Here is a 568302-nt window from a genome sequence, read left to right on the forward strand (position 1 = left end):
AGAGAAGGCACCAACAGCCTAGAAAAGGGAATGACTCATCTGGTCTCCTGGTCTCCGGAGTTGATCAATTGGGCCCCACCTCTGAGGGGAGGAAGCAGGCGGGAAGACCTGCTGGGGTGGGGTAGGAGGAGTTAGAAGGAAGGTATTGCCTCGGAGTTAGTTCCCTTTCTCCACTCTGGAGGTGAATTACTCTCTGAATAGAGATATTTTCCAATAAGCTCCTGCAAGCCTTCCCTTTATTAGCCCACCTGTAGGAAAATGTCAGACGTCAGATTGGCTGGCTGTGTCAGACAGTGTTAACGCCGTGCCCTGGCCCCTCACCTTGCCAGGCGGGGCAAGCAGATCATTATATTACAATTTATAAATAGAAAATAAAATAAAATAATCGGGTGGAGCCGAGGCACTCGGGAAGAGGTGAAATAGTCCTCGTCAGGGAGTACCCACCATCAACCCCGTCTACCTAGGACCAGGGATCTCCTCTCAGCTGGAGGTTGCCCCTAAACCAAGCAGTCCAGTCTCGCCTCCATTTTTTCCCCTATCCCTTCCTCCCCCCGCAGTCAGCCTCTTCTGCTGCCCACATCCCCAGATCTCAGCCCGAACGCCCCGGTTTCAGCAGGCGCCTCTGGGTTTCTGGGTCTGCCGCGCTCAGCCCAGCAGCTCCTCCGCCAAGCGATAGAGGAACCGAGAGTACCAGTGCATGCCAGTCGGCTGGACGGCCCCGCCGGGAAGCAGCGCCCCCAGCGCGTGCAGCAGGCGCAAAGGAGCGAAAGCGCGGTGCGCCCACTGATGACTCTCCAGAACCGCGTAGCACGAGGCCAGGACGTCGTTGACCAGCAGCGTCCCGTGTGCTGTGAGCGGCGCGAACACGCCAACTGCTTCCTCGCGCGCCACGCGGGCTATGCGTGCCGGCCGAAGCGCGTCCCCGCCGGGCGCCAGCACCGAGTCCCCCGCCCGCAGCCGGCGCGCGAACACCGGCGCAAAGTCGCCCGGTGCGGGCGCTGGCCCCCGAGCGGCGAACACCAGGTGCCAAGGCGTGAGCAACAGCTTGCGCGGGGGCCGCTCGGTCTCCACAGCCACGAAAGAGGCCCGGCGCTGCAAGTCCCGGTCCAGGAAGAGCAGCACGGGCGTGGGCACCACCCGGCCTGCCGCGTCTGCAGCCAGCACCCAGTCTCCGCGGTGCAGTTCCCGCAGGCCCTTCCGCTCTCCGCTTCGCAGGCGCACGGTGGCATTTCCCGGAAAGCAGCCGCCTGCCCTGACCGCCAGTGAGTTATCTGCAGGGAACATGCACAGAGATGACTGAATCAAGACCAGCGGTTCCAGGATGTACAGATTCTCAAAGATATGGGTCGAGCCCAGCCGCAGACCTCAACCGGTCCTGGGACAGAATGTAATTTCCCATGGATCTGGCCCCAACCTGGGCAGAAATGGAAGGATGGTTTACAACCCTAACGCCCACTTGGTCTCCCCTACGGTCGCACCGCAGAGGTGCAGCCTCAGTTTCCCGGCAGGAGCCCCCTTTGGGTGGACCTCACCACCCACCCCCTACTGTACCGGCTTTGACCGACACGTGGACGTGGTTGCGGGACTCGTAGTAGACCCAGTCGAAGCCGGCTTCCACTGCCAGCCGCGCCAGCAACCCATACTTATTGCGGTCGCGGTCGGACGTGGTGATGTCCAAGGCACGACCTTCGTAGTGGAGTGAGTCCTGAGCATGGTGGCCATCTTCGTCCCAGCCCTCGGTCACCCGTAGGCGCACTCCGGGCCACATGTTCATCACGGCAATGGCCAGCGCGTTCACCCGCTCCTTACAGCGCTGGCGGGGAATAAAGGAGTCAGTCTCCTCACTTACCACTCTCACCTTAGGGGCAAAAGGGACCTGGACTGGACGGGAGGGTCGATTCTTTGTTTTCCTGGCCTCACTCCACTCCCTCCCAGGTTTTGAGTGTCCCGGAGAAGTGAGAATCCGAATAGGTGCAGTCGTCAATAAGCACTCCCTTTCCAGAACGTTATGGGAGAACTGTGGGGTGCCCTCGGAGACTGATAGGGGGTGCCCAAACCTAGCTCTTTCCCCACTTTCGACGCCCGCCCCTCACTCGTTATGGGACCTCGGCTCAACCTGGAAGAGGGCAAGAGTTGAGAGGGCGGGTGCAAGCTCGGTCAGGGAGGGGTTGAGCAGCCTGGCTCCCGGAGAGGAGCCCCTGTTTGAGGCTGGCCCCCGCCCCAAGCCCCGGCTGCCCTCCCTCCGCCTGATTCATCTTTTGTTTCGTTGCCTTCCCTGGCACCGGGCATCGCTTCCTTCCTTCCTTCCTCCTCCTCCTTTCGGCCCCTAGCATTAACCCCTTCGTGGTGCGAGTGCCCCCCACAGAGGTGCCCAAGCGGAGCCGTGGGGGATCAAGGCTGCTGGAAAAAGGGTTTGGGTGGCGGGGGCTGCGCGAAGTACAATGGCCATTCTCCGGGATGACTTAACCGAGCGAGAATCCCGGGCCGAGGCCGGGGACGCGCCGGGAGAAGCGGACTCAGCAGCTCCATCCACAAAGGCGCTTTTCAGCCGCCCCGGCTCAGGGAGAGGAAAGGGCAGAAAGCCGCGCCCCCCATCCCTGCTCCCGCCCGCCGGGCCCCCTCCCCCAGCGCGACCAGCCCTCCCAATTCCAGCTCAGGCTCTGCCAGCCCGGAGAGCCCGGTCTTTCCATCTCTGTTCCAGATGCATCCCAGAAAGGCGTGGGAGTAGCACCTGAGATTAGCAGGAGCTGCCCTTGCGCGGAACTGGGGGGCCCCCTGCAGGGTGGGAGTGGAGAGGAGGGAAAGCATCAGTGGCTGGAAGCCTGCACCCGGGGGAGTGAGACCACGGTTATCTGGGCGGCTCTAGTCTGGGAGCCGGAGACCTTGACACGCACCATAGCACGGACGCGGCGGGAGGAGGCTCGGAGAGGACAGCTTCCTTTTCTTCTCCTCGCTCCGACCTCTCACCTCGGACTTGGTTTTCTCCTAAGTGCCAGAGGGGCACTTTCCCCCTTCCCTTCTTCCCGAGTTTTCTACACCTCCGCAGGGTTGGAGAGCAGGGGAGGGGAAGACAGGAAAAGTGGTAACTCCTTCCAACTTTTTGTAGTTCTGTCCCCTAAGGAGGCCCTGAGGCCTTGACCTGCGGGGGCAGCAGCCCAGTGCAGAGCCAACTCAATGGAGGCCTTTTGCAGCCAGGGTGTGGGAGATAAGCAGGACTGAGGGGTTCCCAGGCCCGTTAGAGCCCCTCCTGGGCCTGTCCCTTTTTCTGGCCCCTCTGCTGCAGGTGGCAGCCAGAGGAACAGGTCACAATATTCCATGACCAAGGAGGGAAGGAGTGTCCCCTTCCCAATCTCTGAGTAGAAGTAGAAGGAATTCTTTCTCCCCTGGACAGGTTTTCCTAACAAAGTAACCTGGAAAACTATGGCAATTAATCGGAGGAAATCCGTACCCCTCCCTCTCCCCCCCCACCTCCCCACTCCATACACAATTAGGTGGTGTAATGGAAAGTGTATAGGACTTAGAATCAGGAGTCCTGAATTCTAGTCCCAGCCATGCCACTAATTAGTTTTTAAGACTTTGATTAAATCGCTTTTCCTCTTGGGGCCCAGTTCTCAGCTGCAAAATTGAGGCGGGGAGGTGGAAAAATGTGACTTCCAAGTTTCCTTCCAGTTCTGACATTTAAGATCACTGGCCAGAGGTGGTCCTTCACCCCTAAGGTATTGTTCACCTCATCCTAGGTCAGTTAGATTCCAGTCTGCAGCAGATGCTTGCTGCATGGTAGTTGAATTTAATCTTTAATTTCAAGGAAAACCCCTGAGCTAAGCTGAGCTTGAGGGATGCCTGGAACACTTTGATTCTCAGGTGGGCCGTCTCTTCTTCCCATTGAGGACTACTTTTCACCTAAGACAGTCGTTTAGACTCTAGAATAGCCTTGCCTTGGTTCTAGGGTGCCTCTCCCAAGCTGAAGACAATTCCTGCTCAGCCCCTTCTCAGGTAGATGACCTGGTGACCTAACCCTTCGCCACCCCTTTCTCCTTCAATCTCTTCAATCTCTTCAAAGCCCACAGATCTTTTCCACAATCAGGTCAGGAGCCAGGCTAAGGGTAGAGCTTTCTGTCTGCTGCCTAGCCAGCTCCTGGCCCCCAGCTCACCCCAGCCCTTCCTGCCTGGCTCGGTAGCTGACCCCCGGTCCACGCCTCAGCCATTTCCCGTCTCGCCTGCCGCCATCCTCCTTTCCCCGCCCTCTCTGTCTCTCCCAGCTTCACTCTCACTAGTCCCTCCTCCCCTCCCCATTCGAGCCTCTCCCTATTGGGATCCCTCCAGATTACTTAGTCCAGTGAGCAAAGGTGGGTTTGTTTGGTTTTTTTCTCGGGCGGGGGGTGGAATGGTGGGGAGAGATTTTGAGTTTAAGGTCCCTATAGATGAAACCCAGCTCACCCTTCCGGGGCTGCCGCAGGAACTGGCAGTGCCCTGGGTGCAGGTGGGGAGAGGTCCTCCTTACCTCGGTCATCAAGCGGTCTGCACCACTGTTCTCCTCATCCTTGAAGATGATGTCCGGGTTGTAGTTGGGCACCAGGTCCCGGAAGCGCTCGGAGCCCCTTGCCACTCTCCCCTCTGCCGGCCCACTGGCGCCTAGGGTCCGCTCAGGCATGCTGGGCACAAATTGCTTGTAGAGCAACGGCACGAGCTGCTTGCGCACGTAGCGGCGCCGGCCAACCGGTCCCCGGCCCGGCCCGCAGCTCTGGGCAGGCAGCGCCAGAAGCGCCAAGCAGCACAGGGGCACCAGCCTGGCCGGCAGCGCCATGGATGCAGAGGACTCAGGCCACAGGGAACGTTCTTGTCCTCACTAGCTCGCCCGTCAGTTGGGCATTTCCCTAGGCACCAGAGAGCCCAGCAGGCAGAGCTGCCCCAGAGTGCCCTAGAGCTCTTGTTGCTCTGCGCACCTGGCTGCCGCTGGCTCTGCCCACATGCCCCCGGGGGGTCTGGAACCTGCTACTGATGGGCCATCATAGCAGGGAAGGGGGGTCGTGGGTGAGTGCCAGCCCAGCCTGGCTCTGCTGCCCGGCTCCTGCGCTGCCAGAACTCCCCGGCCCCGCCTTAAGTGGCCCCTGGCCCCGCCCCCCGCCCTTCTCCCAGGACCGTCCCTCCCCCTCCCACCGGGGCGGGGGCTCTAGTCGGTCACCGCTGGTCCATTGAAGTGTGTCCCATCCTGGAAACTGGGCAGGCACCTGTCTAAGAATTCCTAGCAGCTTTTCAGTCTGTAGCTGCCTGAATAAGCATCCTTCTACTCCCAAACCTAAGCTTGGCACCAAACCACCCTCCTCTGATACTTGAATTGGATCTTTACTGTCCCAAAGCCTATCCTGGCAGGCCATTGTCCTCTGCTATCATCCAGGAAGTATGGGTTCCAGTTTCTACCCAAGGCCAGCCAAGCCCTTTGGGCATACAACCAGAGCCTTTCTTCTCACTGGTCCTCCCCAAACGTCCCCCACTTTTCATCTCTTCTCAGCAGTAACTAGGACTGGAAGGGGTGGGTACCAGCGGACCATTTTCTCTGGTAACTCTGCAGCTTTTTTCTGAGAGCTTCCCCCAGAATCAGGGACAGAGTTTTGTAGTTATTATCTAGCTCTGGACTTCAAACTTCCACCCTGTCAAACACCCAAAGGCTGCTTCTCTTCTAATGCATAACGTTGTCAGGTGGAAGCTGCTGGAAGGTAAAGTGAGTACAGTTACAGTCTCTAACAGGCTAATGGATGCTTCCCTTCACCTTCCATCTAGGCATCTCTCTATAGCTTTCTCCCTCTCTGGACCCCCTAGGGCTCTGCTTCCAGCCATCTAGGTTCATCTCAGAGGCTTTGAGCCTGCAACACTTCACCCACCAATCTATTGTTTAGAAATCACGGTCTCTAAGAAGCCTTCCCTGATGTCCTGACACTGCCCACCTGTTTCCCTGAGAACCAGTGATTAACTGTCAACCTTTGTGGTATGTATTAGAATTATGTCACCCTTACTAGACAAAGCAGTTCTTAAGTACAAAACTGTTTACCATGAATCCCTGTGGCTAAGTACCTGGCCTAGAGTAGGGCGCTCAGCAAATTTTCGTGGAATCTACACTTTTCGTGTGTGTTCTATACTCCCCCCTCCCTCAGCTCCAAGACGAGCACTCAGTGCAACTCTGTACATTAGAAAAAAAGTGTTCCTTCCTCAAGACACCTGACTGCCACTTGCAAGAAAATGGCTGTAGTCACATAAAGACTATGAGGTGAATGGTGCCCCTGGAAGTTGTACAATGCACAATCTGTATCATCCTGAGCAGAAACTTTGTCCCTACCCCCCAACATACCAGGGGCCTTGCATCGTATTCTAGGCATTGATAACCTCCGGAAAGATGGAGTGACATTATCTCCTGAGAACTACAAACCCTGGTTAGTCAGCCACTTCTTTTACTTTACATCCAAGTCAAGTCAGGGAGGATAGGGCTGAGGACATGTGCATATAGGGGGAAATTATCCTATTTCTACACTCATGCTCACTTACCCCCCAATAACCAAGGCCCAGAAACCACAAAAACAAGGAAGAGTCAAGGGACCAGTCAGCTTTAAGCAAGGCTAAGGGAAGAGGAGCTTCCCACTGCTTAATTGTATGGCCTAACACTAGACCCAAGTCCCTAAAAGATACTAAGAATGCAGAAGGAGGGGGAAGAGAAAGGATGGTGGGCAGGATATCTGTTTTTCTCAGTTGGTAGATTCAGAACTGGTGGGAATAAGGCTGTTCAACAGACACAGAGACAGAGACGAGACAGGCCATTTGAAAAACCAAAGCAAACCCTGGAATCAACTTTATTGCTGATGGTTGTGGTCTCTTCTTCCCTATGCCCTCCTCTCTCTGATGGTCCAAAGCCCCTCCAGGATAGCACAGTGCTTAGGCTCTGCTGGGCCAGAGGCAAAGGAGACAATCTGCCTCCCAAGTCTGCCCCCAACTCAGTCCCTCCCCTGAACCCACCCTACCCTATTGCACATCAAATCATGTAAACATGGCTACGGGCATGGCCCTGAACAGCAGTGAGGCAGATTGATGTGTAAACAGATTTGGGACCAGGAGCCAGACCCAGTCACCCAGCCCCATCCCATGCTGAGGCCCACAGTTAAATCTGGAAAAGCAGGGGGGCCTGGTCCCAAACTCTGGCTCAGATTATGCAACAGTGCAGACAGCTCAGCTCCCCTCTACCACCCACCCTCTCAGATTCCAGGTCCTGAGGTCCACCCACTCCTGGGCGCCCCTCCAGGCCTGGGCAGCAGATGGCAGTGTCCAGTTTTCTCCCTCCCACCCCCAGCTGGACGTCACTGGTGCTGGGTCTTCCTAGATGCCCGGGGGAAACCGGAGACAGGCAAAGGCAATCTGTCCAGCCCTGGAGAAGAGGGAGGGTGGGTGGTCAAAAGCGGGACATAGGTCCAGTCTTGGGGGTAAGGAAACCAAGCCACAGAATGGGTGTCTGAGGCACGTGACAAACAAAGCAGAGAGCATGCCATCTCTCCTGCATAAGTGATCATGGTTCTAGAGGGCCCCACCTCACAACGACCCCACTAGCCTGCCCCCACACTCCCTCTCACCAAAGGCCCGGATCAGCTCTGCCCGCACAGCTGCGGTAAAGGTCTTCACCAGACAGAGAGTGGTGAGGCCCGCGAAGGCTGCATTGTAGAGGAACACGATGTAGAAATTGCCCAGCCAGTTGAAGCGTCCAAAGTCACCCAGCAGGTCAAAGCGAGTGAGCCCTGAAGTACAAAGGCCAGGATGGGAGTGGGCTCCCCAGCTCCTCCCTGGCTAAGAGCCCAGCTTTCTGCTGCCTCCTGGTGGCCACATCTCAACACTGCAATTCATAGGTTGGACTCCCCTATGCGTTAATGACTCCCACTCTCAACTTGTCTCAGAGGGAGTTCACGGATGTTGAAGAAAATGTCAGCAGCTAGGCTTGCTCCAACCTCCCTTCCAGAGTTTGGCATCTTCTCCTCCAATGGGGCCCCCCTCTGGCTCCACGTGTCCCTAGGAGCTCCCTGGGCCTGCTACTTGTTCCTGGGCCAGGAACCTAAAAGCTGGTCACTCAGTGCTTTTTTGGGGGACAGAGCAGTGTGGAGGCTCAGAGCTGTTTTGGTTCATATCCAAACTCCACCCCTAGCTAATTGTGTGATCAGGATCAAATTCTTTAAATTTCTGTGCCTCGGTGTCCTTAACTATCAAGTATAGAAAATAACGGGATTGTGAGAATTAAATGGGACAACACGCATAAGGCACTATATATATGCCAGGCACTATTCAAACACTTACTGAGCCATAACCATCATAATAGTGTCATCATAAGTGCAAATATTGGGGCCCTCTCCTACCTAAAAACATATTCTTACCTGCATCCAACCCACGTAAGGAATTAACTAGTGGGCCACAAGTCTAGTGTCCTACTAAATCCCCATGGCATTAGTAGTACAAATGGTGTAATGGAGACAACACGAACTGAAGAACCAAACAGAACTGATGTAAATACTAAATCATTTAGGAGACATGGATGATGGTATGATGGATGGGGGGATGACCTATGCAACTCCCATACTACCCTGGGGGGAACTATTATACTTTTGAACACTTTTTACCAGGTAATTCTAGATCATAGCTCTAAAGATGGGAGAAGGATTGAGTGTATTATCTGATGCCCCAGTGTGTGGGGAAAAGCACTGGACTAAGGGTTCTTGGGGCCCCTGGGTGGCTCAGTCAATTAAGCATCTGACTTCAGCTCAGGTCATGATCTTGCAGTTCGTGTGTTTGAGCCCCACGTCGGGTTCTGTGCTGACAGCTCAGAGCCTAGAGCCTGGAGCCTCCTTCTCTCTGCCCCTCCCTGCTCATGCTCAGTCTCACTGTCTCTCAGAAATAAACATTAATAATAATAATAATAATAATAATAAAGAGACAAGGGTTCTAGCCTGACTTGGCCTTGCTTCAAACTAGTTGTCTAACTCGCTAAGTTAATTAGCTTCTCTGTTTCTTGTCTTTATAAAATGAGAACGTTTATTAGTGGATCCAGCCCAAAGGAAGATTTGGGGAAAAGTGGTGCTTCTCCACCAAAAAATGGAAGTAAAAGGGAGAGACTATGGGATGTAGCTAATGGGAGAAGTATGAGCTTTGAAGCAACACTACTCTGAAGCTCAACAGAGGCGTTTTACAGGGCCTCAATTTCTCCATCTGTATAATGGGGGTAATACCTCCTTGAAGGTTTGTTGTGGGAATTAGAGACAGCATGTATAGAAAGTATAAGCTTGGCATGAGTAGGTACTCAGAAAAAGCCAATTAACTCCTTTACCTCCTTTTGCTACTTACCCAGGGTTCGAGAAAAGACAGGAAGTGCTGAGCTTAGGACCAGGAGACAGACACAGTTCCCAATTATCTGGGTGGGAGTAAGGAAAAGGGGAGGTGAGGGTAGCAGAGCTGCTAGCACCTAGCACCCATGCATGCCCCTGGGGAGGCTTCCACTATACCCCACCCCCAGCTACCTGCGTCATGGCTGTGTCGTGCCATCTGGGCCGCAGGCCCCGGAAGAGTGGAGAGCTGTAGAATCCCACAACTGAGGATATCATCAGGTAACTGCCACTGGGTTAAGGAAGAACTGGCCAGCTCCCAAGGATTAGCGTCATCTCAAAGGAAATGGATCTCTCCCCTAACCCTCCTTTCAAGTAAATCTTCTTTCTGAATCCCAGGTTGGTGAAGACTTGCCCCCTTCCCCAACATTCCCACCACACCTTCCCACCACAGTCCCAGGAGACAAGTCCAGTGAACAGAGGCAATGGTGGGCTTCCAGAAGGATACAAAATGAGTACAACCTGAATGACGGCACCAAAGGAGCCCAGCTTGGAGAAGGAGACCTGGCCCAGGGAGGCATCCTGAGAGAAGGAGTGGTGTCACTATAGAGTATTCCCTACCAGAAGCACCACCCAGCACCCAGCCTTCACTCTGGCCTCAGCTTCTGTCTCTCACCCCTAGCCTTTCTTAGGCTCTCCCCAGAAGATATGGTGGGAGGGTGGCCCAGTACCTGCATGCCTCGGGGCATGGCAGCCTCATCGATGAGCAGCTCCAGGATGTGGATGGCCACAATGAGCACAGAGAGGCCCTGTGTGAAGCAAGGTCATGGACTTCCATTCCTGCCTCAGCCCACAGCTGTATTCAGAGCTGAATGTTAAGAGCAGATACTCTGGCCCAACATTTTCAGTTTCCCATTAGCTGTGTAGGACTGTTCAAGGCTGTTGCTAGCAACAGAGCACCTTTGAGGGTATTATAAGACACACCCTTTCTGGTCAAAGAGAAAAATGTACCTCTTCCTCTAGACTGATAAGACTTATTTCCAAGTCCAGAACATGGTAAGTGAGGAGATGGACTAGATTTCAACCCCTATTTTCATCCCAGAGAAAACCCGTGTGACTACTACTCAGTGGCCATGTAGGACCTTAGGCAAACCCCTTCGCTTCTGTTTCTTCATCTACAAAATAGGGATTGATGTGCTCGGTACAGGGCAGGGCACAAAGTAGCAATCAGTGAGAGGCAATTACTATTATTGAAGATAACCAGGTCCCTTAATCTCCTCCCCCTTCCCTGAGATGACCTAAAGTACTCAAGAGCCTACTATTCCTCACCTCCACCAGGAACGGAATACCTACCGTCAGTACCAGTAAGCACAGCATGGCCAGGGGGTAGCCCAGGTTCCGCTGCCAGGCTGAAGCCTTCCGCCGCTTCTCTGTACAGGGATGGAAAGCTGTTAGCAAGGGCCTAGAATGAAGGGCTACCTTCCTGGGGGACACATAGGTATCAATCCCTACCAACCTACGTACCCAGCAGGACCCTCTGTGTCTGCAGAGCCAGGACCTGTCTGTGCAGCAGCTCCATATCCAAATGCAGCCAGCAGGAGGTGGGATCTGAGGGCAGAGAAGATGGTGCTGCCCCCCAGTCCTGAGGGCCCTGCCCAAGCCATGCCCACCATCCCATCTGGGGAGAACATGACTCACTGCAAATCCTGCGGGTTAAAGCTGCCTCCTCAAAGGCTGAACAGTACAGCTGCTCCTCCAGGTCTTCCAGCAGCTGAGGGGAGGGGAAAGGGGAAACTGTCAGAGGTTCCCTGGTCCCAAAGGCCCAGGAGACCCCCACTCATCCCAGGATCCATAGTCTCATTCCTTCCCCTAACCCTCATTCATCACCCTGCGGCCAGTGGCTTTATCTAGTCCCTCCCAACTGCCTGTGTTCTGCCTTGCATGTCTGGTGACCAGCTCCAGATGATGGAAGTGAAAGGCACAAGAGGCAGCAAAGGCTGGGACCTTCTGCAAGGCGTGTACCACACAACTGTAGGCCTGCCTCACTGTTTGGCCCCAGCTTTTCAGGAATCAAAGGGCAAAGAGTACTACATACCCGAGGCTTGACCAGTAGCTTCCCAGTGACTGAGAACATGCGGGCGAGACCTAGTGGAGTACACACTGTGGGGACAGGAGCCAGTTACCTGCCAGACCTTTCTTTCAACCACTTTCCCTACCCACCCTTCCATTCCCTCTCTTTCCATCCTGGTTACTCTGATCCATGGACTTTACCCATGCTCTCCAAGACCCTGAACACTCACCCAGGAGCAGCAGGACCCCAAGAAAGGAGATGCAGGAGTAGAGGTAGGGGAGGTAGTACTCCCAGAAGTCTAAGGGTAAAAAAGAATTAAGTCAGCTCGTCTCTCCTCCAGCTTCCTGAGGGCTACCAAGCTTCAGAGACTAGCAAGGACACCACATACAAGCCTATAGGGGTTAGGCAAGTAATACGAATGAGGAAAGCTGGCCTAGTGCCAGCAGAACAGGAAGCAGCGGGGTCCTAAGTCATAGGACCAAACTGGAGGTCGTAAGCCATATCTAAAGAACACAACTGTTATTAGGCCCACCCAGTCCCTGGGGTCTAGTGTGGCTAGATCCTCAACCTTGTCAGAAAAAGCCATAAATCTAGATACTTAATGTGAAATCTCCCAACTTTTACATTTCAGCAACTGACCCCTTTATATTTTTAATCATTGCATGGGTCCAATGGATCATTCCTGCAAATTGGAGTTGGCCTGAAGTCCATCTGTTTGAAACTTCAGTCTAAGAAACATGGTCCCAACCTTCTCCACCTTAGAGGGATACAGTTGTTCCAGGCAGAGGAACATCAGCCAACTGCAGAGTCACGCAGCCCGGAGGGTGGGGAGGAAGCTGGCTCTCTCACCATAGAGTGACTCCCTGCTGGCCTTGTTGTTGTCCACAATGGCCGAGGCCACCCACACCATGCCCAGCACCAGGAGGGTGAGGAGCATCAACATCACCACCGTCTCATAGACCCGGCCCAGGACACCCTATAGGAGGAGACAACAGATGAGGGTCAGGTTCAACATCAGGGGAAGGTAGGAGACACTAGGGATGGCAGCCTGGCTGGGGAAACCAGAGAGGACTGGGTTCAGGAGACAGGGAACATCTAGGGACATTCATTATACAGGATAGGCTTCATCTGGAACCCCCTCCTCAGGTACCTTCTCTATCCTGCCTTGCCCTGGGAGGCTGGCCCCTGAGGGCTGCATCACGTAAGCTCTTTGCCCTCTGGGAAGAACAGGCAGGAGAGTGGAAAATAGGAAGAGAGGGATCAGGGTATTTCTTCAGTTTCCTCCTACCTTTGGCTTTATGGTTTTGGCAGTGGCTGTGAAGCACCTTCCAGCTTCAAGTATCAGTGGGTTCCAGAAACTATTTCCCTTTGCTCCCATAGGCCTAGAGGTGGTAATGACTTCCTGCTGCCAGTAGCACTTCAAACTCCTTGTTGGTCCCCTTAACTCTGACTAAACCTCTGCCAATAGTCTTTGTTAAAATCTCTTCAGTTGAGGGGCGCCTGGGTGGCGCAGTCGGTTGAGCGTCCGACTTCAGCCAGGTCACGATCTCGCGGTCTGTGAGTTCGAGCCCCGCGTCGGGCTCTGGGCTGATGGCTCAGAGCCTGGAGCCTGTTTCCGATTCTGTGTCTCCCTCTCTCTCTGCCCCTCCCCCGTTCATGCTCTGTCTCTCTCTGTCCCAAAAATAAAAATAAACGTTGAAAAAAAAAAAATAAAAAAAAAAAAATCTCTTCAGTTGAACCATCTGAGTGGAATTCTGTTTCCTGCCTGGGTATAACCCCACTCACCTTTCTGGAGCCAGCAAAGCCCTCAGACTCAGTGAAGAAGTATGCAAAGGGCATGAGGAAGATGAGGGACAGGTTAGAGAAGAGAAAAACGAGGTTCCAGAGGCCTAGAGCAAAAAAGGAAAAGCAGAGGTGGTCAGTGGGGGAATGGGAATGACCCATTGGGGACTGATCATGTGGCAGAGGAGGGGACAAGGGTGGGGTGATATACGACTAATTAGCCTAGGCTGTCTGTGTCTGTCTGAACATACCTGTTTCCTATCCCCACCCCAAGCTGCAACCAGGAGCAACGTACCATGGATGAGGGAGCCGTTGAGCCACTGGATATAGTAGTTGCGAGGCAGTGAGAGCAGCACCTCATTGCTGATAATGGAGAAGGGCAGGAGCAGGACAGCACCCAGGGCGACCGCCAGGGTAAAGGTGCAGAGCTCGAGCCTGGGCAGAGAATGGGTGGTGCCCTTGCTTAGCTCGGGCACTTACTCCCCTTGGCCCAAGAAGCCCTATTTGTCCCCATGGGCACCTGTGAACTACATGTAGCAGTGACAGACTGAGGGAAGGAGCCATCCAGCTAGGGCACTACCACTGCCCCCCTGAACACCCCCTCCAAGGAAGCCTTGGCACAAAGAATGGGAACACCTTAGGCATTCATGTCATCTGCCACGACACTTGCCCAGACTGTCCCCAGGAATGTGGTCCTCCTACACATGCCTGCTGGGTATGGCAGGTATGCCAAGCTAAGGGGCTTGTCTTCTCTTCTCTTCTCTGCTCAGAGATGTGGATTTCTGAGCTTGCCTTCTCCAGCCCAAATAAGAGCAGGGTCACCCCATATGGCTATGCCCTGCATGAAGGCACTAGGCAAAGGAAAATAAGGAGGAGCTGAAACCCAGCTTGATAGCCAAGGCCTGTGTCCAGGACTGCCTCAGCTGAAAAGAAGAGATACTTTTTTATCTAGTTGGTCCACCAAGAGGGGAAGGTTGCCTTCCTCTAAACTGTTGACCTGGAGGGGTCATCTGTCTATTTTCCCTATATGTGCTGGTGAATAATAACAGCCTGGAGCAAGGGTTACCCTCTCAGAACCAAGCATTCCCTGCCCTTGACGGTTCCACCTTCCACATCCCCTGCTCTATTTCCATTGGTTTATATCCCCATAGTACTCCCTCCCTGATGGCCACTGGGAGGTGAAGCCAAGCTGGAACCACTTCCGGTGACTCAGGCCCCAGATCACAGTCCCTGGCCAAGAGGCTCCCAGAAACTCCTGGCCTAACCAGGAAGACAGGAACAACAGCTTTTCCAAGCGTCTTCAGGGTGGGGTGAAGCCGGAAGAAGCCAGAAATGGAGTGGAAGCAGAAGCCCTCTCTTCATTGTACAACACCTCACTCTCCCCCTGGCTCCAGGAGTCTCACTAGATCCCAGCTTCTAAAGGTTCCTGGTGCCAGGTGCTGAGGCAGCAACACTTACGCAATCTTGTTGACTGTGGCATCTTCATCATCCACTACGAGAGAGGGGGGGCAAGGGGAAGAGGTAGGACATCAGTGGGTAGCTCTGGGAACCATCTGTGCTGCAGTGGGCCCTGCTACCCCCTTCCTAACCGGAGGCAGAGCTGGACAGGAGGCTCTGGGAGAGTCCACACTATGAACCCACAACCTATTCTCTGGCCAAGGTGGCAGCTTTAAGATCTGTGGTCCCAGGCAGAGAGAGTACAGGCCAGAAATTCTCTCACTTCCCTCCCTCCCCACAATCTCTCATTGCAGGTTCCTCTTTGCAAGCTGAACACGTAAGAAACAACTGGTCTGTAAGGCTGGTTACATCAGTGGCTGGATTAAGCAAAGGGAAAACAGGGGAGGGGGAGGGGAGAGTCACAGAGAAAGCCCTCAGGAGCATTACAATGAGGAGTAACTGTCTTCTAGGGTGGGGGCTCATGAAGCCTTCTGGAGGGAAGGAAAGGCTAGGGCCAGGACAGGATGATCCAGACAGGCAGGTGGAGGGAACTGGGGCAAGTGTGTCACCCGAATCGCACAATGCCAACGGGAAGGAAAGCTCCAATCTGAGCACACTTAGGCTCTCTATAAAGAGAAAGTCCACCTTCACCAGGTCCTGGGGTCCCAGTGGTCAGCAGGTCTCTGTTACTGGGTGTGGATGCACTAGTGGAGAGAACAGCTTGTACCCATGGTAACACTCGCCATAATATCCATTTTAGGTTCACAGAGGGCTTTCATATTAACCATCTCATTTGGTCCACACAATGTCAATGAGCTGGTTAGAGACTATTAGGCCTGTTTTGTAGGGGATGGAACTGAATGTCAGAAAAGTTACATGACTTGCCCAGTGGCTTTATCAGTTGCAGACCCTTCTGTCTAGACTTTCCACTATACCACCTTGCCCCTGTCTGTGGAAGGGAAGCAGAACAGGCAAAGGCTCCGAAACAGTTGACTCTCCTTTCCCTGCAGGCACCATAGGCCCATTCCCCTGAGGCTGGTCCCATGGCAACAGGATCCCTGGCAGAGGACAGGCAGGAAGGAGGAAAGTCACGTACCTGTGGTGAACTCAGCAGGCTTCTTGAAGTGGGTCAGGGCGATGTGGCAGAGGATGTAGAGTGTCGCAAACAGAAGTGTTGAGATCTGTGGCAGAGTGTGAGCTGGGATGAGAAACTCTAATCCCCAGCATGTTCCACAGCCCCTGCGGCCTGTTAATTCTATGGGGTCACTTTCCCAAAACAAGGCACCATACTTCCCGGGGTTCCATTTTCCTCCCCAGTACTTTCTTCTGGTCAGGGCCCCAGGGGCCTCTAAGAAGCACCAGAAAGGGGACAGGGGGACAGTACTACGTCCAGCCCTATGAAGGTTTGTCTGGGAGAAAATAGCTTCAGCTGAACCCTGGTTGGTAAATGGGCAGAGGAAACTCCTAGAGATCCACGTACACACATGCCTGAAATGGGCCACAGAACCAGAGGGAATTTACTCCTAGTACATTACTGGAAAGAATAGCAGGTTTCAGGGAAGAAGGGGATGCCTGCATTGTCCTGATCCTTCACTCTTCCTCCCTCTTCCCCTTCCCCTGCTGCCACTTTGGCCCAAGCTCCAGGAGAGAATAAGTAGGAATCATGTTCCTAAACTACTTCAGGATTTCTACTCTGTGTTTATTCAGGGGACCTGAAAGATCAGATCTGCTCTGGGCTAAACTAGAGCCTCATTTAATCCCCTGTCCCTCAGAATAGACCTTAGTTGAGGCCCAACATCTAAAATCTACATTTCTAGAACCACATCACCCCCCCTTTGTTTTTTTTATTTTGATTTTTTACTTATTTTTTCTTTTATAATCATTTTATTTTTTTCCTATGTATGTATGTATGTATGTATGTATTTATTTATAATATAATTTATTGTCAAATTGGCTAACATACAGTGTGTAAAGTGTGCTCTTGGTTTTTGGGGTAGATTCCTGTGGTTCATTGCTTACATACAACACCCAGGGCTCACATCAGCCCCTTTAAAGGCTGTTAATTCCTGGTCCCTACTTCAAGTGATTTCCAGCTCCGGAGCCAGGCCTCTCAGTGCCCTTGGGCAACTGGCCCTCCAATCACCAGTTATGGCAGGACTTGGCCAGGTAACTGCACATGCATGCGTCCCTACCGTACCCCAAGTAATCTGCTGCTGTCCGGGGAAGGAGCCACTGGTCAGCTTGGCTCTGCAATCAGTGCTAGAGTCTTTTTTTTTTTTTTTTTTTTTTAATTTTTTTTCCACGTTTTTATTTATTTTTGGGACAGAGAGAGACAGAGCATGAACGGGGGAGGGGCAGAGAGTGAGGGAGACACAGAATCGGAAACAGGCTCCAGGCTCTGAGCCATCAGCCCAGAGCCCGACGCGGGGCTCGAACTCACGGACCGCGAGATCGTGACCTGGCCGAAGTCGGAAGCTTAACCGACTGCGCCACCCAGGCGCCCCTCAGTGCTAGAGTCTTGAGAAGAGATGTTATTGCATTTTTAAAAATTAATTTATTTAAGTAATCTCTATACCCAATGTGGGGCTTGAACTCATAACTCCGAGATTAAGAGTTACACACTCTTCTGGGGCATCTGGATGGCTCAGCCAATTAAGCCTCTGAATCTTGCTTTTGGCTCAGGTCATGAGCTCATGGCCTTGTGGGTTCAAGCCCCACATGGGGCTATGAGCTGGCAGTGAGAAGCCTGCTTGGGATTTTCTCTCTCTCTCTCTCTCTCTCCCCCTCTCTCTCTGCCCCTCCCCCACTTGCACTGTCTCTGTCTCTCGCAAAATAAATAAATAAACTTAAAAACAAAAAGAGCTACACATTCTTTCCACTGAGCCAACCAGGCACCATGAGATGTTAATTGCATTTAAAGTAAGCAAAGAAAGCAGGATCAGTCTTGTGGGTCCTCCAGTTCCCAAGAGGAGCTGACCCTACAGGGAATCTGCATACAGTGATCTATACAAGGAAGGAAGAAGTCAAAGAGACCCGAGAACAATGGATCTAGAACAAAATTTTAGCTTTTAATATTAGGGAAGCTGAGTAGAATGAGTTACTCAGATTGTACTGAAGATTTCTACTGCCTAGTGCTCTCTCTGCCCTTGGGCTTGCGTAACAGCCAGGAAGGTGGGAGGGCTCAAAAGGTCAGGCTGGAGTTCCACGCAGTTCCAGCAGAAGCTAGGTCATTCTCTAGAGCAGTGCATGGGAGCCAGGTGGGGGAGGCACGAGAAGCCTTCAGGCTGCCCTTGGCCAGCACTGATGTCCTCAGCTAACAGTACTAAAGAGTGGGAGAGATATTTAGCAGGCTGCTTCTCTGTCCAAGGTCTCATCCCTCCCCATTCTCTAGGAATGTGGGCCTCTTCCTACACTGTTTCAAGGCCTGGCGTGTCTCCACAATATGCCCAACCTCACCACGTGGGACTATCCACTAAGGATCACCCAAGGAAAGCTGATCTGGAGTTCCACACGTGGACTGATACATTCCCTATTTTTCAGTCCTCACAGATAAGAGCAGACCTAGTTATGTCATGGCTCACTTTACCTCTCCTCCAGTCTGAGGCTGCCCAGGGCAGATTGTGAAAAATAAAGGATGACCCCATCAGTGGGTCTCCCTTCTCATTAAGGCTTCTGTTCTTCCAGACCTTCCCTTTTTGCTTTCTATTTAGTATCTGGGGGTGAGGGCTACTCTCGGGAAGTCTGAGGAAGGAGATAGAGGAGGGATGAGAATTGAAAGCAGGCCTGAGGAAGATGCAGCTTCCTAAGTGCCACCGGTCTCCCCTGGGGCCCAGGAGTGAGGCGTCCATCACAGTGTGGCAGGTTCAGCTGTTGCTCTAGGTGGCAGTGAGGGAGTAGGGAACGCAGCCTGCGGCTCTCTGGAGCACTGGGGAGGGAGAGGGACATTCACAGGGGAAATCCCGGCCTGGCCGGGGAGCTAGGAACCTACGCTTGTGGGGGTTTCTAACAAACACCAATGAGAAGGAAAAGAAGGGGAAAACTTAATTGTTCTCCATCTCTACACAGAATCCCTCCCAGCAAGAGTCCTTTCTTCCGAAGTGGGAGACCCATCAAAGTCCCCCGTTCCTCTGACATGCCACCCCTACACCTCCCAAGTTTTTCTTGGAATCTAGTTCAGCGTTTGGACGTCCCCCTTTTCGTGAAACATCAGTGGAGTTTGCGGGTAATGCAAACAAGCCCTCCCTCAATTAAAGCCATCCCTCTCAGACTATCCGACTACGAAGATAAAACTCACTAGCCTCGCAGGCCCACGCCCTGAACCCCAGCAGGGGTGGGGGGGGAGGCAGGAGGGCGGGCGGGGGGAGGGGCGTGTAGAGGGGAGGAACGGAAACCGACCCGCGGCTTTGTTTACCGCGCAGCTACCCTACTGATCCGATCTGGGGGTTCACCGGCCGGAGCACCGGTCCTTCCTTCTGTCAGGCCGGGGCCCTTGGTCGCTCGCCCCTGGACCTGGCTCTGAGCCTAGGTGGTCGCACTCCAACCCGAACTTCTCCCTCTCCCGCGACACCCGTGCTTCTCCCCCTCTTGGTCCTACCCTTCCTGTCCGGGTCCCGTACTCACAATGCACTCGCGAACCCTCTCGTGGAATAGCTGCTCTCGCACGGATAGCACTTCGTAGTCAGCTGCTTCCATACTCTGCTCAGCATGACTGGGGCGGGGGTGTCTCCGGGCCCGGGGAGGACGAGCGGGGATGAAGCCGCCGCCGCCACGCACCCGGACCCAGCCAAGGAGCCTTTCCTCGCAGCCTGCGACGGAAACTCGGGATAATCTGGAGCTCAGATTCAGTCGTCCGGACGCCTTAAAGGGGCAGGCACCAGGCGCCTGGTTTTAAAGGGCCGTGGCCCCCTCTGCTCCCTCCCCTTTAAGGTCCGGCCTCAGTTAACTTTAACGCAAACACCCGCCAACAAGCCTGCTACGAGGAAGCGCAGGTGCTGGTTCTATCTTACTGGAGACCAACTGACGACACAAGGGGTGGGCAGTTTCTTCCAGCGAGCTGAGTTCATTGGCTCCTAAGGAGCTGCCGCTCATCACCAAAGGAACGCTGATAGGCTCGCCCCGTGGAAAGAGGCGGGATCTTTGGGGGCCCTAACAGTGCCAGTTCTAAAACTAAACAACTGTCTCTTTCAGCATCTGCTGTTCAGAGAGGTCTCTTCTCGCACTGCCCGAGCAACCAAGATTTTAATTTGACCGTGGTTAAATGACCCATTTGGACCAGGCCAGCCAGGCAGGATGAGAGAGCGCCATGGGGGTTCTGAAAGGTACCGCAGCCCAGTAACCCAAGGCCTGTAGCAGCATTTTCCGAAAAGGTGTTTATGTTGGGGTGGGGCCCCTCCGCAGCCAGGAGTTTTCACTCAGTAACTTTTGTGGGAGGCCTAGTGTGTGCTGGAGCAAATAGTGAAGAAAACTGCATAGAGAACCACAGAAATATCTTCTGAAACTTTGTGAGGAAATGCCCACGGGATCATTGCTTAATGGGACTGAGTCAAATGTTAGCTGACCACCTACTATGTGCCACTCACCTTACAGACTTCTATCTCATTTTTACATCAATCACAACAGCCCGTGAGGACGGTGTGATTAGCACTTTAGAGATTAGAAAACGGTGAGAAGTTGTCACGTGCCCAAGGTCACACAATTAAGGAATGCCAGTTCTCTTCCTGCCACCTTGGAATATGCACTGTTTGGGAAGTTCCACCTTCATGGAGTTGAACTCGTCCTCTAAATTGGAGAAGGGAAATTCAAAAGAAGGGTTGAGTTTTGCAAAACCCCCCACTGAAGAAAAAGAGCCTGATTGTAACGGTCTAGACTGCATCCAGTTACTATCTGAGCAAAAGTCAGGGGCCAGAATTAACAGCTGAATTCTGTACCCTGGTTAACTTCTCTGGAGCAAGTCATTTTTGTCCCTTCTTTGTTTGCCCAGTGATTTGCAGTAGGATCTTGGGAAATAAAATTAATTCACTTGTATATATGTGTACATACCAAATATATATGTGTGCATACATACACACACACACACACACACACATCTGTCTTTGGTGACAGCAAGATAATGAGAGGAGCTAAGGAGTTGATTTCCCTCTTAGCAACTAAGCTTAGGGTGGAGAGAACATCAGTGGGAAGAGGGGGTAGTTACAAAGAGATGAAGATCGCTGGTTGGGTCCTGGGATCTGCTGCAAGGAAGGAAAAGTGAGCACAGGGAGGTGGCTTGGGCTATTGAGCGTGTTTTGGGGATAACCATATTGTGTTTTGTTTGGCTTCCAGTGTTGTTTTTTTTTTTTAACAAATTTGAACAAACCTATAAAAATCAGGACACCTTAAGAATTTAGATTTCTGTCTCTTAAATAGAAGATCTGGCAGAACTGGGCAACAAGGACATATGACCCTATAGATGGGGCAGGATGTGCTCTGGTCTTTCACAGTCTTTATCACTTGGGGAAGCGCTAACACATCACCAGTGTTTCCACTTACATTGTCAGCCCAGCTGTGCATTTGAGGTTGTAACCTATGAGCTAACCCCTCTCTACTGCTTCAACTTGGTACCGTCTTAACCCCAGCCTTTGGTCAGCTCCTGGTGGACATTGTCAAGCTCTTTTCTTCCTTAGGGCTCTGTATTTGATGTTGCCTCTGCCCAGAAGGCTTTCCTCTTCCCCTCCTCCTTCCCTATTCAGTTCTGGCTGATTTAAATCTCAGGTTTGAGCTTAAATGATAATTGTCCAGAGGAGTCTTCCCTCACTAACTTATCTAAAGCAAACTAATTTTGTCATATTATTTATAACAAATGGTCATGGCTTGATTTGTTTGCATTTGTTTGTCCTGTCCTCCATATAGGCTTGTAAAGGGGAAGAATCATTTGCCTTGAATGTAGTTATTTCCTTAGCCCTTAGCCAGGTACCTAATACATGCAGACATTCAAATATTAACAAATGTAGTGAGAAAAGATGGCAGGCATTGCTAATAATCAGAAGACCTGGGTTCTAGTTCTAGCACTGTCATCCTGGACTATATTTAATCTCATTTGCAAAACTAGAACACCCTTCAGATTGCTTCTAAATCTAAAAATCTAATGTTCACCGTCCTTTGCAGTTAACAATGTGCTGTGACATCACCCAAGCCACAGACTATTAAATCTGATTCTTACAACAGCTGGTTGACATAGATTCTGCTTAGAGATTTATCACCTTCTAGAATGTACAGATATGTACAACTTAAGTGAACTTTAAAAGGCAAAATATCAATAAACATATCAACTTGGAACTGCATGGTAGAAGACAAGCTCAGAATAGAGAGAATCTAGAATACTTCCGAGAGAAAGTGGTTTCAAGCCCAGGGGAAATCTGATTTATTTGCTCACAAGTCTTTGAGCCCTTGTTTACAAATCCATTGGAAGCCAATAACTGTCTTTTCACTGCCTATATTTAGAATTGGCAAGAGATTCCAAGATTACTGAGTTACCACTCTGAAAACTATGCAAAAAGACACTCCCTAATATCTTTTTAAACTTACCAAATCTCACTTTGTCCAAATCCTATCTACTTCCAAGACTCAACTTGCCAATAATGTAATGTCTTTTCTTCCATTCTTTCCTGAAGGGATTTTTGTCTGTATCATTTCAGCTATCTAGTTCAGTGAACAATTAGGCATATATGCACTATTTTATAACATTATCTTGAGCTATTATTTAAATCTTTTGTATTGTTTAAATTTACCTGCATTTATATTTTTTCTCCTTTCCTCTTTCCTTCAAGTTGGAAGGAAACAGTTGGAAACCTTTATTTAGCTTCTGATGCATCCTTTTCTGTCCAACCTCAGTGCAGTTCTCATAGTAAACACTCAGTGTTAATGGATTTGATCTGCCTATGATATTAGTTACCCATTCTTAGTAGAGAAGGGGTAACTAATTATGGAGAGTTAATTTCAACTTCTTCAAGCATAACAAGGAAGAGAACTAATCCACATTGAGCCTCCACTAAGTGCTAAACATTAATAGATACTTTTCATAGATTATTCAGTGACAAAAGGACCCTAAAAAATAGACTTTATTCTTTTATGGATGAGGAATCAGTTTAAAGAGATTAACTTGTACAAGGGCCAACTATAGTAAGGGTTGAGCTAGGGTTTGAACTCAGCCTGTCTGATTCCAAAGCTTCCCTTTTTCCGGATGTTCTGCTGTTGCCTCTTTGTGGATATACCCCCCACTTCTGTAGTCTCTTCATTACTATACTGCTTAGATATTCAGTGTAATAGAAAGCTAAAACTTGAGGGGCGCCTGGGTGGCTCAGTGGGTTAAGCAGCCGACTTTGGCTCAGGTCATGATCTCGTGGTCTGTGATTTCGAGCCCTGCCTCAGGCTCTGTGCTGACAGTTCAGAGACGGGAGCCTGCTTCAGAGTCTGTGTCTCCCTCTCTCTCTAGCCCTCCCCCATTTGTGCTCTGTCTCTCTGTCTTTCAAAAATGAATAAATGTTTGAAAAATTTTTTTTAAAAAGCTAAAACTTGAATTTCAGTACCCTCAAGAACCCTGGGAAGTGCCCCCCCCCCCACATCTGAGGCCACCTTTGACCTTCCAAATGATGAAGACTTATTGCTGAGCTGCATCTTGAGAGGCACAGACAGAAGACCAGAGACATCCGCTCCCCAAGGTGACTGGGGCAGGAGAGAGACAGAGAGGGGGATTTGGAAAAGCTACCCTTTTCTTTAAACAAGAAACTTTCCACGTTATGAGTGATCTTCATTTTCTCTTTGCTTACCTGTATGTCCTAATTTTCCCAGAGAGAACACAGTAAGTACAGAAAAAAATCTTGCTACCTTCAGGGTGATTTTATGCCCAGGACTTCCTGGGACTTCAGGAAGATTTCATCCAGCTCTGAGGTGAAAACGCTATAGACTATGATATTTTGCGTGAATTTTGTTTTTACATGTCCCAAATTAATGTTAGTCAATTTTACCTCAAAAAAAATTATTTTGTTAGACCCTAATCCACTGATGTCATGGTATTAGGAGGTGGGGCCTTTGAGAGGTAATTATGTGTAAATGAAATACAGCTCCCTTGATGTAATTAGTGTCCTTATAAGAAGAGAAAGAGACTAGAGCTTTCTCTCTCTGACCTGTGAGGACATAGCAAGTAGGCAAGCCAGGGAGGGTGCCCTCACCAGACACCAATTCTTAGACTTCCCAGCCTCCAGAACTATGAAAAATAAAAGTTTGTTAAGCCATCTAGTCTGCAGTATTTTGTTATAACAGCCCAAGCTAAGGCTGTAAAACTCCTCCTTTCTCTGATGGAAATTGCACCAGCTCCTAGAAATGGACTAGCTGCTTTGGGATTGCCCTCCTATCTAAGGTACCAGGGAAGCCAGAAAACCAGAGGTTCCTTTTAGGTAAGTCCTCACTGGTCTGAGAACTTGTTGGCAGGCATTAGAGGAAGAGTTTAAGAAACACGTTTTGAGAGATTCTGTTCCTTTGTCCCTACTCATCTCTGACCTCTCCAAAAATATTTGAGAAAACAGTCATAATGAAAGATTGGCTTAGAGATAGCAGGAAACTTTGTGAAATCCTGGATTCTGGGGATGGAAAGAGATCTTAGAAATCTTTAGTTCTTTCTCCCTGTTTGCCATTCACAACATGGATGACATAGTGGCTCATTGTTGGTCCTAGCTAATTATTAGAAAGTAAGCTGCAATATTTCCCCCCATCCTTTGCTGTGCCCTCCGGGGTTTTGAGGAATAAGGCTGTTGCCATTTCTGGACAGCAGATCTTCATTGGGTTTCTCTTTTCTAATCTAAACATCCTCAGTTCTCTGAACTCCTCTACCCAAGACTCCTTAGCATTCCACTCACCTCTTAGAGGGAACTTTCTTGCCTGTCTGTATCCTCTTTGAGGTTCCCAGTACTGGACAAACAGTTTGCATAGCAGGGTAACCAGTGAAGAGGATGGTGGGAATGCTCCCCTGCCTAGTTTTGCATACTGATGTATAGATGGAATATCTAAGGTGACACCAGCCCATTTTGACAGCTGGGTCACACTTTGGCCCCTGGCACACGTTAATTTGGTCAGTGTGAGCGAGTAGAAGCTCCTGCATGCTAGTATCATAAGACACTCGAGCTGGGCCAGAGGGAGTTAAGAGATCTATTTACGAAGAGTCTTTAGAACAGCTTTCCCTTCCACCTCCATTTAATGTCACTATCTACAGTGGTGTCTTCCAGAGGCATCTTTGGGCCTGGGAAAGGGGGAGGCGGGGAGGGAAGGCAGTGGAAGGACAGTCATCTCTAGCTTTCAGAGTTAAAAATTTGAATCTTTGTTCTTGCCCCAAATTAATTCTTGAAATATTTGTTGAGTGCCATTCATGCACTAAGTACCAAGCTAGATACTGGCATTATAGTGGTAAGAACAACAGATGTAGAGCTTATAAAATCTGATAGGGGAAAAATATACTAATTAAATAAATAATCACACAAGTATATAATTCCAAAATGTGATCAATGCTTTAAGAGAAAAGTAGAAGGTTCTATTCAGATGTATAATGGGAAATCTGACCTACCCTGACCTAATCTTTAAGTCCTTGAAGAGGTAACACTTAAGTTTCCATCATCAAAGGAAGAGTATGAGTTAACTAGACAAAGAGGTGGGGGCAGTTATGGTTGGAAAAGTTATGATAGGTAGAGGGAAGAGTGAAGGTCCCAGGCAGGAATGAGACGATGAGCCTGATTCCATCACAGTTGGACATAGTAACATATAGCAAGCTGTCACTTGGGACATGGGTTGGTCAGCTGAGGGATGGGTGGGGAAAGACATTTATTTTGGTTTATGGACCAGATGGCAGAGAGGAAGTAGCTGGGCCTCACAACACAATGATCAGTATCTACATGATAATTTCTATATCATCAGGTAGTTATTGACTTTGTGTCAGTAATCAGTTCAGATTGATCTGGCAGTCTCCCTTACTACATGTTGACCCCAAGGCCATGTTTTTGTATCTATCCAACCCTGGAGAGTACCCTCGAGGCAGGAACTGAAGTTAAGAGCTGGGGTATGGGAGTTCCTAAATCCTGTGGCTGCCTGGTTCATAATGGCTAGCACGAGGCCCAGCTGCCTCTAGGAAGCGACAGAAGAAAAAATGACAAGCCAGGGATGCCAAGTCAGTCACTTCCTGTTTATTACGTATCTTTTATGCTCAGGTCCAAGGTGACAGGGCAGAGTTCACAAATGTGAGCTCAGCTCTTCTGGGCAGAGAACTTGTTGTCAGTGGTGCCATCTGCAGGGCATTCAGGAATTTGCCAGGAATTTGTTGGATTGGAAAGGGAAAATGCCCTTTTCTCTCTCATTCAAGTCTCTTAATCTGAAAGGTACAATAGGGCTGAAAGACTCCTATTCCTTCTGATGTTTTGGCAAGCAATTTAAGGCCTCTGGTCCTACCAGGCCAGGCTGATCAGAGGGCTGGTATCACTTCCCTTCTTCTCTGCCAATGATATCTGTTATTTGGAAAAAGAAAAAAAAAAAAAAAAAGAAAAAGGAAAATGAGGCACTGGGCTCCTCTCATTTTAAGGTCACCTCAAAGTGGCTAAGGATACTGCGTTGTGAAGGTATTTAAGCATGCTGGTGTTTAAAAAAAAGGTGGGTGGGTATAAATTGAAAGTCTTCATGTAGTTAAGGTGAATGATCATTATGATTATTGTTATCATCATCATCATCCTTACCATCTCTAAGTAAACCCTTCTTGGGTTTTACTTATGTCTCTTTCTTTTCTAAATAGATTGCTCATTTTCCTTTGCCAGTGGCTTTGGCATCTCACTGAGTTGAGCTGTCAAGTCCTGGGTACCTTGCCCCTCATCTCCTAAGCTGCTAAACTTCAAGTCCTTCCAGATGTGATTGTACTATTCACCACCCTCTTCTGAGAAAGGAAGAATGGGAATCTGTAGTGCAAAAGGGAAAATAGGCCTAGAAGGTTAAGAGACCCTGACTAATGACAGAACAAAAAGTCAAGTGTCTCAGTCTGTTTCCTAGTCCTTTCTACCCTGAAACTCAACTCCTCAGGAGATGCTTAAAGAGACCTGGGCCTGGAAACAGAATGAATACATTTTACAAACCCCTTGGGTTTAATGTTGATATTGAATAGAATAATAAAGAATCTGTCCTAGGGGGGAAATAAACAGTCTTTATTTTTACTTCCATTAGAGCATTCCATGGGCCATAATCATGGCCAGGCATTGTGCTTGCTGCCAGGGCAGAGATAATAGATAATCAGACCCCAGTGCCCCCCAAAGGAATACTTGATGGCATTTCCTGGCTGCCTTGGCATTTCATTATAGGCATCCCCCCTGCCTCCCTCCCCCAGTCTCCCACTTGGTACTTCATGTCACCAAAGGTTTTGAGTACTTGTAACTACTAATCATCATTTCGACATATAAGATGATTGGGAACAGAAGGGACAGAGGGAATACTGAACTCAAGCAGCCAGTTGGATCAGTAACGACATAATTAGAGTATAGAGAGGATTAGATAGTCCAGGAGGAATGTAGATAGGAGGTGTTTATTCTAAAGGATAGCTTAAATTAAGACAACAAAAAAAATTTGAGCTTGAACTGTAGAAAATGGAAAATCTCTCTAAAGTAGAGGTTTCCTCCTTTTTATTTATTTTAAAATTTAAAAAATTTTAAATTTTCTTTTGAAAATGTTTATTTTTGAGACAGAGAGAGAGAGAGAGAGAGAGAGAGAGAGAGAATCTGAAGCAGGCTCCATGCTGGCAGTGCAGAGTCCACCAAGGGGCTCAAACTCACAAACTGTGAGATCATGACCTGAGCTGAAGTCAGAAGCTTAACCGACTCAGCCACCCAGGTGTTCCAATTATTATTCCTTATTAAAAAAAAATTTTTTTTGAGAGAGTGCACACGAGAGTGGGGGAAGGGCAGGACAGGATGGGAGAGAATCTTAAGCAGGCTCAATGCTGAGCATGGAGCCCAATGTGGGGCTTGTTCCTGAGATCAAGACCTGAGCTGATATCAAGAGTCAGGCACTTAACTGAGCCACCCAAATGCCCCAAGATTTTATTTTTAAGTGATCTCTACACCTAACACGGGGCTTGAACTCACAACCCTGAGATCAGGAGTCACATGCTCCTCCAACGAAAGCAGCCAGGCACCCCAAGCTTCCTCCCTTTTAAAAAATCAAATATATCAAGCATACAGGGAAAAAAAGGATAATATAAGTGGTATTGTTCTATACTATAGAAACGTTAAGATTTAGGGGTTTGTATGTAACTCCCACTGATTCTTCTCTCTTGTCAATGTGCAGTTTTCTCCCCCACTGAACAGGACTGACGTGTAACAAATAGGATATTGTACAAATGAGAGTGTGAGTTGCAAGGTTAAGTCCTAACACTGCAGTTTCCAACTTGTCCTCTCTTGGATCACCCATTCTGGGGGAAGCCTGTTCCCATGTCCTAAAGACACTCAAGCAGCCCTATTGGAGAGAGGTCCATCTGGTGAAAGAACTAAGGCCACCTGCCAACAACCAGTACCAACTTGCGAGATGGGCAGGTGAACCACCTTGGAAAGTAAATCTTCCAGTCCCAATGAAGCATTCAGGGAACTGCAGCCTCAGTCAACATCTTGACTACAACCTTATATGAGAAATCCAGAGACAGAATTATGCCAGCTAAACCACCACCGAATTCCTGACCCTCAGAAACTTCCTGAAGTAATACACATATATTATTTTAAACCACAAAGTTTTGGGGCAGTTTGTTATGTGGCAATAGATAAAATTGCAAACAACTACATACCTACTACCAGCTTGTCATCTTAGCATTTTGGTTTATTTATTACAGATTTTTAATTTTCTTTTTTAACATTTTTTATCAAATTTTTTTGTTTTTTTATTTATTTTGAGAGAGACAGAGACAGGGTGAATGGGAGAGTGGCAGAGAGAGAGGGAGAGAGAGAATCCCAAGCAGGCCCACGCTGTTAGCACAGAGCCTGATGTGGGGCTCAAACTCATGAAACCATGAGATCATGACATGAGCCAAAGTCAAGAGTCGGATGCCTAACTGACTGAGCCACCCAGGCTCCTAGATTTTTAATTTTCTTAAAAATATAAACCCCCCCAACTCCAACACACACACAAAACCCATTCAAAATAGAACAGATGCAGTTGAAACTCTGGCTTTATTCTGTCCCTGCCTTGTGCCTCAGGTCTCTGAAAAGGCACCACTGCACACGCTCTATTAAATGTGTGCTTACTTCCCTGATTTTAGGCCGTCCGGCTGTCTTCCTGAAGAGCAAACTCTTCTCCGCATTGATTTGTTGCTGTTTCCCAGGCTCTGGCCTAACTACTTTTCCTTCTTGTTTTGCAGAAAAGAACAGAGAGGGATATTTCAGAGGGTCTTCAGATGGCTCACATAACCAACTTCCTTTGTGAGTTCAGCACTAACTCAAAATCTTCAATCCCCATTTGGTCACTAATTCAGTTTAGGGTTCCTCATGGTACTTTAAGGCCCTGGCATTTGCCTTCCCGAGACCTGTGGTGACTGCATTTGTGTTATCAGTCTACAGTGCCACCCAAGAGAGCTTTCTCTCAGAAATATGTGACAAATCAGATCATTTCTTCCAGGAGTAGAGAACTATTTTGTAGATTTGTAGGGAAAAAACTGGAAAATTTTTGGTATTCCCTACTCTTTAAACCAAGGATCAACATCTCCAGCCAACCTTAATAGTCCCTATACTTCCTGAATTTCAAATGTACGTTTTCTCTTAGGTTAAACCCTCTATCTGCATCCTGTTTGCCTGTCTTCTCCATAGTCATTTAAATGCAGCCAAACTATATACTTGAAAGAATGTACAGTATGTTGGGGCACTTGGGTGGCTCAGTTGGTTGGAGTCTTGAATTTGGCTCAAGGCATTATCTGTTTTTGAGTTAAAGCTGTGTGGGGCTCTGCTGAGCCTACTTAGGACTCTCTCCTGTCCCTGCCCCTCCACTCCTACCCCCGCCCCCCGCAAATAAACTTGAAAAAAAATGTATGCTACACCAAGTACTGTAAATTATTAACCCTATCCTAATCTGTACAATGTTGCCACTTCACCGTCTCCTAAAGCACTGCTCTTGCAAACATCCATAGCTTTGTTTTTCCTATACCCATGCCTCATTTGGTTTTCCCCTATGGTAGGATTTTTTTCACCAGGAATTCTGATCCTGCCACTCCTCCCTCCCAATAGGATAGGCTAGAAACAGCTTTCACCTCCTTGTGGTCAAATGTTCATCTAGCCAGCCATTTTGTTGTACAAGGGTTATTTTTCCTAAACCCCCTTTGACCTGTGTTCTGAAACTGAGGTGGTATTAACACATCAGTGTCAAAGTCTAGCTCTCCTGCTTTTCCAGTCCAGTGTGCTCTTTTCCCCATACAGGCAGCTACACAGAAAGTGGGATGGATCCTTGGTATTACAACCCTGTTGCAGACTATCTTCCAGATGTAGATGAGTGGTAGTACATCTTGATTTGGAGAAAGCAATTTAGAAGAAGCACAGAAGTCAAACTTCCTTTCATAAAGCCTTTACTTTGAGACATGATGCAAAAATCTGACAGGTACACATGGAAAAGTAAGACATGGTCACAGTTAAAAGTGAAGACAATCTAACCAGAAGCTTTAATGCCTGTCAGCTAATGTTGAAGCTTAAGTTCTGAGTGTGACATGCTGCAGGGTTGAAAGGAATGGTAATTAGTATTCCTCTCCCTCCTCTTCACCCTCTCCTTCAACAGAATCCACACCAACCTCCTCATAATCCTTCTCAAGGGCAGCCATGTCCTCACGGGCCTCAGAAAACTCTCCTTCCTCCATGCCCTCACCCACATACCAGTGAACAAAGGCACGCTTGGCATACATCAGGTCAAACTTGTGGTCCAGGCGAGCCCAGGCCTCAGCAATGGCTGTGGTGTTGCTCAGCATGCACACAGCTCGCTGTACTTTGGCCAGGTCTCCACCAGGTACCACAGTGGGAGGCTGGTAATTAATGCCAACTTTGAAGCCAGTGGGGCACCAGTCCACGAACTGGATGCTGCGCTTGGTCTTGATGGTGGCAATGGCAGCATTGACATCTTTGGGAACCACATCACCACGGTACAACAGGCAGCAAGCCATGTATTTACCATGGCGAGGGTCACATTTCACCATCTGGTTGGCTGGCTCAAAGCATGCATTGGTGATCTCTGCTACAGAAAGCTGTTCATGGTAGGCTTTCTCAGCAGAGATGACAGGGGCATATGTGGCCAGAGGGAAGTGGATGCGGGGATAGGGCACCAGGTTGGTCTGGAATTCTGTCAGATCCACATTCAGGGCTCCATCAAATCTGAGGGAAGCAGTGATGGAAGACACAATCTGGCTAATAAGGCGGTTAAGGTTAGTGTAAGTTGGGCGTTCGATATCGAGGTTTCTACGACAGATGTCATAGATGGCCTCGTTGTCTACCATGAAGGCACAATCAGAGTGCTCCAGGGTGGTGTGGGTAGTGAGGATGGAGTTGTAGGGCTCAACGACAGCAGTGGAAACCTGGGGGGCTGGGTAAATGGAGAACTCCAGCTTGGACTTCTTGCCATAATCGACAGAGAGACGTTCCATCAGCAGGGAGGTGAACCCGGAACCAGTTCCCCCTCCAAAGCTGTGGAAAACCAAGAAGCCCTGGAGACCCGTGCACTGGTCGGCCTGTGAGAAAAAAGGAACAGAGGAGACAGATTATAATAGACCTTCCCAGAATTACAAAGCATTTCTTCACTTAAAACATCTTCATTGACGTTTATAAAATGACACCAAATGATTCATGTTGTAGTTGAAAATTTAAAAACCCTATCAAGGAACAATTTACCAGTTGTCCTCACTCCATTATATTTCTATTCTGTGTTTGAAAAGAAAAGATCGTATTTCAAATGTCTTCCTTAGGGTCATTATTTACTTTATTCTGGAGAACAAACATACCAGTTTCCGAATTCGGTCCAAGACAAGGTCGATGATCTCCTTGCCGATGGTGTAGTGCCCTCGGGCATAGTTATTGGCAGCATCTTCCTTGCCCGTGATGAGCTGCTCAGGATGGAAGAGCTGGCGGTAGGTGCCAGTGCGAACTTCATCTGGAAGAGAAAAACAAAGCAGCCACCCGTCACTCACAACCTGCACATGCCTGCTCCACCCCATGGTGTCAATGGAGCCCTCATGACAGACCTCCTGTCTCAAGAGCCCTGAGATCTCCCTTGGGTTACTGAGGCCAACTCACCAATGACTGTGGGTTCCAGGTCTACAAACACTGCCCTGGGCACATGCTTGCCAGCGCCCGTCTCACTGAAGAAGGTGTTGAAGGAGTCATCTCCTCCCCCAATGGTCTTGTCACTTGGCATCTGGCCATCGGGCTGGATGCCGTGTTCCAGGCAATAGAGCTCCCAGCAGGCATTGCCGATCTGAACACCAGCCTGGCCAACGTGGATGGAGATGCACTCACGCTGTGGAAAAGTAGGCAAAAAAAAAAAAAAAAAAAAAAAAAAAAAAAAAAAAATCAGCATTAAACTAATCTAGTAGTGACTGTGAAGCAGAACAAAATAACTTAAGTAATCAATCTTACAAATTTCCCGTTCTAAAACTAGTTGAAATGTAACATCTTTTCTAGGAGAGAATCACTACACTTTTTAATCGGCATTGCTTTTAATGTATTTCTTTTCACCCTGTAAATTGGGAAGGCCTCATTCCAGACCAAGAAAGCTTAGTCACAGCTTTCTCCTTTGGAGCACCAAGATAGGGGGGAGGCCATTCATCCAATGCTCAGGCTTCAGAATTCCATTTTAGACTAGGCGGCCAGATTTCCGGGCAGCTACCATCACAGGAAGCACGTGGCCAGAACAGTGCAGAGGAAATGTTTGGCCACAGGGACAAAGGGCGGGGTTTTGCGGCACAGGATGAATGAGCAATTCAGGGTGTGTGCGCGCGCGCCCGCGCCCGCCTGCGGCCAGCGGGACCGCGCAGCTGCAGACACACGCAGCGGCCACGTCTGCTGAGGTGCTACCTCGGCCAACCATCTTCTGCTCCCCCAGGCGCTAGGCTTAGCCTAGCACCCCCACATCAGTCAGGGCGCAGCAGGGGATTATCAGCAGCCCAGATCTGGACCAAGATCCGATTTCCATTCTTTCAAAATCCCTCACCGCCACCAGCTGCTCCTACACGCATTCCTAACATAGGTCAAGGGACAGATGGAGTCTAGAAGCTGTTGGGATCAAATTATCCTAGTCCGCTGGCGTACTGCAGCACACTGACACGGAGGATTCTCCACATGTAGCTTTTCTTTCGTTAAAAACAAAAAAAAAACTCAGGCTAACAGACGACACGCCCTACAGTGGCGGAGGCGCAGGGCCCCAGCGCGCACGCGCAGACTGCAGGGGCGGTCTCCCGCCGCTCCCTGGCGGGAAGGTAACGGTCGCGCGTGCGCTTTTGTATTCCGGCTCCTTCCCGCCTCCGCTCTTCTCGCTAAGGAGGAAGTGAGGGCGTGGAGAGCCCGCGCGCGCTCCCGCCAAAGGCCGGGAAAGGAAGGGGGGATGGGAACGCGCGGGAAAGGACTGTAGGGTCTCGGGTCACCGTACCCCGGCGTTAAGGGCTAATTGAGAGCCCCAACCACGGTCTGGGGAGCTGGGGCTCCGCCATCCCCTCCCAAAGACAGAGAAGAAAATGCGCCCCCCCTTCCATGCCCCAGCCGTTCTCACTACTCCCACCCTCGCCTCGCTTTTCGCCCTCCAAAACGAGGAGCGCTGATCTCTGGCTAAAAGGCCGTCCGAGACCGCCGGGCTGGCTTTTCCCGTTTTTCCAGAGCGAGGGCGGCGCCGCGAGTGGTCCACTCACCATGGTGGCTAAGGGTTAGCAGGCGTAGGCGACAGGAGCAGACACCGGGTCCTGGTTACCGTCCCCGACAAGCTAAGAGTCGAGGTAAGTAACGCACTGAAGCGGGGGCGGTGCCGGAGCCACTTAAGTAGCGGTTCGGGGAGGGGCGGGCGGGCACAGGCGGTGCCACTGCCGCGGGCCCCTCCCCCGGCCCGGCGCGCCCACTCGGCGCCCGGCTCGGCCGCCGCAGAGGCGGGCTTCTTGGACCGGAGCCCCCTCCCCGCTCCGGGCCTGCTGGGCGGGGTCCGCCGCGCCTGCGGACAGCGAGCTCGGGTGCTGCAGTCTTTGGCGCATGGCTGCCAGGGCCTGGGCGGGGGGCGGGCGGCGGGCGCAGGTTCCGAAAACCAGCCAACGTGGGAACGGGAGAGGAGGCTTGCCTTAATATGGACGAACCCTAAGACTTAAGAAGTCCATACAGTTTTAAAGATGAAGCACCATGAAATGCAGAAACTTCTGGTCCGGCTAGCTCAGCTGATTATTTTCATGTTGCCACAATTTGTCAGTGAGTTTTGCCTTTTTCTTTTCTCAGTTCCTTTAAAGGCAGGCAGTGCATTCTTTACTTACCTGGTAATGTGGAGGATGCAAGGTTTAGAAAACAGACTAGTTTTATTTGGTTTATTGTAATGACTTGTTTGTTAAAGTAAGGTACAAGACGTTGGAAGCAAAAGTATTTCAGTCATTCAAAAAGTAGTACCGAAGCAATGAACATCGAGGTTGTTAAAACGACTTACTAGGCCCCATTTTTAGACCTAAACCAACAACTTTATGGAACAGTCTTAGGGGCTTTTAAAATGGGAGGGTATTCAAAGATATATTTCACGGGCACCTGACTAGCTCAGTCGCTAGAGCCTGTGACTCCAGATCTCGGGGTGGTGAGTTTGAGCCCCAAGTTGGGTGTAGAGATTCTTAAAAATAAAATCTTAAAAAAAAAAAAAAAAAAAACAACAACAACAACAGAAAAACCCCACAAAGGTACATTTCACATTTGGTAGCTGAATGGGAGTAGTGAGGACAGAAATTTGGGTAGAGAGGAAATTGTTTGACACCGAAAGATATTAGGAAGTAGGGAATCCTTGTGTTATGTTTAGAGCTTTGTAAAACTCTATATAATAATAAATGCTTTCTGTTATGTCAAGATAGATCAGTTGATTATGGCGCACTGCTTGGAGGCCCAGATAATAGTGGGTACCCCCTCCCCCTCCAGACCTCGCCCGTGCCTTTCAGGAGAATCTATTACAAGACCATAAACTATATATTGCTAACCCTTGTAAATGCATAAAGTGGTTAGTTAGGATAAAGTGTGGCTTTAAAATGGCCCTAGCAGAAACCTATTGCTGTTACACTATTCAAGATATCCTTGCAGTGATATGTTAGTAACAGAAAAAGTAAACATAAAACAGTAACAAATCATAGCTCAAATTCAGTTATTACTTTACTCAGATTTGGTAAAGCCTTCACCCTTCATATCAAATAACAAATTTACACTATTAACATGTGTGTGTAGTTTGTAATGAGACATATATATGTGTGTGTATATGTTTCTGATTTCATATATATTTCTAGTCTTATAAATATATATATATAATATCTCCACTTCTGTGAACCTGGAATACAAACAAGGAGGTTTTCATTTATTTCTAATAAGTATATATTTTTTGTAATCCTGTTATAAGGTTTTCAGCTCAAGATCCAAATTTACACACATTTTCCAAACTGGGTTACCAGGGACAGGAATATATTTAAATATTGTCTCACTTATTCTTAAAGGAGATGGAAAATGATTAGTTTGCTTGGCCCAGAAGAATGAATGTTAGGGAACCACCCTGCTTAACTCCATTTTGCTGTCTGCTCTGGATGAAAGCCATTTGGAAGCAGGCACCTCCCTTCTCCTAGCTCTCTGCAGAACCTTAGAGCTTTCACTGCAGAGATTTGCTCCTATGGGCCTATATGTTTCCCTAGATACCTTCCTAAAATCATTAGCTTTCCTAGCCTTGTTTCTGTGAATTCCCCTGTTGTGAATGAGGAAGTATTTGAGGGGTTTTTTTAGGTCCCTGATGATACCTTGGTTTTTAGAGAGTAATTTAGAGCCAAAAAGGACTTTTAAATATTATCTAATCTGGTATCTTTATGCCAGAAAAATATTGAATAATGCTAAGTATATTTTGCTACCTCTTTAGTACCTGAAAGGAAAAGCTGACATTTGTTTTTCTTTTGTACCCGTATTAAACTTACATAGGTTTATTTACTTGTATTATATATAGATGTATATACTTTGTATATATTTAGCAACTAAATAGTAGTTATCTATTGCTGGGATATAAACAGTATTATCCACTGTCTTAACATTTTAACTGATTATATCATAGATCTTTCTTTTGTTGGACTGTTTCAGGGCTTGTAACAATTTGCTTTGAGTTTTTGATGTAATGGAAATGTTGTGTTGCTATTTGAGCCACTCCCATCTTTGCTACTTAATATTGTGGCCATTTGCTACTGTTTTAACTGTTCTATGCAGTCAGAACATTTTTGATAGTTCCATATTGTGGTTTAGACACAACAGTTCACTTTATATTTTGTTCCTTTAACGAGCTCTACAGGGAAAGACAAAAATAAGTAGTAATAACTTACCAAGCATCAACTATTTTCAAACATTTAGCCTTTATTCTTACTTATCACAGTGTTATAAATTTACATATACTATTTTGTGTTCTCTCCCTGCCCTCCCCCCCACCCCACCCGCCATGGTATATGGGAAAGAAAATGGGTTTTGGATTCAGATAGTTCTAGACACAATTTTAATTTTGTCAGTTAATGGTAGTATGACTTTAGATCCTTAATTATCTTTCTCCAGTTTCATTTATGAATGAGAATCAGTATTAGTTTGAATCATCTTTTTCTCATATTGTCATATTCAAACCCATTAGTAAATTCTATCAGCTTTATTTTCCATAATATTCCCATCACTTATTATCACATTCCCTTATTTCATAGCATTTATAGAATCTGAAATTATCTTGTTTGTATGTTTATTTACCTGTTTAAAATTTCCCCCTAATTGCATGCAAACTCCATGTCTGTTTGTGTGGAAGCCAATCTTTGTTGCCCCTCTAAAAACCACCTTCTTCCATCCTTCTTTGCCAGGATAACCTCTCTCTCTTTTTATTTTCTTCTTATTATTATTAAATTTTTTTTTAAGGTTTATTCATTTTTCAGAGACAGAGCATGAGCGGGAGAGGGGCAGAGAGAGAGGGAGACAATCTGAAACAGGCTCCAGGCTCTGAGCCGTCAGCACAGAGCCCGATGCAGGGCCCAAACTCACAGATGGTGAGATCATGACCTGAGCTGAAGTCGGATGCCTAACCTACTCAGCCATCCAGGCACCCCTGTTCTTCTTATTTTTTAATGTTTATTTACTTTTGAGAGAGAGAGCGCAAGCAAGGGAGGAGCAGAGAGAGAGGGAACACAGAATGTGAAGCAGGCTCCAGGCTCTGAGCTGTCAGCACAGAGCCTGATATGGGGCTTGAATCCACGAACCACGAGATCATGATCTAAGCTGAAGTCCGACGCTTAACTGACTAAGCCACCCAGGCGCCCCCACGCTCTCTCTTTTTAAAGGATATTTATGTGCTCCATCCCAGGGGACAAATCAAGGGAACCCTATTTCCTTTTACCAGTTGTTTACTTGCTTTTTCAGTCTCCTTATGATTGGACCCCAGTTCTGGCCAATGGAACATAAAGGGAAGTTGGCTAGGGTATTTCTGAATGGTTTTGAAAGAACACTTCAACTACCTCCATTTTGACCTCAGTCTGTAATTTTTTTTTTTTTAAACAGGAAGATCTTTAAAAGTTTATTTATTTATTTTAAGAGAGAGAGAGAGAGAGAGAGAGTACACACACAAGTGGGGGAGGGGCAGAGAGAGAGGGAGAGAGAGAGAATCCCAAGCAGGCTCCGTGCTGTCAGCAAAGAGCCCGACTCGCAGATCACTCATACAAACAGTGAGATCATGAACTGAACCAAAATCAAGAGCTGGACGCTTACCTGACTGAGCTACCCAGGTATCCCCCACCCTCAGTCTGTACTTTCTAATTGATTAAATTCTTTTTTCCAAACCTCTCTCTCTTTTCTTTTTTCTAATTTTATTTTTTGAATTTATATCCAAATTAGTTAGCATATAGTGCAACAATAATTTCAGGAGTATATTCCTTAATGCCCCTTACCCATTTAGCCCATCTCCCCTCCTACAACCCCTCCAGTAACCCTCTGTTTGTTCTCCATATTTAGGAGTCTCTTATGTTTTGTCCCCCTCCCTGTTTCTATATTATTTTTGCTTCCCTTCCCTTGTGTTCATCTGTTCTGTGTCTTAAAGTCCTCATATGAGTGAAGTCATATGATATTTGTCTTTCTCTGACTAATTTCACTTAGCATAATACCCTCTAGTTCCATCCGTTTAGTGGCAAATGGCAAGATTTAATTCTTTTTGATTGCCGAGTAATACTCCATTGTATATACATACCACATTTTCTTTATCCATCCATCCATCGATGGACATTGGGCTCTTTCCATACTTTGGCTATTGTTGACAGTGCTGCTATAAACATTGGGGTGCATGTGTCCCTTTGAAACAGCATACCTGTATCCCTTGGATAAATACTTAGTAGTGCAATTCCTGGGTCGTAGGGTAGTTCTATTTTTAATTTTTTGAGGAACCTCCATACTGTTTTCCAGAGTGGCTGCACTAGCTTGCATTCCCATCAGCAGTGCAAAAGAGATCCTCTTTCTCTGCATCCTCGCCAACATCTGTTGTTGCCTGACTAGCTAATTTAGCCATTCTGACAGGTGTGAGGTGGTATCTCATTGTGGTTTTGATTTGTATTTCCCTGATGATGAGTGATGTTGAGCATTTTTTCATGTATTGGTTGGCCATCTAGATGTCTTCTTTGGAGAAGTGTCTGTTCATGTCTTTTGCCCATTTCTTCACTGGATTATTTGTTTTTTGGGTGTTGAGTTTGATAAGTTCTTTATAGATTTTGGATACTAACCCTTTATCTGATATATCATTTGCAAATATCTTCTCCCATTCTGTCAGTTGCCTTTTAGTTTTCCTTCCTGATTCTTTCCTTTCCTGATTGTTTCCTTCACTGTGCAGAAGCTTTTTATTTTGATGAGGTCCCAATGGTTCATTTTTGCTTTTGTTTCCCTTGCCTCCAGAGACGTGTTGAGTAAGAAGTTGCTGTGGCCAAGGTCAAAGACGTTTTTGCCTGCTTTCTCCTTGAGGATTTTGATGGCTTCCTGTCTCACATTTAGGTCTTTCATCCATTTTGAGTTTATTTCTGTGTATGGTGTAAGAAAGTGGTCCAGGTTCATTCTGCATGTCGCTGTCCAGTTTTCCCAGCACCACTTGCTGAAGAGACTGTCTTTATTCCATTGGATATTCTTTCCTGCTTTGTCAAAGATTAGTTGGCCATATGTTTGTGGGTCCATTTCTGGGTTTTCTATTCTGTTCCATTGCTCTGAGTGTCTGTTTTTGTGCCAGTACCACACTGTCTTGATGATTACAGCTTTGTAGTACAGCTTGAAGTCTGGGACTGTGATGCCTTCTTTGGCTTTCTTTTTCAAGATTGCTTTGGCTATTCAGGGTCTTTTCTGGTTCCATACAGATTTTAGGATTATTTGTTCTAGCTCTGTGAAGAATGCTGGTGTTATTTCGATAGGGATTGCATTGAATATGTAGATTGCTTTGGGTAGTATTGACATTTTAACAATATTTGTTCTTCCTATCCAGGTGCATGGAATATTTTTCCTTTTTTTGTGTGTGTGTCTTCAATTTCTTTCATAAGCTTTCTATAGTTTTCAGTGTATAGATTTTTCACCTCTTTGGTTAGATTTATTCCTAGGTATTTTATGGGTTTTGGTGTCTCTCTCTTTTTTTAAGATTTTATTTTTTAAGTGATCTCTATACCCAACATGGGGTTCGAATTTACAATCCTGAGATCAAGTTGCAGGCTCTATAGACTGAGCTGCCAGGTGCCCATCAAACTTATCTCTTAACTCAGGCAAAAGACCCTGCGGGCAAAGCATCCCCCATGGGAACCAAAACTACCCCTTTGAGCAATAAGGAGTGCCCTGAGCCAGCAGGACCCCTGGTGACTGACCCTAAGACAATGATCGGTTTAACCTTCATTGCCTACCTGCACGTACCCACCAACCTTTGCTCCACATTTTCCTTATATATACCTGGAAGTATTTTCAACACTTTGGAGACAGTCTTTGAGATGTTGGTCTGCTGTCTTCCCAGTGTTGCCCTCAATGAGGTAAATTCCTTTCTTCTTTCACCACCACTCGTTTCTCTGTCTTTGGGTTTTGTCAGTGGCGAGTAGTTGAACCTTATCTGTTTGGGACTCCCAGAGCCAGGTGCTCTTGCACCCCTGTGCCCCAACTACAGTTTTCCCCCTGATCAAAAGAGATTGCACCCTTGAGAAAAGCCCTTTTGTGTCTGGTCTTCCCTTTGCTTTCTGTTTTTGGAAATGTCCTATGAAGGTGTAATGCCTGCAGCCAATTTAAGACTTTCAGGGTCTTAATATAAAGACAATCAGAGAGGTGTGCCTGGGTGGCTCAGTTGGTTAAGCGTCTAACTCTTGTTTTTGGCTCAGGTTATGATCTCACAGTTTGTGGTTTGAGCCCTGCATCAGGCTCTGTGCTGACAGTGCTGAGCCTGCTTGGCATTCTCTGTCTCCATCTCTCTCTGCCCCTCCACTGCTCGTTCTCTATCTCTCTCTCTCAAGATAAATAAATAAACATTAAAAAATCATTTATTTGTTTAAAAAAAAAGACAAAGAGATGCCAATTCAGTGCTCTGGCACTGTGAAGCTGCTAAGCCAACCTTAAAACCACCTACCTCCAGATTTATTATTATACTAAGTGCCTAATTTGTCATTTGTTGTTGAATGCCAGACTTGGTGGTTGACTGGATACAGGATTTGAAGGAAACTGAGGAATGGAGGTTAATTTTTAGGTTTTGGGTTTAAATAACTGATTGAATGGTAGTGTTTTTCACTGAGATCAGAACACTGAAGGAAGAAGTGGATGTGAACTGAAGAAGGGACACAGGAGAAGCTAACAATTCAGCTTTTGTCTTGTTTTGAGGTTTAAGTGTCTGTGGTACGTATACCTGGAGATGTCCATTAGTCATATATGCAGATATGGAGAGAGGAGAGAGATACAGATTTGAGAGTCTTCAGCATAAAGATGGTAATTAAACCGTGGAGATGGATAAGACCACTTGGGAAATATATAGAGCCAGGAGAGGAGTAGCCTTAGTAGAGAACTTGGCTTTAGTAGGGAACTGAAGAATGGCCTTATTCAAAGTAGAGAAAAGGAACCTATAAAAGGAGTCTGAGAAGGAATGATTGGGGAAGTAGAACTGGGGGTCTCACAGGCCAAGGAAAGAAATGGTTTCCAGAAGAAGTGGTACAATACCAAATGCTGTAGGGAAGTTAAGTAGGGTAAAGACTACAAAGTGTTATATTATATATATATGTATATAATATATATATACAGAGAAAAATAATATGACTTCTTTTATTTATTTACTGGACAAATATTTATTGAGAGCTTACCACTCAAGTACTCCTTTTAAATGTTGGGTAGATACAACAATGAACAAAATATGTTCTTCCCCCCTCATGGAATTTATATTTTAGTGAAGAAGAAAGAAAATAAATATGTAGCACAGAGATGTGAAATATAATGTCAAGTACTAATGAGTGCTATGAGGAAAAATAAAGTGAAAAGAGATTAAAGTTAAGAAGAATGCTATTTTAGATAAAGCGATCTGAGAAGGCCTCTCTGAGGAGGTAGTTATTTGAACAAAGATCTGAATTAGGTGATAGAATGGGCATTTCATGCAGATGAACATCAAGTGTAAAGCTTGAGGTTGAGCTTGTATGTCTTTTTAAAGCAATATCAATAAAGTCAGTGAGATATGAGCAGAGGAAGTGAGGGGGAGAGTATTATTATGAAATAAGATCTAAGAAGTAGCCAGTGCCTAGATCATGCAAGTGTCTTCCTATTAGCCATGGAAAGACTATGTTTTATTCTAAAAATAAGGGAAGCCATTACATAGTTTTGAGCAAAGCTGTGGCATATTCTGTTTTAGACTTTAAAAGGAGTTTTCTGGCTGTTATGAGAATAAACTATAGGAGGTTAAGAGTGGAATAAGGAGTATGAGTTGGAAGGGAATAACAGTAATGCAAGTAAGAGGTGATAGTTACTTGGACCAGGGTGCACCAGTGGTGGAGGTGGTTAAAATGGGGTCAGTGTATGGATATATTTTGAAGGTAGTACTGGTAGAATTTATCAATGCATGGAATGTAGAGTGAGAAAAAAAGAGAGGAGTCAAACATGATCCTACGGTTTCTGGCCCAAGCAACAATGGGGAATACTGAAGGAGGAACAGGGATCAAGAAATGGAGGGAATCAGAAGTTCAGTTTTAGACATGTTAAGTTTGAGATGTAGGTATTAGTTATCTAGGTAGAAATGGTGATTAGGCAGTAGGCTAAGGTGCAGAGAAGTCACACTGGAAGTAAATTTAGGAGTCATCAGCATGGAAACTGGGTGACATCACCTAGGAAGAAAGTGTAGATTACAAGAGGACCAAAGGGGTGCCTGGGTGGCTCAGTCGGTTAAGCCTCTGACTCTTGATTTTGGCTCAGGTCATGATCTCACAGTTTGTGAGATGAGCCCTGAGTTGGGCTCTGCGCTGACAATGTGAAGCCTGCTTGGGATTCTCTCTCTCCTCTTTCTGCCCCTCTCCTGCTCACACTCTCTCTCTCTCTCTCTCAGTCTCTCTCTCAAAATAAATATATAAACATTAAAAAAAATAAAAAAGGACCCAAGATTGAACCCTGGAGCCCTTCAGGTTTTAAAAATGAGGAAGAAGATCCTGTAGTCAAAAGTGAGAAAGATCAGCCAGTGGTGTAGGAAGAAAAACATGAAGAGTGTGGTGTTCTGGAAACCAAATGAAGAAAGTGTTTCAAGCAGGAGAGTGCAAACTGTGTCAAATTCTTTTGGGAAGTTAGGTAAGATAAGGTCAGAGAGTTGGCTAATAGATTTGGCAGTGTGGATGTCACCTGTGACCTGGGCAAGAGTGGCATCAGTAGGCATGAATGAAGGGCTTGATGGGGGTGGGTTTGAGAGAGAATGCAAGGTGAGGAAGTGGAGAAAATGGGATAAAAACCTCTTTTGAGGAATTTTGCTTTAAGGGAGTTAAGGAGGATAGCTGGGATAGCTGGATAGGGATGTTCAATAAAGAAAAGATTTTTTTTAAAGATGGGAGATAGTTTAACGTGTGTTTGCTAGTGAGAAGAAATAAAAGAGGGGGAAATTGATGATGTGAGGAAAAGGGGGGATCAATTAAGGAGCAAAGTTTTAGACTAGTGAAATGGGAAGGGATCCAGTGTGCCACTGAAGGGGTTAACCTTGGAGAGGAGCATGACAGTTTTTCCACTGACACATAGGAGGAAGCAGAGTATGAGTACAGGTTCAGATTGGCAGTTAGATTTGGTGATGGGAACACTGGAATTTCTCTTTTGGTGGCTTCTTTTTTCTTCCCACCCCAGTGAAATAGCAAAACAGGGAATTTCTCCTTATTCTCTCCCTGCTTCTTAATCACAGCAGAACCCTGATTTTGTTGGGAGCTAGGTGCCAAGTTTCTGTTTCAATTACACAAGGGATGTCTATGTGACTAAGTTCTGGTGAATTGTTAATGGAAGTTATTTTGTGGGGCTTCTGAGCTGGTATATGTTTTTAGCCCTTTCTTTCTCTCTCTTTTTTTTTTTTTTTTTTTTTTGCTTAGAATGTGGACATGATAATTGAAGTTCAACCATCTTACAACAATAAAGTGATCCTAAACCATTGCTAAGGATGGAGGAAGCTAGAATCTAGGTCCCTGATGACATTGTGGACTACCTCTGGACTTTTCGTTATGGGAGAAAATAAAACAATTTGTTTAAGTCACACTGATCTTTTTCCCTTTTTTCATTTTCCTGGGATGTGTGTGTCTGTTATTTGAGGCTGATTAAAGTTACAACTGATGTGGTGGGATCTTGTGGAATTTTTCTTCTGTATTTATTTTTCTTCTGTATTTATTTTTATTTTGTTTTTAATTTTTTTAATGTTTATTTTATTTCTGAGGGACAAAGACACAAAACATGAACAGGGGAGGGTGGAGAGAGAGGGAGACACAGAATCTGAAGTAGGCTCCAGGCTCTGAGCTGTCAGCACAGAGCCTGACGTGGGGCTCGAACCCATGAACCACAAGATCGTGACCTGAGCCAAAGTTGGACCTTAACCGACTGAGCCACCCAGGCACTCCTCTTCTGCATTTATTTTTAAATTTTTTTATTTTCTGCTTTTTCAGTGAAATGAGAAGGGGAGGGTCACTGACTAAACGTGAGGATTCGGGAGAGAATGTGGGAGGTTTGAAGAGAGCAAATGTATAAAATAGTCATCTCTGAGAGTGGGAGAGTAAATTAATTAGGGAAATGTAGTAAAATTTCCAAGTATTGTTGAAGGCATAGTAGATTTTTCAAATATTTGTGGTTATAAATACAAAATGATTATCAGTCATCCTGGTAGTTTTTTTCTAGTCAGGACCAGCTGCTCAGATGAGGTATGAAATAGGTGGAGAATTGGATTTATCCAGGATTGGTGTTTTGCTGAAACTGCTGGATCACCATTTGTGAAATAGAAGACAAAGTAGATGTTAGCCACTGAAAAGATAATTGAATATCTGAATGGATTTTTTTTTAATGTAAAAAAAAAAAACAAAAACAATAGACTAGTTAAAAGTTCTCATGGTTCAAAAGTTGAAGAGATAAGCCAATGTACATTGAGAAGTTTTGCTTCCACCCTGTGATCTCTGATAGCTGGTTAAATGTTATTTCTGGGTGTGTCTGTAAAGTATTTCCAGAAGATATTAGCATTTGAATTGGTGGACTGAATAAAGCAGATGGCCCTCTCCAATGGGAATGGATGTCATTCAAAGCATTGAGGGCCTGGGGCACCTGGCTGGCTTAGTCAATAGAGCATGGGACTCAATCTCAGAGTAATGAGTTTGAGCCCTACTTGGATGTAGAGTTTACTTAAAAAACAAAACAAAAACAAAAACAAAAAAGTGTTGAGGGCCTGAATAGAACAAAAAGACACAGGAAGTTTAAATTTATTCTCTCCCTGACTACATGAGCTGAGACATCAATCTTCTGTCCTCAGTGTTCCTGATTCTCAGACTTCAGATCCAGACAGGAATCTACACCATTAGCTCTCCAACCTTTGAGTTACATGCCTGTCTTTTCTAGGTCTCTAGTTTGTGGATGATAGACAGTGGGGCTTCTCAGCCTCAATAATCATGTGAGCCAATACTTTATAATAATCTCAACGGATGGGTGGATGGATGGATGGATGGATGGGTAGATAGGTAGGTAGGTAGGTAGACAGATCCTATTGGTTCTCCTCTGGACAGCCTTGGCTAATACACAAGTCTGTGCTCATTCATCCCATTCCTCCCCACTAGCCCTATAGATAAGCATTTGTGTTAGTTTGTTGTGAATTCTGTCAATATTTCTTCATGAAAATATAAACAAATATTGACCTATTCTTATTTCGCCTTTTTTTCATGTTTCATTTTATTTTTTGAGAGATAGAGAAACACAGAGTGCAAGCAGGGGAGAGGCAGAGAGAGAGACACACACAGAATCCAAAGCAGGCTCCAGGCTCTGAGCAGTTAGCACAGAGCCCAACGCAGGGCTCGAACCCACGAATGAAAGATCATGACCTGAGCCAAAGCTGGACACTCAACCAACTGAGCCACCGAGGCACCCCTGTTTAACTCCTTTTTTATGCACAAAAGGGTAGCAAGCTATAGTGCATGCTGTTTTACACCTTGCTTTTTCACTTGTCAGTATATTCTGGATATCTTTGCGTATCAACAACTCCTAGAGAGCATCTTCATTAGTTTTATTTTCTATTCCATCTATAGGGTGTAAATCCAAAATGAACAAGCCTTTTAGAATTTCTTCTTTTTTTAAATTTTTTTTAATGTTTATTTTTGAGAGAGAGAGCAAGCAAGAGGGCGGCAGAGAAGGAGGGAGATACAGAATCCAAAAGCAGGCTCTAGGCTCTGAGCTGTCAGCACAGAGCCCAATGCGGGGCTCAAGCCCAAGGGCCGTGATATCATGACTTGAGCTGAAGTCCGACACTCAACTGACTAAGCCACCCAGGGGCCCCTAGCCTTTTAGAATTTCAAAAAGTATGGGCGCCTGGGTGGCGCAGTCGGTTGAGCGTCCCGACTTCAGCCAGGTCACGATCTCGCAGTCCGTGAGTTCGAGCCCCGCGTCAGGCTCTGGGCTGATGGCTCAGAGCCTGGAGCCTGTTTCCGATTCTGTGTCTCCCTCTCTCTCTGCCCCTCCCCCGTTCATGCTCTGTCTCTCTCTGTTCCAAAAAAAATAAATAAACGTTGAAAAAAAAATTAAAAAAAAAAAAAGTAAAAGTTTTATTCGAGCCCACGTTAGTACAGATGCCTTGGAAACATGATCTTCATGGGGAAGAAACTGTTCCAAGAATGAGCAATTTTTATAGGGTTATATACTTTTTTTCATCTTATGAAAGCTCAAAGGATTATAGGTCTGCATATAGGCAGTAATCATGAGTTTTATCATAAAAGAATGCAGGGAGTAGCAGCATTGATGGTTATCTCAAGGACAAGATGATTTTCCTTTAGGCTACTCGTTCATGAAGCAGAGGTACAATGCATGCATGGCAGGCCATAAATCAGGCTTTTGGTTTGAACAAAGTTTATGTACAGTCATGCTGACTTAGAAAGAAATCTAAAATGGCTTCCCTTGTGTATCAGGCCTTTAGAGAGTTTTTCTCTCGTCAAAGTAGTCTGTTGTTATGGATGTATCATAATTTATTTAATGAATATTTGAAAGCAAGGCCTTTCTTTGGAAGAACTAGGTTTTGTTAAGGCTTTGTAGATAACAAGGGGCCAGTATAGCAGGACTTCGTGTTTAAAGATCATGCCAGGATCCATAGAATTGTGAAGAATGCATGATGATGAAAAAAAATCATTCTCCAAAAAGAAGGATTCAACCAACAGACAGGAAGTGGTGAATGTGAGAAATAAGAAATACCGAATAAAAACTGTGCTGTCTAATTAACCATAGGTTTACAACCTATTGGAAATATGTATGAATACTGCACCCCCCTCCCCCCCCACCCGCCCACCACCATGGAGTCCCAAACCCTTAGTCACTTCACTTCCTGGTTCTTCTTCCCCTCTCCCTTTTGTGGGCTTATTTTCTCAGGCTTTGCAATGAGCACACACCAAAGAACAAAGGGAGAAGGGACTGAAAGACTCTGTGTCACCTCAGGAAATGTATATTTGTTCCAATCAGACTACTTTTTGTCTTACATGGGCACAGGCAACATCTGGGTAAGGCTATAACCTCTGTAGTACTCAGCTAATGAGGAACCAGGGGAGGAACTTGCATACTAGGAGATAAATTGTCTGCTGTGACTGCCCTGAGTGTGCCTGCCTGCCAGACACCCAGGCTTGGAACAACGTTGATTAAAGCCTCTCTTCACTGTGCTCCGAGTCTCCGTGTCCCTCCTTTGACTGGGTTGATGGGCTAATTTCTAATTAATTAATTAATACTACTCAGGCTATTGGCAGAGAGGTAGGAGCATTTGGAAAGTTTTATATGAAACATCAAGCAAAGATTGAGGCAGTTATGAGATTCAGGAAAAATAAAAGTTTGTATGAGAAAGGAAGTATCGTTATAGTGGACTACAGTAAAACCTTGGACTGCGAGTAACTTGTTCTGCGAGTGTTCTGCAAGACGAGCAAACATTTCTAATAAATTTTAACTTGATAAACAAGTGGTGTCTTGTAATACGAGTAGTATGTGACACCAAATGTCACGTGATTACAACTGAGCCAATGGTTTTTGAAATTCTCTTTGATATACGAGTGCTTTGGATTAAAAGCATGTTTCCGAAATGAATTATGCTTGCAAACCAAGGTTTTAGTGTATTTGCTTCAGCAATGAATAATACTTGAATAACCACAATAATACAGGGGCACCTGGGTGGCCCAGTCAGTTAAGTGGCTGACCACTCTTAATCTTAGCTCAGGTCGTGATCTCACGGTTCATGGGCTCCAGCCCTGCACTGGGCTTTGTACCAAAAATGCAGAGCCTGGTTGGGGTTCTCTCTCCCCCTCTCTCTCTGCCTCTCCACCACTTGTGCTCTCTCCCTCTCTCTCAAAATAAATAAACTTAAAACAATTTTTTTTTAATTAAAAATAAAAAGATTCTCATTCTCTCCCTGTACCTCTCCCCCCCACTCTCTCTCTAAAATAATTTAAAAAATTCTAATAATTGATATGTATTCTTTTTTGGAATTTTTGTATATATAGTCATTCTGTAAGATTCTTTCTGACACCAAACACATGGTGTTTAACACACCAATTTTTGTTTTTAAGTAGGCTCCATGCTCAGCATGGAGCCCAACACAGGGCTTGAACTCATAACCCTGAGATCAAGACCTGAGCCAAGATCGAGTTGAACATTTAACTGTCTGAGCCACTGAGGCACCCCTCCACCCCAGTTTTTAATTCTCTGATACCACCTGGGTGTTTAGCATTCGATTCAGTTCTTACACTATGTGCAGTTAGTGCAGACCCCACCAGTGAAGGGCTCAATCACAAAAGACTGCCCCCACTTAAGGGGCCAGTCGCAAGTCCCAATGTGCCACCTATACTTACACCCACCAGCTATAAACTCAGGGGTTCCCATGACCCTTTCTCTCAGTTTCAATAATTTGCTAGAAGTACGGTTACTTGATTTGCCTCTCTCTCTCTTTTTTCCCCTTTGCTCATTTGTTTTGTTTCTTAAATTCCACATATAAGTGAAACCATATAGTATTTGTCTTTCTCTGACTGACTTATTTTGCTTAGCATTATACTGTCTAGCTCCATCCATGTCGTTGCAAATGGCAAGACTTCATTATTTTTTATGGCTAAATAATATTCCACTGTACGTGTATGCCACATCTTCTTTATCCATTCATCTATTGATGGACACTTGGGCTGCTTCCATAATTCGGCTGTTGTAAATAATGGTGCAATAAAAATAGGGGTGCCTGTATCCCTCTGAATTAGTGTCTTTGTATTTTGGGGGAAAATACCCAGTAGTGCAATTACTGGATCATAGGTTAGTTCTAACATTTTTAGGAACCTCCATACTCTGGAAAATTAGATTTTGAGGATGAAATGTTTTGATGCCTAAGATAAAGATTTGCTTTTTCTTCTGCCAGATGCCTGAGGGCACTACCTATCTAGGATGACTTTAAACTAAATTTATAGCTTTAGGGCTTTTGGAATATCCAAGTTATGTGGATTAGAGTTGCAAATTCATGTAAGAACTGGTTGTTTTGGACATAGGTATTCTTGTCTGTTTGTTTTTCCTCTTTTTCCTGCTCACATCAAGGCAATTTTCATTGCAACTCTCTGGAAGAGGAGCTTGGAGTAGATTTAATTCTGACTCACCCTTACACCAAGGGTTTAGTCCTTTGGAGTTCCAAATTTTTCTTTTTTCTTTTTTTTTTTTTAAGCAGGTGCTTCATTTATTATACTTCTTCTTTTGGGTAACCGTAGGCTTTACATTCCATTCTAACACTTAAAAGGCTGTAGAAAAAATGACATCAGAGTTCCATTTCCCCCGGGCTTAAGGATTCCTTAAGGATTCCTATCTTATCAGCTTTTTGAAACTTTTAAGAAAATGGTTTTATCATTTTATCTAGCATTTTTAGTTTTTATTGGAAGGCACATCCAAATATCTAGTCCACCACATTATTGGAAACTCAGTTTTATCTTATATGTTATTTTATTTTAAGTTTATTTATTTATTTTGAGAGGCGGGAGCAGAGGCAGGGCAGAGAGAGAGGGAAACAGAGGATCCACAGTGGGCTGCATGCTGACAGCGGAGAGCCTAATGTGGGTCTCAAACTCATGAACCTGAGCTGAAGTCGAATGCTTAACTGACTGAGCCCCCAGACCCCCCAGTTTTCTCTTATCTTTTAAAAACAGATGATAGCAGGTATCAACTTAGATGTTTTTGGATTCCATTAGATGTAACAGAATGGTATAAGTTTTACTTTAAAATGTTGAGGGGCGCCTGGGTGGCGCAGTCGGTTAAGCATCCGACTTCAGCCAGGTCACGATCTCGCGGTCCGTGAGTTTGAGCCCTGCGTCAGGCTCTGGGCTGATGGCTCAGAGCCTGGAGCCTGTTTCCGATTCTGTGTCTCCCTCTCTCTCTGCCCCTCCCCCGTTCATGCTCTGTCTCTCTCTGTCCCAAAAATAAATAAATGTTGAAAAAAAAAAAAAATTTAAAATGTTGAAATTTAAAATGTTTAAATGTTAAAATTACATTCTTTTTTTAACCATTTAAACTAAATTTGAACAATTTTAGATACAACTTAAAGATGTCTGAAGAGGTACATAGTTTTCAAAAAAAATTAGGTCGTACACAAGCAAAAATGTGAAGACTGCTGATGTAGAGTAATGGTCACATAAGTGAAAAAGAAGACATATATGTCCATCTAACCTCATGGTTTTTTTTTTTGTTTTTTTTTAATTTTCTTTAATGTTTATTTTTGAGAGAGAGACAGAGTGTGAGTGGGGGAGGGGCAGACAGAGAGGGAGACAAAATCTGCAGCAGCTCCAGGCTCTGAGCTGTCAGCACAGAGCCCACTGCAGGGCTCGAACCCACAAACCGTGAGATCATGACTTTAGCCAAAGTTGGACACTTAACCGACTGAGCTACCCAGGTGCCCCATGGCTTTAAGTATTATGTATAGGGGTGCCTGGGTGACTCAGTCGGTGAAGTGTCTGACTCTTGATCTCAGCTCAGGTCATGATCTCAGTTTCGTTGGTTGGAGCCCCACATTGGGCTCTGAGCTGACCACTTGGAGTCTGTTTGGGATTCTCCCTCTCTCTCTCTGCTCCTCCTGCTGCTCCCAGTGCCTCTCAAAGTAAATAAATAAACTTAAAAAAAAAACCCAACAACATTATCTATATACTGGTGACTACCAAATGTATATGTCTTACCCAGACCTTTCCCCTATTCCCTGAAGCACATATCTTACTCAACATCTCCAACAGGATGTCTAATAAGCATCCTAGATTTATCATGTCCCAAACAGGATTCTTGAATTCCACCTCCTCCTCACACTTAAATGCACACAACCTACTTCTTTCCTCTCCTAGTGTTCTCCCTCTGAGTAAATGTTATCTCTGTTCACCCAGTTGTGCTGGTCAAAGACCTTTGAGTTACTCTTGACTTCTCTCTTTTTTCAAATATTTCGTCTGGGGCGCCTGGGTGGCTCAGTCGGTTAAGCGTCTGGCTTCAGTTCAGATCATGATCTCGCAGTTCGTGGGTTCGAGCCCCACATGGGGCTCTGTGCTGACAGCTTGGAGCCTGGAACCTGCTTCAGATTCTGTGTCTCCCTCTCTCTCTGCCCCTCCCCCTCCTCAAGCTCTGTCTCTCTCTCTCAAAAATAAAAAATTTTCGGGCGCCTGGGTGGCTCAGTCGGTTAAGCGTCTGACTTCAGCTCAGGTCATGATCTCACAGTCTGTGAGTTTGAGCCCCACATCAGGCTCTGTGCTGACAGCTCAGAGCCTGGAGCCTGCCTCAGATTCTGTGTCTCCCTCTCTCTCTGCCCCTCCCCTGCTCATGCTCTGTCTCTCTCTGTCTCAAAAATAAATAAAAACATTTAAAAAATTAAAAAAAATAAAAAATAAAAATTTTTTTAAAAAATTAAAAAAAATAGTTCATCTAATACATCAGCAAATCTGTGAGCTATGCCTAAAAAATATATCCTGAATTGTTTGCCATCTCTCTCCCAGACACAGAAATAGTCTACTTAACTGCTCTCTCTGTTTTTATTCTTATAGGCTGCTTTTAAAAGTGATCTTTTAAAAATATAATTTTGGGGGTGTATGGGTGGCTCAACTGGTTGACCGTCCAACTCTTGATTTCAGTTCAGGTCATGATCCCAGGGTCATGGGATCAAGCCCCGTGTCGGGCTCCATGTTGAATGTGGAGCCTGCCTGTGATTCTCTCTCTCTCTCCTCTGCCCCTCTCCCCAACTTGTGTGCCCTCTCTCTCTAAAATAAACAAAATGAAAAATAAAATAAAAATATAATTTTGATCATGCCTACTCTGGAGGGCATTCTTAGAATAACATCCAAATTCTTACATTCTTCTAAAAGGTTCTTCATGATTTGGCTCCTGGCTACCTCTCTGGCTTCATCTTATGTTATTTCCCCCCACTCCCTCATCCACTTCAACTGCATTGGCCTTTGTACTATACCTCAAACACAGTAAGTATGCTACTTTGCCTCAAGACTCTCCACTCGTGGTTCCCTTTGCCTAGTTTCCTTTTCCCCCAGATATTCATTTCTTCATTTCCTTAAAGTTTCTCTTTCAATATTATCACCCCAAAGAGGACTTGACCTTTCTTTCTAAAATAGTATGCTCCATCCCTTCTTTCCCCCCTTAACCTGGTTCTTTTTTCCTCTTAGCACATTTATTATTTATTTGCTTAATTTCTGTCTCCCACTGGAATATAAATTCTAAAAGGGGAAGATCTTGGAATACTGGGGTGGCTCAGTTTGGTTAAGCGTCTGACTCTTGATTTCAGCTCAGGTTGTGATCTCATGGTTGGTGAGTTCAAGCCCCACATTGGGCTCTGCACTGACAGCATGGAGCCTGCATCGGATTCTCTGTCTCCCTCCCTCTCTCTCTCTCTCAAATAAATAAACTTAAACAAATAAATAAAAGGGGAGGATCTTGTCTGTTTTATTCGCAGCCTTAGCCCCAGAGTCTTATGTAGTAGGTGGTGAATAAGTATGGTTTTTTTTTTATTTAATGTTTTTTATTTTATTTATTTTTATTTTTTAATATGAAATTTATTGTCAAATTGGTTTCCATACAACACCCAGTGCTCATCCCAACAAGTACCTTCCTCAATGCCCATCACCCACCCTCCCTTCCCTCCCACCCCCTCATCAACCCTCAGTTTATTCTCAGTTTTTAAGAGTCTCTTAATGTTTGCCTCCTTCCCTCTCTGTAACTTTTTTTCCCCCTTTCCCTCCCCCATGGTCTTCTGTTAAGTTTCTCAGGATCCACATAAGAGTGAAAACATATGGTATCTGTCTTTCTCTGTATGACTTATTTCACTTAGCATAACACTCTTCAGTTCCATCCATGTTGCTACGAAAGGCCATATTTCATTCTTTCTCATTGCCAAGTAGTATTCCATTGTATATATATATATACCATAATTTCTTTATCCATTCATCAGTGATGGACATTTAGGCTCTTTCCATAATTTGGCTATTGTTGAAAGTGCTGCTATAAACATTGGGGTACAAGTGCCCTTATATATGAGTACCCCTGTATCCCTTGGGTAAATTCCTAGCAGCGCTATTGCTGGGTCACAGGGTAGATCTATTTTTAATTTTTTGAGGAAGCTCCACACTGTTTTCCAGAGCGGCTGTACCAGTTTGCATTCCCACCAACAGTGCAACAAGGTTCCCATTTCTCCACATCCTCACCAGCATCTATAGTCTCCTGATTTGTTCATTTTAGCCACTCTGACTGGTGTGAGGTGGTATCTGAGTGTGGTTTTGATTTGTATTTCCCTGATGAGGAGTGACGTTGAGCATCTTTACATGTGTCTGTTGGCCATCTGGATGTCTTCTTTAGAGAAGTGTCTATTCATGTGTTCTGCCCATTTCTTCATAGGATTATTTGTTTTTCTTGTGTGGAGTTTGGTGAGTTCTTTATAGATTTTGGATACTAGCCCTTTGTAGCCCGATATGTCATTTGCAACTATTGTCTCCCATTCTGTTGGTTGCCTTTTAGTTTTGTTGATTGTTTCCTTTGCAGTGCAGAAGCTTTTTATTTTCATGAGGTCCCAATAGTTCATTTTTGCTATAATTTCCTTGCCTTTGGAGATGTGTCAAGTAAGAAATTGCCGTGGCTGAGGTCAGAGAGGTTTTTTCCTGCTTTCTTCGTTAGGGTTTTGATGGCTTCCTGTCTCACATTCAGGTCCTTTATCCATTTTGAGTTTATTTTTGTGAATGGTATAAGAAAGTGGTCTAGTTTCATTCTTCTGCATGTTGCTGTCCAGGTCTCCCAGCACCATTTGTTAAAGAGACTGTCTTTTTTCCATTGGATATTCTTTCCTGCTTTGTCAAAGATTAGTTGGCCATACTTTTGTGGGTCCAATTCTGGAGTCTCTATTCTATTCCATTGGTCTATGCGTCTGTTTTTGTGCCAATACCATGCTGTCTTGATGATTACAGCTTTGTAGTAGGGGATTGTGATGCCTCCCGCTTTGGTCTTGAATAAGAGTTGAATGTAGAGGAGCACCTGGTTGGCTTAGTCATGGGAAATGAGCCCCGCATGGGAACAGCATGGAAACTGCTTGGGATTCTCTCTCTTTCTGTCTCTCTGCCCCTCACCTGCATGCTCATGTGAGTGTGTCCATGTGTGCACACTCTTTCTCAAAATAAATAAATAAACTTAAAAAAAATAAAAGAATTAGGGGCTTCTGGGTGGCTCAGTTGGTAAGTGTCTGACTTCAGCTCAGGGCATGATTTCATAGTTCATGAGTTCAAGCCCCTCATCAGGCTCTTAAATGTAGAACTGTGTATCCTCAAATGCCTACCATAGGTCTATTTACAGATATGTTTGGTGTTGAAAAGATACTAAATGGATGAATGGATATAGTGTCACTCATGTACTTTATTGTTTCCTTTTGTATGGGAAGATTACATTTTGCATCACGTAAGGACTAGTTTCTTTTCATTTTGGTGAGCTTTGAGATAGCAACCCAAGTTATCGATCTTTTCCTTTTTTCTCTTTTAAGTTTATTTATTTTTAGTAATCGCTACAACCAATGTGGGGCTCAAACACATGATCCTGATATCAAGAGCTGCATGGTTTCTGACTGAGCCAGCCAGGTGCCCCCAGGTTATCTATCTTAATCCTCAGCACCTCAAATGACTCTCTAGGGTCTCTGTCCCACAATTTCTAACAATGAGGAAAATGGTTCCAGAGAAAGCCTTCCCAGTGAAATATTTATTTATTTATTTATTTATTAAAAAAAATTTTTTTTTAATTTTTATTTATTTTTGAGAGAGACAGAGCACGAGCAGGGGAGGGGCAGAGAAAGGGGGAGACACAGAATCTGAGGCAGGCTCCAGGATCTGAGCTGTCAGCACAGAGCCTAACGTGGGGCTCGAACTCATGAACCGCGAGATCGTGACCTGAGGTGAAGTCGGACACTTAACTGACTGAGCCACCTAGGCGCCCCCCAGTGAAAAATTTAAAAGGCCAATAATTTACTTTTTAGATTTTTAGAGTGTGGAATTTTTTGTTTTGTTTTGTTTTGTTTTTTGTTTTTGCCTTCCAAATGAATTCAAATGTCTTTGAGCCACTTTTCTTGCCTATACTATGATCATTTTGGTCCTACAGAAAATATTATATAGTGATTTCATCTTGTGAAATGGAATTACTTGTCCTTTTGGCACAATCCAGGTTCAGGAATTAATTCTTGTGTTTACTGTCAAATAATGCTCATTTCCACATGATAGGAAAAAACAAATAATTAAAGAAAAAATCCAGTAAAAATACCAATCACATTATCTAACCTAATTACACATAAGTATTAAACTTGGTAACTCAGAAAGAATAGCAATTATGTTGGGTCAGTAGTAAAGAATGCTGATTTTACCTCTGGTGTTCTTGAAGGGAGAATAAGCTATTAAAAATGGATGAGAAGCTGGTAATTTTGAAGTACTCATTCAAGTTAAATTATCATTAATAAAAGTTTAAAACAATATTAATTTATATATGAAGGAAGAGGGGGAACCTGGGTGGCTCAGCTGGTTAAACGTCAAGACTCTTGATTTTAGCTCAGGTCATGATCTCACAGTTTGTGAGATTGAGCCCCACGTGGGATTCCTCCACACTCACAGCAATTCTCTCTCCTCTCTCTGTCGCCCCTCCCCCCATACTCACTCTCTCTCAAAATAAATAAATAAGCTTAATATATATATATGGAGGGAGAGAATGTTCTGTACAGTTTTTTTGGAAGAATTATCTAAGAATGGTTTTTCTTTTCTTTTTTTTAAATTTTTTTTAAATTATATTATATTATATTATATTATATTATATTATATTATATTATTTACGTTTTAAAGTAGGCCTTATGCCTAACGTGGGGCTTGAACTCACAACCCTGAGATCAAGGGTCACATGTTCTGCTGACTGAGCCAGCCAGGTACCCCTAAGAAAGGGTTTTCTTTAAAATTAATGAAATCTATAACTCCCTGACTATACTCGCTTCAATACCCCTGAAACCATAAACTGAGACTTATGAAATATGTATCACTGAAGCCACGTAAGTTATGAAGAATGTTGGCATATATTTAATCAACCAACGTATGATTCTATAGGGGAAGCAGGCAGATTTTTTGCTTCTCTCTCTCTCTCTCTCTCTGTCCCTCTCTGTATGTGTGTATATGTGTATATGGAAGAAAATTGTGCTGTGTTTAAATTTCCCCTCTGGCAGAAGTTAAGGTTCAGAATATTAAGTAGGGATTCTTTAAAAGTTAACTCTCTCGGGGTGCCTGGGTGGCTGGCTTAGTCAGTTGAGTGTCCAACTTCAGCTCAGGTCATGATCTCTCAGTATGTGAGTTTGAACCTCACATCAGGCTCTCTGCTGTCACAGAACCTGCTTCAGATCCTCTCCCCCTCTCTCTCTGCTCCTCCCTCGCTTGCACTCTCTCTGTCTCTCAAAAAATAAGTAAACATTTATAAATAAATAAGTAAATAAATAAAGTTAACTCTTCTTCTTTTAAACAAATTAGAAACATACCTTGTCCTTTTTAACTCATTCTACAGAGGGTGTCTTAATGCTATTCTCTATTGCGGCCACAGAATAAGATGTTCTACTTAATAATAAACCCAAAGGGGAAAAAGTCCCTGCATCTTATCACAGATCTAAAAAGCCATCCCAGTGGAATAAGCAAACTGGGTCCCCAGTGAGTATAGAGAATATGTTGTGTGTGCAGCACACAAGTGTTTCTTCAATCAAGTTAAGACCAAGCAAAAGTAAGAAACCTTGCCCACCAACATGGGATAGAGATTTAGTGGTCCTAAAATAAAAAAAACATGGAGATGGGGCAGAAAATTTAAATTGGAGATCCACTAAGAATTTAAAAGTTTTTGTTTCTGTATGACAAATAAATCTCTCTTCAAAATCTTGAAAAAGAACTCAGAGACTTGAATTATAATTACTTCTTTTTTCTAATAATAGATAATATTGCAGTTGAAATCATAGAATAACTACAAAACATTGTTGAAAGAAATCAAAGACAATCTAAATAAATAGATATTTCATGTTTAAGGATTGGAAGACTTAATATTATTAAGATGGCAATATTTCCCAGGTTGGTAAATAGATATATTGTAATCCTTATCAAAATCCCCAGCTGGCTTCTTTCCAGAAATTAGAAAACTGGTCCTAAATTTCATATGAAAATTCAAGAAGCCTAGAGTAGCCAAAACAATCTTGAAAAAGGACAAAGTTAGAGGACTCACGCTTCCTGATTTAAAAACTTTCTGAAAAGCAACAATAATCATGACTGTGCAGTGCTGGTGTAACAATAGATATAACAGATTAATGGGATGGAATTGAGAGTCCAGAAATAATCTTTAACATTTTAGTTAATTAATTGTTTGAGAAGGGTGCCAAGACAAATTAGGAAAGAAGAGTTTTTTCAACATAGAGTGCTAGAACAAGTAGATATTCATATGCAAAAGAATAAAATTGGATCCTTTCCTCACACATGCATAAAAATATGTATAAAAACACATAAAATACTTAAAAAATACATTAAAAAACTCAAAATGGATCATACACCTAATGTAATACATAAAACTATAAAACTTACAAGAAAATGTAGAAGTAAATCTTTATGACCTTGGGTTAGGCAAGGCCTTCTTAGAAATGATGCCCAAGGTATAAACAACAAAAGAAAAAAATAGATAAATTAGACTTCATCACAATTTAAAACATCTGTGCTTTGGGGCGCCTGGGTGGCGCAGTCGGTTAGGCGTCCGACTTCAGCCAGGTCACGATCTCGCGGTCCGTGAGTTCGAGCCCCGCGTCAGGCTCTGGGCTGATGGCTCAGAGCCTGGAGCCTGTTTCCAATTCTGTGTCTCCCTCTCTCTCTACCCCTCCCCCATTCATGCTCTGTCTCTCTCTGTCCCAAAAATAAATAAACGTTAAAAAAAAAAACAAAAAAAAAATCTGTGCTTCAAAAGACACTATCAAGAAAGTGTAAAGACAGCCCACAGAATTGGGGAAAATATTTGCAAATCAAAAATATTATTATATACTTGTGTCTAGAATATATAAAGAACTGTTACAACTAAAAAATAGAAGACAATATAATTTAAAAATGGGCAAAAAATTGGGCAAAGAGTCTGAATATACATTTCTCCATAGAAGATACACAAATGACCAATAAGCACATGGAATGGTGCTCAACATTATTAGCCATCAGGGAAATGCAAATCAAAACCCAGCGAGATACCATATCACACCATTAGGATGATTACAATAAAAAAAATGGTAATAACAAGTTTTGGAAAAATTGGGGTCTCATACACTACTGAAAGGAATGTAAATGGTGTGACCAATTTGGAAAAAGCATATATGAGAACATATAGCCACACAAAAACTTTCACCTATGTTCATAGCAGCTGTAATGGGGGGAAATACTTTTTCTTCTACCCTTCTAGGTTCTTGGCTAGGGCTCTGTAACAAAAGACAGATTAACAAGAGAAAAAAATAGAAGTTAACTGGGACACCTGGGTGGCTCAGTCAGTTAAGCATCAGACTCTTGGTCTCTGCTCAGGTCATGATCTCATGGGATCAAGCCCTGAATCAGGTTCTGAGCTGACAGCACAGAGCCTGCTTGGGATTCTCTCTCTCTCTCTCTCTCTCTCTCTCTCTCTCTCTCTTTCTTTCTCAAAATAAATAAATAAACTTGAAAAATAAAAGGTTACTAGCATGTCTATCATATATACATGGGAGAAACTCAGGCATAATAACTCAAAGGTTTGGCTAAAGCATGGGTTTATACAGCATCATAGCAAGGAAACAATAAATCTTTAGAGAAGTGAGAAGACAAAAGAAAAGAATCGTGAGTCTCTAGGGGTAGCACATTGTAAATATAAGCGGGCCTAATGGACTATAACCGAGCTGGTCAGTAAGGTTTTTGATGTGTGCTCTCTTGTACTGTTTCTGGGCTGATAAATGTCTAGGGTTGTCAATGATTAATTGATATCTTGCTTTTAGGCAAATAGGGAAAGGACAGAGAGGTTTTTTGTTTTTGTTTTTGTGTTGTTTTGACCTGCTTCTCAATTGCCTTCAGTTCAAAACAATCATTGTGTGAAAGTGGTATGTTTTGGGGTGGCAAATTCTGCTATCCTTCACAGCATTATTCATAGTAGCCAAAAAGTGGAAACAATCCAAATGTCCATCAACTGATGAATGGATAAAGAGAATGTTGTATATCCACACAATTGATATTTATTTGGCAGTAAAAATAAATGAAGTATTGATACATACTATAACATAGATGAACCTTGAAAACATGCTAAGTGAAAGAAGCTGCATATTGTATGATTCAATTTACATGGAATGTCCAGAATAGGCAAATCCACAGAAACAGAAAAATACGGATTAGTGTTTGCCACGGGCTGGGGGTGAAGGGGTGGTAATTGAATGAGGAATAACTGCTAACAGGTACAGAAGTTTTGGGGGGTTTTTTGTAGCATGATGAATGATGAAAATGTTTGGAATTAGGTGGTGGTAATGGTTGCAAAACCTGGTGACTATATTTAAAAATTTAAATTATACACTAAAGGATGAATTTTATGGTATATGAATTATATATCAATGAACAATACAGGGGCGCCTGGGTGGCTCAGTCGGTTGAGCAGCTGACTTCGGCTCAGGTCATGATCTCGTGGTCCGTGGGTTCGAGCCCCGCGTCGGGCTCTGTGCTGACAGCTCAGAGCCTGGAGCCTGTTTCGGATTCTGTGTCTCCCTCTCTCTGACCTTCCCCCGTTCATGCTCTGTCTCTCTCTGTCTCAAAAATAAACGTTAAAAAAAAATTTTTTTTAAATGAACAATACAAAGAAATTGCTATATTTGAAAATTTCATGCCCTTCTAGTGTTTCCTGTAACAATTTGGATCACTGAAATGGAAATATTTACAAAATATATCTACTTAGGTTGATTTTTTTTTTTTAAATAAAGAAGCCAGTTACAAATGCCTACATGCTTTATGATGCCATTTATATGAAATGTCCAGAACAGGACAATATATAGAGACAGAAAATAGATTAGTGGTTGCCTAGGTTGCAGAGTTTCTTTTGGGGAGGTGATGAAAATGTTGTAAAATTGATTATGGTGATGGTTACACAACTCTGAATATATTAAACACGAGTGATTTGTATACTTTATTTATTTATTTTGTACACATTATTTTTTATTTTTTAAAGCATTTTTTTTTTTAGTTTTTTAAGTTTATTTATTTGTTTTAGAGAGAGAACAAGCAGGGGAGTGGCAGAGAGAGGGGAGAGAGAGAATCCCAAACAGGCTCTGCACTGTCAGCACAGAGCCCCTCTCTGGGGCTCCATCCCTCTAACCATGAGATTATGACCTGAGCTGAGATCAAGAGGCAGATGTTTAACCGGCCAGGCCAGGCACACCAATCATAAAATCTTAAAAAAAAAAAAAAAAAAAAAAAAAAAAAAAGCTTCCTGACCCATTGACACAAAGTGATTTATAGAATAATGATTTGGAGAGGTTCTTAACTGGAAGTGGCATCTAGAACATGGTAACATCAACTATAAATAGACTTGTAAAACTAATAGAATGCATCATTAAGGAATATCCTGTATTTTTTGACACCCAGCCTATGTATCCACTATAAACAGGTTTTATTTTTTTATTTTTTCCTTTATTATTATTATTATTATTATTTTTAACTAGGCTCCACACCCATTGTGGAACTTGAACTCATGATAGGAACTCCTGACCCTGAGATTAAGAATCATATTGTTCTACCGACTGAGCCAGCTAGGTGACCCTATAAACAGGCTTTTAAGTTCAAACCAGAGAAATTCCTTCATTCTTTTTAAACATTTCCCATTTCCTTTGTTCTATCTACTCGTTCTAGAAAATTCAGACAACTTAAAAAGTTGTAGTGGAAGTAAATTTACTTGAAATCCTGTCACTATTAAAAATACTGTTAACATTTGATAAAGATCCTTATAGACATCTATTTAGTATAAACATATACTAAATAGTAAATGCTAAATATTTACTATTTTATGTGAGTGGATTTACACTATATATATTGTGGAAAAACGAGACTTGGCATTGTATTTGGTTATGAGTCTGTTAGAGGCATTTCTTTTACTTATAATTTGCAAGCCTTCCAAGAGAAAACTAGATCCAAGATCTATAATTGGATCTAACTAGAGAATTTATACAATATCTATAGTTAATTGATAAAATTAATATAAAGCTAGTAAGATCATCTTAATAGCTTATTTGATTAATGCACACACAATTTGTGAACTAGTAAAAATCCAATAATAGGCATATCTATGATTCTCTTTAATTCTGGAAATCATAAAGATTTTGCAGTTAGCCTTAAGTCTTGGAGTTAAGGGGCCACATTCCAGAATGGTAAAGACAGACTCTGTAACATAAAAGTTTGACAAAAAAAAAAATAATAATAATAATAATCCATATCTCTTTACATGATCTGTCAAGAAAACATAACAGAAAATATGAAATGTATCATGGAGAACAGAAATAACCAAATTTAATCTTACTTAAGTCTTTCACCTTAGCCTGATTAGCCAGATAAAAAGGATCTGTATTTACCTTCCTGATATTCTTATCTTTTAGGTTTCTTATAAATACAGAGAAAAACAATTTATAGCCTAATGTCTAGATAAACAAAGTGACTTCGTGGTGTTTACCCAAGCCTTAGAAGGATCAGAAGGCCTGCCCTAGAAGCAAACACCTGCAGCACTTTCTTTGTCCCATAGTGCCACTGTTCCCTGTGTTGTATAAAATGGTCAGCAAGGACTTTTATTCATTCCATATTTTATTATTTATATATTTTTTTATTAAAAAAATTTTTTTAATGTTTATTTTTGAGAGACAGAGACACAGAGCGCGAACAGGGGAAGCGCAGAGAGAGAGGGAGACACAGAATCCGAAGCAGGCTCCAAGCTGTCAGCACAGAGCCAGCCTGGGGGTTCAAACTCACAAACTGCGAGATCATGACCTGAGTTGAAGCTGGACGCTTAACCAACTGAGCCACCCAGGTGCCCCTTATTCATTCCATATTTTGAAAATCCTCTAGTATGGTGCCGTATGTGATATATGTTCTGTGTTAAGTGCGTACTTAGATAACATGTACACATGCATACACATACAGAGACTTTTGTGATTTTGATTGAAATTATATTGAATCTATAGGTCATTTTGAGAAGAACTGACATTTTTATGAGATAACTCTTCCAATCCACAGACTAAGTATATAATTCCATTTATTTAGGTATGATTTAGTGTTTTTCTTTTTTTTTAAATAAAAAAATTGTATTTACTTAGAAGCATTCAGAATGTCAACAAAACAGCTGCAACTTTTTTTTTTTTTTTGCAATTACAGAGTGGTATTCAGTTAACAGAACAACAATTATTTCGTGTAAGCTGCATCAGAGACAACTGAAGATGAAAAACTACCATCCCCATATATAACTAATTTGTGCTGTGCACCAACAAGAACCTGCCTTAAATTTCCATGCCAATTTACAACCCCCATACTGTACCAGGCAAGGTTAGTGGCTATTGGAAATACCACCGGGACAGGGCTATCTACAGACACATTTGGTAGTGTGTTAACTATACAAAAAAAGACACTGTACAGTTTAAAAACAAATCTTACACAGCCTTACATTTCAATTTTTTTCTTTAAAAGGAGTGAGTTGTGTGCAGGGGGGTTAAATGCTTTATAGACAAAAAAAAAAAAAAACTGCACTAGAACCAACTTATTCTTCATCATCATCTTCTTCTTCATCTTTTTCATCTTCCTCCTCTTCCTCATCCTCTTCATCTTCCTCCTCCTCCTCCTCTTCCTTCTTTTTCTTCCTTTTTTCAGCCTTGACGACTCCCTTTTTTGCTGTGTCAGGCTTTCCTTTAGCTCGGTATGCAGCAATATCCTTTTCATATTTTTCCTTCAGCTTCGCAGCCTTCTTCTCATAAGGCTGCTTGTCATCTGCAGCGGTGTTATTCCACATCTCTCCCAGTTTCTTTGCAACATCACCAATGGATAGGCCAGGATGCTCTCCTTTGATTTTTGGGCGATACTCAGAACAAAACAAGAAAAAGGCCGAAGGAGGCCTCTTGGGTGCATTGGGATCCTTGAACTTCTTTTTTGTTTCCCCTTTAGGGGGGATATAAGTTTTCATTTCTCTTTCATAACGGGCCTTGTCCGCCTTTGCCATGTCTTCAAACTTTCCTTTCTCTTTAGCAGACATGGTCTTCCACCTCTCTGAGCACTTCTTAGAAAACTCTGAGAAGTTGACTGAAGCATCTGGGTGCTTCTTCTTGTGCTCCTCTCAGCAAGTTTGCACAGAGAATGCATATGATGACATTTTGCCTCTCAGCTTCTTAGGATCTTCTTTGCCCATGTTTAATTATTTTCTTTGCCAAGAAAGTTTTTCTGATCCTTCTTGAATTGTACTCTCCAAGTGCCCTGTCTTCCTCTTGAAGGTTCTGATTTAGTGTTTTTCAATAAAGTTTCATTAAAATATGTCTTGAACAATTTGGGTAATTTTATTCATAGGCATTTTATATGTTTTTTGATACTATTATGAATGATATCCTTTTTAAGTTAAAATTTCCAATTATTTTTGGTATATAAAAATGCCCCTGATTTTTGTATAATTTTGTATCCAGCAATCTATATTACATTTTAAAGTATCACCTTTTCTCCATCTGTCCTCTTTTCCTGCTATTACTTGCATACTAGGTCTCCTGGATCTATGTCTAAGTCTTATATTTTCCATTATGATTTCTGTTTGTATTTCAGCTCTTTGCTTTGAAATAGCTCTTCTGCTCAACTTTCCAGTCACTAGTTCAGATCTTGCCAGTAAATATTCTCTCCTTCAATTCATCTGCATTTTTTTTCCCTGAGAGATCATAGTTTTCATTCCAGAAATTCTTTGTTTTTATCTGCTCTCATAATCTTTACATGTAAGCTCTTATTCATCAGAATTTATCTTCATATTTATTGCTCGAAATCTCTTTTTGCATATCTATGCTTCCATTTGGGATCCTTTTCCTTTTGGTAGAACTCCCTTTGGGGTTCCTTTAATGAAGATCTGCTGCTGGCAAGTTTTCTGTTTTTGTTTGTGTGAAAATATATTAATTTGGCTTCATTTCTGAAGAACTTTTTTATACTGAGTATAAAATTCTAGTTTGGCAGTTATTATCTTACAACACTTTGTACATATCATTCCATTATCTTTTGGCTTCCATCAATTTGTTGAGAAGCTACCTATTAGCTTTATTGTTCTTTTGAAGGTATGTCCCTCTACCAACCCCCTCCCCCATGACTTCTTTTAAGATTTTATCTTTCTCTTTGGTTTTTAGCAACTTCACTATGATATGCCTGAAGTATGCTTTTCTTTGTATTTGTTCTGCTTGAGTTCAGAGAATTTCTTATATTTGTGACTCTGGTTCCTTCACTACTTTTGGAAATATTTTGGTTATTTTCTCTTCAAATAGTGTTTCTATCCCATTGTCTCCCTCTTCTGGTCCTCTAATCAGGTATATATCAAAGATTTTATTTTTTACAGTCTTGTGTGTATTTTATGTTCTTTTCTCTATTTTCCTCTTTTCTCCCCCCTTATCGTCACTCTGGATAATTTCTTCTGACCTATCTTCTAGTTCGCTAGTTAGCTCTTTGTATGTGTCCAATGTGCTGTTAAGCCCCATTGAATTTTTAAATGTGATTATTTTTCAGTTCTAGAATTTTCATTTAATATTTCATACAGTTTCCTCTGCTGAATTTCTCTATCTTGTCATTTAACTTCTTTTTTTTTATTTTTAAAAATTTTTTTTTTTTCAATGTTTATTTATTTTTGGGACAGAGAGAGACAGAGCATGAATGGGGGAGGGGCAGAGAGAGAGGGAGACACAGAATTGGAAACAGGCTCCAGGCTCTGAGCCATCAGCCCAGAGCCTGACGCGGGGCTCGAACTCCCGGACCGCGAGATCGTGACCTGGCTGAAGTCGGACGCTTAACCGACTGCGCCACCCAGGCGCCCCATAACTTCTTAAACCTATTCATTATGGTTGCTTTATTTATTTATTTAGTTAGTTATTTATTTCAGAATTTTCTACACTCAGTGTGGGGCTCAAACTCATGACCCTGAGATCAAGAGTCACATGCTCTACTGACTGAGTCAGTCAGGTGCCCCTCATTATGGTTATTTTAAAGTACATGTCTGATAATTCCAATATCTGACTCTTCTATGGATCCTTTTCTGCTTCAGTTTTTGTCATTTGATCTTGTTTGTGGAATACTGGTATTTTTTGTTTAATACTGAAAGTGGTTTATGAAAAATTAAAGAGATAATTTGAGTCCCTGGATGGTGTTATATTTCTGCAGCAAGAGGTTACTTTTGCTTCTGGAAGTCAGTTAGGGTAAGATTAGACCATCTTAATCAAACCAGGGATTGAGTTGATGAGAAGCTGAGCTTTAGTATTTACAAGGGCTGGTATCTTCTAACGTATCGGCGTTTGGGAGTCCCAACTAAAAGTAAAGGGGGGAAGGCGCCTGGGTGGCTTAGTCAGTTAAGCGACTGACTTCAGCTCGAGTCATGATCTCACGGTTTGTGAGTTTGAGCCCCGTGTCGGGCTCTGTGCTGACAGCTCGGAGCCGGGAGCCTGCTTCGATTCTGTGTCTCCCTTTCTCTCTTCCTCTCCCCCACTCATGCTCAGTCTCTCTCTCTCTCTCTCTCTCTCTCTCTCTCTCTCTCTCTCTCTCTCAAAAATAAACATTTAAAAAAATTTTTAAAAATATACAAGTAAAGGGGGAAGTGGAGTTCCTTTATCTTGGTGGGTCCTGAGCAGTTTTTCCCCCCAAGCTCTGTAAGACTACAGGAAGACCAGTTCTCAGCCTTTTAGCTTCTGCTTTCTGCTCAGCTTCTTAGCGTCTCATTACTACTGTTGAATCAGTAATGCCTTTAAGGGAAAAGCGACATTTAATGTCAGGTTTACCTCTTTGTACTTCAGAAGTGTGAGATTTTAGCTCCTCAATTGGCTTGGGAGCTCTCTGATTCCTGTGAATAGATTTTTACATTTTTAACTTTGTTCATATTTTCTGATTGTTTTTTTTTGCTGCAGGGTTGGCCTGCAACAAGATACTCCACCATTACTGACAGCAGAATGCCCTAGAGAATAAAAATAAGACAATTGAAGAAGAACAGGGATACTCAGCCTACCTTGAGTTATTTGCTTTTTTGTAAATATTGTATCAGTGTCAGCAAAGGTGATTTTCTTTTCTTTTCTTTTCTTTTTTTTAAGATTTTGTTTTTAAGTAATCTCTACATCCAATGTGGGGCTTGAACTCACAACCCTGAGATCAAGAGTCACATGTTCTACTGGCTGAGCCAGCCAAGTGCCCCAAATATGATTTCTTTTCTTTTCTTTTTTATGTTTATTTATTTTTGAGAGAGAGCACGAGCAGGGGAGGGGCAGAGAGAGAGGGGGACAGAAGATCTGAAGTAGGCTCTGTGCTAACAGCAGCAAGCCCGATGTGGGGCTGAAACTCACGAACCTTGAGATCATGACCTGAGCCAAAGTCGTATGCTCAACTGACTGAGCCACCCAGGCACTCCCTAAATATGATTTTCTATTTACCTTTGAGATGCTTGAATTTCAAGGGTATCAAGTGAATTTTTCATTTAAAATTTATCTTAAAAATTTTTTTTTAATGTTTATTTATTTTTGAGAGAGAGAGACAGAATGCAAGTGGAGGAGGGGCAGAGAGAGAGGGAGACATAGAATTTGAAGCAGGCTCCGGGCTCTGAGCTGTCAGCAGAGCCCGACGTGGGGCTCAATCTCATGAACTGTGAGATCATGACCTGAGCTGAAGTTGGATGCTTAACTGACTGAGCCATCCAAGTGCCCCTAAAATTGATCTCCTTATTGATATTTTTTCCACTATAGCCACTATTTTCTTTATTATTTTCCCTACCACCCCCTTCATAACTCTGGGAGTCTTCCAATTTTGCTTAGACAAGACACGTCTAAATTATCCCATCAAATTGTATCTGCATCTCCAGGTGACAAAATAATGCTTACTCTCTCCCTTCAGCTCTAGAGAATAAGGCAATAATCACTGAAACTGAGTGAAAACATGTCATAGCTTTATTTCTCAATCCTAAATCTCAAGTTAATCTTGTTAGTTTTTATGCAATTCTAATACTAGCTTGATAGTTATCTTTATAACAGATTTTCATGTGGCTAACAAGCCTACAACAATTTCCTATACCCTAGAAATGGCCTGTACTATATGATCTTGCCCCCTCTAGCCAAGGTTGATCAACACACAGGAAAAAACTCTAACCCAGACTGGGCCAATGAGATCCTAACTCCCAGTAATCTGACATTTGCAACAATTAAATACAGAGATACAATTTTTAGAGCTGAGTAATTATGATACACAGCCTCTAAGATGGCCCCCATTGTTCCCCTTCTAGTATTCATGTCCTTATGTAATTCTTTCTCCTTGACTATAGGCTGGATCTACTGATTTTTCTAATAGACTATAGCAAAAATAGTAAGATATCACTTTAAGGTTAGGTTACAAAAAGACTGTGGCTTCTGTTTTGGGGGTTCTCTCTTGCTTTCCTTCTAATTTGTTCTGAGGGAATCCAGTTGCCATGTTGTGTATTGCCCTTTGAAGAGGCCCATGTGTTAAGGAACTACAGGTCTCCCGGCAACAGGCAGCAAAGAACTGAGGCCCTCAACTGAACAGCAAGGAACTGAGGCTCTCAAAATAGGTACTGAATTCTGCTAACAACCAGAGGAATGAGCTGGGAAGTGAATCCTCCCTCAGTTGAGCCTTCATATTGACTGCATCCCTGGCCAACAAGATGGTTGAAACCTTATGAGAGATCTTAAGTCAGAGGGACCCAGCTTGGCTGCACCCATATTTCTGATCCTTACATAATCTCTCCAAGTGCTTGTTGCTCTAGTCTTTCCAGTGTAGCATTCAAATCATCTTTCTTAGTTCTCACCTCATTTTTCTCATCATTGAGGGTTTCCTCACAAGTTTTGGCCTTTAACTCATTTGGTCTGCTTTCTGGGAAATTGTCACTGGGGTGGGCCTTTCTGTGATATGCTGCAGCAAGGATTCCTGAGAATGCCACCCAGAATCCTTGGTTTTGCCTCCCTCTCCAGGTCTGACCTTGCACATATTGGCCTTCAGCATCCTGGACACTTGAAAGAGCTGTTGCTTCCCTAAATAATGCCAACATGGGAGTCAGACAGACTGCCTAGCAGGCCTCCACCTAGGTACCTGATACATTCTCTTTGAACTGTTTCTGAGTACCTGGCCTGATCTCTTCAAGCTCTTTTTTCCAAGGTTATTAGCTTCTCTTTGTCACATTATCTTGTACCCTTCTGATTTATTACATCTTTTACTGGATTGGAACTAATGGTCTACAGTACTGTTATTTTTACCAGATAGAAGCAATGCTATGTCTTAGTCATTTTTATCTGGACTCTATGGGGACAGGCTGTAACTCAGTTTCGGATCACACTCCCCACTGTGGCTGTGCTACTTATGATGGTAGTTGAATACATCTGGCTGGTTCATGTATGCAACTACTTTCTTTTTTTTTTTTTTTTTTTTTTTTTTTACCATATTTTATTATGTTGAATTTTGGGTTTGCTTTTGTTCATTTCTTCTTGTATAACTTTTGTGTGTATATTTTTGCATGTTTTTTGTGAAGAGTTTTGGTCTAGCTCTAAAATACTACCTAAACTTACTTCAGAACAGAAGAGGAATGGTCCAGTAAGTTTTCTCATTTTTCACCTTAGGTTGTCAGTCCCTTTAGATTGTTAAGCATATGACCTTTCATTTAATTGCCAAATCCAATACCTTTACTTACAGAGGTCAAAGATTATACCTTAAGCACACTGCTGTTAAAACTATCAAAAACACTGAAAAAAGGAATATTTATGAGGTGTTCCCTAAATAATCTTCAGCTTTTAATTTTTCTAGTAGTTTTAATCACTTTAGAGAATCTGATGAAAACTGTATTCCCCCCCCCCGCCGATGTGTGTGTAAGCCTTGTTTCAGTTATCTGTTGCTACTTATCATACCACCCCAAAACTTACTGACTTAAAACAGTTGTTCATTTTTTCTCATGATTACATGGGTCATGGACGTTTGCTGTGTTTCATGTGGTGTTATCTGGCTCATTCACATAGTTGCATTCAGCTGGATCACATCTGGGGCTAGAATATCTAGGATAGTCACATTTACATGTCTGGGGTCTTTGTGGCGGCTATTGGGTGGGGTGCCCTGGTTGTTTTCCACATGACCTCTCTGAGGGAAAACAAGCTGCCAGGCTTCTTAAGAGATTGACCTGGATCTGGCACAGATTCCTTCTGTCACATTCTATTAATCAGCTCAATCATAAGTCCAATGAAGATTTAAGGAGAGAGGAATAGGCTTTATTTCTTGATTAGAAATTTGAAAATGCTCATGGTAGATTTGTCTTTGATTTCATATTCAAAAGGCAATGAATCTAATTCACTGTATCAATAGAATTTTAAAAAAAAACATGATTATCTCAACAGATGCATGCAGAAAGAGAATTTGACAAAATCTAACATCCATTTATTAAAAAACCTCCAAACTTTCAGCAGACTAGGAATAGAAGGAAACTTCAACAATCCAATAATGCATATCTATGAAGGGTGCCTGGGTGGCTCAGTAAGTTAAGCATCAGACGCTTGATTTTGGCTTGGGTCAGGATCTCACAATTCGTAATATCAGGCCCCACATCAGGCTCCTTGCTGATAGCACGGAGCCTGCTTGGGATACTCTCTCTCCCTCTCTCTCATTTTCATTCTCTCGCTCTCTCTCAAAATAAACTTTAAAAAGAAAGAACATCTGTGAAAAACTGAAAACTGACATCGTATTCAATCATGAAATATTTAACACTCCCTAAGATTGGAAACAAGACAAGGATATCTGTTTTCACCCCTCTAGTCATCAAGAATGAACTCCTGCTTTTGATACTCTAAATTCTGTCTCTCAATTAAGCTAGATCGTCAAAGGCCAACTTGCCTGGACTGCACTGTATAAACTCAGGGTAGGATCACTTTTTTTTTTTTTTTTTTTGCTAGAATGTGCCCTGGTGTGATGCCACAGTCTATATTAAAAGATAATATAAATGACTTAGCAGTATGCTTATATAAACTACTGGTGGGAGTGAAAATTCACATTATCAAATAGAATCTGGCAGCACATTAGAAGAATACTCACCATAACCAAAATTTTTGTACTGGAAAATGCAATGATGATCCAACATTAGGAAAGCTTTTAAAATAATTCATCATAATATGTTCAAGAAGAAAAATCATGTCAATCTCCAAATATTACTGAAAAGACATTTAATAAAATTCAACATCCTTTCTGATATTCTTAACATGTAAATAATATAAAATTCTTACCTTGATATATATTTTTCCATATATTGATAAACTTATAATATTTTTTGTTTATAATGTCTCAAGGCCAAAAGCTACATTCCAATTAAAGACAGAAAAAGGATAGGGTAAGTATTGTTATTTTTTACTTTTTAATTGAAGGAATTAATACACAGAGGAGAATTATAAAATTGATATGATAGTCTCAAGACTCAAGACTAAAATATTTACTGTCAATTTTTGATTTTTTACATTAAAAATGTTTAATTATTTATTTATTTTGAGAGAGAGAGCATGAGTAGGGGAGGGGCAGACAGAGAGAGAGGGAGACACAGAATCCAAAGTGAGCTCCAGGCTCTCAGCTGTCAGCACAGAGCCCAACGTGGGGCTCGAACTTACGAACCTTTAGAGCATGACCTGAGCCGAAGTTGGATGCTGAACCGACTGAGCTACCCAGATACCCCTAATTTTTTACATTTTAATTATCTCAAGATTCTTAGAACCTCAGAGATTGAAGAGTAGGTAAAAATGTTTTAGGGAATGCAAACTGGTGCAGCCACTCAGGAAAATAGTATGGAGTTTCCTCAAAAAATTAAAAATAGAACTATCCTATGACCTAGCCATTGCAGTACTAGGTATTTATCCAAAGAACACAAAAATACTGATTCAAAGGGGCACATGCACCTCAATGCTTATAGCAACACTGTCAACAATAGCCAAATTACGGAAAGAGTCCAAATATCCATTGACTGATGAATGGATAAAGAAGATGTGTTATATATATATATATATATATATATATATATATATATATATATGATATATATATATATGATATATATATGTTATATATATATATAACATATATATATATACACACACATGCACCAATTATATACATATACACACATACATATATATATATGAAATGAAATATTGAAACAATGAAATATTACTTGGCAATCAAAAAGAATGCAATCTTGCCATTTGCAACAATGTGGATGCAACTAGAATGTATTATGCTAAGTGAAATAAGTCAGTCAGAGAAAGATAAATATCATATGATTTTACTCATGTGGAATTTAATAAATAAAACAGTTGAACATAGGGGAAGGGAAGGGAAAGAAAAATAAGGTAAAAACAGAGAGGGAGGCAAAGCATAAGAGACTCTTAAGGACAGAGAACAAACTGAATGTTCCTGGAGGGGTGCTTGGTAGGGGGATGGACTAAATGCGTGATGGGTACTTGTTGGGATGAGCACTGGGTTATATGTAAGTGATGAACCACTAAATTCTACTCCTGAAACCATTATTATGCTATATGTTAACTAACTTGGATTTAAATAAAATTAAAAAAATATTTTTAGTGTTTTAATATTAACTCAGTTAAAAAGTGGGCAAATGTGGGGCGCCTGGGTGGCGCAGTGGGTTAAGCGTCTGACTTCAGCCAGGTCACGATCTCGTGGTCCGTGAGTTCGAGCCCCACGTCGGGCTCTGGGCTGATGGCTCAGAGCCTGGAGCCTGTTTCCGATTCTGTGTCTCCCTCTCTCTCTCTGCCCCTCCCCTGTTCATGCTCTGTCTCTCTCTGTCCCAAAAATAAATAAACGTTGAAAAAAAAAAAGTGGGCAAATGTTAGTAGACATAGAGAATAGATTAGTGGTTGCCAGAGGTAGGGGGATGGGGTCAAAGGTGGTCAAAATGCATGAAGGTGGTGAAAAGGTACGAATTTTCAGTTATAAAATAAATCACTCATGGGAATATAACATGCAGCATAGTGACTATAGTTAACAATACTATATTGCATATTTGAAAATTGCTGAGAGCAAGTCTTAAAAGTTCTTTTTTTTTTTTTTTTTTTTTCAACGTTTATTTATTTTTGGGACAGAGAGAGACAGAGCATGAACGGGGGAGGGGCAGAGAGAGAGGGAGACACAGAATCGGAAACAGGCTCCAGGCTCTGAGCCATCAGCCCAGAGCCTGACGCGGGGCTCGAACTCACGGACCGCGAGGTCGTGACCTGGCTGAAGTCGGACGCTTAACCGACTGCGCCACCCAGGCACCCCTTAAAAGTTCTTTTTAAAAAAATTTTTGTTTTAATGTTTATTTTTGAGAGAGAGAGAGAGCGCGCGCATGCGAACGCGCGCGCACGAGAGGGGTTGGGGCAGAGACAGAGGGAGACACAGAATCCTTAGCTGGCTCCAGGCTCTGAGCTGTCAGCACAGAGCCCAATGCAGGGCTCGAACTCACAGACCATGCGATCATGATCTGAGCTGAAGTCAGATGCTCAACTGACTGACTGCCCCAGTCTTGAAAGTTCTTATCACAAGAAAAAATTTGTAACTATGTAAGCTGACAGATACTAACTAGACTTATTGTGGTGATCACTGCACTATATATAAATATCAAGTAATTATATTGTATACTTGAAACTACTATAATGTTATATGTCAATTGTATCTCAATAAAAAAGAATTATGCTAAAAAAAGTGAACAAAGGACTTGAATAGACATTTATCCAAAGAAGATATCCAAATGGCCAATTTGCACATTAAAAGGTGCTGAACACCACTCATTAGGGAAATGCAAATCAAAACCATAATGAGATACCACCTCATACCCATTGAAATGACTATCATCAAAAAACAAAACAATAGAAAATAACAAATGTTGACAAGGATATGAAGAAATTGGAACTGTTATACACTGTTGGAATGTAACAGTGTTGGGTGTAAACTCTATGGAAAAGAGTATGACAGTTCCTCAAAAAATTTAAACATAGAATTACCACATGATCCAGCAATACCACTTCTGGATATATAACCGTAAGAATGAAGAGCAGGGTCTGGAAGAGATATTTATATACCCATGTTCATAACAGTGCTATTCACAAGAGCCAGAAGGTAGAAACAACCATCATGTCCACAGATGGATGAGTGGATAAACAAAATGTGGTATATTCGTAGAATGGGATATTATTCAGACTTAAAAAGAAAGGAAATTCTGACACATACTATAACATGGATGAACCTTAATGACATTATGCTAAGTGAAATAAGCTGGTCACAAAAAGATGTACCTAGAGTAGTCAAATTCATGAAGACAGAAAGTAAAATGGTGGTTGCCAGAGGCTGGGGAGGGAGAAATGGGGAGTTATATATGATGGGTATAGAGTTTTAGTTTTGCAAGATAAGGAGAGTTCTGGAGATTGGTTGTACAAACCATGTGAATGCATTTAATACTACTGACCTGTATATTTAAAATATGGTTAAGATGGCAAGTGTTATGCTATGTGTATTTTAGCACAGTTAAAAATAAACTAAAAAAAAAAATGTATATATGTGTGTGTGTGTGTGTGTGTGTGTGTGTGTGTGTGTATAATATTTTGTGTTTAATATTTTGTAATTCCAATCTTAAAAATATCTTTTTAGGGGCGCCCGGGTGGCTAAGTTGGTTGAGTGTTGGACTTCAGCTCAGGTCGCGATTTCATGGTTTGTGGGTTCAAGCCCTGCATTGGGCTCTGCCCTGGTAGCATGGAACCTGTTTGGGATTATCTCTCTCCCTCTCTCTCTACCCCTCCCTCGCTTACACGCACGCACACTCTGTCTCTCTCAAAATAAATAAATAAACATTTAAAAAATCTCTTTATAGATTTATAAAATTTATTTTAAATTTATCTATAGCACTGTATTTTATGCTGAAAGCAGTTTGTAATTGAGAAAATGTAATAATACCCAAAAGTTTAAAGTCTCATTCCTGAAGCTTTACAAACTGTTTAAAAATGCTGAGTCATCTTCAGTCTGTTTCTGTTTGTGTTCTATTTATTATCCATTTATTCATTTTTTTTCCAGTTTATTTTTTGTTCTGTGTTTATTTGGATAATTTTTACTGTTTTTCTTCAATTCATTGATCTTTTTCTATGGTGTCTAATCTACTGTTAAACCCATTTGGTATCTTTTTTATCTCAGATTTTTCATCTCTAGAATTGGATTTTCCTCCATATCTCTACTTAAAACTCATCCACTTTCTTGAATATGTAATATAATTCCAACTTTTAAGGTTTTTGTATACTAATAACATTAATGAATTATTAATTTTATTTATTCTAATATAAATAATTTCAAAAGTATAAATATTATTAATAATATGATTACTGAAAATGGCTATGTTCTTTTGGATGTCCTTTTTTGGGGATAGATCTCACTATGGATATACAAGCAAATTACTGTGTGTTAAAGTCAGGTGAAATAGGGCACATGGGTGGTTCAGTTGGTTAAGAGTCTGACTCTTGATTTTTGCTTAGGTCATGATGTTACCGTTTGTGAGATCAAGCCCCACATCAGGCTCTGTGCTGATGGTATGGAGTCTGCTTGGGATTCTCTCTCTCCCTCTCTCTCTGCTTCTCCCCCACTTGTGCTTTCTCTCTCTACTCTATCTCTCGAAATAAATAAACTTACAAAAAAATAAAGTCAGGTGAAATAATTCTGAATTAACTCTGTAGTTAAGCTACAACTTGATGCATGGTTATATTCATTTGTTTCATTTTGCTTTTAATTTTTAGAGATTTTTCCACCTTGATTTAATACTTTATTATAATATGTATAATTATGTAATTAAAATTATGTAATATAATTACATGTTTCTTTTTAAAAATTTTTAATGTTTATTTTATTATTTTTGAGAAAGAGCATGAGCGGGGGAGGGGCAGAGAGCAAGAGGGAGACACAGAATCTGAAACAGGCTCTAGGAGGCCCTGAACTGTCAGCACAGAGCCCAGTGTGGGGCTCAAACCCACAAACTGGGAGATCATGACCTGAGCTGAACTTGGACACTCAACCGACTGAGCCACACAGGCACCCCTATAATTACATGTTTCTATACAACAAATACAGTTTGTTAGACCATGTTCCCTCCCCTGCAGGTAACCATATATTTTTAGTTTTTGGTTTATACTTTGGTTGTTTTTAAATTGTGGTGAAACTATATATATAATATCTAATTTACAATATATATAGTATATATAACTTATAATATATAAATATATACTTATATATTATATAATATATAAGTATATATTACACTTATGTATTATATAATATATAAGTATATATTTATATAAATAATATTTATATATTTTTATAATATATATTTGTAAATATAACATATAATATAAATATATTTAAATAATATAATTATAAATATAATGTACATAATATTTATATAATATTTATATAAAATATATATTATATAAATATATAATTATATTATATTTAATTATAATTATATATAATTTATAATTTTAACACTTTTATTTATTTTTATTGATTTATTATTTTTAGAAAAGATTTTATTTTTTTTAAGTAATCTCTTTACCCAATGTGGGACTTGAATTTAAAACCCCAAGATCAAGGATTGCATGCTCTACCAACTGAGCCAGCCAGGCGCCCCCATTTTAACCCTCTTTTTAAAAAAATTTTTTTTTTTTTTTAACGTTTATTTATTTTTGAGACAGAGAGAGACAGAGCATGAACGGGGGAGGGTCAGAGAGAGAGGGAGACACAGAATCTGAAACAGGCTCCAGGCTCTGAGCTGTCAGCACAAAGCCTGACGCGGGGCTCGAACCCACGGGCCGTGAGATCATGACCTGAGCTGAAGTGGACGCTTAACCGACCGAGCCACCCAGGCGCCCCTTAACCCTCTTGAAGTACAATTTAGTGGCATTAAGTACGTTCTTATTGTTGTACAACCATCACCACTATTCGTCTCCAGAAAAAATTTTTTAAGTTTATTTATATTAGTAATCTCTACACACAACTCATGATCCCAAGATCAAGAGTTGCAGGCTCTTCTGACTGAACCAGTTGGGTACCCCCAGAACTTTTTTGTCATTGCAAACTGAAACTCTGTATCTCTTTAGTAATAACTTCCTATTGGGGCGCCTGGTTGACTCTGTCAGTTAAGTGTCCAACTCTTGATTTCGGCTCAGGTCATGATCTCATGGTTCGTGAGGTCGAGTCCGGAGTCAAGCTCTATGCTGACAGCGTAGAGCCTGCTAGGGATTCTGTCTCTCCCTATATCTTTGCCCCTCTCCTCCCATCGCCTCTCAAAATAAATAAACTTAAAAAAGAAAAATTTCTGGGGCACCTGGATAGTTCAGTCAGTTAAGCGCCTGACTCTTGGTTTTGGCTTAGGTCATGATCTCACTGTACGTGAGTTTGAGCCCTGCGTTGGGCTCTGTGCAGCTCAGAGCCTGCTTGGGATTCGGATTCTCTCTCTGCTTCTCTCTCTCTCTCTCTGCCCCTCCCTCAGCTCTCTCTTTCTCTCTCAAGATAAATAAATAAACTTAAAAAAATTAAAAAACAATTCCTATTATATTCTTCCCCTTAGCTCCTGGTAACCACCATTCTACTTTCTGTCTCTCTGAATTTGATTGTTGTAGTTAACTCATACAAGTAGGATCAGAAAATATTTGTCCTTTTGTGTCTGACTTATTTCACTAAGCTTCATGTTTTCAAAGTTTATCCATTTGGAGTATGTGTCAGAATTTCATTTTTTTTAAGGCTGAATAATATTATATTGTATGTATATACTACATTTTGTTTATCCATTCATCCATCAATGGACTTTAGGGTTGCTTCCATCTTTTGGCTCTTGTGAATAAAGCTGATATGACACAGGTACACAAATATTTGTCTGAGTCATTGCTTTAAATTCTTTTGGGTATATATCCAGAAGTGGAATTCTTAGATCATATAGTAATTCTATAATTTTTTTTTTTTAGGAACTGCCATACTGTCTTCATATTTTTTTAAATGTGTATTTATTTTAAGAGAAACAGAGCATGAACAGGGGAGGACGAGAGAGAGAGAGAGAGAGAGAGAGAGAGAGAGAGAGAGAATCCCAAGCAGGCTCCACACTTCGAGTATGGAGCCTGACAGAGAGCTCAATCCCACCAACCGTGAGATCATGACTTGAGCCAAAATCAAGAACCAGGGGCTTAACCAACTGAGCCACCCAGGGGCCCGTTAATTGTTTAAAATTTTTTTTAAAATGTTTATTTGTTTTTGAGAGAGAGAGATCAGGGGAGAGGCAGAGAGAGAGAGGGAGACAGAGCATTTGAAGTGCTGTGCTGACAGCAGAGAGCCTGATGCAGAGCTCAGACTCACTGTGAGATCATGAACTAAGCTGAAGTTAGACGCTTAACTGACTGAGCCACCCAGACACCCCCAATTGTTTTTTCAATCACACAGAAAATAGGGGTGCCTAGGTGGAACGCCCCACTCTTGGTTTCAGCTCAGATCATGATCCCAGGGTCATGGGATCGAGCACCGAGTTGGGCTGTGCTGAGTGTGGAATCTGCTTAAGATTCTCTCTGTCTCCCTCTGCCCCTCTCCCCCACTCAGGCACTCTCTCTCTCTCTCTCAAATAAAAAGTAAATCACGCAAAAAATATTATGAGCTCATGGGTTTTAACATATTTTTTATGATTCAACCCACTGCAGTAACTATTATTTTCAATACTTACATTGTACCATCTATGAGAGTCCCTTCTACTTGACTCCTGTATCCTTTTGATATGACTTTTAGTCTTTGATATCTTCCTCAGTTTCTGGAATGAGAAATTATTTGGGGCTGAGTTTGTATATTTTATTCTCCAGGCTTGAACATCTCTAAACATTGATTCCTTTTAGTAGAAAATAGTATTTAGAGACCACCATCTGAGTGGTAGGGATGCTCATTCCTAAATTGGTCCTAGGCCTTTTCAGTGGGCAAAATTATAGAATTTTTTCTTTCATAATAGAACATATATAATAAATTCATACTGTCATTTGCCATTAAAATTAAGATTATAGGGATTTTTAAATTTTATAGTTTTATCTCTTTTACCCTACACTATACTCATTCAGCCAATAATCATTGTACATACATTACCATGTTCCTTATATTTTGCTAGGTGCTGGGAATGCATATTAAAAATTTACATTTGATCTAGTTTTCACATTGTTTTTTATTCGAATAAGCGAAGCCTTTTCCTTTTTTTCCTTCCAAATCTATACACATTGGCTTCTAGTTAAAACTGCTGAGCACTATTGGATTGGCTTTAAAACTAGTTGATTTCAGCTTATTTCTTATTTTTCATTATTTCCACTAACTTACATTAAACTCAGATTCCGGGAACTACAGTAGTATTAGGGGTGCCTGTGTGGCTCAGTCAGTTGAGTGTCTGACTCTTGATTTTGGCTCAGGTAATGATCCCAAGATCATGGGATGGAGCCCCACATTGGGCTTTGTGCTGAGCACGGAGTCTCCTTAAGGTTCTGTCTCTCCCTCTGCCCCCTCCCCTGCTTGTGCTCTCTCTCTCGCTCAAAATTAATATATATATATGTAACATATTAAATATATTTATATATATATATATGTGTTACACCCCCTTGTTGGCAGTGTCAAAGGAAAAATAGATCAAATAAGCTGTTAATACCAAAAAATCATTTCATTACAACTATTATTGTAGAACAAGATAATGTGATAGTACAAGACAATTTGCTATTCTTGGGTCTTTTTGTTCAGTTGGACTGGCAGCTGAACTCTATTGTTGAAGAAACCATTGGTCCAGAATTGTTCCTCTCCCCATGTTGGTGCTGGTTCCTACAACTGCACTATTAGTTTTGTTCTTTGAAGTTATTGGCCCATATTAAAATAATAATATACTTGGAAGCTAAAATTAAGATATATAATTAACACATTAGAGTGAATACATTTATCAGGCTTTTCCACTGTGACATTTAGCTGAAAATAAGTTTGGAAAGAAGAAAGTAGAGAACAAGGGAGCAATTGCTAGGAGAGCAAACTTCTGAGAACCCAGGGAAGAGGAAGCCTGACAGCACTAGACACAAGCCAAGATGAGAATGCATGAAAATAAGCTTAAGACATAATGTATTTGGAATATTCATCATTTCATGTGGGTCGTATGAGACTTGGCAGGCAACCAGACCTTTGGCTGTGTATTAGTAAATACCAATTCTAAAGAGTACTAGCAGGGGCGCCTGGGTGGCGCAGTCGGTTAAGCGTCCAACTTCAGCCAGGTCACGATCTCGCGGTCCGTGAGTTCGAGCCCCGCGTCGGGCTCTGGGCTGATGGCTCAGAGCCTGGAGCCTGTTTCCGATTCTGTGTCTCCCTCTCTCTCTGCCCCTCCCCCGTTCGTGCTCTGTCTCTCTCTGACCCAAAAATAAATAAACGTTAAAAAAAAAAAAATTAAAAAAAAAAAAAAAGAGTACTAGCAGTTTAACTAACATATAGTGGAGTGAAAACTAAGAATTGCATGGATAATGGTAATTTTTAGTTATTTTGTATTTAACGAATAAGTTTTATAATACACTAAAATTTAAAATAAAAAAACAGGTCACTTTATAGTACATGTATAAACCACAGTCAACAGTTATCCTTTCTCAGAACTAAATACATGGGTATCAGACCCCCAAATAGAAAACACAAGACTGAATTCATTTAAGACAGGGAATACTTTATTCAAACCCATCAGAGAAATGGACAGCTTGGATCTATAACAAAGCGTTGTGTTTTAAAGCATAGGTCAGTAATTGTATATGAGAGTATACACTGCTACATACAAATTAACTGATCAGAGCACAACTTTTCAATATTCAAAACAGAATAAGCTTCCCTGTAAAAGCAGCACCTTTGTGACATTTTTAACTTTAGTATTCCTCTCCTTCCTCTTCACCCTCTCCTTCAACAGAATCCACACCAACCTCCTCATAATCCTTCTCAAGGGCAGCCATGTCCTCACGGGCCTCAGAAAACTCTCCTTCCTCCATGCCCTCACCCACATACCAGTGAACAAAGGCACGCTTGGCATACATCAGGTCAAACTTGTGGTCCAGGCGAGCCCAGGCCTCAGCAATGGCTGTGGTGTTGCTCAGCATGCACACAGCTCGCTGTACTTTGGCCAGGTCTCCACCAGGTACCACAGTGGGAGGCTGGTAATTAATGCCAACTTTGAAGCCAGTGGGGCACCAGTCCACGAACTGGATGGTACGCTTGGTCTTGATGGTGGCAATGGCAGCATTGACATCTTTGGGAACCACATCACCACGGTACAACAGGCAGCAAGCCATGTATTTACCATGGCGAGGGTCACATTTCACCATCTGGTTGGCTGGCTCAAAGCATGCATTGGTGATCTCTGCTACAGAAAGCTGTTCATGGTAGGCTTTCTCAGCAGAGATGACAGGGGCATATGTGGCCAGAGGGAAGTGGATGCGGGGATAGGGCACCAGGTTGGTCTGGAATTCTGTCAGATCCACATTCAGGGCTCCATCAAATCTGAGGGAAGCAGTGATGGAAGACACAATTTGACCTATCAACCTATTTAGGTTAGTGTATGTTGGGCGTTCAATATCGAGGTTTCTACGACAGATGTCATAGATGGCCTCGTTGTCTACCATGAAGGCACAATCAGAGTGCTCCAGGGTGGTGTGGGTAGTGAGGATGGAGTTGTAGGGCTCAACGACAGCAGTGGAAACCTGGGGGGCTGGGTAAATGGAGAACTCCAGCTTGGATTTCTTGCCATAATCGACAGAGAGACGTTCCATCAGCAGGGAGGTGAACCCGGAACCAGTTCCCCCTCCAAAGCTGTGGAAAACCAAGAAGCCCTGGAGACCCGTGCACTGGTCGGCCTGTGAGAAAAAAGGAACAGAGGAGACAGATTATAATAGACCTTCCCAGAATTACAAAGCATTTCTTCACTTAAAACATCTTCATTGACGTTTATAAAATGACACCAAATGATTCATGTTGTAGTTGAAAATTTAAAAACCCTATCAAGGAACAATTTACCAGTTGTCCTCACTCCATTATATTTCTATTCTGTGTTTGAAAAGAAAAGATCGTATTTCAAATGTCTTCCTTAGGGTCATTATTTACTTTATTCTGGAGAACAAACATACCAGTTTCCGAATTCGGTCCAAGACAAGGTCGATGATCTCCTTGCCGATGGTGTAGTGCCCTCGGGCATAGTTATTGGCAGCATCTTCCTTGCCCGTGATGAGCTGCTCAGGATGGAAGAGCTGGCGGTAGGTGCCAGTGCGAACTTCATCTGGAAGAGAAAAACAAAGCAGCCACCCGTCACTCACAACCTGCACACGCCTGCTCCACCCCACGGTGTCAATGGAGCCCTCATGACAGACCTCCTGTCTCAAGAGCCCTGAGATCTCCCTTGGGTTACTGAGGCCAACTCACCAATGACTGTGGGTTCCAGGTCTACAAACACTGCCCTGGGCACATGCTTGCCAGCGCCCGTCTCACTGAAGAAGGTGTTGAAGGAGTCATCTCCTCCCCCAATGGTCTTGTCACTTGGCATCTGGCCATCGGGCTGGATGCCGTGTTCCAGGCAATAGAGCTCCCAGCAGGCATTGCCGATCTGAACACCAGCCTGGCCAACATGGATGGAGATGCATTCACGCTATGGGAAGGAAAAGAGGAAAATTTAAAATCAGATTGTGTTAGCATTTTGAATTTTCAGTAAATTTCTGAAAATATTTCTAGTCATATACAGGTACTCTTCAAGTTTACTTGAGATTATCCCTAACTCGATAGAAATGTTTAAGGAAAAGCACCTGCTCCAAATGCTGCAGATGGGTGTGGTCTGAATAAGGTTGCACTGTTCAATACATGTGCAAGCCCATTGTTCCCCCAGCCATGCTTGAAGAGAAATTTTTCATATGTAAAAAATATTTAAAGCACAGATTTCGTAAGATGCAGTAAATTAAATTCAATCATTAGTTAATTGGAGTCAGTATTACTACTGCATTCCCTTTAAATAAAGATGAGAGTTTCTTGTACATATGACTTGGAATTTTAACATGGACATCTGCGCTGCAGCTGAGGCTAGATGCCACACCCCTTTGCAGTCTATCTGCAGGATCCATTAGTCCTAGGGGACTGGAAGCTAAATAAGGTCTGCCTCCTGCATTGCTGCATTTGCTGTGCCTGGTACTAGCCTGTTCTGTCTGCTACATTATTTAACAGAGTAAGTTCTATTTCCAGAAACTGCCTACATGATCTCATTGTGCTATTCTGCCAGTTTTCCTCCTCTGACCCAAGCTGGGACCATATGCCTAAATTGAAATGAATTAATGAAGATTCACTAGAACAAAAGACAGCTGGGCAGAGTATAGTTCTTTGTCTGCAGCATTTTCATTACTTAAAAAGAAGTCTTTCCAGAATCTTCTCCACTGCAAAAACTGAAAGATTGTTAGTATCTTTAAAACAATAGTTCCTAAATTAGAAAAATATCACATGAGAACTACCAAAGAATAAAAGCCCAGTGAAAGGATAATGAAGTATTTAAAACAACAAAATAGTATTTTCATTTTGAGATTCTCTACTCACCACCGAATATTCATACTCATCACGTTCAATAAGAGATTTTCTTCTCTACTGTCTTTATGGCTTCAACTTCCATTGTCTGTCCATTGTCTACTCACTGACATACTGGTGGGGGTGGGGAGGGGAGGGGAGGGGAGGGGAAGGGCGTTTCCCTGGATCCTGGGCTTTAGGGTACCTTGGCTCTCAAACTGAGGCTTTCTCTTCAGCAGAAAGTGCGGCTAGCGCGCGCGCACACACACACACACACACACACACACACACACACACACACACGGAGTCAGTCAGGGCGGGGCGGCCCCAGACCAGACTTTAAAGTGCTTGTCAAGTGAATTGCGATTTTGCATCTTAAGAAAAAATATCTCATCTAAGCTTTAACAGTGAATGAAAAACCTTTTAACGCCTACAGTTCCACAATGATGAAAGCATTTTATTAAAAGTCTTATGACAGAGGTTTTGTGAGGGGGAACCCCGCCCAGTGGCTTTAAGGCCAGAGAAGGCAGAAACAAACAACTCCGCCCCTGCGCCGCCCTGACGCCGGCTGCCAGGGGCTCGAACAGAAACTAACCATTTTTTTTCGCGTTAATATACGGGTATCTTCCTAAACTGCCAACGAACCGTGCAGGGATCTTTTAATACTAACCCAAGGCTCCGCTTTGTCCCTGTCCTTCTCCCCTCCCCCCCTTCCCAGCTACACCCACTGAGCCCGGGTCTTTCGGGACTTCTCTCCCTCCCCCTGGGAACAACGCCAGGAAGAAAAGAGCCTCCCAAGTCACACGAAAACCGTGCGCACAGACACTGGGACAGAGCAGGCGACGCCACGACTGCCTTTCCCTGCCCAGACCCTTTCGTCACCGACAGATGGGCTGCCTGCAGCTTGGAAGGGCTCATATAACAAGAACTCCTCTGCGCCGCCTTTGTTCTTCCCCCCACGGTTCTGCTGCGCCCTGGGCGCAGTTCCTCAACCCGCACTGCGGCGGCGGCCAGACTCAAGGATTTGGGGACCCAAAGCCAAACCTCGCAAACAAAGCATAAGGCTACCCTTACCCAAAGAAGTTGTAAAGGAAAGAGAGCTTAAGACTTTCCAAGTAGATCTTGGGGGACCGACCCCACCCAACGGCCACAAAGAGCCAGAGAAAGAAGATTCTTACCATGGTTGCTGCTTTGCGGCTGCCGAGCAGATGGCGGAGAGGAGGAGAGGTTGTTGCTTCTTACAGCGCGACTCTTAGGCGGTCGATGTAAGAGAACCTGCGGCACATGGGCGGATGCGGCTCCCTATATACAACTCGGTCACCATGGGGATGGGCTGGGGCCTTTTCCTGTTGGTCCAGACCCCTCAATCTGCCCGGAGAAGCCACGACAGGAGAGTGGTGATTGGTGCAAACGACATGGGATGAGGTAATCTCTCCCCCACCCCTTTTTCCCTAGCATCCATAGACTGTTTGCATCCTTCAGACAAAGAGACTGTGCAAAAACAGTCAGCCGAGCATCCATGATGGGGTGGGGTTGGGGCGGGGGGGGGGGGGGGAGAGAAGAAAGAGAACTTGAATTGTATGGTTTTTATATTGCTTAAGCCTCACACTACAGCTAAAATCACCAATGTAGGTTTTCCCCAACACTTACATCGCAGAATTTGTGTTGAGATGAAATATTTAACGGAAAATTACTCCCAGTCCCTCTCTCAGAGTATTCTAAATTTCACTACATTCGGCTTCAACATCTCTAATTGCTTTACAAATAATGTAGGAGAGAAGATGGGAATGATGCTTAAAATGGCTTGAGTAAATGTAATTTTTTTTAACATAAAAAAGGTTCAATAAGAGTCATCCAAAATGGTTTTTCAGATTCAAGTAATTTATCGTAAGACCTTTTATGCACTCCTCCCCCAAAGAGCTAAACAAAAAGGGAACGTGGAAGAAAACCATACTAAATATGGAAGCACACAAGTAGTTATAACATGATAATTAAGATCTAATGAACATATCATAGTTAAGTAGTCTCCTAGAAATATTCCTTTACCAGAAGTCCCTGTAATATATTTTATGTAGCGTATTGTTCCTTAAAATGAATTGTCTTTCCTGATATAGAATTGAGAAAATACAAGGAGAAAGGATTGAGTTCAGAAGCTGGTGCTACTACCTGTGCATGTAGTTAATATTCTGCATTGTTCTTTCTTTCTTTTTTTTTTCTGGAAAGGGAAGAAAAACTAAGATACCAAATTAAAAAGGAGAGCTGTATACAATGTAAAAAAGACTATATTGTAATTTTGCCTCCATCCACAGACAACCATGTCAGCTCAATAACTGCATTTTTTTTTTTTTTTTTTTTGGTAGTTCTTGTGTGAATTCAGTAAATCTCTTCAGAGATTGGGCTTCTAACTGTGGAAAATGTAGCCAGCCTCACACCCTTGCTATTCAGCTAGACTCTGGTGGTTGCTCAATTGCGTCTCGAGACAAAAAGGCTTTGCTTTCACCCCTAGGAAATGGATTGCAGTAACATTCTTTTGCTATTTAGAAAGACTCTATTATCAACAAGGATGGGCTATGCAGAATAAGACTTTGGACTGATTACCACCTGACATTGCTAATGAAATTTCAGAGGTAAAAAGGTTTGTTATGTCCACCAAAGTTGAAAATTTATATTTTGACAGGTAATTTTTATGTTTGGTTTTTAGCAACAGATTTTTGGGGTCTGCAGCACCATTTACAGTGCTCTGCAGAGCCCATTCATTCCTGCTGGGCTGCCGAGCCCAGCAGGCGTGGGAGGGAGGGACTTGAGACAGCTGCTGCAGGTTGTGGTGTGACAATGGCTGCCATGGATTTTTCTAGCCTGCTTTCCACAGCTCTGCTTTACTTGTTCAAATTTGCTGCAGTCGTCTCCCTAGAAAAAATAAAACCCAACACACAAATTATTTTATCTATTTCTTGCATATTTCATAGGAAAAACAATCTTCAACATCATCTTATCTCCGTCCCTTTACCAAATAAATGTTTATTTCAGTAAAAAGACAGGAGAATTAAGGACGACTTGAATGCTTCGTTCTGAACCCAGAAGTACATTTAATAAAAATAGGAATTAAATGGCATTGAGCAGTCTAAGGATTTATAAGTAGCTTATTGAAAGTACTTCTTATACAATTTTAATAATCAAATAAATGAAACACCGCTGGACCATGGTAAAGTGTGCAAAGCTTTCCTTATAGAGAGAGAGGCACAGTCTTGAATTTTATTTTCTTTACAGTATAAAAGAAATATGTCATTTCCCCAATAGTCTCAGTTCCTTATGCAATTTACTGAGGATTAAACAAAAGAGAGGCGTGTTCATGCAAGTGATTCTTTGTAATTCTATCTCAGAGCTATTCTGTTCCGTATGCAAATGAGGATTTTTTTCTCCCCTTGGGTATAAGTAACAATAAGATCTAGGTCAGAAATAGATTATTTGAGCACTGATAACCTTAAATATATAAACGGGAGAGCAGGGGAAATAACTAATCTGTTCTTTTTTCCCTCATTATCTGACTTAATGACATGCAAACTATTAGAAAATTTTTTTACTAGTTCGCTTCTTATTTTTTTCTGTCAGTTTCTTTAACTTACATAAGCATACATGCATAAGTATTCTGTCTACTAAGGATTCATTCTTGTCCACAGTAAGATTAGCATAAAACATCTTTTCTTTTATAATATTTGTAGAATTTAAATTATTTGTGTGTCTACACCTTTTCTCCATTGAAATGTGAATCTTAGTCCCTGGCAAAGTGCCAAGCATACACTAACCATTACACACGTTTGTTGAATTAAATGAACGGTTTCTTTCTGTGCATATTTTAATTAACTATTATAATGCGTAGTAATTTAAAGGTATTTAATAAGTATTTTTCCTTTTTAAAATGTTTATTTATTTATTTTGAGAGAGAGCAAGAGAGCACGAATGAGGAAGGGGCAGAGAGAGAGAGGGAGAGAGAGAATCCCAAGCAGACTCCGCAATCTAAGTGCAGAACCTAACACGGGGCTTGATCTCACGAACCGTGAGCTTATGACCTGAGCTGAACTCAAGAGCCATACGCTTAACTGACTGAGCCACCGAGGCATCCCAAAACTCTCCATTTTCTGGGTTTCCTTCTTATATATTTTTGGTTTGCTTGTTCTCTGTCTCTGCTGGTTCCTCCTCCTCTCCCAGTCTTTAAATGTTGGAGTTTCTCAAAGTTCAGTCCTAGACTCTTAACTCATTTTATTCTATATGATCTTAGTCACTCCTAATAGATGGTAAGTGCTTTCATTTCCAAGGCTGCAAATCCTTTGTATATGTCCATCACTTCTTTTTAAAAAAAATTTTTTAATGTTTATTTTTGAGAGACAGAGAGACAGAGTGTGAGTGGGGGAGGGGCAGAGAGACACAGAATCTGAAGAGGCTCCAGGCTCTGAGCTGTCAGCACAGAGCCCGACGCAGGGCTCAAACTCACAAGCCGTGAGATCATGACCTGAGCCCAAGTCAGATGCTTAACCGACTGAGCCACCCAGGCGCCCCATATGCCCATCACTTCTTAACAATTCTTAGTTTCAGATTGTGTAGTAAACTTCCAGTCTTAGGCTGGGTTTCTCACAGGTATCCCCAGTTGAACTAGTTACCTTCCCATAAACATGCACCTTCTACAAGGTTCTCTTGCTCAGTAAATGGAGCAGCATATATCTGATTTCTCAAATCAGAAAGAAGAATTACTCTTGATAGCTCCCTCTCTTTTTCTGACCAGCATAGAATCGATCACTAAGTCCTATCAAGTTTACTTCCTAAATCTCTCTCAGATCTTATTCTTTTCTTCCATCTCTATTGCCTTCACTCTAGTAAGTACATCATCTTTTGCCTGGACAACTGCACTGCCCTTCTAGATTTTCTTTGCATATACTCCTAACCCTACCCAGTTCAGTCTTCACACAACAGCCAGAGTGATCTTATTATCATACATATCACAGATCATGTAACATAATACAGATCATGTCACACCATTGCTTAAAGCAGATCAATGGCTGCCTAATAGTTTTAAGATGAAGATCCCATATCCTTAATATGGCTGCTTTAATTCCATAATGGAAGTAAATCTTATACTTCAAAATCTGCAAAAGGACATATTAATTTAAAATTATTTTAAAATTCAGCTGATTTCCTGAGAGATGATTTTGATAGGGAGGAGGGAGGCAAAGGAGTTATAAAAGCTAGATATTCACTTTATAATTATTTGTTATGCTATAAAATTATGTTTTATTTATTTTTGTATTTATACCATATTTATAATAAAAAAATTTAATGATATAAACCCATGAGTTTATAAAGATATTCCACAAAGGAAAAATAAAAATAGGAAAAAAGTGAATTAAAAATAATATCTGATACCATTGCACCACTGGAAGTAACTAGGGCAGCAAGTCCATACTCTACACATTGGCAATCAGATAAAGATTTGAGCATTTGTCCTGCATTTCCTGTATAAACTATATTTCAAGGTAACCAAATGACCCAAATTAATTAGGGAAAATCATTGTTTTATAGAGTTTTATAGAGTAATGTCAACTAGTGAATATGGAAGTAATAGAATTAGAAAAATTACCCTTGCATCCCCTAATGAAGTAATTTATTCAAGCAAAGATCATCAGTGGATAACAACTCTGATAAAATATTGATGGGGAATTTTTAAAATGTTTATTTTTGAGAGAGAGAGTGTATGCAAGCAGGGGAGGGGCAGAGAGAGAGGGAGACAGAATCTGAAGCAGGCTCCAGGCTCTGAGCTGTCAGCACAGAGCCCCATGCAGGGCTCCAACTTACGAACCTTAAGATCATGACTTGAGCCAAAGTCAGATGCTTAACCAACTGAGCTACCCAGGCACCCCTATTGGGGAATTTTTAAATGAAAGGATTCAGCTTTTACTAAGTGAACTCACTGCTCAATATTAGCATCACTAAAAGTGGGACAATCAGACCCTGCGACCCTGTGATGTGATCTGATAGGAAGCACACAGCATCACCTATGAAAGTGCATCAGAAACAGCTGTGCTAAACCTATAACCAAACTTTTAGAACTAACTTCCATTTATAGGAACAAGTCAGATGACATCACAGGGAGGCAAACAGAAAAACGCAAAGTGTGGGACATTCTATGGGACAAATTATCTTGTTTCTGCAACAACTGAGTGGTGGCATGGGGTGAAGAAGGTGGGAAAGGGGGACTGCTGAAAGTTAGAAGAGATTTTAGAGACTAATTGCCAGTATAACAATGGATTTTGTTTGGATTCTGATTCCAACACACCAAGTGTAAAACATTTTAGAGATAACCAGCAAAATTTGAATATGGACAGATCATTAGATAATACCAACAAATTATTATTCATTTTATTAAATGTGTTGATGGCAGGGCACCTGGGTGCCTCAGTTGGTTAAATGTCCTACTTTGGCTCAGGTCATGATTTCATGCATGGTTCATGAGTTCCAGCCCCATGTCAGGCTCTGTGCTGACAGCTCAGAGCCTGGAGCCTGCTTTAGATTCTGTGTCTCCCTCTCTCTCTGCCCCTCCCCCCCTCGTGCTGTCTCTCTCTCTCTCTCTCTCTCTCTCTCAAAAATAAACAAACATTAAAAAAATAAAAAATAAATGTGTTGATGGCAGTGTGGTAATGTAAGAAAATTTCCATAATTTTTAGAGATGCATACAGAAGTATGGTGTATTAAATTAAATAAGGTCTGAGATGTGCTTTAAAATACTTCAGGAAAGAAACAAGGGAAGAGATGATAGATAAAAATTGTGGCCAAACTCTTGAAAATTTTTAAATTTTAATGATGTGTATATGGAGTTCATTATACCCTTTTTTCTATTTTGGGGTATGTTTGAAAATTTCTTAATAAATTAAGAATTTCTTAATAAAATAATGACTAAAAAGAGAAAACGGTGGATTTGAAGACAAATTTTATCTACTTCACAATTTATTCTGTACTACCTTGAATAGAAAGAAATTCTATTCTAATTTCTAATTCTATTCTAATTCTAATTTCTATATTTATGAATATAGAAATTTCAAAAGAAGGAAAAAGTCCTTATATTAAGACCTATGGTTTATTATGGAAACCTTTACTAGGAATGGTGGCTGGTGACCAAATGGGACAGGAGTAGAGTGAGTACTTTAAACAATGAACATAATATTAGCAAAGACATAGTATCATGCTGATCTGGTGCCTGTACAAGGGAGAGCAAAAATGTTGTCTTGATTTGGGTATGCAAACAAATTGTGGTGATGTGTTCTATGTGGGGAATGGAGTAGTTAATGAAGCAATTTGAGCTCTAGTCTAAAGAAAGAGTTTGGACTTGAGTCCACGGACGGTTGGAAGCCTTTATATTCTCATAGAAAGGAGTGAACAACATTTTAATAAAATTAATATTACTATCACTGTGTTAATTTTTATAAAATTAATCTGACAGGTAAGTGGAGTAGGGAAAGAGTCTGGAGATAATGGCATCAATAAAGGAGGTTATTGCAATAATATAAGCAGAAGTTCTCAGACCTTCATAATTACAATGGGGATGGATAAAAGGAATAATAGAAGAGACCATCCAAAGGACAAAATCCCAGTAGTGACTGGTTGGACATGATGCAAAAAGGAGAGAGTAAAAATTAACCCTTAAAGTTTTGAACTTGGCAGACTAAGAGAATGAACCGGTAGTAGTGGGTACTGTTGGGTAAGTTGATGGGAGTGCTCAGTCAGTGGAGCATGTGGCTGTTGGTCTCAGGGTAGTGAGTTCAACACTACTTGAACTCAAGCCCCATGTTGGGTATAGAGCTTACTTAAAAAACAGAAAAAGAAGGGGCGCCTGGGTGGCTCAGTCGGTTAAGCAGCCGACTTCGGCTCAGGTCATGATCTCACGGTCAGTGAGTTCAAGCCCCGCGTCGGGCTCTGTGCTGACAGCTCAGAGCCTGGAGACTGTTTCAGATTCTGTGTCTCCCTCTCTCTGACCCTCCCCCGTTCATACTCTGTCTCTCTCTGTCTCAAAAATAAATAAACGTTAAAAAAAAATTTAAAAACAGAAAAAGAAAATAGGGAAGTTGAGAAGTGGCACAAGTCGGAGTGAGAATTACATTTTTGTGGTGTGTGTGTGGTGGGGGGTCGTTGAGGGTAGGACCAATCAGTTGATGTCCTCTTACAGTTGAATGTTACATGGTTTGAGGTGATACAGGGATTCAGGGCAAAAGTCTTGAAAGCCACTGGGAATCTGAGAAAGGTCAGGACTAGAGGCGTGGAGATGCATAATTGAAACCTGATAACAGCATTATATGCTGGTGATATGGTATGAGGATAGAATTCTCCAAGTATAACCCTGAATTTCAAGCTATGCTGCCGAATGGGAAACACAGTTTGTGTGCCTGCAGTTATGTTCACCAAGTGAAAAGCCTTTCTTTCTTCTTCTTTATTTTGAAAATTCTTTTTGAAGGATATCATACATACATAAATTCTCACCAATCATAAATGTACGATTTGATGAATTGTTGCTAACTTAACATTATTGCTAGTGTAACCAGCATGCAGATTAAGAAACTGAACATTATCACTGAGAAGCCTCCCACTTGTACCTCTACCCAGTCACAATCTGCCCTCAAAGGTAATACCACTGACATCTAGCACAATAGATTTGTTTTGCCTGTTCTTGAACTTTATAAAAATGGAATAGATTCTTTAAAAAAAAAAATTTTTTTTACATTTATTCATTTTTGAGAGAGAGAGAGAGACAGAGCATGAGCAGGAGAGGGGCAGAGAGAGAGAGGTAGACACAGAATGCAAAGCAGGGTCCAGGCTCTGAGCTGTCAGCACAAAGCCCAATGTGGGGCTTGAACTCACGAACTGAGCGAGATCATGACCTGAGCTGAAGTTGGACGCTCAACCGACCGAGCCACCCAGGCGCCCTGGAATAGATTTTTTTTTAAGTGTTTATTTATTTTTGAGAGAAAGAGACACAGAGCTTGAGCAGGGGAGGGGCAGAGAGAGAGGGAGACACAGAATCTGAAGCGGGCTCCAGGCTCTGAGCTGTCAGCACAGAGCCCTATGCAGGGCTCAAACTCACAGAACCTGAGCCGAAGTCGGTCTCTTAACCGACTGAGCCACCCAGGCACCCGGAAATAGATTCTTTTTATATGTGGCTTATTTCACTTAATACTATGTTTGTGATGTTTGCTTCGGCAGCACACATACTAAAATTGGAATGATACAGAGAAGATTAGCATGGCCCCTGCACAAGGATGACACACAAATACTATGTTTGTGAAATTTACTCATACCATTGAATGTAATTGTAAATTGTTCTCATTGTTGTGTAGTGTCCTAATGTATGAACATACCATAATTTATTTATCCATTTCCTAATTTTAATGGATATTTGCATTATTTCCAGTTTTTGGCTAACACAAATGACAGTGCTCTAAGCATTCCTATGCCTGTGTTTGGGTGAATATATTTACAGATTTCTGCTATATATATTTCTGCTGCTGTGTACCTAGGAGTGGATAGGGCATGTGCATGTTCAGCTTTAATGGAAAAACAGCAAATTTTCCCAGAGTAGTTGTAGCAATGCACACTCCCACGAGTAGTGTAGGAGAGTTCTGTTTTTCATCCTCCTTTATTGTAGCCATCCGGGAGAGTTTATAGTAATAATATCTATCCATTGTGACTTCAATTTGTTAACTAATAAAGTTGATACCTTCTTCATGTGTTTTTTGTCCATTTAAATGTCCTCTTTGGTGAAATGCCTGTTCAAGGCTCTTTCATATTTTCTCATGAATTGCCTGTCTGTATCTTAGTGTTTGGTTGGAGTATATCATATACTATGAATAAGAGTCCTTTTTGGATTTGAAGATTACAAAAAAAATTTTTTTCCCACTCTGCAGCTTGCCTTTTTACTCTCCTAATGATGTAATGATGTCATTTGATGAACGGAAGTTCTTAATTTTAATGTAGTTGTGTTTATCACTTTTTCTTTATTGTTAGCATTTAAAAAAAATATTTACTTTTGAGACGGGGGGGGGGGGGCAGAAAGAGGTGGGGACAGAGGATCTGAGGTGGGTTCTGTGCTGTCCACAGAGAGCTCTATATGGGGCTCCAACCCATGAACCATGAGAACATGACCTGAGCTCAAGTTGGAGGCTCAAAGAACTGGGCCACCCAAGCACCCCATTGGTAGCATTGTTTTAAAGATTTTGTTTTTAAGTAATCTGTACACCCACTGTGGGGCTTGAATCTACAACCCTGAGATGCAGAGTCACATGCTCTACTACTGAACCAGTCAGGTGACCCTATTGTTAGTACTTTTTGAGTTACATTTAAGAAATCTTTGCCAGGGCACCTGGGTGCTCAGTCGCTTGGGCATTCGACCCTTGATTTCGGCTCAGATCATGATCTCATGGTTCGTGAATTTGAGCCCCATATCGGGCTCTGTGCTGGCAGCAGGGAGCCTGCTTGGGATTCTCTGTCTCCCTCTTTCTCTACCCCTCCCTCCCTCTCTCTCTCTTTCTCTCTCTCTCTCAAGAATAAATAAACATTTATTTTTTTTTAAACGTTTTATTTATTTTTGAGACAGGGAGAGACAGCATGAACAGGGGAGGGTCAGAGAGAGGGAGACACAGAATCTGAAACAGGCTCCAGGCTCTGAGCTGTCAGCACAGAGCCCGATGCGGGGCTCGAACTCACGGACCGCGAGATCATGACCTGAGCCGAAGTCGGCCACTTAACCAACTGAGCCACCCAGGCGCCCCTAAGTAAATAAACATTTAAAGAAAAAAAGAAAAAAAGAAAAAAAATTTTGCCTATCCACAGCTCATGGATATGTTCTTCTAAAGGATTTATTGTTTAAGCTTTTACATTTAGTTCCACAATACATACAAGAACCGATATTTTTGTGTGTGTTTGATGTGATGTAGAGGTCAGATCTGTTTTTTCCCCGTATGAATATCCAGTTGGCCCAACGCTATTTATTTATAAGACCATACTTCCCCACTGGACTCCAGTGACACTTTTGTCATGAATCAAGCTACCATATGTATATTTGGAAACCCTCCTCTCAGTAGCTCGTACATATTTCAACTTCATTATTTTCTAAATTATCTTTTTTAACCCAAGTAATTAGCTCATATGAATGATCAGCCCTATATTTTTCAAACACTTATTCATTTGTTTCTTCTTTTTGGAAACACATAAGATTGCCTACTAAGTTGCATATATTGGGCTAGGTATAGTGTAGGATAAATAAATGTTTATTTGGCTAAGATTTAATTGGACATAATGCATTCTGATAAGTCCCAAGAAAGAGGCATGGCATGGTCCTGTGCAAGGAGATATATATTACCTATAACCTCTAGGTCTTTGGGGGATGGTGTGGTATAAAGAATGCAGGAAACCTTCCTGGAAGAGGCAATTCTTGGGATTGTCTTGAAAAATAAATAGAAGTAGCAGGTACAAATGGAGAAGAGAGTGCACATGCAAATACACAGACAGTTGGGTTAGTTTCAGAAACTGGAAATGGTTTGTTATGGTTTATTACATGAAGTGTAAGGAGAAAGGGATTGGGTGGCTGGAGGATTATAGCAAAGAATTGAGTATGAAAGGACCTTATTCCAAACTCCATGAGAGCCATTAAAGGAAAGAGGAATAATAAACTTTGCATTTCAGAAAGATCCTTCTGACTGTTATGTGCAGAAAGAATAGACAGAGCAGAGTTGGTTACAGGGGAACATAATGCAGAGAGACTGGCTAGTCTTCCTGGACATGATTATGCTGACATGGTGAATTTACATTTATTTACTTTAGGGCTCAGTACCGATCGATGTATTGAGTGATTTGGCTCTTACTGTGTATGGCCCTTAAAGACTACCTGCTACATTCACCTTGGCCAAATTCCTCATTAACAATTTAGGTAAGAATATGGCCCACACCTGAATTCAGAATTTTATTTAAAGCTTAACATTATCTTTTTCAAACTCTGGTCAACACAATGCAATATTACTAAATAATAAGTTTTTCTGAATAACAGTGGTAAGAATTATCAGTGGTGATACTGGTAACTGAGTTTCATCTATTTTGGGAAGGACTTTTGTTGTATAGTAGAGAGAAATATTAATGAATTTCAATTCCAGAAGTAAGACATATGAAATAATGCAAACACCTCTACCCTATAATATTAAAAATGTATCTCTCGTATTGTAATACAGTGCTTTGAGGTCGCTCATTGATGTTCAGGCACTTAGTGAACTCTTTTGAACAACATATTTATGTCCTGACATACACATTTTAATTTGTAGTTTTGCTCTGGCTGCAAGCCTACTATTGAAATCCAACCTTTGACAAAACTTGAAGAGGCTCAAAGGCATCCTGAGAAGAGAAAAAAAAAAAGAAGAAAGTGGAGAGGCAGCAGATAATCTCAGTTTTCCATAAAACACAATTTATAATTTGGTTGCATTTTATTAGCCCAAATTACACACACTCACAAGAATGCACACTGAAGGCTTCACTTCCATCCTACCCCACCCTCCCCTTAAAGCATATGGAAATTAGGTGGCAGCCTGGGAAGGTTGCCATGGTGCACTGGCTGCAGGGGATTTGATAGTAGTCAAAGATGCCCCAAAGTCCCTTCCCCCAACCATCCAAATGTGCACTTCTTTCTTTCAAATCCCTGTCTTAACTAATTCCATAGCATAGATAAATCAGGGTGACGCTGATTTACTAGTGAACAACAGAATCGATGTTTTCATGTTGTAGGAAGTAAAATACTGAGGAATTACAACTGGTCTATTTTTATGTAGCACTAGCCACACAAAAAGTCAGAATTCACTTTTAAAATGTCTTATACAACATGTTCCCATCTTCAGGACTTATATTTCTTACTTGGCTTTATCCCTTTGGATGACCTGTGGGTATCTCAAGTTCAACATATCTAAATGGAATTAGTTATTCTTCTCCGTTACCCTCTTTAGTGTTCTATATTCTTAATTATTCTATATCCTCAATATCAGTTCATTGTCATCTGCCTAGTCTACCAAGCTAGACTAAAATAAGAATAACCTTATATAATGTTTACTATATACCAGGCACTATTCTTAGCACTTTATGTATATCAACTCTTTCAAGTTACTCCCAACTGATCACTAAATTCTGTCCATTATATTTCAATTTGTCTCACTAAATATTTGCATAATGAACAAATAACTATTTTTCTAAAGCTTAACCAATTAAAAAAATTTTTAGCATTTATTTAGTTTTGAGAGAGAGAAAGAGAGACAGAACATGAGCAGGGGAGGGGCAGAGAGAGAGGGAGACACAGAATCTGAAGAAGGCTCCAGGCTCTGAGCTCTCAGCACAGATCCCGACACGGGGCTTGAACTCACAAACCATGAGATCATGACCTGAGCCAAAGTCAGATGCTTAACCAACTGAGTCACCCAGGTGCCTCTAAAGCTTGGCCAATTTTATTAGCCAAAGGGGCTAGTTCAAGGGCAAGATGTGGCAGAATATTTAGGACTTGGTCTTTGAAGCTTCTTCTTTAAGCATTGGCACAAAAGGCATAAAACATTTTTCCTGGCCCAGTGGAGTTCAATGTCTAGTGATTGAAACTGCTATTACAATACATTGTGTCCAGTGCTGTGTGAGAGAGGACAGTGCAGGAGCTGCTGACACAAAGAACTGTCACATTTCCCAACTTCATCCCAGGATAGTGGTCACTGTCTCACACCATACCACCACCTCTACATTCTTTATAAAACGATCATGCTGTCTGTCTCACATTGCCTGCCTCGTGCAAGTTTGAGTTTAAAAGGATAAATCCAAGCAAATACGTTTCTCCTAAATTCTCTAACAAAAACACAGCTCAAGATCTAAATTTATTTTTATTTTTTTAAGCTTTTACTTATTTATTTCATTTAGAAATGTTTGCTTTACGTCCGACTTCAGCCAGGTCACGATCTCGCGGTCCGTGAGTTCGAGCCCCGCATCGGGCTCTGGGCTGATGGCTCAGAGCCTGGAGCCTGTTTCAGATTCTGTGTCTCCCTCTCTCTCTGCCCCTCCCCCGTTCATGCTCTGTCTCTCTCTGTCCCAAAAATAAATAAACGTTGAAAAAAAAAATTAAAAAAAAAAAAAAAGAAATGTTTGCTTTAAGTAGGCTCCATGCCTACGTATGAATCCAAGAGACAAAATAGTGGAGGATAACCCTTTGTAACATATTAGAATCACCCTCTATACTAGTGTTTCCTAAAAGTGCTAAAGTAACTAGGGGACTAGTTAACTGATTCCCAGTTCCTGCATCCTGCACCAGAGTCAGACTGAGTAGATCTAATTCAGTAAATAGTATTCCCTTAGGATTAATATTTACCATTTTGGAACTAAAGAGTTGTAATGGTTTGGGTGGTATGATTCAGTTATTTCTGAATTCTGAAAACCACTGGATAAGTTCGCAGAGAATTACTCTCCAGACTGTTGTAATCTTAAAAGACATAACTCCCAAATGACACCCAGCCTAGAGAGGTGTTTTGGGAAACATTTCTCAGTCTTCATTTAGATTTACAAATCAATTATGCATGTGCAGAGAAGAGGAAAGGCTGTGTTTTTCTTCATCTGTGCAGCCTAAGAGATCATTTAGGAAACACTTCTTCATTCTGCAGAAACATTGATTATGCATGTGTAGAAAAGAAAGGATTAGAAAAGGCTGTTTTATCTCTTTATAAGAAAAGCTATCTGTTTTTCTAGTATACTGATTATAAGAATTATAGAGGTTTACTCAAGATAGCATGGGCTGAAATAAGTTCCCTCCATGGTAAACTTATATGGTAAACATGGTACATCTTAATAAGCCCGCTATTATTTTTTGTTAATGATTTCAGTATTTTTAGATATGTGAGAGAGACTTCACTCTCACCCCTCATGTTACTAAGCAACATGTCATACGTTGCTAGGAGACAGACTAGCAAGCTTAGGGGCACTTCAGTTCCCTTATCACCTTGCATAACACATGACTATACCCTAGAGAGTTTTACAGTCTTAAGAGAAAAGAGAGAAAACGTATAATGGCATATAGAAAGGATAGAAAAGGTGACAGGGGTGGGGGAATGGAATAAAGAAAAGAGCAAGGTATTTGAGAAGAGTGTGTGAGGTTGGCAGAGGAAGGGCTATTATGCAATTTCCTTGAATGAGTCATGGAAAAACCTTAAATTGCCAGTGCTCTATTTCATATTCTGTATGCTTCTACCTTTTCTAAAAACAAATTAGAGACTGTACTTGGGGAAGAAGATCTTTCAGATAATATTCCTGAATATTATCAGAAGGGTAGAAACTAACCGTAACTTTGTAGAGAAGATTGCCAATTCCAAACACATTAAACAAGTCACACCTTATTTAAAATTCCAAATCAGATACACAATACTATTTCACTCCATTTATCTCTCAAAATAGTGAAAATGGACAGTACTAAGAGAGAGGTTAGAATGTAAGTGTTCTTGAACAAATTTAGAAGCAAGATTGTCATACAGGCTCCCGGGCAGTGTGTTTCTGTACAAAATTTTAAAAATCTAGTATAAATGGGGGAAAGAAGAAGCTGTTGTGCTCTACCTGGAAGATTCTGTTGTGTCTGAAATAGGAAACCAAGCTCCAGGTTTCATTGTGTACATGTGAAAGGTTGAGTCTTTGTGTCTCTGTGGCATTTACTGTTGCTGGCAACCAGGAAGCTCCGTAGCAATTGTTGCTAGGTCCTCAGTGCCTCTGTTTGCCTGAAACCTTAATCAGCGCCAGAAACACCAGAGATAAAAATCATTGCACAAAATCCAGTGCCCGTTATCCCCAATGGTCCTGCTGCAAACAGTCCATCTTGTGTTCAGTGAAAATCAGCGTAAAATGGAGACTTGACACAAAGAGTTCCATCCTCAGTGTCGTCTCCGTGAATGCCCGCTCTTTCAGTGCAGGGCGGTGAGAGGACACTGGAGAATGGTTTAATTAAAGTAAAGCTTATATCTGGTGTCACCAGCTTAACTAAATGCATAATAAAGAGTCTGAGAGAAGAACACAGACAAGAAAGATTTCATCAGATTTAGATGACTTCCAGTTCTGAGGTCGCATCAACATTTGTTGACAGCTTGAGGTCACCTTAGTGACAACAGAAGTCCTGGTGCGAATGATGGCACCATTTCAAATAGGAGTCCAGAGATTCTGATAAAGATCCCCAGAAATAACCTGCATTGTCTCTTGAAATGAAATACTGGCTCTTAGGTGAGCTTCAGAGACCAGTACAACCCACTTACTCAAGCCATCCTATACAAATATAGACTTCAAATTTTGCTTCCTGTGTGTCTCCTACCCAGATGTGGACGGTTATAGCTCTGAACTTACCTGGAAACAATTGCAAATCTGGGCTGAGATTTAGTAAACATTGATGCTGAGATGACATAAATATCTACTTCCATCAGGCATCTAGCCTCCGAAGTGGGTCTGAACAGATATTTATTGTTGTGATTATTACTAATTTTTGAGTACCTTATCAAGGCTAAATACTATATTAGCTAGTTTAATCCTCAAAATAATTCTTTTTTTTTTTTTTTTAATTTTTTTTTTTCAACGTTTATTTATTTTTGGGACAGAGAGAGACAGAGCATGACCGGGGGAGGGGCAGAGAGAGAGGGAGACACAGAATCGGAAACAGGCTCCAGGCTCTGAGCCATCAGCCCAGAGCCTGACGCGGGGCTCGAACTCACGGACCGCGAGATCGTGACCTGGCTGAAGTCGGACGCTCAACCGACTGCGCCACCCAGGCGCCCCAATCCTCAAAATAATTCTTAGGGGTAGGTACAATTATATTCATTTTTCCTCTCTTGAGGAAACTGAGGTTCAGAGAAATTAGATAATATGCCCAAGGTCTCTCACAGCTGATATGTGACAAAATGAAAATTCAAACCTGGACCTATCTGTCTCCAGCGTTTGACTTTGAACCACTACTCTATGTATTGTTTAATAGAGAATGCTCTTTATATGGAAATAAATTATGTAGTACATCACACTTGTGTCAAGGTGAAGACTGTATGGTCTTGGGTCTCACTGTCCCCTTATGGGGTAGTGGAGACTCAGAATGTCTGCTCCCCCTGGAGTTGACTTTGCCATAAAGGCCCTACCAGGACAATCCTTCAGAACCCCGTGATGCCTCATCCTTGCACTTCCCCAAATCTAGGTTATTCAATATGTAATAACACTCCCTGAGGTCTTTAGGTGAGTGGTTCAGATTGGGCTCTGCAATCCCAGCCCATTCAATCTGGTAGTCCTTTTTCAATGTGAGGCAAAGACTTTGCCCCTAAAGCCTTTCTACATTCATCTGATCTCTCCTTCTCATTTGCTTATCTAATAAGAACAGGAGATCATTTTTAGGGACTGCGTGATCTGAATTCTAATTTAGAAAAGAATGCCTTTTCAAAAGAACAGTCTGGGGCACCTGGCTGGGTCAGTTGGTTAAGCGGCCGACTCTTGGATTTTGGTTCAGGTCACGATCTCACAGTTGGTGAGTTTGAGCCCTGTGTCAGGCTCTGTGCTGACAGCACGGAGCCTGCTTGGGATTCTCTCTCTCTCTCTCTCTCTCTCTCTTTCTCTCTCTCTCTCTCCCCCTCCCTCTCTCTTTGCCCCTTCCCTGCCTGCACATGCTCTCTCTCTCTCTCTCTTTCTCAAAATACGTAAATAAACTTCAAAAAAGAAGAGTCTGGAGAGATTCAAGTTTTACATTATCCAGACCTTTGTTCAGTGCCTTGGAGTCACATTGTCTCAAAATCTTCATTTTAGAATAAAATGTTTCCTTTTCCTTGGCATAACCGAAAAGTCCACTGAATGGTATTTTCAGAACAAAGAAACATTTGATAATTAAAAATGCTTTCATTCTTACATGTACACTGGGCAGAAAACATGAAATAGTCACATGCAGCTGGTATGCTGGGGACTGCTTGTTAGGGCTCATGCAAGCAGAATATAGGCAGCTCTTTCCAACTCTGTATTCAGGGACGTCACACTGGTAGCTTGAAATTGGTCATGATGGGAACATTTACACCATAGAAATTGGCCATGCTGCAAATCTGGGTGCTTTTTTTTTTTTTTTTTTTTTTTTTGCCTCTTTATCTTAGAGCTAGTTGTTAAACCACTAGGAGAGGAGCTCTCAAAGAGCAATGGGTCAGCAGTATAATTGCAGTGAAACATAGTCCATCCTTGTATCGCTAAGCATCATGTTGCTGGATTCTCATACTGTATAAATGAAGGAAGTCATCTGCTCAGTGTGTATTAATACAAGTTTTATTAAACGAGGGCCCTCAAACAAAAGACTTGGTAGAAACTGTGTTCACAGGCATGAACAGGACAGTACGATCCACATCTTCTCAGAACATTTGGGTATGTTTGGCAGTGTCTAAGAGAGAGATACAAAGCAGGTTGCACGGACAACATAGTTTTCTCAGAACAGCACCTATAAGGGGCTTTTGGATCCTGAGGTGATCACCCAAAGATTCTGTATTGAAATCCATAGATGATAGGCCTAGTCTCTATGTGTGAGAAGCCTTATGACCTGACTTGAAATGGTAATTGTTAGAAAAATGGGATTTAAAAATATGACTTCTATTGCCAAGTAACTTGAGAATATTGATAATAATAGCTAACATTTCTTAATTTACTGCTATGTGCTAGGCTCTGTTCTAGGCATTTTACTTGTATTGGCTCATTTATAGCTCATATATATATATAACTCTCAGAGATAGGTGCTATGATTATCCCCATTTTACAGATGATAAAATTGCACATGTTTAAGTAAGTTGCTGAAGGTCACCAAGTAAGCAACAGAACCAGAGTTCAAACCCAAAAAGTTTGAAGGCCTTTGTAGGCCTTCTAGTATACTTTTTCATGCTAAATATAGATCAAGCTTAACATTTAGGTTATTTCTAATGACTTTTTTTTAGCAGAGCATTTACAATACCACTAGTCAGTATTTTTCCAACCTTTTGGCCATTGATGCATTGTAGAAAATACATTTTGCATTCATATCATATACCCCAAACAAAATAATACTCTTACTATGCATAATATTCTCTGATATTTTCTATCCTATCCTATTTCCCTTCTTTTATGCACCTTAATCTGAAAAATCAGTGACTAGTTCTCATCCACATTAACTGTCTGTAGATTTTTGAAAGTGACAACAGGTACATAGGGTAGGTAACCAATGTATAGAACTTGTTTGGTGAATCTTCATCCTTGTTAGGTTTTCTGGACAACTGCACACGCATATGGTACAGAACATTCCTTATTCCTTTGGCCCAGACAGCTTTTTTGAGCCTGGTGTCAACACGCATATCACCTTCATGGTGAATTTCCAGATCTCTTGCAGTGCCTAAGGTGCATGCTTCTTGAAACCCACTCCATGGATGCGCTTGTGAATGTTGATGGTGTATTCTCTGGTCACTACCTCCTTGCTGGCAGAATGGCCCTTCCTCTTGCCACCCTTTTTTGTGGGATCATTTCTGCTGGACCCTGATTGGAAAGGAAGAGTGCGAGGTACTGTGCGAGAGGGAAAGCAGCATTACAAGTACAACTTCTGGGTCGCTTCCTATTCTATTTCACTTTTTAAATACTGGTCACAAGTCACTTAGTTGATTTCTTGACATACTAATGAGTGGTAAACCTACTGTCTGAAATTCACTGTAGTAAATTTTTGTATATGGGGTCCCATGCCATGGTTTGGTTTACTACTGGTATCCTATTTTAGAGCAGAATTCACGGTATTCTATTTCCTTTCCAGTTAACCTATGGTCTAGTGGCAAAGTCACGTGAAGATGGACATATGTTTTAAAAAAGATGCAAGAGATAATGGAAGTCTGGACTAGGCTGATGGCAGTGAAAATGGAAAGGAAGAATCTGATGTGAGAGTTTTAGAGGAAGACTTTCAGGACTTGACAGGACATGAGTGACTAGTGTCCCTCCCCAGATGATACAATTAGTGATGTCCTAAGTGTCCAGGATGGGCAGAGAGGTGAGACATAAGGTATGGAGCCATGGGACGATAGCCAGATGCAATGGTCTATCAGGTTTTCAGGCTAGTGGTGCTAAGGTTACCACATTCTAAAGCTGAATTACTGAATCCAAATGGTTGAAACAAGAAGGGAAGGTAAAACGTGAAGCAAGCAAGTTAGAGACCTCTGTGCTATCAGCACAGAGCCCAGCACAGGACTTGATCCCACAAACAGTGAGATCATGACCCGAGCCAAAATCAAGAGTCAGATGTCCAACCAACTGAGCCACCCAGTTTCCACACATCACCCTCCCCTCTCAAACCTTATTATTATTCTTAGATAGCATTTACAGCTATCTATCTATCTATCTATCTATCTATCTATCTATCTATCGTTTGTGACTCCACTAGAATATAGCTTTTTTTGCATTTTTTAAATTAAGTTTTTAATTTTAATCCCAGTATAGTTAACAGTGTTATATTAGTTTCAGGTGTACAATATAGTGATTCAACAACTTTAGGCATTACTCAGTGCTCATCGTAAGTGTACTCTTAATCTCCATCATCTATTTCATCCATCCCCTTATCCACCTCCCTTCTGGTAACCATGTTTGTTCTCTATAGTTAAGAGTCTGTTTCTTGGTTTCTCTCCAGAGATGAACTTTGAAAACATGTTGCTAAGTGAAAGAAGCTAGACATAGGAGGCCATATATTGTATGGTTTCATTTATGTAAGATGTTCAGAAGAGACAAATTCATACAGACGTAAAGTAAATTAGTGGTTGCCTGGGGATGGTGGAGAGAGGGTATGTGGAAAGAAGTTGGAGAAAAGGGGGAGTGACTACTAATGTATACAAGATTTCTTAGGGGGTGATGAAAGTTCTCTGAAATTGATTATGGTGATGGTTGCATAACTCTATGAATATACTTACAACCATTACATTGTAATCGTATGGTGAATCGTATGGTACATTAATTATATTTACATAAAGCTGTTGTTTAAAAAAAAAGATTATAGGGGCGCCTGAGTGGCTCAGTCGGTTAAGTGGCTGACTTTAGCTCAGGTCATGATCTCACGGTTCATGAGTTCGAGCCCCGCGTCGGGCTCTGTGCTGACAGCTCAGAGCCTGGAGCCTGCTTCAGATTCTGTGCCTCCCTCTCTCTCTGCCCCTCCCCTGCTTGTGCTCTGTCTCTCTCTCTCAAAAATGAATAAACATTAAAGAAATTAAAAAAAAAAAAGATTATAACCGTGAAAAAAAAATTTCCTGATTCTGCTCACTGAATACAAATAATGATATCCTAGTAGCAAAGAACTCCCTTGACACCAAGAGAGTGAGTTTCAAAAACTATTCCCAAGCCATTAAGGAGGTCAGGGGATCTCAGAATAGAATGTGATAAAAGAATCTAACTGCGGGGCGCCTGGGTGGCGCAGTCGGTTAAGCGTCCGACTTCAGCCAGGTCACGATCTCGCGCTCCGTGAGTTCGAGCCCCGCTTCGGGCTCTGGGCTGATGGCTCAGAGCCTGGAGCCTGTTTCCGATTCTGTGTCTCCCTCTCTCTCTGCCCCTCCCCCGTTCATGCTCTGTCTCTCTCTGTCCCAAAAAAAATAAATAAACGTTGAAAAAAAAATTTTTTTTTAAAAAAGAATCTAACTGCATTACAAATGTATGAAACAAGCTCCCTGAAGAGGATAGGGAGAAAAAGTGCTGATCCAAGTAACTTTGGAGATGGGTGGAATCTATAAGACTAAAGGCAAGAGGAACTGTCTGTGAGTCCTGTATTCTAGGCAATAAAGTTGTTTCCCAAGAGGGTACAAGTTAACAATCCTGAAACCACTATATATCTATACTGGAACTGAACAATTAAATATGTATGGTGGATGGTGGGAGCCAAGTTTCTTTCTTACTATTGGAGTTACAGGTTATAGGCAAACAAGAAGAGAAAGTTAAAACGTGATAATGGATTTGAGTTGGAGACATCAGTATGAACCCATATTTAGCTTAATATACATGTAATATACATGTAATTACATATAAAATATTAATAAGTATGTGTGTATGTACACAGGTTAGTATACATATATATATTTCCTTTTTCTGTCAGCTGAAAGTGCATAGAAGCAGTGACACCCCAATAGCAACAAGCACACCTATCCTGTGTTTCTTTCTTTTCTTTTTTCTTTTTCTTTTTTTTTTAAGTAAACCCTACCCACGACGTTGGGCTTGAACTCATGACTCTGAGATCAAGAGTAGCAGATGCTGCCGACTGAGCTAGCCAGGCACCGCCCCCCCCCCCAATCATGTGTTTATAATAACATTTTCCAATAAAAGGAAACAGTTCCTTGCAGAAATGGCTGATTCTAGGACTAAGGCAAGAAATAAACAAAATGATCCTGGAGCATCTTATAGTGCCAGAAAGTAATGAATTGCTCAAAAAAACAAAACAAAAACAAAAACCCACAATGGTGAAGTATGTCAAAGGGACACAGGAGCCACTTGAAAGGAGCCCAGTGGTCAAAGCTGGAGCAATCTGAGCAATAACTAAATGAAGTAGTACTAAATTAAGACTCAAAATATAAAATATCTATGAGTACATCTGATAATAATTAATTAAGTTAGAGGTGAGTTAGACAAAACTCCCATGGAGAAGAATTTCAATTTTCTTTTCTTTTTCTCATGTTTTTAAAAAAATTATTTAGTTTTGAAAGGGAGAGAGAGTGAGTGAGCACGAGTCGGGAAGGGCAGGGAGAGAGAATTCCAAGCAGGCCCAGTGCAGAGACTGACGTGGGGCTCGATACCCCGAACCATGAGATCATGACCTGAGCTGTAACCAAGAGCTGGTTAACTGACTGAGCCACCCTGGTGCCCCTGAAATGTATTTTAAAAAATGTAAACAACTCAACATCCCCAAAACAAATAATCCAAGTAAAAAATGGGCAGAAGACATGAACAGACACTTCTCCAAAGAAGACATACAGATGGCCAACAGACACACAGTTTGTGAGTTCGAGCCCTGCATCAGGCTCTGTGCTGGCAGTGTGGAGCCTGCTTGGAATTCTCTCTCCGTCTGTCTCTGCCCCTCCCCCTCTCTTACTCTCTCTCTCTCTCAAAATAAATAAATAAGAAAAATATATATTTTTATATAAAAAATATATTTTTATATATCTCTTTTATCAGATATGTCATTTGTAAATATCTTCTCCCATTAAGTAGGTTACCTTTTAGTTTTGTTGATTGTTTCCTTTGCTGTGCAGAAAATTTTACTTTGATGTAGTCCCAATAGTTTGTTTTTACTTTTATTTCCCTTGCTTCAGGAGATGTCTAAAAAAAATGTTGCAATGGCTGATGTCAGAGAAATTATGCCTGTGCTCTTTTAGGATTTTTATGGTGTCAGGTCTCACATTTAGGTCTTTAATCCATTTTGAGTTTCTTCTCTTTGTGTGGTGTAAGAAAGTGGTCCAGGTTCATTCTTTTGCATGTAGCTGTCCAGTTTTCCCAATACCATTTGTTGAAAGACTGTCTTTTTTTTCCATTGGATATCCTTTCATCTTTTGTCGAAGATTAATTGACCCTATATTGGGGATTCACTTCTCAGTTTTCTATTCTGTTCCATTGATCTATGTGTCTATTTTTGTGCCAGTTCCATGCTGTTTTGATTACTATAGCTTTGTAATATAACTTGAAGTCCATATTTCTGATACCTCCAGTTTTGTTTTTCTTTTTCTTTTCTTGTCTTTTATTATTTTTAAAATGTTTATTCTTGAGAGAGACAGAGAGAGTGTGTGAGCAGGGGAGGGGCAGAGAAGAGGGAGACAGAATCCGAAGCAGGCTCCAGGCTCCAGGCTGTCAGCACAGAGCCCAAAGGGGGGCTCGAGCCCACAACCCTGAGATCATGACCTGAGCCAAAGTCAGATGCTTAACCGACTTAACCACCCAGGCGCCCCTTGTTTTTCTTTTTCAAGATTGCTTCGGCTATTCAGGGTCTTCTGTGGTTCCATACAAATTTTAGGATTGTTTTTTCTAGTTCTGTGAAAAATGTTGTTGGTATTTTGAGAGGGATTGTATTAAATATTTAGCTTGCTTTGGGTAGTATAGACATTTTAACATTTTTTTCTTCCAATCCGTGAGCATGGAGTGTCTATTTCTTTGTGTCATCTTTAATTTCTTTCATCTATGTTTTATAGTTTTCAGAGTGTAGGTCTTTCACCTCTTTGGTTAAGTTTATTCCTAGGTACTTTATTATTTTTGCAATTGTAAATGGGATTATTTTCTTTTTTGAGGGGGGGATTATTTTCTTAATGTCTCTTTCTGCTGCTTATTATTAGCATATAAAAACGCAACAGATTTCTTTACATTGACTTTGTATCCTACAGCTTTACTTAACTCATTTATCAGTTCTAGTAGTTTTCTGGTGGAGTCTTTAGGGTTTTCTATACATAGCGTTATATCATCTGCAAATAGTGGAAGTTTTACTTCTTCGTTACCAATTTTGAATGCCTTTTATTTCTTTTTGTTCTTGGATTGCTGGGGCTAAGACTTCCAGAACTATGTTGAATAAAAGTGGTGAGAGTGGACATCCTTGTCTTGTTCCTGATCTTAGTGGTGAAACTCCAGTTTTTCCCCATTGAGTATGATGTTTGCTGTGGGTTTTTCATATATGACCTTTACTATGTTGAAATATGTTCCTTTGAGACCTACTTTGTTGAGGGTTTTTATCATGAATGGATGTTGTACTTTGTTGAATGCTTTTTCTGCATGTATTGAAAAGATCATATAGTTTTTTAAATACTTTTTCTTAGTGATGTGATGTATCATGTTGATTGACTTGTGAATATTGAACCACCCTTGCATCCTGGGAATAAATCCCACTTGATTTTGATGAAAGATTTTTTTAATGTATTGTTGGATTTGGATTGCTAGTATTTTGTTGAGGATTTTTGCATCTATGTTCATCAGAGATAATGGCCGGTGGTTCTCTTTTTTTATGGTGTCTTTATCTGGCTTTGGTATCAGGGTGATACTGGCCTCATAGAATGAATTGAGAAGTTTTCCTTCCTCTTGTATTTTTTGAACAGTTTGAGAAGAATAAATATTAACTCTTCTTTAAACATTTGGTAGAATTCACCTGTGAAACCATCTTGTCCTGGACTTTTGTTTGCTGGGAATTTTTTGATTATGGATTCAATTTCATTGCTGGTAACTGGTCTGTTCAAATTTTCTATTTCTTCTTGCTTCAGTTTGGGGAGGTTATACGTTTCTAGGAATTTACCCATTTCTTCAGGGCTGTCCAATTTGTTGGCATATAGTTTTCATAATATTCTCTTATAATTGTTTCTATTTCCATGGTGTTGGTTACTATTTCCCTCTTTCATTGGTGATTTTGTTTATTTGAGTCCTCTCTCTCTCTCTCTCTCTGTTTTTTAATGAGTCTGGCTGGAGGTTTGTCAATTTTTGTGGATATTTTTAATTTTTTTTATTTTTTATTTTGAGAGAGAGAAAGAGCAAGCATGAGTGGGGTAGGGGCAGAGAGAGAGAGAGGGAGAGAGAATTCCAAGCAGGCTTTGCAGTGCCACAGCGCAGAGCCTGACGCAGGGCTTGAACTCACGAACCATGAGATCATGACCTGAGCTGAAATCAAGAGTTGGACGCTTAACTGACTGAGCCACCCAGGTGCCCCTGTTGATCTTTTCAAAGAAACAGCTCCTAGTATCATTGACCCATTGTTTTCTTAGTTTCTGTATCATTTATTTCTGTTCTAATCTTTATTATTTCCTTCCTTCTGCTGATTTTGGGGTTTTGTTGTTCTTTTTCTAGCTCCTTTAGGTGTAAGGTTAGGTTGTTTTTTTGAGATTTTTCTTGCTTCTTGGAGTAGTTCTGTATTGCTACAAACTTGTCTCTTAGAACTGCTTTTGCTGCATCCCGAAGATTTTAGATCATTGTTTTTTCATTTTCATTTGTCTTTCTGTACTTTTAAAAAATTTCTTCTCTGATTTCTTTGTTGATGCGTTCATTGTTTAGTAGCATGTTATTTAACCTCCATGTATTTGTGCTCCTTCCAGATTTTTTCTTGTGGTTGATTTCTAGTTTCATTGTATGTGGTCAGAAAAGATGCACAGTATGACTCCATTCTTCTGTATTTGCTATCTAGTTGTATCCATGGGACAAGGTGAGCTTAGGATCCTCCTACTCTGGCCTCATCCCAGCTCCACAGAAAAGAGTAACTTTACAGTGGAAATACCTGATAAACATAACCTCAGCCAAGTGATCAAGATAACATCAGTGATAAATCATATTGATAGTATGTATCCCTGATAATGACACCTAGAATTGTAGTTTATCTCTGTGGTCTTCCTCCCCAAACCCCATAACCTATAGTCCAGTCATGAGAAAAACACCATACAAATCCCAAATGATGGAAAATCCACAAAATATATGACCAGAACTCTTCAAAACTGTCAAGGTCATTCATCACAAACAGGGAGAGAAAGTCTGAGAAACTATCATAACTAAGAGAAGCCTGAGGAAACATGATAAATAAGTGTAATGTGGTATCATGGATGGGATTCTAGAACAAAAGAAAAATTAGGTAAAAACTAAGGAAATCTAGAAAAAGTATGGACTTCAGTTAATAATCATGTAGCAATATTGGTTCATTAATTGTGACAAATATATAATGTAAGATGCTAATAATAGGGGAAATGGAATATTGGATATATGAGATTTCTCTGTACTATTTTCACAATTTTTTGGTGAATCTGAAACTATTCTGTAACAAAAAGTGTATTAAAAAAAACTATTTTCTACTAAAAAGAATCAGGACTTCTTGGAGAAATGGTTTATTCCTGGTATGGGGCATGAAAAGTATAAGGTGACCCTAAGACATTTTATTATTCCAGAAAGCAAGGAAATTATTTCAAAATTAGCAGAATTGTGGGAGTGCCTGGGGGGCTCAGTTGGTTAAACATCCGACTTTGGCTCAGGTCATGATCTTGTGGTTCATGAGTTTGAGCCCTGTGTTGGGCTCTGTGCTGACAGCTCAGAGCCTGGAGCCTGCTTCGGATTCTGTGTCTCCCTCTCTCTCTGCCCCTCCCACCCCTCAAAAATAAATAACCACTAAAAACATTCTTTTAATTAGCAGAATTGTGTCAAAAGAACACAGAAACTATCATGAAGAGGCTCCTATTGCTAAAAAATGGCATACTAAAAGCATCCAAAAGAACAATTCCTGAAACTGATGGAAACACACTTATTATATTTTTAAAATAATGATTTTGTAATGAGATTTTAAAGAGACAAATGGAAAACATTCATTACTATATTCTGAAAATTGACAATTTAAAGGAAAGAATTCAGTTTTATCCTAGTTTTTTTCCACATAAACTGTTTCAGACATCCCCATAGTACTTCTTTAAAAAATATTATTAGCTAATAAATGTAGGAAAAAGTACAGAATTTGAAAATAACCATTTTGCAACTCTTAATGTCAAATCATTGATTCAGGCAAAGGTCATCAAAGAAAGATACCGTTGCAAGGAAGGTTGATGAGGCATTTGACACTGAGGGGGCCTCAGGCTGTCACAACCTGAACCCACCCGTGAGTCTTAGCATCACTAAGATAACCTTGGATAACCAGCAGTTGTGCCTTCTGATGTGATGCAGTATGAAGCATACAGTGCTACCTATGACATAGATCCTTGAACATGAATCTAATTAAGCCTTAGAGCTAACTTCTGATTTATAGGAGATATGGAGAATGTAAGAATAAGTTAAAGAAGCCACTAAGAAGCAAATAAAATAAAAAATGGCCCATACTCTTAATTTATTTGTATTTTAGTTAATCTACAAGACAATGGCATGGGGATAAAAAAGAAAAGGAATGGTTTTAGATTAAAAGAGATAAGAGATATAACCAAAATAACATGTTCCCTTTGTCTGGATCCTACTTAAAACCAATAAATTATAAAAATAAAATTTTTGAGATAATCAGGTAAATCTGAATATGGCCCAAGGAATCGTTAATTTATTAGATGTGATAATGACATTGAGGTTATGTAAGAAAATGTCCATATTGTTAGAGATGGATACTGAAGTGTGCAGAGGTACAACAACATGAAGTCTGCCATAAAGAAAGAGACAAGCGCCTGGGAGGCTCAGTCAATTGAGTGCCTGACTCTTTTTTCCAACGTTTATTTATTTTTGGGACAGAGAGAGACAGAGTATGAACGGGGAGGGGAGGGGCAGAGAGAGAGGGAGACACAGAATCGGAAACAGGCTCCAGGCTCTGAGCCATCAGCCCAGAGCCCGACGCAGGGCTCGAACTCACGGACCGTGAGATCGTGACCTGGCTGAAGTCGGACGCTTAACCGACTGCGCCACCCAGGCGCCCCGAGTGCCTGACTCTTGATTTCAGCTTAGGTTATGATCCCAGGGTCATGGGATCAAATCCTGCATTGGGCTCAGCCTGAGCGTGGAGCCTGCTTAGATTCTCTGTCTGTCTGTCTGTCTCTCTCTCTCTAGGGGCACCTGGATGGCTCAGTGGGTTGAGCATCTGCCTCTCCATGCAGCTCAGGTCATGATCTCACGGTTCATGGGATCGAGCCCCAAGACGGGCCCTGCACTGACAGTGTAGAGCCTGTTCTCTCTCTCTCTCTCTCTGCCTATCCCCTGCCATCTCTCTCTCTCTCACTCTAACTCTCTCTCTCTCTCTCTCAATAAGTAAACATTTAAACATTCTTTTTTTTTTTTTTTTAACACTTATTTATTGCTGAGAGACAGAGCATGAATAGCAGAGGGGCAAAAAGAGAGGGAGACACAGAATCAGCAGCAGGCTCCAGGCTCTGAGCTGTTAGCAGAGAGCCTGATGTGGGGCTCGAACCCACAAACCATGAGATCATGACCTGAGCCGAAGTCCGACACTTAACCGACTGAGCCACCCAGGTGCCCCATTTAAACATTCTTTTTTTTTTTTTTTTTTAATGTTTTATTTATTTTTGCGACAGAGAGAGACAGAGCATGAGCAGGGGAGGGGCAGAGAGAGAGGGAGACACAGAATTGGAAGCAGGCTCCAGGCTCTGAGCTGTCAGCACAGAGCCCGATGCGGGGCTCGAACCCACAGACTGTGAGATCATGACCTGAGCCGAAGTCGGACGCTCAACCGACTGAGCCACCCAGGCACCCCTAAACATTCTTTAAAACGATTCTGTCTTCCTGTGCCCCTCTCCCCCATGTGTGTGTACGCTCTCTCTCTAAAATAAAAAATAATAATGATGAAAATAAAATAAAGTGATTTGCCAAAAAAAAAAAAAGGGAGAGAGCCAGAGATAGAGAAAGGGCTAGATGAAGCAAGTGTTGCAAAATCTTGATAATAGATGAATCTAGTTGATGGGTATATAGGAGTTAATTACACTATTCTCTCTTCTTTTTCTTTTAAGCTTATTTATTTTGAGAGAGAGAAGGAATGCCAGTGGGAAAGGGGCAGAGAGAGAGAGAGAGAGAGAGAGAGGGAGAGAGAATCCCAAGCAATCTCCACACTGCCAGAGCAGAGCCTGATGTGGGGCTTGATCTCATGAACCATGAGATCATGACCTGAATGGAAATCAAGAGCCAGACGCTCAATCCACTGAGCCACCCAGGCGCCTCTCTTCTCTCTACTTGTGAATGTGTTTGAGAATATTTGTTAAAATTTTTGAAAAGCAAGTTGCAGGGGCGCCTGGGTGGCGCAGTCGGTTAAGCGTCCGACTTCAGCCAGGTCACGATCTCGCGGTCCGTGAGTTCGAGCCCCGCGTCAGGCTCTGGGCTGATGGCTCAGAGCCTGGAGCCTGTTTCCGATTCTGTGTCTCCCTCTCTCTCTGCCCCTCCCCTGTTCATGCTCTGTCTCTCTCTGTCCCAAAAATAAATAAACGTTGAAAAAAAAATTTAAAAAAAAAAAAAAAAAAAGAAAAGCAAGTTGCAGAAAACATACAACATATTTCATTTTGATAGAATCCAGTGTGATGGGCTCTGTGATGCATTGCCCAGATCTGCCTTTACTGGTGGTTATTGCTCCTGCTGCTGGGAGTGCTGTTGGTGGATGCCCTCAGCTATTAGCCCCTACAGAGAGCTTTCAGCCCAAGGTCACGCCCCTTTCTCAGGCGGCTAGGCCCAATGACATTAATGTGGCAGTAAAAGCCCTGGTCATCTCAGCCCAAGGTGAAACAACTCTAAAGGGCCATCCTGAGCAACCTGTGGGGTTGACTGCGGCAGTTGTTAAGCCTGTATCACAACTTGACTTGTCTGTTTGCCAAAATTCTGCTTCCTAGCCCTCCTTTCCCTAGATGTTGATCTCCAATTTATTAATAAATATTGTGGTTACTTTTCAGAGTCTGCTTCCCTGGGAACCTATTTGTGAGAGTCTAATGGGATAATTATGTCCCCCCACTAAAATGAAAAAAAATTTTTTTAATGTTTATCTATTTTTGAGAGAGAGACAGAGCACAAGTTAGGGAGGGGCAGAGAGAGGGGGAGACACAGAATCCGAAGCAGGCTTCAGTCTCGGAACTGTCAGCACAGAGCAGGGCTCAAACCCACAAACTGTGGGATCATGACCTGAGCCAAAGTCGGTCCCTTAATGAGCTGAGCCACCCAAACACCCCATCCCCCTCTAAAATTTATATATTGATGTCCTAACCTCTAGTACCTCTGAATGCGATCTTATCTGGAGACAGGGTCTCTAATGAGGTAATCAGGTGAAAGTAAGGTTGTTAGGGTGGGCCCTAATCCAGGATGATTGGTATCTTTATAAAAAGAGGAAATGTGTACACAGACAGGCATAGAGGGAAGACGATGTGAAGACTCAGAGAGAAAATGGCCATCTGCAGGCAAGGAGAGAGGCCTGGAGCAGCCCCTTTCCTCACGGCCCTTGAAGGAACCAACCCTGAGGGCACCTCGATCTAGGACTTCCGGCCCCCAGATCTGTGAGACACTAAATGACTATTGTTTAAAGCACCCAGTTTATGCTACTTTGTTATGACAGTTCTAGCAAACTAGTATGGACGCCAAGCAGAACCAAACACTTTTATCTAGAGATGCATATATATGTAGCAAATCTATCAAGAAAAGCAAGAGCGAGAAGCACATTCCTCCATGGGGGAGTCAGGGGTGCCATACAGGGGAAACAGGGAGCTTCATCAGTGGGTGGTGGTTTGCTCCCTGGGATGCTAGTAGTTTCATGAATACTGGTTTTGTTTTCTCAAGTAGGCTCCATGCCCAACATGGAGCTTGAACTCATGACCCTGAGATCAAGAGTCCATGCCTCACAGAATGAGCCAGGCAGGCATCCCTCATGAATACTGGTTTTATTATTATGCTTTAAAATGCATCTTATATTACTTAAATTCTTTTTTATATATTTTTAATGTTTATTTATTTATTTTGAAAGAGAGGGAGAGAGAGTGTATGTGCATTGGGGAGGGGCAGAGAGAAAGAGAGAGAGAGAGAGAGAGAGAGAGAGAGAGAGAGAGAGCGCTAGTCCCAAGCAGGGACTCAAACCCACAAACCGTGAGATCATGAGCTGAGCCAAAATCAAGAGTTGGACCCAGCCGACTGAGCCACCCAGGCGCCTCTACATTACTTAAATTCTTATCTTTATATAAAATATTTCATAACTTAAAAAAAGTCATATAAATAATCTGTCTGAATCGTGGGAACATGTGCAAAATTCTCTTGCAGAGTTTGGCATTATAAGAAAGCATGAATAAACACAGAAATCTGTTTCTCCTCCTAGGGACCAAAGTGCAGATAGGAGACTTTCTTTGGTAATACTCACTTCTGGTCCTTCTGGACCTCTTTCATGGCCAGTGGAATGTGACAGAAGGAAAAAAAAAAAATCCATACTTCCATTTTTCATGCCCAGGAAACATGTTGTTCATTTGAACTCAATGATGACTCAGCTGAAATGACTAATTTACATAGTTTTGAGAATGGATTCAGCAGATTTCTTTAATTCCAACATTGACTGCTGTAGGAAATAATGTGTTTGACCTCATTCTACATCTTGCCGGAAAATAGGATTAACGTTTACCTCAGAACAGTAGTGTGAGGCTTAAGGTTTCAGAGGAGGTTTGGATGAGAGGTGGTTAAGGAATCTAACCTGTTTGAGCTGCAACTGAGATTGGTTGTTTTCTTGTTTAGCTAAACAGGAATGCTAGTTTGTTCTTCCTTTAGTATTGGCCTGCTGCCTGGGACTCCACAGTCCTGGCCCTCTCACCTTTTGGGGATAGTTATTATGGTTTCTGAAGCAGCCAGGTAAGTCGTTGCCCCTGCTGCTTGTGTGGTGTTACCCTACCGTAGGGTATGCCTTCCCTGCTGCTCGGATAAGGAGCCCTTCTTCTACAATGAAGAAAGCTTTCCATACACAGGATTGCTGCTTCAGAAAAGGCAATTCGCGTAAGGTGGGAAAGCAGTTCAGTCTCAAACCTGGCAACTAAAGGGACTGGAACCCAAATTACACATGTAAATGTTTGGCAGTAGAGAACGACGAAAATGAACAATTGCTTAAGTGAGTATTTAAAAACTATTTTCCTAAAGCAGCAATCATGTCTCTCTCCTCTCTCTTTTTACCCTAAGGTAAAGGACGGTTGAAGCTCTTCTCAAAAAACAGGTAGGATTGAGGACGTTTATTTATGACTTACTGGAAGCACAAAGAGAAGCTTCTATTGTTGATAGTCAGGCTGGGTGGATGCCAGGAGACACGTCCCAAAGGAGCTGTTTTGCCAAGAGCTGACACACAAAGAGAGCTGACCTAGTCCTTTTTTATGCTGACTGCTTGCTCAGAAATTATACCAGAGAACGGTATTGAAAGACCTAGTGTGATTTGGAACAATTACGGAGACTTTAGGGCGATCCTAATTCTAAGGAACCATTTGAAGGGAAATAGGGAAGCCACATATTCGTTAGCTTTGTGTGGAACTGCTGTTCAGCTCGTATAGGGAAATTGTCTTGAGCTAGCTCCGCCTGGCCAGGCACTCAGTATCATCCTCCTTCCTTTTCCTTTGAAACTACAAATTTAAATTCAAGTTTTCAGCAAATGCCTCTAAGACACCTCCAGAGGGGGAAAAAATCTAAGGAACACATCATTGCCACCAATATTTTTAAGCTTGAGAATATTTTTCAGATTCTAAAGTGCAAGTCAGAGGGAGAAAGGGACAGGGTGTGCATGCTCGGATGGTTTGGGAGGAAGGAAGAGGGAAGGAGCAGGGGAGAGGAAAAGATGGATCTTTCAGGGAAAGGGTAATGCAAAATGCAGAAAAATTCGTAGATTTTCTTCGACTCAACAGAACCGTAAAATCTCAGCACTGGAAAGAGTTTTAGAGATGATCTCCCTGTCCCTTACTGGTCACCTTACTGATGAGGAAACTTAGAACAGAAAAGTGAGATGATCTGTCCAAAGAGGCAGAGCCAGGTGGTGGCAGACCCAGGCTGGAAACTAGGTGTACCCACTGTTCTCATGATACCCCTGGCCTCCCACCACATCTGCATCTGATTCTCACCTTGCCTGATAGCTGTGGCCCCTCGTTCATCACTTTGAGAGCTTTGGACAAAGGAAATAGTCAGCTGATGATTGTGATTCAGTGCAATTGCCTTCTAGCCTCTGTGCCTTATATCTTCATGTCGTAAAATAAATAAATCCATTCCGTTTTTCAGCCAACCCATTTTTCAAATAGTCTTTCATTTGGAAAACATACCACTTACATGTAAAAGAGGAAGAATAACCCCAGAGGTTTGCTTTACGATGCAATTCACATTCTACGATCTTTTATGATATGGATCCTCGCACATGTCCCAGGACCATCCAGGTAGTACCAGCTGCTACAGTCTTCCATTCTTCCCCCCACGGCAACACTTTGCTTTCTCCATAGTAACCCGAGTCCCCAGGATTTCACCAGGGTGCAGCCCGTGGGACTTTGGCTCTTGCAAGTAGGCTGGTTGAAGCCATTTAGTTTGTAAAGTATTGGGAGGGAGGGGCATGCATGGTAATTGGTATAATATAAAGTATAATAATAGTGTGTGTCTGGAGCTCAGCCTCAGGCCTTTAATTGCCTTCTTCTTACCTTTATCATTGTCTTGCCCGCCACTAGACATACTGTCGCCGCAACTACCAACAGAAACGTATATGTTTGTTTCCTTGAGGTGTATACAACCAAAAACAGAGGATGACACACGTGGGGACTCTAGTATGGATTCTTCACAGATGACTGGTACCTGGCATCCAGAATACCCCAGCCATCTCATGTTCATTCCCTGTTTCCTTATGAGATGAGGGAGATCCTCTTGATTTCCTGACCTGGACTCCAGGACCCAGGCGAGGGAATACATGCAGGGCCATGGTGAGACGCTCCCCAAAACTTGGGAGGCAAAGTTGTCTTGAAAAATGTTGGAAAATAATTATTGTCTGTACAAACACACACTTTTTGTCTTAATATAAGAGTTTCTCATTCTCTTAGGCATCCAAAAGAGATTTGTCTGCAACCTACTAAATCAGCAAAAATTAATTTGGGGGCATCTATTCAGTGTTCAATGATATGCTAAGCAATGTGGGGGATAATAGTATTAGCTAACGTTTATCGAATTCTTACAATGTGCCAGGTATCTGCTGAGCACTGTATATGAGTTGTTGCATTTAGCAGTACAGCCACTCCTATGAGATAGGTGTTTTTATCATCTCCATTTCAAATATCGGTAATGAAGGTATAGAGAAGTTAGGCCACTTGTTTGATGTCACACAGCTGGCAAGCAGGAGGGCCAGTGGTTTTCTTACTGATGAGGAACCTTACCTAGTTCTGCTTCCAGAACTTATGATTTTAAACGAGTATAAATCATGGTTCCTTCCCCCACTAGATTTATAATCTAGTTGGGGGAAACATGACTAACACACATTAAAACAACAGTAAATTATGTGAGGTGAGCATATATAATTAAATGCTAAATTGGATGCTATTAACTATGAATGCTTCAGGAGATCAGAGGGCACAGGGAGGCATGGACCAGGCAGGCAGGATTTCATGAAGCTGAGCATCGAATGGTCCCTAAGATGTGCACAGGCAAAGGACTGCCTCAGGCAAGAAGGTGGCAAAAGTGCTTGAAGCAGAAGTGAGCAAGACCCATGCTGGAGGATGAAGCAGCTGGCCTGACCACAGCTGGGTGGAGCTGATGGGAAGGGCGGGGCCAGCTTGGACAGCCTTTAAAGCAAGTGGAGTTTAGGTTTGGTGCATTAGCAAGGAGAGAGTCATTAAAGGCCCTGGATCAATAAAGCAATATTAGAAAAGGGATGTTTAAGGAAGATGTACTTGGCAGGACACAGAGAATCCATCTTTTTAAAATTGCGAGTGACATAAAGCTTGGAAAAACATATATGAAATGACTCTAAATTGTTACCGTTCTTATTCTTCAGTTCACTGTTTATTCTGTCTGTTATTTTTTTTTAAATTTTTTTTTCAACGTTTATTTATTTTTGGGACAGAGAGAGACAGAGCATGAACGGGGGAGGGACAGAGAGAGAGGGAGACACAGAATCGGAAACAGGCTCCAGGCTCTGAGCCATCAGCCCAGAGCCCGACGCGGGGCTCGAACTCACGGACCGCGAGATCGTGACCTGGCTGAAGTCGGACGCTCAACCGACTGCGCCACCCAGGCGCCCCTCTGTCTGTTATTTTTAAAAGAAGTTTATTTACTTTGACTTTTTTCTAATGTTTATTCACCCTTGAGAGAGAGAGCACGCATGAGCATGCACGTGCGAGAGAGGGTGGGGCAGAGAGAGAGGGGACAGAGGATCCCAGGCAGGCTCTGCGCTGTGAGCAGAGAGCTCGATGCAGGGCTTGGACTCACGAATTGTAAGATCATGACCTGAGCTGAAGTTGGCCACTTAACTGACTGAGCCACCTAGGTGCCCCTATTTATTTATTTTGAGAGAGAGAGAGAGAGAGAGAGAGAGAGAGAGAGAACACGTACACGCACAAGCTCGGTGGGGGGTGGCAGAGAGAGAGGGAGAGAGAAACTCCAAAACAAGCTCCATGCTTAGCATGAAGCTGAGTGGGGCTTCATCCCATGATCATGGGATCATGACCTGAGCCGAAATCAAGAGTCAGATGCTTAACCAACTGAGCCACCCAGGTGCCCCTATTCTGTTTGATCTTTATGATTTATTTTTACATTTATTTTACATTAGCAAGTTCTACCAATTCTGTGCCTACTTAATACTTTTCTACACTTCCTTGCCATTACTTTAGTTTGGCCACCATCCTAAGGATGAGGGGAGGCAGTAGAAGCCTTTCTGGAAGAGATGGCATGTTTCCAGAGTCCTGAATATTTCACAAGAGTTAGCCAGAAATGAAAAGAAGAAGTGGGAGGAAGAGCAGGAGAAGGATAGCATAATGGGCAAAAGAAAGCAACAACAAAACAACCGCCCCTGAATTTGGTGCTAGCCCTGTGGTGCCGCAGTAAAGAAAACTAGATGTGGCATCGACTTAGTGAAGGACTGCTGGCTCGGGGCAGGGGGAGGTGGGGGGGGGGAGGGGGTACAGGAGGGCCCAGAGTCCAGGTTGGAAGGCTGATGAGCTTCGTTACATGATATCAAAAACATTTGGTCAAAATTTTATACCCTGGAAGGCAGAGCACCTCCAGCGTGGTGGGAGGAAGGCCCTTGACATATGAGCTATGCCTTAAACACGTAAATTGGCCTTCTCAGTGGAGGGAATGATCTTGGCCAAGGCAGAGTCTGACGGTTTGAAGGATAAGGATCCTAAACACCAGACAAGCTTTCGGAAGATTCATCTGTTGCTGGGGGTACAGCACACCAGGAAGTGGACCTAAGTAGGGCTCACCTAAATTTAAGGACTGCTTATTATTGTAGAGAAATGTTGAGGAAGTAAGTGAAAATTTTAAATTATCTTTCAGAATCCGGTGAGAAGTCAGCGCTAGATTTTTAACAGCTTTATTGAGATATGATTCACGTACCATACATCTCACCTTATGAAAGTGTACAATTCAATGGCTTTTAGCATATTCACAGAGTTGTGCAACCGTCACCACAATTAACTTTAGAACAGTTTCATCACCCCAGAAAGAAACCTTGCACCTATTTGCACCCCTCCCCACAGTTCCTGGTAATCTACTCATCCATCTCCATCACTGTACGGTTGCCTATTCTGGGCGTTTCATATATGCGGAATCATATAACATATGGTCTTTTGTGACTGGCTTCTTTCATCAGTGCTAGATTTTGCAACCCTATGGTTTGTTATTAAATGACCAATGGTTAAATCACACATTTTCAAGTGCATTAGGAAGAAATAATAGTAAAAACCTGGAACACAATCAGTGGGGCAGGATGCTAGTGTAGGAGTAAAGACCCTGGGCCAGAAATCAGGAGATTTACTTCTAGTCTATTTTTTTTTTTTTCTTTTTTTGAGAGAGAGGGCAGGGAGATAATGACCTGAGCCAAAATCAAGAGTTATTTTGATAACTCAGGGACACTCAAGGGCCCCTCAATTCTGTTTTTAACCAAGTGTGTGATCTTGGGCAAGACAGCAACCTGTCTGGGCTACAGGTTACCATCTATAAAATAAGAGGAATGGGATTTGAACAGTGATTCTCAGCTTTTAATGCACAGAAATTGCTTGGGGAGCTTTTTTGAAAAATATACGACCCTGGGAACTCACCCTGAGATATTTCAAAAGCTCCTGAGTTTGTTGTTTACCAAAGGTTAGGAATTTCAGAGCTTACACCTTCTTTAGGTTTCCTAATAAATTTGACATTCTATACGGTACATGTATTTACCAATGCATTTTTGCCTAGAGCCATACCTGTGGCTTTTGGTCAAGTCCTTTTGTCTGTAATCAGTAACTACATCAAATAGGACAACTTCTTGGTGATGCTATGGATGCAGCTGTTGCTGGTCAGTGATCCTGGGTGCCTGACTGTAACTCACTGTGAGTCATAATAATAAGAGCAATTTGCCTTCCCTAATGCTTCCCACTTCACAGAGGACAGAAATAACTGAAAATAAGGAACGAACTATGTGAATAAATAGCATATATATGGTCTATTGCTAACCACTGAAGTCTATGAATGTGTGTGTGTGTGTGTGTGTGAGAGAGAGAGAGAGAGACAGAGAGAGACAGAGAGAGAGAGAGAGAGAGAGAGAGAGAGAGAGAGAGAGAGAGAGACATGCTTGACATTTTTTAAAGCCCACTTCCCCATGGACAGCTGGTCAAATTCCTAACTTGTGAGGCTGCTTGGATAGAAGTGGTTGAGTTTAATGACATAAGAATGATTTCACTCATGTGTGGAATTTAAGAAACAAAACAGATGAACATAGGGAAGGGAAGGAAAAATAAAATAAGATAAAAACAGAGAGGGAGGCAAACCATAAGAGAGTCTTAATGATAGAGAATAAACTGAGGGTTGCTGGAGGGGTGGTGGGTGGGGGATGGGATAGATGGCAGATGGGCATTAAGGAGGGCACTTGGGATGAGCACCGGGTGTTATTATGTAAGTGATGAATCACTAAATTCTACTCCTGAAACAATACTACACTATCTGTTAACTAAATTGAATTTAAATAAATTCCCTATATTCTGTACGCAGAAACGGAATATAGGGAACTTACATTCCGTATATTCTGTTTACATAAAAAAATACAGACCTTTGATCCTTCTTCTCCAGTTTGTTACTCTCATGGCTTTTTGCTTCTCTTCAGCTGCCAAACCCCCTCTTAAAACAAGGGAGGGGGCAGCTAAAATTACAGGGCTGCCGGGGGTGCCTGGCTGGCTCACTCCATAGAGCATGCAAGTCTTGATCTTGGGGTTGTAAGTTCAACCCCCACGTTGGGTGTAGGGATTACTTAAAAATAAAACCTTTTTAGGGGCGCCTGGGTGGCGCAGTCGGTTAAGTGTCCGACTTCAGCTCAGGTCACGATCTCGCAGTCCGTGAGTTCGAGCCCCGCGTTGGGCTCTGGGCTGATGGCTCAGAGCCTGGAGCCTGTTTCTGATTCTGTGTCTCCCTCTCTCTCTGCCCCTTCCCCGTTCATCCTCTGTCTCTCTCTGTCTCAAAAATAAATAAACGTTAAAAAAATAATAATAATAAATAAATAAAACCTTTTTAAAAAAATTACAAGCCTGGCCTCCACCTAAGACGCAGTAGAGAAAGAAATCTCCCAAATGTATATGAATCAACACTCATTGTTGCCTATTACACAATGTCCAAATTAGCAGGGATAGTTGCCTGCTTCCTTTAGTTTAGTTACAAAATTAACCTTCAGTGCATGTTTTTGTGGTCATCTTATACCTCTCCTCAAAGCCTTTCACTAGCTTCTCTTCACTTGGTGTAAGACAATTTTATTCCATAAACCTGAAAACCACTTCTCCGCTTGAGTTCACTTTGTCTAGTGATTTTCATGTCCCATTTCCCATCACCCCAATCATCAACACGTACACTTTTATGCCCCTAAACGTATTATATTTGGTCAATTCTAGATATATACTTTTTCACTTTCTAACATCTCTGAAGTCAGGAAGTATCTTACAACCAATGGTATCTGAAATTCAATGAAGTACAGTAAGTTCTTTCTGAGTGAGTAGTTTACCTCCTACCACTTACTGAATGATGCACTTCCATCCAAGTATTTGGCTCCAATTCCTAAATTTAAAAAAAAAAAAATTTTTTTTAGGGGCAGCTGGGTGGCTCAGTTGGTTGGGCGACTGACTGGCTCAGGTCATGATCTCGTGGTTCATGGGTTTGAGCCCCACTTCAGGCTCTGTGCTGACAATTCAGAGCCTGGAGCCTGCTTCTAATCCTGTGTGTCTGTCTCTCTCTGCCCCTCCCCCACTCATACTCGCTCTCTCAGAAATAAACATTTTAATGTTTATTATTATTATTAATGTTTATTTATTTTTGAGAGAGAGAGAGAGAGAGCATGACCTAGGGAAGGGCAGAGAGAGAGGGGGACAGAGGATCTGAGGCAGTCCCCAAGCTGACAGAAGGGAGCGAGACATGGGGCTTGAATTCACAAACTACGAGATCATGACCTGAGTCGAAGTCGATCACTTAACCGACTGAGCCACCCCATCCAATTCATAAATTTTATAAGAAGTCTTTCTTTATTTTTGTGAAACTATTTGATATTAATATAATTCCAATATTTCTAGCATTCTGATAGATATGTTACTAAGTAGCATAGGAATCTATTTTATCAATTTAATGACTGTATAATGTTCCATTATTTGAGTATATCATGATTTTATTACCCAGTCCCTATTGATGTTATCAGTAATGCCCAGAGAAACCAATTTTGTGTACTTATCTACTTCCCTATGGTACATTTTCTAAAAGTAGAGAATGAATACTAGTATTACTGGTATAATACAACAAGACTTTCTGTCCCTATGTTTTCATTTTTTTAAAAATAAGTGTACTCTTTTTTTTTTTTTAATGTGTATTTTTGAGAGGGACAGAGCGTAAGTGGGGGAGGGGCAGAGAGAGAGGGAGACACAGAATCAGAAGCAGGCTCCAGGCTCCCAGCTGTCGGCACAGAGCCCGAGATGGTGCTCGAACTCACGAGCTGTGAGATCGTGATGTGAGCCGAAGTCAGTGCTCAACTAACTGAGCCATCCAAGTGCCCCCTTATGTTTTCATTTGTTGACTGGACTGTAAGCCTTTGTCTGTAGTCTAATGATGATTTTTTAAATCTTTTATTCATTTTTTATTGTGGTAAAATATGTAATGTAAAGTTTACTATTTTAACCATCTTTATGTGTACAGTTCAGTGCCGTTAAGGATATTCGCATTGTACAGCTGTCACAACCATCCATCTCCAGAAGGATGATCTTTTTTAGGGTTGTAAATACATATTGCCATGTTGCCCTATAGAGATTAAAAAAAAAAATTGCTGTTCTTCACAACAACTTATTTCTCTATTAAACATACATTTATTGGGGCGCCTGGGTGGCTAAGTCAGTTAAGCGACCGACTTCAGCTCAGGTCATGATCTCGCAGTTCGTGAGTTCAAGCCCCGCGTCAGGCTCTGTGCTGACAGCTCAGAGCCTGGAGCCTATTTCAGATTCTGTGTCTCCCTCTCTCTCTCTGACCCTCCCCCGTTCATGCTCTGTCTCTCTCTGTCTCAAAAATAAATAAACGTTAAAAAAGAATTAAAAAAAAAAACAAAAAAACCCCATACATTTATTAAATAGTCTCATGTGTCAAGCAATCTACTAGCTACCCATAAACATTGTATCAGTTAAGATGATTTTGTTGCAAACGACAGAAAACCTAACAGGAACTGACAGGCAATAGTTTTGTTTCCAAGTATGGCAGAATTAAGTTCTGCTTCTATCACCAGGACCCTGTTTCTCTCAGTCTTTCTCTTGGTTGTGTTCTCTCCAAGGATTGCCTTCATTCTCAAACAGGTTTGTCCCTTGTGATATCACAATGACTATAGCAGCCCTGCACCCTATTGATTCCATGTCCAGTAGAGAGAGACAGAGAGAGAGAGAGAGAGAGAGGGAAAGAACCCCTCTTTCAGTAACTTTAAAGATTCAGAGCATATCTCACCCAAACCAATCAGGAAGGCCATAGGAATGGGACAATAAGTGGCTAATTTAGACCTGTGACTTTCCCTCCATCCTGACCCCAGGGGTGGGGGGCGCCCCATCTGAATCATAATGACCAGGGTGCCTGGGTGGCTCAGTGGGTTAAGGTCCAACTTTGGCTCAGGTCATGATCTCACAGTTCGTGGGTTCGAGCCCCGTGTCGGGCTCTGCGCTGACAGCTGGGAGTCTGGAACCTACTTGGTATTCTATGCCTCCCTCTCTCTCTGCCCCTCCCCCACTCACGCGCGCTAACACGCGGGCTCTCTCTCTCTCACAAAAATGAATAAACATTAAAAAATTTTTGGATCACAAAGACCAAGAGCAGATAATTCACAAAGAAAATCAAGCCTGTTGCCAGAAGAACATGAAGGACACTGGGGTGGCACAATGTCCACTGCCATTCAGGAGTACAGCGAGACTATCATATAAGAAACCATACCATAGAGCATGGAAAAATGAAGTTAGGGGGTACCTGGGTCGCTCAGTCATTGAGCATCCGACTCTTGCTTTTGGCTCAGGTCATGATCCCAGGGTCGAGGGATCGAGCCCCGTTTGGGCTCTGCACTAAGCATGGATCCTGCTTGGGATTCTATCTCTTCCTTTGCCCCTCCCTGCTCACTTGCGCATGCGTGCTTCTATGCTCTAATGAGGGAAACAGACATCTAAGCAGGTCTGACAGGCTGCGTGTCACAGAGGTAGAAAGGTGGTGTGCTGCAGACAAGGGCACCCACAGCCAGCCTGAGAACCCAGGAAAGGCTCCCTACAACAGATGACACCTGAGCGAATCTTGTTGTATGCAGTAAAGGAAGGTGGAAAGAGACTTTAGGGGAAAGAGAACTGCATGAAATGGTTGAAGGGGAATTATAAATAGTTTACTACCTCAAAACTAACATCTGTTGAATGCTATTATATGCTAGATACTTCTTAGCCCCTTTTCTATAATATTTTATGTAACTAATATGTTCAAAGAATAGTGAATAGCCTGGCATCTGGAAGGAAGGTTCAGGAAAAGGAAAACAAAACAAAATAAAACAAAAACAAGCAAACCCGAAAAGATCAGACTGAAAAAAGCAGGTTGGGCTCAGATTATGGAAGGGCTGTGTTATACCTAATACCTAATGCAGTAGGTATTGGAGCTAATACAGGTTTGGGGGCAAGGGTTTGACATGATCAAGGTCATGCTTTATAAACGTGTTCCAAATTTGATACCCACAAGATGGTATGGAGTGGATAATTGTTTCTGGGGAGCCACTGAAGAGGTTGCTAAGGCACACCAGCCAGAGATCAAAAGAATCCTTCTCCCTGATGCTCATACACTGCTGACCTTCTCTGTCTCTCCACGGTGCCCTCTGGGATCTTTGTTTCATTGAACGGCCCCCTATATTCTTTTTTTTTCTGCCCCCTATATTCTTAATCTCTTTATAGAATGCACCCTTCTCCTCCTTGCCTTAACTAAAACGTGTTCTTTTTTTTTTTTTTCCTCTTGGGAATTTATTTCTCCTAAGCCTCCTTGAGCAGAATTTACTAATCATCCCATTGGACCCAGAGCTCACCCATTTGCAAACCATTTCTAAGCACCTTCCTGCCAGCACCCTCCTCCTGTGAGGGCAGTGCAGTCCAGCCCTCTCCCATCTTTCAGATTCACTAACTCTCCCTGATTCACTTTTCAACACATTACTTTCTCCTGAAAGCTCCTTGCCAGTTGTCACTAGATGCTAAATCCAATGGGTTTCAAATTTTAACTTGAGGTATTTGATTCTGTTGACCGTTGTTTCTTGATAGATTCTCCAGAAATTATTTTTTCCTGTTTCTCCGCATACCCTTCTGGCCATTCTTCTGTCTTTTTTGAAAGTTCTTCTCTCCCTACTTAAATATCAGTGTGCCTTGGGCTTCTTCCTCAGCCATCTTCCCTTCTCATCTGCTGTGCTCTTCCAATGGTTTGAATCACTACCCAAGTGTCAGTGAGCTGACAGCTCACAAGTCCACACCAGCCCCAGGCTCTCTCCTGAGCTTTAAATCTATTGTGTCCAACTGCCTACTGGACAGCACTAACGTAGTGTTTCCCTGAAACTCCAATTCCACATGTCTGAAGGAATAAATTATTTCCTGTCTACCCAGGCACCCAAGCAAAAGCCTGGAAGTCACTTCAACTCTTCAGTTTCAATAACTTTTTTAAAAAAATTTTTAACGTTTATTTATTTTTGAGAGATAGAACATGAGTGAGGGAGGGGCATAAAGAGAGGGAGACACAGAATCTGAAGAAGGCTTCAGGCTCCAGGTTGTCAACACAGAACCTGACACAGGACTTGAACCCACAAACCATGAGATCATGATCTGAGTCAAAGTCAGACGCTTAACCAACTGAGCCACCAGGTGCCCCTCAATAACCACTTTTAACCAGTCATCGAGCATTGTTTGTTCTGTTTTTTGCTATATCTCATAGCTCTCTCCTGTCTATTTTCATTCTAATTGCTTTAACTTAGGATCTCATTTTCCTTTGTCTAATATATTAGCTTTCATTTTGATAATTTTCAAATATACAGAGATTAACAATAAATGAGCGGGTTTACATTACAACTAGATATGCTCCAAGGAGAAATTTCTAATAGTCTCTCCTGCTTACAGCTCTTGAGGCTATGGGTATAAGCCAGACTTAAGTCAAGGACAAGGTCACTCTTATTTGAGAGCTGGGCCCCAGACCTGATGTCTGTTGAATCCCATCCTATGCCCCTGTGAGAGGAATGTGGCATTGGGTGAGCAGGAACCATTTGTTACAAGACCACTGGATTCTCAGTAAAGGGAAACATTTCTGAAAACATAGTCCTTGGGTGAGGAGAATTCCTTCCTCAGAGAAAGAAAGTTGCTTTCCTGGCCAATATGGTTTATTATTAGGCATAGGATGGCAGGCTAGTGACAAAGTTAGTTAGCAAGCTATTGTTCAGTGCCAGACGTTTAAAGTCTAAGAATTAATTTCATGACACTGCACGTCACCTCCCTCATCTCCTTCTTTTGGCCTCTGTGTTGTTTTTGTTTTTGTTTGCTTGTTTGTTTTTAGAGAGTGAGCAGAGGAGAGGGGCAGAGGGAGAGAAAGAAAGAATCCTAAGCAGGCTCCATGCTCAGAAAGGAGCCTGATGCGGGGCTTGGTCCCATGACCTTGAGATCATGACCTGGGCCAAAATCAAGAGTCAGATGCTCAACTGACTGAGCCATGCAGATACCCCTGGCCTCTGTTTTTTAATCTTCCAAATGAAGATATTGGACTAGATGATCTCTAAAATCATTTCCAGCTCTACCATTTTATTATCTATTTTTTATATAATACCAGTATAACATGTTTTTGATAGGACAAAGGTTCAAGAACTATTGATGGCATTTTACAGATATGGAAACTGAGGGCAGTGGGGCAAGAGATTTGTTTCAGACACATGTAGGTAATGTCAGGGCCCGAATCTTTCCAGAGCTATTTCATTAAACAAAAATTTCCTGGCTCCTGGGCGGAACTGCAGTATCTTTCCCTTCAGAAAAGCTGGTCTGTGGGGGACACCTGGGTGGCTCAGTCGGTTGAGTGTCTGACTCTTGGTTTTGGCTCAGGTCATGGTCTCGCAATTCATGGGTTTGAGCCCAGCACCTGGCTCTGCACTGATGATGTGGAGCCTGCTTGGGACTCTCTCTCTCTCTCTCTCTCTCTCCCTCTCTCTCTCTGTCCCACCCCACTTCTGTCTCTCAAAATAAATAAATAAACTTTTTAAAAAAATCATAAAAGAAAAAAAAAGAAAATATGGTCTGTTTTTTTTTTTTTTTTTTCCCACCAGGCCTGAAGAAAAAAACAACAAGGGTCAGAGGATTAATATGAAAAATATTAGAACACACTTTTTCCACTCCCACAGACAAGGGCTTGAATCTCACAGTACTGAAACACAAATCAGTGGTGCGGAGACTGCCAGGGGGCATTTAAGAACGAGGCTGGAGGAGAGGGGGAACAGATCTGAGCTGCTGGGGATACCTTTTGGTGTTAGTGGACTAGGATGGGGGGCGGGGCACTGATCCCAAGGGCATAATAACAAGGTCAGCCTCACCTCTTCTCTCTCTGTTCTTGGCAATAGCCAGTCTAGCTAGAAAGAGCAATCTGTCAAGTCTAATTAGAGTAGAACCAGTGAACAATGGGCGCCCAGCTCTAAAATGACAGCCCAGTTTAATGGGGTGGAGGAGCTTGGGAGGGACGTGCGCTTTGTGTGCTCGGAACTGGTTCCTTCAAATGGATCCTTTCCGAACTCAAACTGCAAAACAACTTCAACTGGATCCTTCTTGACTTCGCCAGAAATCTTCAGGTCCCTGCGCTTTTTAACACAGGGACATCCAGCAAAAGTAGAGAACCTGGCTCTGTTTCAAAGGTGAGGCTGTAATTGAAAATAGTTACATCATGGGCTGTCGGGGCACCGTGCGGTGCTGTGTGCATGCACTGATATTTATTAATTTGTTCATGTTTCTCCTTCGTGTTTAATTATATTGGTGATGCTACTGTTTCTTTTATTACTTTTGAAACCCTTATTATAAGGCTGGTAATTGGATTCTCGAAATTTCAGAACAGCTTGAAATTTTAGCAGGACCACAAATAAGCACATTTAACATGCCAAAAAAAAAATATTAATTATATATTTGGCTCATCCTTTAAATGCTGTCTCTGATTTGGATATTTTAGTCCTTGCATCAAAAGTAGGTTTTACGGGTAAAGGGTATGTTCTATAAATGGATCAAAGAAATACATTCCTTAAAATAAATACACGGATGCACATTACTGAAGCTTAAAACTATGCACGTACATAATCTAAAGCCTCAAATAATGGAGGCCTGTTATCAGCAAATATTATATTGAAGACCAATGGTGTGTTCATTTAACTCTGCCTCAGTGTGGGGCATACTTAAAGGTGTAAGAAAAACGGAATTCTCTAAAGTGGGAGAGAAAGACTGGAGAGGTAGTAAATACAAACATAATTTCTAAGTTCTAAGTGTCAGTCTGCATGATTTTGCTATTCTTTCTGGTGTGATATCTCACTTGACCCTTGAAACACCTTATGAAGTATCTTACTGTTATCTTCACTCTACAGATAGGAAAGTAAGGCCCTGAGAAATTAGCCCAAGGTTACAGAGAAATGCAGAGTCAGGCCTTGAACTTAGGCTGTCTGGCTCCAGGTCTAATGCACTGTATTTCTGCTAGAGTTTGGAGACATTGCATTTTGAAAATCATCCAATTCATAATAATAATGCCAACATGAGAACTCTCTTCGAATCCATTGGTGTCTTCTGGACATGAAAAAAGCTAGTTTGCCTTGTTTGTACCGCTGCTGGCACTTTACTGCATGTTGCTAATTTTTTCTTCTCCAACAGCATCACTTACTTCTTTTCTAATCTTTCTTTTTTTTTCTTTTACATGGATGTTATTTGAATAAATTATCTTGTAAAAAAGATAAAGTCAGCCAGTGCTACCCATCTCACCCCAGACCTAGTCCTCCCTCCAGAGAAATCAGTTATCAGTTTGGGGTATAACCAACTGTTTTCTATGTGTGTTTGCATAGGTGTGTGTGTGTGTGTGTGTGTGTGTGTGTGTGTGTATCATATTGTTTTGTGTCATTTAAAAACATACATGGTACCATGCCATATTTTTTATTCTGTAATTTGCCCTTATTTTGTTCAACTTCTTATGCCGGTGGAGATCGCTTTGTGGCAGTCTGTTTAAATGTAACTTTTTTTTTTTTTTTTTAATGTTTATTTTTGAGAGAGAGAGAGACAGAGCATGAGAGGGAAAGGGCAGAGAGAGAGGGAGACACAGAATCCGAAGCAGGCTCCAGGCTCCGAGCTGTCAGCACAGAGCCCCATGTGGGGCTTGAACTCATAAGCTGTGAGATCATGACCTGAGCTGAAATCGGACACTCAACCGACTGAGCCACCCAGGCACCCCGTAACTCATTCTTTTTGTCACATAGCATTGCATTGTCACTTTTACTGTTTTCTACCTTTCCTCTGCTTTTGAAATGACTTAGTGGCACATCAAGTCAAGATTAACCATATTTGTATTTATGGGGCAGGTAAAGGTGGGCCTAAGCTTTCTAAGCCCACTGAGTGCTAACAAGTAAGAAAGGAAGGGGACAGAGTAAACACCTAATGAGCACTCTGGGTGGAGGGAAGGGCCTAAGGCAGGAAGGGTGTTACCTATCAGTAGTTTTGTTACCTCTCAGCCTCTGAATTTTAGCATTTTTGTCATTGTTGCTTTAAACCCACTGTTCTCCAGAGCTACATTCCTTATATATAAGAGAGAATAGTAACATACTTGACAGAGTGCTGTGAGGATTGAATGGGTAACACCCAGGAAGGAACATCAAAACTGAGCCGACTGAGACCTGTAAGTTATAAACTGTTTGCTTACCCTCTTTCCCTCCCGCCTCAGATATTGTGTTGTGAGTAAATAGAGCTAAAAATGTTGTTATTAGATATTCTGGAGCATTAATGTGCCTGAAGGCATGGATTTTGGAGACTGACTTATCTCTGGATTCAAGTCCTGATGAGGCTATTGATTAGTCGTGTTTTGTCTGATGTAAAATAAGGGCAGTAATAATAGTAAACTTAGCCTGTGGCGAAGTATAAATGAGATAATGTACGTGAAGTACTTATATAGTTGCTGGCATGTAGGAAAGCCAGCGGCTGTTACCGTTATCAGCCAGAGAAGCTGCAATATCTCCACTTCCATTTTCTGTCTGTAAAGTATGCTGTCGAGTTTCCTCAGACTTGACAATAAAGGCAGGCCTAATCTCAGGATTAAAGCACAGCCATTCATCATTCCTTTAGTCCATAGTTTTTTTTTGTGTTTTTTTTTTTTAAGCAGCTCTTTCCTGAACACCTACTGCATGTCTTAATACCCTGCTGGGTACTGTGTGAAACATAAAGGAAGTGCATGACAGGGCTCTTGCCCTCAAAATACTTATGGCTATTAAGCTGAAGTACCTTAGTATACCAGGTTAACACAGGAAAGGACCTGTCAGATGAAAGGCCTGATGTCATATGCTGTCTGGGTAACAGATAACAACATAAACCCAGGGTAGTAGTATGAATATACATGCCCAGTGCCTACTTTCTCAAATTTTTCTGTTAATTACAAAGGTATATGTACATACTCCTTTAACACCTGCTTATTCATTCCTTACCTAGCTTCAGAATTATTTTACTTTTTTAAAAATGTTTATTGTTGGAGAGAGAGAGAGAGCACAAGCCATGGAGGGGCGGAGAGAGAGGGAGAGAGCGAATCTCAAGCAGGCTCCACGCTGTGAGCACAGAGCCCAGCACCGGGCTTAAACTCACAAACTGTGAGATCATGACCTGAGCCGAAATCGAGTTGGATGCTTAACAGACTGAGCCACCCAGGTGCCCCCAGGATTATTTTAGAAGCTCATCTGGGCCTCACCTGTGGAACTTGAGCATTAAATTAGTTGCTAACGCAGGGCCAGTCTCCAGGCTGGGGGTTGCTCTCACTCCCTCTGGAAAGAGCTGGAAAGAATGAAGTCACCAGGAACTGGCAGAGAGAAGCTGCTCTCTACTCGGCCTAAGTCTTGAGTGAATAAAAACGTGCAGATTTTTCTGTTCTTCTGGACAAAATAGCTGATATTTAGTGAGCAGATAAAATCCCAAAAATGTAGGAACTGTTGTAAAGAGCCTGAGGATGCCACATAAAGGGCCTGAAAGTACTTATTTGGGGGAGTAAATTCCCAAGAAGTAAACCTACAATATTTCCAAAACATCAGCCTAGTCCTTCTCAGCCCAGTAAGCTTTCTGGGACCCATAGAGCCCATTTTCTGTCATGTGTATGAATCCATTCTGGCTGGCCCAGACTGGAGTTCCAAAAGGACATAAAAGGCCACCTCAGTTGTCAAGCACAGAAGTCATGTGTGGCTTCTGGTTTAAGAATCAGTCCAGCCAGCAGATGCTCTGAGTGCTTGGGGAGTGGCATGCCTATTTCTGATATGAGAACAAGCATCCTTTGTCTTAATTCCACACTTAAATCTGGGATAGACCATTCTGAATGTCTTTACTTTTAAAGGACCTATGTTAAAATCATTCTTATTAGCAAAAAGTCACTTATCGTATAAAAAGGTGTGATTTCCCAAACAGCCTTTTTACTGCTGAAGGAATTTCTTAGCAGACAAAGGAATCTGCTCATTAAATCATAAGCCCTGTGAGAAAGAGATTCTTAAGCATAAGGTGCAGCACATGTAGTTGTTAGATTAAGTGGGATTCAAAACACTGTCTCCACTACCCCTTTCTGAAGGCGATCTCTTTATTTTTCTTTGCTGAAGAGGGGCACCTTTCTGAAAATTTCCCCCATGAACCCAGAATAAAAATGTACAGCACATTAGAGTTCTAAAAATAATTCGACCCTGCATTTCACAGAGTTCAGGGCTCCAAAAATATGCTGTCCAAATCATTATTGGCGATTACTTTATTTTGCCCTTGTACAAGAGGGGAAAGCAGCTGGGGTATGAGACTTGAGAGAGAGCCCATTTTCCAAGGAAGAACAAAGAACCGAGGGAGAAGCTGCTTTGCTTTGTCTGAGCCAACTCCCTCTGAGGATTGCCGCAGGAAAGGCTTAGAGCTGTATCCCTGCCCATTAGTTTAGGGCCACTTGGTTCAGCAGTCCTGGCCATGTGGGAAGATGTGTGCCTACCTGCACAGTATTAATGTTATCAGCTGCCCTGTTCATGTAGCCTGTCTCTAGAGGACACTTTTATAACACAGTAGCACTTAGGGAGACATTCCCTCCTTTACTTCTGTTTCTCTGCTGATAAACAAATGTCAGGCTTCCTCTTGGATCCTGTCCCTGATTCACTAAGTTACTATATATTCTTTGCTCTTCTTTGTGCTCCAAACACTGAGCTCTCAGTGCTCATCTGGTTGGATCCAGATTGTGAAGGCTACAGCCCAAGCGATCACATACAGGACTTGGGGGCCCAACCTTCCTTTTCCAGGAGCCTCGAGAAGCCTTCTGTTCCAGCAAGGTCCCTAATTAATGTGTTTCTGGTGCTACTGGACAAAAGAGAGGGCCCTGTTTTGAACCAGAGCCTATAATTTATGCCGACAGCTATACCCCGATGGGAGATGGGAATTTTCATGTCAGAGGACAGGGACCCGATAAACAGCATGACTAATCCAAATGAAACCATCCACCTCTGGGTCTTTACTCCCTTACTAAAAGAAAAAACAGAGATGTGTGGTTTTTACACTTAATGCACTGAATCTCTGCAAGTGGAAGGGACTTAGCACATCATCTGGGCAATGTGGAGGGCATGGCTCTAAAGGAGAAAGCATCAGCTTCAAGAAGGGCAGCATAGGGCGCCTGGGTGGCGCAGTCGGTTGAGCGTCCGACTTCAGCCAGGTCACGATCTTGCGGTCCGTGAGTTCGAGCCCCGCGTCGGGCTCTGGGCTGATGGCTCAGAGCCTGGAGCCTGTTTCCGATTCTGTGTCTCCCTCTCTCTCTGCCCCTCCCCCGTTCATGCTCTGTCTCTCTCTGTCCCAAAAATAAATGAAACGTTGAAAAAAAAATTAAAAAAAAAAAAAAAAAAAAAAAAAAGAAGGGCAGCATACAGTTCTATGCGGCACAAAAAGGGGGAAGCTGCACTTGGGCATCATCTTGCAGGTTACAATTCCGGGCAGTCGCGCGGCTCCAGCGCAGAAGCACAACTCCTCATCTTTCTTCTGTGGGCTTCAGCCATAGGGGGAGAAAGGTGGTGCCACAACTCTCTCCCAGTGGATGATGATGACGTGTTCTAAGCAGATGATTGCGGAGGCTCCTGTCAAATGAGTGGAGAGAAAAGGGAAGTGGGGAGAGGAGGAGGGACTCAAGAAACAGCACTGCAACAACCCTAGAATAAAAATGAGGGGCCATTATGGGAAATGATAAGCACAATCACCTTGAAACTCAGTCCCTTGCCCGTTTTTTTTTCCAATTTGCTTCTGATAACCTCTTACAATACTTTGTAAATAACTTAAAGCAGCACAGGATAAATGAAAGAGAGCTTCTATCAGGTTCTATTTTCACTCTTTAGGACGGTCTTAAATAGCAATTATCCTTTTAAGCTTCAGGAAGCATTAAAAACAGTCAAGCCTTTTGAAACACTGCGTACCAAAACCATAACGGTCCTGTAGGTTTCCCTTCTCGACAGAAAGGCTGCTCGGGCTGTGCCCATTACTTTCAGTTTCGTTGGGTGGGGGGTGGGGGGGGGGTATATCCTGCAGCATCCTAAGTGCAACGGACTTTGGAATGTTGGCTCGGTCCAAGCGGTCCCCTTGGCGACGCCACGGCCTCCGGGGAAATCTGAGCTGTTTCCCTCTTCCCCAGCAGGCGGCGCTGTTTTTCGCGGCGCCCGCGACCGCCACCGCCCAGCTCGGAGGTCACTTCCGCCGCGGCCTGGGGAGGCTTCCCTCCTCATGCCACTCCTTTCTGGTGTTTTTCTGAGGCAGGATTTCTTTATCCAGGGCTGCCTACTAACGTTTCTGAAACACTATGCTCTAATGATAGTTTATGCTACTTTAAAACTTGCTGCTTGGGTCCTCTGAGAGAGTGGAAATCTTAAAAAAAAACATGTATTTGGGATTGCGTAATCACTGTTTTTTTTTAAACTTCTAACGCATTTCAACCTAGTTAAATAAAAAGGGTCTCTGACCCGACAAAGAAGGCAATAGATGTTGACATTTAGAATGCTTAAAAACAAACAAAAATTCCCCTTCCTGTTTATTCCAGATTCTTCCAGTGTAGAGAGCAGCTCACGAAAATTCAGCTGCGGCTCCATCTGCTGGACGCGCCGCGCCGCTGCAACTCCCTGCCCTGGAAGGAGAGGTGTCGGCTGCAGGTGAAGAAGGCCCGGCCTTTTACCCAGGAAAAGCTCTGGCACCAAGGTAGCATTCACATGCAGGTCTGCTTATCTAAAAAGAGACTAAACTGATCCTCTGCAAGAAAATGGGTAGAGTTTTGAGGAGCCCTCAGGCCTAAATGTGCTGGCATATGTTATATGAGTGTCCTCTTAGGAAAACCTGGGGCTTGGGGGAAAAGAGGAGGCGTGATTCATTTCATTTCACCCGCACGTCTCTCAGGTTGCAGGGCTGAAAACTAAAACTGTATTTTTCATCAAGGCACACAGGGAAGCATCGGGGACAGAAGTCAAAATGTATTTGTTCTCCTGAATGGAACTGATTTTGCTGAATGGAAGGAATTTCAAAGGTGAAGAGGGTGACAGAAATAAAATTAATCTGGGAATGGGGACGTGTTAGAATGTGGCCTTGGCTGTGGTTTGATATAAGGTCACTAAGCCCTGTGCCATTTTCCAAAGTTGTGAGTCAGTTCTGATTTACTTGAAGATTTTTCTATTTAGGAGACTTCAGGCCCTTTTCCCACAAAGGTCTAAACCCATTTGCAAATGCATTTATATACATAACTTCCACGCAGACCTGTTTTCACCATTGTTGCAAACTTTGTTATAGGCCATAATCAGAAAATGCTTGGGGGACTGATAGAAAGCAGAGTTTTAGAGCAGAACTACAGTTGGCCCATCCATCTGAAAAAATGTGGTATCACTGATAGGATACATTTCTAATGGAACAATGTTAGCAAACATAGTTCTGACCCTCCAGCGCTTGATGATAACTTTCTAGCACAAATGAACTTTTGTGTTCTGGGGTGAGTTTATAATGGTTTTCCTGAAAGATTAAGTGGGTTTACCAACAGTATAGTCTACAGGAACATAACTAGTTATGTGCGTCCTCCGGGTCCATGTCATGTGACTTCCACATGCGGTAAATGTTTTAAAATGACATCCTTTGGTGCTTCAATGACTAAGCCCTCATGGTTGAGACTTACCTGATTCTACTGCCCTAGTGAGTAGTTTCATAGAGAAAATGTTCAGCCTCCACATGGCCACTTGAAGAAGATACACAACTAAGAAAACAGATGAGAAATAAAATAAAAATCCACTGCAATGATGCTTGGGTGGACTGTATCAGAGAACAAGACTGCGTATTTTTTATGTTTTGAATCAACAAAGAGGTTTTGGGGTACCAAATTGTGACCAGTATAGGAAAGATTTGATGGCTGATACTACATCTATCACACCTCTCTCCTACTAATGTAGTTGTGGTTTTTAAGAGATGTTTATTTTTTGTAAGAGAGAGAGAGAGTGCGTGCACATGCAAGTGAGGGAGGGGCAGAGAGAGAGGGGAACATATGACCCAAAGCAGTCTCCCCTTTGATAGCAGCGAGCCCAATGTCAGGCCCGAACTCACGACTCGAACTCATGAGCCATGAGATCATGACCTGAGTCGAAGTCCCACGCTCAACCCACTGAGCCACCCAGGCTGCCCTCTACTATAAAAGGAGAGTCTTTCATAGACATGAATAGCTTGATAACAAATCAGCACTGTGAGTGATGGCATGAAGTGGAGCATCGAACATCCCCCAGTGAAGGTCCTTCCACAGCCTCTGGCTCAGGACAGTGAGGGACAGGATCAGAGGTGGAGCAGTGAGGAACCAGATACCCGAAGCCTTCACCGTCTTACCTCTGTTGTGGCACAAGGCAGTCCCTGGAAACGGAATGTTGTGTCTTCTGTGTTTCTACTTACTTCATTAACTTGTTTAGAGAGTGTCTCCATCCTTAGAGCAGAGCCACATATATAAACCACCTGCCACTTTCTTAACAGACTTCCCAAGAGTATTCACTATGCGCTATTTCTGGTGAACTTAATATAAAAAGGCTGCCTGGTCCCCCAGCAGTAGAGCCTGGGGTTCAAATATTTTTGTTTTTGGAAAAAAGCAAGAGAAAATTTTTCTAGGGATGACCTCTCCCTTGACTTTTGGCCTATTCTAAATTGGGCTTTTGAGAGAGAGAGAGAATGTGACCAATCTCTCAAGAGCATGAAACAGATTGAACTTCGTAGGAATTTCTTTCTGGACCCTACAGTTAGGTAAGTGTGTCTCTCCAGGTCAAAATCCTGACTTCACGGAGGAATTGTCTTAACAGTGTCGGTTGAACTCAGTTTTGTTCTGTCAGCATAGATCAGTCCTTTTCTTTCCCCTTCCTGCAAAATGTCAGGCTGACTTGTGCTTAGCGGTGGGTCTTGGCTTTCTGGTCACTTCCTCTGAGACTTCCTTGAGCCCCAGGTGAAGGGAGGGTGCCCTCATGGCTCCCCGTCACAGTTCTGTAATATTATATCGTCACTGCTTATCTGTCTGTCACCCATACTAGACTCTTACATCCTATGAAAACAGGGTCACGGTTATCATTATGCTCATTTTCCATCTTCAGCACCTAATTAGTGCCTCAGATCACACAGATGTTAAGTAGGAACTCAACCCATGGAGAAGAGAGGGAAGGGTAGGTATTTCCAAGGGAGGAACTGGCGTGAACAGAGCACAGGCATAGACCCGGAAGGGTGCCTAGGAGCATGAAGGTAGTGTGGCTGCAGCCTGAGGGGGCTGACAGGAGAAGAGACGAGAAAGAGTCTGGGCAGTCGTGAATATTGGGAATGTTAGTGTAGGGCAGCGTTCATCAAAAGATGAAATAGTTACAAATGATGACATTTCTGGTGTATTGTGTATTGGATAAGTGCTTTGCTTATATTTTCATCAAAAACATGGAGCCAGAGATCTAGCCCATTCTGCTTGTGGAGTATCATTTGGCAAAAACAACCTGCATGGCTTAAAGTTTAGCTTCATTTTTTTAGGTTAGTTTATTTATTTTAAGAGACAGAGAGCATGTGTGCAAGTAGGGAAGAGGCAGAGAGAGAGAAGGAGAGAGAAAATCCCCGACATGGGGCTCAAACTCATGAATTGTGAGATCATGGCCTGAGCCAAAGTTGGATGCTTAACCAACTGAGCCACCCAGGCACCCTAACTTCATTTTTTTTTTTTAATTAAAAACACTATATTCCTACAAGGAATTGTCTGCATCACAGAGGCTTGCCAGTATTTGTCCAGGGAATGAAATAAGGTGCTGCCCTGTCAGTGTTTCTTACTTGGCTCTCAAGAAATTCTCTCTCAAGTATAGTGCATTCCCATGTTATCCCCTCGTTTGGGGGCAAAGCACAGTTCAGATGGCTGAGGGGTGGGCCTGAGCAGTTGGGAAAGGGAGGCTAGAAAAAAGAAATCAGCTCAATGCCAGCCATTCCCAGGCAGATCACTTTCAGGAGAGGGTACATTTTGTAGTTCAGAATCTGGAAACTGAGCCACTTAATACTGTGCTGTCTATAGTATGTACAGTTGGCCCTCAGACAACATAGAGTTAGGAGCACTGACTCTACCACGCCACTGAAAATCCACATAATTTGTGGGGCACCTGGTGGCCCAGCCGGTTAAGCGTCCGACTCTTGATTTCGGCTCAGGTCATGCTGTCATGATTTGTGAGTTCGAAACCTGCATCAAATTGCACCATCAGTGCAGAGCCTGCTTAGGATTCTCTCTACCTCTCTCTCTCTGCCCCTCCCCCACTCATTCTCTCTGTCTGTCTGTCTCTCTCTCTCTCAAAATAAATAAACTTAAAAAGACAAGAGAAAAATGGGCCACTTAGGTGGCTCAGTTGGTTAAGTGTCCACTCTTGACTTCAGCTCAGATCATGAACTCACAGTTCATGAGTTTGAGCCCCGCATTGGGCTCCATGCTGACAATGTAGAGCCTGCTTGGGAGTCTCTTTCTCCATCTTTCTCTGCCCCTCCTGTGTGCATTCTCTCTCTCTCTCTTAAAAAAAAAAAAAAAAAAAGAAACTTAAAAAAAAAAAAAGAAAATCCACATAATTTTTAACTCCCCCCACAAACTTCACTACAAGTAGCCTACCTTTGACCACAAGCCTTACCGATAACATAAAACATTGAATAACACGTATTTTGTATATGTATTATGAACCGTATTAGTACAATAAAGTTAGCTAGAGAAAAGCAAGTGTTATTAAGAAGACCATAATGAAGAGCAAATACATTCACAGTCCTGTACTGGGAAAAAATTTGCATAGAAGAGGACCTGTGCAATTCAAACCCATGTTGTTCAAGGCTCAACTGTACTCTCAGGATACCTAGACTCCAGTTTGAAGGCTGTGGTTTTAGAGAACCTGGATTTTATCCCACAGACCAATGGTCTCCAGAGTGGAGCATTACAAGGTACAGAGAGAAAATACTACAAATTCTGTTTATACCATTTTTATGTCATCCTCTTAAATTTCCTATATCGGTGGATGTTTATCACTTATGGAAGGTGGTAGTACGATATTAAAATAAATTATATGTGAGTATTAGAGGATGTGCAAGCATCGGTTCACTGATAAGCACATGGAATCAAAAAAAGTCTGAGGACCACTTTTTGGTGCAGTGGAGAATCACTGAAGGTTTCTGAGTAAAGGAGTGACAGTGAGCATTATCATCAACTGTAGGTGAGAGCAAGGGTGATAGCAAGCATAGAGGAAAATACACAAAAGGACCATCCCTGCCTGTGGAGCGCTGGCAGCCTTGTTGAAAAAAACAAGTAACAATAGTGAATAATAAATAGTGCATCTCTAATTACAGGGATACCAATAAGGAGGAGATGTTAAGCAATGGAAAAAGCAATTGTTTTTTCTGTTTTTAAATTTTTTTTTTTTTAATGTTTATTTTCGAGAGGGAGAGAGAGACAGAGCGCAAGCAAGGGAGTGGGGCAGAAAGAGAGGGAGACACAGAATCCAAAGCAGGCTCCAGGCTCTGAGCTGTCAGCACAGAGCCCGATGCGGGGCTTGAACCCACAGACCACGAGATCATGACATGAGCTGAAGTTGGACGCTTAACCGACTGAGCCACCCAGCCACCCCAATATTCTGTTTTTAAACATGGATTTCCTGCAGAAAGAACTGAACTTTCAGCAAGGCCCTAAATGGTGAAGGCCTCGCCACACTATTTTTATTTCAAATTCCGAGCATTCTATTTGGCTATGTTCATTCTTCTCCATCTTTAACCCCCAAGTTGATGTTTTATTTCTGATTTGGAGGTGGGGGCGGGGGGCATGTTCTTCAGTTCTTAGAGGAATAAACACCTGAAAATGTGAGAGTTTCTTATTAAGAAAGATTTACATCTGTAGTCCTGATCTTTCAGAAAATGTCCACAGTATAATGGTTAAAATGTCCAGGATAAAAGGAAGTTAGAGAAGTGATTTCAGTAGCTTCCCTATTTTTAGAAATTCTATAACCAAAATTTCCCAGAGAGAGGGATTTTAAAAAGTTCCCAGAGAACATCATAAGAAGGCATAATAATACCTTATAGTTGTGGGATAATAGATTCCATCTCAAAGGATTTTCATGAACTTATCCTGTGTTTCCACCCGTCACGGGTCCGGTGAGTGTAAAGGCTAGAAAAAGGTCAAGCGGCATCCCAGACTCACAGTCTGAACAGAACAGACACTGTTGGAAAGAACCCTGAAGTTCCGCCCAGACGCTTACTCAGACCTCACTGTCCTCACAAACACCATAGGCATTATTTTAGCCATTTAACAGAAAGAGAAACAAAACTTGGAGAAGGTAAGTACACTTGCCAAGTGCACAGTCACTAAGTGGCAGAGCTGGAATTCAACCCAGGTGTGTCTTTCTCAGAACCTGTTTTAGTGCCTGGAAGGCAACTGATAATTTTTGATGGGACAGTTTCCATAGAGTGGTAGAAGGAGAAGACAGATGACACAGTGTTTAGTCACTTACTCTTCCTCAAATATTTATTGAGGAGGGTGGGACTGCCAGCCATGGCAGAGTGAAGAGGTGGGGTGGGCAAATCCTCTCCCTGAAAAGGCCATTACAAAGCTGGAAAACATTGATGAAAACAACCATTTTTAGCACTCTGGAATCGGTCAGAGGTATATAACAATACGAGAAGTGTTTGTGCTTGAGCCACAGGTGAAATTCAGTAATAACAGTGGGAATCTGTGGCACCTTTGCCTGGGGATGCTCCCACTTTCCAGCCCAGTCACCTGGAGATTTTGCCATAAGGACCAGCGGCCTTGCTGCCGCAGCCAAAGTAGACTCACTTGATTTGGAGCAGGAGAGAGCCAGTGGTTCTGCTAACCTGAGGTTACAGCTGTGGTCGGGGCAAGTGTATTCTTGGATAAGATTGTGCACATTTACAGCTGAGAACAGAGGGCCTAAGATCACCCCACACTCCTGGCTGACCTTGAGGATTCTGGAATAGAGGAGCTCTGAAAGGGCCCAGTGGAAAGTAAAAAGTAAAAGCGTGAACTTTGAATATGCTCCCCTCTCCCCACACAAATTCATTATCAGAAGACGGAAGCCTTATTGGCTTGAGGTATTTGAGCACAATTTCCATCCCATGGTTTGCTGACCATGGGGCTACTTAGACACAAGGGTGACCCCTATGCATCCAGACGAAAATAAAAACAAGAGCGGGGCGCCTGGGTGGCTCAGTCGGTTAGGCGACCGACTTCAGCTCAGGTCATGATCTCACAGTTGGTGAGTTCAAGCCCTGCGTCGGGCTCTGTGCTGACAGCCCAGAGCTTGGAACATGCTTCCGATTCTGTGTCTCCCTCTCTCTCTGCCCCTCCCCCACTTGTGCTGTCTCTATTTCTGTCAAAAATAAATAACATTAAAAAATAATAAATAATAAAAAAATAAAATAAAAACAAGATAAAAATAAACTGAGCAGAGGTAGCAGCAGCCACACACCTCAGAGGGACGTATTCTGTAGGTTTAACCCAGGCAAAGCACTAAGTGCATGACACAAAAGACAGCCTTGAGGGGGGAAAATCAGAATCTAGAGTTGCTACAATATGGTATTTAAAAATCTAGTTTTCAATAAAATATGCACGGAGATAGGAAAGTATGACTCATCCAGGAAAAGTAAAATTCAATAGAAACTATCCCTAAGTGTCCCCAGAAGTTGGATTCAGCAGGCAAAGACATCAAAGTAGTTATTATAAATATGTTCAAAGAACTAAAAGAACTCATGTTTAAAGAATCAAAAGAAATAGGACAATAACAAATCCACAAAGGTGCTTATTAAGGAAAATATTAAACATTTTAAAAACGTAATTTCTAGAAGTGAAAATAAGCAATTACTGAAATGAAAAACTTACCAGAGGGGCTCAAAAGCAAATTCAAGATGGCAGAAGATAAGAATCCGTGAACTAGAAGAGAGATCAACAGAAATTACCTACTGAAGAATAGAAAGAATAAAAATTGAAGAAAAATAAACAGAGCCTCAGAGACTTGTGGGATGACATCTTACATAGTTGGTATGTGTGTAATGGGAGAGGACAGAAAGGGTCAGAAAATTCTTGGAAGAAATTATGTCCCCCCAACTTGGCAAATTAGATTAAAAACATTAATCTACATATCCAAGTAGCTCAACAAATCCAACTAGGATAACTACAAAGAGATCCACAAGTACATACAAGATGCAAACTGTTAAAAGCTAACAGCGAAAAGAAAATCTTAAAAGCATCAGGAGAAAAACCACCATCATGTAACAATGGAGCATCGATATGATTAATAGCTAATTTCTCATCTGAAACAATGGCAGCTAGAAGGCAGTGGAATTGCATATTCAAAGTGTGAAAGAAAAAAACTATCGCCTAAGAATTCTATATCCCACAAAACTATTCTTTAAAAATGAAGGAGAGTTGGGGCACCTGGGTGGCTGAGTCGGTTTAGTATCCAACTCTTGGTTTCAGCTCAGGTCGTGATCTGATGGTTGGTGAGCTTGAGCTCCAAATGGGGCTCTGTGCTGACAGTGCAGCTTACTTGGAATTCTCTCTCTCCTTCCCCTCTCTGCCCTTCTCCCACTCCCACTCGCACTCTCTCTCTCAAAATAAACAAAAAAAATAAGTAAATAAAAATGAAGGAGAGGAGTGCCTGTGTGGCTGTCAGTTAAGCATCTGACTCTTGATTTCATGATCTCACAGTTCATGAGACCTAAGTTGGAGGCCCACATCAGGGTCTGTGGTGACAGCATGGAGCCTGCTTAGGATTCTCTCTCCTCTCTCTGCCCTTCCCCTGCTTGTGCGCTCTCTTTCTCAGAATAAATAAATAAACTTAAAGATGAAACCATGAATGAGGTGTTCATGTTCATTTAAAAAGAGAGAGATGGGGCGCCTGGGTGGCTCAGTTGGTTAAGCGTGCAACTTCGGCTCAGGTCATGATCTCATGATTGGTGGGTTCAAGCCCTGCGTCGGGCTCTGTGCTGACAGCTCAGAGCCTGGAGCCTGTTTCAGATTCTGTGTCTCCCTCTCTCTCTGCCCCTCCCCACTCGCGCTCCGTCTCCCCACTCGTGCTCTGTCTCCCTCTGTCTCGAAAATAAATAAACGTTAAAAAAAATTAAAATAAAATAAAATAAAGAAAGAGAGAGAGAGATTTATTCCCAGATAAACAAATCTGAGGGAGTTTGTCTGTTGCTAGTAGACCTGCCCTACAAGAAATGCTAATGGGAGTCCTTCAGGCTATTAGGAAAGGACACCAGATGGTAATTCAAATCCACAGGAGGAAATGAAGAGCACTGGAAATGGTAAAATATGTAGGTTACTATAGAGTCTCTATAAATATATATTTTCTTATTTCTTCACAAAAGCTTCTTTAAAAGATATGAAATCGTATAAGGTAATAATTTTAATTCTATATTGATAGGTTGTAATGTGTGTGATATATATGATAACAATGAGCAATGTGTATATTATTTAATATAAATAATATTATACTGGGGCGCCTGGGTGGCTCAGTTGGTTAAGCGTCTGACTTCGGCTCAGGTCGTGATCTTGCGGTCCATGGGTTTGAGCCCCGCGTCGGGCTCTGTGCTGACAGCTCAGAGCCTGGAGCCTGCTTCGGATTCTGTGTCTCCCTCTTTCTTTGACCCTCCCCTGTTCATGCTCTCTCTCTCTCTGTCTGAAAAATAAATAAATGTTAAAAAAATTTTTAAATAAATAAATAAATAATATTATTATAATTTTTTAATGTTTATTTTTGAGAGAGAGAGAGACAGAATGTGAGCAGGGGAGGGGCAGAGAGAGAGAGGGAGACACAGAATCTGAAGCAGGCTCCAGGCTTCGAGCTGTCAGCATAGAGCCCAACACGGGGCTAAAACTCACAAACCGCAAGATCATGACCTGAGCCAAAGGCGGCCGCTTTTTCATGATCTCCCAGTTTGTGAGTTTGAACCCCACATTGGGCTCTGTGCTGACAGCTGAGAGCCTGGAGCCTGCTTCAGATTCTGTGCCTCTCTCTCAAAAATAAATAACATTTAAAAAAATTTTTTTTAAGTTTACAGGGGTGCCTGGGTGGCTCAGTTGGTTAAGCATCTGGCCTTTGGTTTTTGGCTCAGGTCATGATCTCACAGTTCATGAGTTCAGCCTAGTGTTGGGCTCTGAGCTGACAGTGTGGGAGGCATTTGCTCCCTCTCTCTCTCTGCCCCTCCCTTGCTCACGTGCATGCGCGCTCTCTCTCTCTCTCTCTCTCTCTCAAAATAAATAAAAAACTTTTTAAAAAGAGGGGCACCTGGGTGGCTCAGTCAGTTAAGCCTCTGACTTCGGTTCAGGTCATGATCTCACAGTTTGTGAGTTCAAGCCCCACATTGGGCTCTCTGCTGTTAGAGCCCACTTCAGATTCTCTGTCCCTCTTTCTCTCTCTCTCTCTCTCTCAAAAATAAATAAATATTTTTAAAAAATTAAAAAAGAAAAGTCTACAAAAGAATTACGTGGCACACTAAAAATATTTATTTAACACAAAAGATGGCAGTAAAGGAGGAAGAGAGGAACAAAAAAGAAAAGGGACACATAGAAAACAAATAACAAAATAGTAAATGTAAATCAAATCACATCAATAAATTGTGAAAGGTCTAAATACACCAATCAAAAGCAGAAGTTGACAGACTGGATAAAAAAGGCAAAATCCAACTATAATATGTCTACAAGAGACACCTTAGATTTCATGACGTCAATAGATGAAAAGTAAAAGGATGAAAAAAGATTATGCTATGGATATAGTAACCATAGGAGAGCCAGAGTAACTATATTAATATCAGGCAAAATAGACTTAAGACCAAAAGTTTTAAAAAGGCTACTAGAAACAAAAAGGGACATTTAGTAACGATTAAGAGATCAATTCATCAGGAAGATATAATAATTATACATATGTACATAACAACAGATCTGCAAAATACATGCATGTAAAACAGGAGACGCCAATACCCCACTCTCAAAAATGGATGGAACAGCTATACAGAAAATCAGTGAGGACCTAGGAGACTTGAACAACACCATCAACGAACTTGACCTAATTGACATCTATAGAACTCTGATTGGCAATTGTAGAATAGACATCCTTCTCAAGCACAGATGGAACATTCTCCAGTATATATTATATGTTAGGACATAAAACAAGCATTCAATAAATTTAAAATAATTCAAATTATGCACACTATGTTCTCTGACTACAGTAGAATTAAATAAGAAATCAACAACAGAAGAGTCTGGGAATCCCCAAAGTATTTGGAAAGTAAGCAGAGTTCTAATTAGTCCATGGGTTGAAGAAGATACCAGCAGGTAAATTTAAAAATATTTTGAACTGAGTAAAAGTGAAAACACAACATACCCAAATTTATGGAATGCAGCTAAAAAGTGCTTTGAAGGAGACCTGTGTCAGAAAAGAAGAAAGTTTCAAATCAATAACCTAAGCTTCTATCTTAGGAAAGGAAGAAATAAAAAAAGAGTAAAACGTAAAAAGAGCAAACTAAACCTAAGTCAAGCAGACAAGGGGAAATAAAGATTAGAGCAGAAATCAATAAAATAAAAAACAGAAAAACAATAAAAAAAGATCAATGAGCCAACAGTTGGTTCTTTGAAAATAGTGACAAACTTTTAGTTAGATTTACCAAGGAAAGAGAGAGAGAAGACACAAATTACCAATATCTGGAATAAAAAAGGGAGCATAAATGTCTACCTTATAAGAATTAAAATATTGTAAGGGTGTGTTATGAACAACTTTGTACCAGTAAGACAATTTAAATGAAATGGAAAAATCCCTACAAAGATAAAAATTATCAATATCAATTAAAAAGAAAGAGAAAACCCAAATAAAACTTATATCAAGTAAAAAAAAATGAGTTAACACTCAAAAATCTTTCCACAAGGAAAAGCCCAGGCCCAGATGGTTTCACTTGTTAATCCTATTAAATATTTAATTAAAAAAAAATTTTTTTTTAATTTGAGAGAGAGAGAGAGAGCATGGATGAGTCGGGGAGAGGGGCAGAGAGACGGAGAGAGAGAATCCCAAGCAGGCTCCACACTCAGTGAGGAGCCTGACATGGGCCTCAATCCCATGACCCTCAAGATCATGACCTGGGCCAAAATCAAGAGTCAGACACTCAACTGAGCCACCCACGCATTCCCCATTAAATATTTAAAGAAGAAATAATACCAATACTTGACAAACAATTTCAGAAAATAGAAGAGGGAATACTTTCCAATTCTTATAAGGCCAGTATTATCCTGATATCAAAGCTGGACAAAGACACTACTGAAACTACAGTTCAGTATCCTTTATGAATATTGATGTAACAATCCTCAACAAGATACTAGCAAACTGAATCCAGCCACTTATAAAAAGGATGACATACCACTGCCAAATAGGATTTATCCCAGGAATTCACAGTTGGTTTAAAATCCTAAAATCAATTAATGTAATACACTATATTAATAGGATAAAGGACAAAACCCACATGATCATCTTAGTACATGCAGAAAAAATATTTGACAAAATTCAACCCATTCATGATCAAAACTCTCAACAAACTAGGAATAGAAGAGAACTTCCTCAACCTGATAAAGGACATCTACCAAAAACCCACAGCTAACATCCTATGTCCATTAACTGATGCATGGATAAACAAAATATGGTATATTCACATAATGGAGTATTGTTCAGCAATAAGAATGAAGTACTAACGCATCTACAATATGGATTAACCTCAAATACATGGTAAATGAAAGAAGACAGCTGCAAAAGGCCATATATTATATGATTCTATTGGTATGAAATTTCCAGAAAAGGAAAATTTATAGAGACAGAAAGTAGATCATTGGTTACATTGGGTAGAGAGCAAGCTTGACTGGGCTGCATGTCCATGATGGTCTGGCAATTGATGAAGGAATTGATGGCAGCCATCATGGAGACAGCTAACATAGATGGGAAGCCATTAGAAGGCTTTAAGCAGAGAAGTGTTATGATGTGACTTTTTAACAGGATCCTTCTGGCTGCTGTGCCAAGAGAAGACAGCAGATAGGCAGGAGGAGTAGAAGAGGCAGGGACAGTGGCACTGGTCCATAGTGGCTATAGTGGAGGGGCGCCTGGGTGTCTTAGTCGGTTAAGCATCTGATTTTTGGTTTTGGCTCAGGTCGTAATCTCATGGTTCCTGGGATCAAGCCCTGAGTCGGACTGTGTACTGACAGCACGGAGCCTGCTTCCGATGCTCTCTCTCTGCCCCTCCCCTGCTCATGCTCTGTCTCTCCCTCTCTCTCAAAAGTAAATAAACATAAAAAAAGGAAAAAAGAAAAAAAGAAAATAAAGGTAGAACAGTCGGGATTTTCTGATAGACTGATGGGAGTGATAGAAGAACAAGAGCCAGTGACAACTCCCAGTTTGGGGGCCCAGACGACTGGAAGAATGGAGCTGCCATTAACTGAGATGGGATAAGGAAGGAACACGTTTAAGCAGAAAGTTTAGGAGCTTAGGTTTAGGAATCGATTAGATATCCAAGCAGAGAAGTCCCACAGATAGTTGGATATACAGATCTGAAATTCTGGAAAGCATTCCAAGGTGGAGATATATAGATATATATATGTGTGTGTGTGTGTATACACACACACACACACACACACAGATATATGTGTGTGTGTATATATATATATATATATATATATACATATATATATATATATATATATATATATTTGGATATCTCTGGATGAGAGCCGCAAAGGAGCTGGTGAAGATAGGAATGAGCCCTTGAGCCCTTGACATTAAGCGTTTAGGAGAACTGAGAGGAAACAACAGTGGAGACTGAGAAAGGAAAATCAGGAAGAAAACCAGAAAAGTTCTGGAAACCTAGTCAAGGAAAGCACTTCAGCTGAAGTGTTTCACGGTGATCAACCATGTCAAATGATGCTGATAGGTTAAATAAGATGAGAACTGAGAACTGACCATTGGATTTGGTAATATGGAAGTCATGGATGACCTTGACAAGAGTAGTGTTGGAGAAGGGGTAGGGGGTAAAAGCTGATTCCAGTGGGGTCAAGGAAGGAGGGAGAGAAACCAGAGTCAGTGGTTGTAGATATTTCTTCTCTTTCAAGATAAGGAGAAAAATGGGATAGTAGCCACAGGCAGAAGTGAAATCAAGAGAGGTTGTTTTGGAAGTGGAAGAATATGTCTTTATACTAAAAGAAAACATTGAATAGAAGGGGCAAGTTGAGGCAGGAGATAGAAAAGAGAATCACTAGACTAATATGCCTGAGTAGGCGAAGGTGGGACATAATATACAAGTGGAAAGGCTGGCCTTGAATAAGATTGTGGACAGTTTAGTAGCTAGAAGACAGGCAAGACTGTACACGGGTACAGTCACAACTAGGTAGATTGTTAAGAAAAGTCATCTCAAATTTGGAAATAGGCGAACAGGATTACTGGGTATCTTTTTTAGAGAAGAACTGTGCTCTGGCCAGCAGGCCCTTGGGGATTACCTGATTTTCTTGGAGTAGTTACCTTTGCTTGACTTCTATTTACTTTCTATTTACTTTTTTTTTTTAATGTTTATTTATTTTGAGAGAGAGAGAGAGAGTACGCGTGCATGGGAACTTGAGAGTAGGGGAGGGGCAGAGAGAGAAGAGAGAGTGAATCCCAAGCAGGCCCCGTGCTGTCAGTGCAGAACCTGACCCGGGTCTGGATCCCACGAACCGTGAGATCATGACCTGAGCCGAAATCAAGAGCCGATGCTCAACAGAGTGAGCCACTCAGGTGCCCCTCTATTTACTCTTGACTAGGATATTTTGCAGGTCTTTTTCTGTAGAACACTTATAGCAATGCAAACAGTTCTTGTCTGACAGAAATACAAATTATTTCTGTCCTGTAGAAAAGATAACCTCACAAGTTATGATTTTGGGGAGGGGTATTTTTGCCTTGTAGGGCATTAACCACTTTTGTATCTAACCTAGCAATCTTATTCTAATATTTATAAACACATTTCCTGATGAAATCTATCAACTCCTGTTCCTCAGATGTTCTTTGCACCAGCTTTACCATTTTTTTTTTTTTTTGGTTTCTTAGTTAATAAACCATAGACATATGTTTATTCTATATTTGTAAGAGTTGTGATTTTAACTTTTTGAAAATTGTATTTTAACGAGGAAGGTGTATTGATGGGGGCTTGTGGATAGTCTCCTCTGATTGCTGTTATGAACTGAGAGTAGCAATGGGGAGGAAATTTGGGGTGTTTGAAAGTTGTGAAGAAGATATAAAAAGACTTTTAGGAGAGTGAGAAGGTGAGGAGGCTAAGGAAATACACTCTGACTGCTGAGCAATGTAAGGCCCACTGGAGGTTCTACTCACGAATTTTAAATGGCTCAGTCAGCATGCCACAGCCATGCCTGCAGGCACGGGGTAGGCAGGGTTAGATGTAATCAGGTTTGAGGTTTTGCTAAGTGAGCACAACAAAGAAAATGGAGCAAGGGAGTTGCAGGTGTAAGCAAGAGTGTAATTATAGTGATGGACCATAAAAGGAGAGACACAAGGAGGACACAAGGGGGGAAAAGACAGGAAAAGGTGGAAGGGTCAATGGCTTGTCAGTCCCTTTAAGGAAGTGTTGTTGGGATTGGCTTTCTCTTGCTGGAAAAGTGGAGGTGGTTGTTGGCCACTGGGATGCTTAAAATTGAAATCATGATGGGGGGAGCTGTGGGTGGGGATGTTTATTGGAGCTAAGAAGTGAATGGGAGGTTGGAAAGAAAAGCACTTGTGTGAATAAAAGGGGAGAGAGATACAGGGTAGTAACTCAAGCAGGAAATGACACTATGGTAGTTTAGTCGTAATTTGTGTAGACAAAGAGTGAAGGGTCAGGAAAAGGAATAAAGCAAGATCCCAGGGGCTGGGAACAGGAATAAAAACTAGGGCACAAGTGCATGGGATTAATATTAATAAAATTAGAAGGGACCCTAATGAGACAAGAGGGAGGATAAAATCAGGAACAAGAAAGAAACCGAGACATTTTGTTGAGGATAGGATTGAAGCTGTTAGAGCTCAGGTTAGATCCCTTAATCCTATCACTAAATTAGGAATCTAGGTTATCTGCTATGAAGGATATAGAAGAGGTTGGGAGCAGCTGGTATGCCTTGGGAACTGAGTAAAAGAGTTAGGTAGGAGAAATCATACAGCGGAGGGGGGAGGGGGGGGGCAGAGAAGGATGTGAGAAGTCGAAGTCTTTGAGAAAGTTGAGAGATTATCTTAATTTCCTGTGTCTCTGTAAATGTGGAAAACACAATAAGCTTCTTATATGGGTTAATGTGTACAACATACACGGATTACAAGGTTGATCATATAGAAATGTCACTAGTGTTTGCCACCATAAGCACTACAGCAATGGTGCCTTTAAGTTCCTCTTGAGTTCCAGACCCCCGTACTTACACTTACTTACTAGCCCTTGCTATTTGTGTGTTCAGAAGGTATCCAGAACTCTCTGCTGGAAAGCTAAAAAACAATCTTACTTCAGCCTCACGTCAAAAAAAAAAACAAACAGAAGTAACCCCTAACCTCCTCCAGTATTTTCCATGATCAGCCCAGGCTCCAGAGATAGAAAATTCAAAGCCTTTTCATGTCCCTCACTCCTCAATCCAATTAAACACCAATTTCCACAGTGTGAACACCTCTCAAAGCTTGCTCCTCTACCTCCTATTAGGATTGCTCACACACTGTCCAAAACCTTAGGAGGTTTACACATTCCAAACTGGGAAGCCGGGGAGTGAGGCAGAGTGGTTATGTTCCCACTCCAGGCACAGAGAGAACCAACTCTCCCAGGTCAAATTCACACACACACTTGAATGGCTAGGCTCCAATGGGCTTCCAGTCTCCGGATCTGGTTTATCCAGGAGCACAACCTGTGGTCCCACATAAGTACATGGGACCTTGTCTTAAACTACATCACTAGCCTAGACTTCTCCTTTACTTATGGTGGTGATTTTGTTTTGGGTCTCCATGTCCTTTTCTGCCACTGGGCTATTAAAGATCTGGGTTTGGAGATTTGGTCCCTTCCCACCATGGGATCCTTACACATATTGGTTCACTTCCTACCTCAGTTCCCACTTGGATGCCTAATAGGCGTTTCACACTTAACATGTCCAGAGCAAACCCTGATCTCCCTTTTTCTTATCTCCCTTATACCTACTCCTCCCAAAGTGTTCCTTATGTTAGTATGCACTCCATTTTTCCAGTTGTTCAGTCCCAAGCTCTTGGAGTCATTCTTAAAATAAATTTTTTTTTTTTACATTTTACTTATTTTTGAGAGAGAGAGAAAGACAGAGCACAAGTGGGGGAGAGGCAGAGAGAGAGGGAGACACAGAATCCCAAGCAGGCTCCAGGCTCTGAGCTGTCAGCACCGAGCTGGACGCAGGGCTCGAACTCAAACCACGAGATCATGACCTAAGCTGAAGTCGGATGCTTAACCGACTGAGCCACCCGGGTGCCCCATGGAGTCCTTCTTGATTCTTCTTTTTTCCCCACATCCAATCCATCAGAAACTCCTCTCCTATTCAGAATGGCCACTTCTCACTATTTCCTCTGCTACCACCCTGGGCTCCTGCCCAGATTATTATTGTAGCCACTTAACTGGTTGCCTGTTTCCATTTTCACCTCCCTACAGTCTATCCTAAGCACAGAGGCCAGAGTGACCCTGTTAAAACAAAGTTCTAATCGTGCCATGACTTGATTAGACCCTCCCAACAACTTGCAGTCTCACTCAGAGAAAAAGCCAAATTCTTTACACAGCCCCTAAACCTACACAATCTGGGCCCCACTCTATCTCTGACTTTATCTTCTGTTGCTTCTTTCTCCCTCCCTCACACTGCTTCAGCTTTTGTCTCAGCCTCGGCTGCTCTTCTCCCAGACACTTACGTGGCTCGGTTCTTCCTCCAAATCAGAGACCTCTGCCACATCAGGTAGGATGGCACTTCTCGTTACTCTCTAGCCTTCTCACTTGGCTTTACTTTTCTGCCAACATTGTATCTCTTCCCCAAATGCAGTATGAACTCCTTGAGTAGCTTTGTCTTGTCCTCAGCAACTAGTGCAGTGCCTAGCACACGCTAGAGGCAAAATGGGTATTTATGGAATAAAAGAAAGAATAATGTAATTTTGCATTTCTAGATAACCTTCATGTTTTCAGAGCAGTATATAAAATGACTGAACTACATAAGGAACCTTTGGAGGCTGTCCACTCAGTTGTGCTATAAGTAGTATCCAGATCTCTCAAGTAACAATCCAGTAATCTATTTAGAAGGCTGTTTTACTTATTTTTTTAAATTTTTTAATGTTTATTTATTTTTGAGAGAGAGAGAGAGTGAATGGGCAAGAAGGAGACAGAGAGGGAGACATAGAATCCGAAGCAGGCTCTGGGCTCTGAGTTGTCAGCACAGAGCCTGACGCGGGGCTCGAACTCACAAATCACAAGATCATGACCTGAACTGAAGTTGGATGCTTAACCGACTGAGCCACCCAGGCGCCCCTAGAAGGCTGTTTTAGAGCAGGTGTTGTCCTCACACTGCAGAAGGGGAAACTCAAATACAACACAGCTAGGGACCTTGCCAAAGCATGCTGTTTAATCACACTAGAATCCAGAATTCCCAGTTCCTAGTAGTCCTATGGCTCTGAGGGTTTACACTCATGCCACTGAGGAGTCAATAAAGTCCTTACTTCAATATTTTGTTATTCTAATCTTTACTCTCCCTACCCACACCCTCCCTGGTGTGGAAAGACACTTAGTGTCTTTCCTGGTGTGTTTTATTCTGTCCTTGTCTCTGGAGGTCAGAATGACTCTGTTACTTACTAAGTAAGTAACCACTACTTTCCCTGACACCTGGACTTTGTCTTCTTTGGCTTCCATAACAATGTGCTTGGGGGCAGGCTGTGTCTTTGCTCAGGCTACTCTAACAAAATACCGTAAACTGAACTGCTAACAAACAACAGATCATAGCTCTGGAGTCTGGAAGTCAGAGTTCTAGACGCCAGCATGGCTGAGTTCTGGCGAGGGCCCTGTTCCGGGTTGCAGACTGCCATTTTATCATTGGACCCTCACATAACAAGAGAGCTCTCGGGGTTCCTTCTATAAGGGCACTAATCCCATTCTTGAGGACTCCACCTCATGACCTAATTACCTTCAAAAGCCCTACTTCCTATTTCCATCACAGTGGAGGTTAGGATTTCAGTATATGAATTTGGGGGCACACAAACACTCTGTCCATTGCAGGCTGGGCCTTGACCAGAGGCCATGAACCAACCCCCTCCTCCCTCCTGCCACGGAATCAAGCAAACTAGCATCAAGGAAACAGGTTTCATAGCTTGTTAGGTGACCTACATTCCAGGTTAATTTTTTTTCCTTGGAACAACTTTGGTTTACTATTCAGCCATTTCAGGCAGTGTAAAGGGGAAGTGCATTCTGAATGTAAAATTTCTTTGTTTCGAGCACAAAGAATTCCTTCCTTCTCTTTTTTCTTTTCCCGCAATATGTGAACTGGGCTCTGTCCCTTGGGTTTGGTACAAATAAACGGAGCTGCTGAAGGAACAGGGTAAGCAAGTTGATTTTTGTGGTTACAGGCTGTTCCACATAATCCATTTACAAGGTCAGCAGGGACTACAACTTACCAAAACAAAGAAGTATGTAATCTAAAATGAGGAACCCTGATCTATCAGAAAGAAGCAAAGCCCTTTGGGATTTCTAAATAACTTATATTCCTGACTCTATGGGAACAAAATATGTTGGAGGATAAGGAAAAAGGTACATGGATTAAAGGGTCAAAAAAGCAAAGTGCTATAAAAATAAAGGCTTTGAGTACAGGCACACATATATTACAGCCCGATACCAGCCTCCTTCCTCCATTATGTCTTGTAATTGAAAAGTTTGGGTGCTGTCTCTCTCTCTAAAATAAGCGAACATTAAAAAATAAACAAATAAAAATAAAGGGGTACCTGGCTGGCTCAGTGGGTTGAGCGTCTGACTTCGGCTCAAGTCATGATCTCATGGTTCATGAGTTGGAGCCCCACATCAGGCTCTGTGCTGACAGCACGGATCCTCTGTCTCACCCTTTCTCTCCTCCTTTCCTACTCTCTCTCTCTCTCTCTCCCTCTCTCAAAAATAAATAAACGTTAAAAAAAAAAAGAAAAGTTTGGGGATCATTCCAGGTTTGGATGATTTGGGGAAATAAACATATAATTAAAGTCGTAGCTATAAAAGTGGTCCCATATTAATGTTTTTAGAGAGAAAACAGTGGTTCAGAAATGAAAGTCTTAAAACCGACCTCCCAAGGAAAGGGTTGAGTTTCCCAGAGAGGAAGACCAGACTGAAAACAGAATGAGCCAGTGTGTGGCTTTAGATAAGCTACTTAACCCCATGAGCCTCAATTTCCTCTTCTGTAAAATGGTGGTAACAAGAGTTCCTACCCTGTAGGGTTATTGTGCAGAATAAACAAGTTAAAGCAGGGAAAACCCTTAGTCTGGAGATTTTCAAAAGCCCAGAGTGATGGTGACACTGGTACTGGTGGTGGAGATACTTGGGGGGGGGGGGGGGGGAGTGGGGGCAGTAAAGGATCTGGGGACTTTTGTAACCCAAGAAATAGAAGGAATCAGGAAAGAATGAGTTGATTGGGATCAGATGGCTAGGAGCTAACCCTTTTCATAACCCTAAAAAGCTGAATTGGGAGGAGAAACCAGGCTGGGTTTTTGGCTTTGGTTGGCTGTGAGGAGAGGGTTCAGCCTGAAGCCAGAGAATGAATGAAGCTCCGAGACCAAAAAAAAAAAAAAAAAAAAAAAAAAATCCAAACCAAAACAAAACAAAAAACCTTTTTATGCCAGGAGTAAAAGAACTAAGGGAAATGGTCTGATTTGGACTAGTGTGGAGGTAGGGGCCGTGCTACAAGTTGTGTGTCTGTGGATGTTTAACAACCGGCTGGGAGAGGGGATAAGAGCCTAATCTGTAGTAGTCAACTGTTTTATTTCTACGATGGACATATAGCCAGCATTGCTGATTTCAAGCTCCCCACACCAGGTCCGACTGGTTGTCAAAAATTCTGAAAATCTAAGGATTGGCTCTGGCAGACCAGTGAGTAGGGGGATTAGCACAAAAGCATAAGCAGTTCAGATTAGGGAGAAGCCCACTGACTTGAAGAGCTCAAACACATTCAGCCAAATTAAACTAACTACCTGAATAACATGGGGCTGATTTGCCTGTAAGTCTTATAACAGATACACTGATATTCCCTTGTACCGAAGCACTACTATACTGATCATGTAGGAAAAAAACAATACTTAGTGCACCCAAAAATAGTTGGTTCTGTGTCCTGGGAGGAGGGGGAGGGGACAGCTGGAGAGAGAACCTGGAGAAGTAAAGGGGGAAAAAATTATCCTGAGCGGCACAGTCTCCGAGTAAATCCCCTCCTGTCTTAGCTGCTGGCAAGAAGTTACAGTCAAAAGGAAAGAAAACTCTGAGGGGCCTTCCACTTCGGGCTGCCTGGGTGCTTTTTAGGTACATGAATAAATAAAATTATTAAATAAGCATTGCTATAAATAGGGAAGATTTCCAGACTCCAGGATATGATCCACTTATTGGAATAATAATGTAGATACTTGAAGAATTTGAGTCCAGTAGTTCCTTTTAATCTTCTGGAAGAGAATTTAACCAGTCCCTCCTAAAGGGATGGGGGGCAGGGCAGGAAACAGAGGGAATGGTGACCAATTACAGGAAAGATTGGAAAGAACCTGAGGTAAGCAGGCTTGGCTGCAGTCCGTGGAGTGGAAAGACCCGGGAAGCACAACCTATTCAGTTGTTTGGGTTTGTCACTACGAGAGGCCACGGGTCAGAAGTACTGTATTTTTAGGGAATGTAAAGCAGATTAGAACAAGCCAGATGATGTCTGCGTGAAAATAAAATGTGAAATTCCTGAGAAGAAAGCAAGTCTTCTTTGTGATCTCCCTGGCCACAGCCAGCATAAGGAGTCCTGATGAAGGGGAAGAAGTCCAAAACATGGCTCCGATCCCAGGGGAGGAGAACTTTGAAAGAATGTTCAAGAAAGCTATAAAGTTTGCAAATATTTGCAGGATAACAGGAGCAGTAAGTGAAAGCTAAAGAATCTTAGAGTTATTTTTCCCATAAAAGAAAACAATGTATTACCTAGAAGATAATCTCTTGCCTGCCTTTCTGTATTTACCGGGGAATGAAAAGGAAGAAAAAACAAATCACCTCAAAATATAGAGATTTAAGGGGCACCTGGGTGGCTCAGTTGGTTAAGCGTCCGACTTGGGCTCAGGTCATGATCTCCTGGTTTGTGAGTTCAAGCCCTGCATCAGGCTCTGTGCTGACAGCTCAGAGCCTAGAGTGTGCTTTGGATTTTGTGTCTCCCTCTCTTTCTGCCTCTCTCCTGCTCCCTCTGTCTCTCTCAAAAGTAAAACAAACATTTAAAAAAATTGAGATTTTAAAATATACTTGTGAAGAAGGTGGTTGAATTAAACTTCAAGGAGTCCTAGCTATCCTTTGGAGGTCTTAGGAATGGGAAAAATTCTCCTTTTTCTTGCTAGACTAGTGGCATCCTTGTCTTAGGACAGTAAATTCATTAAATGATTTTTCTAGGACTTCCTTTCCTTGTGAACTAGAACCAGTAACAGGCTCATGGAGGGCCTAGAAAGAAAAGAGGCAACTGTCATTTTAGGCATTTATTCTGAGTCCCATCTCTTGGGTTTAGGGTAAATTATTTCCATCTCAGGACCTTATTTCCCACAGTTGTATAATGAATACCTTGTTAAAAATTTATCTTTGAAAACTTCTCGAAGGCACTATTGGAGTAGAAAATACTTTATCATAAATTGCTATAGAGCACAAAATATCCCCATACCATTATTATTGTAACATGTAATTTGCAACTGAACACAAAATCAATTCTTTAGCACTACTGGTATCCTAGCATAGAAACCGGGAGTTTGAGAAAAGATAGGGTTCGGTTTTGTCTGAATTCTTTCCTCTTTCCTAATGTTTTGGGGACATGTCATACAACAGCGATTTGAAGTCCAAGCTCTCCTGAGCCAGAGTAGGTATGCCACTTTTTTTTTTAAGGTTTATTTATTTATCTTTGAGAGACAGAGGGACAGTGTGAGGGAGGGAGGGGCAGAGAGAGAGGGAGAGAGGAAATCCCGAGCTGGCTCCATCTCAGTGCAGAGCACAACACAGGGCTTGACATCACCAACCATGAGATCATGACCTGAGCGGAAATCAAGAGTCGGACACTTAACCAACTGAGTCACCCAGACATCCCTGCCATTTCTTTCTCTAATGTATTGTAAGACTCCAGCAAAAGTCCCATCTGTAAATATTTATCTAACGTACCAGTGATTCTTACAAGACCCTGACCGAAGGAAGCATGTTTTCAACTTTACTCCCTTTGGGACACACGTACAGCAGAAGCCTCAAGTCAGAGTATCACGGAATGTAAAGGCTGGAAGAGGCCTTAGAATGAAACTGTCCAATCCCCTCATTTTGCACATGAGAACCTGGGGCCCAAGGAAGAGAAGTGCTCCCTCCAATGTTATATCACCAGAGGTGGCAGGGCACAGGCTCTCTGTTACTAACTCACCATGTTTGTGGTGAATTTGAGACCATTTCAACTGGAAAGTAAGACTCTTCTGCCTCTTCTCTCTCTCGGTAATTTTTAGACTCAGAAAGACCTGTTTACATAAAAGTTGAATTTTTCACTGTCCACCCAGGAAAGAGACTTTTTTCCCCCCTCCAAAACAATCCAGCAGGGGGCAATAAAGTTAAATATAGATCCCAATGTTTAAAATGATTTTAAAATGCAAGAGAATGCATCTTCATCTCTAATTTTGTCCTCTACCACGATCACCTCCAACAGTAACAGCTACCAATTTTAGTGCTTTGCTATGTGTATATGCTCTGTATTACTTATCTCATTTAATCCTCACCACAATGTATCTACCTCTGAGTTATACATTATCCCATTTTATAAGGGAAGAGATGTAGATAGATTACAAAATTGGCTTAAGGACCTACAGCTAGAAAAAGAAAACAAAAATCAGAGCCCACATCAGAGCAATCAGGCCTGCAAAGCCCTTAAGCCTATTGAGGTCCCTCAAGGGGCTATCTGCTTGAATATGAGATGATAGAGAGTGAAAAGAAAAATAAAGGTGTTTTGCTAATGAATCCTTTGAAAAACATAACCTAAAAATAAAATGCCTATTATTTTTAAATCGCCACACTGAACTGTTCTCATTAGGGCTACTAATTACCTCCATTAGGCTAAATCCAATGGTCATTTTTGAGTTCTGTGCTTACCTATCAGTGGCACTCGACCCTGCTAATCATCCCTTTTTCCTTGTTTCCAGGACCTCACATTCCTGGGTTCCCTCCTATCTCACCGGCTGTTCCTTTTTAGTGTCCTTTACTGGTTTTACCTCTTTTCCCAGAGCTATGAAATTGGTCTTCTTCTCTCGTGTTTCTACACTCACTCCACTCACATCTCACCAAGGTCATGACTTGAGGATGGCAGTTAGATGTCCACCTCCACCCGGATCTCTTTGCTTTGAGATCCAGACTCTCATATCCAGCTGTGTCCTGGCCATCTCCACCTCCACATGGACAACAACGTCTTGATTTAACATGACCAAAAATAACCCTTGGTATCAACCGCCTTTAAGCCTGCCCCATTCTCAGCCTTTTGCCTCTGTTGATGGCAAATTGTCTTTCACTCATTCAGGCTAAAAACTGGAATAATCCTTGGCTTCTCTTTCCCTCACGTGTGAGCCTTTAGGAAATCACTTTGGTCCTGTCTAACCACATGTCACTAATTCCTCTGCTACCACTCTGGTCAGAGTCTCTCTCATCTCTCAGAAGGATTATGGCAATGAGTTCTCATCTTAAGATGTCTTCCTGCTTCTACCTGTGCCCTCCTATAATCTTTTCTCAACACAACAACCAAAGTCATCTTTTTCTAAAAAGGCCATGGGGGGGGGAGGGGCGGGGGCACCTGGGCAGCTCAGTTGGTTGAGCATTGGACTCTTGATATCAGCTGGAGTCTTGATCTCAGGGTCCTGAGCTTGAGACCCGCATCGGGCTCCACGTAGTGCGGAGCCCACTGAAAAAAATATTAAATAAATAATAATTTAAAAAGCAGTCGGGTCATGTCACTTCTACGTTTCAAACCCTACATTAGCTCCCCATGTCGGAGTAAAAGCCACAGGATTTGCAGTAACTTATAAGAAGCTGTAAGATCTGGCTCCTGTTTCCTCTCCAACATCATCCTCTGTTATTCATCTCTTCCAGCCAAGCTGGCCTCACTGCTCTTCCAGGAACACTAACGGCTCACTCTTGCTTGGGGGTCTGGGCTCCAACTGCTCGCTTTTAGCCACTTGGCTAACCCCTCATGACCTACAAGTCTTTGTTCAAATCTCATGTATCATTAAGGCTAACCGTGACCATCATGGTTCTATTACAACCCCTCTCCCACTCCACCCTCTCATTCCACTTTCTTCAGTATTTTTCTTTTTTTATTTTTTTTTATTTTTTTTTTATTTAAAAAAAATTTTTTTTCAACGTTTATTTATTTTTGGGACAGAGAGAGACAGAGCATGAACGGGGGAGGGGCAGAGAGAGAGGGAGACACAGAATCGGAAACAGGCTCCAGGCTCTGAGCCATCAGCCCAGAGCCCTACGCGGGGCTCGAACCCACGGACCGCGAGATCGTGACCTGGCTGAAGTCGGACGCTTAACCGACTGCGCCACCCAGGCGCCCCTCTTCAGTATTTTTCTATAGCAACTCTTCACCCTCTAATGAATTTTATGATTTACTTATTTACTGTGTTCATTGTCTTTCTTCCCGATCCCTCCTAGAACATAGGCTCTACGAGCAGAGATCTGTCAATTTTGTTCACCTACCTATTCCCAAGAACCTAGAAACTATGCTGAATATATTTGTGGAATGCATTAAAAAGGTGAAATGCTTTACTAATTAAGAGTAAAATATTTGGCAACAGACCAAGATGCTAATTATTCCAACTTTCAGAATATCCTGCCACACAATAAGTAATAGGTACGCAATAAACATTTAATGATGGAACTATGGTATTGTAATTTGAAAAGGAGTCTCTGCATATATTTCCAACAGCATTCATTTTGTGTGAGTTGGAGTGTATCTGGAGTTCTGCCTATTCTGTATCTAAAACCCAGTTTTTCCTGTCATTTTGCCTTTTTCTACTTCAGGGAAAATCCCTATAACCTCTATTATGTATAGCAGTCACTTTTGTTCTCTAAATATTCCCATAAACTCTATCATCCAGAGATGGTGGAGAACTAAGATAACATGATGAAGTTGCAGAGAAAGAATAACAACTGAAAGAAAAAGGCTGCTTCTGAGAAGTAAACCATTGCAGGGAGGGTCAACACGGTATATTTAGCACGAGGCAGTACAAGGTAATGAGGGCTTATGGGCAGCCCCATTATTCTAGCTGTGTGGCCTCAAACTTGTTGAATTCCTCCGAGCCCTAGTTTCCCCATCTGTAAAATGAGGATAACTCACAGCGTCGCAAGGATGAAATGTGATTGATATAGTGTGAAAAACCAACTACTCTGAATAGTAAGCGATAAAAAATGGAAGCTATTACTATAACGAACCGAAAAACCTGCTTTTGCACCAACTGGAAGATTGTTGTTAGAGACGAAGAGTTCATTTAAAAGAATGTGGGAAAACGAGTAAAAAAAAAAAAAAAAAAAAAAACACAAGCAAAAAGATGAGAATATGGGCTTCAGGCCGGCTGGTGGTAATTAAGGGCTGGGAGGGGGCGCAAGGACTTCTCTCTCCAGAATCCCACAGCTGCACGGGAGCCGGCGCCAGGGCTGTGCAGGGCGTAAGCGGCGGCCCCGCAGGCCAGGCCCCGCCTCGCTGGGAGGTGCGCAGCGGGGACTGGCTGTGGGTTTCGCAGGGCCGCCGCTCGAGGGTCCGGAGACCGGCGGGAGGGGCTGCGCTCCCTATACTCCGCCCGTTTTTCCCTGAGGTTTTGCACGCGACGCCCCCCGCACCCGCTGAGGACTGCGCAGATGCTTTGCCTCCCTTCTTCCAGTCTCAGTCCCCAGACTCTTCCCCGCCCCATCCGCCCTTCCCTGGCCCCAGGACGTCTCCTCCCTTCGTAGATCTGGCTCTCTCCGAAGAGTTTGGTTTGAACTTTTGAACCCACCAATCAGCGCCCGCGCCCCTCCTCTCTCCGCCGGAGGGTGCGATGGGGTGTCCCTCCCGGCGCCGCGGGACTTGGAGGCGGGGCCGCGGCGGCCGGGGCGGGGCCAGGTGCCCGCCCCCTGGCCACGTGGCCGGGGAAGGGGGTATATAGAGTCCCTCGCGGCGGCGCAACCTCTTACTACTTCTCCCCCGGACTCCTTGGTAGTCTGTCAGTGGGAGAGCCTTCTCGCCGTCCCCTCGCCGCCTTCAGCCTCAAGGAACCCTACAAGTCTTAGTCATGGTGAGTGGGGGTCCTTGGGACGTGGCGTGGGTGTGAGAGCAGTCCGAAGGGGCGGGGGAGCCCGGGTGCAGGTGGGACGCAGCCGAGCAAACTTGCTTCTGATGGCCAGGCTGGGAAAGCCGAGTTCACCCGCAAACTCCTCTTCGGGCTCGAAAACGCGGCCAGGACACTGCCCTTGGTGGGAGTGGAAAGCCCTCCTGATCCTAGAAGGCATCGCCCCAGGGCCCGCCACAGCCTAAGGCAGACCGGGAAGCCTTCACACCGGCCCCCCCAAGGACTTGTGGAAACGAAAAATCCCTCCCCTCCATTTCCGTCAGTGACCTACCTCACCTTCCCACTACCTACCGCCCTGGAACACTAGGTGCGCTCCAGCTCCCAAGGTGCCTACGCTCCCTGCGCCCGCTCTCCAGCGCCCGGTGACTGCCTGCTGAGTCACCTGTGGCTGGTCTCTGGGGAGAGCTTCCAATTGCATCAGTCCACCTGAGAGATGTGAACAGGCTGCTCCTTTTAAGGGAACTCTTAACTGTCACGTCTAATTTTGCGTTTCTGTGTTAACTTAGTGGGGCGTTTATAGCTGAAGCTTGGTACTTAAGCCAGGTTTTTAAAAAACTAGTCCGTGAAGAGATATTTTCGTATAAAACCTCTGAGCAAACTAGTACTAACAACGTGTTCTTGGAGGTCTGTTGGAGGTCAACCTAAAATAAGCCGTACTTTTAAACTAGTATTTGTGTATCAAATGTTTCAAAATAGTATCTTTAAAGAAAAGGGGATACAGTGAACAGACCAGCCACCTCTTCAGAGACTACCACAGCTGTTAAAAAAACTAAGTCTGACTGTAACAACTTGCTTGAGTGCTTTTCACCAAGCAGACAAAAACAAAAACAAAAACAAAAACAAAAACAAAAAAACCTGGTAAAAGTGCGATTCAGAAAGTAGTAGGACTGTTTAAAGGGCAGGAGAGCAATGATTTAGGCAAACACTGGCTAAGTTAATAGTTTGGATTTTTTGTTGTTGTTTTTTTTTTTTTTTTTTTTTTTTTTTTTTTAATTTTTTTTTTTCAACGTTTATTTATTTTTGGGACAGAGAGAGACAGAGCATGAACGGGGGAGGGGCAGAGAGAGAGGGAGACACAGAATCGGAAACAGGCTCCAGGCTCTGAGCCATCAGCCCAGAGCCCGATGCGGGGCTCGAACTCACAGACCGCGAGATCTTGACCTGGCTGAAGTCGGACGCTTAACCGACTGCGCCACCCAGGCGCCCCTGTTGTTTTGTTTTTTAATTAGAGACAGGGGCTGGTTATCCAGTGAAAGTTAGACTAAGTGACTCTATCACCTGTGTCTCACTTCATCCCCCGAGTGGCCAGGGGAGAGTGGAGAAAGTCTAAAGGAGAAAGCTGTTGAGACTGCTGCCCAATGAAAGTGTTTTGGGCTCAAAAATCCATCAAAGAAACCCTTCATTAGAATGAAAGGTTCTTCTCAAAAACTTTATCTCCTTGGGCCTGGGGCTGTCATGGGCAGATCTCTCCAGCTTTCTCAGGCTGTAAAATTTCCAAAGTCCAGTTAAAGGTAAACAGGATGCAATTATAAATACTCATGGACTCATTAGAATAAACAACTCCCCTTTCTCCCATAGCCCTAGACCTGGGCGAGTAGACTCAGGTCATAATGAGCCAAGTGATGTGGTTAGAAGACCATGGTTGTTTTATGAGTGTATGTGGAAATGAGGGGACCATAAGTCAAAGGTTGTGAGTGATTGGGGTTTTTATTATCTCCGGTTATGAAAGTAGGACCTTTGAGATCTTAGCGGTGTTGAGTTTTCTTTAACTAGTTTCCTGTTAGCAGCTTCGAAGAACTCGAAACCCTCCTATTCGGGGAAAATGTAATGGGAGATATTTGGTATCAATTTTGAAAGTCCTCTGTCACTCTCCAAAGTAGCTAATCTGACTTATGATGAAATATAATAAACACCCATTTTTTCTGTTTTCCTCTTAAATCTGGGGGTATGGACTCTACGTTCATGGCCTTATTTTACTGAGCAGGAATGAATTTGGTAACTTACAGATGATCTTGTTCATCAAGTAAAAGAAAACATTTTCCCAATATCGTTAAATTCTTGGCACCATAGACTTTTCCACAGTGCCAGAGATACATGTATGTATGTTTTGGTAGGAAACAGCGAATTTCTTAAGCTATTAGTAAAGTTTTGTTGACACTTTCAGCTTTTATTACCATGTGTCTCCACCACCACCCCCTACTGAAGATTTGTTGATAGTGAAGGAAAAATGTTCTTCCTTACGATTAAGTTCTTCCACAGAGTTAAAAAGCTGCCTCTGACCACAGTTTTTAAAATACAGCTAACTGCTGCTTATCTGGCATTTTTTCCATGAGTCATATGGCTATAGTTTGCTGGTTTAAGCTGGTTTTAAAGGGAGAGGGAGAAGCTCTTGTCTTTTAAAGAATAGGATTAAAGAGGGACCAGAATGAGCTCGACAGTTATACAATCACATGGAATGAATCAGAGCTGGAAGGGGGAATTTTGCATGCCTTTAAGGAATTGGCAGGCATATTTCCCAGGAGCTGGGGGAAATGTATTGCTGTGGAACAGTTTAGGTCTTTCTAAAATGGTAGAAACCTGACCTTGAATATCTAATGTGACTACAAAGCAAGAGTCTGATCTCTGGTCTTGCCTAGTAGTTCATTAACATATCTTTGGTTTTGCAAAGCATTTTCTCTGAATTAGTCAGCAAAGACTGTTGCTTGTGAAATAAACCCTGGGCAGGAGTGGCTTCCAGAAAGGTGACTTTCTATCCTGAAGGTTAATTAGTCATTTAGGTGTGAGTCATTCCTAAACATCCCATCTGATGTGTCATATTCTGACATTTTCCTTTCTTCTTCCCACAGCGTGAGTGCATCTCCATCCACGTTGGCCAGGCTGGTGTTCAGATCGGCAATGCCTGCTGGGAGCTCTATTGCCTGGAACACGGCATCCAGCCCGATGGCCAGATGCCAAGTGACAAGACCATTGGGGGAGGAGATGACTCCTTCAACACCTTCTTCAGTGAGACGGGCGCTGGCAAGCATGTGCCCAGGGCAGTGTTTGTAGACCTGGAACCCACAGTCATTGGTGAGTTGGCCTCAGTAACCCAAGGGAGATCTCAGGGCTCTTGAGACAGGAGGTCTGTCGTGAGGGCTCCATTGACACCGTGGGGTGGAGCAGGCGTGTGCAGGTTGTGAGTGACGGGTGGCTGCTTTGTTTTTCTCTTCCAGATGAAGTTCGCACTGGCACCTACCGCCAGCTCTTCCATCCTGAGCAGCTCATCACGGGCAAGGAAGATGCTGCCAATAACTATGCCCGAGGGCACTACACCATCGGCAAGGAGATCATCGACCTTGTCTTGGACCGAATTCGGAAACTGGTAAACATAGTGTTTTATTTAATATACATATATAAGTTTTAAGTGTATTTATTTTGAGAAAGAGTGGGAGAGTGTGAGTGGGGGAGGGACAGAGAGAGAGGGAGAGAATCCCAAGCAGGCTCAGCTCTGACAGCTTGATCCCATGACCTGAGCCAAAATCAAGAGTCAGACACTCAACTGACTGAGACACCCAGGTGCCCCAATGTAGTGTTTTATTTAAAGTGAGATGAGAATGTTCTCTTACAGTTTTAAGGGAGACCAAATTATAAGAATCATTCTTTGTATCCTAAAATGAACCTTTGAGTGCTCAGTAAGTAACCAGACTTTATTTTTTAAAATTTTTTATTAAAAAAAAAAAAATTTTTTTAATTTTATTTAATTTTGAGAGATAGTGGGGGGCGGGGGGGGAGCAGAGAGAGAGGGAGACACAGAATCCAAAGCAGGCTCCAGGCTCTGAGCTGTCAGCACAGAGCCTGATGTGGGGCTTAAACCCATGAACGGAGATCATGACCTGAGCTGAAGTCGTATGGTTAACTGACTGAGCCACCCAGGCACCCCAGGTAACCAGACTTTTTAAATCAGATGGTCCTGTGTTATGGAACAACTATTTAGGTCAGGGTTAAATGCTCTATTGCCTATTTCTATGTGTTATAAAGCAGACTTGGGCAAATGCTTAAGGCAGGGCAGTTTACCTAAAGTGAAGGTGAGAACCAGGGAGCTGTAGCAGTTTGACATTTAAGACCATTAAACATCCTTATTCATATTAATCAAGCAGCTTCCCTGCTTCAAGCTAAGAATGCCCCCTTTTAGGTTATCTTAGTGACATTGAGTGAGAAGGTGGCAGACTCCGAAATGTAACTAATTGATCAAACTCCTAAAAAAAATATATGTATATATATATTTTATATGTATTTTAAAAATATGTCTATCAGAGTTGGTGCCTTATGTTGATACAGAAAGTACAGAGCACGAGAAGCCAGTATAACACTGACTAGAAATGGTGGACGCTGGAATCTTCCAACAACATTGAAAGTGCAATCAAGGGAGCTCCCTTATTATGGAAGCTAGTGTCGTCCTTGAAACTTGGAAAGTATTGAAATGTACTCACAGAAAGTAGTATGCTTGCTTTTCCACTAGAGCTCAGACCCATGTGAACCGGCACTGTGGCAGAAAAATCTTAGGCAGCAGTATTCACATCAGTAAAAGTCGATAAGTAAATGTTCTGTTAGGATCATTTTATTTATTTTTTAAATATTTATTTTTGAGAGCAAGCATGCATGTGAGCGAGAGAGGGAGGGAGAGCGAGAATCCCAAGCAGGCTTCGCACTGTCAGCATAGAACCTGACTCAAGGCTTGAACACAAGAACCGTGGTCACAAGAACCGTGAGATTATGACCTGAGCCAAAATCAAGAGTCAGACGCTTAAAACCAACTGAGCCACCCAGACGCCCCTGGATCATTTTATGTTCAGAGTCTGGTATCCAGATGACTCTACTCCTTAGGCATGTGGGCAGCTTGTAAGTAATTAACCAAAAATCAAGAATAAAGGCTTTGGTAGAGTAGTTTGTCCAGAAAATCACATTCTAAGCCTGGCCACAACTGGTCTAGTCTAAAAAGAATGACTTTGCATCATTCACAGCTTCATACTTTTCCAGGTGCTTATCACACCCTTCCTAGCAAAATTGGGGTAATGGTTCTATGTTTATAAATCAAGCTTCAGCTACAAGCACTGACTTGGAAATCAGGACCTGCCTTTAGGGGCAAATAAACCTAGTAAAACCCATCAAGGGTTCTGGAGTAAAGTTGATTAACTACCAAAATAATTGTATTTGTCCTTAGTATTATTACTGTGTCCATAGGAGGCTGAGTGGATTTAATTGGTAGACCAGAGTCTGCCCTGTACATTGATCCCAGAGTATGGACCCACAGGAGAAGTACAGTGAGGGATTGGTAGAGAATTCCACAAATCTCAGCACTTCTTTTTTTTTTTTTTTTTTTTAATATTTATTTATTTTTGAGACAGAGCATGAGCAGGGGAGGGGCAGAGAGAGAGAGGGAGACACAGAATCTGAAGCAGGCTCCAGGCTCTGAGCTGTCAGCACAGAGCCCGGGGCTCGAACTCGTCAACTGCGAGATCATGACCTGAGTCGAAGTTAGACACTCAACCAACTGAGCCACCCAGGCACCCCTCAGCACTTCTGAGAAGTGAGGATTGTCAGCAGAAGACTTTGAAAAGTCAAAAATCAATGCTTTCACAGAATGGTAGTTTGCTAACTGGAATAGCTCAGTTAAGTGGTGAAAAGCCCCACTGACATTAGGTCTCATGGTCCTATCATAGTAAATCACCTTTTTCAGAATCAATAGGCTCTCTGATAACTAGTGCTTACTGTGCCAAACACTGTTCCACGTACTCATTTAATTCTCAGTGACCTGATGGAGATTACTATTCTCAATAAACGCGAAGACGGAGATTGAGAAATAAATTTGGTCAAAGCCACACAGCAGGGAACTGGTAGAGCCGGATCCAGACTCAGCCTGACTCCCAACACCAGTGCATTGGAACTCGGCTATTCTGTGTTACTCCAGCTCAGAAAGCAGCTGCCAGATCTTTCTAAGACTTCTATTGTATGGGGCTGGTGGTCCCAGGCCTGCCCTTGGTAGCTCTCCAGCTGCTGAAAAGTCATACTCGTTCTGCAGTCACAGCAAGGGCACCAGCGGTTGCTTTCCCAGTCGCTAAACTTGGGCCTTGCATCCATTCCAGACCTCATGATTCCTCTGCCTGTGGAAATGAAAATAGTTCATTTTTAAATAGCCGTTTAGCAGATTTCTGCCCCCCCCTCCCCGCCCCCCGGAATTGTGAAAAGTTTCTCTGAATCTTAGCACTTAGAAGCTCTTTATGACTGCTTTCTTTGCAAATATTGTTCAGGAGATTAAAAAAAATCTCGATCAGGGGTGCCTGGCTGTCTCAGTTGGAAGAGCATATAACTCTTGATCTCCGGGTCATGAGTTTGATCTCCACGTTGGGTGTAGAAATTACTTAAATAAATAAAAACTTTAAAAAAAAAAAAATTCGATCAATGTAATTATGGATTCAAAGAAGTCATTGCAGCTTTCACCAAGGCTAAATTAAAACTTTTTTTTTTTTTGCAGGCCGACCAGTGCACGGGTCTCCAGGGCTTCTTGGTTTTCCACAGCTTTGGAGGGGGAACTGGTTCCGGGTTCACCTCCCTGCTGATGGAACGTCTCTCTGTCGATTATGGCAAGAAGTCCAAGCTGGAGTTCTCCATTTACCCAGCCCCCCAGGTTTCCACTGCTGTCGTTGAGCCCTACAACTCCATCCTCACTACCCACACCACCCTGGAGCACTCTGATTGTGCCTTCATGGTAGACAACGAGGCCATCTATGACATCTGTCGTAGAAACCTCGATATCGAACGCCCAACCTACACTAACCTTAACCGCCTTATTAGCCAGATTGTGTCTTCCATCACTGCTTCCCTCAGATTTGATGGAGCCCTGAATGTGGATCTGACAGAATTCCAGACCAACCTGGTGCCCTATCCCCGCATCCACTTCCCTCTGGCCACATATGCCCCTGTCATCTCTGCTGAGAAAGCCTACCATGAACAGCTTACTGTAGCAGAGATCACCAATGCGTGCTTTGAGCCAGCCAACCAGATGGTGAAATGCGACCCCCGCCATGGTAAATACATGGCTTGCTGCCTGTTGTACCGTGGTGATGTGGTTCCCAAAGATGTCAATGCTGCCATTGCCACCATCAAGACCAAGCGTACCATCCAGTTCGTGGACTGGTGCCCCACTGGCTTCAAAGTTGGCATTAATTACCAGCCTCCCACTGTGGTACCTGGTGGAGACCTGGCCAAAGTACAGCGAGCTGTGTGCATGCTGAGCAACACCACAGCCATTGCTGAGGCCTGGGCTCGCCTGGACCACAAGTTTGACCTGATGTATGCCAAGCGTGCCTTTGTTCACTGGTATGTGGGTGAGGGCATGGAGGAAGGAGAGTTTTCTGAGGCCCGTGAGGACATGGCTGCCCTTGAGAAGGATTATGAGGAGGTTGGAGCAGATAGTGCTGAGGGAGAGGATGAGGGTGAAGAGTATTAACCTGTCCTCTACAATTTTATACTCTGTTGTCTTGGGACTGTCTTATTTCTGTTCTGGAAGCTGTCCACTGTGGCCCCAACTTGTCAATAAAAGTGATGTTTCTATTTTAAATGTCCAGCTGGCTTCTGTATCGCAGTAAGTACTAGCCTCACTTATTTAAGGCCAGTTGGGGATGGGGGAGGCTGGCAGATGGTCTGCCCAGTCATTTGATCAACATTTCAAGTGGCTTCGGTGTGCCACACACTGTGCTTAGTGGCTTGTCTGTTTCACTTAAGACCTGGATTGATGGGTGGTGATAAAATCCTATTGTAAATGAGGCAGCAGGCTTAGATTGGGCCATTGTTTCTCAAATTTCAATGTGGATGTGAATCAATGTGGATGTGAATCACCCAGGGTTGCCTGGGTGGCTCAGTTGGTTAAGTGTCCGGCTTTGTCTCAGTTCATGATCTCACAGTTCGTTGGTTTGAGCCCTGCCTGCATTGGACTCCATGCTGAGAGCTCAGAGGCTGGAGCCTGCTTCAGATTGTCTCCCTCTCTCTGCCCCTCCCCTGCCCACGCTCTGTGTGTGTCTCTCTTTCAAGAAGAAACATTAAAAAAAATTTTTTTTAGGTAATGTAGATCCAAATCTGTAGCTTCAAAGTGAAGCTTTAGATATTTCATTTATTTTTTTTTTTTTAATTTTTTTTTTCAACGTTTATTTATTTTTGGGACAGAGAGAGACAGAGCATGAACGGGGGAAGGGCAGAGAGAGAGGGAGACACAGAATCGGAAACAGGCTCCAGGCTCTGAGCCATCAGCCCAGAGCCCGACGCGGGGCTCGAACTCACGGACCGCGAGATCGTGACCTGGCTGAAGTCGGACGCTTAACCGACTGTGCCACCCAGGCGCCCCTAGATATTTCATTTAAAAAAAATATTTATTTTGAGAAAGCATGAGTGGGGAGGGGCAGAGAAGGGTTCAGAGGATCTGAAGGGGGCTCTGCGCTGACAGCAGAGAGCCAACCCAGGGCTGGAACCCACAAACTGAGATCATGACCTGAGCTGAAGTCAAGACACTTAACCAACCGAGCCACCCAGGCGCCCCAAGATAATTGCATTTTTTTTTTTTTAACTTTTTGAAAGTTTATTTTGAGAGAGAGAGTGTGTGTATGGGGCGGGGGGAATCCCAAGTAGGCTCCATACCCGCACTGTCAGCGTGGAGCCAGGTGTGGGGCTCAAACCCACAAACTGTGAGATTGTGACCTGAGCCGAAACCAAAAGTTGAATGCTTAACCAACTGAGCCACTCAGGTGCCCCAAGATCCTGCATTTTTTAACAAGCTTCTAGCTTCTGCTCTTGGTCTGCTGTGACTATGTGTGAAGTAGCAAGGGGTTAGGTAACATAATAGTAAGTGGGGGAGCCAAGTGATTCAAGAAACCAGCCAGACTTCCAGAACTGTTGCTGTCAGTATTTAATAGCCTATTAGAGTCACGTGGGAAGGGCTTGGAATCATGCTGATTTATTCTATACTTAACCAAAACCTGCAGTGACAAATAAGACTGTATTTTAAGAAGTTACTGTTTAGAGAAAGTGGAGCTGGCTGAGACAAAATTACAGTAGTCACAAGTTGTTACAGTATTGGTACTTGACCCAATTTATGTCGTGGGGAATATCTGCAGTAGCAAAATAAAGGAAAACTGAAGAGTGTGGGAAAGATTGCAGAGGAAAGATTCCCTAATTTGGACCCTTTTCCAAGTACATGTGAGGAGCAGTGTGGTTCTTGAGGGGGGCAGGAGAGACCTATGAGGTGAGGGTGGGGGAGGAAGAGGCAGGAACAGTGCGTGGCTGGAGAGCGTGGTGATGGGTATTCAGGTACCAGTCGCGGGGCTTAGAAGGTTGAACTGAGCAATGGAAAAGGGCTGAGCCTCATGAGGAAGGCTTGGGTGCTGGCCTGAGTGGGAATGCCAGACAAGTGGGAGGAAATGGAGGCTGGTACACAGCTCTGGGTGTGTTCACCTTTGCTCCGTGATGTCAGCCCATATTCCATTGGGGCTCAGTTGCCTTCTTTATTCTCCCCACTGGGATGTTTACTCCTGACACATCGCTCACTTCTGCCCCCTTACTGTTTGAGGAGAGCATCTAGTAAATAGGCAGGTTCTGTCTGGGAGCACTGTGCTGCTGCTTCCCCAAGATGTTTCAATTTTGTGGGCCTGGTCTCACAGCTTTTATCATGAGAGCAGTCACTGTCTTTTGCCCTTCAGGGCAAGGGCCAGCCCAGTCCCATCCTTGAGCACAAAGGCAGCTATTGCTACTTATCTGACGGGCCAGATTCCTCCTGCAGCCAGAGCATGGGGGGTCTGGGATAAAAATGAACCTTGGGAAGGCCAGGCAGCCCAGCCACCAGAGGGGCACCGGGATATTTTTCCCAATTTAGGAGATCTGCCAATTGCCACAGTTGGATGGAGCACTGGACGAAACTGGACACTCACATGTGAGAAGGAGTGGATTTACATCATCCAGCTTCAGCCGAGCGTGACACCTCATGGAACCTGAGAGGTCCATTCTCTAAGCCAGCGTTTCCCAAGCAGAGTGCCCTGAGAATGGGGTTTAGGGGTTACCAGGTCTTCAAACCAGCCTGTGAAACCTGAAGGTCCTGGGGCCAATCACCCCTGGCCAGGAACGACCCCTCTAATGACCTCCATAAGCCTTTACAGATAAATTATTTTCTGCATGTGACAAGATGTGAAAAAGGTTGGAAACCTTTAAGCAGCCCCAATGGTGTGGGGATGAAAGAAGGTGAGAGAAGATTTTAGTTGAGAAAAAATACTCCAGTAGGACAGAACCTGGGGAATTGGAAGAGCAAAGTGCCAGTGGTTGGGGAGGGATCTGTCCTTGCAATGATGATTCTTTTTCCCCTCCTCTGTTGGTGAGAGAGTGAATAGAAGTTAGCCTGCAGCAAGAACAATTACACCCCAAGGTCTAGGTCACTGCTTTGTGGCTGACAATCATCTGATCTGCCCTTGAGCACAAATGGAAAGTCTGGACTCAGATCGGCTGCCGTGGTTGATGCTGCTGAGGCTTGATGGGGATAAATGGAGAAAGCCTAAGAGTGCAGCCTTCGAGATTGGCCAGGGCCCCGGCCTCTGTGTGGACAGAGGCCTTAGGCTGCCGTCATCTGACCTGACCACAGGAGCAGACTTCTGCCCCCTGGAGGCTGCTGGCCACCGCGGGTCCAGTGGGCCGGGCATAGCTGCTTTGTTTGAGCCTGGGTGAGAGGAGAGAACGGCTGTGAGGGACGTGCCCTGGCTGTCTAACTCGTCCGTCCTGTGTTTGGGAAGCAGCTGGCAAATGCCTCTGCCCCAGGGGGAGCCTGTCAAACAGTCCGGGGCTGGTCCAGAGGTGGCCAGGTGGGTTCGAGCTTGGAGAGAGCCTGTCTTCAGGCCTCTGACTTCTGGAAGATGCGTGGCAACCCCAAGTGGGGCTGCAGGAGGAAGAGGAGGCTCTGTCAGGGTAGGAGCTCCCAACACCCTGCAAGGTGCTATTGTTACACCCGTTTCTACAGGCAAGGAAGCAGAAACTCAGAGAGCTTAAGTATCTAGCCTAAGGCCACAGAGCAAGTGGGCAAACTAAAATTTGACCCCAGAGCTCTGACTCCAAAGCCCTCACTCACTCCAGTCTGCCCAGTGGCCTCCCAGAGAAACCTGCCTGGCGGTGACTCCAGATCTGGAGGACAAGGGCCACATCCTGGGTGGTGTGGGCCTGACGCCCGTTCACGGAGCACTGGCTGGAGCCACAGCTGCAGAAGGGAGATCTTGTTATGCTGTTGATTGTCAGAGCGCTTTCTAGAAGCCCCGTTCCTGGGCCCAGGGGCAGCGTGAAGGTCCAGAGGGGCAAAGCCAGCTGGCTCCCACTATCCAGGCTGTAGCTTCCCCAGTGAAGGGGCTTTTTTCATCCAGGCTGCTCTCTGAGCTCAGTGAACCCATTCTTTTTTTTTTTTTTTTAATTTTTTTAATGTTTTTATTTTTGAGACAGAGAGAGACAGAGCATGAGCAGGGGAGGGGCAGAGCGAGAGGGAGACACAGAATCCGAAGCAGGCTCCAGGCTCTGAGCTGTCAGCACAGAGCTCAACGTGGGGCTCGAACTCACAGACTGTGAGATCATGACCTGAACTCAAGTCGGACGCTCAACTGACTGAGCCACCCAGGCGCCCCAGAGAAAGCTTTTAAGCACTCATCTCACCACCAGAATTCTTTCTCATTGTCTTTTTAAAATGAGAACGGAATGTAAAGCTTTCCTAATTACACAAGAGTTTTGTCTACATTCGCAAATTAGTTTAATTCGCTAAGGGTGGGTAGGTGGGTGCAAATTCAGTCTCATCGCTGTCACCCTTCACCTCCCTCCTCGTGCTCTGTTCCTATCAACTATCTCATTTCGCTCACGGGAAATATCTGGCCTGACAGTAAACTAATACTAAAATGTCCTTGGCAAAGGTAATCGCATCCGGTTGTACTATTATAACAATCATTTTCTTTTTTAAGCTGAACTCCTTGTTTTCGGAGAGCCTAATTGGTGCAAGTCTCTGTGCTGTGTACTATAGGGAATATATTTAGCTTTTTTGTCTCCCCTCGCCCCCACCCCCTGACTGTAGACACAGATCACCTGGGCACAACCCTAATTCAAGGCAGTATATGCTACGTGTCTGAAGGCATTGTCACATGTAGCAGCCATGATGGCACATCTACCCCAGAGCCCTCCCAGCTGGTCGTTTTAGCTGCTAACATCACCTGGTTCGGTTCAGGGGTTGGGCACCCATGTGCAGCAGGGGAAGTTGGGCCTCTCCACCACCAGGGTGAATCTGAGTCTAAGCTGATCGAGGTAATTCCAGTTCTCTTGCCAGGGACTGGTGAGGAAGCAGCATGTGACACAGTTACGGAAATGAGGGGTGAGGTAATGTCTGCTGGTTGGGGGTTGGGGGGGGACGATGTTCTTAGAAAGATTCCCTTGCTCTTGAAAAGGAATGCAGGGAAAGGATTTTCTGTCTTGCAGTGTTTGGATGTAATTGTGTGAGCTCATGATGCCTGATGGTGCCGCAGTCGTCTTGTGACCATGAGGGGACAAACGTGAGGACAAAAAGCTAACACTCTGAGTGTGACAGAGCCGAAAGATGAAAAGAACCTGGGTTCTTGGTGGGACATTGAGCCTCTGAACTAACCAGCCTTGAAACTTCTCTGTCTCTTGTTTTCTCATTATGTGAGATTAAAAACCCCCTGATTGTTGGGGACATTTTGAGTTAGGTGTTCTATTGCTTCCTGCCAAAAGCGTTCTAACTGATATTAGAGCCTTACGTAGGGGCGCCTGGCTGGCTCGGTTGGTAGAGCATTAGAGCATGTAACTCTTTTTTTTATTATTTTACTTTTTTGAGGTGGGGGGAGCAAGTGAGCAAGGGGCAGAGAGAGAGGGGAGAGAGAATCCCACGAGGGGTGGAGAGAGAGACAGAGAGAGAAGTGGAACTCACCCAAAGCGGGGCTCGAGCTCACCTGAAGAGGGGCTCGTGCTCCCCGAGGTGGGACTCGAACTCATGAACCGTGAGATCATGACCTGAGCCAAAGTCGGACGCTTAACCGACTGAGCCACCCAGGCGCCCTCTAACTTCTTGATAGTGAGGTATTAGACTGTGATTTTTTTCTAAGTTGGACCTTCTTCATTCTAATAATTGTTGATTGTCCATGATGGTTTAGCTGTAATGGGGGCCTGGGGCCGACGGCCAAGAAAGAATTCTTGAGACATCTTCAGTGCAAAAGGGTGATTCTATTCAAGCATGAGGGCAGGATCTGTGGGCAGGAAGAGCTGTCTGAGCATGTAACTATTGAAATAATAAAAATATTAAGATCCTTTTAATTATGTATATCTCTGCCAGTGCAAACATGACCCTGGGAGAGCAAAGAGATTCTATGCCCGCTTCCTTTACTCAGCATTTGGCCTTCCTCTGCCTGCAGCTCCTGGTCAACCAAACTGATCTGCTTCTTCCTTTCCGTCTTTTCCGGGAGTCTTGGCTGAACTTAAACCATAAATCGAAGGCACACAGAGAACATCAGCAGGTTCGGAAAATATACCTTCTCTCCTTTTACGTGCAACCGTGAATGGAGCCGCAGCCTGATTTGCTGGTGGTGTTGAGGAGCAAGGAGGCTCACTCCGGAAGAATCACCTCCCCCAGGAAGCCCAGCCAGAGGATTCTGATCCCAGGGCGGTTCCAAAACTTCCCCAGCCTAAGGAGCTTGGAGCATGACGCCTGGGACAAGAACCAAACCAGAGTCTGAGGGCTCCAAGGTATAAATAGGGATCACTCCACTGGTTGTTCCCCTGCATGGAGGCCTTTGCATCCTCGAGAGGAAAAAGCCTGTGAGATTGTTTCACCTTTTCTGACCTCCTTGGTTTCCCCTAGTCTTTCTCCCTTCTCTACCTCACCCTTCCTCTTCTCTCTCCACTTCCATTTCTCCCTTCCCTCTCTCTCCCACTTTCCCCATCTCCATTTGCTCGGTCACCTCCCTTCCCTCAAGCCAGGTGTCTGCAGACAGAATTCACCTAGGGAGGGACAAAACTTCTTTTTCTTCCTCTCTTCCTCCTCCTCCTCCTCCTCCTTCTTCTTCCTCTTCTTTCTTCTTCCTCTTCCTCCCCCTCCTCCTTTTTTTTTTTTTTTTTTTACGTGCAAATAATATTTTATTTCTTCCTCTGGTTGCTAGTAACATTGTTGCACATTTTTTTGTGAAAATTCATCTTGCCCCACTATGAGAACTTGTAACAGACACAGGCAATGGCCCTCGCTGGCTGGGAGCCCCACAGGCTCCCGAGCCAGGAGCTCGGACTGGCTGGGCCCAGCTGTCAGATGAGAGCCTGTGTGGCCTGCCGGCAGAGGGCAGGCAGGGCAGTTTGTCGAGTATCAGACTCTTTGAACTTGACTGTTCAGCTGTCACTAGGCCTCTCCATGCAGAAGGTAGGGGGAGATGGATGGCAGAGTGTCACGATCCGATCGCAAAAAAGAGCCTCCTGGTGACTGGCCTGATGGGCAGGAGCCCCTTCCTGTCTCATTTCAGGCACGTGCATGTGCTCCAGCTTGTGCCTGGTTAGAGAGGGGGTAACCAGGGCTCCTCTAGCGGGGGCCGGGAGCCGGGGTCCTACCTCCTCGTTCCCATGGAATTGTGAGGACCACTCAGCATCTTCTTGAGGAAAGTGGGGGAGGAGTGCCTAGGCGTCCCAGAGTTTTCCACCAGCTCTAACCTTCTGCAGGCCAGACGGAAGGGCTCACAGAGTCTGCCAGCTGGGCCAGCATAAAGTCTACACCTCCTTTCGGGTAATCGAAGTCACCAGAGAGTTGGGGAAGTCACTGCCCTCCTTGGACCACCTGACTGCGGTCTCCTCTGAAAATGCATCCTTCGACCACAGATGAGATCGCGTGTCTGTTCCAGCCCTGGCTCCATCCTGACACACGGGCCCCGGCTTTCCCCACGCTTCCCCTCTCTGTACAGGCACTGCTGCTCCTTCTCCTCCAGAGAATCTTGGCACATCACCCGATCAAGGAGCAGCGTCAAGCTTCTGGGGAGCAGGGCTCTGAAAGCCACAAGGATGTTTAATACATGCTTCCTTTATTCCCCGAGTCCCCTACTCAACAGCATGTATGCTTGGAAAAAAATGTCAGATATCATTTAATCCAACCCTTTTCTTTAACCAATGTGGAAGACAAGTCCCAATGACTGGCCTAGGCCTGGGACCAGGTGTCTTGTTTTGTGGTTAGGTCATCTTTCCATGCAACACGAGCCATCTGTTTTGGGTTTGTTTTTTGTTTTTTTGTTTTTTTTTTTTTTTTTATTTTATTTATTTATTTTTTTTAATTTTTTTTTTTCAACGTTTATTTATTTTTGGGACAGAGAGAGACAGAGCATGAACGGGGGAGGGGCAGAGAGAGAGGGAGACACAGAATCGGAAACAGGCTCCAGGCTCTGAGCCATCAGCCCAGAGCCTGACGCGGGGCTCGAACTCCCGGACCGCGAGATCGTGACCTGGCTGAAGTCGGACGCTTAACCGACTGCGCCACCCAGGCGCCCCTGTTTTGGGTTTTTTTTAATGCTTATTTATTTTTGAGAGAGAGAGAGCACATGCGCGCGAGTGGAAGAGGGGCAGAGAGAGAGGAAGACGCAGAATCCAAAGCAGGCTCCAGGCTCTGAGCTGTCAGCACAGCACCCGATCCGGAGCTTGAACTCATGAACTGCGAGAATGTGACCTGAGCTGAAGTCGGAGGCTTAACCGACGGAGCCACCCAGGCGCCTCCAACAAGAGCGATCTTAAGTGTAAACCCCTCTGCCTAGCTTTTCTGCCCTCCATAAACCAGCCCTACCTACTCAAGATGCCCACAGCTGTACCACAAACCTCTTCGGCCCTAGTCAGGCTGTCCTTACTGGGTCTCTGTTGTTCTCCATCATGTTCCCCAGAGTTTACCCATCCAAATCCCAGCCATCCCTCAAGGCCTTAGGATCAACTCAGCACAGAATGTTCTTTTTTTTTTTTTTTTTTTTTTAATTTTTTTTTTTTTCAACGTTTATTTATTTTTGGGACAGAGAGAGACAGAGCATGAACGGGGGAGGGGCAGAGAGAGAGGGAGACACAGAATCGGAAACAGGCTCCAGGCTCTGAGCCATCAGCCCAGAGCCTGACGCGGGGCTTGAACTCACGGACCGCGAGATCGTGACCTGGCTGAAGTCGGACGCTTAACCGACTGCGCCACCCAGGCGCCCCAGCACAGAATGTTCTTAATGATCATGCTGTTGGACCAGAGCAGGAGACTTGTTCAAGACTACAGAGCTCATTATCAGCTGGCCCAGGAAGAACCCCTGCCTTGACCTCCTTCATCCTTTCATGTGGGGTGGCCCTGTCTCCTCCTCAGGGACCTACTGACTGGTGAATGGCCTATCAATTGTAAACTGACTCTGAAAGGCATTAAACCCTTGGGGGAACTGCTAGGAAATGAGGTAAGTTCAGAATATCCCATGCACCCATGTTTGATTGACAAGGCCAACTCCACGTGGAGACTATAGGCTGAGGGGAGGGGAGTTTCTGCTCCAGGGGCTCTCCAACTGTGGAGAGCACATCCTCTGCCAGGGAGTAGGGACAAACTCTCATCAGGCACAGTCTTGTTATAAGAGACCCCAGAATCAGGTGGAGGCCAAGGTAAGAGGCCCAGTTTCTGTTCTCATAAACAGTGTGACCAACCCTGCAATAGCTCCTTCCCGGTCTCACTCACCCAGTAACTAGAGCCTCTGCCTTGCACCACAAGGACGTCAAAGACAATGGGACTGACCTACTAGAAAGAAGGTCTGGGATGTCATGACACTTCCCTCCTAAATGCTCCTGTGGGCACCTCCTGAGAACAAGAACATTCCCTTACACAACCATATTCCCATCTTCACAGCTAAAAACAGAATAATCGTTCCATAGCATATAATACACAAATTACTCCAATAGTGCTTTTGTTTTTTTATCCCCCTCTGAATCTGCGATCCAATCTAGGTTTGTACATTGCATTTAGCTGTTATAGCTCTCGGTCTCTTTTTTTGTCTAGAACAATCTCCCACTGTACTGGGTTGAATGGTAGTTCGCCAAAAAGATGTCGACGTGTCAGAACCCGTGATGGTGACCTTATTTGAAAGAAGGGTCTTTGCAAGATGTAGTTAAGGATCTCGAGATTATCCTGGATTAGCCGGGTCATCCAGTTTAATGGCAAGACAGGAAAGAGAAGACAGACACCGAGAAGAAGGCCGTGTGAAGACAGAGGCAGAGATTAGAGACGCCGCCACGAGCCAGGAAACACCAGGAGCCGCCAGGAGCTGGAAGAGGCAAGGAAGGATTCTCCCCCACCACCTTTGGAGGAACAGCCCTCCCAACATCTTGATTTTGGACTTCCAGCCTCCAGAACTGTGAGAATGGATTTTTGTTGTTTGAAGCCCCCAAGTTGTGGGAATCTTTTATGACCTTCCTATTTTCCTAGGAAATTCATATGCTCCCCCCCTTTTAAAAAATGACACTGACTTTTTTAAGAGTCTAGGAATTGTTGTATTATCGAATGTCCCAATTCTGAAATTGTCTTCAGATTGACCTTTTAAAGTCATAAATCAGATCAAGTCATTCCCTTGCTTAAAGCCCTCCAACGGCTTTTCATTGCATTAAAATAAAATAAGCTATAAACTCTTTACTCTGATTTACAAAGCCCTACGTGCCCTGACTCCCTCCCATGCCTCCAGCCTCACCTTTCCCTCTCCTCCTCACTCATCTCGCTCAGCCTCACTGACCTTTCTCTAATTCCTCAGACATGCCAAGCTCATCCCAATCTTACCCCTTATGCTCTGGTTCTTTCCTCTGCCCAGGTGACAACCAAATACAACTCTTGATCTTTGATCCCAGATTGGGGGAAATAGCTATGAAGGACATCCTTGAGATAACTGGGGGGATTTGAACAGGACTGTATATTAGATAATATTGTTGTATTAATGTTAAATTTCCTGAGTAGGGAAATAGTACTGTAGGCAAGTGTCTTTGTTCTTAGGAGATGCCTGCTGAAGTATTTAGCGGTGAAATATCATGATGTCTGAAACTTACTTTCAAAGGAATTGTGGCAAAATACTGACAACTGTAAGTCCAGGAGAAGGGTATATTGGGGCCTCTAGCAATGTTCTTTCAACTCTTCTCTGGGTTTGAAACTCTTAAAAATAAAATGGGGAAAAGATAGACAATTTAAAGAAAAAAAATCTTAATCCAGGAATACTCAAATTTTCATGCACATTAAAAATCATCTAGGAAGTTTGTTAAAATGCAGATGCTAGAGATTCAGAAGATCTGGTTGAGGCACTGGACACTGGCATCTGCTTTTTTTTTTTTTTTTTTTTTTTTTTTTTTTTTTTCAACGTTTATTTATTTTTGGGACAGAGAGAGACAGAGCATGAACGGGGGAGGGGCAGAGAGAGAGGGAGACACAGAATCGGAAACAGGCTCCAGGCTCTGAGCCATCAGCCCAGAGCCTGACGCGGGGCTCGAACTCACGGACCGCGAGATCGTGACCTGGCTGAAGTCGGACGCCTAACCGACTGCGCCACCCAGGCGCCCCTGGCATCTGCTTTTTAACAGTCTCTCGGGTGACTCTGTCAAGCCCCCAGGCCATGCTATGAGAGGGAAAATTCACTTAGCATTCCATGGCCATAAGCTGCTCTCCTGTTCTCCAGCTGAGGGGTGGCTGGTTGGAAAGGTCAGGAAGGCAGATGGAGACGTGGTTTTATGATGGGGCAGGACTGGAGATTGTGAACATAGTAGAAGATGGGGCTGGGGTGGGGGGCAGTGTTTGCAGGCAGAGAACAGAGTTTGCCCTGCTTCCGTGGCTTTTTGCTTGGGGTGGGGGCTGCTGGGGCAGTGCAGAGGAGGCTCCTAGAGACCAGGTGAAGAATAGAATCAGGGCTCTGAACTCCTAATACCAGTGTTGCTATTCTATTTTACACAACCTTATGAATTTTTCTTAGCTGTAGAAAGAAGGTGAGATAATTGTGAATTCCCCAAATTCCAATGTTGGTGAACCAACCTGGAGTCTTAGATGGATTGACTGCAGACATGTCATTCTAACGTCTGACCAGAAGGTGGCAGCAACACATCTCTCTTTATTTTCCAGACCACCTATCATGGGAAAGATTTTTTTTTCAGGTGCCTCAGAGTTCCCTTCACAATTTAACCAACACTTATTTCACCTAGATCATATGCTATACTCCACAGACACAAAGGTGACTAAGACTCGATCCCTTTCCCAAAGATCATCTTATCAGGGATGGGGGAGTCAGACCTATAAACAGATTAGTGCTAGTTTACTAGCTGTGTGACCTTGGGCAAATTGCTTAACCACTCTGTGCCTGGTTTTTCAACTGTAAAGTGGGAATCATAATAGTACCTATGTTGTAGGGTGATTGCGAGGATTAGAAATGATAACGTGTGTAAAATGTATACCACATAGGAAATGTTACCTATTACTATACGATACAGTGAGAAAAGTGATGGGATGGAAAAGATACCCAGCATACTCCCTAACTGGGAGGAGCAGAGTCCCCAGAGGGAGATAATGGGGAAGGGATTCCACTCTGGTGCAGCCACTCTGTCAGTGGGGACCCTGTGGCCAGACCAGCCTGGGAGACAACCCAGGTTGAGAGGTGTGGAGCTGGACTCCTTCTGGCTAGGTTCATCTTGGCTCCTACAGGCCCAGAGCCCAGAACATCAGCAGGGCCTAACCAGCAGAGGGAGCCACGATTAGCCTGCTGTGCAACCTCAGACTGGCAACTTTGTCCCTCTGAGCTTCAAGTGCCACTAAGTGGTGGGGAAAGGGGACCACAGAAACCAAGGGATGGTACTGAGTTCCACATCTGGACACCACTGGAGAGTCAGCTGTAAAGTCAGCCAATTCAGGGGCAGCAGGGACTTGGAGCTAGGGTTGTAAAGAAGAAGCACTAAGAAGGCAAAGAGAGGGGCGCCTGGGTGGCGCAGTCGGTTAAGCGTCCGACTTCAGCCAGGTCACGATCTCGCGGTCTGTGAGTTCGAGCCCCGCGTCGGGCTCTGGGCTGATGGCTCAGAGCCTGGAGCCTGTTTCCGATTCTGTGTCTCCCTCTCTCTCTGCCCCTCCCCCGTTCATGCTCTGTCTCTCTCTGTCCCAAAAATAAATAAACGTTGAAAAAAAAATTAAAAAAAAAAAGAAGGCAAAGAGATCTTGAGGATGACATTGGACTTTCCCCAGGATGTGGAATGGAGGTCGAGCCGGTCCTACAGTTCTGGAGGGCAGGGGGACCCCAGCTGACACTTAGTTACAAGTGAGCAGGGTTATGACATTGCTCCCCCGTGTCTCAGCTTCCTCTCTGTCACATAGGAGGGGAAGAAGGCCATCAACAGTGTCGAGCACCTACTATGAGCCTCATGACGTGCTAATTACTTCATGTACAATATCTCACCTAGACGCCACAATGCCCAGGAAGGAAGGTGTCATTTTTCCTGTTTTACAGATGAAGAAACTAAAGCTCAGAGAGGACAAGTAAGTTGCCCAGCGTCATGCAGCTAGTAAGTGCCCAGGCTGGTGGCCTGATCTCTTTTCCCATGACCTTTTCCGTCATTTGGCTTTAGCCTCAGTTGTCCACTCCCTTAGAAATGCCCTGGAAGTCTTATCATCCATAAATACCCCAGCTCCAGAACCACAAATTCATGCATCTTGCTCTCTGAAATCCACTCCCCACCCTTTCGGTGCCTCTTTCAATTCCATTGTACTGTGACTGTTTTCTGGCCCTGCCTGGGAGGCCAGCTCCGGACCTCTTTACTCTCCCAATCTCCCACCCTCTTGCCCACACGCCCTTCCTCAACCATCTTTGAGTCCGTGGCCTGTCATTCAGTAGCACTCTTGCCAGTAACCTCAACTTCATTGCTCACCTTCCTTGCAAATCTCTGAATGCATCTGATTGTCATTTCTCTCCAAGCCTTCACTGGAGCAGCGGAAGGGGGAGGGGTAATAATACCACTGACTACTACGTACACAGCACATATTCTGTGCCAAGTGCTAAGTGCTTCACATATTTAACTCAGTTTATCCTCCAACTCTATGCGGTAGGTACGATTCTTATTGTCCCCATTTATGGATAAAGAAAATGGAGTGGATAGAGGTGAAATCACTCACCCAAACTCAAAAGCACACAGCTAATTAATTTGAGGAGGCCATGATCAAACCCGGGTCTGTCCAGAGTCCCTGACATTGAGAAGAGATCAGCAAGGAGGTACTTGGCTCCTTCCACTCTGGGACCAGAACTGCTCTCAGCCACTAGTAGGGACAACCCAAAAGAAATCCAGAACCTCACTGCATTCGGCAGCTGACAAGATCATTTGAGACATCCGTGATAATAATAAAACTAACTTACATTTCATCCATTATTCTATTATCCTAAGTGTTTAATCCTTCCAACAGCAGTATGCAGTAGAAGTTACAATTGTCCGCGTTTTACTAGGGGACATGGAAGGACATTGTAACAGGCCTAAATTCATACAACACAGAATGTTGGAGTCAGATGGGAAGCTGGACAGCTGGATGCCAGAGCCCTGGCTCTCTTTTTTTTTCAAATTTCTGTAAAGTGTATTTATTTTAGAGAGACAGAGACAGTGAGAGTGGGGGAGGGGCAGAGAGAAAGGAGAAGAGAGAATACCAAGCAGGTTCCGTGCTGCCAGCGCTGAGCCCGATTTGAAGCTCGAGCCCATGAAACCACGAGATCATGACCAAGAGTCGATCACTTAACTGATGAATCACCCAGGCGCCCCCAGAACCCTGGCTCTTAATGGTGACCCTTTCCTACCTTTCTTCTGGCCTCAAGATCTCCCAGGGCTGGCTTGTTCATTCTTTCTTTCTTTCTTTTTTTCTTTCTTTCTTTCTTTCTTTCTTTCTTTCTTTCTTTCTTTCTTAAGTATGGTGGGGGGTTGCAAGGGTGGGCAGAGGGAGAGGGGGAGAGAGAATTGCAGAGCCCAATGCGGAGCTCAGTGTAAGGCTCCATCTCATGACCATGAGATCATGACCTGAGCCAAAATCAAAAGTCAGATGCTTAATCAACTAAGCCACACAGGCGCCCCCTGGCGTAAGGCGGGAGGAGTAAGGGGTAAAAAAGGGGGAGGGATCTCCTCTGACTTGCCTGCAGGCCTAGTTCCCCCACCCAGGCCCTGGCCTTCCTTACTCCCTCCACAGCTCCCAGAGCCCTGCTGAGGAGGTCCTGGTCCCTTTTCCTCTGAGGCATCTGAGTGGTGAGCTGGGAGCTTAAGCAGCAAAGGGGTGGGAACTCCCCTTGGAACTCCCTGGGCCCAGCCCAAGGGGCCTCTGCTCTACTCTCAGAGGCCCAGACCTACCAGCAGCTCCCTATAAAGGACCAGCTTAGACTCCCAGTTTGCTCCCTAGGTACAGCAGGCAGAGGCAGGGCAGGGCCTAGGCTGGAGTTGGTGGGACTCCAGGCCAATGGCAGCTGGGGCTCAGAGCCTAGGGTTGCAGCAGAAAACACCAAAGCTTCTCCATCACCCCCTCCCCCACCCCACACATAGCTGCCAAGCCCCCACCCCCAGCCCAGGCTGGACCCCACCCCACCCCACCCCACTCCTAGAAGTCAGAGGGGACAGGCCCAGGTTTATCCATCCTGTCCCCTCTCTCCCATCCTCCCTCTTCCCATTCCCCTGGCAACCAAACCAGACCCATCAAGGAGAAGGACCTGGCAGCTGTGCAGGGAGAGACTAATGGCCCGGAAGGAAGGAGGGGCCTGGAGAGGAGACGAAGGAAGGCGGTAGGGTTGTGAGCAGGCGGGCGTTGGCCCATCTCAGAGGACACACAAAGGAGGGGCGGCTCCTCTGCCCTGCAATGCCGAGGAGCTGGCTGGCCAAGGAGCTGCCCTCCTCATCCCCCCCTGCCAGAGAGTCAGCCTGGAGTCCCAAACCTGCTTCCCCAGATGCCCAGCTCTTATCCTCAGGGCCAGTCGAGGTGGACCTGTCCGTGCTGGAAAGCCCTGGAGTCCCCGGCAGCAGCAGCCCCATGGCTCTTGGCAAACCCAGCAGGCCTCAGCACCCTGGCTCCTGCAGACCATCTGAGCTGCCTCTATCCACTCCGGGGCGGCCTGTGCCTGAGTTCTGGAAGCCGCAGACATGCAAAGGCCAGACATCAGCCTTCACGATAACGGGGGTGGGGGAGGGCAGGAAGGGATGTGTGGTTGTGTGTGTGTAATGTGTGTGCACATAGGTAATGTGGCTAGCGTGCATATGCATCTGTGTGTGTGCACAGGCTTGTAGATCTGCTTTGGGACGTTCTCTCTCCTCTTTCAGTCCCTGGACCACTAGGGATGAGTACTTTCTCTTTCAGCATCTCTTCCCCATCCAGCCCCACCCATCCCTGGGTACCTGCAACTCCTCGATACTGGTAACCGGTTCCTGCCAGTCCATTCATCTCTCAGCCTTGGCAGCAGCTGCGGCCCCTCAGCCCCCTCCCCTTCCTACCTCAGGAATTGCTTTGGTTCCCGTAAGGCCCATGACTGAGCAGCAGTTGGTTGGGGGAAGGGAGAATCCAGTAAAGCCAGACAGCATACAACTAGCTCCCTCAGCTCAGCCTCTGGCAGGACACAGACTGAGTGGGACCCAGAGTTGGGCCCAGCCACCCTCAACCCCCTCTGCTGTGCCCACCCTGTTGGCGCCTGGTGTAGGTCCAAGTTTGGGAGCTGTGTCTTTAAGGCTGAGCCATCAGCAGGCAACCCCCTGGCCAAGTGTCCAGAGGAGGGGGAGGGGAAGTGGCCAGTCCATTAGCGGCAGAGCTGGCGCCAGGCAGCAGCCCTCCACAGGGCCCTGGGGACTATGGAGGGATGAGCCCTTCCCACCCCTCTCAGCTACCCCTGCCCTCCCGTCCCCCATTTCTCCCTGGGCGTGGTAGCAAAGGGGTAGCTAACAGCAGGTAAAAGCAGAGCCTAGCCTTCAGGGGACAAGTGGAGGCACAGACCCTGGGGCCCAAGCCAGACCAACTCACCATCTACCTGGGCCATCTCCTCCCCACTCATATGCCAGAAGCCTGCCCTTTAACTTCCAGTCCTCCTATCCTCCCATTTTTTTTTTTTAACTGAGGTTTAACTGACATAACGTTAATTTCAGGTGGACAATGTAATGATTCATTGTAATTGATACATTGTAGATCTCCGATTTTCAATAGCTCTCTCAGGCAGGAACCCCAGCTCCAGTCTGGCCCTCCCACCCAAGGCTCCAGCTCCGGATGCTTGCTGGAGGGTGCTGACCCCCAGCCCAGGCCTGCCAGTGGTCGCCAGGCCTGCTTCCTTCCCCGCTTGCAACAGGGGGAATCAACTAGGCAGGGCGCCAGCAAACCTAGGAGCGAGGGTGCGGCGCTCCTGCAGCTCCGCAGGGGTGGGGCATCCCCCTCCCCACATAGCCCCGCCGTCAGGCCAGTGGGAGGAGCTGCCCATGCCCCCCCTGTGCCCGCAGGGCTATAAAGCCGCCTCGCAGCGGTCTGCGGCTCCTTCCCCGCTCCCGGACCAGCTTTGCCAGCGGTGACTGCCCATCCTCGGCCACCATGAGCCACCCGTCGGGCCTCCGAGCCAGCGTCAGTTCCACCTCATACCGCCGCACCTTCGGGCCACCGCCCTCACTGTCCCCTGGGTCCTACTCCTACGCGTCCAGCTCCCGCTTCTCGAGCAGTCGCTTGCTGGGCTCGGCATCCCCTGGCTCCTCCGTGCGCCTGGGCAGCTTCCGCGGCCCCCGGGCGGGCGCGGGCGCCCTCCTGCGCCTGCCCTCGGAGCGCCTCGACTTCTCCATGGCCGAGGCCCTCAACCAAGAGTTCCTGGCCACGCGCAGCAACGAGAAGCAGGAGCTGCAGGAGCTCAACGACCGTTTCGCCAACTTCATTGAGAAGGTGCGCTTCCTGGAGCAGCAGAACGCGGCCTTGCGCGGGGAGCTGAGCCAGGCCCGCGGCCAGGAGCCGGCGCGCGCCGACCAGCTGTGCCAGCAGGAGCTGCGCGAGCTGCGGAGGGAGCTAGAGCTGCTGGGCCGCGAGCGCGACCGGGTGCAGGTGGAGCGCGACGGGCTGGCGGAGGACCTGGCGGCGCTGAAGCAGAGGTCAGGGGGCAGGACCGGGGCTGGGCGGCGGCCGTCGAGGCGGCTGCTCCTCTCTCTGCTCCCTTCCCCACCAGCCGCTGAAGGGCGTGGCTCCCCTCATCCACCCCAGCGTGTGCAGGCAGCATGCTCGCCTGTGGGCTCTAAGACCCCTGCTTTCCCTCTACCACTTTGTTGACTCTTTGGGGAGGGGAGGGGGGAGTTACTATGTCTGACCATCTCAGCCCGTTAGATAGTGGGCAAGTCCATCGGTCAGCATGAAGACCCCTCTTCAGAGTCCTGGACAGTAAGCAGCCTCTAGCCCAGACCCTGGGGTGCGCGGTGACCCTGCAATTCAGCTTCTGCCCCCTCTTCTTGCCAGGTTAGAGGAGGAGACGCGCAAGCGGGAGGATGCGGAGCACAACCTCGTGCTCTTCCGCAAGGTGAGCCCCGGCCCCATGTCAACTCCAACTCCCCACCTCTGCCCTCGCCTTTGTACTAGGGTGGCATCTGTGGGCGCGAGGAGGCGACCAGAAACCTCTAGAGACAGGCAGGGAGGTCCTGGCCCTTTCTCAGCCTGAGCAGCCCCTCCCGGCTCTTGAACCCTGGTTTCCACCCCCACTAAGGATGTGGACGACGCCACCCTGTCCCGCCTGGAACTAGAGCGCAAGATTGAGTCTCTAATGGATGAGATTGAGTTCCTCAAGAAGCTGCACGAGGAGGTAGGTGGATCCGAGTGTCAGGGGAGGTTTCGAAGGTTGCAGGCGGTCTCGTTGGAGCTGGAAGGCAGGCGCTGGTTGAGAAGACTGGCGAATGGAGAGGAGGAATTGCCTGGGGAAGAGTAGTGAGATTCGCTGGGCAGACGCAGCCCCTCAACCCCCTCGCTACAGGTGGTTTGACTCCCACCCCTGCGCCACCTGGTGGCGAGCAGCGGAGCTGCACCCCGTAAAACTTGGCCGCTGGCTTGGAGCCGGCCAGGGCGCAGACCGCACCGTCATGTGCGCGCTGCACTCCCTGGCGCCCCCTTCTGTTCATTCGAGTGTTTCTTCTCTTTCTGTGCGTGAACTGCGCGGCCCGCGTGGGATCCGCGCGGCAACCTCGACAACTTGTTGTCCTGGGCGGCAGGAGCTTCGAGACCTGCAGGTAAGCGTGGAGAGCCAGCAGGTGCAGCAGGTCGAGGTGGAGGCCACCGTGAAGCCTGAGCTGACGGCGGCGCTGAGGGACATCCGCGCGCAGTACGAAAGCATCGCGGCAAAGAACCTGCAAGAGGCAGAGGAGTGGTACAAGTCCAAAGTGCGAAAGCCCGGGAGGGTTAGGGAGAGTCGGGGAGGCTGGGCGCTAAGGGGAGGGCGCGTCCCGTCAGCTCACAGCGGCACTGCCTCGCGCGCGGTAGTACGCGGACCTGTCCGACGCCGCCAACCGGAATCACGAGGCCCTGCGTCAAGCCAAGCAGGAGATGAATGAGTCCCGACGCCAGATACAGAGCCTGACATGCGAAGTGGACGGACTCCGCGGTACGGTGAGTACCAGGCTTCGCGCCCAGGCCCGGGGGCAGGGGTGGGGTAGGTGGAGGATGAAGGCTGTTACCCCAATGGTGACCCTCTGGTCCCCCCAGAACGAGGCGCTGCTCAGACAGCTGCGGGAGCTGGAGGAGCAGTTTGCTCTGGAGGCGGGCGGGTACCAGGCGGGCGCCGCGAGGCTCGAGGAGGAGCTGCGACAGCTGAAGGAGGAGATGGCACGGCACCTGCGCGAGTACCAGGAGCTCCTTAATGTCAAGATGGCCCTGGATATCGAGATCGCCACCTACCGGAAGCTGCTGGAGGGCGAAGAGAGCAGGTCGGGGGCAAAGCTGCTGGAGGGTGGGAGTGTAGGGGACTGTCGGGATTGGGTGTGTTCAGGGAAGGGGAGGGGCTTGGGCAGAGTAACTGACCACTTGGCTTCGCTCCCAGGATTTCCGTGCCAGTCCATTCTTTTGCAACCTTAAGTATAAAGACGACTGGTGAGTCTCCTCCCATGCCTGGCTTCCAATCTACCTGTCCCCTTGTCCACTTCTGCCCTGACCAGACTCTTGCTATGGCCCTGCTCAGGGATCGATTCTGTCCACGAACTACTGAGTCCTGGTCTACATGCTACCCCACTCCTCATGTCCTGCCACTCCCCTCCCCCCACAGATGGGAGTGAGGGCTTAAGAGGAGAGAAACCCCAAGCCTCCTCTCTTCCACTCCTCATCCTACTTTTTCCAGTGCCTGAGGTGGAGCCTCCCCAGGACATCCACAGCAGGAAGATGGTTCTGATCAAGACCATTGAGACTCAGGATGGGGAGGTGAGATGGGCCACTTGAGCCCAGGATCCCATCATGGCACATATTATTTCTGAGCGCCAGCCTGGCTGCATCTTTGAGTATTGTAGGTTAGTGGTCCTTGGGGTGGCCGAGAGACAAGGAGATAGAGAAGGTGGATGGACAGTCTGGAGCCTCGGCTGGTTTTGCTGGAGAAGGAGACACCATACCCCAAAGGAGATTGAAAGAGTGTGGTGCTTAATGGTTTGTGCCCTTCACATGCCTTGCCCCCAGCAGGTGGTGACTGAGTCCCAGAAGGAGCAGCGCAGTGAGCTGGACAAGTCTTCGACTCACAGCTACTGAACCCATTGGTCCAGAGTTTCCTGACCCTGCCCTAGGCCTACTCTAAGTCCCAGACCCTAACACCAGTACTGAATTAGTCCTCTCTCACTCTGCATGTGTCTAGGGGATGGCACAAGTCACCCCTTCCCTGGCCTGTGGCCAAGTGCTACCCAGCCAGCCCTCTCCCTGCCCTGACATACATATATATGACCTATATGTGCCCCTTATTGCATCCTAGTCAGAGGCCAGCAATCCCCCGATCGAGTCTACTCCTACCATTATCCCATGACCAGTGGACTGGGCCAGGGTCTGAGTTTCGCTTTTGAATCAAATAAAACTGCTGTCAAGAGAAACCTCGCCAGTGCATTTGTGTCTGTGGAAGTGAGGGTGCCTGTGGGGAGGGGGCGTAGCAGTATTTTCCCCTTGTCTCTGGTCATTTCTTTTCTGAATCCCATATGTTGGCATCTATGGTCCTATCTGTACTTCTAGTTCTACGTCCGCTCCTTCTCGGCTTCTGTCTGCCATCTACAGCCCTGAATGTCCAAGGGCTTTCTGGGTGTGCCCTAGACCCCTCAAACTCAACATGTCCAAAACAGAGCTCCTCATTTCCCTCTCCACCATCTGCAATCATGTTCTTCCTTCTGGGTTCCCCACTCTAGAAGAAGGCACCACCAAGAACCTCTGCTGCCATATTAGAACTCACCTCATCTTCTGCCCCTTTCTTTTCCTCACCTACTCCCCAATTCTGTTCATGCCACTTCTTAACTCTTTCAAGTCTATTTCATTCTCCCCATCCCCTAGTCCAGGCCACTGTTATCGTTTGCCTGAGTTACATCATCTCCCTCAGTGGTCTCTTGCCACTGGCCTGGCCCTGCCACCCACCTAAACCTACTCAACACATTAGCCACGCCCTCCACTTGAAAACGTCTGTTTCTACATTGCCTTCCGACTCTACTCCACCCTGCCCTCACTTTCAAGTCAAAATCCACTTCTGAGTTTAAAATGATCCTTTTCACTCAATTATAGTGCTACATGCCAAGGAATAAGCCAGAGTCCTTGCTCTCAAGGAGCTGGTCGTCTGGGGGTGGGGGAGAGAAACCAACAAGCAGATAGTTCCAACCTTGTGAAGAGTACTATGACTGGGAAAGAAGATGACATTGTGGGAACATGAAGAAGAGCATCTCACCCAGCCTTGGGGTTCCCAGCCACGGTTTCCCAAAAGTGACGCCATCACGCCGAGCACTGAAGAGCAAGCAGGAGTTGTTCGGCTAAAGCAGGGAGAGGAGAAGAACTTTCCAGGTAGGTAAGTCAGCCAGGAGGTAAGAGAGTACAGAACTATACTAGTTATGTAATTCTGGAATGAAGGGTGGGAAGGAGGAATAGTGCTGAGGTTGGAAAGATGAAATGAGAGCTGGGTCTCAGAGGACCTTACGTGCCATATTGAGGCATTCGGAATATGTCCCGAGGGAAAGGGACAGAAAGTGGGTTTCAGCAGGAGGTGAAGTATTCAGATCTGCATTTTTAGAAGATCCCTCTTGCTGTAGTGTGCAGAAACCATTAGAAGGAGGTGGAGAACCAGGTCAGAGCCTGTTGCAGTGAAACGCACCAGAGGTGACAGTGAGCAGAGAAGGGGGTGGGTTTGAGGAATATTCAGGGGGTGGATTCTGGAATACCCAAGGAGAGATTGACACTGTAGGTAAACGGGAAGTAAATAGCAAAGAGGACTGAAGGTTTTGGCTTAAATCAGGCAGATGGTGGGTCTTTCACAGAAACAGGGAATATTAGAAGAGGGGGAGGTGGGGGCCCAGACGACAGTTTTAGGCTGACTGAATGTGAGATGCTATGAAACAGCCAAGAGGAAGAGTTGGCAGGCAGTTGGATCCACAGGTCTGGAGTTCAGGTGTGATGGGATGTTTTGAAATACTGAATCTATCAGGATGCATTCTGCTACAAGTAACATAATATCTCATTTTTTTTTTTAAGAAAAAAGAAAAAAATAGCTAGCGTAACAAGGAGCCAGAGGTAGGCAGGCTCTGAGGTTGGTTGATTCAGCAGTTCAAAGATACCATCAAGGACCCAAGTTCTGTCCAAGGTTCTACTCAGCCTTCCTCCTTGAAGCTTTGTCCTGTCTCCTCATGGTCCCAAGATGGCTGCCAGTAGCTACCTGGTGATGCTTCTCTCTTCACATCCAGTGGAGGAAAGAGAAAAGCCTCCTGCCCAGTATAAGATACAGTCCTTTCCTTTAGATTGTGTGACTGAGGTCATTGGCGTGCCCAATCCTGGAGCAGTAACAGTTGCCAGGGAAAGCTACTGATGGGCTTGGGCTAATCATCTGACGCGGAGTAGCCGCTGAGGCTCATTTGCAACTTACTACCTCGGAGGAGACGTATCACTGCAGAAAAGCAGACCAAAGCTTTGGATTTCAATGTTCAGGCTTTCAAGTGAGCACGATTTTAAGTTTGGCTACTTTCACATCTGTGGCCTATGTTTTGTACTGGATACAAAGAAGAGAGATTGAGTCGAAGAGAAGGGCATGAGACCTCCCTGGTATCCCACATGAGAAAGCATGAAACTACCTAAGAACAGTATATAAAGTGACAACAGAGAAGGGCCTCGAGGAGACTCCTAGAGTAGCAGTGGAAGAGAATCTTGACAACGAACCGGCAGAGATGGAGGAGGACAACTAGGAGAATGCGGCCTCGGGAAGCCAAGGCAAGAGAAGGCTTTTAGGAGGAAGCGGCTGGCAGCACCAGAGGATTCTGGGAACCCAGGGTTAGACAACAGTTCGAAAATCTGGGCTCTATCAACAAGGAAGCTGTTAGAGACCTCAGGGAGGGCTGCTTCAGGGCAGGGGGGGTGCCAGAGACAAAACGTGGCCGACTGATGAGTGACTTCAAGATGAGAAAGTGGAGAGCCAACCACTCTCTCCAGATATTGGAAGAAAGACAAGAAAGAACCAGAGCAAAGAAAGACCTGCGTCTGAGAAGTGAAATTTTGAAGAAAGGAGAAACGAGACCCATAATTTTCAAACCGTGCATCGTGAAACATTGTGATAAAAATTGCTGGGTCAAGACCAACATTAAAAAAAAATGTTTATTTATTTTTGAGAGAGAAAGAGAGAGAGAAAGCAGGCGTGAGCAGGGGAGGGGCAGAGAGAGATGGGAACAGAGGATCCAAAGTGGGCTCTGTGCTGACAGCAGAGAGCCTGATGTGGGACTCGAACTCATGAACCATGAGATCATGACCTGAGCTGAATTTGGATGCTTAACCGACTGAGCTGCCCAGCCCAAGACCCACGTTTTAAAAGGAAATGAATGGGTGTTAGGGTGGGGTGAAACTTTTCAATGTATTTATAGACATGTGTATCGGCTTGTCACATAAAACGTATTTTTTTAAAATCTTGGATTGTGGTAAAGACGTGAATGCGTTTAAATGCTGGGGAGAACTGGAAAGAAACGGGTTGTCATGAGTAGGCCCAACCACCTATTGAAGTGACACAAATTCAGACTTGGCTGTGATTGAAGAGTTTTAGGGAAACTCCAAATCCAATTCTAACCAAGGAGATCAGATGTTAACCTCCGGAAGACAGGGCTGGGATTTCGCTGTAATTAAGAAAGCTTATACCACATTGATTTTATTGTACTCAGCTTGTTGGAAGCAGGGAGATAGATCCATGACATCTATTAGAAGGTCATCTCAGAAGCAAGGATGTGGCCGCATTTATTTAGTAGTTCCTAGAGGGAACCGGATGTGGCGGGCGCGTGTCCCGGGGCCCAGGGAGGTGCCCACGACTGCAACAGGAATAATTCCTCAGGAGCCACTTACAGTAGGTAGGAGGCGTTAGGTTATCTGGGTCACAAGGAACAGAGACTAATCAAATATCTCAGGCAAGGGGGGGTGAATTGTGGGCTTACACATGGGAACGAGGGGAATGAGAATTGCCGCTGCCTGGGGCCGAGTGGCAGTGGCTTCACAGGAACCCAGAAACACCTGGGTGACCCGGCCTCCCAGGAAGAATAGACTCCGTAGCCCCGCAGGCCTCACCGAACCGAAGTGACAGGCCCCTCGGCAGCAGGAGCCCACTGCTCCTGACGCAGGGTCCCTACTGCTTCCATTGTTCCTGTCACAATGAGCAAATGACCTCATCCTCCACCCTGGCTTTTGCTAACTCCTACTTCCTTCTTACTTCTGGCCTCGGTTGTCTTATGGCTTCCATGGCCTAATAGCGATTGCATGCTGACTTCTGGGACTTTCTTTGGTGCTGCTTTCTCTTCCTTTCACAGAAGATGCCCACTTCACCAGCCCTAACAGATTAATTGACATTTCCCATTCCCTCTCTGAGACGTACCAACAAATGTCCCAAACACTGAGCTCTTGAGCTGACAGCCTGCTCTCGTCCCCTGTGCACTTCCCTTCCCACCGATCAACAGATGTTGATAAATGCATAAAAGTTGTTTTGACGCTTACGCGTGTTTAGTAATCCCGCAGCAAATATTTTTTAAACTAATGAAAGAATGTGAAAAGTACAACTTTTATTTTAACTGAGAGCATAGTGATTAAGAATCTGCATTTAGAGGTGCGTAGGCGGCTCATTTGGTTAAGTATCTGACTTCGGCTCAGGTCATGATCTCAGGGTTCATGGGACTGAGCCCTCAGTTAGGCTCTGTACTGACAGTGCAGAGCCTATGTGGGATTCTCTGTCTCTCCCTCTCTCTGCCTCTCCCCTCCTCTCAAAATAAATAAATAAATAAATAAATAAATAAATAAATAAACATTTTAAAAAATTCAAAAGAGGGCACCTAGGTGGCTCGGTCGGTTGAGCATCCACCTCTTGATTTTGGCTCAGGTCACGATCTCATGGTTCATGGGTTCAAGCCCAGGTCGGGCTCTGCACTGACAGGGCAGAGCCTGCTCGGGATTCTTTCTCCCTCCCTCTCTCTCCCCCTGCATGCACACACGCACGCATACACACACACACACACACACACACACACACACACTTTCTTTCTCTCTCAAAATAAATAAAACATTTTTAAAAATTAAAAAAAAATAAAATGGGATGACAGATCTGTGTTCCTGCTGGCAGCTTTAGAAAAGCCTTTTCAGCTTCTGAAGACTGCCCACGGTCAGCGGCCTGTGGCCTTCTTCCATCTTCAAAGCCAGCAATCTCATCTCTGATTTCTGCTCTGCTTATCATGTTCTCTCCCTCTCCAAGCCTCCTGCTTCCCTCTTTTAAGGATCCTTGTTATTACATTGGGTGCACCCAGATAATCTAGCATAATCTCTCCGTCTCAAAATCCTTAATTTACTCACATCATTAACATCCCGTCTGCCACATAAGGAAGTACTCACAGGTTCTGGGGATTGGGATGCAAACAAGGGAAGGCATTATTATGCTTACCACAGTCTGCCCTCTGGCCTCCAAAGATTCATGTTGGTCTCATACGCAAAACATATTCACCCCGTTTCAGGGTTCCCCCAAATCTCAACCCACTGCAGCGTCAGCTGAAGAGCAAATTCTCATCTAGATGTCATCAGCCCGAAAATCTCAAATTCATCACTGAAATCATCTAAATTAGGTATGGGTGAGGCTCTGGGTGAAACTGATCTTGGGGAGAATCTCCTCTCCATCCACAGACTTGTGACACTAGAAAACAAGCTACCTGTTGCTAAAACACAACAGCGGGATGGGCAGAGGATAACAGCTACAGACATTCCCATTCAGAAAGGTAGAAACGGAAAGAAAAAAGGAAGTTGTGAAGCAAATTGAAAATCCACCTGGGAAAACAACATAAGGTTTCAAGGCCTGGGAGTAATCCTCTGTGGCTCCTGGCCCTACTTTCCAGCCTCACTGCCTGACCTTGAAGGCCCCCTTTCCTTCTTGTGTGTTTTCAGCTGATTGTTTCCTGGCCGTACAGTTCGGAGTGGGGGGGGGGGGGGGGGTCAGAGAGCTTTCTTCCATCGTACCCTCTCTCTGCCTCTTTCACTACAAGGTGGCAGTGTCTTTGTTTGCAAGACATTCTCAAGAGCCATGTGGGTCTCCTGTGTATGGCTCTGAGATTCACTCCGTTAGACACCTCCACAGATCTTTCTAGACACTCCCATTTCTCTGCTTGGTTTCTGCCGAGATGGCTGAGGAAATCCACAAGTCACATGGCTAATCTCTCCAAAGGGGCCTTTGTGCGATTGAATACTCTGACCTTTGATCCTTCCTAGGCACTAGCAAAAGATTGTCCAGGTACATCCTCGAATTTCTCCTCAGAGCACACTTTCCTGACAGCGAATGGCCTAATTTTAGCATTGTTTGCAATCTGGGTAGGCTGAGGATTTCTAAAATACCAAGTTCTGGTGCCTTTTTGCCTCTTTTGTTCCTCTCAGGAAAAAAAAAAAAAAATCAAGCCATACCTTCAACACTGGCAACACAGATAAATACCCCCGTTTATCCTCACAAACACTGCTTTTCATAGAACTGTAAGACACAATTCTGCTAAGCTTTCTGCTACTGTATTAAAAAAATATCCCCTTTCCTCCATCTTCCAATAACATATTATCCATTTCCTTTTGAGCCCTCAATGCCAGCAGGACCTTAATTGTCCATATTTCTACCAACAGTCTGTTTGTGGTGATTTAGGTATTCTCTACCATGCTTCCTCGCCTCCCTCCAGGCCCTGGCTAGCAAGTTGTAACATTCCTGTTTCTACTACTAACAGTCTATTATTCAAGGCAAGTGAGGCTTTTCCTATCATCCTCCAAAGTTATTCCAGACTCTATCCATTAATTAATTCCAAAGCCACTCCCACATTTTTAGGTGTTTGTTATAATAGCCATTTCCAGGTACCAAAACCCGCATCAGTCAGGGTTCAACCAGAGAAATAGAACCAGCAGGAGATAGATATTAAGTGATTTATTGCAAGGGTCTGGATCCCACGATTGGGGGGGCTTCCCACGGCAGTCTTCAAACCCCCTGGGGCAGAGCTGGCTGCCATTAGGAAGGGCTGGCTGCAGCTGTCAGGCCGAGACAGCGCTGCTGCCCACAGGTGGGACCTCTTGTTCATCAAGGAAGCCCCAGCTGTGCTCTGAAGGCCTTTCAGCTGATCCAATCAGGCTCCCCAGCTGACCCAGGATAATCTCCCTTAAAGTTCACTGATGGTGGATTTTAATCACATCTACAAAACACCTTCACAGCAACACCTACCTTAGCGTTTGGGGACTGTAGTTTAGCCGGGTCAACACATAGAACTGACCTTCGAACGCGCAACTCCTTAGAAATGGCAGAAAACATATGCCAACAAATTAACGAATACTTAGCCACATTCTAAAACAAACAAACGAACGAACTAAAAGAATTCTTAGTGGGCCAGAACTCAAGATAATTCTTTTTTTTCCCTAGAGGTCCCATTTTATTGTTTTCAGTACAGTCCCAGATATATACCCAAAAGACAAGTACTCAAACAAGTAACTGGAAATGCAGGTTCATAGCAGCACCATTCATAATAGCCACAAGGTGGGAGAAAACTCAAATGTCCATCAATGGATAAATGGATAAACAAAATGTGGTCCATCCACACAGGGGACTAGTATACGGCTATAAACAGGAATGGAGTGCTTATATAGGCTACAATATGGATGCAACTTGGGAACATGATGGAAGAAGCTGGACACGGTAGGCTACACATATGTGATTCCATTTGTATGAGATATCCGGAATAGGGAGACAAAAAGCAAATTGGTGGTTGCCAGGGATTGTGGGGAGGGAAGAATGAAGAGTAACTGCTTAATGGGTATGAGGTTTCCTTTTGAGGTGATGAAAATGTTTTGGAACCACGCAGAGATGGTAATTACACAACACTGTGAATATACTAAATGCCACTGAATTGCTTACTTTAAAATGGTTGATTTTAGGGGTGCTTGATTTAGGGGTGCTGGATTTCTAAAATTGTTCCATATTTCCTTATTTCCCTCCAAGTCTAGCTGGATTGTAGAGTGAAGTTTATGATTTGTACACTGGGAAAGAGTCTACGAAGGAATACTGACACCTTTCTTCTAAGGAAACAGTTATCAGGCCACATCCACAGAACCTGACTATAAATGAACCTGTCTTTGCCACCTCTTTAAGACAAACGAGTCTCAAATATTTGAAATGAGAGAATAAACCTCACCAGCAGAAGGTTAAAGAAAGTACACTAGATTATGTTCTGTCTGATTATTTTTTTTAATTTTTTAATGTTTGTTTGTTTTTGAGAGAGACAGAGCGTGAACAGCAAAGGAGCAGAGAGAGAGGGAGACACAGAATCCGAAGCAGGCTCCAGACTCTGAGCTGTCAGCACAGAGCCTGACATGGGGCTCGAACTCACAAACCATGAAAGCGTGACCTGAGCCGAAATCAGACACTTAACTGACTGAGCCACGAAGGCACCCAGTATCTGATTATTTTTTTAAAAATGTTTAATGTTTGTTTGTTTTTGAGAGAGAGAGTGCCTGAGCAGAAGTGGGGAGGGGCAGAGAGAGAGGGAGGGAGAGAGAATCCGAAATAGGCTCTAGGCTCTGAGCTGTCAGCACAGAGCCCAAAGCGGGGCTCAAACCCATGAGCCATGGGATCATGACCTGAGCCAAAGTTGGAGGCTTAACCAACTGAGTCACCCAGGCGCCCCAGGTTATGTCTGATTATTAACAGGTATATGAATTTTATTTTATTTTTTTTTTTACATTCATTTATTTTTGAGAGACAGAGACAGAGTGTGAGCAGGGCAGAGAGAGAGGGAGACACGGAATCTGAAGCAGGATCCAGGCTCTGAACTGCCAGCACAGAGTCCGATGCGGAGCTCAAACCCACAAACCGTGAGATCATGATCTGAGCCCAAGTGGGACGCTTAACCAACTGAGCCACCCAGGCACCCCTGGGTATATGAATTTTAAAACAAATGAACTTTTGGCTGATCTCTGTCTTTTTTGTTGCTAAATTTTCCATCTCAATTCATTTTTGTTTGTTTATTTTTTGAGAGAGAGAGGGACAGAGAGAGAGAGAGAAAGAAAGAGAGAGAGAGAGAGAGAGAGAGAGAGAGAGAGAATGAGTGGGGGAAGGGCAGATAGAAAGGGGGACAGAGGATCTGAAGCAGGCTCTGTGCTGATATCAGTGAGCCCAATGTAGGGCTGAAACTCATGAAGGAACTATGAGGTCATGACCTGAGCTGAAGTCAAATGCTCAACTGGCCGAGCCACCCAGGTGCCCCTCCATCTCGATTCATTAATTGGAGTCTGGCAAAGAGAAGAGAGTCCACATTAACTTGGGAAGTTCCTAAGATGTTTTCTAAGGACAGCAGAAAAACTTCGAAGTATTTTAAAGCAGGTAAATGATGTGATTTTTAAAGGCTAGTCTTGAATTCATGGTTTTCAGTATGTTTAGATATAGAAATATAGATGTAAATGTGGTGGGTTCGTGCGTGTGTGTGGGTATAGATTATATTTGTGTGTGTAGACTGTTTTCCCTAGCTCTGTTCACTGAGAACAACTGGGGGCACCAATACCCTAATAGCCATGAACGCAGCTAGTGCTAGCTCTTGGTTTCTGTTTTCGTTGTTTTAATAGACTTTACTTTTTTTTTTTTTTAGAGCATTTTTTAGATTTACAGAAAAAATTGAAGAGAAAATACAGAGGTTTCCAAATACTTTCCCTCTGCCACACTAAGAGGGAGAGTATTTCCCCTACTTTTTTTCTAAGTTTATTTATTTATTTTGAGAGACAGAAAGAACAAGCTGGGAAGGGGGAGAGAGAGAGGGAGACAGAAGATCCAAAGCGGCTGTATGCTGAGAGCAGACAGCCTGATGCAGGGCTCAAACTTATGAACCAAGAGATCATGATCTGAGCCAAAGTCAGATGCCTAACAAACTGAGCCACCCAGGGGCCCTAGTATTTCCCTTATTGTTAACGTTGTGTACTGGTGTGATACATTTATTACAACTGATGAACTAATGTTGACACATTATTCTTTAACTAATGTCCATAGTTCACATTAGGGATCACCATTGGACGGTTCTATGGGTGTTTTGAAATGCACAATGTCATGTATTCACTATTACTTATCATACGGACAGCTTCAGTTCCCTAAAACTTCTCTGTGCTCCTCCTGTTTGTCCCTCCCACTCCCCCAGCTCCTGGCAACTTTCCTTCCTGCAAGCTCTTGCCTTTATCAGAATGTCATAGAGTTGGAATCATATAGTATATAGCCTTTTGAGATGGGCTTCTTTCACTTAGCAATATGTATTTCAGATTCCTTTTTGTGGCTTAGTAGCTCATTTATTTTTATCACTAAATAATATTCTATTGTATGGCCATGCCAGTTTATTTATCCACTCGGCTATCGAAAGATATCTTGCTTGTTTCCAAGTTTGGGCAATTATGAATAAAGCTACTATAAGCACCCACGTGCAGGTTGTCATGTGGACATAAGCTTTCAACTCACTTGGGTCAGCTCTTGGCTTCTAAATAACATACTCCAATAAAAGGGACCAGAGATCCTTGGAGAAATGGCTGATTCCAGAGCTGATGTCGGGAAAACAGAGTTTGACTCTGAAACTTGTTGCTATGCTAGGAAGAAAAGGAATGCTTAAAAAAAAAAAAAAAGACAAATGCTAAAAGGATGCAGTCAAGGTGAAAGGATACAGAAAACAACTTGAAAGGACCTAAGCTGACCAAACCAGAGTCAACCTGAGTATAAGAATGAACCATATTGGTAATTGGGTAATAATCCACTGAATATAATAGAAAAGTATGAGTCCATATTGATGTAATTCAGTAAAGTGAAAGTTTGATGAGGAATGGAATATTTACATAATCTCAACATACTTCCCCCCCCCCCACACACACACAAAATAAAAATTACAAGGGGGAAAGAGTGATATTTACAGCAGAGAAACCTGGCATTAATTTAATGAAATAATCAGAGTAACAGGGCAAATGGAGATGGGTACCACCTGATAGAAAAAGGCAGGAAGAAAACAGCATCATTTCCCCAACAGTCCTGCCGGGGATGCATACCCTGGGTCTAATCACGAGGAAACATCAGACAAACCCAAATTGAGGGACATTCTGCAAAGAACAGACCTGTAATGCTCAAAAGTGTCAAGGTCATGAAATTCAAGAATGAAGGATTGTTCCAGACTGAAGGAGACTAAAGAAACATGACAACTAAATACAACACATGATTCTGGGCTGGATCCTTTTGCTATAAAAGATATCATTTAGAAAAGCGGTGGAACTCGAATGGGGTCTGCAGGTTAGATGGCAGGAAAGTATCAGCATTCTTTTCCTGATTTTGATGGTTGTGTTGTGGTTATGGAGGAGAATGTCCTTATTAGCAGGAAATGTACATCAAAGCATTGGGGGGAAATGTGGGGCAACATATTGGCAACTTACTCTCAAATGGTTGAAAAAAAGTTTTGGGTGCTACCCATGCGAATTTTCTCTGAGTTTGAGATTGTTTCACCAGAAAAAAAAAAAAAAAAAGGTGAAAAAAAGGTTACTCTTTGGAGAAACTTTAGATGGTTTCCCAGGTCAAGGTTTCCCCTGGCATTGCTACTGTGTTAATATAATATTGGGAGTTCTGTAATGATGTAACAGTAATGTAAGAAAAGAAATCAAGCAAAACAAGAATAACAAAAAACCCAGCAAGGTGTAAAGACTGAAAGAGAAGGGATGTAATTTTTTTTTTTTAATGCTCGTTTATTTTTGAGACAGAGTGTGTGTGAGCTGGGGAGGGGCAGGGAGAGACAGAGACACAGAATCGGAAGCAGGCTCCAGGTTACAAACTGTCAGCACAGAGCCCCACACTGGGCTTGAACTCATGAATGGTGAGATCATGACCTGAGCCGAAGTCAGACACTTAACCAACTGAGCCACCCAAACGCCCCTGTAACTGTTTTCTTATTTTTTTTAATTTTTTAATGTTTGTTTATTTTTGAGAGAGAGAGAGCGCGATCAGAGAGAGGGAGACACAGAATCCGAAGCAGGCTTCAGGCTTTGAGTTGTCAGCACAGAGCCCTATGCAGGGCTCGAACTCACAGACCATGAGATCATGACACCCCATCCCCATGCCGGAACTGTTGTTTATTTGCAGAAGACATAATTATCTCTATAGAAAACCCAAGAGAATCAGTAGAAAAACCAGGAAAACCAAGGAAAGAGCTAATTAAAACTGCCAGATAGAAAATCAAGTATAGGGGCACCTGGGTGGCTCGGTTGGTTAAGTGTCCGACTTGGGCTCAGGTCATGATGTTGGGGTTCACGGGTTCGAGCCCTGCCTGGGGCTCTGTGCTGACAGCTCAGAGCCTGGGGCCTGCTTCAGATTCTGTGTCTCCCTCTCTCTCTCTGCTCCTCCCCCACTTGTGCTCTAACTCTCTCAAAAATAAATGAACATTAAAAAATAAAATTAAATTAAAAAGAAAAGCAATTATAGGGGCACCTGGCTGGCTCAGTCCGTACAGCATGTGACTCTTGATTTTGGGGTCATCAGTGTGAGCCCCCCATTGGGCGTACAGATGACTTACAAAAGAAAGGAAGAAAGAAAATCAATTTTATTTCTCTGGAGGCCTAAATGAAATATTTGCAATGTGTAAAGTGGACATGGGATTACTATGCAGAATATACAGTAAAATCTTAGAAATCAGCAAGACTCAAGACAGGAAAGATGACCAAAAAAAAATGCACAAGAGACACGTACAGGCATTTCAGGGAGAGAGAAAAGCACTGTTGGCTAACAAGAATATGAAGCAACACTCAAACTCACTGGTAATTAGAAAAATGCAATTGTGAATAACCAGGGGCGTCTGGGTGGCTCAGTCAGTTAAGCGTCTGACTTCATCTCAGGTCATGTTCTCACGGTGTGTGGGTTTGAGCCCCACATTGGGCTCTCTGTTGTCAACACAGAGTCCACTTTGGATCCTCTCTCTGCCCCTCCCCTGCTCGCACGTGCTTTCTCTCTCTCTCTCTCTCTCTCAAAAATACATAAACATTCAAAAGAAAGAAAGAAAGAAAATAACCAAAAGTCCACCTAATACCCATTAGAACTGCAAATATTAGAAAGTTGTATAACATCAAGGGTTGGAAAGGAGAGAGATGGTAAAACTTCAAGTAATATTAAGAGTGTAAACAGTTACAAACCTTTGGGAAAATAATCTGGTGGTATTTAGCGGAGTTAAGCTTGCATAAGCCTTCTGACCCAGAAATTCCACTCTGGGATATTTGTCCCAGAGAAATCCTTGAACAGGTTCATGGGGGACCACTTAAGAGGATAATTCTTTAGCATTGTTCATAGATGTGGGGAATAGATAAGCAAAGTATGAGGGATGCCTACCATGGAATTCCATGCAACTATTATAAGCAAAAGACTATATTAAATACAGCAATAAGGGATGGATCCTAGAAACAGAGCTGGCTGAAAAAAAAAGTAAAAACAAAATCATATGGTAATGCCACTTATACAAATTAAAAGCACAGACACTAAACGAACTGTAGTAGGTTGAATAATGACACACTCCCAAAGATCTCCGCGTCTCAATCCCCTGAATCTGTGAGTGTTACCTTATATGGCAAAAAGGATTTTGCAGATGTGGTTAAGGACCTTGAGACAGGGATGTTATCCTGGATTATATGGGTCGCCCAATGTTATCACAAGGGTCCTCATAAGAGAGAAGCAGATCACACTGAGTAGTAGATGTGATGACAGAAGCAGAGGATAGAATCCTGGAAGAGGAGGCCACAAGCTAAGGAATGCTGGCAGCCCCTAGAAGCTGGAAAAGGCAAGAAATAGACTCTCTCCTGAAGTCTCCAGAAGGAATGGAGCTGTGCCAACACCTTGATTTTAGACTTCTGACCTCCAGACCTGTAAGAGAACAAATGGGTATTGTTTTAAGCCACTAAATTTGCAGCAATTTTTTACAGCAGCAACAGGAAACTAATATACAACTGTACATGTTTCTTTTTTTAACATTTATTCATCCTTGAGAGACAGAGGCAGAGCATGAGCAGGGGAGGGGGAGAGAGAGAGAGACACAGAATCCGAAGCAGGCTCCAGGCTCTGAGCTGTTTGTTAGCACAGAGCCTGAAGCGGGGCTCGAACTCACGAACTGCGAGACCATGACCTGAGCCGAAGTCGGACGCTCAACTGACTGAGCCACCCAGGCGCCCCCAACTGTACATGTTTTATAAGCACACATTCACAGTTAAGAACTTCTGTTAAGGGCTCTCTTTGGCAGCACATTTACTAAAATTGAAAAAAAAAAATTCTACCAAGCACATTAGAGTTAAAACAACATTTAGTTTTTTTAAATTTTATTTTTAAGTAATCTCCACACTCAACATGGGGTTCGAACTCACAACCCCAAGATCAATTAGTGTTTATGGGAGAGAGGACTAAGAAAGCAGATAGGGAATAAGGGGTGGGGAGGGATAGAACAAAACCAGAGAGGTGGCTTGTACCTTCCCGTGCACAATGTCCAGCAAAGGCAAACAGAAGCAGGTCACTCTGGCCGCTGTGTAGAAAACAGGTTGGATGCTCTGACAGGCTTGGCAGATATTCTGGATATTGGCTCTTTTAAAGACTTCTCTGATATAAAAATCAGTCTCCCTTGTACTTTGAGTCTGTGGAGGCGATGCCCTGATGAGCAGGCATAATATTTTGGTCATTGGAAGGTATACCCTCTTGATAAATCACTTAGTTTCTCTTATAAATTTGATTAGCGTGAGTCAGTCTCTAGATCTACTCTGGGTGGCCTGACAATCTGTCCCATTTCCAGGTTTGTGAAGCCGAGGGCGACACCTGCGCTGTGCTGACTACCTTAAAATCACGTAAAGCCACTATGCAGCCAGCCTCCATCCCGGTGCCTCCCCATCTTCCAAACTTCAGCCTTATTCCTCCCTGTTTCCCAAACACCCGAAAAAGGGCTTTATGCATGGTAGGTGCAGGATGCTTGTTAGCAGCCATCCCTGCGGATCTTGTGGTTAGAATCTGGCACATTCACAGTGCCTGCCAGTGGAATAAGGTGACCTTCTCTTCCCCTCAACTCAAACTACCTTTCTGGTTTTATTTTCTGTTTCCTACATTCCATCTACCCCTAAGAGCTCACCATTCTCTGAACACACCATATTCTTTCATGTTTTATTTTTTCCTTTGCAGGTACTGTTCCGAGTGCCTAGGATAGACTTTTTTTATTTTTTAGTTTTTTTTTAATTTTATTTGTAAGTAATCTCCACACTCAACATGGGGTTCGAACTCACAACCCCAAGATCAAGAGTTGCATGGTCCACCCACTGAGCCAGCCAGGTGTCCTGCCTTCTCTCTTTTTCAAGAGGAAATTCAAATATTACTTCTTAGAGGTCTTCCCTGTCACTCCATGCATTCATTTGATCAATTATTCATCCATCTGTTGACTCATTCAACAAATATTGAGCACTTTACAAGCCAGGCACAATGCAAGGCATTGAAAATACGATGGTAAGCCAAAAATAAAAGGTCACCACCCTCATGGTGGTCTAGCAGGGGACCAAGTTTAATAAACACAATAGAGTATGTTCATACTGATGAAAAATCAATTACCAACTAAGATGCATGCTCTGAGGAAACAAACGCTGTTCTCTGAGAGCACATAACCAGGGAATCTTTTTAGAATGAGGGTGGATTGTGAATAGAGGGGTTCAAGGAAGGCCTCTATACGGAAGTAAGAGTGAATATCAATTTGGAGGCACAAATAGGCCAAGTGGAAGCAAAAAAGGCATTGCAGACAGGGAGACTAGAAGGAACATGACCAGTTTGAAGAACTGAAAGAGGCAATGAAGTTGGGAAGTTGGAAAGCAGAGAACAAGGGGGAGAGCGGTACAAGATGGGGACTGTGAATGAGGAACGGTCAAGGCACAGTGATAACGTGACCAGAATTGCAATTTTGAAAGATGACTCTAGCTGCTGTATGGTGAATGCATGATAGTGGAGAGCAAGAGAGAATGGAGGGTATGAGACTCTTGCAATCCTTTAGGTGAGATTAGGGTGGATTAGGGCGGTGGCGATGAAGAAGAAAAATGAATTGCAAAGATATGAAAAATAGTAAGAGTGAGCAAGAGATTGTAAGAGTAAGGAAAGGAGTCCAAAAATAACTCCTGGTTCCTGGCTTGAGTAACAGAAACCACTGTAGTCAGGGAGAAGAGTCCTGCACACTTGAAACCATCGCTCATTTCCCCGTCTTCCATTAGAGGTCACCACTCCATTCTCACCAGGGTATTCTTGGTTCTCTGTTTCACACCCCTGCCTGCCATTAACAGGCCGGTGACACCCCTCTCCCCAGTCCTCCAGGCCTGTTGTGTTGAATGGGTTCCAGTGACACTGTTTGAGTCTTATTTCTTATCTGTGAAATGGAGACCACACCTCGCCGGGTCGTGAGGCTCCTGCGAGGAAAAGATGGTTTATTTTTATTTTTATTGTTGTTAGGCTCCGTTCTATTCCATCCAGCCTTCTCTGTCGGTGTGGAAGCGCTTTCCCATCCCAGATACAACGCGCAGATGTTTCCTATACGTGTCTGGAACTGCGTCCCCAAAGGTTAACGCTGCTCTCATCAGAGTGGCCTCTGGGGGGTCGGGCCAGTCTCCTACACCGTTAGCCTCTTTCCGGACGGACCGCCCCTCCCGCAAAGACCCGAGAACCCTACTTGTCACAGCACTCCCGAGATATCGCGAGAGTTCGCAGTGCCCGTTGCGGCCCCGACTTGGAGTGCCACGCCTTCCCCGGCCTCAGAACGCCCTCCTCCTTTCTCTTATCCCGCCTCCCATCCTGCGCTCCGCTCTCGGATTGGCTGACTGAGTCGGGTCAGCTTTTTTCCAGGCCAGAAAGCGGCTCGACAGCTAGTCCTTCTTCTGGCCCCGCCTCCGAAGCCTGTGGATTGGACTGCTCAGCCAGGTGTCACGCGCCTCCGCGGGAGCGCAGAAGAGCCAATCAGGCGCTCGGCGTATTTTACAAACTGGGGAAGGAGCGCCGTAGAAGCCAGAGTCAGGAAAAAGCGGAGGCAGTGTGAGTGAGCCAGAGTGGTTCCGAGGTAGGTGCGGCATGGAGATCTTGGACGGAATGGGGACTGCGGGGCTCATAGGGAGGAGAGGCAGCTCCGGGTCCTGGGGTGAAAGAGTAGGCTCGGGATGTCTGGAGGTGGCACCCAGAACAGTGGCCTTGGAAGCATCGGTCTTCAGGGCTCATGGGTTTGGGAGGAGGTGGGAGCTTCAGGAATGTCAGAACTGATGCGCCGAACTGGCTGACTGACCTTTGATCCCAGATCCTTTCCTCCCCATCTCAGTTGTAGCCGTCATGACCACCCTCCAAGCCACAAAGGATCCTCTCCTCAGGGGTGTATCTCCTACCCCTAGCAAGATTCCCGTACGTTCTCAGAGACGCCAGCCTCTCCCTACAGTCAAACCCCGCGTCCTGGACCAGGAGAACCAAGATCCAAAGGTAAGAGGGGCCTGGTGGGTGAAGACAGTAGCTACGAGGAGGCAGCACATACCAGCAATGCACCCCGAAGCTGAACCCCAGCTTTTTGTCCCCCTCTCCCTTAGAGACTGGTGCAGAAGCTCAGGATTCAACGTCCCGTCGACTCAGCCTGCCCCACGCCAAAAGTCACACATCGAACGGAGATATCAGAAAGATCACTGGAGAGCACTCAGCTCCGGAACCCCTTGGAGGAACTGAGGCCTAGCCCTGGGGGACAAAATGTGGGGCCTAGGCCCCCTCCCCAGACAGGTACCTGTTGTAGGATTGAAAACACAGTCTCCTTGTGTGGAGGTGGGGGAACGGCCTTTGTGAACTTTCCACTACCCTGATCTGCTTACTGTAAGAGTCTTGGAACCTGCTCCTGGAAAACTCTCTACTCTTAGAAGCCCTCTCCTTCTTTCAGCAAAAGGTCATCTCTTCTAAAGCCTTTTCCAGCTTCCTCAGTCACAACCAATTGCTCTGTGTTCTCGTACTTTGTAGTACTTCTTTTATAACATGTCCATACTTTGGCTTGAGTCTGTTACCTCTCTGTAGTTTGATGGTAACTTCTGGAGGATGGAGGCTGGGCTTTCTCATTCGTCTCTGAGCTCCAGTGCCTAGAATAGTATCTTACATAAAGTAAAGTTCTATGAATTTTGCTGAACTGAGTTCAATAATATGAGTCTCTTCAGCTCCCTCTTGTACCTCTAGGGTAACTACACTGGGGTCCGTGGCCCCTTAGCCTTCCTCCTTCTGGTTCCTTTTCACTTTTCCTTCTCTTGCAGAGGCTCCAGGGACCGTAGAGTTTGTGGCTGACCCTGCAGCCCTGGCCACCATCCTGTCAGGTGAGGGGGTGAAGAGCTGTCGCCTGGGGCGCCAGCCCAGTCTGGCTCAGAGAGTACTGGTTCGAGGGAGCCAGGGAGGCACCATCCGTAGAGGCCAGGTAATAAGACAGGATATGAGAAAATCAGGCTGGTGTGGACTGAGGACGGACTCCTGAGCCTGTGCTGACAGCCTCTTTTGTGGTGTCAGGGTGCCCGGGCCTCTGCATATTTAGCCCCTAGAACTCCCACCCACCGACTGGACCCTGCCAGGGCTTCCTGCTTCTCGAGGCTGGAGGGACCAGGACCCCGCGGCCGGACCTTGTGTCCCCAGAGGCTAGAGGCTCTGGTGAGTGCCCTTGAGGGGCTGATACTCAGTGCTTCTGGGAGCTCTTTCCTGGGACAAAGCTGAGCTTTAGGAGAGAAGATACCTCATGATGAACCAGAGGGTTGTGGAGGCTGATGGGGCTGGTGGAGGCTTGAAGTTTTGAGGTCCATCTCTGACTCTGTTTTTTTCTCTTTCTCCCATGGGTCAGATTCCACCTTCAGGACCTTCCTTTCACCCCTCTGTGCACCCCAGTTTCCAGGAGCTAAGAAGAGGGACAGGTGGCAGCAGCCGGTGAGGAAGAAAGGATCATTTAGAAAAGAATGATCCAATGTCTGATACAGGGGTCCCTCAGAGCTAGCGTCTTCCAGTAGCTTTAGGACTTCCCACCAACCCAGAAGGGAAGAGGGAAACTTGTGGCTGCTTAGGGTGAACCCTTGGAATAGGGTTCAGCCTCCATAGCCAGGCTTTAGTATGACACCAGTTTTTTTGGGTGGTGGGGGAAGAAGGAACAGAAATGAGAAATGCTATCTCTTTTGCTTAGTGGCTACAGCATAGATGATGGCAATAAATGGAATTTGGGGTTGATTCAGCATTTACTAATTGTGTACGCTTGCCCTAACCACCAAGCTTCAGTTTTTTTTTAATCGGTCAAATATGGATAATGTTTGTATCATTAGAGGTGGTTATGCGAAGAATTAAATGAGATGATGTTTGTAAAGCACTTAGCAAAGTGCCCAGCTCATACTTGGTACTCAGTGACTGCTAGCTGCTATCCTTATTGTCATCAGGACTTCAGTGAGCCAGACCTCAGGATTACTCCTGGAGACCTCAGTTCAGCCTGGTGAGTTTGTGTGGCCATGGGGAGAAAACAGGGGCAGATGGGCTGTGTGCAATCGGGAGAAAGACGGGAGAAAGTTCAGCAGGTCAGGGTGGGGGGGGGGTGGTGGAGAGAGGGGGAGGCCACATCAGAAGGAACCAGAAAGGAAGGGACCTTGATATGCTAGAGGTTGCCCAGTTGCTCTTGGGTAAAAGGAGGTGGTCCCCACTTCAGCCCTCTCTCTGCCACGTCCTATGAGATTTACCTTCCACTCACTGTTCTGTCCTCAGCCCTAAGAGCCATCATCACACCCCTAGCCCACTCAGGGTGTTCAGATTAATAAGTGATTACTGAGATAGTGCTGGGCTCCAAGGGGGTGCTGGATGAGTCCCCACCTCTGATGGTACAGTGGGGGCTGTCCAAACCCGCATACCCTCTTTGGAGGTTGCAAAACCCTATGCCAGACATCGGTGTCTGTTCTAGACACTACAGCAAATTTCCTGTCTCCTCATAGCTCCCTCTCTCCCTGAAGGAGAACATGAAGTTGTTACTCACTCTGATGAAGGAGGAGGGGGCCCCCTAGGTCTGGCCCAGCGGGTACCATTAAGAGAGATAACCCACACCAGGGTGAGATGGGTCCCTTCTGGGATGGGGAGAGGCGGGGGAGATGTTTGGGGGAATTCTCTGGCAGCAGCCAGCCCTGAGGATTGTGGGTGGGCCTCGGGATGCTAGCTGAGTCTGTGTTTGCCCCGTGGGCCCAAGGCCTCTCCAGAGGGGGACTAGCCTCTGTTTACCAGGTGTCAGGAGCCTGGGGCTGAGAGGTCACAGTCCGGTATATATTTGTAACAGCATCAGATCGGTGCTGAGAATGAGACAGACCTGACATTCATTCACTCCACAGTACTCTAGGTTCTGGATACACAGTAGTCAATAAGTTTATATTCTAGAAGGGGGAGACAAAAAATAGACCCATATGTAAAATATGTAACATGTCAGGCGGTGGTGATAAGGTTAAAAAAAAAAAAAAAAAGAAGCGGGCACTGAAGGGGTTGTGGATGTAGGGGAGGAGGGTATGGCAATTTCAAATAGATTGGTCTGGGCAATCACATTGAGAAGATGAAATTTTAGTGAAGACCGAAAGGAGCTGGGGGAGTGAACCATGCACATATCTGGGAGAAGGATGTTCCAGGCCAGAAGAACCGCAGATGCAAAGGCCCTGAAGAGGGAAGGTGCCTCGTGTGTTTAAGAGGACTCCAGCCAGGCAGAAGCAGAGTAAGGAGGATGACAGCAAGTGAGGTTAGGGTGATGGCAAGATCGCATTGGGTAAGGATTTTTAAACCAGTGTGAGGCCTTGGCTTTTGCTTGGATTGAGTGGAAAGCCATGGAGAGGGGTGATGAACAAGGGAGAGACAGGATTTGATTAGGTCTTAATAGAATAGTACTGGCTGCTGTAATGAGAAGACATAGGAATGCAAAGGGGGAGTGATCCCTCTTCCACCTCATTCCTCCCCACAGGACGGCCGTGCCTCCCACCTGATACCCTCCCCTGGCCGTGTGGTGCCACCTTCCATCGCCCATCCATCACCCTTTGGACAGGCTCAGCGTGTACCCTCGCCTCGCACCTCAGCTTCAGTTTGTATCCACAACTCCTGGGGGCTGGGCGAGGGCAGAACAACCTGGCTGGGATCCCTGCTCAGTCTAGGTTTTGTTCCTGCTTAACCATCCTCCTCTCTCCCCAGACCTCATATTCAGTTTTGCGGCGTCTTGCCGTTCGCCCCAAAACCCAGTTCACACCCATCCTGTCGGCCCCCAGAGTTCAGCAGGTAAGGGAGAGCGGAGAGAGTGGGGGCGGGTAGCTGGCATAGGCCAGGGCAGGGGAGGAAGGGAATGGATGGGTACAGAGAGAGCTATGATGTCTCACTTCTGTCTCAGGCCCAGTGTTTGAGTGGCCTCTCCCCTCAGTCTTGCCCTGAAGACCCTGCCCTGCCCTGGGTAAGTATCTGAAGGCTTTCCATGCTGAGATCCCGCTCTGTGTCCTGTTGGCCTGAGCCCAGCAGTTTCAGGCATGTGGGCTCTCTGGAAAAGCTACCAACTCTCCAACTCTCCCTGCTCCTCTGCTGCCCCTCCTAATCTCTGTTTAGGGCCTCTCAACTAACCTGATTCCTTCTTTGTGGACCCCTTTGTGGAACCTGGTCTTCCTGCCCCAGCCTGGCTTCCTCACACAGCCCCTCTCCTCCCCTGTGGCAGGAGCAGATTGCAATCCGGTTATTTGACCAGGAGAGCTGCGTGAGTTTGCATGAAGGTCCTGGGAAACCCGCCGTGGCAGCTCCTCATGGACCCCACCCTGGCACAACCCCCAAGCTCCAGGAGCTGAAGATGCAGGTGGGTCTGTGGGTCTGATTGGCCGTGATGCAGCAGGGAAGGGGATGCAGAAGAGGGAAGTATGGGAACAGGACAGTGTGGGTGGAGACTTGAACCCACACACTGACATCACCCTGGGTACTCTTCTCCCACTCACAGCGCATCAGTATCCTGCAGCAGCTGTTGCGACAGGAGGTAGAAGGGCTCACAGGGGGCAAGTGTGTCCCCCTGAATGGAGGCTCCTCTCTGGATATGGTTGAACTTCAGCCCCTGCTGGCTGAGATGTCTAGAACTGTCAATGCCCCAGAGAAGAATTCAGGGGACTTACACCCTCCCGGACTGTTACAGAACCCTGGGCTACCAAAGCCCTGCCTCCCAGAGGAGTGTGGGGAACCACAGCCCTGCCCAGGAACAAAGCTGGAGATAGCTCAGCCCTGCCCTGCAACAGAGCCAGGGCCCCCAGAGTCCAGCCATAGCAGGGAGCCTGGGATACCAGAATCCCCTGTCCGGGAACAGCCTGAGGTATCAGAGCCCTGCCCTCCAGTAGAGCCTGGACCCCTTCAGGCAGACTCCCACGGGCAGACTGGACTCCTAGAGCCCTCCCCTAGGATAGAGCCTGGGGCATCAGAGGCCTGCTTCCTGGAACCTAGAAGTCCAGAGTCCAGCCCACGGCCCTGCTGCAGTCCGTGGGCACCAGCCACCACCAACCTGATCTTCTCCTCCCAACGCCCACTCTGTGCCAGCCCCCCTATTCACTCACTCCGGTCACTGAGGCCCCCAACAGGCCAGGCAGGTAAGGAGTTGGCTGGAAGGGCTTGTGAACAAAGGAGGTCCTCATCTCTTACTGGGAGCGGGCCCCCACCTTGCACCAGCTGGTCCCATTGCTTGCATTTCCCCACCTACCCTGCCCCAGCCTGGTGCTCTTTCGGGAAGAAGGGAAGAGTTGCACCTTGAGCTGTGTGCTGCTCTTGGCCCTTGGTGGGGGAGTGGGGAAGCGCTGGATATGACGGGAGTTTAGAGCCTGCCCTCAAGTCTCTGTGGCCCTCGGCCCTCAGGCCCCAGCAACCTGGCCCCTCGAACCCTGGCTCTGAGGCAGCGCCTCAAAGCATGTTTGACTGCCATCCACTGCTTCCACGAGGCCCGCCTGGATGACGAATGTGCCTTCTACACCAGCCGAGCCCCACTCTCAGGTCCCACCCGGGTCTGCACCAACCCTGTGGCCACATTACTTGAATGGCAGGACGCCCTGGTGAGCCTCCCATTCACAGCCTAGCTGTGCCTGCACAGCAAGCCTGTGGAAAGTAGGGTGGTGTGGGGGGAGGGAAGGCAGGGAGGCGGGGAAGCCTCTGCTTCTTTACAGTGGTCAGTGGGGAAGGGTTGGCTACAGTTCAAGGATGGCTGGGCTGTGACAAGGTCTCTCTCTCCAGTGTTTTATTCCAGTTGGTTCTGCTGCCCCACAGGACTCTCTATCATGATGCGTCCACATCCTGTCCTGCCATGCGCCTTCCTTTTAGCCCTTATTTATTATCCTTCAATAAAGCTTTTTTTAATTTTATTTTTGTAATGTTTTATTCTTGAGAGAAAGAGAGACAGCATGAGTGAGGGAGGGGCACAGCGAGAGAGGGACACAGAATCCGAAGCAAACTCCAGGCTCTGAGCTGTCAGCACAGAGCCTGATGCGGGGCTCGAACTCACGAGCCGTGAGATCATGACCTGAGCCGAAGTCAGTCACTCAACCGACTGAGCCACCCAGGTGCCCCTTTTTTTATTTTAAATGTTCATTTACTTATTTTAAGAGAGAGCAGGGAAGGGGTGGAGAGAGAGAGAAAATCCCAAGCAGACCCAGGGCTTTCAGCTCAGACCCTGACTCAGGGGCCTTCCACAAACCTGAGAGATCATGACCTGAGCCAAAACTACGGGTCAGATGCTCAACAAACTGAGCCACCCAGGCGCCTCAATAAAGTTTCTAAAGTGTCCAAATGTCTGTTTCCCTCCCAGCTGACCTAGGCCAGCTACGACTGTTGCTCTCCAATTGCCCACACGGTGGCAGTGTCCTCCAGCTTAGAGGCAGGCCTTGGGCTCCCCCAGGCTCCCTCACCTAAGAGCTATCCTAAAGGCAGACCGCTCCTGCCCATCCCCACCCCTCGGCAAGCTGTGTGTGTGTGTGTGTGTGTGTGTGTGTGTGTGTGTGTGGTGGTAGGGACCGGAGCGGGGGGGGGGGGGGGGCAAATGTGGGCCTTTGGGGACCTGTTCTTTTTGCTTCTTGAGATCAATGCCACTCCTAGGAGCCATCAGCAACTCCCCAACCCCTAGCGCTCCTCTTCTTATAAGTCCACCTGCATCAGGCAGAAAGCAGAAGGACCAGATCCATATCTCTGGAATCCTCCCTTGTTAGTGTCATTCTGGCTGGTGTCTCCCTACAGTACAAGGTCTCCAAGCTCTCCTGAAGCTGATACTCCTCCCTTCCCATATCCGAGCAGAAGAAGCCCTCCTCTTTTCCACCAGAGACAGACCTTGCCAGGAATAAGTAAACCTTTACCTCTGGCAGAGAGTGGTAGGGCGAGAGTCCTTGAAAGGAGTGAGGGAAAGGGTCAGCCATTTTTCCCCACACTGTGCACCAAGTTAAGAGGCACACACATTCTCCAACTTTGCTTTATTGGAAGAGGCAACAGCAGCTGTAGCCCCAGGGCCTAGGTGGAATGGGGGTGAAATGGGAACTGTACAGAATGAGGTTTTAAATGCTAGGAAAGAATTCACTCCTTCCTCCAGTTCACAGGAAGGCTGCCAAGGCCGGTGCCTGGAGCCTGAAAATGGGGATGAGGGAAGGAGAGAAAGTTGTGACAGAGGACGAGCCTGACCCCTCCAAACGTTTCCTGTCCTCCCACCTAGATGGGCTCCTGTTTCTGCTCTCCATCCCCGCACACACACCACCACCACCAAATGCCGGGGCTTCCTTTCTGCTTGCAGCTCCGGGTGGTGAAGCTGTTCCCCAGCTCCTAGCAGAAGAGAGGGCCCGACCTCCGCCCCTCTCGGTTCAGCTTTGACAGGCGCGCACTCCGAAGCCGGCGGTCCCTTCCCGAGCCGCTCTGCTCCTCCTTAGCCCGGCTTCCTCCTCTCCCCGGCCACTTAGACCTCGGAGCGTCCCCGGAGCGCCAAGAGTCCGCCCAGCACGGCCGCCTCCGGGAGCGGGAGGGTCTGCCCCACCGCCAGGCTCTCGAAGGATAGGATGGCGCCTTGGGTGGGACCGGCTGAAGGTGGGTGAGGAGGGGAGCGGAGGCGAAGGGCGAGCGGGGGCGCGGGGGATGGGGCCCTGCTCAATCCGGGTAGATGATGAAGCCAGAGAAGGTGCTGTACTTGTTGGTGTTACCGCCGTGCACCTTCCCGCCGTCCAGCTTGATGAAGACTTCATCGCCCACATCCAGGTGCAGGATGACGCTGTTGCTGGCGTAGTCGTAGTTCTGGTCCGCGTCCTGAGCAATGGCGCTGGCCCGGACCTAGCGGGGGAGAACAGAACAACCCACTCACGCCCCGTGCGGAGCTGAGGGTGGAGAGAAGCGTCGGGCGGAGTAGGCGCAGCTGGGCCTGTGAAGGCGGCGCGAGGGTAGCAGGCTGCAGGGGCTGGGGAGGACAAGGGGAAGGCAGGAGATCGCTGAGCTTCCCAGGCACTGCCATTTACCAGCTGTGCGACTCGGCCAAGTTTCCCGCCTGCTCTGGTCGTCAACATGAATTATAAGATGGGAGGTAATAATAGAGCCTACCTCATAAGGTTATTAGGATTAAGTGAGTTACTACGTGTGAAATGTGTTAGAATAGTACTTAGCACCTAGATAGCGCTATATAGGGTTTGCTATTATTTAAACAATAAAATTAGGCTGTAGGATAATTTCTAACATTCTGAACCTGCTCTGACCTCCTAAACTTGGATTCCCTCCCCTCAGTGATAGGGTACAGGTGTGTCTGTATGTATGCAAGCAAGGGTGCGGGCCATGGGAAGGTGCAATGATGCATTCTCGCCTCTGGGTGCCCTTTCCCCTTCTAGCCCCCACCGGCGCCATGACATGGGGGTCGCCTTCTGCCCCAACAGGTAACCCCTCTTTCCCTCTGGCCTCGCTGCTGGTCGCCTCCGGCGCCCAGCCCCTTCCCCAGCCCCCCTCTTCCGGTCCCGCGGGGGCTGGTTATTAACTCATTAATTATTCATCATTATTCTAATCACTATTTACCGTCCCCAGGGCTGCAGCGCCCGCGCCGCAGAATACAGAGTGGGAGCCGCGGGCCCCCGCTCCCTCAGAAACCGGCACACTCTAGATAGACACTTGCCCCCTCCAACTGCTCACCGACACCCTGCATAGACCACACACACCTACTCAGTGCCACATGCACATAGACGCTGCTCTATTTTCACACCTTGGCACCCTGCACCCACAGAACCTCACATCGCGCACACACGCTCTCACTCCCTTACACACATACAGCCCTCACTCCCATACAGACACACATACACACTCTCTTTTCTTGGGTTCCTGGGGTGACCCTGCTGGGAGGAGACCCCAATGCAGTGCCTGCTAGTCCTGGAGCTGGAGGGTGCGGCAGCCGGCAGCCGTAGCAGGACCTGGGTTCAGACACCAAGACCAGCAGGCCTGATGCACCACGGTCAACACCACCCCATGGTGCGGGGCATTCGGAGGTCACCACTCAGCCCCAGTCTTACCTCCTGCGATTTGTGGGGCCCAGGCACCTCCCCAACCCCCGCCCCTGCAGCTTCTCCTTCCCTCTATGTGTGTCCCGGCCCTCCAGCTGAGTCCTTGGAGCTATTCTCCCAAGCCAAGGTGGCAGTGACTCCGACTCTGACCACAGGGGCAGGGAGTAGCAGAACCTGGAGGCCAGAGGTTGCCAGGGAAGATGTGGGGCCTACAGAACCAGGCCCCGGGCCAAAGCTTCTGCTTGATCTGCCCTTTGCCTCTTTCCCCCTCCAAATCCCTTCTGTCATGCCTCCTGGCTGGCCCCTGAGCTGCCACATCATTTCCACCTCTGCCTACTGACTCAGTATTAGTATTAGGGTAAGGCCAGCTGTAGAATTGGTCCCAGGCTCTGGGCGAATGTGTTCTTTTTTATGTTCTACTCAAAAGTCCAAGCTAAATGCCCCCACATGAGAACAGCTGCTGACAGCCCATGGCCAGAGATCCAGATTCCATTCTAATTTGAAGGAGCCAGACTCCAGGTAACTCGACCATGGTGAGGCTGAGAAACCCAAAAGCCAGAAGACCTGTCTCAGGAGAGAGGGTGACCAAAGACAGGATAACTGGCAGGGAAAGACACCAAACAAGTTTGGTGTAGGGTTGCCTATATAGTTGGAGTGTGAAATAGCAGCTGTAGAGACATTAAGCTTTGTGTCCCGAGTTCTGATTCTGACACCATTCCTAATGCTCGTTGAGACCCTGGACAGGTCATTTCCTTTCTTTGGCGGCTAATTCCTCTTTGGCTAGATGAAAGGATTCATAAGTTCTTGGCAGCCTGGCGTTTCTAGACTCAATGACGTTGTTGGGAGAGGGGTTCGAATGCAGCCCTCCAATGTAATGAGTGCAGGGAGATCTAGAAAGCTACCCTGTCGCCTCTGGGCCTGGGGTGGGGGCATCTCACCTGTCCATTCTTCATCAGGTCGGCCCACATGCTGGTGCCGTCACCGCCGCGCATGAGCACATGGTAAGCGAAGAAGTAGACACCTGGCATGGGGCAGGTGAACTTGCCGCTGGCCGCCTCGTAAGCGTTTCCCACGTTGGTCACCACGTCGTCGAAGCGCAGCACCTCATAACCTTCGTGTGGCCGCCGCAGACCCGCGTAGAAGGCAATGCGAGGCACGTAGCCGGCAGGGGGCGCCACCCCGCCAGGGCCTGGGCCGGGAGGACCTGGTGGACCTGGCCTGCCCGGCTCTCCTGGAGGCCCTCTGGGACCTGGGGGTCCCGGTGGCCCTCGCAGACCTGCCTTCCCGCGCCTGCCCACCTCTCCCTTGGCGCCGGGAGGGAAGGGGGGCACGGAGGAGGGCGCGCCGTCGGGTCCAGGGCCTCGAGGCCCGTGTGGGTCGCACACCATGCGGCAGCGACCCAGCATCTCATAGTGCGCCGGCCCGCGGGAGCTGTGCACCAGCAGCGGAATGGCCACCAGCAGCAGCAGCACCATGGCCACCCCGACGGCCGCGCCCGCCACCCGCTTGCGGCGGCTCAGCCGCGACGCGGCCAGGGCCAGCAGATCCTCCTCACTCTTTGGCGCAATGGCGGCGGAGGCCCGGGGCTCTCCGCGGGCCCCGGAGGCGGTGGCCGGGCTCGGGCTTGGGTCGGGACCCCCCCGACGGCTGCGCCCGGCCCCCCCGCCCCTGCGGGCTCCCGCCTCAGTGGTGCCGTTCCCCAAACCTTCCGTCAAGGCGGAGGTTCTCCCCCCCACCCGCCCCGTAAGTTGGGCCAGGGGCCTCCCGACGGTTCAAAACCCGCGGTCCTCTATTACCCTCCTGTGCAGCCTAACGTCCCCGGGCGCCTGAAATCAGCGGCTTCTCGGACGGCTGGTTTCTTACAGATCTAGGATGCCTGCTTTCCGGACAGCTGCCTTCTCAAGGATGGCGGCGCCTAGGTCCCCGGCTACCCAGACGGATCGCTCCCGGCCGGAGCAGGGGACTACTCTCCGCTCTCTGGACGTCCCGGGCTCTGCGCTGCGGGTGGCGCCCACCGGACGCGACCTCCTGGAGGTTTGCGCTCTGGTTCTTGGAGAGCACTGACGCGCCTCTCTACCCCAGCCACGGCCCCAGACCCTGCTAGAGCCTGGCCCCGCGTTTCTCCCCAGCTAGAGCTCTCTCTCTCTCTGCGTCCCTAACCTTCCTCCCCTCCCTCCCGGGGCGGCAGTGCGGGTGGTGTGAGCCGCTGCGCGGCGGGAGCCTCTATAAGCGGCCCGGGGCGGAGCGACCCCTGGCGCCCAGAGTGGGAAGCGCGGGGGCGGGGCAGGCAAAGGCCCCCACCCGCGTCCCCCCAGCTTCTCGGTGCCTGCCTGGTTCTGAGCGGATTCTGCAGGGGTTCGCTGCCCCCACCCTATCCTTACTTTCACCGCACCCAGAGTTCGGTATTCCTGGATTCCAGAGGAAGCCAGAAATAGATATGGGATAAAAAAGGGGTCTAGATACGCGCAGAAAAAAAAGACAGAGGTGGATTCCAGAGCTAAAAAGAGCCCTCCACCAAAAGAAAAGAAAAGCCCACAAACATACAAGAAGGGTGAATAAAAGAAATTCGCCACCCCACGCCCCTCAGTGCCCGTGACCCAATAACATTTGGTAAAGGGTTCAATGAGTACATGTTGGCCTGAACTGGAAAAGGCAAATTTCCAGCCACCTCCACCCTCGACCCCCAGTGTTGGTGGGTGGGGGTGGGGGGAGGGCAGAGCAGAGCAGAGGGTGAGGGAGAGAGAGAGAAAACAGATCAGTCTGGGGGAGCGAGCAGGAAACCGACAGGAAAGCAGAGAAGGAGCGACAGAGACATCAAAGAGACAGAAAGCCAGCTAGAGACGCAGAGACAGAGACAAAGCTTCGAAAAGAGACTAACTGACAGGCCCAGGAGGGGGAGAGGGGAGAGACAGAGACAGAGAGAGAGAGACAAGGGCTGAGACAGGTTGACAGATCGAGAGAGAAATGTAAATGGCGCGCTGCGGAGAGACACCCAGGTCCGTGTTCGGACTCCAATGTGACATATCAACTGTGGGGAAGATGCGGGGGCGGGGCGGTTTTTCCAACAGAGTGGTATGCTCTGGGTCTGTGCATTGTGACAGTATGCTGGCAAGTGCGGTCGGGCCATGGGACCCTGTTTGGTGTGTTCCTGGGTGAGTGGGATTGTGGATTGTGTGTTGTCTTTGTGTGTGTGTGTGTATGAGGGCTGGTTGAAGGGAGGTTTCTGTATTTGGCTTCCTCTTAGTCTCTACATGTGGGACCCCACGAATGCCATCTCTCCTTAGGACTGAAGAGTAGAGAACCTGCTGGGGAGAAAGAGTCAGAAAGCAGCTATCGGCTCACTTGTCCTGCCCTGCCCAGCCCAGCCCAGCACCACCCCTGCCCTGGTCCCAGACCTTGTCCAGCCCCAGCATCTCTGCCTCTTTTCCCTTCCTAAAAGTCTGTGTTTTGATGGAAACCCAAAGAAGTTGGTCCCCACGTAGCAAATGTTTGAGGAAGGGATTTGAAGTTGGTGATGCAAATTAACACAACTAAAATGCAGATTAAATGCTGGGCGCCCTCCTGTGAGAGGTGACTGTTTCTGTCATTCCGAGTGACCAAGAGGGGACCCAAGCTTTGATAGATCCCTCTCTGTGAGGGGTCAGGGTCCATGAAAAAAGCCAGTGGCTTCATCCTTCTTTAGGGTTTGGCACCTCTGGGGGAAATTTCTTGCTCACAAGGGACTCCAGGGCCAGAAGTTTGGAGAAGGGGCAAAAGTGAGGATGTTTGGAGACCCTGGAGGTGTGCAGCTGCAAAGGACCTCTTATTGACTAGGATAGGCCAGGACTGTGATATATAGGAATAAGTTGTGCAAATGGAAGGCACAGGGCACACCAGGGCATGATTATTGGGCAAAAGATGATTCCCTCATCTCATTTTCCGTACCCCTTCCCTGCACCTCCCATCCCATAATGGTGCAGGAAGAAAGAGGTTGCTGAGGCTGGGCCAGTGTCGAGAGAGAGGCCCCTACATGCTTGAAAGGGTTGGGAGAGAAAGGATTGGCAGTCAGTGGGGGAGGGGCCTCCTCCTCCAACCATAAATACAAATTTTATTCAAGGTCTTTGTCGCCATTTGTCTTCCTCGGGGGGCTGAGGGCCATGTCGGCCCCGTGCATGTCTAATTCCGGAACTGCTCCCCCAGGCTGGATGATGGATGGATCAGAGAGGAGAGAGCAGGCCAGGGCTCACGCTGGCCTACCCTGCCCGATCTTCAGGCCCCTTCGTCCCCAGGTCCTGCCACCCTCTCCTTCCTCCTCCCTCCTCTCCTGCCCTCCCTCCACTGACCAGAAGCCCTCACTGCTCAGCCCCACTCCCCACCCCACTCTCCTACTCACCAAGGCCCTCTTTTTGAGCCCCTCACCTCAGCCCCTTTCAGGTCCCAGCCCTCTTCTCTCTGGAGCGTCCCTTCTCCTCCCGTCCCCAGCCCAGGCTGTGAGCTGCGGTGACCAGCAGGGCTGCAGGCGGCAGCGGGTCTGTGTGGTGGGGGGAGCAGGCTTGGCTCGCAGGGAGCCGAGGGGCCAGCTCCATGAATTTATTCATGTTCTGTTGCTCTTTCCCCACGCTCTGGAATGAAGCTGCCAGCTCACCAGGTCCTTATTGCTTCCCCTGCAGCTGTCACATTCGGCCGAGGAGGGACCTGGGTAGGGTCAAGGCCGGCCGGTGCTCCGGGGGCCAGGAGCCAAGTGTCTGGGCTCAAGAGGAAATGCCAAGGCCCAGGCTGGGATCTGGGACAATTTATCCAGAGCTCCTCAGGCAGCCAAACTGGGAGGCCCCAAGAAGGTGGTGTGGTTGGGAGTGGGAAGTAGGCAGAGAAGGGTCTGCTACAGGACATAGCAAGGGCTGTGGAGGTGAGGATGAGTCTGATGGGGGAATGGGAGGAGAGAGGAGGCCTTTAAAGAGTCCCCTAGACTCCCCTATGTAAAAGCACAGCCCAGGAGCGCCTGCCTGGCTCAGTCGGTGGAGCATGTGACTCTTGATCTTGGGGCCATGAGTTCAAGCCCCACATTGGGCATAGAGCTTACTTCAAAATAAATAAAATAAAAGCACAGCCCAATCTGAATCTTACCTTAACCTCCATCCTTGACTCTGCACTAACCCTGATCCTAGTTCCAAATTATACACTTGACTCCTCTTCAATCCTAAAATGAATCCTAACTCCATAACCTGAGCCTAAATGGAACACATCTCTTGTCTGTCTTGGCCTGGAACCCAGGGGTCTCCCAAGAATTTCCCCCAGAGCTTACAGCCAGGTGTGTGTCAGAGTTCTGAGGACCAGACTTTGGATTAGCATGTGATTAGCATATGATTTGCATGTGATATGTGCCTTCTACTCTGAGGAAGTTTTCGTGTTAAAATTTTATGAAGTCTAGTGGAAAGGTCCTGGCTCCTTGAAGGTTCTCTCTTTTTGTTCCTTCTCCCACACTCCTTGTCACTGACCCAGGCCCACTCAAGGGAAGAAGAAGAGTGAGGAGATGAGCAATAGAGGGCTCATGGGAGGAAAGATCCTAGCAGTGTGACCTGTCCCTGTCACTTGCAGTGTAACCTCCACAGGCCTCAGTTTCCTCGTTTGTAAGAGGAGAGGAACCAGCTGGCTGATGTCACATTAAGATCTAAGAAAGCACTTTTGTTTCCTTGCACTCTCTCCTTCCTCACTTTTCAGGGTAATTCATAGTGTGACCCCCATCCCCTCACAAACATTCTGGCTTCCTGTTCCCCCATCTAAGATTATGCAGAGCTGGAAGCAGCCTGGGTTGCCTGGTACCAGACGCCTGGTATGAAGAGAAAAGAACTTTGCACACCTGAGGGGACAGGGGATAACATGGAAAGGGAAATAATACTGTATTGTAGGGCTTTTTTTTTTTTAATTTTTTTTTCAACGTTTATTTATTTTTGGGACAGAGAATGAACGGGGGAGGGGCAGAGAGAGAGGGAGACACAGAATCGGAAACAGGCTCCAGGCTCTGAGCCATCAGCCCAGAGCCTGACGCGGGGCTCGAACTCCCGGACCGCGAGATCGTGACCTGGCTGAAGTCGGACGCTTAACCGACTGCGCCACCCAGGCGCCCCTGTATTGTAGGGCTTTTATATGCAAGTTCTTACTACGTCCTCGAAGCACCCCTGAGTGGTGGATATATTGTCTCCATTTTACAGATGAGGAAACTGGTCCCAGAAAGGAGACCATGGCTTGTCCTGTATCACCCTGTAAGTGGCAGGCCTAGGACTTGAGTTTTGATCTCTGTGCCCCGGAGAAGAGAAATGGCACCGGAGGCAGTGGAAGGGTGAAAGAAGCAGGACAGGAGTGGGGGGCGAGATTTGAACGAGTCTCAGGGGAGACCTATGTGTGTGGGGCCGGCAGTTGGCTCAGTGTCCCTGATCCCTCACTCCAGCGCTGTGGAGCCTGACACCCAACAGGTGCTCAATTGTTAGCTAACGGTTGGCAGAAGTTAGCAGCGGAGAGGAGTTGTTCAGAAGGAAGAGGAGTGGGCAGAGAAAAGGGATGGAGAAAGAAACCAAACAAATCGGAGGAAAATGTTATCAAGAGGTGAATGAGAGGAAAGCTGGCCAGGAGGGCTGAGGACCGCTCTCCTCCCACCAAGGGTGGGGAAACAGTCATGGCCCAAGATTCTGTGCACCCTTTGCCCCATTGCTCCACAGGCCTCGGCCACAAGGCGAGAGGGTCAGTGTGCCATCCGGCCTAGGGCTTCCATTTCCCTCCGGCACCGCAGCTCTGTACAGCCTTGGGCTCAAAGGGCCGCGCTGACTCCCACAGGGAGGGGTAGTGATTGTTTGCAAGGTGTTTGTCAGGCCAGATCGCGCTGCTGACTTACTTCCTCAGCCCTTGACCCCTGGCCAGGTGCGTCTCCTCGCCCTAGCCTCCCTCTCCACCTCCTTTTGCTCTCCCTGGCCCCCACCCTCCGCCGGCTCCAGCTTCCAGTTAATGAAATGTGGCGAGCGGCCGCACAGACAGCTGTCAGACCCCTCATTTCTCCGCCGGGATATTGGATCCGCGCTGGGAATCCGACAGGTGAGCAGAGGAGGGGTTTGCGGGGGGCCGAAGGAGGGGCGCCAGCTGGCGAGAGCCGGGAGCCCAGGAGGCAGCGCCAAGCTCGAAGCCTCGAGGGCAAGGCTAAGCGGGTCGGCCCTAGGATGCTCTTTCTGTTGGTGGCACCTAGCTCTTTCCTCTTCTCCAACAAGCAGGAGACGTAACGAGCCCCATATCCAGCGCGCCCAGAACCGGGTCGACCCGGGACGCCTGGTCCTGCGCCCTAGGCGGGCCCGGCTCCCGTGTGCGCCGCGCGCAGCGCCTCTGAGCCGGCAGCCGCGGCCCGGTGCTTCCTCCCACCTCCTTCCATCCTTTCCTTCTTGCTCCCCCTCCTTTCCGCGCTCCCTCCCCGGCGGCCGCGGCCTTTATTAGGGATTCCGCGGCTGTCGGTCCCGCCATCCATCCTGTCCGCCGGCAATTAGGCGGCCAGACAAAGAGCAGCTTCGGATGGATGAGGGTCCCGGCGGATCGGAAATGTGAAGGGTCAGCGCTGCCGCCCGCGGCGCACCCCGCTCCCCCCTCCGCATAATCACCGGCCGCCCGTCACTCAGCCGGCCGCCCGGGGAGCTCCGGGGCCCGGGCTGGGGAGAGGGCGGGGGTGGGACTGCAGCCTAGGCGCCTAGGGCTAGGAGAGAGCGGACCAGCAACAGGGACGCCTCCTGCGGGAAAACGGAGGACTGCGGGAGGCCGGAGGCACCTGCAGGGGAGAGAGAGAGAGAGAGAGAGAGAGCGAGAGAGAGCGAGAGCGAGCAGGATATGGCCCCCGGCGTGACCTGAAGGCGGACTGGAGGACCGCTGCCTTGGGGGCTTCCAGTGCGGAAGCGGGGATCTAGCTGCAGAAGAGGGTGGTGGCCCAGGCGCCCCCTGCTGGGAGACTGGGGGACGAAGTCCTAACGGCCTCTGGTCTATACAGGTGGAACTGCGCCCAAGAGGAGCTTTCCTAGGGAAACTGAGGGTCTGTAACCTGGTGCGCCTCCTATTGGAATAGAGTGATACTGTGCTTCTATTCCCCGATCTCTCACGCAAAATCCAACCCATCCACATGAAATCCAGAAAAGCTCCAAGGCTGGGAGAACCCGCACGGAGCCAAGAGGAAGTTCAAGGAGTCCGGGTTTTACTGCGGATTCTTTGGCTCTAGCTCCCAGCTGACAAATCAACATCTCAATCTGACAATTAGTGGTCGAGGTGGGGGGAGAGGGGCTCTCGTCGCCTGGGCCGCTTAGCCCTCACGGCGGGCGGCAGAGAGGTGGGCGGTGGCTGGCAGTGATGAACGACTCCGGGGGGGCCCGGGGCCCGGAGCGCGCATTCATTACTCGACTGACAGGCGGATGGCGGGCCGGCTAGCAGCTAGTGGACGTGCGGGGAAAGAGGCCAGTGGCAGGAGGGAGAGTAAGGGAGGCGTTTAATAGCCCCACCGCTGGGTCAGCTCCCGGTTCTTTGCCTCTATCTTGGTACTTGACTTCTTGAGCTCTGGCTCACAGCTGTTGGAGCTGGCTCTGGTTGTAGAATTTGGCTGCCGGGGGGCCGGGACCTAAGCCCTCTCTTTGGGTTATGCGATTTAAGGTCTAATATCAATAGAGTGTGTGGACAGGCCTTAAGACTGGGCGCTTCAGCTTGACCTGGGAGGCATTGTGCATGTCTGTGCACACAGAGATGGCGTGTGTGACAGGGATGGATGAGTGTGGATCACACGTGTAAGTCAGTGACAGCGTGGGTCAGCGTTAGGAATGTGTCGACCTGATTTTGTCAGTGGTGGTGTGTGTTGTCTGAGGATCAGCTGCAGCCTCTTCCTTCATGTCTGTGCTTCCCCCCCCCCCCCCCACTACTTGCTGTCAGCTCTCTCTCTCTCCAGTTCTGTAGGAAATGGCAGTGTGCACAGTGACAGCTGAGGTATGCTGCTGGGGGTGGGGGGGATAGATGTTAACTGTGAGGATGCTGGTCTGGACAACTGCTCCTTTCCACCATTTCCACCCAAAATGTCACCTGTTCCCCAAGCTTTCTGAAAGTAGTGGATGCTTTTTGCAAAGCTTGGAGACCCATTTGCTGAGTCCTGGGGAAGGAAGTGGTCACTACTAGAGTTTTCTATAGTCCACACTCCTACATATACACAATCTTCATCCCATACAGGATGTGCTCTCCAGCCCATCTGGGTCCCCAGGCTGTCAGAGAGGAGAAGGTGGGTCTCAGGCACAGGTCAGATCATCAGACCTCCAAGAGAGCCCATCTCTTTGGGGCCTGGGCTAGTGGCCCTTGGGACCCTTACCTTTTGGACCTTAGGTCCAGTTACTAGTTGATACCTTGGGAGAGTAATGCTAATTATAGTCTGATTCCTTACCCCAATAACTCTCTTTCTTCACCTGGCTTTGTCCTCCCCCACTCTCAAACACACTAAAAGGTCAAGCCGAACTTTCTTCCCAGCCCTGAATCTCCTAGGTCTATAGGGCAGAGTTGGGGGTGACTCTGGATCTCTGGTTGCCTGCTTTGTTCGCTGGCTCTCAGTCACCTTCCCTTCGCCTTGCTCTTCCTCATAGCCAGGGTGTCTCTTGGAGCCTTTATATCTTTGTCTCTGTACCTCTCCTTGCGTCCATGTTTAGGGATCTCCTCCAAATTTGTCTTCCTACATTTTGGGTTATGTCTTTGTTCCTCTAGGGGTTCTCTCTTTGGGAATACGCCAGTGCAAGTTGAGGTCCATGGGAATGGAAAAGAGAGCAGGGCTTCCTTCCTGCCCCCATCTAGAGGCGACTGAAACCCAAGGATGGCCACACAGTGTCAGGGCCTGGCCACGACCAGGTCGCTTCTCATTCAGGGCACAAGCACCTGGTCGATGCCCCGCGGTCCCCCCGCCCCGCCGCCCCGCCGCCCTCCTCCAGCCCCTCCCCCGCCCCCTCCGCCCGCCTGGAAAAGGCAAATTTGACATTTTTAAATCCCGAGCCTTAGAGGGATCGATGCGGCCCGGGGGCCCCGCCCGGGGTCGATATTCCTGATTGGGAAGCGGCCGCTGCGCGGAGTCCGCGTGTAAATCACCCGGACTGGGGGAGGGGGCACGGGCGCCAACCGCGTCCCCCGCAAGCGGAGCCAGGCGGGGTCCCGGCCCGGGCCGACCCTAGGGCAATGGAATGAGGAGACCCACTGGCCTCAGAGATCGGGAGACAAGCCCGCCCAGGGGCTCTCCCCCCTCCCGGCCCAGCTCTGCCAACTCTGCGGGCCGGCTCCGTCTCGCTTCAGCGGCCGCCACCCTCCGTTGCCCCTGGAGCCGCCGGGGAGGCCGGTGTCGGAGCCAGCCATGCGGCGGCTCCTCTCAGGCCGCTCCCGCGGGGCCTGGGCTTCGGCGGCGGCTGTCACGAAGCCGACATGCCGGGCGGGCCGGCAGGGGCGGGTGGCGGGGGAGAGGAGTGGGGGGAGGAAGGCTGGGGCGGCTCTGGCTCACAGTGGGCGCGCAACAGATGTTTGCGCTATTGAGGGACAAGGTGGTGTGGGGCACCCGGCGGCGCGGAGCCTGGGGCTGGAGGGCGCGCGCGGGGCAAGGGGTGGCCTAGACTTGGGGGCGGGGGTGGGAGTCTGGCCACCCAGCGGGGGTGAGAGGAGCTCTGGGGACCGTTGAGCTGAGATAGACCCCCTCCCGCTATGACCAGGGTATAAAGAACAAAACAGAATGGATAAGCAGGGAAGTTTGGGCCCCACCTGCAACGGCCTCCGCGGCCCCTACCCTCCAATCCTCACAGTTGTCTTTTGGAGAAACTGAGGCAGCTGAGGCTGAGAAGGGCCAGGAAGGTTAAAAGCGGGATCAGCAACGAGGCTGGGACGCCAACCAGACTTCCCGCGTGGGTCCCCGGATTCACCAGCCCGCCCCGGTCCTTTCGTGGGTAAATACTCCGCCACGTCCCCCACCGCAGTTGAGACCCTCCCCTCCCGCTTCAGCTTGTCAGATCCCCCCACTCCCCACCCCCCCCCCCCCGCCAGTTTATAGAACAACAATTTGGGGAAAACAATCCGGGCCGAGTGACGGCCCCGTAATTGTGACAAAGTGAGTGCGGGCGGCTGGAGAGAGCGCTAGGGCGGGAGCGCGGCGGGGCGAGGCGGAGGCAGGGGCGCCTCCTGCCCGCCCCGCCGCCCTCTCGTTCTCATTCCAGTCACCTCCCATCCTCTCCTTGACTCTTCTCCAATTCTTCTCCCGGCCCCTCGCGCCTCCCTTCGCTTGTTCCTCCATCGCTCTTCCCTTTCCTCTCGGTAACGGCTCCTCTCCCGCCCCCACCCCCGACCGCCCCTCCCTCGATGTGCTTTTTCTCCGCTCACTTCTCCCTCTCTTCTCCGCCCCCCACTCGTTTCTCCATCTTTTCCGCGCACTCCTGTCGCCCTTGGGCCCCTGGCTCCCACCGCACAATCCGCTCTCTCCCCGCCCAGCCCTCGCTTCCTGAGCTGGAACCCTGGGCACCCTCCCCGACCGCCACTCTTTGGGAGGTCAGCTCAGCCCAGCAGCCCTGGGTTCCTCCGGCCTCTGAGCAGGCTGCGCGCGGCCAGGCGGCCAGCCCCTTCCCTCTGCGTTCCGCCGCTGCTTCCCCCACCCCGCTTCCAGCGCCGGGAGCGAGTTTGTTTGTCCAGCGGCGGCCGCCGCCGCCCGAGCTGTTTGCCGAGCTTAGCGCGCCGCCTCTCAGTGCGGGCCCAATTAAGTCTCATTCATTATTCAGCGCCCTGTCCGCCCCCGCCCCCCAGCTGGCAGCTCCCGCGTCGCTTTGGGGCCCCTCCCAGCCCTGGCCCCTCGGTGAGCCTTAAGGCGCCTTAGGAGAGCCATGTTCCCTCCCCGGGCCGGGATAAAGGCTGAGGGGCTGGCAGTGTGAGGGCCACCAGGCCCACCCCACCCCCAGGTCAAGACTGGGGACTTTGGAGAGCCAAGCCTTTCCTCTACAGAGGAGGAAACAGGCCCAAGAAACTACGTGACTTGGCCAAGGTCACGTAGCAGAGCCAGGATTGGAGCCCAGGGCATTGAAGCGAAGGCATCTTGCATCCCAGCTCTTTCCCAGCGTCGAGGTGGGAGGAAGGCAGACGACTCTGGTGCTGCGGCTTCGCTGTCGCTCTGCTCTCTGGGTGGGACGCATATCCCTTTTTGCTAGTGTTTCTGCCTCTCGCCCATAGCCTTCAAGATACAGCAGGCTCGGGCTCCCACTAGATCTGGAGGCCCTTCAGGTTCAGGCTCAGGTCTAGACGTAATTCCCCTGACTAGCAGGCCTGGGGGCGGGGCAAATGAGGCAAACTCGGGCTGGGGGTCCTCTCTGCAGTCAGTCCGTGGGTGAGTCGGCCTTAGAGGAATTGGAAGTGGAGCCATCCAAGGCCGTCTTGAAAAACAACAGAGTAGGAAGAGCGTGCACCCTGAGAGGGACAAGTCACCCCCTCATTTGTAGGGATGGAAAGGGGCGATCAAAGGCCTATTTTTGCGTTTATAGCGAACCACTCGGGGCTGCTTTACCCCGGCAACTGGACAAGGTGAGTCTGGAGACCCGCCCGGCCCCGCCCTTCCGTGAGCGGCAGCGCCACCTGGCGACGGTGGTGCAGCGGTGCAAGCGCGCTCGGTTTGGAGTGGGGCGCTGCGCCAGCCTGGGTAGGCTGGATTCGCCCTGAGAGTCTCACACCGGGTTTACCCGACAGGGCGGGCGAGAGGAGCCGAGGCTGAAAGGTGATCCCAAGGGGACCGGGTGTGTGTGTGTGTGGGGGGGGGTGCTTAGGGAGGGGCCTGACCCGGACGGCCCCACTTCCGTGACACAGCAAACACAGAAAGACAAAGTCCATTTGGATGGAAGTGAGAGCGGAGTGACAGGGGCCATTTTGACTCTGTAGCCAAAGGAAATGACTGGTCTGACGGGGTCTGGGAGCCGGGGTACCCAGGTACGGCAGTCCACCCTGGGACTAGCGAGTAACTGGCTGGTGGTCATGAGGCCTACTAGGGGGGAGATGCTGGCAGGCACACGTTGGCATCTGGCTTGGTATTCTGGGGGTTCAACCGGCCTCTTTGGAGAGACTCCAAGTCTGCCCTGGAAGGAGGTAGTTGAACTATGGAGTGCCAGGGTTTAGGTCAAAACGTTAGTTTAACAGAACTGTTTAAGTGGAGGGACTTCAGGACCTCTTTCAAATTTGATTTGTGGGAAGATTTCGTGGCCTGGAGAGATGGGAAGGCTGGAGAGGAACCTTGGCCATGTGTCTGAGGGCGGCCATAGTGCGAGTCTGAGGAGGGCTAGGGATGCCAGGGGACTTTCAAAATGTGTGGGCACTTTAGAAGGGCATTCTGTTCACTCCTGTTCACTCCATTCTCCCATGAATCATTCCAGGAACCAGTGGTCCGAAATTTAAGCTTCTGCTTTTCTGTCCATGTGCTGAGTTCTAAACCAACTGAAAGCATTTAAAACATTTTTCTCCCTTAAATTTGGAGTTGGCTGTGCTTATAAAAAACAGAAATGAAGGGCGCCTGGGTGGTTCAGTGGGTTAAGCCACCGATTTCGGCTCAGGTCATGGTCTGGTGATTTGTGGGTTGGAGCCCCGCATCCGGCTTTGTGCTGACAGCTCAGAGCCTGGAGCCTGCTTTGGATTCTGTGTCTCCCTCCCTCTCTGTCCCTCCCCTGCTTGTGTGCTCTCCGTCTCTCTCTTTCTCTCTCGAAAATAAACTTAAAAAACAAACAAACAGAAATGAGGAGCCAGACCAAAGGGTATGGGAGAATCCGCATTTCAGGGACACTCAGGAAGATCTGCACTTATTATTGGAAGGAGAAATGGTTACTCTTAGGGGCCTGGAGATAGTCTTATGACTGCTTTTTTCATCTCCTAGGGTCTGGAACCATGACAGCCATGTTTCTCACAGATGACCCCAGATTTCTGCACTCTGGGCAGTATGTCAGGTGCCACTGGACTTGATCTGACACCCTTTACCTAAAGGATGGCCAAAGGGCTCTTGGTGACCTATGCCCTTTGGGCTGTAGGAGGCCCTGCTGGGCTCCACCACCTGTACCTGGGGAGGGACACTCATGCACTGCTCTGGATGCTTACCCTGGGGGGTGGCGGGCTGGGCTGGCTCTGGGAATTCTGGAAGCTCCCCAGCTTTGTAGCTCAGGCCAACAGAACCCAGAGGCAGAGGCAGAGCTCAGTAGGGAGGACACCCCCTCTCAGTTTCATTCGCTTTGTTGCCCAGGTGATAGTGGGCATCTATTTTGGCCTGGTGGCTCTCATTAGCCTTTCTTTCATGGCCAACTTCTATATTGTGGGCCTCCCACTGGCAGTTGGCTTAGGGGTCTTGCTTGTGGCTGCTGTTGGCAACCAGACCTCAGACTTTAAGAATACGCTAGGGGCAGCATTTCTTATTTCCCCTATCTTCTACGGCCGCCCCATAGCCATCCTTCCCATCAGCTTGGCTGCCAGCATCACAGCCCAGAAGCATCGCCGCTATAAGACTTCAGTTGGGTCAGAAACACTCAGTGTCCGGCTCTACCGTCTGGGCTTGGCTTACCTTGCTTTCACAGGCCCACTAGCCTATAGCACCTTCTGCAACACAGCAGCCACCCTTAGCTATGTGGCAGAGACCCTTGGCTCCTTTTTGAGTTGGTTCAGCTTCTTCCCCCTCCTTGGCCGCATCACAGAGTCTGTCTTCCTTCTGCCTTACCGGATCTGGAGGCTGCTGGTGGGGGATCCTGGTTTCAGCAACAACTCCTTCCGTGAGTGGGAGAAGCTCTATGAGTTTGTTAACAGTTTTCAGGATGAGAAGCGTCAGCTGGCTTACCAGGTAAGTCTTTGTTCCCTCTCATTCCTGTCTGGGAGTGAGAGTTCTTTCTTTGGGCTTCTGTGTGCAATGGGTGAAGGTACAGGGTCACTAACAGTGAGTGGGAAAAGATAGGTATATATTGTTTACTTTTTATTGAGGTGTAACATATATAAAGTAACATATAACATATATGGTGCCTTGGTGGCTCAGTCAATTAAGCATCTGACTCTTGATAGTGACTCAGGTCGTGATCTCACAGTGGTGAGATCAAGCCCTGTGTTGGGCCGTATGCTGATGATGCATTTTATGTATACATCTATGTAACCACCACTCAAACCAAGGTATAGAATACATCCAGCACCAAGAAGTTTCCCTTGTGTCCCTTCTCGCTCTAGACTCCTTTCCTTGGAAGAATCTCTATTCTGACTTCTATTACCGTAGATTAGTTTTGTCCATTCTTGAACTTCATACAAATGGAATCATTCGGTATATACTTTTATGTCTGACTTTTTTCCTTTTTATTTTTTTATTATTATTTTTTTTAACATTTATTTATTTTTGAGACAGAGAGAGACAGAGCATGAACGGGGGAGGGTCAGAGAGGGAGGGAGACACAGAATCCAAAACAGGCTCCAGGCTCTGAGCTGTCAGCACAGAGCCCGACGCGGGGCTCGAACTCACGGACCGCGAGATCATGACCTGAAGTGAAGTCGGATGCTCAACCGACTGAGCCACCCAGGCGCCCCTGACTTTTTTCCTTTTTAAATTAACTTATTTTTATTTTATTTTTTTAAAGTAGGCTCCACACCTAGCGTGGACTTGAACTCACAACCCTGAGATCAAGAGTCACATGCCTGAGACAGCCAGGCACCCCATGTCTGATTTCTTTCATTCAACATTATGTTCGTGAGATTTATTCATACTGTTGCATGCACTATGAATAAGTACTGTAACATTTATAAATTGTTTCCATTGTTGTGTAGTATGCCATTGTATAAATATACTACACGGTATCTATCCATTCCTATTGTTGATGAACATTTAGGTTAGTTCCAATTTGGGGCCATTCTAAATAAAGCTGCTGTGAACATTCTTGTACATGTCTTTGGTGGACATATATGCTTAGTTCTCTTTCACGGAAGAGATCTTGTGAGGATGGCGAAGTCCCAGGTTAGAAAACGGGCAGCTGTGGTTCAAAGCAAAGCTTGGTTCTTGCCATCAGATCCAGAGCTAGCCCATGTTTCAAAAGGCTGGAATTCTAGGGGCACCTGGGTGGCTCAGTCGGTTAAGCGTCTGACTCTTGGTTTCGGCTCAGGTCATGGTCTCGCTGTTTCATGGGTTCAAGCCCTGCATTGGGCTCTGTGCTGATGACATGGAGTCACCTTGGGGTTCTCTCTCTCCCTTGCTCTCTGCCCCTCCTCCACTTGCACTGTCTCTGTCTCTCTCAAAATAAATAAATAAACTCAAAAAAAAAAAAAAAAAACAAGAAAAAAGGCTGGAATTCTAATCTGAGGTTCTGGGCCTTTCTCTCAGGCAAGTAAAAGCCGACTCCAGAGATAGCACAGCCTGATTTAGCAAGGAAGTGGGGAGAGACCCAGGTTCTCTGAAACGTATGGAATTCTAATTTTCACCTTCTGTTTCCCTAAGGTTTTGAGTGTCTCAGAGGGGGCAACAAATGAAGAAATACATCGAAGATACCGGGAGCTAGTAAAGATCTGGCACCCTGATCACAACCGACACCAGACAGAGGAGGCTCAGAGGCACTTCCTGGAGATCCAGGCTGCATATGAAGCCCTGAGTCAGCCCAGAAAGCCCAAGGGATCCTGGAGGTGAGAAGAAATTGCCCCTTGAGGGTGGACTCTTCTGGCAGAGCTGAGCAGCTTGTCCCAACCCAGCTTTGCCCACACAGGCATTCCAACAGCATTGAAGAACTGGTCTGTTTGCAGTGGAGATGAGAAAACCTTAAAGGAGTGAGAAAGCTATTGTAGTGGAATAACGTTTCTGTTTTGAATTTCTCAATTGTCGGTTATTGTATTCCTGATAAGTTCTTCCTAAAACTAGATAGTGAAATTAAAGGCATGTTATAAAACCAATAAAAATATCTTTTAGAGAATATACAACCTTGCCCACCCTGGTACATTGATGAGCGATGGAAGAAGATTGTTTAACAATTTCTTTTCTCTTTCTCTCGTTTTCTTTCTTTCTCCCCTTTCTTTTTTTCTTTCTTTCTTTCTTTCTTTCTTTCTTTCTTTCTTTCTTTCTTTCTTTCTTTCTTTCTTTCTTTCTTTCTTTCATATGCAAAGTACTGAGTTAGGAGATTGAAGGAAAAATATGAAGGTTCTCATATTTCACAAGCTGTCCTGTGGCAATAGGGATTTGATCTGTAGATTACCAATGGGTAAGAGAGGGGTTAAATGAGAAAAATTGCAGAAAAATATCTTAATTCTATTTATAGGAGAGCTTTCTAGGAGATCCACTTTTCCTAAGAAGGAACAAGCTGCCGTGGAGTGGGGGTAGTACCGCTATCGCAAACTTTTCTGCTTGGTGAAGTATTGTAGGGAGCCCTGAGATTTTGCTTGGGTGGTTGCACTGGCTGAATTCTCAGGTCTCCCCCTGACCCTGAACTACATACTCTGCTGCCTAGGAGCTTACAGTCTGGTGGGGGATATAACATACACAGATATCCAAGTTCACCTCCTTCAGCGTTTTGAACTAAGTGTCATAAGAATTATAAGTGGAGTACACTGGAACATTGGAGAAGGGGCAGATGACATTGTTTGATGGGGACTCATGGGAAAATTTACGATTTTATATTTCATGTGCCTTTATGAGGGCTTTGGGGAAACTGAGGGAACCAGTGCTTGAGTATCTCAACAGGGTCTTATTTAATTTCCATGTAACTAGCCAAGTGTGGAAGAAACGTCTAGGTTGGATAGGAAGACTGGAGAACCGGAACATGATGTTAAACTTATATACTTTACTCCAGTTTTCTTGCTCTTCTTTTGTGTTTGTGTGATCCCTCGAACTTTTTTTTCGGGAAATTAACTCTGAGTGAGATATATATATATATATATATATATATATATATACACACACACACACACACACACACACACACACACATATATTTTAAAGTAGAATTATTATTTTGGCTAATACTCTTTGCAGATTAAAATAAAATCTGGTCTCATCTGATCAACTGAGAGGAATGAAATTTGTAGATGTGTTTTTCTTTGTATTCATATATAACAAAACTTGAACAGTTTTTGCTAATGAATTTTTTAAAGTTTATTTATTTTGAGAGAGAGAGAGAGAGAGAGAGCATGAGCAGGGGGAGGGGCAGAGAAAGGGAGAGAGAGAGAGAGAGAGAGAGAGAGAGAGAGAGAGAATTCCAAGCAGGCTCCATGCTATCAGCACGGGGTCCAGTGCAGGGCTCGATCTCATGAACCCTCCAGATCATGACCTGAGCTGAAATCAAAAGGCAGATGCTCAACCAACTGAGCCACCCAGGTGCTCCTACCAGTGAATTTATATACCATGATTTCAAGGCCAAATTAACTTTTACACCTTTGTAAAGTTGCCAAAAATTGATATGTTTCTTTTGAAAAATACTTAGAATCTGTGAAATCATCACATGGAATTTTAATGAGGTATTTTCATAGACCATTGATTAGTCACTTATTAACATGATATCTAGTACTACTTCTGCACAATGTAAATATATTAAAAATAGTCTATTAGGGAAAAGGAACAAAAGAGTGATTAGGGGCTTTACTTAATTTGGAAAATATTTTACTATTCTCAAATTTTGTTATCAACTTTTGTTACAAAAATATGGCTACACTTTAATTTATTAAAATAGGAACTATTGGGGCACCTGGGTGGCTTAGTCGGTTAAAATTCCAACAAAATTCCCACAGTTCGTGAGTTCAAGCCCCACATCAGGCTCTCTGCTGTCAGCACAGAGCCCACTTCAGATCCTATCTCCCTTTCCCTGCCCTGCCCCCACTCACACTTTCTCTGTCTCTCAAAAATAAATTAAAAAAAAAAAAAAAGAACTATTCAGGAGCAGTTTCTATTGTTTCAACATGAGCAATGCTACAATAAATATCTTTAAATGTGTGTACTGGTGCTTTTTGTTTTTTTGAGGCTGGATTCCAATAAGTGATAATATAAGGTCAAACAGAATGTATATTTAAAATTTTCATTGATACTGTATCAGGTTACTTCTGGAAAATATTCTGGTAATTTATACTTCCTCCAGCAGTGTAAGGAAGTGGCCCTTTCCTTGGAATTGGAATAGACTGTTATCACTCTTTTAAATTTTTGCCAAGATGATGGGTGAGGAATAGTATCTGACGACTTTAATTTGCCTTTCCCTGACTCATAGTAAAGGTCAGCATCTTTTCAAATTTTGTTGGGTATTTGCATGTCCTCTTTAGTGAAAGCCTGAACATAAGTATTTTCTGCTTTTAAAAAAATATTATCTCCAAAAAAATAAATTATCTCCTACCTGTCTTTGTGAAATCTATTTTGTTGGTATCCTCGCTTGTAAGGAACCTTAACTCTTTGTCGTATGTGGTGTAGATATTCTCCCCCAGTCTATGGCTTGTCTTTCAACTTTAAGCATGAGTTTTAGAATCAGAAGGATTAGGATTAGGATTTTAACGTGGTTTCATGATTTTCTAGCTGTGTGATCCTAGGTTTCTTTAGTCTCTAAGAGCCTTAGTTTCCCCTAAAATTGAGATAATCGTATGTACTCTTAAAGGGTTGCTGGGATAAGGAAACTAGCATATGTAGAGTGAGCAAATATAACTTTAATATAACCCTTTCCCCCTTTCAGCCATGTAAGGAAACAAGGCTTGGGTGTCTAGGGGAGTTAATTGGTATGGAATGAAGGTTCTACGTGTAAGGCTGAAGTTTCCTAGAGTGTATTAGTGTATTTTCTATTAAAAAAATTCCTTTTGGTTTCTTGCAAATCACCGTATGAATGCTTACAAATAAGGATTTGAAAGAAGTAAATAGGAATGATGGATTGTGTTGTGGTGGTAGCATATAAATGGTCCCTCTTCCTCACCTCCTCTTTCCTAGACTCTCTGTCTCTCTTGTTTTATAATTAAGAAAAATTCCAGGGGTACCTGGTTGGCTCAGTCAGTTAAGTGTCTGACTCTTGATTTTTGGCTCAGGTCATGATCACATGGTTCACAGGATCAAGCCTCATGTCAGGCTCTGCACAGACAGCAAGGAGCCTGCTTGGGATTCTCTCTCCCTCCCTCTCTCCCTGCCCTTCCTTGGTCACACTCTCAGTCTCTCTGTCTGTCTCTCCCTTTCTCAAAATAAACAAATCAACTTAAAAGGAAAAATTCCAGCCTTTTTTTAGCTGTTCATGGGGAACCAGGGAAGTGGTTTGTGTTTGGCTGTTCTTAGGCTGTAGTTTTAAAATGGGTCAGAGCTCATCTGGGCCAGTTGGGATAGCAGAAGTCCTCAGAATGAGACAACTCTGAGGGTAAGATGAATCTCATGGGAAGGAGCTCACTGCTTGTGAGATGGCCCTTTTCACTTGCAGATTGTCTTTGCAGAACTCTCTTGTCACCCTTTGGCAGATTCATTTCGATTAGGGAGGCTATTCCCTGACATCTGGAGTCTCAGTCCTTCTTTGCAGGACAGAGAGGTATTTCTACTTTCTGAGATGCTATGGCATGGTGATCTGCCGTCCACCTCTTAGCCACATTGGTTACTTTAGTGTGGATTAGTTTAAAACTTTGCACAGGAGAAATTTTTGTAGGTATGGGCTGGGGCACATGGTAAGAAGTGAGAAAGATGTTATGGCATATTACCTCTTAGTAGGAAAGACTCGTTAAGACTCATATTTGGATTTCATCTTCCTTCTTGCCCTGGCCTATGAATGGGTTCTGAAATTGAGTCCTTATCAGGATTAGACTACCTACACTCCTTCCCCACTCATTCCAGGGACATCTGTTCGTATATCTCATAGTGGTATAGCCCAGCCATTTTTTGAAAAGAAAAAAATGGCACAAAATTATGGGAATTGAGAACTTCTGGAAGGGAATTCTGCTTTGCTAACAACGCTGGGACATTATTATCATGAAGAGACTTTTCTGGGGATGTGATTCCCAAAGCACCTGATATAGCGAAAATCAGCTGTAAGTAGAAATTCACTATAAAATAACTCTATATTTATATAAACCAAGATATTAGCAAGTGTGAGGTCTTCCTTATTCTCCAACCAAGAAGATTTCATGAAATCCAATGATTTCATATTCTCCCACTCCCACAAATAAAAAATGTATAGGGCCTTTTATTTTATTTATTTATTTTTTTTTAAATTTTTTTTTTCAACGTTTATTTATTTTTGGGACAGAGAGAGACAGAGCATGAACGGGGGAGGGGCAGAGAGAGAGGGAGACACAGAATTGGAAACAGGCTCCAGGCTCTGAGCCATCAGCCCAGCGCCTGACGCGGGGCTCGAACTCACGGACCGCGAGATCGTGACCTGGCTGAAGTCGGACGCTTAACCGACTGCGCCACCCAGGCGCCCCGTATAGGGCCTTTTAAAGAGTTGGAAGGGAAGTGAGAAGGCCTCTATGCCAAGTGCTCATTCAGTGCAGGACCTGAAGAATAGCTTTCCTCAAAGATTTCCATTTTGGCATTGGCTTCAGTTGGAAATCTGCTACCTGTTTCACCTTTTGGACACCCTTAATCGTTAAGTTCTTCTATCGGACTAAAATTTGCTTCCCTGTAATTTCTAGATATGCCATCTCTTGTTACAAAGAACAAAACCCAACAACAACAACAAAAACCCTTCCTTGATAAGCAGCTGCCCTCATCTCATATCCTTCGAAATCTTCTCTTTTTTAGATTAAACAATTGCCTTGTTTAAGGAAGCACTGTAGTTTGGTAGGAAGAGACGGATGGAGAAGTGCGGACATAGGCTTCTACCTCCACCGCTTGGGGGACCAGCCTGCCGTTTTACCACTCTGGGCTGCAGTCTGTCCCTTGTAATAGGAGGAAGTTGGACTTACATGCCCTTTGAGATTGCTTTCCACACTGAATGCTGGGTTCTTAACTCTTCAGCTGAGGCTTGTGCTAAATGATTCTGTTTGTCATCTTCTGTCTGCCCTCTTGTGGACACTGTCTTGGGAAGAAAAGAAAATATTAAATTGCTCGAAGAACAATATAATGGCTACCCACCCACCCCCCAAATAAAAAAATTCACCTACATTCACCTTGCTGTCTCCACCTATTCATTTTCCCTTTTAGTCCTCATCTGTAAATGTACATAATTAATTTTTACACGATTGTCTCATATCAAGGACACAATTTTGTACTGCTTTTTCCCCCTCACTGAATCATAAGCATTTTATATATTATTATGAAGATGTATATATATGTGTATATATTTCTATGAAGACTTACATGTATTTAATTGATATGTAATTCACATGCCATAAAATTCATCCTTGTATACAGTTTAATGATTTTTAGTATATTCATAAGGTTGTGCAACTATCACCACTAGCTAATTTCAGACGTTTTTGCCTTCCCTAAAACAAACCCCATACCCATTAGCAATCACTCTCCGCTCTCCCCTCCCCCAGCCCTTGGCAACCACTAATCTACTTTCTGTCTCTATAGATTTTCCTATCCTGGACATGTTATATAAATGGAATCATACAATGTCTCCTTTTGTGTCTGGCTTTTTTCACTTAGCATAATGTTTTCAAGATTCATCCATGTTGTAGCATACATTATCATTCTATGTTTTTTATTTTAACTTTTCAAATAGCGTATCATTATATTTTAATGCTGTATAATATTCCCCTTTTGGGGAGACATTTAGGCTATTAATGTATATATTTTTTTGTTATCAAGAATGCTGCATCGATATCTTCATGTTTCTAATTCATCTATTCTCTTGAATTATTTCAGAATAAATTCCCATGGGTGGGATTACTGGGTCAAAGGGTATGAACATTTTTATGGCTCTTGTCAATATTGCTCTTAAATTGTGCCCAGAACTAAATGCAATTCTCAGATGTGTTCAGACAGAACGGGGTACTGTGGGGCTATTAAGTTCTCAAGGTCTGGACAATATATCATCCTTGAAATCAAGCAGTCTAAGAATTTATTAGCTTTTTTGGTTGCTCATTGAGCTTATAGCCAACGAAGGCCCTTAGATCTTTTCCTGGGTACTGTGTCTTAAAGCTATGCTTGCATCTACTCTAGGACCCAGGAGGTTTTTGAGGACTCCCTGACTTGAATTTAGTATTTCTTTGTTTTCTCTTTTCTTTACCAGTAGGTGGTCCTAACAAGCCAGCAGGAGCTTTGGGTTTATTGCAGTCTTAGCTAAGAACTGCAGATGGCGCCTTAAGGCTGTTGCAAGGGTCAAATATGTCCCTTCACATTTTTTTTTTTTTTTTTTTTTTTTTGGATCTGGTAGTGATACCTCCTTAGTAGGTTTATTACTAGAGTTCAGTCCTCCTCTTTTGTTGGGAAAGAGAGAGCAACTGTGAAGTTGGATCTGGGTATTATTCAGGGCAATCTCTAAATGAAATGTGTTTCCTAGATGTCATTTGATCTCCTGGGGGACTCTGAGGCAGTCTGTCTCATGTGAGAGCTTTGCTTGAACACACGTTTCATACCACTGCTTTGGCTTTTGATGTTCACACCCTGAGAAGCTGATTTTTTGGTTTCTCTTCATGTTCCTTGCCATCTTTCTCTTGGTCACCGTAAAAGATTGAAATATGTTCAACTACCTGGTTTTATTCATTTGTTTTGTTAAGGTGGGTTTTGAACAACAAAAGCGAAAAATTTATGTAGGATTCTGCTGCATGAGATTTCATTTCAATAATTTGTTGCTCAATTTTTTTAATGTTGTATTTACTTTTGAGAGAGAGAATGGGTGCACCTGCGAGTGGGGGAGGGGCAGAGAGTGAGGGAGACAGGATCCAAAGCAGGTTCTGCTCTGATAGCAGTGAGCCTGATGCGGGGCTTGAACTCACAAACTGTGAGATCATGACCTGAGCTGAAGTCGGTCGTTCAACCGACTGAGCCACGCAGGTGCCCCAATTTGTTTCTTTCTTTATTCTCATTTTTCTTTTCTTCCCAATTATTTTCCTTCTCCCCACCTGTCATCCACCCTTTCCATTAGCCCATCTGCTTATTTGCAAACTATTATAACTTTAAGTATGACCTTCAATTTTCTTGGTTTAAACCTCACTGACAAGTCTCAACAGTTCCCGGTATGGGAAAGTTGGAATCGTTTTAAATCCATTCTGTGCCATACCTTAGTCCCATTTCTGGACTGGGAAATGTTGTGGGGAATATTGATCGTCTGCTGGGCAGTGACTGACTTAGCATGAGAGTCTGACTTTGTGAGCACCACCTGAAGGGGCATTTTTCCTAGCATCAATAGGTCATTCACCTTTCAGATGAATTAGTATAAAGAAAGGAACAGGAAGGATATGGGGGAAATATACCCATAACCACCAGTTTGGACTTGGCTTCTGTTGATACTTTCTCCTTTTCACTCCTGGGGTCCATGGCAGAGAGTGCAAATTTACTGCTTTTGGATTGGAAAGCAAATAGCTGTTCCATATGGGCACATGGTGTCATATTATTTATATTCAGTGACTGGAAACCCATGGCCTCTCAGCAGTTGACTTTTCTTGCACAGCCAAAAGACTGATCATTTTAGACCCATCTCCCTATCAACTCTAATTCTTTTCCATCAGTGTGTTTCCTGTTCTCATGTTCATGCCTTTGCTGATGTCACTCTTCTTTCCTATAATTCTTTTTCCTCTCTGCTAATCCAAATCTCTACTCTTCTTTTACGATCCAGCTTAAGGTTTATCCCTAAATGATACCTTCACTGATTAATTCCATCTCCAGTAATCTTTCCCCCTTGAATTCCTTCAGTATTCTTGTGAAGTTTGGACTATCCTATCAAGCATTTTCCTACATATTGCTACATAATCATTCTCTGTCTCATGTTTGTAAGTCTTGTCACTTTAACTATACCAAAGCCCCTTGAGGGCAGCGACTGTCTTCTCCCCATGCAAATAACAGGATATTTAACAATGCAAACAACAGACATGTTACTTAACAATTTAAAGCCTCAGTTTTCTCATTTGTTATATGGGAATAATGATGCCTGCATCACAGAGATGTTGAGACAATCAAATGAGACCATGTGTTGAGAGCGCTTTATAAACAATAAAACATTTTGCAGAGGTTAGTCATTATTAATTTTAAAAAATGGTGACAGACTGGGATACCTGGGTGGCTCAGTCAGTTAAGCATCTGACTTCAGCTCAGGTCATGATCTCACAGTCCGTAAATTTGAGCCCTACATTGGGTTCTGCACTGACAGTGTGGAGCCTTCTTGGGATTCCCTCTCCCTCTTCCTCCCCCTCTCTCTCAAAATAAATAAATAAACTTAAAAAAAATGGTGACACGCTGTATAAATGAAGGAGCATGCTGAAATTCCATTAATAAACTTATAGTAAAGCAGTATTAGTTATTGATTGGCCTTATGTATAGAAACAAAGTCACTAAAGGGCAAATTCACGGCAGCTGGCTGGCTTAGTTGCTAATGGATGCCACTCTTTTTTTTTTTTTTTTTTTTAATGTTTATTCATTTTTGAGACAAAGCATGAACAGGGGAGGGGCAGAGAGAGAGGGAGACACAGAGTCCGAAGCAGCTCCAGGCTCTGAGCTGTCAGCACAGAGCCCGATGCGGGGCTCAAACTCACAGAGTGTGAGATCATGACCTGAGCCGAAGTCAGAAGCTCAACCAACTGAGCCTATAAACATCTGATATACAATTGGCTATGTTACTCCTGTCTTTGTACCTCAGTTTTGTTATCTGTAAAATGGGAAATGCTGACCTAATCAAACCCATTTAATAGAACTTTAGAAAATGAATGTTCAAAGAAACATGAATCCCATGCAGAAGTCTCTTAGGGAAAAAAGCTTCCTTGGGGGAAAGCTGCATACTATATAGTGCATTCATTTGATTGTTAACAAAGTACATTACCAAATTAAATGCTCTGGGATGTAAAGAAACTAGCTTAACTTTATCTTACCCAGTGTTTCCCAAACTTATTTGCAACTGGAATAGTTTTTTCAGGTCTAGTTAGCACTCCATGATGCTAATTTTCTAAGACACAAAGTTTGGTCTGCCCACATGAATACTCTTATTAGGTACTAGAGGTGGGGCAATCAAAGAGAAAAGTACACCTTATGAGACATTCTCTGGTGGTCTTCTTGCCTATAGTGGTTTGTAGTTTCAACTTTAGTTAGCAGACACTTCTAAGAAAATCATGTTAATTACAGTCATTAATTATCAAGTCTCCAAGATAATGAGGAAAATTTTTGTTTCTCAGACTAAATTCAGCCTCTTTTTTTTCCTAATAAAAATATGGAATCTGACAATCAATCACTTCAGATACAAACTATCAACTCAAACAAACATAAGAAAAATTTTGATTTCCAGGATCTATTTGAAAACATGTCAAATTAGGTCTTTTTAACATCTGCAAAATATATCTGTCAAGATGAAGATTATGTCATGACTTATCCTTAGTTCTAATTTTGCCACTTGATCATTAGGTAACCTGGGATAAATTAATTCCCTTAAGGCTGAACTGAGACATATGGATGTTGTTTCAAAATGATCTTTTGCAATCCTTAGCAGTCACTTTAATCATTTCAGAAATTTGGTTGTTTTTGTGTTTTCTTCAGAGTATGTCACAAGTATTATATGTCGAATTTATTACAGCATTTCTTGTCCTCCAGTACCTCCAGTATAATTTACAGATGGACTTTAAACAATTTGCACTTCTTTCCTTTTTTAAAAAGTTTGTTTTTAGAGAGAGGGAGAGAGTCCCAAGCAGGCTCTGCACTGACAGCATGGAGTTTTGCAATTATTTCAAAGCAGTCGATGATCATTTTGTTTTATTATGCATACACAATAGAAAACATATATGTAAAGAACCAAGATAAAATTAATCTTTATAATTCAGGTTCAAAAGATATTTTTGAAACATTTATTCAATGTCTTTTTGGAGAGATAGAATGTGGCATGGAGAAAGGGTGAAAGTGGGCCATGAGTTACAGTACCCCTCTTGCAAACTCCACTTAGCAAGTTGTATGCTCTATGTGACCCACACTTTCAACCACACTTTAAACTACACTCAGAATTCTCTCTTAGAGATCTGTTAAATATGATATTCTTCACATTGTTAGGTTTCCAGTGATGCTTTGACAGCTCTCATAGATTGGGCCTATGCATGCTCCTTAACTCACCTCCCTTCTATATATCTACATATGGAATATCTGCATATAAAAACTGTCTCCCATTAGACCACTGGCTATCTTAGGAGAGGCATCAGATGTCTTTCCTAACACTGTGAGATTTCCAAAAGTAGACTTTATTTTCCTCCCAAAGAAACAATATTGGTTCTGCAGCAACAAGGGGCCCTATAATGAAGAGTTTTCTAGGCAACTTTTGGTAGGTGAAATCTGTCATTATGGAAGGGATCTTGGATTCTCTTGGTCAGGTACCATTCTTCAGCAGCATGAAGTTTCCCATTAAGCAAGGTCATAGCATTCCATTTCTACTCGGTATGGGAAGGAAGGGACATTGTGGAAGAATTAGTCACTCATTCCTGTGTTCCTACAACACTTTGCACTTTTTGTTTCGACACTTTTCACATGCTATTATAGTTAATTATTTAATAGCTTTTATCCTCCTTTACAATAGGATACTCTCCTTGTGGATAATCTTGCTTTTATTCTTCTTTGTAAGTGACCCAAAACCTAGAACAATGCTTACCACTCATTGGGTACTTATTTCAATTTAGTGAATGAAAAGAAAGCAGATATTTGGAAAGTTTGCTTCTATTTGAATGTTTTGAGAAAAGATGCAATAGTAAGCAACCTATGTATAACGCCCTCGCTAGCTGGGTGACCTAGTCTTTTGCTTGTTTAGATCTGTAAGTGATACGATTGGATTAGACCAGGCTTTATTAGCCAGGGGTCAGTGGGCTGCGGGGTATTTTTGACCCTCCAACCTCGTGCAAAGTTAAACACAAAGGACGAGATAACTTCTGGGTATCTGAGATCTGGCTATCTGAGATCTACTACATACACTACTTCATTGCAGGTACTGCGACTGCATGTACATCTGGAAAACAAACCTGTGCCTGTGGTGTCTAGCTATACATACTCATATACATTTCCAGGTTTGTCGCTGATGCCTGTCCAGAGTTCCTTAAGCTTTGGCCTCAAAAGCTAAGAACATGGGGACAGATCCTGATTAATCTTTTCAATGCTGTCTAAATCCCCAGCCTCTGGCCGCTCCTAATCGACCACTGACCAGTTGACGGTGGGGTGAGTACTTCACACTTTCACGACACTGGGTAGAAGGCTGCACAAATACTACAGACGGTTTTGGCCCTGGGGAGGTTGGGAATCTGATCATGAAGTCAGAAGGATATTTAACAGAAAGATTCACTGGCGGCCTGACCACAGCCGCACGGAGGAATGTAGACGGCTGAGCAAACCAGAGATCCGACTCAGAAATGGGCTTGGGCAGCGTCTGGCATACGTGGTAGAGAACCTTCAAGTCCAGAGGTTATCCTGCCCTCGATCCCGCACCGGCCTCTACGGACTCCCAGGAAGCTGAGCGGCCGCGAAGTCCGGACGTCCGGGAATTGCCTGAGGTCGGGGACTCTGAAACGGCCTTTTGGAGTCAAAGTTGGGTCGGGAAGCAGGCAAAGGAGAAGGCGCTGGAAGGCCATGGGGCGGAGTCGTGAGCAGCGAAAGGCAAGGCGGCCTGAGAGCGCGCGTCCCCGCGAGAACCTAGATATTATAAAGCCCCTCGCAAGGTTCCTCTCGATGCGCCCGCCTTCGGCAACCTCCGGGAGAGTTTCGGCTCTTTCCGGCAGTTCCAGCTCCGGCCCTTCACTCCCAGAGCGCGCTGTTACCCCACTCCCCACGCCGCCCGGCTCTTTGTGGGCCTGGGCTGTTCTGCAAGTGGGTACATGCTCTAGTACTACCCGTCCCCACTTTCATCTAGTTTGTTGCCGACCCACTCCTCCAATCCCTACCCTTCCTCGTTATTCCCAGTTCCCGGCGACGCCCGAGCACCCTCAACTGAGGCGCGCGACCCGGCGGGCGTTGCGAGGCGCGAGGGGCTGGGTCTCGAGAGGAGCGGTAACCCGACGGACTGGAGCCCGCCTCCCGCCCGGCGCCTCTCCACTCGCAGATCCCTGGCGCGCGGGCTGCCTCCCGCCCGGCCTTCGCGCGCTGGGTGGCTGCAACGGCCTCGAGCTCGGCGCGTCGGGTTCGCGCCGGCGCGAGCACGCGCCTGTGCGCTGGCTGGCTGGCGCGCACGCGCCCGAGCGGGCTCCGGGGCGGGGCGAACAGCGCGAGCCCCGGCGAGGTCGGTGTGGATCTGCTGGCACTCCGGCCCCCAGCCGCGGCTGCGATCCCCAGCCCGCCGCCCGGCCGAAGCCGGGAAAGGGGCGGTGGGGGCGGGGCGGCGTCCGGCTCTGGGAGAGCTGGGGGAGGAGCGAGGCGGCGACGGCGGCCGCTCTAGAAGAGGAGGAGAAGGAGGCGGAGGAGCTCCTTTCCTTTTCTCAGACCTCGGAGCGTCCGGGACGCAGAGCCCGGAACTGGGGGGGACGCGGCGTCTGCGGGGTCCCCGGGTAGGTGAGGCTGAGGGTGCTGGGTGGAGGGGTTGGTGGGGTGTAAAGGGGGCCACAGAAGTGCAGAGAGCGGGCTCGAGGGAGGGCACGGCGGAGGGGGTGGTTGTTGGGGGTTGGGGTATGGACAGGAGGGGGACGTGAGCCCTTTGGGACCCGGAGTGCCCAGATGGTGAAAGCCTTCTGGGGTCAGTGGGGCAGGCCGAAGCACACGGGTCCGAGTTGGGGGGTTTCCAGAGCACAGGCCAGGGAAACAATGGAGTAAGGGGGGACTCTGGTGTGAGCGTGTGTGGGGTATTGGATTTTAAGAAACAACGAGGGATCGAAAAGAATGAAAGAATGGGTCGTTTGGGTTGAGAAGTACAATGAATTGGGAATGCAGTGGGTATGCGTAAGGTCATCTGTGTGGGTGTCCGAGGTCCTCAGGATTTGGGGGCAAAGTGGGATTTGAAAAAAGATAGAAAGGAATGGGGGGGGGGCGGAATGGAAAATAAGGCAAAGGGTGGCAGAGAAATAAAATAGATGTGGTTTGGGCTTGATTTAAAGTGGAAGGGTAGATCTTGTTTGAGAGTACAGGGTAGGTGGACTAGAGTGGTATCTTTCTCCTAATTCATCCAGGATGATTGGGTTCTTTTGGAAGGTGGGTCTTTCTCAGGCATGTCCCTCTGCTGAGTACAAGCTATTCTTTTAATAATTTGGTTATTTATGGTCCATTTCATCGATGAACCATCCCTGTAATATTTATTTCTCTTATGTTCATCAGGTTACTGTGTGTAATTTACCTGTGGTTAATGAAGCAGAGGAGAACGTATCACCAAAAATAAGCATCTTGCTTTGAATTAGGTCAGTGATAATGCAGAGTTCAGGGTGTTTGGGGGAAAGAGAACCAAGAGTTTGTTTTCATTTAGACCCAAAGGTGATGAATAGCATTGATAAAATCGAAGTTATCTATACTTTGTTAGAATTGCAGTTTCTCACTGAGAAATGTTCATATACCATCTGCTACTGGATTTATGCTCTTGGGAGAGTTTGGGTTCTGCCTCAAGAAATTCTTGATGCTGATTTCAAATTATCAGGCTGCCTTTTATCTTCCAGTTTGAATTAAGGTGATTTGAAAATACTGTGGGAAAGTATTTCTGGGTCATAATCTTGGCATTTCCTTAATACTTGGATTTCCAGACCAAATATTGAATGGTTCTAGATACAAGATTGCCGATTTTGAAATTGTATTACCATTATGTGTTCATAAATAGTTGATGTTAATCTTTTTATTTGTTGGGTATTAAGTTTTGCTGACTCACCTAAGATTTCTGGGAATTTATCCATTTATATTTCTCAGCTAGGTCTTGGATAGTAGCATTAGACTAGTTTATAAAGGTCCAAAATAATGACCTCAGTTGTCACTTTTCTTATATCTTACAAAAACTGAATAAAGCAAGGAGTGTCTTCATTAGTGATAATGTGGCTTTTTATTGACCTCTTACAGTAGATGAGGCAAGGTGCTAAGTTTGTTTTGCATGCATTATCTCATTTAATTGAATCCTCACAGTTATTTCCTGTGTTATAATTAAGAGGTTAAATAACTTGCTATGGTCACAGAGGTAGTAAATAAAGCTGCATTCACACTGGGCTCTGTTGGATGCCTTCTTTATGTCTTTGCTGGCTGGTTCTACTTGCCTGTCTTCCTCCTCCTAATCTTGGTTGTAGTACAAGCAGCATGAATTGGTTGAATCTTGGGTTTGATATGATAATGGTGATTTAGATGAAGATTGGGTTAGTGGGCTATATCTGTAGACTTTATAAATGTTTATTGCTCTTGTGAATTAACAAGTCTTCTGGGGTCCTGTTAAAGCTAATCTTGCTAAGGGTTTGACCTGTGAACAGGCTTATTATTTTGTTTAGTCTAGTGTACTGCTGAAGTACTGTGCCTAGGTGGCGCTCTTCCTTGTAGAAGTCAACACAACCAGTTGTGGAGTCAGAACCAATTAACTTTGGAAAACAATTGAAAATTGTGGAGAGCTCAAGTGCCCTCCCAAGCACCTGTTGAGTCCACAGTTGGTACTGGCATTATCTCTAAATATAGACAGGATCCTCTTAGAAACCAGGAGTGAAACAAGTAGAACTGAGAGAAACAGCTGGGTCCTGAGGGAGGAGCCATAGGTTGCTGGACAAAAACATCAGCATAGCCCCTGGGGACTGATCCAGGAGTGGCAAAGGGCTACAGATACTAGTGAATGGCAGGAGGGGAGGGTTGAACATATATGTATTCTTGGCACTGAACTCAGTGTTTTATGTATATTACTTCATAAGATCTTCAAACAACCCTTATAAGGCAGATGTAAACATTATCCCTGTTTTTGAGATGAGGCTCAGAAGGGTTAGTGTACAAAGTCGCTTAATAAAAGCAGTAAAGGAAGTTATTATTATTATTATTATCATCATCATCATCATCATCATTGCTGCTTGCTGTTTCCTATTGTAGTGGTTCCAAAATTAAACTTGGGAATTAAAGTCACTCTTTAGGATCCGCTGTGCTTCTTGTTAAGAGTACAACTGATTATTTCAGTCTTGTTACTTCTATTGGAGACTAGAAGGAAGAGCTTGATTTTTTGCTGATTTAATTGTTGGGAAGGAGAGCCCACTCATTATTTAGTGAATGATCTCCTGTAAAATATAATTCAGCTTCCTCAGCTGCTTAGTGTAAATCTGTAGCAACATGAAAATGGTGTGTCCATCCCTCCTATTCCGAGGTCTTGACTTTCAGGTAAGTTATCTAGGCTGTGGAGGATGACAGTGAAGCATGCTTGTTACAGACTCTTACCACTTTTCTTGATGTTTTTGACACAAAATTGTGACCATCATTCTTGCTCAGTTACTTTAAAAAGTTGTGGTAAAATATGGATTATGTAAGATTTACACTTAAACCATTTAAAGTGTATGGGTCAGTGGCATAAAGTACACTTACATTGTTATGCAGCCGTCACAACCATCCATCTTCAGAACATTTTCATCTTCCCAAACTGAAACTTTGTACCTATCAAACAACTCCCATTCCTCTCTTCCCTCAGCCATTCCCCTTTCTGTCTCTATGAATAGGACTACTCTAGGGGTCTCATACAAGTGGAAGTAGTAGAATAATAGTGTTTGTCCATCTATGTCTGGCTTATTTCACTCAGCACGATGTCTTCAAGTTTCATCAACGTTTGAGCTTGTGTCAGAATTTCATGCCTTTTTAGGACTGAATAATACTCCACTGTATGTGTGTACCACATTTTGTTTATCCGTTTAGACACTTAGGTCATTTCCACCTTTTGGCTATTGCAAAAAGTGCCGCTAGGAACATTGGTGTGCAAGTATCTGTTCCAGTCCTTGCTTTCAGTTCTTTTGGGTATATGCTAGAAGTGGGATTTCTGGGTCGTATGGTAATTCTCTGTTTCATTTTTTGAGGAAATGTTATTACTTTTAAATGGTGATTTTATTTGTGTTCACCCGAAGGTAGCACTTGGCCTTATGTTTGAAGGATGATGTTTTCTCTATTGACTTTTTCTATACTGTTTGTAGGACACTTGTACTGGAAATGATTCAAAAGGAAATGATTTACCTAGTTGTCACGGCTCTCTCTTAGCTTCTGCCTATTTATGTTTATGTATCATGACATCTGGCAAGCACATTCAAATACATTTCAACTTAGCAATAAAAGTACTTTTGAAAATCTTTCAGACAGTTAAGCTGATGAGGAAAATGGGAATATCTGTTGTAAAGTGTGAAATATATCCAATGTGGAAGGAACCATTTGTTATATGTATATAGATCTTTCCAGTCATACCTGTAAATGTAGATAATCGCTTAAAAACATTATCTGTGGGGCGTGTGGGTGGCTCAGTCAGTTAAGCATCCTACTCTTGATTTCGGTTCAAGTCATGTCTCAGTGAGATTGAGCCCCGTGCTGTCAACATGGAGCCTGCCTGGGATTCTCACTCTTCCTCTCTCTCTGCCCTTCCCCCATATTCTCGCTCTCAAAATAAATAAATAAACTTAAAAAATATTTAAAAAACCCATTATCTATACGTGTGTTTGAAAAATGGGCCAGTAGTATAGAGCATTTTCAGTTCTCTTCGCTGCCTTTGAAATCCAGGGTGCTTTTTTCATCTAAAGATGTTTTACATGCTGCTGGTTACTGTTTAACTTGTTCATCCCTTCATTCATTGAAAAAAGTTTGAGTGCCTGCTATATGCTTTAAGTATTTCAAGAAGGTAGCTGTAATGTAGGAAGTAAAATTGGCTCAAGTCATTTTTTTTTCTCCATCTCTCTCTCTCTCTCTTTGAGTTCTCACATAGTACCAAATATAGTTGAAATAGCTGCAGACTGATAGTGAACTCTCTCTTAGGGATGGGTCTAGCCTCCCATTTCATTTTTTCTAAATGTCACAAGGGGGTTAATTATCCCTGTGTCTTGCTTCTTGAGATTATTGTTTACAAAGGGACTTTAGGCTCCTATGCCATTTTCTGGGAGCTTCACAAAAGAGCCCACACTTACTTAGAAGTGGTCTGTTGTGGGGCACCTGGGTGGCTCAGTTGGTTAAGTGTCTGACTTCGGCCAGGTCATGATCTTGAGTTCGAGCCTTGCGTCAGGCTCTGTGCTGACAGTTCAGAGCATGGAGCCTGCTTCAGATTCTGTGTCTCCCTCTCTCTCTCTGCCCCTCCCCCCCTCAAAAAAACGAATCAACATTAAAAAAAAAAATTAAAAAAATAAAAAGAAGCGGTCTGTTGGTTCTGAAATACAGTTGACCCTTGAGCAATGTAGGAGGAGTTAGGGGCACTGACCCCTGTGCAGTGGAAAATTTGTATATAACTTTGGACTTCCCAGACACTTAACTATGTATTATATATTGTATTCTTATGGTAAAATAGCTAGAGAAAAGAAAATATTAAGACCATAAGGAAGAAAAAATATTCTTTCAGTACTGTACTGTTTCAAAAAAAATCCATGTATAAGTGGACACATGTAGTTCAAACCTGTGTTGTTCAAGGGTCACCCGTATTTCTAAAAATTTAAAGTTGTAAACACCTTATCTTTAGGTTACTGGATATTAAGATTTGGTTAGAAGCCAGCATTTTGTTCGCCATATTCAAATCTACCGTAGTGGTACACAGATTCTGCAGGATTTGAGGATATAGCCATTAGCTTAAAGGCAACTTCTACAGTCATTGTCCTATGACTAATTTGTGGCTAGGGGTTACATCGTGATTCTTACTAGTTCAAACCCTACATAACAACCTTGGATTGCTGGTAAGAAGGAGGATTTTTTTTTTATATGACTTAATTAGCAAAATAACATGATTACTAGTGTGGAATGTGTGTGTATTCTTTAAAATTGGCTAAAGGATATTGGGCCTGAGGAGAAGGAAATTTGTGATGAGGACATTTTATAATTTATTTGGGGAGTAAATAGAGAATCTCAATCAGGCTCTGCACTATCAGTGTGGAGCCCAATGCAGGGCTCGAACCACAAACCGTGAGACCATGACCTGAACCAAAGTCAGGAGTCAGATGCCCAACTGACCGAGCCACCCAGGCACCCCCGTTATATGATTTAGAGGAGTCATGGTAGGTAAGTGAAGATGCTGCCCAATGATATTACTTCCCGTTGACCTGTAAAAGACTAGAAAGACCAATGTGTACAAGTTGCAGTCTTGAGGATCCTCTCTTGGGTACATGTGATATGTCCAGGAGTAAATTATTTGCTGTTGTTTCAAGGCTGCCATCAGTAGTAGAGCAATACTTGTCTTTAAATTACCCATTTTGTCTCTGATTACATGTCAGTGTGGTCAGCCCATTGCTGGCCCTTCCTGGTTATCTTCTGTTACCTTGATTTGAAATGTGCATTAATGTGTCGTGGCAGTGACTCTTCTGCTTATTTTGTTTGGTCATCCTCTTGGTCGTTAGAGTAAATTGCCTTCATCGCCTACCTGCATATCCTGCACACGCCTTCAGTATAAGCATCTCATCATGAGAAGCTCCCTCACATTTGATGAAAACAGTCAAATACATCTATAAGTAAGATGAAATTGCAGGAAACTAAAGTATTGTACTTGAATGGCAGACGATACAGAACCACCACAGACTAAATTAGCCATAGCTTAGATGCAAGCTTGATGTTTTGTTGAATCTTACTGGTCAGTACACACTAGGTTTCTTGAGATGGTTATCTAATTCCTGGTTGACAGTGCTGTAAACAAGGCTTAGTTGGGTAATCTTTTTCATCTCTGTCACTACACAAATGTTGTATTTTATATTGGTTTTTAAAAAGTTGATATTTGACGTTTGTCATTGTCTGCCTGCCCATTATGTTATGATCCTGTAAGTTAGACTACGAGATATTATTGTGTGATGTTGCTGTAATATGGGAGCATAGGAAACAGCACAACATTAGTGGTTACTAAATCTGTTTAGGCATCTAACCTGAAGTGGTAGAAAAAGCTCCTAAAATGGAGTGTATTTGGTATCTTCATGCTGATTACTTGTTGCCTGAAATCTTAACATTTAAGTAAGATTAGAATTATGTTCAGTTTTTATGTGATTACATTTTTGATTTGGCAGTAAAGCTGAGAACGCATGATCCTTTCACACTCTACTGGCTAATTATTTCTGTTATGAAATAGCTCCAAGCATATTATTTTAAAAAATATTTTTATTTATTTTTTGAGAGAGAGAGTAGAGTGTAAGTAGGGGAGGGGCAGAGAGAGAGGGACAGAGGATCTGAAGCAGGCTCTGTGCTGACAGGCTGACAGCAGAGAGCCTGATGTGGGGCTTGAACTCATGAACCGTGAGATCATGACCTGAGCCAAAGTCAGACACTCAGCCCACTGAGCCACCCAGATGCCCTAGCCTCAAGTATATTATTAAACTTCTTGGCAACTTTAGTTTTTGATGCCTGAAATGTGGATCTACTGAGTGGTGTTAGTTATAATCTAATCTGGCTAATACTGATAATCATAATCAGTATTATAATCAGGCTAATACTGATAATATATTTATAATATTTCTGTGCTGTATTATTTTTCTTCTAATTTTTTTATTAAAATCGGGAAGCTGTTAGAGTGTAAACCTCTTGTATCACATAGAAGTTGCTAATATATTGGATTATAGATAGCTGGGCATAAAATTAATTTTGGGGGAGAGGGGCTTCATTCTGTCAACATCAAAAAAAGGAAGATCACAAGTCTGGCGCGCAAATCCACATTGAATCTCTGTTCCTGTACCTACTGCTTCTGTGGACTTGGTCATCTTTTAATTTCTCTGAGCCTGTGTTTCTGAATTTGCAAAATTGGTGAAGTAGTAATTCCTACCACAGAGTTGTCATGACTATTAAATTTTTTTTAGGTGAAATTCACATGACATAAAATTAACCCTGTAAAGTGTACAGCTCAATGGTATTTAGTAGATTCACAGTTTTGTACAACCATCACTATATTAGTTCCAGAACTTTTACATCACCCCCAAAGGAGATCTCATACCCATTAAGCAGTCACTCTTCATTCTCCCCTTGATGTATCTATTGGTAACCACCAATTGGCTTTCTGTCTCTATGAATTTACCTATTCTGGGTATTTCAAATAAGTGGAATACGGTAATATATGACCTTTTGTGTTTGACTTCTTTTACTTAGCATGATGTTTTTGAGTTTTATCCATGTTGTAGCATGTATCAGTACTTGGCTCCTTTTTATAGCTGAATACAGTTCCATTGTATGGATGTATCATGTTTTGTTTATCCTTTTATCTGTTGATGGACAGTTGTGTCATTCTCACTTTTTGGCTGTTGTGAATAATGCTGTTATGAACATCCATACACCAGTGTTTGCATATCTGTCTTCAGTTGTTTTGGGTTTGTAGTGGAGAATGGAATTGCTGGGTCACAAAGAATTTTTATGATTAACTTTTTGAGGAACTGCCATACAGGCCCAACTTTTTGAGGTACAGCCCAGTGGCTGCACCATTTTACATTCCTAGCAGCAATGTTTGAGGGATCCAGTTCTCTGCATCTTTGTCAACAGTTGCAATCTTCCTTTCTTTCTTTTTTTCTTTCTTTTCTTTTCTTTTCTTTTTTTTTATCGTAGCCATCTTAGCTGTGAAAGGATACCTTATTATGAATTTTATTTGAATTTCCTTAGTGACTACTGATGTTGAACATCCTTTCATTTGCTTGTTGATCATTTGTGTATCTTTTGGAGAACTGTCTGTTAAGTCCTTTGCCCCGTTTTTCATTGGATTGTCTTTTTATTGAGTTCTGATCATTGAATTTTAATGGGCATGAAACAGTTCAGTGAGTGCACATAGTATGCACCTCAGTAAATATTTTTAGCTAATAATATAGTTACAAGTATTTTTGCTACTTGGGGCCTTAATTGGAAGGGGACTTTGCCTAGTTCTTGCAATAGGACTGCAGAGGCAACAAAACCTTTGTTGTCAATAAAGTTTTGACTATGTCAGTGTTGATACTTTGCTTTTAATTGATGTCCCCAAATTAAGATTAGAAACACTTATGTAAAAATCAGTTTGTCTTTGGCAAGAATCAGAATATCATCAGTGTTTAATTTATTCCTAAGAACTATAAAGTAGTAGTGCCATTTAGTTATATCTGGGATTTAGATCATCTTTCTTCATTCTTCCCTATTATGAGACATTTGTTGTAAATGCTGCAATCAAAACTTTTTGAAAACTGGGTCAGGGAAACCTTCTTTTTATATTCACTGGTATGGGTTTCCCCAGGTATCTGAAAGTAGAGCTATGAAACTTTTTGTAAGTCTAAATGGCATAAAGTGAAGAAATGTTTACCATTAATTTATATGGACAATTTTTTGAGCATTCCCAGACCCAAAAAATAACCTCTTTTTCTGCTACCTTAGGACACGTCTTGCTATTGGATGCACAAAATAAATTGAGATAAAGCACAGATGCTCACAGACACAGTTCAAAGCTGTGGCAACTTTGATGTTGAGATGCTGGGCGTAGTTCCCAGGGAGGGAGCTTGGGGGCACCACTCAGTGTGTGGGGTGTGCGCAGCTTCTATAAGAGCTTGCTGCAAAATAAATACTGAAAGCTATTTTCGCTTTTTGCCTTTTTTAGAAGTTTATTTATTTAAGTAATCTCTGCACCACCCAATGTGGGGCTCGAGCTCATGACCCCCGAGATCAAGAGTTGCATGCTCTTTTGACTGAGCCAGCCAGGTGCCCCTTGCCTTTTTTGTGAAAGTGAAAATCCTCTTTGGATTTCCTTCAGTTAGTGGAAACAGGTACTAATGTAGATCTTTTGTAAAAGTGAAGTGGTGTAAGGTGAACTTTTGGAAAGCAAGGGATACCTGTATGTGGTTGATGTATTATCATTATTTTTATGTTTATTGTAACATGGCTTTATGGGCTTGTCAAAAGAAGATAGGTGAGAATAGGAGATGAAAGTAATTAGTTTAGAATTACCCTCCTGGCAGGATTGTACCATCTTGAACTGATGAATATACTCTGACAGGTTTGGAGTATTTCATTTCACTATGTCATGATTTGGAGAGGGGCAGTAGTTTTTTTTTGTTTTTTTTTTTTTTTTTTTTTTTTTATTTTTTTTTTTTTATTTTTTTTAAATTTTTTTTTTTTAATGTTTATTTATTTTTGAGGCAGAGAGAGACAGAGCATGAACAGGGGAGGGTCAGAGAGAGGGAGACACAGAATCTGAAACAGGCTCCAGGCTCCGAGCTATCCACACAGAGCCCGATGCGGGGCTCGAACTCACGGACCGCGAGATCATGACCTGAGCCGAAGTCGGCCGCTTAACCGACTGAGCCACCCAGGCACCCCGAGGGGCAGTAGTTTTAAGCAGAATATACTGAAAGCTGTATGCAAGTCTAAATTTGGTTATTTTCTTGGGAAAGGTAACAAAGGGAAGTGTAGGCTTTCAGGGACCGGTGATTATTCAGATCCCTCCTAAGTCATTCTCCCCCTGTACTCCCAAGCTTTATGTTCTATATGCTTTAGCTCTGAACCCTCCTGCCTTTTGTGATGTTTCTGTGCCTTTGCCCATTCCATAAACTCTGCCTGGAATGCCTTCTAAATCCATTGGTGACTCTCCTTCCTGCAGTCTCTCAGGCAGACTAAACACCCCTCCTTTTGAGCTTTGAAATCTGTTACATACTTTCATAATAGCACTTGTCATAGTGTACTTTAAAAAATGCACATGAAAATTTTAAAGCTTTGTTAAATTTTAAACAAAATTAAACAGTGCAGAAGTAAAACAAGCGTAGGGAAGGGGCAGACACACACACACACACACACACACACACACACACACACACACAGAGAGAGAGAGAGAGAGAGAGAGAGAGAGAGAGAGAGAGATATTCCCAAGCAGGCTCTGCACTGTCAGCTTGGAGCCCCACATGGGTCTCAAACTCAGGAACCGCAAGATCATGCCCTAAGCTGAAATTAAGAGTCAGACGCTTAACTGACTGAGCCACCCAGGCACCCCTGTAACTTACTCTTCTTAATATATCTTGGAGATTTTTTTTCACATTGTTATGTGCAGATCCATTTTATTCTTCATGGTGTTTATTCCATAATATGCATATGCCATTTTATGTAATCATTTCTCAATTGATGGATATATATACGTGTTATGTGTGTGTATATGTATGTGTATCCCTTGCAATTTTCTAACAATGCTTCAGTGAACACTTTTTTATAAAATTCTTTTTGGACCTATGTGAGTGTTTCTCTGGATTGCTAGAAGTGAAATGCTGGGTAAAAGGGTATAAAAGGGTATATTCTTCTAAAAGTTCTGGTGAATTATGCCAACTGCTTTTAAAAAAAAAACCTTTTTAGTTTGAAATAATTTTAGGTTTGCAGAAGAGTAAAGATAGTACAGAGAGTTCCCATATACTCTTCCCCCAGCTTTCCCTAATGTTAACATCTTTCATAACCACAGTACATTTATCAACGCTAAGAAATTAACATTGGTACAATAGTATTAAATTATATAACTATTTGGATCTCCCCAGTTTTTCCACTAATGTCCTAAAAAGTTCCAGGATCCAACCCAAGATCCCGTGTTACAGTTAGCCAGCGTGTGTCTTTAGAGTCTTGCAATCTGTGACAGTTTCTGTTTTTTTCTTGTCTTTTTCACTGTCTTGACTCTTTGAAGAGTACTGGTCAGATATTTTTTAGAACATCCCTAAATATAGGTTTGTCTGATTTTTTTTTTTTTAAGTTTACTTATTTATTTTGAGAGAGAGAGGGAGAGAGAGAGAATCCCAAGCAGGCTCTGCACCAGCAACACAGAGCCTGACAAGGGGCATGAACTGTAAGATCATGACCTGAGCGGAAATCAAGAGCTATATTCTTAACTGACTGAGCCACTCAGGCACCCCTAAGTTTATTTACTTATTTTTAAGAAGGGGGAGGGGCAGAGAGAGAGAATCCCAAGCAGGCTCTGTGGCTCGATCTCATGAACCACGAAATCATGACCTGAACCGCAGTCAAGAGTCAGACACTCAACAGAGTGGAGCCTGGAGCCTGCTTCAGACTCTGTGTCTTCTTCTCTCTCTGACTCTCCCCCATTCATGCTATGTCTCTCTCTGTCTCAAAAATAAATAAAACATTAAAAAAAAAATAAAAGTTCCACCTATTAATTTTAGCATTCCTATACCAGTTATTATTGTGGCATTCTAATGGTTATTTTCTATTTCTCTCATTATTCCTACATTTATTAATTAGAAAGTTTCTGTAAGGAGACTTGTACTTTATTCCCCATTTATTTATTTAATTTATTTGCATCATTATGGACTCAAGGAATTTATTCTTTGGATTATAGCATTTTTTACTTTTTCGCTCACTAAATTACTTTCAGTTTTTTTCATGTCTATTTATTTTTGAGAGAGAGAGAGAGAGAGAGAGAGAGAGAGACAATGCAAGTGGGGAAGTGGCAGAGAGAAAGGGAGACTATGGGCTCCAGACTCTGAGCTGTCAGCACAGAGCCTGATGCGGGGCTCCAACTCACAAACTGTGAGATCATGACCTGAGCTGAAGTCAGACGCTTAACTAACTGAGCCACCCAGGTGTCCCTGCTCACTAAATTACTTTAAAATAAGAGTTTCCAGTTTATATTCCCACCAAAAGTAGATAACGAGCTTATGCACATACACCATTGGCTGTTACCTGATGAATTAAAGCATTTTTTCCCCTGATTAAACATAAGGCTGAATATGTTGTATATCTTCATTGACTATATTTCTTTTTTTTAAACAATTTTTAGAATGTTTATTTTGAGAGAGAGAGAGACAGCGGGGGGAGGAACAGAGAGAGAGAGGGAGAGAGAGAGAATCCGAAGCAGGCTCTGCACTGTCAGTGCAGAGCCCAACGTGGGGCTTGAACTCACAAACTGTGAGATCATGACCAGAGCCAAAACCAAGAGTCTGACACTGAACTGACTGAGCCACCCGGGTGTCCCCATTGACTATATTTCTTTGTCAATTGCCTTTTTATATACTTTGTCCATTTTTAAATTGTTTTTCTTTTGTTTTATGGAAGTTTTTTACACTGGGTATTAATCCTCTGTAAAATATATATATATTTTTTCCTTTTGGGAAGAAAATGTTTTCCTTCTCTTCTTTAAATTACAAAAGTAATATGCCTGTTGTAAAACATGTAAAGTGAACAGCAGAAGTCTCTTCGCTGCCTCTTCAGTCTCATTCCCCATACATATTACCTTTTTTACCTCACAGGCTAACAGTTTGGTATTTTTCCTTCCAGAATTTTTTCTGTAGAGCAGAAACATATATGTATCTGCTGTGTGTATGTGCAAGTATGTATGTACATATAAAAGCATAAACTTTTGATAAAAATGGAATCATAGAATATTCTTCAGTTTTGCTTTTATCACAGATTTAACAAATTATAGAATCTTAATATGTTGAAATGTATGTCTCATTCTTTCTCTCACTAGATTGATTACAAGCTCCTTTGTACAGAGACTGTGATTCTTCCCACCCTAAAGGTATTCTTTTTCTGTGTAGATGACATCATCATTTATCCATTTGCTCATGCCAGAGACATTTCATTTCTTTAACAAAATTTTATTGAGTGTCTACTCTCTGATACACAAGAGTGAATTAAGCTTAAAAATCCTTGCCTGCGTGTAGCTTATATATTAGTAGGGGAAGGCAGATATTAAGCAAACAAGTAGAATGTTTAGTATTTCAGTTGTTGATGATTGGTATTAAAAAAAACCCACCCAAATAAAAAACAAGGAAGGAGATAGGGACGCTTTATGAACATGTGACTGTGTGTGTGTGTGTGTGTGTGTGTGAGAGAGAGAGAGAGAGAGAGAGAGAGAGACAGACAGACAGAGAGACAGACACTGAAGGGTGGTTAGGGAGGGCCTTGTTGAGAAAGTAATATTTGAGCAAAGACTTAGAAGTCATCTTTGATTTTCTTTTCCTTGTACCTCACATCAGATCTGTATCCAAATCTTACTGATTTCATCTTCAAAATATATCTCAGACCTGTCCATCAAGTAGGTGGATTGATTTGGTGGTAGATGTTTGTGGAAGTTTTCTTCTGATTGTTTTAATATTCTCAATGAATTGGGAATCAAGTACTCAGCTGAGAGGATATGGAGGAAATGATGGAGGTTTGTGGAGGGGGGAAGGTGTGAAATGTTCAGGCGAGTGGGAGAATGGCCGGCCACAGCAGGGAAATAGTGTAAGATTTTCAGGTGGCATTAAGGGCCCCTTGAGGTTTGTGGTCGTAAATTTAAAATGAGATTAGTCAGTATGTTTTTGTTCTTGCAGCCACATTGAGCTGCAGGGGTTTATGTTTGGAGTGAATTTAACCAGGGATGGGTTTTTACCAAGATAGTGGAATAAAACATGAGAGGGGCAAGGGAATAGAGCATAGGTGCAAGGGGGTGGTTATGATAATATACTGGTTTAAATTACAGAATTTAAACCAGGTGAGGAGGAAAGGAGGCCATGAAGTGGCTAAAAGATGGTGAAAAGATGATATAATCAATGAATTGAAGGTCTCGTTGAGATCAAAAGATGTTGGAATTTGGGTATGTGAGAGAGCTATAAAAATAGTAGGTCGTGGTCAGACAGTAGGATATAAAAATTGAGATCATGGGGGTGTTATCATGCCTGGGCTGCATGGGTGAAGGACAAAATCCTTGGAATCAAGGGATTCAGAGATGTGAAATAGGAATTCAGAGAGATGGAGTATTAGATCATCTGTGTGAAATCACTGAGACTTAAGATAGGATCTGTGTTGTGGAGAGTCACAGTGTTAGGGTTCTCCAGAGAAAAAGAACCTGTAGGATCTTTCTTTTTCTCATCTATATCTATATATCTACATTTGAATCTGTATATATCTAGAATCAGATTTATTATAAGGATTGGCTCACATAATTATGGGAGCTGAGAAGTCCCATGATCTGAGGTCTGTAAGCTGGAGACCCAGGAAAGTTGGTGGTGTAAATTCCAGTACAAGATTAAAGGCCTGAGAACCAGGAACACCTTGGTGTGAGTTCCAGTCCAAGGGCAGAAGACTGATAGATAGTTCAGCTCAGTAGTCCAACTCAGTAGTCAGGCAGAGACAGAGAATGAATTCTCTCTTCCTCTACCATTTTTATTCATACCCATCCACATTGGGGAGGGCCATCTGCTTAACTCAGTCTGCCACTTCGTATGCTATTCTCATCCAAAACACCCTCACTGACACATCCAGGTATGGTCTTTACCCCAGATATCTGGGTACCTCATGATCCAGTTGAGTTGACACATAAAATTAACCATGACAGCCAGGTAATGGGTAATAGAGTTTTCACATGATATTCAAAGTGGAGGTAGGGAAGAGAGGAGACTGATTTGGAAGCATCAGTGAGGAGCAAGGAGGGCAATTTCCTTACTCCTAGGTCCAGTGGTATGAAAGGTGTGGGAAGGAGAACTTTCACCACTTAAGGGGTGCAAAGGGAGTATGGCCTCAGAGGAGAACTAGTTTTTAATTAGAATAAGAAGTTGAGGGAAATGTTGAGTAGAAGTTGAAAATATAGGGCACAGTGGAAGAGTTTCAGAATTTGTAGAGAGGTGTGTGGCACATGGGGACAGAGCAGGGGATGTGTACAACTGTGTGGGGATTAGAATATGGGAGGTGAGAGGTCTGAAAGTCTGGGGCTTTTGATGGACAGCATAAACAGAGATAAAGTACCTGAACAGGTTAGGACTGATAAACAGCAGGCAGATTCTGGAGGTGAGGGTGTGAGTGTTGGGAGGGAAGGAAGGGGAAGGAGTTCTGGATCCTAGGGAAGATCATGCTGATTTAAATTTTTTAATTCATTTTAAAAATAAAAATTGTGTACATTTAAGGTGTTCATCATGATTTTTTAAATTTCTACATTTCTTCTTTTTTTTAATGTTTATTTTTGAGAGAGAAAGAGACGCGGAAAGAGAGGGAGACAGAGAATCCCAAGTAGGCTCTGCACTGTCAGCTCAGAGCCTGATGCAGGCCTTGAACCCACGAACTGTGAGATTGTGACCTGACCTGTAATCCAGAGTTGGGCGCTTAACTGACTGAGCCATCCAGGCGCCCCCATCATGATGTTTTGATATACATATAGACAGTGAAATGATTACCATAGTCGCTAACATATTTTCTCACATAAATACCTTGTGTGTGTGTGTGTGTGTGTGTGTGTGTGATGTGAGTACCTGGAATCTCTCTGAGCAAATTTCTGGTATTCAGTATGGTGTTATTAACTCTATTCTTTTTTTTTTTTTTTTTTAATTTTAGCCATTTTATTTATTTTTATTTATTTATTTATTTATTTATTTATTTATTTAAAAATTTTTTTTCAACGTTTATTTATTTTTGGGACAGAGAGAGACAGAGCATGAACGGGGGAGGGGCAGAGAGAGAGGGAGACACAGAATCGGAAACAGGCTCCAGGCTCTGAGCCATCAGCCCAGAGCCCGACGCGGGGCTCGAACTCACGGACCGCGAGATCGCAACCTGGCTGAAGTCGGAGGCTTAACCGACTGCGCCACCCAGGCGCCCCAAGGTGTTATTAACTCTAATCATCATGCTGTACATTAGATCTCTGAGCTTATTCATTCTGTATTACTGCAACTTTGTACCCTTTGACTAACATCTGTCCCATTTCCCCCACTTTTCTGCTTCTGGTAACCACCTTCTATTTTCTGGTTCTATGTATTTTTTTTAAGTTAATTTATTTATTTTGAGAGAAAGTACAAGTTAGAGGGACAGAGAAAGAGAGTGAGAGAGAGAGAGAGAGAGAATATCCCAAGCAGGCTCCACACTGTCAGTGTGGAGCCCATTGTGGGGCTCAAACCCACAGCCTCTGAGATCATGACCTGAGCCAAAATTGGATGCTTAACTGACTGAGCCACCCAGGTGCCCCTGCTTCTATGTATTTGACTTCTTTAGATTCCATGTATAAGTAAGATCATGCAGGGTTTTGTTTGTTTCTGGCTTATTTCACTTAGCATAATGTCCTCTAAGTTCATCCATGTTGTGGGAAATGGCAGGATCTCAGGAAGGACATTTTTGTTCCAAATACTTGGACCCACTTTTTATTATTATTTTTGTTATTATTTTTTAAAGTTTGTTTATTTTTGAGAGCATTTGAGGGGGGGCCAGAGAGAGGGAGAGAGAGAATCTCAACAGGCTCCACACTGTCAGCACAGAGCCCAATGCAGGGCTCAAACTCATGAACCAAGATCATGACCTGAGCTGAAATTAAGAGTCAGACGCCCAACCGACTGAGCCACCCAGGCGCCCTGGACCCACTTTTAAAATATCTGTGCATGGCAGGGAGAGATTTCTTACTCCAGAAATAAGGGGTTTTCTTGTGATGAATCCTGTGGGCTCTCTCCTGAAGACTGTGGTTAATGAGTTTTGCTTCTTTAAATCTTATTGTGTCTGATATTAATATTAATAATATTGAGATTTCTTTAGATTAATATTTGTGTAGCATATATTTTAATTTTCCTTTTAATTTTCCGATTTTCTGGCTCACTTTACTTTAAGCATATGTTGGTAACCTATACATAGTTGGATTTAAAAAGAAAACAATTTGATAGTCTATCTTTTGATAAGTTTCATCTTATTTAGTTTGATTACTGATACTTTTAGACTTAGGTATGCCATTTTAGTTTATACGTTTTTTTAAACTTTTCATCTTATTTGCCTTGTTACACATATATAGAGAGATCCTGTTTTTCTTTTATTTTCAAGTTGAACATTGTATTTCTCTTTAGCAATTAATCCTTCAATTTTTAACATGTATACACAGTGATCTCTGCCTTCCTGTGCAATACAAGAACCTTAGAATGCTTTAAATCACATTCCTTCTCTCCACCCCACTCTGTTTTTATTGTCTGGTATTTTAGTTTTACTTTAAATCTTGCTTCCTGTGAAGTATTTCAAATGCACAGATTAAAAATAGAGAATAATATAGAAGCATCTGTGTGCTCACCTCAGTGCTTTGTCTCATCTTAATTATTGCAGTTTGCTTAATATCTTTTTTTCAAACTGACTTTTTTATTATGGAAATTTTCAACATTACACATGTGTGGAAAGAATATAATGAACTCCCATGTATCCTCATCTAGCTTCAGCAATTAATATTTTTTCCATTCTTGCCAACATCTATCCTTCCCTCTCCCTTTTGATCAGTGGCTTTGGGTTCTGTCAACATGATCCATCTTTTTCTAAAAGTTTTCCATGAGCCTTTTATCTAATGGTTTTTGCAGCCACTGATGATTTTTGCCTAGATCCATTCTTTGATTAAGGCTTGCAAAATAGTGATTTTCTGATGCTATTATTATTCTGTATCTGTGAGCTGGAATCCTTTTATAATGAAGAATTTTCCTTTGTTAACTCTTTGATTACTCTGAAATATGGTTTATACAGAAGAGGTGAAATAAATGCTTTGGTTCTTTTTCTTCATCAGTATTTAGAGTAATGAAATATGAATTAGTGCCCTACTAACGTCCAAAAGTGACCAATGAGTTTTTTGTTTTAGAGTATGATTATGAGTCAGTGGATTTTTATGTATTTAATGTGTTGCAGGCAATATAGACATTATTCTTACTGGTGTTCACATTGTCCTATTTTGGTGTACTGGGACCCATTTAAGTCGGCTCTGTGTTCTTTTAGTAAGTCTCAAATAGTTGTTTATAGGTTTCTTGCTTTTAGACACAAGAAAATATCCCAGGTTCGTCTGTTTATTTCCTTCTATAAACCTACAATCAGCCATTTCTCTAAGGAGCCCTGATTTCTTTTATTGAGAAGTGGTATTTGAAGACCACAATTTAGACATCCAATTTTTTGTTTTTAAGAAAACATGGAAATTACGTTGCCCTCCTTCCTTCCCCAGCGGTAGCCACTGTAACATATTCAGTGACAATTAATCCCTTGCATGCTTTTAAAATTTTCACTATGTATATGTACACAAACTGTACAGAAGAGTATTTCATTGGTTCTAAGATGCACATTTCTCCAGCACCCCATTTAATCTTTGCATTTGTGATGTGTTTTTACAACCGATTATAGTTTAACTGGCAGAGCTTTTTCTTAGTGGTTTGTCAGATGACAATGTGTCTTATCTGTGGCTTCTTAGAAAACAGTATTAAATTATAAAACAGTATTTTATAAATAGAAAACAGTATTTTAATTTTTAAACTTTATAAATGCAGCATCATATTGTGCTTATCTTCGGGCAATTTGTTTTTCTTGCTCAGGATGGTTTTTGATTCTTGTTCCTTATTGTAGCCTTAATTTAAGTTTTCTGTGTTTGGTTATATGGCTGTACATTAAAAAAATTTTTTTACCTGTTAATAACATTTAGGTTGCCAATGATTTTTACCCTTTTTATCAATTTTTAACCATTACAAATAATGTAGTGTGTACTTTCTATATGTTTTCTTATGCTAATGAGTGAGAGTAGAGTTTCTGGTCTTAAGGTTTGTGCAGGTTCAGCTTTCTAGGTATCATCAAAATGTTTTCCAAAGAAGTTGTTTCAGTTTACACACCCCTCAGTAGTATGTAAGAATTCATTTTGCTCTATGCCAATCCTGGATTTTATTGAGTCTTTGTAACTTTTGCTGAACTTATGAGTGTCATACTGTTTTATGTTTTAATTTGCATTTCCTCCATTGTTATGAGTTTGAGCATATTTCAGTTTGTTTATTGTCTCATAAGTTTCCTCTCCTGTATTATTTGTTAATTTCTATGGCTTATTTTTCAATTGAGTTGTTTGTTTTTGCTTTTGTTTTTGTTTTTGTTTTAAACTGACTGATAGGTATTTTTAATACATTTGGATACTAATCCTTTGTGATTGTATACAGTGCCAACTGTTTTAATCTTTGGCTCTCTCTGCCTTGTTTTTTATAAATGAACTTTATAACAATAGGTGTTATGTTTGAAGTGTAATCGACATAGAATAAACTAATGCATTTACAGTAGTTTTGACACGTGCTGTGAAACTATCACCAGAGTCAAGATAATGAACATACCTATCACTCCACAAGTTTTCTTGTTTCCTTTGTCATGCTCTCTCCTCCACTTTCCTTTCCTCCAGACAATCACTAATTTCCTATCACTAGTTCAGTTTGTATTTTGTATTTTAAAGTTTTTAATCTTAATTTTTTTTTTTTTTTTGAGAGAGAGAGAATGTGAGCATGAGCAGGGGAGAGGCAGAGAGGGGGAGAGAGAATCCCAAGCAGGCTCTGCACTTTCAGTGCAGAGACTGACGCAAGGCTTGAACTTATGAACTGTGAGATCATGACCAAATCCAAAATCAAGAGTCGGATGCTTAACTGACTGAGCCACCCAGGTACCCCCTAAATTTTTTTTTTTTAAGTTCCTTTCCTCCTTTATATCCTTTTCCTCAGAGGCACTTTTAGCTTTTTTAGTTAACACTTTTTTTGTATTTATGTACAGAGTATTACATATTCTGTAAATAATATGCCTGTATTGCTGTTTTGGTACTATCAGTTGTATGATGCACCACTATTTTATGTACTACTGAAAAAAGGAAATAGGCCCAAGATGGGTAGTTTGTAAGAGACTCCACATAAAGCTGGGAAACTACATGAGAATGTAAATGAGAAATAAACCCACCACACAGCAAGTGACAGAAGGCATGTCTCAACCCTGGCATTGTATAGGAGGGGTAAAACCTTTCTTGGGGGTTTGAACTGGTTCTCAGTCTGAACTCCACTAGATACTCAAGTGGTACAAAAACTCAAGCAGTAGGGCACCTGTGTGGCTCAGTCGGTTAAGCATCTGACTCTTGATTTCTGCTCAGGTCATGATTTCAGGGATCATGATTTCATGGATCAGAGCCTGCATCGGGCTCTGCACTGACAGCGAAGAGCCTGCTTGGGATTCTCTCTCCTTCTCTCTCTCTTTCTCTCCTTCAAAATAAGTAAACATTAAAAAAAAAAAAAGAGAGATTTTAACTAAAGAGTGTTTTGATTTGGTAGTGTCATAGGTACTTGGAAGAAACATAACAATTGAAAGATATCATTAGTTGTGTCTGGATTTCAGAGATGTTAAAATATGGGGGCAAAGGCATTTTTGAATCAGTGAAATATGGTACCATGTGCTAGACACTGTTCTTTCGTGGTGTTAGAGAGGTAACTGTGAACAAAACAAACGTCTCTATTCTCATTGAGCAGATGTTTTGGAGAGGGTAACGTTTAGACAAAATAAGACTATGTGTGATGTGCCCCAATATTGCAGATATGTAAATAAGATGAAGACTAAACATTGACCATTGCGTTTAGAAATTTGCATGTTGTTGCTAATCTTGGCAGGAGAGGGTTTGGTGAAATAATCAGGGACCATAAGCCCATTGGGGTGATTTTGAAAAAGAGGAAAGGAATTTGGAGATAGCATAGACAGCTTCTTCTAGGAGTTTTGCTGTCATGGAGAGCAGAGAAATGGATACATAGCTGGAGGGGAAATTGGAGTTAAAGAGCTGTCTTTTAAAATGAGAGAAATGGGGCGCCTGGGTGGCGCAGTCGGTTAAGCGTCCGACTTCAGCCAGGTCACGATCTCGCGGTCCGTGAGTTCGAGCCCCGCATCAGGCTCTGGGCTGATGGCTCGGAGCCTGGAGCCTGTTTCCGATTCTGTGTCTCCCTCTCTCTCTGCCCCTCCCCCGTTCATGCTCTGTCTCTCTCTGTCCCAAAAATAAATAAACGTTGAAAAAAAAAATTTAAAATGAGAGAAATAATTGCACACCTGAAAGAATATAATGTCATGTGTCAATTATACTTCAATAAAAAAATAAAAATAAAATAGAAATGAGAGTGTATTTATATAATGCTGATGGAGAAGAGGATCCATAGAGAAGGAAACAGTGCTGATGCAGAGGTGGGAATGGGGAATGGCTGGGCAATGGGGAATGGGCTTGGAATCTGGTATCCAAGTGGAGGCATTGGCCTTAGACAGGAGCAGTCAGCTCTGCCACAGTAAATGACAGGGAAGACAAGGCAAATGGGAACCAATGTGGGTAGCGCTAGTGAGTGCTTCCTATTTCACTGGGAAATTGAAGGAAGGGCAGCAGCCAGGAGTGAAGATGGAGAGGAGGTGTTGGTGACTTGAGAGAGGAAATAACATGAAATGGGCCTGTAGGGGAGTGGGAGAACGAATGGATAAGGCAAAAGTCATAGGATTGTCACGTTGAGCCAACAGACCATTTGAAGTTAGTGATTGTGAATGTTTAAGTGAGATTGTTTGGTATGGTTATGTGGGTGTGTGTTTTTGTTCTTTTCATTTCAAAGCCATGTTTAGCAGCATTGGTATAGACACAGATTAGTGAGACAGTTGTATTTTTTGTTTTTAATATGTTATTAGGGAAAACTTTAAATACACAAAGTAGAGCTCTCATGTACTCAGATGTACATCTCATGTACACAGTTTCAACAGATATTAACTAGTAGCCAATCTTGTTTTATCTGTACACTTACCTATTTCCACCCTTCCATATTATTTTGAAGCAATCCCAGACATCATATTTTATGCATAAATATTTCATATTTTATGTCTAAGAGATATGGACACTTGCAAAAAATATTATTACCATGTAAAAAATTTAATAATTCTTTAATATCCAGTTTCCTGGCAGTTTCCAAATTTCTAGTTGTCTTTTGAGTGTCCTAAAGTGTTTAGTTGTTTGATAAGGAGTTGTATTTAATAGGGGTGGGTGTTCTTGCCAGGGAAATATGAAGTGAGGGAGGGGTCAGGACTCTTGAGGTGCATGCAAGGAAATGGACCTCAATCTAAGCTGTAATGGACTTTGAACTCTAAGCTAAGGTGGGAGATGAAGACATGAGAGGGGAGTGGGATCAATGACTTACAAGTCCTGGTGAGGTCAAAGTATTGTTGGAGTTGGGGTGCTAGAGGGAGCAACCTGAAAAGATAGGAAATAGTGATTGGAGGGTGGGTGCAGATGAAGTAGAGATTATGGAGGGACTGTAGTTACTGTGTTGGCAAGTTCTAGGACAGGGTATTGACTGAGGGAGTGAGTGGCCATGGTAGGGTAAAGGGTGGGGTTGTTGCATGTGAGGAGATCAAGGAGATGAGAGGGCCAAATAACACAGCAGTCATCTAGGTGAGCATTTAAATCATTTGCAATTATGACAGTCCAGTGAGATAGGAACTAAAATCTCGGAGGCTTAAGAAGTGGCTCAGGCATATCCAGATGAATGCAGCGGTGGGGTGGGAGGTGGTGGCATGGTCTGACAGGAGGCTTTTTTTAGGAAGGAAGAAAGAGGAATAATCTGGATGCAGAAGTGAGGGACAAGGTGAATACCCTAACTCTTCTGCTCAGGCCCCAGTAGTATAAGGAGTGTGGGAGAGGAGGAACCACGGATAAGACTGTAGAAAGAGCAATGGCCTCAGCAATTTGATTTCAGCTAGAGCAGGAATTGAGGAAGGATGGGAGAGAGGGGGAGCAGTTCACAAAAGGGGATGTACCTAGCCATATGGGGATGAGAGGTTAGGGGATTTGGCATGACATCAGAGTCCTCGAATTCTTGTGGTAAGTGGCATAAAGAGATTAGTAATGAGATTAGGCTTGATGTCTCAGGTAAATTGTAGGATAAGCACATGAGGGATAGGAGTATGGGAAGAAGCTCTAGAGTAAAGGGTCTCTTCGTTTCTGCCTGTGCTGGTAGAGAGGCTGGGGGAGTGGCAGAAAGAGCTGCAGCTCTATTACTTGCTCTCCACTCCTGGGACCAAGGTGTTTTACAGTAAGAAGCTGTTAATGCAGTTAGTCAAAAGTTAGAATTTCCTGTTCTATTCTCTGTTGTTTACCTTCCCTGCCTCTATTTTCTCCCCTTTCTTACTGAGAACTTAGAGTGAAACATCAAAATGTTTTCAGTGCCCTATTAAATACCCTAGCTATTCTGGAAACTGGTAGATGATGCTGTTTCTAGCTTGCTGGAGGAGCGTCAGCAAGATTACAAGAAGGAATTGGGGAGGCTCACCATTAGGGTTGGAAAGAGAAAAGAGGGAAGAGGTTTCAGGGAGAGTTAACTTGAGATTCCTTAAATCTGGCCAAGGAAACAGGAGTTTTAAGAGAGAAAGAGTTTGACCTATGTCCTGGTTGGGGAGAGTAAAGTACTGCCTGGAAGGAGTGAACCTGCCTAAGGATCTGTGTTTTCACAGGTTCCTGAAAAAGCTGTGGCTGGATGGGGAGACTCAGCTATTGTTTGATTTGTTCATTTCAGTGGATATTAACTAACACTTACTATGTGCCAGGCCCTGGTCTAGATGCTCAGGATATCACGTTGAGTATGTAGAAAGGCTCCCACTTACGTGGATTTACAATCTAGCAGGAAAGACTATTAAACAAGAAATTCCAATTTAATGTGAATGCTTTGTAGTAGGATTCTTTGGAATCCTGTAGTAAAAGCATCAGGGGGCACCTGGGTGGCTCAGTTGGTTAAGTGTCCAACTTCTGCTCAGGTCATGATCTCACGGTTCATGAGTTTGAGCCCTGCATCGGGCTCTCTGCTATCAGCACAGAACCTGCTTGGGATCCTCTTTCCCCTTCTCTCTCTGTTTCTGTCTCTCTCTCAAAAATGAATAAACATTAAAAAAAAAAAAAAAGGGTAAAGCATCAGATTAGTCTCAGGGATAGGAAGGGGGAAGAGTGCAGGTTCTGGAATTAGTGATGTGGGAACAGAGACCTGAAAGATGAGCTGCAGTTAGCTAGGCAAAGAGAATAGAGAGGAGAGTTACATAGCTGGTTTATCTGTGTCTCTCCAACTTCCAAACCTTACCTTACCCAGGGAACAGAATCATCTGTTCTGATCACCATATTCACCGCCAATATTCTTGTATGTGTGAGGTTGGCAGACTACTGCTCATAGGTCAACTGTGGCCTGCTACCCATTTTTGAATGACTGTCAAGTTAAGAATGATAAGCATTTCAAACTGTGAACCAATAATGGTGGCAAAATTCAAACCCAGGTACCTTAATTCAGAGTCTGTGTTCATTCCACTGATCATATTGTGTTATAATTGTTTATATTTCCATCCCTCAGGAAGAGACTTGAACTTGAATGACAGCTTGCTTTTTTTTACATCCATCATTTCCAGCACAGGGTGAATCCAAAGTAAATGTTTATTAAATGACTTTTATGTATGTAATTTCATTTGATCCCTTGTAACAAATCCTGTGAGAATAATGCATACATGAAATTTTCAAATAATTAACACTTTTACATACCATTTCTTCATTTCTGAATTTTTTAAAAAGTTTATTTATTTATTTAAGTAATCTCCACACCCTGTGTGGGGCTTGAACTCCTGACCCTACCAAGATCAAGAGTGGCATGCTTTTCTAACTGAGCCGGTCAGGTGCCCCCCCCCCCTTTTTTTTTCTTTTAAGATTTTATTTATTTATTTATTTATTTACTTCTTTTTTTTAACGTTTTTATTTTATTTTTTGAGAGACAGAGTGCTAGTTGGGGAGGGGCAGAGAGAGAGGGAGACACAGAATCTGAAGCAGGCTCCAGGCTCTGAGCTGTCAGCACAGAGCCCGACGCGGGGCTCAAACCCACGAACCGTGAGATCATGACCTGAGCTGAAGTTGGACACCTAACCAATTGAGCCACCCAGGTGCCCCAAGATTTTATTTTATTTTTTAGTAGTCTCTACACCCAATGTGGGGCTCGAACCCACAACCCTGAGATTGAGAGTCACATGCTCTACTGAGCCAGCTAGGTGCCCCACCATTTCTTCCATTTATAATAGTAATATTTTAAAAATGTATGATGTGATTGAAAAATTAATTTCACTAAATGTAACAAAAGATAATTAGAAATATTTTGTGCTGTAACAAAAGGCCTTCAGGGACCACTGACTTACTGACATGTACAGCTGTTTGTTCCTATAGCAAATAATTTCAGAATGCTAGATATTTCTAGTTTTGTAATTTCTATTTCTTTGTCATCTCTGTTACAGCTGCATCCCCCCTACTTTAAATTTGCTGCTTCTATCTTTTATGAATTCAGAACCTAGAAATTTAATCTTACTAGAACTATGTGTAAACTAGGAGTAGATAGTCTTGAGGATAATACTTGTGAGTCAAGTGAAAGTGTGGTGTTTTTGTTCTTAAGGACTTTGTAACCACTTGGAGAGATCAAACATACTGGGAACAATCATAACATAAAAGTATGTTAACTTCAAACTTATATACCCTATTGCCTGCTTAACATCTCTACATGGATGTCTAACATGCATCTCAAACCTAATGTTTCCCCCAGGCTTCATCCCACAGTCATCCTCATATCAAGATATAGAGACTATCCTTCCAGTTACTCGAGCCTCAAACATGGGAATCATCCTTGATGCCTGTCTGTAACATCTCATATCTGATGGTGTTTTACCTTCAGAATACATACTGAATCTGATCACCATCTCTGCTGCTACCACCAAGAGTCAAACTGCCATTCTCTCTTTGTTGGATTATTACATTTAGCTTTTTGACTGATTCCGTGCTTCTGCCCTTGTCTATGTATAGTCTGTTCTCAGCAGACCTCCAGAACGGTCCTCTAAAAAGTAAGTCAAATTAGATTGTCACTCCTTTGCTCAAAACCTTCCGGTGACTTTCCATCTCAGAGTAAAAGACAAAGTTCTGACAGTGGCCTGAAAAACTGTAGAGTCTGTTCTCAGTTTACGTCTCTGGCCTAATTACCTATGACCTCTGCTCATGTCCTTTCAGCCTCAGTGACTGTTTTTCTAAGATGCCAAGTTGTTCCTTCTTTAATTTTTTTTTTTTAACGTTTATTTATTTTTGGGACAGAGAGAGACAGAGCATGAACGGGGGAGGGGCAGAGAGAGAGGGAGACACAATCGGAAACAGGCTCCAGGCTCTGAGCCATCAGCCCAGAGCCCGACGCGGGGCTCGAACTCAAGGACCGCGAGATCGTGACCTGGCTGAAGTCGGACGCTTAACCGACTGCGCCACCCAGGCGCCCCAGGTTGTTCCTTCTTTAAAGCCCTTATACTTGCTATTACCTCTCCTTGAAATGCTTTTCCTATGTTGGTAGCGTGGCTTTTCCTCTTTCTTTAGGTGTAAGGCTCATATGTCACCATATCAGTGAGGCCCTGGCTCTCTTTATCTCCTTTACCCTGCTTTATTCTCCGTAGCATTTATCACTATGTGATAGGCTGCATGCATTTGCATGTGTAAATAATTAATTTTAATTTTAAAAAGTGTTTATTTTGAGAGAGAGAGTGTGTGTTCGTGTGCACATACCAGCCCGGGATGGGCAGAGAGAGGCAGAGAGAGAATCCCAAGCAGGCTTCACACTCAGTGAGGAGCCTGATGTGGGCTCGATCTTACAACTGTGAAATCATGACCTAAGCCAAAATCAGAGGTGGTCACTCAACTGACTGAGCTGTCCAGGTGTCTCTTAACATTAATTTTTAAAATTTGTTTCACTACTGTCTCCCCATAGGTGTGGAATAGAGGTTGGTAAGCCAAAAACAGCCTGCTCCCTGTTTTTATAAGTAGACTTGAATTAGAACACAGTCATGCTCATATATTAGTGTGTCTTCTGTGGCTGCTTTCATGCTCCGGTAGCAGAGTTGAGTATTGTGATAGAGACCATATGGCCTGTAAAGCCTAAAATATTTGCTTCCTGGCCCTTTATAGAAAAAATTTGCTGGCTGTTGGGCTAGAACAATATCTGGCACATAATAGTTGATTTAATGAACATAAAGTAAATGCTAATTGTCTGGGTACAAACTGTAAATTGCTAGTGAGGATATGGGTTAATATTTCAAAAGTTATTTTTTAGACTTTAATAATGAGGATAATTTGGGAATATGCCAACCATAATTATTTATTCAAGCTGAAGTTCTTGAATTTATTGCAGTCATTACTACCTGATAGCAGAGTTGAGCTAACTTTTTGAAGGATACACCTAAATTGGAGATGATAGTGTTCCAAAGGCGTAAGATCCTTTTAAATATTAGCTTTTAGGGGTGCCTGGGTGGCTCAGTTGGTTGAGCGTCCATCTCCAGTTCAGGTCATGATCTCCTGGTTTATGAGTTCAAGCCCCACATGGGGCTTGCTGCTGTCAGCGCAGAGCCTGCTTTGGATCCTCTCTTCCCCTCTCTGTCTCTGCCCCTCCCCAGCTCATGCACGCGTGCTCACTTTCTCTCTCTCTCTCTCAAAAATCAATAAAATTAAAATTAAAAAATTTAAATATTAACTTTTATATAGTGCTACAGAAAGAACTCCAAATAATGAGTTGCTGATAGTTGTTGGTTGCATTCTATGAAAAACATGAACCTGACTAAATGTATATAGCTCTCAATCACTTATGCTGAAGGATGGGCATATAGAATAATAATATATTTGTGTTTGACTGTGGAATACATTTTTGGATTTCAAATGGATTAACCTTATTATTCCAGGTACTTCTAGTAATGTTTTTAAGTAGCACAATTAGATTAAACTGCAAAAGCCAGCTCAGAAGAATCTGGAAAATTGCATTGCTTCTGGCATCCTGTCTTTATTCAAATCTTACTTTATTTACTTATTTCTTTATTATATATATATTTTTAAAATGTTTATTTATTTTTGACAGAGAGAGAGACAGAGACAGAGACAGAGCATGAGTGGGGGAGGGGCAGAGAAAGAGGGAGACACAGAATGGGAAGCAGGCTCCAGGCTCCGAGCTGTCAGCACAGAGCCTGACGTGGGGCTCGAACTCACAGACTGCAAGATCATGACCTGAGCTGAAGTTGGACGCTCAACCGACTGAGCCACCCAGGCGCCCCTATTTATTATATTTTTTAATGTTTGTTTATTTTTGAGAGAGAGAGAGAGAGAGAGAGAGAGAGAGAGAGAGAGAGAGAGAGTGGGGGAGGGGCAGAGACAGAGAGGGAGACACAGAATCTGAAGCAGGCTCCAGGCTCTGGGCTGTCAGCACAGAATCTGATGCGGGGCTTGAACTCACAAACCACGAGATCATGACCTGAGCTGAAGTTGGATGCTTAACCAACTGAGCCACCCAGGTGCCTCCAGATCTTACTTTTTTAAAAGCTGCATCCAGGGGATAAATAATTTCAGTCAGGCAAAGCACCATGTGACAAGGTGGAGAAGATTTTAGAAGTATTCTAGTTTTAAAAGGCTTTCACTGGTAATGAGTATAGAGAAGAAATCTTAAATCTGTTGGACTATATACTATATGCTTAGAAAACAAATCTAAGCAAATGAATAAAGAATTCTGGAATCAGAGCCAGAAGAAACTTCATTCAGTATATATTTGAATGCACCATAGCCACTTTATTAGATACTGGGTTACAGAGGTGAATAAGACGGAGTTGTTGTCCTCCTGAGGCTTACTGTCTAATCCTCCTCAGTCTTCACCTCACCTCATTTTATGTTGTGCAGTATAGTAGAATCTAAAGCTTGAGAGAGCAAATACTTTTCCAGGGTTGTGTAGCTTGTTACTGGTAGAGTGGAACTGGGAAATGCAAGTTTCTTATAAGGGAGATAAAAGCAAAATATTTATTCATTTATGTAAAGTGTTTAGTGCTCACTAATGTGTTTGTTATCCCTGTACTGGGTACTGGGAGATACAATGGTAAGTAGAAGGCCACCTTTTTTTGATGTAGAGCTTAAAAGGCATTTTTTGGGGGGGAATCCAGAATTTTTTCCACTATGTTGCATTGTACTGTTCATACTCTTTTATCGCATGGGAGGGTTAGGGGCTCTCAAATATTCATTCTTAAGTGTTCAATGAATTTAGTGTTTTTCAGTACCTTCTGACAGTGAAAGACAGTTTTACTGAAGAACGGGGACTTTTGCATGAGGTAGGAAGAATTAAGTTCTTATGGATTCTCTTTGGGAAGTGACCTTTATTTATTTCACAATTTGTATAGGGCCCAAGCTTTTGCCTATGAGTAAGAAAGAAACTTTTTCTTTCAAATGACTCTGCTATCAGGACCCAGAACCCAGGCTGATAATTAAAATCAGCCATGTCGTGTGGGTTAAATAGACTTTTTTTTTTTTTTTTTAATTTTTATTTAATTTTTTTTTTTTTTCCAACGTTTATTTATTTTTGGGACAGAGAGAGACAGAGCATGAACGGGGGAGGGGCAGAGAGAGAGGGAGACACAGAATCGGAAACAGGCTCCAGGCTCTGAGCCATCAGCCCAGAGCCCGACGCGGGGCTCGAACTCACAGACCGCGAGATCGTGACCTGGCTGAAGTCAGACGCTTAACCGACTGCGCCACCCAGGCGCCCCTAAATAGACTTTTGTATACTGACCTTCTCTTTCCTTTTAGTTAGTCAAACTTTGTGTGTATTCAATACTCAGTGGTCAAAGAATCACAAAAAATATGCAGGATGCTTATTTTTTTCAAATTTCTTCTCAAACTGATTGTGATTATATTTGACTTTTTCTTCTCAGTGCTTGCTTACTAAAAAAATCAAACATTTGACAGTCTAGGAAAGAGTGAGAAAAGGTTAATTAAACTGCTAAATAATTTAGGATGTTTTAGTTATTTGGTAGCTATAGACAATTAAGGCTTTTTTCCTTAAAATGTCTCTTTGGGAATGCTTATACAATGGAGAATTTTAAGAGTAAGTTATCTTCACCTCAGGCCTCCTTGCTCTTCCTGTTCCAGAGTAACTTCTTCCGTTCTGCTGGAGCCAGTTAGTTCTTGGCTCAGTTGTTTTAGTTTCTCAGTGGAATATGAGCTTAACCATGTTTATAATCTGTGAACATCAAATTCCATTTTTTCTTCTAAGAGTTAGAACATTAAATTCCCTGCCAGTGATCTAAAACACATTGAATTGTATATATTCAAATGCAGATGATTTATTTTCTCTGAACTTACATCATAGCATTTAAAAATAAAGAGACCTTAGAAATAGTGGTTATTATATATTAGTGATAATTATTCTAGTTCTGTTGCAGGTATAACCACATTTTAAGACACTATAAATTAGTGTTAAGTTACGGAGGAGGTCGTATGACTACCATTACTTGATCATTTCAAAAGTATTTGTAAAATAACTAAAATAATATGCTAGTAAGAAGCATGGACTATGTGTGTAAATATAGGTGGTTTCAAGTAACACTTAAAGTTAGATTGGCATACAATTTGAAACATAATAATTATCACATTGTAATTGTGTGTATTAAGTCATAAAATATTTTTTTACCAGGGTCAAATCAAATATTTCAGTGGGTCTGGGGGAGGGGGAAGAAGGAGGAGGAGTTGGATGAGCTAAAGATGTTGTCTGAGGTCATTTGGTTGGTATATATAGAAAGGCAGGCTAAGTTTGACCTTCCAACATGCAGGCTAGGGTCTCCAGGCATGCTGTTGCAGTTATCTGTTGCTAAGGAACAAAATGACTACAAACATGGCATAAAAGTGTCAAGGTTCTGGGTGTTGACTAGGCTGATCTAAGTGATTCTTGCACAAGTTCTTTCATGTATTTGCAGTGTGATGGGTCTTGTGTTATCTCAGAGGCTTCCTTCTAGACTCACATGTCTGGCACTTGGGTGGGAAAGTCCAAATAGCTAGGAGCTGAAATAGCTCCTCAGACATCTCTGTCTCTATTTCTGTGTAGTCTCAGCCTAGGGGCTTCATAGTAGCCAGACTTCTTACATAGAAGCATAGGCCTCCAAAAGCACTTGTTCTAAATAAGAGAGCCCGAAGGGAGCCGTATTGTTTTTTATGACCTAAATTCACAATCAGTGTCCTTTCTACTGCATTTTATTTGTTAGAAGCGAGTCACTAAGGCCAACCCATATTCAGAGGGAAGGGAATTAGACCCCACCTCTTTCTGGGAAGAGTGTCAAGAAAATGCAGACATATTTCAAAGCACCTCAGTCCTTCTGGCCACAACTTACTTACATTCCTCCCAAGTGCAAAACACACTTACTGCTTCTCAAGGGGGTCTTATCTAGGACAGCATCAGGCTCTGGCTTGAGGTCTAGGATCCTGTCATCTAAATCAGATCCAGGTTCAGATAAGGCTGTTTGGATACAGCTCCTTGGGTATGGTTCCCTGAGTACCATTGCTTTCATTTTGAAGGCCTGCAAACTAAAGAGGTATGTTATCTCTCCCCATATCTAGCCCACCCAATAAGAAACAGTGGACGGCATAAGATAACCACTGTGAACGCTCCTTTTAAAAAATAAAGAAAAATGTAAGGAACACAGTAGTCACTGATCCACAGCAATTCTGAAATCCAGCCAGGCCAATATTATCATTTCTGTGATTAGGGCTCAGCTTTATTGTCTAGGAATCATCCTCTATACTCTTGGTTTTACCCTCTGAATTCTCCTTCCTTTTTTATAAAATGTATCCTTTGTTTGCAGTTCAGTCATTTCCTAAACCATAGTGATTTGAGCATGAAGTGGGTGTGTGTCCCAAAAACCTCTTTTCATTTTGTACTGTCTTTTTTATTTTATTTTTAATGTTTGTTTATTTTTGAGAGAGAGAGAGCGAGCGAGCAGGGGAGGGACAGAGGGAGAGGGAGACACAGAATTTGAAACAGGCTCCAGGCTCCAAGCTGTCAGCACAGAGCCTGACGTGGGGTTCAAACTCACGGACCCTGAGATCATGACCTGAGCTGAAGTCGGACGCTTAACTGACTGAGCCACCCAGGCGCCCCTGTACTGTCTGTCTTTTTTAGTCCAAATGACATTGTTTCTGAATTTTAAATTCTCTAGGAATCTTTTTGAGGGGTTCACTCTGTTAGACAAAAGCCATACTTACACACTGACATCAACCTTTCTCTACCTTACGCTCTGTAGAAGAGGAAAAAGGTTTCCTTGACCCTTTTAAGATCCCTGGCTGGGTCTGAAAATTAAACTGACAAAGACAGGGGCACCTGGGTGACTCAGATTGGTTAAGCGTCCGACTTAGGCTCAGGTCATGATCTCACGGCTCCTGAGTTCGAGCTCCACGTCGGGTTCTGTGCTGACAGCTCAGAGCCTGGAGCCTGGTTTGAATTCTGTGTCTCCCTCTCTCTGACCCTCCCCCATTCATGCTCTGTCTCTCTCTGTCTCAAAAGTAAATAAACGTTAAAAAAAAAAAAAAACTGACAAAGACAGATTAAAAGGAGAAAAGCATACACATTTACTTAATATAAGTTTTATGTGACCCGGAAGCCTTTATAACAAAATGAAGACCTGAAGAAATGTTTATTTTTTAAGTTTAAATTTAAATTCTAGTTAGTTTACACACAGTGTAATATTAGTTTCAGGTGTACCATTTAGTGATTGAGCACTTCTATACAGCACCTGGTCCTCTTTGCAACAAATACCCTTCTTAATCCCTATCACCTTTTTAATCCATCCCTCCCACCCATCTCACCTCTGGTAACTATCAGTTTGTTCTCTATAGTTAAGAGTCTGTTTCTTGCTTTGCCTCCCTCTCCCCCCCGCCACCCCCCCCCCCCGTGCTTATTTGTTTCGTTTCTTAAATTCTACATATGAGTGAAAGCATATGGTATTTCTCTCCTCTCCTGACTTCTGACCTATTTTATATAGCATAATACTCTCTAGCTCATTCACTTTGTTGCAAATGGCAAAATTTCATTCTTTTTTATGGCTGAGTAATATTCCATTGTGTGTGTGTATGTATATATACATGTATGTATGTATATATGTGTATATACATGTGTATATACATATGTATGTATATACACAAACTATATTTTCTGTCTTCTTTATTTGTTCATCAGTTGATGGACACAGGCTAGTTCCATAGTTTGGCTGTTGTAGATAATGCTGCTATAAATAAACGTTGGGATGCATGTATCCCTTTGAATTAGTACTTTTGTATTCTTTAGATAAGTACCTAGTATGTAATTGCTGGATTGTAGGGTAGTTCTATTTTTAACCTAAAGAAAGATTTAAACCTGAGTATTTTTATGCTAGGTTTGATGAAGATTGGGCAGTTGTGGAGAAATGTGATAGGACAAAGAGTATGAGGTAAGTGTAGTTAACTGGAGGAAATTTAGCAAGGCTTATTCGTTAGGATTCTTTTCTATGTCCCTTTGTCTTCAGAGATAGGAGTGCTCTCTTCTTCCAGGTATGGGGAGGCTACCTCTCATGAGCATTTTATGACCTATTCAAGGGGAGAAGAGCAGAGGAAAGGTCAGGGTGACCTTCCTGTTTCTGCCATTTGCTCCAGCTTCTTCATCTTAAAATATTCAATATGCAGAGGTACCTTATTTTGGGGTAGCATGTCCTGAATCAGCTCCATTTAAGGTTTTTGTGGGACAAAACCTTTAAGATTCTTAGAAAGCCTTTTGTTTGAAAGGAATTGTAAGGCAACACCTTAAATCTCTTGGGAGTCCACGCTAGGGTTGGTAAACTATTGCCAGTGAGCTAAGATTTGTTTTTACCTTTTTAAAGGTTGTGAAAAAAAAAAGAAGAATGTTCAACAGAGACTGTATATGGCCCTCAAAGCCTAAAATATTTATCTTTCCCTTTACAGAAAAAAAGTTTGCCAACCCTTGGTCCAAACAAAAGTTTAATCTTTAGTCTGTGTTTCCCTGACACTGCCTTGGATTTGATCTTTGTTCAGAGGGCATTTCTTAACTGGAGAAATGTTTGCTATATGGAAGTAAGAAACCGTTTTATTTTGTGGGTGCCTGGGTGGCTCAGTTGGTTAAGTGTCCACCTTTGGCCCAGGTCATGATTTCACAGTTCATGAGTTCAAGCCCACCATTGGGTTCTCTGCTGTTAGCACAAAGCCCACTTCAGATCTTCTGTCTCCCTCTCTCTCTGTCCCTCCCCTACTCACACTAGGTGAGCTCTCTTTCTCTCTCAAAAATAAATAAACACTCAAAAAGAAGAAACAGTTTTATTTTTGGACCTAGGAAGACCTGACTCCTTTATATTTCCTCTATATTCTTATTGAAAATTATATAATTCCTTCTTTTCCTCACTTTTCTCTACCTGTACTTTATGATACTTAGCTGAAAAAAACTAGTTGACAATTAATATTCTGCCTGGAAATCTCCTTATCCATATTTATCAATTCATTGGTTATATTTTCTATTTTCTATTTTTTTTAAATTTGCATCCAAGTTAGTTAGCATATAGTGCAATAATGATTTCAGGAGTAGAATCCAGTGATTCATCCCCTACTCTTAACACCCAGTGCTCATCCCAGCAAGTGCTCTCCTTAATGGCCTTTGCTCATTTAATCCATCCCTCCACCCACAACCCTTCCAGCAACCCTCAATTTGTTCTCTATATTTAAGTCTCTTATGTTTTGTCCCCCTCCCTGTTTTTATATTATTTTTGCTTCCCTTCCCTTATGTTCATCTGTTTTGTATCTTAAATTCCACTTATGAGGGAAGTCATATGATATTTATCTTTCTTTGACTAATTTCACTTAGCATAGTACACTCCAGTTCCATCCATGTAGTTGCAAATGGCAAGATTTCATTCTTTTTGATCGTGAGTAATACTCCATTGTATGTATATATATATATATATGTATGTATGTATGTATGTATGAAGAAATTCTTTAATTTCTTTCATAAGCTTTTTAGTTTTCAGTGTATAGATTTTTCACCTCTTTGGTTATGTTTATTCCTAGGTATTTTATGGTTTTTGGTGCACTTGTAATTGGGATCAATTCCTTGATTTCTCTTTCTGCTGCTTCATTATTGGTGTATAGAAATGAAATAAATTTACATACATTGATTAAAACAATTTTTTTTAAGTTTGTTTATTTTGAGAGAGACAGAGGTAGTGCAAGTGAGGGAGGGACAGAGAGTGGGAGACAGAGAATCCCAAGCAGGCTCCGCACTGCCGGCCCAGAGCCCAATATAGGGCTCAAACCCATGAAACTGTGAGATCATGACCTGAGCTGAAACCAAGAGTTGGATGCTTAACTGACTGAGCCACCCAGGTGCCCTGTCTGTGCATTGATTTTACATCTTGGAACTTTGCTGAATCCATGGATCAGTTCTAGCTGTTTTTTGGTGGAATCTTTTCCACTATGGTGGGTTTTCCATATTAGTATATCATGTCGTCTGCAAAGAGTGAAAGTTTGACTTCCTCCAAGCTGATTTGGATGCCTTTTCTTTCTTTCTTTTTCTTTCTTTCTTTCTTTCTTTCTTTCTTTCTTTCTTTCTTTCTTTCTTTCTTCTTTTTTTTTAATGTTTATTTATTTTTGAGAGAGAACAGAGACAGAGCATGAGCAGGGGATGGGCAGAGAGAGAGGGAGGCACAGGATCCGAAGCAGGCTCCAGGCTCTGAGCTGTCAGCACAGAGCCCGATGCGGGGCTCAAACCCACAAACCATGAGATCATGACCTGAGCTGAAGTCAGTCGCTTAACTGACTAAGCCTCCCAGGCGCCCTCCCCCGCCTTTACTTTTAGCGCTTGAAAAGTGGGTAGGTGATAGAAATAATTTTAAACTTGAGGACTCCAGAGCAGATGGTAAATCAGGTTATAAAAGACTTATTATTTTTTTAAATGTTTGTTTATTTTTGAGGGGGCATGGAAGGGGCAGGGAGAGAGGGAGACACAGAATCTAAAACAGGCTCCAGGCTCTGAGCTGTCAGCACAGAGCCTGACACAAGGCTCAAACCCACAGACTGTGAGATCATGACCTGAGCTGAAGCTGGATGTTTAACCAACTGAGCCACCCAGGCGCCCCTGTTATAAAAGACTTTGAATAGTATTAAGGAATGGTCTCTAGAACTGCTCTACTGCCTGACCCCATCTGAAAAGATTTTGCTCGCCTTGCATAGTGATCTTGCTATGGAGGTAAAATAGAAAAGTTGAGGTATTTTATGATATGTGTTATTGTCTTGTTTTTTTCCCTTTTTTCATTAGATGAAAGGAGCATAGCAGTGAATATGTTTTGCTGTATTTATTTATGATTGAACAGGCAGTGTGAACATTACATTTTTGTATTTTTTCCATTCTGTTTTCTTTTTCTTCCCCTTTTACATCTTTCTTTACCTTTCTCTCTGGATATGTACATTATGAGAGATTCACCCAAATTCTCTGATGATCTGAAAGAAGAAGATAGCTTAGTGAATAGGAAGTTATATAGAATTAGCTCCCTTCCTACTTCTGGAGAAGAAATGCCTGTACTTAATCATTTACCTGTTTTATATTTCTTGGCTTCCAGATTTATATACATTGTTGAATTGGGGTAGGGGGGAAAAGCTTTTATTTTATTTTATTTTATTTTATTTTATTTTATTTTATTTTATTTTTTTCAACGTTTATTTATTTTGGGGACAGAGAGAGACAGAGCATGAACGGGGGAGGGGCAGAGAGAGAGGGAGACACAGAATCGGAAACAGGCTCCAGGCTCTGAGCCATCAGCCCAGAGCCCGACGCGGGGCTCGAACTCACAGACCGCGAGATCGTGACCTGGCTGAAGTCGGACGCTTAACCGACTGCGCCACCCAGGCGCCCCGAAAAGCTTTTATTTTAAATGACTCAGTTATTTTTTTTACTTGGTATTTGAAAGATACTTTTACAAAGCTTTAATAGACTCCTATAAACACATGCTAATTGGTGGCCGTAGAAGAACCTTCAGAAGAGTCAGAACAAAAAGTTTTGGAATGAGTTACATTCCTAAGAAGGAGGACAATACATATCTATCTTTTTTTTAAGTTTATCTATTTATTTTGAGAGAGAGAGAGAGAGAGAGAGAGAGAATCCCAAGAGAGCCTGGACACATAGGGTCAATCCCATGAACAGTGAGATCATGACCTGAGCTGAAACCAAGGGTCGGACACTCAACCGCCTGAGCCACCAAGGCGCCCCAATACGTACCTATCTTGAACTCCTGAAAATGGTGAAGACTTCTTATAGCCCTTTAAGTTAGGTTGCAACTTGGAAAAGGCAACATCTCCTTTTGGGATTAGCCTTCTATAACTCTTTCACTTGATTGTCTGCGTTCTCTTTTTTTCCCAGTTGACACACATTACTACCTGAAAGGTTCCTGTTGGTTTGGAAACAGTAGAGGTGAGGAGAAGAAAAAGTTAACTTTTCATGCTTTTAAATCTGATAGTATTACCTAACTAATTTCAACTAGATGAAAACTTTTAAAATATTTAATGCATGATATGCTGTATGCATTATGCATTAATTTTAGGAATTATAATACAGTAGTGTGGATTTATGAATGACATGGACAGCAAATTATTTCCAACCTAAATTGCCCTGTTCGTTTTTGGATAAAATAATTACTTGCTAGAGCAATATTTTTCTGGTATGTTATAAGCCAAGAGAGAAGTTTGGAAGGATCTGAATGAATGCTGAGTATAAAGATTTTGGTACAAGTTGATTTTATTCTTTCTTTCCTCAGAGTGTCAGCAATTAGTTTGATCCTGAGTGAGGAAAAAAGCTGCTTTGTGAAATCAGTAATTCCACTGAGGCTAGTAGTAGTAAAGATATTTTTAATTTGGGTCTTAGAAAGCCAGATCTGAGCATTGATAGACCTTTTCCTAATGTACCAGTTTAATGAGTTTAAAACATGTTGCAGATTTAATGTTTAGTTTGGATATTGATTTCTGGTTTTGTCTTTTTAAGTTGTATATATATATGTGTGTATATATATATATTTATATATATTCAAGTTAAATTAGTTTTTATTTAATCATTCTGTCTTTTAATGCTACACACACCAATAGAAGACAATTATTATTTTGAAAACAACACAGATGTAGTTAATATTCTTATGATTATACAGATGTTGACTGGCAGAAAATCTTTTGGATTAGAAAAAGCATTTGTCAAATGTAGATTTTTAGTTCAGTATGAAAATGCACCATCTATTTTATTGGTGACTATAATTAACAAAAGTAGTTCAGACAAAAGATTCTAAGCATTTCTGAAATAATGAAGTTTCTTCTCTTGAGACAGTGCTACATTGACACTGTGCATTAGGGGAAAAAGGCAGTTGAGAATATCATTCAAATAATTTTTTTGTCAGTTATGGGCTCTTTCAAGAATGGCCAACTTTAACAATGACTGGTTCCTAGAGTCTTAAAATTTCAGAACTGAAAAGAGACAATGTATGTTTTATCTGGCCTTAAATATATATATACAGGAGTAGAAAAGGATGTTTCCCTTCCTTAAGCTTTTGCAGTAAAATTTTCATTTATCATTGTATCTACTGCATATTTTATGAAATTCCTTATTAAAGGATTAAAAATTAAGCAAATCATGATTTTCACATGAGTATAAAATGCACACATGTAAAAGTTTTCATTTAATTAAATTAATTGGAGAACCTGTAAGATGTTAAAAGTGGTTTAAAGGAGAATTCAGGTACTATACATACATATGTATGTATATATATGATCAAGAATGCTGAAATGGGGGCACCTGGTGGCTCAGTCTGTTAAGTGTCTGATTCTTGCTTTTGGCTCTAGTCATGATTTCACAGTTGTTGAGTTTGAGCCCCGAATTGGGGCTGCTTGGGATTCTCTCTCTGTTCCTCCCCCACCTGTGTGCGCTCTCTCTCTCTCTCTCTCTCTCTCTCTCACTCAAAATAAAAAATGTAAAAACATTAAAAAAAAAAAAAAGAATGCTGAAGTGAATTTACAAATTGATGTAAAACTGGCTTTTTTTACAGGGACATGAGGGAAATCATTCCTCCTTCCACTAGACAGAATTTTTTTGCATGTATATGGATAAGAATCCTTTGCATTGCTATCAGTTATCTACAACTTACATTTATAAAATAACTCAAAGATCACGGAAGATGCAAATGCTATAGGCTCAGATATTTAGGAAAGGCGTACATTACACAATGCCTAGTTTTCCATTGAAGATCCCTGGTGATCTTTTTGATCCATTTTAGTCTTTTGCAGTTTGTCATAAAAAGACAAGAATAAGTGGGCCTATATTCTGGTTTTTGACAACAGTTTTATGTCTGTTAGTGTTAGGCCTTACTCTTATTCCTTGTAACTAAAATCAGTTTTCAAAATGAAAGGAAAGTTATTCTTAGGCTGGCATTTTCTGATATTTTGATCAACATGAGAACACTTCCTTAGGTTAGTGTTGAATTTTGGACTTTTTAGAAATTGAGAGATAATTGACATATTATATTAGTTTCAAGTGTACAACATAATGATTTGATATTGATATTTATATATACCACAAAATGTCACCACAATAAGTCTAGTTCCCCACTATTACCATACACAATAAAAAATGTTTTTCCTTTGAGGAGAACTTTTAAGATTTACTGTCTTCGCAAATGTCAAATATGTGCTACAATATTTTGACTATAATGATACTAGCAAATATCATTCATAAATTGTAGCTTCAAGTGGTTAGGTAGCAAGTCCTATAAGACTACCCAGCGCCTAATATTTTGTAGGTAATAAATAAAGAACAATAATAATTTGAAGGAAACTAGAACTCGCCTGCCCTATTTTAGTTCTTAAAAGTACATATTAGGGAACCTGGCTGGTTCAGTCAGTAGAGCATGCAACTCTTAATCTTGGGGTTGTAAGTTTGAGCCCTGCTCAAACCTGGGTATAGAGATTACTTAAAATAAAGGAAAAAAATCGTTGGGAAAAAAGCACATATTAATTTATTGCAACTTTAGCAATTTCCCATTCTAAATACTTTTTACTTGGGTAGTTGAACCCATGGAGGGGAGGGCATGGAATTGGCATTATTCATGCTAATTATAACTGGACCTTTGCAGCCTCATGATCCTTTTATTCCCTTGCACATTCCTGATTTTGAAGCAGCATTGTGGTATAGTGGAAAGAAACAGCATTTGTAGTCTTGTAGACCTGGGTTTGAATCACCACCCTACCACTTGCCATCTGTTAGATCTTGGGACACTCTCACAATCTCAAATTCTTCAATTAAATGAATACTAAATACTAAACAGGATTATATGGAATTTATATGTAAAGATGTAACAGTGCCTGACACATGGTAGGCAGTAAATGTTAGTGCTCTGGTCTATTCCCGTCAAGCCCTCCTTCTTTCTCTTCTCCTGTTTCCATTACTGAAATTATTAGAGTCATTTGGTATGACCTCTCTCATCTTCCTTCCATCTCTGTATTTCTTTTTGTCTTTTTTTGTTTGTTTCAGAAGTTTATCTATCTTACAAGGTTGTCGTGAGGATTAAAGAAGATAACGTGTATGAAATTGCTTAGTGTATTTCCTAGCACGTATTAGGCATTAAATAGATTAATTGCATCTGAACGTAAGGTTGATTTTACTTCTGATATTTTTTACTTGTACAAGTATTACCCTTCTCCCTAGTATATGTGATCGTCTCGTCTTTCAAAAAGTATTCCCTATTTTGGGGGGGAAAACCTCTTTTGCCTGGCCTTGCTAGAACTCTGGCTAATACCTTATTTCTTTCATTCCTTTATTTTCAAACTTCATATTTGAATAGATACAGGATTTGGCCTCCACTTTTTTACCACCTGCTCTCACATTAAACCCCTGCATTCTGATATTCCATAATTTTCTCCTGCATCTGAAACAGCACCCTCCCACTCAAGCTCCCACAAGGCTTAAATGTAGGAGGCCTTCAATGAATATTTGTTGAATAATGAATGCAATGAGAAGCTTTAGAGTACTATCACTGAGAGCTCTCTAATAGTTTGAATCAATAGGTTTTTAAGGAAATCTGGTAAGAAACTATTGTACCTAAATTCATTCTAACTGGATGCCTGTGTATAATGTGCATTTTGTTGTTTTTCTGAGAAAAACCCATGGTTTGTATCAGATTTGGAAATAAATTTTAATTTTTTTTAATGTTTATTTTTGACAGAGGCAGAGCATGAGCAGGGGAGGGGCAGAGAGAGTGGGAGACACAGAATCCGAAGCAGGCTCCAGGCTCTGAGCTGTCAGCACAGAGCCTGATGCCGGGCTCAAACTCACAGACCATGAGATCATGACCTGAGCCAAAGTTGGTCGCTCAACCGACTGAGCCACACAGGCGCCCCTGGAAAGAAATTTTAAATACTGTGTTGTAGAGAAAGTTTAGGCCTGTTAAAAGTTCATACAAAACTGTAAAATCAGTAATAATTAGTAAAAATTTACTGTGCGTACTCCAAAAAAGACAGTTTGCGAACTCATACTGAAACGTGGAATTGAAGCTCAGAGATCTATTGTTACAAAGCAGCTCACATAGTATGAAGGCAATGAGTATTCTTTATTGTGATTGGTTACAGTATTAGAATTTTTTTCAAATGAAAGGGAATTGGTTAGTGGTTACTTCATACTGATTTTGGGGAACTATTTAACTTTTGCTTTTGATTTGCAGAGGCACTACCAAGAAGGGGTCAAGTTAACTTTGCTTGTCTTTGCAAAATAAGCTAACTTAAGCTTCGCTTGTGTGACTGGCTGCTTTTGTCTGCTCAGGAAATCAAGTCTGGTCTCCATTTGTGTTTGATTTTGACAGTTCCACCCTCTTTGGTTACACTCTCAGCAGGTTGAGAGCATGACCAGCCAGTAGTGTTACTGTCAGTTACCAGCGATGATGTAGTCAGGCCAGAGAGTCACATATTCACTGTTTCCATTAAATGAGTTGTCAGGCTGGAGGGCCATGTAGTCACCGTCTTCATCATTTATATTGTTCTTGTTTTCATCCAGTTGCTTGATCCTTTTGGATACTAATTTGGTGTACAAGTGGCTGCTGACAGGCATTTGAACTGGAGGCATTTGCAACACACTAGGGAGGTTAATATGATGACTGTAAGGAGGAAAATAGTCAAAGATTGAAAAATTTCCAGGATCCAAGGTTTGTTTTTTGTTTTTTTTGTTTTTTTCCCAGAGAGAGGAGAGGGCTCATGTGCATGAGTCAGGGAGAGGGGAAGAGGGAGAGAGAGAGAGAATCTTAAGCAGGCTCCATGCTCAGCACAGAACCTGACATGGGGCTCTATCCTATGACCTTGGGATCATGATCTGAGCCAAAATCAGGAGTCGAACGCTCAACTGACTGGGCCACCCAGGTGCCCCCTGGAACCAAGTTTTAACAAAAGAACAGATCTGTGGAAGAGGTGTCACTTATTTGATGAAAAATTTTTATCAGGTATTTAAGATCCTTTAGATTTTGGATAATAATTCCTGATTGGTCAACATAGAAACAACATTTTTTTTTTAACCAGTTGTAGCACAGGCAACTCCTTGTTGAGCAGTCAAGGCATCAAGGCCTATTCCATTTTGCAGTACCACTGGAGATAAATCATTTATTTAATAGTTTTTTATTTTTTAAATAGTTGGAGAAATACATGATTTTTCTAATTCATTAAGTCATTTGAGGAAAAACCACTCTAACAAATATGAAAACCAGAGCTTTTTTTGTTTATTTGGGTTTTTTAATAATTATGTTAGAGAGAGAATATAAGTGGGGGAGAGGCAGAGAGAGGGACAGAGGATCTGAAGCAGGCTCTGTGCTGGGAGCATAGAGACCGACGCAGGGCTCCATCTCACAAACTCTGAGATCATGACCCGAGCCAAAGTCGGAAGCCTAACCAACTGAGCCACCCAAGCACCCCAACCAGAGCTTTTTTTGAATAATAAAATGTGGAAGTTCATGGGAAGCTAACTTATGAGGAGTTACTTTATGTACAAACAATCCTAAGTTTATATAATTCAAAGAGTCCTTTTTAGTCATTTGGGGTATAAAATATGGTAAACCACACCATCCAGACCATTTGGGTGGGAAGCCTCTGTATACTGTGTTATTACCACAGAGGATGAATCACTCAGTATTATTAAGAGAGAGTTGGGGTGGATCCCATGACCCACCAATCAGGGGTAACGTGGACATCATGGTTATTCTTTGCCATGTAGGCATCAGCACACTACCATCTTGAATGGCTGTAGCTTAAATTTAGATAGGAACAAAAAACATTCCTATGAATTTGGTTGGCTTAGCAGTCCATATGTCATGTTTTTGTTGATAAACAATTGATTTCCTATCCAGTGGTGCCTTGAATATTTGTCTATCCAGTAAGTGAAACTGTTATTTACTTTATATAGTAGGGTTATGGAGGCATTCCATTTGCCTACCAATTTTTCACTGAACCAGGGTACAGCTTCAGTAATTTCTTTGGTAATATAATTAAAGGTATTATCATTCTCTAATTTTAAATCTGGGTCATTATATTTAGGAATCTAATCTCCTTCATCTGAGTCAAACCAGAGGGTTTGATTACAGAGTGAGTCTGGAACATGCTCCAAATCAAGTCCAGTATCAATAAGGTTCTCTATGCATAGGCACGGGTTACCAGCAATGAAGTTTACAGTGGTTATGGGCCATTCCTTGGCCTTTAAGGCTTCTTCCCAGTGTCAGATTAATGGCCATAAATATTAGTTGAATGGCCAAGGGAAGGATATCAGACCTTTTCATAAAGCCATTTCCTGAATTAATCATTCAAGCATTTATAGAAGCTGGTTCTGATATTAATTGGAGTCTTCCTGAGCATTTAAATGGTAACATAATCAATGACCATTTTGAGTAGTAAAAGAAAGTATTTGTTGGATGGTGGACCTTAGTGGGTGTTTACTGTGGGTGGAGGAAATTTCCAATGCAAAGAGAAACCCAAGTTTAAATATTTACAATTAATTTTCAAGACAGTAATACACAACAGTTGTTATAAATCAAGTCCTAGAAGTGAATGAGGAATTCTGCTGAATGTTCTGTGATTTGGGGCAGAAACTATCTATACCATACTGTTGTTTGCTGCAGGGGAAGACTTTTTCTTGGAAATCTTTCATTTTTAGGCAGCTGTAGGTTTACAAGTTCCAGTGTCTGGGGGAACTCTATTTAGTTGAGAGTCATGGACCCATGTTCAATACTCTGTAATTTAACTGCTGTAGGAGAAGTTTCCATTGAGGTTCAGTTGCTATTTTTCATTGATGTCTCTTCCAAAACACCCATTGTCCAAGTTCCAAAGTATGGAGTACAAAGTCCTCTCATGTGGAGGGTGTTTAAGAGCTTCCTTGACCTGTTGAAAGTAAGGGTTTTTTTTTTCTTTCTTTTGTGTGTGTGTGTGTGTGTGTGTGTGTGTGTGTTTTAAAATGTTTATTTGGTTGTGAGAGACGCGAGTGGGGGAGGGGCAGAGAGGGAGGGAGACACAGAATCCGAAGCAGGCTGCAGGCTCTGTGCTGTCAGCACAGAGCCCCACATAAGGGCTTGAACTCATAAGCCGTGAAGTTTTACCTGGAATTCCCCATAGTGGAAAACATTTTCTAATGATTTCTTTCCTCCTGTAGTGGCATGAGCTTTCCAACAATGGAAAACTTTGACCCATCTAGAAAATAGACATTTCATGACAGTTACATATTGATAACCCATAGAAGGAGGCAATTGAATGAAGTCCAATTGTAGATGTTCTGATGGTCTGGATGGTGGGAGAGCAATTCCCCAAAGCTACTTTAATAGTTTTAATAGGGTTATATGACTGACAGGTTAAACACAGATTATAAACCTGTTGTGCCAATTTAGAACAGTCACCTCACCAATAGTTTTCGTAATTTGGGTCATTTTGTCAATTCCATGGTAGGTAGTCATGTGCAGTGCTCATAAGAGTGGCTGTTTGAGAGATTCAGGAAGCACTGGACAGCCGTTTGGGCCTTCCCAGGGTTTTCTTTTTTCATGGAACTTGCATCCTTTGTGGTGCCACTTTTGTTTTCTATTATCTGACACAATTTTTTGTCTGTTACACAAATTGTCATGAATAATGTGATTTGGATCTTTTTAGAACATTTATTTAAATTATAGAGTTTTGGTACATTAGGAATTTCTTGAATTAACAGCTTTAGCATGAAAGTTAGCCATAACATTTCTCTGATATTCAGGGTCTGATTAGTGGGTACGAACCTCAGTTTTTTTTTAAAAAAATTTTTTTTTTCAAAGTTTTTATTTATTTTTGGGACAGAGAGAGACAGAGCATGAACGGGGGAGGGGCAGAGAGAGAGGGAGACACAGAATCGGAAACAGGCTCCAGGCTCTGAGCCATCAGCCCAGAGCCCGACGCGGGGCTCGAACTCACGGACCGCGAGATCGTGACCTGGCTGAAGTCGGACGCTTAACCGACTGCGCCACCCAGGCGCCCCCGAACCTCAGTTTTGATAATGCGATTTGTGAGGGTAATAACAGTGCCAAGAGGAAATCAGCAACCTGAGGTTCGTGTTTTTATAGGTGTGTCATTTGATGTTAAAAATCCTGTTTTCAGAGCATGCTAAATAAAATCTTGGACTCCTCCAAAAGCATATCTCCTATCATTGTAAATATTTGCAGTTTTTCTTTTTGCTAGTTTACATGCTCATTTGAGGACAAATAATTCTGCAGGTTGGGCTGAGTTAAATTGAGGAAAGACTCCTCTTTGTTGTTTTTTTTTTTAAGTATGCTTCACACCCAGTGTGGAGTCCAGTGCAGGGCTTAAATTCATGACCCTGAGATCAAGAGTTGGACACTTAATCCACTGAGCCACCCAGGCACCCCAAGGACTTCTCTTCCTAATAATTCATATTGAGCAGTTGCAGTATATCCAGCTTCATATTTCCCTTCAGAATTTTTGGCATAAGAGCCATCAATGTTAAGAGTACTAAATCTGGACTGGTTAATGGAGTTTCTTGTAAATTTAATCTAGGAGTCAGATTTTGAGAGACCAATTTAGTGCAATTATGAGTTTTCTTCTTTTTTGGGTAAGGGTAGAAGGGTAGCAAGATTTAAGGAGTTGCAAGGAAGAATGCACAGATTTGAAGGAGACAGGAATAGAATCTCATGTTAGTCTACTAGCTAAGAAATGCTGGGTTCGCTCAGTTAAAATTTGTATATTAGGAGGAACTTGCGGATTTAAAATACTTCTTTGAACAAGTTCTGAAGAGGATTCTACAATTTTAGCAGCTGCAGCAACTGCCTGTGACCAATTTGAATGTGCCCTGGCTGCTGGGTCCAATTGTAAACTATAATTTGCAGGTCTATTTTTTTCTTCCATGTTCTTGTGTAAGGACTCCCAGTGTCAACGTTCATGAACAGCGTAAAATGTTTGGTATATAGTCAGGGAACCCAGTGCAGAAGGATTTTGTAAGGCTTGTTTGATTTTAGTAAAGGCTTCCTTATATTTTGTTTACTAAGGAAGTGGTTCCTAAGAGTTCCTTTTAGTCAGTTCATAGAGTGGAGAGGCCAATAAGGAAAAACTAAAGGACCCAGGATTGACAGTATCCTGCAAGTCCAAGGAGGCCTCTAACTTGTCTCTTTGTTATAGATCTGAAGAAATTTTGGATGGTACTTACTCTTTCTGTAAACAGAAAGATTCCTTTGCTGATAAATCAGGACCAAGGTAATGTACTTTTTCTTATGAAAACTGAAGTTTATCTCAGGAGGCCTTATGGCCTTTTAAGCTAGCTGTTGCAGTAGATATTTTGAGTCAATTTCAGTTTTGTGTGGATGAAGAGCAAAGAAGTAAATCATCTACATATTGAATCAGGATAGAATTTTTTGGAAATGATAATGTACTTAAATCCTGATGTAGAACTTGTGGGAAATGTGAAGGGTCCTCAGTGGTTCCTGGAGGCCTAACTATCTTAAGTATATTGTTGATTTTTCCAAACAAATACTACTTTCCTTATCTACTGGGTTGCTAAAGAAGGCAGATCTACAACCATAAACGATTCAAAATTGGTTGGAATGTCTGACAATAGAGCGTTTGGTTGGGTACTACAGGAAGCCTTGGAATGACAGTTTTATTTATAGCTCTAAGATCTTGTAGAGATCTCCATCCTTGACTATGGGGCTTTTTTTTGGGTAGGATAGGAGTGTTGGAAGGACTGGTACCAGGGAATAAGTAGTCCTTGATTTATTAAATCTTCTGTTATGGGGGTGAGCCCTTGTATGGCTTAGGGTTTTAAGGAATATTGGGGGCAATTTTGGAATTTTTCCCAGATCTGTGGAAGAAGAGGTCCATAGGATATTAAAAGCTTCAGAGAGGTCTACAGTATTTGCTTCATCATGGAGTTTGGCCTCTTCAGGACAATTATTTTGGGCTTATAGAACACATAATGTTTTGGAGTCTGTTGAGTCTGGAAATTCCAAGGTTATTTCTCCAGAGACAAAATATATTTGGTCTCCTAATTACTTCGAGGAAGTTCTTGATGTATCATGGTGGAGGTTTAAAGTGGAAGGAGTCTACTGGCACAGTACATTTTTCTCCATTTATTTCAGGTTTCATTTTACTCTAATGATTTATAGGAATTACTGGGAGTAGCTTACTGGGCAGTACCTTAAAGCCTCATCAGTGTTGATTATTATCTGGAGATCTGAATGGAGGTTGAGAGTTCTCTCTTCTTAGATAATTGTCCTTTCTGTTTACAGTATTGACAGATATGCTTGTCAACAGGGGCAAAGTTAATTCTAAAGTTAGTTCTATAGTTGTTATAATCATGGGCCATGAGTTTATTTGCTTAATAACACTTTTTGTGTTCTAAAACTCTTTCAAAATGCTCAGCAGAATGTTGGGGCTCAGAAAGGAGAGGGATCTTCCCTTCTAATTTATGTTTTCTTAATAAATCATTAAGCTCAAGGGTGAAACCCATTAATAAAATGAGCAGACAGGTGAAGTTAGCGTCAGGGTCTCTAAGACCAGGATGCTGTCTAAATATTTCTTCTAAAAGAATTCCAGTGTTTGCAACTAATTTATTCCTTTTCCAGTGACAGGATTGTATTAAGGCTCAATCATTTCTCACGGGAAAAACCCTGGGTATAGCTTTAAGAAGCAGTTGACCTAATTTTCTCTCTCTTTTTTATTCCATCTTTTGAGGCATACATGGTAGGATCGTCTTAAGTTTTTAGAAGGATCTTTCCAACCTATTGCATGGAGCCACCTTTGGGTGTCTCCTTAACTTAGCACCATGTGAATGAATTGGTACAAATCCATGAGCCCAGGTCATAAGCTCCAAGAATTATCTTAAAATTTCCTATAAATTTAGTTTGATTCTTCTTTGGGTCTGGAAAATGGTTTATAATGGCTTGCAGCTCAGCTTCAAACCAGGGTTTAAATTCTGCTTTGGATTGGACCACTGGTTCATGGTAAGATTTTACTCTCAAGACCATTAGGAGCCTAGGAGGTTTGAGGGAAAGGGTGAAAGATCAAATAGATTGTGAGAATCAAGATAGGCACAGAGGGGTTAATTGGAGGGTCATTCAAATCTTTAGACTCAGGGCTTTTGTCATAAGTTTTCATTGACTTGTTGTAATGAATCTTTTAGACTATTTTAGAGTCATTCTGTCTTCTGGAGGCCTCTGCAAACCAAGGAATGCATTTCCTTGTTTTTGAGAGATTTGAGATTCTTTTTTATTTATTTTTAAAGCTTACTTATTTTTGAGAGGGAGAGAGAGAGCACGAGAGGGGTAGAGAAAGATAAAGAGAGAGAATCCCAAGCAGATCCCACGAACTGTGAGATCATGACCGGAAGTAAAATCAAGAGTCAGACATTTAACCAGCTGAGACACCCAGGTGCCCCTGGGATCCTCTCTTTTAAAGGGCACCCTTAAGAGGGATCATCTTTTTTTAAAATAGCTCCCCAAAGTGGCCATTGCAATTCGAAATTATCCTTTGTAAAGCCCAACCATTTTTCCAGAAGGACACAAGATTCTGTTCTATAGTGGGTATACATGTAAGAGGGAGGGAGAAGGAAAAGAAGATTTAGACAAGTTGGAACCCTTTAGAATATCTGAAACAACCTACGGGAGCCTGCTAGGTTTATCATTGTCTAAAACCCAAGGAATCATGCGTTTTTTTTTCCCTTAAAGGGTATCTTACTAAGAAGCTTCAACAGAGACAGAAAGCAAGTGTGCACAGTAAACTTGGAGAGCTCAGAATGCAAAGAGTAGAGCTCAGATCCTAGAAAGACTTACCCAAGAGCTCTGTAGTCTGCAAAAAAGCAGTGAGTGCACAGTGCTCTGTGGGTACTGGCATGTGGTTTGCTCACCGGTCACAGGGAGTCATTGGCTAAAGATCCCACTGCTGACCCCATTAACTGTCAAAAGTTCATAAAAAACAAGTAAAAGCAACAAATCACCAAAGTAGTAATTAGTAAAAGTTTATTGTGCACATACCAAAAAGACAACTTGTAAACTGGGAGCACTCAGATCAAAACATGGAATGAGGCTCAGAGGCATATTGTTTGTTACAAAGCAGCTTATATAGTGTGAAGGCAGTAAATGTTTATTATTTACAGTGATTGGTTGCAATATTAGAATTTTCTCCAAGGGAGTTGGTTAGTGGCTACATCATATCAATTTTGGGAAACAGTTTTAAGTTTTGCTTAAGATTTTCAGGGGCATAACCAAGAAGTGATCCAGGTTAAGTTAACCTTGCTTGTCTTACAAAAAAAAATTAAGATCTGCTTATATGACTGACTGGTTTTGTCTGCTCAGGGAATTTTCAAGTCTGATTTTTGTTTGTGTTTTATTTTAACAACTTTCAAGGCAAGTTTTAACAAAAGCATCTTATCTATTTCTCCTATCAAGAGAACTCAGAACATTGTTTTCCAGTTCAGTAATACTCAGACCTTGATTCTTGGGCCCCTGGTGGTCTTTTCAGCAGCCATTTTCTTCTAAGACTTCCATTATATTAACCATGCTGGCCTTTTGATTAATGATAATAGCTAATATAGCAGCAGAGGCATATTTTGAAAACAGTAGTCCCAGCTTTGGTCAATTAGATTTTTCTTTTTGCCATTTTAATAAGTAGACTTGTTGATAGTTAATATTTTTGCTTTATGTAATAATAGGTAGTAGTAGTAGTTTGCCCAAAGTTATCTGTGCACTTTTTTTTATTATAGAAGTCCTCTTATCCATCACTATCTGATCTTCTATAGTGTACTGTTATTTGAAAAAGTTGGTTAAAGCAGGAAATAAAAATGATACATACATATCATAAGCATTTTATTTTAGCTTAAAACAAACAAATGTACACCAATTTTTTGATGTGTTAAGTATCAGTCTGCTGATAAGAGTTCTTCATCCTTTTGACATTAATGACACCTTGTGATGCATTGCTTGCAGCTTCCAATTACAGTTTTTCTATGTGAAGTGAGAATTCTTAGAGATTTGAAGCAATGAGTATAGGCTCCTCCTAGATTTTTAATTTTTCTCCAAGCGTATTTATATGTCTCATCCACACTTAATTTGATAGTTTTTCTTTTTTTTCTTTTTTTTTTAACGTTTTATTTATTTTTGAGACAGAGACAGAGCATGAACAGGGGAGGGTCAGCGAGAGGGAGACACAGAATCTGAAACAGGCTCCAGGCTCTGAGCTGTCAGCACAGGGCCTGACGCGGGGCTCGAACTCATGGACCGCGAGATCATGACCTGAGCCGAAGTCGGCCGCTTAACCGACTGAGCCACCCAGGCACCCCAATTTGATAGTTTTTCAAATGATTTATATCAGTCTTCTAGAACCTTCAATTTAGTTTTCACAGCAACTTTTTCAATATTCATAGTTTGTTAATGTATTTAATATTTCATTATAATTATGTAATTGTAGTTATGGCAAAACTGACATTAAGTAGGTTTGGAAACAGAAAGATCGATTTGGTGTAGTATAGTGGGAGCAGAGATGTACCAGTGTTCAACCAGGGGTATTAGTACATTGTAAAGGAGATGGAGAGTATCAGTTGACTTGTCACGTTAAGAGGTAAAAGGATGCCTTTTTTTCTTTTCTTTTTGTTAAACTTCTATGTGTAATATAAAGCAAACTGTAAAGTCTTTAAGGGTATAATTTAAATTTTTACACAGTGAACATACCCATATAGCCATTACTCAGATCATGATGATAAAACTACCAGTTTCTTTCCCACTACTATTTCTTTCCTATCACTCTTCTGACCTCTGTCACTATATTAGAAGTTTTGCTCATTTATGAACTTCATATAAATGGAATCCTAGAGCGTGTACTCTTTTGTATCTGACTTTTTTTGCTTAGCATGGCTTTTGAAATTGATCCATGTTATATCAGTAGCTTGTTCTTTTTCATTGTGGTATATAGTGTTCTACTTTGTGACTACATTACAATTTATCCATTCTCTCATTGATGTGTGTCATTGGTGTATGTTTAGGTTTGTTTCTGGTTTGCGTCTGTTACAAATAATGCTGCTTTAAACATTTTTGTACATGTCTTTGGTGCATTTATACATGCATTTTTTGTTGAGCATACATTTATGAGTGGGACATCTGGTCATAGGGTATGCTCATGTTTAGCCTTGGTAGATTTTACAAAATGGATTTTTATACTTTAACAATATGTGAGAATCAGTGGCTTCATTTCCCCAGTGGCCTTTTAAATTAAGAAACTTTATTAGTATTTATTTGTATCATTTTGTTTATGTGTGTATTTGGTTATTGAAAATATTGTAGGGGCACCTGGGTAGCTTGGTCAGTTGAGCTCTAACTCTTGACTTTGGCTCAGGTCATGATCTCATGGTTCATGGGTTGGAGCCCCGCTTCGGACTCCGTGCTGATAGTGTGGGCCTACTTGGGATCCTCTCTCTCTCTCCCTCCCTTTCTCTGCCTCTCCCCCATTCCCTCTCTCTCTCTAAGTAAATAAATAACTTAAAAAAAAAACCCACCATTTAACCTAAGAAGTTTAACATTGAATGTTCATAATATTGTACATGTTCTTCTTTCTAATGTCCTCTTGCTTTTCAAGGTAAATACTGTTCTAATTTTTTTTTTTTTTTTACTCTTTGTGCTATCTTTGCAGTCATTTTATCAGATATATGTGTATCTTAATAATATATTGTCTCGTGTTGATTATATTTGAATTTTTTTAAAAAAAGGTCATGCTGTATATAATCTGGGAATTGATTTTCTTTAAAAAAATTTTAATGTCCATATTGTTGCATAGTTTTAATTGACTTGCTTCATTTAGCGAATACATCAAAATTTATTCACTCTTCCATTGATGACATGTGGGCTGTTTCTATTTCTTACTGTTGTGAATTCCACATGTTTACTGGTGTATCATGAGCAAGAATTTCTCTTGGTACTTTGGAATGTAATTTCTGGATCATAGGGTTGATAAATGTTTTACTTTACAAAATAATGCCTATATTTCAAAGAAGTTACACCAGTTTACACTCCTACCAGCAGTGGATGAGAGATGAGATTTTTTTCCGTATGAGAGTATTTTAAATTAGGATCTCAATACTTTGAGTTATAGGACTATTTAGATTTTCTGTTTTTTGCATGTATCTGTCTGGTTTTCAAGAAATTTGTTACCTGGGACGCCAGGCTGGCTCAGTCGGTAGAACATGCAGCTCTTGATCCTTGGGGTCATGATTTCAAGCCCCATGTTGGGTGTAGAGATTACTCAAAAACCTTAAAAAAAATTTGTTACCTGAATTTTCAAATGTATTCACATGAGATTGTATGTATTTTTGCCTTACATTTTTAACGTTTGTGAGATCTATACTGATTTCTTTTTTTAAATTCCTAATGGTATTTGTACTTTAGTTTTTTTTCCTTTACCAGTATTTCTAGAGATTATTGGCTGGGTCAAGAAACCAATTTTTTTCTCTGATAATATTTTTTCTTATTGCACTAAAATTTTAAAAAATTATGGTAAAATACATATAACATAAAATTGGCCATATTAACCATTTTAAAATGTATATTTCAGTGACATTAAGGACATTCACATTGTTGTGCAACCCTCATCACCATCCATCTCCAGAACTTTATCATCTCTGACTGAAACTGTACCCATTAAGCACTAATTCCCCATTATACTCACCCCACAACTATCATTCTTCTTTCTGTGAATTTGACTGATCTAAGTATTTTATATTATATAAGTAGAATCACACAATATTTGTTTCTTTGTGCTGACTTATTTCACTTACTGTAATGCAAGGCTTATGCATGTTGTAGCATGTGTCAAATTTCCTTCCTTTTTAAGGATGAATAATAGTCCATCTTTTTTTTTTTTTAACATTTATTTTTGAGAGAGACAGAGCATGAGCGGGGGAGGGGCAGAGAGAGAGAAGGAGACACAGAATCTGAAGCAGGCTGCAGGCTCTGAGCAAGCTGTCAGCACAGAGCCCGATGCGGGCTCGAACCCACAAACTGAGATCATGACCTGAGCTGAAGTCGGATGCTCAACCGACTGAGCCACCCAGGCACCGCAGTCTGTCTTTTTTTGTTGTTTATGGTTTTTAAAAAAATTTTTTTTATTTTTGAGAGAGAGAGAGAGAGAGAGACAGAGCATGAGCAGGGGAGGGGCAGAGAGAGAGGGAGACACAGAATCTGAAGCAGGCTTCAGGCTCTGAGCTCTCAGCATAGAGCCTGATGTGAGCCTCGAACCCACAAACTGTGAGATCATGACCTGAGCTGAAGTCGGATGCTTAACTGACTGATCCACCCAGGTGCCCCAATAGTCCATCTTTCATAATTTTTATCTCAAGTATGGGCACATAATAATTCACGTTAAATGCTTATTTATTGATCAGTTAATATAGTTTTTAAGTTGGGGTATTAGAAATCCCTGTTTCTATATGCATGGAATCTCCTTTTAAGGATTAAAATCAGTGAATAAAGTTGCTCTTAATTGCCTTGTTTTGTTTTTGCCTAATAGTTGCCTCCATTCCCTTGAGCCGCTTGCACATCTGTGCTTTGGGGAGACGGAAGGAATGGAATTTCCATGTGTAGGGGGGTGAGGATGAAGTGATCAGTATTGTTTAAAACTATTATTGAAGAATTTACACAGCTGAGGATAATTTGGCTTGATTGGGTTTGGGTTACAACCACCTGCATGAGGAAAAGGGTACAGACAACTCTAACCACCCAGCCAGCAGTGAAATGGGAAGAGATAAACACATATGTATTCCTACTCTGCTCCTTTTGAGTTCCCTCTACTCCCACACTTACAGCTGCCACTGATGACTAATGTTAAGCAATTTGGAGGGTCCTGTGTCTTTTAATAGTAGTAAAGAAAAGTTGTGGTATCACATGGTTTCTGATTTTCCACTTAGAATGCATTTTATTTTATTTTAAATTTATTTTTAACGTTTATTTATTTTTGACAGAGAGAGACACACACAGACAGAGTACGAGCAGGGGAGGGGCAGAGAGAGAGGGAGACACAGAATCTGAAGCAGGCTCCAGGCTCTGAGCTATCAACACAGAGCCTGATGTGGGGCTCGAACTCACAAACTGTGAGATCATGACCTGAGCCGAAGTTGGATGCCTAACCGACTGAGCCACCCAGGTGCCCCTAGAATGCATTCTAAATTTCCAGAAATTTGGGGTGCCTGGCTGGCTCAGTTGGAAGAGCATGTGACTCTTGATCTCGGAGTTGTGAGTTCAAGCCCCACATTGGGTGTAGAGATTACTTAAATAAATAAACTTAAATTTCCAGAAATCCTGTTTTGTTCCAATATCCAATTCTGTGTTGTTCCAAATCGAGATGTTTGTTTGTTTGTTTGTTTATTATTTTGGTGTTTATTTATTTTTGAGACAGAGAGAGATAGAACATGAGCGGGGGAAGGGCAGAGAGAGAGAGAGAGAGAGAGAGAGAGAGAGGGAGACACAATCTGAAGCAGACAGAGTCTGAAGCAGACAGAGCTGTCAGCACAGAGCCTGACGCGGGGCTCTAACTCAAAAACCGTGAGATCATGACCTGAGCTGAAGTCAGACGCTTAACCGACTGAGTCACCCAGACACCCCTATTTATTTATTTTTTTTAAAGAATTTACTGATTTTGAGACGCCTGGGTGGCTCAGTTGGTTAAGCGTCTGACTTCAGCTCAGGTCATGACCTCGCGGTTTCTGAGTCAAGCCCACTTCAGGCTCTGTACTGACAGCTGAGAGCCTGGAGCCTGCTTTGGATTCTGTGTCTCCCTCTCTGCCCCTCCTCCTCTCTCACTCCGTCTGTCTCTCTCTCTCAAAAATAAATAAACATTAAAAATTTTTTAAAAAAGAATTTACTGTTTATCTTGGGGCACCTTGGTGACTCTGTTTATTAAGCGTCTGACTTTGGCTCAGGTCATGATCTTACAGTTTGGGTTCAAGACCCTCCTTGGGCTCTGTGCTGACAGCTCAGAGCCTAGAGCCTGCTTCTGATTGTGTCTCCCTCTCTCTCTGCCCCTCCCCCGCACTCTCTCTCTCTCTCTCTCTCTCTCAAAAATAAATAAACATTAAAAAAATTGCTTTTCATAATTTACTGGTTTTTATAAATGAAAATTTCATTTTCCAAAAGAAAACTTACGGTGGTTAGGCCTTATAATAATGGGAAAGTTTTGTTTTTTTTTTTTTTTTTTAATTTTTTTTTCAACGTTTATTTATTTTTGGGACAGAGAGAGACAGAGCATGAACGGGGGAGGGGCAGAGAGAGAAGAAGACACAGAATCGGAAACAGGCTCCAGGCTCTGAGCCATCAGCCCAGAGCCTGATGCGGGGCTCGAACTCACGGACCGCGAGATCGTGACCTGGCTGAAGTCGGACGCTCAACCGACTGCGCCACCCAGGCGCCCCGGGAAAGTTTTTAATTAGAGGGGCATATTGATTAGAAAGTGCCAATGAGTAAAGACATTTATTAAGAAAACAGATTTGGGGGCGCCTGGGCAGTTCAGTCGGTTAAGTGTCTGACTTCAGCTCAGGTCATGATCTCGCGGTTTGTGGGTTCGAGCCCTGTGTAGGGCTCTGTGCTGACAGCTCAGAGCCTGGAGCCTGCTTTGGATTCTGTCGCCCTCTCTGTGCCCCTCCCCTGCTCATGCTCTGTCTGTGTCTCTCTCTCTGTCTCTCTCTCTCTCTCTCTCTCTCAAAAGTGAATAAACATTAAACAAAATAAAAAAAAAGACTTATACTCACCTTCACTTTTTAAAAATAATTTATTTATTTTACCATTTTATTTATTTTTTAAATTTACATCCAAGTTAGTTAGCATATAGTGCAACAATGATTTCAGGAGTAGATTCCTTAATGCCCCTTACCCATTTAGCCCATCCCCCCTCCCATGACCCCTCCAGCAACCCTCTGTTTGTTCTCCATATTTAAGAGTCTCTTATGTTTTGTGCCTGTCCCTGTTTTTATATTATTTTTGCTTCCCTTCCCTTATGTTCATCTGTTTTGTATCTTTTAATTTTTTTTAATGTTTATTTATTTTTGACAGAGAGAGAGAGAGAGACAGAGCATGAGCGGGGAAGGGCAGAGAGAGAGAGAGACAGAATCTGAAGCAGGCTCCAGGCTCTGAGCTTGTCAGCACAGAGCCTGGTGCAGGGCTTGAACTCATGGACTGCGAGATCATGACCTGAGCCGAAGTTGGATGCTCAACCAACTGAGCCACCCAGGTGCCCCCATCTGTTTTGTATCTTAAAGTCCACATATGAGTGAAATCATATGATACTTGTCTTTCTCTGATTTCACTTAGCACAATACCCTTTAGTTCCATCCACATAATTGCAAATGGCAAGATTTCATTCTTTTTGATTGCCGAGTAATACTCCTTTGTGTGTGTGTGTGTGTGTGTGTGTGTGTGTGTGTGTACACACACACACACACACACACACCCCTACACACACAAACCACATCTTCTTTATCCATTCATCTGTCAGTGGACATTTGGGCTCTTTCAGTACTTTGGCTATTGTTGATAGTTCTGCTATAAACATTGGGGTGCATGTGCCCCTTCAAAACAGCATCCCTGTATCCCTCGGATAAATACCTAGTAGTGCAATTGCTGGGTCGTAGGGTAGTTCTATTTTTAAGTTTTCGAGGAACCTCCATACTGTTTTCCAGAGTGGCTGCACCAGTTTGCATTCCCACCAGCAGTGCAAAAGAGATCCTCTTTCTTTGCATCCTTGCCAACATCTGTTGTTGCCTGAGTAGTTAATGTTAGCCATTCTGACAGGTGTGAGGTGGTATCTCATTGTGGTGTTGATTTGTATTTCCCTGATGATGAGTGATGTTGAGCATTTTTAATGTGTCAGTTGGCCATCTGGATGTCTTCTTTAGAGAAGTGTCTATTCATGTCTTTTGCCCATTTCTTCACTGGATTATTTGTTTTTTGGGTGTTGAGTTTGATAAGTTCTTTATAGATTTTGGATATTAACCTTTTATCTGATATATCGTTTGCAGATACCTTCTCCCATTCCATTGGTTGCCTTTTAGTTTTGTTGATTGTTTCCTTCACTGTGCCGAAGGTTTTTATTTTGATGAGGACCCAGTAGTTCATTTTTGCTTTTGTTTCCCTTGCCTTCAGAGACATTTTGAGTAAGAAGTTGCTGTGGCCAAGGTCAAAGAGGTTTTTGCCTGCTTTCTCCTCAAGGATTTTGATGGCTTCCTGTCTTACATTTAGGTCTTTCATCCATTTTGAGTTTATTTTTGTGTACAGTGTAAGAAAGTGGTCCAGGTTCATTTTTCTGCATGTTGCTGCCCAGTTTTCCCAGCACCATGTGCTGAAGAGACTGTCTTATTCCATTGGATATTCTTTCCTGCTTTGTCAAAGTTGGCCATACGTTTGTGGGTTCATTTCTGGGTACTCTATTCTGTTCTGTTGATCTGAGTGTCTGTTTTTCTGCCATCACCTTCACTTTTTTGACATCATTAAGTATATCATCTTTGTTCCTAATTGTTTTTTAGAATATATCAGCGCATTAATATGCACCTCTCTCCTTTTTCATATTCATTTATAAACCTAATGAGAATTAAATTTATTGGCAAACTGATGATATTGTGGAATAAAAACTCTTGGTTACTTTCTTGCAGTCCTTTAAAAATCAGGAAAAAAGTTTTTGTTTGGAACTTTCCATTTTCTTGTTTTTGGTTATTACTCTGCAGGTCTAGACAGTTAGTGTCTGTAGGTCCTTATTGATACATTTCTTGAACCTGTTGATTGGGTTACTGAGTTGTAATAAATATTATTTAGATTCAATTGAGGGTTTTCGGCTTTGATTTAATTTACTGGAAAGGAGTCTTTTAAAAAAAAGTATTGGGGCGCCTGGGTGGCTCAGTCCGTTGAGCGGCCGACTTCGGTTCACGTCACGATCTCACGGTCTGTGAGTTCAAGCCCCGCGTCGGGCTCTGTGCTGACAGCTCGGAGCCTGGAGCCTGTTTCGGATTCTGTGTCTCCCTCTCTCTGACCCTCCCCCGTTCATGCTCTGTCTCAAAAATAAATAAACGTTAAAAAAAATAATAATAAAAAAATTTAAAAAAATAAAAAAAGTATTGAAAATTTTCAAGCAGATGTTTATGTAGTTACATTGTCAAAATATTAAAAGGTAGATTGAAAAGTCTTTCTTATCATAGTTTGCTGTCTTTTTCTTTTCTTTTTAGAGAGAGAGACTGAAGCACAAGAGCAGGGGAGAGGGGCAGAGGGAGAGAGAGGGAGAGAATCCCAAGCAGGCTCCATTGCCAGTGTGGAACCTGATTTGGGGCTTAATCCCACAACCCTGGGATTGTGACCTGAGCTGAAATGATGTGTTGGAAGCTCAACTGATTGAACTACCCACCCAGCATCCTCTGCTGTCTTTTTCAGTTTCCATTACTCAATGGATTTGTCACCATTGAAAGTTTCTTGTTTATCGATAACTTCCAGATATATAGTATTTATGTACAGTATAAATATAATCTTCTCCATCACATTCATTTAACAATATATTTTACTATGTCAGTATGTTTTATTCATAAACATTTGCATAGTGTCTCATTGTATGGATGAACCATAATTCATGAAACTAGTGTCCTATTTTTGGACAATTAGATTGTCTCCAATATCTTGCTATCATAAATAATATTGCATTGGATAACCTTGATTATCACATCAGTTCACACATTTGCAAATATGCTTCTAGGGTAAATTCCTAGAAATTGTCTTGCTGGGTCAAATTATGTATGCATTTTTAATTTTGGTAATTACTGTCTTGTTTCCTGTAGGTATTGTGTAAATTTACCTTCTTAGACATGAAGGGGCCTGTTTTTTATGGCTTTACTACCAGTGTATATAATCGTTTGGGGTATTTGCTGGTCTGAAGGTAAAAATTGGTGTTTCAGTAGTTTTAATTTGTGTAAAATAGGTTATGGGAGAGAAAAAAATAGGTTAAAATATTTTTAATCTAAATATATACACACATGATATTAAAAAGTCAAATAATATCACAAAGTTTATAATAATAATTTAAAAAAAAAACAGTCCCTACCTCTCCCTGCAGCCCATTTCCAATTCTGGCTTTCCATGGATAGTCATTAGCATTTCTTCTGGTATTAACTTCCATATTTCTGAATAATATGGTTATGCTAACTTTTCAGTCTTTTGGGGGCAATCCTATTATGGAAGATGAGGATTTAGTTTTTTTATATTTTCTTCCCGCCTTACCTGTCCTTCCCTTTCCCCCTGGTTTTGTTTGTGGATAGATTTTGTAACAATTTGTATTTTAAATTTAAACTAACTATATAAATACCTTCATGTATAGTCCAGTTAATCCTTTGTTAGTCCTTGTGATGCTTGCCAGTGTGAGAAGTTATGTACCCCAAGACTTGAAAATTATACCCACTCTATCTTTAGAATGCTTCAGATCATTCCAGTTTCCTAATTGCACATCATCCAAATTTAATGGAGTTACCATTCTGAGGCTCTGACTATACCTGTAATTATGACCTGGTGCTAGTAACCCATGATATTAGTAAAGTTCCCACTTGCTTGTTAAGTAACTTGTATAAGCCATGATTCGTGGAACCTTTTAGTTTTAGGGGACACATCTTTTGTTGCAGTGAATATCCGCCAATGTTTATTGAGTGTTTTTCAGTTAAGTATTAGGCATTGTTTTAGTGCTACATCTGTGTGAACTCATTTACACCATATAACAGCCCTGTGAGGAAGATGCTAGCATTATTTGCATCTTACAGATGAAGAAAGTGAGACATAAAGAAAGTAAGTAGCTTGCTTGAAGTCATTCAGCTAGGAAGTGGTGGAGCTAGGTTAGAAACCCAGGCAATCTGGCTTTAGAGACTTCACTTACCCACTGCTACACTGCTGTATTAATGATATACTCCATCTCATTAGTAGAGCATGTACTTTGGTTTGGTTTTCCACTAGTGGTGATCAATTATGCTAAGCCACCATGTTTAACATTTCTCATCTGTCTTTTTCCAAATCACTATATTTCTGAAATTTTTGAAAAATTTTATTTTTAATTATAAAGAAATAATATAGAATTTACCATCTTTTCTTTAAGTTTATTTATTTGAGAGAGCACACACACACACACACACACACACAAGGTGGGGAGGGGCAGAAAGGGAGAGAATCCCAAGCAGGCTCTGTGCTGTCAATGCTGAACCCAGCGCTGGGCTTGATCCCACCAACCATGAGATCATGACCTGAGCCAAGATCAAGAGTTGGAGGCCCAACCGACTGAGCCACCCAGGCACCCCTAAAATTTAACTATCTTAACCATTTTTAGTTACTATTATTATTATTATTTTTTCAACGTTTATTTATTTTTGGGACAGAGAGAGACAGAGCATGAACAGGGGAGGGGCAGAGAGAGAGGGAGACACAGAATCGGAAACAGGCTCCAGGCTCTGAGCCATCAGCCCAGAGCCCGACGCGGGGCTCGAACTCACGGACCGCAAGATTGTGACCTGGCTGAAGTCGGACGCTTAACCGACTGTGCCACCCAGGCGCCCCAGTTACTATTATTTTTAATGTTTGTTTATTTTTGAGAGAGAGAGAGACAGAGTATGAGTGGGGGAGAGGCAGAGAGAGATGGAGACACAGAATCTGAAGCAGGCTCCAGGCTCTGAGCCGTCAGCACAAAGCCCAATGCGGGGCTTGAACTCACGAACTGCAAGATCATGGCTTAAGCCACGGTCGGATGCTTAACCAACTGAGCCACCCAGGTGCCCCCATCTTAACCATTTTTACAACTTTATTTTTTTATTTCTAAATTTTTAAAAAATTAAAAAAAAATTTTAACATTTATTTATTTAAAAAAAAATTTTTTTTTCAACGTTTATTTATTTTTGGGACAGAGAGAGACAGAGTATGAACGGGGGAGGGGCAGAGAGAGAGGGAGACACAGAATCGGAAACAGGCTCCAGGCTCTGAGCCATCAGCCCAGAGCCTGACGCGGGGCTCGAACTCACGGACCGCGAGATCGTGACCTGGCTGAAGTCGGACGCTTAACCGACTGCGCCACCCAGGCGCCCCAACATTTATTTATTTTTGAGAGAGAGAGAGACAGAGCACAAGCAGGGGAGGGGCAGAGAGAGAAAGAGACAGACAGACAGACAGACAGACATAGAATCTGAAGCAATCTCCAGGCTCTGAACTGTCAGCACATAGCCTGATGCAGGACTCAAACCCACAAACCATGAGATCATGACCTGAGCCAGTCAGACACTAAACCGACTGAGCCACCCAGGCGCCCCTTCACCATTTTTAAATATACAGAATAATACTGTTAAGTGTACTTTCATAGTTGTGCAACATATCTCCAGAAATTTTTCATCTTGTAAAACTGAAACTATACCTACTAAACAACAATATCTCATTTACCTTTCTTTCTTTCCCTTGGCAACCACCATTCTGTTTTCTGTTTCTATGAATTTGACTACTTTAGATACCTTGTATAAGTGGAATCATACAATATTTGTCTTTTTTTGTGACTGACATTTAGCATAATGTCCTCAGTCATCCATGTTGTGGCATATGACAGGATTTCCTTCTCTTTAAAGGCTGAGTAATAATGCATTGTGTGCATATGCCACATTTTGTTTATTCATCCATTGATGGACATTTGGATTGCTTCCACCTCTTGGCTGTTCTGAATAGTGTTGTAATGAACATGGGTGTGCAAATATCTCTTTGATACCCTGCTTTCAGTCCTTTTGGATGTATACCCAGAGGTGGGATTGCTGGATGATAATGATAGTTGTTTTTAATTTTTTTTAATTAAAAAACTTTTTAAAAAATGTTTACTCATTTTTGAGAGAGAGAGAGAGCATGAGCTGGGGAGGGGCAGAGAGAGAGGGATACACAGAACCTGAAGCAGTCTCCAGGCTCTCAGCCATCAGCACAGAGCCTGATGCGGGGGTCGAACCCACGAACTGTGAGATCATGACCTGACCCAAAGTTGGACACTTAATCAATTGAGCCACCCAGGCATCTCTGTTTTTAATTTTTTGAGGAACCTCCATTCTCTTTCTATAGTGACTGCACCATTTTACATTCACACCAATAGTGAACAAGTGTTCCAGTTTCTCCACATCTTTGCCAACACTGATTTTCTCGTTTGTTTTGTTTTATTTGTTTTGGTAGCAGCCATTCTACTGATGTGAGATGATATTGTGGTTTTGATTTGTATTTCTCTAATGATGAGTGATGTTAAGTATCTTTTCATATCCTTGTTGGCCATTTGTTTATTCTTTGGAGAAATGTCTGTTCAAGTCCTTTGCCCATTTTTAAATTGGGTTACTTGTTTTTTGTTCTTGTTGTAGGAGTTTTTAAAATATATCCTGTGGGCACCTTAGTTGAACATTTGACTCTTGATTTCAGCTCAGGTCATGATCACACGGTCATGGGATCAAGCCCCACATTGGGCTCTGTGCTGAGCATGGAGCCTGCTGTAGATTCTTTCTCTCCCTCTGCCCCTCGCTCCCATGGTGTGTGCATGCGCTTTTTCTCTAAAAATAAAATAAATCTTAAAAAAAATTCTGGATATTAACTGCTTATCAAATATATGATTTGCAAATATTTTCTCCCATTCCTTAGGTTGCCTTTTAACTCTGTTGATTATTTACTTTGACATACAGTTTTTAAGTTTGATGTAGTTCATTTGCCTGTTTTTGCTTTTGTGTGTGTGTGTGTGTGTGCTTTGGATGTCATATACAGAAAATCATTGCCAAATCCAATATCATGAAGTTTTTGCTCTGTTTTTTAAAAAATTTTTTCTAATGTTTTTTTATTTTTGAGAGACAGAGTGCAAGCAGGGGAAGGGCAGAGAGAGAGAGAGAGAGAAAAAGAAAGAGAATCTGAAGCAGGCTCCAGGCTCTGAGCTGTCAGCACAGAGACCAACGTGAGGCTCAAACTCATGAGCTGTGAGAACATGACCTGAGCTGAAGTTGGATCCTCAACCGACTGAGCCACCCAGGTGCCCCTCCTCTGTGTTTTTTTTCTTCCAAGAGTTGAGGTCTTATGTTTAACTCTTTAATGCATCTGAGTTAATTTTTGTTAATATGGTGTATAGTAAGGGCTCAATTTCACTCTTTTGTATGCAGATATCCAGTTTTCCCATCACTATTTGTTGAAGAGGGTGTCCTTTCCCCAGTAAATGATTTTAGTACCTTGTTACAAATCATTTGACCATATATAAGAGAGTTTATTTCTGGGCTTTCTATTCACTTCCTTTGGTCTAAGTGTCTTTTCGCCAATGCTACTTTTTAAAAATGTTTTATTTATTTATTTTGAGAGAGGGAGGGAGAGAGAGAATCCTAAGCAAGTTCCACGCTGCCAGTGCAGAGCCTGACTTGGGGCTGGAACTCACGAACCATGAGATCATGACCTGAGCCAAAATCAAGAGACGGATGCTTAACTGACTAAGCCACCCAGGAGCGCCCCCCCCCCCCGCCCCATTACTACTGTTTTGAATACCATAGCTTTGTAATATGTTTTGAAGTCAGGAAGTTATTGTTTTTCTTTTTCAAGATGTTTTGGCTGTTTAAAGTCTATTTCTAAAATTAGAAATATTTTAACCACTCATAAGTGTGCAAGTCAGTGGCATTAAATTCATTTACAGTGTTGTGTAACTATCACCACTGTCCACAAACCATTTCATCATCCCTTATAAAAACTTTGTACCCATTAAACAATAACTCTTCTTTTTCTTCTTCCCCTTAGTTTTTGGTAACCTCTATGGTACTTTCTTTTTCTTTTTCTTTTTCTTTTTCTTTTTCTTTTTCTCATCTCTTTTTTTAACCCGTGTTCCCAGTCTGATAAATATGAAAACCTTATGCCCTCTTTTGTTGTGCTTTGAAATGAAAAATAAATATAACAGTTAACAATAAGTCAAAGTAATAGGTTCTAAAACTGTGAATGTCCATTCTCGTCCTTTGTCTCCACCTCGAGAAGTCACTGAACTGTACAGAATGCCTACAAACCAGTAGTATATGCTTGTGTAGCTGGTACTAGGGGTGTGGTCTGTGACAATGTACTTCTTTAAGATCAAAGCTAACTGAATATGAAATCTGGTTCATTGCTTTTCTTAGCTTTAAGCTATAGCTCACAAAGATAACTAATCCAAGACTGACCATTTTGAATTTTTTTTTTTAATGTTTATTTTTGAGAGAGAGAGAGAGATAGAGTGTGAGCAGGGGAGGAACAGAGAGAGAGGGAGACACAGAATCTGAAGCAGGCTCCAGGCTCTGAGCTGTTAGCACAGAGCCTGACACGGGGCTTGAACTTATGACCAGCGAGATTCATGACCTGAGCCAAAATCAGTCGCTTAACCGACTGAGCCACCCAAGCTCCCCAAGACTGACCATTTTGAATTTGCTTTACTATCTGATAAGAAGTAGCAAATTAATATAAACATCCAGATTTAATATTTAAAAATTTTCTTTACTAGTTTCTCCACATTTCAAACTTTAATTAATATAATATGGTATTCCAGGGCGCCTGGGTGGCTCAGTCGGTTTTTTTCTTTGGCTTTTTTCTTCTAGTTTTTATAGAAGAGAAATTTTAGATTCTTGAGTTTCATGTATGGTAAAATACACAAATCTTAAGAGTAAATAAAGCTCAATGAATTTTTACATATGTATGCACCCATGTGAAGACAACCTGGATCAAGATCTAGAACATTTGCCCTCTCAGAAAGTTCCCTCATGTTTGTTCTCAAAGGGACACCCTCCCTCCAGAAGTAACCATTATTCTGATTGCTATCACCAGATAGTTTTTGCCTGTTCTTGTGCTCATTTGCTTCACTTTTATTTTTTTATTTTTAAAAAATGTTTATTTACTTTTGAGAGAGAGGGAGAGGGTGTAAACATGCAGACAAGTTGGGGAGGGGCAGAGAGAGGCAGGTCCAGCCTCTGAGCTATCAGCTCAGAGCCCTACTCAGGGCTCGAACCCACAAACTGTGAGATCATGACCTGACCTGAAGTCAGACACTTAACACTTAACTGACTGAGCCACAAGGCACCCCTTCCCACCTTCACTTTATTTTTATTTATTTATTTATTTATTTATTTATTTATTTATTTAAAATCCAAGTTAACATATAGTGTAATAATGATTTCAGGAATAGAATTTAGTGATTCATCACTTACATGTAACACCCAGTGCTCATCTCAACAAGTGTCATTCTTTTTTTTTTTTTTAAATTTTTTTTTAACGTTTTTATTTATTTTTGAGACAGAGAGAGACAGAGCATGAACGGGGGAGGGTCAGAGAGAGAGGGAGATACAGAATCGGAAGCAGGCTCCAGGCTCTGAGCCATCAGCCCAGAGCCTGACGCGGGGCTCGAACTCACGGACAGCGAGATCGTGACCTGGCTGAAGTCGGACGCTTAACCGACTGCGCCACCCAGGCACCCCTCAACAAGTGTCATTCTTAATGCCCATCACCCATTTAGCCATCCCCCCACCCAACACCTCACCAGCAACCCTCAGTTTGTTCTTTGTATTTAGGAGTCTCTTATGGTTTGTCTCCTCTCTGTTTTTATCTGATTTTTGCTTCCCTTCCCCTATATTTATTTTGTTTCTTAAATTCCCTATATGACTGAAATCATATGATTTGTCTTTCTCTGACTTATTTTGCTTTAGCATAATAAATACACTCTAGTTCCATGCACATTGTTGTAAATGGCAAGATTTCATTCTTCTTGATTGCCCACCTTTACTTTTAAAAGATGGTTTTGCTAGATATAGAATTATTGCTTGACAGTTTTTTCTTTCAGCATTTTGAATATGTCATTTCACTCACTGTCTTCTGACTTTCCTTGTTTCTGATGAGAAATCAGCAACTAGTTATATTATTGTTTCCTGGTAAATGATGAGTTTGTTTTTTCTTGCTTCTTTCAAGATTTTCTGTTTTGGGCTTTCATCAGTTTTACTATATATCTAAGTATGGAACTCTGTGTTTATTGTAGTTGTAGTTCATTGAGCTTCTTGAGTCTGTAGATTAATTTTTAAAATTATATCAGTTTGCATTGTTTTTGGTCCTTATTTCTGTCCTTTCTCTCCAATTCTGGAACTCCTAAGTTGTGTATATTATACTCGATGTTGTTCCATAGGTCTCTGGGCTTTGATTTTCTTTATTCTTTTCTTTTCAGATTAGATATCAAGTTTTCTGATTTTTTCCCCCCTTATACTCCAGTGTTCATCTCTAGAGTTTCTATTTGTCTCTTTTTTATGATTCAATCTTTTTATTGACATTTCCTGTTTGTTTGGGACATTGTCTTCATATTTTTCTTTAGTCCTTTAAAGTAGTTGGAAGATTTTGTTTAGTTTGCATTTGGTCCTACTTAGGGACATTTTCAGTTCCATGAGGGGTTTTATTTCCCTCTTCAGTTTGGGTCATACTTTCCTGCATCTTTTCATGTCTCATAAATTTTTGTTGAAACTAGACATTTTACATAATATATTGTAGCAACTTTGGATTCTGGTTTGTTTTTTCCTTTGAGAGTTTTTTATTGTTTTATTGTCAGGACTAAATCTGTGGAATGTTTCTTCCCAGTGTGTGGCTGGTAATATCTGCTCGGGTTGTTTTTGTTTTGTTTTTATTTTTTTTAAGAGTGTTTTCCTGGAATCACACCTATATCCGTATGGCTTAGTGGTCAGTTAACCATTTGTCAAAGATTGTGCTAAACACATGTGAGCTAGTAGGGCTTCCACTCCGTGCCAGTAGATCTTTGTGTGTGTTGGGGAGCTCCTTTTAAAATCTGCTCAGACTTTTACTTTCCACTGAGCCCTCTCCTGTTTCTTCTTCCTGTGTGTACGGGCTCCTAGTAGGTCCTCTCTAGTCTCTCTAGTGTGGCTATGTGAGCACTTATCCTTTATAGTCTTGTTTCCAGATTTCCCTTTTAAATTCGGTCTAGTCTGCTGGCCCATTGCTTGTACCAACCAAGACAGCATCCTTCGGCCCTTTGCCACCAAGAATACACATTGTTACTGACAATGCTGATGGGCGTGGAGTTCTGTGCTTTGACTCAAATCGAGTCAGCCCTCTCTGTGAGTGAAGCTCTAGTTTTTATGGCTTTCCCCACCTTGGTAGAACTACTTTTCCCACTGATGCGGGGGTAATAGGAACAGCCTTAGGCAGTAATGCCATGGACTCTCGCTTTTCTTACCCCAAGTTCAGTAGGTTTTCATGAATAACCACAGAGAAGGTAGCATTTGAGAAAAGACCTGAAGGAGGTGAGGAACTATTTCATGTAGATAGGTATCTAGGGATGAACATTCCTGACACAGGGAGAACCTCAAGGGCCTGAAGGTGAGAACATATCTAGGATATAAAAGGGGCAACAAAGAGGCCAGTATAGCTAGATGGAGTACTGGCGGGAGAGAATAGTAGGAAATTATGTCAGAGAGATAAAGAGAGGATTGGGACAGGGTACTAGAGCAGATAAGACCTTTTAGGCTACTCACTGTAAGGACTCTGATTTTTACTTTGAATGAAATGGGGAGCAGCTGGAGGGCTTTGAGCAGCAGATTTGAGACACAGTTTGTCTTAAATTTTAAAAGCAGCTAAAGTGAAATGGAAGCTGGAGAGTGGCATGATAGAAGACTCGGGATGCCAGTTAAGAGACTGTTACAGTCCTGATGATAGCAATGTAGGGGAGAAATGATTGTGGCTTAGATGAGGCTATAGCAGGAGAGGTAGTGAGAAATGGTTCAATTCTGGTGTATTTTATTTTTAAATTTAACTATTTGAGAGAGAGAGAGAGCCTGATCAGAGGAGGGGCAAAGAGAAAGGAAGAGAGAGAGAATCCCAAGCAGGCTCCATGCTATCAGGACAGAGCCCAACGTGGGGCTTGAACTCACAAACCATGAGGTCATGACTTGAGCCGAAATCAAGAGTCGGATGTTTAACTGACTGAGCACACAGGTGCTCCAATTGTGATGTATTTTAAAGGTAGAAAAGATGGGATTTCTTCTGGTAGATTGGAGGTGGAGAGTGAACAGATTCAGATCCCTTATTTCAATGGAATTTTCTTGCATATTATCTGTAAATGCTTTTTTGTTTCCTTTATTGAGTTCTTTATTTTCTGAGTCCCTGTATTGATCCTAATTATCCTTAGATTGGGTCATTTTAGTGCTCTAATATTCTTTTTTTTTTTTTTTTTTTTTAATCTTTAATTTTTTTTTTTCAACGTTTATTTATTTTTGGGACAGAGAGAGACAGAGCATGAACGGGGGAAGGGCAGAGAGAGAGGGAGACACAGAATTGGAAACAGGCTCCAGGCTCTGAGCCATCAGCCCAGAGCCTGATGCGGGGCTCGAACTCACGGACGGCGAGATCGTGACCTGGCTGAAGTCGGACGCTTAACCGACTGCGCCACCCAGGCGCCCCAATTTTTAAATATTTATTTATTTTTGAGAGAGAGAGACAGAGACAGAGACAGAGACAGAGCATGAGTGGAGGAGGGTCAGAGAGAGAGGAAGACACAAAATCTCAAGCAGGCTCCAGGCTCTGAACTGTCAGCAGAGAGCCCGACACAGGGCTCAAACTCGTGAACCATGAGATCATGACCTGCCTGAGCCGAAGTCGGATGCTTAACCAACTGAGCCACCTAGGAGCCCCTCTAACATTGTTTTCTAGTTGCAATCTCTTTTTTCTTCTTAAGGCTTTGCTCCATTCCATTTTTTCTATTTTTATCTGTACTTTTGAAAGTTTTATTTAAGGAATCCCTGTAGCCAACATGGGGCTCAAACTCATGACCCTGAGATCAGGAGTCACATGTTCTTGTGACTAAACCAGCCAGGCGCCCCGATTTTCATCTGTACTATTCTGTTTCTTGCTGTTTCTGACTTCTTATTGGATCTATAATGGTGTTGTTTTGATTTTCAGTTTTTCTTTAGTTTTGCAATCTACTTTCTTTCATTCTTTTTAAAAAATTTTTTTTCAATGTTTATTTATTTTTGAGAGACAGAGCATGAGCAGGGGAGGGGCAGAGAGACAGCGAGACACAGAATCCAAAGCAGGCTCCAGACTGACCCGTCAGCACAGAGCCTGACGTGGGGCTCGAACCCATGAACAGTGAAATCATGACCTGAGCCGAAGTCGGACACTTAACCGACTGAGCCATCCAGGCACCCCTCATTCTATTTTTATCATTTATTTTCTAGCTCTTATTTTATTGAATCCCATTTCTTGAAGTATTCAACTTAGTATTCAAGGGAGAATCCGCTTTTGGTTTTGGGGGGTTATATTGTTTCCCTGATTTGTTTCTTCCTCTGCTGCATGGTAATTTCCTCTCTCTTGTTATCTCTTTTGTTATAGATTTTATAGTTACTATGTTTTTTTTTTTTATCTTCTTTATGTTTTATGTGGACAGCTGTGTTCACAATTTTCGTTTGTAATTACAGAGTACAGATGAAAATATCTTTGATATGTTTCCCACCTTATTTGGGACCTATCCCCACCAAACCCTGCTCATCAGCTACAGTTAGTTGTTGACTTTTACTTTCATCCTCTTTTCTTTAGGCTGAGGACATGAGGGTAAAGAAGAGCTTGCCATTGAAGAGTTTAATCCTTTGCAGTAGATCTAAATTCTGTGCTTTCTTCTAAAATCTCATAAAATGTTTTCTCTCAGGCCCACTCTATCCAGTGGTAAATTCCACGTACTTTCACAGGCTTTGACTGATTCTCCCAATTTGACTCAATTCTCTGAAAGATAGTAAGCTCCTGAGGTTCACCCTATCTTTCCTCAAGTCCTATAGTGGTTTGTAGAGAATCTTACTCTTGGGATGTAAGTGACATGACATACTAGTTGTAGGCGTACAGTCTAATAACGCAGCACTTATATATATTGCAAATTGATCACCACAATTAGTCCAGTTAATATCTGTCACTGTACGAAAATTTTCTTCTTGTGATAAGAACTTTCAAGATCCACTCTCCTAGCTACTTTCAAATATGGAATATGGTATGAACTAGTCATCTTGCTGTATGTTACTTCCCTGTGACTTATTCATCTTTTAACTAGAAATTTGTACCTTTTGACCCCCTTCACACATTTTCCCACCCCCTCTGCCGCAGGTAACCACTAATCTGTTCTCTGTGTCCACAGAGGCTCTTACTTTTGGTGGATTTTTTTAAACTTTACCACAGCTGTCTACTTATTCCTTCCTTCTCCTCCTTCCACATTAGAGAGTATTTCACAGAGGGTTGCTCTCATTTCCTTCTTGGGTTGCATTATGTAAAATGTTTTTCCTATCATGTGTCTAGGTGTAAGAGTTCTTTGATCCTCATCATGCTTTCTTTACCCCGAAATCTTAGGCATGTATTTTTTAAAGTTAAGTAATACAGAAGAAAATAGCATTTTGTATCTGTACAACTTATAGAAGCTTCTTGCACTATGGAATAATCCAAATTTTGATGTTTCAGTTTTTATTCAAATTGCTTTGTTCTTTCCCCATTCACCCACCCTCTTCCCCAGTTTTCTTGCAGCTGTATTTGAGCTGGGATGCCTGAAGAGAAGTTAGATAGAGGAAATCCTAGAGGCAGAAAAAGATCCTTGATTTGGGCAGGAAGAGCAGGTGATAAGAAAGGTCTTAGGGAGTGACAAGAGATAATATTTTAGTTTGTGAAGCAGAGATGAGGATAAGATTTTTGAGATAGATACAAAAGATAAGAGTAAGACAACTTTTTTCCCTGAACTAAGGAGATATTCTGATTCTAAGATTAAAGTTTCTTTTTCTTTAATTCCAGTATAGTTAACATACAGTGTTGTATTAGTTTCAGGTGTACAATATAGTGATTCAACAATTCCATACATCATCCAGTGCTCATGACAAGCGCGCTCCTTAATCCCCATCCCCTATTTCACCTATCCATGCCCACCTCCCCTCTGGTAACCATCAGTTTGTTTTCTATAGTTAAGAGTCTGTTTTTTGGTTTGTCTCTTTCTCCAAGATTAAAGTTTCTCACAGACTAAAATATTGCCTTTTATGGCTACATTCTTTCTAGAGTACTATTCTTTTTTTTTTTTTTTTTTTTAATGTTTATTTTTGAGAGAATGAGTAGAAAGTGAGCAGGGTTAAGGGTAAAGTGAGAGGGAGACAGAATCCCAAGCGGGCTCCACGATTTCAGCACAGAGCCTGACGCGGGGCTTGAACTCATGAACTGTGAGATCATGAACTGAGCTGAAACCAAGAGTCAGATGCTTTACCAACTGAGCCACCTAAGCGCTCCTAGAGTACTTTTAATAGCCAGTTTTCTTTAGAAAAAATACAAACTAAATTCTGTGGTATCGGTTAGAAATTTTGTACAGATGGCTGTTACTGTAACAGTGAATGTGTTTGTGTGTTTTCCCTCCAGAATCTCCCTGGAAAAAGAGACATGAATGTCTGCGATGATATTTCCTGACAAGTTGATAGAAGAGAAGGAAAGGAGATCAACAGCTAGTGAGCAGAATTTCAGATAACCAGGATTTAGTATTTATCATCTCCAACTACAGACTTCCATTGCCTACTTTTAAACCAGAGATAACTACAGTCAGAACCCAGACAAGGCAAAAGGATATTTTTCATCTGTATTTTTTGAGATCAAAGAAATCACAATGTCTAGGAAACAAAACCAGAAGGGTAAGATTACATGTGGGCATAAATTGTTAAAAGCATAGTTATGAAATAATGGTATATATATTTTTAAAAGGTTCTCTTAATGTGTTTTGAATGGTCATATTTTCTCTCACCCAATGCAATACTACTGATAGGTATAACTTATCTCCTTGTCTTGACTGCCGTTAATTTTAGAAGAGTATACAGCATTCACAACTTTATCTGTTGTCTCTTTAAGTATTTGTAGATATTAGAGTATAGTTTTGTGTGTTACTAGTTTGGGAATTAACTCATATAACAATTGCTTTTCTACTTTTATATTAAATTGGGATATATTTGCCAGAAAGCCAACTGCGTCTAGGAAATGCACTCTCTGGAGTGTGAACACATGTTAGGGGGCATGGTGGGAGATAACTTACTGCAGGATATTCTATATCTGATGAGTTGATTCTTTCATTGGAGACAGGAAATGAAGCAAGAGTAAGTGCTTCCAGTTTTAGATTCCTTCTTTAGCTTTCCTTCCAGGATTATTACTCTAGCTTCTTGTCTAAAGTAAAATATAAGATCCAGAGAATCAAGAAATACCAAGAATAGTTATAGGAAGGGGAAAGACAATAGAGACTCCATAAAATCACTTTTTCAACTTTTTTAGAAGAGCTGGAAAATGCAAAGGAACAAATTTAACAATAGCACTAGAACTATTATACATAACTGGAATATATTTGTTAAAAGAATGACCGTAGCTATCCTGGCTTTTTTCCGCCTCATTCAATTTAATTTTAAATTTATTTATTAAAAAAAAAATTTTTTTTTTTACTGTTTATTTTTTATTTTTGAGACAGAGACAGAGCATGAACAGGAGAGGGGCAGAGAGAGAGAGAGGGAGACACAGAATCTGAAACAGGCTCCAGGCTCCGAGCTGTCAGAACAGAGCCCGATGTGGGGCTCGAACCCATGAACTGTGAGATCATGACCTGAGCTGAAGTCGGACGCTTAACCAACTGAGCCATCCAGGCGCCCCAATTTTATTTTATTTTATTTTATTTTATTTTATTTTATTTTATTTTATTTTATTTTATCATTATTTTTTTAAACGTTTTATTTATTTTTGAGACAGAGAGAGACAGAGCATGAACGGGGGAGGGGCAGAGAGAGAGGGAGACACAGAATCGGAAGCAGGCTCCAGGCTCTGAGCCATCAGCCCAGAGCCCGACGCGGGGCTTGAACTTGCAGACCGCAAGATCATGACCTGAGCTGAAGTCGGACGCTTAACCGACTGAGCCACCCAGGCGCCCCAATTTTAAATTTAATGTTCTTTAATTCAAAACAAAGCTATAGATTCAAGTGTCATGTGTTGAATATGAAGGAAATGCTTTTATTTTTTAATTTTATTTGTTTTAATGGGTTTATTTATTTTTGAGAGACAGAGCAGGGGAGGGGCAGAGAGAGAGGGAGACGCAGAATCCGAAGTAGGTTCCAGCTCTGAGTTGTCAGCACAGAGCCTGACATGGGGCTTGAACCTACGAACTGTGAGATTGTGACTTAAGCCGAAGTCAGATGCTTAACTGACTGACTGAGCCACCCAGGCACCCCTATGAAGGAAATGCTTTTAAACTTAATTTTGACCTGGTAGTTCAAAAACCTAATTCTAAGAAAATAATGTACCAGAGCTGCTTGTGTTTGTGAAAGCTGTAGTTTCATTGTATAGTAAATCTATATAAAGGAAATCTGAGTTCTAAGGAATGGTTAGATTACTAAAGAAACTGAACTGTTTTACGCAGTGAGATTATCCACTGAAAAGTTTTTATAATCAAAGTTTGTTTCTTCTTAATCATCATGATTCAGTTTGCTTTCTTCCTAGTTATGCTGGAAACATGGAGTATCTGTTTTCCTCCGACAAATGAGAAATACAATAGTAAAAATAGGACTCTAGACTTTAAAACAATTTCTTCTAAAAAGTTTAGCATTTAATTTTTCCTTAAAAAGTTAACTTCAGCAGATTGCTTTGACCTTGTTAAAACTAGAGTCTTTGTTTAATTCATGTCTGTGTTTTTCCAGAACTGGAAGAAAGATTCATTGCTTTTTTGTAGTTGCTATCTAATTACTATAAAATGAATTTAGATTTTTGACCATATCATAGGCATTAAGTGCTAACAAATTTTGATTGAACGTAGCCTGAATTAAAACTTAGTTGGAAACAAAAGAAAGCTTATTTGTTGTTAGGACTTTCTCTGAAGTAAATCTGTATGTATAATCTATTTGAATAAAAAAAGTACAAAATATTTATATAATTTTATTTCATGTATTCATTTATATATTTAAAAGTTGATTGTTGTGGGCTTTGTTAGTCCAAATAATTATACTGACTCTATAAACTTAGCTTTTAAAACATCAAAAAGAGAGCTAATATGGTAGTTTTTGTTTTCTAGTGATACTCATTTACAAAGAGTCATTTTATTTATTTATTATTTTTTAAAGTTTATTCTTGGTGGGGGGAGGGACAGAGGGGGAGTAAGAGAGAGAATCCCAAGCAAGCTCTGCACTGACAGAACTTGACACAGTGCAGAGCTTGACACAGGGCTCAAACTCATGAACCGTGAGATCATGACCTGAGCTGAAATCAAGAGTCAGACACTTAACCGACTGAGCCACCCAGGCGCTCCACAAAGTGTCATTTTATAATGAGTTACGGAAACACGGTCTATTGTGGAATGAAAACATTTTCCTTTTGTCAGTGATACATGTAAATTTCTTATTTAATGAAATATTTAGTGGAGTTAAACTTGGAATGGCTTAAATTAAATTAAGGTCAATTTCACTTACAACTATTGATTGTTCCTTTTAGCCATCCTGGCAGAAATCAGTTAGATCAGTGCTTCTCAGAGAACGGACTGATATCTCTCTGTGCATCGCAGAAATATTTAGAAATGGAGAGTGTCTAGAAACTTATGGTGATTTGACAGTCTGCAACATCCAAGCCCTTATCAAAACAGTTTTATTGAGGTATAATTTAAATACCATAAAAATCACCTTTTATAAATGTGCAATTTGATTATTTTATGCAGCTTTGCAGCTATCACTACAATCGTGTTGTAAAATATTTTTCTAACCCCAGGAAGTTCTTTATTACCTGCTTACAATCAGTTCTTGCTCCCAACCCCAGTTCCAGGCAAACACTGATCTACTTTGTCTCTTGAGTTTTACTTTTTCTATAGATTTCATATAAACAAATTAATACAATATAGTTTTGTGTCTGCCTTCTTTTACCTAGTGTAGTGTTTTTGAGTTTCATCAGTTGTTGACTATATCAGTAGTTTGTTCCTTTTTACTACTAAGTAATATTAAAGTTTTGAAAAGGAAAAACTTTTTTCTTTTACAGTCTGCTACTCATAACACTTTTGTAACCAGATGATGGATGTTTTTCCCACACTGACCAATTCTCTGATACTAGCAGATGTCCTACAATTCGATTAAGTTCTGGTACCACCTACCAGGAGTTAGTGTTTGATCCCACAGGTTAAGGCCTCAGTCCCACAAGATTCCCTTACTTCAGATGCCAATGGCAAGAAGGTCCCCATGTTACTGACACTTTGGTCCATCCTGGCTGCAAATGAGCAGTTTTCACGACTCCTCAGGTTCAGTAGCTCACAGAATCCAGGAAACACTTATATTCACTGGTTTATTAGATGGCAGAGGATATGATAAAAGATACAGATGAACAGCCAGATGAAAAGCCAAGTGAAGAGCTACGTAGGTGGGGTCTGGAAAGTTCCCAAACACAGGAGTTTTTCTGTCCCTGTGAAGTTGGGGTGTGCCCCTCTCCCGGCACATGGATGTGTTCCCCAACCCAGAAGCTCCTGAAATCACCATACTTTAGGGATTTTAATGGAGGCTTTATCACCTGTGCATGATTATTAACTCTAGCTCTAGCTCTGCTTTGCTCCTGGAGTAAAGTGTGTGAGGTTGAAAGTTCCAAGCTTCTAATCATGGTTTGATCTTTCTGGTGACCAGTCCCATACTGAAGCTATTCAGGAACCTACCAAAGTTGCTTCATTAAAATAAAAGATGTTCCTGGGGCGCCTGGATGGCTCAGTCAGTTGAGCGTCCGACTCTTGGTTTTGGCTCAGGTTATGATCCCAGGGTCATGGGATTGGGCCCTGCATTGGGCTCTGAGCCAGGTGTGGAGCCTGCTTGGGATTCTCTCTGTCTTTCATTCTCCCTCTGCCCCTCTGCCCTGCTCGCATGTGTGCTCTCCCCTTCTAAAAATAAAAAATTAAAAACAAAAACGTAAAAAACCCAGAACAATTCTCTTTAAAAAAAATAAAATAAAAACAGAATAAAAGACGCTTCTATCACCCAGGAAATTCCAAGGGAATTAGGAGTTCTGTGTCAGGAGTTGAAGTCAAAGACCAAATATTAGAACAAAAGATGGTCCTAGCACCTTTATTGCCTAGGAAATTACAAAGGTTTTAGGAGCTCTAGCCACGAGCTGGGAATGAAGATAAAAATATTTATTTCCGATTATATTACAATATCACAGATTATATCACATTTTGTTTATCCATTCAGCTGTTGATTATTCATTTGGATTATTTCTGGTTTTAGCTATTATAAATAATTATAAATTTGAACATTTTGCTCACAAGTCTTTATATAGGCATATGTTTACATTTCTCATGGAGAAGTACCTAAGAGTAAAAATGTGTAATTTTCAAAGAAAAGTGCCCAAACTGTTTTCCGAAATGGCTCATACCATTTGCAGTCCCCCCAAAAATATACATGGATTTCAGATGTGCCATATCCTTGCCAACACTTGGTATGGTCAGTCTTTTTTATTATAGCTATTTTACTGGGTGTGGAATGGTATCTCGTTATAGTTTTGATTTGGGTTTCCTTAGTGATTAATGATGTTGACTATCATTTCATGTGATTATTAGCTATTGTGTTATCTTTCTGATGAAATGTCTGTTCAAATTCCTTACTCACTTTTTCGTTGAGTTGTTGGTCTTACTATTATTGTGTTGTAAGAGTTATATATTATGGATACAAGTTCTTTATCAGGTACATGATTTTTGAATATATTCTCCCAGTCTGTGGTCTTGTCTTTCTGTTTTCTTAATAATCTCTTTTAAAGAGTAAAATTTCTTTTTTTAATGTTTATTTCTGAGAGAGAGAAAGAGAGAATGTGGGAGAGGGGCTGAGAGAGAGGGGGACAGAGGGTCCGAAGTGGGCTCCGTGCTGACAGCAGAGCCTGATGTGGGGCTTGAACTCACGAACTGTGAGATCATGCCCTGAGCCAAAGTTGGTCGCTTAACCAATGGAGTCCACCCAGGTGCCCCTCTTTTAGTCTTTTTTTTTTTTTTAATGTTTATTTACTTTTTTTTTTTTTTTTTTTTTGAGAGAGAGAGAGAGAGCTAGCCAGCGTGAGTGGGGGAGGGGCAGAGAGAGAGGGAGACACAGAATGCAAAGTAGGCTCCGGGCTCTGAGGTGTCAGCGCAGAGTCCAATGCAAGGCTCGAACTCACAAACTGTGAGATCATGATCTGACCTGAAGCTGGATGCTCAACCAACTGAGCCACTCACACGCCCCTTAGCTTTTTTTTTTTTTTTATATTTTTATATTTTATATATAAAATATATTTTTTATATTTTTATATTTTATATATAAAATATATATATTTTATATATTTATATAGGGGTTGTCCCTGCATCTGCAGTGTTTATTGGTCAGCCAGTGATTTGGAATGAGGTTTTGCTAAACATCTCAAATGCATAAGCTCTGATCCTCTGCTGACTGAACCATATGGGTTGAGGAGGATGTTCAAAGTTCAGGCAGTTCTTAAGTTTGTTTTCACTTTTACTTTCTACTGGCCTCCTGGGTTTCCCTGTGCATGTGCGTAGTTTCTCATTTAGCTAGGAATGTGTAAAGAGCTAATCTAGCTTTTCTGTGTTTTTTTCCAGGATTTCCCTGTTAACTATCCTACTTATTTACCACTCACTCAACCAAGACTCCAGCTTCAGGCTAACAAAGCAATGAGTTATTTTTATTCATTTTCAGCTGAGTTCTCTACTTGAGCTTGACCGAGCTGTGGAGTTTTGCCTTCCTCTCTAGTTAGCCTTCTTTGGCAATAAAACTGCAGATTTTTATGGCCAGCTGTGCCCTGGTAAAGCTGTTGTTCTCCACAAAGCTGGAGATAGGTGAATGGGATCAGTCCTAGGCAAGAAGCATACAGACTTCATTGTTCTTACTTAAGGCTCTAGCAATTTCTCAATTTGTCGTGTGCCTTTGGTTGAATTCTAGGGCCCTGAAATGGTTGTTGTTGACAGTCCTGTTCAGTTTAATACTTGTGTTTTCAGGAGAGGACTTGCCAATCTCTTCACACCACTCTCAAGCGCAGTTTTATTGTTTTATAAAAGCATTGGTCCTCAAAGATTAGAGATTAACAAAATGAAAACAACAACTAGTTCTTTATCCCTGATGGTTTGAATAGCTCTGAATTAAATAGTGGCAACAGTGGGCAGGTCTTTAGACCCTAAGTGACTTACTAGTTCATGTGGCCTACTAGTTATTTAGGTAAAAAATGCTTCTGCCAAAAATCTCTTGTGGGCCTTACCCTTGGATTACTTGAACTGTTTGTTGGGCAACCAAATGTTGAAAATCATGAGCTAAATAAAAGAACTTTTGGGTAGAACCCATAGCAAATATTTGAGAACCTGTTAGGTTCATAATATGAAGTTATAGTGAGATAAATAAGCATAGTTTTTACCTTTACATCTGACTGATGTCTGAATCCAGCACTAGATAAAAGAAAGCCAACTCTGGGGTAATCCAAGGTTGGGAGTAGGTTTAGTTCTGAATCCCACAGATTACTTATGATCCTAATTTTCTCTCTAAATAGCCTTCAGAGACTAAAGAAGGATAAGACAGAATGATTATAATAACTTGAGTGTCTCAGAATCATTATGGAAATTAAAAAAAAATTTGTTTTGAATCACTATCTCTGGGGATGGTACATTAGACTCTTTTAAACAGTCACATTTGCTAATATTTTTCTAGACCTAAAAATCATGTTTGCCTGTCCATGTGTGACTGTATTTATCAAGTTACAGTGATAAGAGCAGATTTACAAGTATTGTACTTTTTTGTTGACTTCATTTCACACTTAACTTTGCTTCTCTCTCTTCCTCTTTTCCCACTTGTAAAACTATTCAGCTACAAAACACCTTCACATTTGATAGTTAAACCTCTGAAACATTAAAATAGCTGACTTGAATTTCATAGTTGATCATGCATGAACAATTAATTTCTCTATCCCAGTACTATAATATTGCTTAATTGCTTCACTACTTACAAAAAGTTTTTTTAAGGTTTGTTTATTTTTGAGAGAGAGCACATACACACACGTGAACAGGGGAGGGGCAGAGAGAGAGAGACAGAGGCACAGACTCCGAAGCAGGCTCCAGGCTCTAAGTGGTCAGGACAGAGCCTGATGCAGGGCTTGAACCCACAAATCATGAGATCATGACCTGGGCCGAAGTCAAACACTTAACCAACTGAGCCACCTAGGTGCCCCGCTTTACTACTTTTTGTTTTATACAGAACTGCCTAAATGTCTCTGTCTTTCTTTCCTCTTCCCTCCCCAACTGTTTTTCATTTCACAAAACTGAAACCCTGTATCCATTAAACAATAACTCCCTACTCTCCTTATCCTAGTCCCTGGAAACCACCGTCCTACTTTCTGCTTTCTGTCTCTGTGAATTTGACTACTCTTGATAACTCATACAAATGGAATCAAATAGTATTTGTCCTTTTATGACTGGCTTATTTCACTAAGGATAATGTCAGAGTTAATCCATGTTGTAACGTGTCAGAATTTCCTTCCTTTTTAAAGCTGAATAATATTCCATTGTATGTATGTATTATATTTTGTTTGCTTATCTGTAGATGGGCACTTGGGTTGTTTCCACTTTCTGACTATTGTAAATAATGCTGCTGTGAACTTGGGTGTACAGATATCTTTTGAAATCCCTGATCTCACTTCTTTTGGGTATATAGCCAGAAGGGAATTGCTGGATTTACAGTAATTCTGTGATTTGGGGAGGAACTGCCATTTTGTTTTCTGTAGCAGATGTACCATTTTACATTCCCATCAGCGGTGCACGAGGGTTCTGGTTTACCTGCATCTTCTCCAACACATGTTATGTTCTGTCTGTTTGCTTTTTAAATAGCTTCCCTAATGGATGTGAGGACTTCCTTTTCAAGAGAAGATCTACAGGGGCACCTGCGTGGCTCAGTCATTTAAGCGACTGACTCTTGGTTTTAGCTCAGGTCATGATCTCACAGTTTTTGGGCTCAAGCCCCACATGGGGCTCTGTGCTGTCACAGTGTGGAGCCTGCTTGGGATTCTCTCCCTCTCTCTCTGCCCTCCTGCGTGCGCTTTCTCTCTCAAAATAAATAAACTCAAAAAAGAGAAAAAATGAGAAGAGGTACAAACTGCTTTTATTTTTTATCTTTAAATTTTTATTATTTATTTTTAACATTTTTTTTTTATGGACCGCTTCATGGATTTGCATGTCTTACTTGTGTGGAGGCCACACTAATCTTCTCTGTAACATTCCAGTCTTAGTATATGTGCTGTCAATGTGAGTACTACAAACTATAAAGTCATAGAATTTTTATTTATTTATTTTTTTTAATTAAAACCATATTTCTGAGAGAGAGAGAGACAGGATTCTAAGTGGGCTCTGCACTGACAGCAGCTAATCCGATGAGGGGGTTGAACTCATGAACAATGAGATCAGGACCTGAGCCGAAGTCCGACGCTCAACCAACTGAGCCACCCACGTGCCCCTGAAGTCATAATAACTATTGGAACTGACTTCTTTATTCTTTGTGCCTCCCACTTCATCTGCTATACCTATAAACATTCACTGTATGCCTGTCTTCTGTTAGACTCTGAGCCTGTTGGGATAATAACTGGGTTTTATTCTTGTTTGTCTTTCCGACACCTGGCTCAGTACCTTGGTACACTGTAGACTATCTAGAAACAAATTTTGTTAAAATTTTAAAAATATTTCAGATTTTTTTCTTTTTTAAATAAATTATTTCTTAAAATTTTTAATTACAAATTTTTTATTGAATTATAGTTGACACTCATTATTATGTTAGTTTTAGGTGTATAACATGGTGATTTGAAATTATACAGCTCTGTGCTCACCACAGGTGTAGCTACCATCTGTCACCCTGCAACACTGTTAACAATACTATTGTCTATATTCTCTGTGCTATACCTTTCATTCCCATGACGTATATATTTCATATCTGGAAGTAATTTATAATGTTAATTAACTACAGAGCTAGGAACCTATGGTAGGCTGAATAATTCTTCTTCCCCCGTTCCCAAGATACCCATATCGTAAATGCTGTGGGTGTTACCTGTATGGATGGCCAAGACTTGGCAGATGTGATTAAAGATCTTCAGATGGAGAGCTTATCCTGGATCATCCAAGCAAGGCCTAAATGCAATCACAAGTATCCTTATAAGAGGGAAACAGAAGGAGATTTCAGATAGAAGAGAAGGCATTATAACTATGAGGGTAGAGATTGGAGTGATATGGCCATAAGCCAAGGAATGCCTATATACCCACCAGCAGTTGGAAAAGGCAAGGAACAGATTTTCTCTAGAGCCTTCAGAGGAGTGTGGCCTTGCCATTACTTTGATTTCAGTCCAGTGAAACTGATTTTGAACTTGTGGGCTTCAGAACTATGAAAGAGTAAATTTCCATTGTTTGAGCCACCAAGTTTGTGGTAATTTGTTATAGCAGCCATGGGAAACTAATACAGAACCGAAGCACGTCTTTGGGTCTTTTAGTTCATTGGGTTCAACCACAGTTCTTTTTTTTTTTTTTTTAAATTTATTATTATTTTTTAAACTTTTTTTCTTTAATGTTTATTTTTGAGAGAGAGAGAGAGAGAGAGAGAGAGAGAGAGAACAAGCAGGGGAGGAGCAGAGAGAGAGAGGGAGAGACAGAATCTGAAGCAGGCTCCAGGTTTTCAGCACTGAGTCTGACGCAGGGCTCGAGCTCACGAACTGTGAAATCATGACCTGAGCCAAAGGTGAATGCCTAACTGACTGAGCCACCCAGGCGCCCCAACACAGTTCTTTTTGTTGAAAGTCATTTACTCACTCTTAATATACTTTTCTAATGTCATCTCTTTTTAGAAATTCAATAAAGAGGACATTTTATTTTAGGCTCTAGCTGACTGTTCTACAAAAGGTATCTGGAAATAATTGGCCATGTATTTCTTTTTCCCTTCCTTTTAGGAGTAAAATATCTAATATATCTAAAATATCTAATAATAATGTGGGAAAGAAGTAAGTAAATGTGGTTTGTCTTTCTACCCTCGGCAATTAAAAAAATAGGTTATTCTTAGAATCAATTTAAGTTTTTTCTTACACTTCTCATTTATATGCTTCCTACAAAAAAAAAAAAAAAATCTTCCCAAGTTTTTCTAATGTATCATTTTCAAAATTAGTCCAAGAGAGTTGGTTTGGTGCATGCAAGAATCCATTAGACCAAAGACAGGGAAGATAAACATTTTGAAGGGAGAGTAACAGGCAATTACCTGGGTGATGCAAAGAGGCTGGAGCAGTTGAGAAGCCAATGGTGACAAACTCCTGGAGCCAAGAGGACAGTGATTGATGTTAAGGGCCTTCTGGATTGTAAGCGGGGACTTGTGACCCCCCACCCTTTGCTCTGGCATAGGACCCCAAGAGACTGAGTCCTGGTAGTAAAAATGAGTGGAAATAGACTCACCTTTGTAGGAATTGCAACTTAGTTTCAAATTATTTCAGTACCTGAAATTGGTTTGAGGTAACTGGGTGCCTTGGTACAAAGCAAACAGATCCTCTCTGGAAATCCTCATAGATTATTTTCACTATCAGGTTTTTAAATAGATTATTTAGTACACACACAAAAAAAATAGTTAGAACATAAGAGGATGAAACAATAAATACGGAATAAGAAACAATAGACAGTAGAACAAATTCACAGGAGATCCAAATATTGTAGTTACCAGATTTAAAATAACTATTCTTGGGGAGCCAGGGTGGCCCAGTTGGTTGAGCATCTGACCTTGATTTTGGCTCAAGTGATGATCCCAGGGTGGTGAGATAGAGCCCTGTGTTGGGCTACACACTAGTGTGGAGCCTGCTTAAGATATTCTCTCTCCCTCTCCCTCTCCCTCCTTCCCTTTCCCCCACTTGTGCTCACTCTCTCTTTCTAAAATAAACAAAATAACTGTTCTTAAAAAAAAATTCTTAAAATGTTCAAGGAAATAAAGACAACTTGGAGAAGTTCAGCAGCCAACTGGAAAACTATTTTGTAATGCATATTTTAGAGCTGGGAAATGTAGTAATTGAAACTAAGAACTCAATGTATGGTTTTAAAAACAGATTGATAGTATCTGAGAAGAGTCAGTGAATTAATTGCAGGATAAGTTAGAAGAAACTAAATGATATGGAAATTCAAAAGATTAGGAAATACAGAAGAGGAAGTAAAAAACATAGAGGCTACAGGGATAGGTATGCCATATGTGTAGTGGGAACCCCCGAAGAAAGAGAATAATGTAGAGTATTTGAGGAGATATTGTTGATAACGTTCCAAAATTCATGAAAACCATCAAGCCACAGATTCAAGAAGTGCTAGAAATCACCAGCAGAATAAATATAATAAAGAAATCCACCTAGGAACATCATAATAAAATTTTGAGGGAGCAAAGACAGAGAATCTTAAAAGCAGCTAGAGAAAAACTATGCAATTTTGAAAGGATCACAGTCAGACCTAGAGCTAACTTCTCAACAGAAAGAAGTCAGGAGAGTGGGATGATATCTTTAAAGATCTGAATAAAAATAACTGCCAGTCTGCAACTCTACACACCTCATATACAGTGAAAATATCCTTCTAGAATAAAGTGGAAATAAACAGTTTTAAAAAGCAACAAAACAAACGAACAAAACCAAAAGTCCTCACCCCACTGAAAAAAATTTAAAGGTACTCTGAGATAGAAGACCAATTGGAAAGTTGGAGATGCAAGAAGGCATGAATAGCAATGCAGACCACAAATACATGGTCAAGTCTGAAGATTGATGTATAAAAGACTAAGAATGTTTTATTAGGATTTAAAAATACATAGAGAATTAGCATGCATAGTAGCCATGGCCTATAAATTGGGAGGTGCATAAGCTCCCTTGCTTTTTCAAAGAAGAGGGTAAAACTGCCAATTAGTGTTAGAATTTTGCAAGTCAAAAATTGATGTTATAATCTCCAGGGAAGCTATTAAATTAAAATAGTCACTACATACTGCAATATGGATGAACCTTAAAAACATGGAGTGTCTGGGTGGCTTAGTCAGTTAAGCAGCCAATTCCTGATTTTGACTCAGGTCATGATCTCATGGTTGGGAGATCGAGCCCTGAATCTGCCTCAGTATTGAGAGCCTGCTTGGGATTCTCTTTCTCCCTCTCTGTCTCTCCCCCATTCACTCTCTCTCTCTCTTTCAACATAAACTTTAGAATAAAAGGACATCATGCTAAGTGAAATAAGCTAGTCATAAAAATGTAAATACTACATGATTCCACTTACAGAAGGTATCGTCAATAGTCAAAGTCACAGAAACAGTAGAATGGTAGTTATTAGGAGTTGGGCTTATGGGGAATTAAGGGACATGGGGAGTTGTTATTTAATAGATACAGAGTTTTAGTTTTGTAAGGTGAAAAAGTTCTAGAGATTAGTTGTACAATAATGTGAATATACTTAACACTACTGAACTGTATACACTAAGAAATGGTTAAGAAGAAATGGTTAAGAAAGAACATGTAAGTTTTATGCTATGCCTTTTTTTTTTTTTTACCAGAATAAAAAAAAAGAATTAGAGACTAACAAAAGAAAACTGTTCTGAATGTTTATGTATTAATATTCGGCCAATGTAGACTTTAAAGCAAAAAAGCATGATTAGAGATAAAGGAGGGACACTTCATAATGATAAAGCATTTGATTTAACAGAAAAAATAATTCTAATAGGTTTTTAAAAAATTGACAGAATTAAAAGGAGAAATATGCAATTATAGTAGGATATTTTAACACAGATTTCTTAGTAAATGATAAAACAATCAGGTGAGGGATTAATAAGGATATAAAATATTTGATATAACTAGCACATGTGACATAATTATCATAATTAGAACAAATTGTATCCAACAGCTTAGTATATATATGTTTATTATTTTATAAGTGCATTTAGAACATTTTCAAAAATTCTACTGGCCATAAAGCAAATTGCCACAATTTTTAGAGAAAATCATACAGCTTGTTTTTTTACTACAGTGCATTTAAGCTAGTCATCCAAAAGTTAGTTAGAAAATCTTCAAATATTTGAGTATTAAGAAATATACTCCTAAATAACAGTTGGATCAAAACAGAAATCAAAATGAAATTAGAAAATGCTTTAAACAGAGCAATAATAGAAATTTGTATACAAAAACCTGTAACATGCAGCTAAAATCATGCTTAGAGGGAATTTTAATTTTTTTTAGCTTTAAATGTATATATTAGAAAGGAAGATAGGCTACAAATCAGTGAGCTAAGTTCTAAGGAAGTTAGGAAAAGAACAGAAAATTAAATCCCCTCCAAAATGTAGAAGAAACTAAATAAAATGATCCATGAATAATGGGATTCCAGTATTTATGATATTTGTCCCTTTTTCCTGCTTTGTTGTAGTTATTAGACCTCCAGTTGTCTAGAAGTAATGAAGCAGAAGACTTAACTATGTGAGGTGATGAATGTGTTAATTGTTTTGATCTTGGTCACTATTCCAACAGTACACATGTATATCAGCTCATCACATTGTATACTTTATATATAATCATATTTGTCAGTTATTTCTCTGTGAGGTTGGAAGGAAAAAAAGTAACAAAGCAAGCATTTTTGTTTTGTTTTCTGGTCTCAAAGGAAAAGGTCTTAGCATTCACCATTATGTTGATGATTGCTCTATGTTTTTTGTAGATACCCTATGTAGAAAGCCCACAAGAGCTTAAACTACTAGAATTAGTGATTTGAACAGTGTTGCTGGGTATAAAGTCATCCCACAAAAATCGATCACACCTGTTTATACCAGCAATAAATCATTAGAAAGTGAAATTTAAAAACAGATGCAATTACACTTGTACCAAAAGTATAACATGGAAATAAATTTAATAAAGGATGTATAAGAACACTATTAAAAAATGATAAAGCAGTGGGGCACCTGGGTGGCTCAGCCAGTTAACTGTCCTACTTTGGCTCAGGTCATGATCTCACGGTTTGTGGGTTTGAGCTCTGCGCCAGGTTCTGTGCTGACAGCTCAGAGCCTGGAGCCTGCTTTGGATTCTGTGTTTCCCTCTCCCTCTGTCCCTCCCCTGCTTGCATTCTGTTTCTCTGTCTCTCTGTCTAAAATAAACATTTTTAAAAAATGATAAAGCATCATTGGAAGAAATGAAAGAACACTTAAATAGAAGGGTATACCATATTTATGGATTGGAAGCCTCAATATTTTGAAGATAACTGTCCTTCAAAATGGATTCATAGATTTAATGCAATCCTTATAAAGGCCCCAACATTATTTTTATTGAGTTTACTTTTTTTTCTTAATCTCTGTATCCAGTGTGGAGCTTGAACTCACAACCCCAAGATCAAGAGTTGCATGCTCTTCCAACTGAACAGCCAGATGCCCCTCCCGCAACATTATTTTTTATGCAGCTTGACAAAGTCATTCTGAAATTTATATGATAATACAAAGGGCCAAGAATAGCTGAAGAATTCTTAACAGCAAGGTCAGAGAACTCACTGAATCCAATTAAGACTTACTGTAAAGCTACAGTCATTAAGACAGTATGGTTTTCAGAGTACAGATCTTTTACCTCTTTAGTTAGGTTTATTCCTAGATATCTTATTTTTTTTTTTTTGTGCAGTTGTAAATGGGATTAACTCCTTGATTTCTTTTTTCTGCTCCTTCATTATTGGTGTTTAGAAATGCAACAGATATCTGCATGTTGATTTTATATCCTGCAACTTTGCTGGGTTCATGTATTAGTTGTAACGATTTTTTGGTGGAGTCTTTTGGGTTTTCTACATAGAGTATCATGTCATCTGCAAATAGTGAAAGTTTAATTTCTTCCTTGTCAATTTGTATGCCCTTTATTTCTTTTTGTTGTCTGATTGTTGAGGCTAAGACTTCAGTACTGTTAAATAGTAATGGTGAGAGTGGGCATCCTTATCTTGTTCCTCACTGTAGGGAAAGGCCCTTAGTTTGTCTCCATTGAGGATGATATTAGCTGTGGGCCTTTCTTATATGGCCTTTATGATGTTGAGTTATGTCCCATATATCCCTACTTTGTTGAGAGTTTTTATCAAGAATGGATGCTGTATTTTGCCACATGTTTTTATTGCATCTTTTGACAGGATCATACGATTCTTACCCATTTTTTAAATTTATGTGGTGTATCATGTTGATTGATTTGTGGATATTGAACCAGCCCTGCAGCCCAGGAATAAATCCCGCTTGATCATGGTGAATAATTCTTTTAATGTACTGTTGAATTTGATTTGTTAGTATCTTGTTGAGAATTTTTACATACAGGTTTATCAGGGAATATTGGCCTGTAATTCTCCTTTTTAGTGGGGTCTTTGTCTGGTTTTGGAATCAAGGTAACACTGGCCTCATGGAATGCATTTGGAAGTTTTCCTTACATTTCTAGTTTTTTGGAACAGTTTGAGAATAGGTATTAACTCTTCTTTAAATGTCTGGTAGAATTCCCTTGGGAATCCATCCGGCCCAGGATTCTTGTTTGTTGGGAGATTTTTAATTACTGATTCAATTTCTTTGCTGGTCTTAGGTCTGTTCAACTTTTCTCTTTCTTCTTGTTTCAGTTTTGGTAGTGTGTGAGTTTCTAGGAATTTGTCTGTTTTTTAAAATGTTTGTTTATTTTTGAGACAGAGAGAGAGAGAGACTGTGTGCAAGTAGGATGGGTCAGAGAGAGAGGGAGACACAGAATCCTAAGCAGGCTACAGGCTTTGAGCTGTCAGTGTAGAGCCCAGTACAGGCTTGAACCTTAAGAACTGTGAGATCATGACCTCAGCTGAAGTCGGAAGGTTCCCCCGAGCACTGGGTATTGTATGTAAGTGATGAGTCACTGAATTCTACTCCTGAAACCAATATTGCACTGTATGTTAACTAACTAAAATTTGAAATTAAAAAAAAAAAGACAATATGGTATTACCAGTAAGATGGAAATATGGACAAATGAAACAGAGAGCCCAGAAACAGAGCTATTCATATATGGAGATTTTATTTGAAAAGTAGTACTGTAGGCCTTGAGGAAAAGATGATCTTGTTTCAATTAGATCTGAGACATTTGAAAATCCATATGGAAAAAATACAACTCTGTTCCTTACTTACTTCATGCCTGTAAATCAATTCCAGGGTTTAGATTATAGATTTAAATGTGAAAGGTAAAACAATAAAGCTTATAAATGTAATTTAGAAGAGTATCTTCATGGGCTCAGAAAAGGAAGGACTCTTTCCTTTTTAAACTTTTTTCCTCAATAGTGTTTTTTAAATGTTTTAATAGATTATGTGTTTTAGAGAAGGTTTAGGTTTACAGCAAAGTTAGCAGAAGGTACAGATTTCCCCTATACCTCCTACCCCCACACATACCCTCCCCCATTATCCATATCCTCCACCACAGTTACACATATGGTACAATTGGTAAACTTACATAGACACATCATTGTCACCTAAAGTCTGTAGTTTACATTAGGATTCTCTCTTGGTGTAGTATATTCTTTGGATTTGGACAAATGAATAATGACCTGTATCCACTATTACAGGGTCATATAGAGTAGTTTCACTGCTCTAAAAATCCTGTGTGCTCTGCTTTTTAATCTTTCATTCCACTTAACCCCTGACAGCTACTGATCCTTTTACTGTCACTCTAGTTTTGCCTTTTCCAGAATGTCATATAGCTGTAATCATACAGGATGTAGCCTTTTCACATTGACTTATTTCACTTAGTAATATGCATTTAAGGTTGTTTCATGTCTTTTCATGACTTGTTAGCTAATTTCTTTTTAGCACTGAATAATATTCTTTCGTCCGAATCTATCATAGTTTATCCATTCACCATCATAGTTTATCTAAGGACCTCTTGGAATTTTGGGCAATTTTGAATAGAGTTGCTATAAACATCCATATACAGGTTTTTATGTGGGCATGTTTTCAGCTCCTTTGAGTAAATACCAAAAAGATTCATTGCTGGATTGCATGGTAAGTTTTTAAAGAAACTGCCAAACTGTTTTCCAAAGTGCCTGTACCATTTTGCATTTTTACCAGCAATGAATGGGAGTTCCTGTTGTTCCACATCCTTGCCAGCATTTGGTGTTGTCGGTGTTCTGGATTTGGACCATTCTAAGAGATGTATAGTAGCATCTTGTTTTAATCTATATTTCCTTCATGACCTGTGATGAGGAGCATCTTTGCCATCTGGCTTGTTTGCCATCTGTATATCTTCTTTGGTGAGGTGTCTCTTAAGGCCTTGGCCCATGTTTAAATTGTATTGTTTCTTATTGTTGAGTTTTTTTTTTTTTTTTTTTTTAATTTTTTTTTTTTCAACGTTTATTTATTTTTGGGACAGAGAGAGACAGAGCATGAACGGGGGAGGGGCAGAGAGAGAGGGAGACACAGAATCAGAAACAGGCTCCAGGCTCTGAGCCATCAGCCCAGAGCCCGACGCGGGGCTCGAACTCACGGACCGCGAGATCGTGACCTGGCTGAAGTCGGACGCTTAACCGACTGCGCCACCCAGGAGCCCCTCTTATTGTTGAGTTTTAAGAGTTCTTTGTATATTTTGAGTAACAGCACTTTATCAGATGTCTTCTGCAAATATTTTCTCCCAGTCTGTGGCTTGTCTTTTCATTCTCTTGACAATGTCTTCTGCAGATCAGAAAGTTTTAATTTTAATGAAGTCCAGCTTATCAATTATTCCTTTCATGGATTGTGCCTTTGGTGTTGCATCTAAAAAGTCACTGCAAAACCCAAGGTTATCTAGACTTTCTCTTATATTATCTTCTAGTTTTATAGTATTACAGTTAACACTTAGGTCTGTGATCCATTTGGTGTTAATATTTGTAAAGAATGTAAAGTGTGTCTAGTTTTTTTTTTTTTTTTTTTTTGCATGTGGATGTCTGGTTGTTCTAGCACCATGTTGAAAAGACTTCCTTAAGGTCCAATGTATTGCCTTTGCTCCCTTGTCAAAAATCTATGTTGGTCTATTTCTGGCTCTCTATATTCTGTTCCATTGTTTGTTTGTTTGTCTGTTTTCTTTCACCAATACTATACTGCTTTGATTACTGTAGCTTTGTTTTTTTAATGTTTATTTTTGAGAGAGAGCATGAGTGGGGGAGGGGCAGGAAGAGAGGGGGACAGAGGATCCCAAGCAGCCTCTGTACTGACAGCAGAGAGCCCGATTTGGGGTTCGAACTCACAAACCATGAGATAATGACCTGAGCTGAAGTCAGACACTTAACTGACTGAGCCACCCAGGCTCCCTGATTATTGTAGCTTTATAATATGTTTTGAATTTATGTAGTGTCATATCTTCAGCATTATTCTCCTTCAATATTGTGTTGACTATTCTGTGTCTTTTGCCTCTCCATATAAACTTTAGAATCATTTTATCAATATCCACAAAATAAATTGCTGGCATTTTGATTGGGATTGTATATAATCTATAGACCAAGTTGGAAGGAACTGACATCTTGTCAATGTTGAGTCTTCCTATCTACAAAGATAGAATAGCTCTCCTTTTATTTAGTTCTTTCTTTTTTTTCCTCAGGATTTTATTGTTTTCCTCATATATATCTTATGCATACTTTGTTAGTTTTATATGTAAGTATTTTACTTTGGGGGGTGGTAACATAAATGGTACTGTGTTTTTAATTTCACAATCAAAAAACTTGTTTATTGCTTTTATATGAGAAAGCAGTTGACTTTTGTATATTGACCTTCTATCCTGCAACCTTGCTATAATCACTTAAAAGTTCCAGGACTTTTTAATAACATTTATTTTCTTTTAATTTGTTTTTGAAATTTTTAAGCTTATAAAATTAGACTAATACAGTGAACTCCCAAATACTCATGACTCAGGTACAGTAATTAACACATGGCCAATCTTTTTTGTCTGTACTTCCACCCACCCTCAGTGGATTTTTTTTTATGTTTATTTATTTTTGGGAGACAGAGGGCAAGCAGGGGAGGGGCATAGAGAGAGGGAGACACAGAATCCGAAGCAGGCTCCAGGCTCTGAGCTGTCAGCACAGAGCCTGAAGTGGGGCCCGAACCCACAAAGCGTGGGATCATGAGCTGGGTTGAAGTTGGACCCTCAACCGAGTGAGCCACCCAGATGCCCCCTCAGTGGATTATTTTGAAGCAAGTCTCAAACATTATCTCAGGGAAAGAGTTTTTAAATAGACCTGAAAAGCACTAATCATAACTGGCATAAAAACAGACACATAAATCAATGAAACAGAATAGAAAACCCAGAAATGGACCCACAAATGTATGGCCAACTAATCTTTGACAGAGCAGAAAAGAATATCCAATACTGGAAAAAAATAACAGTCTTATCAGCAAATGGTGTTGGGAAAACTGGACGGCAACATGCAGAAGAATGAACCTGGACCACTTTCTTACTCCATACACAAAAATAAACTCAAAATGGATGAAAGACCTAAAGGTAAGACAGGAAACTATCAAAATCCTACAGGAGAAAAGAGACAACAACCTCTATGACCTCGGCTGCAGCAACTTCTTACTAGACATGTCTCCAGAGACAAGAGAAACAAAAGCAAAAATGAAGTATTAAGACCTCACCAAGGTAAAAAGCTTCTGCACAGCGAAGGAAACAGTCAACCAAACTAAAAGGCAACTGATGGAATGAGAGAAGATATTTGCAAATGACATATCAAATAAAGGGTTAATATACAAAATCTGTAAAGAACTTATCAAACTCAGCAGCCAAAAAACAATCCAATGAAGAAATGGGCAAAAAACATGAACAGACACTTTTCTAAAGACGACATCCAGATGGCTAACATACATGAAAAACTGCTTAACATCACTCATCATCAGGGAGATACAAATCAAAACCACAGTGAATGAGATGCCACCTCACACGTGTCAGAGTTGCTAAAATGAACAACTCAGGAAACGACAGATGTTGACGAGGATGCAGAGAAAGGGGAACCTTTTTGCCCTGTGGGTGGGAATGCAAACTGGTGCTGCCACTCTAGGAAACAGTATGGAGGTTCCTCAAAAAAATTAGATAGAGCTACCCTGTGACCCAGCAATTGTACCACTAGGTATTTATCCAAAGGATACAAAAATACAGATTTGAAGGGGCACATGCACCCCATTGTTTATAGCAGCACTTTCAACAATAGCCAAATTATGGAAAGAGCCCCAGATGTACATCGACTGATGAATGGATAAAGATTTGGTATAAATAAACAATGGAATATTACTCAGTGATCAAAGAGAATGAAATCTTGCCATTTGCAACAATGTGGATAGAGCTAGAATGTATTATGCTAAGTTAAATAAATCAGTAAGAGAAAGATATCATATGATTTCAATCATATGTGGAATTTAAGAAACAAAGCAGATCAGGGGCACCTGGGTAGCTCAGTCGGTTAAGCGTCCGACTTTGGCTCAGGTCATGATCTCATTGTTTATGAGTTCAAGCCCTACATAAGGCTCTGTTGGACAGCCTAGAGCCTGCTTCAGATTCCACGTCTCCCTCTCACTTTGCCCCTTCCCTGCTTGCATTCTGTGTGTATCCCTCTCTCTCTCAAAAATAAACATTAAAAAAGAAAAAAGAAACAAAATAGATGAACATAAGGGAAGGAAAGGAAGAATAAGATAAAAAGAGAGAAGGAGACAAACCATAAGAGACTCTTACATACAGAGAATAAACTGAGGGTTGCTGGAAGGGTGTTGGTGGAGGAATGGGCTAACTGGGTACTAAGGAGGGCATTTGTTGGGATGAGCACTGGGTGTTATATATAAGGGATGAATCACTAAATTCTCCTGAAATCAGAAAAATAAAAATAAATGAGTGGCGCCTGGGTCGCTCAGTCGGTTAAGCGTCCGACTCCGGCTCAGGTCATGATCTTGCGGTCCGTGGGTTCAAGCCCCGCGTCGGGCTCTGTGCTGACAGCTCAGAGCCTGGAGCCTGTTTCGGACTCTGTGTCTCCCTCTTTCTCTGACCCTCCCCTGTTCATGCTGTCTCTCTCTCTCTGTCTCAAAAATAAATGTTAAAAATTTTTTTAAAAATAAATAAATAAATAAATGAAACAATCATAAAGGGAAAGAATGTCAATGCATTATTACATTACAATTAAGAACTATTCATTGAAAGGGGCATTTAGGAGAGCTAACAGGCAAGACACAGAATGGGAGAAGAAGAATGGGAGAAAAAGACCATTCTTCCTCCAAATACAGGGCATTAGTAGGCATTGTCAGGAGAGAGAATAACAAAATGGCTAATAACATATGTGAGGGCACTCATTCTTTTTAGAAATAAGTGAGGGGCACCTGGGTGGCTCAGTTGGTTAAGCATCTGACTTCAGCTCAGGTCATGATCTCATGGTTTGTGGGTTCAGGCACTGCATCAGGCTCTGTGCCTTGGATCCCCTGTCCCCTCTCTTCCCCTCCCCTGCTCGCCCTATCTCCCTCCTTCCCTCCTTCCCCCCCCCATCTCTTTCTCCTGTCAAAAATAAATAAACATTAAAAAATATTAAAAACAAAAAAAGATGGGGCGCCTGGGTGTCTCAGTCAGTTAAATGTCTGACTTCGGCTCAGGTCATGATCTCACAGTTTGTGAATTCGAGCCCCGCATCAGGCTCTGTGCTGACAGCATGGAGCCCAGAACCTGTCTCAGATTCTGTGTCTCCCTCTCTTTCTCTGCTCCTCCCCCACTCGTACTTTGTCTCTCTCTCAAAAATAAATAAACATAAAAGAAATAAAAATAAAGTAAAAAGAAATGAAATGAAAATTGAAACAAGATACTACTTCTCTTTGTACTGGAATGGCTACAATTAAAAAAAAGATTAACAATACCAAGAATGTGAGTCTGTGGAGTAATAGAAACTTTCAAAAACTGCTAGTGGAAGTTTAAATTGGTACAGCTACTTTGAGAAGCTGTTTGACATATATACTAGAATTGAAGATGTGCATACCTTATGACTTAGTTCTGTTTTTGAGTATTCAACAGCAGTTCATTCCCAGGTCCCCAGGAGGTTTGTACAAGAATATTCAAAACAGCATTATTTGTATTGGCCAAAAACTAGCAGCAAGCCAATTGTCTATCATTTGTCTAGTAAACAGCCGAACTGTTCACCATTTGTCCATCAGTTGTTTAGCAGAATAGATAAATCAACAATGGCATAATCATACAATGAAATAAATATTCAAGGAAAATGAACAAACTACATTTGTTTGCAAAAACATGCATGAATCTTACAAACACAGTGTTGAGCGAAACAACCCGCGGCACCAAAAATAAAATACACACAGAATTATTCCTTTTATAGATAAAACTATACAATAATATTTAGGTGTGTCTTCTTCAGTGGTATCAGCTATGAAGAAAAGTTTGGAGAATCATGCCTTTGGTGAATGGTGAGAGACAATAATGGAAGGATACATAAGGAAAACTTCTGGGGTACTGGCAGTTTTATTTCTCTAACCTGGGTAGTAGTATTTGAGTGTTTGTGATAAATTATCAAGCTGTGATACTTCATGTGTGTGTGTGTGTGTGCACTGTAAATGTGTTATATTTCGCAATAAAATATTTTTTAAAGATGTTTTATTAGGACAGAATGGGCCTAAACAAGTGTGTTATGTAGGTAATGTGTGTCTTAAACCTTCACAAGTATAACACTTAAAAGCTAGTGTCTACCTTGTGGTAATTATAACAATTATGTGGATATATAAATATTTATAATCAAAGTAGATAATTGATTCATAATTTTTGCGATTTAGGAAAGAAGAAACATTTAATTCTTATTTGCATAAAGGTTAATGAGTAAAGAGTGACAGATTTGCAGTGCTGTGGTTTTAGGAGAAAGGATATCATTTTGTTGGAGACAGAGCATGAAATTAGGGTTACTTGTTCATTTCTGTACCTTGAAGCACAGGGGATGGGCTGCGCTGGAAAGGGAAGATATTCATTGTTCTACGGTGCTAGAAGGAACATCCAAAGCAAAGTCTTTTACAGTGACAAAAGAATATCTCTCAGATCTAAACTGAAATTAGAGGGGCGCCTGGGTGGCTGAGTTGACTAAACATCTGACTTCGGCTTAGGTCACGATCTCGTGGTTTGTGGGTTCAAACCCGGGTCGGGCTCTGTGCTGACAGCTCAGAGCCTGGAGTCTGTGTTGCCCCTCTCTCTCTGCCCCTCTGCCACTTGTGCGTGCGCTCTCTCTGTCGCTCTCAAGAATAAACATGAATTTAAAAAAAAATTTTTTTAGACTGAAATTAGGGGTGCCTGATTGGCTCAGTTGGTTAAGTATCTGGCCCTTGATTTGGGCTCATGTCATGATCTCATGGTTTGTGACTTGATCAAGCCCTGCATCAGGCTCTGCCTCACAGCATGGAGCCTGCTTAGGATTCTCTCTTTCCCTCTTTCTCTGCCCCTCCCCAGCTTGTGCTTATGTGCATTCTCTCAAAATAAATAAAAAAAAAATAAACTTTAGTTCTATATATGAAATGAAACACACAGTTTAAAAAAAATATTTCCTTCTCACTCTCCTTCAGATTCTCAGCAATTCTACCAGCTAGTCTGTACTGAGCTTAGTAATTGAAGATTTCTTTGACTTCTAAATATCATAGTTCTTAAATGTTTTGATTTCATTGACTTACTGGAATTGAGTTTCTTTCCTGAGATAGCTGGTAGAATTCTTGAGAATCTGAAGAACAGTGAGGAGTAGGAACTAATTTTTTTAAAAAAATAGTGCGTTCAGGGGCGCCTGGGTGGCTCAGTCAGTTAAGCATACAACTCTTGATTTCAGCTCAGGTCATGATCTTGAGGTTGATAGGAACAGGCTGTGCATTGGGCTCTGCGTTGGCAGTGTGGAGCCTACTTGGGACTCTCTCTCTCTCTGTCTCTCTCTTTCTCTCTCTCTCTGTCCCTCTCACACTTAAAATAAGTAAATAAATAAACATTAAAAAAAAAATAGTGCACTGGGTGTCTCAGTCGATTAAGCATCTGACTCTTGATTTCAGCTCAGGTCATGATCTCGCAGTTTGTAAGTTTGAGCCCCGCATCCAGCTCTGTGCTGACAGTGCAAAGCCTGCTTGGGATTCCCTGTCTCTGCCCTCCCCTCCCCTGCCCCCCCCCCCCAAAATAAATAAAAAAAAATAGCGCATTCAGTTCATCCAATCTACCTTAAACCCAGAACTATGGCATATATTGTATAACAACTAGGAGTTAATAATCTCATTAGAGAAATTTTATTGAAATCTACAAATGAGGGTTTGACTTGTAAGAGAGACTGAAAATACACCCTTAGTAGCTAAAACTATGTTTTTCTTCAGACTTAAGTGAACAATTCACACAGAGGCATTTTATACAACTTGATTCATTTGCAAACTGATTTTCTGGTTTTTAGATTATCCAGATTCCTTGATTTCTCTTTTTTCCCCTGTTTTTACTGGCTATCCATCTTTTAGCCACATCACAATTTATTTTTCCCTTTCCCCAAAGGCAAGGAGAGATTAGCCAATAGAAACATAAAACTCATGACAGTTTTTCTCACTACTTAGAAGTAAAGATTTAACTAAATGTTTACTTTTTATTCTATTTTAGTGTCCCATTCCATCGAAAAGTTTGAAAGTTGGCTCTAAGATGTCATAGTAGTCATCATGTGGCTTCATAATTTTCTAAGTAACTGAATTCATGTAAACCTTGGAACTACATACAAGATTTTGTGAATAAGACATTAGCTCAGAGATGATCTAGAATCAGCAAAGAATGTATAGTTGATCTTAGTAATCGAAAATTTGTCTTTTATTTTTAATTTTTTTAAAATATTTTTTTATTTTAGAGCGAGTGGAGGAGAGGGGCAGAAGGAGAGAGAGAGAATCCCAAGCAGGCTCCGTGCTCAGCACACTGCCTAATGTGGAGCTTGGTGCCACAACCCTAGGATCATGACCTGAGCCAAAATCAAGAGTCAGACACTTAACCAACTGAGCCATTCAGGCGCCCCTGTTTGTGTTCTTTAAAAAAAAAAAAAATCACAGTTCTCAAATGCTTTATTCTTTTAATTTATGAAATTGAGGGTTTTTTCCTGGAAAAGCTGTAGAATTCCTCAGACTCTGTAGGGCAGTAATGAGTAGGAAAGAACTTTTTTTAAAGCTATGCATTTCATTTCATATGTGGGAGAACTAATTCCAAACTAATGAAAGGTGGCATTGAGACAGAAGAGGTGGGGCATTAAAATAAATATCATTGCCTCCTGGCTATTCTCTAGGGTATATTACTAAGAAGGTTTTGGAAAGGTGGACAGAATTTCCTATTCAATCACAATTCATAGAGAAATTGACAGAATTATTATTAGAACCAGTAAACCTTTTAAATAATGAGAACCTCAAGAATCCTTGTTAACTTAAAAAATAGAAGTTTATTCTAGGGGCACCTGGGTAGCTTATTTGGTTAAGCATCCAATTCTTGACTTTGGCTCTGGTTATGATCTCATTGTGAGTTCGAGCCCTGTGTCGGGCTTTGTGCTGACAGCAGGAAACCTGCTTGGTGTGTGCGCTCCCTCTCTCTAAAAAAAATTTTTTTTTACATTTATTTATTTTTGAGAGACAGAGAGAGACAGAGCACAAGCAGGGGAGGGGCAGAGAGGGAGGGAGACACAGAATCCAAAGCAGGCTCAGGCTCTGAGCTGTCTGCACAGAGCCCGACATGGGGCTCAAACCCACGAACCGTGAGATCATGACCTGAGCTGAAGTGGGATGCTTAACCGATTAAGCCACCCAGGCGCCCCCGCTCCCTCTCTCTGAATGAATGAATGAATGAATGAATTAAGCTTGTTCTGTTGCACTTGATGGAAACCTAGGGAAATCTAGTGGTAAGAGTAAGGTAGGATTTAATTGTTCATTTGTGTCGTTAATAAAAACTCTGATTTTCTAGCAAGCTTTACCTGGAAAAATCAAAACTAATTCTAGAAGTTTGTAAATTTCCCAGTGTAATTTCTTTGTCTTGTAAGAAGCAGCACAATATCCTTCAGAATGTAGTTGAAGAAGCACTCAAAGGAACAAAGTAAAAAAATTTAAACAGTCGTTAAGACTGTATGATAAATAAAGGAGAAATAGGGAAATATAAGGCTGCTTTCTTCCATTGAAGACCCACTTAGCAGATTGACTGGTAGTTGAAGTGTGGATTTTTCAGAACCTGTAAACCATAGCAGTAGTCATCTGAGATGCCTGGAAAGGCCAGTTGATGAGACTGTAAGTCTATATCCTTGCAACCTACTGTGTTCAGGTTGCAAAGATTTTTGTATTTGGCCACTGACAACCGAGATGGAAGTTTCTTAAATAACTTTTATTTTTATTTTTTTTTTTCAACGTTTATTTATTTATTTTTTGGGACAGAGAGAGACAGAGCATGAACGGGGGAGGGGCAGAGAGAGAGGGAGACACAGAATCGGAAACAGGCTCCAGGCTCTGAGCCATCAGCCCAGAGCCTGACGTGGGGCTCGAACTCACGGACCGCGAGATCGTGACCTGGCTGAAGTCAGACGTTTAACCGACTGCGCCACCCAGGCGCCCCCTTAAATAACTTTTAAAGAACTAAATATAAAAAAGTGTTAGCATTCCAGAAGGCTATAACAGTACTCCATAGTAGAATTACTTAAAGCAGACTAGACATCTTTAAAAATGGCATTTTGACATAGTTGTTTTTCTAAATTTCCCATTTAGGATTTGCTCCTCTTCCAAGCTTGATTTTTCATTACTTACACATTCTCTTTATCTTTTTTTTTTTTTAATGTTTATTTATTTTTGAGAGACAGAGTGCAAGCAGGGCAGGGCCAGAGAGAGAGAGAGAGAGCGAGAGAGAGAGAGAGAGAGAGACAGAGTCCAAAGCAGGCTCCAGGCTCTGAGCTGTCAACACAGAGCCTGATGTGGGGCTCAAACTCACAGACTGCGAGAACATGACCTGAGCCGAACTCAGACGCTTAACTGACTGAGCCACCCAGGCGCCCCATCTTTATCTTTTATATATGCCTTTTTTCTTACCAAAACAGTCATAATTCTTCCAAGCTTAGGTGGTAAATTGGCAGAAGAGAAAATTGACCTAGGAAATTGAAGTTGGTGGCCTCTTCAGTTTTGAGGTTGTGAATATACCCTAGGCTTCATAGCTAGTCATTTCTGTGACAATAACTTTCTTTTATTTGCAGTCACATTTATATAATATAATTCCTGTTCCCATATTTGTAATTAGTGCACAAGAAGAAACTGAACTCTATCTGCCATTTTTTTGGTGATTTATACGTGGACTATTTTCAAAATTGTCATGAGAAAAAAATTTCAAGACACTGGTTGTTTTCTTTTAGGTGATTGAATGTAGGCTGTGTTCAGGCTAAAGGAGAACTTTAGGTTATTTAACTGTTTGTGAGATACACTTCTGTAAGAATTCACACTTAAACTCTTGAGTCTACCTTTAAATTTTTTTAATTTTTGATTTTTTTTTTTTAGAGAGTATGTGTGTGCTCATGCAAGCAGGGGAGGGGACAGTGGAGGGGAGAGAGAGAGAATCCCAAACAGGCTTCATGCTCAGTGTGGAGCCTGATGCAGGGCTTAATCCCATGACCCTGGGATCATGCATGACCTGAGCCGGAATCAAGAGTCAGACATTCAACCCAACCGAGTCACCTAGGTGCCCCTACTTTTCAATTTTTTTTTTTTTTTTAATTTTTTTTTTTCAACGTTTATTCATTTTTGGGACAGAGAGAGACAGAGCATGAACCGGGGAGGGGCAGAGAGAGAGGGAGACACAGAATCGGAAACAGGCTCCAGGCTCCGAGCCATCAGGCCAGAGCCCGATGCGGGGCTCAAACTCACGGACCGCGAGATCGTGACCCGGCTGAAGTCGGACGCCTAACCGACTGCGCCACCCAGGCGCCCCACTTTTCAATTTTTAAGAGGAAGCTGATCTAGTTTGAGAAAATACGACAAGTGATCATCACCCTTGTTAGGTAATCTGTGCATCCAGGCTTTCTTCCTGTGGGCTTATCTGCATTTAATCAGAAGATCTTACCTCTGTGGCCTCTCTTTGATCGTGGTGAAATATGAATAATTTTGTTATCCCATTTGTTTTATGCATGTGTAAGGAATATCAGTGAGTAATAACAAGAATCTGAGATCCATAGAAGAAAGGTGATATACCAAGGTACTGTTAAAATAATGGCAACTTGAGAACTAGTGTGTGGTGAGTTACAGCACTAATGTATAGCATTAAGTTTGGAGTCTGTCCTTGATTCTGCTGTAGGTTTCTCATTGTGTGAGTTTGGGTGAGAAATGATACCATGACTGATTTTCTTATCATTGTAAAATTAAAGTATTCTGGGAGGTATTATAATTCCCTCCCAGATGTTTCTCTTCACTTGTCAGAAGGGATAATAGAGTAATTTACCATCATCTATATTAATGGAAAAACATAATCTAAAATCATAAGTTTTTGTTGAATTCAAAGATACAAATTCGGTAGTTTCTGTAAGAATCCTTAGACTTATTCCATACCTGGCTTTGAGCCCCTTCTATGCTTCTCTCTACACACACACACACACACACACACACACAGGAATATTATTCAGTATTAAAAACAAAGGAGGGCGCCTGGGTGGCTCAGTTGGTTAAACATCCGACTTCAGCTCATGTCATGATCTCGAGGTTCATGAGTTTGAGCCCTACATTGAACCCCACATCAAGCCCCACATCGGACTCCATGCTGACCATGCAAAGCCTGCTTGGGATTCTTTCTGCTCCTCCCCCACTTGTGCTGTCTCTCTCTCAAAATAAATCCACTTCAAAAAAGGAAGGAAATTCTGACAGGGGAATATCATTTAGCCATAAAAAGAAGTAAATATTGCCATTTGTGACAATGTGGATTGAGGGTATTATGCCAAGTGAATAAGTCAGAGAAAGAAAATATCATATGATCTCACTTATATGTGATATCTTAAAAAAAAGAAAAAAAAAAGAAAAAAAAAGAAACCAAGCTTGTAGATAAAGAGAACAGATTGATGGTTATGGGGAGGGGATTTGGGATGGGGAGTGAAATGGGTAAAGGGGGTCAAAAAATACAGACATCCAATTATAAAAAAATAAATCCTAAGGATATAATGTATAGCATGGTAACTCTAGTTAATAGTCTTGCATATTTGTAGGTTGCTAAGAGAGTTAATCATAAGAGTTCTTGTCACAAATATTTTGTAGGTATGTATGGTGACAAATGTTAACTAGATTTATTGTGGTGATCATTTCAAAATATATATAAATAGCGACCCATTACATTGTACACCTGAAACTAATATAGTGTTTTATATATATGTCAATTATACCTCAATTTAAGAAAACTTCTTCAAGTTTGGTATGATGCATGGTATAATCAGACTCAGATATTTCTGTGTAATCCTCAGTGCTTAAAATGACTTTTGCCTGATTTTTGAAGCCAGCAAAAACAATAATAGCAAAGCCTGCATTATTTACAAATATGTCAGTGACCCTGTAAATAACATACTTTATCCAAAATGTTCCTAAATATATGCTATTTGAAATAATTCCAAGAAACTTCAAAGGTGGTCCCTGATAGAGTGAAATAAATGGTAAGAAAGCTTAGTCTTAAGAATTCCTTGTATCCTTTATGAGTCTTATGTGAGACTTACGAGTCTTGTGCATTTTCTTTAAAAATTTATTTCTTGCAGAGTATACATACACACTTTGCTATCAAAGAATAGATAGCAAAGGATGAGATCCTGCCTGATTTCCTCCCGGTGGAATTAAGTAAATCTTAAGCTTTCTTTGCATGAAAAAATAAGAGAATTGTTAAATATTGTTGATGGGAACTAAAAATGACTTTATCTATAATGCTGAGGGGCACTTAAGCTCCAGTTCATGGAGGTTTTGAGTGTACTTGAGTTGTTGGTTGTTAAAAGAGGCAATATTAGCTGATGAGTAGGCAAATTAAGATGTTAAATTATTGCTTTTTAGTTTTGGTGAACTTATGATTTAGAATGTAAATATGAACTTGGCATTTATAACTTGGGAGACTGCCCTGTGTGGTGCACTACCGCAACAGCTCTCTTGCCCTCCGGCTTCTAGTTGGGTTAGATCAGTAGGCAACACACGCGGGCGATCAGAGGCAGGGAGATCAGTGAGGTAGTGGTATTTATTTCCCAGTCTTTTCCTGAGGGGGTTACTATGGGCTTACCTTGTCTTTTGACCAAAGATCTTGGCTATAGTCCTCTGGCCCTCTCCATACCAGATGAAACAAAGATGAAAGAGCCTTGTGTCTCTGGCTTCCAGTAATTGCTTTCTCCTTACACCTCTTTATTTATTTATTTTTTAATGTTTATTTCTGAGACAGAGAGAGAGCATGAGTGGGAGAGGGGCATAGAGAGAGGGAGACACAGAATCAGAAGCAGGCTCCAGGCTCTGAGCTGTCAGCACAAGCCTGATGCGGGGCTTGAACTCACAGACCGCGAGATCATGACCTGAGCCGAAGTCGGTCGCTCAACCGACTGAGCCACCCAGGCGCCCCTCCTTACACCTCTTTAAAACCTCAGAGTAACAGTGTAGATTATTGTTATTAGCCAAGGGTACTGCACTGTATCTTTTGGTTTCCCCACTCCTTACTGGCACCTTTGAAAACAGTCCCTTTATTAACTCTCCTCAGAGTCCCCAATTTGAGTGTGCCATTTGTTTCTTCTTGGGATCCTGGCTGTTTTATGTATTTTTAATCATTATCCTAACTGGTATGTATGCCAGACAAACCCTAATAATACTTGTGCTAATTGGTGGGGAGGGGCAATAGCTGAAGGTGTTTACAGAAATAATCTTTATTTGCCTTGTACTTTGTCTCATCTAATGTGTTGTTAAAGGAAAAAAAATCCCTATTTTGCACCTGGGTGGCCCAGTCAGTTTGGTTAAGTGTCTGACTCTTGATGTCAACTCAGATCCTGATCTTGATCAAGCCTGCGTTGGGCTTCATTCTGAGCGTGGAGACTTCTTGGGATTTTCTCTCCCTCTCTCTCTCTGCCCCTCCCTCGCACCCGAGAGCACATTCTCTTTCTCAGAATAAATAATCGTTAAAAAAAAAAAGGAAAAAATAAAGTGTTAGATGATGTATATAAGAAGCTAGTAATACTAATAGTTCATTTAAATATAGGCCCCAAAATGCTGTTTTTCATTCACTCTACCCTCATTTTCTTTTTTTTAAATTTTTTTTTTTTCAACGTTTATTTATTTTTGGGACAGAGAGAGACAGAGCATGAACGGGGGAGGGGCAGAGAGAGAGGGAGACACAGAATCGGAAACAGGCTCCAGACTCTGAGCCATCAGCCCAGAGCCTGACGCGGGGCTCAAACTCACGGACCGCGAGATCGTGACCTGGCTGAAGTCGGACGCTCAACCGACTGCGCCACCCAGGCGCCCCTTTTTTTTTTTTTTTTTTTTTTTTTAATTTTTTTTTTTTCTACCCTCATTTTCTTAAAAGAAGTTGATGGTGTGATTCTTTAATAAGATTATCAATGTCCTTTGTATCATCTCATTGCTTATTAATATGTCTTTGGAGGAGAGTATTTATAACCTCCAAGTTAAATCATTTGACTAACCTATAGCAGTTGAGTAAGTTGCTGGGATAGTATTTTGACTGCATAGGATTTTCATCTTTATATACTGTATTTCTTTTCAGTTAATAAAGATAATTGAGAATTAACCATATTATGTAGTCATCTAGAAAACTCAGGCTTAAACACTGAGTTTGTGGTAAGTGCAACCTAATTTTTAACTTAAGTAACAGTCTCAAAACTGCCAGTATTACAGAAGTTAAATCTAAATTAATTCATGGTTTTATTGGTAATTGGCAAGCATAGTTTTTCTTGGAATGACATTGACTCTATTCATATCCTCTTTTCCACTTCTGGTACCAAAATGCTGTTGTCGTTCTACCTTATGAATTACCAGTCTTCCATAGGAATTAGGAAGTATTTGAAAACCAGGATTAAGCTGTAAAAGAGTTTATTCATTTTTTATTTGAAGTATATCTGACACAGAGTGTTTGTTACATTAGTTTCAGGTGTACAGCATAGCGATTTGACAAGTCTATATATGATGCTGTGCTCACCACAAGTGTGGCTGCCATCTGTCACCATGCAATGCTATTACAGTACCATTGACTATATGCTTTACCTTTTATCCCTGAAAAGAGGCTTTAATTAAAACACATCTATAATCATAGCAAAAGAATTTGGAAAGTGTACTAAAATATTACTGTATTTTTTATACTCCATCTTAATTCTGTTTGGGCTGCTGTGATAGACTGGGTAGCTTATAAACAGAAATTTACTTCTTACGGTTTGGGAAGCTGGAAGTGTGAGATTAGAGTGCCAGCATGGTTGAGTGAGGGCCCTCTTCTGGGTCATAGACTACTTCTCATTGTGTCCTCCTATGGTGGCAGGGGCTGGAAAGCTCTGTGGGGTCTCTTCTAAAGAGCACTAATCCCATCATGAGAGTCCACTCTCGTGACCTATTCACCTCTCAAAGGCCCCACCTGCTAACACCATAACACCATTATATAACACTAACACTTTAGGAATTCAACGTATGAATTTAGTGCTATGTGTTGGTGGCGGGGGGGGGGGGGGCGAGGGGGGGGTGGTGGTGGTGAGTAGCAGCAGGAGAGATGCATACAAACATTTAGACCATAGCAGCCTCTTTTCTCAAAATTTCTCCTTTTACTTGCTTTGTTGAAATTCGAACTCCCAAGCTACTCCCAAGTATGGTGCATGGATCAGCAATGTTGATACTACCTTAGAGTATAAATCTCAGGTGACAAGCCAAACTAGTGAATCAGAACCTGCATTTTTAAAAATGTATTTACTGGGGCGCCTGGGTGGCGCAGTCGGTTAAGCGTCCGACTTCAGCCAGGTCACGATCTCGCGGTCCGTGAGTTCGAGCCCCGCGTCAGGCTCTGGGCGGATGGCTCAGAGCCTGGAGCCTGTTTCCGATTCTGTGTTTCCCTCTCTCTCTGACCCTCCCCCGTTTATGCTCTGTCTCTCTCTGTCCCAAAAATAAATAAACGTTGAAAAAAAAAAAATTTAAATAAAAAAAAAAAAATGTATTTACTTTGAGAGAGAGCACACACACTCGAGTGGGTGAGGGGCAGAGAAACAGGGAGAAAGAGAATGTCAAGCAGACTCCATGCTGTCATCGCAGAGCCAGTGTGGGGCTTGCAAACCGTGAGATTGTGACCTGAGTCGAAATCAAGAGTCGGATGCTTAACCAGCTGAGCCACCCAGGCGCCCTAGAACCTGCATTTGAACCTAAGTTTCCCCAGATAAGTATCCACATCAGAATTTGAGAAGCATTCTAACCATTTCCTGCCATTGCATCTCATTAGATTAAAACCAGGTTGTCAAGTGTTAAGGCTGAGGTAATTCATTGATTACGTAGTCACTGGTAAAGAAACTGACTAAATTTGCAGATCACCTTTTCTTTATAAGCACAGGGAAGCCAAACTCTTTTCTGTAATCAATCCATTTGCGCTGAATTTTCCCGTATTGTGCTGGTAGTGTAAACTCCGGTACATTGCTTCATCAAGCACTGTGTTGGGGATACAAACATGAATGTATTCAGGGATTTGTAGTCTAAGAACATGATATGTGTAGTGCAGTCTAGAAGAGGGAAATTAGTTTCATGTATTGTTATTAATAGTGGTACAGAAGCTCTCAGGCTCACTCACAGTTTCAGATTCATTAGTGTCAAATTTTACCATGGGGAACTATTTACTTGCCACATTTTAAAAGGGCCTTTTAAATTAAGATAGGATAGTTAAAGATATCAAGGATTGCTGGACAGTCTAATATAGTTGATGTATCTAGTGTTTTTCTCAAGCTCTTGGCAGTTTCAGTTAAATCAGATTTTATAATTTTAACCCAAATGAAGTTATATATATATATATATATATATATATATATATATATATATATATAATAGAATTTGCAAAATAACAAAACTAAGTTGTTGTTAATTGTTTATGGGAAGAAATCAGCTGGTATGGTTTGGGGATGGATCACATATTAGTTTTGGATCATGTTGGATATATTTTTTTCCTTCTTATTCTTTCAGATACATCAGGATTCATTTTTGATTTGCAGTCCAATACTGTACTGGCCCAAGGAGGAGCTTTTGAGAACATGAAAGAGAAGGTATGACTACTTACTGTGGATAGTAAGCTTGAATGTCACAGTAAAATTTAGGTACTAATACAATCAGTGGCTACACAAACTCATTTAGAAAGTGAAATATGATTTTCTTTGCATAACTAATATCACAAATATTAGTTAATATTATAACAAATAATACTTATGGCTAAGTGTGTATCTCATTTGGCAACATTCTTCGAGGAACAACTTGAATAGAATCTTTCATTTGGAGAGGATTTTTTTTTTTAATTTTTTTTTAATGTTTATGTGTGTGAGAGAGAGAGAGAGAGAGAGAGAGAGAGAGAGAATGAGCAGGGGAAGGGCAGAGAGGGAGGAAGACACAGAATCCAAAGCAGGCTCCAGATCTCCATGCTGTCAGTACACAGGGCTCAAGCTCACGAACTGTTGAGATCATGACCTGGGCCAAAGTCAGAAACTTAACCAACTGAGCCACCCAGGTGCCCCTGATTTGGAGAGGACTCTTAACTCCAGGAGAGTTTAGTGCAAGAAGATAAATAGCTCTTCCAAGTAATATTCCTATGGAAGAAAACCAAGTGTTTTTAGTAATATAACCCTTAATGAGTTTTATTGAGAAAAACATAAGACAAAAGCCTTATTGCTTTCTCTGTCTTATTAAGAAAAGTATATTGTTGATTATAGAGTCATAGATGTACTGTATTGGTTGAATAATATAAACACTTTCATATTTTAGGTTATCAGAATCTTACCTTATCATTGTATCTAAGTTTTGCCTACAGTTCATTTTATAGTGATCAGTACTAAGTGTTTTGCTCATCTCAAAAATGTATATTACAAATTAGCCCTCTTTGGATTACACATTATATACCTTCCCATTTCTATGGTTTTAAACCTTATCATTGTTCAGTAAGCCTGAAACAAACAAAAAAAAAGGGTAGAATGATATGAAAGCAAGTGTACTAAAAAGACTTAGGTTGTAATACAGACTCTGCTTATTACTTAGACAAGATACTTTACTTTTCTTTATATATAAAAGTACTTCCTTTTCAAGCAATATGGTTGACTGAAGAACCTGAAAACATTCCTGTTATAAAATACGTAGAAATACAGAATGAAAAATAACATACATGATTTTAAAATGCATAGGGGCACCTGGGTGGCTTAGTTGGTTAAGCATCCAACTTCAGCTCAGGTCATGATCTTGTGGTTCATGGTTTTGAGCCCCACATTGGGTTCTGTGCTGACAGCTCAGAGCCTGGAGCCTGCTTCGGATTCTATGTCTCCCTCTCTCTCTGCCCCTACTCTGCTCATGCTCTGTCTTTCAAAAATAAATTAAAACATAAATAAATAAATAAATAAATAAATAAATAAACAAATAAAAATTTTAAAAATGCATAGCCCAACACAAAAAGTTAAGGAAATCCCTGGGGGCCAAAAATATAGAGGACATTAAAAACCAGCGTGTTAAGCCTGAGCTAGGTAACTGTGAAACATTTTGCCAGTGTCAGTAACAAATGGGTTTTACCACTCAGGGCCCCAAGGCTTGTCCTAGGTTAGGAATTGGAGCTAAGATCTTACATGAAATTGAGATCCTAAAAATATTTCACCTTTAGGGAAAGGGTGAACTAGAACAAATCTTCCCACTGACTTCTGAACACAATATTCTTACTATGCATGTTTAAGAGGGATATTTCAAAAAACAAAGAGGGACGTCTGCGTGGCTCAGTGAGTTAAGCATCTGACTCGATTTTGGCTTAGGTCACGATATCACAGTTCACTAGTTTGAGCTTGGGGTTGGGCTGTGCACTGACAACACGTGCACAGAACCTGCTTGGAATTCTGTCTCCTTTCTCTGCCCCTCCCCTGCTTGTGTTCTCTCTCAAAAATAAACAGACTTTTAAAAATATACAAAAGGATTGAAAATAAATCTTAAATTGTGTGTTTTATCATTATTAACATTATATTGTAGTTTATTAATATTATTTTTCAATATTATAGAATAAAGCAAATTAGTAAATAATTTAATGTTTTTAGGACCTGAAACAGCACACAGAGAAGAGAGATATGTTTAAAATTATATAAGAAAAAGCCTTTTAATGTTATGTTTGAATTGAAAGTATTATTTTGAATTCAAGTTGTAAAAAATGAAATCTCCTAACTCTATCCACTGAAAAAAATCTAGAAATAATGACTCCCCGGTAACAATAAACATACCTAAGAGATACTAAACATACCTAAGAGATACCATATCTAAGAGATACTGGTTTCTAACTACTGCTGCCTACCAAAAAGAGCCAGGTCTTCTTGGAGAAATAGCCAATTTCACATTTTGCAGTGAGACAAGAAATGAAAATTAGAAGGATTGGAAAGAAAGAAAAAAATGGTTGTTATTTGTAGACCATACTATTATTTTCTATCTACATACACAAGCTAAGAAAGTTAGAAATTATAATAATTCATCAAATTCTTTTAATTCATTTAATTGCTGGGTATTAAATTGATATACCAAAAGGAAAACAGAATAGCAGTTGTAAATGGTATATTTTTTATCTCCAATCTCCCAGAGTGGAGGTGGGTGGGAGGAGAATGGATGAAATAGATAAAGGGGATTAAGAGTACGCTTACCTTGATAAGCATTAAGAAATGTATAGAATCGTCGAATCATTATGTTCTATACCTGAAACTAATATAACACTGTATGTTAATTATACTTGAATTTAAAAAAAAATCCTTAGGAATAAGTCTGACAAAATTGGCATATCTATTTCTTTTTTAGTTTATTTGTTTATTTTGAGAGAGAGAGAGGAAGAGGGAGGGAGAGAGAGACAGAGAGGAGGGAGAGAGGGAGGGAGGGAATCCCAAGCAGGCTCCGTAGTGTCCACGCAGAGCCCAGTGTGGGGCTCAGACTCACAAACCATGAGATCGTGACCTGAGCTGAAACCAAGAGTTGGACGGTTAAGTGACTGAGTCACCCAGACACCCCGGCATATCTGTTTTAAAGAACATTTTGGCATTATGTCATGAATTTGTAGATGCTCTGATATTCAGGAATTCTAGTGGTTTTACACAATAGAGACCTTCTCTCATTGTTCCAAGAAGATATGATTTTTTTTCTTTTTTTTAATTGCTTACAATGTGATAAACATTGTTTTAGGCACTGAAGAATCAGCAGCAAATTAGCATAGGAATATTCATTCCAGCATTTTTCATAACAGCCAAATATTGGAAACAATGTAAGTGCCCATGAACAGAATGAATAAATTGGCTATATTCATACAATGGAAATGCTGTGTAATGGTTCAAATAAATAAAAGATGCATTTATCAACACACACAAAAATCTAAAAAAAAATGTTATATGAAAAAAGCGAATTGCATATACACATGTATTGTATGATAATATTTATGTAAGGCAAACAATAGTATATATTACCTATGGATATATACATACATCATAAAAGTGCGAAAACATGTATCAGAATAAAACCAAATTCAAGGCAGAAAATCTCTGTGAAGAAGAGGGAGATGGGATTTATGAGGGACTTCATGGGGGCCTCAGATGCCATCTATTTTATTTTATTAAGCTGATTATCATGTAGTGAATGTCCATTATGTTTTGTATGCATGAAACAGTTTATAATAAATTATCCTTATAGTGTTATTATATAATTAAATGATATGAAGTAAAAATGTTTTTGAGGGGTTCCTGGGTGACTTAGTTGGTTAAATGTCAACTTTGGCTCAGGTCATGATCTCGCAGTTTGTGAGTTCGAGCCCCGTGTCGGACTCTGTGCTGACAGCGTAGAGCCTGGAGCCTACTTTGGATTCTGTATCTGTCTGTCTGTCTGTCTGTCTCTCTCTCTCTCTGCCCCTCCCCCACTTGCACTTCTTCTCTGTCTCAAAAATAAATAAAGACATTAAAAAAATAAATTCTGAATTATTAAAAAAAAGTTTTTGAAAAATGCTACTGAAAAATCTAAGTTGTTACTGTTGGTGGCTCATTAAACTATTTACCTTTCTCCACAGTATGCTGAGATGAGGAAATGTTGATGCTAAATTAATACCGGATACCTAATTAAACCACCCTTTCTTGAAATAAAATCTGGCACATACCTTCTATTTCTAGAAATGTTCTGCTTTTCTAAGTTTTGAAATTAATTTTCTGTGTGCTCTTATCGTTCATCTGTTAATCATTTTCAGAGAGATGGTTGTATGTACTCTCACTGTCACTAAAGAGTGATACATACTGTTAAACATGAAACATCACTTTTTCTGTTATTTTCTATAATAGGCATCAGTTGCCAATTGACGAACTGATGTTAGAATTAAATAACCCTGTCATCTTTTCCAGATAAATGCAGTGCGTGCAATAGTTCCCAATAAGAGCAACAATGAAATCATCCTGGTTTTGCAGCACTTTGATAATTGTGTGGACAAAACAGTACAAGCGTTCATGGAAGGTAATCCTAACTCCGTTTTTTAATGAGTTTGTATTCGTTCAAATAGACGTTGCTTCAAACTTCTATTAACATTCGTTCAGCAATCTGATGTTTTATAGATGATATAGCAAACCCCAGGATAACATAATGTACCATGCCATTTTTTTTAAAGATATCTCTTAAAGATACCTCTTTCAGCCCTAGAAGTTATCATTCATAAGCTATGTGATATCTTAGAATAAAAGACAAGCTGAGAAAATGCCATCAATTTACTCAAAATGTTCTCTGTTGGTTTTAAGAACAAATAGTATGGCTAGTGGTATAAGGTACTTGATTGGAAGTGGGTTGAAAAAGAATTTAAGAACCTCTTAGTGACAAAGCAGTGATCCAGCAGCCCAGCAACAGATGTCAAATTCAAGGACTCCACATTCTCTTCCAGGCTGCTATGCCATTTAGTGTGGTTCCTGCAAGTGATTCAAATGTAAGGGTTTGAGTTTCCTTGTCTGACATATGGAAGATTGGTGGGGTTAGCCAAGGCTTCAGTTTATAGAGTTGAGGAGTGTTTTATAAACTTCTTTCCACATAATTTGTTTTGAGAAAAACTTTGCTTGAAGCTGTTGCTTCGTTAAATATCAACGTCAGATTAGGTCTCCCTGTTTCTATTGTCCTGAATTTGTCAGTGTAGAATAAACAGACCCAAATACTGTAAAGTTTTTCTTTATCATCATCTGTTTTCTTTATAATGTTAGTATTTGGGTCTAGAATAGTGTATAGCTCTCTCTTAAACAACATAGCCAAATGGTATTTGATCTTCTAGAGGGGAGAGGATAGCATATTTGGGCTAAAACCAGTTATCTTTGTATACTGTCTAAGCTTTGTAAATAAAAGAATCTTCCAAATGGTCAGGCTGCATTACTCTCTTCTTAGAACTTACAAAGGAAATTACACGGAGAAGGGGGGGTCTAAATGGACAGATATTCCAAAAGGTAAATATGATAGGATTATCTCATCATATTAGCACTTAGACTTGAACCTTAACCTTTCCTATTAGGAACTTTGGAAATTCTCCAGCAATTACAAAATGCAGGGACACTAATTACCTTGTTGACCATGGATGTGGTAGGAGAGAAAATCTGTAGTTGGTTTCTTTTACAGGTAGCGCCAGTGAAGTACTCAAAGAATGGACAGTAACAGGCAAGAAAAAGGTAAAAATGAATTAAATTTACAAGCATGGTATTGGCATTTTTATCATTAAAAAATTTAGGCCCTGGGGTACCTGGGTGGCTCAGTCGGTTAAGCTTCCGACTTCAGCTCAGGTCACGATTTCATGGCTCGTGAGTTTGAGCCCTACGTCAGGCTCTGTGCTGACAACTCAGATTCTATGTCTCCCTCTCTCTCTGACCCTCCCCTGCTCATGCGTGTGTGTTCTCTCTCTCTCTCTCTCTCTCAAAAATAAATATTAAAAAAATGTTTTTGTAAATTTTAGGCCCTGCAAACATAATTGAAAGAAAAGATTTACATAGAAAAGATTTACATATGCCACTTCACTTCATGTGGTTAAAAAAAGTCTTCTGTGACATTAAAACACAGCTGTGTACATAGAGTACCACACAGTCTCTTCCGTGTGATTTAAGGCAGGAAACAGAATGACTTTGCCAGGGTGTAGTTGCTGAGGTAATATTACGGATGAAACGAGAGCATGTCAAGGATAGCAGAGCTCCTCTAAAGAAAGTGATCTAGTCCAGGGGTTTTCAGTATCATTCATATTGTAAATCAGTTAAAATAGCTCAAGATTTTTAGGTCAGACAACTGTGTTATATAGTCTCTGATATTAATGAGCTTTGACTTAAAGCCTTAAAAGGGGCTTTGTGCTATTACCTATGCAGAGGGGGCTTATGTTTCAGTTTAGGGAGGTAGAAGTCACTTGGGCTGTGGAGTTAATCAAAACTGGATTTATATCCTGTTCTACTACTTAACTGGCTTTGTAACATTGGAGTATTGTTAACTTTTGTATGCCTTAGTTTGTTCATCTCTAAAATAGGAAAATAATACTCAGCAAATATAAGTACCTGATACAATATCTAACATGCTCATTCCCTGCTCCTTATCCACTTAAAACTAGAATGCTTTTGGGGTGCCTGGGTGGCTCAGTCGATTAAAGTCTGACTTTGGCTCATATCATGATCTCATGGCTCATGGATTCGAGCCCACATCAGGCTCTGTGCTGACAGCTTGGAGCCTGGAGCCTGTTTCGGATTCTGTGTCTCCCTCTCTCTCTGTCCCTACCTCACTCATGCTCTGTCTCTGTCTGTCTGTCTGTCTGTCTCTCTCTCTCTCTCTCAAAATAAATAAACATTGAAAACAAAATTAAAAAAAAAAAAAAAACTAGAATGCTTTCCCTAAAGGATGCTGGCTCATCTGAAAATGCTCCCCACAGCTCTTTACTGTAAATGTAGCTCCTTTAGGGGCACCTGGGTGGCTCATTCCATTAAGCGTCTGACTTTCGGTTTTGACTCAGGTCAAGATATCACGGTTTATGAGATTGAGCCCCGCATCGGGCTCTGCACTGACAGCACGATACCTGCTTGGGATTCTCTATCTCCCTCTCCCTCCTTCTCTCTCTCTCTCTCTCTCTCTCTCAAAATACATAAATAAGTATTTAAAGATAAATAAATAAATCCAGCTCCTTTAGAAAATGCTTAAAGTACAGATTTTAATCAGGTATCTCTGGGAATAATAGTCTCTTTGGGATGCTCTTTTCCTGTATTCAGTTAGTACTGCAGTTCTGGAATCCTTTCTTGATGACTCTAAATCACTTCATTAGGAGTTCTGTTAGGTCTTGACCAAACCAGGTTTGGCCCTAATCACTCTTGAAATGTTTTCCAAGTGGAACCTAGTACTTCTACTGATTCCCCTGAAGCGCTCTCCATACCTGTAATTTTGAGTATTTGCTTAACTTCTTCCCATTTTTTTCACCCAATATAAATAGCTATGTGTGCTATGAAGAACAGCAGTGTATTAATTTATTGCCCCAGGATAATAAGTTATTAGTGATATAAGATATACTTGAAGCTGGAAAAGCATATGTTGGAGACAAATAAATTTCTTAAAATTTAAAGAAAGAAAAATGGCTTCAGTTTGACCATCCCAAATGCCCAAATCCAGTCTGGTTAACTGTTGGGATTAATTCAGTAGGATGTGACCATGAGCAGTTACTAAGATAGTTATCATATATGCGGAGCAGTGATGTGAAAACTTAGTTCACATGGAGGAAAGTAGTTAAGAGAAAGAAATGAAAGCTGTGGGGAGGAGACAATTATATCTAGAATACCCACAGTGCTCCTGTTAGGGCCATCGAAAACGTTTGGGGGGATAAAAGGGATTGGGGAAAAATTGATTCAGTAATGTCAGTCTAGTTTTTTTTGTTTTTTTGTTTTTTTTTTTAATGTTTTTATTCACTTCTGAGACAGAGAGAGACAGAGCATGAGCAGGGGAGGGGCAGAGAGAGAGGGAGGCACAGGATCCGAAGCAGGCTCCAGGCTCTAAGCTGTCAGCACAGAGCCCAACATGGGACTCGAACTCACAGACTGAGACCATGACCCGAGCTGAAGTCGGACGCTCAACTGACTCAGCCACCCAGGGGCCCCTAGTCTTACAAATAGAATTAAGATTGCTACTAGAGCTGTTGTTTGTCAAGGTAAAAGGCAAAGGAGTTTTTGTTTAATTTTTCTATTTTCATAGGTAATATATTGATGTGGCTCAAAATTCAAAGCTATAAAAGATAATACACTGAAACATCTTTATCCCTTCCCTATTCCCCAGCCATTTGGCTTCCCACCCCAGAGGTAAACAGTATTGCCAATTTCTTATGTATTATCTGGGATACTTTATGCATATATAAGCAAACATGAATATATATTCTTCTCTTTGCCTGCTCTTTTTTTTGTGTAATATATTTTAGAGTGTATTCCATGTCAACATATAAAGAATTGTCTTGTTCTTTTTTTTTTTTTCAACGTTTATTTATTTTTGGGACAGAGAGAGACAGAGCATGAACGGGGGAGGGTCAGAGAGAGAGGGAGACACAGAATCGGAAACAGGCTCCAGGCTCTGAGCCATCAGCCCAGAGCCTGACGCGGGGCTCGAACTCACGGACCGCGAGATCGTGACCTGGCTGAAGTCGGATGCTTAACCGACTGCGCCACCCAGGCGCCCCAAATTGTCTTGTTCTTTTTAAGGATGTATAGTCATTCTGCTGCTTGGATGCACCATAATTTATTTAACCAGTCCTTTATTGATCAACATTTGGGTCATTGCCAATGTTTTGTTACTATTAACAGTATTTCAGTGAATAACCTTATATATAATTTTGTACATGTGTCAGTATCGCCTAGGATAAATTCCTAGAAGTGGAATTGCTGGATCAAAGGATATGTGCATTTGTAATTTTGATAAATACTACCATACCAGATGACCATAGAGAGTACCACTTTGCATTCCCACAAAGTAGTATAGGCGAATGTTTGTTTCTCCATATCCTCAACCCTGTCAACTCTTTTTGATCTTTGCTAGTCCAAAATGAAAAATGATACTATAGTACATCAATTTTTGGAAATTTTTGAAAATTGTTATTAGTTCTTCTGTGTTTGGTGGAATTCACCAGTGAAGCCATTGCATCCAGGGCTTTTCTTTGTTGGGAGATTTTTTTTTAAGTTTATTTATTTTGAGAGAGAGAAAGCGTGAGTGGGGGAGGAGCAGAGAGAGAGAATCCCAAGCAGGCCTCACTCTGTCAGTGCAGAGCCCAGTGCAGGGCTCGAACTTGTGAACCATGAGATCATGACCTAAGCCGAAGTTGGATCTTAACTGACTAAGCCACCAGGTGCCCCTGTTGGGAGATTTTCGATGACTGATTCAGTCTCTTTACTAGTTATAGGTCTGTTCATATTTCCTACATTTCTTCATGATTTAGTTTTGGTAGGTTTTGTATTTCTTTGTTGGCATGCAGTTATTCAAAGTGTTCTCTTGTAATCCTTTTTATTTTTGTAGAATCTATAGTAATATCGCCACTTTCATTTTTGATTTTAGTAATTTGGGTCTTCTCTCTTTTTTTGTTTCTTAGCCTTTCTAACTAAAGGTTTGTCAGTTGTGTTGATGATCTTTTCAGAGATTCAGCTTTTGGTTTCATTGATTTTTCTCTATTGCTTTTCTGTTCTTTATTTCATTTATCTCTGCTCTGATCTTTATTATTTCCTTCCTTCTACTAGCTTTGGGTTTTAGTTTGTTCTTTTCTAGTTCCTTAACTGCAAAGTTAAGTTGCTAATTTGAGATTATATGTAAGATATATGTATATATATATATATATATATATATATATATATATATATATATATAAATACTTTCTAATGTCAGCATTTACAGTTAGCAGTTTCCCCTTTAGCATCACTTTTGCTGTACTCTTTGAGTTTTGGTATGTGATATTTTCATTTTCATTCATCTCTAAGTATTTTCTAATTCCCCTTGTTATTTCTTCTTTGATCCATTTGTTCTTTAAAAATGTGTTAATTTCCAGGGGCGCCTGGGTGTCTCAGTCAGTGAAGCATCCAACTCTTGGTTTCAGCTCAGGTCATGATCTCATGGTTTGTGAGTTCAAGCCCCTCATCAGGCTCTGTGCTGACACTGTGGAGTCTGCTTGGAATTCTCTCTTTCCCTTTTCTCTGTCCCTCCTCCATTCACATTCTGTCTCTCCCTCTCTCCTTTCTCTCTCTCTCTCTCTTTCTCTAAAAATAAACATTTTTTAAAGAGACATAAATTTTGGGGCGCCTGGGTGGCGCAGTCGGTTAAGCGTCCGACTTCAGCCAGGTCACGATCTCGCGGTCCGTGAGTTCGAGCCCCGCGTCAGGCTCTGGGCTGACGGCTCAGAGCCTGGAGCCTGTTTCCGATTCTGTGTCTCCCTCTCTCTCTGCCCCTCCCCCGTTCATGCTCTGTCTCTCTCTGTCCCAAAAATAAATAAACGTTGAAAAAAAAATTAAAAAAAATAATAAATAAAAAATAAATAAATAGACATAAATTTTAAAACTGTGCTAATTTCCATAATATGAATTTTCCAATTTTCCTTTTGTTGATGTCTCACTTTATCCCATTTTGGTCAGAGAAGACACTTTGTATGATACCTATCTTTTAAAATATCTGTTGAAACTTCATTTGTATCCTTATATATGGTCTATCCTGAAACATGTACCATGTACATTCAAGAAGAGCATATGTGCTGTGCTGCTCTTGTTGGGTAGAGTGTTCTGTTTATGTCTGTTAGATCTAGTTGGTCTGTCATGTTGTTGGGTTTTTTTTAATTTTTTTTTAACATTTATTTATTTTTGAGACAGAGAGAGAGAGCATGAACAGGGGAGGGTCAGAGGAAGAGGGAGACATAGAATCTGAAACAGGCTCCAGGCTCTGAGCTGTCAGCACAGAGCCCGACGCAGGGCTCGAACCCACAGACCGCGAGATCATGACCTGAGCCGAAGTCGGACGCTTAACCGACTGAGCCACCCAGGCACCCCTGTCATGTTGTTTAAATCCTCTGTTTCTTTACTTATCTTCTGTCTGGTTGTTCTGTCCATTGTTGTGAGTAGGATATTGAAGTCTCCAAGTATTATTGTACAACCGTTTTTCCCTTTAATTCTGCTGGGTTTTGCTTCACGTATTTTGATAGTCTGTCATTAGGTGTACACAGGTTTATAATTGTTATATCTTCTTGTTGTATTAAGCCTTTTATTAATATATAATGTGTTTCTTTGTCTCTTATAACCTTTTTTAATTTAAAGTCCATAGGCTTTATTTAAAGTCTAAAGGCTATATTAATAGCCCCAGCTCTCTTTTGGTTACTATTTGCATGGAATACATTTTTCCATCCTTCCACTTTCAGTCTATTTGTGTCTTTGAATCTAAAGTGAGTCTCTTGTAAATAGCATATAGTTGGATCATGTGTATTTATCCATTTTGTCAATCTCTGTCTTTTGATTGTAGAGTTTTATGAATTTACCTTTAAAGTGATTACTGATAAGGAAGGACTTCTGTCATTGTGCTATTTGTTTTCCATTTGTTTTTAACTTTTTTTCTATCCCTCATTTTTTGCATTACTGTCTTCTTTTGAGTTTAATCTGTTATTTATACTGAAATGTTTGAGTTCTTTTCTCATTTCCTTTTGTGTATATTTTATAGCTATTTTCATTGTGGTTACTATGGAGATTACATTTAATATCCTAAAGTTTTAACACTAATTTGAAATTATACCAGTTTATATACAATAACATACAAAAACTCTGTTCCTTTACAGCTCCATCCCCACTTCTTTTGGTTGTTGATGTCACAGAATTATATCTTAATACATTGTGTTCCCCAAAGCATAAACTAATAATTCTTTTATTTTTATTTACTTATATTTTTTTATTATTTTTATTTTCTTAATGTTTATTTTTGAGAGACAGAGAGAGTAATAGTGGGGAAGGGGCAGAAAGAGAGGGAGACAGAGGATCCAAAGTGGGCTCTGCACTGACTGCTGTGAGCTGGATGCAGGGTTTGAACTCATGAACCTCAAGATCATGACCTGAGTTGAAGTCTGATGCTTAACCAACTGAGTCACCCAGGTGCCCCAAACTAATAATTCTTTTAAATGCATTAGTCTCATGGGGCACCTGGGTGGCTCAGTCGGTTGAGCGTCCGACTTTGGCTCAGGTCACGATCTCGCAGTTCCTGGGTTTGAGCCCCGCCTTGGGCTCTGTACTGACAGCTCGGAGCCTAGAGCCTACTTCGGATTCTGTGCCTCCCTCTCTCTCTGGCCCTTCCCCTCTCGAGCTCTGTCTCTCTCTCTCTCTCAAAAATAAAACATTAAAAAAAAATTAAATGCATTAGTCTCTTAAATTATGTACAAATAAGATCTGGAGTTTACAAACCAAAGTAGATTTTAGATTAATAGTTTTTTTTTTAACATATTAGTCTCTTAAATTATGCAGAAAACCAAATATATAGTTACAAACCATTATAATAATGCTGGCCTTTATAATTGCTCATGTACATACCTTTACTGAGATTTTTATTTTTTCATATGGCTTAAAATTACTGACTAGTGTCCTTTCATTTTATGTTGCAGGACTCCTTTGAACATTTCTTATAGGGCAGATCTGGTGGTCATGAACTTCCTCAGCTTTTATATATCTAGGAATATCTTAATTTCTCCTTTACTTAAAAAAATTTTTTTTTTTTAATTTTTTGAGAGGAAGTGAAAGAGTACATGAGCAGGGAGGGTTAAAGGGAGAGGGACAGAGAATCTCAAGCAGGCTCCATGACCAGCACGAAGTCTGACACGCGGGGCTCAGTCTCACAGACTGTGAGATCATGACCAGAGTCAAAATCAAGAGTGAGACACTTAACCAACTGAGGCACCTAGGCACCCCTCTCCTTCACTTTTGAAGGATAGTCTTCTCAGTTATAGGATTCTTGGTTGACCATACTTTTCTATTTCAGCGCTTTGAGTATATCCACGTACTGCCTTCTGGCCTTCGTGTTTCTGATGAGAAATCTGATGAAATCTGATGATTTTATTGAAGATTCCTTGTATGTGATGAGTGACTTCTCTCTTGCTGCTTTCGAGATTCTGTCTTTTGAAAGTTTGATTATAATGTGTCTCAGTGTGAATCTCCTTGAGTTCATCTTACTTAGAGTTAATTAGGCTTCTTGGGTGTTTATATTCATGTTTTTCATTAAATTTGGGAAGTTTTCAGCCATTATTTCTTTTTCAGATATCATCAGATATTATTTCTGACCCTTTATCTTCTTTTTAGACTTTCATGATGTGTATATTGGTCTACTTTTTGGTGTCCCACAGGTCCCTTAGATTCTATTCACTTTTCTTCAGTTTTTTTTTTCTTTCCTCTTCCTCAGACTTTACAATTTGCATTCTCCAATCTTCAAGTTCACAGATTTTTTTTCTTCTGCTGCTGAAATCTGCCTTTGAATCTTTCTAGTGAATTTTAAAATTTCAGTTATTCTATTTTTTAGCTCCAGTATTTCCTAATTAATTTCTTATTTTTTAATGTTTTTTTATAAGTGAAATCACTTGTTTGTTTTTGTTTTGAACGCTTATTTATTTTTGAGAGAAACAGAGACAGTGTGAGCAGGGGAGGGGCAGAAAGAGAGGGAGACACAGAATCTGAAGCAGGCTCCAGGCTCCAAGCTGTCAGCACAGAGCCCGATGTGGAGCTTAAACTCATGAACCACGAGATCATGACCTGAGCTGAAGTCGGATGCTCAACCTACGGAGCCACCCAGGCGCCCCTTATGGATTTTTTAATGTATTTTTTGAGAGAGAGTGCAAACAGGGCGGTGGGGGGGGGGGCATTCAGAGAGAGAGGGTGACACAGAATCTAAAGCAGGCTGCAGGCTCTCAGCTCTAACTCACAAACCCTGAGGTTATAACCTGAGCCGAAGTCGGACACTTAACCAACTGAGCCACCTAGGCTCCCCTCTTAACTAATTTCTTTTAGGTTTTCTATCTCTTTATTGACATTTACATTTTGTTCATACTTTGTTTTCTTGGCTTTGTCCAGATCTTCTTTTAATTTTTTTGAGTATCTTTAAGACAGTTGTTTTGTTTTTTTTTAATTCCAGTTAACATACAGCATAATATTAGTTTCGGATGTACAATATAGTGATTCAACACTTCCGTATATCATCCAGTGCACTCTTTAATCTTCATCACCTACTTAACCCATCCCCCTATCCACCTCCCTTGTGGTTACCAAAGGCAGTTACTGTTGATTTTTTTCCCTTTAAGTAGATCATACTTGTTTTTTGTAGTTGTGATTTTATGTTGAAAAACTGGACATTTGAATCTAATAATGTGATAATTTTGGAAATCAGATTCTGCCCCTTCCTCAGGATTTGCTATTTTTTTATTATTGTTTGCTTTCTGGGGGCACTGCTCTTTTTATTTCCCTGGAAGTCACTCAGCCAAAGCTGGCAGGGCTTAAAACAATGGGAGAAGGTGCAATAACAATGGATGCCTGACTCTTTGTCTACACTCCTGTGATCAAAAAAAGCAGCAGGGATCAGAGTGCAGATCCCCAAAATTTGGAGGACAGGGTCCTTTTTGTCTGCCCTGGCTCCCACAATGTGTGCGAGCTGCTCCAAGAACAGGTGCACAGCTGCCTGCACCCTAAGGTAACTGCTTCTATGAGAGGAGCTGATACTGACTGAGATTAACCACGATTTACTGTCCAGGTCTTCACCTGCAAATTTTAAGTCTTCAGTAGACTCCAGAGTTCCAAAATAGTTACATTACACAGATTCTGCCAATGTAATTATTGTCTAGTGAGACAGATTACTAGTGCTTCCTCCTCTGTCATTGTCCCAGAATCCTCTGCAGTGCAGTTTTAATTTATGTCTCTTATTAGACTGAGGTTGCACTTCATTCCATGTGTTTGTATCCTACACCATTTTTTTCTATTGGGCTGTTGTTTTGTTTGTTTTTTGTTAGAGCTCTGTATAAATTTAACTTTTTGTATATAAATTGGACATATTTCACATTTTGTAATTTATGTTTTGATTTGGTGGGTTTTTCCATGCATACATTTTTTATATTTATGTGTTTGAGTTTATCCAAAGTATTTTACATACTTATTTTAGTCAGTAGTTCAAAATATACAAGAATGTGTTCAATTTTGGGGAGGGCATACGAGAAATTAATAACATTGATTGCCTTTGGGTAGCTAGAGTTACTTCTCTGGGTTGTGGGGTCTTCTTTTTCTTTTCTTTTTTTCAAATCTTGAATAACCATTAGAACAAAAAGAAGAAAAGCAAACCAAAGCCTACAGCAGAAGCAAGTAACAGTATCCCAGATTCCAGTAAATCGGTTTCCATTCAAGAGGAACAGACTGTGCCTTCTTCAGAGAAGGGTGGTATTAATGGTTACCATGTCAACGGTGCCATCAATGATACTGAGTCTGTGGACTCACTCAGTGAAGGTATGGAGACACTTTCAATAGATGCCAGAGAATTGGAAGATCCTGAGTCTACTACACCAGATGTGCTGGATAGAACAGGTGAGTTTATTAACAGGTCTTTGAAAAGTTGTTTTCTGTTGAAAAATATAGGGGCTTCCTGGTTGAAAAAGCAGTCAATAAATTGAATTTAGTTAGTCTTTTATTTTTTAGTTTTTGTTGCCTTTTATATGAAAGAGTCAAATTTTGTACAGTTGATTCTTGAACAACGCAGTGTGGACTATGCGGGTCCACTTATTTGTGGATTTTTTTCCCCGAAAAAATATAATACAGTACTGCAAATATATTTTCTCTTCCTAATGATTTTTTTTCCCAATGGTTTTCTTAATAACATTTTCTTTTCTCTAGCTTCCTTTATTGTAAGAATATTGGATATAATACATATAAAATACAAAACATGTTTATTGACTGTATGTTATTTGAAAGCTTCTGATCAACAGTAGGCTTAAGTTTTGGAAGAGTCAAAGTTATATACAGATTTTCAACTGCAAGGGAGGGGGTCAGTGCCCTTAACCCCCACATTGTTCAAGGGTCAACTGTAGTTACCAAAGGCCTAGAAAATATAGTTGTTATTCCATTGTCTTATATTTTAATTTTAGTTTAAGTCAGTCTTGTGGAAATCTTTTAACATAATAATCCCTCAGTAGTTAGAGATTATAGAAGGTGACCTTAAGACTTTTTAAATTGCTTATTATTAAGGACAATGATGATGATGAATTGATGTTGATGTTACTGTTTTAGGGCCCAACACAGTGAGGAATATATAATAGTAACTGTAATCCCATGGCTTTCATGAGAAGTAGACTGTTGGTTTTTATTGTCCCACATTTGTTTTCTAGTAAAGAATTAAGATTAAAATGTTTTATTAACCATTTTGATGAATGTTGGGAAGATACTGGGAATACGTCTTTTAAAATTGGCTTTTTAATTACTTGGTTGTTAATCCATTTCCACTTGCTCTGTTGCTGCTAGAGTTACTATGTAATGACAATTTAAAAGTTGTTCTGTACTTCTCAGATGTTCTTTTATTGATTAGCTTGCACACACAAAAAGACTTAGAGAAAAATATAGCACCTACGCTATAACCTCAAATAAACCAAAGATAGTCAGTGGCTTCCTTTTTTTTTTTTCCTGAGCTAGCTCTTCTTTGATATCCTAACTCTTTGTGCTTTCCCTAAAGCTTTTAAAACTCTTGGGGTACCTGGCTGGCTCCGTTGGTGGAGCATGCAACTCCTGATTTGAATATTGTGAGTTCGATCCCCACGTTGGGTGTAGAGATAACTTTTTTAAAAAACTTAATAAATAAATAGATTAATAATAAAACTCTTCCTTCCCTGGAACAGTGTAAAACTCTTTTTTCCTCAATATAACTTACAGAAGCTATAAGAAATTAGTGCTTCCTTGTGCCCAGAGCTACCAAGGTACAGGGAACAAGCTAGCTTATCTTGAGATGGGTTAACACAGACTCATCCTTTTCATTCAGGATGAAGTTTAGGGCTGAGCCAGATGCTCCTGATAGTCTCGTCCAACTGATTCTGCTCTTTGTTCTATTTTGTCAGTTGTTTTTGTTCATAACCTTTCAGAGGCGTAGTTTTACCTGAAACATTTTTACCTTTTTTATTTGTTTATACTTAAGACTGCTTGATTGATTTCCTCCTAACTTTTACTCTAAAATACTGGCCTTTCTTTGACAGGGTCCATGCTGGAGAATGGCATCTCTGATTTTGAGCCCAAGTCTTTGACTATGCAGTCTACTCAGAATTCTCAACAAAATAGGAATGCTGCGAAATCTCTCTCAAGACCTACCACAGCACCTCAGTTTTCAAATCTGGGGATGGAAGATTTTCCACTCTCTTCCACCAACAAAAAGCTAGGTAAATCAGAAGGCTACCTTTGAGAGAAAACAAAAAAAAAAAAATTGTGCTTTTGGCTAGAGAGGGCAAATTTTCTCCTTGTTCCTCAGATAAGATCTCAGAGGTTAGCAGGTAATACTTTTTCTGTTTTTGAGGCAGCAACTACCCTTCCCTAACTCCCTGTACACAGTTGGAGTCTGATAGTATTTTAGATGCTGTACAGTCTTGTTACAATGACAGGGATCCTTTTAGTGAATGAAAGTCAAACTCTACTGGCCAGAAAGACTTTTCTACTAACAGTAACTTGTTTCTTTTATTTGCTTTACTACAACATTTTTGTACTGTTTCCTTCATTTTTATCTCCTGGTTGATTTAATAGTAAAAAGCTCTGCCAACTCTGACATGACGTTTTAAAGAAATCTTTTCATTTCTCTTCACAACTTCATGCGCTTACTAATATCTGTCAGACTGTAGCTTTAAACAAGATCGTTTCCTCTTAAGTAAGTGTGCAGTATCGACTGGTGGTAGTTATTTGCTTTTTTTTTCTCACTATACTCATCATTTAAATAATCAGCCAGTAATTAAACAGGTAGAGATGATAGCCCCTCTGAGTGTCATACATCTAAAGCATCGTGGTCCACTCCACTAAATGTACGAAACAGAAATGTAAAAGACACTTGTAACCTGTAGCTCTTTATTGAATTATTTATTCCACATGAGCTAAATTTAATTAGTGAAGCTTTCCTTTTAAATCTAACATGACCCTCAGCTTGGTGCAGAAAGCACATCAAAAATACTCAGTCAAGCAAAAAGAAAAGCACAAGGCTTGAAAGCTTTTTAGATTTGGAAAGAAATCAAGTTACGATGAGGAAGAATTTAAATAAAAAATTGGAAATCTATATCTTGGCACATTAAACTTCTTAGATCTATGATTTCATCTATAAATTGTGTATATAACTTTGACATTGGTGAATATAGAAAGGTTGGTAGAACTTTTGGAAACTGATTAGAATATGTTGGGTGGTAAATATATTTCATCTTTACCTATAAAGTTGGCTTATCCACATACAATGTTTCGAACTACTACACAGAGAATTTTATTAATTTTGTAATGCCTGCATGGTGAATTATAGTCCAAACCCTGTCGTTTAGAGAGTTTTGAAACACTGGTACCTATTCAAATACTTTACTTCATTTTGGATAGTTTCTGAAGTTGCTGTTGTCAAATTCATTAATCTTTTTTTTAACAGTTTCTAATCTGCTGTTAATCCTATCCAGTGAAATTGTCATCTCAGACATTGTCTTTTTTCACCTCTAGAGGTTCAGCTGGGTTTTTTAAAGTATCGACCATGTCTCTCCTTAACATGTTTATGCTTTTCTCTGCCTTCTTGAACTTACGGTATCTGATTGTATCGGCTGTTTTGAGGTCTTTATTTACTTGACTCTACATCTATGACATTTCTGCATCTGTTTCTGTTAGTTGATTTTTCATTATGGATGGTGTTTGTCTGCCTCTTTGTATGCCTAGTAATTTTTTATTGGGTGCCAGACATTGTGAATTTTGCTTTGTCGATTGCTAGATAGTTTTTGTGTTTTATTTAAGTACTGTTATGATTTGTTCTGGGACTATTTGGTAACAGTTTGAGGCTTGTTTTTAAGCTTTGTTAGGTGGAACTAGAGTAGCCCTGAGAGCTAATTTTGCCTTATTACTGAGGGAGTACCCTTCCAAGTGTTCTACTTGGTGCCCTATTCTGGCTGGTGTGAACATGAACTATTTGTGGGCTGGGTGAGGTCTGAGGCTTGTTCTGCGTATTCCTTTCCAGTGGTTCTTTTTCCTGTCTCAGGTAGTTTCCTCACACCAATGCATTCAGAATCCCCTGCAGATCTCTGTACAATTTTCTCATCTTTGTGTAGCTCTTTCCTCTCTAGTATTCTGCCCTTAGAATTCTAACCACCTTGGCCTCCCCAAGTTCTTAGCTCTGTCCTCTCAATTCAGGATTAGGATTTCTCCTCCTTGCACTGCAGCCTGGAAACTCTTTCATGGCAGTAAGTTGAGGCAATCGTAGGCCTCACTTCGTTTGTGTCTTTTCTCAGGGAAAAAGTACTGTCTATCGTCTGTTGTCTGAAAACCAGGTTTCATATGTTTTGTCTGTGTGTGTGTTTAGTTGTGTAAGACAGGAGGGTAAATCCAACTCCTAGTACTCCATCTTAGCCAGGATACTTAGTTAAAAACAAAAATCTATGAAAACATCAATTTTTTGGTGAGGAGGGTGGCCATTAAGGAAACATTTTTAGTCCACATGACATTTGTTACTTTACATGCTTAGGTGTTCATATCTAACTTTCAGGTTACTTGTGCTCCTTTTTTTATATTAATCCTTTGGTTTTCTTCCCAAGGTTCCAATATTGAAAAATCTGTGAAAGACCTCCAGCGCTGTACAGTGTCTCTCGCACGGTATCGAGTTGTAGTTAAAGAAGAGATGGATGCTTCCATTAAGAAAATGAAACAAGCTTTTGCTGAATTGCAGAGCTGGTAAGTTAAGTTGCATTTGATCACATGGCACAAAGATGATCATTTATAAACATGGTCTGCCATTCACCAGGTCCTTTAATTTCTGACTCTTAACTGCTCTATGTAGTGGGAAGAAACTTAAAAATCCTGAGGTATATTTAGCTTTCTGCTTCGTTCAACTCCTTTTGGTCACATGGCCATTTTGCAAATGGGTGGTACAGAGAACTCTTTGTGTTCTAGGAATGGGCTTGAGGTTGATATTGTTCAGAAAAGGACAAATAATTATAGAATGGACCATACATCCTTACTTTAGGGTCTGTCTTTTAAACCAGGAACCTGCAACAAATGGCATGATGTTTTTAAACAAAATTATGAAGTAGAAAAGACCTGTCTTTGCTTTCCCACCTCCTGTCATCCTTCCTAATGCACTCTGCCCTAAACGTATCTTTGGTGCCTTATTATTAATCGATTTGTTTTACTTTTGTGTTTTTCAAACTGTGTTCTAAAAAAAAATACTCTTAACTAGGGGCACCTGGATGGCTCAGTCTGTTAAGTGTCCAAATCTTGATTTCAGCTCAGGTTATGATCTCACAGTTTTGTGGGATTGAGCCCTGCATCAGGCTCTGGAGTGACAGTGCACAGTCTGCTTGGGATTCTCTCTCTCTCTCTCTCTCTCTCTCTCTCTCTCTCTCTCTGTCCCTTCCCCACTTGCATGCTCACTGTCTCTCTCTCTCTCTCTCTCTCTCTCTCTCTCTCTCTCTCTTTCTCTCTCAAAATAAACTTTAAAAATAAAAATAAAACAATAAAAAATACTCATATCTTAAAATATATTAATATGTGTTCTGTAGGGGAAATAGGGTTTGGTAGTTAAAGAGGTTTGAAAATACTTTTTTAAAAATTTTACCACTGGACTTAAGTGCTTTTTCAATGCTAATGTGCACTGTGAATCTACAAGAGGGAGCTATACTATGCTGTTTCTCAAGCGTATTTGACTATAGAATCTTTTGTGGGGAGAAATATATTCTAATGTTTTTTAAAATTACTGAAGCTAGTTTTAATCATTATATATTGAGGTGGTAACTAATACTGAAGCCATAACTCCTTTCTGGGGAGGTATTTGCATTTTATAAGGGACTTGTTTGCAATGGAAAAGCCCTGAGGACCAAATTCAGTAAAGTGATGGAAAGACCAGCAGCTAGGTTGATGTTTGGAGGTGTAAGACTGTCTACTTTCCTTCTCTGTAAGACTTGCCTAGATCTGAAATATGAGAGGAAGCGTTCATGAATAGAGGAAACCTACCCCACTCTTCCTCCCAACCATCCATTTTCTTGCCTGTTTGTGGTCGTATTCAACCACGTCTCTGTTCATCAGCTTAGTATGGTTACTTCATGCCACAAGAAACAAGAGACAAGGGAGTGTAGGCAGCCTCCATCCTGTGGAATTGAAGAGGGCATGAATTAATGAAGATGTAGAATAAAGCCTCCAAAAAGTTGCTGACACATACTTTTATCATTTGCAAAGTGTAGAATGGTCCACTAAATCATCATAACCAAAAGTACATATATGTTTGTGTATATAGTTTTAAGTTTATTTATTTATTTTGAGAAAGAGAGGGCAGGCACATGCATGGGGTTGGGGGCAGACAGAGAGAGTGAGGAAGAGAGAGAATCCTAAGCAGGCTCTTTGTCCTGAATCCTGAGTTTTCCCTTTCAGGTTTTATAGCTAGAAATTTAATGTCATATCTTCTGTCTTTCTTACATACATGTTTGCTTCAGCCAGAAGACTTAACATTCACATTTCCTCTTCTATATACTTGTTGATGCCACTTTTCTATCCTAATATGTTCTTCTATATCTTTATACTTCTCTAACTCCAAGCAGTTTTCCCAAATTCACCTTAAATTAAGCTCTAACTTCTACGAATATTTCTAAGTAACTGGTTTCTACTCTTTATGAACCTTTTGGGAGAAAGTACCATGCCCTTCGCCCTGGATTACTATCATATCAGATATTATTGACTCATTTGGAAAAGAATAAAGAGCTAAGAGTAGATCATCCCAACTTTGCTTTGATAAGCCTCTGGTTTCCATGACTGTTTAGCTTACTGATTACTTAGCCACAGGATCTGATTGTATTCAGAACCAGCCTAAACCAGGAAATGCAGTTCCGGGAGAGAGATTTGTGAGTTCCTGTTGACTTGGAACCCAGCCAAGGAGAGCCTCCTTCGATAAATGACAAATGAAATGGTTTCCTGCCTGGGAACTGTGTATTTAGGATTGATTAGCAGACGTGACAACCGGGTCAATTTAACTTGAGGAAAGAGATTTACCTGCCCTTTCCTGCTGGTGCCCTTCTCTCTGGCTGATTGGGTTTTTATACTACCTTATTTCAATGCCCCTTGTAGTTGCTACTTCAAGACATAATTGGCAGGTAAGCTAACTCCATTTGGCACTGAACCAGAGCTTAGAGTTAATGTCACTCAGGAAGCCATTTTTTGTGTTGGTTATAGTATAAAAGAAAAGAAAAGGGTTTAACAAATTTGCAACAGTAAGATTACATTGATGGGGCACTAGGGGAATTATACAGATAACTGCTTTCATTTTGGGGACAAATTAAAGCAGACACATACCTGTGGGAAGGTAAAATTAGAGGCTTTTCCAGCATGTAAAACTCAAAATCTGTTTGTTGGTGATCCAGTAATAATCATCTCTAGACCCAAGTTTACTTTTCTTGTCCATTCATAAAATTTGTCTGACTTACATTGTTGGAGCTATTAGTTGACTTAAGTTTAAAGTTATTAAGGAGCAGGATATGGAATGGAACATGAAGCTAAAATAGATAAATCATTTTGGACAGTTGTCATATAATATGTTGGTGAAAATGCCAACAGGAAATACACTCAACTTGCCTTTGTAAAGCAACTCAACTCCTTGTTAAAGGAGAAAATGGAGAGGCATCTCTTAAACACACTCAACTCTTTGTTAAAGGAGAAAATGGAGGGGTGTCTGGGTGGCTCAGTTGGTTAAGCATTTGACTCTGGCTCAGGTCATGATCTCATGGCTTGTGGGTTTGAGCCCCGCATCAGGTTCTGTGCTGACAGCTCAGAGCCTGGAACCTGCTTCGGATTCTGTCTCCCTCTCTCTCTCTCTCTCCTCCTCCCCTGCTCACGCTGTCTCTCTCTCTCTCTCTCAAAAACAAACATTTTAAAATAATTTTTTAAGGATAAAATGGATAAGAAAATTGAAATTCTAAACATATAAAGTCAATGTAAGTCTTTGCTTATGACTGAAATTTTTGATAGCTGATTCCTCATTCACCTTAGAAAAGTTACTTCTTGGCATAAAAGCAGACACTGAGATCAATGGAACAGAATAGAGAACCAGAAATGGACCCACAAACATATGGTCAACTTATCTTTGACAAAGCAGGAAAGAATATCCGGTGGAAGACAGTCTCTTCAAGTGGTGCTGAGAAGACTGGATAGCGACATGCACAAAAATGAACTGGACCACTTTCTTACACATACACAAAAATAAACTCAAAATGGATGAAAGACCTAAATGTAAGACAGGAAGCCATCAAAATCCTCAAGGAGAAAGCAGGCAAAAAAACCTCTTTGAACTTGGCGCAGGCAACTTTTTACTCAATACGTCTCTGGAGGCAAGGGAAACAAAAGCAAAAATGAACTATTGGGACCTCTTCAAAATAAAAAGCTTCTGCACAGTGAAGGAAACAATCAACAAAATTAGAAAGGCAACCGATGGAATGGGAGTAGATATTTGCAAACGATATATCAGATGAAGGGTTAGTATCCAAAATCTATAAAGAACTTATCAAACTCAACACCCAAAAAACAATCCAGTGAAGAAATGGGCAAAAGACATGAATAGACACTTCTCCAAAGAAGACATCCAGATGGCCAACCAACACACGAACAAATGCTCAACATAACTCATCATCAGGGAAATACAAATCAAAACCACGATGAGATACCACCTCACACCTGTCAGAATGGCTAACATTAACAACTCAGGCAACAACAGATGTTGGTGAGGATGCAGAGAAAGAGGATCTCTTTTGCACAGCCGGTGGGAATGCAAACTGGTGCAGCCACTCTGGAAAACAGTATGGAGGTTCCTCGAAAAATTAAAAATAGAACTACCCTATGACTCAGCAATTGCACTACTAGGTATTTATCCAAAGGATACAGGTATACTATTTCAGAGGGACACATGCACCCCAGTGTTTATAGCAGCACTATCAACATTAGCCAAAGTATTAAAAGAGCCCAAATGTCCATTGATGGATGAATGGATAAAGAAGATGTAGTATATACATATATACCTTCTTTTTGATTACTCAGCAATCAAAAAGAATGAAATCTTGCCGTTTGCAACTACATGGATGGAACTGGAGGGTATGATGCTAAGTGAAATTGGTCAGAGAAAGACAAATGTCATATGACTTCACTCATACGAGGAGTTTAAGATAGGAAACAGATGAACATAAGGGAAGGGAAGCAAAAATAATATGAAAACAGGAAGAGACTCTTAAATATGGAGAACAGAGGGTTTCTGGAGGGGTTGTGGGAGGAGGGGATGGGCTAGATGGGTAAGGGGCATTAAGGAATCTGCTCCTGACATCATTGTTGCATTATATACCAACTAACTTGGATGTAAATTAAAAAAATAAATTAAACAGCAAAAAAAGTTACTTCCTTTTAGTTGAGCTTCTCTTTTAGAGAAGATGTTAACCTACAGGTAGTCTAACCTAAGGCTTTTAGATCCTTAAAGTCCATATAAACTTTAAATTTATATGGTGAAAACTTACATATCATTTTAAGAACCAAAGCACTTTCAAAAATGTCTATTTTAGAAATAAAGGAATGGGCTAATGTAATAATGTGTTATCAAAAATCTCCATAGCACTCTATACCTTTAAATTCTTCAGTTGTTGCATATTTAGTACATTGATACCTTATTTCTACTAGTAGTTGGCCTTCTTGGTTTTTGATATCCTTTAATTTAAATTTTTCACTCTTTTTTTTTTTTTTTTTTTTTTTTGAGAGAGAGAGAGAGTGTGTATGCATACAAGCGGGGGAGAGGGAAAGAGAGAATCTTTAGCAGGCTCCATGCCCAACAAGGAGCCTGATACAGGGCTTGACCTCATGACTGAGATCATGACTTGAGCCAAAACCAAGAATCAGACACTTGACCGACTGAACCAACCAGGCGCTCCTAAAATTTTAACTCTTTAACCATCTGTGAAAATATCTAGTAACATGATAATTATCAAACAGTTTACCAAACATTCAGTCATATTATCTGACTTATTTATCTGGATTTCTATCCTGCTAAGTAGGAATTTTAAATTCAACTTTACCGTTTAAAAGGGATTTGAGTCTTAAGCGATTTGCCTAACATAACATCATTAAATTGCAGACTCAATATTTGAATCTCTGTATTCTGACTCCCTGTCCTATGATTTTCATCCCATCTCTCACTGATGGCTCACTTCTCACTAAAGCTTAGGAAGAATGCTGGAGACTTGGTACTTGTCACATATATTATTTCCTTCTCAGCTTAAAGGCTATATAACAAAGGAAATTTAGGGACTAAGAAATTTTGTCATTATGGAACAGAGTTAGATTGAGCAGGACCAAAATTTTGAGTGAGCCTATGAAAGCCTTTATAAGGATTCTTTTAAAATAAAACTTTAAGAAGGAATATTCCATCCAAATATTGCTTTGTAATTCAGAAGCCTTAAATCACACCTTAGAATGATTTGTGATTCACCTATCCTTCATGTCAGATCCTAGTTGTGGAGAAAGTATGAAGATTAAGGGAAAGGTAACTAGGGAGTGGGGTCAATTAGAAAAGATTTCTTAAAATAAATGAATCATTATTAAGGTTTGAAGGACAGGAATTTACATTGGCAGAAAAGATGGCGCTAGAATACTGCCATTAGGAGATCTGATCTAAGCAAAGGCATAGAAGGGATATGTAGGGGCTCCGCCTGGTATAGCTATAGCTAAGGGGGCAGTAGTTGAAAGTAATATGGGAGGAAGTCAGAGACCAAGGTAAAATGAGAGCATAACAGCAGTTCTTTAAAGTAGAAGTAAAAGTCATGTAACTCTACCAACTTAACTTTCTGTGTCCTCTTGTGTCCCCCATCTGTATGCACATATAATCTTAATAGTTGTAATCATAGTGAGTGTACTTTTGTGGTATATTCTTTTCGTTTAAAGTTTTCTTTGATTCACCTCTCTGTAACTGCTTACACTGTGCTAATATGTGTATGTGTTCATTTAAGAATTTCTAGACAATGGATCTGGTATATATAATGATTTACCAAAGTTAATATGAACATATTTTACTAAATGGATATTCTGCTGGAACTGAGAAGTCAAGATGAACACAGATATTTGAATAATAATTTCTGCTGCTATTTATTGAGCCATTATTGCATGTCAGAAGCTTTTATGCACATGTTTCTAATCTGTATAACTATTATACCCAATTTATAGATAAGAAAAGATGGGCACAGTAAAAACTAATTTGCCCAAACATACTTGGCATTAAGTGACACTTTTCCACTATACCCTGCTTTCTTTTTCATTGTCTTATCAGGTATCTCTGTTTGCCTTTACTTTTTAGTCTTTGCCTTTCTAGCCTATATATGTCGCCCTTTAGACATTGCTGTCATAATTTGAGAGAGAGGATAAAAAAAAACACAGTTTTAAGTGAGGATGTAGCCAGCTACTCTCTAGATGGCTTAACACTAACAATTTTTCCTTACCAACTAGAAACTTGAACAATAAACTCCTTGGTAATCTAGATTGCTACTGGTTCTTTTTTTCCTAAACGTATTGTAAAATATGACATATTTGGTCATATGGTCTGTAATATTACTTCAGAACTGAGATGCTTTTGACCACTGGAAAAGAACAGTCCCAAAGGAACAGCTTATATTCACATCCTAATTTCTTAAAAGCTACTTCAGACTCTTAAAATATGAAATCGCATGTCTACATGCTTTGTGAGGACTCCTGATTTGATAAGATCCAAATATGATTTAATAAGCTAGTTCTTTCAGTTAATTTTACCACTGTTGTTCAACTCTGTGTGATGACCTGACTTACTGGTGTTTTTTGTTTTTGTTTTGAGCCTATGCACATGTACCATACTCCAATAAGGCCAAGTGCCGGGAGTATGGAGTTCTACAAAACATATGAAGCATCATTAATTTTCTGCTAATAAAAACTACTGACTGTTCCCTCTTTTGATTGTTTTTTTTTTTTTTTAAAGTTTATTTATTTTTGAGACAGAGAGAGACAGAATATGAGCAGGGGAGGGGCAGAGAGAGAGGGAGACACAGAATCTGAAGCAGGCTCCAGGCTCTGAGCTGTCAGCACAGAGCCCAATGCAGGGCTCGAACTCACGGACCACGAAATCATGACCTGAGCCGAAGTCGGCCGCCCAACCGACTGAGCCACCCAGGCACCCCTCTTTTGATTGTTTTTATGAGAAGAGGGAAATGTCTTCAGAGAAGTAAAGGTGTTTGCTTTGGCTTTGCTTGGATTTCTTCTTTGATTGGCTAGAGGTGTTAGAATGAATAAGTTTTAGGTTTTCAGCAAATATAATCAGGTACAAATATTTTGTAACATTAGTGAGTGGTTTAGAGTATTATCCCTTGAAATAGTTGGCTGTGGAATTGCCAGAGATGTGTTTCCATTATAACATTATTTTCTTTAAAAAAAATTTTTTTTAATGTTTATTTGTTTATTTTGAGAGAGAGAGCTCACGAGCAGGGAAGGGGCAGAGAGAAAGGGAGAGAGAGAATTCCAAGCAGGCTCCCAGCTCAGAGCCCGATGTGGGGCTTGAACTCAAAAACCGTGAGATCATGACCAGAGCTGATGAAATCAAGAATCGGATGCTTAACCGACTTGAGCCACCTACGCACCCCATAACATTGTCTTCTAATGCAGCAACCATAAACAAACGATAGTTAACATTTTTTTTGGTACCAAGGAATACTGAGGCAATAGCTAGAATCAATAATCTACATGTTAAATGCGTTAATTAAAGGGCTTGCTTCAAATGATGGACATGTAAGATATCTTAGAGATATGAATAGTACTACAGGCAAAACTATTCTGAGCAACTAAATAAATTACAGAGAAGCTTTAGAATAAATTAAACAAATGTGAAGATAGTAAAAAGTCCTAGTAAGGAAGGAAGGCAATACAGAACATTCAGACATTTACCAGTCTTTTCCCTTAGTGGCAGTGACAAGTCATCTAAAACCATCTTTCATGACTGAAGAAGTGATGTGGAAATTCTCTACACTGTTATAAGGCGCAGGCTTAATAAGACCTAGTGTCTAAGTCCCCGCAATATTTAGCCGAATTTCATTAGCAGTTTCAGAATCCAGTGTATCAGATGCTGATTATGGTGTATTTCCATTCAGGAAAACCTTGAGACAACAACTGCAAGCTCAGTGTCCTTGTGTATTGGCACGAGCAAGGTAACAGAAAGTCTGACCGTCTGAATGAGCTTTTCATCACTCTCTGAGAGGACTCATTGCTTGCAGTTATGGCCTCTAAAAACTGTTACCTCAAACCACAGGTACTTTTGAATCTCTTGGCCACAGATCTATATGAAGACCATCATTTAGCTGAGGAACAGGTGAAAAACTTGAGATTAAGTTTCCGCATTGTTAGAAAGCAATATTACGATAAACTCTTGTTTTTAATCGTAAAAAGAAAAAGCCTCTGCTATTTATCTTTATGCTTACCCTACTGTCCACTTTTGAACTCTTCCCACCTTTTCTATTTGTGATGCACTTATTTCAACTTTTTATTGTGAAAACTTTCAAAGAGACAAAAGACACGGAAGGATGGTACAGAGTGTGCGTGTGTGATGTGTTTTGGTGGAACCATTTGAAAGCTGCAGGCATTATGACATGCCACCTCTAAAATGCTTTAGCATTGATGACCTAAAGATATGGTCATTCTACACAGTTGCAGTACATTATGTGATGTACTTTTAGGAGGCAAGTTATTATTATATTGCTTTGGTCAGTCTTGGCCTATCTATGGCGATGCTCTCAGCTACAAACGCCCAGGGGGCATTCACCTGGGCCGCATATTACTTGTAATGAGGCCATATTTGAGCTAGTGTTGTGGCTGGATCAGCCCTGGTGGTTCTTAGGATTGTAAGACACCTCAACAACTGCCATCAGGAATCTTGGAAAAAAAACAAGCTTTTTTACTTACATGTCCTAGAGGGGACATGGCACGTCCAGTGCCATACAGCACAGGGTGCTTAAATAGAGCCCAGACTGGGGTTATGCCTTTATTTGCAGGTGATGGTGGGTTACCTAAGGTTTTGTGGGTTCATTCTTTATTGGTGAATTTAAAACATAAGAGCAGGAATTAAAGCGTGGGAAGGGAAAGTAGGGTTACTCAAGTTATATGGGTCACTCAGGGCTTTCTAAAAGAGGAACTTCCTGTGTGGGGTAGCCTGACTTCTTATTGTGCAGCTGGCAGTCTGTTTATCTGAGATGTCTTTGAAATGGAGGTCTGGACAATCAAAGCTTAGTGTCAGGCACTTAACGTTACAATGACAAAAGCTAACTATCAGGCATTTATATTTTAGCATTTATTCGTTTTTGTGCTTTTCTTTAAACTTTTTACTTTTTTCTTTTTTAACATTTATTCATTTTTGAAAGAGAGGTGCAGAGAGACAGGGAGACCCAGAACTGGAAGCAGGCTCCAGGCTCTGAGCTGTCAGCACAGAGCCTGACGCGGGCTCGAACTTACTAGCTGTGAGATCAAGACCAGAGCTGAAGTCGGACGCTTAACCGACTGAGCCACCCAGGCGCCCCATATTCATTTTTGTGTTTTAAAGACTTGTGAAAATCTTCAGGAAAATTGCAAATGTTCATCAGGCTTTTCTCTGAGAAAATATCCCAACAGTCTCGGTTAACCAGTAGATTGCTCTATTTAATACTTGGCCGACGACATAAGACCTTTTGTAGATGTTATCAATAGATGGCAAGACAACAAACAAGAAATAGAAGCACTTACTGCTTTTTATAGTGGGGTTTTTGGGCACGAAAATATGCACTTTTTTTAATGGCATGGGCAGATGGTTGTCCATACACTGCCTCTGAATTTCTTACGATCACCAGTGAGTCAATCAAAAAACAAACTTTATTTAAATGAATTCCAGTCATCCCTACAGGGGGAAAAAAATCCAACACAGTGTACTTCGTAGCTCCTACTGCCACAGAAAAGTCTGATTGTGATGACGCAGAATTTTTTTTCTTGCTAAACATGTCATGTGACATTCTACTTTTTCATAATAAAGATCGTAAGCTGCAAAAAGCTTACTTGTGTGTGGAAGTCTTAATAAATATTTTACAAGCTTTGCCAGAGACAAATTTGTCATCTGGTGGACACAGCGTCTGCATCTTAAGGTGATTCAGCAACAGAGAGGAGGTAGGGTCAAAATTGAGGCCTGGCAGCTCCTGTCTCAGTTGTGCTTTTGTTTTGCTTTTAGGTATTCCAAATGCTGCTAGAGTTCTCGGAGCAAAGTATTGCCAAGGTTTGGAGAATGCTTTCTTAGCAGAGTATTGCTACCCTACAATAGTTGGATCTTCTCTCTTGTCTGGTGCTTCTGGATTAATATGCCATCCAAATTTGTTTCATTACAAGTCTGTTTATTAACATCATGCATAATGATGTTTTTTGTTTTTTGTTTTTTTTTTTTTTTTAGAGAGCATGAGTGTGCACGTGCACGCAGGGGAGGGGCAGAGAGAGGGAGAGAGAGAGAGAGAGAGAGAGAAAGAGAAAGAACACCAAGCAGGTTCTGCTCTGTTAGTATGGAGCCCAGGGTGGGGCTCAAACTCCGAGAACTGTGAAATCATGACCTGAACTGAAACCAAGAGTCAGATACTTAACCAACTGAGCCACCCAGGTGCCCCACATCATACATAATTCTTATCAAACCTGTGTTCTCTGGCACTTCATATAAAGGAATTTGCTCCTTGAGAAAATGACCCTGCCTTATCTTTTTTTGTATACCTCACACTATAGTCCCTGTATTAACTACTTTCTGCTAACATCACTAAATATTGAGCTAAATTGAATCAGCATTCATATATATGTATACGTATATGTTTATGTATGTGTGTATATATGATTAGTTTTACAATCAGAAACAAGAGTAGAACTTTTATTAACCCTGTAGACCTATTCCTTTGCAAAAGGGGAAATCAGAATGAATAGAAAATTCAAAGAGAGTTGGAACATTTCATGTCTGGGCAAGTATCAAAATTTTAGATTTTTATTTCACCACTGAGTAAAACTGATATGGTAAGGAAAATTACTTGTATCCAGAGGTTGCAGACTAGGACAAACTACTGTCTTTCTATATGTTGAAGGTAGTGGGCTCTTTTACAAGAACATAGAAAGCTTTACGTGCCATTTACATTTGCAGTGGAGAAAATTCTCAGTACCCATTTGATGTTCATTTTCTGTAGAAAGCCTATCAGAAACCTTTGATTTCATTTTTTCTGGATTATTAAATGTTTACCTGAAACCAGCACAATGTATATATGTCTTTTAACTACTCTGCCTCTTTAAGACTAAAGTGCCACAAACAAAAACAAATGAGCAAAGGGAAAAAACAGAGAGAGAGAGTGACAAACCAAGAAACGGACTCAACTACAGAGAACAAACTGATGGTTACCAGAGGGGAGGGATGGGCTGACCAGGTGATGGGGATTAAGGGGGACACCTCTTGTGATGAGCACTGGGTGATGTACAGAATTGTTGAATCAAGGGGCGCCTGGGTGGCTCAGTCAGTTAAGTGTCCAACTTTGGCTCAGGTGATGATCTCCAGGTTGGGTACTTCGAGCCCTGTGTTGGGCTCTGTGCTGTCAGCTCAGAGCCTGGAGCCTGCTTTGCAGTCTGTGTCTCCCTCTCTCTCTCTGCCCCTCGCCTGCTTGTGCTCTCTCAGAAAAATAAAAATAAATAAATAAACAAATAATAAATAAACAAACATTAAAAAAATAAGAATTGTTGAATCAAAAAAGAAAAAAAAAAGAATTGTTGAATCACTGTATTGTACTCCCAAAACTACTGTTATGCTGTATGTTAACTAACTGGAGTTTAAATAAAAATTTTGACAGAATAGACTAAAGTGCCAGTGGACTTGGTGCAGCTGTGGTAAAGTGTTGAGAATATACAAAATCCTAATTGTGGATAAATTTACCATGCCCTAGTACGGATATTGCCTGGTGATATGTATTAGAAGCAAAGCTGTCTGATTTTATAGACCAAAATATAAAATAAAAAATATGTGACTTTGTATGTGGAAATACGTAACTTCCAGAACTTTTGCTTCAGCACAGTTTAGCTAGAAGTGTTCTGTAGCTCGCTACTGCCACCTACTGGTTCTCAATTCTTGGACTTCTAGCTACTGGTTTACTGTAATACACAGAAATAAAAGGGAATTAAAGAAAAAAAAGAAATAAAAGGGAATCAGGTCTATTTATTGGAATCCTTAAAATATCCTTTGCTGAGGGTAAGACAATTTTTATGTGGTCCACACAGGGTTTACTTTGTAGTATACTTTCAGTGAACCAACTCATAAGTCTGTCTCCTCTGTTAACAATGTGCTATTTCTGTTTGAGTTTCTGATCAAACCTTTTTTCCCTTTGTCATCTTTTCCTAGTTTAATGGATCGAGAAGTGGCATTGCTTGCTGAAATGGACAAAGTGAAAGCTGAAGCAAGTAAGACTGATCTGTAGTTAAAGCTATTACCAGTTAGTAGGTATCTGCCTTTCAACCCTCATAACAAAAGCTCAACATAAATGTCACTGTAGGAATTTATATATTTATTTGAAGAATCTTGAGAAGCTGTACTGCCCTGGCATATGAATCCTGTCAGGTGAAACAACTTTACAAGAATCTGGTTTTTAATATTTTTGAATGTTAATATTTTGAATGTTCAATGTCTGAGGGACTGCATCATGGTATTTGCCACCACAGCATCATCTTAGGAAAATAAAGTATCCTTGCCAGGTGCCTGGGTTTTGTCTTATTTTGGGTTTTACTTCCAGTGATTGAATAATTCCATTGGGTTTTTTTTTTTCTACTTGGAAAAAAAATGTTTGGCATAATCAGAGTTAACTTCACCAGCTTGCCCACAATTTAGTGTATGCATCACTGTCATTACCTATCTGAGAACTTTCTTGGTTTTCTCAGTTTGTAGAACAGTCTTCACTCAGTGTCTGTTATCATTAGATAGAGGAAGTCAATGAAATGAGGGTTTAGGATACCATGACTAGGATTCCTTGAAAGCTTACTAAAATAGATTCTGGAGGAATAGAGTCTAACTTGGGTAATTTGTGGGGTTTTGTACCAAAGAACCAGATACCTGTTTTTTGTCATTCCTGTTGAGGGTTAGGTACAAGATACACAGCTGTATGGAAAGAAGGGACTATCTGTTACAACTTCTACAATGGCATTGATGTGGGCTTTTCAGCAGCAGGTTTGACCTTCATGCTTTGAATGCTAGATCTGTAATTTGGAGGGTTGTTTCTTTTAACCTGCTCTCAGACTGGTACGAATGGCAATAGGTTGAGGTGATGACTCACAATTAAACCATTTGTGTTTATGCTCAGGGGCCAGAGGAGGCACTGAGCTGAGTTCTCATTTGATCTATTTTGACCTGAAATGTTGAACAGGTGCTGTCCACTGTTTTTCAGAGGTGAGATTCATTTAAATTGAGTGGTATATCCTGAAATTTCTAAATGTGACCATTTTGGTCCATTCGTGTACTGTGTGTTCTATTTTGAGCATAAAGTTTCAAATAAAGCTAGTAAGAAGACATAGTCCTTACTTTTGAGAAGGTGCTTTTTAAAAATATATCTTTTATAGAAAATGCCAAACATTTCAAAATGGCTAATATAATTAACTGCTACCGTCCAGCTCCAACCAATTATCAGTTCATGACAAATCTTATTTTATCAAATTAAGAGCTACAGTTTTACTTAATTTTGTCAGTTGTATATCTGTATCTCCTTTCTCTCATGCTAAAATCCTGGATCTCAGTGTTAGTAAATGTAATTATTCATTTATCAATACTATCAAGAAGGTGCTTCTTTTTTTTCTTACACGTTTAATAGTTTTATTAATTTATACGTTCATAGTACTTCACAGTTCAGAGTTTTTTCATTCATTTCTCTATGATCTTCATATTACCCTTATGAGGTAATTAGGTTTTCCTTTTTCTTTTTTTTTTAAATAAATGAAGAAATGAGTCCTCTGGAGAAAATGTGGCTTGTCCAAAGTTGTGTAATTGGGTCCACTGATTTGTGTGGAGGTCTTGACGTGACACATTTCCTCCATGATGGGATCTGTAGTTTTGTCTTAGAATCCTAGAATGCAGATTCCTGAGAGCAAATGGATTTGACACAAAATGGCAGACAGGTTTTATCTTGGGAGCCAGACCAGTAGATCATTTGTAACTTTTGGGCCTTAGTGTCAAGAAACTTTTGTAGGCATATCCCTCACTTACTGGGAAAGTGTGTTCTTATTAATTAAGCTCATGGGGAGGGCAGCCCATGGGTGGCATATCCGTGACAATCAGGCTAATAAGTAAACTTGCTAAAGGCATTCAACTCTCTGGAATACCTGATGTAGCTCTTGGAAAATTCTAGTTATTTTCTAACATAAATTTGGCTGATTTCTAAGTGGGTTACAGGATTCTATGTATAACAGTTAGGAATTGAGTTTGACTGCATGCAACAGAGTGGCCTAAATAAATGTGAGTTTATTTCTTTCTCTCATGAAATGAAAAATCCAGAGGTAAGTGATCAGGGCTGGCAGGGCGTCTCCAAAATGACATGAGGGACCCGGGCTTCTCTGTCTTTGTACTCAGCCATCCTTAGAGTGTACCTATGGTCAAAAGATCCCTGCTAAGGCTCCAGTTGAGGAGAGGCAATATGTTACATGCTGGCTAGGACTCCTGTAAACCTCGCCCTGTGAGTTCTGCTTAGATCTCAGTGACTAAACCATATCACACGACTGTCTTATCTAGCAAAGCCAGGAAATGTAGATTTTTACCTAAACAGATTGGTACCCAAAACTCTGGACTTCCGATAGGAAAAAGAGGAGAATGGATATGCAGTTGCTAACAATCTTTTTGCTACTGTCCACCCCTCAGCTACCCGATATCCTCTTTTTTTTTTTTTTAATTTTTTTTTTTCAACGTTTATTTATTTTTGGGACAGAGAGAGACAGAGCATGAACGGGGGAGGGGCAGAGAGAGAGGGAGACACAGAATCGGAAACAGGCTCCAGGCTCTGAGCCATCAGCCCAGAGCCCGATGCGGGGCTCGAACTCACGGACCGCGAGATCATGACCTGGCTGAAGTCGGACGCTTAACCGACTGCGCCACCCAGGCGCCCCGATATCCTCTTTTTTAAAAAATGAGAACACACTCCCCTCCTCCTCAATGACAACACCTCCAAAGTCTCGTCTAGTTAGTATATTTAGCTGAAAGTCCAGGGCTTCGGGGTCATTTCAGATCTTTCAACAGATCTGGATATGGCCTGTTGTGGTCTGGGGTCCCATGAACTAAAGGAAAAGTTAAATGCCCCTTCCTCCAATATTATATAAAGAAGAGCATAATTAGAGTAAAAAATTCCCACCTGGAAAAGCAATGATCAAATTGTACTGGGCAGGAGTAGCAGAATCCCTGGCCTTGTGGCAGAGAAAACGCCTTCGTTCATATGGCAGCACCTAGTTGTGCTTCCTTGGAGGATTTCTTTGGCTCACATCCTCTGTAATCCCTGGTTCTCTGCTCTGAGAGATTTTTTTTTTCATATTGTCTGTTATCCTCTGTGGCCATATCTGAGTTATACATCTGGGAGCATGCCAAAGATTATACTTCTTAAAAGGCTGTCAACAACCTAAGTATCCACCATTAGGGGACTTAGTAAATAATTGTAGTATACCTAAGTAGTAGAAAACCATGTGGCTGTTAAACAGTGAAGGAGAGCCAGCGTATTAATAGGCAGTGAACTTCAAGGTATGTCAAGTAAAAATAGCTTAGGTAAAGGAAAGGACCACATATATGACATACTCCTATCTGTAAAGAGGGGAAAGAAGGGAGAGAGATATTTGCTGTCAGAAGTAGGGGGGATGCTTTTACTTTTCATTTTATACCCATTTATTCTAGGTGAATTTTTTTTACCCTGGGTACCTATTTCTGTTTTAATTTATATGTTTCTTGATTAAAAAAAATTTTTTTTGACTGGAAAGAGAAGAAAGAGAAATGACAAATGATTTATGAGTCTTTATGATTCATAAAAAGTGTTTACCATTTAACTGCCTTCAGAGTCCCTCAAGAAGCTGGAAACTGGACCTTTGGTATTTTCATTTTCTGGATGGGTGGGCAGCTAAGCCTTTGGCTGTTCAAATATGTACTGCAAGGCCCATATTTCCAATTCTCCTTTATCCTATTTAGCAGAAGATAAGAGTCCTACTCTCTTTTCCTCCACAGTGGAAATTTTGCTCAGCCGACAAAAGAAAGCCGAACTTCTAAAGAAGATGACTGATGTGGCTGTTCGAATGTCAGAGGAGCAATTGGTTGAGCTCAGAGCTGATATCAAGGTAAAACTTCTTTCTCCTTTCTGCCTTTCTTCTTACCCTCAGGGACTGAAGCAGCAAATCTCCATAATTCATCGCCATATCTAATATATTGAACTCATGATCTTCCCTTCTCAAAGCTAACCGTCTTCCATGTTCCCTTTCTCTGTAAATGGTACTGTCATCTATCCACGTGTCCAACCTGGAAGCCTTAGGAATTTCTCCTTTCCCATATTAAATCTGTCAGCAGACCCTGTCTGTTTGACCTCCTCCCAAATCTCAGATCTGACCTTTTCTCTTCAATCTTCACCACCACCATCGTGATCCAGCTACTGTTGTCTCTTGCTTGGACTTCTGTAATGGCCTCTTAACTGATTCCACCCGTCTATTCTGCCACTGCCCCACCCTCCCAGCTCTCCATATCTGTTCTCACACCACATTAAACTGGTTCAAACCTCCCACTGCTTTTAGGATAAAGACTGTAATCCTTAACACGGCCTCTAAGGGCTCTGCAGGGTCCAGCTCTGCCACCATCTTATTTCACACCATACTCCCCTTGTTCTCTGGCCATCTTTGCTTCTCCTTCCCACAAACATAGTCTCTTCCCTCCTGCTGGAGGGCTATATGTATGCTTTTCGATCTGTACAAAACGCCCCACCCAACCACTCCCAGCACACAGATAACTGGCCTGCTCGTCCTTCCTAACTTTCATGTCATGCCCCCTATCTTGTATGTTCATAGCATAGTTATCATTTCATATGCATTTGACTGATCTGTCTTCCCAACTAGATTGTGAACTTTACAGTGGCAGGAACCAGTGTGCCTCCAGTGTCTAGCATAGTGCCTTGGCATGTAGTAGGGATTCAGTAAATATTGAAATGGTTGGTTGGTTGGTTGATTCTGATTTTAGAAGAGAAAAATGAGCAACTTGAGATATTGTATTGTATCTGTTTGTGAAGATTACTTAGGTTCGACACTCATGTATTTTAAATTCTTAAAAAAAATTTTTTTTAATGTTTATTTCTTTTTTGAGTGGGAGGGAGAGAGAGAGAGAGACAGAGCATAAGCGGGGGAGGGGCAGAGAGAGAGAGAGGGAGACACAGAATCTGAAGCAGTCTCCAGGCTCCGAGCTGCCAGCACAGAGCCCAACAGCAGAGCTCAAACTCTAAAATCGTACCGTGAGATCATGATCTGAGCCAAAGTCAGACGCTTAACCAACTGAGCCACCTAGGCGCCCCTCATACATTTAAAATTCTTATATAAAGAACAATGTTTCTGAGACTAAGCATGGAGACCTGAGAGACGTTGGGATATTTGCGGGTAGTTGTGGACACTGGAATTCTAAATAATTGTTTATAAACCGTTAACTGTGTGAAGAAGAGGAGTTGGCTGTTCCTACTCCTGAGCCCTAACCTCTGCTCTTTCTGAACACATGAGACTTCTTGCCATACTTAACAGGAACACTTGCTGCACAGGCTATATAACAGCCTTTGTAAAATAAAAACCTAGATGGGAAATCATCTAAGACCTTCCAGGTATCCTTATCATTCTGACCCAGTCTTTCACACTCAGTCTTTCACTTCTCCCCTTAGACGCTATTGGGGTGAAATAGCAAAACGATGCCAGTATGAAATTACCATTTCTGATTAACTAGAACTATAATACTAAAAATTATAGAAAGTCTTCTTCACTGACATGAAGATGCCAGTCAGTCTTGTTCAACTATCTGGGAGAAGCCGGAAACCCCTTTGGAATTAGATGAGAATCCTGGCTCTCACAGGCTTCATCTGTTCTCCTTCCCACGTGGTTGAAAAGCTGCTAGAAATATTTCTGCAGGCTGACTAAGGATCTGTTTCTCTCCACATATTCAGTGTACTGAAGTGGGTGCTGTGCAATTTAAATGTCTTATTTCCAGATCATGTTATTTCCGTCATTCTTGTTATGTCTCTGGCTCAACAAACCCTAGAATTTGTTTCAGAATTACTCTCAGACTGATATTACATGTCTGAAGCCTCTATGTTACAGAGGTTCATGTGCTTTCCTGAGCCACAGTGTACTCTCAGGACTTCAGGGTTCACAGGGAATTTTTATTTCTCCTTTACCATCTACTGCTTCTAGATCCATCCCAAGGATTCTGATGTTTTTGATTATACCCCTTGAAAATTCAAAGTGGAATTAGACCACCTGCTAGAGGACTGTTCTGAGGAGTTTGATTCTTGTAAATGATATGTAGGCCTTTAACTTTTCCTTTTTGCCTCCTTTTCATCTGGGGGTAAAAAAAAAAAAAGATTCCAGGCTACTTTGGAAATTGTTTATTGAAAGACACCCCCAGAAGCACTTTATTCCTGACATGATAGTTAGTTTTGACCCAAGGGGTTGGTTATTTCTCAGCTCAGTCTGCTTAAAAGGATTAAATTACCTGCAGCATAAACCCTTCTCATTTGCAAGGTTGGATTTTCACATGAATGATTTTCCGTCTCAAGAAGTTGTCCCCACTTCAAGGACTAACAAATCCTACTTTATAAAGGGATGAAGTGGGTTGCCTAAGGAGGTTCCTATTAAAGAACACCAAGCCCTCTATTTACATGGAATCATTGTCGTAACGTACAAGCATTTTTGCTGCCTCCTTTTCTGTATAAAATGGAACAGTGTGGAGAGTAGCCAACAGTGGAAAGATGGCCCTCTACTGGAAACTTTTTCTTCTTTCTTTACAATTTCTCTTCATCATCTCTGATGGGCTTTGGCCATCCGGTAGCATTTCATAAAGCTCCCCAACAGACTTACCTTTGAACCTTAGGAAAATGGCTGAATTCCATCAGTCACCTGGCATAGGCAATATGATGGCCATTTAGTAAAATTTGAAGCAACAAAAAGACAATGGAAAATAGTTTTTTTCATCTGTTTATAAGAAGCCATGGATTCCATGTATACCACCTGTCTCACCTGGAGGCTTTTCTTTGTCCTTTCTCCAGCACTTTGTTAGTGAGCGTAAATACGATGAGGACCTGGGACGAGTAGCTCGGTTCACCTGTGATGTAGAGACGCTGAAGAAGGACATTGAGTCATTTGGACAAGGTAGGATGGCGAGAGATTCTGGGCGCTGGAGATGGTGAGGAGGGGACTCCGTCTCCTGATCCGAGACTAAAGTTTTGGCTTGGCTTCTCCACTGATTCTGCTTTAATGCCTCTTGTGTTTTTGTTTGCTTTTGTGAAAAGCAGTTCTGAGATACTTAAGAAGTCACAGGATGCAGATTCTTTGAGCTTAGAAGATGGGCATTTTCTGGCTCCCTAAATTTGCAATGTTATTTTTTCATCCTTTTCTGCTGGGTTGAGTTGTGTGTGATACATAGTGTAAAGAGCGGGAGCTCTGAGTCAGACCGAGCTGGAATCCTTGCCTTTACATTAACCTCTCAGAACTTTATTTTATTCCTCTTCCAAATGGAGATAATAACACCTACCTTTCCTGGCACATAATAGGTGCTTAAATAATAGCTTTAAGGCTGGGGGGGGGGGGCGGTCCTTAAGGTGAGAGCTTATAGGGGCACACCAGTCAAACCCTGAGCTCAGCTCCTTTGTTCTTTCTCTGTCAGTATAAAAGTGAAAGATCGGACCTAGAGCAGTGATTGTGAACTCAACATTAGACCAGACTTAAAACCAAAAAAAAAAAAAAAAAGTAAGGGGTAGTTTTAAGCCATTGACTTCTGACAAAATTTGAAGTGAATATATTACTATTTTTCAGATATTTTGAGTTGAGGATTATTTTTGCAGAAAGAACCTTGGGAAGATACATGTTTATTATAAAGACTAGTTCTGTTCATATTTAATCCTGATTATTTATACCTTGCATCATTCAAATTTTTAAAAAGGGATTTAGCTTTCTATCTACCTTTTTCTTTCTTTGTGAAGTCTGTACTTCAGAATGTTCCTTCATAGGAAACTGAACATATGGCCCATACTATTGTTCCTAGGCTTAGTCAGCTGCTGGAGCCGCAGCCAGGAGTTTAGTAGGAAATGCCGAGAAGTCATGAGTTGGTGGGGGAATGACTACTCCGATCTTACACTGTTCTCCTGTCTCTAAGAGTTCCTTTACAAAGCAGTGGGGGATTCACTAACTGGAATTTAAATAAAAACTTGAAAGGAAAAAAAAAAAAAGCAATAGGGATTTGGAAGGAGTGGAGGAAGAGGGCAGGAGGGAGATTTTGCTTCCTGTTACTTTTTTATAAGCATATCTTTACAACTACTCCAGTAGACAGTTCTTTGTCTCAAATTGCTTATCGTGAAGTGGAGAAATAGGGAAAACCTTACCATCGTGCCCTTCTGTCCTATGACAACCTGTTTCTCCTATTTCCGTCCAGTGTCCCATCCAAAGAACAGCTACTCAACCAGATCCCGATGCAGCACAGTTCCGTCTATGTCCTTGAGTAGCCCGTGTGATGCCTCTGCCGCTTCCTCTTCCACCTGTGCCTCTGCTCCCAGCCTTACAAGTGCTAACAAGAAAAACTCGGCACCAGGAGAAACTCCTGCACCCATAGCAAACTCCAGTGGCCGGCCCTACCAGCCTCATCGAGAGGTAACCTAGCTTCCACACCAAGCCACTTATGGAGAAAAATTACCAGACTGTCACAGTTTAATTGCTGACAGCTCAGTACATTACCTTCCTGTCTTTATGGCCATTCCACACCTATTTTGAATCCCTCCAGCCCCAGTTAGTTCCAGAGAAAGCATTTGGTACTTCTGTTCCAAACCACCAGCTAGCTTAGACTTCCTGTTGCCAAGACTGCTGACTTTCTGATGTTGGCAGGAGTCCTAGCTATTGTAGGTAGTATCGCCTGGTAATTAGTCACTGTGGGAGTCATGCACCCATCTCGAGGTAGATGAGTACACAGTGGCAGGTTCATCAGAGTGCATCTGAAGCAGCAGCTCCCTAGGAGCACCGCGTCGAATATATCTGGGAGAGAGAGTGAACCTGGTGGGGTGGAGGGCAAACACCAGAGAGTTGAAGCATAATCCAGAGGTTCTTTTCTTGGTTTGAAGAAGATGCACAAGAGCAATCCAAGGCAGCGCTGTTAGCAATCCTGCAGAACTGGTATTACATTGGAAGTGGAGGACAAAAATAAAACCACATGCCATAAGCTTTCTGGGTTGTAATGTGAGAGATGTCCTAAATGTCACAGCAGCATGATTTAATCTGTGCTTCATAATGTATAGCCAAGCAGATTATAAAGACGTTTATTTTATTATTCCAGGTGTTCATTATCTTTACAAATGGCTTACAGTCCTCAGAGTTCAGGCATGTGATAAGATACTTGCCCAGTCAAGGGCTTGTAACAGCCCAAGAGTGTTCTTTCTTCCTCCTTAGCTTTCTTTTTGTGTCCAGCTAAAGAAAAGTGAAGTCCTCTTCAGTGGAGAGCCTAGGGATGAAAGGTGGGGTAAAATAGTGGAAGATACATTAATTCTGGAGTAGTGGCTAAGTTAGATTGGCTGACAGAATTCTGGGAGTCTCGAGAGAGAGCTGAGTCCCAACTATGGGATACCACAATTTAGGCTTTAAGAATACTCCTGTAAGCTGAACTGGAACAGACAGAGTGCCATAATGCCAGAGTTCTTTGAACATTGTATTCTTTTATCCTCAGGTATTGCCGGGGAACAGACGAGGAGGACCGAGCTACAGGCCACAAGGCCAAAAGTCGAATGACCCCATGAACCAAGGGCGACATGACAGTGTGGGTCGTTACAGAAATAGCTCATGGTATTCATCTAGTTCCAGGTATCAGAATGCTCCATCCCAGGCATCAGGAAACATTAGTGAACGGGGCCAGGCCCACTCTGCAGGGACCAATGGAACTGGAGCCAGCATGGAGCCCATCCCCCCCAAGCCCTCATTCAAAAAGGGGCTCCCCCAGCGCAAACCTAGGACCTCTCAGCTTGAAGCTGTGAACTCTTGAAGGCAGCTCCAACTGGCCTCTCTCCTCTATCCCACACAATTCAACTTGGTAACTGGACTTTAGGAAACTTATAGTTAGATATAATAACAAAAAGAAGTTTACACATACCACTTTTTATGCCATTCTGAATATTTTGGGTTTCTTCTCTCCTCATTTCCTCTTTACCATTTTTGGAGGGGAAGCTGTTTTTTCCCTTGACCTTTCCCAATGGTACAGATTGAGTCTGATTGGTCACTTCCACCAGGAATCACAGGCAACCGATGCCAGGTTTCCCAAGGGTAAGCAATGTTCTTCCCAGTGCACCCGACCTTTCAGTTCCCCGAAGAGGCCTTCCTCAGCAACTCCCTACTGTTGAGGCTCTCAGGAGGAGATGGATCAGAACTAGTCCAGTTGCCTTTGCAGCCTAAGCAGAAGCGACACGTTCCTGGCAGGTTCCCTCTACACAACAGTATAACCAGGAAAGGCAGCGAGGGGATTGTGTACTACACTGAATTAGCCAGAGAAGTGGAAATTTAATTGGTAAAAAGGAAGGAACGCTGGGAAACATTTGAGAATCTGCCTCTGCTTCCAGAACATGCCTAAGATTGACACACTCAGGTCAGGGTTTTAGTCTCCTGCTTGGCGCCATAGCTTAATCTGCAGTCTCTTCAGAATGCCCAAAGCCTCGTTTCCTATGGCCTTAGACTGCAAACCAGTCTAGGGAAGTCTGTGGGAAAGAAGCATTTAATTAAAGGAAAAAAAAAGTGTTTCTTTGTTTCAAGAATGTTTGAAGATTTTTGTTGTTATTGTTCTCCCTTGTTCCTGAATCCTATTCTTATCCTCAACCAAATTTATAGCAATATAATTAGTGTTAATCTAAGGTGTTACCCATCAACAAATTGCCAGTCTTTATAGTTGGAAAAATAAAAACAACTGCATAATGTTCCCACATTTGTTTCACGGCAGCAAATGACTTCATTTCATTCTCTGGTTTCCTTTGGGCCTCATGGGGTAGAAGTCACCCGGACAGCTTGTTCGGGGCTTAAATGAGGATGTCAGAGACCTAAGTCATTTGTCCACTGCTTAGCTTCGGAACCAGATGAAAATGCGGAAGCCAGCATGAGCAAATGCAGCTGTTCCTTGTGGGAAAAGATTCCTAGTGTAGGGAACGGTGACTTTCCAAAGGAAGCTTGCCGGTTGAGAAAAACCACAGTTGCCAGCAGCTCTCCCGAGCAACCCCTCTCCTCCACTGCCTGTCCCTTGACAGGAGTAGTGAGTGTAACGGTATAATTGAGCTCCTGCATGTAGCAGGTGGCAGTGGGGCCAGACCCCTCACCCCGCCCCCACCCCCAGCATCTATGATTTAGCAACAGCAGAGCTTTTTCTTTCTCCAGCATTTGTTCTCCCGAGTCTGAAGCCCAGACTGTAAGTGGCAGTGGTGCAGAACTTAGCTGCCTCAGGGCTTCCCTTGGCTCTTTGGCTGAAGCTGAGCTGCCAGGGTTCAGGTTGGTTGAACAGATTGAAAGAGGGAGAGAGAGAGAGAGTGAGTGTGTGTGTGTGTCTTTCAGTAAAGAAAACAGTAGTCCAGGAATACTAGGAAGCCATTTTAAAGGGCTGATCCCCTCATTTTGGGGAATTTGTCCAACACCATCAACCTGCTGAGTATCCAGGAAAAGCCCTGCTTTTCTGATTAATTGCTTCCCTATACTTTATAGAAAGTCCAGAGATTGAAGTGATCTTGAAGGGTCATGTGGTCTATCCCTGTATCCAGGCAAACCGACCTTCTAAGATGGGAGGCTGCATGTTTGTCAAAACCACCTTGAAGTTGAGGAGCACCTTGCTGGCTCGGTCCATAGAGCATATGACTCTTAATCTCCAGGTCATTGAGTTCAAGCCCCATCCTAAGTGTAGAGATTACTAAAAAAAAAATGAAACATTTTCATGTTAAAATTAAATAAAACCTCATTATAGAAGAATATTTGAAGATGTTTTGGTATGATCATAAAAAGTTTAAAAATTACACTTTTTTTTTACATTTTGTTTTTAATGACAGAAGTAGTGTTTAAAATGTTTAAATGTTTAAAATGCGCTGATAGCTTAGAGCCTGGAGCCTGCTTTGGATTCTGTGTCTCCCTCTCTCTCTGCCCCTCTCCTGTTCACACTCTCTTTCTTTCAAAAATAAATAAATGTTAAAGTTTTTTTTTAAGTCAAATAATAGCAATTATAAAAGAAAAAAATTAAAGTTTTCCACCCTCCCTTTCTATTCCTCAGGGGTAATTACTCAATAATTTGGGATATATCCTTATAGACCTTTTTCAGAACATATATATACGTATACACACGCATATATAGGCTTTTAACTTTTTGTTTTGTCTTTATAAAACAAGGATACTATATGCATTCAATAGTTCTTTTTGAAAATAATATGTCTAAGCCATAATTCATTTAGGATTTCATGTTTCAGATATTCTCCTAAATTTGTCAGTTGGACCTTCTTCCAGTGAAGAGAGGTTAGGCTTATCTTTTTTTTTTTTTTAAGGCAATTTTTAAGCTTATTTACTTTGAGCGAGACAGAATGGAGCGGGATGGGGCAGGGAGAGAGTGAGGGAGAATCTCAAGCAGGCTCTGCACTGTCAGTGTGGAGCCCGACGTGGGGCTCAAACTCACTAAACCGTGAGATCACTCAACTGTGAACTCACTAAACTGTGACCTGAGCCGAAATCAAGAGTCAGACGCTTAACTGACTGAGCCACCCAGGTACCCTGAGGTTAGGCTTATCTTAAGTTTGAATTGTACAGCCCATCTCTTGCTCCCTGTAGTAGCTCTGGGCTTCCCAAGAGAAGGGAGGCTCTGTGCCCTGGGCTGTGCCCACTGTGTTCAGAGGTGCCCTGCCTAATTGTCATTTCCCTTCCTTTCCCCTTCCTCTTAAAGATCAGTGTCTTGCCCTTTTCGCAGCCTAAACATAGGACTGAAACTTCAGGTGGTTTAGCACTGTCAGTTGTATACCACTTGAGAGAGAAAATTTAAATTAGCGTGGCTTCATTAGGAACACCAAATACTTCCTAGGCCCCTTATTTATGGCAATTTTTAAAATTCATTTTTTGAAAAAGCTGTATGGTTTTTTCTTTTTAACCTTTAAAAAGGATACATGATGGAAATTAAAAAATCCTCCCCTACCTGGTCTCACTCCTGGGAAGAAATCACTGATAAGTTTCTTATATATCTTTCCACAAATTTTCCAAATCCAAACATGCAAATATGTATTTTTCTTTCATTTACATAAATGGGAATCATATTATGCATACTCCTCTATAGCTTGCTTTTTTCACTTGTCCTCTTTTTATAGCTAGTATTTGTTTTAAGAAAATCAATATATGTAAATGGTAAAAAGGAAAAAATCTATAAGCAGTTCAAAAGGTTATATGGTAAAAAATAAGCCTCCACCCCACTCTGGACTATTTGTCCCTTCCCCAGAGGCAGCCACTGTTAAGTTTCTTGTGGACCCTTCTGGAGATCTTCTATATTAGCACACATACCTCATAAGAATATACACCACTGAGATCTCTTTCCATGTCAGTACTCATAAATATACCTTGTTCTTTCTGTGGTTGCACAGTATCCCATTGTATAAACTCATCATAATTAGTTTAACCAGTCTTTAATGATAGTTTTCAGTTTTTAAGTATTGCTGAAATGAGCATCTTATACATATATCATTTCTTACTTGTGAGAGTATATCTATTGGGCAGATTCCTAGGATGGAATTGCTGGGCCATATGGTTATTGGTAAGTTCTCTTAAAGATGCTTGGATTTATACTCTCACCAACTGTGCTTTGTACAGTTGCTGAGCTGGAAGCTAAGGAGAGGTAAAGATAAGTAAAATACAGCCCTTCATGGGCTGATAAACTAGTTGGGGCAACTGACGCATTGAATAAAACAATACTAGGTAGTGTCGCATGAAAGAGCCATCCTGTCTGGTATGAGTAAAACGGAAGAAGCACTATGCTAAGGCCTGGGTCCTCGGCTTACAGTAGGACTATACCAAGGGGTGGTCAGGCCTTTTGTTCAGTGGTTTATAGGTAGGGTGACCTCATATTTCGGAATCCCAACCCAGGGTACAGTCATATGATGATGTATGTGTTGGGAAGAGCAAGATAAACTGTTTTAGGTTGGAGGTGACCTGGAAAACCCAGCATGCATGGTTAATCAGTCTGTGAACTGACCTATACTTATTGGTTATCAGTAAAGTCATGACTTGTTACCCACTGGAAATTCTGCCATTTGACCTAACAAAATGAAGATTTGTCTTGCCTACTTTACAGGATTCATCCCACCTTCTTGTCCCACCTAGTAGGGGTTGTATCCGTGAGGTAGCATACTTCATGGAAGAAAAAGTCGTTCAAATCAGCACATATTGTGAGGTCACCAACCAAGGAGCCGTTTCATCACTGTTTTAGCCAGTTCAGAGTACCAGACCATAATCCTGGTAGCCAGAAGAAGGGAACTTTTAAATCAATCAAGTTTGACTTCGGTTGCGTGAGCCACCCGAGCACGTTGTTTCCTTCGAACATTGAGGCACCTACTGTGTGCTGGGAACTATGCTGAGTTCTGAGGCATAGACAAATGATTCCAGCTCTTTCTTCAGCCACTTGGCAGGTGAAGGAAACAGAGCTCTCAGCTCTTCCTTAAACTCTTGGAAGCCATGCGTGGTGGCTACGCAGTATGGTAAGGTGGAAAGACCCTGGACTTTTGAGACATACACTTGGATTTTAATTCTGGCTTCAGTCAGGTAGCTCTGTGTCCGACTGACCTTGGGCAAATAACATTTTTGAACCGCTTCCTGAACTGTAAAGTGGACACAGCGGCAACTACTCCATGGATGGGTGAGAGGAGGTATCTAGCCAGGTGCTGCACAACAGTACCCTGGTGTCTAAGCTAACCTGTGACAAATTGAACTTACCATAATTCTTCTGCTCTTCTGTCTCTCCTGCCCCGTTAAAAAGTGTATAAAAGACTTCCCCTATTTCCAGCCAGACAGACTTATTAACCAAAAAAATAATAGTGGCTCAGTTATCCTATTCCTTCTGTAGGTTTTCTCCTGAGCGCGTATCCCCCCAGCATGGTGAGCTCTGTGCCCTCTTGTCTGTCTGCCATACGTGTCGGAAAAGCACACCCTCATCCCCAGTTTCTGAGCTCCTGGGCGGGGTAGGCCAGAGGCTGATGGCGTTCACGCGGGTAAACAGTCACCCTTGCAGCAGCGTGCAGGAGTGAGGCTGAAGCTGGGGTTTCCCAGGGGAGAGTCAGGGAGCGTTATTTCCACCCAGGTGCTGAGGCAGCTTTGTCACCTACTTTGCTCCTTAACCAAGGGGGAAACATTATCTGAAGATCTTTCTGGGTGAGGAAACTCACCCACCGTCACTACCACCAGCGCAACTGTTCTCCAGCCCACCCGCCCCTTCACTGCCGTCAAAACAGCAGGAACAAATACCACCCACTCTGATTCCTCAGGGAAAAGTCAGGTCTCCTTTTTATGTCTCTCTTCAACTTAACCCAGTTAGGCTTTCCCTGTAACTGGATTTCAAACAAATCCGTTTTCTGGTGTTGCTAGAACACGCAGATTGAGATTGAGATTTCTCATACTCACTCCCCTGCCTGCCACAGGCAGGACTGCAGTGGGTTCCCCTCCCCACAGGGCTGATGGGGCTCGTGGTTCGAGGTCCGGGTTGCCAGGCACTGTGGGCACTCGCTACAGGTCACTATGTGACCTCCCGTCAAAATGACCATACCGTCCCCTTTGAAAAGGCTGTTTACCAAAGGACAGGACAAAGCACCCCAGCAATATGGCACAGTAACAAACTCCTGTCGACCTAGTCAAATCATGATTCGCATCTGGTTCCTCCACTTCCTAGCCATATGATCCACAACAGTTTGCAGATCTGTAAGTAAAACCATGTATCTTCCAGGATTCCCTTGTTGGAAAATGTATTGTGGTTTACTCAACAACAGCTAGGATCCTCCACTGACAGAAAAGGAATGACCTAGAATGACACAGCCAAGGAGTGGCCAAGTAGTGGAGGCCTCGAAGTTTTCCAGAATGTTTGTTTGTTCTGAGATGGCGAACCTTCAGTGAAGCTTCATCCTGAGCTCATTTCTGCATTCCCAGGGCAAGCACTTAGGAGGACTTTGATAACAATCCCAACCACTTAGTTCATCTCACTCAACAATCCTTTAAGGAAAGATCATTTCACAAATTAACACCCACCCCCACCCCACTCCTATTGCCACCCAAGGTCATTAGTGGAAGAGCTAGAATTCAAGTCCAGACTGGTCTGGCTTGAAAGGCTAAGATTCCCATCGCTCACCACAGCCTTAGAAGCAGAACCTGCCCCATTGGCTGAGAGAGCAAGGCTGGAAACAGACCTGGGGACCTCCAGAAAGGAGGAAGAGAGTGGGAAGAGGGGAGGAGAAGGGAGGGGCCCCTGGGCTCTGTTCCTCGACAGCCACCTGCTCTCACCCCCTGCACACAGTGACTCTGCCTGCGCTCTGGGGGGCAGGGTGCTTTTTCCATCTTTTGTGTCTTGAGCGGTTTTTCCCTTGCTTCACTCTTCTCTCTCTCTTAGTTCCTTTTGTAGATAATACTCCCACAGGCCTCCCACGGCAGCTCCAAAATGCAGGCTCCCGAGTTTCTTCTTTTTGACAATGGCTTTGAGCTGTCTCTGAACAGGGCTCCCCCTCAACCTTCCCCTCCCTGTGACTTCCCACCGTAGCCCAATAATGGGTCAAGAGTTGGGGGAATGAGAGAGGAAAGATGCTCCCTGACCTCCCAGTACCCTGTTCACTTCTCAGCTCCTCCCCAACCCCCATTCTCTGGTCTCCTAAATGTGAGTCCCTGCCCCTCAGATAATAAACATTTACATGATGCAAATGTCACACACTGTTCTGTATTGGGGCGGGGGGAGTGAGGGAAGTGTGGAAGGAGGAGGCATGGAATTTGTTAGTGTTAGCTGAGAGGAAGACCTGAGGGACAAGGTGAAGTGAAAGATGGAAGAGAGCGGGAGGCTCTATGCCTGAAAATTTGCCTCTGGGCTGAAGGGGCATCTTAAACCCGGTCAGTTCAGAGGAAGGACTTGGGCAGTGGCTGCAACCCCCACCCTATATTCACATTCCCACAAATTCTTTGAAGGGCAGTGGGGAAAGGGATTTGAAGACCAAAACATTATTGTTTCATTCTGGGATAAGAAGAGTGATCATAACATTCAATAAAGGTTAGTATATTTTCTAGTATTGGGGGGACTAGGGTGCCAAAATAGGCTGGAGTTGCAGGAGGAGGCGGTGCATCTTAGAAATGTAGCGCCTCTGCCTCAGCACGGTGCTTGGCACCCAATGCTCAATAAATGTAAACTACTAATTCTTTGGGGGCACCCCCACATGCCATCTACTGCCTGCTCACACCGACCCAAGGTGTCTGGTTTGGGTTTGTCTTAATGTCCAAACCACTGTCTTTAAGAACCAAGACCAGCCCAGGCTGAAAAGCTGGAAGCCCGAAAGCCTAAACACCTGGCACTTACACCAGGCAACTGGAAGGCCACCTGGATCTGATTTACAACCCAGATAACCGGTCCCCAGCTAACCTTAAGCTCTTTCTGGGTCCTCGGTGGGGACGGCTGTGCTGCAGTGAAGCAGACTCTGGACCTGGGTTTGGAAGATTGTCATGGTTGGAACCTTAGTTCTGCCAGTTACCAGCTCGGTTACTGTGAGCAAACCTCTCTCCCTCTCCCATTCTTTCTCTGTCTCTCTTCCTCTGTTTCATTTGTGAGTGGAGTGTAAGTAGCATCTACCTTATTTCATAGGGGTTCTATGAGATTCAAAATCAGATAATAAACATTTACATGATGCAAACGTCACACACTGTTCTAAGTCCTTTACTCATTTAATCTTCCTAACAACCCTCTGAGGTCGTTATTATTTATTATCTCCATTTCACAAAGGAGAAAATTGGGTCCCGAATGAAAATCACGCAGCAAGTGGCAGGACTATAGTCAAACCAAATTGTGTGCTTTCAACCACCTCCTGGTCTGGTCTCCAAGCGAGCGGACTCCTATCAAACAGCACCCTCTCCTAGCAGAATGCTTGAACTTGGCATGGAGGGTGTGATGATGGGCTGGAGGAGGGCTGACTTTGCTTGTGGAGGTGGGCGTGGGGAACAGGTTGGTTCCTTGGGGTCTTTCTTCCTGGGAGCGGGATTCCAGGATTCAGAGGACCTGGGGAGGAGGACGCTTCCTCCCTTTCCTCCTAAAGCACCAGCTCATTTAAATACAGGTGCCTGGGGCTTTGGCCCGTGTCGCTGACGAGGGGTGGGTGGAGCGGGCGACACTCCTTTCTTTCCGAGGCTGGTGGCTGTGGATGTGTTTCTTTGAGGGGCGGGGGTGCTGGGCCTCCCGCTTCACCCGTTGGGGAACAAATTGCTGCTTTGGCCCCGGCGGCTCCTCTGGGCGCGGGCGGTAGCCGCGCTCGCTGGCAAATCGTGGGAGGGAGGAGGAGCGGCGCTGGCAGAGCGAGCCGGGGGGACCGACGCAGCGCGGAGACAAGCTACACACTGCCGCCCCGGCCCCGCTCCGCTCGGCCCCGCCCGGCCCCTCCTCCCACCCTCTCACGGGAGGGGGTCCCTGCAGCCACCGCTCCCCCCGCAGCGCAGAGCCCGCTACTCTGGGGGACTCGAGGAGTTGGGGCAGCGTTGGCCGGGTCCTTCTCACTCCCCGCTTGCTCGCTCGCCAGGGATCCGCACGCACGAGGCTAAGAAGTTCTCCCAGTGTCTGACGTCCTACCCGTCCGCTGTATTTGCAACCTGACCCTCGGGAGCTGCCTGAGAGGCAAAAGGTGACAAAGAGTAGAAATATCCCACACCCTTTCCGTACACACACCCACCACCACCACCGGCACTCACCGAGAGCGTCTCAACCTTACTTCCAGGGCTACCCACCCTCCCGTTTCCTGATAGCTCCTGTCTGCAGCTGCACCTCCCAGTGACGAGGGTCAAGTTGAGGCTGACAAAGGCTTGGATGCCCAGAAGCTGCGTTTAGACACCCTCCAGCCCATCTCCTTTTAGACTTTCCCGTACAGTTGGGGTCCCTCTGCCTGCCTTCCCCACCTCCCACCGCCGCCCAGCCCCCTTTCCCTTTACATTTTTTCCTCGGGGAAAGCGTCTTCTAAAACACAGAGCCCCCCCCCTCCCCACGCACCCCCCCGCCGGAGTTCTCCTCTGGTCGCTCCGGGGGAGGAGAGTCTGCGAGGCTCTGTGCGAACCCCCATGCTGCAGAGAAAGACGCCTCGCCCCTGCGCTGAGTCAGCCCGAGCGGGACCAGGCGCTCGCCGGTCTTCTCCGAGGGGCGGGCGGGGCGGCTTGGGGCGGCTCGGGCAGCAGGCTCGGCGGGGGTAGGGGGGCCGCCGCCTCCCCTGCCCCCACCGAGGTCCCAAGGGGAGGGGATCCCTAGGCGGGAGGCCTGTCCCTTTAAGGAGGCGGCCCTGCCTGGGTGTGCCCGTCTCCATGGTTACCCCGGTGCAGGCGGCGGGCGCCGGAGGAAGGGAGGGAGGCTGCCTCCTCTCCCCGACAGACCGAGGGAGCTGCGGGGACCCGGCGCCGAGCGGAGCCCGAGCGGGAGCCGACCCGCAGCCGAAACGGGAGCCGCTGCCGCTGCTGCCGCCGCCGCGAGCGGAAGGTGCGGAGAGCGCGGCGAGCGCGGAGTCTGGAGCCCGGCGTTCGTGGGCGGCCAGGACGCGAGAGGCCGCGCGCCATGCTCCGGGCCCCGACGGCGGGGACGCCCCCTCGCGCACCGGCTGCTGGCCGGGCCTGCGAACCCGGGGTGGGTTTCAGCCTCCGACGGCTGCGCTAGGGGGCGCGGGGCCCGGTGGGGGGCGGCCGAGCTGGGCGCCCTCCCCCGGCGCTGAGCCCCCGCGCCCCGGAGGGATGGGGCAGGCGGCCACGGCCGCCTAAGATGCCGGCCATGCGGGGACTCCTGGCGCCGCAGAACACCTTCCTGGACACCATCGCCACGCGCTTCGACGGCACGCGTGAGTCTGACCTTCGCTCCGCTGGCTCCCAGAGAAGCCGTTCCCTGCCAGGCTTCCCGCAGGTCCCTCTCCCTGACATCTCAGCCTGGCTCCTTCCTGTTCTCACCCTCTGTCCCCAACGCCCTGATTGTAGCCGGGACCACCATCTCCTTCCAGACGCCGTTTCCCAAAAGGTCCAGGGTCAACTTTACGCGAGGCTGGGCAAGACGGCCAGAAGTCTCAGGGTTTGGGGCCCCGGATGCTATTTGTTTGCTAGAGATCGAACCCCTACCTAGTCAATCTAACCCACCCTGTTCCTGAGTCTGGCGCTATCCCACCGACTAACATAGAAGTGGAGAGGCGGGGTGGGGGGTGAGGGAGAGGAGCGGTGCTCAGGGACAGCCGGAGGGTTCAAAAATCAGATTTAGGAAAAAGGTTTGCAAAGGAGATGGAGTAGGCGGGATTTAGGAGCGCACTGTTTGTCCAAGCTCACCTCACCGCCTAAACTCACCAGCCTAAACCCACAGGACCCCCCTAGACCCCCAAAGATAGGTTCGGGTATTCCTACCAAGATTGGGGAAGTTTGGAGTAGGCGACCAGAGCTTCTGGATCCTGGGTTTCCAGGGCTCTGAGCACAAGGAAAGTCGTGAAACCCCCCTCCCTCCTTCTCCTGCTCCCTCACACTCACCCGCAGTGGGGCTTCCCAGCTCTCTGCTTGGCACACTTCATGGTCTTGCAGTTCCTGATAGGTGGTGGGAGCCCATCACTGAGCAGCCCCCTGCCCCAATACACACACACACACACACACACACACTGGCTTCTCCATCCTGCAGCCTGCTGATTCAGTGCCCCCCACTCCCCAATACATTGCTGGCTTCAGGCAGTGCTGTGCAGCTACCATGCTTACACCCCCATTTTTGATCACATTCACTAATTCCTGAGCCCCGTCAGGCATTAGTCAAAAAAGTGCAGGCTGAATGGTGGCCTGGACCGCCTCCCATCCAGGTGGGTTCCAGTGAGAGGAGCCAGACAGCCATGAATGGACCTGGCAGAGGTATGAGTGGGGCTGTGGCTGCCTAGAGCTGGTTGTACAGCCCTCTTTGGGCATCCCAGCCCTACCCTGTACCCCAAGCTGCTCAGGACTGGGTCCAGAGGGCACAGTTCCCACACAGGGCCCCATTCACCAACCTCGGTGTTGATTCCTGAATATACACATACACACATGGCTAGGAGTAGACCCTTGCAGGGCACTGGTACACAGGTGACACACTGATTCCTGTTTATAAACCGCACCTGCCTGCCCTAACCCCCAGCCACACACACACACACACACACACACACACACACACACACACAGAATTCTTGGGTTTCGTGACACCTACCCTTTGGTTGCAGGCATTTAGGAAAGAGGGGTGGTAGACCCTGTGCCCCTCCACCCCATGCCTCCTCTGAGAGGTGCTCTCTTGCAGACAGTAACTTCGTGCTGGGCAATGCCCAGGTGGCGGGGCTCTTCCCTGTGGTCTACTGCTCTGATGGCTTCTGCGACCTCACGGGTTTCTCCCGGGCCGAGGTCATGCAGCGGGGCTGCGCCTGCTCCTTCCTCTATGGGCCAGACACCAGTGAGCTTGTCCGCCAACAGATCCGCAAGGCGCTGGATGAGCACAAGGAGTTCAAGGCTGAGCTGATCCTGTACCGGAAGAGCGGTGAGGGGCCACCTGGCCAGCCCACCTCACTTTTGAGGCCTCACCCAGCCTGGCACCCACTCCATCCACTGCCCCTGTGTTCCATCCCCATCTTCTCCATCTCCCTATCCCATCCTGTCTTCCCACATCCCCTTACTTTCCCTGCCCCATCCACTGTCCCTTGGCTTCTCTCTTCCATCCCCACCTCAGCCTCAGTCTCCACTCAATTTCCAATCTTGAGTTTCCCACCTCAGCGGGAAAATGTCCCGGTCTCAGTAGGACAGGTCTATGAACACACATGTCTGATGGTCATCTCTGCTCTCCTTTGCCTTCCCCCACCCTCTCTGTTCCATCAAGCCCTGTCCTAAATGGAGCCAGGCCACCGCTCCACTCCCAGAAAAGCCCCCATCCTGCTTGTGTCTTGGTGGGGGGTGGCAGTGGAACCTCTGTCACCTCAGGCAAGGTGGAGAACAGGAACTAGGCTAAGTCTGTCTTTGTGCCCAGGCCTCCCATTCTGGTGTCTCCTCGATGTGATACCCATAAAGAATGAGAAAGGGGAGGTGGCCCTCTTCCTGGTCTCTCACAAGGATATCAGTGACACCAAGAACCGAGGGGGCCCTGACAATTGGAAGGAGACAGGTGGGTGCCCATGGGGCTGTTGATTTTAGCTGCTGTGGGTGGGGCCTTGGCACCCAGCTTGGGCTCACGGGTCCCCCCACCCTCTTGCACTCATTGAGTCCCACTTTGCTGGGTGAGAGGCCTGTGCTGCTCTCATCTCCACATGCCCAGATATGGAAAGCTTGTTTCCAAAGAGACCAGTTGAGACAAAGTTGGAGTTTTGAAGTCAACTTTACTAAGAAACGGAAAGCAAACAAACTCCGCTAGTGCCTGCGAAGTACCATTTTCGGACCAATTAGTGGGGCCCAGTGCAGACCCACTTGGTACCTTTCCCTCACACAGAGCTGACTGGGAGCCCCATCCAAAGCCCTCTTTTAGTCCCTGGGACCTTTCCCCTCTTGTATCCTCCAAGGACTGGGGAGGCCTTACGGCCAGCTCCCAAGGCTGTCACTGGGGGCAGCTGGGGATGCTAGGGGTACTCTCCATCCCCCCTACCCACCCCCCAGCCCTGGGAACCACCTCCCCACTCCTGTCTCAGGCCTTTCCCTATGGAGATCCTCTCCTGCCTTTGCCTTAATCCAGACCTCTTTCTCCTGCAAGTTGGCATGGGGAAGAGTGTCTATAAGTGCCCCTGGAAGTGAGGATGCTGGAGCCCCCAACTCTAAACAGACTAACCAGTCAATGAGTCAGACTGGCCCAGGTCATGGGCCAGCAACTGGTGTCCTCCACACAAGACCCTAGCTAGGGGGTGTGGGCACTCCCCCCACCATCCTCACAGGCCACTCTTTTGCAGGTGGTGGCCGGCGCCGATATGGCCGGGCAGGAGCCAAAGGCTTCAATGCCAACCGGCGGCGGAGCCGGGCTGTGCTCTACCACCTGTCTGGGCACCTGCAGAAGCAGCCCAAGGGCAAGCACAAGCTCAATAAGGTGGATTGCGCATAAGGGTGTGTGTTTGGGGGGCAGGGCACTGTAGGGGCAGGCTGAGGAGATGGAGGAGGGGAACTAAGCCCAGCACAGAGAGGATGTCCAGGGGACCACCCAGGCCCCACCAGCACTTTGGGGTTGTGACTGAGGGAGGGAATGTCAGATGCCTGATCCATCAAAGATAGAGTCTTGGCCCTGGAGTCAGATGGGACTTGGATCAGTGTCGGCTCTTCCCCTAAATGGCTGTGTGCCCTCAGCTAAGTCAGTGGGCTCTCTGATCTTCAGTCTTTTGATCTGTAACATGAGGGCTCTAATGCCCGTGTCAGAGGTTGCTTTGAGTATTCAGGGAGAGAAAGGAGGTGGCTGCCTGTCCCAGACCCTATCCAACTCAGCTTCTATAAATTTCCTGTCCTCCCTGGCTGGACCTGCTCTGCCCCCCCTCAGGGGGTGTTTGGGGAGAAGCCAAACTTGCCTGAGTACAAAGTAGCAGCCATCCGAAAGTCACCCTTCATCCTGCTGCACTGTGGGGCACTGAGGGCCACTTGGGACGGCTTCATCCTGCTTGCCACCCTCTACGTGGCTGTCACCGTGCCCTACAGCGTGTGTGTGAGCACAGCCCGGGAGCCCAGCGCCGCCCGCAGTGCCCCCAGCGTCTGTGATCTGGCTGTGGAGGTCCTCTTCATTCTTGGTACGTGTGCCCTGTGCCTCCCACCCCACCCCATGCCAGGCACCCCTCGGGCTTTGATGGGGATAGTCTGCATGGCTTCCTGTGCCTGCTGACAAGTGTCCCCCACACCCTCCCCCTGTTTGTGACCTGTGGGCTTTGAAATCAAACCTAGGTTCCAAACATACCTCTACTGCTAACGGGTTATATGACCCTGAGCTGATGATAGCCTCTCCAAGTCTCAGTTTCTCCCTCCATCAAATGGGCATAACAGTATCCACCCTTTAGAGTTCTGTATGAACTACGATGGTAAGGGGCCCCAGGCCATGTCAGATACCCAGTAAAGTGTCAATGCCCAGTAAGGTGTGGCCCCTCCGCTACCCCATGCTGAGTCCCACCCCGACTTCTTGCAGACATCGTGCTGAATTTCCGCACCACGTTTGTGTCCAAGTCAGGCCAGGTGGTATTTGCCCCAAAGTCCATTTGCCTCCACTACGTCACCACTTGGTTCCTGCTGGATGTCATCGCGGCGCTGCCCTTTGACCTGCTACATGCCTTCAAGGTCAACGTGGTCAGTGTGGCTGGATTGGGTGGGCTTTGGGGCAGGGCTGGCAGGGCCGGCCCTGGGGTGACCTCCCTGTCTCCCCCCACCTCAGTACTTTGGGGCCCACCTGCTGAAGACGGTGCGGCTGCTGCGGCTGCTGCGGCTGCTCCCGCGGCTGGACCGCTACTCGCAGTACAGTGCTGTGGTGCTCACCCTGCTCATGGCTGTGTTCGCCCTGCTCGCCCACTGGGTGGCCTGCGTCTGGTTCTACATCGGCCAGCTGGAGATCGAGAGCAGTGCCTCGGAGCTGCCGGAGATCGGTACCAGAGGCTTCCGGCGAGGGGTGGGGGGGGAGGGGAGAGTGTGTGTGTACATATGTAACAGAAGAATATGTCTGCTCGAGTGTGTGTGTGTCAGGGAAATGTGAGTCCACGGGTGTGTTTGTGAGCTGATATGGGGGGTCAGGGATGTGTGCAAGTCTGCATGTGTATCCGGGGCATACATGCAAGTAGGTGTGTGTTTGTGAGAAGAATGTGGGGGCTGGTATGTGTGTGTGTGTGTGTGTGTGTGTGCGTGCGCGCGCGTGTGTGCGTGTGTGTGCACGTGCACACAGGTGTGACTGTGACAGAGCCACTACCTTGAGGTAGGCCTGTTCTTCAGCAGCCAGGCATAGTGGAGAAAGCCTGGTGGGCTGCCCGGGGGAGTCCTACTCACCCATCATGCCCTCCTTGTGGCCTTAGCCTTTGTCACATTCTTCAGGCCTCTGCCCAGCTGAGAATCAACCCTTCTCAGGAGAAGGCCGAGCAGGGAGCCACTGCCCTGGGTACTTCTGGTGCCTGGTGCTTTCGCACCACCCTCTCAGAATCCCGCCCCCCCACACCTTGCCCTCTAAGGCCTTTCCCCACTCTTGTTATATGCAGGCCCATCCCTCTCAGCTGCTTCTCTGCCCTCCCCCAGGCCTAAAATGCAGCCTTTCTCTCTGCTCCGCTGGTGTACTCACTCTCCTTCACTTCACCTCTACTTCCACTCCTCCCTCTGCTCGCCTCCCACTCACATCTTAACTCCTGCCAGGAAGGCTCCCACCCCCACCTCTCCACCCAAAATGGTACCCAGCAGGTTGCAGTGACCTCCTAGGGCCAAACCCGCATCCCCTTGAAGTCCCTGTGGCACCTGACTCTGCTAACCACACCCCTTTGAACTGCTCTACCCCTCTGCCCTGAGCAATGAGGCCCTCCGTCAGCCTCCTCCGCCCTGGCCCTGTCTCCTCCCCTCACCTTGTCCCCTGTCATTCCATGGTGCCACTACACCAGCTCAACCTCCATCCTTCCTCTAACTCTGAACCATTCTGTTCCAGCCAGTTCTAACTCTTCATACCCTGAGGCTCCAAAACCGAACACACCTTCCCCCTCCCTTGCCCTCCAGCCCTCTGGTGGCTTCCCAGGAACTGGCCTGTAGTGCTTGTTCCAGTCCATGGGCAGCAGGCCAGCTGCTCAGATGGCCTTGCATGACCATCTGCTCCTTGGTGGGGTCACCAGGAGTCCAGCTGGGCCTTAGAAACGTGCTCCGATCAGTTCCCAGGGCCAAGGAGGCTCTTGCAAATCCTCTCTCCCTTGCCAAGCCCGCGGAGACTGGTGTGTGGCCCAGAGGCCCACTTGGATATTCCCCAAAGCTCTAGTTGCCGAGCACACGGAATCGGGCTGCTGCAGGCAGTGTCAGCTCCTTGGCACCTGCCCCTCCCAGAGGGAGGCTGTGATGGAGGTGGACACAGCGACACGGTCAGTGGGCCGGGAGATAGATAATAGTGATGCAAAGCCCTGATCCCAAAGTGGGCTGAGACACCATATCCCCAGGTCAGTTTGTGCCCAAATAGGGCAACTCTTGAGTCTCCGGTCCCTGTGGCTCCTTTGTTCTGACCACCTCACAGAGGCTGCTCAGCTGATGGGAAGAATATCTTTGGCTCTTGGAGGGGCTCTGAGTCCCGCCATGGAGAACATGGGCAAGTGGGGGGCTGGCTGTTTTGCAGATATTCATATTAATTCTTGCACCCTAAGTTCTGGAGTAATTTCATTCTATTTTGGGCTGGTACTAGCTCACATTAGGGGAGTTTCCAAGTCCTTCTTCACATCATCTTCCCCTTCTTGTTTCTCCAGAGAAGCGACTCCCCAGCTGGGTCAGAGCCACACCCAGACCTCCCAGAGTCCAGCCCCAGAAGGGATTTCTGGAGGGGAAGTGGCGCCCCCTCCTGGTCTGGCTCTGGTCTGGCTCTGGGAGGTCCCTGCCCCCGGCTTCCCTGCCTGGGTTCTGCCTTGCTGTGGGTGGTGTCGACACAGAGTTCCTTCCCCCTATTCCCGTTAGCCCCATAGAGATGGGCTGCATTTTCAAAAGATTGTACTAAATGCTGAGGGAGATCACTCAGGGCATTTCTCAATGAAAGCCACTGGCCTCCGGAACAGCTTCCCCGCACCACCAGCTCCAGGAGCTGCCAATGCCGCATGGCCAAGACAGAGAGGACAGGCCCCTCTGGAACCTTCCCCTCATCCTCCTGCTTCTCACCCCTTGCTGCCCACTCTCCTTACCTGGAACTGGCTTCAACTCGGGCCCAGCTGAAGAGCGACTGACGAGCTTGGCACACTCCCGTGAATCCTTGCAGCACACGTCGAGTCACAGGAGAGCAAGTCCTCACCTTGGCTCAGGCCTTGACACATCTCCTCAAATTCCTTAGCAGGGAATTTGATGCCCCCAGCTTGAACCGCACACTCCAGCTAAGCTGAGCTACTGCTTGCACGTGTCACCATCCCTAGGGATGGCCCAATATGGTCCTTCCCTAGATCGGGAACAAACTTCTCTCAGTTTCTCTGAGTCAAAACTCTAGCCATCCTTGGAGACCAAACACCAATGTCCTCTCTTCTAGGGAGCCCTCTAGCCCTAACCCATAGCATGTCCGTTTGAGCCCCATCACATGGCCCTCGGGTGTTGTGCATGAGGCACATGTTTGTGAGATCGCTGAATAAACAGGTCTGGGGGTGAGGAGGGGCGTAGAGATGGCAGGGAGAGTGTGTGTAAGGCGTTCGGGAGAGTGTGGAGCAGAGACGCTGGGTGTGTCAAGGTGGGAGTGGCAGAGCGCATGTGGAGAAGTGAGTTCCATTGCAGCCACAGACCCTGAGCCCCCTCTCTGCACCCGCCCTCTGTGTCTCCACCCTAGATCAGCCCTCTCTCCCTTGCTCCCCATGACCCCTGGTTCTGCCAGGATCCCTGGGACCTCTGTGGACCTCAGGAACCCCCATCCAACACCCTAGAGTTCCCACAAGCTTCCAGCTGGGCTCAGAGTGACTGTGGGTAGCCAGAGCTCCTGAGAGAGCCCAGTACTCAGCTCCACCTCCTGCCAAGTCTAAGCCAGAGAGTGTGGGATTGATGGAGGGGACTGGGGCACTCTCAGCTTCTGCCCAGTGTCCCAGGCTGACCCATGTCTGCATGTGTGCTCAGGAGCCTCTGTGTGTGCACAGGTGCCTGCCTGTTTGTGGCCTTTGAGTGTGCTTACCTGTGTGCTCGTGTTCGCCTCGCCTACCTGGGTGTCTGAATGCAAGCACCTGTGTGCCCTTGTCTCTCTCCCAAGCGCTCAGGCTTTTCCTGTGTGAGTGGCTTTGGCTGTGCACCTGTGAATGTGCTCATACGTGTGTGTCCTCATCCTCTCAACTGCAGAGCACGTCTGTGGCCTTGATGGTGTGTATGCACGCATCCACGGTGTGCTTGAGAATGCGAACATGGGGTTGAGTGGTTTGTGTGGTCGTGGGAGGGGTGAGGGGGAAGCAGCCTTTGGGAGCAGGTGAGCCCAGAGAAAGAGCAGAGGAGTCTGGGTGGACAGGGCAGAGGAGGTCGCCTCACCTCTCCATCCCTGGGAACAAGACCGGCCGGTGTGGGCCCTGTGCCCCTCCAGCCGGGCCCGTTGGCTGGGATCAGTGGCAGCCATGGGAGAGAGGGTGCAATGCGCCTTGCTCCCTTCTCGGCACCAGCAGACGCCGGCTGGAGAGACGACAGCCTCGTCCTCACATGCTTGTCTTGGTCAGGGTTGAGGGGGTGGACAGGGTGTGCTGGACCGGCAGAGGAGGAAAGTGGTGGAAAGACATGGGGGGGGGGGTCTGCATCCACATGGCCCCCGCCCCGGGGGAAGCAGTGGGCACACGTGCGCCTGTGGTGTGGCAGTGCCGTCCCGCTTGCTTAGGTGTGCCCTGTCCCCTCCCCAGGCTGGCTGCAGGAGCTGGCCCGCCGACTCGAGACCCCCTACTACCTGGTGGGCCGCAGCCCTGTGGCAGGGAACAGCTCCGGCCAGAACGACAACTGTAGCAGCGTCAGCGGGGAGGCCAACAGGACGGGGCTGGAGCTCCTGGGCGGCCCCTCGCTACGCAGCGCCTACATCACCTCCCTCTACTTCGCGCTCAGCAGCCTCACCAGCGTGGGCTTCGGCAATGTGTCCGCCAACACGGACACCGAGAAGATCTTCTCCATCTGCACCATGCTCATTGGCGGTGAGGCCTGCTGCTCTCCCTGTCCTGGGCCCACTCTCAGACTTGTGGCTCCAGGTGGCCCCAACACCCCGCCTCCCCCCAGGGCCCCAAGGTCCTTCTCAGAGGTTCTTCTGCTTTTGGGGACTGAAGGAACACAGAGCCAGGGCCAGGGGAGTCCCATGTGGCTGCAGGACTCCCTGCCACACAGCGGCCCGTGTCTTGCCTAGGAGACTTGGATGGTGGGAGGGAGGACAGATGTGTCCAGCGTGGTGTCAGGCCGGGCCTGGAGGTGACCCCCTCTCGCCACCCTCCCCAGCCCTGATGCACGCGGTGGTGTTTGGGAACGTGACGGCCATCATCCAGCGCATGTACGCCCGCCGCTTTCTGTACCACAGCCGCACCCGTGACCTCCGAGACTACATCCGCATCCACCGCATCCCCAAGCCCCTCAAGCAGCGCATGCTCGAGTACTTCCAGGCGACGTGGGCTGTGAACAACGGTATCGACACCACTGAGGTGCGCAGGCCTCCAGGGCTGGCCCTTCCAGCCTTTGCTCCTTCCAGGAGTATGCGTTTGGCCTAAAATTCCCAGGAGTGGGCTGGGGGGCAAGGAACACAAAATCCTGGCTTCTGCTCCCCGGGAGTGGGCAGTAGCATGGGGCAGAGGGCAGTCAAAAAGCCTTGAAGGCCTTTCTCCACCCTTGTTAGGCCTGGAGGCTCTGCTCACCGACATCCGGCTCTGGGCCTGGAGGAGGAAAGCCAAGCAGCTCACGGTGGGCTAAAGTGATGGGAGGGGGGGCAGAGGCAGCCTCCCGCACTGCCCGTACAGGCTACAGGCACGGAGCCTCAGGTCCCTCCCACACTTCCCCTTGCTCCTAAGGCCTGTGGGATGGATGTAAAGAGGGCTGGCTGGAGGCTGCCTTGCATTCTGCCACCACTAACCTCCCCACCTGCTTCCCCCCTGCAGCTGCTGCAGAGCCTCCCAGACGAGCTTCGCGCAGACATCGCCATGCACTTGCACAAGGAGGTTCTGCAGCTGCCTCTGTTTGAGGCCGCGAGCCGTGGCTGCCTGCGGGCACTGTCTCTGGCCCTGCGTCCCGCCTTCTGCACGCCTGGCGAGTACCTCATCCACCAAGGGGACGCTCTCCAGGCCCTCTACTTTGTCTGCTCCGGCTCCATGGAGGTGCTCAAGGGCGGCACCGTACTTGCCATCCTAGGTTTGTGAGGGCAGGAGAGGAAGCGGGGGTTTTGGGGGAGGTGGGTGGAACCAGGGCCCCATCAGCAGAAACGTGGACAGGGGGCACAGGCAAGGCCACCCGCAGAGAAACAGCCAGGACGGAGTCAGGAGAAGCCATGGCGCAAAGCTCCAAGCAGACAAAGCTCAAAGCGGACCCAGTGACCACCGGGTGGCAACACAAGGAGGTGTTCAAGGCTCCCTGAGTGAGTGGAGGACCACCAGCCTGCAGCCTATGAGGGGATGGGGGAGATCAGCAGTTCCTGCCAAGGAGAAAAATCAAATGCTAGGGATGGCAGTGTTGGAGAGAGTGCTTAGGCAGGGCTGCAAGAAGGGAATGAGAGCTGTTCTTGTGGGGCCCCTCCACCAGGTCAGGGGAGAGGGGGGGTTGTGCTTTCCTAGGGCTGGTCACAGAGCAGGCCCAGGGCCCCAGCGGGCAACAGCAGGGCTCGGACTCTGCCTATATACTTCCCTTCTTGGCAAAAGAAAGAGGTGGAAATGGGTCGAGTCCCTGGACAAGGAAGAAGAGATTGCAGTTGTGGGATGGACGTCAGAATAATGCTGATCCCAAGGGTCTCACTGCGGGGCTGGCCCTTAGGTGTTTCTGCTCACACAAACCTCACAAAACCCCTGACAGAGGCACTGGTGTCGTGCCTGTTCTGCACGGAAGGAGCAGGAGGCTTGGAGAGGTTCATGAATTGGCTGGTGGGGTTAGAACCTAGTCTGCCAACCCTAAGGCTTCAAACACTGTGCTTTCAGGAGCTCTGATCAAGGGAGCGCCGTGTCCCCAAGGAAGGGCACAATTTCAGGATGGCAGGCTGTACACACCGGGCTTTAGGAAGGCACACGCAAAGCACTCCTGGAAACACAGAGCTGAGGGTGTCCGTGGCTGTGGGAGGCTCCCAGCAGCGACCCCAGCAGGCAGGAACTCTGTGACCTGTTTGGATAATGGAGGGCCTCACAACAGGGGATGGAAGGGAGGTGAACCCTCGGCCAAGCGCTTGTAGACTCACTGTGGGGGTGGCTGACGCCTGGAGGGGCTGAGGTTTGTCACCAACCTGGAGAATTAAGAAGACTAGATGCCCAGAAGCTACTGTGCGTCCCTCCCCGCTCCCCCGAGGAGGATGATCTACCAACAGGAAAAAGAAATACCATCAAGGGGGTCTTGGAGGTAAGAGAGGTGAGAGGCTGCCACACCTTTCACCTTGAGTCTTCTGGGAATTTGGCTTCCCGACCTAGATGCCTTTTATGCCAGGACTCCCAGGAAACGGAATTATGGCCCCCGACATATGGCTGGCAGTCCTTGAGAAATGCTGGAGAACTGGAGAGATTTGGAAGGGCAAACAGACAGATCTTGACAATTGCAGACTGGTCAAGACTGACGAGCGGATTATTAAACAGATGGTTTTCATCTCGGAGCCGAGGAAGCAGTGTGGCTGGGAGCTGGCATTGGTCCTGTAAGAACATCTCCTCACTGCTGCCACGCACCAGGTTGCAGAATAATCCTGTTCACTATTAAGACGAGCCTCAAGAATGTCCTCCACCTTCACCTCACTGCCTGCGTCCCCAGCACTGGAGCTTTTGCCACCTTTGATCCATCCTGTGCCTGCACACACGTTCCAGAGGAATTGTTTCCTCTGTTGACTTGATGGCTCCGGGTGCCCCGATGTATGCCCGGTTCCCCACAACCTGGTTTTCTGCTTTGCCTTCACTCCTGCCCCCACCTGCCTCCTTCGCTGGACATCCAGGGGCCTCCTGCCTGCTGCTGGCCGCTGAGGCTCACCGTGCAGCTCGTGGCGTCAATTCTGGCCCCTACCTCTGCGTATGAGCTAACAGCTAAGCACACACAGTCGGTTGTGGGGGAAGGAGGCAAGAGAAGAGAAGTGGGCTGGGTGACAGTACCAGGAAGACCTGAGGGGGCTGGAACGCTGAGCTGGAGGTTCCGGCTGCAATGCCGGCCTGGAGGGCAGTCTCTGGTCTGAGACTGATGGCATGGAGGCTCTGTCATTGGTCTTGTCCTATTTCTCGATTCTATCTCACCTCTTGGATGAAGACAAAAAATACACACTTCTCTTACTTCCAGATGACACACAGGAGAGAGAGCTCATTCATCAGATGAGCACATTGAGATCCAAACAGCTCTCAGAAGGAACCAGAAGGATGGCCCGAAACCAAGAAAATACAATTTAACAGCAATGCTTTCTACACTTAAGTTTGAGCAAAAGTCCGTGAACATTTACAGGAGCTGCTAAGCTCAGTCCTGCTGGCAGCACGAGCCAGCCCACGGTGGAGGGTGGCAGTGATCCATCTTCTTCCTTGAGGGTAAGGAAACGCTTTCCAATCTTGCGAACTCCGGCAGTGGGCTGAGCTGCCTTGTGAAGGCGGTGAGTGCTCTGCCTACGGCAGGCCGTCTCTTGGGAACGATCTACAGGGGACTCTTGTCCAGAGGGAGAGAAAGGAAACGAACTTTGATCGTCTCTGTGTCAGTCACTTTACCTACACTAACCCGCTTACTCCTCACATGTCCGTGATTGGAGGCACCCTAGTTCATTGATTGTAAGATGCACATTTTCCCCCTATAATTTAACATCTCTGAGATTGGGGTACGGACTCTAATGGATGCCATTTTACAATTGCTGTCAGCCAGGTGGCAGTCCCAGCTGGGTGGTGGGAAAATCCTACATTGACACCTTCTGGTAAGATCAAGAAAGCACCAGGACCCAGTTCAGTACAAAATCCGTCCCGCAAGAACCAGGGTTCAGGGAGACGAAGAAGCGTGGCTGCCTGACCTCTTCACTGTGCCGAGCTGGGCACTAACCTGCTGGCTCCTGGATGAGCCCCACCTGAATCACCTGTGAGGCTTGAAAGATACCGGATTGTGGGGTCTCCTGCAGATGTTATAGGTAGAGATGGGGCCCGGGTTCCGATCTACAGACAGCCTCGGAACCACCAGAATTGTTGACCGCTCGGTTAATCTCAGAGCTAAACTTCAGGTGTGTTTCAGGACAGTGGCTTCCATCCCGGAAGTGCTTGAGCTCCTGGGCCTCAGTGCTTTTCACTCCAAGTCTGTCTGAGGAGCCGGGGGTCGGCCGGAGCCTGGGCCCCTCTGCCCGTCTGGGTCTTGGCTCCGAAGGCCCCACTCACCTCCCAAGGGAAGCTCAGGTGCCTCTGCTTGACCCTCTGTGCGTGGGCTGAGGGGCAGGGCTTGCTGACCTCTACTTCCGCTTCCCAGGGAAGGGTGATCTGATTGGCTGTGAGCTGCCCCGGCGGGAACAGGTGGTCAAGGCCAATGCTGATGTAAAGGGGCTGACCTACTGCGTCCTGCAGTGTCTCCAGCTGACTGGGCTGCACGAGAGCCTCGCACTGTACCCCGAGTTTGCCCCACGCTTCAGCCGGGGCCTCCGAGGGGAGCTCAGCTACAACCTGGGTGCCGGCGGAGGCCCCGCAGAGGTGAGGGCACCGGGAATGTGTGCGGAGGGGGCTGGGGTCGTGGCTGGTGAAGTGGGCAGAGGCTGGGGTTTGGGGAGGAGCCGTGTGAGCGCCTGGCCTGCTGTTAACACCCCCACACGTTGTTGGGGGGTCTACACTCTCCCGTCTCCTGCCCCTTCATACCCACGCTGTCCTTTAGAGCCCAGCCCAGCCGTGCTCCGCCAGCCCTGCCGGCTCTCCCCGGCCCGCCGGAGACGGCCTGGCCTGGTCCACAGCGGAGTCTTAAGGGATGGAGGCTGAGGCCACACGTGAGGGATGGGGCTCCTGGGCAGGGCCGGGCACTAGTCCTCCAGGCTGCCTCGGAAGAGAGCCCTGCGGCTCTCCCTGCTTCCTCACCATGAGAGACAACTGCTCTGAGGGGCTTCGAATCTTCCTGGCTTCTACCACTAGTTCTAAACCAGTTTTTAGCACTGTGTTCTCCCGGATAGTTCGGTTAGCCTGAGGGACCAGGTAGAGGAGTAATGTATCCACATTTGGCTGGAATTTTGAAGGGCAGCAAATTCCTCCAGGGCTTGGTGGCTTTGTGGTGACAGCAGAAGAGCAGTCCCCCACCCACCTCCTTTCACCGGAGTAACAGCCTCTGCCTCCGAGGGTGGGAGATCTTGGGCATCCAGTTTAACAAAGATGGCTCCTTCTAGGGAGATGAGGTCACGGGGGGCAGGTGACTGGGACACGGTAGGGGTTATCCAGGCTGGTTCCCTGTGCCCCACTGTCCCCAGGCAGACACCAGCTCCTTGAGTGGCGACAACACCCTTATGTCCACACTGGAGGAGAAGGAGACGGATGGGGAGCAGGGCCCCGCGGCCTCACCAGCCCCAGCGGATGAGCCTTCCAGCCCCCTGCTGTCCCCCGGCTGCACATCCTCCTCTTCCGCTGCTAAGTTGCTATCCCCACGGCGAACCGCGCCCCGGCCCAGGCTAAGGAGCAGAGGACGGCCGGGCAGGGCAGGGGCTTCACAGGCTGAGGCCGGCCCCTCTGTTCACCCTCGAAGCCTAGAGGGTTTGCAGTTGCCCTCTGTACCGTGGAATGTACCCCCGGATCTGAGCCCCAGGTAAGCAGGCCCTGGGCCCCTGTGATCTGGCAAAGATGGTGGCGATAGCCCTGGGGTCCAGCCAGGCACATTCCTCCCCTGGGTGTCCATCCTTCCATCCTAACCGGTCCCAGCCTCCTCCACGAAGCCTTCCTGGACTCCACCTTCCTGCAGCCCCTCCCTAACCGTTTGGTCCATGGCCATTTACTGCTCAGAATTTCCACTGTGTCCTGTTGCTCAAGCTTGGACCCCCCGGCAAAACTGCAAGCTCCTAGGGAAAGGGACCACGTGTTACCTTTCCTGGGCCCCGAACTCCAGGGGGCTCCTGTGTGTGGACACTAGGGCACCACAGTGGTTGCCCGTGGATTGATTTGTTGTCCTGGCACCCGTGTCCATAGGGTAGTAGATGGCATTGAGGATGGCTGTGGCTCCGACCAGCCCAAGTTCTCTTTCCGTGTGGGGCAGCCTGGCCCGGAATGCAGCAGCAGCCCCTCCCCTGGACCAGGTACTGAGGCCCGCTCCGAGGTTGGGGGGTGGGGGGCAGCGGCAGGTGGGCAGGGCTGCCTCTCTGCCCTGTGCACCCCTGAGAAACCGGCGGGGTAAAGACTTCTTGCCTCTTGTCCTTCCCAGCCTGCATGGTTTGGGCATTTTGGTGGTTAAGACCAGCACTTTGGTGGTCGGGAAGGGGTTTGGATCCCTGCGGTCAGCTCTCCAGCAGCAAGATCTCGGTTCTCGCTCCAGCTTCTGGTCTGCAGTACGGTTGTCGTGCATGTTAAAGAAGATAATGTTGCTAAGACCCTGGGGAGGATAGAGGGCTAAGGGGGAAGCAGAATTGAAAGTGGTCCCCAGGCCACGCAGCCCCGAGAGCGGACCAGGTAATGAGCTCCTGGGAGCGGTCGTGTGTCTGGAGGACAGGCGCAGAGGGCAGCGTCCTGAGGGGGAAAGTGTGGGGCAGCGTGCCCAAGGGCTCCTTGCGGTTTGGGCAGAATTCGGCAACTGGGGCAAGGCTGGAAGTGGCCGTGGCTGGCATCAGGCCCTGCCAGGCCAGTGTGGTCTGTGCTAACTGGGGCAGAGGCCTGGACCCCATGCCTGGCCTCTTCCTGGTGCTGGCTGGTAACCCTAGTCTACTCTTTGCAGAAAACGGCCTGCTCACTGTCCCCCTCGGGCCCAGTGAGGCAAGGAACACAGACACACTGGACAAGCTGCGGCAGGCGGTGGGTGAGGGGCAAAGTGGAGGTGGGGAGGGAAGCCGAGGGGAGGGGGGCGGGCGCTGCCGCTGTGTGAGGTCCAAACTCCTCTCTAACCTCACCCTCTTTCCTGCCTCGCTCCCTAAAGGTGACAGAGCTGTCTGAGCAGGTGCTGCAGATGCGGGAGGGTCTGCAGTCACTTCGCCAGGCTGTGCAGCAAGTCCTGGCACCCCACGGGGAGGGTCCTTGCCTTCGGGCATCGGGAGAGGGGCCCTGCCTAGCCGGCACCTCTGGGCTCCTGCAGCCTCTGTGTGTGGACACTGGGACATCCTCGTACTGCCTGCAGCCCCCAGCTGCCTCTGTCTTGAGTGGGACCTGGCCCCACCCTCGTCCAGGGCCCCCTCCCCTTGTAGCACCCTGGCCCTGGGGCCCCCCGGCCTCTCAGAGCTCCCCTTGGCCTCGAGCCACAGCTTTCTGGACCCCCACCTCTGACTCAGAGCCCCCGGCCTCAGCAGAGCTCTGCCCCGAGCCCAGTACCCCTGGCTCACCGGCCCCCGAGGAAGGGGCTAGGACTGGGCCCCCGGAACCCACTAACCAGGCCGAGGCTGCGAGTACTGGAGAGCCCCCGCCAGGGTCAGGGGGCCTGGCCTTGCCCTGGGAACCCCATAGCCTGGAGATGGTGCTTATCGGCTGCCACGGCTCTGGCACAGTCCAGTGGACCCAGGAAGAAGGCACGGGGGTCTGACTGCCAGCCCCAGAACCCAGTGTTGCCAGACACGCTGCCGTCTGCTGCTCTGCCCGAACTCGGGGCGGCAGAGAGTGGCAGCCGCTCCCCAGGACTCTCTGCTGGTCCCCGGCTCAGGGCAGGGAGCCTGAGGCTTAAAGAGGGCCTGGCCCCTGACTCTCTGAGTGGGCTGGCACTTCAGGGGCAGGCCCCAGGCTGGGAATCTTGGTGCCCCGCCTCAGCCTGCTCTCTGACCTCTGTCTGCAGGATGGAGGACAGGCCTGAGGCCGAGGGATTCTGCCATCCCCTGCATGTGTCCCTGCCGCACCAGTCCCATTTTTTTATATTAAAAAATATATATAATAAAAAGAACTACTTTGGAACTCGGTGCTTTTTATTTACAAAAGAAAAATAATAAAGGAAAAGTCTGAAGCCAATCAGCTGGAGACAAAGGGAAAAGGTGGGAATCTGAGGGGCAGAGGAGGGTGGTCTGCAGAGAGAGAAGGGGAGGAGCTCTGGCTCTAAGGAAGCCGGAGGGTTCCAGCCTCGAGGGGCTTCCCAAGGACCAGCCCTGCCCTCCCACAGAGGCTCAGATCAATGGGCCAGTTGGGTCTCCTCCTGCCCACCATGGTTTTTCCAGGAGCCTGAGTTCCCAGCTCCTAGGGGCTGGAATAGCAGGGGAACCGGAGGCCAGAGAGAGCACACGGGTCCCGCCACCATGCCTCACTGTGGCGTTATCTTGGCGGCCTCCGCCCGAATAAGGGCAATGAGGTCCTGGTTGATGAGGAAGACGAATCTCAGGCTGGCGATCTGTGGGCAAGAGAGAAAAGCGGCTGAGGACAGAGGTGGAACTGGGGGCCAGGCCCACACACCGGCCTCCCACGCCCCGGGTCTCATCATGACCTCTTCACCTCCCTCCCAGCTCACCTCCACCACGGAGTTGTTGCTGAGGCGCCATTTGGAGCCACACAGCACAGGCCGTCCATCGATGTAAATGGGCCGCCGACCCTCATTGGCAATGAAGAAATCACCATTATTTTTCAGCTTGATGACACCTGTGGGGATGGAGAGGCGAAAGGGATGAGGAGACAGGGGAGGCCAGAAGAGGGCCTGCAGTCCCCACACACACTGCTTCCCAGGAACAGGCTAGAAGGCACCCATGACTCCCAAGTTAGAGATCTTGAAATGCCAGCTGCTCAACCCTAGCGGGTTCCCATGGAGACCAAGCTGCAGGGCCGGAGGGCAGCGAGAGGCTGGGAGGGACACCCCCACACTGCCGCCTGCCGGTACCTTGCTTCCGGGAGATCTTCCAGGCCGGACCCTCCAGAGACAGGTCCACATCAATCTGGTTATCCTTGGTTGCTCTGCCCAGGGTGATCTGGGGAAACGGGGTAGGTGAGGGCTGGGACCTGAGGAATGGGTCTACACAGGTCAGGGAAAGACGAGAGATCAGGGGCCAGACACAGAAGAGGTCAGCAAGGACAAGACTGGCGGAGGAGGGAAACCCAGGGAAGCAGGGGCCGGGCCTGCCTTACCTCTCGGGAGCGCATCAGGTACCGCACCATGCGGCCCCGCAGCACCGCCAGAGTCTGGTTGTCGAAGTCAGGAGAGCTCATGCCTGCGACGGGGAGCAGCTGGTGTCACGCAGAGCCCGCCTGAGGGCCGCGGGGTGGAAGGCAGGGAGCCGGGGCGTGGGAAATGAGGGCGCAGCCAGCCAGGCAAGCACAGGGGCTCTGGGTGGGGCACAGGGAGCTGGAGCAGACCCCCCCCCCCCAGGTCCCCCACCGCCTCACCTGTGATGCTGTCTACCAGCACCTGCCACTTATGCAGCTCCTGTTCCAGCTGTCGAATCTCTCGCTTCTGGCGCCGGTCGGCCACCGTCAGCTCTGGGGTGAGGCAGGGTGGTAAGCGGGGATGCTATGAGGTCATCAGCACCTCGTACCGATGCTTTGTGCTGGCAGGGGCTTCCACCCCCTAACGGTCCCCACCAGGGTACACTTACCATGTTCTAGGACCTCATCCCGCATGTCCCTGTGGGAAGAAGGGGGAAGGAGGAGGAATCAGGATCACCTGCTATTACCATCAGGTGCTACTTGGCTCATTAGGGTGTTCCTCAGTCTCTCAGCTGAACAACCCAGGAGGCTGCTCCTCTGACCTTGGACTAGCCTCCTTCCCGGGGCAGGGGGGTGGGGGGAGAGGAGAGGGGGTGCTGAAGGGATGGGGCTCAGCAAAGAGACCAGGTGCCAAGAGCGCCAAGCGGTGCACAAGGCTGGGTGTGGGCTGGGCCCGATTCTCAGCAGCAGGAGGCCAGGTTGGGCAGTGCTGCCCAGGGAGCTCTGGCCCACCCAAGGGGGTGGGGGGGGGGCACACTCCACTCTGTACCCTGTCTGTGGCCCCAGCCACTCACTTGAGCTTACTGTCATCAATCAGATCTTCTGCATCGGAGAAGTTCAGCACTTGGTCCCCCTTGGGCAGCGGCTGCACTGAACAAAGGACGGGGGGACGGTCAGCGCCGCCGTTCCTACTCCACCCTAAGCTGCTGTGCAGCAACTGAACTAAGGGGACAAACTGTGAAGACAACCTGTGGCAACAGTTTTGCGCTGCAATCAATAGGCAACAGAGCACAGACCAGATTAGACACCCTCTTTTGGCACAAAGAATTCCTGACATTAGCTAAGGGCAGAGGTGGTTCTAGAAAGAAAAGGGAATTAAGGCTGACTTTTCGTGTGTGCTTTTCAGTGTGCGAGGGTTCTCACACAGCTTTGAACTAAGGAGGGAAGGCATCGCTGTCAGTTCCCCTGTGCACACAAGGGGACAGACACAGGAAGCAGGGTTAAGCCATGTGACTCAGGGTTAGGACAGAGGCAGGACCCAAGCTCTATTTTTCTGACTCCAAATCCAAAATGTTCCTCCGACACATCATATGCTCCCAAATACTCTCTGCCACACTCAGCAGGGGGCAGAGAGTGGCACATGCTGGTCAAGTGCTCCTCAGGATGTGCCAGAAGTGAGCTGCCCCCTGTAAGCCAGTATTTTTCAAACTGCGGGTCATGAGGTATTGACAGTCATGAAATTAGTTTCATTTCTTCCTCTGTCCCCCCCCCCCCAAAAAAGAAAAAGAAACGGGATAGAATAATATCAGAGTCCATTAGATGTGTTGAGAATAAATAGTTTCGTGGAAGTTTTTCCGTTTTTTTTTTTTCTGACCAAATTGCAAAAGGGGATGGGGGCCCACAAACTCTGAGAACTTCTGCCTTAAGGCCAGCTGTTCCCAGGACTGCAGTGTCGCTCAGTAGTTAGTGGCTGTGAAACCGTCGGCTGGGGAGTTTGTCAACACCCGGGGTGTGGTCACTGTCTGCCCGGGGAAGTGAGGGGGGCTGCACAGGAGCCACAAGTGCTCCACACCCTCAACCCCCTTAGGTCAGATTGTGTGGGAAACAAGGGACTGGGACAGTCATCCCCCCCCTGCCCGACTGCTCCCCCACTGCAGCTGCCTGAAATCCCACCAATTTAATACTCAACCAACTTGAGAGCCAAGCAGTATATCTACCCAGTTCCTAGGACCTCCCAGCACTAGACAGCGAAGGAGAAATCAAATACCCACAGAAAAGACTCTTGGAGAGAAAAATTAAACCTCTGAGTTAACAGAGACGTTTACACAAGATAACTTTCAAAGAAGCCAGCTACAGCAGCATAAATCAACTTTATCTGGTGTCCACTCTCTGTGGGAATTCAGGGACGTCGGAGTCTGAGGCAGAAGCAGAGCTGTGGAAGCTGCAGGAATAAAGAGGGCTGCCCACTAACTGCAGAGACCCTCAGGAAGGAAAGACAGGGCATCCCTGACACGATCTCCTCAAATCCTCTTGCAGGAGTATCTTCTGATAACCAGGAGCAGTAGGACCCAGGGAGTAGGCGGAGTGCACAGGCAAAGCCTCATTTCCAGAACAGTGCGGACAACTATGGAGACGCTGATGGGCAATACCATCCAGGAAGGGAGGGCAGAGTGTGTCTACACTACGCTGCACCACGAAAACCTGATCCCAAATCCCAAGTCGAATTGAAGAGCCTCCGGCACTTTAGTCAGCTGACTTTCCCCGAGTTTGTCATCAGGAGCGAGAACTTGCTGGTGAGGAAGAGGTGGGCAGAGAGTGTTCTGGCCCCTGGGAAAGGAGGAAGGCAGGGGGCCTGGGTGTGAAGGCCCAATGGGAATTTCCGCATGGCTCCAAGGCAGCGAGAAGGAAAGTGGAGAGAGGAAAGGGGCAGAAAGACAGAGACCCTACCACCTCTGGGGGGGAAACGGGGAAAGATAAAGCAGTGCAGGGGACTTTCACCTTTTATTCACTTTCAACGTTATTCACGAAGACTATGTTAGCGTATTGTTTACATAATAGCGAAATATGTTAAAAACGATAACAAAAACAGGAAGTGGGAGACAACACTGCCATTTAGACTTTTTGCTCAGGATTGCAGACAGTTTGGGCTACCCTTACCATGCTGCTGAGTGTCATTCCAGCCACTTTCCTTCCTCCTGGAAGAAAGTTTTGCTGCCAAGAGATGCAAGACACTGGGGGCCACTGAGGGATCCATTACTGGGCACCTGAGGGCAACTGTGCCCAGACAGCTTCACACTTACACGCACACACCCACTCCGCCAGCTCCTGGAGCCAGTTACCTGTCTGGTCCTCCAGTAGGTAATACTGCTTCATGAGCTGCCAGTGGGCCTGCAGAGCCTTGGCAGTACGGGCCAGGTAGAAGGCATCAGGGTGTCTGTGCAGCAGGTCCTGGAAGGTCTCCAAGGTGGGCTGGCTCGTCTGGAGGGCAAGAAGCGTGTTCTCGGCATTTGGGTTTTCTCATTCTTGTCTTGACCTCGTCATCCCCACCCCGTCCCCACCAGGAGCTGGGAGAAGTGAGAGGGAGCCGGTCTTGGCTCTTCCTAAGGACCCCATCCACAAAGGCCCCTGCCAATATACGAGACCTGCCGGGCACGTTTCCGGGCAGTGGGGCCTCCCCACATCCGTAGTTTTCCCAGTGGTTAGGTCCCCACCCCGCCCTTCTCTGCTCCTCAGCCTTACCGATCCCACTTTGCTCAGCAGCTGCTCCTCAGCCTTGCTAAACAAGGCCTTGCTCTGGATGGCGGCAATGGCTTCTGGGTGCAATTGTCTCATGGCCTGGCAAGCCAGCCTGAGGGGGTACAGGGAGAAAGAGGGCAGGGTTGAAGGGAGGGGGTCAAGCAATCCGGGGTTCCTATAGGCCTCTGAGATCCAGAACTAGAGGCCAGGCCCTCAGCAGCACCAGCCGAAGGCTTAGCACTGCACCTGTGGCCTCATGCGTTTGTTGAAAGCATAACAGGCAACTCAACAAACCGAGTTTCCAGTGTTCACCTTCTCGAAGACACTCAAGGCACAGCCCCCAGAGACCAGTCCCGAGGGAGATCCCGAGACCACCCACTGCCCACCACATCCTCTCTCCAAAGCTGAGCCCTGCCTGCTTCCTGTCAGGGCCGTGGCTACAGCTTAAATGGTGTTAGAGACCGTGGAACAGAAGATGGGTGGTAAGCATCCCGCCAGCAATGACAATGCTAAACGAAGTGGCTGAGGAGGAAAAGTGTGCGCGACATATGCACACAGGCTTACTTGAAACTTGGGACTGTTAGGGGCCTTGGTGTTCTTTTGTTCCAACTCCTTCTTGTGGAGGTCAGTGGGGAAAGGATGGAAAGTGACCTGCCCAAGACCACCCTGGTGGAACCAGGGCTCCTGGCGCTCATTCGGATATTTTTTCCAGGCTGTTTCTGCAGCTTCCAGATCCCCTGCTTCTGGCATCAAGCCAGGACTAGCCGGGTTGGCAGCAGGAAGAAGCTTCCCTCCCAAGCCTGCCTGGTTTCAATATCATCCCAGAGGATGCAAGGCCCCATGAGTCCTGCCTCCCAGGCCCCTCCCTTGGGCCCTTGTATAGTTCTCTCTGTTCCAGGAGCCAAATTCTAGTGTTCCTCATCCCTCCATGCTGCCAGAGCTGGCCCCACTCACTTGGAGATGACCGGATCGTAGAGCAGGGCGTACCAGCGCTCCTGGACTTCCCGAAGGGTGAAGCGGCAGCTGAACTTCACGCCCAGGTGGACAGATGTCAGGTCGTTGGTCTGCAAGGCCCCAGATGGGTTGGTCCCAGCCCTAGAGCTGGGAAGGACCCTTCCCCTGCCACCCCCAGGGTGCTGCTGGGCTAGTGCAGGGGCTGGGAACCGCAGGCCGGGGGGAGAGGGGGGACGTGAAGCCTGCAGTGGGAAGCACTACCTGCAGCACAGCATTGATGAGCAGGAGGTCATCTGCTGGCTTCCAGCGGCCCAAATCCTTGGTCACCTGAAGTGGCTGTTTGCTCTTCTTCACGCGCTTGGTCAGTCCAGGGGTTGGGGCTGGGCTGGGCGGCACGGGAGTGCTAGGGGCCTTGGACACCTGAGCAGAGGACAGGAAGAGCTCAAAGCCGGCATCAGGGCAGATGGGGCTTTGGACCCTGAACTTCACACACTGTGTGGTGGCCCCGGTCCCACCCAACCATAAGCAACACAGGCAGGAGCTCCGCTTTCTAGTCCCCACCCCTCCCCCTCCCACCTCTACCAAAGTACTTCTACATAATCCTTAAACATATGGGGTCTTCTCTTTGCTGGTGGCACCCTCAACCCCAGAGTGGAGGGTGGGTGGGGAGGATACCAGGAAACCACTCTTATTGGTACGGTGTCTAGGGCCAGAGCAATGCCACCTGGGGGTTATTTTTACACCCAGCAATGCTGGGAACAGGCTGTCTGCTCCCAGAATAGATGCACGCTCCATGCCTCCCACACAGAATGTGATACAGGACGCATTGACAGGGTGTGTGTGTGTGTGGGGGGGGGGTGCAGCAAGAAAGGGGGAGTAGGGAGCGATGGGCTCTCAGGAGGGAGGCATCTGAGGTTGGGGCTGAGGCCACCGATTTTCTCACAAGTCTCCTTTGCCAGGGCCCCTGTCAGCTGGCAAAGGTAGTGGGGAAAAACAAAATCTGGCCCTGGCCCCCACATCTCCCAATCCCTCACCTTCTTCTTCTCACTGGAGGAAGGTTCACTCCCCGAACAGCGCCCTGGTTCCACCCCACTGGCTCCCTTCGCCCGGGTAGAAGACTTAGCCAGGCTGCTCTCCACTAGCTCATCATCAAACTTCTTCCTCTTGATGAACCTGTGGAGAGTCCTACCCAGTGAGCATCCCTTGCCCCTTCCCTAGGACCCACCTGCACACACTCAGCCTCTGAAACAGAGCAGGTTCCCGGCTAGGCGCTAACTGCTCCGGCTCAGTGGATGGGGCACGGAACTGCTATGCTCCATCCCTCTGAGATGACAGGGTATTGCACCACAAAGATTCCATGTCAAAGACCTCAGATCGCCCTCCCTTGGCCCATATCCCACAAGAGGGATTTGGTAGGAAAAGCACAAGGCTCTGCCAGTACTGAGGCTCCAGAGGGGCTCGGGTAACCACTGCAACAGTGGTGAAGACATGTAGCACCTAATGCCCTTGCCCAGTTCCTGGCCCTTCAAACCCTTACTACCTGGAGGAGCTTCTCCGTTTAGGGATGGTGCCCAAGGCCTGGGAGGAAGCCCGCTTCTGCCCTGCCAGCGACTCCTCATCCTCTGAGCGGCTGGCAGTGCCTGATGCCATCAGAGATGAATCTAGCAGCCCCTGAGAATCTAGAAAAAGAAAAGCAGTGAACTCAAGTCTCCTAAGTGCCTAGTAGAGCCTTGAGCCTCTGAACATGGGACCCCTCCTCTGCTTCTCCTCCCCCTGCCAGCCCTCCTGGCCCTTCCCCTGCTTCCTTGACATTTGAGGTTTTAAGGTGGGAGTTCCTTGGCCATCCAGATCCCATCTGGGCTCAGACCTGGCCCAGACCTTCCACGCTGGGCAGTTCTCCCGGTGCCACGTGTCATGTCGTGCAGCACATGGTGCTCAGGTCAGACTGGTGATGCCGACACACCGGGCTCTGGGCATAACTGCTCCCTCTGCCATCAAAATGCAGCCGTGCCAAAGAGCGGCAGCTCAACAGCAAGTCAGTCAATTGTGGCCTCTGCCGAGAGGTACGTGGGTGGTGCTGGCCCAGGGGGAGGTGGCAATGCCCAGTCAGGACGAAAAGACATACGTGCCAGGCACGGGGTGGAATCAGCAGATGCTTGGCGCCTGAGCGTTTGGGGAGCTGGCCTGGCCTCATACTACCTTTGTCCATCCTCTTACAGTCCCAAAGCCACTGGTTCCAAACCACAGGGCTAGGAGGAAGGGTCCCACAGGCTCATCCAAGGATTCTGACCAGGTGAGCTTAGAGGCTGAGAGGAGATTCTGCAAAGGAGAAATAAGGCTCCCTGAGGCACAGGTTTCCAATGGGCCAGCCCCACCTTCTACTGGAACAGCTCCCCCAGGATCCCATAAACTAGGGAAGACATAAGGAGAAGAAACACAAGGCTCTATTCTGCCATGACCCTGATAAACCAACAGCTTTCTAAAGGTCACCGACATCTTTTAGAATATAAAAGCTATGGACTCCAGGAAAATGTACAAACACATAGCATTTTAGGGGGTCCACAGACCTCTATGGTTCTACTCACAGTCGCTAGGAAGGGCCTCGACTATAAACCAGCAGGAAAGAAGGGATTAGTGGCTCACTTTTTCTTATCTTCGCTGCCCACTCAGTTCAGCAGCACCACCCTTGCCCTTCCAAGCCAAAGCAGGGAAATGGAGATTGAACTCTGATCTGTCCATCTAATTTTTATTTTCATTTTCAGCTTTGGCTGAAGATTTAGCGGGTGGGACTGCGTGGAACCTAAAAAAACGCGGTTTGGTAACTGAGCGAATTTCCACCGCCCTGGGGCGCCTGCTCCTAACCCCAGAGAACTCAGGTACTGGGGACTCTCTGGGCGTGCCGCTTTGCGGGCCCCGCCCCTTCAGACCAGGGCGGCTCTCCGCAGTTTTCTGGCCCTGCCCCCAGGTGCTCTAGTCGCTCGGCTCCGTAGGATACGGCTGGGAATCTTGACACTTGGGGGTCAGGTGAAGGGTAGCCTGAGGCTAAGTCTGGGCCCCCTTCCTTCCCTGGCCCTCGTTCTCCGAGTGCACACCCGAGGTGGGGGAGTAGTGCCGGTCTGTTTCTGGAGCTCGGAATAAGAGTGGTGAAGTCAGCCCTGAAACTCAAAGGCAAAGCACCGAGTGCACCCAGATGTCCTCGCTGCCTTGGGTTAAGCCCCACGAACTGGTGGCGAGGGACAAGAGGAGACTAACTCCCAGGTCAAGTCTCACCCCACCTTCGCCTTGCCCACCTTTGCGCATGCGTAACATCTCGGACCAGATTCTGGCCCGGTCCGGCCCACGCATGCGCAGATTTTCGGGGCGCTACCGGGGCGGGGCCCCAAACATTGTGGGGGGGTCTTCCCCAGCGGCACTCTGGAAAACTCCATTTCGCCCCAAACTCTCCTCAGAACCCTCAGAAGCGAACCGCGAGGTCTCACCATTCCTAGGCTGCCAGCTCCAACAATTTCTCCGCGGCGACGGCAGCAGCCGCAGGGCCAAACCCGGCTTCCGTGAGACACATCTACTTCCGGGCCTGCGAACTAGGGGAGGCGCGATCTCTTCCGGTTCGCCCCGGGAATGTGATGAAGGGGGCGTGGTTACGGCAGGGAATGGGCCGACTTTTTGCCAATAGTCGAAATAAAAGGTTTTCACAATTGGGACAACATAGGGGGAAACGTGAGGGATTATAGGCCCCAGAAAGATTACTCGCTTGAAGAGAGTGATTAATGGAAAGGCGATACTTGGCGTAGGATAGACTGAGAGGCGGGCTGGAGGTAGGGTGGGCAGGGGACCCCACCTAGGCTTTCGAATTCCCACGGGATATAGGAGCCTTTGATGGTTTCCCAGGGGCAACGATGTATTGTTTGATTCTCCCAGCGGTTTTAAAGAAACTGCTGTGTGTCGGGCCCTGTGCTAGGCACAACACGGGGAGATGATGTGGCGTTCGCTCCAGCTGGAGAGGTGTGGCGTACAGAAGGCGGGGAGGTTGATGTCTAAGGAATGGATGGAGGGTCGTGGGCCTGAGGTAGAGGTCCTGAGGAAAGAGCAATGCCCAGTGGCAGCCCGATCCCATCAGGACTGCTGGAAGCAGTTGTGGACCTCGGTAGGTAAGAGAGAAGTCCAGAGGAGAGTGCCCTGGAGGGAAGCTTGGGATGGGAGAACAAGGCAACGGGCAAGTTTGGCCCTGAGAATCCAAACAGACCACTAAAAGAGGGTTTCTGTTTGTTTTATGTTTCCTGAGAGGGGCACGTAAGAGTAGTAACTGCAGAGAATCGTATCACAGCTCAGATTAAGGAAAGTCCCAATTCCAAAGCTGTCCAGCACTGGGTAATCCTTTCAATGGAGATGTCAACCACACGTCACCTGGACATTGTCAGGGGATGTCAGGTGGGAGGCTAGCCCTTCTGGCCCTGACAGTGTATGGTAGCCCACTGCTTCAAAAGCCCTCAACTCATTTACTGTCCTGTGATATTACTTAATAAGTATTAACCTATTTTTCTCCCCTGAAAGACTGTGAGTTTTCTGATAGAAGGTGTGTGGATTTTATGAGGTCTAGTATAGTATCTATGCTAGGTGAGAGTTATCAGGGAGGTTTCTAAGGAGAGGACAGGTGAACTGAGATTTGACAGTCGATAGAAGCCAGTCATGAAAAGAGCTGGTGTATGATGACCTAGATAGAGGGGACAGCACAGCTCCAAAGCAGAAATGAATTTGGTGAGTTTGAGGAACAGGAAGGAGCCCAGGAGAAGGATGATCAAGAAAAAGAGGGATGGAGATGTGGATAGAGGTCATCAGGGGCAGATCACATTAGCCTTTGCAGTTCTTGCTGGATTTGGGCCTTTATTCTTAATGCTTTGGAAAGCTCTTAAAGGATTACAAGTGAAGGCATCCTTGCTGTGATATGATTTAATTTTTAAAATGATGCCTCCAGCTGTTTGTGGGGAAGGATTGTAAAGGAGGAAACAGATCAGATTAAGAGGTTACCTTGCAGCAATCCAGGTGAGAGGTAAATTCGGGTGGTTTAGTTGGGTTGTGGGGCAGTGAAAACGGACCGAAACAATGACTTTGATGTATATTTTGGAGCTAGAACTACAAGGATTTGCTGATGGATTGCACATGGGATATGAGGGAAAGGGAAGAATCAAAGATAAGACCTAGGTTTTTGGCTTGAGAAATTGGGTGGATGCTGGAGCACCCTTTAGAATATATCCAGAATCTGGCCCTATCCAAGTCACCTTGATGTAGGCCGGCTGGGCCTGAGGACCCAGAAGGGATCCTGCAAGACCAGCCAAGAAAATCCTTGGCTTTGTGCAGGGTAGAAATCAAACACAGCTGAGGGGCACCTACCTCAGTGGCTCAGTCAGTTAAGCATTGTACTCTTGATTTTGGCTCAGGTCATGATTTCACAGTGTGTGAGATTGAGTCCCTCATCAGGCTCTGTGCTGAGCGTGGCACTGCTAGGGATTCTCTCTCCCTCTCTTTCTGCCCCTCCTGTGCTCATGCTTTCTCTCTCTCTCTCTCAAAAATAAATAAATAAACATTAAAAAAAAAGAAACACAGCTGAGAGGAAGTGAGACCAGTTTGTTAAAGATATAAAAAGAGTGTAGATACTGGCATAGAGTCTGGGAGACTCAGAAAGGAAAAAAGAATGAATCTCGTCTTTGCTTGGGGCCTGGAGTTCCTGCATCCAGGAACAAAGGCAAGTGTTTAGGTGTCTTCCACAAGTTACTTATGCCCTGGAGCCAGAGGTCTTAATGAGTCAGTGGTCTTGGAAAATATTCATGGTGACCCTGCCCAGTCACTCTTTAGATGTTCACTATTGTGCTGGAAGACTGCAAAGAAATCTAAATTCTTGACCTTTACTAGGAGTGGTTTTTCTCCGATGATGGGGACCTCTGATGATGGGGGTCTCCTAATGTGGAAGAACCCAATCACAACCCAATCCGATGGACCTGGAAGCTGCGGGCAGGTGGGGAGGGGGACATGGAAGGATTCACTCAACGCAGAACAAAAGAGATAAAAGTTTATTGAATACACTGTAAAGGAGTGGCAGGCAGGACAGCAAAGCAGAGACTGTCTGCAAGGAAGCAGTGGGTGGGGACTATTTAAAGGAGGCAGGTGAGCACTGTTGTTTAACATAGTGTTGGGAGCCCTAGCCTCAGCAGACAACAGATCTAAATAAAAGGCATCCAAAGTGTCAAAGAAGAAGTCAAACTTTCACTCTTTGCAGATGACATGATACTCTACATACCCAAAAGACTCCACCAAAAAACTGCTAGCGCTGATACAGGAATTCAGCAAAGTTGCAGGATATAAAATCAATGTACAGAAATTGGTTGCATTTCTATATGCCAATAATGAAGCAACAGAAAGAGATATCAGGGAATCATTCCCATTTACAATTGCATCAAAGCCATAAAATACCTAGCAATAAACCTAACCAAAGAGGTAAAAGGTCTGTATGCTAAAAACTACATAAAGCTTATGAAAGAAATTGAAGAAGACACAAAGAAATGAGAAACATTCCATGCTCATGGATTGGAAGAACAAATATTGTTAAAATGTCAATATTACCCAAAGCAATATACACGTTAAACGTACTCTCAATCAAAACAACACCAGCATTCTTCACAGAGCTGAAACAAACAACCCTAAAATTTGTATGCAACCCCAAAATACCCCAAGTAGCCAAAGTAATGTTGAAAAAGAAAACCAGGGGCGCCTGGGTGGCGCAGTCGGTTAAGCGTCCGACTTCAGCCAGGTCACGATCTCGCAGTCCGTGAGTTCGAGCCCCGCGTCGGGCTCTGGGCTGATGGCTCAGAGCCTGGAGCCTGTTTCCGATTCTGTGTCTCCCTCTCTCTCTGCCCCTCACCCGTTCATGCTCTGTCTCTCTCTGTCCCAAAAATAAATAAACGTTGAAAAAAAAAATTAAAAAAAAAAAAAAAAGAAAAAGAAAACCAAAGCTGGAGGCATCACAATCCTGGACTTCAGCCTGTATTACAAAGCTGTCATCATCAAAACAGTATGATATTGGCACAAAAACAGACACATACATAGATCAATGGGATAGAATAGAGAACCCAGAAATGGACCCACAAAAGTATGGCCAACTAATCGACAAAGCAGGAAAGAGTATCCAATGAAAAAAAGATAGTCTCATTAGCAAATGGTGCTGGAAGAACTGGATAGCAACATGCAGAAGAATGAACCTGGACCACTTTCTTATACCATGCACAAAAATAAATTCAAAATGGATGAAAGACCTAAATGTGAGACAGGAAGCCATCAAAATCCTACGGGAGAAAACAGGCAGCAACCTCTTTGACCTCGGCCACAGCAGCTTCTTACTTGACATGTCTCTGAAGGCAAGGGAAATAAAACTTTTTTAATGTCTATTTTTGAGAGAGAGAGAACCAGAGTGAGAGTGGGGGAGGAACAGAGAGAAAGGGAGACATAGGATCTGAAGCAGACTCCACGTTCCGAGTTGTCAGCACAGAGCCCGGAGTGGGGCTCTAACTCACAGACCACGAGATCTGACCTGAGATGAAGTCAGACCCTTAACTGACTGAGCCACCCAGGCACCCCAAGGGAAATAAAAGCAAAAATGAACTATTGGGACCTCATCAAGATAAAAAGCTTCTGCACAGCGAAGGCAACGATCAACAAAACTAAAAGGCAACCAACGGTATGGGAGAAGATATTTGCAAATGATATATAAAGGGTTAATATCAAAAATTTATAAAGAACTTATCAAAGTCAACACCCAAAAAACAAATAACCCAGTGAAGAAATGGGCAGAAGACGTGAATAGACACTTTTCCAAAGAAGACATCCAGATGGCAAACACATGAGAAGATGCTCAACGTTGCTCATCATCAGGGAAATACAGATCAAAACCACGTTGAGATACCACCTCACACCAGTCAGAATGGCTAAAATTAACAACTCAGGAAACAACAGATGTTGGTGAGGATGTGGAGAAAGGGGAACCCTCTTGCACTGTTGGTGGAAATGCAAACTGATGCAGCCAGTCTGCAAAACAGTGTGGAGGTTCCTCAAAAAAAATTGAAAATAGAATTACCCTATGACTCAGCAATTGCACTACTAGGAATTTATCCAAAGGATTCAGGAGTGCTGATTCAAAGGGGCACATGCACCCCAATGTCTATAGCAGCACTATCAACAATAGCCAAATTATGGAAAGAGCCCAAATGTTCATCAACTGATGAATGGATTAAGAAGGATGTGGTGTATGTATGTGTGTGTGTGTGTGTGTGTGTGTGTGTATACTACTACTCTGCTTTGAAAAAGGATGAAGTCTTGCCATTTGCAACAATGTGGATGGAACTGGAGGGTATAATGCTAAGCAAAATAAGTCAGTCAGAGAAAGGCAGATATCACATGATTTCACTCATGTGGAATTTGAGAAACTTCACAGATGATCATAGGGGAAGGGAAGGAAAAATAAGATAAAAACAGAAGGAGGGGCAAACTGTAAGAGACTCTTAACTACAGAGAACAAACTGAGGGTTGATGGGAGTGGGGAAAATGGGGGGTGGGCATTAAGGAGGGCACTTGCTGGGATGAGCACTGGGTGTTGTATGTAAGTGAGGAATCCCTGGATTCTACTCCTGAAGCCAAGACTGTATGTTAGCTAACTTGAAAATAAATAAGATTAATAAATAAAATTTTAAAACGAAACTAAACTAATAAATAAATAAATAAATAAATAAATAGGGCAGGTGAGTAGTAATGGGGACATATGGAATTTCCCCTTTTTTGGTAACTTGCCTGGTTGTAAGTAGCCCATTGGTTAGTTAAGGCCTGTGGATATTTTGAGGTGGGTCACCTGATATTCAGCCAAGGGGTTGCTGTGAGTGTTTTTACATTCCGTTGCTCAAGCCCGTTGCCTAAAAGCGGCCTCTAAGAGGGCATACATTATCTGTTCTATATGCATGTGTAAGGGAGAGGTGCAGGTCCTAGCAAGAATAGAAGCAGGAAAAGGAGCGATAAAAGCAGTTTTTCATGGGCTCCCTTTAGTTTTCCTGTCTCACCCTAAGTCCATCGTCTCTCATCTGGACTATTGCAAGAGCTGCCTCACTGGTCTCCCCACTTTCATCTTCCTGCCCCTCCTCTGATTTCTTCACAGAAGCTAGGGCATGCCCATTAAAATGGAAATCCACTCATGTCAAGCCTCTGTTCAAAATCCTCCATCTTCTTTGAGTACACCTAATGGTCTAGCCCTTGTTACCCTGACCTCATCTCCCGCTCCTCCCCCTCGCCCTTTCTAACATCTCCGTCTCCATCCCTTGCACCCTCTGCCCTTTCCCTGCTTTGTTTTTCTTCTTAGCCCTTATCTTTTAATGCATGACATACTTTGCTTTTCCCCCTTTTATTTTATGTTTTAAAAACTTTTTTTAAGTTTATTTATTCATTTTAAATAATGAATCCCGAGCAGGCTCTGCATTGTCAGGGCAGAGCCCAATGCAGGGCTCAAACCCATGAACCAAACTGTGAGATCATGACCTGAGCTGAAACCAAGAGTCAGTCAACTGACTGACCCACCCAGGCAGCTCTCTCCCATTTATTGTATGTCCTCGCAACAGTAGAATGTAAACTCTATTAGGGCAGGGGCTTTGTCTATTTTGTTCACTGCTATAGTAGGTGCTTAACAAATATGTGTTGAGTAAGTGTGCTTTTTAAAAAAAAAATTAATGTTTATTTATTATTGAGAGACAGAGAAAGACAGAGCATGAGCATGGGAGGGGCAGAGAGAGGAGGAGACACAGAATCCAAAGCAGGCTCCAGGCTCTGAGCTGTCAGCACAGAGCCCAACATGGGGCTCGAACCCTAACCATGAGATCATGACCTGAGCCGAAGTCGAACGCTCCACCGACTGAGCCACCCAGGCGCCCCACGTTGAGCAAGTGTGTTAAATAAACTCACTGAAAAGGAGAATTCTGTGGGAGGAGGAGGTTCGTGTAGGGGTAGACAAGAAGGGTTCTGTTCAGACATGTTAAGTTTGAGATGCCTGGGAGGTATTTGGGTGGAAGTGTTGAGAGGAGAGGTGGACACACTAGTCCAGTCAGGCAAGAAGGCCTACCCTGGAGCTACACACAAAGGAAACATTATCATGAAGATGTAGATGCCAGTGTCTAGGGAAGAGTATAGACAGAGAGTGAGGAAGGTCCAAAGCCAGTGCCTGGGGCACTCCAATGTTTAAGGTTAGGTAGAGGAGGAGCCAGAAAAGGGGACAAAAAGAAAGAAGAGTGTGGATAAAAGGAAAAGCTAGCAATGGCACCAATCATCCTGCTTCAGTTAACCATCCCTGGCTCCAGAATAGTCTTTCACAGTGTGGCCCTCTTTCCCTGGGATGGGTGTGGTTTACAATGGAGACCATACTCATGATTTCTCGTAGATCTGTGTTCAGCTGCTCAGGGCTCCAGGCTGCTCCTCCTGGGAATTAGACTATGGTGGTTAAGAACATAGGCTCTGGAGTTGAACAGCCTGATTTTAAACCTTAGCTGTATCACCTACTGACCTGTGACCTTGAGCAAGTTACATTTCTTTGCCTCAGTTTCAACATCTTTTGAGAAATAATAGTACCCACTTTGTAGGATGGTTCTGAGGAGTAAATCACTCACTATTTAAACAAGTAGCAAGTGTTCAAAAATGTTAGCTGTTGGTACTGTTCTTAGGGCCTGGGTCTTAGTGTCACCTGCCAGGTTATCAGAGTGTAGGGCCCAAACTGATAGCATAGCCCATCCCGACTCTTGTCCACTAGAGAAGATTCCCTCTCACCTAAGGCTGTTACCTCTGGGCGCTCAGCCGGAAGACGCAGGATCTATCTGCTATTGGCTCAACTATACCATCTTAGGAAGTCAAGTTTTTTTTGTTTTTTTTGTTTTTTTTTTTTTAATTTTTTTTTTTAAATTTTTTTTTTCAACGTTTATTTATTTTTGGGACAGAGAGAGACAGAGCATGAATGGGGGAGGGGCAGAGAGAGAGGGAGACACAGAATCGGAAACAGGCTCCAGGCTCTGAGCCATCAGCCCAGAGCCCGACGCGGGGCTCGAACTCACGGACCGCGAGATCGTGACCTGGCTGAAGTCGGACGCTCAACCGACTGTGCCACCCAGGCGCCCCTGTTTTGTTTTTTTAATTTTTTTCAACGTTTATTTATTTTTGGGACAGAGAGAGACAGAGCATGAACGGGGGAGGGGCAGAGAGAGAGGGAGACACAGAATGGGAAGCAGGCTCCAGGCTCTGAGCCATCAGCCCAGAGCCTGACGCGGGGCTCGAACTCACGGACCGCGAGATCGTGACCTGGCTGAAGTCGGACGCTTAACTGACTGAGCCACCCAGGCGCCCCAGGAAGTCAAGTTTAATAAAGCTGTTGACCACTACAAAGTTATCTTTGGGTTCACAATGCATTTTAAGTTAACATATACTTGATATCTGTACATGTTTTTTTCTCCAAGGGAGGACAAACTGTCTGCAGAGGAAGAGCCTTACACACATCCTGGAGCCTCCCGAAACAGCAGTCTTCAGGATAGAGAACCACAGAAAAATGATGAAACACCCGACTTCACAAGCGTGACAAAGTTTACACATTGCCGTCCAAAAGCCAGAGTCACAATTAATCAGGAAACCTAAATTATTCTCATTAAAGTTAGGTATTCCATAAGGATGGCCCCTGTGACTATTTTTCTTTTAGTATTGCTTTGGAAGTACTAGCCTACTTAATTGCAGAAGAGAAAGGAATAAGGTCGATCAACTGGAAAAGAGGTAAAATTATCATTATTTATTTATGAAATGATAGCCTACCTGGAAAATCAAGGACATCAACTGCAAAACTAATACAAATGAGACATTTTGGCAAAGTGGGCACAAGTTAATATACAAAAAGCCAGTGAACAACAGCCAGTTAGAAAATATAGGGGAATAAAATATATCATTTACAATAGCAACAACAAAGTAAACTAACCAAGAGTAATCTTAACGAATGTACTAGGTCCAGGCGCTCAATACTAAAATGCTATCAAATAACACAAAAGGAGGCTTGAAAAAATGAAAAGTCATATTCTATTTTTGGGTAGAAAGACTCACTATCATAAAGATGTCAGCTCTCCATAAATTAATCTATAAATTTCACACAACCTAATAAAAATACCAACAGACGACATAATCTGAATATAAAGTTCACATGGAAATTTCTGCATCAAGAATAGCCATGAACATTCTGAAAAAGAAGGTTAGTGAGAGAAATAGTTCTACCAGATATAAAACCATTAAATGCTACAATAATTAATGAAGCCCAGGGGACACTAGCACATACACAGGCAACTTGATCAAGAGAACCAAATAGCGAATCCAGAAATAGACTCAACATTTAAAATGTTAGTGTGTGATGAAGGTAGCATCATCTATCAGTAGGGAAAAAATGGATTATACAATAAGTGGTATTAAGACAATTGTGTAACTGCCTGAAAAAAATAATATGGTATCTCTGGCTTGTTCTTTACCCTAAAAATAAATCCATGTGAATCAATTGTGTTTAAATAAATGTAAAAGGATACAACCATAAATGTATAATGTCACAGTGGAGAAAGCATTTGTCAGAAGAGCACAAAATTTCCCAAAGCATAAAAAAAGGACAAGTTCAGTCAACAAGAAAATCTATAATTTCTGCAGAGCAAAAAACCACTATGAACAAACACAAATGGTACACGGAGGGAAATATTTGCAACTCATCTCACAGACAAAGGGACTAATGTGCTTAATATATAGAAAATCCCCTCAAATCAATATAAAAAAATACAAAAATCCAATAAGAAAATGGGACGAGCAACATAAAAGGAAAGATAAATGGCTCTTGGACATATGAAAAAATACTCAAGCTTACTCACAAGAAAGTTGAAACTACACTTAGATATTATTTTTGGCAAACAATCCAAACATTTGACTGTATACCCTTGGCACGGTTGTGGAAAATAGGCCCTCTTATATGTTACTGGAGGAACTGTAAATTGTTGATATTTGTCAAAATTAAAAATGCATATGATTTCAGATCCAACATACTTGCACACATGCAAGATAAAGTATATACAGTTATTAACTATAGCATTGTTTATAGTAGCAAAAATTTGCAAACAACTCAAACATCTGTCACTAGAAGACTAATTAAAGAAGTTGTGGTCCATCCATACAATGGACTACCATACAGCTAGGCTGAAGAGCTGTCACAAAAATCTTTACAGGCCATGATTAAACTCATGAAGAGCCATTAAAGAGTTTTTATGCAGGGAGTATGGTATGAGATCTGGATTTGAGAAAGATCTCTCTGGCCTAGTATGGAACATAAATTGAAACAGTAAAACTACAGACAGGGAGGTCAGTCAGTGGCTAAATTAGGGTGGTCATCTAAGACACACAAAATGTAGACTGGATACAGCTTGGGGATAAATTGGGTGTAGAGGTGCAAGAGATGAGGCATGGATCCCTGGTCTCCAGCTTTGGCAGTAGAAGGAGAATGATGATTATACTTTGAGACAGGGAGTGCAAGTGGAGAAGTTGGTTTGAGTGAGAAGGAAAGATGAGTTTTATTTGGATGAATTGAGCTAGAGGTGCCAGTGGGCAACCAGTTGACACATTCAGATGGGTGTCTGGATATACAGCTCTATGACTCAGGAGAGAAGGGGATTAGGGATAAATTTGGGAGTCATTATCATATAGCTGATGTTCAAAGCCATAGGGGAGGATGAAGTCATTTGGGGACATCATACGGCACGAAGAGAGGAGAGAGTCCAGGCACTGGTGCAACCCACAGAATACACTGGCTGAAGATAATGAACTTCTTGAGGAGCCAAAAGAGTACAGGGAACATAGGAGGGAAACCAAATATCACATGACAGAAGTCAAGGAAAGAATGTAATAGCATTTTTTTTTAATTCCTGGGTTTTTTAAATTATTATTTTAAGAGAGTGTGTGTGCAAGTGGGGGGAGGGGGGAAGAGAGAGTGGGAGAGAGAAAATCCCAAGTGGGCTCTGTGCTGTTAGTGCAGAGCCCAATATGGGGCTCAATCCCATGAACTGTGAGATGATGACCTGAGCCAAGATCAAGAGTTGGACACTTAACGGACGGAGCCACCCAGGTACCCCACTGCGGTAGACTTTTAGTGGTCTGTGTCTCTTATTTGATTATAATATCCTTGAGGAAATAAAACTGGGTTTTATTTTTCTTTCTTTCCTCCCTGTCTGCTCCATCCCTATCTTCAATCAATACAAGGTTTTGTACATAATTGTGAACAAACAAGGGCATGAATATATAAATTCAATCAAAGCTGGTTCCTTTTTTTTTTTTTTTTTAATGTTTATTTTGAGAGAGAGAGAGTTCGAGCAAGGGAGAAGGGGCAGAGCAAGAGGGAGAGAGAGAATCCCAAGCAGGCTCTGTGCCTGACAGGGCTTGAACTCACAACGGTGAGATCATGACCTGAGCCAAAATCAAGAGTGCGATGTTTAACTGACTGAGCCACCCAGGTGCCCCAAAGCTATTTCTTTATACTACTTTGGTTCAAGCCTTCATTGTTGCTCCTCGAATTGATTTCATTCTCTAATGTCTCTGCATTGCCACAACTGCCTCTCTAAAGCAAGATCTAGAACTACCACTCCTTTTCTTGAAAATCATCAGCTTGGCCTTCAAGCCCATCCAAACCCAATTCCAGTCCAGCTCAGCTCCTACAACACCTGGCTCTACCCAATGAACCACAACCACAGGGGCCACTTTCTGGCCCATAAACAGGGTCTAAGCTCATAGTGTTCTATTCCTTTGGATTCCTCTGATTCCACTCCTTCCACCTGTGGTAGTTCTACCCATCCTTCAACATTCTATTGAAAACCCACTTAGCCCAGAAGGCCTTTCCAGACCCTCACTGCAAAGAACATCTCCTTCCCCTGTTCTCCATTTTACTTTGTACCTATACGACATCACTTACCCTGAACTGTGTTTGTTGCATATGCCAGCTCCCCACTATTTGCTGTTTCCACACCAGAGTGTGAGGAGGGATTGTGTCTCAATGCCATCATCACACATCCAGTGTAATGTACATTGCACTCAGTGCACTCAGTAAGTAACTGCTAAGTGAGTGATAGACGGATGAGTGGATGGGGAGTCCTTGGTGCAGTACAAGGACGTAGTTGTATTTATTTTAGCACTGTGCTTTGCATATGGCCTTTACTCTGTGTTTGCAGTAAGATCCTTGGAAGCTTGTTTTATTCACTTTTATACCCTCACTGCCTAGTGCAGAACACAGCCCCACAGTAGGTGTTCAATAAATGTTTAAGGACTCAATAAGTACTCATTTAATTTGCTCTCAAAAGCCTCCAGAGAAGCCAATGGCTTTGGCAAACAATATTTCGTACGTGCTTTCTGCCAGCTTTGAGAGCCTGCCTTTGCAGGGCAATGACAAGGGTGGCGTGTAAACATGGCATGACTGAGGGACTGTGAAGGTGGCCGACAGACAGAATTAGGGCTGTTATAGTGGTAAAGTGTTTCATACAGAGAGATGTGGCTCTCCAGGCAGAAATACAGCCCAGAAGAAGCTTCTGAGGCAAGAGCAGGCAGCTCAACTAATGAGGGATGGGATAACTCATTCCTTAGGGAAAGTCTGACTTGGTTTCTGTGTGTACAGCACTCTGTGCTGGGAGAAGCTACAGCTGTCAAAGCAACTGGACATCTGCTTCTAAAGAGTCTGAGGTCTAGGGGGGCTGAGGACAGGCCCAGCACTAATCCTAGAACAAAGGCAAGGTTGGCCAAGGCTGGGCGATGCATGAACAGAGGGTGGAGAGAGATCCCAAGAGAAGGGGGGGATCTTAGGGAAGATTGGGGGGGACTTCACTGGGGGAGGGCATTTGAGCTCCCTTACTAACCTTTCCTGAATGGGATGGAAATTGTTAATAGCTTCCAACTGGTCTCCCTGCCTCCCCCTCCCAGCCTTCAGTCTGTTCTCATCACTGCAGCCAGAGCGATGCTCTTTTCTTTTTTCCAGTTTCTTTTTTTAAGTTTATTTATTTTTGAGAGAGACAGAGTGCAAACAGGGTGGGGCAGAGAGAGAGGGGAACAGGGGATCCCAAGCTGGCTCCATGCTGACAGCAAAAAGCCCAATGCAGGGCTCAAACTCACGAACCTCAAGATCATGACCTGAGCTGAAGTCAGACGCTTAACCAACAGAGACACCCGGGTGCCCTTCCAGTTTGTTTTAATTGAAGTACAGTTGACACATAATATTACGTTAGTTTCAGGTGTCCCAGAGCAATGCTCTTGAGGTGTCGCTCAGATTATGTCCTTCATCTTCTCAAAATTCTGCAATGGTTTCCATTTTCATTCAAAGTAAACATGGCTCCTATTCAACCGGAGTAAAAGGGAAGTCCTTACTGTGGCCTGCAAGGCACTGATCTGTCCCCTGGTCACCTCTCCCTCATCATTCCTTCTCTTCTCCCACTCACTCACCTGGTGCCACACTGGAGACTTGCTACTTCTGGAGTTTGCCAGGCATGCTCCTACCTCAGCTGTTCCCTTGCCCGGTATGCTCTTACCCCATGGCTCACTTCTCACCTCCTCAAGACTACTCAAATGTCACCTCAGGGAGGCCTGATATGACATATTTTATTTTTTTTAAGTTTATTTTTTGAGAGAGACAGAGATAGCATGAGTGGGGGAGGGGTAGAGAGAGAGAGGGAGAGAGAGATGGAGACAGAGAATCCCAAGCAGGCTCCGCACTGTCAGTGCGGAGCCCAACATAGGGCTCGAACTCATGAAACTCTGAGATCATGACCTGAGCCGAAATCAAGAGTTGGACACTCAACTGACTGAGCCACCCAGGCACCCCGATGTGACCTATTTTAAATTGTAACCCCTGTATTCTGGTACCTTACCCTCTTCTGAAATTTGTGTCTCTCCATGGCATCTTTTACCATCTAACATTTGGTGTATTTTAGTTCTAATTTCTTATCTGGTTTCCTCCAAAAGAATGTAAGCTCCATGAAAGCACTTTAAAAAATCTATTTTCTTCAGTACTGTATCCCTAATGCCTAGAATCGTGCCCAGTATTAGGTGCCCAATAGATATTTGTTGAATGAATGAATGAATGAATGAGGACATAATGCATGTTTCAGGAAGTCTCAAGTAGGGCCTCCTGGCAGAGTTCCTAAAAACCAGTTGCCTGAAGAATCATTTGCAAAGACAGCACTCTGAACTGCAGAGCTGAGGCCCCTGCTGGGGTGGTCAAGGGAGGATGAAGTGGCCCTGACTGAGGGAGAGAGGACCCTGGCAACCAGGAATTGTCTGCAGGATCCAGATGTCCAAGGAGGAGTCAGGAATCTTTTGTCTCTTTCCCCTACCTTTGCCATACTTGCTTTCCACACTCAGCTGAGTACTGTCTCAGGGAAAGCCCACCAGTTTCAGCTGTGTCCATCTTCCAGCAGTGCCCAGATTTTAAATTCGACCCCTCTAATTCTCCAGGCCAGCTGAGGTCCTGAAACAAGCTCTTTGCTGCCTCCTTGTGGCTCCTGCAGCAAAGGAACTCTTCTGGAAAGTGAGGCCACACAGAAGCCAACACAGGGACTCTCTGAACATGGGTCGTGGGGGAGGAAACCTGAATCTTCTTGACCACATGGGAACTCTGAATTATGGCAACTAGCTGCCTCTCACAGACTTTGCCAGCAATGGCAGTGACCATCCACTCAGCAAAGTCCTGACAGGTGTCCCCACTGGACTCAGGCTTTGGTTGTTCCAGGCTGGTCACGCCTGGGGAAAGGCTTTGGAGCAACATTCAGATCCCAGGGCCTACCTCGATGGGCGTCGAGGCCAGTTTACTAGTATGTCTAGCCTCTCCCTACTCTGCCTCCTTCCAACTCACAGCCAATAAATAGTATTTGAGGGGTGATGTGGCCACAGCCAGCTCAGGGTGGGGTGTGTGTAGAGAAAGGGGCTGGGTGTGGCATGGGGTGGTGGTGGTGGGGCTGCAGGTGGTGAACTGGAGAGCCAGTGCCCTGCAGGCTGCTGCTTAGCTGAGCCACTGCTCGGCTGCACCCCATTGTTGTTTTTGCAGGTAACAGAAATCTGCCCAAGCTCATATCAGCCCCCCAGATGGGAGAATATTCTGGAATGTTATGAGGTTTATCTTGTGGACCTATATGGCAGGGATAGAGCTGGGCCTCAGGAACCATCTGGTTGAGTTTATTTTTTCTTTCTTTTCTTTGTTAATTAATTTATTTTGAGAGAGAAAGAGAGTGTGGGAGGGGCAGAGAGAAAGAGAGAGAATCCCAAGCAGGCTCCGCACTGTCAGCGCAAAGCCCAACTCAGGGCTTGAACCCATGAACTGCGAGACCATGACCTGAGCTAAAACCAAGAGTCAGACACCTGACTGAGCTACCCAGGCACCCTGCTGAGTTTCTAAGAAGACTGCTTCTTGCTTCTTTATGTATTTTTTTTCTTCTTTCTGGCTACTTTCAGGATGTTCTTTTATCTTTGGTTTCAACAGTTGGGACTATGATATGCTTAACTGTGTTTTTCTTCCCGTTTATCTTGTTTGGGGTCCTCTGAGCTTCTTGGATCTGTGGTTTTTGTCTTTTGTGAATTTGGGAGATTCTGAGTGATTATCTCTTCAAATATTTCTTCTGCCCCATTCTGTCTCCCCTCTTCTTCTGAGACTTCCATTACATACGTGTTAGATCATTTGTCATTGTGCCATATGTCTTGGTGCTTAGTTTTGGGTTTGCTTAATTGTTTGTTTGCTTTTACTTTTGTGATACAGTTTGGTTCATTTTTACTGAGCTAGCTCCAAGTTCACAGGTTTTTTTTTTTCCCCTCTGCTTTTGTCCAGTTTATTGATAAACCTGTTGAAGGAATTCCTCATCTCTGATATTAAGATTTTCACTTCTAGCATTTCCATTTTTCCATTCATTTTTACAATTTCCTACTCTTTACTCAAATTCCCCAACTGTTACACATATTGTCCACCTTTTCCACTAGACTAGTTTCTTTATGGTAAATATAGCTATTTCAAAGTCCTCACTGATAGTTACATGTTAGCCATGCTCTATTGTATTTATTTTTAATTTTTTTTTGAAGATGACTCCTCCAATCATGGAGTCAGTCATGCTCATCCTTTTTCTGGCTTTCCAAGTTGGCCTCCCCTGTACATGGAAAACAAGACCCTGCATGGCTTTTCCCTCCCTAGCTCTTTGGCTGGGTTGTCTTCAAAAGGTTTTTGTCCTTTCCACTTTACCCACACCTCCTTGAAGGTCACTTAGGGCTTAAAGTAAACCCTTTCCTCATGTCCCCTTCTCCACATTAGTATTGGTTCATCATCTTTGAGGTCCCCAAGGCCATGGCCATGCAAGCAGAGCTATGGCCAATCCCTAAATCTGACTCGAAGAAATATGCCAAGAAGTATTCCTTCCAATGCCTTGGGTTCCTGGAGATTTTTTTGGGGTGGAGGCAATATCTTATTTGACTAAGTACATCAACTTTGCTCTGAAAAAAAAGAGACTCATGTAATATCAAAAACCTCATCCTGGAAAGCCACCGTATATAGTGCTTTAAATAATTTGAAAGGATTTATATAACTCTGCCTTGAAAATAACTGGCCATGAGTTTTTTTTAACGTGTCTTTGACTATCACTTCTCAACAATCATCATGCATAGGGCGTGCCTGGGTGGCTCAGTCATGATTTCAGCTCAGGTCATGATTTCATGGCTTGTGATATCATATATCATAATAAAGAGACATAGATAGAAATATATCTCCTTGGTGTCCAAATCTCTTGGCTTCACAGATTGGGACAATCCAGGCCCTCTTTGTCCTCAAGGGGATGACACCATTGACAAAGCAGAAGAATCAGTCAGACACTTTGCTTGCTTGCCAGAGAGCTTGCTAGAGGATGTCTGGAAAGTCAAAGTCCTTCATCACTAGAGCAGGTATAGCCACTAGGCCCCTTAAGCACAATGCCAAGAGCCTATGAAAATGTACAAAACCTTTAAGATATCATTGCCATCAAAATACAAAAATGTAAAAAAATTAATATGTAGTTGTTTACAAAATGTAACATTGTCAGTTTCATTACACTGTCAAATTTAATATTAAAATATTTTCATTACATTTACAAAATTTGTTAGATTTCATCTCTATGCATGATGATGTTTTTTTAAAAAAAAATTTTTTTTTTCAACGTTTATTTATTTTTGGGACAGAGAGAGACAGAGCATGAACGGGGGAGGGGCAGAGAGAGAGGGAGACACAGAATCGGAAACAGGCTCCAGGCTCTGAGCCACCAGCCCAGAGCCCGACGCGGGGCTCGAACTCACGGACTGCGAGATCGTGACCTGGCTGAAATCGGATGCTTAACCGATTGCGCCACCCAGGCGCCCCAATGATGATGTTTTATAAATGTTTATTTATTTACTTGGAGAGAGAGAGAATCCCAAGCAGGCCCTGCTCTGTCAGCATTCAGCCCAACACAGGGCTCGATTTCACAAACCATGAGATCATGACCTGAGCTGAAATCAAGAGTCGGACACTTAACTGACTGAGCCACCCAGGCACCTCATATGCATGATGATCGTTGAGAAGTCATAGTCAAAGACGTTTAAAAAAAAAAAAAACTCAAAAGATTCAAAAAAAATTTAAGAAAAAGGGGCGCCTGGGTGGCTCAGTTGGTTAAGTGTCCAACTTCGGCTCAGGTCATGATCTCATGGTTCATGGGTTCAAGCCCCTCATCGGGCTCTGTGCTGACAGCTTGGAGCCTGAAGCCTGCTTCGGATTCTGCGTCTCCCTCTGTCTCTGTTCCTCCCCTGCTCTCATTCTGTCTCTCTCTCTCTCTCAAAAATAATAAAAGATTAAAAAAACACCCTCATGGCCAGTTATTTCCAAGGTAGAGTTACATAAATCCTTTCAAATTATTTAAAGTGTTGTATTTAGTGTTAGGGCATTTTATTATGTAGGATACAATTTGGGTGAGGCCTCCAAAGAAAGAATAAGCTTGAGACCTGAAAGGCCAGGAGTGGCTCTTGGCTGTCACAGTTGTCCTGTGTTAAGACCTGCAGCAGGAATGCCTCTCCCCTTCCTCCCCAACCAGGCATCCTTGCCCTATGTTAAGCCATGGCTCAGCAGTAATTTCTACTCTCACATCATCTAAAGGCCAGCTTTTCACATCCCACATCTTCCTCTTCTTTTCCGAGTCTTCACCTTGGATGGAAGCACGCATGGGCACCAATCCTGATAAACAGAATCACTGGGTTGCGGGTTCTCTGAGGACAGGGTCACTTCCTAGACAATGTCCCCAGGCCAGGTGTGTCTGGGCCAGTGGAGGAAAGCTGGAGGCTGAAGGCCAAGTGGTAGATGAGGCAGATGGCTGTGTGCTAGAGGGGAGTAGGGTGGACAGCGGTGCTCATGAGCTGAATCAATTCACGAAAGCAGTGTTGTAACTGCTTGAATTGAAGAGTTGCCAGAGATGGCCTCCTTAGACCACACCATCTAGAGGTGGAACCTCTGTGTCTTCATTTCTTCCACCTTTGTCCTTACTCCTCAGAGACGTATCTGCCTTTGCCTCCTACCCAGTGACATCTGGCTCTGACTGGTACTTGATACTTCCTTTTGGTCTTATCTTCTGAGCCTTCTTCCTGCTAATCATCAGCACATCAGTTACTTATTTGTCCATGTCTGTGATGAATTGAAAAATTACTGGTGCCTACTGCATGCCGGGCACTAATCGTGGCCGCCCTGGCTTGCTGGCTCCCAAAGGGCAGAGGTGACACTTGGGGAATCCTCCCTGATTGGTGTCCAGGTAGGGGCCAGATGGTCATAGATCCGGTTCCAAAACTGAGTTCAGTGTGGGTTTCAGCAACAACACAAAAAGTTTTAAAATGAAACACACCTCTATTTTATTAAAAATGTACAGTTTGGGGACTGAAGGAGGGAAGTAGTGTTTCTCAAAGTTCTAGGACTACTTAGCAATGCCCAGGATGTTTGTTTAAAAACACCAGCTGGGAACCTGCATTTGAAACAAGTTCCCATGTGATTTTCAGTCACCCTGAAGTTTGAGAATCACTGACTAATGGATGGAGTGGGGACTGAGACTGTCTTGATCCTTCTGGCTTTATGGTTCCAGGGAAAGACTCATTTGACTTTTTACAAACAAGCTCAGCTGACTCATCTGGGGCTTCCCGGGATTCGTTTCTTTTGGTCGCCAAGACACTGAAAGAGTTAATTCAATTATGGGTTGGAGAGCAGCTGAGACAAGGCCCCAGGATATGTGTGCCCACCTGGCCCACCCAAGAGCTTCCCTAGTCAGCTCTGGGAGACAGTCCAGAGCTGCGTCCGGATTTGACCTGGATGCGGAACTGCTTAACATAACCTCCCTGCCACATCCCAGGGGCTCTGCTTCTCTTCTTGTGACCTGCCTCTTGTCTCATATCACAGAAAATTTCCTCTTCCCTCCCTTCATTCTTCCCTGTTCCTTCCTATCCATGTTCCTTCCTCTCCACTCCCGTCTAATCTCCTTCCCAGAAACCAAGTTTTAATAAGCCCTCTCCTCTGTCTGCAGCATGTTGGAGATCTGTGCGAGTCTGTGCTCACTGCATCTTGGCCATGCATGTGAACCACCGTGTATGTTAGCTGTGCAGGAATAGGCCGTGAGCAACAGAGGGCAGGGCAGTTAGAGTCAGGATTAAGATCCTTCTCCAACTGCAGACAGTGTTTGGTATATGCAGGCACACAGCTGTCTTACCTGTCAGAGCCCAGAGGAGATGCTTGTAAGACAAAGCAGAGAAAGCTCTTACAAAAGGGGGTCTGCTGGCTTTTGAGGGACATGGCCTTTCTAGTGTCCCAAACCATAGAGAGATGAATAGCCCTTCCCCATATTCTGAGAGGCCACCCAGTGACCTGTAGATGAGACAGGCTGTCCATTCCAGGCAGGCAGCATGTAGTTGGTCCTAGTTAGGAAACCAGATGGTGGTGTGACCTGGGCCAGGGGAGCTGGTGAGGCTGGCAGGATCACAAAGAAGTGAGTGACCTGAGACCACACAGCAGGTGGATGTGAGCATCTGTGATGAGGCAGGGGCAGGCGGTCAAAGAGAAGGTACACTCTGGGAATGGAAACAGAGTGTGTCTGCAGAGGCCACATGCACGGAGCACTCACAAAGAGAGCAGGACGGCCACCATCCCTGAGGCAGCAGGAGCCTGGACAGCGGCAGAGAACTTTCATCAGAGAGTGGCAGATTCCCATGTTATGATAACGGGGTCCCAAGACAACATGGCGAGCTCCCACACTGAACCATCCAGGACCAGCCTGACACGCAGGTAGGCAGTGCCAACCTGGGATGCGGATCAAGAAGACAGATGAAGCAGGGCTTTGTCTCTACACCTGATAGTATGATAAACTGAATGAACTTGTATGGAGTTAAAAAAAAAAAGCGGGGGGCGGGGGGGGAAGAAAATTGTATTCACCTAAATTCCCCTGGAAAGGGGAAGCTGTCTTTGTTGGGAACAATATTTTGATAAGTGCTTAAGCCTGAAGCTGAGATCCCAGTGGAGGCCTGGGTGTGGGTGGAACAGCTCTGCATGAGACAGGAAGGAGTTTTTGAGTTTTGCATGTTACGCCAGAGAGAGAGGGGAAGAAAGAGGCTGTTGTTTGGTGCTTTTCATTCTGAATCCCTTTCCCCAACATCCTCTTAAATTTTCAAAAAGATACTAATATCATGAAAGGCTTGGGGTTGAGTGGAGTGCATATTCTCGATATTTATGTACCCATATTATGTGTGGGGAAGAACAAAAGGGTTGGGGCCTCAGATTCAAACAGATGCCAAGCAAAGCCCAGGCACTAGCTGGGATGCAGAGAAAGGAGGAGCTCGGGGACGAGAGATATACTGTAGGTGACCTTGGGCAAGTTTAGCCAAATCTTAGTGGGGCGGGGCCCCAGTTGACCTCTGGTTACTGAGTTCTGCCACAGTGTTGTTTTGGTTGCTCTCAATCAATTTTGTTTGCTTTATCCAGCTCAACACCACACACACATACACACACACAGATGCACACACACCTCTTAGCAATTCTCCAGGAACTGAAAACCAGGTATCTATGTACCAGCTGGGACTCTCAGACCCACTTCAGAGCAGAAGTAGAGCCAAGGACCAGCCTTCTTTGATGCTACCATGCCACCCTGTCTCACCTAAGTCCCTGTCTGGAGGACAGGGCAGCACCAGCATCTTACAGCCTTAATTCTGGTTAGATCTAGACTGGCAGCCATCAGTACCCTCTCCCTGTCAGAGATCTTTAATTGGGGCAGGGCCACGGCCATAAGAGGCAGCAGGGATTGCTGCAAAAATCTAAAAACGCTCCTTGAAAGAGCCTTAAGTCTTCAACAGAACCTTCCTAACTGGAATAGCCTCTTGTTGGCCTACTGAGTCCTGCCTCTTCCTCTCAGCTGCTATTCCTGCGAACTATTCTCCAAGGCAGTAAAGAAATGAGAAAGCCAAAGACAGGCCCAGTCCTGAGTCTCAGGTTCATCACATGATTCTTGGTCTCCTTCATCTCTCCATTCCTCTACCTGGCTCTCCTTGAGAACAACCTTCAGGCCTAGGACAAGATTCACATCCTGAGCAACTCACATGCAGCTCAAAAAACAACTGGGAAGTTAAGACATGTGTAGCGATCTTCTGAGACACTACATAAAGTCCTCTGAGAAAACTAGAATGGTGGCATGGGGACCCAAGCTGATGGCCAATGAGGCAGGTAAGCATCTCTCTGTCTGATGTGGTACAATAAATGAGGTTGTTATGAATGTCTGGAAAGAGATCTCTTGGGTGGTTGGACACAGTCAATGTGTACTCTGGCCCCTGACCTTGGTGGGAAGGTTTCTCCAAATCCAGATTAACTATCCAACCTTGTACCTTACCAGGCCTTGAGGGACCTCAAGCTTTTGTGGTAGGAGGAATGCACATCCAAGGTCAATAGCCGGGGAATGTCTGGGCACCCCCCTAGCTGGTCCCAGGGCAGGCCGGGGGGAGTCTTCTTTTCTATTGGGTGACTGGAGGAGGCCACATCAGTCTTCCAGATGGCTTCTATCTGGTTATCCTGTTGTCTGGGGTGTGGAGGTTGAAAGTGTAGAAAGAGATAAAGGGTTAGACACACAGAGGGAGACTGAGAAACAACAAGCTCTCCAAAGCCATAAGGCCCAAAACGTCAGGACTTGTTTTCTTTCCCTCTCAAATAGTTGTTATCACCATCCTGTCACCTCTCTTCCCCTTAACTCTAAGCCTCACCTCCCTGGGGCTCCTTTGGCTGAGGAGCTGCTGAAGGGGTTAGCCTCTGTTCTTCTAGGCACATGCCTCGGGGCTGCTCTGCACTGGGCCATACTAGGTGAGGATGTGGGTCTTCTTGACTGCCCAGAGGCTCATGGTGTCTCTTTCTGAGCCTGGGTGGTGGGGTCACACGGTGGGAAGGATCAGGCTTATTTATATGGACAGGCTAATGGCAGGTGCTGGACCAACAATGTTCAGGGCAGAAATGGTTGTAGGCTCTCAGATGTGGGTCCTCAGAGTCTTTCAGTTGCAATGTGAAACCTATCTGGATCGGGCTGGCTCCTGAGCCCACCCATCTGGGCCAATGGCTAGAACTGAGCAAGGCAGCTGAGAAGGCAGGCATCTTACAACTCATGAGGTGAACTCTGCCTGCCTGTGCCTTCACCAAGCTCCCAGTCTCCCCAGTCTGGCCACCCCAGCTTGCTCCATCTCCCCACCCATCCAGCTGGCTGCCTACCCGCTTCCCTGCACCTACCGAGCCATGCACAGGGGCTCACATTCCCAGTGCTTGCATGGAAAGTGCCCAGGAGGCTGCCTGCAGGAGGGGCCACATGAGTGCGTGTGCCGGAGAGAGGATGTGGGTGGCTTGTTTTTCCTCAGCTTTGTGGAGGTGACCACAGGGATGTGCAGACGAACGTTCCACTCCAGCTGGAGCTAGGGACACCAGCAGAGAGGCATCAAGGAGACAGGAATTTATCCCCTCTCTAGAGCAGAAGGAGGCATAGCCTGACTCAGGGCTAAGAAGAGAAGGTAAGGCCCAGGGAATGCCTCCAATCAGAGAGCCCTAGAACCCCCAAGTATCAAATTTCCTAAAAATTCCTTGAATTATTATTTGCTAGGTTAGTTCCTGTTTTCTCCTTTGTTGTGGAGAATCTGGACAATGAGCAAAACAGCAAAAAAAAAAAAAAAAAAAAAAAAAAATCTAAAGGAAGCCAGAGCAGCTGGAACTCGAGAGAGCACTCAGGATTCACAACATGAGGCCAAGTTGTGCCTAGAATGCTCTGGGTATTTTTGTATCCAGCCTCTGCCCTGGCACTGGGTAAGGAGCTGGGGAAACCCTTCTAGCCACCCAAAGAATTGTCATATAGTCCGTTGTTAACAAGTCAAGACACCTACAACTTAACAAGTGAAGATACCTACAGGAGATGATTGGGACTAGTACAAAGTGATAGGAAACTGAGTTGGGAGATGGCCCCATGACCAAGGCTTCTCCAACTGCCTGACACAGGAACTTACACTAAGTCCCTCAGCACACGGCTTCCCCCAGACTTGGGGGGATTCCCCATGGGTTCTGAGCCAATGCTATGATTTTCTAATTCCCTGGGAGGTCAGCTAGTCCTCTGTGGACCATGTCAGCACTTGCTACTTCTCTGACCCTGCTAGCAGGGGAAACTGAATCTAGCCCTCAGAGAGTAAAAACAGTGCAGACCCACAGATCAGGCCTCAGAGTGACTTTGTACTGTCAACAGCAACACCAAAACCCAGAAGGCAATGAGAAGTGCTGTCAAAAATGAGAGGGAAAATGCATTCTAACCTAGACTTCCATATCCAGACCAACTGTCAATTAAGAAGGTACTAGGGGCACCTAGGTGGCTCAGTTGGTTAAGCATCTGACTTCAGCTCAGGTCATGATCTCGTGGTTCATGGGTTCGAGGCTCTGTGCTGACAGCCCAGAGCCTGGAGCCTGCTTCAGATTCTGTGTCTCCCTTTCTCTCTGACCCCTCTCCCACTCATGTGCACGTGTTCTCTCTCCCTCTCTCTCTCTCTCAAAAATTAAAAAATAAACATAAAAGAAAAAAAGAGTGAAGGTACTACGTAAAGACATTTTCAGACAACCAGGGTTTCACTGATTTTACCTGGCAGGAACCTTGGTCAGGAAGTGATCAGAAGAGACCTGGCATCTAGAAAGCAAAGGAACCATCCACAGAGAGAGGCAAAGTGAGATCCCAGCATGTGGGTAAAAAGGACAGCTGTGACTAAGTCAGTAGAGGAACCAGAACACACAGGAACAGGGCAGAGGGCCCCGTGGGGGAGGGAGAACTTGAGCATAAAGTTGGGACTACAGGATCCAGCTGCCTTCTCTCTCCAGAAGAGTCTTTCTCCTACAGTTCTGTTTGAGGGCCCCTCTCTCTCCCACTCTCCCCATATAAAAAATCAGAAAGCTGCCCTTCCTTATGCTTGAGCCTCCAGCCTTTGCCTCTTCCTGGCTCAGAGTCTCTAACCTGCCCTCTTATTTCCTGTCCGCTACCCTGCCCCCAGTTACACCCCACCAGCTCACATCCCTTCCAGCTGTGCTGACCCCCCCAGTGAGGGAGGCCCACCTTGGGGAACATGGTCACCATGCTGCTCAGGCACTCTCGGCGCTTCTCCTCCAGGTCCTTCTGCTTGTCTGTCCAGGCCTGCAGCCAGAGATTCTGCAGGCGGTCAATGTTTTCCAGGTAGATGTAGAGGTTCTGGGTCTTGTAGGTAGTCTCAGTTTCTTGCATAACTTGTATGTGGTTGGTCACTTCTTGTCTGGGAAATGAGGTAAGGGAGTTAGTGGGTGAAAGGGCCTGCTCCCCAAGTCTCGTAACCAGCGTTGACTCTGCGTTTGTAATTCCTGACAGCAAGGAGGGAAACAGAGGTTGCTGAGAGTCAGGAAAGCAGGGAGCAGAGAGGTGGGAGGTGGTGGCAGGTGAGGAGCCTTGGGGCCAGGCTGGAAACAGAAAGAGAGAATAAGGCCAGCAGGGGAACATATCAGGTGCATTAGGGACAGTGCAATAGGAAGAGAGGAAGAAATAAGGAAGTGGCCTCAGAGGAAAAACCCACCAGGGAAAGAGCAATGTGTATGTGTAAATGCCCGACCTCCCACACCTCCAGGGTCACCCCAGGCCCAAGGTCAGACATCTTTTGCCAGCCACCTCCCTCAGGGGACCTTGTCCAGGTCTGGGGTGACTCTCCATTCCCATTTGCTGCGTGCTCCTCCTCTCCCTTTGGGTTTTGTCTCTGCCCACACACTGCAGTTGGCGTGGGTGTCAGGGAGTACCTACCGGAGGCTCTGGAAGTGTCTGTAGCGGATGTACTTATGGCACAGACACTGCAGCCGAAGCACGTTCAGCTCCATGGTGGTGGTGGTGAGATCCAGCGCCTTGGTGCGTAGGTAGTGGGGCAGCCCCAGGTCAGCCTCCTCGCTCAGGAGCTGCAGATTCTTCCTCTGTGCCTCCACATCCATGTGGTATACTTTCCCCTTGAGAGTTACTGAGGCGATACGCAAAGGAGGCCGGGACACCTTTTGGATGGACGTCCCCGTGACAGGAAAGGAGGCCGATTTCTTGGGCTTTGTGGGAACCTGGCAGGTCCACAGTTTCTGGGTAGACTTGGCTGAACTCGTGTTCCTCTGGTTTCTGGGGGCAGGCTGCTGGGTATTAGGGGACCTGGGAAAGTGCTTCCTGCCTTGGTGAGCAGACTGGGCCCGGCTTGAGGGAGGTGCCAGTGATGCCTTCTCCAAGTCCCTCCACTGCCTGGTGGTCATGAAGAGCACCCTGTCTGTGCCCTCCCCTGGAGGCTCTGGCTCCCTCCATGGGCCCCCTTGCTCCTTTTCTTGCTGGCCCGACCTCTGCCACTGCTCCCTTGCCGCCTCCTCCACCGTCCACTGTTGCAGCTTCTCCTGGTGTTCCTGCTCCAGCAGGGCCCACTTCTTCTGACGCTGCAGCCACATCTCCTCCTCCTCCAGCCACTGCTGCCTCTGCCTCTCCCAGCGGAGCTCTTCTTCCCAGTGCTCCGCCTTGCTCTCCAAGGCCACCTTCCTGGAGCTCTCTGGGGACAGCTGCATCCTCAAGTGGGGCTTAATTTGGAGTCCTTCCTTCTCCTGGGATGCTTCCTGGACATCCTTTTGGTCTTTCACTTGGTGAAAGAAGTGGCCTGGGCTTTCTGCCACCAGTCTTTCCCATATCTTAGGAGACCTGTGATCCACCGAGGATAGCATCATGGGCTGAAGATGTTCGGTGTCCTTGGTGCTGTACACATCCGCAATCCTCGAATACATGGTCATGGTGGAAAGTGGCTGAGATGGTGAAGGCCTGGCACCGCTGTCCCAGGCTGTGGCCATGGGACCTGGGGAGAGTGGTGAAAACCACTGCTCCTTCTTGGGTTCCTGCTGAGTTTCCTTCATGACTGTTTCTTTCTCTGGGAGGGTCTCTTTCTCAGGGGGCCCCAGGGAGTCAACCAAGATCTTGGTCGGTTCTTCTGCTTGATCTCTAGCAGACTGAGCCTTCTCTAGCTGGAACTCTAAGGCATGCTTTATCAGGAGAAGGTCATGGTATTTCCCCCCTAGAATTTCCACTTGCTTTAGCAGGGCATCCCTCTTGCTCTGGAGAACTTGGAGGGAATTCTGGAAGTATAGCCTCTGGGTGCTAAGTTCTTTGGTCATCTCTATTTTCAGGTTCCTGTATTTGGTCTCCAGGCTTCTGTTCTCTTTGTGCTGGAGGGTCAAGGCCTTGTTGAGGTTCTCTACCATGGCAGACATGTACCTGATGGCTCTGACCTCCCCCTGGTTGAACATGGTGGAGTCCAGGAGCTCCTGCAGCATGGACTTCACCTCAGAGACCTTCGTGCAGGTAGCATGACTGTCCTGGAGCATCTGTTCTGGGCTCAGTGGCTGAGGGTAGGGTGCAGATTTTGGGGGTCTCTGTTCCCACCAGCCCTGCCAGAAGGTGTGTTTGGATACTAGGAGAGACAGAACAAAGGCAACAAGCTCCCGTGAGCCCCAACAATTATACTGATTCTGCACACCCTGCCTGGCCAAATTCCCATCCAACTCTCTTACGCCTTTGGCAAGAATAAGGAGCTGAGGCAACAGGTGAGGCCAGGGGAGATGTTGTCAGGAGAGATCTCTGCCAGGCTCAGAGCTTGCTCAGAGTTTACCTGTCAGGGTGAGCCAGCTCCATAGCACCTGCAGGGCCCATGGGCCTGAAACTATTCAATTCAGTTCAGTTCAATTCAGTGTACCTCTTTTTTTTAAATATTAAAAAAAATTTATTTATTTTTGAGAGAGAGAGAGAAAGAGAAACAGAGTGCAAGCAAGGGAGGGACAGAGAGAGAGGGAGACACAGAATCTGAAGCAAACTCCAGGCTCCGAGCTGTCAGCACAGAGACTGACGTAGGGCTCGAACTCACGGACTGCGAGATCATGACCTGAGCCGAAGTCGGACACTTGACCGACTGAGCCACCCAGGTGCCCCTAATTCAGTGTACTTCTGATCTCATGTATTTCCCTGGAGTAAAGTCACTTTCCTAATCATGCTACTTCCCAGACTCAATATCCATGTTTGGCTATCTATTACCAACTATCCAAACTCTGGAAACCTACCTGGCACTTAGACTCCAGGTCACCTGAGAAGTTTTGTTTCCCTTTCCTGTTACCATTAGACTGTGTAGAGAATTTATCACATGGTTCTGCAACTGTTCATATGTTGGGTTTTTAAATGACTAATGTCATTTCCCATTTTGGGGGTCATGAACTCCTTTGGTAGTTCGATGAAAGCAGGGGACCTTCTCCCAGAAAAATGCACATAAACACAGACTGTGCACTATGTTCAAACCCGTTCATAGACCTCAGCTCCTCAGGGCTGGATCACGATTATAGTTGTATCCTCTTGATCTACTATATGTAGAGCTGCTGGAGTGATTATCTTGGACCATCCATTCATCTGCCCATTCAGTGAACATCACTAACAGAAAAAACACTGGCTACCTTTGGGTGAGGAGCTAAAGGGATATGGAAATTAAATGGCATTGAAGTCAAACTAGCATTTAGCTAATATTGTCAGAGAGGTCATATGGTTCAGAGCTTGAATTCTGGAATCAGATAACTTAGACTTGAATCCCATCCTTACCACTTGCTTTAGGCAAGTTTCCTAACTTCTTAGTGCCTCTGTTTCTAAAAAATGGGGATAACCAACCAAAGCATCTACTTGTAAGATTTCACTAGATTATGCATGTTTAGCGGCAAGCACAGTCCCAGGTATCTAGTAAGTGTTCAATAACTAATCCCTAAAAAGAAACTAATAAGACACAGTCTTTGCCATCCAGGAGTTTATAATCTAGCTATGAAATATATACAAATTACTATACTTCAAGATATAACATGGTAAGGATTGTAGGAGAGATTATCTCCTTATCCACCTTTCCCTGCTTCATCCCTCCCCCAACTATCAATCTTGCTTGATTGATAAGGAGTCTGGCCATGAGAGTCAATGGTGAAACACCAAAGTGACATATTGTTTATTAAGCTCTGAGCATGTTCTAAGCATGGTGCCAGATGACTTACACCCAGTGGAACCCTGCAAGTGGGCGGGTGCTCCTCATTTTGTATATGAGGAAAGTGAGGTTCAGAAAGATCATGTAACTTGTCCAAAGTCACACAGTCAGAAATTGGCACATGGGATTCAACCTCAGGTCCATCTGACTGTGAAGCCCATATTCTTGAGTAAGATTAAAAAGCCAGAAAACCTAAGCGTGGGGTCTGGTTTTGCCACAGATTTTTGCTTTGTTTTGTTTTGTTTTGTTTTGTAGTCCTTTCTCTTCTCTGAGATTTAATGTTCTCATCTACAAAGCGTAGGAGGAGTTAAAATTTCAAGGTCGAACTATGTTGTTGACTGACCATTCCTGGAGCAGCCACAATTAAGAAGATCCTGGAAGGGCATCTGGCTGAGTCTCGCCAGACTTCTAGGCTCTACAGCTGGATTTGGAGTAAGGAAAAGATGTTCTTTGGGCTGTAGCTACAAATTCCAGCCTTTTTGGCCTACTAGCCTTGATTCTTAGGACCTGCATGAGGCTACAGCTCCAGAGAGTACCAACAGGGACCTGTCTCCCCATTACCCCTCCCTCTAGCCCCAAGGGATTGCTTAGAAGTGCTCAGTGCTCAGCTTGGGTTAAACACCCCAACCCCTCGCTATTGCCTCTCCATCTCAGATAAGGCTTTTGTTATGGAGGAGAGTCAGAAAGACCCCACAGGTGCTGGCATGTGACCTCTTTTCCTGAGATGGCATCCACCTCATTCAACCCCCCCCCCCCCCAAGGTGTTCCTGGAACCTACTTTGTGTCCTTTGCTTTTGTCCTTCAATGAGAGTGGAACAAAGGGAAGTGAGAGATTCGATGCCTCCTTTGGTGGCAATGAGAGAGAGAGGTAATACCTTCTCCATCACCTCAATCCATTCATCCAGGGCTTCCTCTTCCTCCTTACACTTCCTGTTCCTGAGCTCATAGGTCAGACTGTCACCTAGAGAGGGAGTGGGAGATGCAGACTGAGTACAATCTGTCCTCTAGGGAGCCCCAAGTAGTCCTATAGCACAGGGGTTCCAGCAGGAGGCTTTGAGGTTGGATTAGTTTCACCTCTTAATAACTGTATGATGTTGGGGAAGTCACTTACTTCTCTGAGCCTCAGCATCCATGCCTGTAAAAGGGTTGGGTGGGGATTAAATGAGATAATGCATGTGAAATGATTAACGTGAAGCCTGCTGTGTCGAAAACGTACAACAGACGTTAAACAGTATTGTTGTTTAACTATAAGGCTAGGGATGTGTCTGCCTTGTTATTGCTCTATCCCCATTGCCTAGTTTGGTATCTGGACAATTAAATGAATTAACTGGAGTGAAAAGCCTACTTAGTTCTTGGGGGCGGTTGAAGGATCATAGAACTATGAGCTCCTTGGAGGCAGGGCAGGGTGAAGGGGGTAGGGCACATCCCTATACCATCTCACTCCAACACTGCGGCATCCACCCAACCCCATAGCAGCCTAAGGTCTCACGATGGCACAACAGTGATGTTAACAGGGGCAGCACCTGGTCCAGGACTGGGTATAGTTGGTCCACACTCAAATGGCTATACCAGTTGTTTACAGCTGGCATCAGAGCTGTTTGGCCCATGCAGTAAGGGTCATTAAGTACTATGAATATCACCCATGGATTCTTCTATAAAACACCCGGCATGGTCCATCAAAAAACTGTTAGAGCTAACAAACAAACTCAGTAAAGTTGCAGGATACAAAATCAACATACAAAAATCAGTTGCATTTCTATAAACTAATGATAAACTAACTGAAAAAGAAAGAAAACAGTCCCATTTGCAACAGCATCAAAAACAATAATATACTTAGCAATAAATTTAACCAGGGAAGGATCTCTACACTGGAAGCTATAAGACATTGATGGAAGAAACTGAAGACACATATAAATGGAAAGATATTCCACCTTCATGGATTGGAAGAATCAATATTGTTTAAAATGTCCATACTACCATTTAGAGCCATGTACAGATTCAATGAAATCTCTATCAAAATCCCAATGGCATTTTTCACAGAAAAAAAAAAAAAAAACCAGAAAAAAAAATCCTAAAATTCATATAGAACCACAAAAGGCCCCAAATAGCCAGAGCAATCTTAAGACAAAGAACAAAGCTGGAGGCATCATACTACCCAATTTCAAACTATATTACATAGCTATAATAATCAAAACAATATGATATCGGCATAAAAACAGATACGTAGACAAATGGAGCAGAATTGAGAACCCAGAAATAAACCTATGCATAAATGGACAATTAGTATTTGACAAGGGAGCCAAGAATAGACAGTGGGTAAAGGATGGCTCTTCACAGTAATGTTGGTCAACCTGGACATACACATGCAAAAGAATGAAATAGGACCCCTATCTCACACCACTCACGAAAATTAACTCAAAATGGATTAAAGACTTAAATGTAAGACCTGAAACCATAAAACTCCTAGAAGAAGACATAGGGAAAAAGCTTCTTGACATTGGTCTTGGCAATGATTTTTTGGGTATGACACTAAAAGCAAAGGTAACAGAAGCAAACATGAACCAGTGGGACTATATCAAACTAAATAGTTTCTGCACAGTAAAAGAAAGGATCAATAAAATGAAAAGGCAATCTACAGAATGGGAGAAAATATTTGCAAACTGTATACCTGATAAAGGGTTAATATCCAAAATAAGAAGTTCATACAACTCAATAGCAAATGAAACAAAACAAAACAAATAATCCAATTTAAAAAATGGGCAGGGGCGCGGTTAAGTGTCCGACTTCAGCTCAGGTCACGATCTCGGGGTCCATGAGTTCGAGCCCTGCGTTGGGCTCTGGGCTGATGGCTCAGAGCCTGGAGCCTGCTTCTGATTCTGTGTCTCCCTCTCTCTCTGTCCCTCCCCCATTCATGCTCTGTCTCTCTCTGTCTCAAAAATAAATAAACGTTAAAAAAAAATTTAAAAAATGGGCAAAGGCCACACAAGATGTGATAAAGACAAAAGGAAGCTGGCCTGGTCTCAGAGATCTTTTCCTTCTTGATGCAAGTACACAGCTTCCAGAAAGTGGTCCCATGACAAGTGACAGCAATTTAACTGTCTAATTGTAGCTACTTTGTAGCTAGTTGTAACTGTGCAAGTCATAGCCACATCCCTTTGATCAAATTTACTGTGCTAGCTATGACACATTTTGAACTGGTTTAAATGTACACGGCACAGAATCAGTTATCAGACAGCCTATCGACTTGGGGAGAAACCTATGAAAGGTGCAAATCTCAGCATCGCCCTGGAGTTTAGGAAAGCAGGCAAATGTGTGTCCCCCACTGTGCTGATAAATGTGTCCATGGTCGCTGCACTTTTCCAAACACCTGTCAGTGTGGGCCTGGCTGGGGCAGGACCAACTCCCCAGTGATGAGGAAAGGACAGCCCAGAAAAATTAAATGATTTGCCTGAGTTTACGCATCTACTAAATGGTGGAGACAGACACATCTCCTCCACAGCCAGTAATTTTAACCACAAGGGTGTGGTGTCTCCTGAAGTTGGAAAGGAAGTTCAGTCAATGTGACAACGGTCAGTGGCACTGAAGAGAGTGAGAGCAGGAGGCAGGGGCCGACAGCACCAGACAAATACTAAAACAAATATCCTGAGATATTTTGAGGGCACACTAACATTAGAGATGATGAATTTAAAATGACACCAATTTGGAAGCACTTATTTTGTTATTTTTAATTTTCTCATTTGTAATATTAAGGATGTTAAGCCAGATTATATTTACAATTCCTTTCAACACTGTGATTAAATACGTATGTGCAAAAAAAAAAAAAAAAAAAAAAAAAGACAAAGGATCTGTTTTTTAAAGAAGACATACAAATAGCCAACAGGTAATGGAGATCAACATCACTAACTGTCAGGGAAACACAAATTAAAACCACAATGAGATATTACCTTATTCCTGATAGGATGGCTATTATGAAAAAGACAAGAGATAAAAAGTGTTGATGAGAACACGGAGCAAAGGGGACCCCTGTGCACTTCTGGTGGGAATATAAATTGGTACAACCATTTTGGAAAACAGTATGAAGGTTCTTCTAAAAATTAAAAATACAATTGTGATATGATACAGCAATCCCACTTCTGGGTATATATCCAAAGGGAATGGAATCACTGTCTCCAAGAGATATCTACATGGCCATGTTCATTGAAGCATCATTCACAAAAGCCAAGATGTGGAAACATGCTAAGTGTCAGTCAGTGGAGGAATGGTTAAAGAAAATGTGGTATATACAATGAAATATTAGTAAATCATAATAAAGAAGGAAATCCTGCCATTTGTGACCAAGGGGATATACCTTGAGGGTATTATGCCAAGTGGAATAAGTCAGATGCAGAAAAACAAACACTGTATGATCTCGCTTATACGTGGAATCTAAAAAGCTGAACACACAGACACACAGACACAGACACACACACACACACACACACACACACAAAGTTGAATTCACAGAAACAGAGAGTACAGTGGTTGCCAAGGGCTGGGGGGGTGGGGGAAATGGAGAGCTATTGGCCAAAGGGTACAAAGTTTCAGTTATAAAATTAAAATGTTCTGGGGATCTAATACACAATGTGGTGTCTATACTAACAATACTGTATTGTATACTTGGAATTTGCTAAGAGAGTAGATCTTAAATGTTTTCACCAGAAAAAAAAAGGGGGGGGGTAACTTGTAAGGTGACAGATGTGTTAATTAACCTTATTGTGATAATCATTTCATAACATATACATGCATCAAATCATCACATTGTACACTCTAAAGTTACACAATGTTATTTGTCAATTACATCTCAATAAGCATGGAAAATTTAAAAATATAGCTAGCATGGATTTGAATTTAGTTTCAACCCTGCTGATAGATGAGATAACAGAATGGACCTATGACAGGCTTCATCACACATGCAGCTAATGTCACAATCTACTAGGTTTTGGACTATTACATGTTTGCCCCTCTGGTGAGTGGAGATGATTGCCGTGACAGAAGCAAGGGAATATCTCACTGGAGTGTGTCTTTTGCTCCCTTGGCAACCCACCAACTGCCCTGCTTTTTCCTCCCAGTGAGAGTTGACCTGGGGTGGGGAAAGGAGGAGCCAAGAGCCAGTGTGGGACCAAGTCAGTGGGGAAGCGGCCTGCCCTCAGGCAGCCAGTCTGCAAACTCACCCCAGTCACCCAGCCAGCGGAGAATTTCATACAAGTGCTTCTCTTTAGTATTAGCATCTTCAGAGAAGGAGGCAATTTTCTCCAGTAAGATGAATCTGTTTTTGCCCTTTTGCTCCATCTGGTCAGGTTTTGCCTTTTCTTTTAAATCATATCCTAATTCTTCCTGGAAGCTGTTGATGACACAGTTGACGTTGTCCAAGATGTCTGAGAGCTGGGAAGAAATGTCCTATATGGGAGGCAGCAGATTGTAGTGTTTAGGGGTGTGAACTCTAAAGCCAGATACCAGGTTCTGGTAGTGTGATCTCAGACAAGTCAGTTCACCTATTGGGGCTCTAGTGTTATTACTTCTAAAGTGGGGATCATTAGGGGCGCCTGGGTGGCGCAGTCGGTTAAGCGTCCGACTTCAGCCAGGTCACGATCTCGAGGTCTGTGAGTTCGAGCCCCGTGTCAGGCTCTGGGCTGATGGCTCAGAGCCTGGAGCCTGTTTCCGATTCTGTGTCTCCCTCTCTGTCTGCCCCTCCCCCGTTCATGCTCTGTCTCTCTCTGTCCCAAAAATAAATAAACATTTGAAAAAAAAAATAATTAAAAAAAAAAAATAAAGTGGGGAGCATTATATATCAATGTCACAAAATTTCTTCTAAAGATTAAATGAACTAATATTTGTAAAGCACTTAAGACAGTGCCTGGCACATAAAATAAGTGTTAGCTCTTATTAATGTCACTTTGATGATTAAGACCAAGTCAGGAAGGGAAAGAATACTAAATATCCAGGGCAAACAATTCCTTCAGAATTTCAAAATTTTCTAGGGACTTCTGGACATCTCACAAGGATCCAGAGGCAACAGACTGTAAAAATGAGTTCCTAAGAAACCTTTAGGATCAAAGGTACTAGAGGCTCATGGGCAGGGTGATTTCAGCCTTTGGCTATTTCTCTATAAGCTTCTAGGGCTTAGCTTGAAGGATTCTGACAGGTTGCCCCGAACAGACCTCAATCAAGAACTCTGGGCCCTTCCTCTTGCCCTGCTAAGACCTACCACATAGTGGTAGGACCATCCTAGGGCTTCCTTATGGGCTGTTCCCTTCCTGTGCCCAGCCCTGCCTCAGAGGGCTGGTTCGATTCCAGCCGGCCCTGCAGAGGCCAAGTCAAAGAGTTGGAATTTTGAATTAATCTGTTCGCAAATCCAGCCTGTTGAAGATGCCAGGAACCCTGAGGGCCCAGAGCTGGAATCTTGTTCCAATCTGGGATCAGTTCTCAGTCTCCACATCAGATCCCAAAAGAAGGGTGACCCCCTTATCTCAGGTGTTACCTCCTGAGCCCGTGTTAGCTGGGCAGCCTCAATCCTTGAGATGATGGCTTTGACCGACGCAGGGGTAACCAACTGTAGGGGCCTGTTTTTCTCCATTTTGGATCACCCTGTCAGTCGCAAAGATGTCCTGTGTCTCTGGTACACAGACCTGGACACGTGATACTGGCTGCTTTGGGGTTAAGGGCTCCAGGGCAGTTCCTGAGTACCCTGCCTAGCCACAGCTCCCTGTAACTGCCAGACATCAGGTTCCAACTGACCTTTTCTCCAGTGACATCATCAGTTAGATTAGAAGAATGGCTCCTTGTCATCTATCTGCTTGGCTATCTAGCCTTTTATCCATTGCTAATATACATTAAGTTCACCTGTTGCTTTAAGTAATTAAATGTTCTTCTACCAAACTAAATATTAATGGCTAAAAATAAGAAAAAGCAATTAGAAAATGTTCTTTTCCCAAAGAGAAGTTTTTAAAAATTAAAGCCAGTCAATAACTAACGATAATACGTTTGCATTTGCACCAGGGCTCAAGGGTCAATCTGCACTTTTACTTACCGAAGGTGACCATTATTGCAAGATGGCTTTTAAAAACGAATGTTTAAAATGGACATTGCTTTACGCCCAGGACCTAGAACCAAGCCTGGCACACAGTAGGCACTTAACACTTGCTGAATGAACACATATGTAAGAACAGGTACGTATACTGCAAATTATTCTTCCATGCTATTTAAAAGTATTCCCATTTAGGGGCGCTTGGGTGGTTCAGTTGGTTGAGCATCCGACTTTGGCTCAGGTCATGATCTCATGGTTCATGAGTTCAAGCCCTGTGTCAAACTCTCTGCTGACAGCTCAGAGCCTGGAGCCTGCTTCAGATTCTGTGTCTCCCTTTCTCTCTGTCCCTCCCTTGCTCACACTCTTTCTCTCTCTCTCTCCCAAAAAATAACCATTAAAAAATTTTTTTTAATTATCCCCATTTAACAGATAAGGAATTAAATATTGTAAGTTCAGTTCTTAGCAGTGCCATGGCCACTTAATAACTTGTCACCTGACACCCATCTTTCATATACCATCATTCATTCATATATTTAAAGTTAATTCTTTTCTTGCCTCTTTCACTCAACAAACACTTATTGGTAACATTCTACATGCCAAGCCTGGTCCTAGATACTAGAAATACATAAATGAATGAGATCTAGTTCTTTGAGGCACTCATACCCTGGTTTACGGATACCTTTCTATCTATACATCTTGAACTGGATAGCCCTTTAATCCCTTATGATTTGAGAGCATGTTGTAATTTATAAACAACTTATTCATGTATGAGCCAGCTAAGGCTCAGAGGACTTAAGAGATTTACCTAAAGTTACAGAGCTGAGAAGTACAGAGTCAGGACTTTACTCTGATTTCCTGATTCCCAATCTGAGGTCCTTTCTTTTTTTTCCCCTTTCTCCTTCTTTCTTTTAAACCCAATCATATTGATAATTAGGTTACATATAAATGACCCAAACAAGCCAATTAAAAGATAGAGATTATAAGGTTCAATTAAGAAAATCCCAAGACTCAATTATGTGCTATCTATAGGAAACACACTTTAGGGGCACTGGGGTGGCTCAGTTGGTTAGGTGTTGGACCCTTGATTTAGGCTCAGGTCATGATCTCACCACTCATGAGTTCAGCCCTGCATCCAGCTCCTTGCTGGCAGTGCGGAGCCTGCTTGGGATTCTCTTGCTCTCCCTCTCTCTCTGCCCCTCCCCTGCTCGTGCACACGTCCTCTCTCTCTCTCTCTCTCAAAATAAACTTAAAAAAAGGAAGGAAACTGGGGCACCTGGGTGGCTCAGTAGGTTGAGTGTTCGACTTCGGCTCAGGTCATGATCTCACAGTTGGTGAGTTTGAGCCCCATGTCGGGCTCTGAGCTGTCAGCTCAGAGCCTGAAGCCTGCTTTGGATTCTGTGTCTCCCTCTCTCTCTCTCTCTCTCTCTCTCTCTGCCCCTCCCCTGCTCACATTCTGTCTCTCTCTCAAAAATAAATAAATGTTTAAAAAAAAAAAACATGCTTTAAATAAAAAAACACACATAGGTTAAAAGTAAAAGGATGGAAAGAGGTAAACCATGCTAATACTAATCAAAAAGAAAGTTGGAGTGGCTTTATTAATATCAGAGTTTAGAATAAGAAATATTAGTGGGGCACCTGCGTGGCTCAGATGGTTAAGCATCCGACTTTGGCTCAGGTCATGATCTTGTGGTTCGTGAGTTTCAGCCCCACACTGGGCTCTCTGCTGTCAGCACAAAGCCTGCTTTAGATCCTCTGTCTCCCTCTCTCTCTACCTCTCCTTCACTCTGTTCATTCTCCCTCAAAAACAAACATAAAAAAAGAAATATTAGCAAAGATAAAAAGGGAGGGACATTCCATAATGATAAAGGTGACAATTAATAAAGGGGGATATAATCCTAGATGTACATGCATCTAATGACAGAGTTTCAAAATATATGAAGCAAAAAAATAGAAGTGAAAGGAGAAATGGACAAATCTACAATTATAGTTAGAGATTTCAACATTTCTCTTGTAGGATCTGGTAGAAGTAGAAAACAATAAATAAAGATAGAGAGGTTTTGAAAAATGCTATCAACCAACTTGACTAAATTGACATTTATAGAACACACCATCCAACAACAGCAGGACACGTGTTATTTCCAAATGCATATGGAACAATAATCTGGGCCTTAAAACAAGTATCAATAAATTTATAAAAATTAGAATCATACAAAATATATTTTCTGACCACAATGGAATTAAACTATAAATCAGTAATTGAGAAAATTCCCAAATGTTTGTAAATTAAACAACATGAGTAAAAAAGAAATCACAAGGAAAATTATGAAATATTGTGAACTGAGTGAAAATGACATGACAAAATTTGGTAAATCAAAATCAAAATTTGTGAGATGCTGCTAAAGCAGTGCTTAGAGGGAGAAACTAGAAAAGGAAGAAAAGAGAAACCCAAAATAAGTGGAAGGAAATAATAAGGATAAGAGTAGAAATCAATAAAATGGAAAACAAACAAACAAAAACGGAGAAAAATCAATGCAACCAAAACTTGGCTCTTTGAAATATTAATAAAACAGATAAAACGCTAACCAGATTGTACCAGGAAAAAGAAAAGGACACCAGTTACCAATAACAGGAATAAGAGAGGGGACATCACTACAGACTCTACATGGGAATAATGAGTATTATGAAAGAACTTCATGGAAAGGAAGTTGGTAAGTTGAATGAAATGGACAAATCCTTGTAAGATGTAACCTATCAAAGTTCATAAAAGAATAAAAAACCTGAAAAACCCTATATCTACCAAAGAAATTGGATTTGTAATTAAAGACCTTTCCCTTGCAGAAAAATCCAGCCCCGGATGGCTTAATTTTTGCCAAGGGGAAAAAAAATACAATTTTATAAAACTGCTTCCAGAAAACTGAACAGTAGGAAACACTTCTCAAATCATTTTTTTTTTAGTTTATTTATTTATCAAGAGGGAGAATGAGAGCATGCGCACTCATTGGGGAGGGGCAGAGAGAAAGGGAAAGAGAGAAAATCCCAAGCAGGCTCCTTGCTGTCAGTGCAGAGACCGAGGCAGGGCTCGAACCCACGAACCGATAGATCATGACCTGAGCTGAAATCTAGAGTTGAATATTTAACCCACTGAGCCACCCAGGAGCCCTTCAAATCATTTTTTGAGGTTAGCATTATATTGCTACCAAAACCAGACAAAAATGTTACAAGAAAAATATCCAATATACACCACACACATGGACATAAGAGAAAATAAAATGGAAACCACTGACTAGAAAAAAAATTATTTGCAAAACATATATTTGATAAAAGACTTGTACCCAGGATATATAAAAAAATCACTACAACTCAATAATTACAAGAAGAAGAATACGCCAGTTTTTAAAACAGGTAGAAGATTTAAGTAGACATGTCACTAGCTAAGATGTACAATGGTGTTACAAATATGAGAAGATTCTCAATATCATCAGTTGTTAGGGAAATGCAAGTTAAAACCAGAACCAGATGTAAAATCTGAGAAGGATGAGCCAGATAATAAAAAGTATGACGATACCAGGTGTTGAGGAGGATGTTGAGAAAATGAAACCCTTGTATATTGCTGGTGAAAAATGAAAAATGGTACAGCCTCTTTGGAAAACAGTCTGGCAGTTATTTAAAAAGTTAAATACACATTACCATACAATCCACCAATCCCACTCCTAAGTATTTACCCAAGAGAAGTAAAAACATGTCCACAAAGACCTATACACAAATATTCATAAGCAGCTCTATTTGTTAAAACATAAACCTGCAAACAACCTAAATGGCTACCAACTTGTGAAAGGACAAATTGTAGTCTGCCTATGCAGTGAAATATACTAGTTCACATTGAAAAGGAATGAATTACTGATAGAGGGAGCCACATGGATGATCACAGAAGCACTGTATTAAGTGAAAAGAGGCAGACACAAACTACTACAAACTGTGATTGTATTTATACGAAATTCTAGAAAGACATAACTATAGTGACAAATACCAGATCAGGAGAGGCCAGGAGCCAGACAAGGGGGAAGAGATTGACTGCAAAGGGGCACAAAGAAAGTTTCTGAGTGAAGGAAATGTTTTATGTTGGGATTATGGTGGTGGTTACGTGACTGTGTACGTGTGTGAAAATTTACTGTATTGTACACTTCAAATTGGTGTTTTGTTATATGTAAATTATACCTCATAAAGCTGATTTTTTAAAATGTCATGTTTTCTAATGCCCAAGACTGTGGAGGGACTGTAGGCAGACAGTAAAAAGGGCTAGAAGTTAGTCAGGAGGGAACTGGAGGGTGTGAGGAAATAAATCTTCCTCTTCTCTCAGATGATGAGTCTTCCCTACTTTCATTCCCACTAGGATGCCCCCTCTTCCAAGTTCCTCTCCCGTGCAGCTCTGTAGCCAGCAGCAACACCTTCACCATAGTTTAAGAGCCACACTTAGGTGATCACTAGTCCAGGAAAGATGTTTGCAAACTTTTTTTATTTTAAAAAGCAGCCAACTGGGACACCTGGGTGGCTCAGTCTGTTAAGCGTCTGACTCTTGATTTCAGCTCAGGTCATGATCTGGCAGCTCATGAGTTGGAGCCCTGCATCGGGCTCTGTGCTGACAGTGTGGAGCCTGCTTGAGATTCTCTCTCACCCCTCTCTCTTTGACCCTACCCCACTTGCTCTCTCAAAATAAATAAACTTCAAAAAAAAATTTTTTTTAAATCAACCTCCTTTTCCAAGCAAAGCCTTTTGTAGAACCTGTCTAAAACAGATAAAAGCAAATCTTACTAGAGTACATCTATAGATTCAATTTCATGATATCTCAGTGTTATAAAATCATTCAAGTTCAACAAGGCTGTTTTGATGAACTCCAAAATTTAATACGTAGGACATTTGAGTGTATATATTTTTAAACTGTTTTAAGAACAGATAAAATATATTTAAAGTTTAAAGACAAGGCCAAGAAGATGATAGAGGAGATGCCAGGTTGCCCACTGTGTAACAAGGGTTGATGATAAACACTCAGATTGGAGTAGGTCAGAAGACTCTGCAGAGATATCTTCAAGAAGATGAAGCTGATAGAATTTCTGCTGTGTCTACATAGTCTGAGAAGAGATTTAGGCAACTAGGTGAGGATTTGGGGGCAGAGTTTGTGATAAATACATAGAAAACATAAATAAATGAGTGGTGCCTGGGTGGCCCAGGCAGTTGAGCAACTGACTCTTGATTTCAGCTCAGGTCATGATCTCATAGTTGTGGGATCAAGCCCCACATTGGTCTCCACCCTGAGTGTGGAGTCTGCTGGGGATTCTCCCTCTCTCTCTCTCTCTCTTTCTCTCTCCCCCTCTCCCCTGCTCACATGTTCTCTCTCTCAAAAAAAAAAAAGAAAGAAAGAAAGAAAGAAAGAAAGAAAGAAAGAAAGAAAGAAAGAAAGAAAAGAATACATAAACAAATGAAAAAAACAAGATAATTATTAATCCCAGGAAAAATCAAAAGTTGTTCAAGAGAGGAAGAGTAATCAAAGTGTTTTACATGACTCAACTCTAAGTACCATATGAAGTCAGTATGGTGAAAACTGAAAACTGAATTAACAAAAATTATTGAATTAAATTTGACAGATGGGAGATGAGAATGAGGTATCAGTGGGCAGGGGAGGAGATCTGAAGGGAAAAAAGTTAAATCCTCCAATCTGCCTCTATTATTTGCGGGAGCTGGGACAAGAGTACAAATGGGAAAATTACTCAAATATTTTAATGTTACATATTAAGCTAACAAACTGTTAAATAAAATACCTTCTAGGGGGCACCTGGGTGGCTCAGTCAGTTAAACGTTCAACTTCGGCTCAGGTCATGATCTCACGGTTTCTGGGTTCGAGCCCTGCATCAGGCTCTGTGCTGACAGCTCAGAGCCTAGAGCCTGCTTCAGATTCTGTGTCTCCCTCTCTCGGTGCCACCCACCCCCCACCCCCCCCCAGCTCGTGCTCACGCTCTCTCTCTCCCAAAAAGTAAATAAACATTAAAACAACTTTTTTTAAATGCCTAACTTTACCAATGTACTTTCATAAGGACCTGGAAAGACATGTTCTAAATTAGAATTTTTGGAATTCTCAGAGTTCTAGTCTAAAAGACAGCAGCCCCCAGCCCCTAGCTCTTGCCTCACTCTTTTCCTCTGCCCTTGCCTCTGTCCTACATTGAGAGAGCCTCACACGGGATCCGGTGGAGACCTCAGCTTGTGCTCATGCCTCTCTTGCTTCTTGCTCAAGTAACTGACCCTTGGCTACCCTTCAGGACTAGGGATGCCTACATCATCAGTAAGGAAGCAAGCTGGGCAGGGAAATCCAGGGTTCCAGATATTCAGAATATGGCCTATAAGGGGGTAAGTGGGCTTTGGATAGGCATGTCCCCTTGGACTCCTCACCCTGGGAGGGGTGCAGCTGAAGGAGGGCCAGGGTAATGAAGGTAATGCCAAAAGAAACAGCTTAAAAGAGCTAAAAATGGCTACCTCCGGGCAAAGAGAGATGATGGAGGCAGGGCTCTGCGGTTTTTATGAACAAATCTCATACAATTATTTGATCCTTTAAAATAGATGCCTATGTATTCTAAGAAATACCTAATTTTAAAAAAAGAAAAAAAATTAAAATAAAATGTGATTGATAAGTTTATGGAAACTCTGACCACTTCTGCTACGCACAGAGGTCTTAGTAATAAAGTTTGAAAACCACAGGACTAGGCCCCCAATGAAGTTCCTCTCTACAATGCCCCCCCACTCCCCCGCCATGAATCCTTCTTCCTTTCCTCCCATTTTGTCTCCTTTAATTTAGGAATTCTGCTTCCTGTTGGTAGTGTATTCTACCTCTCCCCGGTAGACTCTAAGCCCCTTGCAAGCAGGGACCCGGCTCAGAGTTTTGAATCACCAGCACCTAGCACAGCACCAAGTACAGAGCACAGGCTCAGCAAAGTGTTGACAAATAAAGGAAAATGGAAGCATCTCTATCTAGGCTTTGGAGAGAAGGTGCATCTCTCTTTCGGGCAGGAGCCCTGTCAGTTAGTAGCCCTGAGACCTTCTGCATATTCACTAAATAGCTTTGGGTTGTAACTCCCTTATCCGCGTGGGCAACACAGTATTTAGCTCACATCTTTAACGCCTATAAATGATTGCCCCCCTCTCCTTTCATCGCTCGGTGGGAACCAAATCTTTAAAAGTTCAGGCTCACGTGAGAAGCACGTACGAGAGCAGGAATTTCAGCGGATCTGTTTGCTTTTTTTTTTTTTTTAAACTGCCATTTGCCCAGTGCCCAGAACAGTTCCTGGCACATAACAGATGCTCAACAAATACTTACCCAACGAATGAATTTAAAAGTGCTAAACACAAGTACTCAACGAATAAAAAAAACTTTTTTGTGAGGTGCAAAGATACCCCTACGGTCAGAATGAATACGTCGGTCCAGCCCCCCGGTCCTGGGAGCGAGCGCACGGGATCCAGCCGCTCCGAGCGCCCGTGCGGGACGGACGCGCCAGCCGAACGGCTAACGCCGGGAAGCGACGCGCCCAGGTCTGGAGGCGGCCGGGCGGGAAGGGCAAGAAGGCAGGAGAGTTGCCGGCGCGAGCGGAGCTGGCCCGGGACGCGCGCTCTGGCCTCCGGAGCAGCCGAACTTGGGCGGCTAGAGCCGCCAGTCAGAGCCCGGAGCAGGCGCGCCCCGCGCCCCGCGCCCCGCCCCCCGTGGGCGGCCCCCGGACCTGGCGGCGCGGGGGCGGGGCCAGGCTCTCCGCGCCGGGGGCGGGGCCGGGCCGGGCGCTCCGGGCCGGTGCAGGGCCGGCTGGTCCGCGGGCGCGACCGGAGCCCCGGCCACCAAGGGGTGCGACCCCCCATTGGCCCCGCCTTCCCGGCTGCGGCCCGACCAATCAGAGCGGCTTTTACTGGCGGGTGGGCCGAGCCGGCCCAGCTGCTCGGAGGCTCTGGCATGGTAACGTCCCCGCGCGGGGGTGGAGGGGCCCGGGGCGGTCCCACAGCGCCCCCGGCGGCTCGGGCCAGGGCCGGGGGGGCGGGGAGGCCGCCGGGGGTACCCGGGACCCCGGGGGAGGGCGAGGGGCATGAGGGGTTAGGAAAGGGAGCCTGGGAGGGGGAGGGGAGTAGGGATTTGGGGGAGAAGGGGCGGGGAGGCCATGATGGAGGATGGCGGGGTGAGGGGAGAGGGGGGTTGAGTGAAACGTGAGTTGCGGTACTGGGTGAGGAAGGGGAAGGGAAGAAGTGAAGGGTGGGTTTCTGGAGAAAGGTCGGAGAGGGGGTGGGAATGTGGGAACCGAGGAATAAGGGGGAAGCTGGGGCCACACTTTCCCCTCCTGGGATATTTGGCGTGCAACACGCCCCTCCCCAGACCCAGTGCTTGTTTCCTCTGGAGGCCAGGATACCCCGTAAGACCACTTGGAGACCCCCCTCTCTTTCGTTTCCCCCTCATTGTCTCCCGAGGTGAGGAGGGGGCATTGTCTCCTGAGGAAAGAGAGGCTTCCGCCCCCATCCAGTGCTGGATAGTCCAAGAAACGAGAAAGCAGAGGACCCTTGGTCCCAACCCCGACTCTGCCATCAACAAACTGTGTAACAACTCTGTGTGACCTTGGGCAAGTCACTACCTTTCTTTGGGCCTCAGATTTCCCATCGGTTTTTAAAAAAGAAACAAGGAAAATGCATGAGAATGGTACCCCAGATCTTTTCCAGCTTCAAAATGGGGTGGTTCTTGAGGGAAGAGTTCAGGAGAACGGGTTCTAGGATGTGGGGAAGCAAGGGAAAGAAGGCTGAAGATGGAGGCGAGGCCTTCAGCTGGGGCTGCAGAAAATCCCCTGGGATGTGGGGGGATGGTAGGCACAAAGCGTGCAGGGCTGGAGCAGGCTAGGCAGCGCCTCTGGAATCCTATTGGAGAGACGGAAGAACTCTGGAAGTCACAGAGGAGGTTGAGACCTAACCCAAGAAAATGAAGACCAGAATGAGGTCTTCATCCTGAGGGGATGGCAGATCAGAGAGAAGCAGTGGAAGGTGTTTTCTAGTGAGACAGCCAGTCTCTTTGGGGAGTAGGAATGCTAAGGCTGGTATAGAGGAGTGGGGACTAGGATGGTCTTGAAAACAGGGAGAGGCCCGTGCTGTTTGGGGCAGCTGAGGCAGGTAGACTGCGGGGTAGTCAGCTGGTCTCAGCCTCCATGGCATTTTTCTTTTTGATGATAGCTACTCTTTCTGAGAGGTGTGCCTTCCAGCTTTCGTTTTCCAACACAAATCCCGTTAGGGAGTGAGTCAGACCAGGCCAACCTTCAGGATTGTGTGTGAACTGGGGTGAAAAGAAAACAGGAGAATCCGTTTGTAGGAAATAGCTGTGGCACCACCATCCTTGCTGGGAGGCAGCTCGGTGGAGTAGTTGAAAGCACAGGCTTTGGGGTCAGACTGCTTGGATTCCAAACCTGCCTCTGCCACTTAATCTCTTAGAACCTCGGTCAAGTTACTTAATCTCTCTGAACCTCAGTTTCTTTATTTATAAAATGGGGATAATAATAAGCTCTTAGATGGTTGCAAGGATTAAATGAGTATTTGGCATGGTATCTGGCTCGTAATAAGCACTCAATAAATATTAGCTGTTAGATGATATTAATCCCTCTTTCCATGCTCTTCCTTCTGTCTCTCCATTTTTGCTCTTTTCTCTTTTTATTCTTTCTTCTGAATCTTTAGTTCTGAGATGCCCCTTAGATGTGAAGTCTGAGAATTGATTGCACCTTGAGGTGGGGGGGGGGGGGGTGATTCCACTGGCCCAGGTGAACATATGATGATCAGATGATCAATTTTCTCTTCATCATATCTCTCCAGCCCACAAATCTGTTTGTGTTCCAGGAAGACACAGGATCTCGATCTCTTTTAGCCCCATTTCCTATATCCCTCTCTCACACGAGTTACTTCAGAGTCTCACCCCAAAGTGTAATAAGACCCAAAGTTGTACAGGCACTGAGTGAGATAGGGGCAGGGGTGTTTCAGGAAAGAAAGTATACACATTGCACAGGGGAAGCTGAAGAAAGGGAGGGCTTTGGAATTTCCATGGTAATTTATGTTCATTCCATTGCTCTGTCCTCTGCGGGAACTGTCCAAAACAGTCCAGCATCTGGATCCCGGCCAGGGGTCTCCATTCCAAGTTAAAGATGGTCAGTGCTCGCTTCGGCAGCACATATACCAAGTTAAAGATGGTCATATACAGTTCATTTTTCTATTATTTAGATTTTCCCATGCTAGTATTTGATTCCAGTTCCCTTTCCCCAGCCATATAGACAGCCTCTGCCAGCCTCTGTCCCTCTCATCACAGGCTGCCTTTACCCAGAGAATTTATACAAATGTACCTGAGCATATGCACACACATGCACACATTTGCCTGTTTAGGATATTCCAGTATGCAAAAATCTAATAAGGTGAAGGATGAGCCTGCATTTGATCACAGTACTTTGTATGCAGGGCTCTGACTAGACACTCAAGAGGAGGCTTAAAAGGAGAAAACATAATCCCTGAATATAGAGAAATCTCCTGAATAGGGAGATGGGCAGTCCCGTGGGAAACACCCAGCAAACGTCCACAGAGTAGCAGGTCATTGGTGCCATGTAGTGCAGCATTTATCCTGAGGGGACGCAAGTAGGTAGGAGTGTGTATATGTGTGGAGGATAATCATAAAGGTAATCTGAAGGGGGTGAAGATTGAATCATCTTGAACAGAGACCGTGGAATGAGAGGAACACATGGCGTAACCTAACAATTGCTGTGCAAAGAGGAGGGCAGCCATGGAGTCAGGCTGAACCAAGAAGAGTGAAAGAGCGTTGTTGAAAGGCTTTGAACGTTAGGTAGGATTCTGTGGGGTGAGCAATAGGGAGTCATCACTAGTCCTCAAGGAAACGTTGGATCCTTGCTGATTTAACCACAGGGGGAGTGGGGAATATGCTAGAGTGAAAAAAAACAGACCTGTTTCCTGTGGCAAGGGCTGTGCCTGGAAGATAGGACTGGAGGGCAGGTTGGATCCAGTCCTGGCTCTGTCCCTGACAGGCGGGGTATGGGACTGATAATTCCCCTTGGTTTTCTCATCTGAGAAAGGAGACTACCTTGGGTGGTTGCCAGAAGACCCTCCAGATCTGCCATTCTGTGTTCCTGAGTAACTACCATGCCTTACCAGTGGCTGTGTTTTGTGGTACCTGCCAAGACCATTCAGTCATTAAGTCAACAAACATAAACACCTACTGTGTGCCAGTCAGGGACAGTGAGGAAAATACAGTGGGGCTAGGATATCAGAGTGAGCAAAAACAGGCAAAGTCCCTGCCCCTTAAAGTTTAAGGTCTAGTGGAGGCAGCAGATAATTTCATTGATTCTGAGACTCACATTTTAACATTTCTTGTCAAAATACATCTTTTTTATTAAATTTTTTTTGAGAGACTACATGTGTGCCTGTGTATGGGAGGGGCAAAGAGAGAGGGAGAGGGAGAGAGAGAGAGTCTTAACCTTAAGCGGGCTCCACACCCAGTGCTGAATCCAACATGGGGCTTGATCTCCTGCCATGAGATCATGACCTGAGCCAAAATCAAGAGTCGGACCCTTCACTGACTGAGGCACCCAGGCACCCCACAGATAACATCTTAAAATCGATGAAGTATCATAATTTAAGTGTCAGCATTTGGATTTTATTAGTGCCACCTAAAACAATCCTACAATCAGCATTGTGCAAAAAACTGTAAAATTCCAGTGGGTAATTGCTAAAGGGGGAGGGTACATGGTACAGGAACATGTAAAAGAGGGCTCTGACTAGCCTGGTCCACTGGGTTGGGAGGGAGCCTTTCCTGAGGAGGCGGTGATTGACAGATGTGAGACCTGTAGGCTAGGTGTATGGGGTTGGCAGGAAGTTGTGCCTGGCAAAGATGCATGCCTGACATGGGAGAACTGAGAGGAGGTGAGGGTGGCCAGATGGAGCACAAACCCAGGAGCTCAGCGTGGATGAGGCTGGCACAGCAAACCTCCCACAGCCTTCCAGGCCTTGGGTAGGGGTTTTGGTCTCCACCCTGAGAACAGTGAGAGCCGTCAAAGAATTTTAAGCAGGGAGTAACGTGGTCTGAGGTGCATTTTGATGAGCTTGTTATGGCTGCTGATTGGAGCGGATGTGAGGAGACTACTACAGGAGGTTGGATGAAAAAAAGGGGTGGTAGGGTGGAGGAGGAAATGGAGAGAAGTGGATGGATTCAAGAAATGTGTATGAGGCACAATTAGCAGGACTCCATGACATAGTGACAAGGAAGAGGGAGGTGTGGAGAATGACTCACTGGTTTCTATCTTAGACAGCTGTATGGTTGGTGGTGCCAATCTCAGATGGGCCACTTGAGCCTAGGAGGGCCCAAAGATGGTTATGCAGCATCTGGGAGGTCAGACCTCCCAGGGCCAGTGTGGCACAGAGAAATGGATTTCCTCCCATATTGATTAGTTTCTGATTTTTCACGCTAAGGACAGTCACGAGCAGGAGCAGGTCTGAATACAGGGCCAGAGTAGGTGAACACTGAAAGAGGTGATTCAAGTTGGAATAGTTTGGCTTATGCCCTTTTCTCCTTAGGACAAGATGAGCGGAAAAAGGAAGGACAGATATTGCTAGAGGTAGAGATTAAAAAACATCTTTAAATGCTGAGCCTTCTTGGCATAGGGGTCATTGGGTAAGTAGGGAAATTGGGCAGCAGTGAGGTGTCTCCTCTTCAGCCAGCTACCACCTTTCCATAGAACTCCTTCCTCCCTGACACCTTCTAACCTTCAAGCAAAAAGGAGGAAGGGCAGGGCTGTTGGCTGCATCTCCAAGCCTCAGTTCACTTGAAAAAAAAAAAAAAAAATATATATATATATATATTTGAATAGGGGGTATAATCACATGGTTACAAAGGGTATACATACAGTGAGAAATTTCCCTTCCCACTTCTGTCCCCCTTCTACTGATTTCTTGTATGTCATCTTTTCTCTCCAGTTTTCATACAAATGATCCAACTTTGCTGTACTTTGCTTTTTTTTCCCATTTATTAACGTATTTAGAGATTGCTCCTATCAAGATAACGAGCATCTTCATTTTTTATGACTATATAGTATTCCATTGTATGTTTGCATATAATTTCATAGTTACCTAGTGATGGATATTTGGGCTGATTCCAGTCTGTTTTTACGAATAATATGGAATGGAAACACATACGTAATTTTGGCCATGTGGAGCTATATTTATAGAATGAATTTTCAGAATTAGGGGTGTTTGTTCCTTCATTTGTTCTTTACATTCATTCAATGTTTATTGAGTACCCATTATGTGCCAGACACTATCAGGTACCAGGAGTCCAGCTTTCAACAAGTCAGACATGATCCCTGTTCTCATGGAATGTTATTACACTTTAGTAAGGGGATAATAATAATAATTACAAAACTGTTATACGCACCAAGAAACTTAGAAGGGAATCAGAATAAATTGGAAGGGATCTGCTTTAAATAGTCAGGAAGTCTGTTTAGAGCAAGTGATATTTAAGCCAACCACTGAAGGATGGGATGTGGCAGCCGGTAGGTGTAGGACAGGGAGACCTAGGCTGTTCAGAGTATCAGCCACAGGAGATGGGTTTGGGATCTATAGGGGAGGGGGAGTAGAGCTAAAGAGGAGGGGGTGATTGGGAGTGGGAGGTCTCAGAGTGAGCGAGTGACTAAAGATGAGGCCAGTTGTAGGAGGCTGGCAGTGAAGAGAGGAGGCTAGTGCTTATGAAGGCATAGTGACTGTTCACAGGGCTTTGGGTTTGAATCTAACTGGGTGAATTCAGGTAGGGGAATGGGAAAAGAGGTCACTTCCTCCCGGGATACTTTGGGAATGAGAGGCCTCTGCTGAAGGTTTGAGGGAGGCTCAGCCTTTGCCCACAGACGGGAGAATGGATGAAAAGCCTTGGGAAGAGCTAGTCTGTGCCTGCGGTACAGCTGCCTCCAAATTTTCTGTGGCTTTGGCAAAATAAAGATGACTTTTTTTTAAAGTTTTTTTTTTAACATTTATTTATTTTTGAGAGACAGAGCATGAGCAGGGGAGGGGCAGAGAGAGAGGGAGACACAGAATCTGAAGCAGGCTCCAGGCTCTGAGCTGTCAGCACAGAGTCTGATGCGAGGCTTGAACTCACGAGCTGTGAGATCATGACCTGAGCTGAAGTCGGATGCTTAACTGACTGAGCCACCCAGGTGCCCCTAAAGATGACTATTGAAGGGGCATGGCCCGCTGGCTCTTGGCTGGTGGAAGAGAGTAGACCTAGCCAGGGCTCAGAGCTGGGCATGGGCAGGAAACTGGGCCAGGAGACCCTTTCTCTGAACTTTGTGCTCCTTTTTCATCCTCACCGCTCTGCTTCCCTTCTGCAAAAGCCCATCTCTTTGCCCATCCTGGGTCCTATGACTTTTCTCTCCCTCAACAGTCGGTTCCCGATTCTGGTCCCCGGCCCCCAGCAGCGCCTGCCCCCTTCCCACCGGGGCCCCCCATGATGCCACCACCCTTCGTAAGTTTCATGTCTTTCCCTGGGCTTGGCTTTTCCAGCCTGCAACCCCCAGCTCCCCAGTCCCTAGCGCTGCTGCCTCGCCAGCACGGTTTTGTGTAATGCCCCCTCTGCTGCCCTTGGTAAAGGGGTGGTGTTGCTTGGGCATTGGGGTGGGATGAGCTGCTGTTAAGCATCCAGTCCATAAAGCTGACAGCTCCCCCTTTGTCTTTTTGTCCTTGGGATGCAGTGGGGCTGGGGTAGGAGAAGTGGAAGGGAAAAGACCCTGTTAGTGTGAGGGCGTGGCAGGGCTGCCTTTCTCTTTCACTACTCCTTATCTCTGTTCTTTCAATACGCCACAGAAGGCAGACTGAAATAGCGGCTGGTGGACACAGAATTGGAGAAAAAGGGATGGGAGGCAGGGGACTGGGGGGTTTGGATACCTGGAGTCCTGCCTTGTGGCCCTTACTCTGAGAGGCCTCTTTGGGGAGAATTGGCGAGGAGGTGGAGCCTTCCAGCCACGGTCTGGCGGCAGTTACACTTCCCTTTTCCCTCTCCCTTCCCTACCTCTGAAGAAGTTGTGTGCTTGCTTGTTAGACCCAGAAGACCCTCTCCCCCTCCCTTCCCCCCCCCCCCCCCCCCCCGTTATCAGTCTTTCTCAGTGGTGAGGAGCAGGCAGTTTTATGCTTTGTGCTTCTCAAACTAAAGCCTTGAAATTGCCTCAGAGCTGGGGTGGAGGGTCAAGAAGGGTGGGAGACAAGTCGATATTCCCTGATAGGTCAAGGCAGTGCCTTCTCTGCTCAGTATCCATTCCTTTCCTCGTTTTCAGATGCCCCCTCCAGGAATCCCCCCACCCTTTCCTCCGATGGGACTACCTCCCATGAGTCAGAGACCGCCAGCCATCCCCCCAATGCCACCTGGCATCATGCCCCCAATGCTTCCACCAATGGGGGCGCCACCACCACTCACACAGGTAATCAATCCTCTCTCCTCACCAGTGCCTCAGAAAACCTGTGAGCCTAGCTGGGGGTAGGGGTTAGAGTGGGCATCTGGACTTCAGAAAGTAAGGGGAGAAGAGAAGGAGCTTTGGCTAGGCCAATGAGGATTTGTCTGCTGAATGACTGGAGAACACTCTTCGGCTAGGCCGAGAGCCCAGAAGCCAGGGATTGTTTGAGGGAGTGCCCATGTGAAGGTCATGGCCCCAAATGGGATCTCTCAGGAGCCTGCCTAGCCTGTGCCTGCCCTCACCTTGGTAGCTGGTTTTTGTCTTCTTTGTATCCCTAGATACCAGGAATGGTACCTCCCATGATGCCAGGAATGCTGATGCCAGCGGTGCCTGTCACCGCAGCGGTAAGCACTGGGGACCTGCAGGAAGCAGGCTCTGCACTGCAGCCCTGTGGGTCTGATTTGAAGTACAGGGATATGGCCTCCATTCTTTCCCTCTTCTCATCGGATCCACCCTGGTCCTGGCAGCACTCCCCACACTCAAGTCCTCCTCTCCAGCCATGTACTCTGCTCTTCTAGTTTCTCGCTCATCCCCAGCGGCATGTACATTCTCTCTTGTTACTTCTCGCCGTGCCCAGCTTCCTTAAGGAACACATTCATGGCTGACACTACTGTCGCAGAGCTAGCACTGTGGACACTCGAATACAGTCCCCTCTTCACATCTTCTTTGTCTCTGAAGGAAGAAACGGCACCTGGGGATCTCACCGTACCTTCTTGTGCCATTGCTCAGTATAGTAGAGTCTGGGTAGGATGTGGCATTTGGCATCCACTATGGAAGAGGGGTCTCAGAGGTTGACTCAACAAAATACTGTCACCTGAGGAAGACAACAGAGCTGCTATGCAGTTCCCCTTAGGGTCCTAGAGCCACGGCCCCAGAGGGTGGGGGATGCCTATTAGGGAGCAGAGGTCTCTGGGAGCAGGACACATGGATCCTGGCCTGGCCTGCTTCTTCATCCCCCATGGCCTGGGTCCTGGGGGCCACTGGGCTTGGCCCCAACCCTTCCCCCTCCTCTTTCTTCGGCAGACGGCTCCGGGTGCGGACACAGCCAGCTGTGAGTCTTCTGGGGGTCTGCTCACCCCAGGCTCGGAGGTTGGGGGGTACAGGGGAGAGGGGAACATGGACTAGAGCCCACCCTGGATCATGCCTGTTGGGATGCCAGGGGGCCTGGGATGTTGATGGGACCAGGGGATATTTATTGGGGTTGGAGTAAGGGAGGAATAGGTGGGATAAGATGGGGATTAGAGCAAGGACTTAATGTTTCCTTTGGCTTCTTTTCTAGCTGCTGTGGCTGGGACAGGCCCTCCGGTGAGTTCTTCCAGCTCAGGGGTCTCTGGGTTGAAAGGCTGAAAGTTGGGGGGCTGATGGTTAAATCTTTGGGGTGAGGAGGAGAAGCTTTGGGAAAGGAGCCTTGACCACCATTCTGTGCCCCCCCCCCCTCCTCAGAGGGCCCTGTGGAGTGAGCATGTGGCCCCTGATGGGCGCATCTACTACTACAATGCTGACGACAAGCAGTCCGTGTGGGAGAAGCCCAGCGTGCTCAAGTCCAAGGCAGAGGTCCTGAGCGGGGCTTTCTGGCCCTTCCTTCCAGCTGCCCTGACCCCTCCAAGTTCTTGGCTTCCCCTGAGTCTTTAACCATACACATGGTTCCTCTGATCCCAAGATCCCTAACCACCCCCCAACCTCCCTAGGATCTCAGGAAATCTACCTTCCCCCATGTTGTGCCAGGCCAGGTGGTAACTAAAAACTCCTACGTCCTCTATTCACTGGATCCCCTTAGCTCCCCCAATTGTGGCTAGAGGGCATGCCCAGTCCACTGATGTCCTCTGCCCATCCTCTTGCAGTTGCTGCTGTCTCAGTGTCCCTGGAAAGAGTACAAGTCAGACACGGGCAAACCTTACTACTATAACAACCAGAGTAAGGAGTCTCGCTGGACCCGGCCCAAGGACCTGGATGACCTGGAGGGTGAGGAGGGGGTGGGCCTGGGCTGTGGTTCTGGGGGGTGGCACTTGCCACCCTGTGACCACGTTATCTTTTCCCATTGCAGCTCTAGTCAAACAAGAGGCTGCAGGGTGAGTGACTTGCCCACCTATCCGTCCAAATTTGGGGGCCACCCGAGGGGTGGGAGTGAACCCTCTCTCCATGGTCCCTGCTCCGTGGAAGAGCCAGCTGTCAGTCTCCTTGTGGAGTGGTCTGCTCTGGCCCCAGTACTTCGCAGGATAGAGACCAGCTGGTCCGACTCTCCCTGTCTCTGCTCTACTTGTGGACACTGCCCTTCTGGCTCATCTGTAGGAAGCAGCAGCCGCAGCCACCTCAGCCCCAGCCTGAGCCCCCACCAGTGCCGCCCGGCCCCACCCCTATGCCTCTGGGCCTTCTAGAGCCTGAGCCAGGTGGCAGTGAAGATTGTGATATGTCAGAGGCTGCCCAGCCTGTGGAGCAAGGGTTTCTGCAGCAGCCGGAGGAGGGCCCCAGCAGGTGAGGGCTGCCCCCTGAGACATTCCAGATACTGGCCTCGAGCTCCCAACCTAGTTCAACCCTTGAATTCTGCCAGGCCTCTTGGGAAGGGTGTGAAGATCTGGGCTTGGCCTCTGAAGGGCAGAAAAGGGCTGCTCTGGGGAGCCAGGAGAGGGTGGTATGCTGCTGATCGCATAGGGCACTGAAACTGTGGGGACTGGGAGATGCTGTGGCTGAGTCCCCTTTGCCCTCCAGTGCTGCTGGACAGCATCAGCCACCGCAGCAGGAGGAAGAGGAATCAAAGCCAGAACCAGAGAGGTCTGGCCTCAGTTGGAGCAACCGGGAGAAAGCAAAGCAGGCCTTCAAGGAGCTGCTGAGGGACAAGGTGCGGGGGTGGGGCTCCCAGGGTAGGCCTGGAGGGGGCTGGAGGTGGGCAGGCCCCGTGACCCCTGCCTGCTCCATTCTAGGCTGTCCCCTCCAACGCCTCGTGGGAACAGGCCATGAAGATGGTGGTCACCGACCCCCGTTACAGGTAGGCCTGGGCAGAGGGAGCCAGGCCCTCCAGACTGTGTTTGTGAGAGCAGCTGGGCTAGGGCCTCCCTGAGAAGCCCAGCTCAATACTCAGGCCCCAAGGGGGCCTGAGTCAGGAGAGCGATAGAAGGGCAAGGGTGTAGGGAAAAGAAGCTGGAGGGCCTCCTGGAGGAGGAGGGGAAAAGTATCTGATATGAGATATTCAATAAATGCTTGTTGAATTGAATTGATTGGAACTGAATTAATTGGGGTGAGGGGGCTGGAAAGGGTGGAGGCCTGACTGTACCTTGAGCAAAAGGGCCCAGTGTTAGCAGTGTCTTGGAGCCCAGTCTTCCCCTGACTGCCTCCCACCCCTCCCCTCATCCCAGAGACCCATTTTGCCTCCTTGCAGCCTGCTGTGCCCATGCATGGACCCCTCACTCAGATCTGTCTGCCATGACCCTGCTTGGTGGCTGTGCAGGGTGGTTCAGGCTGACTCCCCTATCCCCATCCCGCTCCCACCCTCTTCCACCCCAGTGCCTTGCCCAAACTGAGTGAGAAAAAGCAGGCATTCAATGCCTACAAGGCGCAGCGGGAGAAGGAGGAGAAGGAAGAGGCCCGGCTAAGGGCCAAGGAGGCCAAGCAGACCTTGCAGCATTTCCTGGAGCAGCACGAACGCATGACCTCTACCACCCGCTACCGGTCAGGGGGCGTGGCTGGGGTGGGGCCTGGGAACCCTGAGAACATGCGGGCCCAGGGTCTCTGTTCCCTGCTTACCTACCCATGGGCCATATACTCCACAGGCGGGCAGAACAGACCTTTGGGGAGCTGGAGGTATGGGCTGTGGTCCCTGAGAGGGATCGAAAAGAGGTTTATGATGATGTCCTCTTCTTCCTGGCCAAGAAGGAGAAGGTAACAGTCACTGGCTGGATCCATTAGCCTGTCTCACTTTAGATTGTTCATGTCTTTGCATCCTTATGGACCCTGGCCATTCATTTCTCCACTGTCCCAGGGTCCCAGCTCCTTACTCAGAAGCTGGTATGGCACTTGCACATCTCCCTGTTTCTGGTCTGGGCCTATAGCCTGGGTACGGGAGGGCAAGAAAGCATCTATGAGGGGTTGGTCTGTAACCTGTGCCCCTTCCCCTTTCTGGGAGCATGAAAGTCTGGAGTCTGGCCCTCCTAGGTTCCCTAGCTACCTGCCTTCCCTGAATGCTCCTCTGTCCAGGCCCACTTGAGTAGCTCCGACCTATCCTACCTTACCCTGACCCTGACACTGTGGCTCCCCAGGAACAGGCCAAGCAGCTCCGGCGCCGCAACATCCAGGCCCTGAAGAGCATCCTGGATGGGATGAGTAGTGTCAACTTCCAAACCACATGGTCCCAGGCCCAGCAGTACCTCATGGATAACCCCAGCTTTGCTCAGGACCACCAGCTGCAGAGTAAGCCCGGGTGTCCGTTCCTGCCTGTCCCTTCCCCTTTCCTCACAGACCTGGGACCCCACTCTCCAGACTGGAGATGGAGAATGCTGGGTCACTCCCTCCTCCCCTCTGGTGTCCACTGTTGACCTAGACATTGTATGTCCTTGGAGGAAGAGCTCTAGGATAAGTGTCAGAAGACCAGGAGATGATTTTTATAACTCATGTGAATATGGTCTTAAATTGTCATGGCACTGTGGGCCTTAACTGGTCACGTGTGTTACAGTGAGCTGTTGTTGGCCTGTAATCACTGGTAATATCAGAAATTTATCTTCTGAACTTGCATCAGAGTCTGACTGATTCCCAGTTCTAGAAAACCTCAGATCCTGAGATTACTGGTTTCATATGATTACTTCCAGTAACTGAATTCACAAGAGCTGAATACATGCTAATTTTTTTCTTCTACATGAATGAACCCTCCCCCAGAACCACCATTCCAGCACCTCTCCCACATAGCCCTCTGGCCCTCTTGCCCACCATCCTGGGTGACCCTGGCATCTACCAAGGCAGCATCCTTGAACACTGGGGGTGCTGGGGTCTGTGAGGGTGTCCCACTAGTGCGGTACAGGCTGAGCCTCCCCCCCCACCCTGCACTTAGACATGGACAAGGAAGATGCACTGATCTGCTTTGAGGAGCACATCCGAGCTTTGGAGAGGGAGGAGGAGGAGGAGCGGGAGCGGGCCCGCCTTCGGGAGCGGCGTCAGCAACGCAAGAACCGGGAGGCCTTCCAGGTATCTTTGTTGCCCACTAGATTGGAACTCTGCTCTGCTCTGGACCATAACCTCTTTGCCCATGCCCTGCCTCCTCTCAGCTAGGCCCACTGTTTCATCTGTGTCTCGTCCTGTCCCACCTCCACGAGGCCTCTCTGTGCCTGCAGTTCTGCTCCTGCTGTGTCCCCTCAACTCTGGGCCTTGCTCCTCTAGGGAGACTAGATGTATGCACCACCCAGAAACTGCCAGCAGAGAGCACCCTAAAGGCATAGCTTGGCAGCTCAGCCAAGTTCATTTCCTTTTGGTAGGGAGCCAGATAGGCATAGCTAGCTTGTCCCCCAGCTTGGAGGTGGCGGTGGTGGTGGCGGGTTACTGAGATGTATCACTTTGGGAAGCTGAAAGCAAAAACTACAGGAAGAACATGCTCCAGACAAGTTTCTATTTCTCTGCCTTCTAGCCCAGCTTCTGCTCAAGTTTTAGTTCATTCCTGTCTGTATTTACATTCTCTGCATTTGCATTGCTGTCTGCCTCTCCATCTGTATCTCCTCATCTCTGCCTCCTTTGCCTGCATTTCCTCAATCTGGATTGTTCCTACCTCTCCCTACCATCTCCTCTCTTCCTCGTGTCTTTGGCTCTGCCTCTCTCCCTGTCTCACTCTCCCTGTAACTGGCCTCTCTCTGCTCAGACCTTCCTGGATGAGCTGCATGAGACAGGGCAGCTGCACTCCATGTCCACCTGGATGGAGCTGTACCCAGCGGTCAGCACTGATGTCCGCTTTGCCAACATGCTGGGCCAGCCGGGTAAGGCAGCCAGGCTCCCCCTTCTCTAGCCTGGCTTCCTGCCCTGCCAGCCTGTCTGCACCCCCACTCCCTCGTCCTGTCCTCGACCCCACCCCCAGGCCTTGGGAAGCTGCCGCCCGCCAGGCCCCCCTCCCTCCCTCCCCCGCAGGCTCCACCCCTCTGGACTTGTTCAAGTTCTATGTGGAGGAGTTGAAGGCACGATTCCATGATGAGAAGAAGATCATTAAGGACATTCTTAAGGTGAGGGAGGCTTGGGGTTGTGGGTGGATGCAAGCTGGGTGCAGGGCACACTCTCTGGACAGGACTTCCTGATAAGTCCTGTTTTGTAGGAGCATTGCAGCTCAGTTCAGCAGATATCTACTATGATCCCTTACTGTGCACTGGGGACACAGAAATAAGTAAGGTACAATTTCTATCTAGAAGGAGCTCATGGCCTTCCTATCTCATAGAAGATAGACATGACACCTATTACACAGAGGGGCAAGCGCTATTACAGAGACAGGAACCCAAAGAATTGACATTTGAACTATACCTTTAAGAACAAGTAGGTGGAGAAGGATGGAGGTCCTGGGCATAGGATATTACAGGAGCAGAGGCAAGGGAGTGGAGAGGCCACGGCACATTAGGCCATGGCACAGCTGATAATAAACTGGTAGCTCACAGATGTGTTCCTTCTGGCCTGTACAGTATTTTAGAAAACTTTCAAATTTGTTGCTAATATTTTAAAACTGGGAGGTTGCACATAAAAATCTGAGTCTTCAGTTCTTTTAAAAATATGGATAGTTGGGGCACCCGGGGGTCTCAGTTAAGCATCCGACTCTTGATTTCGGCCGAGGTCACGATCCTAGGGTTGTGGGATTGAGCCCTGCATCGGCTGTGCACTGAGTGTGGAGCCTGCTTAAGATTCTCTCTCCCTCTGCCCCTCGGCCCCCAGCGCACGCGCTCTCTCTCAAAAAAACAAAATGTGGATTATCTGGCAGCACTGGCTGGTTTTGCAAGGCATTCAGTGGACCCAGGCTGAGACGCCATGCATGTCATCCTTATCGTCGTCACTCCTTATCACCTCCCTGGCGTGGCAGCGAGTTCAGCTGCCATTTATTGCTGTGCATGCACATTGCTTGTCTGACACTGGAGAGAGGGTTCTCAATGTCTGTGTCCATCAAAGGTAGAGAAGTGATAGAGACACTATAAGAGAGCCTTTTGTTTCAGAAGGAGAAAACCTAAGGAAAGCCTATTTCTTTGTGGAAGTTAAGAGCATGCAAATGCACTGGGGAGGCAGTATGCCCGGCAGTTAGGAGCAGCACCGTGGAGGCAGACTACTTGGGGCACAAGTCTAGCTTAACTGACACTTGTTAGTTGTGTGACCTGCAGCAGGCTCTTTAACCTTTCTCAGCCTCAGTTTCCTCATCTAAAAAATGGGGGAGTTTTCCACCAACATACACCTAATTACCGAGGGGAATAACTTGGTACCTGGGGTGAAAAGGGTCTGAGACCAAAGCTAGGAATGTCCCACTGCACACACATTTCTTTGAAATCCGGTGTTTTGCTTTACAGATTCAGGTGTTGCATCTTAATGCCACATTATTTCTCTCTTTAATATAAACTTAATGTTTTAAAGTTACTTACCATTAGGTAAGACATACCATATGGTCTTGTGGCTTCCTCTGTTTCTCTGGAACCACACACCCCAGTTTGGAAGTAGAGCCCTATGTATAAAATGCCTTGAATGCTAAAATAAGAAAGTTGGATTTTTATCTTATAAGTTACAAGGAGCCAGGGTCAGATGATGTCCCGGAAAAGCCACTGGGTGAGTGTAGAGTAGTACCTCTCAGACTGAGTGCTTGTGTCCTTAGGGATTGATGGTGATAAGACAGTATTTGAAGCTTTGGGACACTGAAAGTCCTAGTGGCAAGTGGTTTAAACACATCTTGAGCTCGAGCCATCCTCTTCTGGCTCACCCCAGCCTTCTCTCCCCTGCTGTTGGAGCCCTTTGGTAGAAAGCTTAGAGCAGCATGGGACTCTGGAGGCGGGGTTAGAGGTGCAGGAGGTGGCAGGGAGACCAGTCCGGAGGTAATCTAGGTGGAAGACAAGCTAGAACTCCACAGGGAAAACAGATGAGGGAGAGCGGTAGTGCTCCAGCTGTGTCTCTGAGACCCCCCTGAGTTTCCTTGGGGGCACCTTGGGACAGGGAAGGGGAGCTGAGTGAGGGGAGGGACTTTATGCTCCTTCTACTGTTTCTAAGTACAGCAGCTTCTCTGTTATATATTGAGGTTCTACGTAAGATTTTTGTTGAAAAAAATGTTTCTGCTGTTGAAAAAAAAGGAAGTTTAAAATCAGTAGGTTAAAGTCACTCAGAAGTAGGATGGACAGAGAGAGGCTGGAGAAAATAGAAATTCCATTTGGGGAATTAGTCTCAAAAGTAACCTGGGGCAGGGAGGAATAAAGCAAATACCGTATTTTAAATAGGATTATCATGTAAAGTATAAATATTTAATCTCGGGAGAGCTAAATTTTATTGGATGCTTACATTTTAGCCACGGAGTGGCTAGTCTTTGCTGACAGGCCTGTAGGAATCCGGTCCTCGCTGAGTCCTGTCTGGCCACATCTCCTGAGAAAGAAGCTGCTTTAGATAGTTACCCTTTCTGTTGCCCCTTTTTGAGCTCCTGCCTATGGAAGGCTGAGGAGCCCAGGAGTCTCTATGGCCATCCACCAGCCCTGCAGACTGTGAGGGCACCTCTCACCCAATAGGATAATGCAAAGAGCCTTGGACTTGGAACAGCTGGAAGCCAGAAGATCTGGGCCTGGGACATCCATGGGAGTAGGGGTGGGGAGGGGGGTTAGCTCACAGGAAATGAACCCTCTTGGGATCTGCTTAATTTGAAGTTTCTATAAAATATCCAGTCAATTACGGGTCTGAAATCAGGAGGGAGGGAGGGGTTGAGATTGCTAGAGACGGTGTAGATTGAAAAGACTAAATGCTATTCTCAGGGAACACCACATGCAAGAGAGGCACTAAAAGAGGTCAGAGACAGGAGGACAGTGTTGAAGTGAGCAGCAGAGGTGCAAGGACTGATCAGTCAAATGAGGACTGAGAAGGGGCCCTTGGAGTTGGCTATGAGGAGGACATGAGCACATTTAGGAAAGTAGTGTCTGTGAAGAGGGTAGAGTAGTAGGTACGGCACAGACCTTAGGGTCAGGTGACTCCTGCCTGTTTACTGGTTGAGATCTCTGCAAGTTATAGAATGTCTGAGCCTCAGTTTCTTCATCGGCAAAATAGAGATAATTTCTGTGCACAGTTGTGAGAAGTGGTAGTATTTGTAAGTGTCTTGCTTATAGTAGGCCCAATAAATGTGTATTCATTTCCTTTCGTGCTCCGTTTAAAGATTTTGAGTCAAAGGGAAAGAAGCAGAGGTTGTTAGCTTGAGGAAGGGGAGAGCAGGGTGGACAGGATGTTCCTGGTTAAGCGAGGTATGAGCTTGATGGAAGGAGCCAGTGGAGAGGTGAGATCAGAGCTTTCATTTCCCTGAGAGAGAGACTGGTGTGTTTAAGAAGGGCTGGAGCATGGGTTGAGGAAGTGCTCTCGGAATAAACAAGAGCATGCTCTCTATACTGTACACCTGAAAACGAATACAACACTGCATGTGAACTAACTGGAATTCAAATAAGAACTTAGAGAAAAGAAAAGCGCGCTGTGCATGGACACGAAAGCCAGAGCAAGTGAGTGCGGTGTGGAAGGAAGGGGAGGGACCTGGGCTGGTGCCCCAGCCGACTCCAACTCCAGTGGCTCCGCTTTTCACCAGGTTGACATGGGCCAAGTGAGATAACTTTCCTAAGCTTCTGCTTTATTAAGGTGTTGGGAGGCAGAGATGTGAAGCCCTGAGCCTGGCCCAGGGTGCTTCAAGAAGGGAAGGTATTTTTAGTAGTGTTCTGGAGAGGCACACCCGATGGCCTCTCTTTCCCCCGTGGAGTGAGGGGTCTCTGTGGGTGTGGTGCTTTAATCTGTGGGCTTTGGTGTCAGAAGGACTTGGGGTGGAGTTCTCTGTCAGCCACATACTAGCTGTGAGACCATGGACAAGCGCTTTAGTTTCTCTAAACCTTGGTTTCTCCTTCCACATAAAATTAGGAGGCCAGGACCTATGCTTAAATTTCGATACTGAGGATTAAAAGCGATAACGTATGCGAAGTGAATGGTACCTGGCACATAGTAAGCACTCCAGAACTGAGCCAGAGGATGGGGCCAGCAGGTGTTGACTGAGAGTGCAAGGAAGTTACTGAGCGGCAGGAGGGCCCCCCTGGGGCCTGGCCTTAGGCCCAAGGAACAAAGAATTAATTGTGAGAAACCCAGGCATCAGTCAGCAGACATGGCACACACACACCCTGTTCCCCCTCCCCATGTGACCCAACGCCCCCCCTCCCCCCGCCCCTGTCCAGCTCCCTGGGACATCCAAACCAAGGGTAGGCATGGGAGGCTTAATCATCAGATGGTGAGGACTTGGACAGCTTGGTTTCAGAAGTGCATCTGAGTCCTGCGGGTCTCTTCTGGAGGCCGGGGGACTTCTAGAGCATTCTGTAGTCTGACCCTCTGCCAGCCCTGGAGGCCAGCTTCAGGCTTCAGGCCCGTGCTGGCCCCTGCTTCATGTGCCACTGTGCCCACAGGACCGGGGCTTCTGCGTGGAGGTGAACACAGCCTTTGAGGACTTCGCCCACGTCATAAGCTTTGACAAGAGGGCTGCTGCGCTGGACGCAGGCAACATCAAGCTGACCTTCAATAGTGTGAGGGGCCGGGCAGGGCGGGGCTGTAGCCAGGGCTCCATTCTCAAACTCATCCCTTTGTCTCGTTCCATTCCTTCTCATTCACTGCCCCCGTGTGACCGTACCCCCTGTTCAGGGGATGGCAACAGGAGCTCAGACCCCAGCTTCCCTCGACCTATGGTGTGCTTGAGTGGGGCCTGGGCACCCACCCTCCTGGGTGACCCAGTTCTACGTCCTTTCTGCCCTCAGCTGCTGGAGAAAGCAGAGGCACGGGAGAGAGAGCGGGAGAAGGAGGAGGCGCGAAGGATGCGGCGCAGGGAAGCTGCCTTCCGAAGCATGCTGAGGCAGGCCGTGCCTGCTCTGGAGCTGGGCACTGCCTGGGAAGAGGTCAGGGCCGTAGCCTGGCACCAAATACCACCCCCTCAGTCCTGAGGGCAGCGGTGCTTCTCCACCACTGGGGGCCCACCCCAGTCATAGCACAGCTCGCGGCCAGCTTCGGCTCCCTTCCTTCCTCTGCCCCAGCCCTGCCCTGTGCTCATGGCGGTGTCCGTGCCGTGCCGGGGCTGGTCTGATCAGCAGTGCTCTCCCGTTCAAGGTCCGTGAGCGCTTTGTGTGCGACTCAGCCTTTGAGCAGATCACCCTGGAGTCGGAGCGGATCCGGCTCTTCCGGGAGTTCCTGCAGGTACTGGAGGTGAGGCAGAGCTTCTGGCCCCCTGCCCCTGTCCAAGGCTTATTATGAACACCCAGTCCAGCTCAACAGAGACTCCAGTGGCCTCCTCCTTCCCCTGGGGCTTTCCTTTCCCTGAACAACCAGGGGAGGTCTGACAGTGTCCTGGAGAAGCCTGAGGCCCTAGCCTGAGAGGAGGAGGCAAAATCAGATTTTAGGGTGCAGGGTCCTTCCTGGGGCTAACGCTGGTGCCGCCTTCACCGCTCCTTCTGCCTCTACCAGACTGAATGCCAGCACCTCCACACCAAAGGCCGAAAACATGGCAGAAAGGGCAAGAAGCACCATCGAAAGCGTTCCCATTCGCCATCAGTGAGTTGGTGGGCCGAAGGGACGTGGAGGGAGGCTGGACTGTCTTAGGGAAATAGGAACCACGTTTCTTGTTTTTTCCCTACATCACCTCCCCCTCGAGTGAGATTTGAAAATTCCTTTGGCCCTGGATCCACCTCTGTGTCCCCAGTTCCTAGACTTGAGGGCTTCTGGAGGCCAGAGAACCTGTGCCCTGACATGTATCTGCTGATCTGCCCAGGGTTCTGAGTCGGAAGAGGAGGAGTTGCCCCCGCCGTCTCTCCGACCCCCCAAACGGAGAAGGCGGAACCCCTCGGAGTCAGGCTCTGAGCCCTCTTCCTCACTTGACTCGGTTGAAAGTGGGGGTGCTGCCCTTGGAGGACGGGGTTCCCCATCTTCTCGCCTTCTCCTTGGATCAGGTAAGCAGTTGAGAGCTGGAGAGTTGACTCAGATGAGAGAAGGTCCCTGGGGAGCCCAGCCAGTGCCCTGAGGTTGGAGGTGGAGTGGACCGAGTAGGAAGAATGTCCCATCCCTGCCCAGGCAGGAACTGGAAGAAGGAAGGAAAACTGGACTGAGAGACTTCCTCAGATAGCTCCCTGTCTAAAGAATGAGGTCTATGGCAGAGAAAGGGATGAGCCCTCCCTCCTCCTGTGAGACTTACTGGGCATTTTCTATCTCCAGATCATGGCCTTCGGAAAGCCAAGAAACCAAAAAAGAAAACTAAGAAGAGAAGACACAAGTCGGTGCGTAGAGAAGGGACTTCAACCCAGGGCCCTGCCATGTTGAGAGAGCTCTTCAGCCGCCTCCCAGGCTGTCCTTCACAGGAACTGAGCAGGCGGGCTCTGGGCTCTTACAGAACAGTCCTGAGAGCGAGACAGACCCTGAGGAGAAAGCTGGCAAGGAGAGTGATGAGAAAGAACCAGAACAGGACAAGGACAGGGAGCTCCGGCGGGCAGAACTCCCCAACCGCTCCCCAGGTTTTGGAATCAAGAAGGAGAAGGTGAGAGGCAGGCACCTGACCCCAACCTAGTCAGCACTCTCTCCAGACCTCACGTGGCCCTCGGGGGAGGCTGTGGGTGAGCTGTGCCTTTGCTCCACCAGACGGGCTGGGACACGTCGGAAAGTGAGCTGAGCGAGGGTGAGCTGGAAAGACGGCGGCGGACACTCCTGCAGCAGCTGGATGACCACCAGTGACCCGACGAGCTGCTCGGCCTCGGGTCTGTGTGAGGCTGTGGATCCTAGGTCACCCTCACCATCTGCACTAGACTCCTTTCTTAGTCTGGTCTGTGTCCACTCTTCCTCAAGTAACCCCACCCCCAACACACCATTGTTGGCACCTCCCGAGGTTGCTTGTGGTGTTTAAGGGTCCTCCACTTCCCGGGCAACTAGTGCAGTCCTTGCCCTCAGCCCCAGACCAGAGATTGGTATGCCGTGTGGGGTGGGTGGTGCCAGTAGAGAAATGTGAGAAGGGGCCTCTAGGGAAGAATGACAGGTTGGTGACAGGTGGGGTCCTTACCCTCTAGCACCAGTACCTGCTCCTGCCTGCCCGGGCCCTCGGGCTCTACCACTCCTTCCTTCAGCCCTGGGACCCAGTGTATGTGTGTTTTGTTTTGTTTTGTTTTTGTTTTTTAAATAATATTTATAACATGGCCAGTGGCTCTTTTATCTTTTCCATATATTGCTGGGTAGGCTGGGTACTGGGCAGGTGCATGTGTGGCCAGCAGAGAGCACTAGTGTCTCATGACAGGCCAGCCTCCCTTTGTGTGGTTGGAGCCCACCCAGCCCGGTTCCCCTTCCCCAAGCTTTTGCCCTCACCTCCCCCAAGCAGGGGGCATCTCCATGCAGCCTCCTTTCTGTCTCCACGGTTCAGGTCAGGCCAAATGGCCATCCTAGTCCCCCACACTCAGAAAAAGGAGACAGAGTCAGGCCTGGTGCTTCAAGCCTTTGTTGAGAAAGAAGGTCTGGGATTTATGTACACGGGAGAAGGGAGGTGGTACATGTACAAAAAGAAGTGGCTCCCTGTATTCCCCTCCAGGGGCTGAGAAGAAACTGGCAGGAGACTGAGAAAATAGCTAAGACCACCATGTCCCCTGTCCCCTGCCAAAAAAACAAACAAAAAAAGAAAAACCCAAAAAACAAAAAAAAAAAAAACCCTTGCTGTGGAAAGGAAGTGAGGATGCTGATATCACACCTTTTCTCTAGCTATCCTGGGGTTGGGGCTGGGAAAACCTCTACCCTTCTGCCCACCTCGACAAGAACAGAGTCAGCCTAGAGTGGAAAGGGCCAAGGGCAGTAAGCGTGGCATGGCATCTCTCCTCTACCCTTATCACCGGGGCACAGCTGGGTGGGGCCCAGGCTTAGGTGGGCCTTGCTCCTGGTAAAATATGATCTGTGACTGGAAGGGTACTGGAGCTCCCTAAGTCTGGATACTTCCAGACCACAGCTGACCACAGAGCTGCAAAATGGAAGGGGAAAAACAGAAGGAATAGTCGCTTTCTCCTTTTGTCCTTCTGGCCTAGTGACAGAAGGCCTACGGGGCCCTGTATAGGCTAAGGCTGGAAATGATTTTTCCCAGCCCTGAGCTGACCATTGGTGACCTTTTAGGAAAAGAAGACCCTGGGGGCAAAGTGCAGTACTAGAGGCACCAGGGGAGTGTCAGGCCCAGTGCCCCTGACATCAGGCACGCGCAGCTCTGAGCACTGGGGTAGACGCTGGGTTGAAAGCAGCATAGCTCTCTGCTGCACCCTCAGCCAATTCCAGGGCTCCAGGTCCACGGGTTGGACTTGCAGGACTCTGGGAGTTGAAGTGCTTCTGCCACCAAGAGGGCCTTAGTGGGGGCCTGGAGCCCGAGGGGGGCCGTTGGGTGGTGCGGCATTCCTGGCTTGGTGGCGAACGACAATGGGCTGGCGGTGGAGGCCTGTGGGGAAAAGGAAGGCCTGTGAACAGGCAGGGAGGCTGGGCCAGGCCCGCCGTCTGTAGGAACAGTCCCTTCAGGAGCAGCCCCACAGGCAGGGCCAAAGAAGAGCCAGCCATGAGGCCGATGAGGGAGAAGCTTAAAGGAAGGTAGAGAGGATGGTCAGAGACACTGCTGGGGCTCTGCATTTTCAGAGGACCAGGTGGGGGTGACTAGAGGCCACTGGGCAGTGGTAGAAACAAAGTAGACTCAACAATAGCCAGAAGCTGGGGAGAGACCCCAGGTAGACCAAATATCGGGGAACAGATCAAGGGACATCTGATATGCCCTGGGCAGAAGCTACTGCCAGAGCTTTTATGATGGGGATGGAGAGGCACAGGTCACAAAGGATACCAGGGCCCAGGAATGGAGCCTCAGCAATGAGAGGTGGTGGCCTGGTCCTGCCTGCTCTGGAAACTCCCTGCCCCTTGGGTCTTAGTAGAAGCCAGGACAGCATTAGTCGGGGAGAGAATACTTCCCTGAGGGCACATGCAAGGGATAAGCCATGGTTCTCAGAGCATGGGGCATGCAAGTAGAGAAGTATGTGCCCCCATCACCACGAGGCTGCCAGAGGATGGTTCCAAGTCATGCAGGGGAGGAGGTGCCTGTGGGCCCAGCAGGAGTCCTGGGAGGTGGGCATGCAGAGGGGACAGCTGCGGTGCCCAGTACCTGTCAAGGGCCCCAGCCTTGGGGGTTAACAGTTTGACTCATCATGGTGGGCTGCATCGCAGAAGAAGCGTGAGCCCCGCTTGGCAGTACGGGCCGTGAAAGGGACACTCTTCAGCACTGCGGCCCAGGAAAGAGACACAGTGGTCAGGCCTCATGGGGATGGGATGGGAGGAGGGCCCAAAAGGGTAGGGTTGGAGTCTGGGAGCTGGGCCTAGTGGCCAGACCCAAGGGAAGGACAAGGGCCCCACCTGTAATGATGTCTTCAATGGTACCGTCCTTCCCTTCGTAAACAGGCCGATGCTCCTTGGCCTGGCGCCTCCTCAACTCTGCAATTAGCTCCTGCTGTTGCCACTTGTTCCGCTGGGAGGGGGTCTAGGGCCAAGCATTTGAAGGGGAAGGGAGTCATCACTAACCTACCATGGACTGGTTCCTGCCCCTAGATGCAGTCTGAAGATACCCTTGATTTGTGTACAGCAGCCCACTCCTCATCATTGCCTAGGAATCCCTCCCAAAGCCCCTCTCCCCATCCCTTCGGACTCCAGCCTCACACCCTCTGGGTGGTCTCTGGGCTCCAGTTTTCCACCTCTCAAGCCCTCTCCCCACCCCCTCCTAATCCTTTGCTCTGCTCTCCAGGCCCCAGCTCTTGGTCCCACCCACCTTGGCATCCAGTTTCTTGGCTTCCTGAGCCAGCTGCTTCTCCCGCATTACCTCCTCCTGCTTCTTTCTAGCTTCGTTCTCTTGTTCTGCTTCCTAAGAACCATGGGGGGTTGGGGGGTGGTGGTGAGGCTCACACAGGCTGTGAGGGGAGGGGCTGACACTGAGGGTGGAGAATGGGTGGCAGTGGGGCCAGCAACCCCAGGTGGCCACCCTCTGGAGGGGCACTTCCTGCCCTGAACAATGACAGGAAGGGCCTGGGCCCCCACCCTGCCCACCCGTTCACAGCTGAGAGGCCTGTGGCCAGCTTCCATCGCTCCCTCCCAGGACTCCGAGGACTTGGATCCCAGCCTTCCCTCCCCCTACCAGTTTTCTTGCAGCCAAACTCCTTTTTAAAAGCCTTTCTTCTGCTCACCTTGTAAGAACGAATGAATCGGACAAATACCGGGAAGAATACAGAAGGGGGTGTGGTCTTGGGACTCTCACCGAAGTAGCGCACAACTGCATTGTAGGCCTCCTGGGGAAGGGGTGGACAGAAGGGATCAGCCTGGCAGAGGAGAAGCCCGGCTCCCCGCTGGGGACAGGAGGCTCACAGAAAGTAGTGCTCAGGGCCAAAGGAGGAAAACCAGCATCCCCCAGCCCTGTGGGATGGAAGAGAACTCAGGGCTCCCAAAGCTCCTTAGAATATGTCCCCGGGGGCAGCTGTCTGCCCCCGCACCCCGGCCTCTGCCATGCCTCTTCACCACATACAGACACCCAACTGTGTGGTAAAAGTTCTTTGGTTCAAGAACCAGAACAAAGTTCACCTGGAGGGACACAGTGCCTCCGCCCTGGCCGCTCCCACCCGCCTCCACCTTTTGCCCACCTCAGCCGTCTTGGCATCACGCTGGAGCTTGTCCAGTTTGCCTTCGTTGGTGCTGAGGAAGTTCCGAAGGACACTGTTGTCATGTATGCTGCACTCCCGCCGAATCAGCTCCATGCCACGGCCCAGCTCCTTCACATCTAGCAGCACGTTCTCCAGGGACACTGTGGTCACCAGAGCCTGGACTGAGGCCTACCCAGGGGCCAACATGCCCATCTCCCAGCTCAGGGCTACACAGAACTCTGTCCATGCAACCCCCCGACCCCCACCCTACACCCTGCAGCAAGCAGGTTCTCCTGCCTCTGCTTCCAGGTTAGAAGGGCACACCCAGCTACCAGGGCTCACAGGCAAGGAAAAGGAATGGGGCTATGAGCTCATGACCCCAAAGAGCAAGGCAGCACAGGAAAGCAAGCCAGAGAGACTGCTGGTCTCCAAGATGGAGCTGCCTCAAGCCCTCCTCAGTTTTCATGAGTGGGGCAGAAATGACAGCTGCCTTATGTCTGTGGGGCTTTATAGTTTTTCTATAAATGGAGAAAATGCAGTCTCCAGGGCCAGCACGAGGGAGCTGGGAATGAAGAGCCACCTCTGCCTTCCTCTGCCTACTCCCATGGCACCCAAATGGGAAAGGCTGGGCTAGGCGGGTGCCTGTAGGAAGGCTCCCTCGGGGGTGGCCCTTACCCATGGCCCCAGCGGAAAGCTTTGAAGTGGCCAGAAGGGAGATAACAAAGGCCAGAAACAAAGGACCCAAGCGTTCCCTCTCCTAAGCTTCCTGGGATTGTCTTGGCCTAGACACGAGAGCAGGCTCGCTGGGCCAAGCTCCCCTTACCTGCTGCAGCCTTCTCCACAAAGTGTAGCTCATGCCAGAAGTTGGCCAGGTCTGGGTACTTCTCCTTCACGGTCAATGCGATGAAATGCAGCAGTGTCATCTTCCTGTCAGTGGACTTGGTATCCAGCAGCTGAGAGAGGGGGGCAGGGGGTGGTGAGAGAGGGCTGAGCACCATGGCTCCTCAGGCTTCCTGGCCCTGGGTTGTCCCCACCATCTTACCAGATCCAGGCTCTGGAGCTTGAAGCCGTACACAGCTCCTCGCTTGCTGCTGTTCATGTAGTTTCCTAGTGCAAGTATGATCTATCCAAAAGATGCATGAGAGGAAGTCAGGCCATGGCCCGCGGGCTCCTTCCTCCACCCAGGCTCCAGGCCCACCGGTGCCTGCATCCACAACCTCTCCTCACCTCCAACATCTGCTTCAACTTCTGTGAGGACTTGACAGAGGCAGAGGCTGCAATGATGGCATTGAGTTGCTGGAAGGAAGATGAAGAGTTGCGTGAGCCTAGGCCGGGGAGTGGGGGGGTGGGGTAGGCAAAGTCTGAGAGGGGCTGGCAGGGACAGACTGACAGGGCAGGAGAGGGGACTGGCAGGTAGAGGGGTAGCCGCAGATGACCCCGACTGGGCCAGAGGATATACCGGCGTGAGCATCTGCAGGTTGTCTTGGAAGTTGCCCAGGAAGGCCATGCCAGCCATCCTCTGGGTTAGCCGCTCCACCTTGCTGAAGAGCAGCATGAAGCGGTCCTCGGCCGCCAGCTCCTCCAGGGGCTGCCGCTCCCGCTCGTATTGCCTCAGAAGCTTCACCTCAGCCTCTGTGGGCAGGAAGCGCATCAGGCACTCCACGAAGTCCACTGGTAGGGTCTGTAGGTCAAACCTGTGCAGGAGGAAGGAGTTTAGTTCAGGTCTTGCATTTGCCCATTACCCATCATCCCTTTTTTCTCCAGCTCCTAGAGGGACTGCCAGTGGGGTCGGTGAGCAGGATGCAGCCAGAGGCCTAGAGGGCCTATTGCCTCATCTATCAGAGCGTGAGTAACATCCTAGGTGAACAGTCCATGGCCTGGTTTAAAACCCCTCAGCGCCCTCCCTCTACCCTTAGGGAGAAATCTTAATACCTGAGTGTGGCTTATGAGGCTCAGCCTGCAAGACTTCTGCCCACCTGTCTCTACCCTGTCTCTTCAACTCCCCTCCTATGCTGAAGTCATGGTCAATTTTCAGTACCTAGGGCACCAAGCTTCTCCCTCCAGGCACTGAAATGGACTTCATATACTTCCTCACCTCCTCTGGGAAGCCTTCCTGAATCACCAGGCTCAGCTACCTGGCCTGCCCTGTTCCCCCAAAGCTGCCTGTACCTCTGCCACCTAGGTGGTTATCACCCACGCTACTGAACTGTTCTGCCTAGACTGGCAGCAACTTGAGTGAAGGTTTGCGCTGAATGCCCAGCACCTCACACGGTGCCTGGCACACAGCACAAATATACTAAGTTCTGGCCAAGCCAGTGAATGACTGAAGGATGGGAGACACATCTGTCGACGCCCTAGAATCCAGGGAAAGCCAGGATAGTAGTTGGAGAACTGGCTGGGGACCAGGACGAGGTCAGTGGGAGCCTCACGTGTGGATGGCCCTGCAGATCTCCTCGGCCGAGCGGCCAGCCTTGCGTAGGGTGATGGCTAGGTTCTTGGCACGATTGGCTTCCAACAGGGTCACCTTGCTGGCGGCCTTTTGCGCTGTCTTGTTCTTAGAGCATATGAGATCAAGGGCAGGGCCCTGGGCTTTCGTCTTGAATAGTTCTTCAAATTTGTCCAGGTCCAGATCCTGGCAGGAGTGGACAAGAAGGGACAATGCGGTCACCTCATTCTACTAAAGGGCCCCTGGCAGCACGCCCAGCGTCCATTCAGCTCTGGTTCACGGAGGCCTGATTCTAAGGGGGTTTCCAAGGCCAGGAGATCTGGCTAACAGCATGATCTAGTCCCCAGCCCTCAACCCCACCCCTGAGGGCTCCAGGCCCTGCTACCTCCAAGATCTTCTCATCATCAAGTTCACTGAAGACAGTGCCGCTGATCTGGTTGGGTTTCAGTGCTGTCCAGTTGAAGACAGGAAGCCGGAACTTGGTCTTGATAGGTTTCTTGATACGAATGGCTAATTTGGAAGGAGGTTCAGTGAGGCTGGGGCCAAGGACACTCTCTCTCCATCGCACTAGCCCTGCCCAGAGTCCTGGGGACACTCACCTGACAGGCCTACTGTCAACACCACAGAGGGAGCAGCGCCAGGGAGAGGTGGGGCTGGGGGACACTTGTCTGGGGGAAAACAAATGCCACAGTGACCCACAGTCCAAAAGCCTCTTTAGAGACGCCGTCCCCAGTGCTGCCCAACCTGTCTTCAAAGCCTCTTGGGGAAAGAGGATGTGTGAACTCCCTGCCCCTCCGGCTCCCAGGGGTCCTAACTCTGGTAGGGCAGGTCTCACTAGCCTCTGGCTCCCTGTCTTCTGCTCTGGTCTAAGCCCTCTCTTCGGCTTTCCACAGAGGAATCAGGAGCAGCACCTTCATAATCCTTAAAACAGACCCACGTCCACCCTTGGACACCCCCTGCCCAGTAACTTGAGCCTCCCTCAGATTCTTGCCCTCCCTCAACCCTCCCCCACCTGACTTCACGTCCTTCTACCCACATCCCCGGCTTCTCCCTAAGGGAGGCACTGTGGGCCCAGGTTTTGGTCTGGCCCCAAGATGAGGCTGCCCTTCAGGACTCCTAGGGTTCTCCTCACCTGGTAATGGGGGTGGTGGAGGGGGCAGGGGAGGAGCTGGCGGTGGAGGCAGAGGCAGGGACTCCTCGGGTGGTGGGGCTGGAGCCAGGAGGTCCAGGTCGGAGGGCAGCATGCCCTCACTCAGCTCTGTAGGGCCTACCCGGGCCAGGGCCTCACTGCCCACTGACTCCAGGCCCCGGGCCCCGGGCTCTAAGTGGCATCTGCGCTGGAAGGCCTCCTCCTTCTCTTTAATGAGCCGCCTCAGGGTGTGTACCTGGTGGCTTGTGTTCTCGTAAGTCTCCTACCGGGAGACAGCACCATTAAGGAAAGCGTAAGTGGAAGGCACACGCAGCAGTCATTGCCCCTACCCAGGTCTCTCAGCTAGGGTCTCTGGGAGGGTGCCCAGAGGCAGAGAGCAGCAGAAACCCAGGTGGGGGCTGGGGATCCTGTTCCACAGAACAAGAGATGAGCAGAAGAGCCGTTGGCCCAGCTGGCCATTGCACTTCCTCCCAGACCCAGCCTTAGTCTTGCTGGTTCCTCAAGGCCTGGGTCAGAAGCTGCTCCTATGTAAACCTCCCAGGCCCACCTCTAGCCTCCTGCCACACTGCCCTCAGTGCTCTGTTCCTCGATACTGCTCTCATTGTACTTGGCCTTGTAGAACCACTCAGGTGGCAGCCCCCTGTGGACAAGAGCCTGCCCTAGCCATCTCTGTATCCTCCGCATTCCCCAGGATGGCACTTTGGACTCTTAGCAGGGGCTTGGCAGATGTTGACCAAGCTCAGTAGAACCAATATAATTGTATCCCTCTGGAAGAAAAGGTAGGTTGGGGCATGACTTTATAACAACAGGTGAAGTGAGGGGCAGAGAAGCGCTTAAATATGCGAAGCCTCTGGTCTCCTGACTTAGGATACCTGGTGGATAGCACATGGGCTACTCGGCCCTCTCATCACGCAGGGCCCCACCTGCTCCCACCCTCCTGTGTGTGTGTCCTGCCCACTTTGGATTCAGTTTCCCTCTCCAACTAAAAATTAGGGTGAAATCATCAGCCCACCCTCATGTGAATGCCTCAAGTGTGAATCAAGATCTGGATTTTCAAAGACATGAAAATCTCAAGAAAGAAAAGCCAAATAAAAAAACCACAATTTTCAGGGGTGCCTGGGTGGCTCAGTCAGTTGAGCGTCTGACTTCGGCTCAGGTCATGATCTCATAGTTTGTGAGTTCAAGCCCCGCATCAGGTTCTGTGCTGACAGCTCAGAGCCTGGAGCCTCCTTCAGATTCTGTGTCTCCCTCTCTCTCTGCCCCACCCTGCTGGCACTCTGTGTCTTTCGATGTCAAAAATAAATAAACATCAAAAAAAATAATTTAAAAAAATTACAATTGTCAGATGCACTTCATATAATAGGATGCAGCTAGCTCTATGAAAGAGCAAAGAGATAAAAAATAAATTGATAGGAAAAATATCAAAAAGAAAGAAAAAAGAAAGGAAGGAAGGAAGGAAGGAAGGGAGAAGGAGAGAGAAAGAAAAGCCAGATCCCCAGGCCCTGGCACCCAGTACCCGTCAGAGACTCCCTTCTCCAGATTACTTGGTACCTTGATGCTCTCTAGTTCCTTTTCCCGCTGCAGCAGCTGCTTCTCTAGCTCTGCCACACGCATCATGTTCTCGTTCTCTAGGTCCAGAAGCTTCTCCGTGAGCTACAGGATGGGAAGGGTAGATTTGGCGCTGACCCTAAAGCCTGGGTACTTTTTTATCTCAGTCAGGACCTGGGCCCGACCCCTGTACCCCTCTACTCCTAAGGCAGCGTGGCCCAGTGGCTTCCCTACATCACTCCCATGGGCCCAGGGTCTGAGACCACCTGAAATAGACCACATCTGACTCTCTCAAGCCTGAGGCCACCCCACGCCCAGTCCTGGAGGTCAGTGTGTGTTCGAATCTGTGGATGATCCAGGGCCTGAGTCAGAGCGTGCTGGGTTCCAAGGCTTCCCTGGGACTCAATCTGGAGGCAAGTGGGTCAGGTCAAGATTCCTGGAACTGAGATGTCCCCTTCCTCTTCCCTCCCTCAACAGTGGTCCTGGCAGCAAAAAAAGACTACTTACATGGGAAACATGTTCTTCCAGCTCCTCCACCTTTTCCAGGGCCACGTTCTTGGTCTCAGCATCCTCCAACAAACCTCCCACATCAAACACATTGTCCAGGTATGCCTGGATCTGCACCTGCAGCTTCTCACTCTCTGTGTGCCTTGACTTCTGGAAAAAGCAGAGAGAGTAGTAGTCGGGGGAGCCTCCTGAGAGAGACTCAGTCCTTACCACCCTCTATGACCACTTTCTAGAGCATAAGACCCAAGGAGTTCCTCTGCACCCATGTCACATTCTCACCCAATGGAGCTGCCTAATTGGAGAGCCCTGTGCAGGAGGGCCTGAGACCCAGGCCTCAGAAGACAGGCAGGGTTCCAGGAGCATCCGTGACTAGGCTCTTGTAAAAGAAAAAACCCTTTGTGATGTGACTAAGCTGGTCCTCTGCCCCCCCACCCCCCCCCAGCTCCTCACCTGTGAGGACTCTGGCCCAGCTCACCTGCAGGAACTCCTCCAGCCCCAGCTTGGTAAACTCATACTGCAGGTGGACCCGGAAGTTCATATCCTCTACTGAGTGCACCACGATGTTGATAAACTGCATGCATGCCACCTGGAGAAGCAGCCCAGCGGGTCAGAGGCAGGAAGGGAAAGGAGAGACAGAAGAGCCAGGGTGTTAGAATCAGTATCATCTGGTGGATAATCAAAAGGAGTGAATAGGGGCACCTGCATGGCTCAGTCAGTTAAGCTCCCAACTCTTGGTTTTGGCTCAGGTCGTGATCTCACAGTTCGTGAGATTGAGCCCCACGTTGGGATTCTCTCTCTCCCTCTCTTCCTGCCCCTCCCCCACTCATGCACACTCTCTCATAAAATAAGTAAACGAACTTAAAAAAAAAGGAATGAATAAAAAAATTGAGTCTTTCTGGGAATAATGAGTATTTTAACTTAAAAATATCAAACTTAATATTCAGTTTATGAAGACAAGTAAATTACACAAGAAATAGATGGAAATGAAGATGCAACTTATTTCCTTTGTACATCAGCAGGTATTTCTTGAGACAACACTACTTAACTAAAGACCCCAGGCTGAAGGGAAGAAAAGCCAAAGGAAAAGCTCCGGTAAAGTGAAGCTGCTCTGAATGGATCCAAATTAGAGACGGTAAGGCCACAAAAGGGGGCAAAGGAGGTAGACCCAAGACACAAAAATGACATTGCCCTGACGTTTCTAAAAGCTCTTTAGGGTAGGTGAGTGGACAAGGAGCATTTACTAAGTAGAGAGAATCCTTCTAGGTTCAACACAGAATATCAAGATATGCTGTTGGCCTGGCCTTGTTCTCCAGGAGCATGGGACCTGCTGGGCATGTGCCTGACCCAGGCCCAGTTCCTCACCATGAAGTCGATGTTGCTATCCTCATTCCGGAAATACTCCATCAGCTTCTCAAAGCGGTGCAGCTCCTTGCATACCTGAACGAACAAACTTTCTCAGTGAAAAGATCTATCCCACGCAGAACTTAAGCCCTTGAGCCCTGGCTCCCAGGAACATCATGGCAGAGGGACTGACTGGTTAGTCAGTCAGACTAAGCTGAACTACAACTCTTTCTATGCAAGGGGCCATTGGGACACTTAGAAGAAAGCCCGTAAGTTTAACAAACTCGTCAGGCAGAAGAAAGCCCAGGACCTGGCATCTGCCCGGGGTCCCTGATCCCCACATCAACTTGCTGAGGGAACCCAGTAAAGCCCGTGCCATTAATCAGGACTTTAGGTGCCTCTGGGGTAGGCCAAGAAGAAACACTGTTGGTCAGTTATTGAAGGAAGGAGGGAGGCAGGAGGAAGGTTGGAGGCCATGGCTGAGGCAGGAGGCTGAAGTCCGAGTAGGGACACAGGAGAGAGGCAGGGTGCAGGAAAGCCCTGTGCTAAGAGGGGTCCAGAGACTCCTCTGAGCCTCTGGCTTCTAGGAGGAAGAGCTATTTCCTGGCTTGAACAATGGATGCTAGGGAAAAGGTCCAGAGAGGAGGAAGGGGTGGGGCCAGCAGCTGCAACTGGATGTCGAGGAATCCTATGTTCAAGCAGATGAGAGTTTCACAGCCAGGGCCAGAGGCTGGGGAAATTCCAAGTAGGAGCTTCCTCTCCCCTCACCAATAACAGCCAATAACTCAGGAAGATCCTTGCTTGTCTTCTCCTCCCACCACAAACACATCTACCTTGGGTGCTACTGGTGGGTTCACCACCTCAAAGCCACCTGGGAAGCCTGTTAAAGCACAGGTACTCAGGCCTCCCAGGGGTCTGTAAGTTTAACAAGCTCTTCAGGTATCCTGATGTATGCCTGGTTAGGGCCGCTGGACTACAGCCCTCAAATGAGGGCATCTTTAGCTGGCCATTCAGGAGCTGTCCTGCCCTAAGATCTGCTAAGACTGAAGTTCTGTTTTTGGTAAAAAGAAAAGAAAAGAAGGAAAGACAAGGAAAAGAAAAGAAAAAAAAGAAAAGAAAAAAGAACAGGAAAAGAAAAGAGAAGGAATCAAAAAGAGGGAAGAAAAGAAAAGAGAAAAGGAAAGAAAAGGAAAAGAAAAGAAAAGAAAGAAGCAGTGGGACTGGCTACTTAGCTAAGCACAAGATGTTAGAATCACCGGGTTGTGTGAGATCACAGGAAAGGGTGCTTACCTACCTGGCTCCCCACCTCCTCACCAAACACACACACACACACACACACACACACACACACACGTGCATGCGTGCATGCGCGCGCACACACACACACACACACACACACACACAGATGCAGGAGACTGACCTCTTTGAAATTGTCAAAGGCAGCAAGAATGATTTCGTGACCTCCCCGCACCAAACACACAGCTGCCAAGAGCTCCAAGACAAGGGCTTTGGTCCTAAGGGGTGAAGAAAAACAATTAACACCCTAGCTCCCCACCCTAACCACCATACAGTTCACTTCTACAACTAGGTGAGTCCCTTCAGAGAGTGGAGACAGCCTCAGAAGTGAGGGGAGTGGGTTTTGGAAAGGAAGCAGAGGAAGGAAGTCTTGCCCCTCACTAAGCTGTGCAGACCAGAGGGAAGCCAGGGACACTCCTTCTCCTTAAGCTGAAGTGAGGGAGCCGAACCAAGGCACTGACCAGGGCCACAGGACTCCAAAGCCAGGCAGGACTTATAAGGGATAAGTGGAGCCCAAATCTCCAGAGCCCTGGGCACAGTGGGAGGAAAGGGGAGTGAAGGAACTTACCTTGGATTCTTGTTGTTGAGACTGAGTGCAATCTCATTGACAGCATGGGGGTGGGACATGACCAGGTTGAATCCGTACTATAACAAGGGGAAAGGATAGAGGAAGGAAAACCTTGATGCTGAGGAAGGTATATCCCGGATGGATCTCCTGGACTATAGGCCTGCCAGCAAATGTGTCTTTTTTTTTTTTCCTTTCTTTTTTTCAAAATCATCTTTTACAAGCTGGTGCCCTCCTAGCTCTTCTAGTTTGGCAGATGAGGCAGAACAGGTGGGGCATCCAAGGGTAGTGCTGCCCCTTTACCTGATAGTTCATGATGGCTCTGAGACAGAGGATACAGACGTGGACGTCATCCTTCTGGCTCACCAGGCGGGAGTTCTTCAGGGCCCTGCGCCCAGGGAGAGTGCTATACCTGGGGAAGAGGGGGCTGCTGGTGAAGGGTCTAGGAGCGCTCACCATCACCCCGACAGCAGCAGCACAAAAGGGGGACAGGAGACCTTGACCCAACAGCCTAGAGAGTGGGGGACGGAGGAAGGGGACAGGGTGTTCAGCTGTTTTCATCTCTCTGCAATAGGCCTTTGTGAGTAAATATCCAGGATCCCAGCTTTATAATCAGTGCCCAAACCATCCTGAGCCCGGGGGCCCTCCAAAGTACAACAGTAGATGTGCAGGCTTTCCTAGTCCTCCAGATGGATCCAGGGAGACGTTTATCCCTGCCTTCCCTCCTCCTCCTTCCAGTTGCTGCATCTTCCACAAATTCCCTGGGGCAGGAGCGTCTTGGCTCCCATCCCACTTCTACGTCCCGGAAAGGGCAGAGCAGACCCCAAAGGCAATAGGAGGGCTGGGGGCTACATCTGGCTTTGCCCCAATGATGTTTCATGAAAGAAAGAGGAAGCACAAATGGTGGCTGCTCACGCAGGACTAGAATGATGAGCAGAGTCAGAAGGACAAAACCCAAAGGAGACCAGGAGAAAAGCATGGCCACGAAAGGGACAGAGACCACAGAAAGGGCCACAGGGCCCAAAGGAGAGCCTCCCTGTGTAGGAGGGGCTCTGAAAAGTCATCCGGTCTATCCACCTGCCTCTGGGCAGGAAGTCTGTTAAAATACTGCAAAAAAAATGAACACAAGGCAGCCTTGGAGAGAAAAGTCCTAAAGGAAGAAGTGAAGGGAAGGTGAGCAGCAGGTAGGTTGGTTGGGAGCTGGTCTCGGAGCAGCTGATGGGGCAGAAAGCAGAGCCAGAGGGAAACAGACATGAGGGCAGGAACTGATCACCCAGTGAAGACCAGGGAGCTGGGTGAGGGACAGTCTTGCCCAAGAGGCTGGGAGGAAGGGCAGAGTGAAAAAGAAGAATGGAGGGGGCCCCTAGGAGGGGAGTGCGGAGAGGGGAGAGCTGGAACCCCAGATGGGGTGGGCACAGCCGAGGGTGATGTACTTACCCAGGACAGATTGCTGGGCAGAATCAAGGAGACAGAGAGGACAGACCAGAGACAGACTGGCAGGCAGAGGGCAAGAGAGCTGAGCCTGGAAGCAAGAGTGGAGGGAGGAGCAATGAGCACTCACCGCTGTCACCCACGACCTGGACTGGGGGCTAGGATGGGAGGCAGGCGGGCAGAGCGAGAGCACACATACCGGAGCACAGACTGGCGCGCAGAGCGAGCGAGGCTGTTGGTGAAGGGGGCTGACAGGGCGCTGGGTGGCTGCAGGTCCTCGATAGACCTGCTCCAGGACCGGAGCTTGTCAAATGCGCCATCGTCACCACTCTCCAGACCCTCAAAGTCAAACCTGGAGCAGGAAAGGACACACAAGCGCACGTACAGGAGAAATTCAGTGCTAAGCCCCCTGGCAAGCCCACCTCCCCCCCCTTAGACCTCTAGGGCAATGAAAAGCAAAGAGGGCAAGAAGAGCAAGCAGAGTTGGGCAGCAGAGACCCAACTCTGGTCAGGAGAGCCACCAACACAGGACAAGGGCAGTGCAGGCACAGGCAGCAACCAGGAGGAGGGCCGGAGGACATGGGAAGGCTGACGCAGGTGAGCTGCTGCTCCCCACTGGCCGGGCAACTCCAGGAGTGACCTCTTCCTGGGCCCAAAGGGACCCAGGGAGCTGGCAGTCTTTCTGCACTCCTGGCCTTAGACAGGGCATCCCAGAGAAGCTGTGGCTCCCCATGGAGAAGCTGCCCTGTGGAAGGGTGGTGGGGAACAGGTCAACTGCAGGTCTTGCTGGCTGGCAAGCGGCAGCGGCCAAAGGGGTGCCCTGCAGTGGCCCAGTTGGTTCTGAATTGGGTTCACGAGGGCAGGTCTGAATGGAAGGGAATGGGGGTCCCAGCCAACCTAGAGTGGGACAGTCCTCTATGTTCAAGAGTACCATGGTCCCATCCCAGCACTGGTTTTTAGTGACTGGGTTTTCTGTGGTTCTACTTGAGACTTCTAGGTTTTCTGGTATAGAGGCTCCTTGGGCTTCAGCTTCCCTGGGGGAAGAAATCACAGGTCGAGGGTGTGGACTGGGGTCCTTAGTGCCTACAGGAGTTGGGACAGTTTCTCTGTCACTTTCTACTTCTGTGATCACCATCAGCAGTTTGGGAGTGTGACCAGGGCAAGGAGGGCAGCTTGAGGTCACAAACCCATGGGGCACTGTCTTTTACAAATCCCCACATCTGAGAAACAAGCCCCACTCTTCTTTCCTGTCCTCCTCCCCCAAGTAGGTCATTAAGGACTGAACAAGCATCTCCTACAGGCTCTTTCCCCAAGGAACCTTCTGCTCAGACATGCATAGCCCCAGGGTCAAAGGCACAGAGGCCAAGGCTTTCTGAAATGAGAAATGATATCTGCAGATATCTGAATATTCCACAGAGGCCAGAGCAGGCTTCAGAGTCTTGACGATCAGATGTTCGATGGGCTCTCAAGTAAACATCAGAGGAGTCTCCCTGACAGGGAAATTTGCCAGTGGCTTGGCAGTGGCTTCCCTCAATCAATAATAGTATTCCCTAGCACTGGTACATGCAGTTTACAAATAAATGCCTTCACCCAAACTCTATCCGGCTTCACCCTTTTCCTTTCAACCCTTCTCAAAACACACTTTCTTTCCCCTCTACCCCCTTCCCTCTGCCCTGAATCTTTCTTTCAAAAACAGAGTCAAAGGCACTGCTGTGGACACTACTATACTGAGGATCCAGTGTATTTTGGTTTTGAGCAGCTGGGATTTGATTGCTTTTCAAATGAGATAGGCTTATTTGGAAAAATGATCTACATCTTTTTACTATAAAAGCTCTGAATTTAAAAAAAAAATCACTTCAGCAAATGTTTTTCATTTCTTTCTATAAAAAGAGTGGTTTTTAAAGGGATAGGAGGATCATGAGGCATGAGTTCTGCAGGAATGGGAATGAGGACTAGGCCACTCTTGATTTTAACAGGGGGTGACCTGGAAAAAGTGACAGGCCAAACCTAGGAGAGGCATTAGTTCAAACCCCTAAAGAGAGAAGACTGAAGATCTGCTAGACAAAGGAGAATGGCCATGGGCAAGGACAGTAACAACAAAAGTGAAAGTCTAGGCTAGGACAGAGTCTCAGAACTGAGGAGTTTCCCAGGACTCGGGACTTTTGGTGCTAACACTGGGAAAAGCCCTGGGCAAACTGGGATGATTAGTCAGCCAAGGGCTGACTTAAGTCTTGGGTAGAAGTCTGAAGTATTTATTGGTCATCACATGAATGATCACTGTAATCCCTCTTTCCATATATTCAGGTAATTATGGTAGGTTACACCGCCTTAAATAATCATAATTAACACTAAAGTGGCCAGGGCAATATGGACTTACTACGTTCCAAACACCACTAACTGCTTTACACACATTGTCATCTAAACCTTACAACAAGCCTGGAACATGGATCTCCTTTTATGGAAGAGGACGTAAATATGCTTGAGGTCACATGGATAGTAAAGGACATAACCGAGACCCACAACCAGCTTTGTGGTTGTCATACTTGAAAGCCCTCGTTTTTTTCACCACCTCATGCTGCCTTCTCATCTGTACCAATTCGCTTAGGGCTACCTCCAACCCCCAACCTGCTTGAAAAAGCCTCCTGAATACTTCATTTTTAGTTTGGGTCAAAGGTCATGTCCACTGCTCCTAGGACCCTTCAGCAATGACCTGGAGTAATCCTCTCGCATCTCACATTTGGAGACCCAAAGGAGAATCTTAAAGACAATTTTCCAAAGGAATGAATCCCACCAGGCATCTCTCCCAGAATCCAGGACATTTCCTTTGAGTGCTCTCAGCCTGGAGTCTGGATCCTTTGAGTTCTGATCCCGAGTGCCCTTTCCATATCGCTCTCCTTCTGTTCCCCACCCGGCATTCTTTGCAGATCCCAGACATCCCCTTGGCTGCCTGTCCATTCCCACACCATTGCCTGGGCTCTTCGTCTTGGCCTGGGATCTCCATTCCCATCTTCACTACGGCAACCTCACCCCTCCTAAGCAAATCAGAATGGGACTGTGTCCTCCCTTGTTGGTCCTGAGCCCTGGCCCCAGGGTGATACTCACATGACAGAACATTGGGCAAAGGACAGGTAATCCACCAGCACATCCAGGCCTTTGTTCTCATCATTCAGAAACTCTCGCACCCACCTGCAGATAAAGGAAACATAGTGGAGGGGTCTGCTAAAGTGAGTCGAGGGTGAGGAGGGGCCTCTGACCCAACACCCACTCCTGAATCCTCTGGAACTTAGCACCAGGCTGGGAAAATGCGGAAGTTCAAAACCCATGGCAGACTCATCTACGGTCACATCACTGGCCTAGACCTCTGCTAGGTTGGGGAGCCAGGAATGGGGAAAGGTACAAGGCCTTCCAATACCATGTCAGCCAAACAAGCTTTCAGGAATCCTCTCCTAAATGGCCAGGGACCTGGCTCAATCATTTTCTGTGTCCTTGAGGTCTAGCACAACACTGGGTGCACTGTCCCTGCTTGATGTTTATTGGCAGAATTATGGGGAGGTGGGAGGTTTATCAAGAGCATTTACCACAGGCCGCTGTGCAGAGCTATGCCTAATAACATCTCGCAGGTCCCCAGTTTGACTGAAGTCTCAGTCAAAAGACAGGTGGGAGGGGTCAAAGAGAAATCTGGAACAGAGACATGGTGGGCCAAAGGGGCCTTCCACCAAGTTCAAGGAAAGATATTTGGGACCATAGTGAGCAAAGAGAGATATGTGGGGATTCTGTGTTTAGTTAGGGTGAGTTTGGCAGAATAGGAAAAGGATGGGGGAATAGTCAGGGACTCAAGTAACTCTAGAATGGCTATGACCACTCAGAGCCAGACTGAGGACTCGGGCCCCTTCAGCCAGAGAGGCAGGAATGAGGACAACAAAGATCCTAAAGACAATGGACCAGGCATTTCCATCTTTCTGCCTTCAGGCCTCTTGGCCTAAGATACCCCTGGAAGGAAATTCAAGAGCCAATCCCAGGAACACTGTTACAGGACAGGTTCATTCCACAGCACAGAGCGATATAAAACTCTCAGGACAAAACCCTGACTCTCCTGAGCGTTCTGTTCCCTTGGATGTCTGGGGCTCTTTACAGGCCAGCTGTACCCCACAGCCCTGCAAGGCCACGTCTCCCCCACAGCTGGAACACCAGCGCCATGTTTGCTGGCCACACCCTGGGTTACAGTGAGAGGCTGGGCCAGAGCACCAGGCTCAGCTGAAGCTCACTGACACTGGAGCTGCCTGAAGTTAGCTTCCTCTCTGGGGGCCGACAGGCCTCCCGTTTCCTGTCTGTCTGCTCTCCAGCTCCCCACCCCCTTCTCATTTCCTGTCTGAGTCTACACTGCTATTTTCGGGATCTTGACACTTTGAGGAGAGGTTAAAGGGCACTTCGGCAAGGGAGAGAAACCAATACAAACCAGAGAGAGGAGGAGCTGGTGAGGCTCTGGAATCCCACTTCCCAGCCTGCCCCGCTCCAGGGCTTGAGTTCCCATTGGGCTGCCCCTGCACACCCAGCTTCGGCAGGCCCTCGGGCTGATCAGGCTATGACAGAAGCAGGATCCTCCTCTCCCCACCTTGCCCTGGGCTCCCACTGCCCTGGAGCACTCACACCCTAGCCTGACAGCCTGACAAACTCTTCCTGTCCAGAAATCCAGGAAGGAGCCTGGCCCTCCCCACATGATTACCACAGCCTGGCCCGTCCCCACAGACAACAGGAGCTCCTAAAATGCGAGACACGATGCTCTTCCCTGGGAACCAAGGGCCAGGTCCAGACCTCTGACTTGTGTGCCAACTGCCAAGAGGCCCCAGGCCTGGGAACCGTGCTGCTCTGGCCCCGGCCCCTGGCCAGTGGCCAGAGAGGCAGGCACCAGGTAGAAGGGGTGAGCAGAAGGGAGTGTCGCACACTGCTCTGTGGCCCTGTCCCGAGAAGAACGGGCCCCCATCCTCATGCAGCTAGACTTACTATGAAAGAAAGGAGGGCCTGAGAGGGAGGGGAGGGGAGAGGAGGAGAAGGCCCTGTGGTAGGGTGCCGGGCGGTAGGTGGGATTGGGAGCTGCCATCTGTTTCACTCTTGCCCTCACACACAGGGTAGCTGACGAGGCCCTGTCACTCTTTCCCTGTGCGAGGATTTACCAAATAAAGCCGGAGGTTTAGTTTCCTAGCATGTCAGCTTTCACTCTGGTTCGTGGATGAGGTATAGGAGCCAATTCTGGCCACCAGGCACAGCTCCAAGGCCAGGAACTATCCCTTTCCTGTTCTCTCCTGTGCCATTTCCCCTGTGATGGCTGCAGCAGCTGGCTACAAACAGGTAGCCTCTATAAGAGCCCCAGGCAGACTCAGCCTGGGGTGAACAAGTGGGCGGCTGTTGCGGACAGAGGGGGAAATGCAGATGATGTCATCTGGCTCATTCTACCTCTGCTCTCAGGAAGCCCAGGACCCTGGAGATGGCACCTGCCCAGCCACCCCACCCCCACCCCGGGCTCAACTTCTCACTCATGCAAGTTCTCAACATTTGTGCCAGGCCCTTCGATCAGGATCGTAGCCCTGCCTGCAGTCCAACATCAGGTATCCCTCACTATCCTTTGTGTACACACACACACACACACACACACACACACACACACACCTTTCTCTCTTTCTCTGTCTCTCTCACTTTCACTACATATACTCTAATTGGTTATGGTTTTATAAAACTGAGACCACTGCCACCTTTCATTGTCCCTCAGGCATTAGCCTTCTGCCTGTTTAGCAAGTTCTGGTTCCCCACTCAGAAACTAGAAAACAAGACTCACGCAGTTCCCAGGGGCCCCATCAATAGGTTGGCAGTACCAGGGTCTGTAGATACAGAAAACGTTCAACTCCTCGCCCCCACTGCCTTAGATCTTCTTCCTTGGTGCACTAGGAAGCTTCTTCTGCTTATGAACTAAGATTGTCTCGTAATCAAGAAAATAATCTTCTGGGCACCAAACAGTCCAGGAACGAGGTCTCAGCTACCCGATGTAATATGCTCCCCCATTCCTAGCATTCTCTGGGCCTCCCTTGGCCCAGCCCCAGGCCACAGGCAGACTCTAGTCTCAGCTGCTATGGGAATGTCTTCTACTCAAAGCCACAGGCTGAAGACCCCAGGAGAGGCCCCAAGCTTGCCAGCAGCATCAGTCAGCAGCTGGCAGAGCTGAAAAGGAGAAAAGCCAGAAAAAGAACAGTCTGAAGCTCTGGGGAACCAAAGCCATTCAAGGGGCAACTGTGCCTGATGGCAGGGAAGTAAACAGGCAAACCGTCCTCAGAAGACACCAGATCCTGATGGCCGATTCGGACTCACCCAATGTGGTTGGTACGAAGTGAGATCTCCAGCTCCCTCAGTACTTTGGTTGACTCCTGAACTCTCCTCCTGAACTTCTGTAAACATGGAATTTCCTGTCACTATTGGAGGCCCCCAATCCAACTTTGCAGTACAAACAAAAGGGGTAGAAAAGGAAAAGGAAGGGATACAAGAGAGCGGTTATAAGCCTTCCCTCTGTTATTAGCCAGCCACTCCGGACCCATGGCCTCCAAACCCAGCAACCAAAGTCCCATTGCTCAGAAGCAAATGTCCCACCCCGAGTCAAAATGTTTGCACCCAAAACCCCATAGGACTGTAAGGGACAGCAAGGGGGGGCCTCCCTGCCTCACACTTCACCTTCCGAGTTACGCTGGGGTCCAAGAAGCTCTGGAGTTTCTGGATGTAAGTGTGGGGAGGATTCTTCACCTGGAACCGTTCCTGTGAGGGAAACACACGTGTGCGCACAGACACCCAGAGTTCTGAGGAGAGCGCTGAGGAAGTCGAACACTCATGGTGTCCAGTGTGAGGGGACCAGCCTCCTAAAGTCGTCACCTGGCCCTTAATATCACCTAAACCATAGCTTCTCCTCCTTATTTTCAGGTGCTTCCCATCTATTGCCATCTTCCCCTTCTCCAATTAGTGATCTCTGAGCCTAAAATATTTTTCTATGCTGAAAATTATTTTAAGAGCCTGCTGCTTGATAAGATGTGGGGATTAAAGAGCTGAGAATAGCACCCAAAATAAAGATACAATTGAGAAACGGTGCCCACTGCCTAGCTAACTGATGGGCTGGGATTAGGAGGGCCACGGAGAGAGGAGCTAGGCCTTGTAGAATGCAGCTTCCTCAGCCCTGAAACCCAGACTTGGGACCAGACTGGTGTCACAGTACTAACACATTCAGGGCTGCAAACACACTTTCTGCTCCTTGCCCAGGCCCCAGGCCCTGACAATTCAGGCAACCTCAAACGCTGAAGCCTGCTTTTGGTGAGGTCATCCCCCGATCCCCTTCCACACAGGGCACAGGACCATACCCTCCCCATTTTGGCCCAATCCCCTCATCTGACCCAAGAGAAAACTCAGGGAAAACTCTTAAGCATTCTGGTCCTGTTAGGGCCTTCACAACTGAGATATCTGAAGAGTTGGTGGGGGGCGGGAGGGGGGAGGGGCTGCAGAGGGTCCAGGAGAACAACATAATGTTAGGAAATAGAAACTAAACACAAAATGAAAGAAAAAAGAGAGGTTTGAGAAATGCTGAAATTATGTGACCTAAAAAAGACTGGAGACATTATCAATTAAAGAAACTCAGTACCAACCGGCTACTGTTCTGCAGCCCCCAAGCTGACCATGCTCACCAGCTCCGCTTAATGCAGAACACATGGAAATGGGCCTTCCCTGGAGAGGAGGGGACTTGGGCTAGGCTCTCTGAAGCATAATTCTACCAGAGGTCAATGATTTGGGAGACAGTGGAGCATAATAATAGCACAGATGGAGTTGGCTCCAAGTGACAGGCAAGGTACTGAGCCTTGGGGTTCTTCATCCGTAAAACATAACAGTGCCTTCCTTGAGGGTTTTTGTGAGGACTAAACGAGATACTTCAGTATATGTAAAGTCCTCGGTCCACAAGAAGTACTTAATAAATGTTAGCTATTATGACTCTGCTCAGTGCTTGAAAAGAAATAATAAATTTGTGACAAAGCTGAAGACAAAGTGCTGGGTAAGCACGTGGCCTACATCCTGCACCAGGTGCTTTCATACCCCAGGAGGTAAGGAAGTAAAAGCGGACTCTCCTGGCTGTGCAGACAGGCCCATCTGAGTTCAGAACCTCATGGCCTGTGGTCTCCAAATGTGTGCAAGGGAAAGAACCAGGCCATGGGTGTTGGTTCTTGGTTCTGATAATCTCTATGTTCTCTTCCAGCTTGAAACACCATTCATGTTGGGGAGCTTTCCATCCTCACGTTCTGAGATTTGGGAACAGAAGACTAGGGGGCTGAGTCTTCTCATTCCTAGAGGCCTGTAAATAATGAGAAAAGGCAGGTCTAGGGCAGAGTGAGAAAGAAACGGTCCTTCGGTCTACCCTGCCAGGCAGAGCCCTCATCCTGAGGAGAGGCAGAAACAGGGTCTGTGGGGAAAACTACTCCACTCCTCTGCAGACAGACAGACAGCCAGACTTACACAAACTTCCTCAGGCTCCTGCCCATCAGGAAGAAATCAAGACAGCTCTTTGTAGGAGTTAGAGAGGAACTTGGCCTACCAGCCCGGTCTCTGTTGGGAGCATCCTCTTGGAACAGAAAGCGAGCATGAACTGAGGTGAAGCCCAGGCCAGAGTTTCTCGAGGGACCCCAGGGCTATGGTCAGTGCCTTTGGCCCTGCTGCCTTGTCCAGCCCAAGACACAACCCCTGCTTCTGGACCTGCCCCAAACCCCGTACCTGGTCACAGATCAGATCCCACTTCTTCTCATTGTCATACTGCCGCAGGAGCCGGGCCTTGTCAGGAGGCAGGTTCATGGAGCTCTGAGGAGAGAACCTGAGTCAATGGGCTGAAAGCTCCCTGCACCCAGAGAAGAGAAAGGCTGGAGCATGCATACCTTTTCCCTCCTGGACCCCCCAGCTTCACCCTGACACTCTGTGGCTGATAAGGAAGGCTCAGAGAGGCAGGGCAGTCCATCTGCCTCCCCTTCATATTTAATTCAGTTTGGTTGAGCAATGTTTTCCAATTTAGTGAGCCGAGATTAACTTTATTTTAAAATGAAAACAGATTAAAATAGAATAGGCTAGAAGATACCAGAATTAACTGCAATGTTTCATGAAACTTTTGTTTCTTTTATATCTTAAGTAATTTCATATACATATGCACACACAGAAGTCAGGCCATAACATGTGTTTCTTAACATGGGACAAGGCAAAAAAGTTTGAAAGCCACTTGTCTAAAGCAACACATTTCTTTTTTTTTTTTTTTTTTTTAATGTTTATGTATTTATTTTGAGAGAGAGAACACAAGTGGTGGAAGCACAGAAAGAGAGGGAGAGAGAGAATCCCAAGTAGGCTCCACACTGTCAGCACAGAGCACAGCATGGGGCTCAAACTCACGAACTGTGAAATCATGACCGGAGCCGAAATCAAAAGTCAGATGCTCAGCTGACTGAGCCACTCAGGCGCCCCTATGGCAGCAACTTTCAATCTGCTTTTCCCCCTCAGCCTGAGGGATGGGTGGCCTTCCTGCATGGTGCACAACCGAGGGTGAATCCTGAACCAGCCACAGCCCATGTAGATGCTACGAGTCTACCCCTTTTCCCCATACTGGGATACAAATGCATGAGAAGGACCTTAGCATGAAGATAACTGCTCATTTTTCTAAGGAAATAATTTACAAAATTTCAGTACTTTAATCATTAATAGCAAATTACTTGTGACATACCTTCCAATTAATTAAGACACAATAAAATGTCCCACCCCCTTACTGAAAGACACTCTAACCTAGACTATGGGAGGGACCAGGAGTCATTTTCTTTTGCTCACTACTGTTTGCTAAATGAATAAAGAAAGAATAAAGAGTGAGGGAAGCCCAAGGCACCCATGATCTATCCCCACACAGGCTAACAGTCCTACCTTCCCCTCCTTTACCCCTATCCAGTCAAGCTTCTCTTCTAACCAGCGTGGCTGCCTTTGTTGCAGGTCATAGCCCTTGCCTCTAAAGGCAGATCATTGCACCTGCCCCCACCCCATATTCCTGAATCAAATATGATCTCTTACCTGAAGTACCACGGCTGTTTGATAACCCATAGGACTTCCCACAAATCTGACTTCTTCCCCCAGCACACTGCAGGCCACCTGAAAGGCCTTCCTCTCATCTTTCTCTCCCTTACTTACTGCTCCAAGTTCAGCTCTAACTCCCTGGTCACCCAAGCGTGACCACTGGGTTACATCTGCCCACTCCTTGACATCCTCATCCCCGGGGACACAAAATGTGTGCACCCACGATCCTCGGGAGTCACACAGGCCTGCATTATTCCAGAAGAGTGGGAGTATTGGGAGTCGGCCCTCCATATTCTAAGAAACTGAAAGAAAAACCTTAAATATCATTTATTTCTGTTAAACTTATCTATTATGTATTTATCTACACACACACTATTAAACTAGTTATACACTCTCTTAACCCCTAAAGGACTGTGTCTATTCATATGGTCTCCAACCCCTGATAATGTCTAATACCATGATAGGCACCTAGTGGAGAGTAAGTGGATGGTAAACCTAAGGTTAAGACATCTTGGTTCTGAGTAATGGGCCCAGCTCCACTACACTTCAAAAAAGGAGTACGGTTGGGATTTTTGCTCAGTGTTTAGGAATATCAAAATGGGGCAGGGGAGAGAAGAAAGAAGGGGAAGAGGATCACCCATCATACCTCTCCTCATGGTTTCTGCTGCCCTGCTAGTCTGCCTGAACTCCTGCAGGAAAGAGGGGCTAATCAAATCCCCCTACTGCTGATGCAGTAGGGATGGCTGGCTGGGCAAATACAATCCCGAATGTTCTCTCTGCAACTCCTAGGCTAAGGGCCAATATCAGCATGTCTGTGTGGAGAAGAGGACAGGGGCAAGAGGCCACAACAGAACAGAGACCCAAAGGTTGAAGGTGAGCTCAGACCAATGTCTCCCTCTTAACCACAGCCAGGCTGCTGCTAGCTAAGCCTAAGTGAGACCAGAGCAGAAACAGACCTCAGGCCTGGTTCTGGTTCTGTGCACATCTTGAGCACTTCATTGTCTTCTGCCTGTTTCTCCTAAGTCTATGCCATGGAAATAGAAAATAGTTGTCTCCCCTGGAAGAAAGTGACTGGCGGAGAAGGCGGTGCGGGGTGGGGTTGCCGCTACTGTGGGAGACATCACATCCTGTCTACACCAACTTCCTCAGCCACCCACTATCAGCTGCTGCGGCCTCGCGCATCCCCACCTCCCCAGGTGAACTGGGGAGGAAACGTCTGGTGCCCCCAGGGCTTCGGAGATGGAACAAAGTCACCCCCTTTGGGAACCCTAGCCTAAGAGCCTGGAAGAGGCACCTCAGGGACCTGGTAAAACTTTAGATGTCCAGGAGAGATGGCCTTCCGGAGTATGGACACTGGTGGCAAAAGCATGAATCAGCTGTGACCACAGGCCCACAGCCTCCAGTCTAGAGCTTTGTGTGGCACTTTCTAGACAGTGATGCTGTCTCTGCTTCTTTGCTTCTGTGGGGCCCAAGTGTGATGGGGAAGGAAGTGGGTGGGGGAATTCCCTCAGCCTCCAGCACTCCCACAAGAAATCGGTCCCCGGCTGTGGGGTGGGAGCCACCCACATGGGTTTCTCTCCTTGCCAGACAAAGGCATTAGGGCTTCTGACTAATCGATAACGTGTGTGAGTCCAGGAGGCTTCTGACGTCTTGAGGAAGGACAACTTCCTGAGTTCCGGGGACAGCCAGGGAACAAACCTGACATGTTCCGGTCTCAAAGGTGTGTTTCCTTGACATTTTTGTTCAGTGGTTCCACAGAGACTGTGGGCTCTCTTAAGGCAGCAGCTAGGCTAAATTCTTGCTAACTCCTCACTGAAACCCTTGCTGAACAGAAAGGGGGTGCAGCTGTCTTGGAACAGAGGCACCAATTGTGGAGTCAGAGAGCCCAAGATCAACTTTGGGCTCTTCAAAGCTCATCCATAAAACAGAGATAATCTCACTACTTCACAGGATTTTCTGAGAATTAAATGATAAATATTTTATGTCCATATGTGTCTGGAACACTGTGGGTGTTCAACAGTTTTGTTCCCCTTCCTCTTGAGAATCCGGTGTAATGTTCTAACATCCCAAGGACCCCTCTTGGCTTCTCGGTCGTCTCTATCTCTGCCTCTGTTCCTCCTTCAGCACTGCTTCTCAACGCTTGGGACAGAGTAATCCTTTATACCTACCCCCACCCTCTCAGCCCTCCCATCCCTAAGACTAGGAGACAATTATATACCAACATCCTTGAGGAGGGAGGGGGAGACCCCAGAGAGATGGAAGGAGAAGGGGAAAATGAACTCACACCGAAAGCAACTCTGAGACTAATTCCTAAATCAGAGCAACCAGCCAGAAATCTAATAATAAAAACCTATAACGGGAAGCAGCAGAAAGGGGTGGGTCTGATGCTTCTCCGGCAGGGCTGGTCTGGTTGACTGCCTGTTTGAGGTCAGGCACAGAGCCCTGATCAGTGCCTAACCCCCTCCTGGGTTCTGTGAGAGCAAGGGCTCAGTCCCTCCAGCAAGGCTTCCTGACTCCTCACCCACCCCCTGTCAGCCCCAGTGAAGCCAAGGAGGAATGAGGGGGCTCTGGTCACAGAGGTTCCCTTCCCTTTCCTGCTCTGTACCCCTAGCCAGTTAGCCCCTCCTCATTTCCTTCCCATAGCTGGGGAAGGGAAATGCCGGTGGGGTTGGAGTTTCCTTTGAAGGTGTGGGTCTTGCTCTGGGACTCACCCCTGACTCTGTCAGTCTCCTTGGGCCGGGTCTGGGGAAAACCCAACAAACAGAAATAGGAAGGACCAAAAACTCTTGTTTCTGTTGGTCCGTCAATCATGATAAATCTTAGGAACAGAGACGAACGCTGGCCCAGCTCCTCTGAGAGGCATGAAGAGGGATGTCTGAAATTCTCCTGCGAAGGGGATTCTGGAGTCTTTAGGGAAGGCAGGTAGGGACTGTTTATTCTGAGCAAATATAGAATGTGGGCTGGTTTTCTCAGTGTTTTCCCTCTCAGAACCACCTCCCACCAAGTGCCTCATGGCTGACACTTCTCCCAAGTATGGTAGCCCCAGTCCCCGTGCTCAGCCCATGGAGGGTGGGGAGTCTGAGAAGCTGAATCTAGAACTTCCCCAGAGATTAAGTGAAGCACTATCCTGGGCACCACATGCTGCCGAGCCCCTGGCCACAGCTGCCAACAAGTCCTCTTAGGCACCCACAGATCAGTCCATTGTACAGATGGGCAGAGATAGAATATGGTGAGGAGGCACAAGGTTTGGGAGCCCAGGAGACTGCTGTAGGAGGAGCTGGAGCACTGCGTTCCCGCCCTGCATTCCCGCCCTGCATTCTCTCACAAACCAACAACTCTGCCCAAGCCAACAGCAAAGCAAGCAACACCAGGCACAAAGGCCCAACCCCAGCTGCCAAAAGGACAGAGCACTAGGAGTGGCCCAGCCTGCCCTCCACGTATCTCTACTGGTGGGCAGCAGCCACAGCTGTGGCCAGCTGGGCATCGATCCCAAAGGGCAAGAGCCCAAGGAGGTGGGAGGTACCAGCTCTGCCGCCTCAGCCCCCTTGGCGGCCACAGCCAGCCCTGCCGCAGTAGCAGCTCCCAGACAATGAGAGTTATTTTCAGCGAGCGCTTTAACACAAGCCAGCTGGCCAGTGTGCAGGGCGGGAGCCCTCCACCCAGCCCGCCCAGACGGCAGGCAGGCAGGCCGGTGGCCCAGCCCACTGCCTACGCTGCTGCTGCCGCCTCTGCGTCACTGTTTATCTTGTTTCAGGACAGCTCCTCCTAAACTCCCCACCCCCAAACTACAATCCTGTCAAAAAGAAATAAAAAGTCAAACTAAAACTCAGAGTTTGATCAAAGATCCAAGAGCTAAAGGGAAGAAGGTCCGGAGCAGCCCCTCTACATCCCCCCACTTTTCCCCAGTCCCGTAACTGGTGGGAGTAGTGCAGGGGAGGAAACAAATGGATAGGAGGCCAGGTCTCACTGCAGCCCTTACGGACCAAACCAACTTGAGCCTGGTTTTGCTGTCAAGTGGGAGACTGCTCTCCTTGCCTCCCTCCCATCCTCTTTCCAGAACTCAGGTATGGAGATAACACTTGAGACAGCCTGGAATGAAATGGAGTCAACTGTAAAAGGTTCTGGGAGAAGAACCGTGTCCTGTGGCAGAAAAGCAATCACAAGATGGATTTGGGACACTTGGCTGCAGGGAGAGGTGGGGGTGAATGCTTCACTCAGCCCCCTGCACATGGGAGAATTCGAGGATAAGAAGAGGTGCATTCTAGGCCTCCAGCCCTGGTGCTGCCTCAGGAGTGCAGTTCACCTCTGTTCCTCATTGCCCTCGGGCTGCAAGCTCCTGCAGGGAGCTCAGGCTGCAGACATGCAACACATCTCTAGCCACACACGGCTTCCTCTAGGCCCGAGCTGCCCTATCACACTTAGGGGAAATTTGCTGGGGCACCTCACGACAGAGGACATCAGAAAAGTAGGTGCTCCTCGACTAAATGTTTGTACTGGGTAGGTATAGCTTTCTGGTTTTGTTTCCTTGGAGCTATCGCTCTGGGGATGAGCTGCCAGGGGAAGGCCAGCTTTCACAGACTTGGAGCCCTGACTGGAGAACGTGCTTCTGTGGTCACTGATGACTCTATAACCAGAAATGACTTGCTGAGCAGTTATGGGCCAAGTCCCTGGGCAGCCTGGAGGAAAAAGAGATGGGTTCACCAGATGTCTCAGGCTGAGCTCTGCAACTCACACCAGGGAAGTCAGAGGAAGGAGAGGCCCTAAAAGGCCAGCATCAATCAAAGAGGTAGCTTTTTCCATATATAACCGTACCCCCAAGGCCTCTTCCTAACCCTGGAGGACCTTTAGATTCGACCCTGGAAGGCAAAGGAAGTTGGCCACGTCCCGAATGCCAGCAAATCCCCAATTCCACCTCTGCCACACTGTTGGCCTCACACCTGATGTCAGGTAACCTGGCCTCCAGACGCCAGCTGAGGACATCCCTTATGGCCTATTCGGTCAAGGAGCACACAAGCTCACGTAGGGGAACTCATGTTAGCTCTTCCCAACAGAGCCCCCAGGCCCTAGCTAAAAAGCTACTGCCACAGCAACTTGATCTGTCTGCTGGCTCCTCAGCCCCTCCTCGCGGTTAGCCAGACCCACACACTCCCCAGTTACGCAGAATGGAAACTATTCTGCTGGGGGCAGCTAGATTTCCAAAGCTAAGGAGGCTTGAGACAGAGAGCCTCACATTCTCCCTGTGGACAGCCAAGGTGCCCCCTTCTCCTCATGATATTCTGCCCTCCTGCCTGGGGAGCCCTGATAGGCAGCGCTACCTCTCAGAGGACACAATACTTACATCCCACAAAGGGTATTTTCCTCTCTCTCCCCAGACCACAGCCTGTTACTTACCGAGACTCAACGCACATCCCTCCCAGGGCCTCTCATCCATACCTTCCCTTCCATTCCCACTATCATCATCAGATAGGCCCTTATTGTTTACTCCTGACCCTCTGGGATAACCTTCCAGCTAGCATCCCTACTTTCAGCCCTCCTTCTCCTCCAACCTGCACATGGATGAAATTTCTCAACTTCTCAGCAACATAAGATAAACCATGTCTCTTCTCAAACAAGATATCTTCTCTCACTTCTTATCATTCACAAAAGAAAACCTGAACTTTGGCATGCTGCTCTTAACATCTTAAAATAAGAAAGAGATTCAGAGGTGGGATTCTGCCTGGGTTGGCTCTGGCATCTCTGACCAGCCTTGTCCTCTTCTGGAACAGCCACTCTTGCTTATAGTTGGAGTTGCTTGTAACTGATGCTTCCCCAATCTCCTGAATCCCTGCCTCTTACTGACTCAAAATCCATCAGCTCCGTGACCACCCAGCCTAAAATAATCAGCCCCTCTTCTGAGCTCCAAAGCATAATCATATGTGAAAAACGATATGGCAGAGACCTGCTTGCTATGCCCCAACTTCTTCTCCTCATGTTCCTTAGTAATGAATCTCCAAATTTCAGTTGAGCAGTTGGCAGCCCAGCATTGATATATTTCTCATCTTCCTTTGCATTTAGGTATAGCTATGTGACCTGTGGGACATAAACAGAAGTAGTGTGTATGATTTCTGAGAGCTGTCATTAAAAGGAGGGAGCATACTCTTCTTTTCTCCTTTCTGCTTCCAGCTGGTTGAAATGCAGAGGTAATGGTTAGAACTTCAACAACTACTCTGGACCATGACGTGACCTTGGAAATGAAGTCCAGATGGGTGAAGCAACAAGAAAGAAAATACCTGGTCACTGATATCATGGACCTCAGCACAAATTAAATGTGTTCCATATAGTGTCTTTCATGTGTGTGTTCCCTCTACTCACAACTAGAACATGAATTTCTTGAGGGTAGGCATTATGCCTTTTCCTTTTTTGTTTTTTTTTTTTTTTAATGTTTATTTATTTATTTTGAGAGAGAGAGAGAGCGTGAGCAAGGGAGAGCCAGAGAGAGAATTCCAAGCAGGTTCCACACTCAGTGCAAAGCCCAGTGCAGCGCCCCATCCCACAACCATGAGATCACGACCTGAGATGACATCAAGAGTCCAATGCTTAACCAACTGAGCCACCCAGGCACCCTGCCTTTTCCTTTTTTGAATCATGTGCAGGTGCTTAATAAGTAACTGATCCTGCTACTACCTCTCTACCACCAACTTCTTTTTTGGCCCTTGGTAATTTTTGGAGGGGATTATCCAACTTCTCACTACTGCCCTTTCTACTTCCGGGTTCTCTCTCCTATAATCTGCCTTATCTACTGTAACACAAATCACTTTCTTTATATGCTGCAGCTCTCTCAGCAAGCTCCCACTCCTCATGCTGAGTTTAAACTCTGTCTTTCAGTTCATGTCATAAATCTGAGTCATTTCCCTGCCTTTCTCTATAATTAGACTCATCTTCTTACAGCCTGCTAGACCACAGGCTCCTGAGCACAGGGATCACCACCAGAGGGATCACTACCAGGTTGTTTACCACTGTAGTAGGTGCTCTATAAAGACTGGGCAACTTCAATTTCCCCATACATATACTCTTCTTCTTCCTAGATTTAAGTGTTCTGCTCCATGACACCCTAGAGAGATCATTCCAAACTGTCAGCCAAGCCTCTTCTTCTATTAAGAACAGGTGAAATCCCACCTTTTCTAGCAAATCTTTCATAAGTGAAAGTGGGAAGGTTACCCACCACCACCCCAACAGTGTCTCCACACATTTACTAATGCCTTTAAAAACGTATTCATAGTGGGGCGCCTGGGTGGCGCAGTCGGTTGAGCGTCCGACTTCAGCCAGGTCACGATCTCACGGTCCGTGAGTTCGAGCCCCGCATCGGGCTCTGGGCTGATGGCTCAGAGCCTGGAGCCTGTTTCCGATTCTGTGTCTCCCTCTCTCTCTGCCCCTCCCCCGTTCATGCTCTGTCTCTCTCTGTCCCAAAAATAAATAAACGTTGAAAAAAAAAAAAAAGTTATATAAAAAAAAATGTATTCATAGAGCTGTGATTTATGGCTAATATCTCCTCACCCTTTCTTGGACATCCAATAAATATCCTATCACAACCTCAGAGCGTGGTTAAAGCAGTGAATGATGAGCCACACTGTCCTGGCATGAATCCTGGTTCTACCACTTACCAGTTATGTGGCCTTGAGAGAATTATTTAATCTCTATGAGATGCAGATTCCTCATCTATAAAATGGAGGTAAAAATAGTATCTACTTCATAGGGTTGCTATGATGATTAAATAAGTTAACATATGTAAAGCATTTAAATCAGAACCTAGATAGTAAATGTTACATATAATGCTAGTTACGTTTTTTGTTTGTTGGTTGGTTTGTTTGTTTGGGTTTTTTATTCAACATTTAGCTGGAAAACAACTATATGCCAAGCACTAAGCTAGGAGCTGGGAATATAAAAATAAATAGGGCAGGACCCCTATATTCAGGAAGTTTACATCCAAAGGGCAAGGTAGATAAGCAAACGAGGGTGAGTGTAGGCAGCACTACTGTGAAAAGCTGCACATGGGCTGTAGGAGCCCAGGGAGGCAACGTCTAACTGGAGAGAGTGACCAAGGAAGGTTTCCTGGAAGAGATTCTATAGGATTTAGTCTTAAACATCAAGCAGGAAGGACTCAGGAAAAGGCAATGAAAGAGGGGAAGATGGTGATATTCTAGGCAAGGAAACAGCATCTCCATGACCTGGAAGCACAAAACATCATAAAAAGTCCAGAAGTCCCTAAGTGATTTGCCATAATGAAATGATGGTGTATAGGAGGAAATTACAGTAGGCAGGGAACAGCCAGAACATAAAGGGTCTTAGGAGCTAAGGTAAGTAGGTGGCTATGAATAGGATAATAATGATACTACTATTAAAATGAAAACAGTAATAATGACAAAAGCTAACATTGATTCACAGAACTGTGGTAAGAACTATATATGAATTATCTCACTTAAGTCTCACAACAACTCTATGAAGTTGGGACTAGCATTTTTCCCATTTAAAAAAAAATATTTTGAGAGGAGAGTGAGCAGGGGAGGGGCAGAGAGCAAGTGAGCAAGAGGGGGGCGGAATCCCAAGCAGGCTCCACACTGTCAGCACGGAGCCCGATGCAGGCTCACGAAACATGAAATCATGACCTGAGCCAAAACCAAGAGTCAACCCTCAACCAAATGAGCCACCCAGGCACCCTGCATTATTCCCATTTTATAGGCGAGTTAGCAAAGGCTTGGAAGGGCTGTGGAACTTGCCCCAGTTCACAGAGCAAGTATGTGGTGGGGCTGGGATCTGGACCCAGGTCTGACTCCAAAGCCTGAGTTTGTAACCTCACACAATGAGACAATGAATTACATTAGCCCTTCTCTGTGCCTTTTCAAATTGTACGCATCCTTCAGGATCAATACAATCAACCTTCCTCATGGAACCTCCCCCAAACCACCCAGATTTCACACTCCTTCGTCTGAACTTCCTTGAGGTTTTTTGCCCTTCACCTCCCATTGACAATCATATTCAGTCACACCTTCAACAACTCTAGTGTCCTCTATGTTATCACACACTGTGCCAACTGGAAGACATGTGTTCCTTTGTGATAACTCCTACATATTTACAAAGAAAGGGGAAATTGCAATTGATAAACATCTACCCTAGGCCAGGTACTGTGCTAGATCCTTCAACTACAAGATGTCATGGAAAAACCACTTCTCTCCCATATTGTTATTCACCTTTCACATTCTGTGTTATTTCCCAAACTACATTGTAAACTCCATGAGGGCATGGACTTTGCTTTGAACACGCTTTTCTTAAACAAAAATGTGTGGCACCCAGAACAAGTTTAATAGGTACGGTGGGCCACCCACGTGGACAGCGGAGGCCAGCTGGGGGCAGCACTCCATCTCACCCAGTACACTGGCGACGGACCCGGCTCCGGCTTTCCAGGAGTCTCATTATAAATCCAGGAGCTTATTACCAAACCATAAAACTTAATGAATCCCTTCCTACTTCCAGACTGTATGTGGGAGGGGCATGACTCCTGCTTTATGGAAGGATAAACTGAGGCCCAACAAGGGCACACATTTGTCACAAGTCCTATGAGCTGGGGAGAGGCACTACAAGTCTTCTGTCTCTCCTTGCTTTCTCAATTGCTCTCAAATGGGGGTCTGTCCTCAGTGCTTCGGGGGGGAGGAACAATAACGACTCCGGTATGCTCTTGATCGAAGCTGTCTTCCCAACATTGTCCCCCTAATGCCTTTAAGGCCAGAGCTTGACAGAGGTGCCGTAGGTGCCCACACCCCAATTGCACCTTTGAGTGCCCCAGATTTTTTACATCTCATTTGACTGTCCAGCTAGGAAAAAAACACACACACACACAAAAACAAAACACAACATCTCTCAGAAGCCTTCTGAGAGTTCCTACCCCATGACCCAAAGAGATCTTGAATCTTCTCTGCTTCTTGCGATGTCTGGCATCCTAACTGCCATATTCACTCAGGGCCACAGATGGGGAGAAGAATGTTACTGAGCACCTCTTGCATGCCAGGCACTTTTCTCACATAATCTCCCTTACCACCTTCAATAACCACTGGAGGTAAATGTTATGCCTGTTTAATTGGTGAGAGAATTAAGAAGCTGAAACCAACTGGCTGAAGATCACACAGAACATGGCAAAACTCAGATTCCAATCCAGATATGTGGCCTCCAACATAACTTTTGCCAGGATGGCTTTTTCTACCATGCCTTGCCATCTCTTTACCAAAAAAATGAATAAATATAAATCTCCATTCTAACTTGGGAAGGTCCACCTGGATTTGTCTGACTGGCTTTGGTTGATTATTAAACACTGCTTCCCTGGCCAGCGTGACTGGGGTAAAACCAGCTAAACAAGGTACGTGTGCCAGACGCCTAAAGTTCAAGACTTCTGTCTCAGAGTAAGAAGGAGACCACACAGCGCAAAGAGACAAGGGAACTGCCTTCTTGGATACCACGTGGTGACAGTTCCCTCATATATGAATGGCATTTAAAACATTCAGAGTGCTATTGGAGCACCTGGGTGGCTCGGTCAGTTAAGCATCCGACTCTTGATTTCAGCTCAGGTCACGACCTCACGGTTCGTGGGATCAAGCTCCGCATCGGGCTCTATCTACCCTGGCAGCACAGAGCCTGCTTGGGATCTCTCTCCCTCTCTCTCTCTGCCCCTTTCCCCCTCTCTAAATATATACATGAACATTTAAAAAATAAATAAACACTCAGAGTGCTACAGATAACAGCGTGGGCTTTGAAATCGGGGATGACCTAGATGGAATCCTGGTACTTTTTATGAGACAGTGGAAAAGTTATTAAATTTCTTTGAACCTAAGTTTCTTCACCTATAAAACGTAGATTATAGTATCTACTTCTTATAAGAATTAAATGAAGGGATGAATGAATAAATGAAAAGGATTTTGCATGGTGCCTGGCCCAGGAGAAGAGCTCTGTAAACAGTAACTGGGATGAGCAGCTCCAGGAGTTAACTTCTAAGCACCCATTCAAAATACAATTTCATAGCTTTATAATACATAAAAGTGGGGGGGCACCGGGGTGCTCAGTCAGTTGAGTATCCAATTTCGGCTCAGGTCATGATCTCATGGCTTGTGGGTTCGAAACCCGCATCGGGCTCTGTGCTGACAGGCTTGGAGCCTGGAGCCTGCTTCAGATTCTGTGTCTCCCTCTCTCTCTCTGCCCCTCCCCTGCTTGTGTTCTGTCCATCTCTCTATCTCTCAAAAATTAATAAACATTAAAAAATAAATTTAAAACAATTTTTTTAAATACATAAAAGTGAGACTATATAGAGTGGAACAGTATAGGTTAATATATCTATTTATACGTTTCTTAATTCTCTAGGTTAAAGCAGTTGCACACACTCCCCTTTGAAAGATAAGACCGAGACACCATCGGTCACCCAGGGGATTCACAGGAAAGCTGGGACCAGAATTCAGGGAGACACAAATGCGTCACTGACTAAGGCACCCTGCTGAGTGATCTGGAACAATTCCTCTAACTTTCTGGAGATTTTGCTAAGCTGACTTTAGTGTTCCACCTTATCTCAAATCACTTCCCCATTGTCTCCTGACTTCCTCAGGTTAAACCAGTAGTGTGCAAACCTGAGGTCTGATTTCTACCACAAATCTCTATTTTTGGCCCCTTCAACTAACCACTCTTCCTAGCGAGTCTGTCCTCTCCTTGTGATAGTGAATATGTCCTAGTTGTTGTCCCTCCCAGTCACTTAAAGGGCTGTGCTGTCTGTGGGGATACAGAGAAAGGCATGAAAATGTTTCAGGCCCAATTTTACTTGACCAGTAGACACAGATGACTGTCAAATACTTATTTCCATCCTAGACTTCTCCTTTGAGTTTCAGCTTTAAATATCCAACAGTCCATTAGACATTCCACCTGGACTTCCACAGGCTCTTCAACTTCATGTGTCTCACACTGGCCTTATCACTTTTCCTTCTATGTTATCTTCTCTCCTATGTTCTTAACCAGTGGAACCTCCATCTAGCTAACCTAGCAAGCTAGAAACCCGGTGTCATCCTGAATTCCTCCCTTGTCCCTCATCTCCATCTTCCCAATGTCAAATCTAATCAATTGTCAAGTCCCCTCAATTTGTGGGGGGGTGGGTAGGGAGAGAGGGAGGGAGAGAATCTCAAGCAGGCACCATGCCCAGCACAGAGCCTGACCTGGGGCTTGATCCCACAACCCTAAGATCATGACCTGGGCCAAAATCAAGAGTCAGACACTCAACCAACTGAGCCACCCAGGCACCCCAAGTCCCCCAAATTTCATTTTGGTAACTATCTATCGAGTCTGTCCCACGGTCTCCATCACACATACCAGCCCTGGTTCAGAATCCCACTGCCATCACTCCACTACCAAGGCCTCCCACTCGGCGGCCCACCTCCAATTCTGATTCCCACCCATGGCTGCCAGACTGACCTACCCACAACTCAAAATCTGACCATGCCACTCTGTACAAAAAGTAGGAAGTATAGTCTCTTCCGCACGGCATTCAAAACCTCCTTACGACTCTTGTCTTCTTTCCCACCACTCTGCCTGACACCTTACAATTCAATGACTTCAAGTGGCTGCATGAGGATTCTCAACCCATCTGCTCTGCCTCACTATGCTGCCTCTGTTCATGCTGTCTCCTCTACCTAGAATGCTTTCTCTCCTACACTTCTCTCCAACTCCTAATTATCCCTTTAGCCAGCATAGATTTCCTCCCACAGGCAGCATTCCCTGAGCCCCACCTCTCCTCTGTGCTCCCCAGATGCTCCTGCATTATCTATACCATTGCACTTCCCAAGCCGTATACTGCAATTATATGTTTAGTGTGTTTGTCTCCCCCTCTAGACTGAACTCCTGGGGGCAGACATGGTCTTAGTCATCTTTACTTTTCTTAACACTTAACATAATTTTAAGTGCTCAATAAATGCTTACTGAGTGAATGAAGGCTAGGCTGCACTCAGCAAATCTCTGAGGGCTAGCATTGTGTCCTTCTCCCCTCTCCAGGCAGGGAAGATGACACCTTAACCATTCTCAGTTCACAGCCTCAGAGGCCCTCCAGAGTACTGACGGGAATCTTTGCCTGCCTTGCCACAGAATAAGGATGGACTAAGCTGCCTGCCCTCTTGCTTCCAAGACAATTGGAAGCAGCTGGTAGTATTTTTATAATGTTATGACACCATCTTGATATTTCCCTGGGCATCTGCAGCAACAGGTCCTAGATGATTTCTTTACAATTCTTGGAAAGAATCAATGGAAAAGCCAAATGCCACTAGACACTGTCTAGCTGGCTACCCCTCACACCTCCTGAGCTTATGCTCAAAACTTTTAACAAGAATATTCTGGGGAAATGACAAGTAAATGCCTTGGGAGCTCACCAGGACCAGTTGTCCCATAAAAGCACAGATTCTTACTTCCTTAGTCACCCATGATGCCAGCAGTAATTAGCCAACCCAAAGGGAGCGAGTAATAGCTGCTATTGGACCATCATTCTGGAACTCATGCCAGATGCATTGGAAAATAATCTGCAGACGTGAGCACTTTACAAGGGATTCACCAAGTGCCCTGACTGCCAGGGCCTGAGGATAATGAGTGCTTGTGTGATGCTGATTCCGCTGAGCAGTGAGTAAAAACAAAATAACCACAACCACAAACGAGAAGCCTGTCCAAAGTAAGGGGCTCAAGCATATTCTGGACACAGAAGGTTTAAACAAAGACACTCTTCCCCAGTTAGCTCTCATCCATCCATTCTAGAACATTGTATGGGCCTCACTCTAAGGCTGCCACTGAGGGGAGGGGAGTATGTGATCTCCAATCTACAAATGAACCCACATATGAGTGGCCCCTACCACCCCAGGGTTCAGTACTGTCCCAGGAGCACACGTCTGGACCTGGGCGGGCTTATGCTAACTGTTCTGGCCTTGCTAAATGCCCCAGTCCAGAAGGCTCTTAAAGTCTGATCCTTCCATGGCTGTATAAGAAATGAAATGTGCTAAAGGGCAGGTCAAGGGCTATGCCAGTTCCTAGAGATCCTAAGGCCTTTGGATAGGTCATGACAAGGCCAACGTCGTCAAGTGGTAAAGCAAGGTGGCTACCGTGTGGTGGGCAGTTCAGTGATTTTACCACTTGAGGTACATAAAACCAATCCCTACCCATCAACAATAATTCATACTTCTTGAATATTCTTATTGGGCTCCTTAATACTAAATCCCTTACTTTATGAGGTTAGTGGTCTTAGAATATTTCTACTTAAAATTTATTAAGCACCCAGTATCCCAGACACTGCCCTGGATCCTTTAATATGTTATTTAATCCTCACAAAATCCCTAGAAGTTAAGTATTATTATCCTGATTATATAAAGAAACTAAGGCTCAAGGAAGTTAAGGCCCTGGCCCAAGGTCACAGAGATAATAACTGGCAGAACCAGGGGTCAAATCCAGATTCATTGAGCCCAAAAGCTCTTGCAAAAGGCCTGGCTGAGCAGGCAAAAGGAATCCCTGAACTCCCTGCAGTTTCCTAGGTCAAATTTCTTATTCTTCCATTGGCTAAGAACACACAGAATGACTTGAGGAAATCTTGAGAATCAGGCCTGAGGAGCCCTTGAAAGACAAGTAACTATTTACAATCAGTGAAGACCCTGCCCAGCCCTGCGAACGGCTCTGACAAGTGGATTGGGGAAAGAGACGACCACAGGCTCTGACAGGGACCCACCTGGGGCTAGGAACCAGCTGTGCCTCCAGATGAATGCTAATCTGACCCTTGTCCAGACTCGCTGTGCTGCCAGAGGGAGCCCCCTTCTTGAGACACACTCCCTCAGGAGCTGGGATCCAGAGTCTACAGAAAGTAGTCCTTCACTTTCTCTTATACCTCATCCCCCAAAAGTGCCTTGCCACCTTATCTAAAATATTGCCCCTATAACTCTTCTTACCTTCTTTTTCTCCATGGCACTCACTGCTACCTAACCTTATACTGCATACCTATACATTTGTTTATTGTTCACACCAACAGCATGAACTCTGCCAGGCAAGTTTGTCTCTCTCATTTACTATGGTATCCCTAGTATCTAAGATACAGAGCACTCAATAAACTTTGTTGAATGACTGACTGACTGAATGAATGAATAAACAAATAAATCATTTAAAAACTCTACTTCTATCCCAGTGGGCTACATAAGAAGACTGAATAATATTGCCTTTGCAGGAAGCCCCATCAAACCTGTTGTTGGACACTTACATCCCTTCCAAATATCCCCCTAAAGTTTTGCACAGCTCACCCCCCCAGACCCCCAAACCCCAACCCTCCCCAGAGCAGGTACTAAAGGGAGAAAATGGAGCAGCTCCTAGGGAGGAGACACATTTCTCCTCCACTTAAATACAGCCCAGGACCTCTGCAAATTAAAAGCTCCCTCTTTACTGAATCCACTCAGCTTTAGTTATAGGTCGCACTTTTTATTTTTGTAACCAGCCAACCCGCCAAATTATAGGCTCAGGCCACTGGCAGGCACGCCAAACACTGAGGCCAGCTTAACACAGGCACTGCCCTTTCTGGCCTGAGGGCGGGTATAGGAGTGAGGACTGGGCACCAGTCAAACCTGAAAGGACAGAGGGCATGATCACTCTGCTGGGCAAAGTCGAGTGAGGAGCCTGGTATCACTCAGGCCACCACGCTGCCCAGAGGGGAGCCAGATTCCGGGACTCTCCACACAACAGCCATAGTGAACTCTTAACATTATAAAGCAGATCAGGTCACTCCCTCTACAATTGATATCCAAACTCCTTACCAAGGCTGACAAGGTCCCCCGTGACCTAGGCCCTGCTCACCTCTCTCCAGCATTCTTGTAAACCAATCTGATGTTCCTGCAGGTCCTCAACTGTGCAGAACTGTTTCCCACTCTCTGGTTTTGCACAGATTGTTCTCTCTTCCTAGAAAACCCTTCCCCGAGGTCTTTACATATGGCTATGTGAGGGGTCAGGGCAGGTAGGTCTGCAAGACTGGGGTTGAGAGACCACTAAGGAATCTGTTACAACAGACCAGGTAACTGATGAGGACCAACTATGGCCTGGCAGTACATATGGAGAGAAGGTGAGAGGAACAGTAGCCTAGAGTGACTCCCAGGCATCTGGCCTGGATGACTAGCTGGAAGAGGGTATGGTACCATCCTTCTACCTTCCACCCCAATAGTGTGCAAGAAAACACTAGGAGGTAGAAAGCGGCTCACAAACACTAGATACTGTTACTATACAATGAGCTACATTTATTGAGCACTTACTGTGAACAAGACATTGTTAATAATATAAACTATTTAGTGCAAGATAAGATTTCATACTAAAAGAAGGTAAGAGAGATTTGGCAAAGGAAAGAATGCCCAAAACCTGGTGACTAGAAATGGAATCTTCTAAATTTTTGGACTTCTGCAGTTCAGGGGTAACATATGGATCATCCTCTATCCAGTGATATTTACATGAAATTATTCTGATTTTGTAACCTATAAGGACTGAGTCACCATTCATTTCTCCTATATTTCAATCGTTCAGTTTAAAGAGCAAACCCATGAATGGCTATGGACCACTTACCAACTAATCTCTATTCCCCACTGAAAGCCTAGGCAAGAAGGCCTCCACAGCCTTTTCCACCAATCAGGGACTCTTCCGACAAAACTCTGTGAACTGCCCATCATCCATCCTGATCCAAGCTCAGCCTCTGTCTGTAACTAGGCTCCTCTGTCCCAGCAGCAGAGCTCCTGGCTGCCCCTCACATGGCTAGCTCGTTCTTCCTTTTTAATCTCTTTAATCTCCTCCCATCTGCTCTGGCCTAGAACAGCCTCCTAACTCCTGATCCACACCTGTCACCTTTTGACCTGACTGGAAGTCCCTGTCCTTCTTAGAGTACTGCCTGGTTAGCAATCCTCTGCCACACCGATCCTTCCCTAACTCTCCAATCCTTCTGTACTTGTAACTGTGTGACCCCATCACCTCACGATCTCATTTGGCCTTCACAAATGCATGTGACCAGATGCACATGTTATGGATAAGACAACTGAGGTACACAAAGAGTCTTGTAGACAATCTGATGACACACACTTATTCAAAGTACAGTTCTAAGTATATATTTTGTCTCTCCAACTTGGATAGTGATCATTGTCTTCTATTTCTTTGGAATTCTCTGAAGTACTCAGGAAAGTGCTATGTTTATAGCAGGCACCTAAGACACATTTTCTTATTTAGGGGGAGTCTTTGTTATGCACTCTCCTAACGACTTGTTCTTTGCCTCTAAGCACATTATCATAATTTGCAATTAAGTATTTATTTGCTTAATATCTGTCTTTCCCTCTAAATTCCACGAAGGCAGAGGTGATGCTTGTTTTTTCACCACCAGCATATACCCAATGATATCGCTGGCACATAGTGAGTAAAAAACAAAGCAAAAATCCCCCCAAAAACGAAAACCAAAACCAAACACTTGAATAGCCCATGTCCTGGTGGGATAAGTCTAGCTGATTCCCAAGTCCAAATCTTCCCACCACACCTCTTAGCAGAGGAAAACTTGTTCTGGAATTTCCCTTATATTCTGCCTTAATCTACACAATCCCCTCCAAAGCAGCACTGAGGACAAGGGGCTGACTCTGGAAAGAGAAGAAAACCATAGTTTAGAACATGGGCTTGGAATCAGACTGCTTGGATTCAACTCCTGACTTTATCACTTACTAACTGTGTGATCCTAAGTGAGCCTCCCTGGTCCTCAGCTTCCTCATCTATAAAATGGAGATAATAATAACTATTTCATACAATTGTGATGACTAAATGAGATGATGTGTGGAGAGCTTTGCACCGTGCCTGGCACCCCATCAGTACTCAGGAAATGTTAGCTAAGAAAATGATTAGCTATCTGTATTCCTGGGAGACAAGAATCTAGAGAATGTGGCTTCCATGGGGGTCAGGGCTGCTAAACTGACTTGACTTTGAGAAACTTACCTGCAGTGAAGTCCAGGGCTCACATTTATTCTCTTTGCTGATTTCACCTGCTACAGCTCTGCTAAGGCTGGAGCTGCAGCTTTCACTGTCCTAGAAATAAAAGAGGCTAAAAATACACAAGCTGGCTACATCTAGGGACCAAGATCAAGATGGCATTAAAGAATTTAAAATACAGCCTCAGGGCAGAAGAGCATCTCCTGGATTCTTTCTACTCTAAAAACTAGTGCCAGCTCAGCACAGGGCAGGGAATGGGGTGCGGCCAGTTGCTGACCCCACTGGTGTCCTTTCTCTTACGCTCTTCTTTTGCCTTAGTGCAGAGAATAAGAAGGAGGAGCTTTCTACTTTGCAATAAAAGTTGAGTACTCCTCCCCTATTTTTCCCCCTTTTGCCTCAGAGGAGGAATAAATGCACAAGTACGTATTATAAAAAAAATTTTTTTTTCAATCAAATCAAAAGCTTACAGAATAAAAAATAAGTCACTGTTCAGCCTCCAACTCTATCCATTCCCCTCCAAGGGTCACCACAATTGACAGTTTGGTGTTGACTCTTCCAGGCCTTTTTTCTATATGTTTACATATAAACATATGCGACTTATAAAGCATTATACACAGTCTTCTTTTAATTGCTCTTTTAGATGATTATATTTACACACAAACACACACAGCTTGGAGATTCCCATCAGCCACAGCCATTTACTGAGTGCCTACCCAGGGCCAGTTATTTGGCTGTACAGTGATAAGCATACATAAAGTCTCCACCCTCATGGAGTCAACAGGCTCAGGAGACAGATAATAAAAAGTAATCAACAAATAATTTAAAAATAAAAAAACAATACAAAAAATTAGTAAGATGCTAAGATAGAGAATAATAAGTGAAGGAAGCCTCTCTGAGAGGTGGCTTTTTTTTTTTTTAATAGGCGGTATTTTTGTTTTTTAACTGAGACCTGAGGTATATGCTGGATCAAGTCATTTGGAGATCCAGAGGCATTCCAGAAGAGGAAACAGCTTGTGCAAAGGCCCTGAGACAGAAAGGAGCTTGTACTGAAATGAAAGAAGGCTAACATGGAGCTTGGTAAACAGGAGGGTGAGTGAGGTCAAAGAGGTCAGCAGGACCAAACAATGTACAAATCTTAAGGGCCAATGCCAGAAGTTTGCTTTTTTTCTATTGTACAAAAGGAAGCCATTAAAGGTTTTAAGCAGGGGAAAGATGCTATGTGATTTAGACTTTAAATTTGGCTGCTTTATGAAGAATGAATAGGGGGATGGAGAAAGGGGCAATAGGGGAAGTTGGGAGGCCAGTTGGTTGGATATGATACAAGTAAGAGCTGATATTGCTTGGACTGAGGCAGTGGCAGTAGAGATAGAGAGAATGGGTAGATCTGAGCCATATTTTTAGAAATGGAATCAGCAGGCCTTGCTGATAGGGTATGGGAAAGGGAGAAGGAAAAAATTAAGGATGACTCCCAGCATTTGCCTTAAGTAACTAGGTGAATGGAAGAGAAACAGATTTGACCACAAAATAGACCATTGGGTTGTTCCCAGTTTTTTACTGTTAAACAATGCAGCCCTGAGGATTCTTTACATGTACCTTCATGTACATGTGTAAACAGTTCTGTAGGATGGTTTCCTAGAAGATGGCCTGGTTAAAGGGTATGCACATTTGAAATTGATAGACACTATAAAATGCCCTCTAAAATGCCTCTACTAAGTTACCCTACCATTAATAGTGTATTACTGTACTATTAAAGACAACCACAGACATTATCAATCTCTGAAATTTCGCTAGATGATTAGCATAAAAAATGTATATTTTAAATGTTCATTTTCTTGACTTCTAGTGAGATTAAGAATTTTTTTTCCTTTCCTTGAACTTTTAATTACATAAGTAACACATAAGTACATTCTCCTTGTAAAAAATGTAAACACTGTAGATAAAGGTAAATTAAATTCCCTTTGACTTTCCTGTTCCTTCCAATATGGTTCCCTCCTTCCATCCCAGAGATAACCACTCTTCTTAGCTCTATTTGTATCCTTCCAGACATGTTTCTATGCATTAAACAAATCTATGTATACAATAAAAGATTAAGCATGTTTTAAAAGTTGTATTTCTAGCAGTCCTTTCAACATGAACAAAAAAAAAAAAAACTAACTAAAAATTTTTGCTGAAGTCCTCTCTAAGTAAATGACATTTAAGTAGAGACCTTCTCCAGGTTAGTTAACTGCTCTGAGCCTTGGTTTCATCACCTGTAAAATAGAAGTGAAATAAATGCCCCACAGAGTTGTTGACAAGTTAACTGACATAATGCATGTAAAACATGTGGCATATACCCAACAAATGTTAATTCTCTTTCCTTAACCTATGCAAGTTAAATTGAGGCATTTGGTGGAAACCAGAAACTGATCTATTCCTATGAGGATGAGATGGGAGACTCTACCCAGAAGAAAATGTTTTTAATGCTGTCTTAAAAAAAACACTTTTTTTCATAATAAGGCCCTTAAAAGATCTGAATTTTTCTTCAAAGATTTTACTATGAAATATTCCAAGCAGCCAAAAAACATACAGGTCATTTACAAGTCTTCTAGTAGTAGCAGTAGCAGTAGCTGTTGTAAGGTAGAAAGCAAGAGGATTTAACTGCTAGAGACTGGTTGTTCACAGTTCCCTCTCAGGCACACCCTGGGAAGCCGACTGCCTGGATATTCCCAGAGAATTTAGGCCTATATGGCACTACCTCCAAACACAGGATATGAGCTAACCTTTGGGTCTCCCTGCAAGGATGCCACTGGTTCCCCTGGTTTATCAAAGTACATCCTGTCATCCCTACCTAGATGTTCCTGGAGGTTGAAGGTGTAGCTCAAAAGGGCAGACCCCACCACACAGTGTCCTTAATCAAAATTAAGTCAAAATGTCCAGGGGCCAGAATATCTCCCTCTGAATGGGAGTCAGCCAAGTTTGATCAAGCTCTCTTGTTTGGAACCACCACCAAGAGACGTCATTTCATCTGACCTGATAACCAGGGCTTCTCCTTACAAAACATCAAGAGTACTTGTATCTTGTACTCACTCAGCTCTACCTTCCCATTACTCTAGGCTCAAAGCCAGAGATTCCTAAGCAGATCCAAGAATAAGCTTTAACCCCCCAAAATATTGTGTGTGCACATATGCATTAGGGCAGGGAGAACCAGGGGTCACACGTCTAATCAGATTCGAAACAGGGCCTGTTACCCAAAAGATTCAGAAGCATTGCTGAAAGATCTCTCATACATATTCCCAACCTAAAAGAATTTTTACCCTGGCTTAAGGAGCTATCTGGGGTGGGTAAAGGTCAGCAGTGGAGTATGCATACCCCACACTGCTCCTTGGTAAGTTTTAGGGTAGGGCCCAAAGCACAGAGGGCATCAGGGAATCAGGCCTTAAACCTAAAGACAGAAGTTACAAAAGAAGTCCACTTCTTGCCTGAGGGCATAACAGGGAAAATCAAGAAAATACCAAAAACTATGGTTGTGCCTTCACTTTCGCTGCATCTGAAGCTTCATCCCCAAGTGAGACACAAGGCAATGGAGGTACAGATTAGTAGATGAGGATTCTCAGTGAGGGTGCTATCAGCATGTGGACAGGATCATTCTTTACTGTGCTTGACTGACCCAAACACTGTAGGATAGTTACCATCCCTGACCCTCAGGCACAAAGTGCCAATAGCACCACCCAGTTAGTGTGATAACCAAAATATCCCCACTTGTTTCCAAAAACTCCCTTCTGGGATCACACCTCCCACACTTGACAACCACTTTTATTTATTGGGAACAGAAGTTGGTGTAGTGGGCAATGTATATGACACAAACATTTCCTGGTAGAACCGTTATAGGTTACAAAGTATTTTTACTATGTTTTCTACTGTAAATATCCATCAAACCCTGTAAGATAGGTACTATCATTACCCATTTCATAAAGAATGAAATTTGCTCAGAAATGTTATAGGCTTTCAGCTTCAGGTCATTCAGCTGAGGGAAAAAAGCTATAAAGTAGGATCAGAGGGGTGCCTGGGTGACTCAGTTGGTTAAGCGTCCAACTCTTGATCTTGGCTCAGGTCATGATCTCACAGTTCATGGGATCAAGCCCAGAGTCAGGCTCTGTGCTGACAGTGCTGACTGCTTGGGATTCTCTCTGTCTCTCTCTCTCTCTGCTCTCCCCCACTCTGCATGCATGCAAGTGCACTCCCTCTCTCTCAAAATAAATATTTAAAAAATAAATAAAGTGGGATCAGAACCTATGTCTTCTGACTCCACACCGTATGTTAAGTGACTGGAATTTAAATAAAAACTTGAAAAACAAAAAGTTTTCTGATTCCAAAACTGATGCTCTTCCTTTCCAATAATCAGCAAGAGCCAGCAAAAGTCTCAAGCCAGCTACTTCCACCCAGAATAGATGCTTTTTAAAAAGTTTCATGAGAAACACTTGGGAAGATCTAGGGATTGGCTTCCCAGCTCCCTGCTAGGAAGCCTGTAAAAACTGAGCAGAAACTAACTCTACTCTAAGCTTCAGGTAAGCAGTTCTTAAAACAAGATAACCATCTCCTGAAGTACCAAACACAAGGCTCATCCCTAGCTCCTACTTCAAGAAGCACTGGGCGACTGGAGGAGGGTATGGCATTCTCTAGTCTAGACTTGGGTCGATGAGCAAGTAGGGAAAAAAGAGTATACCAGCTCTGTTAATGCTTCTAGGGAACCAGAGGCAAGGCTACCAGCCCAACTCTGGATGGGGTTGGGAAGGTGGTAAGAGATGAGGAGGGGATAGGAGGAAGAGATAAGGACAAGAACTGAGCCATCACATTGTAAACACCCTAAACCCTTCCTCTACTGGCAAAATTCATCATGTAAATAATTCTGCCAGCCCTTTTTGGTGCTGAATATTATTTGCAACACATTAAGGATCTCAGAGTACTTCATAAACTGAGAGAAATATGCAAATTGGTAAATCTGGGGGTGAGGGGAAAGGTACTTCCAAAAACCCCTATCCAGTTCCTCTCCTACCCCACACAGAAACTCCCAACCCACAACTTTGTTGCGAGGGGATGAAAGACAGAAAAGGTGAGAGAATCTGGAAAGAGGAGGATTCTGAAAGATAAAAAGAGTAGACAGCAGGGTGGGAGGGAAAGAAAACCAGAGTATCTCAAGGACAGAGAGGCAGCTTGACAGCTCCACATCTTTCTTGGGTGATTCATTCTCCCTTGTGGAAGGAAAACAACATACAAAGATGTGGCTTTGCTGAGGGAGGCAAAAGAGAGACTGGAACTGGGAACCCAGGAATTCTAGCTGTTCATCTCATCTCTATTCTGCAACACACTTCTTCATGGATGACACAAACCCCTTAAATTCCCAACTGGTGCTATCCAAAGGGGGAGCCCTAAAGTACCCAGCAAAGAGCTGGGGGTGGGAGGGCTGTGTGGAGACAGCACCCTCTCTTATCTTCAAAGGAAAAGGTCCTTCCTCTTCTCTGAAGTGCATTTCCGAACTGGAATGAACCCCCGGCCTTTCCCTGGCACTGCTTCAGCTCAGCTCAGACTTGGGAAAAATGCTTCCCCAGAAAGGAGGTGACCAGCCTGGCCGACCAGTTAACACACCGACTTCAGGCAGCCAGTGCTGCTGTCCCCGGGGCCCGCCGCAGTCAGTTCTGGGGCGGAACTCTGGTCTTGACCACAGAACCAGGGCCCTGGCTCCAACCAGCCTTCCCAGGCGACCTCAGGGGCAGGGGAGGGTCTGTGGTCTCATTTCCTTTCCACCTTGGCTTCTTTTTTCACTTCACTGAAGATTAGCTATTTCCACCATGACCAGTTCCTGTTCTCACCAGCTGTAGCGGCTGTTTCCCCACAGACAGAGCTCTGAAACACTGGTGTGCCTGCCACCTGGACCATCCCAGCTGCAGACTTGTACCAGACCCAACAAGTCCCGAGCTAAGGGTTTCTTCGTCCCAGATAAAATAGCAGGGAGAAGAAATTAAGGGACAGGAAGCAATTCCAAGAACTCCACAGTAGATACACCAGTGTCCATTTTTTTTATTATTTTAATCTTACATAATATGCTCTTTCATATGTGAAAAAGTTATATAATAAAAATGTGGAAATGTATACATTTATTACATAGAAATATGTATATGTAATAAATCCCCAACAGAGAGCAAAGGTCACAAAAAGATGGCCAAAACACTTATGACGAAATGTTGAAAGAAAAATGCAAAGTAAAACAAGACACCATTTCTCATGAATGAAATTGGCAAAGTTTTAAAAATATTAAACATCCAGTAATGTTTAGCTTACAAAGAAAGGGAGAGATGCACGCTATCAGTGAAAAAGCTAACTAGTACAACTTTTTTAGAAGCATATTTCTCAAAGGACCTTAAAAAGCATATTCCCTTTGACCCAATAATTACACTTCTAGCAATTTATCCTAAATAATCAGAGATGCACACAAATATTTATGCACAGGATAGTCTTCACGGTGTTATTTATAGTAGCAAAAAAGCGAAATATAAGATAAAGCAGTAAGAAAGTACTGTACTATGGAACACTATCCAGCCATGAAATAATTAATACTAAAGAATGTTTAAACAAAGGAGAAAATGCCTAAGATAGTAAAATAAAAATCAGTTTACAAAACAATTTTCATAGTATAATCCCAATTGTTAAAATATATATAAGTACATCACAATGTTAATAGTAGACGGTGAGATTACAGGTGATTTTAATTTTTTTTATTAAAAAAAATTTTTTTTAACATTTATTCATTTTTGAGAGACAGAGTGTGAGTGGGGGAGGGGCAGAAAGAGAGGGAGACACAGAATCTGAAGCAGGCTCCAGGCTCTGAGCTGTCAGCACAGAGCCCGTCGCAGGGCCCGAACTCACAGACTGTGAGATCATGACCTGAGCCGAAATTGGACGCTTAACCGACTAAGCCACTCAGGTGCCCCTTAATTCTTTTCTTTATTCTTTTCTACACAGTTTATACTTGTTATGTTTTTAACTTCTACATTTGCTTAACAATCATGTCTTATTGTCATAATCAGGAGAAAAGAAGCTTTTCTCAATCTTCCTCCCTCCCTTTGAGGATACTCACATGCATTACTCCCTTTCTAAAAAACATTTGGCAATATGTATTTAGGACCTGAAAAATTTTATATCCTACCACCTAGCGAGTTCAATTTTGGATTTCTATCCTAAGGAAAACTCTAAATATTGAAAAGGTTTTGTACACCAAGATGTTCATCACAGCATTGTTTATGATGGCAAACAGAAGCAAACAACTTAAATGTCCAACAATAGAACAGTTAAGTACACAATGGTACATTCACTTGAGGCACCACTGTACAAGCATTTAAAAATGTTTACAATGACTAGCTTGGGAAAACTAGTGAAATAACAAAGCCAACCACCCCTCCAAAACAAACAAACAAAACACCACCCCAGACTGGATTAAAAATATATACATAGCAATATTACAACACTGTACAAAACCTTATGCAGAGAAAAATATGAAAAGTTTTAAAACACATTGGCTCCATTTGGTAAAGGAACTAGAGAAACTGTGGATGTTTTTCTTCAATATAAATCTCTAATCTTTTCTCCTTTCTAAATCACCCATACTTTTCTCAGGGAATGAGTACTACTTTAAGAGAAAAAAGAAAAAAAGCTGAAACTCCCTCTGAGCAAAGAAAACATTCCCAAATGACAAGAAGTCCACTCCATCAGTCCTATGCCCCCACCCCACACACTTCTCCCAGTCTAAGGCAGGGTCATATGGGAAGGTCAAGGGAATCAGGCTCCTGAGGTCTTCTCAGTGGGGTCTCTGAGCAAGGGGTTCCTCTGACCAGCTGCTGTCAAGGGTCCTTTCCCTCCCCCATGTCCTATTCCAGCCCGAACTAATTCACCACAATCCCCAGGGCTGGGAAAAAAATTTCCACCATGGCCATTTGGAACTTGATATTTAGTCCAAGTTTTTCCCAGCCCCCTTCTGTGTCAAAGGAGGCCCTCAAAGCCTCTTAGACAACTAGCACCCAGCTTAGCTTAGCTCCCACATCAATGCTACACTTACAGCAAAACCCCAAGCCATCAGTCATCACCAGGGAAATGTGAGAGGAGGACCCATGGTAGGGACAGGCTCTGTCATACAACCCCACCCTTAGGCCCTGAGAGCCTCCTCCTAAGGGATATCCAGGGTTTTTTCTGGCGTCAGAACCTTTGGACTCTGTTTCAAGTTTGTAATAAGTCAGCAAAGAGAAAAGTGAGGGTACAAACACAAGGGCAGATGGCTATCCTTCCAAAGCTCTTAAAGCCCTCTGCCTCCCGTCTCTATCTAAGCAAAGGCCAGTACTGGCCAGAATACTAATTTGTGCAAAACTGAGCTTGGGTAGTAATCTAGTTGGGACCAAAACACAGACTATGGCTTTATCAGACCAGAGATAGGTTCTCATTCTGGTATTAATAGAGAAGCTCCAATAGCTGCAGCATCCCTAAACTTGTCAGTACTCAATAGGAGCTGCTGTTCAGACAGGGTGGGTAAGGAAGGAACCCAAAGAAACAGCATAACACAGACTCACAACCATTTTTCATATTAGGGCACACCTACAAAATAATACTATTTGTACAGCACATGGGATAAATGGTAGAACTAATCCCAATCAGAGGTGACCAATCAGGGACCTCAGCTGCCCCCAGGGATAAGGGAATTAGTATCCCAGCATAGCAGTAGGGAAGCCTTGCATTAGGGCACTGGGCTGGGTTAGGACTCTTGCCACCAGTGTCCTGAACAAATCATCTCATGGCCTCAGACCTTGAGCTCTCCAACCTCGGCTGACAGGCTGTGGGTCAGATCATGTGTCTACACCAGAAAGCTGGGAGCCTGTGGTCTTGACTCACAATGATACAACTTTCCCAGCCAGTGTTCTTTTCAGGGGGGAGTTTCCACAGATACGTTTCCACAGATACAGTGGAATTGGGGGAAGCCCTCCATCTGACAGCAGAAGGCATATCCCGAGTCTAGCTACACAGAACAGGGTAATTGGTTTCATCAGATTTCTAAATTTAAAATCCTTTTTGGGAATACCAGTGATCTCAGATCTGAGTCACTGCTGGGAGCTACAAATGTAAAAGCTACCACTTACTGAACATATAGTAGATGCCAGACTCTGCTATCTAAGTACTTGACTTCCCGTTTCATTATATGCACAAAGCAACTTCATGTGGCAATTACTCTTATTATCTCCATTTATAAGAAACTGGGACTCAAAGATATTAAGCAACTTGCTTAAGTCCAAACACTTTTCTAACTAGAGACTGTGGAGAGGCCAGTATTTCAGCCTACTTTGATTTGAAAATCCATCCATACGCTTAACCAAGACACTTCAACAAACTCCCAAATAGCTTTTTCATAAACCAAATCAATCATAGTGATGCTAACAATCTGGGAAAGAAAAAAGTAAGAAAGCAGCAACTTGTCTGACTCACAATCAAGAAAAAAAAGCTAATCTATATTGAGTACCTACTGGGTACCAAGGGCCTTATATACATGGTTCATCTAATTCTCATAAACCTACCAGGACAGAGATTATTACCCCATTTTCTAGATAAGGAAATCTATAAAATTTACAAATGAGGCTCAGAGAGGTGAAGACAGTTACTAAGACAGCCCTTGCTTTTTCTACTACAATATGCTTCTCCTGACTATTCAAGAAATACACCTGAGCTTGCTCTAGGTTCAAGTATCCAACAGCCAGTACTGTTCCCAAACAGTAGGATAGTAGAAAGAAGGATAGTAAAAAAGGGCATGTTTCAGAAGCAGAGGAAAGAGAGTTCTCTAAGTGCCCCCCAGAGAAGAACTCAAATTCCCAAGAAAGCATGATTTTCCTGTGTTGGAAAAGTGAGGTAAAATCCCCTCCTCCCATAAGACGGCTAACTAGCCCTGGCCTGCCCTGTCCCAACCCCCCAACAGCAGCAGCTCAGGCACACAGAAACAAGACCAAAACAAAAGCCAAGACGAAACAAATCAAAACTTTATACAGATAGTATAACTTGCAAGTGGGTGGTCCTGTCTCTGGCTTGACCTGTGCTCTTTGGGTGCTCCGGTTAGTAATCAAGACACCATGTGCATTTCGTAGATATTAAGCCATCAATTTGCCAACTAACTAAACAAACTTGTCAACCAAGCTCCAGTGAGGACATGACTGACTCTGGTTCTGAGCTCTTACAACCTGGCAGGTAGCCTGGCAGCCCCTATCTAAGGCAGCTCCCCACCCAGTCCACCTCAAACCATCCCTTTCTCTCCAATTTCTGTAACTACCTCCTGTCAGCTCACTGGGGGGGTTTCACACCCCCACTGGAGTACAGATTCCCTCCCACTCGTTCTCCCAACAGTTGAGCTCTTGTTCTCAAGGGCACCAAATCTCAATCTCTCCTCCTCAGCCTCTGAGTTGGCCACAGCATATTAGTAATCACTGACTCACCCAACCCCTTGAGGAGGCTGGGGGAAATGCAGAGGGCCACAGGATGTGTGGCCCAGATCCCTCTGGCCCTCTGCAGACCTGATGGGCTGAGAGGTGCCAGTAACACCACTTCCCCTTGGAATGCCTCTAAGCTGGCTGTGGTGCCAGTGGGCTAATGTCAGGCTCTCCACCATCGGAGAGGCCAGGATCTCTAGACAGTCCCACTGATGCCAACAGATCTAATCTCCCTATTCCAAGGCAGATGTAATCCAATAAGGCTGCTAAGTCCACAACTATTCCCTCCGCATGGGCAAAGGCAAAGTCGGCCCTTCAGGCCATACCAACAATAACAGCAGCATTAACCCCTTTAGAGAGTTCTTTGAGGAACTGGGAACTATTTCCCCAAGTTTCTCAAAGGTTTACCTCTCCTAGCAAATGTTCTGTCACCTAGTTCACTTTCTTTCTCCAAAACTTCATTTTTACCTCCAACATATTTTCTGGCTCCATCTCAGTGATACCAGCTCAGATCCTCTCTATCCACAGGGCCATTGACATCAATGTCCAATTCCCACACCAAAGGAGATTCCCAAAGTCAGCTTAAAATTCATCTACACAGGTCTTTGGGGAACCTACATAAAGCCTAAAAAGAAGCACAGGCAAAGAACACAAACCAGCCACCAGGGCTTAACATAAAAAGAAGGAGAAAAAAAGGGAGGCGGGATAGTTTGTGTATTGTTTCAATTGGAAAAATACACTGGTGAAATGGCTTATCCACATGTTCAGCCTTTTAGGCAAATCCACTATAACTTTGCAGGATGCCTGCAGGCCATTCTGAAAATAAGTAGAATGGCATCACTCTTTATTCCACCCCCTTCAAGAGCTCCCAGCCCCCTCTCCGTCCCCCCCACCGCTCTCCCCAAACATCTGGTCTAGGCTAGAAGTGGGACCCACTCCCTGGGAAGCCTCCATGTTAACGAGAGGCAGTCTCCCCAGTCCGAGAACCCTGACTTAAGCTGAGGAAGGGGCCGGCCCCAAGTTTCTGAATTCCCCCGCACCAGCACTTAGAAGTGAGAATTCCAGGGACCCGGGAAGGCTGTCGGGGAAGTGGGGAGAAGTGAGAGGGTTGCAGAGAAGGGGACTGGGAGGAGGGAGAAGCGTGGATCCTGGGGAGGTCCCAGGCTGAGGACCCCTCCTCCGAAGTGTCCAGCGGTTGAGGCCGCGGTCGAGAGGTCCCCGACAGGGCTGTCGGGCGGCCAGCGGCTGCTCAGAGGTTGCCAAGAAGGCACTGAGTCTGTCGGAAGCGCCCCCCTTAAGGGGTGGGCCGGATGGGGGAACCCGGGCAAAGTCCTACCCTGGGCGCTGGGACCTCGGAGACGGTAAGAGGGGGAAGGGACTGGGCTCAGCTCTCACCAGCACCAGGGCGAACCTCTCTTCCAGTTCACAGGGCTCAGGCATCGGCATCTTGCCGGGCGGCGGCAGCAGCGAGACTGAAGGCGGCTCGCCCGGGCCCCCCTCGGCGCTCTCCAGGTTGCCCATCGCGGCGGGGCCCCCTCGGGGGCCTCAGCCCCCCACCTCCACGCCCGGGGGCCTTGGGCTCGGCAGCTCCGACCCGGCTCCTCCCTCTGCGCCGGCTCCCCTAGTCTCGACTCCTCTGCCCCGTGAGGGGCGCTGGGAGCTCCACAGGGTCCCGCAGGCGGTGGCGCGCGGCGAGGGCGGAGGCAGCGCAGCGGACAGCGGCACCGAAGCGACCCGTACGGCGGCCACCGCTCTCGCTCACACCCGCCGCCTCGCCGCTCTCGGCGCGCCGCTCCTGCCGCTGCCCCTCCCCGCCCCCTCGCGCTCTTTCCCTTCCCTGCACCCCCCCTCGCTTCCTCCCACCCACTCCCGGCTGAGACTCCGGCTTCCCCCCCGTGCGCTGACTGCAGCCCGCGCGCCGCGCGCCCCATTCATGCAGGGCCCGCCTCCCGCCCACAGGCCTCCCGGGCGTCCCGCCCCGCCCCCCCCGCGCCTGATTGACGGCCGTACCTGCCAATCGCAGCGCCTCCCGCCCCCGGGAGGCCTCGCGCCTGGCGCCTAGCGCGCCCTGGCGGCCCCGGTACGAATCGAATCACCGTGGCTGCTGAAGGTGTGAGGCGCCTGCTTGGACATCCGGGAAATGCACCCGGCCCTTTCCCGCAAGGAGCTCGTAAAGTATACAAATAAGTAAAATACAGGGCATAGTGTGTAAAGCTAACTACAAGAGAAGTAGGATGCTAAAACAATTAGAATGCTCAGGACACGGAGAGACCACATCTGTTGAGAGTTATCTCCAGGGACTCTTATTTGAACTGGGCACTGAGGGATGAGGAAGACCTTAACTGACAGAGACAGGTGAAAAGGCATTTAGGAGGAGAGAGTCTTACAAAAGTTCAGAGGTTGATCTGACTGGACATGAAAAGGGAGGTGCAGAAGAATGCTATTCTGGGCCAGGTCTGCTGATCGGTCATCACTGATGATGTGATGGACATTTGTTGTTTCTGCTAGCCTAGCTTCCATCCCTCCTCTTCAAGTAATAAGCACCCCCTTTATTCTTAGGGAACCCCCAGTCCCCTGTTCTCAGTCCAAATAGAGCTGAACTTCACCCCCTTTCCAAGGGGCCCTATGACCCAGGCCTTACCACAGTATTTTCTTGCCCTATCGTCAGAGACTGTTTTAGACCTGACCCAAACCCAGAATATAAGGCTCATTTCCAAGGCTTTCACTGGAACAGTCAGGAAAAAGATACTCTCCATTAGGGCTACTGGATTGTTAGAATGTAAATCTGGAGCTGCTGGTGGCCATCATGCCATCACCCATCACACCTCACGCCTGCTGGGGAAAGCAAAGCTAAGAGACAGAGACATAGTTCTAGTAACATGCTGAAAACCTGAATCCAACCATGCCTGGAGTTATCACCTTGACTTTTCATTTATTTATTCAACAAATTTTGATTGAAAGCCTTATTATATATTAGATACTGTTTTATACATTGAAGATATATCCGTGAACAAAAAGAACATATATCTGGCCCTTTTGAAATTTACAACTAAAGAAGTAAAATGTACAGATGTTAGGGATCAGTGTTAATAAAAATAAAACTAAAAAGGATAGAGGTGGAAGAAAGGTTAAAATAGGATGGTCAGAGAAGGCCTCATTAATAAGATGACATTTGGATTTGGAGAAATATCTGAAGAAAGTAAGGGAGTAAGCCATGTAGATATCTGGGAGAAGAATGATCCAGACAGAGAGGATGGTAAATGCCTACTATGCCTCATGTGTTAGAAGAACAGCAAGGAGTCCAGTGTGGCTGGAGTGCAATGAGCAGAAGAAAGAGGAGTAAAAGATGAGGTCAGAAAGTAACCAGAAATCATACTGTGCAGGCCATTGTAGGCTACCATAATGACTTTGGTTTTTCTCAAAGTAGGATAGATAGCTATTGGAGGACTTTGAGCAAAGGAATAATATTATCTAACTTATGTGGGTTTTTTAAATACTTATTTATTTTGAAAGAGAGAGAGTGTGTGTGTGCATGAGCAGGGGAGGGGCAGAGAGAGAGGGAGAGAGAGAATCCCAAGCAGGATCCACACTTGTCAGCTCAGAGACTCACACAGGGCTGGATCTCATAAACTGTGAGATCATGACCTTAGCCAAGATCAAGAGTTGGACACTTAACTGACTGAGCCACCCAGGCACCTCCTAACTGACTGAGCCACCCAGGCACCCCCTAACTTATGTTTTAACAGGATTATAATAGCTGTTGCATTGAAAAAAAACAGAATGGGGTGCCTGGGTGGCTCAGTCAGTTGAGTGTCTAACTTCGGCTCAGGTCATGATCTCATGATTTGTGGGTTCAAGCCCCACATCAGGTTCACTGTTGTCAACTTAGAGCCTGCTTCAGGTCCTCTGTCCTCCCTCTCTCTGCCCCTCTCCTGTTCACTCTCTCTCTCTCAAAAATAAGTAAACATTAAAAAAAAAAAAAAAAAAGAAAAGAAAAGAAAAGAAACTGAATAGAGGCATGGGCAGGGAGACCAGTTAAGAGGCTAATACAATAGTACAGGTGAGAGATGTTAGTGGTTTGAACCAGGGTAGCTGTGCAGATGGAGAGGAATGATCAGATTCTTTTTTAAAAAAAATGTTTTTTTCTTGCCACATTTTGTCTATAGATACAAGCATAGTTATCTCTAACTTTATTTATTTATTTATTTATTTATTTATTTATTTATTACATTAAGCTCCGTGCCCAACATGAGACTTGAACTCACAACCCTGAAATCAAGAGTCGCATGCCCTACTGACTGAGCCAGCCAGGTGCCCCAGAAATAGTCAGATTCTTGATGGATTTGAAAGTAGAGCCAATAGAATTGCTTGGCAGTTTGACTGTGGAGAGTGAATAAAAGAATTCACCCAAATTCACCAAAAATTCCAAAGTATTTGACCTGAGCAACTGGGATGGTGGAGTCTTCATTAATTGAAATGGAGAAAGGAGTAGATTTGTTGAGGGAGAGCCGGAAAGGGAAGGTTAGGAACAAGGCATTGGCCATGATGAGTTTGATTTGCTGACTGGACATCCAAGTAGAGGTAGCCACTTGGCAATTGGATATAAATGAGTCTGGAGATCTAGGTTGGCAGCATCATTTTGGAAGTCATCAGCATATAGATGCTATTTAAAGATGGTAAATTATCTTTTGCAAATTAGTCTGCATTAAGTTTATTTTTTTTAAGATTTTATTTTTAAGTAATTCCTACACTCAACTTGGGGCTTGACTTCGCAACCCTGAGATCAAGAGTTTCATGTTCTACCAACTGAGCCAGCCAGGTGCCCCTACATTAAGTTTCTGTCAGTAACAACCAAAAAGTGGAGGAATCCCTGTCTTTTCAGACCACTGAAACTCTCCTGTGAAGCCCAACCTCTTCCAAACGGTTGGACAAATCAATCAACTCATATCTCATCCTCTCTTTTCCTCCCCCTCCACCCCAAACACATAATTCCCCAACTGCTGTAGCAGACTCTTCTAGAACAGAAGAGTTCTAGATGAACTCTAGATGGTAAACAGCAGTGTATTTACCCTGGTGTGGTCTTTTGGTCCCCAGTCTTGTACTTTTAGTTTTGCTTGACCACCAGATTTACATACTCTAGGGACTTCTGGAGTCTGCTATATTACTGCTTTCATTAACTCTCTGCTCACCCCCTTCAAAGCTTTCTAACTTTATATAAGATGAAGCTAAAACTTAATCTGGTATTCAGATCTATAGGTCTATATCATCACTAAAACCCAATGTCCCTTCAATCTACTTTTCCTATCTTACCTGGCTCTAATATTTTATGAACCCTTTGTTTCAGCTGGAAAGGTCCCTCTCTACACATTAGTTGTACATTTGTATATCTTCAGCTTTGCTCTTTGTGCTAAGCATAATAATGGCTCCCCCACATGCCCATGTCCTGATCTCTAGAACATGTGAATATGTTATTTTACATGGCAAAAGGGACTTTGCAGATGTGATCAAGTTACAGGTCTTGGGAAAATTATTGTGGGTTATCAGAGTAGCTCAATGCAATCACAAGGGTTCTTCTAAGAGGGAGGCAGAAGGGTCAGAATAACAGGAGGAGACATGACAACAGAAGCAGAAGTCGGAGTAATGCAGGGCCACAAGCCAAGGAGTGCAGCAGCCTTTAGAAACTGGAAAGGGCAAGGAAATAGATTTCTCCCTAAAGCCTCTGGAAGGAACACAGCCCTATTAGCACTTTAATTTTAGCCCTATAAAACCTGTTTTCAGACTTCTAACGTCTAGAACTGTAAGATGATAAATCTGTGTTGTTTCAAGCCACTAAATTTGCAGTAAACTGTTACAGTAGTAACAGAGAATTAACACACTCCTGCTGTGTCCCTGATTTAGATTTCTGCTTTCTTCTACGCAGCCTATTCACATCCCACCCAGAGTCAGCACAATCTTTTGTTTTTAACCAAATGCAACAAATATCTATTGGATGCCTATCATGTGCAAAGCATCTGGCTAGATACCAGTACATAGAGAAAGAATGCAAGACACAAAGATGAATAAGAGCTCACAGGCAGGAGAGGCAAGGTAGAGAGAAGGAATATGGACTGAGTTTGAAGGCATCAGATGGAGTCGTTGGTGTTACATTGGTAGATACCAGGTTTTAAGTCCCATCCTGGAGTTCTCCCAGATTTAAATGATCATAACTCTTATTATCTCTACTTTTCGCTTAGAACTTAATTCAACAACATTTACCGAGAGTCTGCTACATGCAAGACACTGTGCTAGGGGCCATGCAGAATACTCGGATTCATAACTCGTGGTTCCTCTACTGCTTTCTATTGTTTAATTTGTGTCTGTGTCTTGTCTGGACTGTGGGATTTTTTGTTTACTTAAAACATATGTATCCAGTACCTCCTTTGTTTCATAAGCGTGAAGGAAGATTCAATGATGACTAGGTCTCTTTCTTTCAGGTGCTCACAATCTAGTAGGAAAGAGTCTCAAAATATTTACAAAACAGTGTGATCCGTGTTGAAACAGATGGGTGTACAAAATGTTCCCAAGAGAACTGAGGATGGAGCTGTAAAGGGGGGGCTTCAGGGAGAAGGTGACACTTGAGCCAGGGCTGAAAGATGAATAGATGTGCCAGATGGAAAGGTAAGACAGTGGGATGAAAAGGTGATCAGGAGGGAAAGAGGCGGTTCAGGAAGGAGGAAAAGTACAGGCCAAAAGGGGCACGGATGTCTAAGCATGATAAGAATTTCAGTGAGGCTGAAGCATAGGACGTGTGTGTAGCAGGAGGACAGAAGACAACACTAGTCATGCACGTGAAATCAAGTTCAAGAGGAGCCTTGTGCTCAGCTCAGAAATTTGTCCTATGCTGTAGATGGTTCTGTATCCTAGACAGTTTTTAAGTATGATCTTTGAAAAGATTCCTTTATCAGTATTTGAGAAGATAGAAAGGTCTGCAGAGCTGATGTGGAAAACAGAAGGGCCTGGACCAAATCAGGGCAGGGGTAATGAAGAGAAATAAAGTTGCAGGGAAAGATTACATTAGCCTGCTTGTGTTGCCATAACGAAATACTACAGATTGGGTGCCATAAACAACAGAAATTTATTTTCTCACAGTCTTGAAAGCTAGAAGTCCAAGATCAAAGTACCATCAAGATTGGTTTCTGGTGAGACTTCCCTTCCTGACTTGCCGATGGCCACCTTCTCACTATGTGCTCATATGGTCTCCCCTCTCTTCACACACGGAGAAAGAGGGTTGTAGTTTTTCTTCCTTTTCTTAGTAGGACACCAGTCCTATTGGATTAGGCCCCACCCTAATGACCTCCTTTAACCTTGACTGCCTCCTTAAAGGCCCTATCACCAAATACAGTCACGTTGGGGGTTAGGCTTCAACATATGAATTTGGAGAGGACAAAATTCATTCTATAACAGAGATATACTTGAGACAGAATCAAGAAGACTTAGTTATACCTATTAGATAATAGTGTCTAATATTTTACAGTGCTTTATAATTTACAATACTTTTTTCACATCCATTATCTGATTTTATCTTTACAACACTGTAGGAGGGGGATATTATCATTATCCTCATTACATAGATGAATAAACAGACTAAATGAAGTTAAATAATATGTTCAAAGCTATGTGCTAGTAAGTGGTGACCCTGGCACTGAACCTGGCCTTGGCTTTGAAATCCCATGCCATTCTGATTCTCTTATGAGAGGTAAGGGAGTAAAGAAGATTGGAAAGTTGAGGCCAGCTTGAGGATGCCTTACCCTTAATCTCTAGGGAAGCCCAGAATCTCTCTTAGGTCAACCGCTTCTACCTCCTTAGTCAAAATGTTTTCAAACTCATGCCTCCACCTGTGCCCTTTCCACTGAAGAAGTTCCCACATTACCCCTAGCCTCCTCCTCTAAAGTCTTGAGAAATACACATTTCCTTTCTTCCCTTTCCTGGGAAGGGGTGGGGTGTGAACACAGATATTTAAAAGTATTTCTTAATAATTTACCCTTTTACAGACAGAATGCTCTTTCCCTCCCTCTTTGCTTGCTAATTCCTACTCATCCATTAAAGCTTACAGGTCACCTCTTTTATGACTTCCACGTTTAATTGAGAACATGTCTGTGAGCACATAGTGTCTCAACATATCTCCATCATCATATCATGAAATCACCAAATTGTGTAAGCTCCTTCAGGGCAAGTAGATATTCCTAGTACCTAGCAATACCACCCACTTCATGTCTGTTACATGCTCACTGAACAAATGAATGACTTCATATATTGTCTCAATCTTCCAACACAATGGCAATCCCTTTATTCTTTATCACTCCTCCCAGATACAATCTGTCTGCTTGTATCACTCAGGGTTCAACGAAGAGAACAAAAATCCCTCCAAGTATTGTAAGGATACTAGGAGATAGGTGCTTACAAAATCAACTGGAAAGTCTAGAGGAGCCCACTGGAGGCTGAAACTCTGCCAAGAAAGTTGCTATCTCTGCCCCAGTCAGGAGAGTGGTGTATCTGGAGGTGTCCACTGATGACTAGGTTTAAGAACACCTACAAGTGTGATCCAGGGATCTGGAAGCTATGATCGGGACATTGCTGCTGCTACACTCTGATGCAACCACCTCTCAATATTTACAAAGCTAGAGACGTCATTGAATCACTGCTATACAAATATATCACATCTCCATGACCAGGAGAAATAGTCAAAGCACCAGTACAATGGCCTTTGTCTCACTTCTGCCTTCTAAACCTCATCCAAATACATCTGACTGGCTAGGAGGCATTCTGACAAACATAATCCTTAGCTTTTCAGCTTCTGCATATCATAAGGAGATAGGAATATATGCTGAATGCTAACTAATCATACCCACCACTCTGCTAGCCTGAAATCCACCCAAAGTCTTATCATCTGCAACTGGGCCTTTTCCTCCTTCCCCACTCACTGTTCCCAATGCCTGCCCCAGTGGCTGGTTTAGTCTTTGGTCTTGGTGCTGTTAGTATGCTCCTTCAGGCTATTGTTTGCCCTTTTCTGTGACCTGGGTGAGGCAAAATTTATTAGCTATGATTCCAAAAACACGATCTGTAAAAGAATGAATTGACATATTTGGCTTCATCAAAGTTAAGAACTAATGCTCTTTGAAAGGCATTGTTTGTTTATTTGTTTGCTTGTTTTTAAGATTTTGTTATTTTTAAGTAATCTCTGCACCCAACATGAGGCTGATAGCTATGGAGGAATCAAGAAGAAAGGCGGAAATGGAGCAGTGAAGGAGAAGGTGAAGGACAGCCAAGTAGTGCTGGAGCGTAGCCAAAGTAAGTAGTAGTTTCAAGGAGAAAGATTAGAAGAAGGCCATTTGATTTTTAGATTTAGCAGTTATAAGGCATTGGTGCCCTGAAGAAAGTGATTTCAGACAGAAGCCAGATTGTTTTCCCCGCCCCAGTCCTCTACATACACAAAATGCAAACTTCTTCATTCGGTGAAAGTATCCATGGGCTTCACTCCATCCTCACAAGTTGCCACTCCCGTCCAAGCCCTTTGTTCTGTTCTGATAGCCTGACTCCCTTCTTGGATGCCATTCTTGTTCCCTTACAATCCATTTGCCACTAATCAGCTAGAGTGTTTTAAAACACTAATAGTGTCATGTGCCTAGTCCTTCCATGGGATCTCCTCACTGTTTAGCTCCCTCTTTACACTAAGGGTTAATGCCCTCATGTGCCCAAGCTGTGAAACCCTCAAATTTTGTCACATTGTCAGCTGCAATCAGGAAAGAATTGAGTAAGAGTATTAGTTATATATTTCTGCCTAACAAATTACCAAAAACTCTGAGGCTTGAAACAAACAAACAAACAAAAACTTTATTATCTTACAGTTTCTAAGAATCAGGAATCTGGGACAGGCTTAGCTGGGTTCTTCTGGCTTAGGGTCTCTCAAGAGGTTGCAGTAAATCTACTGCCTGGGGCTCCAGTCACCAGAAATCTTGACTGCTTTTAAGAAGCCTCACTTAGATGGCTATTGGCAGGAAGCCTCAGTTCCTTGCTAGTTGTTGGCAAAAGGCCTTAGTTCCTCACCACCTGGGCCTTTCCACAGAGCTGCTTGAGTGTCCTCCTGACATGACAGCTGGTCATGAGTGATCTGAGAGAGAGCAGAGAGGATGCCACAGTGCTTTTTTTGATAAAGTCTCCCTGGTCTTCATCATTTCCACTTTATTTATTAGGAGCAAGTCATTAAGTCCAGCCCACACTGAAGGGGAGGAGAATTAGACTCCACCTCTTGAAGGGAGAAGTCTCAAAGAATGTGTTGACCTATTTGAAAACCATCACCATAAGGCAAGGAAAAAACTTATATCAATGCCTTAAGGATGAAGAAAAGATTTGGATCATCAGTTGTGAACAGCCATACAGGAGTCAATGTAGTAAATAAGCAACTGTTATACAAGTGTGATACATTTTCTACCTATGCTACAGGACAGAAGCAGGACCAGGGAAAGTAGATGAAGAGGCCGGCCAAGTGTTTGGGACTTGGAAATGGTAAGAGAATAGAAGAATGTGGACATTAGAATGCTGGGAAATACTGAAGTAATTGATCTGAAACTCAGACTGAAGGTCCACAGTGATATGGAAAGAGCTAATTACTTCCAAGAATGAAGCATCTATGATAGTTCTTTGAGGAAACTAAGTTAATCTGGGTTTCAGTTTTCTTATCTGTAAAATGAGACTGATAAGGTCTGCATTACCATCTTACTGAGTTATTATGCAAAGTGAAATTTAATTTGAAAAGAATAAGGGTTTTAATACTCTTGTTATTGTTATCAATGCTTTCCAAAGTTAGAAGGGGCTGAATTGATATTAAAAAATACTGCAAGCTGTATTTTTTAGTTTTTTTTTTTTCTCTTGCCAGTTGACGGTAATAATAGCCCATAATACTGAGATTGGAAAAAGAAAATTCAATTTTCTTTATTCCTGTCCTTCAGGTGTCAATGGATATGCAAATGAGATCTGGGAAGTGAAAAGGCTCCTCTTGAATCTTAAATGGGGTATTAAATACACACACTTCTAAGTGATGGTATGGATTTTAATGTGTTTCATTCCTGTGACCTGCATGTTCTCATAACCACTGGGCCGAACAAGGTCAGTGCATTTGAGACCAGAATGAGGTATTGAGGTTGTAAAAGTAGACAAGGAAAGGTGTGAGATACAGAAAAAATGACTTCAGGAAAGCCGTGTGTATCTCTGTTTGTTAGGAAAACAGTGACTCTCCTAAGGTTGAATTTAGACCAAGGGCCCCAGGTCATTCCCAGCTTGCTCTCTCCTTTGTTCTCTTCTCCCTTGTCCTCGGCTGAGGAATTCAGCCTGCTTTCTATCTCCTCTTTAACTCTGCCACATCCTACTTCCCAATTTCTGGAATGCATAATCTATTGCTATCTACTCACCTTCTTCCCCACCATTTTACACGTCCCTAGCGCTTAAAGTCAGGTACAACTGTCCTTTTCTTTCAAAGATTTTATTAAATTAACACACACACACACACACACACTTTTACAAAATTACATTAACAATATATGTCAATTTTACAATGAGAGGCAGTACAGTTTAATGAATAGGATTATGGGCTTGTACCTCTTAATCCCTTTCACCTATTTCCTACTTCCCCCTCCATGTTTTCTTCATGTTCTTTATTGTCAAGTATGCTTTCCTGGCTAATTTCATATCTCCTACCAGGAGAAAACGTAGTAACACTATTAACACAATACCATGGCTCCTTGGAAACTTTTTATATTGAAACAATAAAGATGTAGTTCTTCTATACTATTTATTTTACTCCTGGTTATATCATTACTCATGACACCTTATCATTCATCATGTTGCCCATGACTCTCAAAGATTATTACTGTACTCTCTTGATAATGACCAGAAATGGAAGTCTTACCCACAGTATGCAGGAAATTTTGAACAATAGTTTTTTGTATGGTCATGTTAAATTTTCGTCCAGAATTTTATACCGTAAACATGGAACAATACCTCTTCCAACCATGTCTTCTCTTGTATTCTGTAAACTATAATCACAGCATTCCCAGACTGTGATCTCTTTCAATGTTGACCTCATTGCTGTCTTCCACATACCACCAACAGGGAATATATGTTAGGGATCCATGGGTGCAGCAAGAGGAATGATGCCATTTGTGCATATTTCATATGGCATGACTTAAGACTGACACGGGGAGGGCATTTTATCACGACATCATTCAGAAGCAAAAGAAGACATCAGTTGGGAAGGGCCTGTTGGTACTTTGAAGTGACAGTCTCAAAAGCACCTCGAAATGATATTGGAGGAGAAGGGTGGGGCTACTTTCAGATGACTGCCTGATTTATGTCCAGGGTCCTTGGAGGGAATGGAGTTCCTTCCCTGGGTGCCAGTGTTGGGGGGGGTAAGCAGTGGGACTGGTGGTATATGGTGATGTACAGGAGAAAAGTAGCCTGCTGCCACTCTACCTCTGGTGGACCATAGGTAGTTCCACAGTCAGACACTGAGAGGCGAGGATCAACACAGGGACCCACACACATGACTCAAGTCCAAGAGCTGGTGAAGTTCTGTTTGTAGTCCAGAGGCCTGAACTTATCTTCTATGCGACCACAAATAGGCTTGTCAGTGCCAACCTGGAGACTCAATCTCACTTGATTCCCCAAAAGGAATACTGTACTGGCCAGTAAGAGTAGTTGGCTCATCAAGATGCTCTCTTAAAATTGAGACCTGGTCTCAGGGCCTTGGGATAACCCTATAGACATGAGTTCCAGAGTTCCTCAGGCAACCTGGGATTGGGGAATTCCATGAAGGAGAGAAACTGGGACAAGAGCTCATTCAGGGCCTGGTTTGGGCTCAGCTTTGATAGCACTGCTGGCCCTGGCTGGTTCCAGGCACATAAGGGATACCTAGAAAATTTTCAGGAAGGCCCTCTAAAGTATGAGGCCCTCTGAGGCACACAACCCAAAGCAGGAGCCTTGGAATAGGCTGTCATTAGAGGAAGTGATTGCTATGTGACTTATGGGGATAAGTTGTAAAGAGAGTTTCCATCTAGCTCTCCTTTTCACTGTGATTTCTCACTCTGAAAGAGAAAAAGAAGAAAAGAAGCCAGCTCTCATACTGTGAGGACATTCGAGCAGCCTTAAGGAGGACCCCACATGCAGAGGAACTCAGGCCTCCAAGCTAACAGCTAGCACCTAATTGTCAGCTTTATGTGTGAGCCACCTTGGAATTCCTCCAGCGCCAGTCAAGTCTTTGGATGACTGCAACTCCTGCTGACATTTGACTGCAACCTTATGAGAGACTCTGAGCCAGAAAGGGAATGAATAACCTATGTTCGTCAATACCATGCAGACCAAATCCTTAGCAACTTATTCTTCTAGGCAGAGAGTTCAGCATTAGCCTGACAAAAGTTTTCTTGTGCCTTAACTATGGCATGAAATATAGAGCTGCTGCACTAGTACAAAGGTAAAAACCTCTGCAGCAACCTGTGTGGGTTGATGACCAGGAACCAGATAGGCCCTGTTCCCAAGCACTTTACCCAAGAAATGCAGCAGAAATTAGGGTCGGGTAGGGAGAGAAACCCCAAGGAAGTCTAATAGTACATTTTCACCCACTCTGATGGAATGAGGTTCAGGATAAATATTGGGTTGTACTATAGAAAGTAAAATTGTATTTATTGCATACCTGAGTTGGGTACTGAGAATCATACCCTGCACATTTGTATTCTTTACAAAAAAGATAGCTGTTTTATCCTTCTAGAAAGTTATTTCCTAAATCCTGAATTCTGATCTCATCTCTACTGATCCAATGCTTAATCTAAATTTCCTGCCTTATTTTGCCAGAACCTTTTCTGTCCAGGGACCTGTTTCCTCATCTACAAAATGAGAGGCAGGGGGTGCTTAGGTGGCTCAGTTGGTTCAGTATCATTGACTCTTGATTTTGATGCAGGTCATGACCTCAGGGTTGGTGAGTTTGTGCCCCAAAGAGGGGAGGGTGCTCTGCACTGACAGCAAGGAACCTGCTTGGGATTCTCTCTCCATCTTTCTCTGCTCCTCCACAGGCATGGTCCCCCAACCTCCTCTAAATAAATAAATAAATAAATAAATAAATAAATAAATAAGCAAGCCTTAAAAAATACACTAAAAAAAATAAAATGAGAGGCAGGGGTGAATCTATATTCTGTGCAGCCTAAAACATGCAATTCTGGGGCTGTATTTAAGAAACAGAATACAAAGTTATATAATAAGTCAATATTTATTTAGAATAAGAAAAAAATCATTGCCTATTTTAAAATGCTGACAAAACAACATCACACAATCCAGGGGAAAAAAAAAGAACATTTTAAACTACCTGGCAACCACTATAAGCTCTCTTTTTCTACATTTTTGGCTGCATACTTTTGCCTCTTCATATGTCAATTTTGTACTATTTTTATAGAGATATTAGATAAACTAGTAAAAAACGAGTTTAAAAAGTTGATAGTGTTGAAACTTTTTTTTTTTTTTTTTAAACCAGCTTCACAACCCTTTACTATAAGTTCTTGCACAAGTGGTGCTTCTGGCCCGGGACACGCCCTTGGGGAGCTCCAGCCCTTTGATCTCTCTTGGTTTAACTTCTCCCAGTTGCCTGGGCAGCTTTGCCAGATCGCCGCCCTAGTTCCCTCTCCCATCCACCCTACTCCACAGGCCGAAGTGATTGTGAAGTTGTCGCCCACTTCCCCCAAGCAGGCAAGGTGATCCTGGAAGCCCTTCAGCCCCGCCCGCGGCCCCAGGACCACCACCTGGGCTAGAGGGTGTCGGTGCTTCCGATGCAGGACTGGGGCTGCTATATTTTCCTCGCATTCCTGGACAATTCGCTGAGCCTACAAGAGTGCTCTAAAGCCTAAGTTCGGCAAGGTTAAAGGTAGACTGGCTCCTGTGAGACCGCTTTTTTACGTGTTATCTGAATTTTTTTCCCGTTTTAACATTCCATGAGAAGCTTAAAACCAGAATCCCGGGACTTTGCCGCGCTATACCATCTAGCGTTGTGGGGGCTCCGTGACTAGTCAAGTACCTTGGGTGCGGCCTGCCCCTCTTCACTTCCTCCACTAGGGGCGGCTTTAGACCGCGGTCTTTCCCAACTATGGGGAAGAGGCGGAGACCTTTTCCTACGACATCGGTTGGCAGCCAGAGTCTTGATTGACAAGGGCACTAGCGAATGGCTCTGAAGTAAGCAGCCGTTGTTTACGCACGTACAGCCAATGGGAAGGTAGAGGTGCGGCCAGCGGCCAATGAGGACTGGCTTTAAGCGGAACGCAGGGGCGGAGCTTCCTTCGACTGGCAAACGCTGAGTGAAGAGTCTGGAGCGGACCCTGGGAGTGTCAAAAGCACATCCGGTGTTAGAAGAGCTGTGTGGGCTTCTAAGAGGCCGGTAAGAACAAACGTCTAAAACTGGGACTGCGCAAGCCGGGAGTGAGAAATGGAAAGGGGATTAGCAGTTATCGACTGAGCAAGAGTGGGAATAGTCTCGGTTTTCGGACAGACTGCACCTTTGGGGAATGGGGCCCTGCTCCGCGACGGAACTCTGGAAAGCTGGGCGGGGAGGGGAGAAGATCGGGAACTAGTACTGCGCATGCGCAACCGGAGCGGGGGAGGGGCGGGGGCGAGTCCGGCAGGTTTTGGGGGCCCTCGAGGCTCCGGTTCTGCCCGCGAGTGCTAGCGAAGGGTTCTTGTTAGTCCCTTTTCCTTCCTTCCTCCCTCCCACTCTGCGATTTTTCTCTTTTTTCCCCCCGCCAAGAGTAGGCGCAGGGGCCCTTTTGGCCCAGCCTCCACTACTTGAATTCAGGTCACGTCCCCCGCCCCTTTCTTCCGAGGCTGATGAAAGCGAAACTTCTTGGGTTTGTGGTCACCCTTGCTCCACCCGACTGATCGCTGCTCTGCTGCTGGCCCTCTGGCCGACCCCCCTCTGGGTGAGCGGCGAAGGCCAGGACTCGAGGAAGGGCCTGGTCAGGCAGGCTGCCCTGTCACGCCAGTCAGGTGATGTCACACTCCTCTGTGACACGCGAGGCTCCTTAGTTACTTGGAAGCCGAAGGCAGAGGCAGGAGGTGGGAAGACCCTTCCTGGCTTTCCAGCCCCACAGAACAGCCCCATTCTGGTCTGATTGATTACCTTTGGACAGGTGAGGTGGCCTTGGCTTTGCTTGGTCCTGAGCCTTGTGGGCGTCTTTCTCAAAGTCCCGTTCAGGAAAGGCGTCGTTGGGTGGTTGTTTTTTTTTCTTGGACCTATTTGCTGGATCTGTGGTAGTAAGTAGGCTTTGGTAATTTTGTATATTTAAGTGTGAAATTGTTACCTAGTGCCAGCCCAGAAATGCATTGCCTACCCCATCCGCCTTTCTTTGACCAAACAATAACAAAAACCGCTCTGAACTTGACTGTTTTAGCAATAGTTAACTTGTGAATGTGTAACCCTGTGGAAGAGCTGACTGTGCCTGAAACAAAGATTTTAAGGTTAAAAGTTAATTGCGAATAGGCTTTTCTAGTTATTTATTGATACTCAGTTTTAGTTTATCTTTGGGGTAAGAATTCAGTTGAAGGAAGATTATTCAAGTTGCATAACTAAATTCTTATGGTTTCTACAAATACACCTATTTCTGTAATTATTAGGTTTACTCTCTTTGGCAGTTTGTCTTTGTCTAATGTTTTTCTTGTTCTGACTTCAAGAATATGCTGGTGCTTAGATTCTCTGCCATTTTCCTCCCAGTAGAGACAGAATGGTTGAATCCTTGAGAAACACCCTGTAATTTGAATTCCGTTTCCTTCTTCCATTATTTAACTGTGGAAACATGGCTTAGTGAACCCCCTTTCTTCTTGTCTCTCCCTTCCCTGCTATTGATGTGACTGAAGTCTTACTGTGCTAAGAATAGGAAAGGTAAAATTAATCCAAATATTTAGTCAGCATTTCTGTTTTTTTCCCCCTCGTTATGCATATAGCTCATGTTTATTGCAAAGTGCTGAAAAATCTAGAAGAGTGTGACAGGAATCAGCGTGTGTTAATATTTTTAAGATTTCTCTTTGCCAATGTCTGGAAATGCCTTAACAAAAACTTGCTTTTCTGCTGTAGATAGAGTGTAATAGTAGAGAGAGCACCAGACATTAGAGGTCAGAAGGCCCCTAATCTGGCTTGGGTTCTATTACTTAACTTTGCGGTGTTGGTCAATACTAATGTCCGTTTGTCCCTTTCGTACTTTACAATGATTTCAGACAGATATTCTTTAGTTTTTTTTTTTTTTTTTTTTTTTTTTGGCGGTATAGTTGACACCGCGTTACACCACTTTTCGGGTGTACCGCATAGTGATTCAACAAGTCTATACGTAATGCTGTGCTCCTTATGCTGTGCTCCCTGCAAGTGTAGCTACCATCTCACCATACAAACACTATTACAGTCTCACCGACTTTGTTCCCCTGTGCTGTACTTTTTATTTACGTCACACGGATTTTCTTACCAGCATTCAGTAAGCTTGGTAGAGCAGGTAGAGCAGGGATAATCATCCTTATCTTACTGATAAGGAAGCCTAGATGATCTTAGGTAAAATGATTTCCCCAAAATTATGAGGTAGAAAATGGCAGGATTTCTGACTCCAAAGCCAGTGCTCGTGTCATTATTATGCTGCCTTTTTGAACTTTCTTTTTAAAGGGAGACTAATCATTTTTGGTGTGAACATCAAAGGAGATAACGTATATAAAAGCACTTTAAAAGTTGTGACATTTTATATAAATATAGTTAGTGATATTATAAAAGATACGATTACTGGCCTGAAGTTTCACTTTATTTCATAAACTACCCGTGGGTATTAGTCTCCTCTGGGAAAATACTGAATATTCTCTTGATGTTCTATCTGCTAAATTTTCCTTTGCTATTTTGACTTGGCCATAGAATCTGTTAGAAGTGTCTTCCACTTCACCCTGTTTTGTTCCCCCAGAGGTGTTTTTTTTTTTTTTTTATGGACACGTAATTGTTTTCTTTAAAAAATTTTTTTTGATGTTTATTTACTTTTGAGAGAGAGAGAGAGAGAGAGACCAAGTGTAAGCCGGGAAGGGGCAGAGAGAGAGGGAGACACAGATTCCAAAGCAGGCTCCAGGCTCCGAGCTGTCAGCAGATTCCGACACGGGGCTCGAACACACGAGTTGTGAGATCATGACCTGAGCTGAAGTCGGAAGCTTAACCGACTGAGCTGCGCAGGCGCTCCAGTTCCCCGCCCCCCGAGTTTCTAGCCAAATTTCACAGAGTAGCTTTTTTAACAAACCCGTTTTTGTTTTCCAAAGACTGTAGACATTGGCTTTTAGGGCCATCACGTTACCCTTCATGGTAGGTTCCCTTTTGAGCCAGTTGGGGAATGTCAGCTCTTGATTAGATACAGCACTCTTGATTAGATAATGGGGTCTACATTTGCTCTGGGGACTCCTGGTTGTGCTTAATCACACAAGCTTTGTTAGAATCAGATGCAAGAGAGCTGAATTAGATGCAAGCTCTGGTCTCAGGGTGCTTACAGCCAAATATGTGAGAGAGGTTCCGGCACAATTAACTAGAGTCCAAAACACTTAAAAAGAGCTTCAAGGATACGAATTGAATGGGTGTGCTGTTTTTCCTAATCTATGCCTGCTCTCATTTGGGCTAAATATGCTGTTATTGGAGAAGGCTTATTTACTGGTTTACGCTGGGAGATGACGTCGTATTTAGGACATTGGTGCCTCCTTATGATTCAGTCTGTCAGACGTGGTTATGGAGAAAGGGATTCAGTAATGTCAAAGTTCGATGCAAAAAATAATTTATTGAAGGCAGGAGGCATTCCATGTCTAGTTAACTGGCTTGGTTCTGAGGCAGCACCCTAGTGAGACAGGATTCAGTGTTAGCTAGCTAATCTAGCTAGTCAGGAATCTTGGTCCAAGTTAAGGGAAGGTCTGGGACATCTAGGGTTCAAATCTAGGACCATCAGAGCCCAGCCGTGTCGGAACAGTTCTTCGGATTTCCTGAAACCAAACAGACTACCTCTTAGGGATGCCAAGGAAAGCATCAAGATAATGACCATTTACTTCATCAAGTTCTCAACCACTTCGGATTATCACTTAGTGGTTATTAGGCTGTCTCAAAACACCTTGTGGCCCTGTGGGGCAGGAGGTACCGTGTAAATATGCCCGAGGAGAGGCATGCCATTTAAACAGAAGTAATGTTATCCAATAATAAAATGTATCAAATTCCTTTAAATTCCAGTTTATAATTTTCTTAGATTTCTCCCCATCTTCCCCATTTAATTTTACTCTTTTGAGTAAAATCATTAAGTCTTCAGGATATAGTTAGCTGTGAGTTAATGGTTGAATAATATTTTTAAAAGGCATGTGTAAATTAGATTTACAATTAATGTTTTCTTTTATTATTTTTTTTTAATTTACATCCAAGTTAGTTAGCATATAGTGCAATAATTATTTCAGGAGTAGAATCCAGTGATTCATCCCTACTTATAATACCCAGTGCTCATCCCAACAGCTGTCTTCCTTAATGCCCCTTGCCCATTTAGCCCATTCCCCCATACACACAATCCCTCCATCTACCCTCAGATTGTTCTCTATACTTTTAAAGAGTTTCTCGTGTTTTGCCCCCCTACAGTTAATGTTTTCTAAAACTAGGGGAAATTAATGCACTGAGGACATGAGAGTAATGAGTATTTACACTAATAAAACAATGGTTAACTTATGGAGCCAGTCTTATTCATGAAGCACTATTCTAAGCACTTTATTTGTATTATCTCATATAATCCTCAACCCTATGAAGTGGAGAATATTATATATTACTATATACAAATTAGGAAACTAAAGCACAGTGAGGTTCAAGTGCCAGAAACTTGCCTCATGTCACACAGCTAAGGAAATATCAACTAGGGTTCAAATGCGTATAGCCATGCTCTTAACCACTATTCTAGGTACGTAGTTATGCAGAGACTGAAAGCTATTCAATAGGAAGAACTACTGAAAA

At 44.5% G+C, this 568302-nt stretch overlaps 18 protein-coding genes, 6 long non-coding RNA genes, 2 other non-coding genes and 1 pseudogene across 59 annotated transcripts in view; 13 read left to right on the forward strand and 14 right to left on the reverse strand.

Moving 5' to 3' along the window:
• Window positions 1-219: 219 nt before the first annotated feature.
• DHH (desert hedgehog signaling molecule) lies at window positions 220-5094 on the reverse strand. Its single transcript, XM_045463948.1, has 3 exons — window positions 4502-5094; window positions 1552-1813; window positions 220-1271 (listed from the first exon to the last, which is right to left on the reverse strand). Exons 1-3 carry the CDS (start codon window positions 4802-4804, stop codon window positions 646-648), a joined length of 1191 nt encoding a protein of 396 aa, XP_045319904.1. The 5' UTR covers window positions 4805-5094; the 3' UTR covers window positions 220-645.
• Window positions 5095-6806: 1712 nt separating this feature from the next.
• Window positions 6807-19652, reverse strand: LMBR1L (limb development membrane protein 1 like). The gene is made up of 17 exons (XM_045466037.1): window positions 19252-19652; window positions 15728-15812; window positions 14653-14686; window positions 13490-13629; window positions 13198-13301; window positions 12262-12388; window positions 11642-11710; window positions 11437-11501; window positions 11040-11112; window positions 10866-10949; window positions 10695-10771; window positions 10073-10150; window positions 9850-9923; window positions 9537-9627; window positions 9364-9430; window positions 7611-7772; window positions 6807-7408 (listed from the first exon to the last, which is right to left on the reverse strand). The coding sequence occupies exons 1-17, from the start codon at window positions 19321-19323 to the stop codon at window positions 7341-7343; spliced, it is 1470 nt and encodes a 489-aa protein (XP_045321993.1). The 5' UTR covers window positions 19324-19652; the 3' UTR covers window positions 6807-7340.
• Window positions 19653-19756: 104 nt separating this feature from the next.
• Window positions 19757-28408, forward strand: LOC123591570. The gene is made up of 3 exons (XR_006709411.1): window positions 19757-19949; window positions 23193-23327; window positions 27973-28408. It is a non-coding gene; the product is annotated as an uncharacterized LOC123591570 (long non-coding RNA).
• Window positions 28409-30209: 1801 nt separating this feature from the next.
• Window positions 30210-33693, reverse strand: LOC123591565 (tubulin alpha-1B chain). The gene is made up of 4 exons (XM_045466038.1): window positions 33542-33693; window positions 31935-32157; window positions 31643-31791; window positions 30210-31372 (listed from the first exon to the last, which is right to left on the reverse strand). The coding sequence occupies exons 1-4, from the start codon at window positions 33542-33544 to the stop codon at window positions 30392-30394; spliced, it is 1356 nt and encodes a 451-aa protein (XP_045321994.1). The 5' UTR covers window positions 33545-33693; the 3' UTR covers window positions 30210-30391.
• Window positions 33694-33737: 44 nt separating this feature from the next.
• LOC123591571 lies at window positions 33738-43680 on the forward strand. The gene is made up of 2 exons (XR_006709412.1): window positions 33738-34082; window positions 43436-43680. It is a non-coding gene; the product is annotated as an uncharacterized LOC123591571 (long non-coding RNA).
• A 19163-nt stretch (window positions 43681-62843) lies between these two features.
• LOC123591568 (high mobility group protein B1-like) lies at window positions 62844-63500 on the reverse strand. The gene is given in 1 exon segment (XM_045466041.1): window positions 62844-63500. A coding segment is annotated over 1 exon segment (642 nt). The 3' UTR covers window positions 62844-62858.
• A 16539-nt stretch (window positions 63501-80039) lies between these two features.
• On the reverse strand, window positions 80040-84284 carry TUBA1A (tubulin alpha 1a). The gene is made up of 4 exons (XM_045466039.1): window positions 84094-84284; window positions 81797-82019; window positions 81505-81653; window positions 80040-81234 (listed from the first exon to the last, which is right to left on the reverse strand). Exons 1-4 carry the CDS (start codon window positions 84094-84096, stop codon window positions 80254-80256), a joined length of 1356 nt encoding a protein of 451 aa, XP_045321995.1. The 5' UTR covers window positions 84097-84284; the 3' UTR covers window positions 80040-80253.
• Window positions 84285-92141: 7857 nt separating this feature from the next.
• On the forward strand, window positions 92142-92244 carry LOC123592266. Its single transcript, XR_006709664.1, has one exon. It is a non-coding gene; the product is annotated as a U6 spliceosomal RNA (small nuclear RNA).
• A 9868-nt stretch (window positions 92245-102112) lies between these two features.
• LOC123591823 lies at window positions 102113-102527 on the reverse strand (annotated as a pseudogene).
• A 40748-nt stretch (window positions 102528-143275) lies between these two features.
• Window positions 143276-159813, reverse strand: LOC123591572. The gene is made up of 3 exons (XR_006709413.1): window positions 159803-159813; window positions 154947-154953; window positions 143276-143389 (listed from the first exon to the last, which is right to left on the reverse strand). It is a non-coding gene; the product is annotated as an uncharacterized LOC123591572 (long non-coding RNA).
• A 2408-nt stretch (window positions 159814-162221) lies between these two features.
• LOC123591567 (tubulin alpha-1C chain) lies at window positions 162222-170022 on the forward strand. Its single transcript, XM_045466040.1, has 4 exons — window positions 162222-162371; window positions 165272-165494; window positions 165638-165786; window positions 168937-170022. Exons 1-4 carry the CDS (start codon window positions 162369-162371, stop codon window positions 169909-169911), a joined length of 1350 nt encoding a protein of 449 aa, XP_045321996.1. The 5' UTR covers window positions 162222-162368; the 3' UTR covers window positions 169912-170022.
• A 5416-nt stretch (window positions 170023-175438) lies between these two features.
• On the forward strand, window positions 175439-180129 carry LOC123590698. Of its 2 annotated transcripts, none has more exons than XR_006708931.1 (2): window positions 175439-176216; window positions 179500-180129. It is a non-coding gene; the product is annotated as an uncharacterized LOC123590698 (long non-coding RNA). The 2 variants fall into 2 exon arrangements; XR_006708930.1 differs by lacking the exon at window positions 175439-176216 and adding an exon at window positions 178687-178909.
• LOC123590699 lies at window positions 179616-180623 on the reverse strand. The gene is made up of 2 exons (XR_006708932.1): window positions 180534-180623; window positions 179616-179764 (listed from the first exon to the last, which is right to left on the reverse strand). It is a non-coding gene; the product is annotated as an uncharacterized LOC123590699 (long non-coding RNA).
• A 4474-nt stretch (window positions 180624-185097) lies between these two features.
• On the forward strand, window positions 185098-190523 carry PRPH (peripherin). Of its 2 annotated transcripts, none has more exons than XM_045464032.1 (9): window positions 185098-187574; window positions 187933-187993; window positions 188177-188272; window positions 188676-188843; window positions 188944-189069; window positions 189166-189386; window positions 189500-189549; window positions 189794-189873; window positions 190123-190523. In XM_045464032.1, the coding sequence occupies exons 1-9, from the start codon at window positions 187033-187035 to the stop codon at window positions 190189-190191; spliced, it is 1413 nt and encodes a 470-aa protein (XP_045319988.1). In that variant the 5' UTR covers window positions 185098-187032; the 3' UTR covers window positions 190192-190523. The 2 variants fall into 2 exon arrangements, with proteins under 2 accessions (XP_045319988.1, XP_045319989.1); XM_045464033.1 differs by having other exon boundaries at window positions 185101-187574; window positions 190126-190523.
• A 16561-nt stretch (window positions 190524-207084) lies between these two features.
• On the forward strand, window positions 207085-213553 carry LOC123590453 (trophinin associated protein). 5 transcript variants are annotated; one of them, XM_045463670.1, is made up of 15 exons: window positions 207085-207242; window positions 207495-207649; window positions 207754-207937; window positions 208453-208610; window positions 208700-208837; window positions 209025-209107; window positions 209605-209657; window positions 210148-210260; window positions 211149-211265; window positions 211373-211456; window positions 211566-211625; window positions 211881-212015; window positions 212154-212787; window positions 213050-213243; window positions 213422-213553. In XM_045463670.1, the coding sequence occupies exons 2-15, from the start codon at window positions 207506-207508 to the stop codon at window positions 213467-213469; spliced, it is 2145 nt and encodes a 714-aa protein (XP_045319626.1). In that variant the 5' UTR covers window positions 207085-207242; window positions 207495-207505; the 3' UTR covers window positions 213470-213553. The 5 variants fall into 5 exon arrangements, with proteins under 5 accessions (XP_045319626.1, XP_045319627.1, XP_045319629.1 ...); XM_045463671.1 differs by having other exon boundaries at window positions 207110-207242; window positions 211887-212015; XM_045463673.1 differs by having other exon boundaries at window positions 207110-207242; window positions 210166-210260.
• A 1077-nt stretch (window positions 213554-214630) lies between these two features.
• C1QL4 (complement C1q like 4) lies at window positions 214631-218937 on the reverse strand. Its single transcript, XM_045463676.1, has 2 exons — window positions 217632-218937; window positions 214631-215488 (listed from the first exon to the last, which is right to left on the reverse strand). Exons 1-2 carry the CDS (start codon window positions 218166-218168, stop codon window positions 215309-215311), a joined length of 717 nt encoding a protein of 238 aa, XP_045319632.1. The 5' UTR covers window positions 218169-218937; the 3' UTR covers window positions 214631-215308.
• Window positions 218938-229521: 10584 nt separating this feature from the next.
• DNAJC22 (DnaJ heat shock protein family (Hsp40) member C22) lies at window positions 229522-234720 on the forward strand. Its single transcript, XM_045463675.1, has 3 exons — window positions 229522-229650; window positions 230585-231532; window positions 233159-234720. The coding sequence occupies exons 2-3, from the start codon at window positions 230693-230695 to the stop codon at window positions 233342-233344; spliced, it is 1026 nt and encodes a 341-aa protein (XP_045319631.1). The 5' UTR covers window positions 229522-229650; window positions 230585-230692; the 3' UTR covers window positions 233345-234720.
• A 7567-nt stretch (window positions 234721-242287) lies between these two features.
• LOC123591378 lies at window positions 242288-318344 on the forward strand. Its single transcript, XM_045465646.1, has 3 exons — window positions 242288-246246; window positions 247007-247086; window positions 318311-318344. The coding sequence occupies exons 1-2, from the start codon at window positions 245336-245338 to the stop codon at window positions 247065-247067; spliced, it is 972 nt and encodes a 323-aa protein (XP_045321602.1). The 5' UTR covers window positions 242288-245335; the 3' UTR covers window positions 247068-247086; window positions 318311-318344.
• On the forward strand, window positions 318316-396508 carry SPATS2 (spermatogenesis associated serine rich 2). Of its 2 annotated transcripts, none has more exons than XM_045465637.1 (12): window positions 318316-318576; window positions 353059-353138; window positions 357465-357573; window positions 358708-358757; window positions 368387-368648; window positions 370301-370480; window positions 372857-372992; window positions 385714-385772; window positions 389551-389660; window positions 392609-392711; window positions 393991-394205; window positions 395269-396508. In XM_045465637.1, exons 1-12 carry the CDS (start codon window positions 318552-318554, stop codon window positions 395578-395580), a joined length of 1641 nt encoding a protein of 546 aa, XP_045321593.1. In that variant the 5' UTR covers window positions 318316-318551; the 3' UTR covers window positions 395581-396508. The 2 variants fall into 2 exon arrangements, with proteins under 2 accessions (XP_045321593.1, XP_045321594.1); XM_045465638.1 differs by lacking the exon at window positions 318316-318576 and adding an exon at window positions 350674-350697.
• Window positions 327096-327202, reverse strand: LOC123592309. The gene has a single exon (XR_006709701.1). It is a non-coding gene; the product is annotated as a U6 spliceosomal RNA (small nuclear RNA).
• A 9009-nt stretch (window positions 396509-405517) lies between the features above and the next one.
• Window positions 405518-422587, forward strand: KCNH3 (potassium voltage-gated channel subfamily H member 3). Of its 4 annotated transcripts, XR_006709287.1 has the most exons (16): window positions 405521-405628; window positions 407077-407310; window positions 407794-407928; window positions 408701-408834; window positions 409276-409519; window positions 409909-410066; window positions 410152-410359; window positions 414281-414562; window positions 414858-415057; window positions 415508-415757; window positions 419007-419224; window positions 419983-420314; window positions 420692-420798; window positions 421035-421168; window positions 421431-421507; window positions 421629-421643. XR_006709287.1 is itself a non-coding variant. In XM_045465636.1 (15 exons), the coding sequence occupies exons 2-15, from the start codon at window positions 407181-407183 to the stop codon at window positions 422223-422225; spliced, it is 3072 nt and encodes a 1023-aa protein (XP_045321592.1). In that variant the 5' UTR covers window positions 405518-405628; window positions 407081-407180; the 3' UTR covers window positions 422226-422587. The 4 variants fall into 4 exon arrangements, 3 of the variants coding, with proteins under 3 accessions (XP_045321592.1, XP_045321590.1, XP_045321591.1); XM_045465636.1 differs by lacking the exon at window positions 421035-421168 and having other exon boundaries at window positions 405518-405628; window positions 407081-407310; window positions 421629-422587; XM_045465634.1 differs by lacking the exon at window positions 421035-421168 and having other exon boundaries at window positions 421629-422587.
• On the reverse strand, window positions 422578-432177 carry MCRS1 (microspherule protein 1). Of its 6 annotated transcripts, none has more exons than XM_045465643.1 (16): window positions 431707-431796; window positions 430871-431027; window positions 430427-430546; window positions 429768-429906; window positions 429262-429400; window positions 428489-428647; window positions 428228-428337; window positions 427277-427385; window positions 426877-427015; window positions 424612-424687; window positions 424207-424235; window positions 423998-424090; window positions 423740-423822; window positions 423495-423582; window positions 423132-423259; window positions 422578-423014 (listed from the first exon to the last, which is right to left on the reverse strand). In XM_045465643.1, exons 3-16 carry the CDS (start codon window positions 430434-430436, stop codon window positions 422928-422930), a joined length of 1389 nt encoding a protein of 462 aa, XP_045321599.1. In that variant the 5' UTR covers window positions 430437-430546; window positions 430871-431027; window positions 431707-431796; the 3' UTR covers window positions 422578-422927. The 6 variants fall into 6 exon arrangements, with proteins under 6 accessions (XP_045321599.1, XP_045321597.1, XP_045321596.1 ...); XM_045465641.1 differs by having other exon boundaries at window positions 430813-431027; XM_045465640.1 differs by lacking the exon at window positions 430871-431027 and having other exon boundaries at window positions 431707-431836.
• A 12330-nt stretch (window positions 432178-444507) lies between these two features.
• Window positions 444508-468663, reverse strand: FAM186B (family with sequence similarity 186 member B). 4 transcript variants are annotated; one of them, XM_045465854.1, is made up of 8 exons: window positions 466437-466686; window positions 465130-465355; window positions 460698-460880; window positions 456652-458326; window positions 455944-456136; window positions 454098-454276; window positions 453217-453402; window positions 444508-444668 (listed from the first exon to the last, which is right to left on the reverse strand). In XM_045465854.1, the coding sequence occupies exons 1-8, from the start codon at window positions 466530-466532 to the stop codon at window positions 444647-444649; spliced, it is 2760 nt and encodes a 919-aa protein (XP_045321810.1). In that variant the 5' UTR covers window positions 466533-466686; the 3' UTR covers window positions 444508-444646. The 4 variants fall into 4 exon arrangements, with proteins under 4 accessions (XP_045321810.1, XP_045321812.1, XP_045321809.1 ...); XM_045465856.1 differs by lacking the exons at window positions 444508-444668; window positions 466437-466686 and adding exons at window positions 450184-450521; window positions 468618-468663; XM_045465853.1 differs by lacking the exon at window positions 444508-444668 and adding an exon at window positions 450184-450521 and having other exon boundaries at window positions 466437-466687.
• Window positions 468664-474791: 6128 nt separating this feature from the next.
• PRPF40B (pre-mRNA processing factor 40 homolog B) lies at window positions 474792-495883 on the forward strand. Of its 9 annotated transcripts, none has more exons than XM_045465858.1 (26): window positions 474792-474966; window positions 481459-481539; window positions 482345-482488; window positions 482800-482865; window positions 483545-483572; window positions 483801-483826; window positions 483965-484075; window positions 484363-484483; window positions 484566-484590; window positions 484811-484993; window positions 485228-485357; window positions 485440-485504; window positions 486020-486184; window positions 486286-486394; window positions 486772-486922; window positions 487557-487690; window positions 488355-488469; window positions 488618-488709; window positions 493126-493242; window positions 493471-493608; window positions 493817-493903; window positions 494171-494257; window positions 494475-494652; window positions 494915-494976; window positions 495090-495233; window positions 495335-495883. In XM_045465858.1, the coding sequence occupies exons 1-26, from the start codon at window positions 474964-474966 to the stop codon at window positions 495425-495427; spliced, it is 2655 nt and encodes an 884-aa protein (XP_045321814.1). In that variant the 5' UTR covers window positions 474792-474963; the 3' UTR covers window positions 495428-495883. The 9 variants fall into 9 exon arrangements, with proteins under 9 accessions (XP_045321814.1, XP_045321815.1, XP_045321820.1 ...); XM_045465859.1 differs by having other exon boundaries at window positions 484363-484435; window positions 493817-493912; XM_045465857.1 differs by having other exon boundaries at window positions 474793-474966; window positions 493817-493912.
• Window positions 495884-496162: 279 nt separating this feature from the next.
• On the reverse strand, window positions 496163-550081 carry FMNL3 (formin like 3). 7 transcript variants are annotated; one of them, XM_045465871.1, is made up of 27 exons: window positions 549657-550080; window positions 518443-518526; window positions 516373-516453; window positions 516016-516092; window positions 512761-512844; window positions 509858-510010; window positions 508531-508639; window positions 508231-508307; window positions 507787-507880; window positions 506388-506462; window positions 505501-505611; window positions 505026-505175; window positions 504522-504623; window positions 502953-503232; window positions 502420-502488; window positions 502206-502330; window positions 501804-502006; window positions 500834-501068; window positions 500602-500670; window positions 500417-500497; window positions 500198-500327; window positions 499375-499535; window positions 498925-499026; window positions 498513-498605; window positions 498104-498227; window positions 497856-497972; window positions 496163-497150 (listed from the first exon to the last, which is right to left on the reverse strand). In XM_045465871.1, exons 1-26 carry the CDS (start codon window positions 549780-549782, stop codon window positions 497881-497883), a joined length of 3087 nt encoding a protein of 1028 aa, XP_045321827.1. In that variant the 5' UTR covers window positions 549783-550080; the 3' UTR covers window positions 496163-497150; window positions 497856-497880. The 7 variants fall into 7 exon arrangements, with proteins under 7 accessions (XP_045321827.1, XP_045321824.1, XP_045321823.1 ...); XM_045465868.1 differs by lacking the exon at window positions 549657-550080 and adding an exon at window positions 519766-520074 and having other exon boundaries at window positions 505026-505172; XM_045465867.1 differs by lacking the exon at window positions 549657-550080 and adding an exon at window positions 519766-520074.
• Window positions 550082-563498: 13417 nt separating this feature from the next.
• LOC123592153 lies at window positions 563499-564159 on the reverse strand. The gene is made up of 2 exons (XR_006709610.1): window positions 563917-564159; window positions 563499-563647 (listed from the first exon to the last, which is right to left on the reverse strand). It is a non-coding gene; the product is annotated as an uncharacterized LOC123592153 (long non-coding RNA).
• The window catches only part of TMBIM6 (transmembrane BAX inhibitor motif containing 6), a 20329-nt gene continuing 15614 nt past the window's right edge, over window positions 563588-568302 (forward strand). Inside the window, exon 1 of one of the 2 annotated variants that reach the window (XM_045467120.1) lies at window positions 563588-563706. The gene's annotated coding sequence lies outside the window, so the exon portion shown is untranslated. Of the gene's footprint in view, window positions 563707-564336; window positions 564455-568302 lie in introns of those variants that run through there. The other variant, XM_045467121.1, reaches the window with a different exon arrangement.

Source organism: Leopardus geoffroyi, chromosome B4, assembly GCF_018350155.1.
Source record: "Leopardus geoffroyi isolate Oge1 chromosome B4, O.geoffroyi_Oge1_pat1.0, whole genome shotgun sequence".
In the NCBI taxonomy this organism is placed as follows: Eukaryota; Metazoa; Chordata; class Mammalia; order Carnivora; family Felidae; genus Leopardus; species Leopardus geoffroyi.

What these genes read in the sequence shown, in the direction of transcription:
- FAM186B (XM_045465853.1), bottom strand. Translation starts at nt 466,532, where the DNA reads ATGGAGAAAAACAGGCCCCTACAGTTGGTTACCCCTGCGTCGGTCAAA. An exon ending in GAGCCCCTGTGCATGGCTCG is followed by an intron (nt 453,403 to 454,097) that starts GTAGGTGCAGGG and finishes TCCACACCCCAG; the next exon opens with ACAACAGGATAACCAGATAG. An exon ending in TTGAGGTCCCTCAAGGCCTG is followed by an intron (nt 450,522 to 453,216) that starts GTAAGGTACAAG and finishes TAACTCTTTCAG; the next exon opens with TGTCTTGGCGACCAAAAGAA.
- FMNL3 (XM_045465867.1), bottom strand. Translation starts at nt 520,059, where the DNA reads ATGGAGGGCCGACTCCCAATACTCCCACTCTTCTGGAATAATGCAGGC. An exon ending in ATGATGAGAAGATCTTGGAG is followed by an intron (nt 502,007 to 502,205) that starts GTAGCAGGGCCT and finishes CACTCCTGCCAG; the next exon opens with GATCTGGACCTGGACAAATT. An exon ending in ATCTGCAGGGCCATCCACAC is followed by an intron (nt 501,069 to 501,803) that starts GTGAGGCTCCCA and finishes CCTCCTGCACAG; the next exon opens with GTTTGACCTACAGACCCTAC.
- DHH (XM_045463948.1), bottom strand. Translation starts at nt 4,804, where the DNA reads ATGGCGCTGCCGGCCAGGCTGGTGCCCCTGTGCTGCTTGGCGCTTCTG. An exon ending in CAGACCGCTTGATGACCGAG is followed by an intron (nt 1,814 to 4,501) that starts GTAAGGAGGACC and finishes ATTCCCCGCCAG; the next exon opens with CGCTGTAAGGAGCGGGTGAA. An exon ending in CCACGTGTCGGTCAAAGCCG is followed by an intron (nt 1,272 to 1,551) that starts GTACAGTAGGGG and finishes TGTTCCCTGCAG; the next exon opens with ATAACTCACTGGCGGTCAGG.
- SPATS2 (XM_045465637.1), top strand. Translation starts at nt 318,552, where the DNA reads ATGTCTAGGAAACAAAACCAGAAGG. An exon ending in TAGGAAACAAAACCAGAAGG is followed by an intron (nt 318,577 to 353,058) that starts GTAAGATTACAT and finishes TTATTCTTTCAG; the next exon opens with ATACATCAGGATTCATTTTT. An exon ending in CATTGAGTCATTTGGACAAG is followed by an intron (nt 392,712 to 393,990) that starts GTAGGATGGCGA and finishes ATTTCCGTCCAG; the next exon opens with TGTCCCATCCAAAGAACAGC.
- LOC123591565 (XM_045466038.1), bottom strand. An exon ending in CCTGGAACCCACAGTCATTG is followed by an intron (nt 31,792 to 31,934) that starts GTGAGTTGGCCT and finishes TTTCTCTTCCAG; the next exon opens with ATGAAGTTCGCACTGGCACC. An exon ending in TGGACCGAATTCGGAAACTG is followed by an intron (nt 31,373 to 31,642) that starts GTATGTTTGTTC and finishes TTTTTCTCACAG; the next exon opens with GCCGACCAGTGCACGGGTCT.
- LOC123590453 (XM_045463670.1), top strand. Translation starts at nt 207,506, where the DNA reads ATGACCACCCTCCAAGCCACAAAGGATCCTCTCCTCAGGGGTGTATCT. An exon ending in GCACCATCCGTAGAGGCCAG is followed by an intron (nt 208,611 to 208,699) that starts GTAATAAGACAG and finishes TTGTGGTGTCAG; the next exon opens with GGTGCCCGGGCCTCTGCATA. An exon ending in GGGACAGGTGGCAGCAGCCG is followed by an intron (nt 209,108 to 209,604) that starts GTGAGGAAGAAA and finishes TATTGTCATCAG; the next exon opens with GACTTCAGTGAGCCAGACCT.
- KCNH3 (XM_045465634.1), top strand. Translation starts at nt 405,553, where the DNA reads ATGCCGGCCATGCGGGGACTCCTGGCGCCGCAGAACACCTTCCTGGAC. An exon ending in CTCGGAGCTGCCGGAGATCG is followed by an intron (nt 410,360 to 414,280) that starts GTACCAGAGGCT and finishes TCCCCTCCCCAG; the next exon opens with GCTGGCTGCAGGAGCTGGCC. An exon ending in CACCGTACTTGCCATCCTAG is followed by an intron (nt 415,758 to 419,006) that starts GTTTGTGAGGGC and finishes TCCGCTTCCCAG; the next exon opens with GGAAGGGTGATCTGATTGGC.
- LOC123591378 (XM_045465646.1), top strand. Translation starts at nt 245,336, where the DNA reads ATGGGGCGGAGTCGTGAGCAGCGAAAGGCAAGGCGGCCTGAGAGCGCG. An exon ending in GGCGTCTGCGGGGTCCCCGG is followed by an intron (nt 246,247 to 247,006) that starts GTAGGTGAGGCT and finishes TATGTTCATCAG; the next exon opens with GTTACTGTGTGTAATTTACC.
- LMBR1L (XM_045466037.1), bottom strand. Translation starts at nt 19,323, where the DNA reads ATGGAAGCAGCTGACTACGAAGTGCTATCCGTGCGAGAGCAGCTATTC. An exon ending in GCCTGCTGAGTTCACCACAG is followed by an intron (nt 14,687 to 15,727) that starts GTACGTGACTTT and finishes CCTCTCTCGTAG; the next exon opens with TGGATGATGAAGATGCCACA. An exon ending in CCATGCCCCGAGGCATGCAG is followed by an intron (nt 9,924 to 10,072) that starts GTACTGGGCCAC and finishes TCCTTCTCTCAG; the next exon opens with GATGCCTCCCTGGGCCAGGT.
- DNAJC22 (XM_045463675.1), top strand. Translation starts at nt 230,693, where the DNA reads ATGGCCAAAGGGCTCTTGGTGACCTATGCCCTTTGGGCTGTAGGAGGC. An exon ending in AGCGTCAGCTGGCTTACCAG is followed by an intron (nt 231,533 to 233,158) that starts GTAAGTCTTTGT and finishes TGTTTCCCTAAG; the next exon opens with GTTTTGAGTGTCTCAGAGGG.
- MCRS1 (XM_045465639.1), bottom strand. Translation starts at nt 430,143, where the DNA reads ATGACACGTGGCACCGGGAGAACTGCCCAGCGTGGAAGGTCTGGGCCA. An exon ending in ACCTGATGCGCTCCCGAGAG is followed by an intron (nt 423,583 to 423,739) that starts GTAAGGCAGGCC and finishes CCGTTTCCCCAG; the next exon opens with ATCACCCTGGGCAGAGCAAC. An exon ending in GCAACAACTCCGTGGTGGAG is followed by an intron (nt 423,015 to 423,131) that starts GTGAGCTGGGAG and finishes TCTTGCCCACAG; the next exon opens with ATCGCCAGCCTGAGATTCGT.
- LOC123591567 (XM_045466040.1), top strand. An exon ending in CCTGGAACCCACAGTCATTG is followed by an intron (nt 165,495 to 165,637) that starts GTGAGTTGGCCT and finishes TTTCTCTTCCAG; the next exon opens with ATGAAGTTCGCACTGGCACC. An exon ending in TGGACCGAATTCGGAAACTG is followed by an intron (nt 165,787 to 168,936) that starts GTAAACATAGTG and finishes TTTTTTTTGCAG; the next exon opens with GCCGACCAGTGCACGGGTCT.
- TUBA1A (XM_045466039.1), bottom strand. An exon ending in CCTGGAACCCACAGTCATTG is followed by an intron (nt 81,654 to 81,796) that starts GTGAGTTGGCCT and finishes TTTCTCTTCCAG; the next exon opens with ATGAAGTTCGCACTGGCACC. An exon ending in TGGACCGAATTCGGAAACTG is followed by an intron (nt 81,235 to 81,504) that starts GTATGTTTGTTC and finishes TTTTTCTCACAG; the next exon opens with GCCGACCAGTGCACGGGTCT.
- PRPF40B (XM_045465857.1), top strand. An exon ending in AGGAGCTGCTGAGGGACAAG is followed by an intron (nt 485,358 to 485,439) that starts GTGCGGGGGTGG and finishes GCTCCATTCTAG; the next exon opens with GCTGTCCCCTCCAACGCCTC. An exon ending in TCAGGACCACCAGCTGCAGA is followed by an intron (nt 486,923 to 487,556) that starts GTAAGCCCGGGT and finishes CCCTGCACTTAG; the next exon opens with ACATGGACAAGGAAGATGCA.
- C1QL4 (XM_045463676.1), bottom strand. Translation starts at nt 218,168, where the DNA reads ATGGTGCTGCTGCTGCTGGTGGCCATTCCGCTGCTGGTGCACAGCTCC. An exon ending in ACCTGATGAAGAATGGACAG is followed by an intron (nt 215,489 to 217,631) that starts GTGAGATGCCCC and finishes CTCCCCCGCTAG; the next exon opens with GTCCGGGCCAGCGCCATTGC.
- PRPH (XM_045464032.1), top strand. Translation starts at nt 187,033, where the DNA reads ATGAGCCACCCGTCGGGCCTCCGAGCCAGCGTCAGTTCCACCTCATAC. An exon ending in TCAAGAAGCTGCACGAGGAG is followed by an intron (nt 188,273 to 188,675) that starts GTAGGTGGATCC and finishes CCTGGGCGGCAG; the next exon opens with GAGCTTCGAGACCTGCAGGT. An exon ending in TGGACGGACTCCGCGGTACG is followed by an intron (nt 189,070 to 189,165) that starts GTGAGTACCAGG and finishes TGGTCCCCCCAG; the next exon opens with AACGAGGCGCTGCTCAGACA.